Source organism: Pelodiscus sinensis, chromosome 1 (assembly GCF_052426305.1).
Source record: "Pelodiscus sinensis isolate ZL-2025 chromosome 1, ASM5242630v1, whole genome shotgun sequence".
In the NCBI taxonomy this organism is placed as follows: Eukaryota; Metazoa; Chordata; order Testudines; family Trionychidae; genus Pelodiscus; species Pelodiscus sinensis.
In genome coordinates, this window is record NC_143052.1 from 26399939 (window position 1) to 26812075 (window position 412137).

At 43.0% G+C, this 412137-nt stretch overlaps 1 protein-coding gene across 2 annotated transcripts; it reads left to right on the forward strand.

The window, feature by feature from the left end:
- The first annotated feature begins 711 nt into the window (after nucleotides 1-711).
- LHFPL3 (LHFPL tetraspan subfamily member 3) lies at nucleotides 712-410300 on the forward strand. 2 transcript variants are annotated; one of them, XM_075926941.2, is made up of 4 exons: nucleotides 712-1409; nucleotides 282888-283124; nucleotides 358218-358265; nucleotides 407719-410300. In XM_075926941.2, the coding sequence occupies exons 1-3, from the start codon at nucleotides 947-949 to the stop codon at nucleotides 358232-358234; spliced, it is 717 nt and encodes a 238-aa protein (XP_075783056.1). In that variant the 5' UTR covers nucleotides 712-946; the 3' UTR covers nucleotides 358235-358265; nucleotides 407719-410300. The 2 variants fall into 2 exon arrangements, with proteins under 2 accessions (XP_075783056.1, XP_075783050.1); XM_075926935.2 differs by lacking the exon at nucleotides 358218-358265.
- The last annotated feature ends 1837 nt before the right edge of the window (nucleotides 410301-412137 follow it).

Here is a 412137-nt window from a genome sequence, read left to right on the forward strand (position 1 = left end):
CACTGCTCCCCCCCACAAACACAGCCAGTCTGTTCTCCTCACTGCTCCCCCCCCACAAACACAGCCAGTCTGTTCCCCTCACTGCTTTCCCCCCACAAACACAGCCAGTCTGTTCCCCTCACTGCCCCCCCCCCACAAACACAGCCAGTCTGTTCTCCTCACTGCTCCCCCCCCACAAACACAGCCAGTCTGTTCCCCTCACTGCTCCCCCCCCCACAAACACAGCCAGTCTGTTCTCCTCACTGCCCCCCCCCACAAACACAGCCAGTCTGTTCCCCTCACTGCTCCCCCCCCACAAACACAGCCAGTCTGTTCCCCTCACTGCTCCCCCCCCACAAACACAGCCAGTCTGTTCCCCTCACTGCTCCCCCCCCACAAACACAGCCAGTCTGTTCCCCTCACTGCTCCCCCCCCACAAACACAGCCAGTCTGTTCCCCTCACTGCCCCCCCCCACAAACACAGCCAGTCTGTTCCCCTCACTGCCCCCCCCCACAAACACAGCCAGTCTGTTCCCCTCACTGCTCCCCCCCACAAACACAGCCAGTCTGTTCCCCTCACTGCTTTCCCTCGGACGCGGGAGTGGAGCGCGCCAGGCAGCCCCCACGCCAAGGGCAGCTGCCCACCTGAGCGCGCGCCATCAAACCACCCTATCCCCACCCCCCCGGGCTCAGCGCCTGGACGCGGTTGCGCAGCAGCAGCCGGGGCAGCCGCGCGCCTGGCAGCGCCGGGGTTTTTCCTGCACTCGCCCAGTGGCCGCCGCAGCGCCGGGCCGCGGCTACGGCAGCAGGGCGGGCTCTCGCCCGGGCCAGCGGCGCCTGCCGGCTGGGGATGCTCGCCCCCTAGGCGGCGGCGGGGGATGCCGCGAAGCGTGTGACGCGGGGCGGAGGGTCTGGCTGTCGCAGCGCCGGGGCGGGCAGTGCACCGCGCGGGGCTCTCTCGGGGAGGATGCCCGGAGCGGCGGCGGCGACGGCGGGGGCGGCGGGAGCCGCCTCGGCAGCGGCGGGGATGCTGCCGGCACAGGAGGCGGCCAAGCTCTATCACACCAACTACGTGCGGAACTCGCGGGCCATCGGCGTGCTCTGGGCCATCTTCACCATCTGCTTTGCCATCGTCAACGTGGTGTGCTTCATCCAGCCCTACTGGATCGGCGACGGCGTGGACACCCCGCAGGCGGGCTACTTCGGGCTCTTCCACTACTGCATCGGCAACGGCTTCTCCCGGGAACTCACCTGCCGGGGCAGCTTCACAGACTTCTCCAGCCTGCCCGCCGGAGCCTTCAAAGCCGCCTCCTTCTTCATCGGGCTCTCTATGACGCTCATCATCGCCTGCATCGTCTGCTTCATCCTCTTCTTCTTCTGCAACACGGCCACCGTCTACAAGATCTGCGCCTGGATGCAGCTCACCTCGGGTGAGTCAGGGGCCCCGGCGGTGCTGCGGGCGCGGGGAAGAGGCTCATGCCTGCGGGCACCCGCCTCTCGGGGTCCGCATTCGGGCACACAGGGGGATGGTCGTGCTGATCCCCTTCACCAGCACCGGCCGCCGAGCGTTAATCAACAAACAGCCTCTTGGCAGTGAGAAGAAGCCCGGAGAAACTCACCTGTCCTGGGAATCGATACGCCAGGGTTAATATCCCGCCTGCGGTGAAGGTGTTAGGGGGCTCATAGAGAAACGCGCATCCCTGAGGGAGATTAACACTGACGATCAATGGTTAATAAGCCTCCCCGCAGAGATGGCACTATGTGTGTATGTGTATGTGTGTGTACGGGTGTCAAGGCAAAACTTCCATGCGGCAACTGTGCCCGGAGTTAAAGTCACTCCATGGTAGGAGAGAAGCAGGCAGATCAGACTAATACATGAAAAGGCTTAACTGCGTTAACAACTTAGATTGCCTAGCTGTATCAGACCTTGTCTACACTATGACTGTCTGCAATGCACTGAACACATGCTAGAGTAAAGCTTGTTGTTTCCCTTTGCATCCTCATAAAAAACAAATGTGTGTCTTAAAAACACCAGCCCCAATGAGCAGAAATTGTTAAATACATCAGAGAGGAAATTGTAAAACTAAACCATGTAACATCCAACGCAGAACATCCATTTGGAGACGGCTGGCATATTAAGAAGTCTGTTGAAACCATCAGCAAAAATCCGCCCTCTAGTAGACCAAAGGTCATAACAACGGTACGGGAAACCTGGGGATGCTGTGTAGTGGTCACTTAGAACACGAAAGATTGGCTATTGGGGGTTATTTGCAGTATTATTGTAACCTGTTGAAGGTTAGTCCATAGTGTGAATTTCCCTGTAGTTACCAGGAAACCTTTCTCCTTTCAGTGATATCATAGGATGACAGGATGAAGTCTTTTTATTCTTGACAAGCTGTAGGGCAGCTGAGGTCGCTGGATTTTGAGAGTGTGTTTTGAACAAGATTTATTTCCCTCTCTCATGGCAGAAAGATAGAAATCCCATAGTAGGTATTATTTTCAATGTAAAGGTATGCCGACTTCATCTGCAATTCCACAACACAGGCATATTGTGCCTTTCTCAAGAAAGTGCACCGGGAAAAAGGAGATACAGAGAGAGAGTGAGCCCTTGGACTCCCCTAGTATTTCCTCTCTTCATAGGTTTCCAAGTAGGGGGACTGGTATAAAAAAGCTTCGAACAGCCTGTGGAAAATGTTAGGTTTGGAAGCACGAGATAAAGGAGAAATGAATGAGATCCACAGTTTATATGGTAATAAAAGCAATTTTAATAAGAAAAAATGAATTCTGTAATAATGTGGGAAGGACCTGAATATGATATCTAAGTCCAAATCTCACCTGCTCTCCTGCAGAAACCACTGAGGTTTTGCTGTGCAAAAATAAGCTGTGTGGAAGCACAGAGAAATGTCTCCAGATGGGTATTACAATTACTCTTATCCTATCTCCTGAAATCAGCTATATTCATTTCATTTTCACAGCTCTGATTCTTCCACGTTGTTTGTTCACTATTATTTAAGTTGCCATTTACAGTTACTGGGTTGTCATAGAAATTTCTTATCTGTTCAGAATGGGTTTTCAAGCTCTTCACTTTTCTTATGACTCTGTTTATGTATTCTAGGTGTACTCGCAGGTTGTTTTGTTTATAGTGTTTAAGTTTCATTGCAGAATGATGGGCTTCTTTTATCACTTTGGGCCTGATCCTACAGTAAGTTAAACTCAATGGTGATAGATATGGCACTGACTTCTATGAGAATGGGATTTGTCCTATTATATATGCACTGTGTGATATTGGCCACTTTTCCCCCCTCCTATACACTATCTACAAATGTGCTGCTATTAATTTTATGGATCCTCATTGGTGTAGCAAGGTGCAAGCTGCATCCCTTTGCAGCAGTAAAGTCCCCAGTGCTCTGTTGGGAATTTGCTATTTACCAAAGACAGGGGGAGCTTTGAGCTATGGTCAGAGCTCCACAGAAACCTATATGGTAGATGGTGCTGTGAATGTGCATTGAACTGGTGCATCCCCAACTTGCTTTGGTCACGCTCCTTACATAACCAGTGTAGTTAACTTTCCAACACCAGAGACTTTACACAGACAGAAGCCAGTTATGCCAGGAATTAATTTGGCTCTGTAACTTTATTCCTATGCAATTGAGAAAAAATGCTTAGAAATCACAGCACAAATCTGGCCATTTGAAAAAAGAATCCTCTGGCTTAGTACTAAATTGCACGCACACCAGTGTGGCACTGATGACTTGTGTTCTATTTTTCAAGCAAATCTGAAGTGTGAGAGTTTCCAAAGCTCTAAAGCTGGGAATATGAGTTTTACTGTCATCTTCATGGAGTATAATTAAGTCTGTGCTGAATTCTGTTGGAAATCATATGGAAATGAACTTATAATTATTACACTGGTTGGTTATATTTCATTGTCAGCTGTTTGTGACAGCCTTGGGAGATCAAGACTAGACAGATACAGGATACTGAAAGAGTCTGACAAAGTGGCTTGAACAGATATTAGAGCTAATTTAGCTATTATCTGATTATTCAATTTAAAATCAGTCTTCAAGAAAAAGAAATCTGACTGGAAATCCACAATTGTAGATCATTGCAGGTTGGGTGATTTGAAGATTTTATAACAGAGGAAGGTATGTATTTGCTGTGGAATAGAGGTATAACTAGAAAAGAAAATTAGCATTACTCAGTTTCGACGAGCACTGGCACTTTCCCTACAGCTTCTATGGCTTTCTTTTAAGAGTGTAGGTCATTCAACATAATAAGCATACAATGTTGTTCTGATAAATAGAAATTATTATAATAAATAATGTTAGCTAAATATACATATAAGTTTGATTAAGGCAAGAACCAAATATTTTTGAAATAGTAACATATGGATATTCTACTAAAGTGCGGGTGAATATTTTATTTTGGGTTTTATTTCTGCTAGCTCTATAGTGTACAACCACTTTTTGATAATCCTATAATAGAAGAACACAACATAGTGCTTTTATTAAGCCTGGCAATAGAACAGGGGTTACATTTACATATGAGGGATCAAACACAGAGGTTGATACCTTTGATGATACCACATTCATTTCTCATTCAGCCTAGGGGATTTCATTTGAGTTAGGGTGGCAGGGATGGCTAGGATTTTGGTTTTTAAAAGCCTTCAGGACATAGTCTCTCCTACATACATTATTATAAACCAGCAGGATTATATGGCCCTTATTTAACAAAATAATTTGTATTTGAAAAAAGGTAAGTGATATCTGAAACACACACACTTTAATCTTTCTTTCTGAGCATGTAATGCTTGATTAGTGAGAAGAATGTGAAAAAAATTACACTTCAATCTCTCAATTGTGTAGCTACAGAAAGCATATATTAAATTCCTTAATGATTTTTGTCAGTGTTCATACTTTTTTGTCATCACATGCTACTGATATCAATAAGCAATTTCATATGCTGAGAGCCAACTATAAGGGCCCAATTTTCAGTCCATGACCTCTGCTCTTGCATCTGAAAAATTATACATTCAAATATTTACAAATGCACTTTGAACAATTTGAATGCCTGCATGCACACAAGTGTTATTCTCTATACCCATTTTCTGTATTAGAATCTGTATGAACCAAGACCAGGAGCAGGAACAAGTATGTGCTTGAACAACTTTTCCCCATCACATGTGGAAACCTGATGCTTGATGAATAATAAAGAGCAAGACACCCAAAGTATTTTAGGTACCTTAGAGATCAAGTCATGTTTCAATCTTCCTTTTCATAAACTAAAGAAACTGAACTCATTAAATCTCCCACTGTAAGGCATTTTTTTTCCAGTGTAAGGCATTTATGATTGCTTTTGGTGCTTGTTTTTGTTTTGGGTTTTTGGGGGTTACTGTAAATTTGTAAGTTATAGGTAATTTAAACCACGCTCATGTGGAGTGTGTAGCAATATACAAATATAAGGAGCCTGACTCTCTAGTATCATGTACCTTGGATTGTCATTTACATTTGATCTTGAGATAAATCTTTTATGAAAGAATTGGTTATGGAGTTCTCTGAAGTTGTTGACAGTGATATTTACAAATCTTATAATAGTGGGTAAATTCCAGAAGATTGGGAAAAAACAATGTTCTGCTAGTATTTTAAAAAGATAAAAAAGGAAAAACCCAGGTAACTAAGGGTGAGTTACCTTGACATTGATTCTTGACAAGCTTACAGAAAAGCTGATCTAGGATGTAACTGGTGAAGATTTAATGATGGAAACATAACTAATGCCAGTCAGTGTAGTTTATGGAAAATAGGTCTTGTCAAACAAATATAGTTGATATAGTTGATGAGATTACAGATGAGGTTGAGAAATATGGCTGTATTTACATGTTATAAAATGCATGAACTTCTGCAAGATATTTGACTAAATCTCCTATAATATTTTGATTTAAAAATAGCACTACATAAAATAAATGCATCCCATATTAAATCGATTAAAAATTGCCTACCTGATAAATTCTCAAAAAAATGTAAAGTGGGAGTAATTATCCAGTGAAGATGTTTCTAGTGGTGTCCCACAGAGATCTGGTCTCATCCCACTGCTATTCAGTATCTTTTTCAGTGATTTGGAAGAAAATATAACATCATTACTGGTGACATTTGCCGATGACATTAAAATTGGTGAATGGTAAATACAGTAAGGAAAGGACAGTTTTAGAGAATGATCTAAATCATACGTAAAGCTGGGCATACTTGAACAATGTGTTTTAATATAGCCAGATGCAAGTTCCTACCTTTGGGAACCAAGAATGAAGGGTGGGATTTATAGAGAGGAGATTGTGTTATGGAAAGCAATGATTCAGAAGGGGAATTAGGGTCATGAAGGATAACAAACTGAACATGTCCTCAGTTTGATAATGTAGCTAAGAGAGTTACTGTAATTATTTGGATGTATGAGCCAGCACCTATCTAGTAAAAGTAAGGAGGCAGTATTACCACTCTGTACAGCATAAGTGCGACCATTACTTTCACAATGTGTCCAGTTCTAGTACCTATGTTTTGAAGAGGATATTGACAAATTGGAAAGGGTTCATAAAAATGAATGTGAGGTCTGAAATAGACTTGCAACGAGAGTCTAAGGAAGCTGAATCTATTTAGTTTTTCCAAGAGAAGGTTAAGAGGTGACTTGATTGCAGTCTACAAGTATTGACATGGGGACGAGCTTCTGATAGCAGAGGGCTTTTTAATATAGCAAAGAGTCAGTGGATGGAGCTGAAGCTAGAAAAATTTGGACTAGAAATAAAGTGCATATTTTTAACAGTGTGTGTAATAAATCTTGAGAGAAACTTACATAGGGGGTTTGAGGAGTCTCGGTTATTTGAATAGTGGTAGAGATGTAGCCGTGTTAGTCTGGGGTAGCTGAAGCAAAATGCAGGACAATGTAGCACTTTAAAGACTAACAAGATGGTTTATTAGATGATGAGCTTTCGTGGGCCAGACCCACTTCAAGTGGGTCTGGCCCACGAAAGCTCATCATCTAATAAACCATCTTGTTAGTCTTTAAAGTGCTACATTGTCCTGCATTTTGCTTCGGTTATTTGAAGTCTTTAAAACAAGACTGGCTGTCTCTTTCTAAAACATATGCTTATCATGTAGCTTATCGAGAAATTACAGGGCTGATACAGAAAACATCTGGTGAAATTCTGTGGCCTTTGTTATGGAGGAGGTGAGACTAGATTATCATGATTCCTTAAAATCTATAACCAAATTAATGTATAATGGTACTGAAGGAGAATTCTTCATTCACGCCCTTGGTAGCATTTTGCATTCACTTTGCCCTCCTGTTGTATAAATGCAGTGAGTCCACAAGACCTAAGACCATAGGTCAGGCCCAGAACATCCATAAGGCTTTACACAGTTTCAACAGTGATACCAACTCAAGTTAAATTAAACACCTCCTCACCAGACTGAGCTGATTGAGCTTTACAGTTCCTGTTGAGAAAAGTGGGTGGTGGCTCTATTAGGAAACAATTTTGACAAAAGTCACACAGTGCCCTGACTATAGCCCAATGCAAATTCACATTATTGTGGGAGTAGGATACCAAATCTCTGCATAAAGGAGAGGGAGGCTGTGCATTGTGGGGAAAATTAGAAAGTGGCTTATAAGAGAAGTGCAAGTTGGGCTGCTAAACCACTGATTATTTTCTGTGGGGAGACAATGCAAGAACTGAACAGCTACTGTAGATCTGCTACTTTTTTAGTGTCCATGATATGCTCTCACTTCTATTCTGTTGCCTGAGGAGAGATTTTTGTCTTCCATGACACAGCAGAGATTATCAGTGCAAAACCTATTTACAATGGCAGAGCACTGGAGCAAGGCTCTGACACACAGGCTGCATCTAAACTACGAGCCTCTTTTGCACAAGACCCGTTCTTCCTCATTTTTTGTCTACCGTCTCCACAGTTCTTTTTTGTGCAAAAACCTCTTGCACAAAAGGGATCTGAGGAGGAAATGCAAATGAGAGTGTGACCTATGCAAATGAGCACTCCATTTGCATTTCCTCTTGCGGAAGAGGCTCGTAGTTTAGATGCAACCTGAGTGTCATTTTGTTGACATTACATTAATTGGGATGGTTATGGGTGTATTTGTTTGTAAGTTATTAATAGTACATGACCTAGAGCAGTGTTTCTCAACCTTTTTTTTTATAAAGTACCCCTTCTTCAAAAAATAAAAATTATAAGATACTATAAGTACCCCCAATACCTACAGTTTTCAGACACACAGATTTTTTTTCTACAATTGCAACACATTTGTTTAAACAATTTAATCGTAGCCAGGCAGGTGATGAAATTTTTGGGTGTAAAAAATACAAAAATAATAAAGAGCTGTAAAACTAAAAAAAAATTCCAGTTTTCTCCAAATTTCAGTTGTATTTATGTACCCCCGAGACTTCTCTCGAGTACACCTAAGGGTACTCATACCACTGGTTGAGTAACACTGACCTAAAGGGATGTGAAAGATGCATGATATAGATTAAAAGATACATTGGTAGAGGCTATTTGTAGCAGTTTGTGACTCACTACTGCGGTGCTTCCTGCTGGTCATTCTGGGAATTAGCTCAGACCAGCCTCAGAGCACTCTCTCCTGGCACTGGCTATGTCTAGACTGCAGGCTTCTTTCAGAAGAACCTTTTTTCGGAAGAGATCTTCCAGAAAATCTTCTTCCAAAAGAGAGCATCCATAAACAAAAGCACATTGAAAAAGCGATCTGCTTTTTCAAAAGATAGCGTCCACACAGAATGGATGCTATCTCTCATTTAAACTGTGATTATTATGGATGGAGTGGACACCAGGGCACCTGTGCTTTTTCCTCTTTCCTCTTCTTTTGAAAGAACTCTCTCTTCCCCATCCACACATAGCTTTTCCCGAAAGAGCTCTTTCAAAAATAGTATTCTTCCTCATAGAAAGAAGATTACCAATGCCAGAAAAAACCCCTCTGTTCTTTCAATTTGCTTTCAGAAGAACACAACTGCAGTGTGGACGTAACTCAAGTTTTGTCGGAAAAATGCCTATTTTTCCGACAAAACTCTGTAGCGTAGACATACCCCCAGTGTCTCTCCTGCTATTACCTGTCTTTGTGTCCATTCTCTACCACTCATCAGGATCCACGTGGCACCCTTCCCTTAGAGTTCTGCCCCATGGCAGAGCCCCCACTCCGAAGTCCTCCCCTTGTGGGAAAACCCGTTACCCCAAAATGACCACTTGCCTCAGTGACTCACCACTGTTCATCCTCTAACACCTTCTCTCAGGGGCAAACTGCAGTCTGAACTGGCCACTTCATCATTGGCAGTGGGGGTTTGGACTTGTTGCCTTTTTGTGCCCTGGTTGCTCCTCTGCAACCCTAGTATGTCCGTGGACCCCTGTTGCTGGTTCTCAGCCTGGGGTCTGTTCAGGCCTGAGTTCCCATGGTTCATCCTGCCTTTCCCCAGTACTGTTCTGTCCACATTACCTTTTCTAACAGGCATCTAGATCCCTCTCCCTCCAGAGATGGAGCTAGTGTGAATTCCTCGTGGCCAACTATCTTTTTATACAACTGTGCTGGACTCTGATTGGTGGCCACAATCTCTCTCCCAATTGGCTCCCAGCCTCATCCTTCTCCCCGGGCTGTTTTAACACTAGCCATTCCAGTGCAAAGCAACCATTCCATCACACTATTATTAGGTAGCTGAAGGTGAAGTTAGTGTTGAGAGCATGTGATGTTTCTTGTCTTTACAAGTTGGTCATCCTTTATTTGAAGTAAATTCCTATAATTTATTATAAAAATGAGATGAAAAAAACTGTGTCAGTGCTAACAGTGATAAACCTATGTAATTTATTTGTGTGTGTGTTTCAAGAGGCTGATGGAGGATACTTGACCCTGAAGGGTAAAAGTTTAAAAGAATTGGTAGAGCAAGATTGTCCTTGCTTTAGAGCAGGACTACTCAACTTTGGAAGCCCTGGGAGTCACAATGATACTCACAGCGCATGACAAGGGCTGCAACTTAGGTGTGATTGCAGATATATGCAAATATATATGCAAATATATGCAAATAGCCTCTTTCACACTGACGAGCATGAATACAAAACACTTTCCACAAAGCCTCAGCGCTCCTGGCACTTCCTCCCTTGGGCTAGAAATGCCCCAGCCAGCCCATCCACTTACATCTTTCAATGTTCACCCCACCTGGGAGATGCCTTGTCATTTTCAAAGGATCCCACCTGCAGGCTGTGTGTTGAGCCCTGCATAAACCCAAATCGCATCACGGGCCGCAAACAAATGAGCCGCAGGCTACATGTTGAGTAGCCCTGCTTTAGATTGTAATAATTTTTTCCAAATCTTGCAACCCCTTCCTCTCATAGACCGCAAATTGTCTTTCATGAACACACTGGGGGTTGTGACCCATGAGTTGGGAATCACTAAGATAGGGACCAGTGGATCAAAATATTATAGTGCATGAAGCTGTCCAATCAATATGAGAAAGATTCAAGTTATGTGAAAGAAAATAATATTTGAGGGGCAAAAAGAAACCTGAGAGAAAGCATGAGAAAAAGAGAGCATCAAACATGGAACATTGGCATACCAAGTCCTTGTATATGAGTGGTAGGGTTTCAAAAATATTGCCCTATCTCCCAGTAAAGTCCGTGGGAGGTGTATGTGACACTGCATCTTATATTCTTCACAGTGATGTTATTGTGGTATGATTATGACATAATGTATTTTGTGCAAGATGGGTCATGTGAGATGTCACTGAAAAGGTTCCGATTATGATTATCCTATTTGTATGCATATATCATTTCTTTATCTGAAATTGTGAATAGTGTCTATATATCTGTATTTCAAAATGTAGTTACACATGGGGAATGCCCACAAAACCAGATGCTCTCATTCTAGATAGCTCAGTGGGAAAAGGCCTGTTCAAGACAATGAGCCATTAGGAAAGAAAAAAAACAGTAGGCCTTAGGAGAAGCTTATCTCCCTCCCGAGGAGGCTTCCTGAGAATGCTAAAGACAGCCTCTGAGTAATGACTGCTATGACTCTACAAAGACATGTAATATGACCATATGACTCTAGACTTCATGTTGGGATGCCAGTATTTTTGCAGAGACCAGTCTGGGAACTAAGTTTTGAAACAAAATTCTGCAGAATTTGATAACGTCAGTTACTAGCGGCATTGTTAAAAATGCAATGGCAGCATGACAGAGTGGCTAGCTAGAATATGCATCACCATATGGAACAATGTGCAAATCCCAGTTACTAGAAAAGAGAAAATTACAGCTAGAATCCTTAAGAAGGAGAATATAATATACTGTAAGTTCTATGTAACCTAAGAAAGGTATTATCCATCTTCATGGCTGGCAGATTAAGAAATGCAGAAGACTTGAAGCAAGTTGTCCTTCGAATGAGAAGGTCATGTAACATGGGAAAGGGTTACTTTATTTGTTCCAGGAGAAGCCAGATGCAAATTTCTGAATTTCATTTACTATAAAAAGTAGCTGATGGCCTCCATTGAAAGTCGCTTTGACACAAACATGTCATGTGCTATTTCAGAAAAGATAGTTCAATCCAATAACTGAGACTATATCAGAAAGAAAGGGCTGAAGAATAAATGGTGTATGATAAATTATGATAAATAGTTGATGAGATGTCACATTTCATCCTCCTCCTTTTCCTGGTTATGTTTCAGATGCTATAAATATGTGGGAGAATAAGATAGACATAGACCTTACAAGATCAAATTAAATTGAACTAAATTAAGATATTTAGAAAATATCACTCGCAATATCTTGTTTTTTATTGGCACAGAGCCAAAAGCTATTTGCTGTATTTGCACATATAGCCTGTTGAATGAGACAAGTAGCCTCGTGTGAGTAATGTGAGCAGAATCATAAGATTGTGCCCTGAATCTGCATGTGGAAGTGATCTTAATTTCAGTTCAATAATGTTATGTACTGTATTGTGTTGTTGTAGATATAGATCTTGTTGTTACAGTAACTGAGTTAGGTCAGTAGGGGTCAGCCCAGCCAAGTTGAGCTGGTTCTAATTAGTTCTCAGTTATAGAATAAATGGACACTTGCAACTGCTCAAGCTCTCTGTGTTTCCAGTGATTTCTTTCTAAACTGTGGAACTCCAAATGATATAACAAATAACACTTCCTTGATATGAGGAGCTATTTATGTTTCAGGAAGTATAAACCCCAAAATAGGAACAGGCCCCTCAGGGTCAGGGATATGGGGTAGAGAAGGGATGTGCTAGCAGAAGCATATTATTATTCCTTAACAGCAACATCAACCCTGTGAGGAATATGCAAAAAGTTATTGTATCTTAAAATCTCCGTGCATCAGGGAACATCCTCCTGATTCTCCATCTTCTAAGGGTGAGTGGGCAAGAGAAGCCCTCTCAGAAATTATATTGGAAGGGCTCAGAAAATAGTGTGAAGCACAAGGTCTCTGCATGTGTGACTCCTGTGCCTTTGGTAGATTCCTAGAGATCAGTAGGTTTCAGGGCAGTCTGTGCCTGTTCTGTCCCAGGCTGGAGATTCAGCAGCTGTTGAAACTGATTAGTGGCTGATTTCAGGAAGCTGGGGGCAGAGCAATTCTGCCTCCAGCTTCCTGTAGTCAGCCCCTGGTCAGTTTCAGCAGCAGCGGCTGAATCTGGAGCCTGTTCCGACTTACATACAAATTCAACTTAAGAACAAACCTATAGTCCCTATCTTGTACGTAACCCAGGGACTGCCTGTATATAGCTTTTTCTAGGGTCACACTGTGCTTATAGATTTATGCTTGGTGCATACATGTGCACTTCCCTCATTCCTCCCACCCATCACTCAGCAAGCCCTCTTAGTGCAAACTCCTACGCATGTTAGGTTAACCCGATATCTCTGTTAATTGAATTTTTAATTGTGTTCACCCCAGTCTCAGAGAAGTTTGTGTCCTGAGCAGTCAACAGTACCTCTCCACAGAACATAAATATAAAGCTGTTGGCACATGACCAGTAGTTAGGCAGATGGCCTGGTGGTTGCATCAGCTTTAATTTCAGAATCCATTTGTGAGGAACTGCAAGTCCAGATGAATGCTCTTCTCTATTCTATTTCATTTACGGTGCTCATCACCACATTATGCTTACTTTCTAGTTAAAAATAAAAAAGTGACATAAACAATGTCTGTCAGGCAAATGGGCTTTCTTTCTGTCCCTCCCCCAATTAATTTCCATTTCTGTCTTGCATTCTGACCAAAAAAGAGCTATTATTTTCCTTCTTCCCCAGGAAGATGATCTAATGGGATCACAGGACACTGCATTAAGATCCACCATAGCAGCTTTTTGAACTCCCAGTATACATGTAAACTGAGATGTATATTAGAGAGATTAATCTTTATAAAAAAATCTACTCTTGATTGTATAGTAATAAAGGGAGTTATAAAACTGATCTTTAAATCTGTTTAAACAATTTAGGGCTTCAAAAAAGGTTTCTGTTTACAAACTGCAAATTATACAAAATCTTTGGCACAGCACTGCTAAGAATGTTACTTTGGGAAGGTGCTCCTTGTCTTCAACATAGCATAATTATTATTATGTCAGGCTGCTATGGAAACTATTTTACTAAAGATCAGAGTAAGGAGGCAACCAGAATCCTTCTAACTTTTTGACATTCAGTTTACCACTGGACTCTTCTAATTTCACCAAGAAGGCTGGTGGTGACTGGATGCCTAACATAGTGAATGCTAGTAAAAATGGGGTAGGTTCAGAAGTTAAAGTAGGAAAGGAACAAGTTAAAAATTATTTTGAGAAGGTAGATGTCTTCAAGTCAGCAGGGCCTGATGAAATACCTTCTAGAATATTCAAGGAGCTGATAGGAGGGGCATCTGAGCCTTTAGCTACCATCTTTGAAAAGTTTTGGGAGTCAGAAGATATTCCTGAAGACTGGAAAGGGGCAAATATAGTGTCCATGTATAAAAAGGGAAATAAGAACATCCCAGGAAACTACAGACCAGTCATCTTAACTTCTGTGCCAGGAAAGGTAATGAAGCAAATAATCAATACATTAATCTGCAAACGTCTGGAAGATAAGATGTGATAGGTAACAGCTAGCATGGATTTGTAAAGAACAAATCATATCAAACTAATCTTATAGCTTTCTTAGATAGAATAACATGTCTTGTGAATAAGGGGGAAGCTGTAGATGTGGTATACCTAGACCTTAGTAAAGCATTTGATATGGTCTTGCATGACCTTCTTATCAATAAAGTATGGAAATACAGTCTAGATGGGGCTACTATAGGGTTGGTGCATTACTGTCTGGATAACCGTTCTCAGTTACTGTCATGTTGGAAGGGCATAACAGGTAGGAGTTTGCAGGGGTCTATTTTGGGACTAGTTCTCTTCAATACCATCATCAATGATTTAGGTAATGTCATACAGAGTGTGCTTATTAAGTCTGCAGATGATAACAAGCTGGGAGAGGTAACAAGTGCTTTGGAGGATAAGGTCATAATTCAAAATGATCTGGGAAAACCAGAGAAATGGTCTGAGGTAAATAGGATGAAGTTTAATAAGGACAAATGCAAAGTAATCCACTTAGGAAGGAACAATCAGTCTCACACATACAGAATGGGAAGTAACTGTCTAGGATGGAGTACTTCAGAAAGGGATCTAGGGTTCATAGTGGACCTTAAGCTAAATGTGAGTCAACAGCATGAGGCTGTTGCAAAAAAAAGCAAACATGATTCTGGGGTGCATTAACAGGAGCATTGTAAGTAAGGCATGATAAGTCATTCTTCCACTCTACTCTGCACTGATTAGACCTCAGTTGGAATATTGTGTCTAGTTCTGGGCACCACATTTCAAGAAAGATGTGGAGAAGTTGAAGAGGGTTCAGACTAGAGCAACAAAAATGATTAAAGGTCTAGAGAACATGACCTATGAAGGAAGACTGAAAGAATGGGGTTTGTTTACTTTGAAAAATAGAAGACTGACAGGAGACATGATAGCAGTTTTCAAGTACCTAAAAGGATATTACAAAGAGGAGGGAGAAAAATTGTTCTCGTTTTCCTCTGAGGATATAAAAAGAAGCAATAGCTTTAAATTGCAGGAATGGAGGTTTAGGTTGGACATTAAGGGCACGTCTACACAGCAGTGCTAAAGCAGAAATAAGCTACATAACTTGAGCTACTTCAATTGACTAGCTTAAGTCAAAATAGCTTATTTCGGCTTCTGGCACTGTCTACATAGCAGGAAGTCTGAGGAAGAGCGCTCTTCCTCTGATTTCCCTTACTCCTTGTAAAATGAGGGCTATAGTAGTCAGAATAAAAAGTCCTCCAACTCTACATTATGTCAACATTATGTCAAAACAACTGCTTGTAATGTAGACGTGGACTATGTTATTTCAGAATAACTGATGTTATATTCCAAAATATAACACTGCTGTGTAGACATATCCTAAGAAAAACTTCTTAACTGTCAGGGTGGTTAAATATTGGAATAAATTGGCTAGGGAGATTGTGGAATCTCTATAATTGGAGATATTTAAGAGCAGGTTAGATAGACATCTGTCAGGGATGATTTAGATAGTGCTTGGTCCTGCTGTGAAGGCAAGGGACACAACTTGATGACCTCTTGGCCCCTTCCAGTTCTAGTATTCTATGATTGATTCTATGTGTTAGTATGTTTGTATTGCACGTATTATCTAATGCAGAAGGCATGAGCCTGACCCTGAACTCCCTCACTCAGGCAAATTCAAAGGCATGCAGGGGGAAGGACTGCAGCTTTAAGTTGTATATGTCTATATTTGTTATTATTTTTCCCCCTCCATACTTCTGAGTTATCTTGTTCCCTGGTTGTCTGTGTGTGTGAGAGAGAAGAGGGAACTTTTCTCAGAAAGGACAAAAAGGTAACATAATGAACCTAAGAACCATACTGTGAACATACATGAACCTGAACAATTAATATTTAAAATTCTCACAAGAAGGTCTGGTGTCTTGGTATCTAGGGTAGATTCCTGGCCTCACTGATATAAATACCAATATTCCCATTGGCTTCAATGGTCTAGGACGTCACCCCAGTATTTAAAATAGTGAAATTCAGATATATAATTAAGATTTCAGTGAGTTTTAATTACATATGATAATGCAGAGTTAAAGGTTGGGCCCTAGTTTAAATTTAAACTTATTTCCTGATTTATAGTGCTTACTTAGGGGTTAATTACACCATCTCTGTAATGTATTTTATTTTTAATTGCTAATACATACTTCTAAATTTAGTTCCACCGTAACATAGTTTTTATCTGGAATTAAAATAAAGACACAGCCTTAAAAAGTCATGTTTCTGAAGAGTTACTAGCAAGCATTGATGTCTCTACTATACAATATTGTACCCACTATTAATTCCCATATTGTATGGCATTCTAGCCACATATCACTACACACTTCAAATGTACTAACTTACTGTATAACCAAAGGAATTAAAGCATCATTGTATGGTTAATACAGTATCATGAGAGAAAATGTATCTTTATGATGCAGATGTAAAGGTCATGATTTCCCAGTCAATTTTATACACAGTGCAGTCTGTTTAAAGAAGGATGTAAGTTAATTTGGTATATAAGACATTGCCAGTGTGTAGCCAAATTAGTATATAGTGACATACAATATGGTGGGAGTTAATAGATACTGTAGCACTGTAGATTACAATAGAAGTGTAGTGCCAGCAAAATGATTTGATTAGTCTGTAGCCAGTACGCCAGATTGTTACATGCTGTAAAATGCATACCCAGGTATTGTATAACAAGATCTATCGCAGGAACTGCACTCTGCAGCAAATTACAGAGAGAGCCCAGATTGTAAAATTGAGTGCAATATCATTTTTTAGACAATACAGTGTAATGTAAGTCTGTAACTAGAAAGTACAGTGTGAGTCATTTTGCAGAAAAATATATATCAAGAGCCTGTTGCCCTGAGTCTGTGGCTATATCTACACTACAGCGTACTTCTGCTCATGTATACGTACTCTCTTTAAGGTAGCAAAAGTGTAAATAGTGTTACTGTGAGAGCATTGATAGCAACAGCAGAGGCATGGCTGAGCTGTGCCTTGTACACACGTACCTGATTTCAGTCAGGTTTGTATTGGTGTGGCTTAGCCGTTTCTCTACAGTTGCTGCAAGAGCTACACTTCTTGCTACACCTGCGCTAGCTCAATGAGAAGTAGCATGAGCCTGTGTATGTGAGCAGGAAACTCATGCCCTTAGCTTGTTGCATAGACATAGTCTGTGTGAAGAAAAAGGCCTGAAAAAGGAAAGTGTGGTATGTGCACATCTACCATGAGGCATTGATAAATTGCTAATTATAGTGATTAAGTAAATGGTCTATTAGTGCTTTGCTCAGCTCTGGTCCACTTACCTTCTGAAAAACACCAATTTGTTGAAGTCTCCAAACTGTGAGCTGGTCTAAGATGACATGATTCCTAGTATTCCCATCACTGTCTCCATTATCTTCTGTCTTTTCAGCCCCTTCCACTCTGTTCTGCCCAGGCCCACTGATGGAGTGTGGGAGGGAACAAAGGGGACAACTGTCCTGGGGCCTGGTAATTGAAAAGGTCCCAGGACTCCTAGCCACTGCTACTATCCTTTGAATTGCCGCCGGAGCCCTGTGCAGCATGCTCCCGAACCCTGGATGGTGTAGGGGAAAGTTCTGAAAGACTGGTGGGGGGAAGTTAGTCCCAGCCTCATCCCTTCCACCCAAGGCTCTGCCCCTTCTAGGAACATGGCGCCCGCTCCCCTGCCTGGCCCAGAGGCCTAACTAGTCTGTCAGCCCCCCTGGTTCTGCCCTGCCCTCTCTCCAGTTGAATGCTATACCTGTTTAGACTCTAGCTCCTTGGGACAGGAACTATCATTTAGTGTGTGTTTGCGCAGTGCTCAGCACAGTGCTCAGCACAGTGCAGTCTTGATCCTCATTGTGGCCTGCAGTCTCTTGTAGCAATACCATGTATAGTAATAATTGTAAGCTATTTTTATGTTAGTGGTGTCTGAATGGCCCTTTGCATACATGGTATCTGGTCAGCAATGGCAGTAACTGTGTGCAAAAGTAGGCCTACTCTGTGACTTTGGGTATGTATGTTTGATGGGATTTATAAACCCCACACCAATGATGAAAGCATTAAAGAGCTGCTGTGGTCAAGGCTGGCTCCATCTAGGCTGACCAGACATTCCACTTTTTTAGGCACTGTTCTGATATTCAGGGTTTTCTCTTATACAGATGTCTATTACCCCTTAGTTCTTGTCCCGTTTTTTTCACATTTGCCATATGGTCACTCTAGCCCTGCCTCTTTGACCCTGCCAATCATGTCAGGGGTGGAATAAAAGCGTAAAAGCAGGAAATTCCAGACAATTGAACAGCTCTAGAAGGGAGTAGACTATGGCTCTGCATCCCCCAGGATAGACTCCTGGAAGCATTCAAGGAAACTACTCTGAAGAAGGCCACTCACCAATTTCTCTGTGTCTACAAGCAGGTAAGATAACCTTGGCAAACTCACAGCAAGCAATTAGGCAGTTGGTACCATTACCCTCTACCCCATTATAGAGACTTTGATGGGTCAGTTGACCTACTGGTTAGCATCCATAGCACCAACTTCCTGTTGGTAGGCTTCGCAGTCCAGTTCCTCTCTTACTTAGAGGTGCAGTAAGGTGGGCAGGAGGCTTATGGCCCTCCTGTACTAGGAGCACTTGATAGGGGAGCCTGGCCCACCCCACTCCACTAGGAGGGTCAGCAGTATCTGGCTCCCAAACTCGCTTCCAAGCTCCCTTCCCTTGGATCACTTCCTACCATTTACCTTTCTCCACCAGCCTCCAGTCCAATGGAAGGCAAAAGGAAAAGCAGAGCCTTCAAGGAAGGTCCATTCCTCCCACCCCCGGTTTTCCCTCTTCTGAGCTAGATTGCTCTCTTTTCAATCCTTTCTGCAGTTGGAGCAAGCTCTGAGGGCTGTGGCAAGGACTGGCCTTTAACCCCTTCAGGTCTAGTGTGGGGGAGGGGTCTGTAAACCTCTTTTGGGGTTAGGTAATCTAGGACTATACTAAAGGAACTAAGAGCGTGGAAGCCAGGAGCCTTATCTCTTCAAACACAGACTGTTTGACTCAATTTTGTGTTTTACAGATTCCTACATAGGCAGACAGGGGCACTCTAAGTGTAAGCGGGGGAATGATCCCGCTATTGTGGGGAACTTTCCTGGCTTCTATACACCCCGGTGAAATGAACCAGCGAAAGGATCTGAGTCCCCGCTCCCACTTCCTTTACCCCACGGCTCCCTGATCCTGAGGGCTCCCCCTCCACTCTCCGGAGTAGCAGAGCCCTTGAAACCCCAACAAGGCAGGGCCCAGGTTTCCTGGGGCTTAATCCCTGACCTTGTAGTCACTAGGGGCAGGAGTTAGGGTGTCCCCACTCCGAGGTGCTCTCTTTACACTGCAGGCCTTCTTGGCCCAGTGATCACTTCATAAGGTTCAAAGCAAATACAATTTATTAAACATCAACTGATTAAAGAGAAAAGAATAAGACAAAATGAGAATGGTTAAATGAGAACACACAGCCCTGCTCTGTAGCACAGGGACATCAAAACAGCAGTCTGCAGGGTGTAAGGACAGTCCACAGTCTCTTTCTTAGAGGCCCTGGATATGCTGCAGGGGGCTACAGGCTGGACACGCTAGCTCTGGTAGTGACCACACAGTCTCAAGCTCGAAGTGGCCAGACCCCTCTCCCAGTCCAGAGCCTTTCCCCACACTTTGCTCGTCCCAGGTGCTCACCACATCCAGCTGCAGGCTGTGCTGCTTGGCCAGTTCCAGCTCCTTGTGTTGCTTCTCTGTTCCTTTTGGCTCTGAGCACTGCCAGTCTGCTGCTCAACACAGGCTCTGCACTCCCTGTGCTGTGTATGCCTGGATCTTCTGCTGCAAAAACTGCCCCTCAGCACAGCTTGCACTCCTCTTAGCAGTGTCTCAGCTCTCTGTTCCTTTTGCAGGACTTCTTCATACAGCTTGCACTGCTCTTTTCAGCTCTCTGTCTTTGCAGGACCTCTTCTGCACACAGCTTGTTTGTTCAGAGACAGAGCCAGAACAATCCCAGCTCACAGGGAGGACGGGGCCTGGCCTCTCCCCTTCCTCACTGGCCTGTCCAACCTGTCAATCAGGCTGAGCTGGAGTGTTGGCTGCTTTCCATTGTCTCTGGGGTCAGTCAGTCTCATGAACTCTTCCCCTTCAGATACTGCGAGCTGGCAAACCAAAAACTCCCACAGAGTTTTAGTAAGGGGTAACAGTCCCCTTACATAAGGATTTTTAAGTGTCCAGACAGTAGTGGATGCCTGTCAGCAGCCCAAGAACAAGTCACTTTACCTTTCGTTACCTTAGGGGTTTTTTTTTTTTTTTTTTGTCATTAAGAACAATGATACTGAATCATTGACTTCAAAAAGTGCCATAGAAGAATCAAAATATTTTATTTATTAAGTATTAATTCATGTAATAATAATGTATTTTATGTATTAATTGAATACAATTTTTTGCATACAAATTTCTGGTATTCTTTGTAGAATGTGGCCCCTTAAGCTTATAAAAACTCAGAGATCCCCAGGAAACATTTGACAAGTTAACACACAGCATTGAAATAGTAAATTCATTAAATATTTCAAATACAATTGTGTGGTACATGTGCAAAATCTCTACATTTTTCAGGGCAGGCAGTGTTGCTTAAAAATAAGGAGCCACTGAGTATTTTATATGTTGATGGATAGTTTATCAGAAGTAGACTTCTAAATAGCAAAATGCACAATTGCTATGCTGCAAGATATGAGGGTGTAGAAAAAGTGGAGAAATTGACCCATTCTGAAAAAAAAGCCTGCTCCTGTTGTTCTATTCATAGGGTAATTAATCTAACAATTTCCATGAATGGAAGTATAAGGATGAGGGTCTGAATGAGCTCCTCCCTTGATATGTAATGATGAACTAGGGGAAGATACTCAAAGAGCAGACCATGTTTGCATAGGCATGCCTACTCTGCCTAGGTGTGAAGCAGATGAAGCTGCTTTACCATACCCGTTTTGGCTGGTTTTGGGGTGCAAATATTTGAATGCAGGGGGTAGTGAAATGTTGGTACTCATATTGTACAAGTAAAAAGCAGCAGAACTGTGCTTGGCATGCCATGATTAAGTCCTGGGCACCATGTAATCTGCCCCTCTCCAGAACTTAATGATAGAGCTGATTAGACTCAATTGAGAGTTTGTGTGTGTGGTTTGTGTTGCTTAACTGACATTGCTGCTGATCAAGTCTAGGGGCTAAAACTAAGACCTTGTGTTAGGATAGTTAAAGACAACTCAGAATTCACTGGTTGTGAGGTTCTGCACTAGCTGCTGAAATCACAGAGAACTGAAATCTGTAAAATACAGCTTAGGTAGCAGAATGCGGGAGCAACATGTGGTGATGGGTAGGGGCAGCAGGCAGCAGTGGCAGAGAAACATTGGCAACTGTAAGTCAATTGCAGAGCCAGCAGCAACTCATTGCTCAGTGCTCACTAGGTCCTCACTGGGGGTGAGAGATGAATCTCTGTGACTGCACCTCTGAACTCCATGTATTCACTAACCAAGGACAGCCAACTGAATGGATTGCAGTAGAGAGAGACGGGAGTGGTGTATTAAGAGATGTTCATTGGTCAGACTTTTATACTGTCAGGTGAAAAACTGAGGCAAAGCACACTGCCCAAGATACTACATGGTAGGTGTTTGTTTATGGCCACACACTTTACAATTGTGGGTGGGATGTTTTGCCAAATTAATATTGGGACTCCTTTTTATCCTGTATTAAGTTTTATTTTGTTGTACATGCAGAGGAGAATTGTTTGCCTCTTTGAGGTTCCCAGTGGTGTTCTGTTTAGTTTTCCTAGATTATGAGCAGGGGTGTAAAAACTGCCTACAATAGTTAACCTCTTAACTAGTTGTTTGATGGGTTAACCATATTCCATGGCTGGTGGGGGCTGCTCTGGTCCCACTGTGGCTGTGAGCAGGGGGCTACTACAGCCCACTGTGCTGCGGGCAAGGTTCAGCAGGGGATGCTCCCGTGCACTGCGCTCGCAGGCAGGGGGCTGCTCTACCTGGGTCCACTGCAGCCTCGGGCAAGGTCCAATCAGCAGGACCAGTTAACCAGTTGCCTTGTAACAGATACCTGGTTAACCTCTTACATTCCTAATTACAAGGTGGGGGCTCAAACTTATTCTGTTATGTGGAGTTAACCTAGGTCATTGTTGCTGCCAGCTCCACCTGGCAGAAGGGTTACAGAAGATGGAGAGAATCAAACGTATTTATGATGGCACAGCATTGTGTGCAACCAGCTGTAGCATGACAAGCAATGACATGCCTATACCAACATATTGGATTGTTATTTAAGATAGCATATTCTGTATGTTTATCTCTGTGCTAATGAGGGACTCAGTTCTGCTTTGACATCTGTCACATTGCAGTCATGACAGTAGAGATACACATTCAAGAACAAAATTTATGGGCATTATTTAAACTTCTTGCTCTGTACACAGATATATCTATGCGTGATACTACAAATTCAGTCCAGCCAGCCTTTTCCCATTAATAATAGGATTTGAATGACCTGATAACATTTTAAGGTTTGATGTTCACAAAATAGATCACATAACTTGAAATGTATCAGTTCAGGCACTTAAGTACTAAGGCTCTGATCCAGGGAGAGCCATGAAACAAAGACAAGTGACTGACACCTGAAATTTAGATTGTCCTATTTTCTTGGTCACTAGGGGTACATCTACACTACAACGTTAATTCGAACTAACTTCATTCGAATTAGTTAATTCAAACTAAGCTAATTCGAACTAACGGATCCACACTAAAAAACTAGTTCGAATTAGCGTTTTGCTAATTCGAACTAGCATGTCCACATTAAGTGGACCCTGAAGTGGGGTTAAGGATGGCTGGAAGCAGTGCCGGCAGGGCATCAGAGGAGGACTTAGAGCGTGGAGATGCTGTCTCAGGCTAGCCCAGGGCTGTGCTTAAAGGGACCCGACTCCCACCCCGGACAGACAGTTCTCAGGGGTGCCCCGCTTGCAAAGCAGTCCTGGCTTGGAGTGCCCGGACTACCCACACTGGGCACATCACAGCACTCGGCCATCAGCCCGGCTGCTCTTGCCGCAGGCTGCCATCTGGGGAGAGGGGGTAATTGGGGGGCTACAGGGATAATTTCAGCCAAGACCACCTGTGGGACACTCCCCTATGTCTTTCCACAAGAGGCCCCTGTATTGCCCCATGTGCCTTGCCCCCCCCATCCCTTCTCCTGCCCTCCCTTTTCCCCTCTCCTGCAGAATACATTTAAAAAAGCCTTTTTGTTTGGAAAAAACAACAGTTTATTTGTGGGATATACAGCAGGGGAGGGACTGGGGAAATAATCTGGAAATGGGGATTGAGGAGGACAGGAGAGGAGTGCTCAGGGATGGGACTGGGACTGGCACCTGCCTCAGGTAGGTCAGGAGGCTTTGGCTGCCCAAGAGGTTCCACTTCCACATGTTCGGGGGCCCCAGCGACCCCTGGGGGACTAGGAGGAGAAGCCCAGGGGTGGATGCAGGTGTGGGGAATTGAGGGGAGGTGGCCAGTGGCCTGCTCTATGCACATGGCCATGCACTCCATCAGAGAGGTTACAGAGGAGGACATGGCCTCATGCTAGTGCTCCATGTGGTCCCACATGGCCTTCTGCTGCTCCCAGTCAGCCCAGTGCTCCTACTGGTCGGTGGCCTGCTCCCAGTGCTCCTTGTTAAACTCCTGGATGAGGGACTGGAAGCAGGTCCTATGGTTCCCAGCAGGTCTTCATGAGTTCACTTTCTCCGGCGGATCCCATGGAGTCAGGAAGATGGCGTGGGAGGTGGTGGACATGGCACGCTCATAGCTGGCTCAGCTGTGAAGAAAAGTTACAAGGGCAGTTGTCCCAGGAGATGCTATGTATGAATCTTAGCCCTAATCTCTGCACTGACACTGAAGGTCTCGGTTCACATGATGGCAATGTGCTTTGAGCAAGGCCATCTGTTGCTTAGACAGTGGGCACTTTCCGGCAGGGCACAGACATCCCAGGGGAGCCTTGCTAGCCCCATGGCCCAGGGACAAGCAGGCATGGAAATGTGCAGGCCATGTAGGCCAGGAGCCTATGGGTGGAAGTGGGGAACAGGGCAGCTTGGCTTCCTTCCATGTCCCACACAAATCAGGTATGGCACTGGCGGCATCCTGCAGAGAGAGAACTTCTGTCCCTGCCTGCTGGAGAAGGGTGTGTGTGCGTGCTGAGGGGTGTGTGTATGAGCAGCAGAGGCTGCTTGCCGGAGAGAGTGCTAGTAGGGTCTCCTCTACTTCTTCCCCAGCAGATTCCCATGGAGGGGATTGGTCTCCTCCACATCACCACGCTTGTCCGGGAGCAGATGCTGCCCAAGTGTGGGCATGAGCCTGTGCCATATGTGGCACTGCTGTGTGTGTTTCCATGACCCCAGCCTCCTTAGTGGTAGCTTGTCGTGGGAAGATGTTGCACCACAGAGGCCAGAATAAGGCAGGCCTCCCAGGCCTTGTGAGAAGGAGCAAGGGGTTCCCGTATGAGAGTATCATGGGGCTGAGTGCTCCAGACTGGCACTCCATGTGCACAGATTATGTGACCCCAAGGCCAAGAAAGCTGAGTGAGGAGCATGCAGCCCCTTGCAGCCTGCAGCCTGCCCTAACGTGTCTATAGGGAAAGTTATGAAACTCACCTGAAGTGTCTGCACTGGGATTGTCCGAGGCCTGGGAGACATCGGAGGGTTGCAGGGAGGCTACTCCAGGGTGAGGAGCGGCTCCTGGCTGGTGGCATGATGTTCTGGCTGGCCTGCTCCTCCTTGTCCTCCACAACTCTGCCCGGGGAGTCTGACGCTGGGTGTGTCCTGGCTGGACTTGATGATGATGGGCTGGAGGTGACAGGCTTCACCTCCCAGGATGGCATCCAGCTGCTCGTAGTTGCAGCAGGTGTGAGGAACCACCCCAGAGTGTCCACTTTCTTCCCTGGCCTTATTGTAGGCCTGTTGGAGCTCTTTTATTTTCATGCAGACTTGGTCGAGGGTTCGCATGTGTGCTTTTTCCACCAGGCTGGCAGCCATCTGGTCATACACAGCTGCATGCCTTCTCTGGTGTGGAGAACCTGGAAGTTGGTCTCCTCTCCCCAGACCCAGGATCTCCACACCAATCCAGGCCAGTGCCCTCTTTCACCCCTTGCCAGGGGCAGCCAAGGGTGCTGTGGCAGTGCTAGCAGCCATAGGGGACTCAGAGGGAGTGCTGGGGTCAGCTCTCCTTGTGCCACAAGCTCTCTCTCTTCTGCCTGCAGCTTTCAGCTTGCAGGAGAAGAGGAGTATTAGAGTTGTCAGGTGTGGCCAGAGCAGTCACAAATGCAGCTATGAGAGGCCTCTGGAGCCAATTATTTTGAAATAGCAGCAGCTGAGTGTCCACACTAACGCTGTTTCAAAACAACAATTTTGAAATATGGATAATTCTCGATGGAAAGCTGGAGTTATTATTTTGAAATAACCAGTCCATTATTTTGGGCTAGGTAGTGTGGACATTCCTCTTGTTATTTTTAAATAAGGGGAGTTATTTTGAAATAACTCCTTAGTGTACAGTAGGGCTAAGAGTGTTTACAGACTAAGTTAGGAGACTAGAAGAGAGAGGTTTCCTGCAAATAGGTGGAGAAAGGGAACCTGCAGTATGCCCTCTATGATGTATTATGGACCTTCTCCTTGGCTGGGCAGGGCAGGTCTTTGAGATTCTCAGTAGACTCAGTGATGATATGAACTTAACCAGAATAAAGAGCTTTTCTCTTTGTTCACTACTGGCCCCAGATAATCAAATATCGTCCTCACTTTTCAAAATATCTTTGCTTTTTCTGTGAACAAGCTAGTACAGATCAGCTAATTCTCCACTTGAGGGAGTGCAGATAGCTAACTGAGCACTAAGGGAATTTGTAAGTAAGCATCTTTTTAAAGTCTACTATAGTTATGGTTGTTTGCTGTCAGAGAAGACCTCTAAAGGTTCCACCTTAAATCTTTGACAACAATTGTGCACTTAGTTGAGATATACAGTAAAACTCCAGTTGTCCGGCATCTAGTGGTCCGGCACTCCTGCTAGTCGGGCACCACCTGGAACCCGGAAGTGCTCCAGGCAGCTGGACAATTGGAGCTGCTCTGCCCCGGGCTTCCCCGAGTCAGCCACTGGTCAGTTTCAGCAGCGGCTGACTTGGGGATGCCTGGGGCAGAGCAGCTGGGGTGCTGCCGGGTTGGTCCCGCAGCACTGCCCTCCCATCCTCCCCACCCCACCCCAGACCCCTCATAGCCCCCCCCCTTCTGATAGTCTGGCATATTTGATAATCCGGCACTCCCTGGGTCCTAAAGGTGCCGGATTATCAGAAGTTTACTGTAGTGATGTATGTCAGATCCTGGGTATTCTCAGGTCAGAGAGAAGCCTGGAATAAATTCCTGTAAATTCTCAAGGACTTTATATTTACAGACAGCACCTTATTCTAACCAGGGATATTCTTAGGTTTGTTTTGTTGATATGAGACTGTGACTAAAGGTGTGAGAGAGAAACTCCTGTGAAATATCCTTCCTTTATAGTAATGCAAGTACCCATATAGCCTGTGTGACGGGTTTGATCACAGGGATCCCCTTGAGACAGTTAGCCAGAGGTCATGCCATTAAGCCCACCTAACCTGCACTCTGGGGCACCCTACCAGTCTGTCCTGCAGGGCCACAAGCTCTGGTCTTCCCTAGCCAAGGCTCAGAGTTGCGGTAACAACCCCCCCAGAAGAGCAACACAGATGCTGAACCTGCTCAGCTCTGGGAGGACTCTGCTATAAGGCCATTGAAAGCACCTGGGAATACAGCCCCAAAGAGGACCAAACCCCTAAATAAATCCATCTTACTCTATAAAAGCTTTACACAGAGAAAGCTCATAAGGTCAGCCCCTTTTCTCAATGAAAGAGAGATGTGCACAGTGGTTGCTCCCACCTCCCAGCTAACAATTCTTTACACAGGGCTTGATAATAAACCCAAGTATTATACTTACACTTTATTAAGCATAAAAAGTAGGATTTAAGTGATTGCAACTGAAAACAAACAGATCAAAGTAAGCCAAAATAAACAAAACACGCCAGCTAATTCTAATAAACTAAGAAACTTGTTCCATGCAAATTCATACCTGTGGGCTGCGTCTAGACTGGCAAGTTTTTCCACAAAAGTAGCTGCTTTTGCAGAAAAACTTGCCAGCTGTCTACACTGGCCTCTTGAATTTCCGCAAGAACACTGACTTCCTACTGTCTGAAATAAGTGCTTCTTGCGGAAATGCTATGCTGCTCCCGTTTGGGCAAAAGCCCTCTTGCGCAAATACTTTTGCGCAAGAGGGCCAGTGTAGACAATGTGGTAGATCGTGAAAATGGCGATCGGGGCTTTCTTGCGCAAAACCACGTCTAGATTGGCATGGACACTTTTCTGCAAAAAGTGCTTCTGCGGAAAAGCGTCTGTGCCAATCTAGATGCTCTTTTCCGCAAATGCTTTTAACGGAAAACTTTTCCGTTAAAAGCATTTGCGGAAAATCATGCCAGTCTAGACGTAGCCTAACAGTTTTAATCATCTCTTTCACAAGCTAGGGAGTCTCCTAGCTTGGGCCCAATCCTTTCCCCATTCAGTCTTATATGTTTCCCGCAGGTATCTTAGGTGCTAAGTAGAGGATCTCCTGGCATTTGACCACTACCCCTATTGTTTGGTTTCCTATCTTTATAACGCTTTTATCCAAGGTGGGAAGTCTTTGTGTTTAGGTCAAACTTTTCTCACCTTGAGTGGAAAAGTACAAGATCTAAAATGGGTTTCCATATCTGTGGCCTGGTCACACAGGCCACACTTACAAGGTGAACCCATCTACAGATCATTGTCTTGAGCATTGGGCCATTATGTTTCCAGAGTATTACTAATGGTCCTCATTAGAGCATCTAGAATTATAAACAGATCCACACTTCATATTTCTAATTTCACATACAAGAATGATACATGCACAGAAATAGAATATACACATTCAGCCGATTGTAATTTTTTAAAAATGATGTCACATGATGTATTTTGCCTACAGCATCTTCAAGTTATGCATATTCATAAGCCTAATTTCATAAAGCATCGAGGCCATGACAGACTGCTTTTACAGTGACACACATCTGAAGGAAATATCCTACCCTTCCCTCTAAAAATATGAGACAGGAAGTGATGAGGAGATGGAGATTTTGCCCCATATGACTTGTTGAAATCATTACCCGAGGGTGCTGATCTGGAAAAGGACTGGCTACTATTCTTGAGCATTGATTGCCTGTGCTTCATAGGACTGTGGATGGAGACTTCAACAACAAGTATCTTGAGGAATCAATTCAGGTGCTCTTTTGTTAGCAGGCTGAGCCTGGAAAAATAGATTTATATTCTGATGAATCTCTGAGAGGAGCCATCCAAACTGCTGAGAGCCTTTGAAGGGGACTTCCTTGACCTTCATTTTGTCAATAAAGCTTCTACTCCATGGCCAGAGCTGGAGAGCCCTTCTGGCAAGAAGCAAAGTATCCAGAGTGTTGGCTGCCAATTTTATAGTATATTGAGTGATGTCATTAAGGGAACTGATAGCAATCTGTCATGTAAAGAACAGCTTCTGCTGTTCCAACATATGGGAAGAGATTTAATTCCTCACCTTCTCAGATGTCTGCTATCTGTTCAATGGCAGCCTGGAAGAGGTAGGAGGCACAGAATGATCCTTCCTGATTACTTTTCTGCCAGCTCAATATTTCTCCAGAGAGCATGCATTCAATTTATGGCCCAGAATGTCTGCTTGAGAAGCATTTATATACAGGAGAATAGTTGAGAGATTGATGCAGGATGTGATTACTACATTTAATTTAGACCTGGAGATCCAGGTTTGCCAGCAGAGAATGTGGAGTAACTTTGGTGTCAGGGATGGAACAGGCAGTGTATTTTAATATACTGATAAGTGAGAAGAAAGGAAGGGAGCTTTCTTTCTGGAGTTCCCCAAAAAACCAACATAAGATCGAGTACTTTTCCAGCCTTTTATCAATATGCTAATTAGGTAGCTCCAGTCTTCAGAAGGTATTTGCTCTAATGACTTGCAGGCTCCTGTCAGCCTTTGTTTCATCTGAAGGTGAATTAATTTCCCCCTCTGTAGTCTCCCTGTGAGCGTGGGAGCGAGAGGATAGATCGATGACTGGGGCCCTCAAAGAGAATAGCTCACTAGAAGCAGAGAGAAGAGGAAAATATTTTGCCTTCTGGAAAGCAGGTCAGCTTTTTGAAGTTCAAAGTTGGTTGTCCTTTGCACTCCAGCTCATAGAAAAGAACTACTGGGTAGGAAATTCTCTAAAATTGTCAGTGGCCTGGACCTGTTGTGTCTTGCTGCAGAACTTCCAAAACTACAAAAAGCAGGAATCTATCTCAAAACTGCTGCAAGCAAGGTCCAGAGCACGGGGGGTTGGAAAGAGTTCTGCCCTTCCTGTCTCCCTACAGATGGGACAGTGAAGTGAGGTGATCCTAGATCGATAATCTTGAGATATCAGCTCCAGTTGTTCCCAGAAGTGGAGGCTGACATAAGCTCTTCTTTCCTCCCAGGGGAATAGCAGTCAAGCCCTGCAATATGTGTGATATGCTGCCGACCACTGTCAGAATAGCATGATCAGCTATAGTGGCTCAATTTGAGCCCTACCAATGTTCAGAGCAGTTCCCCTCATTATAAATGAATTCATAGAGTTTAAGGCCAAAAGGGTCCATTAGATCACCTAGTCTCACTTCTTGTATAACAGAGGTCATAGACTTTCATCCAGTTACTCCTGTATTGAGTGCAAATCTCATAATAATTGTGCCATTATTTTGCAAGGCATTGCAGTTAGATATAGTGGCTGCTGTTTGCCACAATCTGAAACATTCTCTTCCATGTGGATTGTCCTTAGTTCCCTGTGATTCGAAAAATAAGTGTGTGAGGCCTGTAAGTGCTGAGGGTATAATTTTTGTAAGTGAGAGGGTGCTTTACCCTGTAAATAATGGTTTAATAATGCTTATCGTTTCATCCATAGATCTCAAAACGCATTACAAAGAAGGATAGGCATTGTTACCATCATTCCAATGATTTTAGTCGGAAACTGAGAAACAAAACCTTCTAGTAACTGCCCACTATCACATTGTGTACTGATACCAGAGCCAGGAATAGAGGTATCTTGTCCCTCACTCTGCTGTCTTAGTCAATGGGTCTAACCCAAGGGCAGAAAAACTTCTTGGCCTGAGGACCACATCTTGCTTTGAAGATTGTATGGTGGGCTATGAATGTAGGGCTGGGGCAGAGAGCTGGGTTGTAGGAGACAGCATGGGGTGCAGGCTCTGGCCCCGTGCCACTTACCTCAGGAGGCTCCGGGGTGACAGTACAATAGGACTAAGTAAGACTCCTAGCTTGCCCTGGTTCAACGTGATTCTGAGAAGTGTCCGGCATGTCTAGCAGTGATGCCTGGGAGATGAGTGGGGCAGGTAGCTCTGCATGCTGTAGCCGTCCGCAGGCACTGCCCCAGGAACTCCCATTGGCTATGGTTCTCTGCAGGCAGGGACAGCATGAGGAGACCCCTTTCCCTCCCCTGCACTCAATGGCTTAAGGGACATGCCTGCCACTTTCAGCAGTGGCACAGGGCCACAGCAGGCAGGGAGCCTGGCATAACCCTGCTATACCTCCAGACTGGTAATCCTGTGGGGTGGATTAAAAGTCCTGATAGACTGGAAAGATGATTGGCCTGATGCTCTCAATATAAGTGGCCAGAGCAAAGAGTAGAGCCTGCTGTATGCAAGTACGCTAAACATATATAATATAAAAAGAGCAGGAATTGTCAGCAATATGAACCAAAATGCAACAGCTGATAAAACTTTGAATTTTAAAATCTAATTCTAAAACCAACCCAGTACGGCTAAACCTAACATTCAGAAATAATTAGTAAAGATCCCCCAAAACGTAAGATTGGCTTAAAGTAATAAATACTGATACTTTTTTTTAATTGTCCTTTATGGTGTTTGAGCCTGTAAGTTTCACATTGTCAAACTTTCCTTCATAACTACGAAGGGTAAAGCTAACTTAAAAAGAAACAGCTGCAATCATATCATCCTGGCCAAGGTTCCCTCTAAACTGCATGGCAGCATGTCCCACAGCTGCTTAACAAGCCCTGCCAGTGCTGCCTGGCTGGGGGAAGGGCGCTTCTTTCTCAGCTATATCAGCAGCTCCCTGCTAAGGACAGACCATCTAGCCTCTCCCAGGTGGTAGGGACATGTCCCCTCTCTACTGGCTGGGAGAGACTCATTGCTCTGTCGTCAGTGGGGAGCTGTTGCTGTAGCTGAGAGAGAAGTCCCCCTCCCCCAGCCAGGCAGCTCCCTGCGAGGCAGCCCTGAGCCACTGGACGGGGCTTATTAAGCAATGCGGGGCTATGCTGCTGTGTAGTTTAAAGGGAACCTTGATCATGGGCTCCAGGAGCTGACAAATATCACAAGACTCTTGATAAAATTTTGAGAGTGAACATAAGTGAGGGCAACCTGAAAGCCATACTCCAGTCCACAAAGGAGGAGGGTGTCCTTTTGGTTGGGGCCAGTAAACAAAATTTAATCTGCACTTTGACACTCAAGACCCACAGCTAAAATCTGTGATATTTTTGTTACTCAAACAAAAGCAGCTCCTATACTTTCATCCAAACCCTTGACAATTTACGAACAGCTCCAGAAACTCCTGAGGTAGCCAGGCTGAGCTTTAACAATGGTAAATATCCATTTAAAAAAAAGAGTAGGAAACAAATACAGCAACTTGATTTGAAAATAATATTGGGAACCTAGAGAAAATGACATTGCTTAACAAGAAAAAAACACACTCTTATTAAGAAACGTGTGAGTCACATGAAGGACAGACATGTGAAAGGAAGGAAACATATAGCTTCAAGAAAATGATGTTAAAATTGAGCAATGCCACAAAAGGGGAATGTTGCAAACTAGAACAAATCTTCTTGGAGAGAGAAATTTGACTACATAATAATTGTTTATATTACCTGAGGTTGGATGCTAAAGCCAGCTCTTGCTGACTTATTTTAAAAAACCTACATTGTATAACTTCAAATAAGCTACAAGATTCATTTCCTTATCATGTATTCTCTAAAATGCAATAAAAAGACAATGAGATGGTGGTGCTGCCTTTAGAATTGAGTGGCTGGAGAGTGGCTGCTGCTGGCTGGGAGCCCAGCTCTGAAGGCAGTACTGTGGCCAGGACCAGCTCAGAAGTAAGGATAGTATGGTACAATATTGTCACCTTTGCTTCTGTGCTGCTGCCTGTGGGATAATGCCTTCAGAACTGGGTTTCCAACCAATAGCCTCTGCTCTCCACATATCCAACTCTGAAATAAGCATAGAAATAAGGTTGTAATACTGCAGTACTCCCTACACACAATAACCTTGCTACACCCACCTCCTTTTGGGTAGGGACCTTCAGGTTGAGAAATGCTGGTCTCCCCGATTAAATCTTTATAGTATAGTGGATCTCAAACTTTCCAGACTTCTGTACCCCTTTCAGGAGTATGATTTGACCCCAAGTTTCACATAAAAAACTACTTGCTTACAATATCAGACATAAAAATACAAAAGTCACAGCAAACTATTCCTGAAGAATTGCTTACTTTCTCATTTTTACCATATAATTATGAAATAAATCAATTGAGATATAAATATTGTATTTATAGTTCAGTGTATAGTACACAGAGCAGTATAAACAAGTTACTGTCTATATGAAATTTTAGTTTTGTATTGACTTTGCTTGTACTTTCTATGTGGCCTATTGTAAAATTAAGCAAATATCTAGATGAACTGATGTACCCCCTGGAAGACTGCTGGATAACTGGAGGGTTAGGTGTACTCCTGGTTGAGAATCATTGCCGGAGTATAAAAGTACATAAAAGACCAGATTCCCTGGGGGAGACCAGATTTCACAGCCATGAATTTGGTAGGGACCTACTGATAAGCAGCTTTTCCCCCTTTGTACTCTGCAAAGTTGAACTTCATGTTATGCTGTCTGAATGAAATATTCACCTCAGTACTGACCTTTTGCTTGTACAATTTGTCCAATATTTTCTTGGAGATGTTTAGAAGTAGTGAAGCAGAAGATCCCTTACTTTAGCCAGCATCTGCCGTGTATTACTCTTCATTCTGGTTATATCCTCGAGTTGATTCCTTGGATGAAGTGGCTGTATATATTTAAATCTAGCAATCGTTTTTGAGTTTGGTGGAACTATATTTCCTGTGCTAGGTAGGAAAGGCTTCTGTCATTTATATTTAAGGACAAATAAACTGGAAGGTGTAAACCCATTCTCTAAGCAGGGCCCATTCTGAAGTTTAGAGTTAAGTGTCTGGGTGTTAAGGTGTTGCTATGCTTCTATTCAGTTACTGAGAACAGAATTCTTGGGGTGAGAGAGGAACTCCTCTGTCCCTCTCTTGGTTACCATTAAGGGCTTGCTAGAAAGGAAAGAATAGTCTTTTGACAACAATATATGGAGTCAAGAGCTTCACTTTAAACCAGGGCTATTCAACTCTGGAAGCCCCAGGGGCCACAATGATATTCATAGCACATGCTGAGGGCCGCAACTTAAATGTCGTTTCATATACAGGGAAATAAATATGTAAATAGCTCCTTTCTCACTGATGGGCATGAATACAAAGATTAAGCCTTAAGTCGTGGCGCCAGACCCAAACGTGGCCAGTGTGAGCCAGTCAGCACCTCTCAGGCTCTGCCCTCAAGGCTAAGCAGCCAGTGTATTGAGCCTTGCCTAAATCCAAACTGCACTTCAGGCCACAAACAAATGGGCCTTGGGACTCATGTGGTCCATGGGCCACATGTTGAGTAGCCCTTCTTTAAGCCTTAGCTCTGCCATGCACTTCTTGTGCAACCTGGAACAAATAATGTTAAATTTTGGGTACTTATATTTTTCTGTCAGCAAAACAGAGATGATGAAAATAATCATTTGTTCTGTGGTAGCAAGTAGAAGCCCCAGATAGGACAAGGACCTTACTATTCTGGATACTGTACAAACACATAGGCTGTGTCTAGATTACAGGGTTTTTTTCGAAAAAAGTGGCCTTTTTTCGAAAAAACTTCACCTGTGTGTAGACTGCCGCCACGTTCTTTTGAAATTAAATTGAAAGAACACAGTGGTTTTTTCGACAGCAGTAAACCTCATTTTACGAGGAAGAACGCCTTTTTTCGAAAGAGCTCTTTTGAAAAAAGGTGTTCTTGAACACAAACAGAGCTTTTGCGAAAGAGAGCATCCAGATTGCCTGGGTGCTCTTTCGAAAAAGTGGATCGCTTTTTCGAAAAAAGTTGTGACTGTCTAGATAATCTCTTTCGAAAGAAGCTTTTTCAAAAGATTCTTTCGACAAGGTTCTTTCAAAAGAAGTGTGTAGTCTAGGCATACCCATAGTGACAAACAATTCCTGCCCTGAAGAACTTAGAGCCTAAATAGAGAACACAGACAAGAGTGGAAAGAAAACAGTGGTACAAGTCATGGAAATGATTTGATCAATGTCACACAGTAGAGCTGAAAATAGGACCTAACTCTCTTGACTCACATTCCAGGTCCTTAGACAGGAGACCACAGTGTCTCACAAAGGCACTAGGAGCATAAGTTCATTCATTTCTATGAAGTACTTTGAGATGCTTGAATGCTGTTCCAAGAGGTATAGCAAAACCGCTTGGTAATATCAACTGTAATATAATTAAGTGTAACGTCTCTGTTGGGAGGAAACAACAAAGAAGCCCACCAAAATAGCATTCAGTTTTAGAAAGGGGAACTACACAAAAATGGATTTTAAACCAAAATTGAAAGGTACAATCCCAAAAATGAAATGTCAGCAAGCTGCACGGAAATTTTAAAAAAATGCTATAATGAAAGCTCAAGTTATACCCCAAATTAAAAAAAAAACATAGTGAGAGGACCATAAGCTGTGGTCTACCTTAGGGAGTTATTTCAAAATACAAAACAACAAATGGAACATTCACACTACCAAGTTCATTATTTTGAAATAACAACTCCTGCTTTCCACAAGGAATAACGCTTATTTCAAAATAGTTATTTCAAAATAGTGGTAGTATGGACATTCCACTGCTGCTATTTTGAAATCACCATTCCACAGAGTCATTCAAAGTTATCACTCCTCATTGCTTCCTGGGGCTCTAAGTCGAGATAGTATGTCCATAGTAAGGGAGCCTGTTTTGGACAATTTGGAGGCTTCCCTGTAGTATGGACATGCTATTTCAAAATAGTTATTCTGGGAGTTATTATTTCAAAATAAGTTATTTTGAAATCATTTCCTAGTGTAGACATGCCCTCAAGATGCCGGCACCGTTAAACAACAAAGTAAAAGTGGCCAGAGGCAAAACGGGCATGCTTTAAAAATTAGAAACTAAATTATTTTGAGGAAAATAGAAAGAAACATAAACTCCGGCAAGTCTTGTATACAAGTACAATTAGGCAGACCAAGAAAGACTTTGAAGATCAATGAGCCAAAGTAGGTGTCCCAGTCTGTGCCATTTCTTGTACTTCCCATTGGCCAGGAATGGCAATCCACTGTGAACAGGAGTTTGAAGTGGCCACACCAGTGGAGGCATAGGTAAATAAAGCACCAATGGCCTGCAGGGGCCAATCCTGGTGGAACACTTCTGGCCTGTGAGCCAGTTACTGTCCACTGCTGTCCTAAGCAGACAGTGAAGAGTTACAAAGGCATCTCATAAGACCGGGTGACATTTAAAAAAAAATGACAGATGAAACTCAGTGTTGATAAATACATAGTAATGTACATTGGAAACATATACACACAAAATGATGGGGCTCTAACTTCACTGTTACCACTCAAGGTGTTACCACTTGGAGTCGTTGCAGATAGTTCTTAGAAAACATCTGCTCAGTATGCAATGGCAGTCCAAAAAGCAATGTTGGAATGTTGGAAATCTTTAGGAAAGGGAAAGATAGTAAGACAGAGTATATCATAAAGCCACTATATAAATGCATGGTGTAGTCACATCTTGAATAATGCATGGTGATCCGGTCACCCCATCTCAAAAAAGATATATTAGAAAGGTAGAGAGAGGAGCAACAGAAATGATTAAGAGTATGGCACAGCATCCATATAAGGGGAGATTAAAAATAGTATGTCTTTTCAGTTTGGAAAAGAGATGACTAATGGAGATATGATAGAGGTCTATAAAATCTTGACTTGTGGAGAAAATGAATAAGGAAATGCTATTTACTCTTTCTCATAATGCAAGAACTAGGGGTTACCCAATGAAATTGGTAGGCAATATTTTAAAACAAAAGGAAGTACTTCACATAATGCACAGTCAACCTGTGGAAATCTGCTAGGGGATGTTGTGAAGATCCAAATTCTTACAAGGGTTTAAAAAGAATAAGATACATTCCTGGAGGATAGGTCCATCCAAGGCTACTAGCCAGGATGTGCAGGGATGCAGCACAATGCTCTGAAGTACCTAGCCTCTGTTTGCCAGAAGCTGGAACTGGACACCAGGAGCTGGGTCATTTATTGATAGACTGTTCTGTCCATTCCCTCTGGCTACGGCTATACTGCTGGTTTTTTGTGGAAGAGGATATGCAAATGTAGCACTCATTTGCATATCTTCTTCCGATTCTTTTTGCGGAAGAGGTTTTTGCAATAAGAAACCCCGTGTAGACGTGGCCATTTGTCGGGAAAACCCTCTTTTTTGCAAGATCCCTTCAAAAATCGTGGTTTACAGGATCTTGCAAAAAAGGTTTTTTTCCCGACAAATGGCCACGTTCACACGGGGCTTTTTATCGCAATAACCTCTTGGCAAAAAGAATTGGAAGAAGATATTCAAATGAGCGCACCATTTGCATATCCTCTTCTGCAAAAAAACAGCAGTGTAGCCATAGCCTCTGAAGCATCGGGCATTGGCCTGTGTCAGAAGACAGCATATTGGACTAGACGGACCATTAATCTGACCCAGTATAGCCATTCTTATGTTCTGATGATAGGTCCCATAAAAATGCAAAGTGTCATTGTTATTACTATTATAACAATTTTTTTTCAAATTTGCCATGCTTGCTTTAACTCTGTATCTCTGCTAGTCCCATTGAAAGTTAACCTACATTCTGTACTGGTCAAGCTGAATTTAGAAAATCTGTGCAAAAACATTCATGTCTCCAACATGTTGGCTTTCCAATGCACAAAGAATTTCTTGATATTTAAAAGGAAAACAAATCCAGTGTAAAAATAACATGAAGAATCTGGCAAAAAGCAAAAACCTAAGGAAATTCTAATTTAATTTTTTATTTCAAAATGCCCTTGGTTTATGTCATTGTACCCTTTGCAACTATAGGATTTCTGATTATGTCTTTCTCAGAAACCCCAGACCTACTATCTAAATCTGAGACATATGTTAAGGATGGAATGTAATTAGATTTAGAATTGTGATTTAGAATTGTGTTGGTCTGTGTCCCTCCCGCACCTTGGTACAGCTCAGCTCTTGGACCAGTTAATCCATGGATCATGGGCATGACACTATGTGCATACTAAATAATGTTGCAGCTAACTAAAATGCTTATGATACCAAATATTGTATATAGCAGCAGCTTTTCTAATGTTAACTCCATGCTTTTTCATTGTTTTACTATAAAATAACAAAGGTCCTTATGCCCTGATGGATGTTTAGCTATAAACTAACTTTTGTGAACAGGAGCCCTTTACTGGGGAGAGGAAGATTTTATTAATTTGCTTGTAAAATTTCAGCTCTAGCTGGAAGCTAGTGTCATCTCAGAATAGGAGACAGGATTTCCTAGATTCTAATCACAGTTTTGACACTAAGGGTGCATCTAGACTACATTGCTCTTTTGAAAGAGGAATGTAAGGGTACGTCTAAACTACATGGCTCCGTCGACGGAGCCATGTAGATTTGTTGTTTTGGCAAAGGCAAATGAAGCCGCCATTTAAATGATCGCGGCTTCATTTAAATTTACATGGCTGCCGCGCTGAGCCAACAAACAGCTGATCAGCTGTTTGTCCGCTCAGCGTGCTAGTCTGGATGCTCCCCTGCCGACATCAAAGCCCTTTGTCGGCAGCCCCGTTATTCCTCATGGGATGAGGTTTACCGGGGCTGCCGACAAAGGGCTTTGATGTCGGCAGGGGAGCGTCCAGACTAGCGCACTGAGTGGACAAACAGCTGATCAGCTGTTTGTCGGCTCAGCGCGGCAGCCATGTAAATTTAAATGAAGCCGCGATCATTTAAATTACAGCTTCATTTGCCTTTGCCTATGTGTCTAATCTACATGCCTCTGACGACAGAGGCATGTAGTCTAGACACAGCCTAAATGAAGGAAATCGAAAATGCAAATGAAATGCAGATTTACAAATCTCATGCTTCATTTGCATAATCGCATCCGATCGCTTTTTCGAAAAAGGTTATTTAAAAAAAAGCTGTCGAGACGGTGTCCTTTTAAAAAAAAAACCCTTTTCAAAAGAACCCTTATTCCTGAAAAAATGAGGTTTACAGGGTTCTAGATTGCTTTTTTTAAAATAACCTTTTTCGAAAAAGTGATCAGATGCGATTATGCAAATGAAGCGTGAGATTTGTAAGTCTGTACTTCATTTGCATTTTCGATTTCCTTCATTTACATTCCTCTTTTGAAAGCCCCGCAAGAGTCCCCTGGCCCTCGCAGGGAACATGATCAGAGATTCCTACTCCTCCTCTGCAACATCTTCTCTCACCTCCTCCACTGAGGGGGCTCCCCGACTCACCCCCTGTCCCGTTCCGCACCGCTCCCCTTCCTCAGGGTCAGTTCACCGCTTTTCAATTATCATCCACCTGCGTCCCAGTGGCGCCTCCGGTGACATCATCGTGAGGTGCCCCCGGCCGAGCGCTACCTCCCGGCACGGCCAAGTCGGCAGACCCCAGATGCGCGGCAGCCCGCCCGGCCTCTGCACGCTCCCCGCCATCCCTGGGGAATTCACCCTGACTTTCCGGAGTGTGGGGCTGGAGTGCCCCATCACAGAGGGGTTGTGGTGGGAAAGGGATATTGTGGTCGGAAAGGGATATTGGAGCAATCCAGAGGCCCCGGGGGGGGGGGGAAGCTCTGGGGAGAGTTACTGGGGTCCTTGAGAGAAACTCTTCCTCGGGGCCTCCCGGATGCGCACCCTGGCCTGATGGTCCTGGCGGATGGCAGTTGTCCGCAGCTGCTCAAAGGGTCTCCCCTCGCAGCCAGTCTCTGCTCCCCAACCTAGGAAGAAGGCCTCCCCCTTCCTCTCCATAATGTTGTGGAGGACACAACACCTTGGGGATGTTGTGCTCCCCCACATCTAGGTGTGTCAGGAGGCTCCTGAACCACGCCATGAGGTGGCCAAAGGTGCACTCTACTTGTATCGTCGCCCAGTTGAGGTAGGAGTTAAATTGGTCCCTGCTGGGTCCAGGTGTCATAAGCCATGGCATCAAGGGGTAGGCCTCATCCCCCATGATGCACATTGGCATCTGCACATCCCCAACCACAAGGTCACAGCAGGGGAAGAATGTGCCCGCCTCCAGCTTCCTGAAGAGACTCAAGTTTTGAAAGATGCAGGTGTCATGCACCCTGCCCAACCACCTGACAAAAAATTCAGTAAAATGTCCACAGATCAGGATGTGGGTCCATCTATGGGTCCACCGTACTTCGGGAACTCCAGGGAAGCAAATCCAGCTACGATCAGGTCCAGGTGTCCCAGGTGGATGACCCTGCACAGCAGGATGGAGTTGATGGCCCTCACAACCCGCAGAAGGAGACAAACAAACACACAAAACAGAGAATGAGAGGGAGTGCCTGAGCCCTTGGGAGGTACCCGCCCTCCTCTCTTTCCCCCCCAAAACAACCCCATCAGCCACCCCCTATGAGGCCACCCCCGCAGCACAGGGCTATATGAGGGTGGGATGGCACAACCCTCCTGGGGGACAGGGGTTCCCCCACAGGTCTCCCTACCCCCAACGTCCCCTTTCCCGAGGGTCCCTTTTTCTAGGACTCCCCCACACACACACCAGGGACTGCAGCCCGAGCATGCCATGAGGAGGGCCCCGATGGTGGACTTCCCCACTCCAAACTGGTTGCCCACTGACTGGTAACTGTTGGGAGTGGTGAGCTTCCAGATAGCAATTGTGACCCACTTCTCCAGGGGGATGGTGGGCCACAGTGGGTGTCGCGTCCTCAGAGGGTGGGAGTGAGCCAGGCACACAGCTCCAAAAAGGTGGCTTTCCGCATGCAGAAGTTTTGGAGCCATTGCTGGGTGTTCCACTGCTCCAGGACCAGCCGGTCTCACCAGTTGGAACTTGTGTCCAGCCTCCAAAAATGCCTCTCCACTGTGGTGTGTGATTGCACGGATCTGGCTCTCACACACAGGGAGAGGGTCTCAAGAATGAGCTCTGAGTCTAGCTTGTGCAGGGCCAAGAAGGCAGCCTGCACAAACTGCTGCAGAAACTGCCTTCTTGTGGGGCAATTGAATGCCATGGGGCAGCTCTGGCTCCATGGCACAAAGAAAAATGCTGTGGCATCGAAAAAAGCTGGGCAACCAAAGCAGGCAATGCAAGAGCTTTGCTGTCCCCTCGAAGAGGTAGACAAGCATGCAGCAGAAGCAGAGAAACAGCTGTCCGGGGGTTCCTTTAAGCGTGTGTCTTAGCTAGGCTTCGGCAACAGCACTTGGAAGCAACTGGTGACCTAAAACTCTGCCTGAACTGATTCTGGATGTTCTTATATGTGAGATAGAGTCCATACTGATTGGATGCTATCTTTTGAAAAAGCAGATCGCTTTTTCAATGCACTTTGGCAGTGTGGATGCTCTCTTTCGGAAGAAGTTTTTCTGGAAGATCTCTTCTGAAAAAAGCTTCTTCCAAAAAAAGCTTAGACGTAGCCTAAGTTTGTGTGGCCTTGAGCACGTCACCCAACATCTCTGCTTCAGTTTTCCCAGCCTTGAAACAGGGAAGTATCTCTTCCTGGTGATGTGGAGATTCATTAGCTAAATTTAGAATGCTTTGTAAATTGAGACATTACACTTAATCTCAAAGCATTTTGCAAACATTCATGAGCTAAGCCTCTGAGAACATGCTGTGACACTACACCCCATATTTTTCATAGAAATATTGTTATAACATCATTATAGCATAATTAAGATGTGTTTTATGCAAGACAGATCTTATGAGATATCACTGGAAAGGTTGAGATTCACTGAATATGATTATTCTATTTGTATGCATGTATCATTTTTGTATCTAAAGTTAGGAATATTGACTATACATGTGTACTAAAAAGTATTTTTACCGGGGGAATTCCCACCAGACAAAATGCAATCAATCTGGCTGTCTAGCTGGAAACAAGTCAATTGACTGTTAGGGAAAAACAGTAGGTCTTTGGACACGCTAATCTCTAACCTTCCTAGGATGCTACAAATGGCCTTCGACACATGGCTGCTTTGACATTGCAGGGTCTTGTGATCATGTGACCTGGTACGGGACTCCATGAAAGAATGCTATTATTTTTCTGTGGCGGGGAAGGAAACACACTGGAAAACAAAGGGTTGCCGACATATGTAAAAACCTAATTAAGGATGGGAGAAAGGTGTGACAATTTTTGTTCTTTACTGATGACTGCTGAAAACATCTAAGAAACAAAGATGGAGGTGCAAGTGAGGGAGGAGAAGAGTTGAGCTGAATAAGATGTCTGGCCTGTGAAAGAAATATCTGTACTTTTAAACTTCAAGCAAGAGCAGCTTGCCTTCAAGAACCTCTGCAAATGCTTAAAGTAAATAACATTTAGGATGAAAAATTACCACTTGTAACCAGTTTCTTTAGTATCTACGCTTATATTGCCTTCTTGTTCTATTTGTTGAGTTATTTGCTTTGATCTGTTTGCTATCCTTTATAGTCACTTAACATTTTTTGTAGGTAATAAACTTGTTTTTGTTTTCTCAAACTAGTTTATGCAATTCATAACTGGGAGAAAAGAAGGAGCTGTGCATATCTTCCTCCACACTGAGGGAGGGAGTGAATTTCATGAGCTTATGCTATACGGTTCTATTTGTAGTGCAATATGGTACAGTTTTGGGTTTACACTTCAGAGTAGATGTATATTTGAATGCTGGAGAATTCCTTGGCTGAAGGAATGCAGTGCTGATTTCAGCGTCTATGGCTTTCTGCAGTTGGGTGTGTCCCTACCTGTGTGTGTGCTGGTGAAGGTTTGAGGCCTGGTTCAGTAGTATAAGGGATCTCAAACTGGTGGAACAAAAGGGCTCTGTGCTATACCCAGTACATCACGTGGCCCCCTGGAGGAGGGGGATAACCCTCACACACACTTGCCTAGGAGGAAGGGTAATAGTGTTCCTATTTAATGGATGAGGAGAGTGAGGCATAGTGAAATTAAGACCAGCATTTTAAATTCTAGGGACTAAATTAGGCATCATAATAAGTAACCTGATCTTCACAGGTGCCAAGTACCTGCAGTCCACACTGAAATCTGTAGGTTCCAGAAAATCGGGCTAGTAATTTAGCGTGTCAAAATATGGATTTAGCTGTATAACTTTAGTCATCCAAATTTGAGTGTGTTGAGGAGGATTCCACAGAAAACATGTGGGATATCCAGGAGTAGAACCCAAATTATCTGTGTCTCGCTTCTCTGTCATAACAAGGTCACTTTTCTTTGAATGCTCAGTTCACAATAGACTAACAAAACATGTAGATGGTATCATGAGCTTTCGTGGGTACAACCCACTTCTGAAGAAAGTGGGTTGTGCCCACAAAAACTCATGATACCATCTACATGTTTTCTTAGTCTTTACGGTGCTACTAGACTATTTGTTGTTATTTAAGTTTTCCCTGTAACAGACTAATTCAGCTACCCCTCTGAAGCTTTTTTTCACAATAGAGTTATAAATCTCTCAAACAAAGGGCTTGTACTGGAAATCTAGATATCAGCCTAACTACAGCTGTACAAATAGCTCCAATCTTAAAACATAGCACAGATTAACCTAGTGTCCAGTGAGCTACTTTTGGTGAGGTATTATTTAGCATTGAATGACCTTTTCCTTTTTACTTTCTTTCTATGCATTATCAATAAAATCAATCCAAGGTTAGCTAAAGTCATATTCTGGTGCAGCTGATATTAACCTTACAGTAACAAATATATAACACAATGTGTGCCATTCAGAAATGTTTACATTACATATCCTGTCTCCTTCCCTATGCAGAGAACAGGGGGAACTAAAAGTGGTAGAAGCAGAGAGGTTCTGTGTCACAAAGGTAGGGGCAAGGTTTTGGGAGCTGTGTAGATCCCTTGTTTGCTCTGAAGGAAAGCTCTGCAGATGCTCCTTACCCTCAAGCAGTACAGGTAGGACAGAAGAAGATTAGGAGCTATGTCAATGGATTTGTGACTACCTAAATCCATGGCCATATTCTTCCCATGGTGGAAGAATGCAGTACCTATGGGGAGATATTGCAGCTGCAAAGTTGTAGTAGTAGCCAAGAAGTGGTTCTACTACTGCACCTCAGCCTTGGGGAGCAGCTTCCTATCCCCCAGCCTATTTAGATGACTTATGTGCTTTCAATACAATTTGGCTCTATTAAAGGGTAGCTTTTCTTTCCCCTTCAAACTCAATATTCTTAGATTTTAATCTGTATTCCACTGTCATAGCAGCCATTTCTAATGCACTGGAATTTCAAAACTTCTTTTACTACCAATGATATCTCAGGTTTTATTTCTAAGTCTAAGTTAGATAGGAGTGTGTGTGCACATTCAGATGAAAGACCTTAATAGGCGAGCAGTGAGGATGGGGGGGAGGACACTGCAAAAACACTGGAAAATAAAAGGGAGGAAAGAGTACAGCCAATGCCCCTGTGCCACCAAGAGGTAATGATGCCCTACTAGCACCAAGCTGCAATAAAATGCTGATGGGGCAAAGAGGGACAGAAAGTCCAAGGCCATCCTGTGGGGAAGGAGCTGGGAGACAGGAACAATATAGTGATTTGGAATTCCAATAAGTCGGAGCTGGAACAGAAAGAGAGACAGGCTGTGTAAGGAGTAGTGTTACAAGTGTAAGCTGCCTTTGTATCTTGCCAGCCTATATTTATTATGTTTAGCTGTCATAAACAGTAGACATGAAGCCAAACTCTGCCCTCACTCTCTAGTAACACCACTGAATGCACTAGTGGGTGGTAAAAGTGTGAAGACAGAATGAGGCTGCGGGATGTGAGATGCCAGCCCATTGACTGTGTGACATTACTATTACTTGAATTCTTTTTTTCCATACTAGAGTAGAAAATATGTGATTTTTTTGGAGTTCCCTAAGATGTCTGGGAAGAATCACTTACCTGACAGGCCCCATTCTTTCCTGCTATTGCTCAGCAATTTATATACCCCACTTCACTGCATTTAAGTGCCCAGACCCTCATTTTGTGGATGCCTCCGTGTACACTGATCTGCTGTTTCTGTGGAAGTGGTGCACTCCAGTTCACTGGTTTTGCCTCAGTTCAGCACTCTTCTTAGCACAAGGCATTTAGTTAGACATGTCTAAAGTAAAACCAAACTGAAGTTCATTTATCAGAGTTTGAGATGGAGATCTAAATTAAAGCAAGTGTATGGATTGGAAACATAAGGTGACAAGAGAAGAAAAACAAACAATGAATAGCCTATACTTATTACCTTATTAGACAGCAAAGTAATGTATTTCTCACTCAATGGTCAGTCCTTGCAGTACTTTTCCAGTTTAGAGAGCTGGGATTCACCTATCAAGAGAGCCCTGCTGGCAGAGTTTCTTTTCTGTAATGGATAACAATCTATGCTATTTTTTCTGCTCCTGTACATTTACAGGCAATTGTCTCTTAGCCCAGAGCACTCCTTCTTCAGAGAATTCTCCTGGGGTTGGTTTGCTGTAAATGCTCAAGTCTGCACCTGGTCCAAAAAGTAAAAAATGTGCTGTCTCCACAGATGTTTGTTGTTCCTAATGCTGATTGAGCTAATCCTGAGCTAGTCACATAAGGCATATCTCTGAAACTGTTTCCCTATACAAACATTTTCTGGTAAACCATGATGATCTTAGTTTTCAGCAGAAGTCACAAACAGCCCATCTTGGTGAATATGGAGAAGCTGGTTGGGTGTAAGGGTAGTATACTTGCCTGGGTATGTTTGTCTCACAGCATGGCTAGTGGGAGAGCAAATGAACTGGCTGGAGTGGAGACCAGGCATTGTGACACGCTTGTCAGTCTACAAGACCTTTAGGCTGTGTCTACATTGGCAAGATTTTGCACAAAAGCAGTAGCTTTTGCGCAAAATCTTGCCACCTGTCTACACTGGCCACGAGTATTTGCGCAAGAACACTGACGTTCTAATGTATGAAATCAGTGCTTCTTGCGCAAATACTCTGACGCTCCCGCTCAGGGATAAGCCCTCTTGCGCAAGTATTCTTGCGCAAGAGGCCAGTGTAGACAGGCAATGTTAATTTCTTGCGTAAGAAAGCCCGATGGCTAAAATGGGCATCGGAGCTTTCTTGCGCAAGAGAGCGTCTACACTGGCATGGATGTTTTTGCGCAAAAGCACATCTTTTGTGCAAAATCATGCCAGTGTAGACATAGCCTTAAAGTTTTGATACACCAACATGAAACCAAATGCTCTCCTCCATGTGACACCAAGGAACTGGATGAGTGCAAGGGCGGGTGAAAGTCCCTCCAAGGCCTGGAAGGTAAGAGAGCTGTGTAGTGTGCTCCTCTCCTCAGGTGATCATGGGAGGCACTCTGTATGGGTAAGGCACAGCAGGAGAGGAGCAGAGCCATGGAGCTATCACTGTGTGCTGCAAAACCAGGTAGGCTTCTCATCAGAAAACCATAGGCAATAGTACAGGCCTACTCCAGCATTAATTCTCCTTCTGGGGCTTCTGTGCTGTCTCTTGCAGGGATGAAAGGATGAGTGGGCCAATGGCAGGCTGGCTATGTGAGGTTTGTGGGCTTTGTGCAGTTTTTCATACCCCACCCCCACTCCCTAGGGGACCATGAGGCAGCAGCTTCCCATGATGTAACTTGTGGAGTGGTTTCTCAACAGGAAGGGATCATGTGAATAAACATATTTTTATTTTACGTGGTTTGTATAAGTGCTGAAGATGCTGCGTGAACCTTATGATTTATACATCTCCTAATTCACCAGGCTATGACAAATTCTGATTCCAGGGCTGTCCAAACTGTCATCCCTCCCCACCACTTCCATTCCATCTGAATGACATTCTTTTCCTCCAGCTGCCCTAACCCTTCTGCATCTCCCCAACAACAGCACTGCCTGGCTATCTGATTCTCCCCACTTTCAGTGTGCAATTGTAACTGCCACCAGGCAGATTTGAACCTGAGACCTCAGTGTAGGAGCCTGTACAGCTTGAGCTATAAAGCCACCTGCTGTCAGCATATCTTGTAGAGCTCTCTCATTCTTAACTCTGGCTGTAAGTGGTCTCAGTGCCAATACTTGGGACAAGGAACCACACTGGGTATGTGGGTTACAAATGCAGTGTCGTATACTCTGAGGGTATGTCTACATTAGCCTCCCTAGTTCAAACTACGGGGCTAATGTAGGCATTCAAAGTTGCAAATCAAGCCTGGGATTTAAATATCCCACGCTTGATTTGCATCTTCCCGGCCGGTTGACATTTTTTGAAATTTACAAGTCCGGACTAACTGCCCGCGTCTAAACGCAGCAGGAACCTGGTATTTCGAATTCAAGCCCCTGAATCGAACTACCTGTTAAACCTCCTTACAGAAGGAATAACAGGTAGTTCAATTTAGGGTTTTAATTCGAAATACCGGGTCCCTGCCGCATGTAGACGCGAGCAGTTAGTCCAGATTGTAAATTTCAAAAATGGCTACCGGCCGAAAAGATGCAAATCAAGCATGGGATATTTAAATCCTGGGTTGATTTGCAACTTCAAATGCCTACATTAGCCTCCCTAGTTTGAACTAGGGGGATAGTGTAGACATACCCTGACTCTCACAGGAACACCTGAAAGCTAGGACCAGCCCAACTAATGACTGAAGAATGAGTACAAGTGCCAGTGGTTTCAAAGTGTCTTAGGGTGTGTCTAGACTACAGGGTTTTGTCGACAAAAGTGGACATAACGTCGACAGAACTCAGCAGTTTTGTCGACGCTGGTAAACCTCATTTTACGAGGCATAACACCTTCTGTCGACAGAGTTTCTGTCGACAGAAGGTGTTATTGCATGTAAACTGTCCTTTGCGTCCACACTACCATGTCGACAAAGCAAGCTGCTTTGTCGACAGAACTCAATGTAGTCTAGACGCTCTTTGTTGACAGAAGTTTTGTCAACAGTATCCGTCGACAAAACTTCTGTCGACAGAAGCCTGTAGTCTAGACGTACCCTTAATGTCCAGCAACTAAGATTTGTATTTCACTCCTAAATTGGCACCAGAAACAGCACAGTCATGTCCTGAGCACCACCTTCAAGCCAGATATCACCCTGCAGCACCTTGTCTCTGTTTTCCTTTCCCCTAAGAATGGCAAACTCCACAGTATTTCTAACAAAACTACCCCTTCTTGCTGGTTTATTTAATCTTGCACGCAGGCTCCACTGGCTCTTAGTTGTTCCTTTGATTCACCTTGAGTTGATCCAATCATGCTTGCAACAAAGTCTGTTGTGAATAGAACTCAATGGCACAGGCAGCATCCATTGTTCTTTTCATGAGTCCACACAAGAAAAAGCATATAGAATACAGATGATGTTATAGTTGACATTGCCTGTTTACAGTATAGTGATTGGAGTCTAATTGACAATGAATACATAACTCAATGCACCAAATCATTAGTAAAGTGTGTTTTCATTCTTGCACATACCACAGTTCAGCCAGCATACACAGAGGACTCATTGTACTGTTTAAAGCTGTGTTGCAGAGGTGTAATTCCCTTGCCATTCTGCCTATGGAGTGTCGGTGAGATAGACAGCGTGCCTTCAGGCACACTGGGGGCGGCACACATAGAAGTGCCTCTTGCATCTCATTAATGGAGGTTTAGCATTCACTCCATTAGCAGCGTTCTGACCACATTCCCCTCTATCCGGTAGGGATGTAATATCCCAGTTAATCAGTTAACCAGTTAAACGTTAGGCTTGCCTAACATTTAACCGGTTATCTAACTAAAAACAGGATCTGGGCTGGAGACCACTTCAGCCCAGCTGAAGTAGCCTACAGCTTGCAGGGCTCCCACCCGCCAGCCCTGCCATGAACATGGGCTGCTCTCACCTGCTGGAGCAGCCCCTTCCTGTAGGGCGCCCAGGCCCACCATGGACAAGGCCTGCTCTGGATGAGAGTAGCTTCTGTCCACAGTGGGCCCCCTATAGGGCTGAAGCATCTCCCTGCCTGGGGCAGCTAACCAGAACCAGTTACCATTAGCCATTTAGGATGGTGCTTTCAGTTTAATTGGTTAACCAGTTAACCTTTCACCTCTCTAATATCCTGGCCACACACTTTGTCTGGAATATCATGCCTCTGCATTGCGTTGGAATCAGTGCACTATGATCCCAGAAAGAAGGATATCATTCACATTCTCTACTCCTTGTGCAGTCTGACAGAACCTATCCCAACATGTAGTGTACCTCATCACCAATAACAATGTGAAACCCAACATTCACTGTGGCCTCAAGTGAACTCGCTCAGGAAAATAATAAAAGACAAAAACAACACATCACCCGTGAGTGAACATTTTTCACAAAGCAACCACTCCATAGCTTACCTCGCGGCCCTCATCCTCAAAGGAAACCCACACAACACCTTCAAAAACTGAGCTTGGGAGCCAACATTCATAATTTAGCTTGATTAAAAAAAAAAAACAGGGGCTGAACAGAGAGACTTGATTTATGGCATCATTACCACAATCAGTAAGCCTCTTAACCATCCTGCTCTAGCTTTCTCCCTTCTACACTTCCCTTTTCCCGCTTCCATGACTGGAGAGATGTTAACGGGCTACTTCATCTTGAATGGTCCCTTGAAATGTGTTAACTGCTTATGCTACACAGTCTGTTCCACCTTGTATTTAGCTGCGATACTCTTGAGTACCTTTCCCAGATTTGGAGAAGAGCAGTGTGTAAGCTCAAAACTCTGTCTTTCTCATCAACAGAATCTGATCCAATAAAAGATAATACCTCAGCCTCTTTATCCTCAATAATAATATTCAGGTTGTTTTTCACCCTTCCCGTAATTTGCAGGAATCACCCCAGTGCTGACCTTCATGAATAAACTGTTGTTTGTGTATTTGAGACTGTACATTCCCAATCACTTTTTTCAAGTTATGAATTTAATTCTCACTGTTGTCTGTAGGAATATAAAATGTCCTTGTCAATAATACTGTACTGTGCCATATTTCATATCGTTATGTGATGTAAATGATACCCATGCTTTCCTGACCTGAAATCACATCACTGTCTCATTGTAGAAAGAAATTTTTACAATTCATGTATTCTGTTTAGTTTCTGTCATAAAAATTCATGGGCCTGAGCACTGTGTGATATAAACCTGGGTTGTCCCCATGATGGTTGTTGTGGTACCCAGCACTGTGAGTCACTTTGTAAACCCTGCCCCCCCCAGATCTGCTCCTGGCATGAAAGTCTTGCTGGTGCTTAGGCACCCAGGCAGCTCTGAGCTATGCGGCTATGTCTAAACTACAGTGTTCTTTCGGGATACTGGAAGTAGCGGTATCCCAAAATAGCTATTCTGCTATTTTTCAGTGCATCTGTTATTTCAAAATATAAGGGGCTCGCTAGTCCGATCTCTGTAAACCTCATTCCACGAGGAGTAAGGTATATTTCAGAATAGCGATGTATTTCTAAATGAGTACTGTGTAGACAGCGCCAAATTTTGAAATAAGCTATTTTGAAATAACATCAAAATAGATACACAATTTGCATCGCTCAAATTGCGTATCTTATTTCTATCTATGGTGCAGTGTAGATGTACCCTGCCAGTCCCTACTTTGCCCAGCAGGTTAACAATAGGTATTTCCTAGTCACAGAGCCCCTTTGAAGTGTTCCCCTGCAGTGTTCAGCCTCTTAGCCATTGAAAACCTGGACTGCCAGTCTCCAAAAGAACAGCATACAGTCCTGAGGTTTATATTTCCTATATACTGCATCCGTGTTGACGTCACATCCCTTATCTAACAAATCTTGTGTTTTCTGCTGGTGACTCATAACTTGATATAGACTTAACATATTTTCAGTGTATATACACATTCCTCTGTACATATTATTGTGAATACATTTCATAAGATTAATGACCAGTGCAACCCTAGTTTTCATTTAAATGTCACGTGACATTTTTTGGTGAACCAGAACATATGTACCAATAGTCACACCAGAGTGTGAGTATCAACCTTAGGGCAAACTGTTAAAAACCAGAGTACCAACCAATGTTCCCTTTAATTGTTTCCATCCCGGTGCAGAATAAATTTTGTTGTGTGCACCAAAGCTTGTGTGGATGTACACCACCAGTAAAAACACATGCTGCTGGCTGTGGAACTCTGCTAATCAGCTGGGAAGAATTTTAATCTCTTCTCAGTGGCCATCCCAGTGCTCAACTTACAGGGAACACTGGTAGAAACTCCAGTGTTCTAAACTTAGATATTGCTAACAGAGTGCACCAAATGTAAAATCCTTGGGCGCTTTAACAGCATTAACATAGAGTAACAGATAGTTCTCTTGGGTACTCTAGTCTGTCTTGCTACGTGGATGAGCATATTCCTGTAATGGACCCTCACATTAAGAAGCACAGCAATTGTCAGGTTACTCCTAATCCCAAAGGATTTATTGTGTTTTAGCATCTTATAGTAAATTATATGAGGACTAATTAAAGAGGAAAAGGAAATTCGAGAATTATTTACAAGATTGAAATAAGTCATCACAGACACATGAATGAATTAGTCTTGGGTTTCAAGAAGGCAATACAGGCTTCTATAAATCAGCAAACTATGTTTGTCCTTTAGGGCATATCTACACAACAGGGCTAAACCCAAAACAAGCTATGCAACTTCAGTTTACGTCATTTGTGTATCTTAAGTCAAAATAGCTTATTTTGGCGTTTGGTGCTTTCTACACAGCAGGAAGTCCAAGGAATAGCACTCTTCCTCCAACTTCCCTTACTCCTTGTAAAATGAGGGTTACAGGAGTTGGAGTAAGAAGTCCTCCAGCTTGACATAATGTCAAAATAATCTTGAAATAACTGTTTGTAGTGTAGATACGGATTATATTATTTCAGAATAACATTAGTTATTCTGAAATAACACTGCTGTGTAGACATAACCTTAGGGATAACTCAGGTTAAGCAGCTCAGCTCCTTTGCTTGTGCTTAGAAACACTTGCCTCCCCACCAAAGTGTTCCAGCACTGTAGAGATCCTTATTTCCTTTGGTTTGGGGTTTTCATAATGCTCCTGGCATATGCACACGATAAACTTAACAGTAACAAGACACCAGGACCAGATGGTATTCACCCAAGAGTTCTGAAAGAACTCAAATGTGAAATTGCAGAATTATTAACTGTGGTTTGTAACCTGTCCTTTAAATTAGCTTCCGTATGTAATGACTGGAAGATAGCTAATGTGATGCCAATATTTAAAAAGGTGCTCTAAAGATGATCCTGACAATTACAGACCAGTAAGTCTAATGTCAGTACCGGGCAAATTAGTTTAAACTATAGTAAAGAATAAAATTGTCAGACACATAGATGAACATAATTTGTTAGGGGAAAGTCAATGTGGTTTCTGTAAAGGGAAATCATGCCTTACTAATCTACTAAAATTCTTTAATGGGTCAACAAACATGTGGACAAGGGGATTCAGTGGATACAGTATACTTAGATTTCCAGAAAGCATTTGAGTAGGTCCCTCACTGAAGGTTCTTAAGTAAAGTAAGTTGTCATGGGATAAGTGGGAAGGTCCTTTCATGGATTGATAACTGGTTAAAGGCAGAAAACAAAGGGTAGGAATAAATGGTAAGTGGCGAGAGGTTCCCCAAGAGTCTGACCTGGAACCAATCCTGTTCAACTGATTTATTAATGATCTAGAAGAAGGAATAAACAGTGAGGTGGCAAAATACATATAATATGATGGGGACTAATTTAGCTACAACTACTCAAGAGAGAGATCTTGGAGTCATTGTGTATAGTTCTCCGAACATATCTACTCAATGTGCAGCGGCAGTCAAAAAAGCAAATAGAAAGTTACGAATCATTAAAAAAAGATAGAGAATAAGACAGAGAATATCTTATTGCCTTCATATAAAACCATGGTACGCCCACATCTTGAATACTGCGTACAGATGTGGTCACCTCATTTCAAAAAAGATATATTGGAATTGGAAAACGTTCAGAAAAGGACAACATAAATGATTAGGGGTTTGGAACAGGTCCCATATGAAGAGAGATTAAAAAGACTTGGACTTTTCATCTTAGAAAAGAGGAGACTAAGTGGGGATATGCTAGAGGTCTATAAAATCATGACTGCTGCGGGAAAAGTAAATAAGAAAAAGTTATTTACTTATTCCCACAATATAAGAACTAGGAGTCACCAAATGAAATTACAGTAATAGGCAACAGGTTTAAGACAAACAAAGGAAGTTTTTCTTCACTCAGTGCATAGTCATCCTCTGGAATTCCTTGCCGAAGGATGTAGTAAAGACTAGGACTTTAACAGGGTTCAAAAAAGAGCTAGGTAGATTCATTTAGGTTCATCAATGGCTATTAGCAAGGGTGGATAGGAATGGTGTCCCTAGCCTCTGTTTGTCTGTAAATGGGTGACAGGAGAGCGATCACGTAAGGATTACTTGCTGTGTTCCCTCCCTCTGCAGCATCTGATATTTGCCACTATCGGCAGACAGGCTACTGGGCTAGATGGACCATTGGTCTGATCCAGTATGGCTGTTCTTATGTTCTACACTTCAGTGGGAGAAGTCCACTTGCATGACTCATCTTCCTGAGGAGGACAGCAGAACGAGTCTTTTAACCTTTTGTTGATGGCTTCTCAATACAGACGTAGAAAGTTTCCAGTTGTAAATCTTACTATAGTGCCTCTGGCACTGATGGGTCTCCTCCTTCAGCTGGAGCCTAGCAATTTCTGTGGAAGAGTAGCTCTTCACTCTAATAAATATCTTTTTTCTGCATGGCAAGTCATATAGTTATAGAGGATCTCAGTACAACTGGTCAAATATTATGTTACAATATGAAACACCTATATTATCAGTAAGATTATTGCATGCAGCAACTGGAAGCATTCAACAGAGTCTAAACACTAAACACTTTCTTGTAATTAGAGGGTATGTCTAGAATACATACCTCTGCCAACAGTGGCATGTAAATTAGACTACCCGACATAGTCAATGACGCGGATCGGTCAACAGGGATGCCTTTGTTGACCGCTCCTGTAAACCTTGTTTCATGAGGCATAAGGGAGCAGTTGACAAAAGTGTTCCCTGTCGACTGATCCGAGTTTTGGCTGCCGTGCTGTGCCGACGATCAGCTGAGCTGGCAAAACGCGGTGGCCATTTTTATTTTAATGAAGCGGGGGATATTCAAATCCCCGCTTCATTGACTATGTCGGGTAGTCTAATTTACATGCCTCTGTCAGCAGTCTAGACATACCCCTAATGTCTATTTTATTAATGTTAACCCACAAGTGAGCCAGGCATATTCCAGCTAGGCTTCTCTCTGGCTAGGTCTACACTACCAACTTAATTTTAAAAAAAGTTTCAAAATAATAGCTCCCTGTGGTGGCACATGCACCTCCCAACCCTGGGGTGTGGGTACCCAGGTGTGCAAGCACCAACTGGCCTGGCTGCAGGGTCATCTGTGGCCTCTTTCAGTCTGTAAAAAAAACAACACATGGTCTAGGGTAGTTTAACTTAATGCTAAAGTCAATAATGTTAGCTCTTGTCTCAAGGCAGTATGGCCTTACAACCAGAGTCAATAGTCAGCCTTTGTCTCAGGGTAGTGCAGCCTAATGGGTAGAATCAATGGTTAGCCATTATCTCCATGCCATATAGCCTAAGGGCCAGTATTGATAACAGGGGATGACCCTTAGTTCAAGACAACATGGCCTACCGGCCAGAGTCAATATTAAATGGCCCTTTAATGCAAGGTGACAGTCTGTCAGAGTCAATAACAGGTGGCAAAAACCTCAGTAGGGGGACCTGGGTCCAGCCTCCTCCACTGGGTCCCAACCCAGGGCCCTATGAGTAGCAGAGCATTCTACAGCTTGCTCGGTGAGGAATCCAGCCAGAACACACTGAGCTTATCCAGGTGGGAGATACTACACCAGCACTCTTCCTGATCACTTCCTACCGGTGCTGGTGGGGCAGAGTGCCACAACATCCCAGGGTCTTCTGATTCCCTGGCAGCTGCTTCTCCCTGAGGCTCTTCTGTTTTGGGTAACTTGCTGTGGGCTCCAGGGTCCCTGGCTAGTGCAGCTCTGGAGGGAAGTCATTCCCCTTCAGTGGCCAGCCCAGACTGAGCTGCTCTCCTGCCTTTTATACTGCCCCAGCATTTGGAGCATGCCCAGTCTGGGTGTAGGGGTGGGACTTAATCCGCCCACAGAATTTTAACCACCTTCTGTTTCAGTGCAGGGTATGCACGGCCCATCACACTCCCAAGATTAAGATTTAAAAAGAGCATGTCCACACTACAGGGAAGCCTCAAAATTAGTCCAAGGCATGCTCCCTCAGTGTGGACATGCTATCTTGACTTAGAGCCCCAGGAACCACTGGGGAGCAATTACTTTGAATGACTCTGTGGAGTAGTTATTTCAAAGTAACAGCAGCTGAGGGTCCGCACTAACCCCTATTTCAAAATAGCAATTTCAAAATAGGTGCTATTCCTCATAGAATGAGGGGTTATTATTTCAAAATAACATGCCCATTATTTCAAAATAATTTATAAATAATGGGTTTGCTGTGTGAACGCTCTGCTTGTTATTTCAAAATAAGGGGAGTTATTTCAAAATAACTCTGTAGTGTGGACATGCCTTCACTGTCAAGTTGAGACATAGGGATCCTGGCATGAGCTGGCACTTTGCCTACCAACATCACAGGCAGAATCAGGACTTTCCTGGAATCCCCTTGCCTGCTGGTATTAAGAAGGTTTGTAGGTCACATTCACATAGTGACCTGTGTTTTGAAAGTTACAACTTTTAGTCGGATTAGGGAGATTTTAATCAGCACAAATGACGTTTAGGCACCTGACTCCCATTAGCTTTCAAGGGATGTATAGTTGGGATTTCATTTTCCCTTTTCTTGGCTGTTGAGTCTGCATAACTGCTTACATTCTGTTAATTAGTATGCCTGGTTCGGTAATTTAGAGCATGTCGATCCAATCCTTAGAGATATGCATTGTTTGGATAATATTTCAGGTTTGAGGAACTGCTTTTTCAAATGTGATTTGTGTTATTACTTCTGTTTTGTTCCACATAGACTATATATATTTCACTTCAGAACTGAAAGTCCTCCTTTTGGGGTAATCATAGAATCATAGAATCATAGGACTGGAAGGGACCTCGAGAGGTCATCGAGTCCAGCCCCCCGCCCTCAAGGCAGGATCAAGCTCCATTTACACCATCCCTGACAGATGTCTATCCAACCTGTTCTTAAATATCTCCAGAGAGGGAGATTCCACCACCTCCCTTGGCAATTTATTCCAATATTTGACCACCCTGACAGTTAGGAATTTTTTCCTAATGTCTAATCTAAACCTCCCCTGCTGCACTTTAAGCCCATTATTCCTTGTCCTGTCCTCAGTAACCAAGAGGAACAAATTTTCTCCTTCCTCCTTGTGACACCCTTTTAGATATTTGAAAACCGCTATCATGTCCCCCCTTAATCTTCTTTTTTCCAAACTAAACAAGCCCAGTTCATGAAACCTGGCTTCATAGGTCATGTTCTCTAAACCTTTAATCATTCTTGTCGCTCTTCTCTGTACCCTTTCCAATTTCTCCACATCTTTCTTGAAATGTGGTGCCCAGAACTGGACACAGTACTCCAGCTGAGGCCTAACTAGTGCAGAGTAGAGCGGCAGAATGACTTCACGAGTTTTGCTTACAACACACCTGTTGATACAACCTGGAATCATATTTGCTTTTTTTGCAACAGCATCACACTGTTGACTCATATTCAACTTGTGGTCCACTATGACCCCTAGATCCCTTTCTGCCATGCTCCTTCCTAGACAGTCGCTTCCCATCTTGTATGTATGGAACTGATTGTTCCTTCCTGAGTGGAGCACTTTGCATTTCTCTTTATTAAACCTCATCCTGTTTACCTCTGACCATTTCTCTAACTTGCTAAGGTCATTTTGAATTATGTCCCTATCCTCCAAAGAAGTTGCAACCCCACCCAGTTTGGTATCATCTGCAAACTTAATAAGCGTACTCTCTATCCCAATATCTACATCATTGATGAAGATATTGAACAGTACAGGTCCCAAAACAGACCCTTGCGGAACTCCACTTGTTATCCCTTTCCAGCAGGATTTAGCACCGTTAACAACAACTCTCTGACTACGGTTATCCAGCCAATTATGCACCCACCTTATCGTGGCCCTATCTAAGTTATATTTGCCTAGTTTATCAATAAGAATAATGCTGTGCTGCATACAGTAAAATCAAATTTTGATTCTTGGAACTTTTCCATTCCATGTTAACATATTTATTAGTGCATGTGCATTGATAAATAAATCAGTTGGGTGACTTTAGAAGATGTATAGGCATCTTTGAAGCATTATTTTAGACTATCCTATTCTGCTGAGCATGGATATTGGAAATTTAGTTAGAACACTTTCCCTTTCTTCCCCTACCCTGTGCCATTTAAAATTGTGATTAAGTTATGTTTATACAGATGCTTGGCTGATCTATGAAGAATAATGTGCACACGTTTAATCTATTCTTGGGCCCATTTAAAAGATAAGTATGACACTTCATCATCTCTTTTATGAATGGAGGTAGTGATAGCTCTGATTCAGTGCAAGTGATAGATATGCCGTATTATTGACCAAACCATTAGTTTGTACTCAGTAAGCCTGGCAGGGTTTAACCTGAATTTGTGATTTAAAACAATGGTGTGATTTATTATTTTTTTGTGTTGTGGCAGTACTTACAATGTGCTGGGTATTGTGCAAACTTATAGAAAGATGTAGTCCCTACCCTGAAGAATGTACAAGGTAAGATGACAAGCAATAGAATGAAGGATGAGAGAGAGCTATACAATGTAGAATCATAGGTGGCTTTCTTTTCTTTTCTTTTCTTTTCTTTTCTTTTCTTTTCTTTTCTTTTCTTTTCTTTTCTTTTCTTTTCTTTTCTTTTCTTTTCTATATTAGTACCTACTATTCCCAAACTCCCATTTACTCAGCTATTATTAGTGGACTATTGTTATCACTGTAGAAGGTAGTTTTAGAGGAATTTGAAAGAGGAAATAGAAACTTTGCAGAATTGTTCAGAGAGGATGTGTCATGTGCAAGGGATGGTGGCATCAAGTGGCTGAACTATTTTAATGTGTTTTAATAGCTTAAGACATTGGATTTGTCAAGAACTTTTACTTCCCTTGGAAAAAGATAGAAGTAGCATTCATAATTATATTGTGAAAATGAATCATGGGATGTTTTATTCCCTTACCTTTTGTGGACTAGATCTAATAATCCACCATCTAGTTGAATCAAAGTGCTGAACTGAGTGCATGATATGATTTTTTAAATGCTCCTCTTCTTCCCCAAGGATCTTCACCTATGGATTCCAATAGAGACCAAGTTCTTGCTTCTTTCAATCAATATCTCTTGGTGGATAATGATAAACACCATGAGATGCTATCTGAGTCCATTGGTATGCAGATAGTATCCAACTCAATTTATCCTCAATAAATGCAAAAATGTGTTCTTGAATAAAGCAAGGACCTAGATGAAGAGAGGGACTGACTTACTGTAAACTCTTCATCTCAGCATCCTATCCTCTATATTGGCTTCCAGTCATATTCTAGGTCCATTACAAGGTCCTTGCCCTTATGCTGAACTACTTCCCACAGTCATTCAAAGTAATTATTCCCGTGCTTCCTGGGCCTCTAAGTTAAGGTAGCATTTCCACATTAAGGGAGCCTATATCAGACTAATTTTGAGGCTTCCCTGTAGTGTGGTCACGCTATTTTCAAATAGTTACTTTGGGATTTGTTTGCTGTGCTTAGGTAAGGAGCCAGAGAGAAATACAGCATCTTTTTACAGTATGATGAATATAAGCCCCAACACTCCTTTGTGTTCATTACAGCTGATTTCCGTCTCTTTTCTACCATATTTTAAGTTTCTTTATGTGAAGGACCTGCATACAATCAGTTTATTTTATTATCAGTTCAGATGTGATCAGTGTTTGTTCTATATTGTGCTGTTTGGTATTCCGCCAGTTTTGTGGAAAATAAACATTTTTATAAACATTAGGGTATTTGGAAAGTGTATGTTGTAGATATTTATTACACATCTGGATTCATCTTTCCACCAGTAAATGGATGTGAGTGGGAGACCTGGAAATGGAAGCATAACTGTTCAACAAGATAAATAAGTGAAAGGGGACAGTGGAATCCATTATTTTAAAAGTAAGCCTTAAAAGTAAGGCTAACAGAACTTGGAACAGAATGTCTGGGAATGAAACTAGTAAAAGGGAAGCAACTAGAGTGACAAATAAATTAAAATAAGAAAAGAGGCAATAATAGAAGTTGAGATGTACAGGTGAAGGAGGAACAAAAGGTTTAGGATTCAGGAAGTTATGGGGAGCAAGATGGAGAAAACCCTATTGCCGAGAAATCCAGGGCACAAAGTAGAGCTGCTTGGGCAAGTAAATGTGTCAGAATTCATACTTGTGTGCAAGAACAGCTAGGAGTTCTGGGAATGGTCTGAGGAATATCAGGCACTGACACATTGAGCTGCCATTCAAAAGGGTGGGTGGACAGAGAGGCTGAGCAATAGGGAAAAGCAAGGAGAAATGAGCTACTACTCAGACAGATGGGGAATGAGCCTATTTGATGTCAGCTAGATAAATAAGCCTGCAGGGAGAGGGATGGTAATAGAGAGAAATGCATTCCTTAACATGCCTGAGGGTGAATTTCAGTTGGAATACATTGTATGCAATGGCTCTGAGTACGGATCTGGGTTTTCAGCTACAGTCAGGTAATTCAAATTTAGTTACCTTTGCAAGAAGAGTAAGCAATAATTTAAATATTCTAGCCACACTCACATTAGACCACATGACAATTTCTAGTCTTGCAAATTTAGCATTTCCTTCCATGTGACTATTTGATTTGATTTTAAGAAGAATAACAAAGCTTACAAACTATAGGCCACAGTTAGAGAGCTGAAAGACACGCATTTTTTTTGCCAAGGACAGTGAATTCAAGTGAATTCATGTCAGAACAGGTTTTTTAGAAAAAGAACAAGAAGCCACAATTGAATTACTTGCTGCCACTGCAATACAGAATTGGATTTGATCTGATGTTAGGAGACATTCATTCTTCTTTAATAATTTGTTACAGCCTTTTACAATTGCAAACATAACTTCCTGCCAAGGTTGCGTTAATTAGTTTGTAAATCAATCCTTGACTTAAATACATTTGTATAAAAACAATACTCAAAGACTTGTTTGAATTTTTTTTAAAACTATGAAAAATATCTGTAAGACAGCTAACTAGTTTCTTCAGTAACAAGAGCAACAAGAATGATTAAAGGTCTAGAGAACATGATCTATCAAGGAAGGCTAGAAGAATTGGGTTTGTTTAGTTTAGAAAAGAAAAGACAGGGGGGACATGATAGCCGTTTTCAGGTATCTAAAAGGGTGTCATAAGGAGGAGGGAGAAAACTTGTTCATCTTGGCCTTTGAGTCTAGAACAAGAAGCAATGGGCTTAAACTGCAGCAAGGGAGGTTTAGGTTGGACATTAGGAAAAAGTTCCTAACTGTCAGGGTGGTTAAACACTGGAATAAATTGCCCAGGGAGGTTGTGGAATCCCCATCTCTGGAGATATTTAAGAGTAGGTTAGATAAACGTCTATCAGGGATGGTCTAGATAGTATTTGGTCCTGCCATGGGGGCAGGGGACTGGACTCAATGACCTCTTGAGGTCCCTTTCAGTCCTAGTATTCTATGATTCTATAATGAGGTAAAAATGTTTGAATCAACAGAGCATAACACTGAATGCCCTGGATCAAATAAGAATTAAAATCATGTGTCACAGAAGAATGTGCTTAGGCATATAAGTGGCCTTCCCAGAGTTCATGGAAAACTAAATATTCATGGGTTTCATGTCTGGAAGATTAGACATTTTTTATAATTTGTAGAAACTATGAGGATTTTTCTGATAAGGACAGTTTTCTTGTAATTGGATGTAAGACTTTTAAAAATGATACCTTATGTGCTCATGATCATTCAGCTGCTGTGAAGTGAGTGGAAGCAGAAATTGTGTCTCTGTTCCAATAAGTTATATTGTTGTTTTGATCCATAAAATACATGATGAAGGTATCATAAATTAGTTACCTTCTTTAACTCCATTTACAGAGTCAAACATAATTTTGGTTCTAGAGTCTTTGAAATAACTCTGCAGTTTGCTGGCCAACAGATCCCTTAATCTTGAATTACACTGTATTAATAACCCTAGAATAAAACACTTGATAGAGGAAATTGCAGAGTTGCTTATTGCAGTGCCCCAGAATAACTAAAGACGGCTAGGTCTATTGCTGGGCTTATTGATTGATATACTATCAGTTGTAGAGGATGGAAAAGCAGTCTCTTTGCTCTATCTAATGACATAGTAGACTTAGAGTCTAGAGGTGCTGGTCATATTAAACAAGAAATTAAAATACTTTTAGGAGTTGTGGATATCAAGCAGGAAAGCTCAAATCAAAATTGTTTGAGCAGTGGGAACAGGCAGCTCAAATAGTATGTGAGCCAAGTTTAGATGAGATACTCTCCATATTGTTGTGAACTGTGTCAAACACAACCTTCAATGGGTTACTCTGGATCCCCAAATTATTATCCATGTAATAAAAAGTTGAAATTGATATTTTCAAATTATATTTATGTTCCAAAAGACTATTGCAACTTCAAGTTCTTGTTGATGCCTTTCAGGCAATGGGAGCTTTTGGGTTGCTACTCAAGGCAAATCACTGATCCAAAACCATCATTTGGTTGTCACCCATTTGGAACATATGCTTGAAACTGACTGGGTGCTCATAAAGTTTGGGAACATTCTTCAGGAGATCAAGACAGTCAAGCTTGTGAATGTGTATTTCATGGTGGACTTAATCACCAATGTGAATGAAGTTTGTCTTTTCAAGAAGAGCATCTCTTGTTGTTTGAGGCTTTGCAAAAGCTACACAGTGCTACACTTGAACTCACAGCATTGAAAAACAATCCAGGCCCTGATATCTGAAAACTTAGGGACAGCAAACTCAGAAGAGTAAAGATTTCTGGGTCTTTACAGGTAAAGCTGCAGAAATGGGAGTAGTATAGTCTTCATTGTCTGATAGCAGTGGTTCCCTACCTTTTTCACACCATGGATCAGCAAGCCCATTTACAAATTTTTGGCAGACCAACAACGGTTTATTTGCATATTTGTGTATCCATTGTACAAAAAATGTTACCCATCCACCAAAAGCCTCAGCCCCCAGAGCCACTGCAAACAGCTGGCTTCAGGTCCGCAAACTCCCTGCTCCTTAGAGCCCCCCTCTACCAGCCACCCCGCCCCCCAGTGCCAGCTGTAGGCCACCTGGGGTGCAGTTCCGAATCTGGCCAGGATAGGGCTATCGGAGCAGCTGCAGGCCTCCTGCCACACAGCTTTGGCTCTGGCTCTGGCCGGAGCAGCCACCATCACCCCGCAACCTGTAGCTCCAGCCCTGGGGAAGAGCTGAGGTTAGGGCCAGGGCCACGTAGGGTTGCCAGGTGTCCGGTATTCACCTGGACAGTCCAGTATTTTCGCCTCTTGTCTGGTAAAAAAATTCAGAGAATTCCGGACACCTGAGATGTCTGGTATTTTCTGAATTTTTCCCCAGCCAAGAGGCGAAAATGCCAGGCACCTGGCAACCCTACAAACACTCAGAACCCGGCCTAACCTCCCCCCCGAAGCCCCTCTGGCCCCCAACACCTCCCGCCCCCCAACCCTAGCCCCCATGCTTACCTAGTTCCCCAAGCCATTTACAAAATGGCTGCCAGCCAAAAGACCTAGGGGAAGCAATGCTTCCCCTGGGGCTTAGTGCTCAACCACTCCCCTGTTCTTATCCCTGCAATCACTCGTAAAGGGGACATGCTGTTTTATTTTATTTTATTTTATTTTATTTTATTTTATTTTATTTTTGGCTTAATAAGTCCTTGGAGTCCTTTTTTTTTTTCTCAACAACTTTGCTCTCCCCCAATTTTTTTTCCCCTCTTCAACAGAATTTTTTCCCGGTGGTTTTTTTTTGGGGGGGGGGGGAGGGGGTCGGTAATTTTGTTGCAACCATCTGGCAACCCGAGAGCCATGTGGTGGCTGCCTTGCTGCTCCTGAGGTGGGACAGCCACCCACCACATAGCTGGAGCAGCTGAGATGCCACTGCTTGGCTCTGTTGAGGAATTCAGCAGGCCTCAGAGGGAACACTGGCTGGGCGGTATTCCCCAGCCCTAGCCCTCAGAGCTGTGGCCCAGCAGCTAGCAGTTCATGGACAGCTACTGGTCCATGGACTGGCAGTTGGGAACTGCTGTCCTATAGCATCAGAGTAGCAGAACATAAGTTTTCCAAAGAGGAACTTAATTGTAATAAGCCCATGCAGATACATGCAGCAGAGCACATCCCAAGTTTTAATTCAGATCTATGTGAATCGCAAGGTATAGATGTTTTCCACAACTAGAGGGCTATTCTCTACTTTCTAGGAGGAAGCCAGGAAAAACACCTGTTCGTGAATATAGTGAGCACATGACAGCAACACTAGACAGAATTAGTGGAGGACTAGATGTGTGTAGTTCTGTATAATCAGACCCACCACCAGATGGATGTAAAACATACAGCTTATTAATTTCAATTTTTATTTAAATTTGAACTAAATTATTTGTAGTCTTGTTTCTGACACACATTGGTGGAGGGAATTTGATTTTAACCCTAAACATGTAAGACTAAGTGAGAAATGGGCATACAAAAAGAAAGGGAATAAAAGTTAAATTTCATGGCTTAGTTGTCTAAAACAGAACAAGCAAGAGGCAGAGAAATTCCTTTTCAATTAAAACAGCAATAATATCTTCTTTGAATTTATGTAAGAGAATCAAAGCACAGTCTGGAAATGCAGTACAGTCACATTTTCTTGTTTGACAACGAGATGTGAAGCTTTAGCTGCCCGTTGACAGATGATCAAAATATTCTTTCCAAAAACCTGATGGGGGTGGAGAGAGTTCTACATTAAAACTTACAGTGCAAGGAAAAGAGTACCTAAAAGGTGGATGAAGGAGAGAAGTAAAGGTATCTGGAGACAGTGTGGTAGGCTTTATGAATAGCAGTTTTTATTTTTCTTGAAGCAAAAACAAGGTAGTGACTTGTATGCTCTTTCAAAGATGATGAACATAAAAAATGGTTGGATAGATGTTAAATGAAGAGGAAAAGTCCATAGTACATCAGGAAATAAATTAAAAGGTTTGAGAGTAAAGGAGGTTGGACAGTAAATGACAAGAAGTAAGACGAGGAAGCTTCTTGCAGATGAATTTAATGTGTTTTGTTCTTTCACTCTGGAAACTTGGAAGACTGAAAGAAGAAAACTGTAAATGAGTATTTTGGGGTTAGTTAGTGGTACAAACTATGGACTTGATTCTCTTCTCACTGATGCAGGTGTAATACTGGAGTAACTCCTCAGAAGTGAAAGGAGTTACTTTAATGTAAAATGTCTGGTGAAAGTTGGTCTACACTAGTGACTGTACCTTTGTTCATATGCATGGTGTGCCATAACCCTCTTGTCTGCACCTAAACCCCAGAAACATGTGTCTAAAGGTAAGCACAGTGCAAGTCAGCTAGCATGTTTGAGGTGTGTAAATACATGCCTCAACTGTGGCATGGCCCTGTTCTGTTTGCAATGTGGACGGGGTAAACATGTGTACTGGGCCCCAATGCTTCTCTGCCCCCTTGCTATAATACACTGAATCCTTTTTTCCTGACTCTTACCTAATTTATTAAAATCCGTATCCCCCTGCTTTCAACATAGAAGCACACTGCACTGACCACATCTGAACAACTTTCCACTGCATTCTTTACAAATCAGTGTATGTGACAATGGAGCCAATTCCAAGACCAGCCATCTGGCTTGCTGAACTTATCTGGATGCTGATCAATGTGTCATTGGAGTACACCATCCTCCACACCTCCTCCTGAAATGGCAGAAACATTTCATGGAACTTGGAGCAGGCAGGCATTCAGTGGATCTCGGCATAATTCCAGGAATGCATCAAGCACTTAAAGTTCCTGTACAGGAAGGTCAAAAATTCAAACAGTTGATTTAGGAAGGTCTGTTGTACATGCCTCTACCAGAAAGGGCTCAACTAGGTGTTATCAAGGGCTTCCCACATAGAGCCAGAAGAATCCACTGACGTCAGTGTCTGATGAGATACTGATGAGGGCCAGGGTGAGGAGGTTATCAGGACCATGGAAGATGCTCCTGAAGATGCAGGGAATGAGGATCATGTGATGCTGCACTTCTTCCTGGCAGAACCAGCCTGTCTCCCAACAAACCCAAGAAGGATTCTGAGCTGTAGCAGAAATCAGAACCCGAACTGGTAAGTTACATTTAACCCCCCAGCCTCTCCACCAATATTCCCTCTTATTCTGTGTTAAATACCTGGTCTGAATATCCAGGGCATTTGAAATACTGTATGCTGACTCTTCCTCCTTTCATAGAATCATAGAATCATAGGACTGGAAGGGACCTCGAGAGGTCATCGAGTCCAGCCCCCTGCCCTCAAGGCAGGATCAAGCTCCGTCTACACCATCCCTGACAGATGTCTATCTAACCTGTTCTTAAATATCTCCAGAGATGGAGATTCCACCACCTCCCTTGGCAATTTATTCCAATATTTGACCACCCTGACAGTTAGGAATTTTTTCCTAATGTCCAATCTAAACCTCCCCTGCTGCACTTTAAGCCCATTACTCCTTGTCCTGTCCTCAGAAACCAAGAGGAATAAATTTTCTCCTTCCTCCTTGTGACACCCTTTTAGATATTTGAAAGCCGCTATCATGTCCCCCCTTAATCTTCTTTTTTCCAAACTAAACAAGCCCAGTTCATGAAGCCTGGCTTCATAGGTCATGTTCTCTAAACCTTTAATCATTCTTGTCGCTCTTCTCTGTACCCTTTCCAATTTCTCCACATCTTTCTTGAAATGTGGCGCCCAGAACTGGACACAGTACTCCAGCTGAGGCCTAACTAGTGCAGAGTAGAGCGGCAGAATGACTTCACGAGTTTTGCTTACAACACACCTGTTAATACAACCTAGAATCATATTTGCTTTTTTTGCAACAGCATCACACTGTTGACTCATATTCAACTTGTGGTCCACTATGACCCCTAGATCCCTTTCTGCCATGCTCCTTCCTAGACAGTCGCTTCCCATCTTGTATGTATGGAACTGATTGTTCCTTCCTAAGTGGAGCACTTTGCATTTCTCTCTATTAAACCTCATCCTGTTTACCTCCGACCATTTCTCTAACTTGCTAAGGTCATTCTGAATTATGTCCCTATCCTCCAAAGAAGTCGCAACCCCACCCAGTTTGGTATCATCTGCAAACTTAATAAGCGTACTCTCTATCCCAATATCTACATCATTGATGAAGATATTGAACAGTATGGGTCCCAAAACAGACCCTTGAGGAACTCCACTTGTTATCCCTTTCCAGCAGGATTTAGAACCGTTAACAACCACTCTCTGACTACGGTTATCCAGCCAATTATGCACCCACCTTATCGTGGCCCTATCTAAGTTATATTTGCCTAGTTTATCAATAAGAATATCATGCGAGACCGTATCAAATGCCTTACTAAAGTCTAGGTATATGACATCCACCGCTTCTCCCTTATCCACAAGGCTCGTTATCTTATCAAAGAAAGCTATCAGATTAGTTTGGCATGACTTGTTCTTCACAAACCCATGCTGGCTATTCCCTATCACTTTATTACCTTCCAAGTGTTTGCATATGATTTCCTTAATTACCTGCTCCATTATCTTCCCTGGGACAGACGTTAAACTGACCGGTCTATAGTTTCCTGGGTTGTTCTTATTCCCCTTTTTATAGATGGGCACAATATTTGCCCTTTTCCAGTCTTCTGGAATCTCCCCTGTCTGCCATGATTTTTCAAAGATCATAGCTAAAGGCTCAGATACCTCCTCTATCAGCTCCTTGAGTATCCTGGGATGCATTTCATCAGGACCTGGTGACTTGCTGACATCTAACTTTCCTAAGTGATTTTTAACTTGTTCTTTGTGTATCCTATCTTCTAAACTTACCCTCTCTCTGCTTGTATTCACTACGTTAGGCACACCTCCAGACTTCTCGGTGAAGACCGAAACAAAGAAGTCATTGAGCATCTCCGCCATTTCCAAGTTTCCTGTTACTGCTTCTCCCTCCTCACTAAGCAGTGGGCCTACCCTGTCCTTGGTCTTCCTCTTGCTTTTAATGTATTTATAAAAGGTCTTCTTGTTTCCCTTTATGCCTGTAGCTAGTTTGATCTCATTTTGTGCCTTTGCCTTTCTAATCTTGCCCCTGCATTCCCGTGTTGCTTGCCTATATTCATCCTTTGTTATTTGTCCTAATTTCCATTTTTTATGAGACTCCTTTTTTATTTTGAGATCATGCAAGATCTCCTTGTTAAGCCAAGCTGGTCTTTTGCCATATTTTCTATCTTTCCTACACAGCGGAATTGTTTGCTTTTGGGCCCTTAACAACGTCCCTTTGAAATACTTCCAACTCTCCTCAGTTGTTTTTCCCTTCAGTCTTGCTTCCCATGGGACCTTACCTACAAGTTCTCTGAGCTTATCAAAATCTGCCTTCCTGAAATCCATTACCTCAATTGTGCTGGTCTCCCTTCTACCTTTCCTTAAGATCATGAACTCTATTATTTCGTGATCACTGTCCCCTATACTGTCTTCCACTTTCAAGTTCTCAACTAGTTCCTCCCTATTTGTTAAAACCAAATCCAGAACAGCTTCTCCTCTGGTAGCTTTTTCAACCTTCTGAAACAGAAAGTTGTCTCCAATGCAGTCCAGAAACTTATTGGATAGCCTGTGCCTCGCTGTGTTAGTTTCCCAACATATGTCTGGATAGTTGAAGTCCCCCATCACCACCAAATCTTGGGCTTTGGATAGTTTTGTTAATTGTTTAAAAAAGGCCTCATCCACCTCTTCCACCTGGCTAGGTGGCCTGTAGTAGACTCCTAGCATGATATCACCCTCGTTTTTTACCCCTTTTAGCTTAACCCAGAGACTCTCTACACAGCTATCTCCTACATTCATCTCCACTTCAGTCCAAGTGTGTACATTTTTAATATACAAGGCAACCCCTCCTCCCTTTTTTCCCTGTCTGTCCTTCCTGAGCAAGCCGTACCCTTCCATACCAACATTCCAATCATGCGTCCCATCCCACCAGGTTTCTGTAATACCAATGATATCATAGTTGTATTTATTGGTTAGCAATTCCAGTTCTTCCTGCTTATTACCCATACTTCTCGCATTTGTATATAGGCATCTAAGATACTGATTTGATCTTGCCTCCCTGTTGTGCCCTGACCCTCCTTTCTCCTTGCCATTATAGGCCGTAGTCCCCCCTATTTCCAATCCATCTCCCAGTCCCGCACATTCAGCACTTACCTGTGGGCTTTGCTCACCTGCCCCCGACAAACCTAGTTTAAAGCCCTCCTCACAAGGTTAGCCAGTCTGTGTCCAAACAAGGCCTTCCCGCTCCTGGAAAGGTGAACTCCATCTCCGCCAACCAGTCCTTCCTGGAAGAGCACCCCGTGATCAAGGAAGCCGAATCCCTCCTGGTGACACCATCGTCGCAGCCAGGCATTCACCTCCAGAATGCACCTCTCTCTGCCCGGGCCCCTACCTTTGACAGGAAGGATAGAAGAGAATACCACCTGCGCTCCAAACTCCTTCACCCGTACTCCCAAAGCCCTGTAGTCACACTTGATCCGCTCAGTGTCACACCTGGCAGTATCATTTGTGCCCACGTGGATGAGTAGCATGGGGTAGTAGTCAGAGGGCCGGATAATCCTCGACAATGCCTCCGTAACATCTCGGATACGGGCCCCTGGCAGACAGCATACCTCTCGAGATGAGCTGTCAGGGCGACAGATGGGTGCCTCCGTTCCCCTCAGAAGAGAGTCTCCAACCACCACTACCCTACGTTTCCTCCTCGCAGTGGTGGCAGGAGACTGCTCAACCTTGGTGGTGCAAGGCCTGGTCTCCTCCACTGTGGGGGATGACTCCTTTTCTCCTGCTGAAAGTAAAGTGTAACGGTTATGTAACACAGTGGGAGGGTTAGGAGCAGGGGTGGAACACTGCCCGCTGCCAGAAGTAACCAGCTGCCAGTGCTCACCCTGCACCACTGCCTCCTCCATAAGTGGCTGGTCAACAGTCCCACATCCTACGACAGTGACCTCCGTGGACTCCACAGGAATACTGTCCAGGAATTCCTCATGGCTTCGAATGCTCCTCAGCCTGGCCACCTCCTCCTGTAGCTCTCCCACCTGCTGCCTGAGAGATTCCACTAGCAGGCACCTTTCACAATGGTTGTCTCCCCCAGCCTGGAGATCACTCAGTGGGAATTGCAAGCCACAAATACAGCAAGACCACACCAGGACCTGGGTAGAGGCATCCATGCTCAGGTTCTCTGTCTGGATACAGGCACAGGTGGAGGAGACAGGAGAAGTACTGGCACAAGCGCTTCGGGTCTTCATCACCATCAGTCACTCCCTCTGCCCAACTCCCTCTTCAACTCCCCTGTCTGCAGTCCCCTGTCCGCTTCGCTCCCCTGGTCGCACTGCTCTGGCTTTTTAAAGCCTGCTTGCCTAGGTCAGGTCTGCCCCCTTCTGAGTCACACAGGGGAAGGCTGAGCCTGAGGCTAATCAGAGGCAATCAAGGGAACAATGGCAGGCTCTCAGTCCCAACTGCCACAGAAGCTGAAACTGAAACTGCTAGCACTCACCTGGAATCAGACTCAATTCACACCACTTCAAACTGTAAAATTCAAACAGTCAGGCACACACACACACTCACACCACAGCTTGTACTCTCACCGGGTAGCCTCTTCGGCGGTGGGGTCGCTTTGCTCTCCCTCTTCAACTCCCCTGTCTGCAGTCCCCTGTCCGCTTCGCTCCCCTGGTCGCACTGCTCTGGCTTTTTAAAGCCTGCTTGCCTAGGTCAGGTCTGCCCCCTTCTGAGTCACACAGGGGAAGGCTGAGCCTGAGGCTAATCAGAGGCAATCAAGGGAACAATGGCAGGCTCTCAGTCCCAACTGCCACAGAAGCTGAAACTGAAACTGCTAGCACTCACCTGGAATCAGACTCAATTCACACCACTTCAAACTGTAAAATTCAAACAGTCAGGCACACACACACACTCACACCACAGCTTGTACTCTCACCGGGTAGCCTCTTCGGCGGTGGGGTCGCTTTGCTCTCCCTCTTCAACTCCCCTGTCTGCAGTCCCCTGTCCGCTTCGCTCCCCTGGTCGCACTGCTCTGGCTTTTTAAAGCCTGCTTGCCTAGGTCAGGCCTGCCCCCTTCTGAGTCACACAGGGGAAGGCTGAGCCTGAGGCTAATCAGAGGCAATCAAGGGAACAATGGCAGGCTCTCAGTCCCAACTGCCACAGAAGCTGAAACTGAAACTGCTAGCACTCACCTGGAATCAGACTCAATTCACACCACTTCAAACTGTAAAATTCAAACAGTCAGGCACACACACACACTCACACCACAGCTTGTACTCTCACCGGGTAGCCTCTTCGGCGGTGGGGTCGCTTTGCTCTCCCTCTTCAACTCCCCTGTCTGCAGTCCCCTGTCCGCTTCGCTCCCCTGGTCGCACTGCTCTGGCTTTTTAAAGCCTGCTTGCCTAGGTCAGGCCTGCCCCCTTCTGAGTCACACAGGGGAAGGCTGAGCCTGAGGCTAATCAGAGGCAATCAAGGGAACAATGGCAGGCTCTCAGTCCCAACTGCCACAGAAGCTGAAACTGAAACTGCTAGCACTCACCTGGAATCAGACTCAATTCACACCACTTCAAACTGTAAAATTCAAACAGTCAGGCACACACACACACTCACACCACAGCTTGTACTCTCACCGGGTAGCCTCTTCGGCGGTGGGGTCGCTTTGCTCTCCCTCTTCAACTCCCCTGTCTGCAGTCCCCTGTCCGCTTTGCTCATTGTTTGTGAAGTGTTTAGAGATCCTCTGATAGAAAATACAAAGTATTTATAACTGATTCTGACTCACTCACATTGTAACCATAACCAATATGAGTAAAAGAATAATAGAGCACCAGCTGTAAGAGCGTAAAGAATGAAGCAGCTCTCCTTCATTTCTTCCAACTATCCATCAAGATTATCATCCTGGTAGAACCTCATTGTTTATGATAGCCTCAAGCCTGGAAATCTCTGTATAGTCCAGGTTTCTAGTCTACTGGAGTGTGCATTGGTGACGTTGTATAGTATAGTATAGTATAGTATAGTATAGTATAGTATAGTATAGTATAGTATAGTATAGTATATTGACTTCATATTTCAGTGGACATCAAGATTTATTGCACTTCAAGTCAAATACTGACCTTAAATTCGCCTCAGTAAATATTTACCATAGGGTCAATATATCTTGATATTCATCTCAGCAGAAGTCAATATCTTTACTTTTTATAAATGGAGGATCATTGAAAGGAATACAAAAAAGCCAAGCAAGAGTCAACTGACAATAACATGAAGTTGTGAACTCTGAAAGAAATGATAGTGAGTGTGGAGAGGCAAATTATGAAATCCAAAGGATAATTTTAGTATTTTAAAAATATAAATAAAATTATGTGATAGGTCCATTCTTTGTCGAGCAAGCATACAGCACACAACGAAAGACCCAAAAGCAGGTGTGTTTGAAAACACAGGATAGCTCAGGTACAGTATGCACTCTACTTAGAAAATTTATATAGATTCTTTTTGGAAGGTGTTGAAAAAAGTATACAATGAGAACTATGGGTGGGGGGAAAGAAAGCCCTCATAGAACATTTATAGAATGGTTTGCCAGGACAAAAATTCATTTGACAATGGAATCAGTGGACAAGTTCCATTCAATAAGTCATCAGAAATGTACATCCAGGAGTTCTAGGGTATTCATTCTCTCAAATGCTGCCAGTTCTCTACTTCTAATAATGGAAGAGTCACTTTTACATTGTATAGAGTCACAAGCAGCCACAAAAGCATTACACATATTTAGATTGCAGTACAATACCTATTTTATGAACTAATTGGGGAATGAGAACTTAATACAATAAAAAAGATCATAAAATTGCACATAAGTTTGTAAATTCAATTACAATGTACCTAATGAATACTAATAAATGTATACAGTGTACCTGATTTTTCTTTAAGAAAACTGCACTTTTCTTTGACACCAAATCTCTGTCTTTTTCAAACCTGTACCTTGATTGATAGTGGAAGTATTGAAATCAAGTCCTGCCTCAAAAAAAGTCTTATAACTAATCATAATTAGGGAGCATCATAGTATTTGCGCAAGAACACTGACAATCTTACATTAGATCGTCAGTGTTCTTGCGCAAATTCAAGCGGCCAGTGTAGATAGCTGTCAAGTTTTTCCGCAAAAGTGGCTGCTTTTGTGGAAAAACTTGACAGTCTAGATGCAACCTTAGTGTCCAGGGAATGGAATGGAAAGCAAGCTGTGTCCCAGAGCACACGGCTGCTGCCCCTCTGTAACCTCCCAAAATTCCGTCTTTGGTGACTGGGGCTCTCTGGTCCAGCAAAATCTTGTTGCACCAGAGAGTCATAGTCTAGAGAGGTCCAACTTGTAATAGGACTATGTTAAAGTTATGAAGAAGGATACACTATATAGTAAAACAACAGCTGTTTATTTGGGAAATTTATGAGCTGTGGTAGATGAGGACATAAGTAGCATTTATAAATTATTACTTTCTGATGGTTTCTCCATTTATTTCTGGCCCTGTCAGTCAACTTTTTTTTTATTTGGTGATCAAAAGTATAAGCATATTAGAAATATTACAGAAGTTTTCTATCTATTTACCAAAATGGGTATGATTATGTATTATATTTCACTATTATATCAAAGTGTAATGCCAAATTAAAAGCTTTTTTTTTTTGCTTCAGGATCTCAGACTGAAGTCAAAGTATATAGTTGTAATTGTCTTTTCTCATAATTCATATATACAGTTTCAGAAACACTACCCTCAAAGAGATACCCAATCTCTCTTCCTTTCCCATTCCACTGAATACTATACTGTATGTCCTTATTAGCCTTTCATTGTTAGATGGAAATGTAAAATATCTTGCAAATGCTTCAGACAGAAAATGTCAAAGCATTGTGAAATATCACATAATGATTCTAGGGTTAAAATCATCCTTCTTAAGACTGACCTAATTTGATAGTGGCTTCCTCTGACAAAGGCTATGTCTACACTGCAGGCTTTTTGCGCAAGAACAAGTGTTCTTGCACAAAAACCTGTGGAGTGTCTACACTACACGTGCATTCTTGCTCAAGTAAATTTACAATAAAGCATTAGAAGAGAGGGCTTCTTGCGTAAGAGTTATTCCTCTCCCTATGAGGAATAAGCCCTCTTGCGCAAGAGCTCTTGAGAAGGCAGTGTGGACGGGCAACAGGGGTTTCTTGCATCAAAGAGGTTGTCGGGCATAGGTGTGAGGACGGGCATAGGGGTTTCTTGCACCATGGATGCTCTTGCACAAAAGCACATCTGTTGCGCAAAAGCACATGGCAGTGTGGACGCGCTCTTGCTCAAGACCTTTTGTGCAAGAACTCTTGCACAAAACAGTTCTTGCACAAGAAGCCTGCAGTGTAGACGTAGCCTGTTTAGTAGTTAGTCTTCAGTCCAGCAAAGCACCTGAGTGTGTGCATTACTGTGATTAATGCCAACTGGACTAATTCTTTGCCTGAAGCTGAGCTTTTGTCCAAATGCTTTGCTGGATGGGGATTGCTGATTTGCCCAGTCTTATGGATCTGCACATAGAGACAGTCCTCTGTATGAGGATTTCCCCTTTTTTCTACAAGTCATTTCTGTGGGACCATTCCTTTCCATACCGTTTGCAGCCTGCTGGGGACGGTGGCACTAAAGGGAAATTAGATGTGTAAGGCCAGAGGCGTAGACATCATTCCCACTCCAGCCTCACAGAAATTAGGTAGAAAACATAATACAATGCCAGGCCCATATTGTCCTGTTTGCAATCTCTGGATACTGGGAGCGGCCATGGGGCAGCCTGGATAGTGTGAGTTCAATGGCTGATGGTAGCTCACTCAGGGACGGAGCCAGTATGGAGTCACTGGACTTACATACAGTTTGGCCATGGTCTCCTTCCAACTCTGGGAGGAGTCTGCTTGTGTGAGGCTAGAAGCTGTTATCATGTGAGAGAACCTGATTCCTTAATGGGATGAAGTGAGGAGGACTTCCAGGAGATTCTTGTTTAGGCTTTGTGCCTCCTTATATTAGTTTTTCAAAACAGTGGAGTGACTTTGACCTTGGTTTTCTTCAAAGAATGTTGAACATTGATGCTATATTTGTATTCATTTTTAAAAATTGCAATAGAAGAGCCTTTTTCAGAGGTAGAGTGCTGGAACCCCCAAATGCTACTGCACTCTGCCCAGGCAGTGGAAGGAGTAAAACTGGTTAGCCCCAGTGTCACTGTACTTGTGTTGAAAAGCAAAAAGCAAACTGAACAAATGGTGCCAAGGAAATTTCTGAAATGTTTTCATCTTTCATGATCCAGCTGGTTCTGAGTGATACAGGTTTCAAATGATACTTTAACAATCATCTTACAGTTTTAGTTTTTGAAGTTTGTATTTGGGGTTTTGTTTCTCTTTCTTCTTTAGTACCTTTCTTCTCAAGAACTCATATTGATTCAATAGGTCTGCCTGAGGATTAAGGTATTTCTCAGCATAGGTCTGAAAGGCAGATTCTAGCCATTAAGTAAGGGATGTATTTTGATGTCTCTGAGAAAGGACCTATGTGGTACTCAGGGCACTTTTGCAAAAATGGAAATACATTTTGTTTTAAAAAAAAATTGTGTACAAATTAAAACCAATGTTGCATTTTTTTTTAAAAATGCCCATTTATGCCCTTTGTTTTAAAATATCAGACTTGCATCCTGAGCCTACATTTGATATTGTGCAAGCAAACTGCTGTGCTTACCCTGAAACAAACAGGGAATAACTGTGCCATGTCTTGTGTTAACTGTTTTATGAATGAAAAAAAATAATTTGAAAGCAGAGAAGATAACTCCAGAAGACATATATATGTTTTAAAAAACCTATAATCTTTCCTCCAAAGTGGTCAGTAGCTCTTGTGGTAGATGATTTTTATTTATTTATTTATTTATTTATTTGGCCATCTGCTGCTTTATCTATGTGAGTCATTTACATTTCTGAAGCAACTATTGCTTATCCATGCCATTTAAGGAATTCCCTTTCTTCCAGAGAAGGATTGGCCTTGGTGCCACTAATTTACAATGCAAGACTGTGGTGCTTTCCTTTACACTGAATACTGAAGAGATCTAATAAAAAACAACAACCCGTAGTCCTGTGGCACCTTAGAGATTAACAAATATACATATAGTATCATAAGCTTTCATGGGCAAAAACCACTTCTTTCAGATGAGCTTGAGTAGAGAAAAAAGAGCTCATCTGAAGAAGTGGGTTTTGCCCATGAAAGCTCATGATACTACAGGCAGTCCCCGACTTACGTGGATCCGACTTACGTCGGATCCCTAGATAGGAACGGGGTGAGGCAACTCCCGCACATCCGCAGCAGCATTCCCGGGGCTCGCTCACCTGGGTCCTAGGATCCTCCTCCTCCTCGGGCCGGCTCCGACTGGGGTCCCACAGAGCTGCCGGGCAGAGGAAAAGTGCCTCCCCACCCCCCTGCCAGCAACAGGCTGCCCCCTCCCCTGAGCAACAGGCTGCGGAACAGACAAAAGCAGCCTCTCTGCCCCTCCTCCCCTCTATACATGCCGGGCTCCTGGAGCGCAGCAGCGTCCCCGGGGCTCGCTCACCTGGGTCCTAGAATCCACCTCTTCCTCCTCTTCGGCCGGCTCCAACTGGCCTCTGCCTGCAGCAGCTGGCCACAGGGACAGGGATCCCGCAGAGCTGCCAGGCAGAGGAAAAGTGCCTCCCCACGCCCGCTGCCCCCCCCCCGCGGCCTCGCATCCTGCACGCCTCCCTCCTCCCCCCCTGCCAGCAACAGGCTGCCCCCTCCCCTGAGCAACAGGCTGCCGAACAGCAGACAAAAGCAGCCTCTCCGCCCCTCCTCCCCCTATACATGCTGGGCTCCCTGGGCAAACAAAGACTCCACCAAAACAAACAAAGTGCTGGCCTCTTTGTGTTAGCAAAAAAAGGACCCTCCTCCTAGAACCCTGGGTGGTGTGTGGAAATAAAGCTATTAGCTCAAAGCATGGTGCAGAGCTGTTTGGTATTTGATGAGTTACTCCTTTAGTCCTGAGTTTGTCACAGGGACAGAAATAGATGTGAAATCTTCTGAACAGGGGAACAGACAGCAAAACAAACATTAGAGGGGAGTTAACCTTTCCCTATGCTATCCAAAACTAAAAAAAATGTTTGGCTAGAGTTTCCCCTACAATATGTACCAGTTCCGACTTACATACAAATTCAACTTAAGAACAAACCTACAGTCCCTATCTTGTACGTAACCCGGGGACTGCCTGTATATATATATTTGTTAGTCTCTAAGGACATGTCTACACTAGGAAATTATTTCGAAATAACTATTTCGAAACAAGCTTATTCCCCAAGGAAAGCAGGAGTACAGTTTTCAAAATAACCATCCTGTTATTTTGAAATATCGGGCATGGTAGTGTGGACTCTCAGCTTATTATTTCAAAATAAGGGGGGGTTATTTCAAAAAAACTCCCTAGTGTAGACTGGAGCTAAATTGCCATAGGATTACTTGTTGTTTTTAAAGTTATAGACTAGCACAACTACCCCCTGAGACTTTTTACTGCTAAATAGTAAAAACAAATGTTTTTAGACATATTTTAACTGGAATTTTTAACTACTATAAAGTAAATAAGTTTTAATTGTTGATGATTTGCTCAGATTTCTTATACTTTTATATTTTCTATTATTATTAGGTAAATAAAATATGACTCATGGACAGACTTGTACACAGATGGTGTTATCATAGCAGCTTTCGCACCAGCATTATATTGCTGTTCCCCACATTGGCTAAATTGTGGTACTGCAAACCATAAGAGGAAGTAATGTTTTGTAACTCTAAGTCTGATAATGAGTCTCGGAGGGGTAGCCGTGTTAGTCTGTAACTTTAAAAACAATGAGTGGCACCTAAAGACTAATAAAAAATTACATAGGTTCATGAGCTTCATCATATGAGTGGGTTTTATCCATGAAAACTCATGATCCTATATATATTTTGTTAGTCTCTAAAGTGCCACAGGGCTACTCATCTGATAATGGAATACTGTAATGTTTGCTGCCCATTTTTAGTGGAAACATATTGATTCTACTGTATTACACAGTATTTTTGTTATTTGTGCTTCAACTTTATTTGCATATAACATAGGATTTATTTATGGTTAATCTATTTATATTGCAGTAGAATTCAATATGTGCTAAACTGTGTATAGATGTGAAGACACAGGTACATTTAGTATTCAGGTCTCAGAGGGGTAGCCATGTTAGTCTGTATGTACAGAAACAACGAGGCATCCTGTGACACCTTAAAGACTAACAGATTTTTTGGGGCATAAGCTTGTCAGATGCATGTTAGTCTTTAAGGTGCCACAGGACTCCTAGTTATTTTAGTGTTCAGACAATTTACTCAACTGAGGATGGGACCCAACACCTCTTGAAGTCATTGTATAGCCCTGGTTTACTGCTGCCTCTTTCTTTCCCCTTGTTGTTTTTCTCCACTCACCCTCTAAATAAATATTTCCTTTTCCTATATTCATTGTACTCTTCTGATGTGTGTGTATTCACCCCAGGGGAGGGGGGTTGGAATAGGTCCCCTGGGTGTAGTTTTCTTTCTAATTTTGTTATTAATTTTGTTATGCATACCAATATAGAGATGATGTATGACACAGCATCTCCACATTGGTGCACATAACAAAATTCATTCTGCTCATGATGATCTGTGGGTTCGTAGTGTGGGAGGGGACTCAGGGTTTGGAGGTGACAGGGTTGAGGATGATGTGTTTGAGGTTCAGGGAGGGGGCTTCAGACTGGGGCCATGTGGTTTGGAGTGTGGGAGTGGGCTCAAGCAGGAGGTTGGAGTGGGGGTATAGGGTATGGGCTAGAGTTAGGATGCAGGAGGGGGGTTAGGTTTGGTGTGTGGGGTCTAGGAGGGAGCTGGATGAGGGAGGGGGCTCAGGGCTGAGGCTCTGTGTTGGTTTGCAGGGTCTGGGAGGGAATGAGGGACTTAGGCTGCAGGAGAAGGCTCAGCGCTAGGATGCGGAGATTGAGGTGTGAGGTGCTTACCTGCGGTAGCTCCTCTTCAGTAGTGGTGGGGGAATAAGTGGCTACACACAGCCTGTACTACCTTGAATTCGGCTGCAGGCACCTGCTCCCCACAGCTCCCATTGGCTAGGAATCATGGCCAATGTGACTGTAGGGGTGGAGTCTCCAGATGAGGGCAGTATGAGGACAGAGCTTTTCAGTACCTGCAGAAGCCCCTAAAGCCGCTTAGTTAATCCAGCCCTACAGCTGGGGCTGGAGGAGTGCATCTCTCCCCTGGCCATAACAGCATCCTGCTGACGCTTCTGTGGCTGGAAGAGTGTGCCTGTTCCCTGTCCATGGCAGCTCCATGCATGGGAGCCCTGAGCCCCTGTGTGGGGCTTTATTAGGTAGGTGCTTGGATATGCAGTTTAGTGGGAACCTTGTTGGGGTGGAAGGGATTTTCCCTGATGCATTCCTGTATTGTGTCTTTTCTTGGCCAAGAGTTTCCTGTATCACAGACTCCATCTTGGCCACGAAGGCACTAAATTTACAGATAAATAGTGGGTGTAGAGCCTGGAGTTAAATAAGTATTTGCAGGATCGAGCCCTTATTGCCAGATTTTGCCAGCCATATATTGTGTGATGCCTTATTCAGTGAGTTGTTTCACTGAAAGCAATTACATGTAACTCAGGCGCTTAGTAATTATGTGTCACGGTGTTCATCTGTTGTTTATACTATAGGAGTCATGATTACAGCCCCCATTGTGTTTAGTCATATACACACATACAAATTAATGAATGGTTACCCACATTGATTTCAGTGGGACCACTCGTGTGAGTAACTGCTTATCAATGTGAATAAGGGCTTCACAGTATGGCTGGTTGAAGACACCGTCCCTGTCCTGAGGAGTTTCCAATCTAAGGGCTATGCTGTGCCATCTATGCTTCCATCGAGTAGGCCTTTACTCAATGAATGGTTCCATTGCACTCCAAAAAAGATGAAAACAAATAGTATTTTCCACCTCATACAAAAACTGTAGTGCAATCTCTTTATCATGGAAGGGCAACTTACAAATGTAGAATAATTTCTTTACATGACAGCATTCAAAAACAAAACAATGTAAAACTTTAGCGTATACGAGTCCACCCAGTCCTCCATCTTGTTCAGCCAATTGCTTAGACAAACAAATTTATGGGAAATAATGCTGCCTCTTTCTTATTTATAATATCACCTGAAAGTGAGAACAGGCATTTGCATAGCACTATTGTAACCATCTTTGCAAGGTATTGGTATTTAGTTGCCAAATATGGTAAACATTTGTATGCCCCTTTGACTTGTAGATTGCTGATCTTTCTTACAGATATTCTTACAGATCTGTAAATATTTGTAATGAAAAATGATAATATAATGTGAGCATGCTCTACTTTGTAGTCTGTATAATAATTTAAATCACTATATTTGAAACTGTAGAAAAAAATAAAAACTTTTTTATAAATTTAAATTTATGTTCTATAATTGTTTAACTGTGTAATTAAAATGGTGATTAATCATGATCAATTTTTTAAATCTCAAATTAAATCACAATTACTTTTTAATCAATTGACAGCTCTAATATAAAGAAATACAAGCCACTGATTTCTCGTAGTAAAAGGAGTTGTTCTTAAACCCCAAAATAAAACAAGGTTATAACACAGTAGCTCTTCAGTCTTCTTCTCATTGTTACCAGGTCACCCGCTTGAGAGTCTTTAACCACTAGGTTCTATTTCATTTAACCTCTGTTCCAGGGCTCACTTTCTAGGCCTCCTACCTGCAAATTTCAAGACTCATTTCTCCCACATACATTTTCTTCTATAGTCCCAAGTCAGGTCTGCTGCAAGAACACTCCCTGCATTGTATCCATCCTTCTGTACCTCTGCTCAGTGGAATTTCCCTTCAGCACCAACCCCTTATTCCTGGGATTTTCCCACAACCCTCTGCTCAGGTCTTTTGCCAGAGGGCTCCCTACAATGTTATGCTCCCCAATTCCTCTTCATCCAGACCTCCCTCCCAGAGTCAACTCCTTGCTAACTGACCCCACGCACACTGACTGTTCTGGTTCTTCCTATCCCTGCAACTTGGCAAATATCCTGTTGGGATTGGTCCTGCTTTGGGAAGGAGGCTAGACTTGATGACCTCCTGAGGTCTCTTCCAGCTCTATGATTCCATGATCCCTGGCTCTAGCCAGCCCTCAAACAGTTTTTGTCAGAACTCATAACTTACAGCTCATGGCTACTGCTCTCTTGTTTTCCTGCAGCTCATGCTCTTAGGTTAATTTTACACTCAAAAGTTAGACTAACTACAACGCTGGAATATCCTGCAATCTGGCACAATGCCTTGTGTAGATGCAGATAGGTCAATGGAAGAATGTTTCCGTTGAACTCTATATCATTTGGGGAGATGGTGTTCCTATAGTGACAGAAAAAAACCTTTCTGTCACTGTAGGAAATGCCTACATTATAGTGCTACACCAGCATAACTGCAGTGCCAAATCTGTGCTGTTGCAGCACTTGTGGTGTGGACATGGAATTAGGTGATTCTCTGATGTCCCTTCTGTGTCTTTTTTGGATCTCAAACTGCTCTCGGCTGCCCCTTCTGACTCTTTCAGGCAGCTCTCACTTTCCCTTTCATGTCTTCCTTCACAGACCTCCTCCACACACCCTGTTTTAAATCTAATTTGGATCAGATGACCAGTGACAGATACACTGTCCTCTTCCCTCTTAAAGGAAAAGCACTACATGGTGACACTGTCATTGTTGATCTGACTGGATCAAAACCCTCAACCTTACAGTAAAAGGTAGAAGATGATGTGATAATGTGTTTGAACACAAGGTTTGGAATGAGATAGGACATTTCCAGTCCTGCCTAATAAACTTGATCTCCATTGTATCACTTTACTGAAATTAATTTAGTAGATCTAGAATACTGTGTAAAGGAATTGACTTCTGAGCAAAAGCCTGGTTGTAATTAAGGTGTGACACACGGGAATTTCAGTAAGAGACTGATTTTTATAAAGTGGTTGGGAGGGAGGGTCCTCATCCTGTCAGGTGACCAGTTTTCTCTGTAAATTGTGCACTTGGGTGCCTCCCAGGAGAGATTCAGATGCCACCCAGCTGATTAGCACAGTGCCCACAGCCAGCCACAGCCAGCAGCATGTGTTTCTACTGGTGGTGCACATCCACACATGCCTTGGCACGTGTAACACAATTTATTGCACACATGCATGGAAAAAATAGAGAGAACATTGCACGTAACGTGACTCAAGTTAACAAAAAGGTTAAACCTATTTTAGGGATCAACATCCACTCTCCACTGGAATCAGTAGCCACTACTGACTGATACTTAATTTCATGACATAAGAAATATGGTTGCATTGACAGGTTTTGCACTGGGCTGCTGGATCCTGTGGCTGATCAGACCTGCAATGTAGTGGAGAAAGGGTTTCACATCATCTCCATAGTTGGGTGATGCTGAGTGCCTGCGATGGAAACAGGAAACGCTTGCAGGGATGATATTTTCTTTCAAGCCCTAAGTCGGATGAATCTTGGCAAAGAATGTGTTTTCATGCCTGGCATCCCATTCACAGCAGGAAGATGTGGCTCCTTATCTTTGAAATTATATGTCTAGAGATCAGATTTACATATCTTACAGTCCTATTTTATAAAAAAATTCCTCTGCTTGATTCCTTATCTAGTTTCTATCCTTATCAAATGTTTTCACCAGCAACACTATAATGGCCATGAAATCCCATATGCAGTAGACTGTAACCACAGATTTATAATCTGTTGTACAGAAATATATTTTAGGGCATATATTATGTTTGATATTGGGATTTATTATGTTATTGCAATAAAATTAAATCAAACAATTTTATTTATTTATTTTTAGTATCATGTAAAGTTGGTTTGTCTAATTCTGTAATCTATTCCATAGAGCCAAATCTATGTTGTCAATAAGATTACTCGTGTGATTAAGGGGGCACAACTTGGCCATAAATATTGCTAAGGACTGCTGGTTTTGGCATGCTGGAGTAACTGTTATCTATCTTATTTCAGCCTTAACATCTCCAAACATGCCACTTTTGTTGATCAGCATAAAATATATCAGTCTCACCTATGTGTTACAGCATTAGTTTGCTTTGGGGGATAAGTGATTTAATATTTGGGAATTTCCAGTTAATGTCAGTCTGGAAACAGATTCTGTGCAACAAGGCACACATACCCTTTAGACTGTGACACCTGGCTCCCCCTCAGCAGCTGCTTGCACAAATAGTCTCATTGAAGTCACTGGGACTATTCATGGGAGTCACTGTTTGCCAATGTGATTATGGGGTTCAAAATCTAGCCTAAGTATCCGTTTTAAGAGAAACCACAATTCAATTGATGAGATATGTAAAAATAAATCATTAGCATAAATGTAGCAGCTGTTCAGTTGCTCCCACAGAACTCCCATTGACTTATCTGGGCACAGGATTGGGACCCTTGTTTCCAGAGCTGGATGTATTTCTGTTGACATTCTGCATGATGCTAGTGCACAGGAAAAGAAACAAAGGGGGGTTGTGCTGGTGTTGGCTTTATTAGAAGTATGGATCAATATTTCTCAAATGGAGAGGAACAACAGTGGCAAGGAAAATACATTTGATTGTCAAGCTTCTTCAAAGAACAGAAAAATTGCATTAGAAACTAGAAAAGAAATTGACAACAGCCTGCTTTCATAATCCCACGTAGTGAGTAGTTATTTCTGCTGGGAAAGCAGGGTTGCATGGAGAGGGAGCATTATGGGTGGCCTGCTGCAGGCACACAAGCTGACGATGGTGCAATAAGCCTATTCCTTGTCCCTTGCACCCTTGCATGGCAACTACACATACGGTGGCTGGAAAGTGTAGCTACTTTTCCTTGCTAGCAAATTAGGCTTACCAAAGGTAGCAGGAAGGATCATAGCTGAAGATGGGGCTAGGTGCCTGATTCTGCTCCCTTCTGAACTGGCCAGTGGAACTGACAAGACAGAGACGGAAGGGAGTAGTGCACATTTAAAGGACGGCAAAGCTGACACTGCTGCGTGTGATCCCTGGAAATCACAGGTGAAATCCTGACAGAATCTGTAGTCTGCCCCTCTCATTCCCATGCTTCCCAATGTCTTTAAGGCAAAATCCAGATCTTGGCCTCAGTTCAGGACTAGGCTCTAGGCAGGTAAATGGGTGGCTGAGATGAAGAAATCCTGCCCTAGGCCATGAAGCTTGTCCATGGAGCATGCTTGGGTATTGAGATAGTTCCTTTTGTCATGCCCTTTCCGACCCCCTAAGCAATTCCATGTAGGGAGTTTACATGCAGTGGATTGCACACCCCTGCAAAGCTCGTCTTCCAGATCTCTGCCTTGTTAGGGGAATCACTCTGGCCCGACTGCCAAGGCGACTGTCACAGCCAAGGTTGAGGGGGGTTGCATTCTGTTTCAAAGCACAATCTTTCCCATAACAACTGTGTACCATGCTTTTCCACTAGCATTTGTTACTTGATGCTGTACCTGTCATCAGATTGTTTTCATTAGATTCTCTTCTCTGTTTTCTCTCCCATTGGACATAACTTACAGGATGTTAACTATAATTCCCAGATTTGTCTGCCCCATTTACTCAGTGATCCCCTTGGCTTAAAGAGGGAATTCTTTTTTGCCCTGCTGATGAGGTTCTACCAAAAGATTTCTTTCAGTTTCTCAATACATTTCTGTCTGATCTTGCTTTTTCTACCTGATTTTGAGTTAGGTTTGTTTGTATTTTTAAACTCTTGTTTTTTGGCCTAGTTTCTGCCTGAGAGTGAAATTCCATTAGTCTTACACATGTGAAATTCACTGAAGTTCAGTTGGATTGGTTGCATCAGTAAAGTGAGCCGGAATTAGCTCTCAGCTTGTCAAATCAATGTATATTGTAACTACTAAAAATAACATGAAGTTTACCAGAAAAATGGAATTTAACTTCAAAGCTGAATTTTAAAATGTGATATTTGTTCAGAAAAATAATTGTTATTTAAATGACTTTATTGTGGAGCAGTTAAGTAAATTGACAGAGTTTCTTTCAATTTTATAGGAATTTGAAAAAAAAAGGTTCAGATTCACTCTTCCTACTGTAAAAGCCACAGAGATTCTGGTCCAAAGCGTGCTACTTCCCAGACAGAGAAGTGAATTTTAGTTACACCCATGGGCCCCATTTTTCCTAGTATAACTCCATTGATTTTAGAGCGTTCACGGCAGATTGAAAAGACTGACATTTTCACAGGGATTATAACATTTTTACCAGGCTCTTGTAACATTTCAGTCTCAGAAGTCACAACTCACCATTTCTCCCAAGACATTAGATTATAGAAAAGCCCAGTCTGGAAAGGAAACACATAACTCATTTATTTTTCACCCCAGAGGCAAATGGAACACTGAATCTTTGCAGAGAACTTCCTTTCTCTAATACTGTCTCTGCTGCTGAAACCAACTCTTAAATAGCAACCAGCTCACCTGAGACCTAGCCCAGTGGGGTATCTATTAGGTCATACTGCCTCTAAATGGTTCTGGTCTAGTCTGCACAAACCTTCCTGCTGGTTATTTTGAGAAGCAAATGGGATTTGGGAAGCAGGAGCTAGGGAACCATAAAACCCAGCTTGTTGGTCTACTCAGGCAGAGCTCATGATAATGCCCGGAATCTCATCATGGTTGCGGCTGCCAACTTCCTCTCCATCCCCCACCATTTTGTCTCTCCAGGAGCCAGATACTCCTGGGCTATGTCTAGATTGGCATGATTTTCTGCAAATGCTTTTAACTGAAAAGTTTTCCGTTAAAAGCATTTGCGGAAAAGAGCGTCTAGATTGGCATGGACGCTTTTCCGCAAAAGCACTTTTTGCAGAAAAGCATCCGTGCCAATCTAGACGCGCTTTTCCGCAAAAAAGCCCCAATCGCCATTTTCGCGATCGGGACTTTTTTTCGCAAAACAAATCTGAGCTGTCTACACTGGCCCTCTTGCGCAAAACCCTTTGCGCAAAAGGACTTTTGCCCGAATGGGAGCAGCATAGTGTTTCCGCAAGAAGCACTGATTTCTTACATGAGATTGTCAGTGTTCTTGCGGAAATTCAAGCGGCCAGTGTAGACAGCTGGCAAGTTTTTGCGGAAAACTTGCCAGTCTAGACACAGCCCACAAGAGGCACAAAACCAGAAAAGTGGCAGGGCCTCTGCTGGTTCTAGACTTAGAGAGACTGGAGCTGTTGAGTCACTTGTCGGACCATGGGCCTGCCTGTTACTCAGGTCATGCATTTAAAGTTTTGTTGCTGAAAGCAGCTTGCCGAGCAGACACACTTACAGGAGGAAAAAAGGGGCAATTGTCCTGGGGCTCTGAGATATCGGTGAGAGGATTATTCTAGAAGGGGGTGGGTGACATTCTGTGGCCTGCATTGTGCAGGGGGTCAGACTAGATGATCATAATGGTCCCTTCTGACAAAGTCTATGAGTCTAATTCAAAAGGGCCCAGATCCTGGCTGCCAAGTCTCAAACCCTTTTGAATCATGGCCACCAGAGCCCCATTCCCCATGCTCTGGTCAGCTCTGAGGGCCAGCTGGGGGAGGCACTGGGCCAGCTAGGCAGTGCTGAGGGCTGGCTGCCCCAGTTCTGCCCCTTCTGCCTGAGGTTCCGCCTCTTCTGGGAGCATGGAGCTGATTCACCCCACATTGCTCAAAGGCCTGTCGATCCTGTCAGCTCCCCTGCTGCTGAGGGGTAGGAGTGGAGGTGCTTATAATGTATTTTATGTTGTATAAAGTAGGGATGTGAACAGGTAACTGGTTAACCAGTTACTTGGTAAGCATCACCCTTAATGAGCAATGATTAACCGTTACCTGGGAACCCATAGTGGGACCTGCCAGCTTCTGGTTAACTAATCAAATGGGATTTTACATCCCTAATATAAAAAGGGCCTGACCATGTGGGAGGGAAGGGTTGTTATTGGTATTACAGTAGCACCTAGAGGTCCCACCTGAGCACAGGATGACACTGGCTGGGTGCTGTATCAATATATAATTACAGACAGCCCTGGCTTCAGTAAGCTTCCAGGCTGTATAGCCAAGGCCAGCAACAGATGGGTGGGGAAATGGCAACACACAGATAGGAAAACCACAGAGCAGGTCAGTGGCAGAGCCAGCAGCAGAACCCAGGGCTCTTTTTGGTGCTCTGGCCACTATTCTCTACTGCTTGTTTCTTGACTTTACCCTCAAAAACCAAGTCTTCAATTTTTTTGTATGGTGTCTCATTTTCCAGAGGCCTTTGTTGGTGACTGAGGAATGAGCACTGGAAACTCTCTCCTGCCTTCATTGCAGAGGCAGTGTTGATGCTTTTCTTCAGAGTGATAGTGGGACCTGCAAAAACAAGCAAACAGAACCCGTGCCCTTTGTCAGCCAACCGTCAGGGCAGTGTGTGTGTGTATGCTTCCGAGAAAAGGTTTAACATCCGTGTCTTTACTGCTAGGACCGGGGTCCCGTCGCAGAGGGTGGCCAGCAGGCCAAGAGACGCCCCTTTATATAGGAAGAGCTTATTACACCTTAGATTTTAGCTGCTAGAACACAGGGTTCCTTCGCAGCGGGCAGCTTGGGAAAGGCTGAAAGGTGCCCCAACGGATCTGTCACCTGGGAGTGACACAGATCCAAACGCCCAAGCTCTTCCTATGCCTGTCCCTTTATGACCGGCTGAAGTTCTTTTACATTGTGCTTGGTTCTATTACAGCAACTGAAGGAGTCAGGTTAAAGCTTAAACAGTTACAGGTTTATTAAAAGACTTATAAAAGCATATGGTTACAATGGCTATTGCTCTATTTCTTAAATGCTAGCAAATATATATATAGATCTTAAAAATGGTTACAGGAAAAAGGTAAAGATAGAAAATAGAAATAATGGTACCAAGTGACAGCTTAATTTTTAAAGAGCTCTAAGTCTATGTGTACACTTAAGACAAAGGACACATACAGGTACAATTTTTACCCCTTTCTGTGCCTCTCGACTCCAGCGTGTCAGGCCAGGGCCGGTCTCTCAATTCCTAGGAAAGACGAATACGAGGTGGGCGTCCCCTTGGAACCTTGGGAGATCAAACACCTAACCCGACCAGCAGATAGATGGTAAATTGACACTCAGAGTAAATGTGCTGCTGGACCCATCTTTATACCCTGGGGGGCCCCATATCCTCTTTCTTATCTAAGAGGCCAAATTGTACTGGTCCGTTTTGTGGCGCCAGTTCTCACAAGCAAGTTTCAAGTTAATTTACACTTGCAAGAGAGATAGATAGCTAAATTGTGTGTACTAGACATTTTTTTTACTGGGCGAGAGATTTCTCTCCCCGCGGACGTCTGAGTGTTCGTATCAATATGGGTTAAGTCAAGGGTACTCTTTGGCAGCCTCTTGGTCAGCAATTGGCATATCTCTGTTTACAGCCATTCACGGTCACACAGCCTGGGCCTTCTGCTCTGTGTGCCCTGCATGCTCCAGGCAAGCAAAAATGGATGTTACAAGGGGGGTTCCTGTCTGGCTACACCCTTTTAGCAGTTTGATTCAAAATCTCCTCCCCTGCACTCCATGGGGTTTGACTTCCATGGCATGTGTGGTGTTCTCAATCCACTGGTTCTTACCTGAGATCCTTCCAGAGATGGGACAATCTGAGTTTCTAGGGTAAGTCTGCACTATAAACCTTGGCTCAGACTCAGGTTTGATCCTGAAGCCACCTTCCGTCCACAGAGAAACCAGTCTGACGTGGGCTTAGATGGACCTTCCTGGGAGGGGGGGTCAGAGCCCAAGTTTTGCTTAGCTCAGTCCCCTTTCATTTTGCAGTGTGGACATAGGCCATGCTGCAGACCTGTGTCAAAAAGCCTGCTTTCTGCAGTGTGGACGTTAGCAGAGTTTTGAGTACTGGGTTCAGCATTTGTAAACCCAGGTTTACAATGCAGTGTGAACAACAGAGCACAGGCTTGGGAACATCTTAGACCACAAGCCCAGGCCCCATAGACCCGTGTTCACATGCAGCAGTGACATATCCTTAATATCAAGAAAACAAGCAGAAAAAATACTTTCTTGTGTGCATAAGATGGGAAATGTACAGAGTCCAAGCACCATAGTGAGGGTCTCATATAGAGAACTTAGCTGCCTGCCCAAACTATAGCTCCATACTGCCTGTTACTGAGAGTAGCACCAAGTACTGTAACACAGAGCTTCACAAATCAAACTTCTGATAAAAACCAGGACAAGGTATGGTCAGGTGACCTTTGGCTCCATGGGTGGCATGAGAACTGCTGGCTGGGGGAGTTTAGCCCCAGCCATGCCCCTTCAACCGCTTTCTGTGTCCCCCAAAACGTAAAGCTTCCCCACTATGGCCAGCACTACCCCAGGCTAACTAGTGCCCACAGTCTCCCCAGCCCTGGAATGCCAGGAGGGAGAGCGCGCAATACTGCTGTAGTCCCCCAGCCCTGGAAAGGCAGGTGGCGTATCCCCAGGCCCTGGAGCCCCCAAATGGAGGCCTGCGGGTGGAATGCACAGCCTCTGCTGGCCTCCCCTGCTCACCACCCATGCTTGGCACATGGCAGGCCTTTTTAAAGGTGAGTGTGGGGCAGAATCCCTGAGTGCAGGGTCCTATCCAGTCTGCAGCATGCCCTGAAGGTAGCACTGAAGGAGTTAAAAGGTTTCTATGTACCATTAGTATGGCTGACATGTGAAACCCAAGTTTAATCAACACTTTTCTAGGTGCCTCCTCTCCCCAACTCTCCCAGTACAGCTGGTTAGCTTGTCAACTTTTCTATCAAACTGGAACTGGAGTGAGCCTGGCACACAGGATTTTTGCAGCATCAAGCTGGGGGAGACCCGCGCATTTCTGGGAAGGTTCCCCTGCTTGGTGCTTGACAAGACCCTGAATCTGCACCCTGAGCGTACAATATTTTAATAAGTAGTATGCAAACAGGAGGAGCTGCTTGGGGACTGCCCCCCTGCCCTCCATCAGCTCTGGTAATAGCTGTTTCTCTTCCTTGGACTTGAAATGGGGGCATGAACAGTTATTGTTGCTGCCTGGCTGCTTCCCTGCCTCTTCTGCTGAGAACCAATTTCCTAGGAAACCCTGGGAACAACCGAGCAAGGTAAACAAGAGAATTAACTCCTTGGTACTCTGATGTTTTGCTGAGCATTCGAGGGAAAAAATATTTTTCAAGCTTCTCTGCTTCAGCAGTGACTTTCCTCCAAACTGGTGCTGTGCTGCAAGTGTTGTGTGGAACCTCTGAAATGGCTCCTGTTCAGCAGTGTGAGGGTTTAACCCAGCTGAGCTCATCAGGAGTTTACCCATGCTTGAATCAGGGGCAAGTCCAGACTTGTTCAGCTGCTGCCAATACTGGCTTGCCCTTTTCCATGCTTAGAGGAAGGCTTTTCTGGTGGTTCCAGCACTAGCTTGCAACCTGGGTTCAATTCCCTTCTTCATCATAGACTTCCTGTGTGGCCTTGGGCAAGTTACTTAGCCTCTCTGCAGCCCAGTTCTCTAGCAGTACAAAGGGGATAAATGCCCTCCCCTGTCTTTTTGGGGTGTTATGAGGACAAATGAATTAAAGATAGTGAGACTTTCAGATACTAGGCAGGGAAATGGGGGCCATATAGACATCTAAAACAAGCAATCAGCATGGATAGAGCCACATCAATGGCTGACCACTAACTGCAGAATTGGATCTATTGCTGAGCACAGTCAAAGCCTTGGAGAGTAAATAGTATGTTGTGCCCATCAGCCTGGATGTTTAGAGCTGTGTGAATACCTGTGGCTCATTTTTGCAGACACAGATACAAATTTTTTATCTAGAACCTTGAAAATTTGTGGAGATCCACTTTATATCCATGAGTATCTCCATCTGAAGATGTGGATACGGATATCCACAACTCATTTTTGTGGATATGAATGCAGATGCAGTTACAAAACCGCACAAGGCTTGTTAATGTTCTTCTTTGCTGAGGCTGCTGTGGCTGTCCAACTTCCTAGATCTGCTATAAGCAAAAGTAGTAACTAATCTTTTTAATCTCTCAGTTGCTAGTTTGGATCCAGTTATTCTGTATGACAGGCCTATGTGAAATGAGTTGCCTATCAGTCCAGTTCCTCAGACAAAGCATGACATTAGTTGGTAGTCTTATCAAGAGTCCAGGACTGCTTTGGGCAATGGAGGCTGGATTATTCTCTTCCCGCTGGAGGTGGTCCCATAGGGGCCAGGCACAGAGATGCATCAGAAGGGAACAGCATGGAGGAAGCTGGCTGTTGCTGCTAGGCTGGTTTAATTCTGGAGATGAGTCAAGGATGTCAGGTCAGCACTTTGCACCATCACAAAATTCACTTTAGGAAAGATTAACATACCATTGAAGCTAATGTGTTCCATAAAAGTGCCCCATCCTTTCTGTAGTGCCCCCTCTCCACCTGGTTATCTTCTTTAATGCCAATCTGCTTACAGGTTTTGATGGACAGGTCTGGGTTCTTCTGGATCCCGCCACCCACGCAGCAGGGTGTATCCTCTTTATTTTTCCCTATGAATTTATTTAGCGGTGCTTCCACCCCCCCTCACTCCTTCCTGGCAGAGTCACCAGGGCAGCTTGGGAGGAAAATTCTAATGACAGGGTAATCCCCACTAACTTGCCAGAAAGATGGAGACTTCCAAGAAATAACACAAACACATACAATATGTTCAACACAATAATTATATTAAACAGGAAACAAATATAACATAACAGGGTAAAACACTATTTTTAGGTTCACAGGTGCCCACACTAATACCTGTGACTTGCCCCAGTCACATGACTTGATGTAGCAAATGTCAGATTAGTGTCCCGTTGGTACATGTACTTTGTTGGGGCCCTTGATGACCTATGACCACAAAATTCTTCTCTGCAGTGGTTTAGCAGTGTGGCTCACTGGGTTCAGTACAGTCCAAAGGACTCACAAGCGGGATAAGGTGGTAAATCCCTCCACAGGTTTAATATGCAGCAGGTTATAAAATCCCCAAACCCTTACTCCCTGGCTTGAGGACACAGTTCAGGGAGTAGGGGGTCCCCAAACAAATTCCCTGACTAACTAAAAGATGGTGCACTTACAAACTCCATGAATGAACCTCAGGTTCAGAGATGACTCGGGACTCCTCAGTCACTGATCTCTGCTAGCAAGGACCCACTTCAGGCAGGAATCAGGCTGCTTTAGTTCCACAATTTCCCCTCACCACAAAGGGGTGCAGGGCTCAAGGTGCAGATTACACAACTGTACTAAAATCTAAACTGTAGACTCCTAGCCCAGCATCCAAACACACACACAGCAGGCAGCAGCCCTGAACTAGCAGGCAGAGCAGAGCAGAGCAGAGCAGAGCATGTAGTGACTGGTCTCACCGAGGGAGCTGGAGGGCTAACTCAGCCTGGCTGAGGAAGTTTCCCAGCAAACTCTACTAACTGGGAATCAGGACTGGAGAAAGGAAAAGCCCAACTGAGGGATCTTGCTTTTGGGTCCCTAGAGGCCAGTTCTCAGGAGGAACCCTGCATGCAGGGCTGGGGCTTACTAGTTCCCCGCACAGTCAGTCCTGCCCTAGCCTTGGCTGGCTCCAGACTCACTCCAAAAAACGGCTTCTCTCCTCTCCTGAAATAGGGCATCTCACTCTGTATTAGCTGCCGAGCAGGAGTTTGCCTTGGCAGGAGTTTCCCCCTCCCTACCAGGGACAGTGTGCCTCTCCCTGAACTGCCAGCAGACAGAGCCCCAGGAATCTAGGTAATCTCCTTGGGGAGTTACATTTCAGTTTTGGGTTTGATGTTAGTGGAAATCTTCCATGATCTTGGCTGTGTTTTAGAGAATGCTGTATAGAGAGATTTGATTCTTACAACTACTCCTGCTTACTCAGGGCTCCTTAACATAAGCTTTTGCTGTATTGAAATGGAAATCTGTTTGTCAGATGACTCGCTGAATCCCAGCACACACTAATATTTGTTGTTGCAGGGTCCTCATGAGGGCTGGATGGCCAATACTGATTCTTCTTTAGAAGAGAGTGTTGAAGCAGGGGTGTGCGCACAAATATATAACCTGTATATGTGTTGTTACCTACCAGGTGAACACCGGACTTTGCAAACAGATTTGTGTATGAAATAAAAAAGATAAAATGTTTAGGCCAGCTCAGTGTGCCCATGCTATGTTGGATTTGTTCTGCCTCAGGCTATCGCAACGAGTGGCATTCTGTTGGAAGCGACTGTCTGTAACCCACACATGGGATTTCAGCTGGGTCTCTGAAGCTCAGGTGGCGCTTCCTCAGCTAGGGAAAGCATGTAACCCATATGCTGACTGGTTATGGTTCACTGTCCCATGTAGTGGCACTTAGACCACTTACAAAGAGAGATAAGAATGAGTGAGCCCTACAACCTTAACTAGAAGCCAGCTGGCTTTATAGCTCAAGCTATAGCGGCTCATGCACTAAGCTCTAGAAGTCCCATGTTCAGTTCTGCCTATTGGCAGTTATACGTGTCTCCTGTGTTGATGTTATGGTTCAAACTGACATGGGGTCTGATGAATGCTTACTGTCTTAGGTGGGATGTTTCCCTTTTGAGTCTTCAAAACCACTGTATGAAAAGTGTAAGAATATGATGCTGAGTTTGCAATGTGATTGGCAGCTGCCTCCAGAAGGTGATAACTCAGCAAAGGGAGATGCACTTGTGTTTTGCCCATTATGGGCTCAGACATGCACTGTCAAATGCAGTAAGAATTCTGTCATTATAGGATCAACCCCTGTAAGTGCTTAGTTTGATGGCTGCTATTTTGGCTGACACACTAGAGATTGAACAGGGGCTCACAAGAACTAAAAGGAACTGCAGCAGCTTGAGTTAGAAAGTCAAAACTCTCAGACTATGTCTACACTGCAAGTTTTGCGACAGAAACGATGCTAATGAGGGACTCATTTGCACGAGTCGTGATATCATTAGCATATTTTCTGCCGATTCTTTTTGTGCAAGGGGTTTTTGTGCAAAAAGAAGCAGTGTAGCCACTTCTGTTTCGCGCAAAAAAACCTTTTGCACAAGTAGCCGCTCTGGAAGAGGCATAAGGATCTTGCACAAAAGGGGGGTTTTGCACAAAATGGAAATGGCTACACTGCTTCTTTTTCTTCAAAAACCCATTGAGCAAAAAGAATCAGCAGAAAATATGCTAATAACATCGCGACTCGTGTTAATGAGTCCCTCATTAGCTTCTTTTCTGCTACAAAAACTTGCAGTCTAGACAAAGCCTCAGTCTGGGCCTATAATACACTCAACAGTGGGTCACACTGTAAAACTAACTATTTGCCCATAACACTAAATCTCTGACAATTCAGGAGGTTGTAACAAGGAGCAATGGAATGAGCCTGAGCAAAGGAAAACATAGGCTGAGTATGAAAATGACCTTCCTGATGGTAAGATCTGTTTACCTATAAAGTACTTGCCCAAGGGAGGATTGGATTCTCCTCTTCAGATCTGTGAATGCTGGTTGGAATGATGTACAATGGGGAGGTCAGGAGTCAGTGGGTGCCAATGTCTCCTCTAATCTTTTCCATCCACGTGTGCATTTTTTCATCCACATACAGAATAATTTTATGTGCACTGAGACATATATGAATGTGCACCACCAGCAGTAACAAACATCTAGCTCTGGGTGTTCTGCTAATCAGCTGGGTGGCATTTGAATCTCTCCTGAGCACAGCATATGTGCACAGCTTACAGGGAACACTTGTGTGTTCCTGACATTCTTTTCTAGATTTAAGTGCTTGTGCCCATACCCCTTACTAGACCCTGCACTCCAATCATCTGCCTCTGGACAGAACCCCCTCTTTCACTACTACCTCTCACACCCTCTCCTGCACCCCAGTCCGCTACCCCAAGCTCCCTTCTGCATCCAACCTCCATCCCAGACCCCGAACTTCCTCCACAGAAAAGCCCTTAACCACTTACCAAAATCTTGGAATGCCCCCCCCACCAAAAATTATTGCCCACCCTTGCACTAAGACTTTGTGTCATTTGCAACAGTACAACTGATTCATTTTATCTATCCTTGTGACTAAAAACCCGAGTGCAGACAATACCTAAAGTAAGATGTGTACGATGAATGTCAATAGAGAAGATGAATCCATCCACATATCTGAGATGAATAGCCATGTGCAAATATAAAATGGCAAAGCTATTGCTAATTTTAGGAGAACTCAAGAGAGATGATGCCTGCTGGAGAGCAGAGTTCACACATGATTCAGAAATGTGTGGTCCAGAAGCAACTGCATGAAATAAAACAAAATGCTGGTGGCAATAGAGATGAGAGTTCTTCGAAAAATGTCCTGGGTAAGAATGATTTTTAAGAGAAATGAAGAATTTATGAGGACAGTAGAATGTGAACTCCAGTGTGCAGGATTGGCTACAGTTGAGAAGACTACAGCATGAGATGTTGTAGAAGTCAAACAGATGATAGGATGACAAAGAAAATAGAGACACGATCAAGGTCAGTCCACTGTAAAAGCCGACCACAGACCTGATTGCCAGATATTGTATGGAGAGTGTGGTCAGGCTGGGATTAATGGAGAAACAAGTGTGCAATCTGTCTCTGTGGTACACTAGTCTATCTGCATGCTAGTTTGCCCATTTGCAACACTTGCAACCTATATTCCTGACTTCTGCTGTGCATTTCACCATACCTACCACTCAGATGTTTTAAGTGATGGCAGCAGGACTCCAAGTCCAAAGAGGCCTAGTGAGGTAATGGAGCAGTATCTCCCTTCTGAAAACATCCTACCTGAAGTTTACTGAATGGAAACTAACTCTCTATAGCAGAGCACCAAACCTCACTTCTTAGCCAAGTTTTCCATCTTGACTTAAAATTAATGAAGGATGAAAGTCTGTGAGGGAAGTACCAGCTCTATTACTAACCAAAACCTTCATTTTTAAGGTCCAGGTTTAAATACTGCAGTGCTAGAAAACACTGCATGCCCAATTAGTATAATTTTAAATCTCTGTTTTACCTTCCTCGATGATAAGATGTAAGTCTAGCTACCAATAGAGTGAATTTCAGTGGAAACCCGTGTTAGAAATTAAATATTCAGAACACATGCTTGCCACTACAGAAGAACCATTATCCTTAATGGGAGTTATGTGTGCATACTAAGTGAAGAATTCATCTTTTTGCTTTTTAATTCTGTATCATTTAGAAATATCAAATTGGGAGGACTGTATGTTTTGTTTTCATTATTGTAAAGTAGAAAAAGCCAATCATAATTAAGAAGAAATAATTATCAATCCACCCTTCTTACTTTTTTTCTTTTGGTATTCCAAACTATTTGGTAAATGGTTGTGTACACATAGTTACAGAGCCAGAGTCAGTGATAAGCAGTATCCTGTGGCCAAACTCCAGTATTTAATCTTGCCACAGTTTCATCTAGATCTCTGGCAGGCTCACAGAATAGTTGATATGATGACTCTATAATTACCTCATTTTGTAAACATACACTATTTAGCCGATAGCACAAAATGCTCCTTCAGAGCTGTTACAGTTCATCAAGTAAATACTTATTTGGGCACATCATCTGAAAATGTGTATTATTTATCTAATAGACCGAGATCTCATGTCAATCCTTAGTAAGGAGCTAATTCATTGTTATTATGGGGTTAGATTGTGGCTTCAAGCCAGTGCCTGAATTGATTGGAGAAATCAGATGAATCATGCCAATAAGATCTTTGTGGGGAGCATACACAATAACAACATCTGCTAAAATCTTTAACAGGGTACAGCATATGCTCTTTACATCAGCTCTGTTTCACTTTCTGGTGGAGAGGGCCACAATCCTACTCATCCCACAACCTGTGGTATTTCTAGTGCCATAGTTTGCACTAGAATTCCCTTGGTTTGTGCCGAGAACCCAGGTCATCATGAAGGAAGAAAGTCTCCTTGGATGATTCCTTTCTCTGGTCCTATGTGATCCACAAGACTAAGCACAGTCTAGTCCATGATGTGTATATTAAACACTTGGAAAACCATGCCTGCGCCTGGTTCTTCCCTTCCTTATTGATGTGCAACTGCACTGATCTCAGAGGAGTTGAATGCGTCTAGCTGAGGGTTGTGCATGTGAGAGAGAGATGCTTAAAGTAGTAGTGATCTACATCAGCTGTTTTATTTTTCACAGCTCTGAAAGGATTTGTTTCTTATTAGGGACCATAGCACCCTTCAGGATTTCATTTCAGCAAATAATGATTTTGAGTACTCATGCAAAAAATGTCTGACCCCATTAGCTTTTATTGTCTTGCAGTCATAGTAATGAAAAATGTCCAAATTATTTTGAAAACTAGTAAAAAATTAGACCTGCACTGAGAGCATTGTATGGCAATTTTAAAGCTGGACACACTTGTATGATTAAGTTGTAAAAGATTTTAAAGGAGATCTGTATAATAAAAACACTGAAAGGCAATTAATATAGGTGCCCCTTAATACAGCAGGGATGGCAATATGACTGTTTTACAGTCTGGAATTAAAGACAGAAACTACAAAAGTGCAAATAATTAATGTTTTGGTTTGGCCTCTTGACAAAATGAATCCTTCCCCCAATTATTTTGGCTTGAATGCAAATTTATGTTTTATCTAAAACAAAATGTTTGAGAGTATTTTTAATCTCTGTTTGTTTTAGTTTAATCTTCCTAATTTTCACAACAAAGCATATTTCAAAACAAAAAGTCAAAATGCCTTGCATAGAAAATGTTGGATTACCCCTTGTGACGGGGTGCCCCCGTCCCTGGGTGCGTCCGCGGACGACCCCGGCAGCAGGGGGAGGAGAGCAGGAGCCGGCTTGCTCCCCCGGCGGTGTGGCGTGTGCGCCTGAGTCTGCCCGCCGCGTTTAAAAAACGGCCGGACCAGCTGGTCAGGGGCGGAAGCGGCAGGGCGTCCCCGGCAGCGATCGGAGATGCCGGCTGGGGGAGGATCGCGGCGGGCACGGCTCGGAGCAGGGAGGCAGCCGGGAGCCTCTGGGGACGACAGCGGACGCCAGCCGAGGAAGGAGGCCGGCAGAAACCCCGGACAGCGGCGGCGGAGGCAAGCGGGGTGTACGGGGCTGGTCCGGGCGCCCCAACGAGAGGTCGCGGGCGGCGGGCAGAGCGGCCTCAATGCCAAGAGCGCAGAGACGAGAGGCAGACACCGCGGCAGGGCGGCCCGGGGTGCGAAGGCGGCCGAGGTGGCCCGAAGAGGTCACAAGGAGGTGAAGGACGGTGACGCGAGGGGAAGAGAGTTCCAGACCCCCGGACGTGCACTGGACCTGGAGGCGACCCAAGATGCTGGCCCTTGGAGCAACACTCCCAACAGACCCAGAGGGGCTGTGAGTAGCCCTCCTGACGGGCGCCGGGTCCTCCCCATCCCAGATTACGGGGACTCCCCCCCCCAACCGGGGAAGCGGGAAGCGAACGGCTTGCTGGGCGGTAGGTTGGTCTCTCCCAGATAAACGGGTGTAGACCACGACCTAAACCCCCCTTTGCGAGCAAGCCTAGAGCAAAGCCAGGGAGTGGGGCCTCCGTGCAGTCAACGCGAGGACCCGCCCCCACACGAGTTTGGGGGGGAAGAGGGAGGATCTGCGACACCCCTCCTTTTCTTTTTTCAGCCAAAATCATTCCCCAATTTCAACGTGAATTTAATTTTAGTCGATCTAAAACTTTGTGTTTGGTGCATAAACTATTTGCTAAAAATTTTCACCCAGTTTTAAGAATGCCATTTTTTTCTTAGAGGGGATTTTTGTTAAGTAATTTTGAAAGAAATACTTGTCTGGAGTTCTATAAACAGAATCATGGAATTATAGGGCTGAAAGGGAGGTCGTCTAATCCAATCTCCTGCACTCAAGACAGGGCTATGTATTATCTAGACCATCCCTGACAGGTGTTTGCCTAAACTGCTCCTAAAAATCTCCAGAGATGGAGTTTCTGCAACTTCCAGTTTGGTATCCTCCACAAACTTTTAAGTGTGCTATTTATGCCATTATCTAAATCATTTCTGAAGATATTACACAAAACTCTAGCCAGGGTCCATAGCTGTCATGTTCATAGTACAGTTCGGGGTGGTTGCCCCAGACCCCGCACTTTGGGAGGCTCTACTGCAGCCATCTCAACTATCTTATGGACAGGACCTATGGGGTGCAGGTGTAACCACCACCAGGTGGATTTACGTCTGGGACCTCTAGAGCTTAGTAGAGGAGCCTATATCCTCTGAGCTAAAAGCCAGCTATCTCCCAGCCAATTCTGTAGAGGTCTCTTGATCTTAGCTGTTGCTGTGGTCTAGGTGCCACTGCATGGGACAGTGAACCACACTAGGTATGTGGGTTACACAGGGTTGCCTGGCAGCAGAGGTCAAGCCCTCCCCCTGCAAGCATCTCAGCAGCGAGAGCCAGAGCAACCTGGCAGCCTGTTCTGCACCACCCTGCCACCCTGCTGCAGGAAGCTGAGCAACCCAGCCATGGCCCCAGGAAGCTCCACTTCCCACCACCGCAGTTAAGTGAAGCACAGCAGGCTGGTAGCTAGGTGGTGGAGTGAAGCAGTTGGGTGGGCTCCAGCTTCCAACTCCATGGTGAGTGTGGGTGGAACAACTCCTGGTGCCCCCCAATAATTCCCTGGCTCACAGCAGTTGGGGAAGTGGGCTTCAGACAAGGATGCAGGAAGGGGTGGAGCAGTGGTGGGAAGGGGCGGAACTTGGCCGAAGGGATGGAGTGATGGTGGGTTGGGGATAGGGTAGAGTAGAGACAGGACCTGCAGTGGGAGAGTTGCCTCGGGCCCCACACCTGAGGCACTTGGAAGGGGTTGTCCTGGGCCCAATCCTTGCAGGACCCCACTTGATATGCTCTTCCAACTTGACTGTGAACCACTGTTAACTACTCTCTGGAATAAAGAATGAATGGCAAGAAGTAGAATTCAGAACATACACAGGTATGTTATCTCATGGAGGCATGGTAACAAATTTTTTTTTTCAGACATACATCATGTAAGGATATTAAATACACTCGGCCAGTTGCTATGGCAATGTACATTGTAAGAGTCCACAATGACCCTGGGGATGTCTATTCCATGAGAAGTAGAGGGAATAAAGGACTCATTCTGCTGCTTAAATGGGTTCAGGGTGATGATGAGGGGAAAAAATCCTGATTAACTTTCAGGTGCCAGTTTGAGTTTGCCAGGCTGGTTGTTATAAAAAGCTTTTGCATTATTCGTAGTTTGAAAAGGGGCACGTTTGACATGGAAACTATTGAATGACAATAAACCTGTAACCTCACAATAGGGAAAAGGAAGGGTACTATGCAGCAAGATAACTTTTTGCCATAGTGTGAAGAAATCTGAGCAATTTGTTCAAAAATTTAAACCCAGGACTTAAGTTAAAGAGATATGACTGTCCTCTTAGGATAGTTCTCTTGGTTTTGGAAGTCTAACTGCTACAGTGATAATAACTTAAGAAATTCTGTTTGATGCCCCTGTTACAATAGTATGAAAGTACCTCCAAATTGTTATTTGCACCATACCTCTTTAAGGTAGGGCAGTGCTATTATCCTCATTTTACAGATGGGGAACTGAGGCACAGAATAACTAAGTGACTTGGCTAAGGTCACATGGGGAATCAGTAGCATAGGAACACATTGAACCCAGGTCCCCTGAGTTCTAGGAGAGCACTTGAACCACTGGACAGTCCTTCCTCAGACTGGTCAGGTAAGAATAAATAGACATTTCTCTGAAAACTATATAAGGTTGAGATGGTGAGACAGAGATTTCCTTTAAATTCTTTTATGGAGGAGGGTCAGGATTTGCCCTTCTATCTGAAAGACTGAGGGTTCCACCCACTAAACTGATTATGCAGATTAGATATCGTTGTGGTGGGGTGTGGCTGCCGAGGTCAAATGCGTTACCCTACATATTGGAAGCTTAGATTGCAGGGTCTATGTTTGCTGCAGTCTGCAGTAACCAGCTGACTCTGGTTTCTGTTGTGTTTGTCATGTAATTTAAAAATAGGAATAATTTAGTTGTTTTATACAAGCTGCGGTTGCTTTCATGTAAAGAATGCCACATCCGTGGATCCCTGCTGGAGGGAAGGGGATTCCACATGGAAGCCCTTTCTCTTAACACTCTTCAGCTCTGTATAGCCCTGCTAGGGGCTTCCCTGTTCACAGCTGGCTCCATAGATTCCCCTCCTTCAGTGGGAAGGAATTATTTCCATACCTCCAAAGGGAAACTGCACAAGTTACTGGAGACTCTTTCTGTCACAACTGCACTCTATGACTTTGCCTTGTCAGTTTATAGGAGAATGCTTGATGGAGACCATGTGTCCCTGCCTTATTTTCCCTGGCCCACCTTCTTAGTTGAAGGATTCATGGAGATCCAATTGAGGCAGCATTCTCCAGCCATATCTGTATATACCCATGCAGGATTTGCAAACACTTGCTTCCCTCCCATATTTTCTCCTTTAGAGAAGTGTTCCCATAATTTATTATTCATTTGAATCAATACATTTTTGTGGTAACTTTAAATGCACTGAAAATACCAAGATTGACTTAAAGGCAACACATCAATTGAGTGCATTTTGAAACAAGTGTACAATTTATTTCACTCTTTGAAAAATAATTTGACCTGATCTGAAAGAGATACCATTACATATTTTGTCAGAAACTAGACGATCTCTACCCTAGGCTCCTGGGCAAGGTGGGAGGGGCAACTCTATGTACGCGAAAGGGGTGTGGCCTCAGGCAGAAGGGGGCAGGGCTATGAGAAGCCAGCTCTCAGCGCTGCCAGGATCATGTCACACTGCCCACCCTTCCCCCTCCCCGCCCTTAGAGCTGCTCAAGGCACACAGTGCAGTACACCAGCAGCAATTTAAAGGGTCCGGGGCTCCAGGCAATGTGCTGCCACAGGAGCACCAGTGATGACTGGGAGCCCTGGGCAATACATGTTCTTGGTACTGTTATTTTTGTGGGAGGAGTATCCCCGAGTTCTTTGCACTAAGCACAATTAAAGTTGCCCTAGGAACTGTTTTTATTGAATAATGGAAAAACTTGTCTGTCTCATCTTGACCCACTGCAGAAGTCAGCTTAGCCCACCATTACATTTAGCTGAGACTCTTCTACCTTAGCACTTCTGTCCATGAGCTGCTCTCAGACATGGAAACACTAGATGACCTGTTCCTATTTGTGGTGAATCGTTTATTCAGTGGAATAGGTGTTCAGCAAAAGGCTGAATGGCATTTCAGAGCATTTCCTGAAGCATGGTTGGCAGCACTATTCTGAGAACAAGGACAATTCATTCATAGCAGACTGGACAAGCGTGATAAATGCTGCTATTGTGACGAATGCGTCCATGCTTGTTGAGCACCATTCCTACTTTACCTAGAATACAGTACAATGAACTATCCCTTTCCTTTTCCCAGTGATTCATTTATTGAAAGGTCAGAAGCTTTCGTTCATGAGCTTTCTTCCCCAGGCGCTCTGGTTTGCTCAGGCTGATTTGAATGTGCCCATTAAAATATGAATGAAGGAGGAGCCCAAAGCAAAAGGTTGAATTTGATGTACTTCTAGGCCAGCAAGAAATGTAGAGTTTTGTGATAGCATAATCCAGCTGCAGTGCAACATGAGCTCATTCCAAATGTGATTCTTTTGGGAGAAAAGGGGCCATAACAAGCCAAAAGCTGTATTGAACATTAGGCCAGAGAGAGGAGGAGACAAGAGTGAAGGAATGGGAATGAATCAAGAGTGCTGTAATATGGTATTTTGGAGAGGTTTGCAGGGAGGTCAAAAAGGGTATGTGTATATTATGGGACAAGGTCAAATTAAGATACGCAACTTCAGCTACGTTAATTGCGTAGCTGAAGTCAAAGTACCTTAACTCAACTTTTGGCACTGTCCCCACTTCAGGAAGTCAAAGGGAACACTCTTCCTTCAACTTCCCTTACTCCTTGTGAAGCAGGACTATCAGCATTGACTGGAGTGCCCCTCGCATTTCAAATTAGCTGTCTTAACTAGACCCGCTAATTTCAACCCTGGAAGATCAACAGCAGCAGCTTCGATCTTCTCTGTAAGGTAGACGTACCCAAAGTATCTGAATGAGTGAAAGAAAGGGAGGGGAGATCCCAGAAATAAAACATAAAGCGTTAGATGCTTTTCCTTATTGTCCACATAAAAAAATGTTGAGATGGAAGGAGATGGGAGAGTGCAGTCACCAACATCTTCTGACAAATGCTGTTGTTTTTCCAGAGAACTAATCGGGTATAGAATTCTACCCAGAATTCTGCAGACTTCCTATCTAGAGGGGTTTGCCATCCCAATGCATGTTGTTCAGATAGGTCAAATAACCTTCTGGGAAAGCAGCTTCACTCTATAACTGCCTGTTATTGTAGTCACAGAGCGAGTGGACAGTCAGCAGCTCTATAAAACACCTACTGGGTTGAGTGAAACGGGCAAACTTTCCAACTATCAGCATTGTGCCTGGATTGTGCTGTGAGAAAGGGATTTTAATGCTCAGAATTCTCTCACATGTGTTGTAGCAGCCACTGTCCTTCAGATTTCACCTTCATCTCTGAACATATAAAAAAAGAAGTGATGATAATTAAATGCATGCTAGCTGGAGTTATAAATATTGCTGGGACAGAGAGTATGATAAGTATTTTGAGCTTGCTGACTGAAAGGGGAGTATCCAAGAAATGTTATGCATGGGCACATTCCCTCTATTCTCCTCCATTCTCCATCTTTCAGGATGGGTGTTGTCATACAGCTGACTACCATATTTCCTCCTCTTTCTGCCTGCAGATCATAATCTTCTGGCCTCCAGCACCCATTGATATTTGGGGGTCTTGAGTAAGTTTAGGATTCTGACTTCTGTGTTTTCCCTTTAGGCTATGTCTTATACAGTAGTGTTATTTCAGAATAACTGACATTATTCCAAAATACAGCCTCTCTCCGACTTAACGAACTGGTTACGGACCAAGCAATTGGTTGTAACTTGGTTTGTTCGTAAGTCGGACCCCATAAAATTACATGTGACCGCGCTGTTTGGAAGTGCGGATCACGTTCGTAACTCGGGGTCCGCCACTTACGACAGCTTCGGTTGTAACTGCGAACGGTCATAAGTCGACCGTTTGCAACTCGGGGACCATCTGTAACAAAGAGCATGTCTAAATTGCAAGCAGTTATTTTGAAATAACAGTGAGCTGGAGGACTTCTTATTCTGACTCCTGTAACCCTCATTTTACGAGGAGTAAGAGAAGTCAAAGGAAGATATCCTTCCTTTGACTTACTACTGTGTAGACTGTGCCAAAAGCCAAATTAAGCTATTTCGACTTCAGCTACACAATTGACGTAGCTCAATTTGCGTAGCTTAATTCGACTTTAGTCCTGCTATGTAGACGTACCTTCTGATGCAGAAAGAGAAATGTTCCCTTATTCCATATATGAAATCAGATATTAGTTGTCTTATTCTCTGGGCATATTCTTTAATATGTAGTCCTATACAATAGGACCAAAGAAGAGCTCACTCAGCCCTTAGAATCTGGAGGAAGGGGTTGACAGTTACCAGTATAGTGCTTAGAAATGATCATAAAATACCATACACCTTTAACTGTCATTAACTAAAACTGTAGGATTAATTGGCATTAATCAATTATGTATCAATTAGATCTGAGCAATGCAGTTGTGGGAATGGGTCATTCTGAGACATGTAGTATATTGCACTATATAATATGTAAGTGATTACATTTTGTACATTTGAGTTTAAATCTAAATAATTCCACCAAGTAATTGAGAACAGAATGTGGATGAATACTGCACAAGAATTGTAGTTACATTTCAGAATTCTATTCTTTAAGGTGTGCTGCACCATTTTATGAATCTGTTAGCAAATTGCACTCTCTTAAATCACCGTTGTAGAAAAGTAGAAAATTATTTTCCAAAGGGCCAGATTCTTATCTCAGTTACACCACTGTAATTCTGAGTAACTTCAGTGAAGTCCACAGTTACTATTAGTTTCCCACCATTTCTGCTCTATAGACTTGATTCCCTTTACACCAGTTTTACTATGAAGTAAATCCACTGAATTCAATAGAGTTACTCCTGATATGTACTGCTGCAAGTCAAAACAGAATCCAGTCTTATTTGGGGTCCCTACATACTATCATAACAAAGGAAAAAAAACACTTCTACCACAACAGTTTTCTCTGTTTCATCTAACCACTTTTCTGTAGAGCTTGAAGTTATGGTAATTTGTTCAATATGGATTGATATTATATTATGCATGTGGATTACCTCAGTGAATACATAATAGTCTTCATGAATAAGGAAATTAGCACTTTTAATGTTTAGCAAATGTTTTTAGCCTAATGTACTGCCATAGTCCATTTTAAATTAGCGAACATATTATACATTAAATATTGAAGCCATCTAGTCTGAGCAAGACAATATGCCAGTGTTACACAACTGCTGAATTCTAGATGCATTTTAGAGGCCCAATGAAGGAGGAAAGATGCTACATCTTTGGGAACTCAGCCTGACTTTCAATCAAATAACTGATCTGAAATGCTGAACACAAACTGCATTTCATTTAACAATGCTGCTACCTAGTCCTTGATTGAACACTTTGAACCTGATCAGAATATAATTTGTTTGAGTATTACAAGAATCACTTATATTAGCTTTTCCAGCAGATCAATAACAGATTTTAATGCATACTAATAAAAGAGCTTCTACGTCCAAATACAGCCTTAATTGTCACAAGAGAAGCACAGTTCTTGCTAATAAAATATATTTTTTGAACAGGGAGCAGTGAAATGGAGTACTGTTTTCACACAAATGGATGGGAATTATGCTAACACATTCAACAAAATAAAACCACACTAATAATTTTCACAGCCGTGGGAACATTTAAATGGTGCATCCTACAGAAAATGCTTGTTTTGTGGGAAAATCTTCACATCTTGCTCAATGTTGTTGTTGCTGTTGTTCAGTGTTTACTGCAAAGTGCTTTTCTCTTAATGACAATCTCCTCATGAATTAGATATCACGTAAGATTGTTGCTTGCCTTCATACACTGTCCATTTTATGAATTTACAATAGATACCAATCCTACATAAATTGGATCTTATTGATTATGTCAACTATACACAACATCTATCTCTATAGAATTTTTTTTATCAAAGGACTTACCATTGCTATATAAATGCCATTCACAGCAATTTGAGAATGAGGAGAACTTTAAACTGAGATTCTCCCATCCTTTTTCAAACTCATTCCTCGTGCATGGTGCTTAGCATATAGGCGCCCTGATCCTGATTGGTATTGTAATATAATACTTTTTAAATTGTTATACTCGTTTTAAAAGGTCCACATTTATTACTAGGTTGCAGTTTGGTTCTTTGCAATTTGGTCTTACTTTCCTCCACTGTTTTGTTAATCATAGGAGCAGGTTTGAGTGACAGAATTTCTGTGCATCTTCCACACTTCAGGAACCAAAACACATCCTGAAAAATTGATATTGGTGGGACTGTGCAGCATTGCAGTGCCTTCATAGTGAAGAAGCTGGAAGAAGACCTTACTGTTCCCATCCTGTCATTCCTCACACTTCTTTCCTTGCACAATAATGGCCTCTTTCTCTCCATAACAACCAACCACACATTTGAAGGCCTGTGACTTGTGATTAAATCTCTTTAAATAATACAGAGTAGCACAAGAGTTTCAAACAAGGATTCATGTAACCTCTCTATACTGACCCTGAGGGTCTTTGTCCTAATTAGCCTCTGTGCGAGGCTCCTGTTTGAGACAGTAGCAGCATAGAATCATAGAATTCTAGGGCTGGAAGAAACCTCAGGAGGTCATTGAGTCCAGCCCCCTGCCCAAAGCAGGACTAACCCCAACTAAATCATTCCAGCCAGGGCTTTGTCGAGCCGGGACTAAGAAACATCTAGGGATGGAGATTCCACCACCTTCCTAGGTAACCCATTCCAGTGCTTCACCACCCTCCTAGCGAAATAGTTTTTCCTAATATCTAACCTAGACCTCCCCCCACTGTAATTTGAGATCATTGCTCCTTGTTCTGCCATCTGTCACTACTGAGAACAGCCTTTCTCCATCCTCTTTGTAACCTCCCTTCAGGAAGTTGAAAGCTGCTATCAAATCCCCCTCACTCTTCTCTTCTGCAAACTCAATAAGCCCAAATCCCTCAGCCTCTCCTCATAGGTCAGGTGCTCCAGCCCCCTAATTATTTGGTTGCCCTCCTCTGGACCCTCTCCAATGCATCCACATCCTTTCTATAGTGGGGAGCCCAGAATTGGACACAATACTCCAGATGGGGCCTCACCAGTGCCAAATAAAGGGGAATAATCACTTCTCTGGATCTGCTGGCAATGCTCCTTCTAATGCACCCTAATATGCCATTAGCCTTCTTGGCTACAAGGGCACACTATTGACTCATATCCAGCTTCTCATTGGCTGCGTCTAGACTGGCATGATTTTGTGGAAATACTTTTAACGGGAAAGTTTTTCCGTTAAAAGTATTTCCGCAAAAGAGTGTCTAGATTGGCATGGATGCTTTTGCGCAAAAGCATCTATGCCCCGTATAGACACGCTTTTGTGCAAGAAAGCTCCGATGGCCATTTTAGCCATTGGGCTTTCTTGCACAAAAAATTAAGGTGCCTGTCTACATTGGCCCTCTTGCGCAAGTATTCTTGTGCAAGAGGGCTTATCCCTGAGCGGGAGCATCAAAATATTTGTGCAAGAAGCACTGAATTCTTACATTAGAACGTCAGTGCTCTTGCACAAATTCAAGCGGCCAGTGTAGACAGCTGGCAAGTTTTTGCATAAAAGCGGCTGCTTTTGCGCAAAATCTTGCCAGTCTAGACGCACCCACTCACTGTAATCCCCAGGTCCTTTTCTGCTGAACTGCTACTTAGCCAGTCGGTCTAACCTGACTAGTTATGAAAAAGGATTTGTACCTTTACCATTTATCATACAAAATATCCATTCCTTATATCTGTTTCTCTTTTTCAAAGAAGTCAAAACAGTCTGAGTGCTCTGGGTTTCGTTTAGAATGTGACAAGTAGTAGGGTTGCTGTGTGAATGTGAACATTGCACTTTCACAATGGGATCTGCCTGCTAGAGCTTAGACTTTCCCATTACATAAAACTTTAAAACTATCTACTTATATCGTGCCTTGCAACTACATAATGTACATAGCCAAATATTTATATTACAAATATATGTACAGTATTGCCAACCTCAAGTGATACAAAAATCATGAATCAGAGCCCTCAAAATCATGAGATTAGCCCAAAAATTGTGAGATTATGTTTTTTATGTTGTATCGCTGGTTTTGATTTTGAGCTCCCTTCTGCTCATTGCCAGAGTGTGTATGGGACAATTAAAGTTGCTTACTCTCTTAAATGTATTGGGTAATGTGATTTTGGCCCTTGCTGCATATCTCTCCATCCTTTGCCTGGTAATTCATCATCTCCCTCATTCTCTACATCTGTTCTGACCCCATCAGTTTAATCCCCACCATCATCAGTTCAGCTCCCCACCATCTCACCTCTTCTCCTCACTGCCAAGAGGGGAGGGGCTGCAGTGAGATCCTTTCCCCCTTCTCAGTTTGGTTACAGGCAGCTCCAGAAGCTCTTCATACTCTTCCATCCCTTCTCAGACTGGCATTTCACAGGGAGGAGTAGCAGTGCTTCATGATCCCCACTGTTCACAGGAAAGGAATTGGGGGGAGGGGAATGAATGAGCACTGAACTGTTGGGCTCTTTGCATCTTCTTCTCCCACCCTCCCTGTGAGAACAGCGAGTGAGAGAGACTGGACCTGAAAGGCTGAATTTTACAATGGGTCTGGAGCATCTCAAGTCATCATGAGATGAACTCCAGCCCCACCTGGAATCCCATCACTGATGGAAAAATTGCATGAGCTGGCAATACCGTGTAGAATTAAGTCTTACAACATAGGCACTCGTTATCCAGGTAACCCCTCTGTCCTGAAGGTGGAGAGGCAGGGGGCTCACTTTTCTGCCCAGAGCTGAATCAGAGCTCTGGATACACAAGAGCTTTATGGGGAGGGACACTCTCTGCTGCCATTTGTTGGTGAGAAAGGGGAAGCTACTGAATGGGTCAGGTCTCATTTGCATTTCAATTATGTGGCAGCATGTGCCAGGATGGCCAGGGGCAGCGTGAGGAAAGAGAAGCATGTCACTTTACAGAAATATAAAGCTGTTATTTGTTTATTACTGCTGTCTCTCCCAGGTTTATTCTGCATCCTGTTTTCCCTCTAATAAAGGTCTCATTGTTTTATCCTCATTGCCTCACAGAGATTGAGAGGGGTCAAATATTGCCTTTAAGGTTTCCCCAGGGAGGGCATGTAGTTTCTTAGGTTTCTGCACGGGAGGGTGTAAGCTAGTAGTATTAAGCTTTCAGAATAAACCCTTCAGTATTTGAAGTTGGCCCTTTTTCTTGCCAGTCACACTGGCAGAAGAATTACAATTTTCTCTGTATTATAGGAAAAATGAGGCACAAAGGATTAAGTGACTTTTCACAAGGTCCCACAGCAAGTCAAGGAATCTGAGTATAAGTCCCATGCTCTCAAAACTGGACTATGCCACTCTCCCTATTTGCATAGCACCAATAGCAACAGTGTTAGTGTTGTTTTCAGATGGACCTCATAGTCTGTTTTGCAGCCATATATTCAGGTTTACATGCAAAGTTTGACTGGGACTTGAAATTCTCTTTGCAGCTGAAGGCACCAAAAGAAACAAAGGAGCACTGTGTAGTCATTCTGCACAGAGGGCAGCATTAATGTAAGCTCCTTATCACTATAAAAAGAAAAGGTGGCTGGAAATAGTTCTTGCAGAATTAGATCCTCACTTGCAGCTTCTCTCACCTGCACCTGTCCTGGGCCGACACACTGGCTGTAATCCACTCAGCCGTATGAGGGATTTTCCTCTCTAATTCTGATGTCCCCTTTAGAATTTCACAACACTGTTACTGAAAAACACACACACATTTTATCTTGATAGGGATAAGGGCATAATCACTGATATGCCATTACAGTTCCTGAGGCTGACAGTAAAATTCACAATACATATTCCAACTTGTGAGGACAGGATGAGCACACAGCTGGTGCTGTGTTAGCTCTTCTCCTGAGCAGCCTTTGCTGGCATTGCTCCTTAGAAAAATCCCATCCCTTTGCTTTCCATGGGGGTTAATCTGTCATCCAAGTACAGCTGCCCCCCACAAATGCAGGGGCTTTCAAGTAGTTACTGTTTTGTTACACAGAAGTTGAATGCGTGACTTCAACTCTTCCCCATTGTACAGCAATAGGAAATACCAGAAAGTATTTATGGTCTGGGCCAAGGTTGAGAGTAACTTAAATTTCTTACAGGTACTGGCAGAATGTTGTGATAGAACAGTACCTGCAAGAAATGTAAGTGTGGGGTGGAGTACAGGGGGCTCAAGACAGGGGGATAGGGAGTGTCAAACTGCAGGAGGCCCATGGCAGAGGCTGGGTATGTGAGGGGTGTATGAGTCAGGGTTAGGTGTGGGGCAGAGGGTTGAGTTATGTGGAGAGGTGCAAGAATCAGGATTAGAGGTGAGGAGGGGTCAGGGCAGAGGGTTGGGGTGTGGAGGGTGCAGGAATCAGAGTTGGGGGTTTGAGGAGGGGCTAAGGGCAGAGGGTTGGGGGAACACAGAACGGTGCAGGAGTCAGGGTTGGGAGCTGGAAGTATGGAGGACTCAGAGCAGGGGACTAGAGTGTGTGTAGGAGTGTGTGGGGAGGGCAGATGAGGCTAAAAGTTCCCCTTCCCCAAGTTTTGTATCAGGACACTACTTTGCTCTTCCCCTGCCTGTCACTGTCAGGGAGTGAGAGGAAAATGAACAGCTCGTCTGTCCCCTGAACTCCCCAGCCATAGTAAGGAATTCAGAAAACTGTGCACTTTCCCCTCACTTCCTGACAGTGACAGGAAGGGGAACAGCAAGAAACATCCTGGTAGAAATCTCAGGGGAGGACATAGAGGTCTGGTAGATTAGGTGAGGGAAGGCTCTGCCTTCTCAAACTGCCAGGCATGGCCATGCCCACCACACTCCACCCCCGGAATAACTACTGTAGAGTGTTGCTGCCCCCAGCACCTGCCCTCCCCATGCTCCTGGCCAGGGAGGTTGGAACCACACAACCTTCTCCCTTCCCCAGTGCTTTGGGAGCCATGCTGTGTGTACATGCCCCCTAGTCTCTCTTCCCCTCCCCAATGCTCTGGGGAGCCTGGGGCACGCTCAGTGTGCTGCCCCGCCTTCTCCCCTCCCCACGGGAGCAGGACCTCAGCAGAGGGGACGGGGCTGGAGGTGGGGCTGGGGGCCTGTCCTCTCCCAGCCCCAACTGCACCAATCACCCATGGGAGAAGAGCTTCAGCACCACTCTCTTGCCTTCCCTAAATGGTGCCTTGGGGAAGGTTTGGGGCTCTCCTGGACCAGAGTGGTTGCATGCCCCCCGCCGGCCCCTTTCATCCACCTGGCACCTGCTGCTTAGTGTGGCAGCCTGCAGGAGAACCCTATGAGTTGGGCTGGAAGTGCACCACCTTCTCTTATAGCAGCACCCCCTAGCCAGCCAGCCAGCTCCTTATTGGAACAATACAATATTTGTATTCTAATTGATGCTATGTTATAATTCTGTGATAAAAGGAGAAAGTAGGCAAACTTTCAAAGCAGTGTTCAGGGACCCTTTTGTATTTTTATGTCTGATTTTGTAAGCTGGTTGTTTTTAAGTGAAGTGAAACCTGGGGGGACACAAGAAATATGTGACTCCCGAAAGGGGTGCTGGAAAGGTTGAGAGCCACTGTTGTAAAGCGTTATTTATCTCAGCTCTGGAGTAGCTGAAATGTGATCTGCTTTTGTAACTAACTATGTAAGGGTATGTCTACACTACCCCGCTAGTTCGAACTAGCGGGGTAATGTAGGCATACCACACTTGCAAATGAAGCCCGGGATTTGAATTTCCCGGGCTTCATTTGCATAAACTGGGCGCCACCATTTTTAAATCCCTGTTCGTTCGAACCCCGTGCCGCGCGGCTACACGCGGCACGAACTAGGTAGTTCGGACTAGGCTTCCTAGTCCGAACTCCCGTTACTCCTTGTGGAATGAGGACACTCTTCCTTTGACTCCACTTACTCCTTGTGAAATGAGGGTTACAGGAGTAAGAGTAAAAAGTCCTCCAGCTTGACAGTATTTTAAAAAATGGCTTATATTGTAGATGCGTAATGTCAGTTATTCCGAAATAACGCGGCAGTGTAAATGTACCCTTAAAGAGTTGGATATGCTTCCCACAGTGGTAAATAGGATGAGAAACACTGCTTTTACCCTGAAGAGCTCTCTATCGTCTGAAAGCTTTTCTCTTTCACCAACAAAAGATGATCCACTAAAAGATATTACCTCACCCACTTCAATGTCAATTTACTTGATGAGTCATAAACAGCACATGGTAGTAGGCAGTAGAGCCCTATATGGGACTGTTTTTTAACCCTGCTTTGTCCTGTCCCCGATATTGAATCCCACATTGTTTCTTGTATTTTTATCTCACTCCTACATGCAAAAACCTTAGATCTCACAAATCCCACCTGAGACACAGATTTTCTCATGTTATTACAGGACAAAACAAACAAACAAACAAAACACAAACAATTGGTTAAGCAATTACTTGCACCATTAAACATTAATAAAATATCATTTATTGAAATATATTTGGATGTTTTCTACATTTTCAAATATATTGACTGAAATTACAACACAACAAAGTGCATAGTGCTCATTTTATATTTATTGTTAATTATAAATATTTACCCTGTTAAAAAACATAGTATTTTCAGTTCTCCCATTACAAGTACTATAGTGCAATTTCTTTATCATGAATGTTGACCTTACAAATGTAAAATTTTGTTAAAAAAACACATTCAAACATAAAACAATGTTAAAACTGCACAGCCAACATTCCCATTTAGTCCTGCTTCTTGTTCAGGCAAACACTTGAGCTTTGTCTACACTTTCAAGTTTAAAGTACAAGAGCAGCAGCACTGCTATAACAGCACTTTAATGTGGCAGTGTGGTCATGGCACCAGTGCTGGAGGTAAACCACCTCCACAAAGGGAATAGCTAACAGCGCTGGGAGCATGTTCCTCCCCGTCCTCCCCTTCTGAGCTGTAAAATAAACATTGGATCAGGTGAGGTATTTTCACTTGAGATAGGAAGCATTATTGCTATTATATATGATAGAAATGTAGCCATGTTAGTCTGGAGTAGCTGAAACAAAATACAGGATTATGTAGACCTGTATTTTGCTATTATACAAGGCACTGATGAGACCTTATCTAGAATAATGTGTGCAGTTCTGGTCTTCCACATTCAAAAAAGATGAATTGAAACTGGAACAGGTATGGGGAAGGCCTACTAGGATGATCAGAGGAATGGAAATACCGTATAGGGGAAGACTCAAAGAACTTGGCTTATGTAGCCTAACCAAACAAAGGTTGATAGGAGATAGGATTGCTTTCTATAAACACATCAGAGGATTAAATACCAGGGAAGGAGAGCTGTTATTTAAAATAAACACCAGTGTTGACACAAGAATAAATGGATGTAAACTGGCCATCAATAGCTTTAGGCTTGGAATAAGACAAAGGGTCGAACCATCAGAAGAGCTGGGGCGGCCCTAGACTAGCTGCCAGCAACTGGCGCCGTAGGCGAATCATGCAATCGGTGCCCCCACCTCCAAACCCCTTAATGATATTGCACCACCACTTGGCGCCCCATTTAATTTGACGCCCTGGGCGACTGCCTAGTTCGCCTATATGGACAGGCCGCCCCTGCAGAAGAGTGATGTTTGGAATAGTCTTCTAAGGAGAGCCGAGAGGGCAAAAATCATAACCGTTTTCAAGACTGAGCGTGATAAGTTTATGGGGAGGATGGTATGATGAAACTGTTAACGTTGGCATGTAGCTGGTCTGTGACAGTTATTAGCAGATATTCCCAATGGACAGTGTTGGGACTCTATATCGGGAAGGTTCTGATTTACTATAGAGAATACTTTTTCAGGTATCTGGCTAGTGGGTCTTGCTAAAATGCTGAGTCCAACTGACCACCATATTTGGGAAGGAATTTTTCCCCAGGTCAGATTGGCAGAGACCTTGATTTTTTGTTTTGTTTTGTTTTTGCCTTTCACTGCAGCATGAGGAGAGATAGAGGTACCTTTTAGGTTTAAACTAGTGTAAATGGTAGATTCTCTGTAACTTGAAGTTACATTTTATACAATAAATCATGACTGCATCCAACTCACAACTTGAGGGTGAGGTGATAGATCTGTTAAAGGAGTCACTCGGTGTGGTTCTGTGGCCTGCGAGGTGCAGGAAGTCAGACCAGATGAGCATGATGGTCCCTTCTGGCCTTAAAGACTATATCTACACTGCAGAGCTTTTCCGGGATACCAGAGGCATCCCAGAAAAGCTATGCTGCATCCAAGGAATGTGTCCGCTTTGTCAGAACAATTTCCGAAAAAGCGGACACATTCCTTCACAATCCCTGTAATCTTCATTGTGTGAGAAAGAAGGGATGTGCCAAAAGAGGAGGTTTTTCTGAAATTTGGTCCCGTATAGACAGGCCAAATTTTGGAAAAGCCTCTTCTGAAAGAAAAGTGGGAACAGATACGCAAATTGTGATTAGCAATTTGCGTATCTTTTTCTGACTTTTCTTTGCAGTCTAGACATAGCCAAAGTCTATGAGTCTGGGTCTGTATACCAAGCGTGGGCATAAAGCAGCCTGTGGGCCAGATTCAGTTACCAGGGTTAGCCTCTGTTGGGCCCCCAGATACTTTATTCACCTGTGCATCCATAGGTATGGACACTCGCAGCTCCCATCGTCAGTGGTTTGCTGGGAATGATGAACCATGGCCAGTGGGATATACAGGCAGTCCCCGGGTTACGTACAAGATAGGGACTGTAGGTTTGTTCTTAAGTTGGATCTGTATGTAAGTCGGAACTGGCGTCCAGATTCAGCCGCTGCTGAAACTGACCGCCAGTTCTGACTTACATACAGATTCAACTTAAGAACCCCAAGCGTCCCCAAGTCAGCTGCTGCTGAAACTGATCAGCGGCTGATTCCAGGAAGCCCGGGGCAGAGCAACTCTGCCTCGGGCTTCCTGTAGTCAGCGCTGGTCAGAGGCCTCAGAGGCGCGGGACCCCGCCGTGGCTGCGGCTTTGCTCCCAGTGTCCCTGGTCTGCTGGGGACCGTCTCCAGCAGACCAGAGACAACGGGAGCAAAGCCGCAGCCGCGGCGCGGTCCCGCGCCTCTGAGGCTTTGCCAGAGCAAAGGCTCAGAAGCGCGGGAACCCGCCGCAACTGCGGCTTTGCTCCCGGTGCCCCTGGTCGGCTGGAGACGGTCCCCAGCAGACCAGGGGCACCGGGAGCAGCTTTACTCGCCCCGGAGGTCGAGGTGGTGGAACCGCTGCCTGCTAGCTCCAGGGTGAGAAAGCCCCGTTCATAAGTGCGGATCCGACATAAGTCGGATCCGCGTAAGTCGGGGACTGCCTATACAAGCGATCATACAGGTGAATCGTGCAGGTGAATGAAGCATCTGGCGACCCACCAGGGGCTAACCCTGGTGAACTGCGTCCAACTCACAAGCCACTTATGGCCCATCCCTGCAATATACAATACTTGAAATGCTACCTATGTTCAGCAGGACCAAATTACAGGTGCTATTGGAAGCCATAACTTTGACTTTATTGACTTTTGTACACGTAAAATATTTCCCTTGTCTAATGTGAAGTTTTGCCTTATGTTCTGGTCAAGAATTCAGTTTCTTTCTTTACTTAAATATTAATTGAAGCCTTTCATTGCGTTATTGTTTCCCTCACTGTCATTTGTCCATGTTGGAATCTGGAATTATGAAGTTTTCCCCTCTTGTACATTATTTGCAAGAATAAATTTACTAATGCAAAAAGCAATTTAGATGCCATCCAAAAGTTTGTATTAAAATTCTATCTGCTGATGACTTCAAATCTAGAAAGGTTATATCAAGTTGAAAGTACATTACCATTTGTATGTAGCACTAACCATTTGCTAATGATTTAAGAATCAGTTTATTGTCCCAGAATTCTTCATCTTGCTTAATAGCTTTTAAATTAGTAGAATAAATGCTGCCAATAAGGAAAAAATCATTAAAATTGCATAGAGTATTGGCTTATTACATGGTGGAAATTTTGCAAAAATATACTTTATGAGTAAAACTAACAATAGTATTTAGAGTTAATTTAGGATTCAAAGGATGCACTTGGCTTGCACATAATACTATCTTGGGAATATAAATATTTCTAAATAAAATGTAACTAAATAGAAACCATATTAGCTCAGAGGGAGAAAGTTATATCGCTTTGCTTTTCTTACATACCAGATATGTAAAATAGATTTCAAATTCAGCATTATTATTAATATTCTGGCATGTATAGGGTCTCCAGCACCCATAGAATCTAGGTAGCCTACAAGACATTTTTTGAGATTTTCAAGATTTTCATGTTTATTTTTTCAAGATTATTTATGTAGCTGGAGCCAACATTCCTTAGGTCAACTTACTGCAGTGTCTAGACGAGGGATGTAAAATCCTTTTGAATTAGGTAACCAGTTAAATGTTAAATTTAGCCAGTTAACTATTTAAACAAGGGCGAATGGAGGGCCAGGTCAAGCCCAGCTGCTTGCAGCCCCACCCGGGAGCCTGGCAGTGCCACAGGTGTACGGTTGCTCCCCAAGTACCATTTAACCGTTACCTGACAAGCATCGCCCATTATGGTTATCCATTAACCAGTTACCCATTAACAAGCCCATAATGTGTCAATGGTAGATGCTCTCTCATCGACTTATCTTACTCCTCTCATTCCAGTGGAGTACTGGAGTTGACCATGGTGGTCAATTTAGCATGTATTAGACCAACTACATCTACATCTATGCCCGCTGCATTATCACAGCAACGTCAATCCCCGGTAAGTATAGACATGGCCTGTGTTTTACTAGAAGTCTTCCGTTCATCTCAGAACTGCTCAGGAGGAGATGCCATTCACTATGACAGAATAAGTTGTGGACCTTGGGTTCATTTTTTACTCTGCTGCAGATTTGTCCTCAGAAAAGCAGCAAGTACCAATATTTAATTGACTTGTAATTCATGCATTTATGTTACATTTTAAAAAAAATAACTCTTTTCTTTGCTATTCTAGAGACTTCCAAAGTTCTTTTAATTTTAACTAATTAGAGTCCTCCTATCTTGAGTTTAAGATCTCAGAAATTGAACAACTTTAAAACTTTTCTTTTATTACCAACACCACCTTCAAAAAACCTGACTTGCAATGTTTATCATCTGATAAGAAATTATACACATTATATAATGTTAAACACCTATCTAATTTTATCACTATTTATTATGCAAAATCTTTTCTAAGATAGGACTTGTAATCCTCTGAGGATATAGCAAGGAAAGTGTGAGGAATCAGATTGCTGTTTCATGCAATTATTATATGCTATTTCATTCCCCTACATCTTCCCCCACCCCTTCCTCCATCATTTGCTATTTAAGAAGATAGACAAGTGAGCTAAAGCTTGTGGAACTTTTCTTAACACAATTTATTTACTCTTGATGTTCCACTTTACATCTCAGCTAAATACTGTAGGGTCAAGTCATCCTTCCATATGATTTAAACTTTCTAGCTACCTTTGAAAAAATCTCATACAAAAGCTGTTGCTGAAATGTTCTTTTGGCATTATGGTTTAAACTGCCAAATGTAAAAAGAAAAATAATGTTGTTCATTTTTCATATTATGTGACAATAATCTGTTGTATCTGATTTGCATTTTTGTTGTGGAAACATTGAAACCTAATCATATAGCAATACTGGTACACAAAGAAGAAAGCATAAGGTTAATGATATTAACTTTTCATTATATTCTTCAAGAGATTCTTTTTAGGTTGGGAATGAATTTGGTTGCTCATGGGAAGCTCCTGGATTGATAGCCAATCCGACTGGATTTTTTTTACAGCAGAAGTGCACACTTTCTCACACTACCTTGCTCATTTCTCAGCAACAGTGGGGCACAGGATTTGAAACCTGCAATGAAATCCACTAGTTCAGTGAGAACTAACTTGGATTGTGACATTCTTACGCAATGCACAACACAGAATTGGTGTACTTTCTCTTCTCCTGACACTTCTAACTGCCAGAGAGTAGATCAGTGCTACATGCATTTCAGCTTGGTCTGAAACTTGTGGTGTTTAGGCACCATTCAATAATTTCTCCTCAGACTTAAAGATTTCTGCCAAAGGCTTCTATACATTTATATTATCATGGGTTATTTTAGTCTTCTGTTCTGCTGTAATCTTGCTGGCTTGGAGTGGAGGTTCTTTTTTGGCTAGCTATTTTTCAGGGCTCAATTTTTAAATTCAAACTGATTTCAGTGTTATCTTTTGACCAATCATTTGCAGAAGATGCATAGAGTGAGGTGTTAGGAGAACAGAGTGAAGGTAGTTCAAGGCATGTGACTTTCCATGATTTTTAATACTGGTAATTTTTTAAAGCTTAGATTCTCCTGGTTGTCTAATAATTGAATTTTTAAAACTATAGTGGTCTATTACATATTCTTTCTTTAACTTGCTGGTGTTTTCTCTCTTTAAGTTTTAAATTATTAGTGTCTTTTTCTAGAAATGTTATATAATGTTTGCTGCTACGTGTTACAATCCTATCTCTCCCCCCCAAAAAGTGAGTGTTTATTATAAATATTTGTTGTGATATTGTAAATGTCCATTCATGCTCCTGTGAGGAACAGATGGCCTTTGTAGCATCCCAAGAAGAATAAGACTAGATCTGAGCTCTAAGGGTACGTCTAGACTACAAGCCTCTTTCAAAAAGAGCGTCTAGATTGCACTAAGCAGATCGAAAAAAGCGATCTGCTTTTTCGAAAAAGAGCATCCAGACTGCCTGGACATTCTGTCGAAAAAAGGGCACCCAGAACCACTTCTGGCAGGTCATGGGAGCAGCCTTTGCTTCTGGGTCCTGCAGCAGGCTCTTTGCAGAGACCCGTGCTTAAAGGAACCCCCTGGACAGCCGTTCCTCTGCTGCCACAGCTGGCTTGCCTACCTCTTAGAGGGACAGCAAAGCTTCTGCAGTGCTTGCTTTGGATGCCCTGCTTTCTGGGATACCTCAGCAGTTTGTTTTTGGGTTGGTTTTTGTGCTTTAGAATATTATTTTTGCCATGAAGCCGGGGCAGGCCCTGGGCAGGTGATGGCCCCACACTGTCATGCTTCAAGTTCTGCTGCATCTACATGAGACCATCATGAAGCTTGTGCCAGATCTTGATTCAGAAGCCAGCCTTGAGCCCCTAACTCAGGCTGCAGCACCACTGCCCTGGCCACCCAACTTATTCCTGGACAGGCAATTTTGGAGGCTGGACACAAGTACAGACTGGTGCAATTTTCGAGGCTGGACACAAGTACAGCTCGTCATGGAGCGGTGGGACAACCAGCATTGGATCCGAAACTTCTGAATGTGTAAGGCCACATTCCAGGAGCTGTGTACCTGGCTCACCCCTGCCCTGGAGAAGAGGGTGGCTATTGCTCTCTGGAAGCTGGCCACCCCCAACAGCTACCATTCGGTGGGACACCAGTTTGCCATGCGGAGATCTACTGCTGGCTCCATATTGATGGAGGTAAGTCCCTCTCAGGGGACAGTCCATGTGGGGTAGGGGGACTGTAAAAGAGAGAGTGTCAGGAAAGGGTAGAGGGAGTGGGGGATGGAGTGGGAGTGGGAGTGGGGGTGGGCTCCTGCCTCACCTGGACCTACTGCTGGGAGGGGCCGCCTGAGGTGGGGGCTCTTGGGGTGTGGAGGGAGAGAAATGGGGGGGCACCTCCCAAGGACGCAGGCACCCCCTCTAACTTCCTATGTTTATTTCTGCAGGTGGTGAGGGCCATCAACTCAGAGCTGCTGAACAAGATTGTCCGCCTCGGAGACCGGGACACCATCGTGGCTTGCTTTGCTGGGCTGGGATTCCTGAACTGCGGAGGAGCACTCAATGGACACACATCCCGATCTGCGCACCACCCCATTGAGCAGCCCAGTACATAAAAGGAAAGAGCTACTTCTTCATGGTGCTGCAGGCCCTAGTCGACCACCAGGGAAAGTTTACAGACATTTGTGTTGGGTGGTCAGGCCGGGCATATGATGCCCAGATCTTCAGAAATTCCGACCTGTACCACAGGCTGCAGGCTGGAACGTTCTTCCTGCAGCGAAACTTTGCTGTTGGGGACGTAGAGATGCCAATGTGCATCGTGGCTGATGTGGCGTACCCCCTTATGCCCTGGCTCATGAAGCCCTACACTGGCCATCTGGACGCGAGCAGGAAACAATTTAACGCGCACCTGAACCGGGCTTGCTTGCAGGTGGAATGCGCCTTTGGGCAGCTGAAGAGGAGGTTTAGGTGCCTGCTCACTCGCCTCAACATGGGGGAACACAATATCCCTGAGGTGGTGGATGCATGTTGTGTGCTCCACAACCTGGTGGAGAGCAAAGGGGAGGCCGTCCTCCCACGGTGGGGGACACAGGCTGATGTCGAGGGGAGGCAGTTTGAGCAGCCATCCACCAAGCACATCAATTGAGGGTCTGCATCCGGGAGGCCCTGCATGAGAGATTCTCAGCAGGAGACCAATGACTCTCCCCAGGTCCTCTCTAGTGCGGCCTGGGCCCTGGCCCCCTCACAAGATCTTTCCTCCCACAACCCATCCCTGCACCAGTCTCCAGACAGTTAACACACACACACCAGGTTTTCTGAGAAAATCATTCTGTGTATTAAAAAACCATCGAACAGTGTGCAAAAAATAACATTTACTAACAAAATAAAAGTGTGTTCAAAGTGTTATCAAAAATAAACTTTCTTGTAAATATAACAAAGTCTCTTTAACTGGGGACAAGGGGGGCTGTAAACCTTGAGGGGGAGGGAGGCTTAGGGCTAAGAGTGTCGTCTGGCCCGCAAAAGCCTGCCACCTTGGGTCTGTGGCCTTAGACGTGCTCGGGGTTGAGTGGGGCCTGGGACAGTAGGGGGCTGGGGAAGGGGCTGCAGCTGGGTCTGTGATGGCAGGGGTTGAGGGGGGGCAGGGGTTGGGGGGACAGTGGGTGAGGGGGAGGAAGGAGAGGTGGAGGGTGGGGCTGGAGCCAGTTGAGCAGGAGAAGCAGCAACGGGGACAGGACCTGGGATACCCATGGCCTTCCGGATAGTGGCACAGATTGCTGACTGCTGCTGGATGAGCTCGTCCAGCAAGCGGTCGTGCCACTGAGCCTCTGCCCACATCCTCTCCGCCATGATCTCCTCCATCCTTTCGAGGACCTCAACATGCCTGCGCATGAGGTCAGTATAGATCCGCCAGTGCCTGCAGCTTCCATGGGTCCAGGTACGTGGTGGGAGAGGTGTTGCACACTGGCCTGCTCTGGCAGGACCGACTGTGGAGGATAAGAGGGAGAAGTGGTCAGTCATGTGTGCACACACTGTCCCTGCTTGTGATCAGTGAGTAACTGTCCTTGGAACAAGGGACACTAGTGTTCCCAGTGCAAGCCCATATGTGGCCTGGCCAGCAGCCCTGGCCTCACAGGGGCCCTCCCCGATCAGTGAGCAGCTGCCCATGTGTGCCCCGGGACTGAATGTGGAGGCAGAGCATGACACGTGAAGAGTGGGCTGCATCTCCTGTGCTCCCACCTCCACCATTCTGTGTGTGTGGCAACCTCACTGCGCTCACCTGATGTTCCCTCACCAGGGTCAGAAGATGCCTGCAAGGGCTCCTAAGTCTGGGGGACCAGCTCCAGGGTGAGGCTCACAATACTCCTGTTGAGGTCCTCCTCCTCCTCATCCTGTAACTGCTGCTCCTCTGGGTTGTCCTCAGCCACCTCCTGGCAGTGCTGGATGGGTGTCTGCAACTCGGACTTGACAAGAACCCGTGCAGAGAGGGGTTCCCCACCCCCCAGGATTCTGTCCAGCTCCTGGAAGTATACACAATGCTGAGGCGCTTCCCCGGAGGTGGAGCTGCGCTCATGGGCCCTGACATAGCCCTGCCTCAGTTCTTTACTTTGGCCCCCACTTGGTCCAAAGTTCGGGAGTGATGGCCTTTCTTTGCCAGCCCCTCAGCCATGCGGCCGTAAATGTCTGCATTCCTGTGTCGGGAATGCAGAGCCTGCAGGGATTCCTCCTCTCCCCAAAATTCCAATAGTGTCAGGACCTCAAGCCCTGACCAGGCTGGAGCTTGCCTCTTTCTGCCTCTGGATGAGTCCTGGGATGGGTCCTTGGAAGGACCTTGGGGGTCTCTGGAGTCTTAGGCTTGTGCCATGCTTCCTTTGCAGAAATGCAGGGAGAGTTGTGTGGTCAGTGGGGGTGTGTCTAGACTACAGGGTTTTTTCGAAAAAAGTGGCCTGCATCTAAACTGCTGCCACGTTCTTTCAAAAGTAAATGGAAAGAACGCAGCAGGTTTTTTTGACCACAGAAAACCTCATTTTACAAGGAAGAACGCCTTTTTTCGAAAGTGCTCTTCCAAAAATGCTCTTTTGAAAAAAGGCGCTATGTAATGCAAACTGTGCTTTTTCGAAAGACATCATCCAGACTGCCTGGGTGCTCTCTTTCGAAAAAGCAGCTTGCTTTTTTTGAAAGTACTGGTTGCAGTCTAGATGCTCTTTTTCGAAAGAGGCTTTTTCAAAAGTATCTTTCGAAAAAGCCTCTTTCAAAAGAGACTTGCAGTATAGACGTAGCCTGGCTTGCTCTGGCTGCCTTCCTGCCACAATGGATGCCCAGGGTGCCTGTGCCTTTAAGACATGGCTACAGCCAGGAACAATAGAGGTTGATGGAGTGTCCACCTGGAGATGGAGTGTCCACCAGGGCTTTTCCCTGGAGGCCTGTTTTTTTTGGGGAAAAAACCCCGTGTCTACACATGCCTTTTTTGATAGATCTCTGTCGAAAAAGACGTTCTTCCTCGTAAAATGAGGTTTATTGCAGTCGAGAAAACCACCGCGTTCTTTTGATTAATTTCCAAAAGAACACGGCGGCAGTCTAGATGCGGGTGAAGTTTTCCGAAAAAAGGCCACTTTTTTTGAAAAAACTGTGTAGTCTAGACACACCCTAATGGAACAAGGAGGAAAGTCTATTCCAGAGAACACCTCTGCCAGCAGTTCTTATATATATATATATATATATATATATATATATAAAGCAAATTCCCACACCACAGCTACTTGTCTCTGAGAAGAAAAATGGTAATTAAGATGCTAATGTCAGTTATTCCAAAATAGTTTCCCCATCTGTAATAGTACTTCCCTACTTACAGAGATATTATGATGCTAAATCTATTAAAGATGTGAAGTGCTACCATGTAAATACCATAGTTAGACAGATCTGAAAACTCTATTGTGAACAAAAATCTCTTCATACAACTGTGGAAAGCAAACAAAAGGGGCAGCAAAACCATTGACAGGAATTCATGATTTCAACTGAAGCATTTTGAGAATACTTTGTTGCAGTATTCTTCCACCTCTAATAGGGAGATATATATGGTCCATGGTATGAACTAGCAATCAACAGGTTAATAAAAAAATACCATGACCGAGTACTTTACTTATTTGCAATTTTAGAGTAAGACAACTCCCAAACATTTGCCCATTTGTACTTCATATTCATAGTAGGTCATTATTCTTATTTTGGTCTAACATGCACATTTATTTTTGTGCTGTTTCTTTTTGTTGCACATACAGGGATTCTGTAAGATGGTAACCATAGTAACAACAGAATAAGGGAGATCAGCTTTTACCCCCAAAATGCATATCACAGGGTATATGTTTGCTCAAAATGGGTCTGCTGGTTCTTGAATATTATGAAGGAATAAAATGAGCTTGTTTATCTCACAATGATTAAAGGAGAAATTAATTGTTTGGAATCAAAGTACAAGAGAAACATTTGTAATAGAAATATTGTAATATGTCTAGGAGAAGCCAGGTATAGGCAGGTATAAAGCAAATTGAAAATTATATGATAATTTCCTATTAAAAAAAAGAGTAACAATGAGATAATTTTCTAGCCTGACCCTTTCTCCTCTGCATTAGGCATTTTTGTCAAGTCAATGAATGTCATCAAGTGATTTCTAGGGTCTACTGAAAGAGATACAAGTAATGGAATCTTAAATTAAATAAGCACACGGCAAATAAAACTGCACACTTATAATAAATACCAAAGTGACAAGTACTGTGTTGTGCAGGGAGCATGGCATTTTCAAACAGGGTATCTAAATTTGGGTGCCCAACTTTGAACATTTAAATAATAAGAAGCTACAATTCTTTTTAGCTTTCTTGGAAAGTTTCTGTGCTCAGCAGCTCTGAAAATCAGGACTATAAGTGTGGGCCCAAAACAGAGGCAACCTGTTGTTTTGTATCACGTGAAAACACACCTGATATTATTGGAATTGTTATTTATTATTTACCAGATATAAAATACTCTGACTACCTAATTCTGATTCCAAGTTGTTTTGAAACCTGCATGAGATACATCTGATCTTAACTCTTAATAGGCCAAGAAGCAAAAAAAGACTTTTGAAACACTGGAAAAATCTAGGTGCTGATTTGTCTAGAACAGTTCTTCTGACAAATTGACCTGTTCTGGGATTGTAATGATACTAACATTCTTCTTGTGATCCTCATTGGTGCAGTTACACTTGCTTGCTGCAGGTCATAATTTGACACATAATATATTGTATTGCTGCAGAACTTGCAACAGGTAGGCGTGGTGCTTTTTTCCTCTTTTCTTCTATATAAAGAGACCTGCTCCTTTCTGTGGACTAGTCTCCCAAAAGAAACAGTGGGTGCTCCAATAATTGGACTAGGGAAAATAGTTGAGCAGAGACTGATCCTGAATTAGCCAGAGGGATTGAAGGAATTACAGGAGCCTTTCCATTTCTAATGTCCATACTTCTGACATCTTGATGACAGATGAATCAGATCACTGCATTTACAGTTGACTAAAAACTGAAGACCTTACTGTACAATATGTGGAACATTCTATAGCACACCAGGGGTTTATATAAGAAAATAAAATATTGTGATGTTGTTGAATTATGTATTATTGGAAAACATAATCCCAACTATAAGTATAAAATGATGGGGTCTAAATTAGCTGTTACTGTTCAAGAAATTAGCTGTTACCGTTCAAGTTACCTCAAATCATTATGGATAGTTCTCTGAAAATATCGACTCAGTATGCAGCAACAGTTGAAAAAGCTAACAGAATGTTGAGAATCTGGCAGAGATAGATAATAAGACAGAAAATATCATACTGCCGCTTTATAAATCCATATCTTGAATACTGTATGCAGATATGATAGCCCTATCTAATACTGGTGTGTGGGGAAGGAGCAGGTTAGCAGTTCATGGGTGAGTGGGCCACTGTGTTTGGTGCAGTGGTTCTAAGCCTACCATCCACAATGGTAAATATGTTGAGAACCATTCTTCTATATAAATTCATAGTATACCCTGAATACTGCATGCAGATACAAAAAGATACATTAGAATTGGAAAAGGTGCTGGAAAGTACCACAAAAATGATTAGGAGTATTGAATACCTGCCTTATAAGGAGAAATTAATAAGACTGGGACTTTTCAGCTTGGAAGAGACAACTAAGGGGGGATACGATAGAGGTATATAAAATCATGACTCATGTGGAGAAAGTAAATAAGGAAGTATTATTTGCTCCTTCTCATAGCACAAGAACTAGGGGTCACCAAATGAAATGAATAAGCAGCAGGTTTAAAACAAAGAGAAATATTTTGTCACACGATGCAATCAACCTGTGGAGCTCCTTGCCAGAGGATGTTGGGAAGGGCATGACTATAAAAGAGCTCAAAAAAGAACTAGATAAATTCATGGACAATGGGTCCATTAGCAGCTCTTAGCCAGAAGCTGGACAAGGTCTCGGAGGTGGATCCAGAGGCATAGCGAAGATGTTATACACCCAGGGGCAAAGGCAAAATTTGTGCCCTCCCCACCGCAGGGCAAAGCCCCAAACCTGGCACATGGCTGAGCCTGACTTGTACTGCATCTTCCCCCACCCCCTCCAGTTTGGGGCCGGGCAGGAGGTAGAGAGGCGGGGAGGAAGCTCCAGCCGGCAGCAGTGGGCAGAGGAGGAGCAGGCGAGCTGAAGAATGACAGAGGGAGAGAGGAGGACTAAATTGGCACCCCCCCTAGCGTGGCACTTGGGGGCAACTACCCTCCTCCCCACACTTCACCTCACTATGCCACTGGGTGGATCACTTGATGATTACCTATTCTATTTGTTCCCTCTGGGGCACCTGGCACTGGGCACTGTGAGAAGGCAGAAAACTAGTCTAGGTGGACCATTAGTCTGACTCAATATGGCTGTTCTTATGTAACAACAATATAGTGTTATGAAAAATACAGAAGCATGCCCTTTCTCAGAAAATATTTTGTATTATAGGATTGCCATCCCCAAAGTTTCAGTAATTATGAATCAGACTCCAGCAGTCATGAGACTGGCTTTAAAATAATGTGACTGGCTTTAAGATAGTTTTTGCACCTTTATATTCAATTTTTTGAGCTTTTTGTTATAACCATGAGGGCCAGAAGGTTAATTTATTTAAAAAAGGTGTGTGGGGGGGTAACTAATTTGACTTTAGGAACTAGGGCTTTAAGAAAAACACCAATATGGTGAGACTTGTGAAATAAAAAATGGTAACATTGCTTTTATAATAAAGTGACCCTTCATAGCCTTTTTGGCTCTATATTTGCCTTTTTTATAGGAACCTTCTCCGAAGCAGGAGTCTGGCCTTTTAGATCTGGCAATATCAAGCAGCTGAAGCCATTAAGTGGCTGTACTATACCTGGCTGCTGTTTGCAACCTCTCTTTCTATCCCTCCCACTGGCAAGTTTTCATTCTTAACTCCAGTTACACCTTCCCTTATTTCTCCCTGAGGAGACAGTTCATTCTCATGATATAACTTACATTTACATGCATGTTGCTAGTATCTTGGTGTGATGGGCTGGATAAAGCCAACCTTTCCGCTGGAGACCTTTCAGCACCCTGACCAGCAGCAGGAGCAGTGGATAGGTCCTCCGAGCTGGGTAGAGGAGCAGCCCTTGTGGCAACCAATCAGGGTGCAACAGCCGGATATAAAAGGAGCTACTAGGCCAGGGCCAGGCAATTCCTTCCTGGAGTTCAAGCCTAACAGGCCTCAGGGCTGCCTGGGGAAACCTCAGAACTTTGGACAGCTCCAAGTGGGAGCTGCACAGTGTAGCTGGACAGCGCCTGATCCTATGGCTGGAAGCTTGCCAAGAGAGGGGCTGGACAGAGCAGCATCCTGGGGAAGTGGCCCAGGGATGTGAAGCGACTGTGGACATTGAAACTTAAGCAGCTGACTGCTATTTAGGGTCCCTGGGCTGGGACCCAGAGGAGTGGGCGGGCCTAGGTCCCTTCCCCCGCCTCCCCCAATCCTTCTTGCAAACCACATCCGGAACAAGGGGGGGGAGGGGAGGGTAATGAAGAGGCTGGATCTATGGCGACTGCTTGGACATTGACTCACCAAGATGGGCGAGTAAAGACTGAGACTTCCCTCAGCTACCTGGGGGTGCTCACCTAAAGGGCAGAACATGTTACACTTGGATGGGAATATTTGTTTCCACTGGTTCAAAATATGTTTAAAGCAGTCCCAGATGGGTATGTGTTTTCAACAGTGAGATAAAGAGCACATTAGCAACAAATAATATATAAAAAAGTTCTAAGGTCAAACTGTGTCTTTCTCTGCTATCCCAGCCATCATCTTGACTGTGAACAAGGAGGCTATGACTACACTTGCGGCTTCTTGAAAGGTTCAATCTGTATTATTTTGGTGTAATCTATGGCATCCTCCCTCAACTGTGGTCCTAATTCTGCATAAAAAAGCATTTTCAATTTCTTTAGGTTAAATTCTTACACCAGTGAGCAAAGCCTGAGTAAACACAGGGCTTTGCATAGGGGAGCTATGCTGGGGCTCTACATGAAGAAAGAGCCCTCACACAGCCATTGGGATGTTGGTTGTTGAGTGTCCTCTATCTGGCAGTTTCAGCCAGCGGAACCTCTGTACTTACCTTTTTTCTGTCCCTTTCCAACTTTCCTTTCAGCTGGGACAGGGAGAGCCTGACCAAAGTGGTGTTGGTAAATTCCTCATTATGTTACCCATTTCACCCTGAAGAATCAAATACTGAGCACCTGTTTGTATAGACTTTTCGGCTATGTCTACACTCGCGGCTTCTTGCACCGGAAATATGCAAATGAGGCTAAGGGTGGAATATTGCCAAGCCTCATTTGCATACCTAGTGAGCCGCCATTTTTGCAGGAGAGGCTCTTGCGCCAGAAGGAGCTGTCTACACTGCCCCTTCTTGCACAAGAAAAAACCTCTTGCGCAATTCCGTTCTTCCTGAAAAGTAATCAGTGTAATGGCATTGCGCAAGAGGGTTTTTCTTGCGCTAGACAGAGCAGTGTAGACAGCTCCTTCTGGCGCAAGAGCCTCTCCTGCAAAAATGGTGGCTCACTAGGTATGCAAATGAGGCTTGGCAATATTCCACCCTTAGCCTCATTTGCATATTTCCGGTGCAAGAAGCCGCGAGTGTAGACATAGCCAAAAAGTCTATACAAACAGGTGCTCAGTATTTGATTCTTCAGGGTGAAATGGGTAACATAATGAGGAATTTACCAACACCACTTTGGTCAGGCTCTCCCTGTCCCAGCTGGAAGGAAAGTTGGAAAGGGACAGAAAAAAGGTAAGTAGAGAGGTTCTGCTGGCTGAAACTGCCAGATAGAGGACACTCAACAACCAACATCCCAATGGCTGTGTGAGGGCTCTTTCTTCATAGCTCCCCTATGCAAAGCCCTGTGTTTACTCAAGCTTTGCTCACTGGTGTAAGAATTTAACCTAAAGAAATTGAAAATGCTTTTTTATGCAGAATTAGGACCACGGGAGAGGGAGGATGCCATAGATTACACCAAAATAATACAGATTGAACCTGTCTGGTTTGGCACACTGGGGATCTGATCCGTGCTGAACCAGAGAATTTGCTGAACCATGGGAGGTCAGTAATTTCTAGCAGCATTACCAACACTTCCTCTGCTTACTGGGCTTTAATTTAAGAGTAAATTAGAGCTAAATAAGAGCATGCAACTGAGAGCCAGAACTGGTGGCTGTAAACAAACTTTATGGGACCACAGGAAACTTGGCCATACCCATGATAAGTGGATATCTGGCTAACTAAAATCATGCTGGACTATGGGGGTGCATCTAGACTGGCAAGATTTTGTGCAAAAGTGGCTGCTTTTGCGCAAAATCTTGCCAGTTGTCTAGACTGGCCGCAAGAATTTGCACAAGAACACTGACGATCTAATGTAAGATTGTCAGTGTTCTTGTGCAAGAACTCTGACGCTCCCGCTTGGGAAAAAGCCCTCTTGCACAAGTGTTCTTGTGCAAGAGGGCCAGTGTAGACAGGGACAGGAATTTTTTGCGTAAGAAAGCCCCGATGGTGAAAATGACCACCGGAGCTTTCTTGCACAAAACCACGTCTATACTGGGCACAGATGCTTTTGCGCAAAAGCACTTGCCAATATAGATGCTCTTTTGCGGAAATACTTTCAACGGAAAAACTTTTCCGTTAAAAGTATTTCTGCAAAATCATGCCAGTCTAGATATAGTCTGGATGTTCCCTGACCAAAGAATGCTGGACTAGAGAGGTTCAACCTGTAAAACATTAAAAATCAATAATGGAATAGTTATTTATTATTTCACGAAAATATTTGTGACAGCTATTTCGTTTGGGAGAAAAAATAAACTATGTTAGGGAAGATGCAATGTAGAGTACAAGGTGGAATTGCTAAATGTATATTTTAGGGGAAAAAGCAAGAAGTGATGAGTGAGTGATTTAATAAAAGAAAGAAATCATGCTTTAAAAGATCCATGAATAAATACAAGTTAACTGAATTGCTGGCACAATTAGTAAACCATGTCCATGTGGAAAAAGTTCTTATTACCAATTAAATGCATTGTAAGTGAAATCGGTAACAGGAACTGTCTCTTATACAAAATACAAAGATGATTAATTGGTATTTTAACAGAATTAAAAGATTTATTTTCTTCACTGGAAGAGTTTTATCAACCTCCTAATTGTACTGCTACAGTGTTTCTTAAAGAACATGGAAATATTCTTTCATTAAGAAAAGATACATTTCCCTCCCTTCACATAGTTCAGAAATATCAGAAACGTTCTACATTCAGACATTCCAAAAATATTCACCCTAAGGCTGAGACCAAACATAGAAAGTTTAGCTTGAAAGGATGTTTTCCCCCCTGAATGTTAAAAACAATGAAAAGGGTTGTGTGAAGATTAATGGGTAGGTGCCATACACTATTATGCAGGCTGTCAGCTAGTTGCCAAGGAAACTCATAGAATACAGATTCTACTAACTTTCTTACGGGAAGAGAATGGAATATCAGTTAACCATCTGGGAAGTGAGTCCTGTTACTGGAAAGAAAGTAAAGTCCTAGGCTCTTCTCGTGAGAGGACTTTGTATATAGGTTCAGTTGCCCCTTGTAGTGGGAGATTAATAGGTTGGGCTACAGATTTGACTGGTGAATCTCCAATTTTAAAAGCCAGATTTGGGGGTTTTGAAAACCCTAGTTAAAAATGTAGGTTATTGTTTATGATACCATAGAACTTTGGTTAACTGCTCCTGTACATATCCCGTAATTACTCGTGGAGTTCCTGTGAGTTTGTACTTAGGGCTACCACAACTACTGCCCATGCTACTGCCAATATATCACTATTTTTAGCATGCTCACTCAGATAAGAGCAAGCGGTGTACATGTGCTGGGAATCACACCCCTGTGCCCTAGTGAATATGTAACCAGGGTGATGGGATTCTCAGTAATTTATTTTGTTTTAGCTGTGTGTTTAATTCACTCTTAATCCATCTTTATTTGGACACAGTCCATTATTTGTATTAGTCTTTGTAAAAAATAATGTTCTTTTCTGTTTTCCCTTCTCAGTTTAAAGCAAAAATAATAAACTACAGAAGGCTGGAAAGTCTGCATTCCCATTCAGAGCCCTCTTCTAAACACTATTGGCCATATTCCCATATGGTGTAAATCAATGGAGTTCCGTCAATGTATATCAGCTGAGAATATGGCTTCTTATCTGTAGAGGAGTCTGCAGAGATCATCTTTATCCCCTGGTAAACTGCAACACATAAAATATCCAGGGTTAAATTCCTATCAGTAAAACCTAAACTGTGTTTTGCCTCAGTTGAAAGGTCTCCCAGGTTGCATTCTGTTCAAATAGAGATGAGAGGAAGCCATTTGTGATGGAACCTTTGGATCAACCTTAATAGCAATGCTGTATGTGCAAAACACAATGGTCCAAACTGTGCAATTTACACCTACCTTGATCCCATTGACTTCAGTGGCACAGAATGAATGTCAGGGAAGTAGTTGGCCTAACACTTGCACAAACTTCTCTTTTATATTTGGTGCCCCAAATTACAAAATAGTTTGTTGTCTCTATCAGCACTTCCACACTCACTGTCTTCACCGTTCTTGACCTGTTAGCTTTCTCTCCTTTCTCTCAGGCCTTGTCTACACTTACCAGGATACGGGCGCTTTGGGGATCTATCTCCGGGGGTCAATTTTATGTTTCTCTTTTCTACTTTTTTCCTATTAAAATTGGGATCTTAGCCTTCGAAGCTCACTTCACTGGCCACTTTCCTGCCTACAATCCATCCAAAGCTGTCTGCCTGAAATATTGCAGGCCACACAGAAACTGACTGACACATCGATTTGAGGTAAACAAGACAATTGAGTGAGACAAATAACATTGATTAACTATATATTGACGATCACTCAGTGAGCCATTTTAGATGGATACTATATGGTGAAGGGATAAGAAGATTCAACGTAAAGAAAAACGTCACATTGATAAAAGGCAGACTGGAGGATGGTTAAAGAGAAAACAGACAGATCAGAAACCAGTCATATATGAAACAAAAAGTGAAAAGCATAACAAGAGGATAAGATCAGAAAGAAAAAGACAAGTTCTAACAGAAGACAAAGGGGAAGAAAAACTGCAAATAGTATCATGAATTCAGATGACACAGCAGTAAACCAAAGCTTTGGTCAAAATTTCCCCTTTTGAACACCTTTAAATTGATCAAACACAGTGCCCACTTGTCTGGTATCTCACCCCCTTTCATAGGTATCAACAGTTTTCAAAAGCGACAAGGAGTCCTGTGGCACCTTATAGACTAACTGAAGTGTAGGAGCATAAGCTTTCGTGGGCAAAGACCCACTTCGTCAGAAGTGGGTCTTTGCCCACGAAAGCTTATGCTCCTACACTTCAGTTAGTCTATAAGGTGCCACAGGACTCCTCGTCGCTTTTGCAGATTCAGACTAACACGGCTACCCCTCTGATACTTAACAGTTTTCAGTCTCACCTGCCACTGTGGCAAACTGCAACCCCAAAGTCCAAACCCTTTGCCTCAGGGGCAAGCCACAGTCTGTACAGGCCGCTGTCTCTTGACAAGCTATCATGTAAGCAGGAAGAGGGGGGACCCAGGTATGTCCCAGAGACTTTCAGGAGGCAACCTTGTCCTGTCCTCCTTCCCTCCTTTCTACTGCCTCTTCTTCTCTGGGCCACTTCCCATGTGACCCTTTTTAGCTTCTTAGTCCCTGTATCAAAGTCACAGCCTGGCAGGTAGCAGGCTGAATCCTCCCTCTCTAGTTCCCCTGAGCCTGCCCAGCACTCCTCTGTCCAGGATGCTTCCTCTTAGGGAACTAGTCCTGGTCCTGCACCCTTTCTGGTCAGAACTCAGCTACCCTCTGCTCTGCTGAGCAGCTCTTTATAACAGGGCTGCCCCAGCAAGACACCCTCCCCTTGGTTCCCTACAAGCTTCTTTCTGATTGTCTGGGGCTCCGTGCAGGCTCCTTCCAGCCTGCGTTAGCCCCTTCTGGCTACAGTGGGGCAGCTGTCCCACTAGAGAGAGTTTCTCAGGAAAACTCCAGAAGAGCTGAGTTCAGAGATAGGCCTTTTTTTTTTTCAAATTCCCCAATCCCTAATGGGAACTTATAATCATAATAACTTTGGATATGTTAAGCATTAACCTCAAAGAAAATTAGTTTAATATTAAAATACACAATTGATATAAAATGGCTACCTTGAATAATAAAATTTGAAACATGATGAAATAATGCTAATCTTTGTTTTGCAAATATTCCCCAGATTCAGTAATAAATCTCAATGTTCTTCAGGAAATATCAGGCTCCCTTTTGTTTTTTCCTTGGTTTTCTTCTTTGCTTTTGTAACTACAATCTACTTTGCCTTTCTAGTGAGATGTTTATATCCGTTGTATTAGTTTAAATTCTATTTTATTCTTGCAGACTAAGACTTTTAAGACTTTTAAGATCCGAAGGGACTATCATGATCATCTAGTCTGACCTTCTGGATTTACGGGGTTAAATTCAGCCCTGCTCACTGAAGTTAAGTGTAGGTTGAAAACAGATTTTTGCCAGTTTTGTTTGAAAAACCCAGTAGAAGGAAAAGCATTGCCTGTCTACCCAGCAACTCGCTGATTAATTGAGAAACGCTAAGGGTCACAGTCTGGCTGGCTCTTATGTAAGTGCCACCAGTCTCCATCCCTATCTCCAATGGGCATACAATTTATCCCATGCATGGTAGGGAAGAGCCAGGGCCATGTTCCCATGTCCTTTCTGCATCAATGGAGAACAACATTGGAGTAAGGCAACGAAACTGCAACCAAGGAAAGGATGTTAGTGTGTGCACTCTCCTGTGTGCTAGGGAATAAAGAGGGGCAGTGTGACTTTATACTACCTGAAACTTAGGGCTGTTCATATCAGGCTTGATCCAGGCCCAGGAGACTTCACAGCAGGCCAGTAATCAGAAGTAATATATTAGAACATTTTATGAGTATACATGTACTGTTAAAAAAAAGTATTGAATATTGTAATCTAGAAATGGAAGCATCACATTTTTAGTATTGCAATTAGTATTCAGATGGGCTAGATTTTCTTACTTGTTCATAAAGTCATCAAAGTTTATGCATTGTTGCCTTTTGGGATATTGATCTGCATCCAGACCGACAGCCTAGCAAAGCCTTTTTTAAATTAATACAGCTCTCAAGAGTGACTGAGGAAAGGATTAGTGTAGAAGACTGTTGATCAAATTAAGTGTTTCCTAAAATTCTGTAATACATTTTCTCCACAAAGGAAACATTAGTAAGAACTGGTTATTACAATACAAATGATGTATTCCATTCTATTCAATAATTGCAAATTGAAATGTGTTCTCTATGATGAAATGAAATATTTGAATAGCACAGAACTTGAAGGCAAGCCTTGATGTGGGGGTTCACACAGAGAAAAGGGAATAAACAGTAGGAGAGGAAGGTCTGATAAAGGTTCACATCCCTCTCACTTCCATCAATCAAAAGTCCCATGGAGAAACTCATGATCATCTCTCTATTTAGTATCTTATAAATATGCCCATTACCATAATAGCTCAACACCTGGATGAACTTCAGTGGGAGTTTTATGTGAGTAAGGAAAGGGGAATTTGGTCCAAATCACAGAATCAGGAATGTCAGCTTAGATCCTGATCCTGCAGCCCTTATTTATTTGAAGTGAGTGAATAAGGACTGCAAGTCTGAGACTTTGTCTTTTCTTGATTGCAAATTCTCTGTTCTTTGCCTGGCCTCACTAATATGGGTGAACAGATGTGCAGAAATACATAGTGTGGAATTATCTTGCCAAGTTGTGGAGCAGTTGAAAAACCTCTCTATTAAGGCTATGTCAACCTTCTGGTTTCAGGGGTAAGTGGGAAATGGGAGGATCCAGCAGAGGCAAATAATCTAGCTCTCTCCAGCTCATTCCCAACCCTATTACCATGCTATTCTGGGTGAAATGGTGCAGAATGGGCTTACATACAGTAAAGAATCATACACATCTAAGACCCCGACCCCACCCTACCATATCCAAATTTGTGGAGGGTAACATAGCAAAAGGGCTTTTCCATAGTCACACAGGCCATAAGCTTGATGCATGGTATCAGGGAAGGAGAATTGGACCTAGAACACTAGTTGCTTTCTTCTTATTAATTATTGTATTTATTATCAGTAGTAATGTGTGGGGTATGGCTTATCTGTATAAGTCCTTATACTTTGAAAGCAAAGACTTGGCCCCAAGTAGACAGTTTTATATAAGCCCCAAGGGCAAATTACAATTCCCCAAGTAGACTGTAATATATAAGCAGATATTACTGTGCATTTAGGGTATGTCCACACTACAGCGTTATTTCGAAATATCTAATTTCAAAATAGTTATTTAGAAATATCTTATTTTGAAATAATGTGTCTACACACAAAATGCATTTCAAAATAGCTTTTTGCTATTTCAAAATAGCATGTCCACACTGATTGAACGCTGAATTGCATTTAAGGCCAGCCAGAACTGGTTCCGGCAGAGCATCAGGTCAGAAAGTTACCTTGTGGCCAGGACGGCCAGCAGGGCACCCTGGGAAGGACTGGAGGCCCCCTATTTCGAAATAAGTGTCTGCACAGCACTTATTTCGAAATAGCAATTTCAAAATTGGCGCTATTCCTCATGGAATGAGGTATACCAATTTCAAAATAAGCCCTCCGCTATTCGAATTAATTTCAAAATAGCAGTTGGCTTGTGTAGACGCTAGGAAAGTTATTTCTAAATAACAGCTGTTATTTCTAAATAACTTTGCTGTGTAGACATACTCTTAGAAATCCTTTCTTTACTATAAGACTCATAGTGCTTGTAATGCACACAGGTGATCCATATGGAGAATATAACAGTTCTTTAAAAAAAGAAAAAGTTCAACATTTTCATCGATTCATACAGAGAATTAACAGGAAGAGCTAAAAATATTAGTACGTAAGCTAAATTGTGACAATTGCGTTTACAGAGACTTGTTTGGCTAAATCTCAGGAATGGAAAATAAGTATAGAGGAGTATAGCTTTTTCATGAAGTACAGGTAGAATAAAAGCTATTATAAAGAGGACTGTGAGCAATTGTTCTTCATGTCTCCTGAAGGTGTGACAAGAATTAATGGGCTTAATTTGCAACAAAGAAAATTTAGGTTAGATATTAGGAGAAGCTTTCTAACTATGAGAATAATTAAACTCTGAAATAGTCTTTGAAGGGGGGTTGTGGAATCCCCATTATTGGAGTTTTTTAAGACCAGGGTGGACAAAAACCTGTCAGGGTATGTCTACACTACCACCCTAGTTCGAACTAGGGTGGTAATGTAGGCAACCGGAGTTGCAAATGAAGCCTGGGATTTGAATTTCCCGGGTTTCATTTGCATCTCGCCGGGCACCGCCATTTTTAAATGTCCACTAGGTAGTTCAGATTAGGCTTCCTATTCCGAACTACCGTTACTCCTCGTGAAGGAGTAATCTCATTAATTTATTACTCTCACTATGTCACTACTATTATAGGCTTAAAACTGCCAGATGGTTACACAGCTACTGCAAAGTAATACGCCAGTAAGCATAGGCAGAGCAATGCATAAAAGAGTAACAGACACTTGGAAATGCTTACGTCCCTTCAGTCTGCAGGGAGTCCCGTTCTGATCACCTCGCACCCTGTCTCAGTGGATGTGGCTCCAGCTCGGGGGATCCAGGACACCCTTCAAGGTCTAGGTCCCTGGTGAGACTCACAGAGGGGCAAGACTCCCAGTGTTCTTATGCTTCAGCTGTTTACTGAGTGTGCACGAGCTGGCCCAATGCCACTCTCAACGTTCCCATGGGGCTGAGAGCCGAGGTCATGTTATTTATCCTATACTCGGCTCTCCGCTAACAAGCATAGGGAGTTGCAGCTGATAAAGGCCATCTGATAAAGAACACGTGGTATTTTCACCAGCAGGGTTCATGGCTGTCCCAGAGGAATACAAATTTAACCCCTGCAGGTCCACATATGGCTTTTTATGTGACACTTGGTTCTTCCTCAACTCACGGGGCTGGACTTGATGATCTCACTAAGTCCTTTCAGGTCCAATATTTCTTTAATTTTAGGAATGAGGAACTAATTCAGATTAGAGAAACTATTAGAAAATTGTGCCAAACTTTATATAATGTTTTTGAATGCACTTTCATATATTTCAAAGACTGTTAAAGCATAAATTGATACATATATTAAAGATTGTGTATATGTAAAATATAATATACATGTATGTGGAGCTATGTAATAGATTGTGGTGCCAGTCTGTAAGTTTCTTTTATCATGCCCCTTTCCCTGCCTTCTCTGCATTTTGCCAATTATCTGCATCCCCCAAGACTTAAATTAATATTCATAATCTTTATCTTCAGACTGCTGCTATTTTTATAAAATCAGCCACTAGAAAAATGTTCCTTATTTTCTTCCAAATCTATGCTAATCTGAGATCAGAGATGAACAATATAGCTTCTTGGAACAATGACAAGTTTAAGATCAATATAATGAGTTCCTGCAAATCTTAGCAGCTTTTTATCAATTTGTTTCTAATTCTGAGATACCAGACTTTAAAACCATGACATTTTCAAAGAACAGAAAAGTTGTTTTACATAATTTTAGAGATGATTCAAATTACTTAAATAAGAATATAAAAATGGCCATACTAGATCAAACCAATGGTCCATATAGTCCAATATACTGTCTTCTAAAGTTGCCAGTATCAGATGCTTCAGAGGAAATAAACAGAACCGAGCAATTATCAAGTGATCCATCCATTGTCATCCAGTCCCTGCTTCTGACCGTCAGAGATTTAGAGACACCAGAAGCATGGGGTTGCATCCTTGACCATCTTGGCTAATAGCCATTGAATAGTAGACCTTCTTCCATGAAGTTATCTTATTCTTTTTTGAACCAAGTTACACTTTTGGCCTGCACAACATTCCCTGGCAATGAGTTCCACAGGATGACTGCATTGTATGAAGTACCTCCTTATGTTTCTTTTAAACTTGTCATCTATTATCGTCAGTGGGTGACCCCTGGTTCCTGTGTTATATGAAGGGGAATAGACCACTTACCTATTCACTTTCTCCAAAACATTCCTGCTCTTACAGACAGCAATAGTTGTCTTTTTTCTAAGATGAACAGCCCTGCTCTATTTAATCTCTCTTCACAGGGAAACAGTTCCATACACCTAACCATTTTTGTTTGCCCTTCTCTGTACTTTTCCTAATTCTAATGTATCTTTTTTTGAGATCGGGCAATCAAGACTGTTCACAATATTTAAAGAGTGGGTGTGCCATGGATTTATATAGTGGCATTATGGGATTTTTTTCTGTTTTATTATCTATTTCCTAATGGTTCCTAACATTGTTAAGCTTTTTGATTGTGGTAACTAAGACATATTGCCTTGAAAAAATCTGTCTGTATATATACTTATCTGTCAAAAACATTTCCAAAGTATCTTTACATTTAGGTGGAACATGTAAATTAAGGCCCTGATCCAGCAAGTTATTTGGACAGATATGAGAAGCTCCATTGACTTCTTCATGCTGAATTTTTTCATACTGTGCACTGATAGCTTATATGGTGCACAGGATAATTTTAATGTACATTGTTGACACTGTCAATCTCATTGATTTTCAGGTCAGCTTTCTGTGGATTTAAGGGTCTGCCCAGATAGGAACAATTTGCAAGATCAGGACCTAATGATGGTGTGATATAAAGTACTAGTTGACATTTGCTTAGGCTAACTTTCATAACTCATTCTTAGTTTCAGTGCTCCTGAATAATCCAAATAGTTTAGTAACACCTTAAAGACTAACAAAACATATGATACCATCTACATGTTTTGTTAATCTTTAAGGTGCTATTACACTGTTTGTTGTTTTTGAAGTTTTTCCTGTTACAGACTAACTTGGCTACCCCTCTGAAGCTTTTGAATAATCCAGTCATTCCTATCCCTGTACCATCCCATCATGTATCCTATATGTAAAATTTTAAATTATTCCGTTGCATTATATTTTAATATTCTTTTCCCTAAAATCCTCATACCATGGATTTTTGTGGTATGAGCATTCTGAATCATTCATATAACCGTTTGTAACCATTTGTTGAGATATGTTATGGTTCCCATGCACTGTTCCAGAGTTCTCAGATCTGGACGAATTATCTTTTTTCATTTTCTCATATAAAGTACATGTCTATGGGGGACAGGTGCACTCTCATGGGTCAGCAAATTACTGGAGACAGTGTCTGATAATCTTAGTCACAGAGCAATCTCTTTCTTCTCATGCAGTCCCATTGATTTCAATGAGGCCAGCCAAGGAATACAGTACTACTCAACATTGGTAAGGCTGTTCAAATAGTGCTAAGATGGTTATAAAGTCCCATTTGTTATTCCAGGTACCTAGTTCCATAATCTCCTAGTACTTCATTGTCTTGACTTTGTCTACGTGTTTTCAAATGTTTTTGGGAGGCAGCATTAAGGTTGAGTGGGTGGCATCAGAGGAGCTGGGTGACAGAGAGCAATGAAGGATTATATGGCAGCATGGAACACTATAACCATTTGTAGCCCAGGCTAATGCAGCTAATGCCCCCATCCCTATCCCACTGTCAGTGTCTAGACTACATATAGACAGGGGCAGATGACCATTTTGCGGGGCCCCAGGCAGCATAATTTCGCGGGGCCCCTCCTTTGCCACGGCGCATGCGCCGTGACGCCATGCGCATGCGCGGTGTCGCCACGGCGTATGCGCGGGGCTTTTTTAAGCGCGGGGCCCGGGGCGGCCGCCCCGTTCGCCCTGCCCTATATCTGCCCCTGCATATAGAGATTTATGAGCCTGTTACTGCATCTGAGCAAAGGAACCCTCAGCTTTAATGGTCACTTAGCTCAAGCTGTAGTGGCTGATGCATTCTGATTCAGAGGTCACGAGATCAATTCCCATACAGGGATCAATGATAATACGTAGTGCTTTACAAAGGAAAGTCTCATTATCACAAGGTTATTCCCCCATACCAGTGGCAGAACCCAGCTGTCTTGAGACCAATGCAAAATTCCCTAGGCAATTGTGTTCCCCCCTCATCCTCCCTTACTTAAAATGATACCCTGACTCCTGGTTGAGTGATCAATGATCAAACAGGCCTGCTGGATCTGAAAACATTTGTTTTTAAGATGGACTCTGTTTAAATGTACTTTCAGCCTTGTCTCATGTTTAACAAAGGTGGATCTTTTTGGTTTGCAATTTATAAATAATGCACATAATTATTCCCTATGGCTGATGGGGCTAATAATGCTCATCAAGTCTGGTGTGTTGATTAATTAGATAGTCTGTAAAGAGCATTGAACATAAAAGTGCTGGTTAAATACTAAAGAGTATTATTAATGTTATCTTGGTTTTGAGATTCTTATAGAGTATTAGATTGCATTTGACTCGTGTGACTGCAGGGAGATTATGTGCATTGGCCAAAGAGGGCTGGTGATTCAACCGAATTACTTCACTGGAAGTTGTGCATGTGCCATGAATGTGTAAATAGGCTCTTAGTAAATGTGGCTTTACATCACAAAAATTACATCAATTCTTTTACTCTTTTCTCTCCTAATTTACAAATGCAAGGCCCAGTTCAGTCACCCATATTCCCAGATTCTGAAAGAATACTTAATACAGCACTTTATGTTGCAAGAGAAAATTCAGACACACAAAATAAATCCATACATTAAGGAAAATGCTTGCTCATTTTCAAGTCCTTTCTTCAGTTTACATAGAATTCATAATACGCATGCAGTTTACATAATTTAACAATTGCATACCTCTGAATCTATAACTGACAAGCCTAACTTAGTTGGACTGATAAATTACAGGCTGCATTAAGTAATAGGAATGATTTAAGAGTGTTCTGTAGGAATGCAGCTGAACCACTACAATGTGTTTCTTTATTTTTAACGGGTTTATTTTAGGACCTTAGATTGCTGCCATAAACACTCTATTGAGTTTTAACCATGCAAGTAGGTCCATTTAAAAAACAGTCATTTATTTGTTGAGCAATAAACAATAATTTATGATACCCAATATTGGTTTACCCTTACTCTCCAACTCTTTGGCAGTAACATAATGATGCTTTTGCTGAAAAGACTACATAATTATCATCTATATTATTATGTGAGACAAAAATATTCCTTGTGTTTAAGAAAATAATGGTTTGAAAGTTGGAGAGGGGCCTGGAATTTATTTTGGTTTGAAAGTCTCTATCAGTGTTAGATCAGAGACATCTGTCCTCCCTTCACATGAAAAAAAAACTGCCGGAAGAAAACTTATCAGACTTCTTTCCTGGGGAAAAGCTAGTGGTCATGTAGAGGGGCAGAGGGCCTGCTGTTTGTGCAATTCCTGAGGCTCCATGGGGAACTTGTCTTCTGTTTCTTCAGATCTTGGAGCATCTGTGTGGAAGTCTATTCTCTTTTCACTGCTTCACCTCCTCTGCTCAGCTCACTCCAGACACATGCTGCCATTCTTCAACCAGTTCTGCCTGTATCCAATTGTGACTGACCCAGTTGGTCCATCAATGGAGTTTGAACCCAGCACATTCAATGAAAAAATAATTCCCTTCTGAATGACCTGAAGGCATGGCTCCATTACTTATCCTCTTATATGGGCCAATCATTGAGAGGTACAAATCATCGAGAGGTTCTCCAATGAGAACGGAGCAAGTGGAGGACAATTCATGCCCCCTCTAGAGAATGTTTTCATTTTGGATTAAAGCAGTCCATGCACAGGCTGCTCCCTGTCTTTGCCTTCCCCTCCTCCATTCTCACAGACTGCAGCCATGCATTATTCCTGCGGAAGGGTCCTGAGAGCTTGGAGGAAGCGTGCTGCAGTGGCACTGCTCCCCTTCTGAGAATTTAGTCTCTCTTATGTTGGTTCATTCCTCTTTTTTATCCCATCCATGACAAAGGGGAACATCTGGCCCATCTCTTGCTTATACTTTTTTCATATCTAAATATTGTCGGGAATTATATTGCCCGTGGGCCACGTGCAGGCTTTCTTAAGTACAAGTTATACTACTCCTTGCAAAATACAATCAGTAATTATTGCAAGGACAAGGGACATTTATAATTAAAACTTCCAATATGAGTAAGAATCCTGGCTTCCAGTTTCAATACAAATTACATTCTCTGCTGGGATCTGCCAAAATACTACAAAAGATATGATTACATTAAGCAAGTCCTAAAGTGTCTATCCATTATCATGGAATAATAAATGCTTAAATAGAAAAACAAACATCTTATTCTAGCCTTGCTTAGAAGGTGTCACATTTAAAATAATATCTGTAAGGAGGGTTATCGATATGCATGTTAAATCCATCCTCCAGAAATCAGTGCATAATATACAGTTTGCTAAAACTGCTTTTTCAGATCAGTGGGAAGATTTTGAAAGGAGTTTTGAGGTGGGCTGAGGAGTTACTTGAAAGACTCCAGATAATTCTGGAAGACTAACCTCATTCAACATTTGGAAATAGTTCTTTCATATTTATGTGTGACAGTGTTAGGCCCCACAAATTTAAGCTAACTAGTTTTCTTAACTTGTGAAGGAAGTTAATAATTCATAATAGATGAAGGGAATAGTTCTGCAAATCCTATAAACATTAAGAATAAAAATAAGCAAAGTTAATGATACGTTAGTACATGTATATTATTCTGAATGGTGTGCAGATTACTTTGGAAAGTAGATAGGAAATATTTAATTAATCAGTTACTGTGTTTATAAAGCTTTCAGAGGTGTACTAGGTAGGGACATGTCTGGACACAGGTCACTGTCTTGTTTATCTTGAAGCCCCAGCTCTTGGAATCATGTTATTATATAGAGGCTCTCAGCTTTCACTTTTAAGAAAATAAGGTTTTTTCACTTATGATTGCAGAGCAAAGATTGAAAATGCAAAGCTTAAAGGCATGCTAACTAAAAGGCAAATAAAAAAATCCAAAAAGTATTTTTAAATCACATGATTTTTACCAACCTGATGTTTTGGTGTTTTAAGGGGGAGAGGAGTAAAGGAAGGACACTCTGATTACTTTTGTATTTGGAAATACTGTTATCTAGAGAGGGACTTGATGCTGCATAGTCACAGGAATATCCCCAAGGGTATGTCTACACTAGGAAATTATTTTGAAATAACTTATTTTGAAATAATAATAACTCCCAAAATAACTATTTCAAAATAGCATGTCCACACTACAGGGAAGCCTCAAAATTAGTCCAAGGCAGGCTCCCTTAATATGGATGTGCTACCTCGACTTAGAGCCCCAGAAAACACTGGGGAGTAATTACTTTGAATGACTCTGGGGAGTAGTTATTTCAAAATTGCAGCAGTGGAGCATCCACACAACCGCTATTTCAAAATAAGCGTTATTCCTCGTAGAAAGCAGAAGTTATTATTTCAAAATAACTAGCCCCTTATGTCAAAGTAATGGGCTTGGTAGTATGGATGCTCCACTTATTTCAAAATAAGGGGAGTTATTTCAAAATAACTCCCTAGTGTAGATGAAGGCTTACTTAGTTGACTGGTCTCACTGAAGTTAATAGGCTCATTTCAGTGCTAACAAAGTCAGTGGCAGCTGGGGCAATGAAGTCACATTGATTGAAGACTACTTGTGTGATTAAAATTTTACAGGGTCAAACCCAGGCTTTGCAAATACATCATAACTTTTTTCCAAGCATTCCAACACACTTTGCAAACAATGTTAAGTGAAAATCCTTTTGACATTGGCCGTTGCTGAGTTTAAATTGCTTTGGTAAACATGCAATGTTTCATATAGAATTTTCCACAGTGTTGAACAACATTGATGTTGGGAAGGAAAGTGTTTGCAATACTTGGATTGATATGGAAATTTCAAGGCAGATTTTCTTGATATTTAGAATTTTAACTTTCAAACTGGGATTGGTGATCACATGCTGGGAATTGCCTAGACAAAGCCATGCCTTTCCTTTGGTTTCCCAACTGAGTGATGCTGCCCTACATGCCCAGAAGTGTCAGCAATACCATTTTTTATGCTCTTCCAGAAAAAAACAATGTAGTGGCTGCTATTTTTTCTTCTGCTCACAGGGATTTATTCAGCATGTCTCTCCCCCACCTATCTGAGAGCTCATCAGGGCAACATATTTTCCTTTCTGCACTGTTGATGGGTGGTAATTTCTTACCTCTCCCAAGACTCTCCTAGATTGATACACCCTGCCATCCAACCTTTCCCTGGCCCTGCCATAAAATACCAGAAGAGGAAACAGGCCTATCATCTATTAGAGCTGGTGAAATAATTCAAAGAAATTTGTGTAACTCACTTATGTGTCTAGACTGCATCCCTCTGCCGACAGAGGAATGCAAATCAAGCACTTCGGAAGTGCAAATGAGCCTGGGATTTAAATATCCCAGGCTTCATTTGCATACTCACGTTCGGGTGCTTGCCGATCATGTGCCCTTTTGAAATTGAAAGTAAAGTGTAGCCGTGGCTCTGCCGACAGTGGGAAGCTTTTTCAGCAGATCCTGTACTCCTCACTTTCAAAAGGGCACGTGATAGGCTCAGCACCCGAATGTGAGTATGCAAATGAAGCCCAGGATATTTAAATCCCAGGCTCATTTGCACTTCCGAAGTGCTTGATTTGCATCCCGCTGTCGGCAGAGATATGCAGCCTAGAGGTAGCCTCAGTGTGATGCTTTTTCCCTCTCTAGTGGTAGCTGAGCCACAGACAGAGATTGCCAAACATGCTGTGTAAATCTTGGGTTGTCTTTAATGTTTTAGCTCAGGTAATAGAGTCTCATATGTTTAGAGACATGGCTTTCTAATTTGATCCTCATTTTCAAAAATGTCCAGTGGCATAGTATTACAGGATGGTAACAGACGGTAGTTTCAATCCATCATCCTCTGGAGTCATGGATCCAGCACAACTTCCTGTGGTTTATGTTCACAATCCAACTTATTGAATGAATGATTCGCACAGCTCTGCCATCCACGGTGGCTGACTGTGTCTCGTTCTCCATACCAATGAGACAGCATCAGCTACAGGTAATGGGAAATTGTGAGGAAAGAGTCAGTCACAGGCAGGGAAACTAGAACAGGACAGAAGGTGACAGCCACTTTTGGTTCCCACAAAGGTTCATATTCTTTGGATTAAAACTTTAAAGCACTTTTTCAGAACTGAACTCCAAACCTTGTGTTTTCTCCATCATTAGCATTGTGTATTTTAAATGTTAATCTGGTTTATTGTAGGGATGTAAAGGCTTAACCAGTTACCCAGTTACCTGTTAAGTGTTCACTTTACCAGCATGCTTACTGGGTAACCAATTAACCCATGCCCATCTTATAATTTGACCAGTTAACATTCTAAATGAGATTTTACATCCCTAGTTTATTGCATACTGCCACAGTTTAGCGCAACTATGCCTATATTTCCCCTTGGTGGCCCACGAGGGGCAACTGCTTTTGGGCTTCTGGCTCCCAGCCATCACCTCTCTTGAGCAAAGAGATATGTGTCTCTACCTCCTGAGTGAGGTTCTTCCAGGCTGCACTGTTCTCTGCTTACACTGTGATATCCCCAGCAAGCCAAACTGCCTAAAAAGCCACCATCTGCACTATGCTCTTGCACCACAGGTTAGGTCCGCTGTATTGCTCACAGTTCCAAGTTATCACACAGCTTTATCTAAGCAAGCATGTTTATTCTTAAGGTGAGAGCATTCCATAGAAAACATTTACATCTATAGAAGAGAACTTACATGCATGCTAATATACCTACAATCTCAGACTCTGGTAGGTGTCAATGCTTCAGAACTTTGGGTTTTCCCTGTGGTTACAAGTTCATATCCATCTCAGATTTAAATACAGACCAACCATGACAAGTTTAGTCTCTTCTTTATACAGCTTGAGCCCTTGAAACTATATAATAGATCAGCCGTGGCCAACCCGAGGCTCGCGAGCTGCATGCAGCTCTTCCCCTCCTCCCCTGGGTGCAGCTTGTGAAGCCTCCCCGTGGCTCAAAAGTCTCCCTCATGCCCCCAAAAATGGCCCTCTCCTCCCGGCTCCCTGTGCTGACCTGGGCAGGGGAGCCATCTGGCACAACCATTAAAGCTGCAGAAATAAAGATGGTGGCAGACGGCAGGAGCCTGCTGTGGCTGAAAAGTCTCAAAATGTGTTTAAAGGGGAGAGCCTTTTTTTTTTTTAGGTTGGTTTTTTTTTGCTCGACCAAACGCAACTGGGGGCTCCTCTTAAAGGGGCAAAAGGGACAGTCCTTTTTTTTTACTCAACTTTGCATTTATCCACTGCTATCTCAGCTCTTTGCCCAGAATGGGTTGGCCAACCCTGTAATAGATGATCAGAAGACAGCCCTCTCAGCTTAAAAAGGCTGGGTTTTTGCATAACTGGAGATGGGGAATTTGCAGCTATTTCCTCCACGACATTCCCCAGGAAAACCACTTAACACTTTTTGTTCCAAAATCCATTCTTAAAGTCTGACACGTTGTTTACTACCATTCTTTGAACCCTAAGGCCTCACGTCTGTCAAATCTCCTCACAAGAGGTTATATACAATTCTGGCCTGATATAATAAATAAGCCTTTCACTAAATAAAATGGAGCCCAGAGTTTCTTAAATTCAATTCAGTAAGGTCTCTGTAGGATGTTGCAGGAAACTGCCATATCTGCCATGCATGCTTCTATATGGAATGGTTTACTGTGTGCTTTTGCAATGGAGAGGCTCAAGTTTGTGTGTTTTGTTTTTTATCCTGTTTCTTTTATGTTCTTAGCAACAGGGCAGGAATAACTTAAAGAGGCAATGATTATTTCTATTTGGGGTTCACAACTGAGAAAGGCAAAAGCTTGTGGCCAGCACTAACACAAAATGGTAGAATATGTAAGCTGAATGTGTCATAAGCATTTACTTGGAGTGTGGGACCAGTGGGGTGCATACAGTTATTGTGATGTAAACCAATTATAACTGAAATAAAAATCATCCCCAGAAAGAACAGCAGTTTAGTTATTAAGTGGATTAAATGTTACCAGGGAAAAAACACAGGAAAGCACTTGAAAATAGAAGTGGAAGCAAAAAAAAAAGTATTTCTTCCCAGATATACTAGCTCTGGTAGTGAAAAGAAAGAACCAAGAGGGCAAATACCCCTTGGTGTCAATTCAGGCTTCTTGAGAATAGCTGATAATAAAATAGTACCCCAAGGAGTATCTAGATATCAGCTACTTCAAGACAGGCCAAGAAAAGAAAACAACAGAACACCACTTGTCATCACCTACAGCCTACAATTTAAACCCCTCCAACACATTGTCAACAATCTAGATTCTGTCCTGGAAAATGACCCTTCATGCTCACAGACCTTGGGGAAAAGGCCAGTCTTCATCTACAGACAACCCTCTACCCTCTAACAAATTCTTTCCAGTAACCATGCACACACCTCCATCATAGTCATCCAGGAACCCACCCTTGCAATCAATCCCGGTGTCAACTTTGTCCATACATCTATACAAGCAATATCATCACAGGACCTAATCACATAAATCACAACATCAGAGGTTCATTTAACTGCAAATCCACTAATGTGATGTATGCCATCAAATGCTAGCAATGCCCTTCTGCCATGTACACTGGCCAAACTGGACAGTCTCTACGAGAAAGAATTAATGGACACGAATCAGATATATGATAAGGCAACACAAAGAAACCTGGTAGGGAAGATTTTAACTTGTCCAGGCACCCATTAATGGATCTCAAAGTCACTGTATTGTTTCAGGCCAATTCCACAAGCCAACTCCACAGGGAAACCTAGAACTTAACTTTATTTACAAATTTGATTCCTATCAAGAGGTATCAATAAAGACATTGGTTGGATGGCCCACTACATTCCACATCCTAATGACATACAAAACCAAACTATGGGTACTTAAGAACAATTAACACCTTCTCTATCAGGTTCTTGTAGCATGGACACTCTGACTATTTCTTTCCCCCTTTTTTTCTCCCCCTGCCCCCCATTGCCTATTTATTTAGAAACTGGACCTTTAATAACTCCTTTCATCTGAAGAAGTGGGTTGTGCCCACAAAAGCTCATGATACCATCTACATGTTTTGTCTCTAAGGTGCTGCGAGACTATTTGTTGTTTTTTAAGTTTTTCCAGTTACAGACTAACATGGCTACCCCTATGAAGAATAAAATAGCATGTTCTTTAAGGACTAAAATATTGCATTAACCTTCCCCTAAATCCTGGAAAACCTGTAGCAGAACCAGGAATTTAACACTTGGTCCTCTCACCCACTGGACAGCTCCAAAATGGAATTGTCAACTTGGAGATTCATTTCAGGATTCATAGATTTCAGGATGCAAAGAGACCATTGTGATATCTTCCAGAATAGTGGTTCTCAACATATTTATCAGTGTGAGCTGAATATGCAGCTCTCTATGTGCTGTGTGGGCTACAGGCATACAATATATACATTGTCTGTATAGCTCAGAGGAGCCACCATGATTCTTGTTCCAAAGATTAATTACCCTTAGGATGCATCTACACTGCACCCATAGGTCAAAATAAGATACACAATTTGAACTACACAAATTGCATATCTTATTTCCATCTAATTTCGAAATAAAGCACTATTCCAACAAGTCCCTTAACCTTTGTGGAACAAGAATTACAAGGATGCCAGAATAGCACGCCCATTATTTTGAAATATATTTAAGAATAACGGATGTGGGGTTTAAAGACGTGGAATAGCTATTTTGGGATACTTCTGGTATCCCAAAATAGCGCCACTGTCTAGACATAGCCTCACCGTTACATTTTACACATTTCTTAGATGCCATTCATAGTACTTCACAGGCATTTTAAGGCATCTTCTGGCTGACAGTAAAACTACTCTCTATGTTCAGAGCCTTTCCAGGCATTGTTTATTGCACTCAGGCTGAGTGGACTCTGTGGGTACGTCTAAACTACATGCCTCCGTCGACGGAGGCATGTAGATTAGCCAGATCGGCAGAGGGAAATTAAAATAATCGCGGCTTCATTTAAATTTAAATGGCTGCCCCGCTCTGCCGATCAGCTGTTTGTCGGCAGATCGGGGCAGTCTGGACGCGACGCGCCGACAAAGAAGCCTTTCTTGATCGGCACAGGTAAACCTGGTTTCACGAGGCATACCTGTGCCGATCAAGAAAGGCTTCTTTGTCGGCGCGTCGCGTCCAGACTGCCCCGATCTGCCGACAAACAGCTGATTGGCAGAGCGGGGCAGCCATTTAAATTTAAATGAAGCCGCGATTATTTTAATCGCGGCTTCATTTCCCTCTGCCGATCTGGCTAATCTACATGCCTCCGTCGACAGAGGCATGTAGTCTAGACACACCCTGTGACTCCTGGAAAGCTGGAGAAATTAGGAGGTCCTGAATCAAGTTGGGCTACCTCAGAGGAGGATCCAACTTGATGATGTGAAGAAACCACTGGAAGCTGCAGATCCTATTTATGCCAAATTCTTGCAAACACTTGTAGTCCAGGATTTAGTCCATAAAAAGCTTGAGTTTATTGTAAACCAATGCGCTTTCTTAAAATATATTGCTTCTTCACTGATTTCTAATAGCTGTATTTCTGTCAAACACTCCCTCAGTTTGGTTAAATTTCATGCAATATCAAAACTTAATCCACAACTGTCATATTATAGCAATGAAATCCTGTAAAAAGTGTATTGTAAGGAATTACAGCTCATTTAAAAGAAGATCCTCAGTTTGGTTTTGCTAGCATGGATCTCTGTGCTTCTATTCCCAGTGAAAATGCCTATAATTCACTGACTTTTTGAGAAGCTGGCCCACAGAGTAAACTGTTATTCTAAAGAACAGAGCAGCTTGGAAAAGTTGACAGTATGCGACACCACCAGGGAGCCCCCTAATTCAAGCTTTAAGTGTAACTCCATTGAAACAAGTGGAGTTTTTCCTGAGAGCCTTTGTGAGAGCAGGATATAGTATAATTAGAGAAGCCAGGATATATCATAATTAGAGACAGGTGCAGAAAATGATATGCAACATGGAAAAAACTTTAAAAGATTAGGATTTTTTACATTAGAAACATGATAAAGTTACAATAAAAGTAGAAAATGTAGACTGGGAACTTCAGTACATTCTAACCCACAAAGCAAGGACAAGGGAGAATATTCATGGAAATACTTACACTACACACAATGAGCAAGTGGAAATAATATTGAGGCCAAGAGTTCATCGAAATTCAAAAAGGGATTAGATATTTATACACATAATACCTAGAGTCTTAAAAGTCAATGCTAAAAAACAAATGTATTTCAGAGCTTAAATGAACCTTTCACCACTGGGGTGTTTGGAAGAATCTTTCCCTAGAGGAAATCAACCCATAACTGCAGGATTTAACACATCTTTTACAGCGCATTTAGTACCGCTAGCAACAGAATTTTGGACTAGCTGATTTGATTCACTCTGAGAATTCTCATGTTCTAATTAGGGATGTTAAGGACTCTATCGGATAAAGGCAGCAAAGGGGGGGAAGAGAGGGTACTTCAAAGGGGCAGCTCCGCACAGCTGATCCCTGGCTCAGCTGTGCGGCTGCCCCTTTGAAATGTTGAGGTGGCATTCAAAAGGCCACACAGCTGATCCCGGGCTCAGTTGTGCTGCACTGGACCTTCAAAACACCACCTCGGCATTTCAAAGCAGCAGTGCCACACAGCTGAGTGTGGAGCCTGGGGTTACTTAGGGACTCCCCAGCTGATCCCAGGCTCCAGTGCAGCATTTCAGCAGAACCTGGGATCAGCTGGAGAGTCCCCAGCTGACCCCAGCTCCACATGGCATTCCAAATCGGCAGCGCAGCATGGAGCTCGGTGTCAGCAGACTCTTGAGTCCCCCAATGGGGACTCTTGTATATTTCAAAGCTGGCACACCACCTGTAGCCCAGAGTTAGCAGGACTTCCCTCTGGCACCCGGGTGGCATGTGGAGTTCTGCATTCCTCCTTTGAAATGAACAAGACCCCCACAGGCTCTTGTAGATTTCAAAGGAAGAATGCAGAAGTGCCTATCAACCAGTCAAGGAATGCGCAAGTGCCTATCAAACTAGTCAATTAACCGTTACTTAACATCCTTAGTTCTAATGCAGTAATGCCAAGAATGAAGATTGGGAGCTGCAAGTGGTTCTTTAATGTGTCTCCTGTGGGTCTTTACAGCAGCATATGTTACTAAATCATTGGTTAATAATTAAATCACATAATCTAAGTCATTAACCAATCAGGATGCTTTTACTGTGTTATTAACCAGTTGCAGATAGATAGATAGATAGATAGATAGATAGATAGATAGATAGATAGATAGATAGATAGATAGATAGATAGATCACACTATTGTGGCTCTTTTGGGAAATGTTGATCACTCATTTGGCTTCTGAACCCCTGAGGTGTGAGTATCACTATTCTAATCAGAGGAGATTGAGGCCCATTGTTTAGATTGGTAACACATACAGTTATTTCATAATGGCCTTAATAATGGCAAGACACCTATATAACTCAATTTGGATTGCCACGGTGGTGGGGCCAAGCTTTTTGAAAAAAAAATATTTTAATAGCCCACGCTCAAGACAACCCAGAAATAAGTTGCATTAAAGGGTGGTTTTTGAAAATGTTTTTCAGCCATTTTAGCTTCACCAATATAACAGGCCAAACTATGTACAGAAAAAGTTTAAGGGAAGCTATAGGTCAAACCATGTTTCAGTTTGGTTTTCAAAACACAGCCCAGAATTGTAATACAGAACAATCAAATGTTTCTCAGGAAATTTTCCCTGATCTTTATTGCAACATTTACAGTAAACATTGGAATGTTTAGGATACTGATTCCTGTGAAAGACATTTCTTCTTCTTTGAGTGATTGCTCATGTCCATTCCAAGTAGGTGTGTGCATGCAGCGAGCATGCGTTGTGGGAAATTTTTCCCTTAGCAGTACCCATAGGGGCAGCAGGGGAGCCCCCTGGAGTGGCACTGATGTACTGGCCAATATATATCCCTGCTGGCCCTCCACTCCCTCAGTTCCTTCTTACTGCCCGTGACAGTCGTTGGAACGTGCTCTTGCTCCCACTAGCAAGTGCCCTTCAGCAGTCACTCATTTCTAAAGTTCTTTGTTCTAGTTTCAACATTTACGGTTCTTATCAGTTCTCTAAGTAGTTAAGTATTGTTTTCTAGTGCTAAGGACCCACCACAGACTGCTCCGTGCACCCGGCGCATGCAGCGGGGCATGCCCAGTCCTCAAGGCTTCAAACCCTGTGAAAAGTGCCAGAGGTCTATGCACTGTGGTGACCCACACTCTGCTCACCTTAAGTGCTAGGGAGAGGCTCACTTGTCCGAGGCCTGTAAAATTTGTAAGGCATTTAAACCACAGGCGAAGTGGGAGAGAGAGAGTTTCACCTGAAAATCATTCTAATGAAGGCAGCTTTATGACCGGCACCAGCGTCGGTCCCAGCACCGGCAACGCAGAGTGCACCAGCCTCGGTGCAGGAAGCATCAGGCCACTCATGCACCTCCCCAGAACCGCGCAGACCTTGGCACCGTTCCCAGTCCCCGGTGCCTCAGAAGAATAGGATGTCTAGCAGGAGCAGGTCGCCCCCACAGTGCATGCCCTCCGTACGCCCTCAAGTGGGGCACGTGGCACCATCTGGCACCGAGCCCGGACCTTCTCTGTTGGGCAAGAGACCAAGTATGCAACGAGACACCAGCCCGATGGACTTCCTGGAGCCCTCAACTCTGGAGGTTTTCGAGGCTGCCAGGGAACTGATTGAGCTGTCCCCCTGTCCTACTCCGGCACCGACCTCAGGAAAGGATCGGGACCCTTTGGGTGCCTGCCACCAGAGCCTAAAAAGCACCGCTCTGCTACAATTACCTCCCACGCCTCTCCGGGCCCGAGTGCAGCACCGCTTCAACCAATGGCAACCTCAGCCCCAGCCCATGCCTTGGCACCAGACCCAGCACCAGGGCAAGGGTTTCGACCAGCACAGAGTGTGGCACCGACGATCACAACCACCGGCTCTGTTGAGGGCTTCCCAGGCCCAGGCCTGACCATACCTCCTGCTCTTCCCCACTGGCACCGGAATAAACCAGAGTTGATGGCTCGGCATGCCCCATCAGCCAGATCACCGACTGCATCTGCCTCTGCCTCTGCCTCTGCCTCTGCCTCTGCCTCTGCCTCTGCCCTGCTGTGGTTAGAATAGGAGTATTCAACCGACTCAGAGGCGGAGTCCACGTAGTCGTCCAGGGGGATCCAGGTCCAGGTCCTGGCACCGATCTCACTCCCACTGATCACGGCACCAGAGTACCTCCGCTCATCAGCAACAGTATCAATGGGCGCAGCCAGTCCCAGTACCCAGAATGCAGCAGTCCTGGCCCCCACTGGCTCCAGGCCCATCTCAATGGCCGTTTTGGACCCCAGGAACCTACCACCAGAGCCAGGGCATGGGCCCCTCTAGACCAGAGTCGGTTCTCTCTGGGTCCAGGGCACCCCCTTTGGTGACCTCACCGAACCAGTCTCCCACATCGGGGCAGTAACTTCCCCCAGGCCAAACCTCCCCACAGTCCTCGGAGCCCAAGGGCCAGGTGGCCCAGCCACCCATAGGGCCCTCACCAGCAGCCTCTCAGGGCCAATACCCTATAGAGATGGGGCCAAAGGGGTTCTCATCTTCCTCCCTTGACGAGGCCCTGGGTGACACTCTCCCTTCCATGCTCTCCATGGACTCGAGAGCACACCAGGACCTCTTTCGACACCTGGCCCAGAGCCTGGGGGTCCAGGCTGATAGAGTGTTGGAGGACTCTGACCTGACTGTCAACATCTTGCAGTCGGATACTCCTACCAGAGTTGCCCTCCCCATGAACAAAATGGTGGCCAAAATATCAAAGTCCCTCTGGCAAACCCCAGCCTCTATCCTGCCAATAGACAAGAGGTCCAAGCATCAGTACTTTGTGTCACAGGAGGGAAATGTATATCTCTTCTCCCATCTGCCTCCAGGATCCCTGGTCGTCCAGGCAGTGAACCAAAGGGAGAGGCAGGGTCAACTGGGCGCTACCCCCAAAAATAGGGATGCCAAGAAAATGGACTTGTTAGGCAGGAAGACCTATGCGTCAGGAGGCCTACAATTTCACATAGCGAACTAGCAGGTTCTCCTATCTCACTATGCCTATAATATCTGGGCCTCCATGGATAAGTTCACTGAGCTACTCCCCAGGGACTCTCGGCCCGAGTTTAGAGCCCTCTCAGAGGAAGGCAGGGAAATCTCTAGGACCACACTCCGGGCTGTCCTTGACATGGCTGACACAGCTGCACGTGCCATGGCTATGGGGCCAGTTCTGTGCTGTAGCTCCTGGTTGCAGGGATCTGGGGTGCCTCCTGAACTACAGAACACCATACAGGGCCTCCCCTTTGAGGGCCCCTCCTTATTCACTGAGCAGATGGACCAACGTCTTCACAACCTCAAAGATACCCAGGCCACCCTGAAGTCCTTGGGTATTCACACACCAGCTACCCAGTGGCACTCCTTCTCAGGCAGGAACACCCGTAGGTCTTCCCAGCAGCGTGCATGCCCTGACTTCTGTCACCAAAACAGGAATGGCAATGGGAGGAATGGCAGACGCCATTCTGGCCAACCCAGGACCAGAGTCAGGGTCTGTCCAGTAAATCCTCAGGACCTCGCCAAGGGTTTTGAGGGTACACCCGAGAACAGCCTACTAGCCTTGCCCCTTTGTTTCTGGGACCGTCTATTCTCTTTACACCAGCCATGGGAATCTATTACCTCTGACCATTGGGTCCTAGATATGGTGGGAAGGGGGTATGTCATCCCCTTCCGTTCTCCCCCTCCCTCCGATTCCCCTGCCCCATCCCTCTTCAGGGACCCCTCTCACAAGCTTCTCCTATGGGAGAAGGTGCTTCAGCTCCTCACGTGGGAGCCACAGAGGTGGTTCCCACAGGGGTGTCAGGCAGGGGCTTCTATTCCCAGTATTTCCTAGTCCCCAAAGCCAAGGGTGGGTTCCCTCCCATCCTGGACCTCCAAGATCTCAGCACCTTCATTGTCAAGAAGATATTCAAGATGGTGACTCTGGTTTCCATTATTCCTTCTCTGGCCCCCAGAGACTGGTACACTGTACTTGATCTAAAAGACTCATATTTTCATACTTCTGTTGTGCCCCACCACCATCAGTTTCTCCGTTTTATGGTGGGCAGGGACCACTATCAGTTTATTGCCCTCCCCTTTGGGTTTTCTTTGGCCCCCCCAGGTCTTCATGAAGCTCATGGTCTTCGTCGCTGCTGCTCTCAGAAAACGAGGCGTCCAGGTGTTGCCATACCTAGACTGACTGACTTCTACAGGAGTGCTCTGCCAACCAGGTACAGGCCCACATCACCCTGGCTCAGGAACTCTTTCAGGAACTGAGTCTGCTTCTGAATGTACCCAAATTGACTCTGGTGCTTACCCCAGTAATAGAGTTTGTGGGTCCCAATCTGGACTTGATGAAAGCCAAGGCATCCCTCCCCAGATCCTGCTTCTTGGTAATCAGGTCAGCTGTCCGGGACATGCAGATGTTCTCGATAACCATAGCCACGTGTACCTACATGATACAGCACGCCAGGCTCCACATGCGCCCACTGAAGATGTGGCTAGCACGGACTCACAACCCATCCTTTCATGTGTGGGACAGAGTGCTGACAGTTCCCCCCTGACGTCCTTTACTCCTTGGACTGGTAGACCTGGGAAGAGGAGGTCTGTGCTGGAGTCCTGTTCTCCAGGCCACTACCAACCCTCCAGCTCATGATGGATGCGTCAGACACCGGTTGTGGAAGACATGCGGTCATCTCGGAGACATGCGGATGCAAGATATGTGGTCGACGGACGATCTCTCCCTGCACATCAATATCAGGGAGCTGTGAGCGGTTTGCCTTGCCTGTGTGGCCTTCCTCCCCCAACTCGGGCAAATTGGTTCTCATCCTGTCCGACAACACATCAGCAGTTTCGTACATCAACAGGCAGGGCGGGGCCTGCTCTCCTCACCTGTGTTGGGAGGCCCTTCACCTGTGGGATCTCTGCTTCAGGGTGGGTATCCACCTGATTGCCTCTTATGTCCCGGGCTCCCAGAACACCCTGGCCAACCGGCTGAGCAGGTCCTTCTCTGGCCATGAGTGGACCCTTAGGGGGTATGTAGCTCTGGATATCTTCTACAGATGGGGATTTCCTTGTCTGGACCTGTTCGCCACTCTAGAACAGGAAGTGCTCAGGGTTCTGTTCCCTCATGGGTCTGGGAAGGGACTCTCTGGGAGATGCATTGCTAATTCCCTGGCCCAAGGGTCTGTTGTACATGTTCCCACCACTCCTGCTGATCCACCGTGTGCTCCTGCAGGTGCGGGAATTCAGGATGTCTCTGATCCCCATCACACCTGCATGGCCCAGGCAGCACTGGTTTTCCACCCTCCTGAGCCTGTCGTGAGACAGGCCGGTCACGCTTCCACTAGTCCCTGACCTATTCATGCAGGACTTTGGCAGACTTTGCCATCTGGACCTGCGGTCCCTGCACCTGATGGCATGGAAGGCTGACAGTGGCAGAGCTTCAGTGTTCGGCCCGTGTGCAGGAGGTGTTGATGGGTGGCAGGAAACCTTCCACTGGAGTTACTTATCTGGCTAGGTGGAAGTGGTTTTATATTTGGTCTACCGAGAGGGGAGTGCCCCCATGGATGCTCTGGTCCTGAACTACCTTCTGGATCTTAGGCTTCAGGGGTTATTCTCCTCCTCGATTAAGGTCCAGCTAGTCACTATCTCCACTTTTCACCCGGGTACCAGGGGTAAGACCCTCTTTGAGGACCTGATGGTAAACAGATTTTTGAAGCCCTGGACAGGCTTTATCCACATTTTTGGCAGCCCAGTCCCCAGTGGGATTTTAACTTGGTTCTGTCCAAACTCATAGGACCTCCATTTGAGCCACTGGCAATGTGTTCGTTACTATACCTGTACTACAAGGTATCCCTGCTGGTGGCCATCATACCAGCCAGGTGCATGTCCGAGTTGAGGGCTCTCACTTCAGAACCCCCTTATACAGTTTTCTTTAAGGACAAGGCCAGGTTATACCCCCACCCTGCCTTCCTGCCTAAGGTGGTGTCGAACTTCCATGCGTCTCAGGACATTTTCCTGCCAGTCTTTTACCCCAACCCCCATGCATTGGGTAAAGAACAGGCATTATACACTTTGGATGTTAGGAGGGCTTTAGCCTTTTATTTAGAAAGAACAAAGCCCTTCCGCAAGTTGCCTCAGCTCTTTGTTGCCATTGCGGAGGGGTTGAAGGGTCAACCGGTCTCCACACAAAGGATTTCCTACTGGATCATGGCATGTATTAGGGAATGCTATGGGCTGGCAGGAGTCCCAGCCCCTCCCCTCACGGCCCACTCTATGAGAGCATAGGCCTCCTCTGCAGCTTTTGTGGCTCCGGTCCCGATCCTGGACATCTGCAGGGCTGCCATGTGGTCCTTTATTCACACCTTAACTAACCATTATGCACTGACACATCAGGCAAGGAAGGATGCTGCCCTGCGTAGGGCTGTCCTCCACTCGGTGGAAGGTTAGAATTCCAATCCTGCCTTCTGGGGTTTCTGCTTTGGAGTCACCTACATGGAATGGACATGAGCAATCACTCAAAGAAGAAAGAACCGTTACTTACCTCATAACTGTTGTTCTTCGAGATGTGTTGCTCATGTCCTTTCCAACTCCCGCCTGTCTCCCCTTCCTCCGAGTAGTCTGATAAGAAGGAACCGAGGAGATGGAGGATCAGCAGAGGTATATATTGGCCAGTATACCCGTGTCACTCCAGGGGGCTCCCCTGCTGGCCCAATGAGTACTGCTAAGGGAAAAATTTCTGACAACGCATGCACACTGCATGCATATACCTACATAGAATGGACATGAGCAATACATCTTGAACAACAATAGTTATGAGGTCAGTAACCATTCTTTCCCCATTCACTGCAATATGCATATTTCAACTAATTTTATGAATTAGAAAGCTTTTAATTTGTACATTGATTAAATTTAGGACCAGTTATTTAGGACTCTGTTTCCACAAACCCTGGACCATGGAGAGGATCATGACATTTGCTTTAACATCTAATTTTTATTGTAGGCATTTAATTATAAATATATATTTAGCACAGTGGCAATATGTTATTGAGGGATAATAGAAAATAGTATCTAGCACCTTTTGCATTTGAAAATTAATTTCTGAAATTGTCAAGATTGCTTGCCAAAACTCTTTGCCTGCCACTTATTATTTACATTAGTTTAATAAAAGAAGAACACATGGCATTAGGGTTATAAACCTTGTGACTTCATTACAGCTAAATTTTTACAAGAGATAAATTTTAATATTGGAAGAAACATTTACAACAACAAGAATACAGAATTTATCCTTAATGGAATTATCAGATTCTTTATAAGTTATTACCATTTTTAGTGGTAGCTACTTTAGAAATCATATAGAATGCATAGAGAAAGTTCAATTTATGCATAAATACTATTTTATTCAGGGAAAGGATATTGCTATGGCTAAAGTGGAGAAGTGGGAGTGTGGAGATCTGGATTCTCTTCCTGGTTCCAACATAATACTCTTGGATGACCTTTGGGCAAGTCACATCAAGTTTTTAAAAAGTGGGTGAGGAGATCTTCCATTTTGGGTACCTAGCTTGAGATAACTTGGACCTGAATTTTTTTAGAAGTGCCAAGCATCAGCTTCTCCCACTAACTTCAGCTATGGTTATTGAAAGGCAACACTTGAAGCCAAAATCAAGGAACAGATTCCTCAAATCAGCAGCTACTTTTGAAAGTGAAAGCCATAAGTAATATTTTGAAAGATTTGGAAGATTTGGGTGATGGAATGCTGCGGCCATGCAGATTGTTCATCCAGCTCGCGAGAGACCGTGGATCATGGGAGGAGATCGTCTGATAAAAATCCAACTCCAAATCTCTGTCTTATGTGGTGAATGCTGGCAGGGTTCAAAGATCAGGCTGGAAAAGAGTTATGGATCTGAAAATCAAAGCATGTGGAGTGCATCTTGTATCTGATCACAGCTGCTTTATTTTCTTATTTAAAAAGAGGAAGCCAAGGCCCAGACTGAAAAAGATAAGGTTACAAATTAAAAACTCAGAATAAGAAAGTCTCTCTCTATTTTAAGATTGTGTTTGTACAGAAAAAGATGGAACTCATACTGGGAGTGTTAGTTCCTGAAAGTAGAACTTGGAAACATGTAATGTGCAATTAGAAGAGCCCACCATGTGATAGTCTAAAATCAGGAAAAATAAGGAGTTGCTTTCTGTAACAGCATGGCACCCACTTCTCAAAGGGCTCCTTCTGACTGTGTATGTCTGCAGTCTTTAAATAATCCCAGCCCTGGTACTTGCAGTATTTCCCTTCTGAAGCCAATGGTTATGCCATCTCGGGTCTATTTTGGCCTCAGCAGGGGGTTCCAGGGCCTAGTCCAGCTCATCATACATGCTCTTAAATTGTATTTGTCCTTTCATTTTGTTAAACTATGTTTTTTAGAGAGCTGGTTGAAACCTGGATTTTGTGTTTTACAGAAAATTTGAAAAATTGTTTTCATTCCAGCTGAGAAGGAAATCTCATTCTTAAAATTTCCCATAAACTGGAAATTCTGAAAAAAAAATTTCAAAATTTATTTTCAGAAATTTTTTTTCAAAAATGTTTATATTTTCAATGTTTATATTTACACCATTTCATATATCTGATATAATAATATAATAGCCAAAATGTTCTACTTTAATTTTTATATTTTTAAAAAAGGCACTAAGGGCAATTGCTACTTAGTACTAATTGAAACATCTTATATTTTTAAATACAGAGTATTTACTGTTTGTGTTGTAAAGAAACATTCTTATACGTTGATGTAGAAAATATTCTTAGTTTATTAAGCATAAGAGCATCTGTTTTCAATATTTTAGAAAAAAAATGATTCCAGGATAATACAAAAATAACAAACAGCTCCTCCTTTTAGACTCAGTGCTTTTCTACATTTTCTAGTTCAGAATGGCAGAATGTTTCATTACTACACAAAAGGAGATACTTTGATCTAGGAAATAAGGTGTTTCAACCAGTGATAAATTGCAGCTGCGCTTCATGATTTTTAAATAAATTCAATTAATAGAATATGTAACTATTATATCATAATGACTGACATGTATTACTACTACTGACATGACATTAAATGTAAACGTAAAATTGCAACAAATTTCAAAACAAAAATTGCTTCAAAACAAAATTTTTAAACTTTTCTGAAATAATGCTATGATGGGAAAATTCATTGAATCTGATATGATACAATGAAAAATTTATTTAATCAAAATAGACTTTTCCCTCTGAAAACTATTCTGATGAAAATTTTCTGAGCAACTCTAATAGTTTACATGTACAATGGTAATGCCCCAGGGCCCCATCATTGATGAGGGCCCCACTGTACCAGATGCTATACAAACACAGAACAAAAAGATAGTCCCAGGCCCAAGAAATTTACATTCTAAAGTATAGGACAAGACACAACAGATGGATACAGCAAGCAGATGGGGAGCACAAGATAATGAGACAAAATTGATGCAAACAATGTCATGCTGCTATAATGTCACAAACAGAGTTAGTGCTTGAAATTAGTGCTTCATTAATTACCAGAATATTCATTTTCTAGTAGAGTGCATTGAAGGTGAGCAGATGGTGTGTCTGTTTGAATTTACAGTAGGGATAAGGGTTAAGAAAAGGTTTTGATGACAGGACTGGCCTCATGGGTGGGCAACAGGGGTGGTTGTCTAGATTACTGTGGTCAGAGAGTGGTGCTTTGGTCAACCTCTCTCACAAACAGCAAGCCCGTGGCCCTTTACTTTCCAAATGCTAGGCCTGGATCTCTACTGTGTGCGGGGCTCCAGTCAGGGCCGGACTGAGCCATTCCAGCGCCCTGGGCAGACAGTTTAATTGCGCCACGGGTTGGGGGAGGGCGCATGCACGGCCTCGCCCCCGCGCCAGCGCGTGGGAGGGGCGCATGTGCGGCCACGCCCACGCCCAGCGTGTGGGGGAGGGCACGTGGAGCTGGCGGTGGCAGGATGCACGTGCCAGGCCTGGCCCAGCCCAGCTACCGCCACTGGCATGCAGCCCAGGGCCGCCCGTGCAGGGCCCCGCAGCCACAGGGGGAAGGGCACTGCTGGCCAGCACTGTGGGGGTTAATGCGGCCCTCGCCCCCGGCAGCCACTGCAGGGTGGCCGCTGGGATTTGCTGCAGCCCGCGATCTGGGAGTCCCTTACAGCTGCCATCAGGTGCCCCTCCATAGGCTAGCCCATGCCTTAATCCAGCCCTGGCTCCCGTTACTAGTCCGGAGCAGGCAAGAGAGGGATAGGATTTCCTCTTGTCCAGTATGGGCCACTTCTGGGGCTGGGTCAGCCTGACTGCTTCCTCACACACTTCCTGCCCCCACTGCTCCGCAGTCATGGGGGGGGGGGGGGGGTCATTGTATGGGGATCTGCTGTCCCATCCCATTCACCCAGGTTGCCATTTTCCCTACTGCCTACCCTGGATGTGAATATATGGCATTCAATCTCCCTATTTTTATTTTCTGAAAGGATAACATGTTGTTTATGTAGTTGTTATAAACAATTGTGTTTTAAGAAATTATTTGTATAGATTTTTCTATGAGTATGTTCATACAAATTAAAATATATTAGCTAGAAAACTGGGTTGGAGAAGTCTTGGTCCAAATCTCTACCATTCCAGCAACTCATTTCTAGTGGTCTGTGTTCATATCCTAGTGTGTGAAAATGTTTAGGCACCTCTCCTTTCCCTGAATCCCATCTCCTTCTTCTTTCAATTGGGGTTTGTTGACAGGTTTGGGATTATTCCTAAATCTATGACTAATTATGCACCAGAAGTTTATTTTTCAGAGAAACTTACCTGTCACTGTTTTTTATTTCTGAATTGTAATTCAGGCAATGAATTACAGATGTCAGCCATGTCTGAGTGACTATCTAAGAATTAAGATGCTTTAGAGCTGTTCTTAATACACTTACAAATAAAATACAGAATTCTAATATATACAGAAGCAATGTGCTAAACATACTGAACTTTAAGGTCAGAAGGGACCATTGTGATCATATGGTCTGATTTCCTGTACATTGTAGGCCACAGGACCTCAACCACTCACCCACACCTGTAATAGACCCATAACCTCTGGGTGAGTTACTGAAATCCTCAAATCATGGTTTATAGGCTTCAAGTTACAGAACATTCACCATGACTGCAAAAGGGAGTCAATAATTGAAATTGTCTAGCAAACTGAATCACATAGCTAAGACCTAGTGACATATGTTGGACTAATGAAAAGCAGGCCTGAAAGCAACAATTCCTCATTAATGATAAACAGTTTGATATAATACAATAATACATATTTAGCTTCCAGTATTTTTTAGAAATATCCAGAAATTTTTCATAGCTTCAGAGAAGTTGCATAAGCCAGAATGGTGACAAGTTTATTAAAATGTCTTAAATCATGTGAAAAGCTTTAGGCTGTCCAAAGACTCATAAATGTGTAGAAAGAAATTAAGTCTCTAAGGAGAATTATTAAAATCTCTCTCCTTCCTTGGCGGTTTTGTTTGGCTCTTGAGTGGTGTTCCACTGCTATATGTACTTTCAGAAAGGCTGAGAGCAAAACTGGCTGGAGAACAGTTCTTTTTGGGCAGCACCCAATTCTGAGAGGTCCTGGATTCTGCACTACTATTGAATTCAGAAAGAGTTGAGGGATTATAATACTTTGAAGCAGGCATTTAACTTCCAGAATGAGATTTTTAGGCTGTTGTGATGGATATGGCAATATCATGCAGTATTCTGGACAAACATTTTTAATTCATTTGAACCTCATTGAATTAAGAAAAAACTTTAAAAACAACAAATAGTCTGGTAGCACTTTAAAGACTAACAAAACATGTAGATGGTATCATGAGCTTTCATGGGCACAGCCCACTTCTTCAGATGACCAGACATCTGAAGAAGTGGGCTGTGCCCACGAAAGCTCATGATACCATCTACATGTTTTGTTAGTCTTTAAAGTGCTACCAGACTATTTGTTGTTTTTAAAGTTTTTCCTGATACAGACTAACTCAGCTACCCCTCTGAAACTATTGAATTAAGAGTTATTTTAGGAGTTCATTGTATTATTACCATTACTACATTGTGTCCTAATCATTTTAGCAGTTCGTGATATTAAAAATGCAAATTTGTATGTATTATTGTGGGAGTGAATGTAATGTCTCTATGGAGGAGATGTGGCTAATGTAAACACTGGGAAGGGTTAGGAACTTCAGAGGTCCCTAAAAAGAGGACACTGTAGGTAGGAGGAAGAGTGAGGGGAAGTAGGAGTTAGAGGAGGTACCTATGGTAGGGATACTCGGTGGAGGTAGGGAGAGTTACTTCCTGTCATGGTGACAGAGTGGCTGGCACAAGCCCAGAGCACAGTGACAACCATCAGTCAGACTCTCTCTACAAGGCTGGGAGCAGGAAAAAACATGAAAATATGGTAACCGTCTTCAGAGAACTCTTTGAAACAATGTGCTAGACAAAGTTTTGATGGAAAAACAACTTCTCATCTTTGGACCCAGCCTTTTGAAGCTGTTCTAAGGAGAAACCCACTGTCTACTGATTACCTGTTAAATGAGGACAAGATCAGAGATCCTAAACTGGATTAAAGAGTGACTCACTGATTCATGAGGGTGCTTATTCTGAGGTAACGACTGTTATGAACGGGTGACCACATTAAAAACAAATCATGCTGTTTATAGCCTCTGAGGAGAAGGCAAAACAGACCATACTGATAGTCAGTCTTACTGGGGAATTGGCAGCATAGGCAGTTATGCTGCCTAAAAATACTTGGGGTAAAAGTAACTTAAATTTCTTATAGGTACTGTTCTGTCACACCCTCTCAGGGGATCAGGGCAGGGAATTGGTAGGAGGTTGCAATAAGATAGTCCCTGGAAGAAATTTAAATGTAGAATGTAGTGCAGGGATTCACTCAGGGCAGAGAGTGGGGATGTGGAGGAGAGTGCAGGAGTCAGGGCAAGGACTGGCAGGGGGGGCTCAGGGCAGGGGACTGCAGTTGAGTGCGAGAATGTGGGAGTCAGGATTGGGGACGTGAGAAGGAGTTCAGGAATCAGGCTGGAGGCTAGGGTATGGGAGGCTCAAGGCAGAGGATTAAGATGTGTAGGGTGCAGTGTGGGGGAGCAATGGTACCATTTATGGAGAGCTGATGCCCCCACCCCTGACATTTGTGTCAGGACACTGCTTCTTATTCCCCTTCCCATCACTGTGAGGGTATGTCTACACTACCACCCTAGTTCGAACTAGGGTGGTTAATGTAGGCAACCAAAGTTGCAAATGAAGCCCGGGATTTAAATATCCCGGGCTTCATTTGCATCTTGCTGGGTACCGCCATTTTTAAAGCCCCGATAGTTCGGACTCCGTGCCCGCGGCTACACGCGTCACGGAGTAGGTAGTTCAGATTAGGCTCTCTAATCCGAACTACCGGTACACCTCGTTCCATGAGGAGTAACGGTAGTTCGGATTAGAGAGCCTAATCCGAACTACCTACTCCGTGCCGTGTGTAGTCGCGGGCACGGAGTCCGAACTACCGGGCTTTAAAAATGGCAGTGCCTGGCAAGATGCAAATGAAGCCCGGGATATTTAAATCCCGGGCTTCATTTGCAACTTTGGTTGCCTACATTAACCACCCTAGTTTGAACTAGGGTGGTAGTGTAGACATACCCTCAGAGAGTGAGAGGAAAGTGCACTGTTTGGGTAACGTACACTTCTGATTCCTGCCCCCAGCAGCCAGGATTCCCGGTGTTCGAGGAATGAAGGCATGCTGTATACTTTCTTCTCACTCCCTGACAGTTACGAGAAGGGGGACAGCAAGCAGTGTGACGGAAGACATGTTGCAGGAGGGGGGAATCTGCTCCCCGCCCTCCCTAAATGGCACACTAGGGGGCCTCGGGATTTGGGCAGTCCCAGAGCACTGTGGGGACATGTCCCCAGCCAACCCTTTTCACCTGCCTGCTGCCTCCTGCTGCAGGGGAACTCCAGGAGCCTGTCTGGAAGCACACCACACCTCCTCCTGCAGTGGTGCACCCCAGCCTGACAGCTCTTTCTTACCGGAGAGGTGCACCAGGCCATACCACCTTACTTTCACCTCTGGAAGTAATCCTGGTCAAGAGCAGGGAAGCCAGAAGCCTGAGACCACAGAGATGCAATTGCCCTGAACTGTGACAGCTGTGAACATAAGAACGGCCGTACTGGGTCAGACCAAAAGTCCATCTAGCCTAGTATCCTGTCTGCCGGCAGTGGCAAATGCCAGGTGATCCAGAGTCCTAGCTTGATGATTTAGTTTGGATTGGTCTTGCTTTGGGCAGGACTCAGTGACCTCCTGAGGTCTCTTCCAACCCTATGATTCTATGAATGAACAGAACTGGGAATCATCAAGTGATCCATCTCCTGTTGCCCATTCCCTGCTTCTGGCAAAGAGGCTAGGGTCACCATTCCTGCCTATCCTGTCTAATAGCCATTGATGGACCTATCCTTTATCAATTTACCTAGTTCTTTTTTAACCCTGCTAAGCAAGAAGAAACAAAAAACAGAACTATGTAGCACTACATAGTCCTGTTTTTTATTTCAGCTACACCAGACTAACACGGCTACTTTTCTATCACTAAGCAAGAAGAACTGAGAGTTTATTTTGGTTACCATCTTGCTTTAGTCTTGGCCTTCACAACATCCTTTTGCAATTGTGGTAGCTGCAATGAATGGTTAGGCATTGCCTGTGAAGAGCTGGAGGCAGCAGTGGATAGTTTATGCTAGAGTGGTCATGCACCTCCCTTCCTTACTCCTCAAGAAGACAGCTCCATGGGGTACTTGAGGCAGTTTACTAGGAGCATTTGCCCCAAGCATGACAGGCAGAGTTTCCACCATAGCTCTCTCTCAGAGCTTATGCTATGGGAGGATGGCTCTCAATTTTTGCAGGGGAAAAGTGGGATCAACAGAAATACACTGATTCAGTGTATCCTTGGACATATGGGGATGTCATCAGTTAAGATGTGGGTAGGATGTCATGTCTTCTGCTTGGGTAGCACCATCCACTTTTGGGTCCATGCTATCTTTCTATGAGCCCCCAAGAGAACAGAGATTGCAATCACTGTCTCTCACTACACTTTTTCCCAAGCCCTGTTTTATACTAACATAGCCTAGTCCATTGAAGTGATTTTAGACAAATATTTTTAAAAAGTTAGATGTGCAATTAAACTGCTAATAAGCTATTAATTTATAGATGCTTCTACCATGATTATCAGGTGTTTGTACACACAGATAAACTGTTACAAGACGGGTCAGCCATGAATGTGTTCATAAAGCTCATTGTTTGTAATCACAAGTGTAGCTTAAACATGCAATTGCATAGGCAAAGAAGGGTGAAAAGTTTTTGAAAATCAAGCTCTTATATATAATTCCTTTCTGATGCAGTCTGCCCACTTTGACTTCCTGCTCTGCCTTCTCATAATGGCCACCTCCTGCAACCCCCACATCATACTGTGCATCAACTTCATCTTCTCTTGACATGTTACCTAACCATACTAACTTCTCTTTATAGTGCTATTCACAAACTTCTGCCCAATTTCTGTATTCACTGGGCAATGTGGTACATCATTCAGTGGCACACTTGGTATATTAGATGCAGAACTCTCCGAACAATTTAGATTCCTTTTATGTCTTGACTACATGGCAGGTAAGAGTGTGGAAAGCCAAGATGTGAATCTTTTGCACAGCAGCCTGCTAATTGTTAATTTGACATTTGTACCTGGATGCTGTGCAAAAAAATCCTGGCGTGCAGCTTGACCTGGGACTTTTACTGCATCGTAACAGTTCACTAACTCACTATGTAGACAACCCCATTAGGCTCTTTTTCATACCATATTTACTGTAGCCAAAATGGCAAATGTGCATCTTGAAAGATGATCATGAAAGCACCAAAACATTTCAGTTAATATATGTTGCGCATTACTATGTGTCTAACGTACTTTGTGTTTATTGTGGTATTATGGCAATAATTCCATACGCTACATAGTAGCTATTCCAGAATGTGCTTTAAGAATTACTATAATATAGCAGGGTATTGACATAACGGTATTGGTACCTTTGTGAGCAGGGGGAGAAAAAAAATCTCTATTTATCTCTAATAGTATGTAATTCAAAGATTTCATTTTCATCCTGTCTAGCCAGCATTTTCTACATATTTCCCTTACTTTGATCCTTCAATGACCATTCAAGAGAAACACAAAGATCCTGTATTATCATTCTTGCTGTTCTATCTTGGCAAATGGTGCATAATATTTCCTGCAGACTTGCTAATGTTGCCATTTCTAATTACTCCCACTCTTACCACATGTACAGTACTAACTTGCTGTCTGTTGATACTCATTATACAGTTCCTTTAATAGAAAGTTATTCTTGGGAACCCAAGAAGTCTTGTGTATACTACATAAGGTGGGAGTATAGTATTGCCTGTTTCAGGAACGAAACAGCAGGGAAGCCCAGCCATTATACCACAGTAAATTTAGAGCTGTGCAGATTGTTTGGTTTGATGCTGAACTGAAAAAGGGGAGGGACAGATTGTTTTGGGTCAACCTGAAATGAAATAAAAAAAAAAAAAAAAAACCTTTGATGAAACCAAGAAGTCCAAAATTGTTTCAGGTTTAATGAAGTTTTTTTTTATGAAAGGATTTTGTTTGTTTTTATATATAATTGAAGCACTTTCAGATATTATAGTGCCATCTCTGGAAAGTTTTATTTTTCACTTTTTGTGTATGTTTGAGTGAGAGAATCAGGGAGTATAATAAGGATGGAATGGTTGGTTAGGAATGAGCCTAAAACAAAGGGTTGAATAAAGAAAGTAAGTTCTTTGGGGCATGGATTGTATTTTGTCATGTGCTTGTACAACATTTAGTACCACAGGGCTCCAGGCTTAATTGAGGGCCTTCAGAGGCCTCCGTTAGACAAACAAAAAATTATAGCGTTGTCCTTTGCTCTGACCCTTTGGGGTAAGTTTTCAAAGCTGTGCTAAGTGACTTAGCAGGCTGGTTCCCTCTGAGATGAACGTGTGTATTTCATGCTATAACTGGGCTTCAAACAATAGCCTGCATGACTGAGCAGGATGTTTGTATCAATAAAGCAGTGTCACATCATATTAGAGCATTGTGCTGCACTTTCATGCCAAGGTCCAATCACAGTTCTTTTGCACTTAAGACCAATCACACAGTCGTTCTGCACTCCAGATTCCTGTAGGTTTCAGTGGCAGCTGTTTATGCAGAAACAATTGTAGGGCTGAGCTCCAAACATCTGTTTGCAGTGGCTTATAGTTTTCTGAAAATACTATCATTTGGGGTTGAGAGCCAGTGGTTCTCTCACCAGCCCAGCAAGGTTCAACAAATGAATGGTCAAGTTCATCACAACTCCCTGGGCCTGGGCACTCTTGTCTACACAACAAACTTTTCCCTAGAGTCCCCTCAGCCTTCCTACAGGATGATCTCTCATCAGGCTGGCTGGCAGGCTGACTGAGAGTTGCATCTGAACCATGTTCTCTCAGGCTTCAGCGTAGTCAGTTTACTGGCCTGACTAAGCTCCAAGGGTATTTCTAGACTGCACCTCTCTGCCGGCAGAGGGATGCAGATTAGGCAGGTCGAAATTGCTAATGAAGCAGGGATTTAAATATCCCGTGCTTCACTAGCATAAAAATGGCCGCCACTTTTTTCGACACAGAGCTTTGTTGAAGAAAAGTGGCAGTCTAGAGGCTGATCTTTCGCTAAAGAAAGCCTGTTCTGATAGATCCCTTATACCTCCTGCACTTTGAAGAGCATGGACTCATAGGGCTCTTCTACTCCAGGTGCTTATAATTTTATTGTTTAACTAGCACATTTGCCCAGTGTTGCTCGGATCCATCACTGAATTTATTTTTGTTTTTCTTCATTTCAATCATTGCTCTGGAGTGGGACTGAGGATGAGGGGTTCACTATGTAGGCTCCTCAGGGAAAGAGGACTACCCAATCTCACTGCAAATGAAGCACCTCTCCATGGCCAGTCCAGTGGGCACAGCCTGGCTGTGGCAAGTCCATATTAATCTGCCTCTTGTGCTCCCCAGCCAGAGTGAGGAATTGGGTGCATCCCCAGCCAGTTCCTTACACTTGCCTAATGCTTTGGTCTCTTTTCTGTATGGTTTTATGAGAAGCTACTCCAAATCCCATTTTCCTGGTACAACCAAGCCCTTACCTTGCTTTAAGTTATGATAAGAAGAATCTGCATACCAAATTTGGTGGTCCTAGCTCTTGCCATTTAGGAGATCTTAAACAAACAGATTGACAGACAGACAGACACACTCAGCGACAATATATGGTAGATAATTTGTTCTAGGATCTTTCTCTATGTTGAAGTGAGGCTGACAAGTCTACAGTTCTCTGGATCATCTCCTGCCCAATCTTTTTAAGAATAACAGCTGTGGTTGCCCTTCTCTGGTCTTTTTTGACTTCACCTGTCTTTCAGGAATTCTCAAAGATAATTGTGAATAGTTCTAAGATTGTTTCAGCTAGTGCCCTAACTACCCTATGATGAATTTCATGAGGCCCTGCCAACTTGAATAGAACTAACTTATCTAAATATTCTTTAACTTGTTATTTGCCTATTTTGGCTTCAACTCCTTTTCTTTTATTGCTAAATATTAATTGTATTGAGTATCAGGTCACCATTAAACATTTTATTGAAGACCGAAGCAAAATAGGCATTAAACACCCCAACTTTCTTGATGTAATTGGTTATTAGCTCTCTTCCCCATAAAGTTGAGGACCTATAATTCCCTTCCTCTTTTCTTGCTCCTAATGTATTTTAAGACCTCTCTTATTGCCTTTTATGTCCCTTACCAGGTGTAACTCATTTTGTGCCTTAGCCTCTCTGATTTTGTTTCCACATGCTTGTGCTATTTTTTTGTACTCCTCCTTAGTAATTTGTTCAGGCTTCCACTTTTTGTTAGATTCCTTTTTTCATTCACAGGTCATTAAAGAGCTCCTGATGCAATCATATTCCATCTTACAATTCTTCTTATCTTTGCTTTGCATCTGGAAGGTTTGCAGTTGTACCTTTTATATTGTTTCCTTGAAAAACTGCCAGCTCTCCTGAATTTCTTTTTCCCTTAAATTTGCTTCCCTTGGGACCTTATCTGCCACTTCCCTGAGCTGTTCAAGTCTGCTTTTTTGAAGTCCATTGTCCTTATTCTTCTGCTTTCACTCCTTCCTTTCCCCAAAATAATGATTTTCAATTTTCCAATTTCTTACTTGTAAAGTTCTTTTTCAAAAGAATGCTTGTATCAGCATTAATTACTCTGATTTAATTGATTTTAACAGTTAAATAGGTTTGTCCTTGTTACATCAGATCATGGCTATCTAGGATTACCCAGTGTTGGTGAGTTGTCACTGTTCTATGTCCCTCACACCTCTTTTCTTCTGATTTTAACAGCTCCTCTTTGTTTTATTTGGCACTATTGTTCTACTCAGATGGATCTCTAAACTCTTAGCTTTTCCCCTCTCTCAAATTAAGGGCTACTGTTTTTTAAAGTTTCAACCTCTAGCCAAAATGGAACTGTGCTTAACAGGAACTGGAAATTGTCCTTCTGCTAGGCCCACAGATGGTGAGTGGGGGACAATGGGGACAGTTGCCTTGGAGCCCAGTGATTCAAAGGGGCCTCCATGCAGCTCTGAGGTCTGGGGGAGGGGTGCACCGCAATCCAGGCAGCACTGAGGGCTGGCTGCCTCTGGCCCCACCACTTTTGCAATTCTTCTTCCCCTTTCAAGGGCAGAAGCTGCCCCCCACCCATTCCACTTGCTAATTAGCCCTTAGTGTAGTGGTCTACACTAAGGAGTTATTTCGAAAGAATGGGCTGGTTCTTTCCAAATCTATACTCCTGTTTTCCTTGGGGAATAAGCTTATTTTAAAATACTTATTAATTTGAAATAAGTTATTTCAAAATAATTTCCTGCTAGTTCTGGATGGAAAAGTCCCTTGATCAGTTTCTTGCTAGGATTAATTCCTCTCATGTAAGGATAAACCTTCATTTGATATTTACCCTCCTGCATTCTCCACTGTCCTCAGCAGCTTTGTGGTTTCTATATTCTCTTGCCAAACTGCATTTGTGAGGTAACAGAAAATATGTTTATTTTTATATAGCTCCTACATTTTAAACAGTAATGAGATTGGTAGGGTGAGCAGCTGGAGCTCTTTGTTGGTGATCAAGAATCATGAAAACTGTACCCCAGCAAACATTTTCTGGTGTTAATCATTTAGGTAGTGGTGTCAATTGACACTGATTTCAGCACTATCCTAAAACTCCATCAGTTGTATGGATTTTTGTGGCAGTGTTGAAAGGGGATGACCCTTTAAACCTCTTTCCCTACATTTCTTTCCCCATTTTAAAAAGTTTGTTTACACTTGTATTTTTGTTCATTTTAAAAAGAACACAAATAATTTTAGGCAAAAAGTTACATTTTGTAATTCTGAGGTTAAGATTTTAATACACACATCATGAATCCAACCACTTTTTGCTGCTCATGTATATGCTTTGCATTAGAGGTACCCGTGATCTCTGGCAGGATGTGCTATGCTGAGCCTGTGGAATAAAAATTTTACCATTTCAGATCAGAATTTCATGCCCAACATGCTGTACAATGGATTGAAATTCACCTCTGTCTTTATGTATAGAGTTATTTAAATGCACCTCTGATGCCCTGTAGGCACAGATGCAATTAGTTAAGAGTTTGAATTACATATAATATTTTACTCAATCTCAGTTAAAGAAGTCAGCTGGCTCTGTGTAATATCCTTTTTCCACTTCCCAAAAAAGAATCTGTTAAAATCATCATTCAAACAGGATCGAGCTCTCTGAAGCCTCTGGGGGAGGAAGGGATATGCTGAAAGAAGTGTAGTAAAATGTAATTAAAATCTGTAAAGTGCTTTAAAAATGGCCTCTTGGGAGTCTATATTTCTTTGTGTCTTCATGACTCTGTGTTAAATTTGATCATTGTACAATTAAAAAGAATATTTTTCTTGATTGCCATTGACACAAACTCATTCTGGGTTGTGAATCATTTTCACTTGCTGGCTCAATCATCAAAATCATTTCTGAGCTGATTGGTGTGCAAGACACAATAGATGCAGCTCATTCTCCAGTACAATAAGAACCAGGACAGACCAATGGTCAGTTTACCCCACAATCCTATCTTCTGACAATGGCCAGTTCCAGATATCACTGTGTGATCCCTGATTTGTGTGTTATGTGAAAGGGTGAATAACATTTTCCTGTCTACTTTCTTCTTACTATTCATGACTGCTATCATGTTCTACCTTTTCTCTTTTCTAAGCTGTACAGAATGCACCCCTAGATTCATACCCTACTCACTATTATAATCGCCATTGTACAAAATATGTCTTTTTCATTTGAAAACTAATAACTTGCTGGTCAATAATATCAATATTATATGTAAAGTTATGAATATAAGCAGAAATCATAACTGAAGTGTGTTTGCCAGACAAGTCTTGGAGAAACAGGTGTACCCATTCCCCAGATAAAGGACAAATTGATGCCCCAGCCAGGTTTCATCCAAGCTGATGGGCCATCATCTATCAAGTGATCATTCTTGCAAAGAGGAGGGGCTGGAACCAACAGATTTGGTCTTAGCAAAGAGCAGCATGAAGCTTGTCCCCCACCAGGCTCAATGTGTCCTCACTCTCAGATGGGAAGAACTTTATCTAGGGGTTACTCTCAGGAAAAGGCATTTCAAAGGGTGACAGTTATAAAAGTGAGTGGCAAAACCACCTCAATTATCTCTCCCTATCCATCTCTTTTCACTTAAAAATCAAAGAAACAATCATTGGACTTTAGGAGCAGATTCCTGGCCTGAGAATTTAGTCAGCAATGTACTGAAAACATGTGGTAAGGGACTTTCAGCAATGTACTGAAAACATGTGGTAAGTCTAATTTAGTAAGCTTAGAAAACATTTTGTCTTTATTTTTCTTGTAATTGTTTCTGATTTTAACACCTCGTTGCTTGTACTCACTTAAAATCTATCTCTGTGTAAGTAAATAAACTTGCTTAAGACTTTAATTAAAATTAATCCGGTATTGTGAACTGTTGACGGATAAAGTTTAAGATAGCAGACTGTTGTTTGTCGATTCCCTTAGAGTGGCAATGGACCTAATATATTTGGACTGTCAATGAGAGGACTGGACAGTGCAGAATACATTTTGGGGGGGGGGGAAATCTGGAACTGGATTAAGGATGTTAAATTGCGGTTAATTTACTTGTGGAGTAGTCGATAGAATTTCCATCGACTAGTCGATAGGCACTTCCACATTCCTCCCACTGGGGCTCTTGTACATTTCAAATGAAGAATCTGGAATACTGTGTGCAACCCAGGGCCAGAGGGAAGTCCCGCTGACTCCAGCTGCACGTGGGCGGGCCAGCTTTGAAATATACAAGAATCCCCAGTGGGGGCTCTTGTTCATTTCAAAGTGGTAGCACAGCATGGAGCCCAGGGCTAGATGGGGGCTCAGTCAGAGTCCCCCCGCTGATCCCGGGCTCCATGAAGCGCTGCCAATTTGAAATGCCATGCAGAGCTTGGGGTCAGCTGGGAATTTCCCAGCTGATACTGGGCTCTGTGTGGCATTTCAGCAGAACCCGGGGTCAGCTGGGGACTCTACAGCTGATCCTGAGTTTCACAGAAATGCCATGCGGAGCTCAGGATCCGGTGGGGAGGCCCGAGCTGATCCCGGGCTACAGGTGGTACTGCCACTTTGAAATGCCACTTTGGCGTTTCAAAGGGGCAGTGCCGCACAGCTGACCCAGGCTCAGCTGTGTGGCGCTGCCCTTTGAAGTACCCACTTCCCCCGCCCCTCCTTTCCTCCCCTCTTCCCCCCCCCCCCCACACTTTGCTGCCTCTATCTGATATTACTCTGTGGTAATATCCAAGTCTGCTAGAAGCCAGAATGTGGCTGGAGTTTACTGACAGGCTGCTGGAGATAGAGGTATGGGACCAGGGCAGAGTTGGGCTGGAGATGTTGTTCTTGGGCTGTTGTTAAAATCCAGTCTCAGGAAAAGTCCCCTTGTTTGACCGACTCTTAGATGGTATTAATAGTGCTCATAATTGTCTTCCCACGTGTTGTTCAAGGTTTAGCTGGAGGGGAGATGAGAGGTGATGTCATCTGTATCCCATTCTGGCTTGGTTTGGCTAGGACATACTTCAAGATTAGGACAGAAAAGGCCTGGGGTGCCAGAAGATTGTGGGACCCTTTATTGTTTTGTCCACCAATAAGGCCTAATGTCAAACACATCAATTTGGACTTACTAAATTCTGACAAAATTTACCTAAACTGTCACCTCAGGTATAAAAACAATGTTCTTCTAAGCTCCACCTACAAAACAGACTCTACACACTTGCAATGCCAAAATGAGATGCCTCTGACACTCAATTGTGCAGATTTTCACAATAGCAGGCAGGAAGTGAAAAGTACTGGAGATACATTAAAAGTAACATCCATTTTATCTTAATGAAATCTAACAATTTAGGCTAAAATAATATAGTGGGGTTGGGAAATGTACATATCCAAGTAGGCTGTCCAACTAAAAGTGGCATCTTTGCACTCAGATCCACTCTCTTTGAACATGCAGCTTCATATCTGCTGACTTAGCATGTAAAATTAAGTTTTTACTGCTTTTCACTCCAATTACCGCTGTAGACAGAACCATAGCACAACTAGCTAAAAACACAAAAATAGCATTTCTTAAGTACTCCAAAGTAGGAAGTCTGCCAAACAATCAATGAGACAACTGAATGGTCCAGGTGCTAAAGAAGCATTTCCCCACCTCTTCTGCAGAGAAGTGAAATGAATTCTTTGCATCAGTCTTCTCTGTAGACGAGGTGAGGGAAATCCTCGCACTTGAGCCGTTCTTTTTATGTGAAAATCTGAAAAATTGTCCTAGAGTGAAGTTTCAGTAGAGAAGGGCTAAGAACAATTTGATAAATTAAACTGTAATAAGTTCCCAGGACGAGATGGTATTCACTCAAGAGTTTGGAAGGAACTCAAACATGAAACTGCAAAACTTTTAACTGTAATAAGTAACATATTGCTTAAATTAACCTCTATACCAGATGACAGGATGATAGCTAATGTAACTTCAAATTTTTAATGTCTCCAGAAGTAATCCTGGCAATTACAGGCTGTCAAGCCTAACTTCAGTAGCAGGCAAATTGGTTGAAACTACAGTAAACACAGAATTATCAGACACAAAGGTGAACACAGTATGTTGAGGAAGTGTCATCATGGTTTTTGTAAAGGGCAATCATGTCGCACCAACCTACTGGAATTCCTTGACAGTTCAACAAACGTGAACGAGAGTGATCCAGTTTATATAGTGCATTTGGACATTCAGAAAGCCTTTGACAAACTCCCTCACCAAAGGCTTGTGAGTAAAGTAAGCTGTTATGGGATAAAAGGGAATGTCCTTTCATTGATCAGTAATTGGTGAAAAGACAGGAAACAAACGGTGGGAATAAATAGTGTGTTTTCACAATGGAGAGAGGTAAGTAGCAGGGTCTCTTGTATTAATTTTGATTCAACAAATGGGCTAACAGTGTTAATATAACTCAAGGGTATGTCTACACTACAAAGTTAATTCGAACTAACGGATGTTAGTTCGAATTAACTTTGATAGGCGCTACACTAGCGCTCCGTTAGTTCGAATTTAATTCGAACTAACGGAGCGCTTAGTTCGAACTAGGTAATCCTCATTCCACGAGGATTAAGCCTAGTTCGAACTTACTAGTTCGAAATAAGGGGTGTGTAGCCCCTTAATTCGAACTAGTGGGAGGCTAGCCCTCCCCAGCTTTCCCTGGTGGCCACTCTGGCCAACACCAGGGAAATTCGTATGCCCCCCTCCCGGCCCCGGACCCCTTAAAGGGGCACAGGCTGGCTACGATGCCCGTGCCAGGTGCAAGCCTGCCAGCACCCAGCTAGCAGACACTGCACCTGGCACGGCTCAAGCCAGCCACCCGATGCCCCCCAGCCCTCCCCCTCTTCCCGGGACCAGGCTGGCGGCTCCCGGGAGCTTGCCCGGGACCGCAAGAGGCGGGCACCCGCCTGGTCTAGTGCGGAGATCTTGGACCTTGTCCATGACCTCCGCGCTAGGCACAGGAAAGTGGCCGTCTAGGGCAGGAGAGCTGCCAGCCTGGCCACCGAGGAACAGGTGTGCATGAAAATCAAGGTAGTCCACTGAGTCCCCCGACCCTGAGCCCTGAGCTTACAATGGCTGTACTGGGTCAGACCAAAGATCCATCTAGCCCAGTAGCCTGTCTGCCGACAGCGGCTAACCCTAAGGACCCTGGAGGGGATGGACCGAAGACAGTGACCAAGCCATTTGTCTCGTGCCATCCTTCTCCAGCCTTCCACAAACTTTGGGCAGGGACACCACTCCTACCCTCTGGCTAATACCACTCCATGGACCCAACCTCCATCACTTTATGTCACTTCTCTTTAAACTCTGTTCTAGTTCTAGCCTTCACAGCCTCCTGCAGCAAGGAGTTCCACAGGTTGCTTTGTGAAGAACAACTTTCTGTTACTAGTTTGAAGCCTGCTACCCATTCCTTTCCTTTGGTGTCCTCTAGTCCTTCTATTATGGGAACTAATGAAGAACTTTTCTTGATGCACCCTCTCCACCCCACTCATGCTTTTATAGACCTCTATCCTATCCCCCCTCAGTCTCCTCTTTTCTAACCTGAAAAGTCCCAGTCTCTTGAGCCTCTCTTCATATGGGACCTCTTCCAAACCTCTGATCATTGTAGTTGCCCTCCCCTCTCTCACCCTCTCTCTTCCCCTCTCCCACCTCCTTTTCCCAGTCTCCCCGAGTTTTGTTCAATAAAGAGAGATTCTATTTTTGACCACACGTCTTCTTTATTTAGTACATCAGGAAGGGGGGCTAGGGAGGGGTAAGTGGAAGGAGGTGAGGGAGGAATGGGGTATGCGCCTCCGATGGGGAGGACTGGGCTGGCTCTGTGGGCTTCTGGGGGTGGAAGCTCTCCTGCAGCCCCCCAATTGCCTCCTCTCCCCAGATGGCAGCCTGCAGCAAGTGCAGCCGGTCTGATGGCCGAGTGCTGTGATGTGCCCAGTGTGGGTAGTCCGGGCAATCCAAGCCAGGACTGCTTTGCAAGCGGGGCACCCCTGAGAACTGTCTGTCCGGGGTGGGGGTCGGGCCCTTTAAGCACAGCCCTCGGCTAGCCTGAGGCAGCAGCTCCACGCTCTAAGTCCTCATCTGATGCCCTGCCGGCACTGCTTTCCGCCATCCTTAACCCCGGTTCAGGGTCCACTTAATGTGGACATGCTAGTTCGAATTAGCAAAATGCTAATGCTAATTAGCAAAATGCTAATTCAAACTAGTTTTTTAGTCTGGATGCGTTAGTTTGAATTAGCTTAGTTCGAATTAGTTAAATTAGTTTGAATTAGCGCTGTAGTGTAGACATACCCTCAGTCACTAACATTAAATGTTAAACAAGGTGCTGGGATTGGTAATAGAGATATTTGCTTGCTTAATACCATGGCAAACATACCATTAAAATCCTTTTAACCTTTCATTAGGTGTAGAAAAGAAGGAAAACCACTAAAGTATTTTAAAAATAAATGACTAGAAGACTTACTCCGTGTTGCTTCTATCCTTTAGGGCAGGGGCTGGGGATGTGGGGGTGGGGTGCAGAAATCTGGGCAAAGGCTTGGGGCAGGAGGCTTGTGTCATGGGGGTACAGGAGTCAGGATTGGGGGTGAGGAGGGGATCAAAGCAGGAGTGGGGGTGCAGAAGTCAGGGCATGGGGTTAGGAGATATGGAGGAGGGGCTTAAGAGACGGGGTTGGGGAGCTTAGGGTAAAGGGTGGGTGCACCCACTGGTTTCTCCGTGGGGCAGGCCCAGGGCAGGAGGACGTGCAGCCCACTTGCCAGCTTTTCCCTGGGAAGATGGGGGGCTTCCCACCTGCACTCTCCAGGACTGACCCAAGGCAGCAGAGGCTGCATGGCCCAGTTGGTGGCTAATCCACGGGAGTGACCTAGGGCTGCAGGAGCCATGCTGGCCAGCCAGCAACTGCTTCCTGTAGATGCCAAGTGGCAGGGGCTGTGCTGCCAGCCAGTGGCTGCTTTCTGGGGCTACGTCTAGACTGCAACCCTCTGTCGACAAAGGGATGCAAATCAAGCACATCGAAATTGCTAATGAAGCCGGGATTTAACTATCCCATGCCTCATTAGCATAAACATGGCCGCTGCTTTTTTCAAAATGGAGTTTTTTCTGAAAAAAAAGGCAGTCTAGACCTGGATCTGTCGAAAATAAACCCTTTTTTGACAGAGCCTGTATTCCTCAAAAAATGAGGTTTACAGGATCTGTCGAAAAAGGGATGCAGTCTAGACACATCTTGGGGCTAAAGCACTTGCTGACCTTCTGTAGTTATTCAGGGGTATTACTGTTCCCCATGCTTGCTGCCACCTGTGGTCATTTGTAAGTATATCTGACCCTGCCATCACACCCCTTTCTGTTTGGTGAGAAACAATCGCATTTCATGCACATTCCATTGTCCTAAGGCAACCAAATCCTGACCTTGCTCTAAGTTATAAGAGAAAGCTGCATACCAAATTTGATGGTCCTAGCTCTTACCATTTAGGAGGAGTTCTTGAACAAACAGACTCTCAGACAGATGGACAGACACAGAGACAGACAGATGAACATACTCTCTCAAATATATAGTAGATTTTATTTTAACATCTCTTGTCCCCTATCTTCCCCCGTCTCCCCCAGTTCCCTCCTTGTTTAAAAGGAAAATGGGCCCTGTAATTTGACAGTCTATTAGAAGGTATCAAAGATGGTAAGAACTGTCCTTTTGGGGAGAAGACCACCAGAAGAGGTCCATTGGCACTGGTGAGAAAAATTAATAAAAAGGAAAAACACAGTTAACATCAATACCACTTTTTTTCAGTTCAACTCCTGATGTCTCTGTCTTTGTTTTATTAGAATAATTAAGGAATCAGCATCTCTTTTGGATTGCTGTAGTCACATCACCAGCACTGCCAAGTACCATTAGGAAAAGCTTTTCAAAATGCAGAGATGAGCCAAATTCTTAAACTTTAGTCATTTTTTACTGACTCATTACGCAGGCAAAATCCCTTTAATTTGAGTTTCTGAGTAAGAGCCTCAGGATTTCCCTTAAGGTTGTTGAAAGAACTCTGGAACCTGCAGGTGGCTTTGAGGACTTTGTGGGATTAGTTTTGACTAAACTAATCCCCTACGGGTCAGATTTTTAGAGGTATTTCAATGTGTAAGTCCCTTTGAAATCAGTAGGAAATAGTGATAGAAATGTAGCCATGTTAGTCTGGTGTAGCCGAAACAAAAAACAGGACTATGTAGCACTTTAAAGACTAACAAGATGGTTTATTAGGTGATGAGCTTTCGTGGGCCAGACCCACTTCCTCACATCAAATAGTGGAAGAAAATTGTCACAATCATATATACCAAAGGATACAATACATGTTCATTTTTTTAACAGGAAATAGGTGTCTAATACTTCCTGATACTTGGAGCTGTCACTTGATGAATGTTAATATTCCTTTCTCTACAGAGGCTTGATCTTTCTGCTCTGAAGTCCATGAGAGTTAGGGATACTACAAGCAACAGCTCTAGATATCTTTTAGGTATTTATAGCTAGAGTTAATAAGAATACTGTTTCCATGATGTCAAAGACCATGTATTACACTGAAAGTCTTTGGTGAAGCTTACCATTTCCAGGTGCAGAAGACATACAACATCTCTTCAAACTGATCTTAAAACTAGGTATGTTTAAACTTGTGCTTGTCTTTTGCAAGAAGCAGGATAACTAAAAGGGATTGTCTACACTGGCAAGTTTTGTCTAAGAAAAGTTCCTTTTGACAACAAAACTATATGAGCATTCACACTGCAACATGACTTCTATTGAGAAAACGGCTATTTTCGTTGACAAAAAACTTCCAGCTCCACAAGGGATTTTTCTCTTTTCCCCTCCCTTTATTGTCAACAAATATGCACTGTTGACACCTCAAGCTAGTTTGTTGCTGATTCTGGTCTCCAGGAAGTGACCCACAATTCCCAATCAGCTGCTCCTGATTGGGAGCATTTGAACTCCATTGCCCTGCAGCTAGGTGACCAACAACCCACCCGCTCATTCTTGCAATTCCTGCAAAATTTAAATCCTTCCTGCTGGCTAGCTTTTCTGTGTGAGTTCATCGGACAAGCTACTGATTGTCTGGTTTCATTCACATGGTTATTGAGTCATCTGATGTAGTGGATGAGGTATATCACACAGGGGCTGACATTACAAATTGTGGTACCCTGCTTAGCATCAGCACCTGCACACATCCTGCATGGGCTGGCTCAGCGTGAAGAGGCCTTATGGTAATCTTCACAGATACCCTTGCCTGATCATCACACCAAATGTACCTCTGCTTAGACCACCAAAGAGCGGTTGGATCTGATCAATGTATAGTAAGAAGATTCTGTTCAATCCCAGCTGAGAATGACCCATAGGAATTGGGACACATACAGGCACATTTTTCAGTCCTTGCTTGAAAAGGGACATGAGCAGGACATGCTGCAGTGCAGAGCAAAGATTAAAGAACTCAGACCAGCCTACTGTAAGGCATGTGAAGCAAATTGATGCTCTGGTGCTTCACCGAAGGTGCGCCATTTCAGTAAGCAGCTGGATGCTATCTTCAGCAGTGACCCCACCTCCACCACCGTGAGGCCCATAGATACTTCAAAGCAAGTGGAGGAAATACTCAGAGGACCTAACCCAGAGAATGAAATAGTAGATGAAGACATAGGTATAGACAAGGACTCAGGGCCTCCTCCCCCAGTGTCGCCAAACATGTCTCTCTCCTCCACTCACGAGGAACATAGCTACTTTGAACAGCCAGTTTCTGGGGATGAGATGCAGGGTAAGTGACTGTGACTTGGGGAGTGCAGGGTTGAGAACATAGAAAAGTGGGAGGCTGTCAGTGTTTGTGAACTGCAGATATCCCTGTGGAGCTAATCGATAGGCCAAACAACATGTTGATGCTTGCCATGATTTCAATGGAATCCTGAAGAGAGCCTATTGAAATTTGTCCTGAGGTATTTGCTAATTTTCTACCACATTTCCTTGGCAGTGCAGCTTTGTTCCCACCCTCATAGTAGGACACAATCCTGTACCACTCAGCAATCACTTGTGCAGGTACCAAAAGGGAACATAAGTGAGCTGCATATGGAGCAGGGTGAAAGGCATAGGCCTGCTACATTCCATGGTCCCACCACACCTAGCGATAGATATATTCCCGCAGTGCAGTGCTCCCACTGTTGACAGGGGAACTCCCAATGTGAATACAATCTGCTGCGAAAGGGGGCAAGTGTGAACATGCATTGTGGTGACTTTGACGTTGTCAACTTCTGTGTGTCAACATTAGTGTCGACAAAACTTGGTAGAGTAGACATATCCTAAGACTAGATCCCTGCAAAACCATAGAGAGCCGCTTTTGTATCTGTGGGTATCCACACCTGCAGATGTGGATGCAGATATCCACAGCTCATTTTTACAGATATGGATATGGGTGTGGATACAAATTTTGTATCTAGAACTCTGCAAATTTGTGGATATCCACTTTATATCTATGGGTATCAGCATCATATGATATGGATGTGTATCTGCACATCATTTTTGTGGATGCAGATGCGGATACTAACTTTATGTCCATTCAGGTTTCTGCTTAACTCATTATTCTGTGTCTCTAGATCTAATTTGCTTTGTGGCTTGCCAGTGAAGAAAGCATTTCTGAGAAACATAAATCATCATTGCCCCGAGGAAAGAGCTGCTTCTAGCATTGTTTTTCCTATACCCAAGTTCATTCATTTGAACAATTCCCATTCGCAAGATGGTTAAAAACAAAAATCACAGAGGTAAATCCTAACATCTACACATCAGGCAGGAAGCTTTTAAAAATGACTACAAGTTTCTATGCTCCCAGTTAACTTGTAAAAAATGTTTTAAGAGATGTAGAACATAAATTAGGCATTTATTTAAATTAGAGCATAATTTTGGTTATGTATTATATTCATTTACAAGCTCCTTGATACTGAAATGTTATTTTTTATTCTAAAATCTTGAATGGCTTTTCTTTTCCATAAATATTTTATTACGTTTGTATTAAATACGTACATAAATTCAGGGCTCTTGTCTGTATGTATAAATGCTGTAATAAAGATGTAGCCAATAAAAATATGAGTTTGCTGTTTACATTTATTTTCTGGAGATAATATAAAATGCAACAATTTCCTGTATTTTTCCTGTTGTGGCAAAACTTTATTAGCAAAAATAGATCAGTGTTAATGTATTGGGAAATCTTGCAAAACACTGACATGGTGAAATATACTTCTCTTTGCTCAGGACTTTGACTCAACAATGAAGTTATAGAATATTCATTTGTAGTCAGCCCTCAAAAGGATCACAATCAGAGCCACAGCTTAATGAAAGGAATAGAAGAGAGTCTAGGTTCTGTTAGCATACAACGTCTAAATCCTAACATTGAACAGAATGCAGTGAATTAGATGTATGCATATAGCCCCTAGATATCACCAGGATTGGTGCAATAGAAATACATGGATAGATAGTATTAGTAATTTAAATAATATTATCATCCTCTAAGGCCCATGGATTTGGAATCAGAGAAATGTACCTTTTTCTGGAAGCTGTCAACACAAGTGTCACTGTTAATGAAAACAGATTAGCATCATTGATGTCCAAGTGTGTCTTTCTACACAGCAGTGAAGATACTGGCTATGAAGTGATTTGCTGGGTGCTGTCCCTAGAAGTGGTAATACCCTCATCGGTAACCACAATAGAAAACAAATTGGTGAGGCAGAGAATAAAAATAAAGATGACTCATGAAACTGCCACTGTAGGTTCCCACTGTGGCTTTCAGTTGCCTTGTCCTGCAAACTATAGATTCATTCACAGAAGCAAAAATATTAGGGGATGCAGATGCACATGAGCCAAATGTGAATGATGGGTACACATGTTGTGACCTTGATTATAAAAGGCCCCATCCATCATCTTCATCTCCTCTTTTTCTACCAGCTGAATCTCTCTGGGAACAACTCTCCCTATGGTCATCCTATTTTTCACATATTTTACTTGATTTTTTTTTTTTTTTGCTTCTCCACGTGTGTGTATGTGCTCACACATGTGCACACACATGCGAAGTGAAGATAGTTTCAGTGACATTTTAATAGCATTGTTTAGGGATTTCCTATAGTTTGATATAATTTAAGTGTTCGTCATTAATGCTGATCATTGGAAGAACTTCAAAATGTCAGATACCAGAGTCCCCTGGGTTCAAGAAGTGTTCCTCGTGTCATAAGTCTCAAAGGGATTGCTGTATTAGTCTGTATCTGCAAAAACAATACAAAGTCCTCTGGCACCTTAGGGTATATCTACACTGCACACTTATTTCAAAATAAACTATTCTGGAAGAAATACTCTGAAATAGCTTGTTTTGATATAGCACATCTACGCTACAGGGAAGCCTCAATATTCGTCTGAGGCAGGCTTCCCTAATGTGGATGGGCTACCTCGATTTAGAGCCCCAAGAGGCACTGGGGAGTAATTACTTTGAATGGCCCTGGGGAGGAGCTATTTCAAAATAGCAGCAATAGAGCGTCCACACTATGGCTAATCTGAAATTAACGGGGTGGCCAGTTAATGTGTTTCTGAGAGTGGTTCCATGGAACACTTTCAGAAACACTGATCTAGAGGGAAAATTGCCTTTGTAGTGAGTTAACCAGTTGAAATCCTTATTCAGTTCTAAAATAATCAATAATTATTTTGTAAAAGGATATTTTCAAAACCATTTTACCCATGAAAGCTTTTGCCCTAATAAATCTGTTTGTCTCTAAGGCGCCACAGGAGGTTGTCCATTGGCCAGTGTGTGCTGAACCTGCCTTGCACTTTCTTTGGGGTTTGTTTGAGTTTTTTACACCCATTTTGGGCTGAATGCGTGCATGGGTGGAAATTAATCCTGTCAGAGTAGGTCTTGTTTGCTAGAATTACATTTCTTCCAACACCTAGCTCACCTTTACCAAAACTGAACAGGGATCCAAACCCCAAGAAATGAAATCCATGGACCCAGCTTCACAATGGCAGAATCATTCTTCTTGTCAGGAATCTGAATGCCTTGTGCTTACTCTGGAAAAGCTCACCAAATCTGTTCAAGAGCTCAAGAGCTTAAATGAAGAAATACTCATCCATGCTAAGACAAATAGAATCAGTTTTGGTTTTGCATACTATGATGTCTAAATTTTGACATGTTCCACTGCTGTCACTTTTTTTATATATAAGAAAGAATTGGTAAAATATTTCAAGTGATTTCACGTATGAAATTAGGTCAAGTTTCAACAACATCATTGGGTCTAGTCAGTCCCAGCTATTATCTTGATAAGATCTCTCTCCCCAGAGCTGACTTAAGCCTCTTCCTTTGTCTCTGTTTAACACTTAATTTATTTGCAGCCATACATAGTCTTTACTTGCACTTGCAATGGAGTCTGACAAATTAAATCCTTGCTGTTCATAGTACTAGGAGCTGAAGAATAAAAATCCTACATTGCCAATATGTAGAAGCAATATATTTTGAAAATTCTAGTGACTGGTAATAATCTTCTTAATTTTAAACTATGGGTCACTGATGGAGTTAGTCAACTAATATTCACTAACTGACTCCGGCAAAATAGTGCATACACTATCCATTACAAATGCTGCTCTCATTTTCCTGCTGTCTGTTCTCTCAATAGCTACCTGTACATGTATCTCCTTCACATTCAAACCCACTTAAACTCCTTAGATACTTGAAGTGAGATTGCTTCCATTTTATGGGAGATTAGGGAGATTATTTTATTTTGGGAACCTGGTTTGTTTTCTTTTCCAGCTGGTAATGAATTTCTAAATAGATTTTTATTGTGGATTTTGCATCTCTTAAGTATGTGTTAGTTTTGGTTTTGTTGTTGCTACAAAGTAATCACAAAACACATTAAGAACATTATGGCCCTGTTGTATTACAGTTGCCCAAGCCTTACCATATATGTAATTGAGGCAAGTTATTAAAATCAGGTCATGCTTTCTTGTACAAAGAGCCATCTGTCATACATTTTTCCAAGTCCTAATGTTTTTTTAAAGTAGCACAAATGCAGCATTGTAACACCAATAACTTGTAAAACAATAATATAGTAACTAATCTCCAAAGAAATGTTTAGGAAAGGATTTATGTAGGGCAGATGTAAATGAATGTGAATGGAATTCCAAGTTGTTCTGTGTAACTAATAATTGTGGTGACTGCCATGAATCTGATTAATCTAATTTATGAAATGCAGACTCAGGTACTCCAGTGATGAGTGTTTTAGAAATGCATAATAATAACAGCTCAATTGGTATGCCTCAAATTCTTAGCATTTAAAACCAGAAGGGATCATAAGATCATCTAGTCTAATTTTCTGTAGAGCAGAGGCCACCATTAATTTTGACCAAAATACTCTATATATTAAATCCAAAAATTTTAATTAGAGTTAAATCATTTTAGTCCTCAGAAGACTAAACTGTTTTGTGCCATAGGGAGATAACTGAGGCACACCAATGCCTGAAGCCTCCAGAATGGCAGGGAATTGCTATATGCAGTGCAAATGATCCTAGGAGGCAAACCATGCCCCTGGCTACAGAGAAAGGCTCCCAGAGAAAGCTCCCAGACAGATTAGTGGAGATTTCCTTCCCAAACCCAAATTTGGTGACCAGTTTGACCCTAAGCATGAGAGCAAGAAACAATTCTGACTTAATACAGGGATGAAGGGTGATTATGCATAGATGGCTATTTCTCTTAAACAAAAGCCTCAGACTTGGGCAATGAAATCCCCTGATACACTTGAAGGCCCTCCACATAGACTCTCACCCATTACTGGAGGCTACAGTCATAGCCTACTGAGCCCTCCTCATCATAGGCTTGTCAAATGGATTTGTGGTGAACCCTTCTTTAGTCCAAAACTCCCCCTTCAAGGGTGATCTCTGTAACTCAGATCTGCCCTCTACTCTGGGTTCTACCCAGCAACCCTAATGGCAGTGGCAGCAGGTAATAATTCCTCCACCAACAGAGCTGCAGCTTTTCCCTGAGCTGCTTCCCCAACCAACTCCTCCTAGTACCTGATCACATCCTTCTGTTCTTCCCCAGCACACCTTATCACTCCCAGGCCTTGGCCTGCTAATCCTCCCTGAAGGGAAGCCTTTTAGACTAGCCTCAGCAGGTCCTTAATGGGCTGCAGGTGCTCTGATTAGCCTGCTACTTCTGGTAAAATCTTAATTGGCCTTAGGCTCTTCCTGATTGTGCTGCAGTAACCCCTTCCTTCCCCGGTTACTCACGCTTTGTCTACACTACAAGATTCTTGCAGCAGAGAGTATGCTAACGACGGACTCATTAGCATGAGTCGCAATGTCATTAGCATATTTTCTGCCAATGCTTTTTGCACAAGGGGTTTTTGCGCAAAAAGAAGCAATGTAGCTGCTTCCATTTTGTGCAAAAAATCCCTTTTGCACAAGACGTTTATGCCTCTCCTCTCATTCACCCAAGAGTTCTGAAAGAACTCAAATGTGAAATTATGGAACTAGAGGTGATCCTGGCAATTACAAACTGGTAACTCTAATGTCAGAATCAGGCAAATTAGTTGAAACTACAGTAAAGAATAAAATTGTCAGACACATAGATAAACATAGTTTGTCAGGGAAAAGTCAACATGGTTTGTGTAAAGGGAAATCATGCCTTACTAATCTACTAGGCTATATCTATGCTGCAAGGTTTTTGTGTAAAAACAGCTGGTTTTGCGCAAAAATGCGGGGAGAGTCCATACCTCAAATGCGCTTTTACACAAGGAAATCAAGAGTAAAATGGCAGAACAGTTACCTGCTGCCATAGGTAAACCTCCTTTTACGAGGCATAACTCCCTTTTGCACAAGAGTTCTTGCACAAAAAGGCAAGTGTGGACGCTCCAGAGGGGTTTCTTGTGCAAGAAACCCCTATGGAAAAAGCACAGGTGCTCGGATGGCCATTCTGCGAATGGCCATCAGAGCTTTCTTGCGCAAGAGCGTCCATGCAGTGTGGACACTCTCGTGTGCAAAAGTATATTGCTTTTGTGACATGCTTTGAGGTGTGGACGTGCGCTTGCGCAATAAGTTTTTGCACAAAAACTCTTGCGCAAAAGGTTTCTTGCACAAGAAAGCATGTAGTGTAGACATGGCCCCAGAGTTCTATGAGGAGGTCAATAAGCATGTGGACAAGGGGGATCAAGTGGATATAGTATACCTAGATTTCCAGAAAGCCTTTGACAAGATCCCTCACGAAAGGCTCTTAAGTAGAGTAAGTTGTCATGGGATAAGAGAGAAGGTCCTTTCATGGACTGATAACTAGAAAAAGACAAGAATCAAAGGGTAGAAGTAAATGGTCAATTTTCAGAATGGAGAGATGTAATCAATGGTTTACCCCAACTGTCTGTTACTGGGACCAATCCTATTCAACCTATTTATAAATGATCTGCAGAAAGGGGTAAAAAGTAAGGTGGCAAAATTTGCAGATGAAACTAAACTGCTCAAGATAGTTAAGACCCAAACAACTATGAAGAGCTTCAAAAGACTTTCATAAAACTAAGTGATTGGGCAACAAAATGGCAAATGAATTTTAATGTTGATAAATGCAAAGTAATGCATATTGGGAAAATAGTCCCAACTATACATACAAAATGTTGGAGACTAAATTAGCTATTATCACTGAAGAGAGAGATCTTGGAGTCATTGTGGATAGTTCTCTGAAAAACATCCACTCAATATGCAGCAGCAGTCAAAAAAAGCAAACAGAATGTTAGGAATCATTAAAAAAGGCATAGAGAATAAGACAGTGAATATCTTATTACCTCTATATAAATCCATGGTACACCCACAATTTGAATACTGCGTACAGATGTGGTCACTTTATCTCAAAGAAGATATCTTGGCATTGGAAAATGTTCAGAGAAGGGCAACAAAAATGATTAGGAGTTTGGAACAGGTTCCCCATATGAAAAGAGATTAAAACAACTGGGACTTTTCAGCAGAGAAAAGAGGAGACTAAGGGGGAATATGATAGAGGTCTATAAAATCATGACTGTGTGGGAAAAGTGAATAAGGAAAAGTTATTTACCTGTTCTCATAACATAAGAACTAGGGATCACCAAATGAAATTAATAGGTAGAAGATTTAAAACAAACAAAAAGAAGTATTTATTCATGCAGAGCACAGTCAACCTGTGGAAATCCTTGCCAGAGGATGTTGTGAAGACCAAGACTTTAACAGGGTTCAAAGAAGAACTATATATAAGTTCATGGAGGATAGGTCCATCAATACTTATTAGCCAGAATGGGTAGGAATGATGTCCCTAGCTTTTATTTGTCAAGGACTGGAAATGGATGACAGGAGAGGGATCACTTGATGATTGCCTGTTCTGTCCACTCCCTCTGGGGCACCTGGTACTGGACACTGTCAGAAGACAGGATACTGGGCTAGATGGACCTTTGATGTGACCCAGTATGACAGTTCTTATGTTCTCATGTAGGAGAAGCAATTCTTGATTTAGTCCTAAGTGGAACACGGGATCTGGTCCAAGAGGTGAATACAGCTGGACCACTTGGTAATAGTGACCATAATATAATTAAATTCAACATCCTTGTGACAAGAAAAACACCACAGCAACCCAATACCATATCATTTAATTACAGAAAGGGGAATTATACAAAAATGAGGAGGTTAGTTAAACAGAAATTGAAAGGTATAGTGCCAAAAGTGAAATCCCTGCAAGTTGCACGGAAACTTGCTTAAGACATCATAATAGAGGCTCAAATTTTTAAAAATATACCCCAAATTTAAAAAAATGTTAAGAAGAATCAAAAAAGTGCTACTGTGGCTAACCAACAAAGTAAAAGAAGCTGTGAGAAGCAAAAAGTCATCCTTTCAAAACTGGAAGTTAAATCCTAGTGTGGGAAATAGAAAGGGGCATAAAATCTGGCAAATGAAGGGTAAAAATATAGTAAGAAATGCTAAAAAGAATTTGAAGAACAGCAGTCAGTCTTAAAAGTCAATAGCAATTTTTTGTAAGTGTATCAGTAGCAGGAAGTCTGCTAAGCAACTCAATGATCAAGGTGCTAAAGGAGCACCCAAGAACAATAAGGCTGTTGCAGAAAAAATTTAAGTAAATGAATTCTTGTTGTATTGATCATCATGGCTGAGGATGTGAGGGATAGTCCCAAAACTGAGACATTCTTTTTAGGTGTCAGATCTGAGGAATTGTCCCATATTGAAATTTCATTAGAGGAGGTTTTGGAAGAAATTGATCAATTAAACACTAATAAGGCAAAAGGACCAGATGATATTTACACAAGAGTTCTGAAGAAACGCAAATACAAAATCACAAAACTACCTATTGGAGTCTGCAACCTATCATTTAAATCAGCTTCAGTTCCATACAACTATAAGATAGCTAATGTGATACCCATTTTTTTAAAGGGGTCCAAAGGTGATGCTGTCACTTACAGGCTGGTATGCCCGACTTCAGTACCAGGAAATCTGGTTGAAATTATAATAAAGAACAATATTTTCAGACGTATAGATGAACATAGTTTGTTGGGGAAGAGTAAACATGGCTTTTGTAAAAGGAAATCATGTCTTACTAATCTACTAATTCTAGTAGATTAGTAAACTATGACAGGAGGAGGGATACCTCAGTGGTTTGAGCATTGGCCTCTTAAACCCAGAGTTGTGAGTTCAATCCTTGAGGGAGTCATTTAGGGATCTGGGGCAAATCTGTCGGGGATGGTATGTTGTCCTACTCTGTGGGTAGGGGACTGGACTCAATAATCTTTCAAGATCCCTTCTAACTCTGTGAGATGGTATATCTCCATGTTTGTTTATTTATTTGAAGGGGTCAACAAGCATGTCGACAAGTGAAATCTAGTGATTATAGTACACTTTGATAAGGTTCCTCACCAAAGGCTCTTAAGCAAAGGAAGGAAGGGCCTCTCATGGATAGGTAACTGGTTAAAACATATGAAACAAACATTAGGTATAAATAATCAGTTATTAGAATGGAGAGAGGTAAATAGTGGTGCCCTGAGGTGTCTGTTCTAGGGCTAGGACATATTCATATATGATCTGGAAAATGGGGTAAACAATAAGGTGGCAAAATTTGAAGATGATACAAAACTACTCAATATAAGTGCCAGGCAGACTGCGAAGTACTACAAAAGGATTTCACAAACTGAGTGACTGGACAACAAAATGGCAGATGAAATTTAATGTAGGTAAATGAGGAGTAATGCATACTGCAAAATATAATCCCAACTATACATATCAGATGATTGGGTCTAAATTAACTATTACTAATCAAGAAAGTGATCTTGGAGTCTTTGTGGGTAATTCACTGAAAACATCCACTCAGTGTGCAGTACCAATAAAAAAATGAACAAAATGTTGGGAATAATTAAGAAAGGGATAGATAATAAAGCAGAAAATATAATATTGCCTCTATATAAATCCATGGTACATCCACATCTTGAATACTTGCATGCAGCTGTTACCCCATTTTAATAAAAATTATATTGGAATTGGGAAAGCATCACAAAAGGGCATCAAAAATTATTAGGGGTAGGGAACACCTTCTGTATAAGGAGAAATTAAGAAAACTGGGCGTTTTCAGCTTGAAAAAGAGATAACTAAGGGGAGATATTATTAAGGTCTAGAAAATCATGGGTGGTATAAAGAAAATAGAGAAAGAAGAATTATAACAAGAATTAGTGGTTAGCAAGGGTATGTCTAGACTGCATCCCTCTGTCGGCAGAGGGATGCAGATTAGGCAGGTCAACATTGCAAATGAAGCAGGGATTTAAATATCCCACGCTTAATTTGCATAAAAATGGCCACCGTTTTTGCTGACTCAGCACTTTGTCGGCAAAAAGCAGCAGTCTAGAGGAGGAGCTTTCGAGAAAGAAAGCCTTTTTCGACCGGTCCCTTATGCCTCCTGCAAGGAGGTTGACAGGATCTGTCGAAAAAGGCTTTCTTTCTCAACAGATCCCCTTCTAGACTGCCGCTTTTTGCCGACAAAGTGCTGAGTCAGCAAAAACGGTGGCCATTTTTATGCAAATTAAGCATGGGATATTTAAATCCCTGCTTCATTTGCAATGCTGACCTGCCTAATCTGGGATGCAATCTATACATATCCCAAATGAAATTAATAGGCAGCCAGTTTCAAACAAATTAAAGGGAGTATTTTTTCACACAACACACAGTCAACCCATGGAACTCTTTGCCAGAGGATGCTTTAAAGGCTAAGACTATAACAGTTTTAAAAAGAGGACTAGTCCATGAATGGCTATTAGTCCAGATGGGCAGAAATGAGGTCCTTAGCTTTTGTTTGCCAGAAACTGGGAATGTAAAACTATTATTACCTATTCTGTTTTTTCCTCTGAGGCTCCTGGCACTGGCCAACCGGTTGAAAGACAAGATACTGGGCCAGATGGACCTATGTTCTGACCCAGTAGGGCCATTCTTATGTCTCTTGCTTCAACAATCATGTGTCCCTTATGGTTAAACTATAAACGGGAGTGTGCTTGAGGATGCAGCTCTGCGTAAGGTGTGTTTAAGATACTGGAGAGATTTGGGGATTCAATACTAATTCTAGAACTGACAGTGACTGGACTGCGGAGATGCCATTTCTTAGACCATCTGTGCCTGGGAAAGATGCCCAAGAAGCCAGACTTACAGACTTTGACTGGAGCTTGCCTGAATCCAGAGGAGCTAAGAAGCATATGGATTCAGTGTGGAGATACAAACACAGCTGTCTGGTGAGAAGCCATAATGGGAGCTTAGCTGGGATTGGAACAGTTTGCAAATAAAATAATTCATTAGAAGGAATTTTCTTTGGTTCAAAACAAACTAATGTAAACTTCATAAACTATTTGCTCAAAGAAGAAGGGACTACGTTCCTATACTATACCCAATTAAGCCACAAAGGAGAATTTGGCGACAATATGCCACAGTCATAGAAGTTAAGGAACTAGGATCATATCACAAAATCTCTGTCCTCACTTATGTTAAATGGATAGGAAAAAGTTAATGGGAAATCAAAACTAACAGAAGAATCATAGAATACAAGGACTGGAAGGGACCTCGAGAGGTCATCGAGTCCAGTCCCCTGCCCTCATGGCAGGACCAAATATTGTCTAGACCATCCCTGATAGACATTTATCTAACCTTCTCTTCAATATCTCCAGAGATGGAGAGTCCACAACCTCCCTGGGCAATTTATTCCAGTGTTTGACTACCCTGACAGTTAGGAACTTTTTCCTAATGTCCAACCTAAACCTCCTTGGCTGCAGTTTAAGCCCACTGCTTCTTGTTCTATCCCCAGAGGCCAAGATGAACAAGTTTTCTCCCTCCTTCTTATGACACCTTTTTAGATATCTGAAAACTACTATCATGTCCCCCCTCAGTCTTCTCTTTTCTAAACTAAACAAACCCAATTCCTTCAGTCTTCCCTCACAGGTCATGTTCTCTAGACCTTTAATAATTCTCGTTGCTCTTCTCTGGACCCTCTCCAATTTCTCCACATCTTTCTTGAAATGCAGTGCCCAGAACTGGACACAAGACTCCAATTGAGGCCTAACGAGCGCAGAGTAGAGCGGAAGAATGACTTCTCGTGTCTTGCTCACAACACACCTGTTAATGCACCCCAGAATCATGTTTGCTTTCTTTGCAACAGCATCACACTGCTGACTCATATTCAACTTGTGGTCCACTATAACCCCTAGGTCCCTTTCTGCCATACTCCTTCCCAGACAGTCGCTTCCCATTCTGTATGTATGAAACTGATTGTTCCTTCCTAAGTGGAGCACTTGGCATTTGTCTTTATTAAACCTCATCCTATTTACCTCAGACCATTTCTCCAATTTGTCCAGGTCATTTTGAATTATGACCCTATCTTCCAAAGCAGTCGCAACCCCTCCCAGCTTGGTATCATCTGCAAACTTAATAAGCATACTTTCTATACCAATATCTAAATCGTTGATGAAGATATTGAACAGAGCCGGTTCCAAAACAGACCCCAGCGGAACCCCACTTGTTATGCCTTTCCAGCAGGATTGTGAACCATTAATAACTACTCTCTGAGTACGGTTATCCAGCCAGTTATGCACCCACCTTATAGTAGCCCCATCTAAGTTGTATTTACCTAGTTTATTGATAAGAATATCACGCAAGACCGTATCAAACGCCTTACTAAAGACTAGTATCAGAGGGGTAGCCGTGTTAGTCTGAATCTGCAAAAGCGGCGAGGAGTCCTGTGGCACCTTATAGATTAACTGAAGTGTAGTTAATCTGCATCCAGATTCAGCCGCTGCTGAAACTGACCAGCGGCTGACTACAGGAAGACCGAGGCAGAGTTGCTCTGCCCCGGGCTTCCTGGAATCAGCCGCTGATCAGTTTCAGCAGCAGCTGACTTGGGGACGCTTGGGGTTCTTAAGTTGAATCTGTATGTAAGAACTGGCGTCCAGATTCAGCCTGTTGAAACTGATCAGCGGCTGATTCTAGGAAGCCCGGGGCAGAGCAACTCTACCTCAGGCTTCCTGGAGTCAGCCGCTGGTCAGTTTCAGCAGCGGCTGAATCTGGATGCCAGTTCCAACTTACATACAGATTCAACTTAAGAACAAACCTACAGTCCCTATCTTGTACGTAACCCGGGGACTGCCTGTACTTGAAAAATACTATCATGTCCCCTCTTGGTCTTCTCTATTCCAAACTAAAGAAACCAAGAGATAAAACAAAAAAACCTTTTCATTAATCATTTTGAGTTTAAATGAGCAATAATGTATTTATTGTACTATAATACAATCAGGGTTTCTCTTCCCTGGCTGTTAACATGGTGCCTTGGCATATGTAGCCCAAACTTGCTTTGGATTTTTTTTCCACCATATGGAGCTGTATATCTAATTAACTCTCCTCTATTGCCCCAGGGTTTCTTTTGGGATTATTGTTTTTTTAATATCTTTCACCTACTAAATATTTGTATTTTGCATTATTTTTCCTCTGGATAGATTAGCTTCTGCTTTCATACGGATTCTTGCTGTGCATCCTTCTTTAATTTTTGTTTTTATATTGGCATGTTTAAAAGCTTTTTAAACAATTACAATATGTTAAAGTGGTTAAAATGTAAAGTTAAAACAAATTATAGATTAGAGATGGCACAGTTGTCATCCACATTCCATTTAATATTAATTACCTGATTGGGATATAGAGCTAAATTAACATTTGTAAAGTACTCTGAACATCTTAAGAGATTTCTTAGAATTCATCATTTTATTATGTTAGGCTCACACCCTGTTTCAGCTAAATAACTGTTAGGAACATCTTGGAGAATGTAGATTCTTCTTTGGAATATGGGAGAACAAATAGTATTCTATGTGCTCTTAATTTAAAACCAAAGACAAGCTGACCCACTTAAAAAAATTCTGGCATGCTTCAATAGATTAATTTCCCCAGATAAAGCTAAAAATAGGTCTTATTACTGGACAGTTAATTGGTTCTATGAGCTGGAGAGATAGCAACTTAAAAGGCAGCTTGAGCACGAACAAAAGAGTAACTAGTAGAATTGAAACAAAGCTCTCTGAATATTATTAAAATTTCATTTTAAAAGCAGTCTGTGCAGGTCCCATTTTTAGTTGAGTGGAAATTACACAGTTCAGCCCCCACAACACTTAGAAAAGGGCAAACATCCAGGCCATTAATGGGATCCTTTGTGTGGCAACTCCAGTAGCTGCTCAGTAGTAACTTCTACAGGCACTTAAGCCTGGACAAAACCAATGCAACAACCAATGCAATTTCTGAGAGCGCATAATTTGAGGAGGTAAATTATTCTCTGCATCAAAGGGCTCAAGGTCAACTACTGCCCTTGGATAATCATGCCTGGCTCCTATTGACTTCAGACACAGACTTGCATAAATGTAAGGATTTGATTTTGTCCTAAATTTTGTTCCATACTCAGTAGTTGAGGGGGAAAGGAGTAAGAATGCCTGTATGTGAGCAGATTTTTTTTTGAGTATTACACAAGCATTTAACCTGACTGCTATCATGTACACCCTTGATGGCTGGCTCAATAAATAGGGCAAGAACTGATTAATAGGCATAGAGAATGCACTGCCTTCTCTGGACTACAGGAGCTCTGTCCATGGCCCTCAAGCCCAGGGCCACATTATGACTTTCGTGGGACCTAGGCACTTTTGCTTTCGTGGGTCCCTCCCACCATAATAATATCAATATTAAAATTATTTTTGATATAATTTTAAATACTTCAACATTTTTTTTTCTGTTTTAGGCAAAATTTAATAGATTTTCGTGGGCCCTAGAAGTTTCATTTTTTTCTGATGTGAGAAAAAAATTAAAACATTTTCTTCGACCCTAAAAGTTCATTTTTTTTCCTTCTGATTTTAAAAGAAATTAAAACATTTTCATGGGCCCCTAAAAGTATCGTGGGCCCTAGGCACTGTGCCTACTGTGCCTAATGGGTAAGTCGGCCCTGCTCAAGCCTAGCAGTTCAGAATTGCTTCCGTTGTTTTGTCTACTGCAGAGTAAACCACACAAGTACTGGGGCTTTGACTCTACACATGCTTCCTGTGGGAAATCATTGCACAATCTCACAGACCTCACTGTTAGAAGTTTTCGTCACTATGTTAAGCTCATAGTTTTCTTTGCTGAAGTGTCAGTTTGTTACTATTAGATATACCCCATTGTCCCACCGAGCCAGTAAGGAATTCAAACAATATCTGTGCTGGAACCCTGAGAGGCTTGGGACTGTGCAGCTTAATTCAGACAGCCAGCTCACCTTAGCTTTTTCTAAATGATTATTCCTTGCAAGGTGACCTCTGAACCCTTCCAGACCCAAATTCACCCCAAAATTATTGCACGGACCAGCCCCTTTCACTGCACCCTCACGGAAAAAGTATTGGGATCATTGCTTCTACAGAGATGTCATAACATTTCAACCACTCCGCTTACAAGAAGCACACACTGAATTTACTGAATTTACTCAGTACAGATTTATCATGAAAGCAGAACAAGTTTATTAAGAAAAGAGCATGAATTAAGTCAGGAGTGGGCACCACCTCACGTAACGATGCGCTATCACAGAAAAAAGAGTACTTTCCAGAGCTCTCCTCTTGTGCCCCTGTTTAGTAAAAAAAGATACGCTGGCTTGCCATGCCACCAGATAAGTCTGTCATCTGTAGCACACCCTCATCCAACTCAACCTCCTCGTCTACCACATTGTCTTTGGGGATCACTCCACTGGCTGCAGCCTCCAGTCCCCCCAAAGCATGCATGGAGCTCTGGTGGTGGAGGTGGTGTCATGGTCGAGAATGGTGTGCAGCTCTTTGTAGAAGCAGCATATTTTCGGCAATGCCCCAGAGCAACTGCTGGCCTCCCTTGCCTTCTGGCAGACCTGATTCAGCTCTTTTATCTTAGCATGGCACTGCTATGTGTCCCTTTCATGCCCTCTCTCATCCATGCAACCTGCTCATAGATGTCAAAGTTCCTGTGGCTAGATTGGAGCTGTGATTGCACAGGCACCTCTCCCCACATACCCAACAGATTCAGGAACTCTGGACTACTCCATGCAGGAGCCTATTTGCTGTGGAAAGCTGGCATGTACAGAAAAGATGCAATATCAGCTATCTATGCCAAGCAAACAGGAAGTGGAATTTCCAAAATTCACAGGTCTTTAAAGGGGGATGAGCGCATGCCTGTGTACCTGGCTGCAGAGCAGAAACTGCTACCCACCAGCACTCATTATAGGTATTGCGAGACATCTCTTGGAAGCCACTTAGGGTACGTCTACACTGCAACGCTATTTCGGGATACCAGAGTATCTCAAAATAGCTATCCCGCATCTTCACTGGCTCACTATTCTGATGTCCCTGTAATCCTCATTCTACGAAAACTAAGGAACATTTCAGAATAGTGCTTTAATGATGAAATAAACTATTTCAAAATAGCATTGAAATAGACACGCAATTGCGTATCTTATTTCAAGTTACAGTGCAGTGCAGACGCACCCTTAGGATAACATAAGCAATCACAATGTTTATGCTGACATTGCATCCCTCTAACTTTGTCACAAAAACCACTATGTTGCTCATCAAGGTGATTTTATTATGTCAGCACTGAAGGAGAGTTAAATCTGCGGGTGGAAAATTACTATTTGTACACCTTCACTATTTTGATGATGAAACCTGACTTCTACCAACAAAACTGTGCAGTGTAAACAAGGCCTTAGTCACAGACTTTAAAGCATAATATTAGTGAGTCCATAATTTCACATACAGCATTTTTGCAAATATTTTATGATAATTATTGACCAGTGTGTTATTAATTTTCAAATGATACCTCAAAGGATATTTTATACAAAAATCATTGCAATAGTGTGTAGGGTGTGAATATAGTGGTGCCTAGAGTCACATCTACCTGCATAATTTCTCTCCTTCCTTGTGGTTTGGCATCATTCAAATACTTGTACAGGGTTATATGGCCCTACTTGTGATCCCCTTTACTCAAATTCTGTCAAATGTTTAATAAGTTCTATTAATCATTCATTATAGATCTTTTCTATTGCTTGTCTCAGACTAACGTGCAAATTGATTTAGGGGTGCTCTTAACTAAAAACTGGCCAAAATGTTTGTAAGTGATTGGTGAATTCTAACCTCATTTTAGAAAATCAAGCCCCTCTAAGTTCTCAAGTTAGGCACCCACTGATCACTTTTTAAAATCTCAGCCAGTACTCTAGGTGTGATCTGTGCTAGTACTCTAGGTATGATCTTTGAAGTACTATATGTTTCCATAACCTTTGCTAGTTTAGCCCCAACTAGCATTGATTTTTCTCTGCATAGTGTCATTTTGCAAGTTCATATTTGATGAGCTCACCATTATCATTCACTATCTCTTGGCATTATTGATTTCAAAGTATATTTTCTCTGATTAGGCTATTTGTATTTGCAATTATTTCTTCCCATAAAGATCCACTTGCATTTTTTCCAGATTCAATTAAATCTTTACCTGTAAGTAGCAAATAACAATATGAGAGTCTTGACTATATGGTTTCAGAGTAACAGTCCCTTCCCTTATTTTCTCACACATGTGCTAGTTGTATCATTATATTAATGAAAATCAATCTCCTTTTCTTAATATACATGGTTAAGGATTTTCCACCTAAATGGGTACATGTGAAGGGCTAAATGAGTGACAATGGACTTTATAACAGGCAAGCAGCATGAAGTAAGAATACCAGCTGTATTCTGTCTTGAGTGAATCCTTTTACCACCATTGATTTGAAGAGTGATTGTGCCAAATCAGTGGTTAATTCTTGCCGTACTCAAACATAATATTGAATTAGATGTTTTGAGTGGTAAACAGTGTCACACAAGGAAAGTATTATTCCTGTTAATGTCAATATGAATAGATCCCATATATATATATATATATATATATATATATATATATATATATATATATATATATATATCAACATTGATGTTTACTATGTGGCTTTGTGAGTTCTTTTTTTCTGAATAGGTAGGATTTAGCTCCTGAAAAAATGCCTATTATCAGCTGTAGGTGCAATTCTTTATAGAAACTAAACATATCGATAAACCTTATTTTGCCAGAATCTCCCTAGAAATCATTTGACTACAGGCTATTCCCCTACAGGCATGTGAACCATTGTATAGTGCCAGAAGATTACACTGTTCCAGGAGCCAAGAAAGTTCAGAAACAGCATAAGGAAGGTAACACCCAGCATTGTGGGATTTCTGGAGTCCACCTGCCCCAAGGGAATTGAGAAATCAGAGCTCTTCCTGAGAATTATCATCATTATGGTTTTCAGTAGCTCCACTGTGTGTTAATCACCATATAAACAGAAAAGTGGGGAGGCTATCCCTTTCCAGAAAAGCTTGTCTTGTAAAAAGCTAGGCAGACACAGGGTATGTACACTATAGCTGGAAAATTTAATTTCTGGCTTAGAAAGATGTGCCCACACTAGATGTGAATGATCTGGTGCTCTAAAAATGGCAGCATAGCTGTGGTAGCACACATGGCGAGAGGGGCTAGCTGCCCAAGTACAATCCCATCTGAAACCCTATGCACATACCTGGGGCGGGTAGCCCTTTCTACAGCTACACTACCATAGCTACACTGGTATTTTTAGCAAGCTAGCTCAATGAGTGTTAGCACAGGCATGTCTACCTGAGCTAGAAAGAGAAAGTGGAGGAAAGGAAGTACAACGTACAAGTAAAATACTTACAGGCTGGTGGAGCATCTCCTGATAATACAATTGTAACATTACCCAGGATATTATGTTGACTGTTGAACAACAGTGTCCCCTTAATTCTCTAGCCTAGGGTCCTTTTGCAGTGCACCTCTCAGAACTGTTTCAAACTGTCTACAGACTCAATCAGGCATCGCTAAATTGAATAAAGGTGGTTCATGTTTTGAAGAGTACCTTTGCAACCATACGATTTATATATGTACCCTTTTAAAGAAAATCTTAAATTCTGTGGAAGAAGAGGGCACACACACACACACACACACACACACACACACATCAACTCAATGAGCCAGCACAGTTCAACTTCTGCTTAGGCCTCTATCTTTGATTACACAAATGAAAGAAAAACTGAAAAAACAACAAATAGTCTAGTAGCACCTTAAAGACTAACAAAACATGTAGATGGTATCATGAGCTTTTGTGGACACAACCCACTTCTTCAGATGACTGGAGTATTAGAAGTCCAGATCCAAGAATAATAAGGGAAGGGAGGGGGAGGAAAAAAAGAGAGAGAAAAGGATGGGAGGAGAAAAAAGAGACAGTGAGTAGATGGTTCAAATAGTTGCAAGAGACTGATAAGAACAATAAACACCTCCATTGGTTGGTTGGTTGTTTAAATCATTAGGATGTGGAAGGTAGCGTGTGAGCCAGTTGATGTCCCTATTCATACTACAGCCTCTCTCCGAGTTACAAACGAGTTACCGACCAAACACTTGGCCGTAATTCGATCTGTTCGTAACTCGGACCCCATTGAGTTACATGCGACCGCGCTGTTCGTAAGAGCAGGTCACGTTCGTAACTCAGGGACCGCCTTTACGACCGCTCCATGGGAGCTTGTGTCATAAGTGCGAATGGTCGTAACTTGACTGTTCGCAACTCAGGGAGTGGCTGTATTTGCATAAAAATTAAACTTGTGAATGAAGTTAAGTTCCAACCCTTCTCTGTGTATTTGGCTTGTGGAATTGGCCTGAAACAAAATGGTGACTTGGAGATCCATTATGAGAGTCCAGGCAGATTAAAAGTGTTCTTCAACAGGGTTTGTGTATTGCCTTTTCAGATCTCTCATTTGTGTCCATTAATTTTTTCATTAATTCAAAGGAAAGAGGAATTCTTACATGAAAAGATCCATGGCCTTTTCCCATTTCATGCTCAGTGGTGTCCCTCCCAGCTGGAGAAAAGGATGATGCCAAAGTGGAATGCTCGGAATGGAGGATGACTGCCAGTTCTTGCAGAAATCTTCCTACTTCAAAGAGAATAGGATTAGTTCTGCTGACTAGCAAGACATCTACACTTTTTCCAGGCCCCCTGTCATACTAGCAGCTATTGGCTGAAGTGCCAACCATGTTCATATGCACTTTCCAATGTGTGGGGACTTCTGCTCTCTATTTTGTAATATAAGTGGTCATAGGTTCACACATGCAGTTGTTCCCCAACTTCTCCATGCTCTAGCAACTGTGCCCCATAGCTTGATCTTCAGTGGAAGTGGTGTAGAATGAATTGGGGCAGAAGGAAGGTACCACGTCCAATGCCAACTTTCCCTTTCATGGTGTCTTCCTCCTCCATTTTCAGTATTGTTCTTCTCTGCTATGTGAAGTAGAAGGGAAAATATTGCATTAATTCCTCACTCCACTCTCTAATTTCGGCCTTTATTACCTGTTATGAAATTTTAATGAATATTGTTCTCTGCTATAATTCTGCCAGTGAACTAACACACGTACATATCTGGATGTAGTGGATCCAATAATAAAACATGCTTCGTATGTGTGTGATTGGGGGTGGGGAATATAGGGATAGTCCATTAGAGAATATCATTTGAAATTGCCTGTATTGGGCTTTCAATATTAAGCAGTCATATTCAATAGTACTGTTCACTGTCTTCTACAGCAGTTCCATCCCAAAGTATTCTTTATTTAAACATGATAGCTTATGATGCAGTTGGGACCAGTCATTGAAAACTGCATTAACATGCCTCATTGGTCTCCAATAAGTTTTGAAGTCGGGTGAATTCTTTACATGTTGACTATTTTGGCAGGCGCTATTGTTCTACAGTTTATCAGTTGATAACTTTTGCTGCCTCAGAGTCATTGTGTTTTTCCATGTGAAGAACCTCTGGCTATGCTCTGGAAATATATGCGTTCCACAGAAATGAAAAGTTATTAAATCAGTACTGCAGGGGGATGCAGAGGAATGATCTGTTTGGTAATTCCGGGGAAAACAATTTAGAACACCATTTCTAAAGCTTAAAAAAGTTACTTAAAATATTTCGGAGAAACAACCAGCTTTTTTCATCTGGTCTCCAAGGATTTTGTTTATCTTTCAGATCTAGTTGCTGCAAAATACTGATAATGCACAAATTCCATGAAGCGTTAAATCTCTATCTACCAATGGCTTGCAGAAATTAATCAAATTACCTTTTAAAGTTAATGCACTCGGTGAGAAGGGTTTAATGATATTCAAAACCTTCATGGTAATAATTACAGTTGAAGAGGGTCAGTCAGTTGAGAATTAATGCAAAAAGTGCACAGAATGATCATTTGAATTAATGTATCAGACTTTGCATAAAGCATTGGGAAAGTGAGCCATGAAAATAAAATTCATCCATTTCCAACTGGTGGGATGAAATAAGCTAAAATTTGTTAGGATTTGAATTAATGGATGAATTTGAGGTTTGAGTTGGAGTAAACTGGAAGGCAGGACTAGAGCCAGTAGAAAAAATAGTGGAGAAGTGAACAAAGATTGAAAGGGAAGTTATTAATGAATGTCCTCACTGTTTAAAACCATGTGTATCTCCAAAGTGACATACACCAGTTCCACACTAAGGAAAAAGTCAACCTAAGATGCACAACTCCAACTACGTGAATAGCGTATTTGGGGTTGATGTACCATAAGTTGAATTTCCACAGCTGTCCCACTATGACTTCCTTTACTCCTCATGATGTGGTGGAGTATCAAAGTCGACAGGGGCACCAACAGCGGTCAATTTAGTGGGTCCTTACTAGATCCACTAACTTGACCCCAGGAGATCAATTTCTGCAGCATTGATCTCCTGGTTAAGTGGAGACAAGCCCATAGAAGTCATTAGCTTTATTCTAGCTTCTGCCATCCCCAAGTTTCCTCTTTTCCAAATGTTCTTCCTCTTTATATAGCATCTTGTGTACATTTTCCAGGATTTTAAAGAAGGGGGAGGGAGAGGAATCCTTGATTTTAATACATATTTCATAGCTCCCTTGTTACTGATCAATGGAGCAACCTTAAAATATTTCAGGTTGCACAACTTCAGGGAGCCCTTACATCTCATGCCTCTTTTTTCCCCTCAAAAAAAAATTAAAGGAAAGTTCTGTACCTCAGGTGAACTTGTACTGGACTGACAGTTGTTGCAAGTATGTTCTATGGCCTTCTGAGCCTGTACTTGTTCTAGCAATTAGAATCTGAAAAAGCCATTGAACACGATCTTCAAAAGTGACTAGTAATTCTAGGTGCCCAGCTTGAAACACTGGTAAGTAGCCTCACTTTAAGATGGCTGCTCAGCACTTCCTGATAAGCAGGCCCCTATATATGGGCATGTCTATACTGCAGTTTTTTCAGAAAAACAGCCATTTTTCCAAAAAGCTTAACTTACGTCCACACTGCAATCACGTTCTTTCAAAACAATATCGAAAGAACAGAGGGTTTTTTCTGATATTGGTAAGCCTCCTTCTACGAGGAAGAAGCCTTTTACCGAAAGAGCTCCTTTGGGAAAAGGTGTGTGTGGATGGGAAAGAGGGAGTTCTTTCAAAAGAAGAAGAAAGAGGAAAAAGCACCAGGTGCCCTAGTGGCCACTCCATCCATAGTAATCACAGTTTAAATGCAAATTAGCATATCTCTTTTTCGATGTGCTTTTGCTGTGTAGATGCTCTCTTTCAGAAGAAGTTTTTCAGAGATCTCTTCCAGAAAAGCTTCTTCTGAAAGAAGCCTACAGTCTAGACATAGCCTCTGTTTCACTTAAGCATCCCCAAACTGAGGCACTACTCGCTTTTGAAAATCTTGGCCTACAGTAGCATCGTAATATGTCTACAGAAACCATAATCAACGGTGCACATTAATTTCACAGCTCTCATTTTTGTCACGTGTGTGTTCCTTTTTTTCTAAACTAAAATATTCCTATTTTTCCATTCTTCTGAGAATAACTTTTGTCAATTTTTGTCTTTTACACACAACTAAATCAGTTCAGCCACTGTTATATAAATGTTCATAAAAACTGGGGCAATGTTTCTCTGATGGTGTGACGGGGAGCGCATACCCCGTACTGAAGAGGGGGGAGCTCTGTGGACGGAGGAAGTCCCATTCCTTTACCCAGACTGGGCATGCTCCAAGTGCTGGAGCAGTATAAGAAGCAGCACAGCAGTTCAGTCTGGGCTGACCAGTGAAGGAGAATGACCTCCTGAACTGCTGCAGCCAGCCACCCCAGTGGCGAGAACTGGAGACCCGGGAGATAGCTACAATGCAAACCCCATGGAATCCCAGGGAGAAGCAGCTGCTGGAGAGCTGGAAGACCCAGCTACCACATGGAACATTGATCCATACAAAGTGGTAGGAAGTAGCCCAAAGACCAGCCTCTTCCGCCCCAGTGTCCACAGCAAGTAGGGTTGCCAGATGGTTTAACCAAAAATACCTTTAAAAAAAACACAGAAGAAAAAATTCTGTTGAGAAAAAAAAAAGGGGGTGAGACCAAAGTTGTTGAGCAAAACAAATAATTTTTTTTAAAAAAAGACCCAAAAAACCAGTTTGGCCCATTTAAGAAATGCTTTTAAGGTTTTTCGGCCCTAACAGGCTGCCAACAGGCAGGCCGGACAACTCCCCTGTGGAACCCAGTAAGCACCTGGAATTTTCACCTCCTGGCCAGGAAAAAAAAAAAATCAGAAAATACAGGACATTTTAGATGTCTGGTATTTTCTGATTTTTTTTACTGGACAGGAGGTGAAAATACCGGACTGCCTGGTTCAATACCGGACATCTGGCAACCCTATTGGCAAGTTTCAGCTGGATTCCCCATGGAGGGAGTGACAGACCATGCTGCTGCTCACAGGGTTCTGGGTTGGGACCCAGTGGAGCAGGGAGGGCCTGGGTCCCCCTACCAAGGTGTTAGCCCCCAACCGCACTGACCCTGGCTAGTGGGCCAGCCTGCTCTGAACTAGCAGCTATTTACTGACTGTGGCTAGTAAGCCATGCTGCCCCAAACTGTGGGCTGCCATTTACTGACTCTGGCGAATGGGCAATACTGCCCTGGATAAGCAACCATTTACTGACTGTTGATCTTCAGTGGAAGTGGTACAGAATGAATTGGGGCAGAAGGAAGGTACCACGTCCAATGACTGGTAAGCAGTACTGCCCTGGACTATTCATTGACTATAGTCAGTAGGCCAGGGGTGAGCAAAAGGGTCCCCACAGGCCTGATGCGGTCTGCCAAGTGAGTGGATCCAGCCCACAGAGGCCCTGCTACTCCCCCCGCCCTCAGGCCAGTTAAGGCCTGGGGGTAGAGGAGCATCCAAAGTCTTCTCCACTCTACCCCCACCCTGCCAACAGTACGTGGCACTTAATTGGCCTGGGGGCGGGGGAGCACGTGAAACCTCCTCCCTCCCTGCCAGGAGCATGTAGCACCTGAAGCACCGCACACTGCTCGCAGGGCAGGGAGGAGAGCAGAGGAGGCTTTGCATACTCCCTCACCCCCAGGCCAATCAGGGTCTGGGGGCGGGGGAGCTGCATGAAGCTTCCTTCACTCTGGCCTGGCCCTGCGAGCAGCCCACAGCACTTCAAAGTGCCACGTGCTCCTTGCAGGGTGGGAGGAGGTTTCCTGCGCTCCCCCGCCCACTGGCCCAGATTGGCCTGAAGGTGGGAGAGCATGCCAAGCCTCTTCCAGGGCATGGGTGCCTACTGGGATGGGAGGGCAAAGGGGGTACCCCATCATGGTCTGGGGGCAGAGTAGCCCCCCTCCCATTTAGGCCCCACCCCTTCCTGTTTAGGCCTCACCCCTTCCGGAGTGGTCCAGGGCTACTTCAAAATTTTTGAAGTGGCTCCCAGGCAAAAATTATTGCCCACCCCTGCAGTAGGCCATATCACCCTGGACTGAGGGCTACCATTTATTGACTCTAACCAGTAAGACATACTACCCTTTTGGCCAAGGAGGCGGTGTCCATACCTCGAAATTAGGTCACCCCAGTGACAGGGAGTTGCATATGTCACCACATATGGTTAATTGCAGATTAAACGTTCCAAGTGCTGTTTTCACATTTGAAGTTTCAATGCAGATTAGCAGTTCAAAGTCTTATTTTGCATTTATGTAGGGACTTTCAGATATGTCAAATGAACCCTCTATAAAAAGTCTGTTTGCATAGCACAGTCGTTATGCAATTGGACCATGAGAATATGAATTTTCCTTGCATATAAATACACCTCGTGCTTAGGCTTGCCAGATGCTTTCACCCAAAATCCCAAAGATGGCAGAAAAAAAACTTGGTTAAGCAAAAAAAAAAAAAACCCAAGAGAACAAAAGAAAGGTCGCTGCACCTTTAAGACTTCCCACGCTCCTCACTTCCCTCTGCCCACACCAGACGTGGCAGGGGAACAATGTCCCTGCTGGCCTTCTGTCCAAGAAAAACAGAAAGTACCAGACATTTTATATGTCTGGTATTTTCTGGGTTTTTTTTTAACCAGACAGGGGCCAGAAATAACAGGCTGTCTGGGCGAAAACTGGGCACCTGGCAACCCTACCTGTGCTATATGTTTATATCAGTTCTACTCAGTCTATAACAGCCAGAGCCAATTCAACCTCAAATGGACTTCCAAAGACACAACATAATAATGTTCAGTGGGTTCAATACAATCTCTGTTATGTCAACTTGTGATGATACTATACATTGATATGCAATGTCATGAACTGAGGATGCAGCATCATTTATCTGACCTTCATTGGGGACCTCACCGAGCTGCCTATCCCCTACTAAGCAGCTGCAGTAGGAGGGAAGGTACATTTCTGTTTTACTTGTTGGGGAAACCCTAATAGTTTGCTTCCTCTCTTCATTGGTTCTCATTCTTTGTGTTGCTCATATTGCCTTGTGAAACAAGTGGAACACAAATGGATGTATTCTCTCCAATCTCCTCCTATAATGACATGAAGGGTACGTCTAGACTACAAGCATTTGTCGACAGAGGCTTTGTCAACAGATACTGTCGACAAAGCTTCTGTCGACAGAGAACTGGATGTAGTCTAGACACTGTCGGCAAAGCAAGCCACTTTGTCGACATGAGAGTGTAGACACAAAGGACAGCGTAGATGCAATAACATCTTCTGTCGACAGAACTCTATCAACAAAAGGCATTATTCCTCGTAGAATGAGGTTTACTGCCATCGACAAAACTGCCAAGTTCTGTCGATGTTATGTCAACAGAATTCGGCAGTAGTGTAGATGCAGATATAGTTTTGTCAACAAAAGGCCACTTTTGTCAACAAAACCCCTGTAGTCTAGACATACCCAAAAAGAGATTGATATCTGCAGTCACAGGTTGAATATGACTGATTTAGAAGGGCTGATGCGACATGCTGAACTTCAGAAATTAACATCACTTCACAGAATTTGCATATATAAGAACTTATAGAAATACACCAAGAACACCCTCTACCCCAAATAGTTAAAAGCCAATTTGCCAAATAAGTTAGAAATCCATTTATTGCAACCCTCATTTTCAGTTGCACTAGAATAAAACTTGGCACTCATGTAGCTTTGATGAAAATATTTTTGTTTGTTAGTTTATTGTTACAGAATTTTAGGCTAATTGGTTTGGCAGTGTTTGATTTAGAAATCTGGCAAAATATGTAGAATTCCTGTGGTGTGAAGAGGTTTTCTGAATAGCTGAAAAGTAAATATGGTCTCAGCATAAAATGTTACCGTTGATCTCTTTGTGGTTTTGGCATTTTCAAAAGAAGAAATATGTGAACACTCTAGGAAGTACTGTGGCTACTGAACATATTCCTTCTGGGTGTATGGATACTTTTTTTTAAACTAAGCTTTAATTTTCATATGACACATAAGAGTAGAGTTTAACTGTCACTTCTGTGTTTATTTCAGTTGGATCTGTGGTGATATTGCCCATATGGCACTTTTCTGGGGGGAGGGGGGGATAAAATTAGAGAGAGAGAGAGAGAGAGAGATTACTTTTTGCTCAAATGTGAGGGTTTGGGTTTTTGTTTTTTGTTTTATTTTTTTTGTGAAAAAAGTGTCTGCATACAATTTCTATATTTCTTTGAAAACGCAAACATCCTTTAGCTGAAAGGAATATTTTGATTGAGAAATGTTTTCATGGTGCTCCATGAAAGCTATAGTTCAGAAAAAGTAAGTCCTAGTTCTCCTTTTGTGGGCTAGGATTTCCAATCAGATTAACCTTCCAAGGTGCAGCATGACACACAGCTGCAACAGCAGCAGTTTAGCAAGAGGAAAAGCAGTATATATCAAGGGAGAGACAGTCTGGCCAGGAAACCTGACCCAGAAAGTGTAGTGGAGGCTGAGACATGCAAACTTCCAGGAGGCCTCACAGTGGCATTTCCTAATCAACATTTTTCAGTTTGACATAAAAATATATTTGTTATGATTTTTCACCAAAAATAAAAAAATTTTATGGGAAATTTTGATTTAAGTCCAGTTTTACCTGTCAATACAATGTCAATAGTAGCAATTCATGTAAAGGAGCCCTAATACCTGGACTTAGTGGATAAATATATAGCTCTTAGAAAACATTCATCCTCATCCTGAAACTAAGGAGCTTTGAATTCAGTTTTAACATTTGGTGAATATTTTCATCATTTCATTCTTCATAATTTCTGGTGTCAACATGTTAAATTCGGCCTTGCAAATATGCTATGGAAACCCATGAGCCTAGGCTCAGGTTGTACTTGATAGTACTTTATTCTGCAGATGGGGAAAAAAAAAAACTAATGATACTTTACTCCCAGTCAAAAGAGGTTAGTTTTGAACGAATAGTGAGGAGAGAATTGAAGGACCATATTAAGGTAATAATTAATAAGGCTGAGAGTCTGTTATGGAGTTCATGGATGTCATGGATCCTATGAATTTCCATGACTTCTGCGATAGCTAGTGGCTGGACCAGAAGGTAACTCAGCGACTAGGGAAGCCCTTAGCCAGCCACAGCTGTGGTTGCTGGGGCAGTCTTTGGCCACCACCTCTCCCCGGCAGCAACAGAAGTTTCTGGGAAGGGTCTTCCTGAAAGCAGTGCCATGTCCTTCATCTCTTAAGCCGTGGTGTGGCCAGGCAGCTTTGTGAATTGCCTCTATCTGCAGATGCCACCCCCACAGCTATCATTGGCCACGATTCCCAAGCAATGGAAGCTAAGATGGGAAGGGAGCAGCACACAGGTCTCCTAAGTGGAGGTCTGGTTAGGGGGCTAAGACATGTTGCTGCTTCCAGGGAGCAATGACTGAGCTGGGTAGGAAGCCTGCCAGCTCTGCCAACTCCTCTCAGCATCAGCAGCACTCAGGTTTTTTTCAGGAGTATATAGTGCAAGCCATGGACAGGTCACAGGCTGTGAATTATTTGCTTGTCTATGACTTTTTAGTAAAGATACCTGGGACTAAACCATAATCTTATTAAATAAGGACCTCGGATAAGATTTTCAAAAGTATCTAAGGGTATGTCTGCAGTAGCTCGTTAATTCGAGCTAGGTAGGCAAATGAGGCGACTGGAGTTGCAAATGAAGCCCGGGATTTAAATATTCCGGGCTTTATTTGCATGTTCGCATCCAGTCCCCGTTTTGAAATTTCACTAGCCCGAACTCACGGGCAGCTACACACGGCAGTGAAATGTTAATTCGAACTGAGTCCTTAGTTTGAATTAACTGTTACTCCTCGTGGAATGGATATATATTAAAGGCAAAGCTTAAAAGTGTCACATATTTCCATACTGAGCTGTATTTTTTCTCTTCCCTACTCTCCCCTGTGCTATTTGCAACCCAGGGTATGTCTACACTACACACTTTTGTCGGAAAACAGCTGTTTCTGACAAAACCTAAGTTTCATCCACATTGTAATCACATTCTTTCGAAGTAAATCTAAAGATCAGAGGGGTTTTTCTGGCATTGGTAATCCACTTTCTATGAGGAAGAAGCCTTTTTCCGAAAGAGCTCTTTCAGATAAAGGTGTATGTGGACGGGGAAGAGGGAGTTCTTTCGAAAGAAGAGGAAAGAGGAAAAAGTACAAGTGCCCTAGTGGCCACTCCATCCATAATAATCACAGCTTATATGCACAGCTTATATGTCCACACTGAATGGACGCTATCTTTCAAAAAAACAGATCACTTTTTCTATGTGCTTTGGCAGTGTGGATGCTCTCTTTTGGAAGAAGTTTTTTTGGAAGATCTATTCTGGAAAAGCTTTTTTTGAAAGAAGCCTGCAATCTAGGCATAGTCCCACATGCTGACAGTCTCTCTCTGGGTATGTCTACACTACCACCCTAGTTCGAACTAGGGTGGTAATGTAGGCAACCAGAGTTGCAAATGAAGCCCAGGATTTGAATTTCCCGGGCTTCATTTGCATAAAGCCGGGCGCTGCCATTTTTAAATGTCCGCTAGTGCGGACTCTGTGCCGCGCGGCTACACGCAGCACGGACTAGGTAGTTTGGACTAGGCTTGAAACGAGGAGTAACGGTAGTTCGGACTAGGAAGCCTAGTCTGAACTACCTAGTCCGTGCCTCGTGTAGCTGCGCGGCATGGAGTCCACACTAGCGGACATTTAAAAATGGCGGCGCCCGGCTTTATGCAAATGAAGACCGGGAAAAATCCCGGGCTTCATTTGCAACTCCTGTTGCCTACATACCATCCTAGTTCGAACTAGGGTGGTAAGTGTAGACATACCCTCTCTGTGTTCTGTTTGCATGTGGGCGAAGGGCAGGTGAAGGGCTCCTCCAGCCCTGCTGGACCCTTCATACGGGGCCAGAAGTGGCATCTTCACACAGGGCCGGGAGCTGGAAGAGCCCCTGCACCTGCACCCCTCGGGCTGGAGCGCCCCCCCCACACACACACACTGCAGGCAGGAGTTGCTTTAGCTGGGCTAGAGCAGGCCCTGCCTGTGACAGAGGGCCTTTTCCAACTCAGCTGTTGTTGATAGGGTGTTTTACCTTCTATAGGATCTTTGGCAAAAGCGCCCCATTTTCAAAAGAACTGCATCTAGACTGCGGTTTCAATTTCGAAAGAGCACTTTTTCAAAAGAGCGCCATTATGTGATTATGCAAATTAAGTGCAGGATATTTAAATCCCCGTTTCATTAGCACTTTCAAAGTGCTTCACTTACATCCCTCTGCCGACAGAAGGTTGTAGTCTAGACGTAGCCGGTTTGTCCTCATATAGATATCTTATCTACAATGACAAGTTACAGGGTAGTAAATCTACTACCAGCTCTGTAACTCCTGACGTGTCCACACTGGCAAGGCACTTAAGCCTGGTCTACATGAGATCAGGTAGGTCAATTTAAGGTACGCAACTCCAGCTATCCAAAATGCATACCTGGAGTCAGCTTACCCGGCCGGGCATCCTGCGTTCGTATACAAGTCTGTTAACAAGTATGCATCTCCACCGCCTCGTCTAATCGAGAGGACCCTCTCCAGAGAGGCAATATAGCCCTGAGGCCTATACCAGAGACAAGTCCCCTCTACTAGGAACAGTATGAGTCAAAGACCTTGTCCTGAGGTAAATCCCTTCTAATAGAGACAGCTAGGGTTGCCAGATGGCTGAAAGAAAACTACCAAACCCCCCGAAAAAAACCCACCAGGAAAAAAATTTGTTAAAGGAAAAAAGGGGGGAGGGCAAAGTTGTTGAGCAAAAAAAAACCCTCCAAGAACCTTCATTGTGGGGGGGTGGCCAGGAAGGGAGCAGTGCTGGCCGGGAACAGGGGGACCTGGAAACAGTTAATGGGGGGGCAGCAACAAGGCTGAGATGGGTGGGGCCAACGGGAAGCAGGGCTGGTCCGGGGGGGGAGGTCGGGTGGAACAGGGCTGGCGCAGGATATTGGGGGAGGGGAGACTGGCCAGAAGGAGGCAGGGCTGGCCAGGAGTAAGGGGGGGCGGGAAGCACAGCTGGGAGGGATCAGGGGCCGCGAGGGTGGCCGGGAGGAAGGGGGAGCGGGAAGCAGAGCTGGCGTGGGATGGGGGGGAGGGAGTGCAGTGGCACTGGCCAGGGGGAGCAGGAAGCAGAGCTGGCAGGGGTGGGGGGTGCAATGTGGGGGCCGGGAGGAAGGGGAGCAGGAAGCACAGCTGGCAGAGGGGTGCAGCTGTGTTGGCCGGGAGGAAGGGGGGGCGGGAGGAAGGGGGAGCAGGAAGCAGAGCTGGCGGGGGTGGGGAGCAGTGCAGCAGCGCTGGCTGGGGGAGACAAGGAAGAGGAACAGGCCAGCGGGAAGCAGAGCTGGGGGGCATGCAGGGGGGCTGGCTGGGGAAGATCAGGAGGGGAAGTGGGGGAGAACTGGCCAGCCAGGAAGGGAGTGGAGTGAGCAAATTGGCCGGCAGGGAGCAGGACTGACCTGGGCACTTGCTGCCTGTCCTGCACAGGCTCCCAGCGACGCTCGAGCGAGGAGGAGGCTTCCCCTCCTCCTCACACTCAACCAATTGAGGGCTCCCGGCAGCAATCGCGGCCCTGCCTCCCAGCTGGGACTCCCAGCTGCTCCCTCACCCACGCCAGGCTTCCGTCCGGTGCGCAGCTGGAAATATCAGAAAATACCAGACATTGCACATGTGCAGTATTTTCTGATTTTTTTTACCAGACAGAGAGCGCAAATACCGGACTGTCCAGTACAATACCGGACACCTGGCAACCCAGCCTCGAGGCCTACTCCAAAGATAAGTCCCCTCTATTTGGGGCAATATGGTCTAGGGCCTAGTTCAGATGTAAGTCCCTTCTATCAGGAGCAATATGGCCCAGAGGTCTAGTCCAAAGATAAGCCTCCAGACTTCTAGAGCACTGGCTTGCTGTGGGGTGGGGAGAGGTAGGGGGACCCGAGCCCTCCTGCTCCACCAGGTCCCAGCTCAGGGCCCTGTTGGCATTGGAGCAATCCACTGCCTGTTCAGCAGGGATTCCAACCGCAACATGCTGAGTTCCCGGAGAACAATTCCTCACCCTGGGCTACTTCCTACCATTCTTAGCACACTGCTTCTCTTTTGTTGCGTCAGTTGGGGATAGTGTCCCTTCAGATGGCCTCCCTGGCTGTAGCTGCTGCTGAAGGTTCCAGCCAGCTCTGCTTCCCTGGGTCTGGCGCTCTCTCCAGGCCTCCTTCTCCTTTTGAAGCCAGCCCTGACTGAGTGGCTCCAGAGGCTTTTATACTCTGTTTCCCCTGGGAGCATGCCCAGCAGGGCTGTGGGGTGGGGCCCTTTCCGCCAGCTGGGCCAGGGCACCTCCCTGATTCACAGTGAGGGGTTGATACACCCCGTCACAAGCCCTTTTTAAAAATTGGTGTCATATTAGCTATCCTCCAGCCATTTCGTACAAAAGATGACCTAAAGGACAGGTTACAAATTGTGGATAGTAGCGCTGCAATTTCACATTTGAGTTCCTTCGGAACTCTTCGGTGAATGCCATTTCTGGTGACATATTACTGTTTAGTTTATCAATTTGTTCTAAAGCCTCCTTTAATGACACTTCAATTTGGGACTGTTCCTTAGATCTGTAACCTAAAAAGAATGGCTCATGTTTGGGAACCTCCCTCATATCCTCAGCCATGAAGACTTTTGCAAAGAATTCATTTAATTTCTCTGGAATGACCGTATCATCACTGAGTGCTTCTTTAGTATCTCGATCATCCAATGGCCCCGCTGGTTGTTTAGCAGGCTTCCTACTTCTGAAGTACTTTAAAAAATTGCTATTACGTTTTGAATTTTTGGTCCTCAACAAACAGTTCAGTGAGAGAAGAGATTTCTAAGCATATTGAGAGATGTTCGGTGGGCAAAAGCTGGGGAGCACAGACCGTCCTACCCCTCAGGATGCGATCAAGGGTGTCAAAATACGGGCAGCTCTCTGGGTCTGCTCCCGTTTGGGAGCTGCCCCCTGTGGCCCTGGAATAGGCCTGCCACAGCTCCTTAATTTTCATCCGAACCTGCTCCTGGGTTCAGATGTGGCCTTTGGTGGCCAGGCTGGCAGCCATCCTGCAGTAGATGGCCTCATTCCTCTGTCTAGTGCGGAGATCATGGCCGTTGGAGGCATGCCCCCAAACCTCAATCAGGTCCATGAGCTCCACACTGGACCAGGAAGGCGCCTGCCTTCTCTCGCCCCTGGCAGGCTCCTGGGAGCCGGGGGCTCATGCTGGGGCCACTGGGTCAGGGGCAGTGAATACTGGCTCTGGGCTGGCAGGCCTGGAGCTGGCACAGACACTGTGGTCACACTCTACCCCTTTAAGGGCTCCGGTGGGGGGGGAGGAGAGGAGTTTTCCTAGTTGGGGCCAGAGTGGCCAGCAGGGCACCCTGGGAAGGGCTGGAGGCCCCCTATTTCAAAATAGCCTGTATTCCGCATCTACACAGCACTTATTTTGAAACAGCAATTTTGAAATAGGCGCTATTCCTTGTGGAATGAGGTTTACCTAGTTCGAAATAGGCCGTCTGCTATTTTGAATTAATTTTGAAATAGCAGTTGGTTTGTGTAGATGCTAGTAGAGTTATTTCAGAATAACAGCTGTTATTCTGAAAATAACTTTGTTGTGTAAACATACCCTTAGAGAAGAAGGGGAAAAGATTTGTGGATGTGTTTCTGATTGCACGCTGGAAGACTGTGGATTTGCACCCGATACTGTGTCAGCTTCATGAAGTTGTCACTCCATTGACTTAATCTGATTTGCCCCTGATAATAACTATGATGTAAAATCCCGTTAATTAGTTAACTGGTTAACCATTAAGTTTAACTAGTTAACTAATTAAGGGGGGGGGGCATGCTGCATCTGGACCCATGCAAAGCTACCAACTCTCAGCCTGCAAGCATAACCAGGTTTCCTTCCTTCCTTTCTTTCTTTTTTTCTTGACTGTCAGATATCTCTGAGGATCTTCTCAGACCCTTCTGATTTGTTATGAGGTTGTGATCACAACTCCTCTCATACTTTGCCCCCAATAACTTTCAGTTCTTTCATAGGACCTATCATCCTTCAGACTTTAGACTAAGGGCTTGTCTAAACTAGAAAGCATATGCCAGTATAATTTTACCAATTCCCTGAACAAAATAAGATATACCAGCAAAAGAACTTTTTTTTCTGATATTACTGCGCCTTCTATGCTAGAACTTCTGATAGCACAACTAAATTGGTGATTTTTTTACGCACTTCTGACATAGCTATGCTAGCACAACTTTTAAATGTCAACCAGGCCTCACTTTTTTTTTAAATGAAGCAAATATCCTCTATTACATCCTGTTTAGGTGGAAGGTGGCTCTTTACTGTTCCATTTTGAATGTGCATCCTTCTTTCTACACAGGGGAGACAGAAGTATGTAAAACGTGCTTAAGCACATTTGTTACTTATGATTGTAGAAGTACTGGTGATCACACAGTGTTCCCTCTAATTGTGTGGCAGCACAACTTCACAGGTGATTAATCAGGCCCGCCCAGTCAGTGAGCTCAGTACATGGAGCCCTGAGCCTCTGCCTGGGAAGGGCTAATTAATCACCTGTGAAGCTGGGATGCCACACAGTTTAGAGAGAACACTGGTCATAATTATTTTTAAGCTGTACTTAAGCACAATAGCTAAATGCAATCGCTCTGTGTAGACTGGACCATATTCTGGAAAGACAGGATTCTCACACATTACTTGTGCAGTCAGAAACAGAGACAGACTAATGCTTTCCAACTAAGACTTTGAAGGAAAGCCATGATCTCTACAGAGCTGAACAGGAGACAACAACAGCAATTAATTAAGCCTAAAATAATCCATTTTAGTTAAGCAGGAATAGGGACCTGGGATAACCAGTGATTCAGTGAAGGGTTGTTAAATCCTTAATCTTGTAAGGCTAAATCATTGACAGTATTTTTATGCACCTCTGAAATTTGCAGCTCTCATCCTCTCCTCTTCTGTATTCAAGAGAGATACTATAACTTGGTATCAATTGATACCAGCATACTTGCAACATTATAAAAACTTGATAGCTTGTTGAGAAATAGGAACCTTTCCAACTTCCTGACTTTTTACACTTCATCAAAGACACTGTAATACCAGGGAGCCTCAAAATTCCCCATCAGAGAATGAAGCAATGCCAGCAGAATCCTTTTAGTAGTGAATTTTTTTATAGTGATTGACAATCCCATTTTAAGGGCTGGGAGATAACATTTACCCATATGAGAAACCCCCCAAAAACTTAAGTTTGGTATTTGACTCAGAGGTGTTCACCTGAATTCATGGCCACTGAAAATAAAGCTATATTTCTAAATTAATATATTTTTGTGGTGAACTCAACCATCCATCTAAAAAGTTGAATACCCTGATTCAGAGCATTCAAAGTTAATTAACATAGCTCTTAACTTGTAAGGCAAGCAGCTATACAGCTCTGTGAAGGCATTCAATTTAGATATAAAATAGAAGAAGACTATAGTCAATATTAATATAAATTTAAAAGGAACAATAGTGCAAATTTGGGTGCCAATGATCAACTGCAAATACCAGAAAAAGGGGGAAATTACAACATAAAAAGAAAGACTTTCTATTGAAGTGTAAGTTTAACAAAAGTATAAATATGCATTGTGCATATATACATATATAATTTCATAATTTATTATTAAATTTTCTTTCCATTTTGCCACTGGGAATAATAAAAAACAAATTAATTTAACTGGCAACATTTCCATGGCTGTCATTAATACAACTGAGAAAAGTGAGATGTGTTTGTATTCAGATAAAATATACAGTTAATTAAGGACGTTCATTATCAGCCACTCTACTTAGGAGTGAGATTCTAGACTGAAATTTCTTTTGTAGTGGTAAAATTATAATAAAGGAAAACCCTATGAAGGGGGTAAGTTTCAATATTAAACCTCTGTGTAATGCTAAATTGTTGATTTTCAAGTACTTTTATTTTTAAAATTTACTACAAATATGTAGTTCAAAGAAACAAATGGTAAACTTGTTTCTTACTGCCAAAGCAGTGAAAACAAATTAAAGAAATTGAACTATTGATACAAATTATTCATGAGACTCTCAGGAACTGAGACTCCCCCAATTCATTCAGGAATTATTTTACATACTATAGAGCAGTGGTCACCAACCAATAGATCGGGATCTGCTGGTAGACCTTAGAGCCTCTGACAGGTGATCCTGACTGGTTTGGCCATGTGGTTATCAAGTGCCAGCACTTCCGCTGCTCCTCCTCCCACTGCTGCACATCTCTGGCCCTTTTCCTTGGAGCTGTTCCCCCAGGAACCTCCTGCTTGCTGGGCAGGGCAGGGCAGGGATAGGATGGGTGCTGATGTCAAGGTGCTCCCTTCTCCCACCCTGTATCCAATCTCCACAGAGCAGAGAGGGGGCACAACAGGACTAGGGATAAAGCAAATTTGTTACCTGCTTTTGGGAGTGGTGCCGGGCCAGGGCAGGGATGAGCCTGCCTTAGTCTCACTGCACCATCACCCAGGAACCACCCGAGCTAAGCAGTGCCCAATTGGAATCCACATCCTGAACCCCTGTCCCGGTCATGAACCCTCTCCTGCACCCCAAGCCTCTGCCCTAGCCCTGAGCCCCCATGCATTCAAATACCCTCCCAGAGCCTGCTCCTAGAACCCCCTCCAGCACCACAGCTGCCTGCCCCAAGCTCAGATCACAGCCTCTCTCACACTCCAAATCCCTTAATCCAAGACCAGAGCCTGCACCCCAACCCGCTGCCCCAGACTGGTGAAAATGAGAATTGGGAGGGAGGAAGATGGAGTGAGCAGGGGCGGGGCCACAGAGAGAGGCAGGGCAAAGGAGGCAGGGCAAGGATATTTGAGTTTGAGATAGATCTTGGAATGCACTTAAATTCAAAAAGTGATCTTGTGTGTAAAAAGATTGGAGACCACTGCTATAGAGGATACCATGATCAAGATTCAAGACCAAGCAAAATAATGAATATTATTGACCATAGCTATTTTATAACTAAAGAAAGAAAAATAAAATATTAAACAAAACACAAATGATGAATTTGTTACAATCGCTCCTATATTTGTCTCTATGGGCTTCTAATACAGTTTACATCTTTAAGAGTGGCTTGCCTCCATGACAATCTTTCTTTGGTAAGTTAAGACAAAAGTATATATCTTCCCAAAATTATTGTGTACTGCATTCAGTTATTAAATACTTGAAAATTGTTTGCAATTGGGCAAAATAATTTTGTGTAAGGGCAGATGGATCCTTTTATTAATAAATAATCCTACCATTTATAATCAGGCAAAGTAAGACAACTTAACTAAATCTATGAAACTGAAGAAAATAATTAAATCTGTAGCTAAGAAGAAGCCATTTAAAGAGTGGCCTTGGAAGAGGCCAATTACAAATATTAAGAATCCAGCTGTGGTGCTGGAGGGGGTTCTAGGTACAGGCTCTGGAAGGATATTTGAATGCCTGGGGGCTCAGGGCTAGAAATTAAATCCCACTAATTTCTTGGGTTTCCTGTTGTTAGCCCCTTCCTCTTCTCCAGGAAAACATCATCTAACCATCCTGTAATTAACCAGAGAAACTATTTCTATTTCAAATTACAGCAAAATTTGAAAAATCTCAATAAAATCATCATGAGTTTTAAATTTAGTTCATTGGTAGTCTTAGCCTCAGGCTTAATCTACACTGGCATTTTACAGTGGTGTAACTTTCTGGCTCAGGGGTGTGAATCGCCCCCCCCCCACACACACACACACCCAGCACAGCAATTTACAGCATTGTAAAGCCCAGTGTGAACCAGGCTACAACACTGGGAGCTGCGTTCCTGGGGTGTGTCTAAACTACACCCTTCTGCCGACAGAAGGATGTAAATTAGGCACTCTTCAATGAGGAGTACAGGATCTGCCGAAAAAGCTCCCCGCTGTCAGCAGAGCCACGGCTAGACTTTACTTTCACTTTCGAAAGGGCGCTTGATCGGCACACAGCGCCTGAACGTGAGTATGCAAATGAAGCTCGGGATATTTAAATCCAGGGCTCATTTGCACTTTCGAAATGCCTAATCTATATCCCTCTGTCAGCACAGGGATGCAGTCTGGTAGTAGCCCCAGTGCCGTTAGCTACTCCTCTCATGGAGGTGGGTTACGTAGAACAGTGTTTCTCAACCAGTGGTACGAGTACCCTTAGGGATATTTGAGAGAAGTCTGGGGGGTACGTCCACACAACTGAAATTCGGAGGAAACTGAATTTTTGTGTTAAGTTTTATAGCACTTTATTATTTTTGTACTTTTTACACCCAAAAATTTCATCGCCTGCCCAGATACGATAAAGTTGTTTAAACAAATGTGTTGCAAAGGTAGGGAAAAAAGTGTGTGTCGAGACTGTAGGTACGGGGGGTACTTATGATTTTTTTTAAAAAGGGGGTACTTTATAAAAAAAGGTTGAGAAACACTGACATAGAGCACTGGGAGAGCTCTCTTCCTGCACTCGTGCCATGGCTGCACTTTCAGTCCTTAAAGTGCAGCTGTGGCAGCTTGCTTGTAAAGATGGACAGGATGAGTTGTAGTATGTGTGTTGTCTGAACAGGACTGCTGAGGTTGTGTGTGAGTGGAGTGTTTGCTTAAGTTTTTTTTATACTCTTTTCATTTCTAGTGCCATGAAATTAGGGTATGTCTACACTAGCCCCCTAGTTCGAACTAGGGAGGCTAAAGAGGGCGACCGAAATTGCAAATGAAGCGCGGGATTTAAATATTCCGTGCTTCATTAGCATGTTCCCGGATGGTCACCATTTTGGAAATTGACTAATCTGGAATAACTGCCTGCATCTACACGCAGCAGTGAAATGGGAGTTCGAAGTAAAGCCCTAACTCAAATTAGCTGTTATTCCTCCTGGAATGAGGTTTAACAGCTAATTCAAATTAAGAGCTTTACTTTGAACTCCCGTTTCACTGCCGCATGTAGATGCAGGCAGTTATTCCAGGTTAGTCAATTTCCAAAATGGTGACCGTCCGGGAACATGCTAATGAAGCGCGGGATATTTAATCCCGTGCTTCATTTGCAATTTCAGTCGCCCTCTTTAGCCTCCCTAGTTCGAACTAGGGGGCTAGTGTAGACATACCCTTAGGGAAATACATCTCTTTCAGGCGTATTCAGATTCAAAGTTCTTTGCTGTCACCCTTTCATTTGCTTCATGCCTTCAGGGTTAGCTAAAGTGAAACCTCCAGCTCATGAATATGCAATGTGCCTAATGAATATGCAACATTTCTTTAATTGTCTTTGTTCCTTTTGTGATGGAAAAACATCACATAACTTTTAAATTTAGTTTTAACTTTTTCTATTTATTTAGTCCAGTTTTATTGGACTTTGATAGGAAATGAAATTCTATTTCTGAAAAATCCAAAACCTCCTGTTTTTCATATAAAGGTTTTTAGTTTTAATACAGTATTTTAAAATTAAGTAACCATTATAAAGTCTATAGCTTAAATCATTAATATCATTGCTGATTCTTATAACAATTTTTGGAGGGCTGATCCTTGTCTTCCACAATTGAGTGAGGGTTCTCTTGTGCACTGCCAGTAATTAATTCCCCATTATTATAAATATTCTATACTTAATGACTTCTTACATTGCTAATTACATTAGCAAGGTCATTAGATTCCATGTTGAAATCATTTTACTGTTTACATGGCAGTGATATCAGGAGCTATATTAGGAGCTTTGCATTTGGCTAACATATTTGCAGGTCTGTCTTTCATAAATGTTGAAATGGCAATCAAAAGTTTACAACCCCTCCAACTACACATATTTTTCTCTAAGGTTTTTCATAACACAAGCAGGTTTTCTTGCAAGAAAGCAGTGGTTGGTACAGTCCACTTTACCCAGATTTATTGCTCTGGGAACAGACCGTACATTTCTTTCACAATCAAGTCTCTTCATAAACCTGAAACTCGACTTCTTGAAGTTTGCTTGTCCTGGGAACATAGAAGCAGAAATCTTCTGTGATTTCATTGATTAGCTTTAAAATTTTGTAATGTTACTAGTTAAATGCATGTACTGTTATATTTCCAAGTCTCTGGGCTATCTGTATCTTAATATGCAGTAAAGGTACCAAAAGTTCATAACCACCCAAAATTTTATAATAATTGCATTAATATAGCCAGCAGCTATAACCACTGGGATATTTTTCTCACTGAGGTCCAATCTTCTGAGTAAACATCACCAGCATTTCTTCAAACAACTGCAGGTACATACAGCTGTCATTTTGTATATGCTGAACCTATAGCTGAAGCTTTCAAGGTGGCCACTGTCAAACTTCATGAGCCCAGGGCCAGCTCTAGGCACCAGCAAAACAAGCAGGTGCTTGGGGCGGCACATTGCCAGGGGTAGCATTCCAGCCAGAGGAGGAGCAGGGCAGCGGGGCGGAGGCTGCCCCGAACTGGGTGCCCCATGCCCAGCTGCTCAGAGCCTGCGCCTGGCTCCGGAGTCCTGGCAGGGCGGGGCGGGGCACAGCGCTGGGAGGGCGGGTCACCTGGCTCTGGTACAGGGCGGCTGCAGCAGGCGATGCTGAAGCCCGCAGGGCAGGCCACGGCCATTGTGGCTGCTCCCAGAGTTCAGGGGCTCGGCAGGTGCTGGGGCTCAGCCGCGATGGGGCCCCATCTCCCAAGTGGGGAGCCCCTCGGAGGCCGCCCCGAGCAAGGAGCCCCGCGCCTGGCTGCTCGGAGCCTGCCCCTAGCCCCAGGGCACTGGGAGCTCTGTGTGGGCAGCCCCGAGAGGCAGGGTGATTCCTGGAGGGCGGTGTGGGGCACCTGCGGCTGGTGAGGCTGAGCCCAGCGGCCTCTTCTTCACCTTCATGAGTGTGCCCCCCCCAGCCAGCCACCCCTCCTTCTGTGCACCCTCCCCACAACTCCCCCTCTCCCCTGCCTGTGTTCTCTCACCCACAACTCCCCCGCCTGTGAACCCTCCTTGCCCGGCTGTCCCTCCCGGCCTGTGTGCCCCTGCCTACTGAACTGCGACCCCCACACACACTTCCCCCCTCTCTTTTCCTCCCCCGGCTCGGCCTCTGCCCAATAACCCCACCTCCACAACCCTGTTGGGACCCTGTCTCCTCTTCTCCGCCCGTACCACCTGGATCCCCATCTCCTGTCTGGCTCTCTAAACAATCTCCCCTCCCCCTACTCTCTGGGCCCTGAACCCTCCCCTCCCCCGCCACACACACACACACACACACACACCTGCCCAGGAACCCAGTCCCCTTGTGCTGTGTTCTGACAACCTTACCCAGATGATTCTCCCTCCCCCTTTGTCTGAGGAAGGGGAACTCTGGTGTTCCCAGTGCCCGTGTCACCAAGTCCCTTCCTGTCCGGGGCAGGAGAGCTTTATTAAAATTGAAATTGTGATCCCATTTAAATAGGCTTTGTTTTAAATAATATACCTTTAAAATTAAATTTAAAATTGTTATGGCCTAAATTTATCATAACCTATTTAAATAACTCATGAATTAAATTTAAAAAATTAAATAGAACATGTCTCCTGTCACCTTTTAAAGAAATTCTACCAGTTCACTAGTGTAAGTGCCCAGAACCAGTGTTTACATCAGCAGTAGGTTCTTCTGCAGGTGAAGAGAGAATGTTTTTATCATTTTGGTTTATTCGCCTAGTTCAATTCAATGATTAGTGCATTCACCGTTGCAAAACCAAGAGTTGAGGAAGCAGAAAAACTTGTTCTCCTCTTCTCTCAGTAAAATACTGGTTATGAGAGCGTTCTAACATCTTGAAGAACATAATGACTAGATTCGATCTGTTAAATTCACTATGGATATTTCCTTGGTTTAATACATGAATTTTAGATGCAAAATGTGTTTGGATACTTTTTTGTTATGTGTCCTTCACATTTAAGGTAGTTTTATTTCATACAAAAATTAAATGCTGGTTTTGTTTATTTTAAATAGAATTTCCATCCAGACAGAAGTAGATGCAAATCATATGTTTTAAAAAAAGTAACCACCACTTAGCAAATAATAAATGGGGTAAAACCTGTCTCTTAAGTGTTCCTATTACACACCATTTTGTAATACAATAAAAATGTAAAAATTAAGACTCTGATTAAATGTAAGTTACACAATTATTTGGGCATTTATTTAGTTGGTAGCTGTACTGAGTGTGTTCTCCTGGTTAGTAAATAGAAGCACCAAATTTGGCATCAAGGTTATATTTAGTTGTAAATCAACGTGTTTTAAAGGTTGCTAATCATTAAGACTCAACCATCCTTTAGGAAAATATTTTAAAAGTATAATTTATATGATTAATTGCTCATTTAAACTAAGGTTTTCTGCTTGCCAGTTTAAATCATGATTAAAATTAGAGATTTAAATCAAAGCTATTTAAATCAATCCACCCTGCTTCAAAGACTGTTTGGTCCTTCCCAGAAGGAGAAAGCACAGGGCTGAGCTCATGGAATAGGTCCTAAGCTAGTGGGGTTTTGTTGTCTGGTGCCTGTCTTGTTCTGGACAGTTGAGCTGGGGAATTGAAACAAAAGTTCTCTTAATCCCTTTGAACTGTCTCATTGTATAGTGAGGCTGATTCTTGTCCATGGACACCGAGAGTTGGACAGCTTACGTGTTGGGGTTGGAGTCTGAGGGTATGTCTACACTACCACCCTAGTTCGAACTAGGGTGGTAATGTAGTCAACTAGAGTTGCAAATGAAGCCTGGGATTTGAATTTCCTGGGCTTCATTTGCATGTTGCCGGGTGCCGCCATTTTTAAATGTCCGCTAGTTCGGACTCCATGCCCCGCGGCTACACGCGGCATGGACTAGGTAGTTCGGACTAGGCTTCCTATTCCGAGGAGTACAGGTAGTTTGGAATAGGAAGCCTAGTCCGAACTACCTAGTTAGTGCTGCGTGTAGCCGTGGGGCACGGAGTCCGAACTAGCGGACATTTAAAAATAGCGGCACCCGGCAACATGCAAATGAAGCCCGGGAAATTCAAATCCCGGGCTTCATTTGCAACTCCGGTTGACTACATTACCGCCCTAGTTCGAACTAGGGTGGTGGTGTAGACATACCCTGAGTGATTATAAGGCTTCTAATAATAAAATCCCTTTGCAGAGTGAGGAGTGGGACCTGGAATCCAATACTAGATGATGTGAAGAGCTGCATGCTGTGGAAGTCTTTAAGGGTATATCTACATTACCCCACTAGTTCGAACTAGCGGGGTAATGTAGGCATACCGCACTTGCAAATAAAGCCCGGGATTTGAATTTCCCGGGCTTCATTTGCATAAGCGGGGAGCCGCCATTTTTAAAACCCCGCTGGTTCGAACCCCGTGCAGTGCGGCTACACGGGGCTCGAACTAGGTAGTTCGGACTAGGATTCCTATTCCGAACTACCGGTACTCCTCATTCCACGAGGAGTACCGGTAGTTCGGAATAGGAATCCTAGTCCGAACTACCTAGTTCGAGCCCCGTGTAGCCGCGCTGCACGGGGTTCGAACCAGCGGGGTTTTAAAAATGGTGGCTCCCCGCTCATGCAAATGAAGCCCGGGAAATTCAAATCCCGGGCTTCATTTGCAAGTGCGGTATGCCTACATTACCCTCCTAGTTCAAACTAGGAGGGTAGTGTAGACATACCCTAACTGACTTGCTGTGGATGAACCTGCCCTCCCATTGTCCTCCTGTGGGGAGTCCCTGGTACTCTCCTAGGAGATGAAAGTGCCCCATGGTTTGGGATCCCCCTGAAGTGCACACCCCACCTCCCAGGAAGCTGCACAAGCTGCATTTGTGCACGCACCCTCCCCGGACAAAAAAAGGGAGGGAGCCAAAAAATGTTTTGCTTGGGGCGGCAAAAAACCTAGAGCCGGCCCTGCATGAGCTATGAGAGCCAGAGATACGCTGTCTCACCCAGGACCACTATTGACCTTTCAACATTCCCAGTGGTAATTTGTCAGTCAGGAGAGACAGTCCCTGTTTGCAGCATTCTGAACAGTCCCATGTTCTTACAGATGTGTGTGTCATGCAACTTCCCTGACCAGTCCACAGTGGATTTCATGACTCCAATTGATTCCCAACTGACAGACAGCAATTAGGCATTGCAAGTTTCTGCAGTGCAAGTGCCTCTTGCTTCTCCACTGTCAGTGTGGCTCTCATTTTGGTGTCTCTGCACTGGAGGGCTGAGTTGAGTTCAGCAGCTACTGTATGTCATCCCAATCCTCCATGATGTGATGCCCAGTCAGCATTTGTATCTCAGATCCAGGACCAGTGCTCCACCATCTCCAGCTGCTCCATAAGTGCCACCAGCAACCTTTAATTGCTTCTTTCTATGACCCACAGCAATCTAGCAATAAATCATGGAATCTCCTCTTGTAGCTCTGCAAATACGTAAATGCTCATGACAGTAGTGCAGGCTCCATGCTTCTAGCAGAAATGTCAGACAGAAAGGGTTCAACTGTTTTGCTACATTTCCCTTATTTTGTGTCTTTGCCATCTTTAATGGCCCCTAGTAAGTGATGGTAAGGGTAATGCACTGACATCTGATGCCATATGGATTGTTGAGAGGGAGGCAAGTTTGGGATTGTCAAAACTACAGGTCTACGAGAGTCTGCAGCATCACATCTGTTTGCTGGCTGAGAGGTACAAACATCTCTTACTGCACATCCCGCTCCTTTTCCAGTGCCTTTTTCCTGTCCATTCTATCCTTCTCCATGCTGTCTGCAAGGATGACCAGACCCTGCTATCATTCTTTGAGGCAGCTCTGGCTTGCAGAAGGGATGTGTGAATCTATGGGGCTTTAAAAGAGAGGTGTAAAATATTGTGGATGTTATGTCGTGGGGAGTGCAGATGAACTTATGGGATGGAGAACACTGCATTATGGATAGTTGATCCCCCAATTTCCCAGTCACCCAGCGTGGCTCATTTTGGCCTCATGAAGCATTGCAAATACTTCCCCAAAGCACCCTGGATACTTACCCACTGTGCACTGCACTCTGCATCAATACCAGAGATTTACCTGACTCACAGGGCTCTGGTAAACTTTGTTGCATGAGGGTTAAGGGATGGCTTGTAATAGTGTGTTATTTCAAAATTTGGCACTGTGTAGATGCGCCAAATTTCAAAATAAGCTATTTTGAATTAGATTTGAGATAAGATATGCAATTTGTGTAGCTCAAATTGCATATCTTATTTCAAGTTTAGGGTGCAATGTAGACACACCCTAATGTATTTAAAGGATACATTTCAAACAAATTTATTTTAGACTACAAGATAGATTACAGTACCCAGTTATAAAAGCATGTCTATATCTGCTGTAACGAGTGGTTCTCAAATCAATAGTCTGTTGCTCGTGGGAGGTCCAAAGGATAGTCCACAGAGCTGTATCTGTCAACATGATAAAACTTCTGTCAGTCGTCAACATCTGTGCACCTCCAAGCAATGATGCTTCTTACTAGTTGTAGTCCAATCTTATTAGTCTTTCAGACTTTCCAGATACATTATTAGATTCTGCAATTTGCAGCTGCTTTATGTGCTTCATTGGTGTAAATTTTATTGTGATTTGCCAAGGGCATCAAATGTTAAGGCTAGCAAACATTGAGGAGGACAGAAAAATATTGCAAAATGGTCTGGATACATTAGACTGGGGACTACAGGCAAGGAAGAGAGATTCAGTGCTAATAAATATAAAGCTTTTCAATTAGGGAGCAAAAATAAACAGCAAAGATCCAAAATAGGGGAAATTTAACTAAACAGTTGGACCCTTTCTGTTATTTCCTTTGTTTTTATTTAATTTGTTTTCTATATATTGTCATATTACTTTTCCCTCTATTCAGGTGCTGTAGTTACTACAGCAATGGTGTTGAACCATTTTGGGGAAGATAGGGGGAAAAATATATTAGAAAGAACTAGTGGTCCATCTAGTCCAGTATCCTGTCTCCAGCAATGACTATTACCAGATGCATCAAAGGAAAGTATAAAACAACTGTGCAGTGGCAATTAAGTAACATAGATTCTCCTAGCCCTGTCACCTTATAGCATAAACAGTTACACCTTTTCTGAAAATGTGCTTGTCCTGTATAAAGTAACTGTGAATATTCTTATCTGTGTAAATGGCTAATCCTTTTATTAATACCACTACGCTCTTGGTTCGGGTGTTTAGAAGCAATGAGTTTCAGAGATTACTTATACTTTTTTAAATTTTTTAACTTGTATCAGCTTTAAATGTGCTGCCTTTCAAATTAATGAAATGCTTCTTTGTTCTTGTATTATAGATGGGGCTATACAGGAGCACCTGATTTAAGTGTGCTATACAATCCATTGTGCATTCATCTCTGTACATATACCATTTTATCAATTTACTGTCTAAACAGTCCCAATCTTTTCAATCTCTGTCCATACCTCTTAAACATTTTCATTGTCCATGATGAACCCCTTTTTATTGGTGCTATATTATTTTGGAATAGCTTGATTAGAACTGAACATACTACAGGCAGTCCCCGGGTTACGTACAAGATAGGGACTGTAGGTTTGTTCTTAAGTTGAATTTGTATGTAAGTCGGAACTGGTGTCCAGATTCAGCTGCTGTTGAAACTGACCAGCGGCTGACTACAGGAAGCCCGAGGCAGAGTTGCTCTGCCCTGGGCTTCCTGGAATCAGCCGCTGATCAGTTTCAACAGCAGCTGAATCTGGACACCTGGGACAGAGCAGCTGGGGCGCTGCCGGGTAGGTACCTGCAGCGCCGCACCTGAGCGCCGCAGGGACCAACCCGGCAGCACCCCAGCTGCTCTACCCCAGGTGTCCCCAAGTCAGCCGCTGTTGAAACTGATCAGCGGCTGATTCCAGGAAGCCCAGGGCAGAGCAACTCTGCCTCGGGCTTCCTGTAGTCAGCCGCTGGTCAGTTTCAGCAGCGGCTGACTTGGGGACGCCTGGGGCAGAGCAGCTGGGGTGCTGCCGGGTTGGTCCAGTAGCGCCCCTCCTCGGCGCTACTGGACCAACCCAGCAGCACCCCAGCTGCTCTGCCCCAGGCGTCCTGATTCAGCTGCTGCTGAAGCTGACCAGCAGCGGTTGAATCAGGACGCCTGGGGCAGAGCAGCTGGGGTTCTGCCAGGTTGGTCCAGTAGCGCCGAGGAGCGGCACTGCGGGACCAACCGGGCAGCGCCCCAGCTGCTCTACCCCAAGCGTCGCGAGAAAAGCCTGGTCTGCTGGGGGGGGGGCACTAGCTGCGCTCCCCCCCACCCCAGCAGACCAGGGAGACGCGGAGCAAAGCCGCGGAGGATGAGGGCAGCGGGACCGCGGCGTGTCTGGGCGGTCCCGCTACCCGCGTCCTCTGAGGCTTTGCTCCGCGTCTCCCTGGTCTGCTGGGCCTCCCCGCCCTCCCAGCAGACCAGGGAGACGCGGAGCAAAGCCGCGGAGGACGTGGGCAGCGGGACCACGGCGCGTCTGGGCGGTCCCGCTGCCCGCGTCCTCCGAGGCTTGCTCTGCGTCTCCCTGGTCTGCGCCCTCCCCCCCCCAGCAGACTAGGCTCAGGGCAGGAGTAGGAGGAACAGGAATCAGGGCAGGGTGTGGTGCAGGATGAGGGGGGCTGCTTCCCAGAATGGCCCAGGATGGCAGGGGGCATGATGCCTGGCTGCTGGCTGCTGGCTGCTCCCTGCAGCCAGATCAGTTTAGTGAGAACCACACTGCCCAGCTGCCAGCTGCTGTCCTGGTCCAGGCAAGGGCCGTGGGGGCTGTGCTGGCTAGTCAGCGGCTGCTCCGTGGCTCTCTGGGGTTGTTGAGGTGGCAGTGACCTCTGCCTTGGGTCAGCATGAGTGGTGGGGGCCATAATGCCTGGCTGCTCTGTGATTCTCAAAGACTGTTGAAGAGGAGAGGGTATGCTTACTTGCTGCCCCCCTGTAGTCATTGTGGAGTATAATTGTCCACCGGGCTTATTGTCCACCCTGCTATCACAGCCCTCCCTTTCCATTTGATGAGAAACAATCGCATTCCATGCACATCCCATTGTCCTGGCACAACCAAACCCTGGCTTTGCTTTAAGTTGTGATAAAAAGAAGCTCCACACTAAATTTGGTGGTCCTAGCTCTTACTGTTGAGGACAGGGGCGGAGAACCTCAGGCCCAGGGGCTGGAAGTGGCCCCTGACTTGCCTCGATCCATCTCCTGAGGCTCAGCCCCCCACCCCAGCATTGGGGAGCCTGCGCTGGCACTCCAGCCCCCTGCTACCCACTGCGGGGCTGGAGCACACAAAATCTAGTAGGTTGGGTCCTCCTAGGCTCTGGTGTGGAATGGGAATGTGGGGAGTGTCTTCTCAGTCAGAGGCCACGTCAGTGAAGGTATGTTTGTTTTTTTGGTTTGTTTGTTTTTGTTTTGGGGGGGGTGGGTGTTTGTTTGTTTTGGTTTGTTTGTTTGTTTTGCTTCTCACTTGTGTGCAGCCCCTGACTGATTTTTCCGTGGGTCAGTAGCCCCAGGCCCAAAAAAGGTTTCTCACCTTGGTTTAGGAGGAGTTTTTGAACAAACAGACTCATGGATGGATGGACAGACAGATGCACAAACTCTCAAATATATCTTAGATTATCATCTCACTAAATTCTTTCCCATTCCTTATTCAGCCTACCATTTTGTTTACTTTTTTGATGACTGCTTTACATTGTCTCACAGTTTTCATTAAAAATCCACAGTCACGTCCAGATCTTTTCCCTTTGTGGTTACAAGCAATTTAGAACCCAGTAATGTGAAATAATAGTTCAAATGTTTCCTTCCTATATGCATTACCTTGCATTTATCGATACTGAATATCATCTGTCATTTTGCTGCCTAACTTTATTGGGGCTTTTTGAAGTTCCTCACAGTCTTCTCAAGTCTTGAATATCCCAGATGATTGAGTCATCTGCACTTTTTGCCATCTCACTGTTCACTCTTTTCCAATCAGTGAAAAAATATGTGCAGCACTGCTTGCCTTAATTTAGAATCTTGGGGTACTGTATGATAACCTTTTCCCTTGTTGAAAATTGACCATTTATTTCTACATGGGTATGTCTACACTACCACCCTAGTTCAAACTAGGGTGGTTAATGTAGTCAATCGAAGTTGGCAAATGAAGCCCGGGATTCAAATATCCCGGACTTCATTTGCATCTTGCAGGGCGCCGCCATTTTTAAATCCCCGGTAGTGCAGACTCCGTGCCCGCGGCTACATGCGGCACGAAGTAGGTAGTTCGCATTAGGCTTTCTAATTCGAACTACCGTTACTCCTCGTGGAACGTGGAACGAGGAGTAATGGTAGTTCAAATTAGAAAGCCTAATTCGAACTACCTACTCCGTGCCGCGTGTAGCCACGGGCACGGAGTCCGCACTACCGGGGATTTAAAAATGGCGGCGCCCTGCAAGATGCAAATGAAGCCCGGGATATTTGAATCCCGGGCTTCATTTGCCAACTTCGATTGAGTACATTAACCACCCTAGTTCGAACTAGGGTGGTAGTGTAGACATACCCCATCTTATTTTCTGTCTCTTAGGGTGTGTCTAAACTACATGGATCCGTCGACGGAGCCATGTAGATTAGGCTGATCGGTAGAGGGAAATGAAGCCGCGATTTAAATAATCGTGGTTTCATTTAAATTTAAATGGCTGCCATGCTCTGCTGACCAGCTGATGATCAGCTGTTTGTCAGCAGATCGGGGCAGTCTGGACACGCTGTGGCCGACAAGGAAGCCTTTGTCAACTGGCGCAGGTATGCCTCGTGAAACCAGGTTTACCTGCGCCCGTCGACAAAGGCTTCCTTGTCGACCGTGGTGCATCCAGACTGCCTCGATCTGCCGACAAACAGCTGATCATCAGCTGGTCGGCAGAGCACGGCAGCCATTTAAAATTAAATGAAGCCGCGATTATTTAAATCGCGGCTTCATTTCTCTCTGTCGATCAGCCTAATCTACATGGCTCCGTCGACAGAGCCATGTAGTTTAGACACACCCTAAGTTTCTAAACCATCACAATACTTTACCTCTCCCCCAGGGATTGTTAAATGTATTTCGCCTTTTGTGCACAACTTTGTCAAAAGTTTTCTTGAGCGTCCTCCTTGTGTAACCTTGTTCTCTTTTCATTCACTATCTTGGTTGTATGATTAAGCAGTTGTCCATCAGGTATCCCGGATCTTAACCAGTATTATAATTCCACATTTTAAAAGGTTAAAGAACCATTGCTACAACCAGTCATTTGTGTTCTGCTCCTTTTAGCTTCCCAGCTGCAAGATATGATACTTTGCTGAAACTTTTTTCAACTTTTTTGTCTTTTTTTCTTATATGTTAATTTTACAAGCATGGCCTTCCCTTACTTCATCTAATATTATCTACATTATATCCCAGGGAGACAGGGCAGCTTTTAAATTTCATCGATAATGTTGGAGTGGAGGGGGAATTAAAACAGCAGCATTCAAAGCACAAAGGACTGCACTCAGCGGGGATTTCTGGCTAAGTCCACACTGCCACTTTATTGCACTGCAACTTTGTGGCTCAGGGTTGTGAAAAACCACACACCACCAGCGCAGCAAGTTATAGCATTGTACAGTGCCAGTGTAAACTAGGCTACAGCATCGTGGGCCACTCTCCCAGGCTATGTCTAAACTTCGCTGTGTCCAGGAAAAGCATCTGCTCTTCCTTTTTTTTTTTTTTTTTTTTTGTGGAAGAGCAGACGCACTCTTTCAGAAGTCCTGTCTTCCTCCTCCCATGAGGAAGAAGAGCTCTTCTGAAAGGGGGGGGGTTCTGAAATTTGGCCCAGTGTAGACAGGCCAAATTTTGGAAAAGCCTCTTCTGAAAAAATTATCGGAAAAGGATACGCAAATTGTGGATTGCAATTTGCGTACTTTTTTCCAATAAAGCCCCATAGTGTAGACATAGCCCCAGCTCTGTTAGCTACTCTCCTTGTGGAGGAGATTTACCTAGAGCACTGGGAGAACTCTTCTAGTGCTCCTGCCATGGCCACTCTGTCCTATCAAAGTGTCCTGCTGTGGCTGCACTTTACACTTTAATGTGTAAACAAAGCCTCTGAGAAAGGAGGACCCCAAGTTTACATATTCTGTTTTTTCATAAATATATCTCAGCACATTCTGAGCACTTAAGACTATAACAAACTAAAGAGGGGAAATTACAGTGTTTTGTCCTTATAACGGTAAAATATTTTATTCACTCCCAACAAAGTAGCATCTAGGTGACCTTCAAAGTAATACGATTTATCAGTTTATCCTTTCAAAGGAAGAACCTTTCTTGCCTCCCTCCATTCAAGCCCTTTCTTACAGTGATAAATCCTGATCATTGACTCTCAATAGAGCACTGTCCGAGAGACATTTGACTAGAGAGCTATTTAGGGAAACATCCACTCAGATCAATAAATCTTGCAACATTCTAAAACTGACAAGACTCTGGCTAGCCTGAGTTCTAGTGTGAATGGTATAAGAACTAGGGAATTCCACAGAGAACTCCTTGCCTCCTAAACCCATTGAATTAGAACCTGGATTTTGTCAATCAGTTTCCTCTCAGAGAATAGTTGATCTTGAGGTGAAAGGGGACTGAAGAAAGAGGTACTGAGATTGCACAGCTTTGCCTTATTTAGGGCTTTCATTATGCTATGCCTGTGCCAAATGCATCCCTGGCATATCACAAATGATACAAATGGAGTTAGTAGCAGGGGTTCATTTGTCACACACTGTTTTATTACTTGAGGCTCATAGGAAAATTGTTACTTTTCCTATTTACTGAGGATTATTATTGTAATTACGAATGTTCAGTAACATATCTAACTCTCAGACATTCTAGAGAGTGAATTATTCCACCAAAAACATGATTATAGGAAAATATGCTGGACAACATTTGTATGAACACATTAGTGGCACTAGCTATAATATAAATATTATAATAATCTCACTTTGATGTTTGTGCCCATGTAGTTCCATCCTGGACAAATTTGTGTGGAGGAAGACATGGTAATACAAAAATTATAAACCTCAGTGAAAGATGAGGATTGGCACATTGTCTCTCAGGCCAGCAACCCAGAAGTTCCATGGAGCAGGCCGTGATGTGGGCAACAAAAATAGTGGTAGCAGTTACTTGATCCCCAATCCTACACTTCCCCAAGTAGTTTTGTGGACAGACTCTTCCTATGCATGCTCCTTCTCTGCCCTTACTCCCAGAATGGCCAGTATAGTGGCTGATGGCAGTGCCTGTTCCATAGTTCAGTTATGCAGTAGGGCCAACAGCCACTCTGGGCTCTGGGGCAAAATGTGTGTAGAACTGGCTCCATATCCCCAGAAGGCGTGTGGCCTGAGGCAAAAGGGGAAGAGCTTCAGACAGTCATCCCTTAGCACCATCAAGTCCCCCAGCCCTCAGACCTATGTGGAGCAGCACTCTGATGGCAATTCAAAGGGACTTGGGGCAGCGGCAGCCAGGAGCTCTGGGCCCCTTTAAATCTCCAGGCCTTGGGGCAATTGCCCTCTTTGCTCCTCCCCCGCCCCACCAATGGGTCTGCACTTGGGCTTTTTAGATCCAGGATCACTGAGTGCACAACACGAATAAGGCTGCTTCAATCATTGTTGTAATTCTGCTGCTCCTACTGAAGTTTTCCCAATATTGTGGCATGGGAGCCTGCTACTTAGTATGCCTTTTTCCTCCTTACTTACCCGTCTGTGACAACAGTTTCTTTTTTATGAGTAGCAGAAAGGCAGCACAAACTGTGGCTGAAGGGATTTGGATAGCTTTTCACCTCTTTGCACAGTTCTGCCACCCCAGTTTGTCCCTTAGATATATTCATCTGTGCACAGCACAAAGAACAGAGACCAAACTTAATAGGCCGTCATTTGACTTTTGACCAGACTCCCTAAAAGTGTAGCTATTAGATGATATGAATGTTGTTGATATTGTTTTATTCTTGACTATAGAATAAATAAGCAGCCTACAGTTTATATGAACAGTACTGTCCTTAATAATCTATTATGGCTAAAATGTGCTGCAGTAAGAAACACAAGACTTTTTGCCTCCTGCCATTTAAAAGGGATTGATTAAAGGATGTAAGGGACTCTGATGTTGAATGCTCTTAATGAGTGACTTTAATGGATGTGTATGTGTTCCTTTTTAGACTCTTGGAACAAAGCATTATCAGCATTTTTACTTGCTAATGCAAATCATTCCTGTCTTGTAGATAATTTATAAGGCTAACCCATTGCATACTTATAGGTGTTTGTTAGAAGTCCATGGTTACTTATATACAAGATTTATCCATGACCTAAAGTATATGACCTTCTCAGTATCCAGAAAGGTTCAGAATGAGATAGAGGTAATTAGAAGGGTCAATAATGTCAGATGAGAGCTTCTTAAGTAGGGGCTTAACCACTGATTAGTTATAGCTGATCAGTATCTTGCCTTCACAGAGGAGAGAGTATTACTAATCTCCACCAATAATTGACCTAAAATCTCCCTGATGGGTCTCAGAAGCCATAAAGGAGAATGCTTGCAGCTCACATCTCTGGTAATGTATCCTTGACCTCTGTATAAAAATAGGTGAAAAGATGAAGATGGCACTTGGGTCTCATGCTTTGATACTATTTCTATGGGCATAGCAAAGAACGAATCCAAAGTATCTTATCCAAGGCATTTTGATCTTTGTATGGATCCCACATTTTGCACGTGCAGCTGCAGCCCAGCTGGAGTGGAGCCGTGACTCATCTTCTGTACTCACAAGCATTCTCCTTAATGGACACAGGCAGAGAAATATATTTCTTTAACCTTTCTATTTATCAACTCTGTATTAAAAGAAACAGAGCTTAAAATTTTACACCGATTAAACACCTAGTTAAATACCACTTAACAACTTGGCAGTAGCTAAATTCATCTTTATTAAGTGGAATTTATGCCAAGTTAAGCAGCAGTCATTGCTATTCGTTATCATCAGGCTTAATAGATCTTGAGGAGGCCCCATTAAAGAGGCTGTCCTAATACAGTGTCTTCCAGTGAAGTAGAGAACATAGTAATATTTATCTTTTATAACTCACCTTTAATCTTGAAGTACATTCTTCAGTACCATGGTGAGATGCCTCTCATCAATACTTAGATTAGATAGAGACAGCATCACTGAGCTGGAAGGCAGTGACCAGCTGGTGCATGGAATGATGTGCCATGTTGAAGAGAAGGAGAAATTCTGAACAAAGCACCAGAGCAAACCCTTGTCCTTGTAGATGCAGCATGATTGCTTTAATGTTCACAGAGAACTGATAGGGAGTTCGACTTATTAGGTCTTATCTGAAAAATCCACACATTAGTCTGCATTGAACTCCACTTACATATCTTGAGGATTAAAGGCTCAGCCATCTCTCCCTAGGTTTGAACACATTCTTCCTCATGTGTACACAACATCCCCACCAGCACAGACTAAAAACTTCATTGCCTCTGTATATCATCTCCATCCTTTGTGGTGTAAATATATTTGTCGCATGATCTTGAATCCTTGTCAGAAAATATATACCTGACACTTTCCCCGTTTAACAAGCTCTTTGGAAAGTTGTAGCCTTAGAAACAGGGAGGGATGTTTATTCTCTCCTGGGCAGTGCTATTCTCCTGCTTCTCAAGTTACCAGATCATTTAATGCTACTACTGAGAGAGGGGACACCCTTTTGAAAAGGGGTTCAGTTTTTAGGTGGTCAACATGTGTCGCTTTGGGACATGTTTTTAGAGCACCACAGCTTCTGTTGACTGCAGTTTGGAATTGAGGATGATCAGCACTTTCTGAAAGCCCTGACCATTCAATTTTGTGTGCTGTACATGAAGTACAAAATACTGTATATCAACATTTTTGCTATGGAGGGGGCTTCTTCTGTCTTTTTAGCGAGAATACATACCAGGGAGTTGCTATATCCTCATGACATGGGTTTGTGGTATGAGCAGAACTCCAGGTGTTTAGGAAATTCTGCATGGTGAACAGTCCCCCTCCCCTTTTTTTAAACAAGTCTTCCATGTTCATCAGGCTTGCAAGCCTAGGCAAAATTAATTAAAATCAATGGAGCAAAGCAAATTAAGCACTTAAAAGTGCTCTTTGGGGGCTATCAAAATTTGAATAAATCAAAATAAATATTCAAATATGTGGATGTGGGGCTTGTTATGTGACTTTTATTACTGAGCCCATTCGTACTCCTACCATCTGCTCTTCTCAGGGCCCAGTAGACACCTATCCCTCAAAGTGTTTCTTACTGAGGCACTTTTCTGTGCTCTGGGTCTCTAATCACATACATCAAAAATAGAAACACGTTCTGAACACAGGACCTAGTCTTGCAACCATTAGTCACATAAGTAGTCCTGTTCAAGTCTCTGAAACTACTCACCTGGGTAAACTTTGCAGCAATGGGCTCAATTCTGAAATGCATTGGATCACGGTCTGAACATTTGTATTGTGTTGCATCGGTTTCGCTACTTTGTATTTTCTACTACAACAAGCATGATTTTTTCTTGTATGGAGAAAGTCTAAAACTCATGAGTTCTGAGGGGTGTGAGAGTACGTATGAACCCCACACCATACAAAAGGGACTTAAAATGCAGCTTTGGGTTTAGGCAGCCCCTGCCTTTGTCCCACCCCGCTGCAACTGCAAGACATGCCAGTCTTGAGGAGGAGTTTAAAGAAGGAGCAGCTCAATTCAGAAGGTCCCTGCCTGGGAAAGTGGGCGGGCTTCTGACTCTGAGGCCAGGTATACACCATCCAATACATTTGATTTAAGATGCGCAACTCCAGCTACCACAATTGCATAGCTGGAGTCAACATACCTTAAATCAATTTTCTCCAGAGTCCCCACTGCAGGAGGTCAACAGAAGAAACACTTCCATTGGCTTTCCTTACTCCTGGCAACCCCTTGGAGTACTGGGGTTGACGGGGACACCATCAGGGTTTGATTGAGCGGGTCCTTAGTAGACCCGCTACATCAAACCCCAGAAGATTGATCTCCAGAGTGCTGGTCTTCCTGTAAGTATAGACAAGGCCTGTGCACCCAGAAAGGAACACAGCAAACAGTCAAGTTACCTGTGGCTTACAGAGGATCCTGGTAGTAAAGAGAAGTCAGTACTGCTCTTCATTGCTGTTAATTTAGTTTCCTTTCTTTGCTGCCTTGAGAAATTAACATTGGCATTTGATCCCAGGGCTAATCCCATGCCATCCTCCCTCCAGCTGATAATATGAACCCCTTAGGGAGAAAGTGGGTTGACACAGGAAATAGCACAGGGAAGAAACAAGAGGTCTGACCAGACAGACCTTAATCATTTGCTACAAGGTTCCCTGGCCAGGAACCCAGGGCACAGGGGAAGACTGGGTTGCCCTTCAGCATCACTGGGGGCATTAGCAACAGGACTCCAAAAACATGGGGCCAGAAGGACTGTAAGGCCTTGGCCAGAGCTGTCAAACTGGTGTCCGATCCTGAGACTAATGAGTAAAAACCCTGGCTTACCTGGAAAGAGGTGAGGGCTGAATCGCAAGGCAAAAAGGGACCATCAGCAGACTTATTCAGTAGGACTACAGAAGAAAATTGCAATGTTGCCCTTATCCACAAGGCAGTGCACTAGCTGGTAAGTCCCTGACCTACACTAGGGAGTTATTTCAAAATAACCCCCCTTATTTCAAAATAATAAGCGGAGCACCCATACTAGGGATGTAAGCGACTAGTTGACTAGTCAACTACTCGATAAGCACATGCTTATCGGGTAGCTGAGTAGTGACTTGACTATTGCTTCCCCCCACTTATCCCCTCTATCAGAGAGAGGCAGCAATGTGGGGGAGTAGGAGCCAGTACAGCATCATCTCTGGGGTGGGGCAGGGGAGGCAGAAGCATAGTGGAGGACTGGGCACAGACCAGGAATCAGCTGATTCCTGGCTTGCGCTCAGTCCCAGACATTGCGCCTCTGCTTTTTAAACGTATTAAGATCTGCTAGGCTCTTAATACATTTAAAAAGCAGAAGTGCAGTGTGGAGGGAATGGGAGGGAGCTGGGAATCAGCTGTGCCAGCTTGCTCCCGGTGCCCTCCGCTGTGTATCTGCATTTAAAATGAATTGAGAGCTGCTAGGCTCTTGATCAATTTAAACAGTAGAGGCATAGCGGGGGGGAGAGGAGGGGTGCCCAGGTGCAAGCCAGGAATCAGTTGATTCCTGGCTTGTACCCGGTCCCCTGCCATGCCTTTGCTTCTTAAATATATTAAGAGCCTAATACATGTAAAAGGCAAAGCTGCAGCAGAGTTTGCTCCCGGGTCGGGAGCTAACCCCACTGCAGCTATGCAGTTTTCCCCTCTTATCAACTAATAGAATAGTCAATAGAAATTCTATCGACTACTCAATTAGCTAATTATCCACAATTTAACATCCCTAGTCCATGTTGCAAAGCCCATTATTTCAAAATATCGGGCGGGTTTTTTAAAAATCTGTACTCCTGCTTTCCTTAGGGGATAATGCTTATTTCAAAATAATTATTTTGAAATTGTGTTAGTGTGGATGCTCTGCTGCTGCAAATAACTAACCCCCAGAGTAATTTGAAGTAATTACTCACCAGTGCTTCCTGGGGCTCAAAGTTGAGGTAGTGCGTCCACAATAACAGGGCCTGCCTCAGACTAATTTTGTGGCTCCCCCATAGTAAGGACATGCTATTTTGATTTTATTTTGGAAGTTATTATTTTCAATAATAACTGGTATAACTAGACTGTGTTGGGGATTAAGAAGTTGGTTGTAGCAATCATCAGCAAAAATACTTGGGCTGTACTTGGAGTGCATATGAAACATTTTTAGCACAGATCGTTCAACGTCTGTCTCACTTTAAAAAAAATGAATGTAGAAAACCTCCAAATTACACATCTGCCCCCTCTAAATTTTACGTGACAGGAAGAACAGTCTGATCCTCCAGAGCTCTGGCTGTTCTTCTGTTAGCAAGTAAATCTGCACTGTCTGGAAACCAGGTGTTTCACACATAGCAGAAAGTGAGTCTCTGTGCTTATCTCACCATACTATATAGCATATCACACCATGCTATATAGCATTTCATATGCATTGGCTGATCCTACGCCAATCATGTTTATTATTTCGGTGCACACCATACAACACTTTTTTTCAGCTACCAAAATAGATGGGGTATTTTTTAAATCTAAAATCAACTCTAAAGAAATTGGACACCTAAATTGCCTCTTTATTTATGTGATGAGAGCAAGGCTGATGTACAATCCATTCATAACAGTCAGTATGCCCAGAAAAAAGACAACGTTTTTTTCAGCCCTGGACACTGAGCTTATATGGTGACTCTTGTCAGGGAGTTGTGGTATCTTCATGGGAACCATTAACATTGTTATTTGTTGGCTGTGGAAGATTAACATGTAGAGGTTGAATCTCTCTAGTCTGGCACTCTCTTGTCTGGCAAGATGTTAGTTAGCCAGATGTCCATTTACCATTCCTGCAGTAGTACTGGCTCTCGGTGTTCTATGCTGTAATTTACTCTGAATGTCTTCTAAGTCCCAGGTAAGCAGTTGGTAATGCTGTTAGACAATACTGACCTCCCATGGTTTGGCAAATACTCTGGTTTGGCATCGCTCAGGTCCTGAGGGTGCCAGAATAGAGAGGTTCAACCTTTACTAGACTAGTTTCTAGAGTCCACAATAAGCATTTTTCTTTAATAGGTTGTGGATCAGACCCATGAAGTCAATGGAAAGATTCCCATAGAATTCAGTGGTCTTTAGAGCTGAATTTGGTTAACAGACTTAGAAAATGCCTATTCAGGGGAAGAAGGCACTGGTTTAAAAATATTTCTTGCTAGGCAAATGACTAACTTGGAGAGCATGGTGGGAATCTGCAGTCTTAGAATGGCTGGTATACTGGATGTAGGTCTTCAAAGCCCTTTTTCTTCTAATTACCTTCAGAAATTATTTCTTAGGGAGTTGCTAGCAGAGAATATCCCCCAGTTAACTGCCTATAGAGCTCCACCTTGGAGAAAAGGTTTCTACGTCTCCCAGGAACCCATTATTGCTTGTGAAACATTAAATAAGGAGCAAGATCATTAATTCAGCCAGATCCCTTGGTACCTTATTACTTTCAGGGAAAGCCAATTGGGATTTATCCATATTATCTATATATACTGGTTTCTAACAGTCTAGATGACTATTTCTTATTCCTAAATAGCAGGTTCATACCTTGGGATTGAGGTTTGCCCTTTTATACTTTACTAAGCTTCAGGTGGACTGGAAAGGATGTTGTTACCACTGTAGCTAAACTCCCCTGGCAGATACTCACTAGGCTGCTGGGTCCATGTGCTTTAAGATAAGTTGGACCTGGGGACATTTCAGATACAGCCTTAGATTCATAGAACACTAGAACTGTAAGGGACTTTGAGAGGTCATCGAGTCCAGTCCCCTGCTCTCATGGCAGGACCCAGCACCATCCCTGCTAGATGTCTATCTAGTCTGCTCTTAAATATCTCCAGAGATGGGATTCCACAACCTCCCTAGGCAACTTATTCCAGTGTTTAACCACCTTGACAGTTGGGATTTTTTTCCTAACGTCCAACCTAAATCTCCCTTGCTACAGTTTAAGCCCATTACCTCTTGTCCTATCCTCAGAGTTTAAGGAGAACAATTTTTCTCCCTCCTCCTTGTGACAATCTTTTAGATACCTGAAAACCTTGTTAGCCTTTATACAGCTATTTCTTGTCAAGCTCCACACCCCTTCTCAGAAGTAGAACCCCATGGTCCAGCTGCCCCAGGCTTTAATATCACCCCCCTTATATCACACCCTTCATCCCAAGATTCTGCACACTAATAGGTCCTCTGGTTTATAGTTTAACCCTTCAAGGACACAGGATATTTGAAACTAATAAGCCACAGACTTTGCCAATGGATTTCTAAACCAATCACTCTGCACAGAAGATACATAGACTCAGAAAAAATAAGAAACACAGGTACATATTTCCCTGTCTCAGTTTCCTCACCACTTTTGAGTGTTCTTTGGGAATCAGTTCCTGTCCTTGTAGGACTCCTGGACCTCAGTATTCTCTTCCTACTCTGATTGGGGTGAGAGATAGCTGGTCTGAATAGACTGGGTCCTCTTATAACTACAGATGTACAATCCTGTTTAATCAGTTAACTGATTAATTATTATGGTTAACCAGTTAACCACTGAAATGGGTTGGGCGGGGATCTGGATGCACACAGACCCCTGCCACAGTCAGGGGCTGCTCCATCCAGACTGGGCCCACTGTATATGGAAGATGCTTTGGCAGGGCAGGAGCACCCTTGCCTGCAGTGTGCCAGGGTGGGGGCTGCTTTGGTCGGGTTAGATCACCCCATCCACAGCAGGCCCCCCATGGAGTTGGGAGGCTGCTCCAACCACTGCCAGTTAACAGTAACCAGTAAGCATCACCCAATAACTGTGATGCTTACCAATTAGCCATTCACATTCGTATTTATAACTGCTAGCCACTTTATCATGTAACCCACCAGATCAGCCTCAAATTCCCAATCGGGTGATCAAGATTGCCTCTCGGGTGGTCTGTTGCTTGGTTATTACCCACCTGGCAACCAAACTTGAAATAAGTAGCTTTTTTTAGACTGCAGCCACCTCATTGTTCTGCTAGGATAGGATTCATTCAGTTGCTCATGGTCTTTAATGTTTCATTCAAAGGCAACCCCCCTAGGCACTATTTCCTGTCTGTTTAACCTAAGACAATTGATACAAGACAACAGAAAAAGACAGCCAGCCCATAGCTTAAGTTACAAATGTACATGATTCCTAAAAGGAAACCAACATTCAGATCCTGCAAACCATCACAGACTTTGATATTTTTCTTTCCATGAAGCAAGCTTCAGTTTTCCGAGTTAACAGAAGCTAGTCAAACATTACCGAAAAGAAAAAAACTCCACTTAAGCATTTGCTTAACTGCAATTAATTCACTTCAGCCTTGTTTGCATCCATCTTGTGTTCCCTTTCCACAAGCATTCTACTGATGGAGTTTGATTGGCATGGTGCATACAGAAGGAGAATTTATTATTAATTGTGTGCATTACAGTTGAGCTCAGAGGCCCTAGCTGTGACTGGCCCCTCACTGTATTGGGCTTTCTACAAACATTAGAAGATTTACCCGCTGTTGCTCAGGTTCTTAACACAAATAAGTTTTATTTTTCTTCTTTTAAATTCGTTTTCTGTGGCTGGGCTGAGGATGAGAGGTTTAATATCCACACTGTTCCAGGGAGAGAGGACAGCCACAGTACTTGGGGCCAGGTGAAAAGTGCTTGTCTATGGCTTCTGCAGCTGGGATAGCCAGACAGACAAACAGACACACAAACAGAAAAACTCTCTGAAATATATAGTAAAAGACAACTGTCCTTTCTCCAGCCCTGCTCCCTGCTGGGACAGTGGGGTTATAGCTGTCCTGGTCCCCATCTCTAGCCCCTTCCTATACTCCTGTGGTCATTCTTCAGTATAACTACCTCCTACCAGACCCCTCCCTTTCCATTTTATGAGAAACATTCAAATTCCGGGCACATCCAATTGTCTTGCACAACCAAATCCTTATTTTGCTTTTAAGTTATGATAAGAAGAAACTGCATGTCAAACTTGGTGGTTGTAGCTCTTACCATTTAGGGGGAGTTCTCGAACAAAAGGACTCAGATGGAGGATGCACATTTCTAAAATATATAGTAAGATGTGGTGAGAGACCGTCCTTGTCCTGAAGAGTTTACCATTAAGATCAGATTAACAATGTGTAGAAGAAAGGAAGCATTAATATTCCCATTTTAGATATGGCAGCTGAGGCACAGAGATATTAAAAGGCACCCAGCAAAATTCTTACAGTACATACTTAACTCTAAGCCTGTCAGCATGACCATTGAATACTTTGCTGGATTGGCACTTGTTTGTCTATGCCCAGTGTCAAACATGAAACTTGGGGAAAGGCCAGAAATTGTATCCAGATATCCTACTCTCAGAAAAGTGCCTTAGTGACAAACCATTCTTCCTCTTTATTATTTTCTCAAAGTGGAATGTGTGTTTGCAGAAGTACATATTTAAAATGTATTATCTGATTGTGCCAAAAGTGTTTTCACACTCGACCAATTCAAGATAAACATTATCCCTTCCTGTAGGATTTAGCTGACCATTCACAGTTGATTGGCAAAGCTGAAATAGGAAATTTTGTTTAATGAACAGTCAAAAAGGACTGATTGCAACTAAAATAGGGCTTTTTTTAAATCAAAATATAGATGACTGCATGTGAGAAAATCATGGATATTATGAAAGAAGAAAATAGGTGAAATGCTTCATATAATCTTCCCGGAAACTCAGTAATAAATTTTAAAGTATCCATCCTTCTACAGAAAACTTCAAAACTAGATTACATTAGAGAAACAGCAGAACTGCGATTCATTTTCAAATGTAATACCATCAAATTAGGACTGAATAAGGATTTAGACAGGTTCTCACTACAAAGGCAATTTTCCCTCTCATGGTATTCACACCTCCCTGTCAACTGCTGTGTGTGATCCATATCTACCCTGACTGAATTGGCCTCATAAACACTGATCCTACAATTGATAAATAATGCCCTTCTTTTGTTATTTTTCTGTGTGTATGTACATATATGTATGTATATAAATAATCTGCCTCTGTAATTTCCACTCCAGTTCATCTCATGAAATGGGTTTTATCCATGAAATCGTATGCCCTAATAAATCCTTTGGGCTACGTCCACACTGGCAGCTTCTTGCGCAAGAACTCTTTTGCGGAAGAGTTCTTGTGCAAAAAGTCTTCCACAAGAGTGTGTCTACACTGGCGTGTGCTTTTGCACAAGAGTTGTGCTTTTGCGCAAGAGCATCCATGGCAGTGTAGACGCTCTCTTGCGCAAGAAAGTTCTGATGGCTATTTTAACCATAGGGGCTTCTTGTGCAAGAAATTCATGTTGCCTGTCTACACTGGCCTCTTCTGGAAGAGCTCTTGTGCAAGAGGGCTTCTTCCTGAGAGGAAGCGTCATAGTTCTCGTGCAAGAAGCCCTGATTTTTTACATTAGAAAGTCAGTTTACTTGCACAAGAACGCACAGCCAGTGTAGACAGGCAGCACGTTTTTGCGCAAGAGCAGCCAGTTTCGTGCAAAAACATGCCAGTGTAGACTCAGCCTTGGTGTCTACGGTCTTGTCTACACTAAAGGAGAAAGTTGACTCAAGATATGCAACTCCAGCTATGGTAATTACGTAGCTGAAGTCGAAGTATTTTAAATCGCATTTTGGTGCTATCCACACAGCAGGAGGTTGACAGGAGCACACTCTCCCTTTGACTTCCCTGACTCCTCGTGGAAGCAGGCCTACTGATAGCTGGCGAACTGTGGCTGTCGGAGCTCAAGCCAGCTGTTTCTGGCAGCTCAGCTCCAACCGCCATGGTGGCTCAGGCGGCAGTAGCAGGAGGCGTCTCCTTCCCACCTCCCTACTCCTCACTTGGGGAGACATGCATGGGGAGGGAGGAGAAGGAGGGAGGTGTGCATGCCACCAATGGCCACTCTCCCTCCCCGTGCAGCTGCTTTTACTGGTGGCGACACTGGGGCTGAGGCAGTGCAGGAGGTGCCTCCCCAAAGCTCTCCCTCCACCCCACCTGTGTAGCCACTTTTGCTGGTGGCAGCACTGTGACTGAGGAGGAAGCAGGAGGAGCTGGAGCAGGAGGCATCTCTCTCCCACCTCCCCATCGTAATGGCAGCCAGCTGCAGTTCTGCACTCCCCCCTCTACCCATGGGGGCACAAGATGCTCCTGAGAACGAAAAGGACGCGAAGGAGGAGGGCTGCTCTCCCTACCTGCAGGGCAGTAATGGCCAGGCTTAATGTGGGGTGGGGACAAAGGGGTGATGGTGAAGGCATGGTGGGGTCACAGGGCAAGAGGGTGTTGGTATGAGCTGTACGGGTCAGAGATTAAAGGGTCAAAGAAAATGTGGCATAAGAGTGGGAGTGAAAGGGAGTTAGGCAGCAGTTCGCATGTGCCCTGTGTGCAGGGCCCTCAGCTGCCATGGGGGGGGTCTAGGAAGAGAAGCCAGGAAGGCAGGAATGGGAGCGGGTGTGGGAGGGACTTGGAAAGGAGTGGGTGCAGGGGGGGTAGCTGCTAGACCACTCAATGGCAGTGACCAGGCAGTCAACGGCGGTGGTGTATGCCGTGCACATGCTCTGGGCCTGCTGCGACAGCTTCTGCCAGGTGGTGCAGCACAGCTGCAGGTTGGTATCCAACCTCCGGTCCTGCCACTCCAGAGACTGCTGCAGAGTATGCAGGTAGGTGAGGTCTTCCCAGGTGCCTGAGGGTCTCTCGGGGTCAGGAGGATTGTGCAGTTGCTGTGACTTGCTCCCTATTCACAGCTGGTCCAGCTGTGGAGGAAAGTGAGAAGGCAATCATCCCAGGAGACTCTGTGCATGAAGCCTAGCCCTAATGTGTGAGTCAACACCAAAAGGTCTTGGGTCAGATGATGACAATGAACTTCAAGCAAGGCCATCTGTGGTCTAGACACGCAGCTGTCTGTCCAGACTGGTGCTCCATGTGCACCCATGTATACAGGCTGCCGAGAAGGACAAGCAAAGAGTATGCAGTCCCCTCACCACCCACCACGTCCCCCCGCATATGTCTAGGGAAAGTCATGGAACTCACCTGATGAGCCTTCACCGGCTTCATCCCACCCCTGGTGACATCCTGGGATGAGGGTACCAGTTCCAGTGACAGGCTTCTGCCCCTGGGGGCTTGGGAGTTGGCTACCGGCTTAGTTGCAGCCGTGGAGCTGTTGCTGGATGCGCAGGGGGCTGCCATGGCACCACAAATGGGTCCTGCTGGGTGGCACAGGGCTGGCAGGGCCTTTCTTCCCCTGTGGCTGCACCTTTAAAGCCTGTAGGTGAAGGAGAACTATTGAGTTCTGATGTGTGTGGACAAAGTGGCCACCGGGGCAGCTGTGAGATGCCTGGAGGCCAATTATTTCAAAATAATGACAGCTGTGCCATCTACACACACCCTACTTCAAAGCAGGCATTATAATCCATTATTCTGAAATTATTTCGACACTTCCTGTGCAGACACTCACCTTGCTTTTTCGAAATAATGTTAGTTATTTTAAAATAACACTGCAGTGTAGATGTGCCCTTACAGAGTGAAAGAACGTGTGTTCTACACCTTTAGCTGAGAGCCAGCTGGCTTTTAGCTCAGGCGGTAGAGGCTTTTGCACTAAGCTCCAGAGATCCCAGGTTCAGTTCCACCTATTGGTATCAAGTTGGGGGCTCAAATGGGATTTCAGCTGGGAAGGCTCTGAAGTTTGGGATGCATTTCCTCAGCTAGGAGAAATATTGTAACCCAAAAACCTTCTGGGTGTGGTGTACAGTCCCATGTAGTAGCAGTTAGACCACTTACCAAGAAAAGGAATGAGTGTGCTCTGCAGCCTTAGCTGAGTGCGAGCAGGCTTTTCGCTAAAGTAGTTGAGGTTCGTGCACTTAGCTCCACTGGTCCCAGGTTCAATTCTGCACATTGCACCAATAATAATTTTAATCCACATAGCTATTTATACCAGTGAGAGCGCCCCAACTCCGGGCATTGGCTTGGCAGAGGACACCGTATAGCGCTGAAATCCTTATGCTAACCGCTCCTAGAGAGGATGTAGGTTCTAAGCAGAAATGTATATGTAGTGCCAATGTAGGCTATGCCTATAGAACTGATATCCATATGCTTGCAATTTATAAGTTGGGCTGCAGTTGTAATTCAGAGATACCAAATAAAAACTGTTGGTGGACAATTATGACAAAATAGGGTGTTTTTTTGTTCATTTTGGGACCCATTTTCCAACTACTTTTTCTTCTGTTGGCAAATGGTTCTGTAATGGAATACCACCATCCCTGCAGAATTGTTAAATTGAGAATTTGTTACACATGATATCCTTTAAGGTGCAGGATTTTCACAGCTAGCAGGTCTGATCTGTTTAGAAATAGTATTGGACATGCCCAGTGTACCTGATTATTCAACATTTGGCCTGTATAAAGACTTGCCTTGTTACTAAAAATAAATAAAAATCCATTTTAAAAGTATTTACATAAAGCTTTGTGACATACTGTGTCACGAAGAACATCAGTGTATTCTCCCCTGATCTCAGCGTAAAAGAAACCCCAGCTACACCACTGTTTGGTTTCCATGGTTACCAGTGACTTTCTATGATTGTGGACTTCTGGTGTTCAAGTGTCTCCCTGATTTTGTGTTGCATTAACAAAGATTACAGGAGATGGTTGTGATATTGCATGAATAAAAGCAGAGTATTTTTATTTATTTTTTTAAAATACCAAATCATTAAGTCTGTCGTATTAAAACAGTTTACAACATAACTCAAATAACAGATTGTTTGAATTTTAGGTTCTAAAGATACATAACATTTCAAATGTGAAAAATATAAGAAGTAATGTAATACCTTCCTTTGTAGTCTTTGTAAATCTGAAAAAGGCAACTGTATATACAGAATACATAACAAAAGTTAACCTTATAGATGTTAAAAGATACATATTATACAGTTTGTTCCCTTTATCCTGCCATTTCATCAAATGCCAGAGAGCTGATCCTGCTCACCTAGAAATCAGCAGCAAAACTATCTATGACTCCAGTTAGATTCAGTTTTGGGTCCAAACTAAAGAAAAGTGAGAGGAATATGAAGGGTTATTGCGCCTCAGCAGTTAAGTAATACCATCTGATAGTTGTTTCTACCACACTACTTCAGCCAGTTGAATCTGAAGCTATAATATAATGCAGTGGTGCGCAACCCATGGCTCATGACCAAGGAGGGTCGTGGATATCTTCCCAGGGGGTCGCAATGCGTAGATCCAGTCAGTTGGGGGCTGGACCTGGCCATTGGTGGCCACGTGGTGCAGCACTTAGATTAGGGCCAGTGTCTGGGCCCTGTAGTTGGTGGCCCTCATGGCACGGCACCCAGAGCTGGCCGTCTGGGGGCTGGGCCCAGCAGTTGGCAGCCCCTGCAGCGCGGGGATCGCAGATCAAAAAAGGTTGCACGCCACTGGTATAATGTATACTATTATAAAAGGAGAGGCGTCCGTCGTGCCATCTGTCACAGAGAACATTTGAGAAGGCTTGAGAAGTTTCTAGGGGGAGGCAGGCCCCCACCATGGGGAGGGGAATTGGAGGAGCAACACACCAAGCACACATGCCCCCACCACCGCCACAGGGAGGGGAACTGTGCATGCACGCCTCAGCATCCCCAGAGTAGCAGGGAGGGAAGAGGCTGCAAAGCCCAAGCTGGCCCAAGCCTCCCTGGCCTAGGGAGCAGCTGGGAGGGAGAAGGCCACATGTGTGTGCCCCCTCATCCCCAGGGAGCAGAAGAGCATACACACTCCAGCATCACCCTGAGTAGTGGGGAGGAAAGAAGATGCACAGCCCCAACCGCCCACCTCCACCCCCAGAATCAGTGGAGAGGGAAGAGGCCACATGGCCCAAGCCTCCCCACTCGCGGGAGCAGCAGGGAGGGAGGAGGCCACATGGCTCCAGCCTCCCAGGCCCCGGAGCAGTGGAAAGGGAGGCAGCTGCATGGCCCAAGCCTCCCTGCCCCCAGCAACAGAGGGGAGGGAGAGGCCACGTGTACGTCTACCATCACAATGGGACAGTAATGCTAGTTAATATACAATGTCATTGAACGTGTTGATATCATAATTTAAATCAACAATTTATTAAACCTTTTCACCAGAAAATGCCACATTATAAACCACCAAAGGGAGGGAAAGGACACAATTAGGATAAAAATAATTAAATCCAGAAGTTTTGTTAATGTTATTGCTAATAACATTTTAGATCTTCTCAGCTAAAAAAAATTTAAAATCTCACTTACTTTTCAGCCTTTGCCGAGTATTTTAACATTGCTTTTCATACCATTTGGACAATGAAAATAGATTAGATCAACATTTTGCTTTGATAAGATTTCTAAAGAGTAGAAAACACTGCACTCTTGTCTAAGATCTGACTGTGGGATAATGATTACTTGATTAAATGATTGTTTATCTTGTTAGCCTTAAATAAGAGTCCTTGTCCACAAAGTCAATAAGTCCTTCTCCACATCATACAGGGGCTTTATCAATGCGTTATTTTGGATTGCTCCTTTTTGCTTCAAAGATAATGGGCCAAATTCACTATAGTTGAAGAGTAAATTGCCAACCTGTTCCCGCTAATTCTCCTGCATGCTATAAAAATCTCACCTTGATAGAGGTAAGGCCATGCTACTGCTGTCTCAGAATTTCCTACCTATCAGTGGCATATGCAGCTTTCTCTCCTGCCTAGCCTAGGCCTCCATCATGTAAATAGTTGAGGGAATGTATACGGCATATCGGGTCACAACTTCTTCAGTGCAATCACTATGCACTTTCTGTGCCCAACTTCCACAGTCACCAGTGTGTTTTTCACAGTAGGACTTGGCACCTGGGTTTATGCCAGATCCACAGGAGCTGAACCTGCCTCCAGGGTCAGCGTATCTGGATTCTGCGGGGGTGTGAGTATACATGTCTGCCTTTCTTATTCCAATATTTCCACACCATGGATTTTAAAAATGTTTAACTGCAGAGTCTTTCCAGAAATATAAGAAAGCAGAGATAATAATTCTATCACAATGCATTTTCTCCCTTCAGTTATGTGTATTCTTATCAGCCTCACATTTTATTTCAATACAAATGCATTTAGTTAGTATAAATGCGGGTTTACTACTTTCCTCGCCTATCCATATAGCTAATCTTACTTCCCTTTTCAACATGAAAAAAGGCTTATAGGGTAAAAAAAAAATCAGAGAGAAATAAATGATAAAATCTTTTGGATCATCTAGTCCATCTGTCTACCAGTGCACAATTGTTGAGGTATCAAGATTACTTAAATTCCTCCAGATACAGTTTTGTGGCTGTGCACATATTTAAAAGCAGTATTGTGCAGAAGTTGGGAAATGTATAGCGAGCCAAGGTCTGCATGGACAGAATTTGGCTCAATATCTGAACTTTTGTGTGTATATGTGTGTGTGTGTGTACTGCTGAGCTTACTTGGGGTGCAGCAGATGTCTGTGGGGACTGCCACAAGGAAGGCCACAGGTGTTGCTGGGACTGAGGCATGGTTGCAACAGTCCACCAACCGGCAAGAAATTGTAGGACTGAAGCCTGATTATAAAAAAATAACACGCCCCTGATAGTGAAGGATAGATTTCTAGTCACAGTCTTGACAGATGCAGAACTGAGTGTCAAATATTATCTATCTCGGAAAAAAATGTTCACTTCACCAACTAGGTATTTTTCCTTGACTCATGTTTTTATATGTATACGAATTTGACCTATATAGTTCTCATAGAGCCAACTCCCATACACTTCACCACGTCCTGGAGGTTGAACCAGCAGAAATTCCTCCAGATACATTACAGCTGAAAACACTTCCCACCCCAAATCTAGCTAGTCTATGATACGCAGAAATTAAATTTAAGAGTGTTGGTTTGGCGAACATTTGTTCTACAAGTTGTATCACCCTAAACCAGGATTCTCTGGTCCAGCAACATCCATGATCTAGCAGGACCATGGATGTTCCTGGACCACAGAGCCCAGGAACAGGGAGGTCTGGCAATGGAGCAGGAGTGCAATAGAGGGACCGGCAACTCAGCTGGAAGTCCCGGCAAAGCAGGGAGTTCTTGGTCTCAGTGGCTGGGAAGCTCCAGCCCCAGCGACAGCCAAGGAGCTCTGGTTCTGGAGTCAGATGGCTGCAGAGCTACCTGGCTGCCTCTGGGGCCAAAGCAACAGAGTTTTCTGGGGGCTGTGTAGCTCCGGCATTGGACATGGAGCCAGGGAGCTCCAGTATTAGCCATGGAGCTCTGGCCATGGTGCGCCAGCCCAGGGAGAAGCCAGCAGCAGCTAGAGAGCCCTGATAGACTGGTGCAACAGTAGGGCTGGGGGTAGCAGAGGAAGGGACCTCCCCTGGTCTGGTAAATCCCCTCATTCAGGATCGGTCATGTTCCTAGGATTCTGGATCAGAGCATTCCAACCTGTAGTTATTAATTTTAAGAGAAATTATGAATTCTCTGTATTTTTACCAAGAGGCAAACTCTGCATTGAACATGCAGCCCTGTAACATCTCGGTTATTCTTTTGCCTCCAAGGAGTAGTGATCCAGGAATGGCAAGGGAGAGTTATTATTATTAGGATTCAGACAAATAAGATCCTAGACCGGTGTTTCCTAATTTTATTTGGCCACGGAACTCTTAAACTCAAAAGAATTTTGTGGAACCTCAATAGCAGTCTTATACATGGAGCTGAAAAAGTAGGCCACAAATAAGCAAGGATAATAATAAACAAATGCTAAACAAGGTCATGAGATCAACACAAATGAAAATTGTTTTCAATAAAATTCATAAATGCTTAATATTAATTATTATTTTTTAAACAACAACATGTTATTTTAATGGAATTTTCTCGCGGAACCCTTATTTTCACTTCTTGGAACCCTGGGGTTCCCCGGAACACCATTTGGGAAACACTGTCCTAGACAATAGGCCACATTCCACTCCGAAGAACTGGTCTGCCAAAGGAGAGGTTACCTGGAGTGCAGTCATCCAAGAGAGTTGTGTGATCACCTGGGGAGGCCAATCCAGCCGTCACCTGACATAGGCTGTAGAATGTTGTAAAAGGGTAGGAACTGCTCTACGCAGAGTCTTGGGCCATTTTCACCAGCTCAAGCAGATGGAAACTGCTGCAGCAGACTGAAGAAGCAGGGAGAACTCTGTCTATATTAACTCAAACTTCAAGATCCGCCCCTCCCCTCTCCCCCGAGAAGAATGAACTTGCATGAGGGGCATTTCATTCAGGATATGTGTGCTACTAGGTAGAGTGCAATGCGGGGGACGGGGGTAGAATCCTGTGCAAGATCTGTCTCATGTGACACACTTATCATGTGACCTTGAAAAGTTAACCATTGGACCCAGAATCTCCTCACAACTACAATTCTGGGAGACTATGGGCTTGTCTCCACTTTGCACTGGATCTACACTGCAGCGATTGATCTCATGACCATTGCTTTATTGCATCTCTTTAGATGTGATAAATCAATCTCTGAGAACATAAGAGCTGCCATACTGGGTCAGACCAACAGTCGAACTAGCCCAGTATCCTATCTTCTGACAGTAGCCAATACCAGATGCCCCTGAGGGAGGGAACACAACAAGTGATCCTCATATGATCCCTCCCCTGTTACCTATTTCCAGCCTCTGACAGAGGCTAGGGACACCACTCCTACCCATCCTGGCTAATAGCCATTGATGGACCTGACCTCAATGAATCTATCCAGCTCTTTTTTGAATGCTGTTAAAGTCCTAGCCTTTACCACATGCTCTAGCAAGGCATTCTAGAGGTTGACTGTGTGCAGAATGAAGAAAAAAAGCACTCTCCCATCGACTCCAGTGTGCCACCAGGACAAGAAGAGTAGCCAGAGTTTACAGGAGAGCCACCTCTGCTGACCATATTTCACAAAAGACGCAGCTATTTGTGTAGCTGAAGTTACATAGATTAGATTGACGGTGGGCGTTAGTGTAGAGAAGGTCTATGTTTTTAAGTTATGAGGTTGTCTGGTAAAGCACCACTGGTCCCATTTGCCAAGTAATTAGACTCTGAGATCTCAGCTCTTAGGAGAGACACTAGAGACATTCTCTGTAGACCTCAATGTGTGCTTAGAGATCCCCATTGTCAATGACAGGGACTGGACAGTCAAGCCCAGTGGTTAAAGCAGGTGTCAGCAGTTAGATGCCCCCTTCAAAGGCCAGAGCCAAAATCAGGAATCAGAGTAAAGGGTCAGAACCAGGTTACAGCAACACAGGGACAGGACTGGGAACAAGCAGGAGCTATAGCAGACATGGGCCAATAGTTTGAGTAGTTACTGAGCTGCTGCTTGTTTTATGAGGTGGTCCACTGACTCTTTCAACCATTCTGACAGTAGCCAGACAGCTGTCTGCAGGCCAGTTGTGCTCATTAGATTGGCTAGAGACTGGCTCCGCTGCAGGCCCTGATTCCTGACACCAGCCAGAGTGGTGCCTGAGCGCTCGTCAAGTTCCCTAGATTTAAAGTACATAGGATCCAGCAGCTGGATTCCTCACAGCAGACTGTTAATCATCCAGGAGGGGAGCCCAACTAGAGCTCTGATAGACGGTCACAAAAACAACTTATAAGAGACTTGAAAATGGCTCCTTTAAATAGTAAATTGGATTTTATCATTAATCACTTCTTATTTTAACTTGTGCACTCCCTGTTGTGCCTCCAATTCTAGTGCGTCCACAGGGGATTTTTAATGTTTTTTAATTTAAAAAAATTAAACTGAAGGAAATTTTGAAACAATTTGGAACCCCAAAAAATATCTAAACAAAATACTCAGACATTTAGTTTGTTTCCACCCCCCATAATCTGGTAACATTAACTTGAATTCACAACATGTTTTGGTTTTGTTGAATCTATTTTGTTTTGTTTTGTGAAAAAGATTTTGGCTGAAAATTTTCACCCAGATCTACTACTGATTCCCTGACAATCCACACTACCAGGTTCCTGACCTGAAAGCACTTCTCTCTCCTCTCCTGACTCATAGCAAGAACTGTGGTAGAACCAAGCCAATGTATATTTATAGACTTAAAAATACTGTTAACTCTTGCGTAGAATGCTCGTGAAAATAGCTTTGTACATCACAGCATAGGCAAGGGCAAGAAATAAAAATGTTAATACACAGCATTCTTCCACTTTAAGCATTTTCTTAAGCAGGGAAGCCCACACCTATGCCGGGCCCCTGAGCAACATGGAAGGGGACTGGTTCTGCACTCTCAGGCTATGTCTAGACTGCAGGTTTCTTTCAGAAGAATCTTTTGCGGAAGAAATCTATTTTGCAAAAGTTTTCCGTTAAAAGCATTTTCGGAAAAGCACGTCTAGATTGGCAGGATGCTTTTCCGCAAAAGCACTTTTTGCGGAAAAGCATCCGTGGCCAATCTAGACGCACTTTTCTGCAAAAAAGCCCCGATCGCCATTTTCGCGATCGGGGCTTTTTTGCGGAAAACAGTACTGTGCTGTCTTCACTGGCCCTTTTGCGCAAAAGTCTTTCGGAAAAAGACTTTTGCCCGAACGGGAGCAGCATAGTATTTCCGGAAAAGCACTGAAGATCTTCCATGAGATCGTCAGTGCTTTTCCGGAAATTCAAGCAGCCAGTGTAGACAGCTGGCAAGTTTTTCCGGAAAAGCGGCTGATTTTCCAGAAAAACTTGCCAGTCTAGACACAGCCTTGGAGTGGGGGTGTGGAGAAACTTGCATTGCCACTGCCCAATGTCATGTTTTGTGCATACAAAAAACTTTGGTTTTCACCACTATCAGATACATGCTTCAGCATTGTGGTCCTGGTTGTGTCATTTCTGATGTTGATGAGCTCTTGCTTGACTCCTTTTCAAGTTGCTTCCTCCCTCCCCCGCCCCCAAGTTGTAACTTTGACTTGGTGTCACTAGAACAGACCATGTAAAGTTGTCTCATTCTGCTTTCCAGTATGCATCATCTGATCTGAATTGGGCTTTTATACCCAATCATATCCAATTAGGCATGCAATATAACGGTAGAGGTGAAAAGAACTTTGACTTAGAAACATGATATTTAACAAGAATGCCATACACAATGTGCTGAATAACTAGCTTTGTTCTGCTTTGCAAGGATGGTAGCTACTTGTCATCTGATTAAATATAAACTTCATTTTTTTAACCTTGTAACACGTCATATCCAGCTGTCAAAAATACATATCTACTCAATTATTTTTTTAAATTACTAATTCATCTCTTATGAAATATTTCTACATACTGTTTCACATTCAGTTTAATTTGCCTATAAAATAGCATATCACTAAAATTTCATTTTTAAAAGTGATAACATTTAAAGTTTGAAATTACTAAAGATGAAAATGTTTTACAAAATGTGTTGCTTTTTTAATAACTTGGGCAAAATAGTTATTGTGTTAGGACTGCAAACGTGGTTGTGACAAGAGCAAGACACTGAGGAAAAAAGTGAATCACAACAAGCATTCATTTGAAAAGATTAGTAATATGTGGATTAGATGTAAATCTGAAAGGCAGACTAGAAGATTTGACTCGTTTGCTGATTATCAGGGAGAATAATTTTTATCGGCCATATTCATATTTAGGGTATATTCAAAATTAAGCAGAACTTCCCCATGGCTTAAAAATGGACCCTTGATTTGGCCTTATATAGTCTTTCTTCCTAGCTGAAGTCTTAAAGTCTGTACTGTATCCCCATTCACCATGGCTCTTGATATTGTTTGATATCATGGATTTTCTTGGGCTCTGTGACTCTGGTCTCTTAAGATTCAGATACCCCTTTGTCTCTTCTTTCAGTATCTCTTACCAGTTTGTTCCTCCTTTCCATTCTTCCTGCCTGATGGAGAAGCTTAGGGCTTCATTGTTGACTCCTTCCTCTTCTCCCAATTCACCAAATCCTATCACTACTACTTCCACAATCAACTCCTTCCTTTCTGTCCTGAAGGTCATTTGGCTTGTCCATACTCTTAATCCTCTCGGCTACATCTAGACTGGCATGATTTTCTGGAAATGCTTTTAACGGAAAAGTTTTCCGTTAAAAGCATTTTTGGAAAAGAGCATCTAGATTGGCACAGACACTTTTCCGCAAAAGCACTTTTTGCGGAAAAGCGTCCGTGCCAATCTAGACGCGCTTTTCCGCAAAAAAAGCCCCAATCGCCATTTTCGCGACTGGGGCTTTTTTGCAGAAAACAAATCTGAGCTGTCTACACTGGCCCTTTTGCACAATAGTTTTGCACAAAAGTACATTTGCCCAAACGGGAGCAGCATAGTATTTCCGCAAAAAGCACTGATTTCTTACAGTAGGAAGTCAGCGCTTTTGCGGAAATTCAAGTGGCCAGTGTAGACAGCTGGCAAGTTTTTCCGGAAAAGCGGCTGATTTTCCGGAAAAAACTGGCCAGTCTAGACACAGTCCTCCAGTATTGACCTTCTTGTAACTTTCTCCCTGGACTTCTAAAACAGTAGTTTTCAAACTTTTTTCCTCATGGCCCAATAGAATCATTTGACTAGAATGTGGGCTCCAGTGTGGGATTGAGAGCTTTGCAGTGTAGATAGGGGCTTCTACTTTGGGGGCAGGGCTGGAGCAGAAGGGGCTTACCTTGTGCAGCTTCCAGTCAGTGATGCAGCAGGGGTACTTAGGCAGGCTTCCTGCCTCTCCTGGCACTGTAGATCATGCTGCACCCCAGAAGCAGCCAACAGCAGGTTCCCAGCCAATGGGCATGTAGAATTAGTGCTCAGGGCAGGGGCAGTGTGCTGAGCCTATGATCTCTCCTCCCTCTCCCCATCTAGAGTCAGGCCTGCAGCTGACTGCGTCTGGGGCACAGAGCCATCTGCAAGGCACCCACACTGGTCACCTGATTACGCTGCAGCAATGAGACCCAGTGCCTGACCCAAAGCTTGAAAACCGCTATTGTAGTTATTAACCTTTTCCTCCTCCAGTCTATTCAGACTACTGCCATCTAACTTATCTTCCTAACCTGGTGCTCTGACAGTTACAGCTCCCTCTTTGGATCTCCCCACTGCTTTCCTCATTGCACTGCATAACAAAATCAGGAAATAAAGGCTCTACACTACACTTACTCATCCTTTGATCTTGGGCTCCTTTGCATTCCTTCCCAGACTCATTCATTTCACCGGTGATGCCAGCCTTGATGTTCCCTTTGGGTTCTTTTCCTTCCACTCCCAAATGGGTATTGTAATACTGCCCAGGATTCACCACTGCACCACTTCCTGCTGGTCACTTTGGGAATTATCTCTTCAGCCCCGGAGCATCTCCTTTTGACTGGTATCAGACCTGCTTTTACCTTTTATTCTCAATCATGTCCCTCCCAGACCCTGGCACCCTTCCCTCTGGGTACTGCTCTGCCATAGTGCCCCCACACTCAGGTGTCCTCTTCCTCATGGAACCCCACCCCAATACCCACCTCACCTCAGTGATTCACTGCCAGTCTTCACCTAGCCCCTGTCTCAAGGGCAAACTGCAGTCTGACATGGCCACTCATCATAGGCAAGGGGGTATGGAACTGCTGCCTGCAGTACTTGTATCTTCAGGCCCTGCAGCCTGGGAGCTTACCTGGCCAGAGCTTCCACAGTTGGAGCAAGAGCTCCACCTCTGTCTCCACCGCTTCAGGAGCCCTTATTTATTCAGCCCCAGCTGGACCCTAATTGGCTGTGTCTTCCTCAGCTGCTGGCTCCACTGCTCTGCTGGGTTTTAATCCTTAAAGGGCCAGTGCAGGGCAAATGCCCCGTCACAGATGGCTGATGCCTGACCACTCCTAGGGTTTCAAATAGGCCCTGTCACAGGTGCGTTCTTCAATACTGTCTCTAGGCATGCCTCCCCCAAACCAATTGACCGTATTCCCTTCCTTGCCACACTCAGATCCCTCCTAAATATTTAAATCATTTTGCCTATGAAAAGTGACAGCGAAAAAGTTAAAATGAGATAATGTCTTAATTATTAAGATGTGGCTATGTCTTCCTGGATACCTACATGATATTGTCAACTTTATCTTTCTCAGCTTCTCCATTCACTCCCTTTGTTGTCTGTTGGTGACTCTTGCTAACTGTCTAGCAGCGTATATGTCAAATGAGGACTGTAAATTAATTGGAGGAGGGAATGTGCAACTACATTTTTGGATGCTACAAAATAAAGACTCGTGATGTTATATTTCCTACTACCTGTGACTGAGAGTTTGGCTTTGAGGCTAACAAACCACCATTGAGGAGAGACTATTTTCCAAATAATAGCACAGTATTTAGGTTTTGGAAAATGTATAGTTTAATAAAGTGATTCTTAGGTCATCTGAAACTGATCTGTATAAAATTTTCACTTCTGAACCTCTGTATTCTAGTTAACGAGCTTATCAATATACAGTAAGTAGTCATCACAACACATTTTACCTGCAGAGGCCACACAAGACAATCTGCCACCTAAGATAAAACTTCAGTCTGCTGCTCCCCTCCTCAGAGACGTAAGGCAGCAAATTCAGCCCAGATACCTTTCCATCATGAGAGAGGGGTAGCCAGGCCAAATGTCCTCAGAAGTGCCTTGTTACCTACAACCAGAGCAGCATACTAAACCTGACTTAGACATCTTAAATTGAAGGACAAAACTTCTTCCTAATCAGTTCTTGAGTAGGAAAGATTGATTTGTCTTCCAAGGCTGTGTCAGTGGGGAAAAGAGTTACTCTTGCAGTGAAGAAGATGTGCAAATTTGTTTCTAGTTCTTCAGTCCAAGAGCAAATTTGGCACTGGTGCATAATTTATGTGAAGAAAACAATACTTACAAGTAATGTGAAAGAGTGTGTAATTCAGTTAACATGATATGCTATGAAAAGTACGGTATATAGTGAAGGGAATTATGAAAGTACTAATGTGAATAAATTTAACTCAACATCAGAGTCTTATTTAGTACCAGTGTTAAATTCCATGATTATGAAAAATATGCCATTCCCCTGAAAACAAGTTGGTTATTTGTTCTTTTTAATTACAACATGTACTTAAATGTCCACAGGAAAGTATTTTTAAATGACAAAAAGGTGCACATTCTCTTAGCCCTTATTATCTCCCTTCTGATGTCATTATGACTAAAATGATGAATTAAATTAGTAATATAATGCATATACCAGGATAGCATTTGTATGTTAAATTCTAATATCCTTGATTCTACAATTCCACTCCCAGAGAAGTATTAAAAATATAAAAATTCTTCTTAAATTTACAGGGCTGAATTCACCACTGTTACAAATGGGCAACACACGTACATATATATATATATATATATATATATATATATATATATATATACACACACACACATCATATGTGTGTATTATAGAATCTTAAAATCATAAGACTGGAAGGAACCTCAAGAGGTCATCAAGTCTGGTTCCCTGCATTCACGGCAGGACCAAGGATCATTCTGACCATCCCTGACAGGGGTTTGTTTAATCTGCTCTTTAAAATTTCCAATTATGGGAATTCTACAACATCCCTAGGTAATTTATTCCACTTCTTAACCCCCCTGACAGTCAGGAAGTTTTTCCTAATGTCCAGCCTTAACCTTCCTTGTTGCAATTAAAGCCCACTGCTTCTTGTCCTATCATCAGAGATTAAAGAGAATAACTTTTGTTGCCCTTCCTTTTAAGTACATTGAAACAGTTACTATATCCCCTCTCAGTCTTCTCTTTTCCAGACTAAAAAAGCCAATCTTTTTTTTAATCTTCCCTTATAGGCCATGTTTTCTAGACCTTTAATCATTTTTGTTGCTCTTATCTGGACTTTTTTTCCAATTTGTCCACATCTTTCCTGAAATGTGGCATCCAGAACCGGACACAACACTTCATTTGAGGTCTAATTAGTGTAGAGTAGTGCAGAAAAATTACTTTTTTGTCTTGCTTACAACACTCCTGCTAATAATGTTGTTTGCTCTTTTTGCACAGTGTTACATTAACTCATATTTAGCTTTTTGTCCACTATGAGCCTAGATTCCGTTTGTCAGAACTCCTTCCTTGGCAGTCATTTCCCATTTTTATGTGTACTGCTGATAGTTCCTTCCTAATTGGAGTACTTTGCATTTGTCCTTAGTGAGCTTCATCCTATATGCATCAGACCATTTCTCCAGTTTGTCCAGATCATTTTGAGTTAAAAACCTATCCACTAAAGCACTTGCAACCTCCACCCCATCTTGGTATCATCCACAAACTTTATAAGTCTACTCTCTTTGTCATTATCTAACTCATTAATGAAGATATTGAACAGAACCAGTCTCAAAACTGATCCCTATGAAACCCTACTCATTATGCCCTTCTAGCTTAACTGTAAACCATTAATAATTATTCTCTAGGAAGGGTTATCCAACCAGTTATGCACCCGCCTTATAATAGCTTCATCTAGGTTGTATTTCCCTAATTTGTTAATGAGAAAGTCATGCGAGACTGTATCAAAGCCTTACTGAAATCTAAATATACCACAACTACCACTTCCCAGTTCCACATTTTCTGTTATGTATGCACACACACATATTGAGTAACAGGACTACCCTGTTCTTGGTTTTCCTCTTACTTCTAATGTGTTTGTACAATGTTTTCTTGTTATGTCTTTAGTTAGTTTGATAATATTTTGTGCCTTGGCCTTTCTAATGTTGCCCCTACATATTTGTGTTATTTGTTCATAATCATAATTCTTAATTTGACTTAGTTTTCACTTTTTGTAAAACTCTTTTATTTTTAGATCATTCAAGATCTACAGTTTAGTTATGGTAGTCTCATAATTTGCTTTTGTGCCCTTAATAATGTCTCTGATAAACTGCCAACTGTCTTCATTTATTTTTCCTTTTAGACTTGCTTCCCATGGGATCTTACCTACCAATTCCCTGAGGGTATGTCTACACTACCCCGCTAGTTCGAACTAGCGGGGTAATGTATGCATACCGCACTTGCTAATGAAGCCCGGGATTTGAATTTCCCGGGCTTCATTAGCATAAGCGGGGAGCCGCCATTTTTAAATCCCCGCTGCTTCGAACCCCGTGTAGCGCGGCTACACGGGGCTCGAACTAGGTAGTTCGGACTAGGGTCCTATTCCGAACTACCGTTACTCCTCGTGAAACGAGGTGTACCGGTAGTTCGGAATAGGCACCCTAGTCCGAACTACCTAGTTCGAGCCCCGTGTAGCTGCGCTACACGGGGTTCGAAGCAGCGGGGATTTAAAAATGGCGGCTCCCCGCTTATGCTAATGAAGCCCGGGAAATTCAAATCCCGGGCTTCATTAGCAAGTGCGGTATGCATACATTACCCTCCTAGTTCGAACTAGGAGGGTAGTGTAGACATACCCTGAGTGTGTAAAACCAACACATTCAATAACAGAAATTCTAATATGCATACACAAAGTGCCTCAGATATAGTTGCTATGTAAATCTTTTTTTAATTTCTTCACTTTGAGTCTCAAATTGAAACCATGAAGTTCCAGTTAATAGCTAACAACAAAGTTGCAATGTCAGTTTGACAAATTAGAAGTTACAGAGATTTGCTCAGGTGAATAATTTCTTCCATCTTGGAAAACAAAGTATCTGTTTATAATCTAAAAAAAGTTGCATTTCAAAATGTACCCATTAGTACAAAGATGGCATTTATATTATGACTGCATAATTACATTTTACAAAAATTATTTTTCTCACTCTGCTCTGTAGGAGATGACATCTGTGCAACTTATCATTTGCATTGTATTCTCTGTATAGATTTTGCTCTTGAAGCTTACCAGTGCAGTGTTCATAGAAAAAAAAATCCCTTCCTACTTGAAATAATTCATTCAGTGAAAACAAAACCTATACTTGTGGACTTCAGATCATTTAAATGCAAGAGTCCCAGGAAATTCAGCTTTTTCCTACATAAACTCTGACTCCCTTGCAGATAGGTTGTATTTTACTTTTGAATATACTATTTAAATGTATATTATAATATTTGCATGTTATGTGGATGAATTGATGTTTATACTGTAGTGCTAATTACAGGTAAATCTCAATTACTGAATGACCATCAGGAGGTGGTATAAAGAAATGGAAGAATCAAAAGTTTGCAAAATCAGAATTCCAATTTTGAAGAAAATTTCCAAATTTCTAACTAAGCAGAATTGATATAGTTAGAATGTGTCTGTGTACTGTATGTTTTGATAGCAGTTGTTTTAAGAAATTTTATAATTGGTGGCTTCATTCAACTTTTTAACAGGACAGAAAGTTCTGCACTGACATACACCTATATAACTCCACTGGAACCAAAGAGATTGCATGGAATGTGAGGCAGAACAGAAGCTGGACAAGATTTTCATTGTCAGACGCTATAAAGTAAAAAATTTACAAACCATAACATAGAATGTATAACTAAAGTGTACTTTACCGGTCAGCCACAAGGTGGCATTATGTATAACATACCTTATTTAAGCTAATCTGGTGCATATACGCAGTACACTGAATGATCTTATAGTGAATAAATGTAGTATGTATTTCTTCAGGAACAAGCTCTATAGCCAGTCCATATCTAGTACAGAAGCATAACCGGCCAATAGCAGCCCTGCCAGGTACAAGATGTACATGACATGGTGTCAAAAGTAAACTGATGCTAGAGAAGAACAGTAACAAAAGGAACAAAGCAACAAATGTTGTAAAGAGAAGGAAAAAAGCAAAAAAAGATTTTAGTAGCTCATCAATATTCCACTCCTGAATTCCTGAAAACTTCAGTTTTGACAAACCATCAGAATGAAAAGACTAAAAGCAGTATTTTGCAAGATTTTGCACTGCAACCAAACTCTGCAACTGACGACATCCATAGATGCCCTTTAATATGCTATGAAGAAGCAAGCAGAGTATATTTTTAAATCTGCTTTTACTGAAGACAGTTTAAAAGATTATTATGATGGGGTTCTGTCTGTGTTTGATGCCTACTTTATACCTCAGAAATGTGGTTTATGAAAGGGCATGTTTTCACTAGAGAAATCAAGAATCATGAGAAAATATTTAATCTTTCATAAGAGCTCTGCATGCTTTGACTGAAAAGTGATTTGAGAAGTGATGGGTGCATGCAAAACATGAAAATATCAGAAGCAGTCTGATTGTTAGGTTAACAGATAATCTTTCACAGCAGCTACAACTAAAAGTAGATTTATCTGTACACAAAGTTATCTGAGCTGGTGAAACAACAAAACCTAGAGCACCATGCCAGATATGAGAAACCTGAAACTAATTTAGAAGCTGTAAATAGAGACAGGTTGAGTGTTAAACTCAACACCTGAAAGCCATGATGTGATGAGGATATTCCAGACGAACAAAGTCTTTCTGAATATATGTACAGAATATGGAACATTTCATACCTTCAGATGTATGTCCAGATAAAAGTGAAATATGTAATAAATGAATAAAATGTGGACATTAGAATCATAGAATCATACAGCTGGAAGAGACCTCAGGAGGTCATCAAGTCCAGCCCCCTGCCCAAGGCAGGACCAATCCCAACTAAATCAACCCAGCCAGGGCTTTATCGAGCTGAGACTTAAAAACCTTGAGGGATAGAGATTCCACCACCTCTCTACCACATTAGGGCAGGAAGAGAGCTAACTATAATTACAAAGAACCAAGAGCCATTGTTTCTGGAATCTATTGCGTGGTAACAGAGTCTTCCTGGAAAGTGAAACTGAATATTCATGGAAATATTATTGACTTTAAAATTGACTGAGGAGACGATGTGGCCATCACCTGAAAAGGGACTGTGATGGGGTGGACAAAGCCGACCTCCCTGCTGAAGGCCTTTCAGCACCCTGGCCATCAGCAGGAGCAGTGGAAAGGTCTTCCGAGCAGAGTAGAGGGGGCATCCTGCACTGCAGCCTATCAGAATGCAGCAGGCTGTTATATAAGGAGCTACTAGCTAAGGCCCCTCAGTTCCTTCCTGGAGCTCAAACCAGGCAGACCTCTGGGCTGACTGGGACAACCAGAACCTTGGACAGCTCCGAGTGGGAGTTGGGCTCTTGTAGCTAAGCGGAGCTAGATCCTGGGGCTAAAGGCTAGCCAGGGACAACACTATGGAACCCTGACAAAGGGAACTCAGCAGCAAGGTCCAAAAGAAGAGCGGGATGAAGCAGCATCCCAGGGAAGTGGCCCAGGGATGCAACCAGACTTTGAAACTCGGCAGGTATCTGCTACATATAGGTCCCTGGGCTGGGACCAAGAGGAGTAGATGGGCCTGGGTCCCCTTCCCCAATCTCCTGCAAACCACACCCAAGCAAGGGGGTAAAAGAGGAGGCCTGAACCTCAGCCATGGACTGGACTTTGACTTGCCCGCATACAGGTGAGTTAAATATAGTAGACCCCCCTTCAGCCACCAAAGGGTGCTTGGACTCAGGACCAAACTTGTTACAGGGACTTACAGTCATCTTCACCTCCTCCTACAGCTGAAATCATTTGACATAGCCTGAACCAGCTCTCTGAAGTACATTGGGTAGTTCACCACAGAAATATCTTAAAAGGACAAAATGTAAGGTCTAATAAGTCTTGAATCTGGCCTTGCAGAATTGCCAAGCAGAGAACACCTCCATGCTGCCACCCTAGAGAAAAAGCAGCCAGCTCCCACACTCCACTACCCATGTCCTTCTGCAGACACACACAAAGGATCTAACAGGCAATACCCTCATGTCTCCTGATAGGAACCTTGCCCTATATAAACTCCAGGGGCATTTCAGGAAGTGACCAGGCAACAGTGAGAATTTTCTCTAGCTGTCACTACCATTTCTGCTTTTTGTTCTTGAACTCTTGGCTTTGGCTTCAGCTTGTTTTGGAACTCACCTCCTGACCTAGACCTTAAACCCAATTTGGGAACTGATCCATGACTCTGGCCTCTTCCACTACAGTCAGCCTCAGGTTTGATTCCAGTAAATCATGGATCCCGACTGCCCTTTTCAGGATCTTGACACAAAAGCTATACAATGAGCGTGCATGGGATGGAAGAATCAAAGACCAACAACCATCTCAGCCACAGAATGGCAGCCATGGATGGACCTAGTGAGAAGGATATTAGAATTTGGCAGAGTATTTGACACTGGACTTTTGAGAAGAGATCCAGTACACATAAACTTGAGACAATACTGAACCATACCCTTCTACCAGACAGTCCTTTTAAAGAGACTAGATGCAGATAGATGTGAATTCAGAGGACATCATTACCTTGTTGTCATGGATTTTTTCAGGTGTTTAGAAATAACATACTTGAAAGACACATAACATGGCACAATGTTATCAAGAAACTTTAGTGCACTTCTGCTCACATTGATACTTCGGTACAGCTGGCAAAGACAACAGACAATGATTCAGTGCTGAAGCATTTAAGTCATCCTGAACAAAATATAATTTTTTTCATTAGCCCCAAATCAACCAAGAGGCTGAGAGAGCTGTAAAGACATACAAGAAAGTCCTTCTGCAGGAAGATCCATTCTTTGCTCATCAGAGCTACATATCAGCTCCAACAGTAGCTACTGAATGATTCCAGCACAGTTTCTGATGGGAACACAGCTCAGTATTACTGTTCCAAATTTGCAAAGAGTCTTTCTTAAGTGTCCAGATAGGAAGAGAGTAGCTAGATTGGATAGAAAGGCAAAAGGAGTTTACAAACACTTTTCTAACAGATGTCACTCAGAGAACTGCTGAGTCTAGAACCTGGTTATTGTGTTTGTGCCAAACTGGATGGAGAAAAAGGACAATTCCAGCTGTGAGAGAGAAAAAGAATTCAGCACCCCAGTCATATGTGATCAAGACTGACAGTGAACTGACAACATCTATCGCTTGTTCTTCAGAAATAACAATTGACAAAGGAAACTCTACACATGGTAGATGCAGAATAAAAAAGACTCAAAGATTCCAAACCATAGCCAGTCATTGCAACTAATGGGCAGGCAGATAACCAAGCTGTTATGTGTTGGCTCATGTAATTAGAAAGCCAGTCTGATACAGAAAATTTAACAGACTGATCTGTACTGAGCTTCAAAAATAATGTAAATATTGTAAAGGGTAGAAATATTAAAGGGAGAAATGTAATGGAATGCTAAACTGTACTATATTGTTCAGCCACTAGATGGTAATGTGTGTAGCATACCTTATTTTAGCTGACCTCAGCAGGCTCTGGCATTGTATTAAAAGATTTTATAGTGAATACATCTAGTGTGTGACTCTCTGGGTAGACAGCTCTGTGGCCACTCCATATGTGAAACAGAATTTTGACTCGCTAGTTGCACCCCTGCAACCTACCATGCACACAAGGAATACATGGCAGACTGAGGCCTCTGTACAAAATCAGTGCCATTTAAACTGGTGCAACTCCCCAAAATAAACACTTGTGGGGTATGCCTATCCTGCAATCAAGGAGAGTGACTGACTGCAGCTGATATATGCACATCTGAGCTAATTTTGATCTAATCTATCTTCAACAACAATAGCAATTAAGCCTGGCAGTATGGGCAGTGGCACAGGTTAGACATTTGAATACATATCTCAGGTCCTGAGCAGGTTATACATAGAAAGCTAGCCATGTGCCACTGCCCTGTTTCCATGGCTATGCTGCTACAGCATTTGGGTATGTCTACATGTGCTGCAATCCAGTGCTTCAGTAAGAAGTGCCAGAACACACTTCAGAACTAAAGCACTCTTACAGCTCCCCAAAAAGAGCTGGAATGGAAATCCAGCCTGATCAATCATTATTTGAATCCTGCTGCAATCACCTCCCAGCAGCAGGGGAGGCATACTTAGGAGTTTAACTCTTACTTACAGCTGTTTAATTTGGGTTGGTGACTGGCTTAAGCTAAATTGATGTAAACAAACTCAAACTGGTTTAAGGGCATCTACATTAAAGAGTGGCTTCAATTTAAGTAGTTCTATTTTGAAATTTCTTTTTATCAACATACAGACTTGCACTGGTTTAATTAATCATGTATTTTTAAAACAATTTAGCTAAACTGGTGTAAGTTTGTCTGTAGACAAGGTCTTAGCTACACCACACACATTTCACAGAGACAAGGTGTAAGCCTAATTGTGCTTACAACTCCAATAGCTCTTCTATGTGTTGTCCTGGTTTCCCCACATTCAAACAACAGATTTTCATTGTTCCTCTACAAAGAAGCGGGCCAGCCCTTCCTCAACAAATCATTAGCAGTCTATAATGGGATCCTGAACAAGGTTCCAACATCTTGAAACAATCCTCTTTCCCCTCCAAGGCATCTGTAATTGACAATTTGACCAGAAAGAGAAAAACATCTTTTGAGTAAAAGTGACTGGAAATATCCTTTAGATGAATAAGATATGAAGTGTTGCCAGGGTTGTTTGAAAGCCAGAATAAGGGGTTCAAGAAAGATTTCTATCAGGATATAGTCCCCACTGAATATGGGTAACAACTGTTTAATAATAGCCCACATGGATTGCAGTGTGGGTTTTTTAATTTAAACTATTAATCGGGCATTGCTCTACTGAAAACAAAGGAACTAACTCAGACATAAAATCTGTATGAAATCAGAATCTGACTCAGGATGTGCAAATGCAAATTCACTTAAATACAAAATATGTATACTCAGAGAACTGCAGCTTCTATACATATAGGCTACGTCTACACTGGCATGATTTTCCGGAAATGCTTTTAACGGAAAACTTTTCCATTAAACGCATTTTTGGAAAAGCGCGTCTAGATTGGCAGGATGCTTTTCCGGAAAAGCACTTTTTCCGGAAAAGCGTCCATGGCCAATCTAGACGCGCTTTTCCACAAAAAAGCCCCGATAGTCATTTTCGCGATCGGGGCTTTTTTGCGGAAAACACTATTCTGCTGTCTACACTGGCCCTTTTCCGGAACAGTTTTCCGGAAAAAGACATTTGCCCGAACGGGAACAGCATAGTTTTTCCGGAAAAGCACTGATGATTTTACATTAGATCGTCAGTGCTTTTCCGGAAATTCAAGCGGCCAGTGTAGACAGCTGGCAAGTTTTTCCGGAAAAGCGGCTGATTTTCCGGAATAACTTGCCAGTGTAGACACAGCCATAGAGAGTTGTATTTAGGAAGACTTAATATTAATCTTAAAAAATACACTGGACGCTTATGCATTAGCATTAAGGAACTGTCGAAAATGACAATACTATATGATTACAGCTACAAATGGAATAAAGCCAAAAGTTTTTCTAACATGATTATAATTACACCTTAGGATATTCTAGATCTGTCATGAGCATCCAAATTCCTGGATCATCTATATATATATTCTCTTTGATACCGCAATGGGGGTATTATATTTAGCACAGTTGGAACTAAAGTGTCTGCATTATTTTACAATGCTAACTGTCAGCATTTGCCGCTGGTTTGTTGTTGCAGCAGGGGAAGGGAAATCCCTAGATGCAGAAGGGAAAAAAGAAAAGAAGAGATGACAGGATGACTTTGGATGATAAGACAGTGGATTACCATGTACTTAATAGGATGGTTTATAAGTCCTTCCTGGCCAGTCTGTATAGGAAGAAAGCTCCAGACCCTCCCTCATAAAGGTTCCCAGGAGCATAAGTGTGTCCAGCAGGCTCCTAGGTAGGGTTGGAGGAAATCACTGCAGGATCACAGCAGAGAGAGCCAGGGCAGCAGTGAAGAACAGCCCAGGAAGCAGCTACATATCAGAACCTGGAGGTTTTCCCCAGATAGAATGGAAGAATGCCTGGGTTACATGTGGCTGTGTCTATTCCCCACTGCAGTAGGGCTGAGGTTTCCCCAGTAGCATAAGGGAGACAGTGAAGTCTGGTGGCACGGGAGGCAGTGCGGTAGGCAACCCTAGGGTGGAGGGTGGCAGCAGAAATCAAAGGATAATGACCTTCCTCCTCCATTTTTCTGCCTGGTGCAGTGAGTGGACTATGTGAGAAATGAAAGAAGTCTTAGCTGGCGAGACTGCAGCATGAAGGGATCATGACAGAAGTTAGGAAACTATAGCAAAGCTCCTGCAATAAGCAAATGGAAAAGTTGAGCGGAAGTCTGGCTGAGTAGGGAAACAACTCATAGCAGAAAGACTAGAAAGGAAAACATTTAAATAGAAAATCTAAATAACAAAGTAGAAAATTGAAAACAAATAAAAGGCAACTCAGTAAAACTTTCCAAGGTACCCATGTGCTCAGACAAGGGAAAAGCCAGTCATGTCCCCTTGTCTACCTCCTGATGCTACAGCATTGTGCCTGAGGGGCTCTTCTCAAGCATTTTAATTCTGTATGGTTGGATCCTCTTTAGTTCCATGATATTCAAGTAGAGGTAGCAACCAAGACTGTTTGTTTCCATCTGTGTCACACACAGACATGCAGTCCTTATTTCTGTGGGTGCAGCTCCTGCTTCTGTTATCCATGCCTTTGTCACCTCCAGAGTGAAGTACTGCAAGGTGCTGTTCCTGGAGGTACACCACCATAGACGTAGGCATCTTCAACTAGTGAATGGAGCCACCTGTGGAATTAAGCATAATGAGCACGTTGTGTCTGTGTTCCATGTCCTTCGTGATTTTCTAATTAGTTTCTGGGTGAAAATTAAGGTACTGGTTTTAACTTATAAAGCCCTGAAATGTCTTAAGTAGTCGCTAACTTAGGCACTGCAGATGCCAAGACATTACGGAGGAGGGGGGGCAATCAGGTGGGGTGTTGAAATTAAGTCTTGGGATTCAAGGGGAGAGTGCTGGTAATTAGTAAATTTTCAGTTGATATCTCTACTCTGAACCCTTCAGGAAAGAGGATTCAGATTTGCTGATTCTATTTCTTAGGTTTTCTCACTTGGGTGGTATGACTGGGATATGAATGGGTATTGATCCATACTGGAAAGCTATATGGATTTTTTTTCTTTATAAATAATGTACAGGCAGCTAGAGCCTATACAAAGAACTTTTGACATAGCTAAAAATCTCAGAGACAGTTCTCTCCCCTTTTTCAGGCAGGAGAAATAAAAATAAATTGGAAGGTGTTAAATGTCAGAGGTAAATCAGTCCATAGTTTTGTGAACATAATATAACACTCCTCCTTTGAGCAGTGTATGAAAGAATAAATGGCAGATGGAAAAATTTCTAACTTGTATCTGAACAACATATAGTAGGTGGCATAGCTGGAGAGAGGTCAAATGTTTGTGAAATACTAACCTTAATCTTATTAGGTTCTTACTCAAGATTAAGAACATATCCAAAGGGAAGGTCTGGGTTGGAAGAGGTTGGAATAAAAAAGGTTGCCTTTTTAGAGCATAAAATTTGGAAGAATAAGGACACACTGAGATAAGACAATGAGATACAGAAGGAAAATGTTGCAAGAAAAATTACACCATGTAGTAAAAGTTCAGTGCAGACAACCAACAAAAAAGTAATCAAAGACAAGAAAAAGGCACATGAGAGGTTTCTTTATAACTAATACCAAGGATACAATGAATCGGAGTTTTTAAAGAATAAAATGAAGGTAAAGGAAATAATACAAGTGAGAGAAAGAAATTAAATTTAATATGGGGATGATGCCTTTTTAACATTTAAAAAGGAGTCTGAAGACACACGTCATGTCAGCTGTGCCTCCGAGAGATAACAGAGTTAACTTAGCAAAAGAAATAGGCATTGAAGAAGATGTAAATTAATTACTTATCTCAGTGTTCACAAGGGAGGCTAGAAAACTAATGCCATTGATAGAGATTTCTATGGGAATAAAAAAAAATCTGAAAGGAATGCTGAAGCATCAGCATAAATAAATGAAATTGGAGTGCCTGAGGACTGAGGAAGGCACTGTGATTAGAGGAACTATTACAGAGTTCTAAATGAAGCAAGACAGATTGGACAGGAACTTTGAAGAGAGGCATCCAAGAGCAGATAAAAAATGAGATAAGAGTCCTAAGAACTAGACTGTCCATACAGCCTACGTTTACTCAAAATAACATTTTTAAAACCACCCCAGTGACTTAGAAAACTAAGTACTATTTTCAAAAGCCATTTTAATCCTAAAGATCCTTAATCCCATAGACTAAGTAGAGGCTGCGTGGACAGACCAACAGTGAATCTGACTTTATGTTCTGTAGTGTGGTGTCTTGTAGTGTCCTTGGGTATGTCTATACTGCATCCCTCTGTCGGCAGAGGGATGCAGATTAGGCAAGTCGACATTGCAAATGAAATGGGGATTTAAATATCTCGTGCTTAATTTGCATCAAAATGGCCACCGTTTTTGCTGACTCAGCACTTTATCAGCAAAAAGAGGCAGTCTAGAGGGAGATCTGTCGAGAAAGAAAGTCTTTTTCAACAGATCCTGTAAATCTCCTTGCAGGAGGCATAAGAGATCTGTCGAAAAAGGCTTTCTTTCTTGACAGATCCCCCTCTAGACTGCCTCTTTTTGCCAACAAACTGCTGAATTGGCAAAAACAGTGGCCATTTTTATGCAAATTAAGCATGGGATATTTAAATCCCTGCTTCATTTGCAATGTTGACCTGCCTAATCTGCATCCCTCTGCATCCCTTATGTTCTCTAGATCCCTTCTTAAATATGGTTTCTGTCTGCAGGAGATCTGGGTTTTGAGTTTATCCTGTTCAGACTAACTCAGCTACCCCCTGAAGTTGGATTAAAGTAGGCATTGTAGGTCTGTGACTGTTCCTGAAGCCATAGGATAAGATCAGTCCTGGGGGAAAGGAGGTTAAGTTTCTAGTCTTAGTTTCAAAGTAAACCTTAAAAACATGAGCTCAACTGGAACTAATGCAACGTCTGTCTGAAACACCCAGTTTCAGAGGTGTCAGCTGCCATTTTCATCTTAACTATGAAATCTGCTGCCACGTGGAGGCCCTCAATAACAACATCCCCCTACACAGGGCTCCCCATATGTGAGAGAGCCTATCCTGCTGCTATCTCATCAGAAGTGGGATGATGGCACTGGAATGCCAACCATGGAGCTTATCTATGTGGCATGTTCCTAGTTCTCATGTTGCCTTAATCAGCCATGATACTCAAAGCACTCAATTTAAGAACTGATTAACCTTAACCATGTATCATTTCTGTTACTGGCCTTTCCTGCCAGACACATTGGTTTCTTTAAGTGGTTAGGCACATCATTTTTTTTCTGTAGATGGATACTCCAACATCCACTGTAACCAGTGAATCAAATCCTCCCATATCTTTCTGTATTCACCAGTGTGCTCTCACATTACAGAGAATGCCTTAATTCAAAGCAAAAGTGAGGGAATCAGTGGGCATCTCTAAGGGTGTGTCTAGACTACATGCCTCCTTCGACGGAGGCATGTAGATTAGCCAGATCGGAAGAGGGAAATGAAGCCGCGATTAAAATAATCGCGGCTTCATTTAAATTTAAATGGCTGCCCCGATCTGCCGATCAGCTGTTTGTCGGCAGATCGGGGCAGTCTGGACGCGATGCCCCGACAAAGAAGCCTTTCTTCATCGACACAGGTAAGCCTCGTGAAACCAGGCTTACCTGTGTCGATGAAGAAAGGCTTCTTTGTCGGGGCATCGCGTCCAGACTGCCCCGATCTGCCGACAAACAGCTGATCGGCAGATCGGGGCAGCCATTTAAATTTAAATGAAGCCGCGATTATTTTAATCGCGGCTTCATTTCCCTCTTCCGATCTGGCTAATCTACATGCCTCCGTCGAAGGAGGCATGTAGTCTAGACACACCCTAAGAAAACAACCTGGCCTTGGCATGGCTTCTGCTAAGGATTGTAGGATAAGTACCAGAATATACTCCTAAAGTCACAGCTGGGTAGAAGTGCTAGATCAGACTCAGACCACTAGGTTGTCAAGCTGTTGAGATGACAAAAACGTGTACAACTCATAACCAGTTAAGTTAACCCAGTTTCTAACTGGTAACAGAATCATAGTGCTGTGAGGAAATCTCACAAATGAGAGTAGAAAACATTTTCAAATCTATTTCCCCACCCACACATACACACAGAAATTTCACTGGAGAGGAAGCAGCACTAGTAATGTGGAGTGCTTTCTCCTTTTACTTTGTAACCCTTTACTAATCAACAAAGATTAAATCACAAAATGATACAGAGGGTATCTATGGTTATAGGCCACCCTATTGTTCATCCTTTAGCTTTCTTTATGTAAAGGTTAACAGGTCAGTCTTAACTATGTCTGTCTCAGAATGACTGGCTTCTTTAAAGGAAAATGGGACCAAACACACCTGAACCATAGTTATTTTGTAGTTTTGCAGCCTGAGACAGTGGTGCTAAGGAGAGCCAGGTGACAGGTTAATGGATACTTGGGCCTTATAACAGCGCTGAGAGCAATTGTTTTAGCCATTACAGCTACATGGAGCAGACAGGGGTCTATGGAAGGCCCTGGGCCAAGGTTTGCAAGGAAAAGACTACTCCGGGGAAACAAGTATTGGGACCAATACTCTAACTCATAACGAAGAAAGAGAATCTCAAAAGTAGCCCAGATATGGGTTAGGAATAGGGTCCAAAGGGTCAAAGAACAACTTTTGCTTTGGCCTTTTTGTTTTGGGACTTGGCTGGAGCATTCAGACACATCTCCTGAGCTGACTAGCCTGGGGAGGGCTGCAGAGACCCACCTCGTTGTGGGAAACTGAGGCAAGGAATGCCTACAATGTAACACTTGACCAGAAGAGAATGTTATGGCGCATCCATGCCCATATGCAATGTCCTCTGCTATTCATGCCTTAAAATATGAGGTGTCTCTACAATCATTAATCTCTTTATGTGACCATTAATACAATTATATACTATAAATTAATTCCTTCTCCTCAGATAGCTGTTTCTAGCTACCATTTTGGGGCCCAATCAATCCTGTGAAATTCTGAAAACCTCCTATTAAATGCTGTTAATGTTTGCAAGGGTGAGCTGTACCCGTTTGACCCCTCACTTAACCTCTCTGTGGGCATCATTTCAAAAGTAAGTGACAGGACTGTATTTCTCTCAGAACAGAATCTTGTGATCCTGCTTTCACACTGGATCCCCAGTTCATAGCACCCTTCTTCACAGCCACATCCTTGCCGTGTCCATGTGGGTTTTGGTCCATGTGGGTTTCTCTCTGGGACCCTGGGACCTGTATGAAAGTGCAGTAACTCAGAGAATAGCATCTTCAAGGGAAACATAATATTTATTTATCTACAGGAACACAACAAAGAAAACCATCATCCCCAAGCCTTAGCCCTTCCTTGCAAGTTTATGATAGTTCTCCCTTTGTCTCAGTCATACCCACAACTCTGGGGCTAGGTGAGGCAGACCACACACCTGCAGCCTCTGCATCTCAGTTTCATCTCTCAGTCAGTGACTCCCCTATCTGCACTATTTGCTTTTCATAGTCCCTTTATCCTGGTCCCCGGAATTTGGTTCATCTGGTTGATGCGTCTCCCCAAACAGGTGAGATGCAGACTTCTGGAAGTGGAGTCATTTATTATCCATTCAAGCACCAGCAATCGGGGATGTCTACAGCCATAGCCTTTGGGGTCCTGCAGACCAAAGCTAACTAAGACTGATTTAATCTTTTTGTTACCTTTTAACCAGAAAAAGAAATCACCCAGCCCATAGAATGTTCCTAAAATCATACAGATATCTCCTGTGTTCATTAAAGAGGCTTAATCAAAGTCAGTGAGAATTGAATGTGCTCAGCATCTGTTTGGTTTGGGACACCAGAAGGAAAGGAAAGTCTCAACTTCAAATGGAAAAAAGGAAAAAGAGACAGAGAAGGACATAATCACTATTATTGGTCCCTTTCCCCAGGGCAGTCTAACATTATACAAAACTCAGTCTAACATTATACAAAACTCATTATACAAAACTCAGTTAGATGGACTTGCTGATAGTTTTTCCGCAGCTGGATTCAGCAAGACATCAGTTCTTGAAAGTCAGTGAAGTGTCGCTGCTGAATGTCAGCCTGAACAAAGAAGTGATACAGTTCCAACCTCAAGGGCCTATTGCCCATTCCTCGTGCCTTTCACTGAACAAAACTGTTAAAAGGTCAGGTAGAGCCATAACAGAGATAAGTAAAGACCAGAAACCGAAAGCTGTGCAGCCATCAGGACATTTACTTGCCTCAGGTGCATTATGAGGGATGATGCAGAAGTCAATGTCTTTATCATCTATTGCCCTATGTGTCTATGTGAGAGTGCATAGAACAGTAGGTAATTAGTCTTCATATATCACAGTAAGACTGTGACTATTAGTAATTATGTTTATTAAACCTTTGCATGTCAAAGTAAAAGGTGAGAGACCGTTGTCCCATTTTGCTCCCACTTCCTCCATTTCTCAGATGAGGGCCTTCCATCTTGCTAGCTCAACTCCTTTTCCCCATGCTAATTGCCTCCTCCCAGCAGGCTGATGGCTTTGGATTGTCATCTGACTTGCACTCAGCCCCTGCCCTTGTCCTCAGCATGTAGGCACTTTGAAGTCAGTTCCACCTCCTTCCCACCTCACAGGTAGAAAGGCAGTTGTGAGACCCATCAGCAGCAAGAGAGGAGAAGCAGATAACAGGGAGAGAGAGGGACCAGGGGAAAGCTGTTGGTTTTGGAAGGGGAAAAGTGAGTCATGTTGCAGTTGGCTCTTTCTATGAGTAGCAGCCTGGTACTATTTCCAGCAGACAGAAACTCCTCTCTACCACAGGTCTCCCTAGATTACTCCCAAAAGCCTTTAAGAAACTGACAAATTCTGAAGATGTTTTAACACTTTGCAATTAACCAGTGCTCAAGAGAGGGAGCACATTTTAGTCTAGCGCATATTTTTCAGTTTGCTAGCAAAGTACTAATTTTCACAGAAGAAAAATAAAGAAGCAAAGACAAAGAATTCCCAGAATGCTGATCACAAAGTTGCTTCTTCCTTTCTCCATACTGGCTTCTGATCTTGGAAGAGACTCCATCACCTCATGCACTGAGCATCTTCCCTCTCTTTCTTCTGCACCTCCTCAAAACACATTGTTTCTACAGAAACACTTTCAGATCACAGCTGATTTCTGTGAATGTAAAGTGCAGGTGAAAATTGTGCCTGCAACCTGAGAGGCTGGCTCTTCTATAAACCATAACTCTGTGAAAATCTGTCCTATGGGACATAATCCTGCTTCCACTGAAACAATGGGGAGTATATCATTGAAAGCAGGCCTGGGTACTTAAATGTCATAACAAGAGTACAACTTATGATTGTGTTAGTGCTCAGATTAAGGGTCAGAAATGTGTTCACTTGTCATCTGGTCAAAACAAAACTGTGGAGACTTACAGTGACTCATATTTAGAGTTGAGTGACATTCTGACAGAAACTCCCTTACCTGCTTGACTGGAGACAGTGGTATTTACAATGGCACCATCCTAAGCCTACTGCAGAGAAAGATTTTCACCATGTTTGCACCCTCCACCAAACTACCTCTTGAATCCCTCCACCCATTTCCATGACAGATTTCTGCTGCTGGCCAGCTACCTAAAGCAAAACCAAACGCCTCTCTGCCATGTGTCTATAGCTGCATGTGTGTCATTGCTCCTCCGTTTGCAGTGCACCATGGCAGGTCCCTCTACCTGCAGTGGCTGGGAGCCTAGAAGACAAGGAGGAATGTCACAGCACCAGTAAGAACATTTTTTCCCTCTCTTTCTACTTAACCTTCTCTCTCTTTTCTTCTTGCAACTGGTTTTTATTATTTATATTTGCTTCCTGGCATGACAATGCTGATCACACAACACATGGTTGAACTGTTAATGGTATTCTGAGATCATTAGTAGGGGTATGGAACACAATGACCATCGCCATTTCATGTCTCAGATGGTCAGTTGCCCCTTATTCCATGAGGTAGTTATTATGTTGATTGTCATAGTCCTTTAAATCATGCTTCTAGGGAAACTGTGAACACAGTGTATCTCTCTTACCAAGTGTTTCCCTGAAAGACAATCTGTATGGGACATTTCTTTAGTTAGCTGTTACTGGCCTTTTCATGCAGCCTAGTGCCACCCTGTGTTGTCTCCAAGGGTGGGGAAACTCCTGGGGTTTCAGGTTTTAATTTCCAGTCACAGTTCTGTGGCAGCCCAGGAAAGCACTGCCAGTCAGAGTTGGGCTTGTACTCCCAGCTGGGGTTGACAGACAAGTGCTAGCTTAAGCAAAGCGAGCACATTAAAAAGGGCAGATAGCATGGTCAAGCCAGCTGCGTGGGTAAAAACCCACCCAGAACTTCTAAGTATTTACCTATCTATAGCCTGAGCCACTGCCCCTGCTACATCACTCTTTCTTGCAGGCTAGCTCGAACACTACTAGCGTGAGTCTGTCTACCCATCCTGGAACACACTCTCCCAATTGCAGTGTAGACAAACCAAGTGAGAAAGGCGAGGGGGCAGGTTGACTACAATGCAAGGAACTGCGTTGTGTGGCCTGTATGTTTTTCATGAATGTATTTATTTTAATTTACTGCTTGTAAAACAGTGTGCCAAGAATGCAGCTAGAGGCTTTTGCCAAATTGGAGTCAATTTGGATTTAATATAAGCTCCTGCTGTGATAAAATGATTTTCCCACTCAAACCTGAACTTTCCTTTCTTTCCTGTCCTGCCCTAGCACTGCAACAGCTTCTCTTTCACTGGTTTGTCAATGTTGCTGGCATCCATTTCTTCAATGACTAACAAAGTTTGAATAACTGATAGAGGGAACGAAATGCAGGTTTCTATTCTTAATAAAGTTCATCTTGAGCACATCAGCACCATAAGGTACCATATCCTGCTTTCTGTGCAGTCGTGTGTGGGCTTTTAAAAACTGGATTTAGACTCTTTATTTTCTGCATGTAGGTAGTCGATGGCTGTAAAACTGTCAGACTCCTAAAGGTCTGAACAATTGAAAGAGTGACACGTACTATAGAATCTTTTACAGCTGTCATTGTATCAGTCCCTTTTGTGTGTTTGATTTTCCCCTCCCTATGGTGTTTTGAAATTAAAATTTCTGTACAAGTTACATGGGTATGTCCATACTGCACAGCTATTTCGGGATACCAGAGGTATCCCGAAATAGCTACCCCGCATCTACACACACAGACAGTTATTTTGAAATATTTTTCAAAATAACGAGCATGCTATTTCAGCATCCTGGTAACCTCATTCCACGAGGGTTAAGGGATGTTTTGGTACTGTGTAGACATGCCAAATTTCAAATTAAGCTATTTTGAAATAGATTCAAAATAAGATATGCATAAAATTTGCATAGCATGAATTGCATATCTTTTTTCAAGTTTAGGATGCTGTATAGACACACTCTATGTGTTTACATTGAAAACGATGGTCACTGCCTTCCTTGCTTGCCCTATTCAGGGTGTCTCTACACAGCCCTCTAAACTTGAAATAAGATACACAATTTGCACTACACAAATTGTGTCTTATTTTGAATCTATTTAGAAATAGTTTAATTTGAAATTTGGCATATCTACACAGCGCCAAATTTCAAAATGACGTGCTATTTCAAGACATCCCTTAACCCTCGGGGAATGAGGCTTACCAGGATGCCAAAATAGTGCGCCCGTTATTTTGAAAAATATTTTTGGTATCCCGAAATAGTCATGCAATGTAGATGTCCCCTCACTGAGGTGTTTAACTTTGCTTTCTGTGTTGGGTGTATGGAGACAGACTGATTTTCAAAATGTAAAGCAAGGCTAAAGTACCTGCTAGTGGTTTGAGGAGGGGGGCTGGGCTAAATTGGGCATGGCTCAAGAAGGACTGAGAGGGAAGAGTATGTACACATCTGCCCTTCACTCTGCCCTCCACCACGCCCATCTTTCAGAATGAAGAAGTAGGACACCTTTATGTAAAGGGCAAAGTAGAAAAATATAGTGTTTATCCCTGTTTACTGATGTCCTGTAGTCCCCACCTCTCCAGCCATATATTCTACTCTGTGTTGGCATGGCCATCTCCTTTAGTATTTTTAACCTCATCAGCTCAAAGTCCTACCTCTCTCAACCTGTCCATTACCTCCTGCCCCTCCAGTCTGTCTATCTAATTAGATATTTATATCATGTTCAACACCATAATGTGTGAGAGCCTTGCAGAAAATAAAAACCTAGTTGTGCAACTGTGACCACAATTTTACTTGCTGTGTTTTTGTTGTCACTCTCTTCTCCTGTGCATGTGTATAAGGATCTTCTCTCCTTTCCTTTCTTCTAGCATCATCTAATGCCCTAACAATCTGTGGGAGCAGAATTAATTATTTCTTTCCTTCCTCCTTTCCTTTCTTCCCCAGGACCCTCCTCCCACCAAGCAGCTACTGATTATTATGTAAGGCTACAGGATATGCAGGCCCCAAAAGGCTGATTTTGCAGCTATAATCTCCTTAAATCCAGGCACTGGACTCACTTCCCATCCATATTTTCCATAGAGCTTATGGTTCCTTCAACTCAGACCTAACTTGAATGCTTAGTGTAGCAATACACTTGATGAAATTCTGGCCCCATTGAAGTCAATGGCAAAACTCCTAGGGTATGTCTACACTACCACCCTAGTTTGAACTAGGGTGGTAGTGTAGACATACCCCTATTTACTTCAATAGAGGAGTTCACTCACTGTCATTATAAAACACCTGTAAATAACAGGACAAGTCCTGAAAACCAAGAATCCATCTGGTTTTAGAGACATGAAGTCTCCTATGAGTATAGTAGTGGACAGTGAACAACAGTGTCAGCTTTTGCTCGTATTCCATTCTTTCTCTCTCTTAGCAAGCAGTACATTTCCATTTCATTTCACATGCAAGTAAATTGTTCAGGTGTTCGGGAAAAGATGAAGAGTCCTGCTTGTTGAATGAGTGGGAACTAGCCAATTCCAGCGGTGTACATTTTTTAACAGTGAGGGTAATTAACCGATGGAACAATTACCAGGGTGGATAGTGGATTCACCATCAATGGAAATTTTAAAATCATGACTAGGTGTTTTGACAGTAGACTAATTGGGAACCCAATAGTCTCAGGACATCAGACAAAATTACTACAATGGTTCCCTGGCCTTATGTGTCTTGCATTTTTTCATAAAAATGTATCACCTATATTTGAGGAAAACATCTGACCACGACTTTTAGTCACTCACTATTTCAATCTGATTGTGTACAGTACTACAGGGGACTCTGATAATATCTGATTGATCTGAGTGGCAAGTCAGTCAATGCCATAAATAACTCAGTCTATTTTTCCAGTCTCTGAAAATGTCATTTCTGTACCATACCTCATGTCATCCATTTCCAGGAGCTGAAATTTTAGACTCCTGTTTCTCACTTACAGTAATTTGCCTTGTTACTCACTGACATAACCACCTGACAACTCCTGGCAGACATTTGTTTGAGAAAGCTATTAAGAAAATATATATCTGGAACATTTGAATTATATTAATTAATTAATTATTACAGAGCTTAAAAGATTTACCAGACGTCTACTAGTATTAGCAGGGGATAAGCCTGTTAGCCTAAGGTCTGACGTGAAAGATAGAGGAAGAATTACTAGTGAAATTCATTGTTTTGTCTGCTGCTCCTGAGCAAAAGCAAATTAAAATGGACATGATTCTTGTGAGTTTCACTGCTCCACTTGAAGTTCAAAGTAGTGGCAGTAAGACTACCTAGCTCCTTGTCAATATCACTCTGCTGACGCTGTGGAATATATGATAAGCAGCAGAAACACTAGAATAAGCTATCTGCAGACTCAGGAAGACTGCTAATAGGCTACATTCATTTTGCATTTGGAATTAGAAAAACAAAAATCTAACTTTTTTTTGTTGATGGAGCCCAAATTCTGTAGAAATTGATGGTTCATTCAATAGAGACCTTCAGTCACTGAAAGCTTATGGCGTTTTGCCCCTAAATTATGGAATTGTAAATTGAGAATTTCTACTCAATCATGTGGAGTTCTTGTATATACACTTGATCTTATCCAAAATTGCAAATTATGAAATTATAGCATACTTTATTCAGTTTGTGCTTCCATTGAAATCAATGGAAAATTTTAGACAAAATCCAACCTTCATAATCAAGCTTTGCATCTCTATTTGCAAGTGATTTCTTTATAGTTCAATTATAATTGCAACATAATTTATCTTTTTTTAAAAAATGGCTTCTATTTTAAAAGATATCTATGAATCCAAAAGCTGTTTCCTTACGGAAAATATTTCCTAATCCGCTTTGGCAGGATTAAAATGTAAAATATTCTAGCACTATAAAAAAGAAGCTTCAGGTGGATTTTATATCAGTTTTTTCTGTCTTTGAAGATTATATATTATTGCAGCTGATAAATGAAAAGTTACCTGAATTATGGTATTAAACTTGCCTATATCTTTATAAGAATTAATTACAAGAAGTTTTCCTTAGGAAATACTGACTTGAGGCTAAGTTATTTTATTTATGTCAGCCTCTAAAGTTGTGACATGATTCCTGCATCTGAAAATGACAATTACAGCCTCAATCCTTAAATGTATTCAGGAGCCTGGTAGTAGATGCCCAAATATCTTTGAAAATCAAAACCTACTCTCTCATGCAGTAGAAATTGCCTGAACTGTACAGGGAAGTAGAAGAGGAATTCCACTTGAATTGCTTCCTGGAATTTTAGGATCAGATTCACATTTGTTTTACACTAAAGTTTTTATCCTGCAAAAACTTACACATCGTCTGAACTTTACAACTGCGAGTAATCCCACTGATTTTAATAGTGAAGTTAAACATGTGCAAAACTGCTTGCAGAATACAGACCCAAAAGAGCTTATTTTAAGCTATATTTTCTAGCTTAATTGGAAACAAGAGAATCTTATTAAGGAAACTTTGTATTGTATTGCTGAGCTCAGGGCATGTATTCCTAATAACTTAGATAAAGAGGTACAAAGTCTAAATAATTTCCAGAAAGCACATAGGTCCTATGTCTGATGTGGCTGGCATACATTAAAAAAATCAAATTTCAATATTTTCCAGTTGTTGCTATACAGCACTTAAATCCCTGTTTCTAATGTTGACAAATGTAATTTTGGTGGTGATTTCTGCATGCAATATGTAAGTGTACTTTGTGTGCAGTAATTGCAGATCTGTAGCAAATATTCATGTACAGTTATTTCAGTTCTAACTACTGCAGGTAAATGTTGACTTTTCATGGTGGCTAGTTCAAAGGAACTATGAGAATTTAGTGTATTTCAGTGAAGCCTATCACACATACAGGTGTTGAGGTGAGACGTATTTTTTTTTAAATATAAATAACTGGTTCAAGCAAGACAAACATTGTACAATTTGTCTTTTAATTCTTTGATGATATGAGAAAATTGAGTAAATAAATTAAGGTAGTCAAAAGGCATTTTAATTTATTCAACTAGCATGTACTCAGCAAATCACTGTGGGTCTAATTGTCCTAGAAAGTATTACAGGAAGATATATTTTCATACAAATGAGCTCTTCACTAAGAATATGTAAAATGCCTTAGATACAAACAAGTTTTATTTATCAAACACGTACAAAGACCTTATTGTTTCCAGCATCTTTCAATGTATTTTTATTTCATACAATCAGATTGAAGAGACAGAGGTTTACACTGGACATAAGATATGGCTCCAACCTAGAAAAACCAGAACAGAGACACTAAAATGGATCATTTAGATAGTATATACTACAGGTTGAACCTCTCTAGTCCAGCACCCTCAGGACCTGATCAATGCCAAACCAGAGACTTTGCTGAACCACGGAAGGTCTAGGACCATTACTAACGCTTTCACTGCTTACTGGGCTTTTAGAAGACATTTAGGGGTAAATTAGGGCTGAATAACAGCACAGTACACTCAGAGCCAGGACTAGAGGCTGTAAACAAATTTTATGAGACCATGGGAAACTTGTCCACACCCATGATAAGTGGACATCCAGCTAACTAAAATCATGCCAGACTACGATGTCATACTAGAGAGTGCCGGTCTAGAGAGGCTCAACCTGTAATAAATGAACTAATTTAACACAACTTTTATCTTTAGATATTTCTTATTTTTGCATTGCTTTTTTAAAAAAAAATCAATATCCGTTATATTCTCTTAGTCATGATGAGCCTCACTCCACAACTTTTACACTGAGTACCACTTACACAAAGAGCCCAGTTAGCTTCAGTGAAATTATCTGTGTGAGCAAGAGTTCCAGAACTGGATCCCACTTACAATTCGAGCATGTTGCCTTGATATGAAATGTAACTTCAGTACCTAATTGTGCAGTTCCCTAAGCCAAACACCACTCCTCCCCCACTCAGGTGAATGTCAAGGCAGAATCATTAAAAATGACACGTCTTTACTGCATAGATGGTGGACCTGAATTTTCATTGCACTACTCCAGTCAGACATCAGTGTAATGCCTTTGAAACTATTGGTATAAGACAGAGTGGAAAATCAGTCCTTAGAATGACAGTCCAATGGTTTATCTTTTAATATCCCATGTGATATCAAGTACCTGCTTTCCTAATCAATATTGTAGACTTACTGAAGTAAGAACATAATGGGGGGACTCCATATGTACTCATATTAGTAAGGTTTGGGAATTTGTCTTCATGCTGTTTTCTCATCCAACCAATTGAGGGAAGCCAGACAATCATTACACCCATGAATGAACTCACACTGAAACATGATAAAAGTCAAAAATCCCATGTTGCCTATGGGCGGCGCTTTTCACAAAACCATGACTTTATGTCTGATCCTCATCGTCGAAGGAAACCTGCACAACACTTTCAAACAACAAGCCTGAGAGCTTAAATTTATAACTTTGCTAGACACTAAAAATCATGGACTGTGCAGAGTCACTGGATTTATGGCTTATTACAACAATTCACACCTCCCTAACTCTCTCTTTTTGTCATAATGGGATTGTCTACCTTGAATAGTCCCTTATGATATGTGCTAACTATGCTAAACAGTGTGTTCCACCTTGGACTTTGCTGTAATACAGGGAGTACTATTCCCAGACCTGAAGAAGCGCTCTGTGTGGCTGGACTGCTTGTCTCTCTCTCACCAACAATAGCTGAGTGTCCAATAAAAGATACCACCTCACTCTCCTTGTGTCTCTAATATCCTGGGACCAATAGGGCTACAATTACACTGTGTACAGCTGAGAATCCTATTATTTATGGATTTTTTTTCTCAGTTTTTTTCCATTTGTTTACTTTGGGTATTTGGCAGCACTTCATGCATATTCAGTTTCATTGTATTCCGTTCATAATCAGCTAGTAAATCAGTTTTGTCCTTTTGTTTTTTATGAGTCTTTCATGCAACAACAAAGAAGAGAAAAATGTTCTTAACAATAGGCAAAAGGAGCTTTTAAAACCACAATATTAGCTGGGGGATTAAGGGACAGGACTTCAATTTGTTTCTTTTGTGTAGTGGGTTTCATGTTGGCGGTATGTCTAACTTTCTTACATTTAATATTCAGCTAGATTTCATAATTGTGTGACATTTGTTTTTTATGTAACCTATTTTGAAGTTCTGGATAAAAAGGTCACGTTTTAATAATAGTGTATGTAGACATGCAAAAAATGAAAATTTGGTTACATCATCCATTAATCTCCCTGGTTTTGTTTTTTTGTTTTTCTCAAGCTGCCTGTCTCATCCTGGGCTGCATGATTTTTCCTGATGGCTGGGATTCAGATGAGGTAAAACGGATGTGTGGTGAAAAGACAGACAAGTACACACTTGGGGCTTGTTCAGTCCGCTGGGCATATATCCTGGCTATTATTGGAATCTTGGATGCTCTGATCCTCTCATTTCTGGCATTTGTGCTTGGCAACAGACAAGACAGCTTGCTAGCAGAAGAGCTCAAGTTGGAAAACAAAGGTAGGATTGCCTCTGGGAATGATATTACTCTGGGCTGCCTCAAGGGCAAATACTTAAAAAACAATTATCTCTCTTTTCTTTTTAGCAAAAAATAGCACACTCTCTTATTTTGTATTTTGATGGGGAGGTTTAATATTATTTTAAATCCCAGATCAAAGAACTTCTTAAGTTACAATAATTTCTGTTCTGTTAAAGAACTTTCCTGATTTGTACTTAACATTCTGGAAGGAGTAGATAAAATGGGTTGGGTTTTTTTCATATTTGCCCTTTAGTTTCCTCACTTGTTTTCTGTTTCATTATCATTTAAACTTTACCATCTCCATCTTTGTCCATACAGCTCTCTAGATTTGTTCTTATTTTGATTCCTTTAAGATTTTGCATTGTAATGTGAATATCGGTGGTATACCATGTTACTGTGTAATAGAAAGATACAAAGAGAATGGATGGCTTGTCAGACTAGTAATGAACTATGTAATGGGATAGCCCAGGGGTAATTACAGGCCCACTGACAGGGTAGATAAACAGGGCAGTTGCCCTGGGCCAAGTGTTTCCAAAGAGCCTGGGTTCCCAGTCTCCACCGCCACTACCACAGGAGTGACAGCCAGAATTCCAGGCCCTTTGAATTGCCATCAGAGTGCTGCATAGCATGCTCCAAGTGACTGTGAGGGCTGGGGGAGAAGAGTGGCATAGCATGCTTCAGGCATCATTGAGGGCTGCAGCTACCCCAGTCCTGTCCCCTTCTACCTGAGGCCCCACACCTTCCAGGAGCATGGAATTGTCCCTCCATACCTTGCCAAAGGGCCCAGCAAGTCAGTCAGCCCCACTGAGTAGTTAATGGGCAGACTGGAGGCCCTATTCACGACTGCAAAATGTTTTAATGTACTTATTATCATTATTGTTATTTATTATTCTTTACTATTATTTTCTCTGAAGTCTGGACCTTGACTACACATTAACCAAGAAATTTGGACCTTGACAAATAATTGACTACCTCAGGATGACCTATGTCAGTGTTTTTCAAACTGGGGTCTGCAAGAGTACTCCAGGGAGTCTGCCAGCCCTGCTGACAAGCTCCTCCCCCTCCTTATCTCCCTCACTCTCTCCCTCAACTCCTCTACTTCCCTCCCAGTGTCTCCTGCACATCACAGAACAGCTGTTCAACTACATGCAGGAGATCTGGAAGCATGGAAGAGGAGCAGGGGCAGAGCACATTTGGGGGAGGAGTGGAAAAAGTGGGACATTGGGGGATAGGGTGGAGTGGGGATAGGTCCTGGTGCTCAGTGGGTAGGCTTGGGGGCCACAAAATATTTAAATCAAAATGGGAGTTCTCAGGAGGGTGCCAAAGTTTGAGAACTGCTGGCCTGTGTACTAAGGCACCATGCTCTAGTGATTGAACAACAGGGCGCCAAGCCACAGCAGCAAAGCTCTAACCCATATTCTGATTCCACTTACTGTCTTGCCTTGGACTAGTTTCTAAGCCACCTCACATGGCTTTGGGGTAAATTAATAATGGAATGTTAATGCAGTAATTTAGGAATGTGACATACTGCTAGGTTGCTGTTGATAATGATAATAAGCATTCTCCACCGCTATGGCTACATTGGCATGATCTTGCGCAAATACTCTTTAACGCAAGAGTTCTTGCGTTAAAGTATTTGCGCAACAGAGCGTCTACACTGGCATGTGCCTTTGTGCAAGAGATGTGCCTTTGCGCAAGAAAGCTCTGATGGCCATTTTAACTATCGGGCTTTCTTGTGCAAGAAATTCATGTTGCCTGTCTACACTGGCCTCTTGCGCAAGAACAGTTATGCAAGAGGGCTTATTCCTGAGTGGGAGCATCATAGTTATAGTGCAAGAAGCATTGATTTCACACTTTAGAACATCAGTATTCTTGCGCAAGAACTCCCCGCCAGTGTAGACAGGCAGCATGTTTTTGCGCAAGAGCAGTTGCTTTGGTGCAAGATCGCGCCAATGTAGACACAGCCCACCTCTCGGAAGCCAGTAGAAGCATAACGCTGTTCCTACTGCATAGGTGTCTGCATCTTCAAAGCATTTATGCAATTATTGCTAGCTAGCACAGTTGCCATCAGTCAGTACATGGAAGCCAAAGCCTAATATAACTTGAAGACTAAACTACCCACACAAGTCTAGTCCTGGCTATTGCCCTAATAAAGTGTTTAGGAAAGTGTGTACTGTCACTGCCTTTAAACTACATGCTATGTGGACAGATAAACCGAGGGCCTCATTTTCCAGGTCTGTCAGTATGGCATCTTTCTACAAGAATGACATTCACTTACCATTTTAATAGTAAATTCTAAAAGGAACATTAATATATGTGTCTTCTAAGATAGGCATAAGCACATTTAGGATTTTTCTCAGGAAACCGAGTATACAATTGAAACTAGAAGTGAGCACAGGGTCAGAAATTTTGGCTTATCTGAATTTCATCTACCAGAATTTCAGATACACCTTTTTTAATGTACTGTACTGTACTGTACTGTACTGTACTGTATCTCTTTAATGAATATATTAATTCAAGGTAAAAAGCTGGATGATAAAACACTTCCACCTTAAATTTGTGAATGTTTATTTGAATCTTGCTTTGCCAAGATTTGCGTTGGCTCTAATTATACCACTTTTATACCTACTGATCCTGGGGGCATACATTATGGCTAGATCTACACTGCAGCCAAAGTTTGGCTTAAGGTACTCAATTCCAGCTGCGTAAAAAAGGTAGATGGAGTTGACATACCTTAAGCTGACCTTCAGTGCCATCTTTACATTGTGAAGTCAATGGGAGAAATGCTCCCTCCTACTTCCCTTATTCCTCTCAAGGAGTAGGAGTTCTGACATCAACAGGGGCGCTCTCTGCATTCAATCTAGTGGGTCTTTACTAGATCCATATTTCTCCATAGTCTAGACATGACCAACAAGACCCAGGATTGCTCTGACCAATGCTAGCTGCAACTGTCCCATATGAGCTATTTAGAGATTACTGAAGTGCAAGGCCACTCACGCAGCATGCCATGACATACAGCTGTCTGTGCTGGCTCTACATCAGTCAGGGTACGTCTACATTAGCCCCCTAGTTCGAACTAGGGAGGCTAATGAGAGTGACCGAAATTGCAAATGAAGCACGGGATTTAAATATCCCGCGCTTCATTAGCATGTTCCCAGGTGGTCGCCATTTTGGAAATTGACAGGCTCGGAATAACTGCCCAAGTCTACATGTGGCAGAGAAGCATGATTCCGAGATAAACCCCTTAGTTCAAATTAACAGTGGAATGAGGAACATGCTAATGAAGCGCGGAATATTTAAATCCTGCACTTCATTTGCAATTTCAGTCGCCCTCATTAGCCTCCCTAGTTCGAACTAGGTGGCTAGTGTAGACGTATCCCCAGAGATTCCCCTACGGAAAGAGAATGCCTAGCATGTCATCTTCTACCACAAAAAAGCCAGAGATCTGACTCTTATGTGTTTTGATGCTGTGGAATAGCTAGGCATGGGAGAAGAGACTGCAATAAAGTATACGCATAGAAATATTATTAACTGATACAGTAAAAGCACAGTGTCATTATTGGAGGTTATTAATGATTATAATTGTAAGATTACTTTGGACCCAATCCTGCAGTTTTAACTCAAGCAAACTATTGACATTTAGAATAGTTAAAAGTGAATGCCCCAAAATAAAAACCATGTCTTATAATTCTGAACTGGACTGCTGAGGACTGAGAAAAAGTGTGTCTCATGTAAGACAGATTTATTTTTTTCACCATTTCTTACTCATCTCTAGTTTATTCAGGTTTGAAAGTAAATCTAACACATCAGACAATCCGTGTTCTAGGTCTGATTAATATAACTCAGTCTGGAATGTAATTTTCAAGGCATAGTCTATATGAAGTTTTTCTAATGTATAACTTCTGTGTTACAATCTGTATATATATTTTCATGCAAAATCAGCTGTAACCTGAAGGAATGATGCATCTCTAAAAAAACTCATGGGCTGTGTCTAGACTGGCCACTTTTTCCGGAAAAGCAGGCGCTTTTCCGGAAAAAGTTGCCAGCTGTCTGCACTGGCCGCTTGAATTTCCGCAAAAGCACTGACGATCTCATGTAAGATTGTCAGTGCTTTTGTGGAAATACTATGCTGCTCCCGTTCGGGCAAAAGTCTTTTTCCGAAAAACTTTTGCGCAAAAGGGCCAGTGTAGACAGCAGAGATTTGTTTTCCACAAAAAAGCCCCGATCACGAAAATGGTGATCGGGGCTTTTTTGCGGAAAAGCGTGTCTAGATTGGCCACAGATGCTTTTCCGCAAAAAGTGCTTTTGCAGAAAAGCGTCCTGTCAATCTAGACGCGCTTTTCCGAAAATGCTTTTAACGGAAAACTTTTCCATTAAAAGTATTTCCGGAAAATCATGCCAGTGTAGACGTAGCCACATGGTATTTATGCTGTCAATGAAAATTGGGAACAGAATCGATAGCTGTGCATGGGCCTGACAACAGAAGGTGGGTAGGGGGGCGACAAAAGGCAGATGCCCTATGCCCAGCAATTCAAAAGAGCCCAGAACTCCTGGACCTTTAAATTGCCACCAGACCCCTGAGGGCTTGTGGGGGTGTGTCATGTTGTGGTCTCAATTCCTGGACCCACCCTTTTCACCTGAGGCCCCCCTTCAGGGAGCATGGAGCCAGGACTCCCACACCGTGCCCAGGGACCTGACAAGTCAGTCAGCTCCCCTGGCTGTGCATATTTTGCTTTTTCTTACAGGAATCAACAGTATGGCTTAAAGCACTGTATATTAACAAAATTAATGCCAATCGGTGGGGTAGCACAGGATAAGAATTAATCTACATTTTAGGCTTCATCAAAACCATTTAAAATGAGCCAGCAATACCAGGCATTTACCTTGATGTTTTCTATAACAGTATAATTTAACATGTTGAACTGTAGTAATTTTAATTGTGTAAAATTCAGGTTCTAACCAAAGCGTGACATGATCACAAGAGTTGTATTTTCCATTTCTTTTGGAAAAAGGATAAATATTGTGAATGCAAAAGGTTCTGCTTTCATGCATGTTATGAGGCATCCGTGTATAGGTGTTCCGGATGAAACTCTCCTCTTCAGGGAAAGAATCAAAGTTACACCATGCAGCAAACTCCACGTAGACAGATATCAGTGAGATTGTGAGGGTTAAAGTGCTCACCTTTGACTGGATAAGCTGTCAAATCAATTTTTCTGAGTTTCAGGGCTATTTTGCTGTGTGTCTATTTCAGCAAAAACAAAGAAGAGTCAGGTGGCACTTTTCCCTGGAAGGGCAGAACAAGAAAGGAGGGTTAACACCCAGGCTCACTTTTTGAGATTAGATGATCCCAGGTGAGAAGTTTGAACTAGGAGTTCCCCATCCTAAAAAGCCCAGTGGCTGGTCACAGGGAAAGGGAACAGTGTGCTAGGCAAGAAACCCAAGGACAGAGACAGGAGCGATTTGCTCCTTCGTGATGGGGCAGTGGTGCCTTAGTTCAAGTTTCTGTAAGGAATTAATTTACTTTGTACAGTTTTCACTATCTGTTGCAGGCAAACAGGACTTGTGTACATTTGGTAAATAAATAAATGATACTAGAATATCCCTTGACTTTACCTTGCTGATTTCTACTCCAATGGAAAACTGACTTGAAAATCTCAGAATCAGTTATTGCTTAGCAAAGGGGCAACAGTGCACTTGCTAGGGATACTGTATGAAAAAGAACTCTTCAGTAGTCATATTGTGCCTAAGAAAAATAGCTTGCTCACATACACGTATTGCTGATAATAAATGTACATCAAATGCTGCAAAATTGTAAAGTCATAACCCATGTTCCCTCTACATTTTTCTATGTAGAGAATAAATTTTGTTATGTGCACCAAAGCATGTGTAAATGTGCACCATCAGTAGAAATACATGCTGCTAACTTTAGGCACTGTAGGTGCTCTGCTATTCATCTGGGTGGCATATGAACCTCTCCTGGGTGGCTGCTCAAGCACTCAGTTTACAGGACACACTGGTCATAACCACGCTCACATGTTTCCATCAGAAAGATATAGAAACATACAACTGTGTGTTTTCAAACTTAGGTGCCTAATTATGAATTTTAGGCATCCAAGTTGGAAAAATATGCCCGTAGTGTACAAAAAAATTCAAATAGTCGACGTCCAACTGAAGCAGGCATGCTGGGCTCCTTTGTCCTCCAGCCATTCATAAGAACTTCATCCATTCCCCTTCATTCTACAGAATCACATACATTGTGGTCTCCTGTGATATAAAAATCGAATATATGCACATTTTGTTTCAAAAGCTGGCACTTAATTTTCTATAATTTAACTCTTTTGCTTTTATTCTCTTTCTTTCTTTGACATTTCCTTTCCTTGCCACAGCTTGCTCCTCTCTTCCATCTTTTATTTGCACGAGGTTAGGAGTGATCCACATGTTTCCTCTAACGCAATGTTCAGGGTGTTTTTTTTACTGCTTGAAACTCAAAACCAGTGGTATTCTTACTTTAGAAGGAAGAGGAAAACTACGTTGGTGCTGCTCTTTAGCGAATCAATTGCTACAGACAACCACATATACCAGATAATTATCTCGGACATGAACTACTCTAATTTTCATAGGTGCTGAATATAAACTGAATCACTCGTTTAAGTGCCAAATTTTAGACATGGAACTCTGGAAAGCCTGGCCCTAGTTGAGAGTTTCCAAATATAGTTCTCTGCCATTTGAACTAAGACAAAAACTCTGTTAAAATGGTGAAGGACTCAGATTTTCTTTTTCAGCTGCAACAAGCTACTAAAAACCCAAGCAGCTCGTACATACACTATAATCATTACAATTAAATGCAATTGCTATTTACTTTGTTTAATTACATTCCATTTTCTTCAATACAGCCTACAACATAAGTCTCACACAATGCATTTACAAACCTTTTGAAACATAAGGAAAGTTTGAAGGTCAGTCCCATACATTTTTGAACTATAATTTCACAAGGAAATGTTAAATGCAAATCCAAACAAATGTAATGACCTATAACTAAAAGGCAATTTAACCAACTCTCTTAAAACTATTCAAAAAAAATCTTCACCTCTGGAGTAAGCCTAGGTGTTTTCAGATTATATCAATTTTGTCAGCCAGAACTAAAAATAAGGCTGCTTATGATTACAACCTTAACTGTGGTGAGAACATCACCTTGCCAAAATGAGGAACTCACTCACACACACCACTGTAAGTGGGGTCTACCCACTGTTTCATAAAGACAAATTATAACCTCTCTGTTACTACATATGATTCTTACAGTAGAGCATTCACATTTTCCCCCAACAGTCTGCTGTGATATTAACTATATAGTCCATGTTTAAACTACACCTATTTCATGTAATATAACTCAACAAGTCCATAGTGCTTATGGAATCATTTTGACCTCAGATACATTCAGGCAAATACTATTGATTTCAGTGGAAAAGATATGTATGTATTAGAGCAGGCCTGGGTAAAACATGGCCCGTGGGCCATATCCAGCCCACCAAGCCACTAGATCCAGCCTGCAGAGGCAGCGGGGAGCCTCAGGCAGGCTCCCCAGCTTGACCCGCAGCCCTGCGCACCCTGCAGAAAAGCAGCTGCAGAAAAGTGGCTGCAAGGCTCCATTTCTGTTTTGAAACTGAAGGGGAGGAGGGACATTTTAGGAGCGGCCCCACCCCCAGCACATTCCCATTGGCCAGTTGTTGGAAACCAGACAATGTGTAAAGTCAGTGGTCAGTACAACGCCACACAGGCACTGTCTTTGTCACAGTTTTTGGTGTACCCAGAATTATGTCACCTTTTACCCTCTGCTCCCAGCATAAACATGTCTTCCCTGTGCTTAACTGGCTTTTGGCTCCCTGATACCACCAGGTTATTAGCCCAGAGGAACGTGTGTGAACAGGTAGTGCCAAGACTTTGCCTTGCAAAGTGGTGCTGGAACAATTTTTAGGATTTGGGTGCTGAGCTGCACACACACACCCTGCTTTACCCTGTCTGTGCCCCTTTCTGCCCTCTGCTTGTTTTTCCTGTGTGCTGCTTCTCTGTTGATTTCACATCATCCCATAGATGTTGTGTGTAAATGGGTATCCACTGTGTTAGCTTGCAATGCTTAATTAACATCCCACAGGAGAGAGAGAGGTGAATAAACATGGCCTGGCTGACAGAAAATCTTTCCCTACCCCTGCTGATGACTTATACATACCGTATCTAAGAATGTATTTTCAGTATATATGTATAACTGCTTCTATAGTGCCTGCACATGAATGTCACAGCAATATTGACCAATGTGACCCTTGCTGTCATTTAAGACCTCACATGACATTCTTTGATGTACCAGCATGCACTTACCAGAACCAGGACATTCCTATAACTCCCTTGTCAGCTGGCATTAAGGGATTTGGAGGTCATTGTCCTCACTGATGGGTTCTAATGGAGAAATGGGTCAAGAGCAGTAAGCAAAATATAACTTAAAATGATCAGGAATAGGCTACCAGACCATTTGTTGTTTTTTCCAGGAATAGACTGTTATGGTACAAAAGACAGCAGCAGGCCTTTTGCTTAGAAAAGATACAGAGGGAATGTAGAGAAGCATCATTAAGATTACGGGAAAATGACAAGAAATAAACTATGGTAAAAGATTATGTACATTAAATATTTACCACATCGCAAAATAGTCTGTGTATTTTGTAGTATGTACATTCATAAAGAAACTTAACAGAGGCTAGGTCTACACTACACCTATTTTGGAAAAAGGTACACAAAATACACTCTGCATTTTGCGTACCTTTTTCCAATTTTTTTTTTCGGAAAAGGCTTTTCCAAAATTTGACCCATCTACACTGGGTCAAATTTTGGAAAATACCCTTCTTTCAGAAGATCCCTTCTTCCTTGTTGAACGAGGAAGACAGGGCTTCCAAAAGAGCGCATTTGCTCTTCCGCAAAAAAAAATATCAACAAAAAACAGAAAGAGTAAACACGTTCTCTGGACACCGCAGAGTTTTTCCAGGATACCGCAGTCCAGACATGCCCAAAGAGAGGAGCAAATTTCTTTATTTTGCTGTCCACAAAAATAAATAAAATATACTGAATAATGGGATTTTAAAAATATTCATACAATTTAACAGTTGGATTAAAATAGAGGCCTTTAACAATAAATTAAAATAACTAATAAAGTAAAGAACTATCCGACATTGGTACAGGTTGATGTATTGGCTAATCCAAGAATTCCTGTTTCGCCTAACTTTCTGTGATAAAATAAAATCCCCTCTCCCCCAAACATAAGCATGCATTAATCTACTAAAAAAAATAAAAGACCATGAATTAAGGGTACCCACTGATTAATGAAGAAAGTATGGAAAATGGCATTCTCCTTCATGGAAAGAGGGATCTTCTGCTGCTAAACTCTGTGGGAAGCTTCATTCAATAGCAATATTAAAGAAAAAAAGACCCCTGACGAATCAACTGAATGAGGCACACAATGCTCCCACTTCAAGGCATACTGGTAGATGTTTTTCCCTAATTAGATTTAATAATGTCTAACATTAAAAATAATAATTTTGACTGCCCATATTATATTTTAAATCCACAGCTATTCAGGTGGTTTTCATAAGCAGGAGAAGTGAGTGGCATAAATGTAATACGTGAGCGCCGGGGTGAGGAATGATTCTGAAAAAGCTGCAGGTTAAAGAACATGCAGTAAAATCCCATACTAACACTAGACATTGTAATGTTATGTTCAAAACTTAATAAAAGTCAGGAAATGTTTGCTTGCAATGCATGGGCATAGCAATGGTGTATTTCGGGGGCTTTAGGTCCCCCAAAATTTAGGGATTGCATTGATAAATGAAGAGAACACCAAGTTTGACACAGAAACTCATTTATCTCAGTTATTTAGTCATCACGGTCTTGTGTCTTTCTATCACAATCATAGGGTTTTCTATATCTATAAAATCAGACCCCATTTGAGCCAGGATTGTTTCTGAACTGACTTTAATGCTTTTTCAGTAAGCTGACAGATACCTTGCAGGAGATGAAGCTAAGCCATCAGGTCAGCCTGATAGAAATCGTTACTATACATTTGAAGCATGTCTTGATGTTGTGTTTCTTTTACATTTTGGAGTTATGAAAGTTTCAAGAATTTGAATTATTTTGTTGTTCAAATCTTAGTTGAATCCTGGACACTGTAAAATTAATTAGTTCAAAATATCTTCAGTTCTAAAATACTTTTGCTGAATTGGGGTAGTTGGGTTCGCCTGTATCCATCTGCATTTTGCTGAGAATTTCTCTTTTTCTCGAGCTCAGGCATTTCAACAATCTCCAGCTGATACATGAGATATCAGAATAAACTGTAGCTTGTATTTGCTGAGATGACCTGAAATAAACTGAGTCATTTTTATTTTGAAAAAATTAGCCTACTATTGCTGAGATGCCAGCACTTCTTTTGTTCCAGTGTCTTAGGAAACGAATATGGTCATTGGCTCCCATTTGTAAACAGGAGATCTGTATATTGCCATCTCTGTCTCCTCCTCCTAGACACTGGAAGGAAAAGAGAAGGGATGGAGAAGGCACCCCTAGAGTTCTCCCATCAGAACAGAGCACCTTTGTTCTCTTCTATATTTGTGTTGTGTTCCGCCACAGAAGCAGCTCAACTTAAACACTGCTGTTAGATCTCAATATGCCGAAAGTCTCCTCCTTCCTGAATTTGCTGGGCAAGCCTGTAACAATTTTGCACAGCCTGAACTCAGGTGTTAAGCACAGTACAAGCTTTGGATCAATACAAATAGAGATTTATAATCCAAAGAACATTCTCCACCTCTTTGCAATTTTAGGACTCTCTAGATCAAAAGCAGGAGACTAATGCGTAGAAAGCATTCTTCAACTACTTAATAAATCCAGCAGTATTGCTACATGCAATAAAGAGTAAGAGTAAATAATTTCTTGCTTCTGAGCACAGCAGCAACAGTTCAGATGCATTTTATTACATTTCTACCTTAGGGTATGTCTAGACTACAGGCTTCTGTCGACAGAAGTTTTGTCGACAGATACTGTCGACAAAACTTCTGTCGACAAAGAGCGTCTAGACTACATTGAGTTCTGTCGACAAAGCAAGCCGCTTTGTCGACATGGTAGTGTAGACGCAAAGGACAGTTTACATTCAATAACACCTTCTGTCGACAGAAACTCTGTCGACAGAAGGTGTTATGCCTCGTAAAATGAGGTTTACCAGCGTCGACAAAACTGCTGAGTTCTGTTGACGTTATGTCGACAGAACTCGGTGGTAGTGTAGATGCAGGTATAGTTTTGTCGACAAAAGTCCACTTTTGTCGACAAAACTCTGTAGTCTAGACACACCCTTAGTGATCTATAAGATGTGAGTGATGAGAGCACATTAGGTAGGAACTATGAAAAACAGCTGCATTATGCAAATACCTGGTAACTTGGATGTATCTTTTATCTATATGTGTAGTACAATAGTTTCCTATTTAATTATTACTTTTATCAATACATGAATATAAAGCTAGTTTAGCATAAATGAAAATGATTAATTTTATATTAAATATTTAGTAATGGTATTCTTTATTTTAACTAACTCAATCCAAAACATGAATCTTTTGGGCAGGTTAGGCCTGATCCTGTAGTTCACACTCAGGGAGCAAATTGTGTAGGAATTTTGCTCAAGTAAATTGAGTCCATTATTACAAGTTATAGAAGTTTTAAATGGCCTTGTGAATCTTATTTAAATCATTGCCAGAATTCTTTGAGAACAGTATTTCAGGTGCCATTTCGCAAGTGTTGTAGGAGCCAGTATTTGATATGGTATCAAACAGAACATGCTTCCTTTGAAGATCTAATGTAACACTGTGCAATAGTGCCTTGCTAATATAGGTGCAAATAAAACTCTGAGAAAACACAAGAGATCAGTCAGTTGTTATACCAGAGAGCATACACATCCCTCAGAGAAACTGAAGTACTGTATGTCAGAAATGATTCAATATACTCAAGTGGCGAGGAGTCCTGTGGCACCTTATAGACTAACCGAAGTGTTGGAGAATACTCCAACACTTCGGTTAGTCTATAAGGTGCCACAGGACTCCTCGCCACTTTTGCAGATTCAGACTAACACAGCTACCCCTCTGATATTCAATATATATTAAAGAGAAGATATAAATGTCAAACACCTAACTGGAATTTGGCCATAATAGTCATGCTGTAAAAGTATGAAAGCATCATCTCTGGGACAAGGACAGCCATGAAAGCACATCCTTAACAAAAATGTGGCATTTGGCAGCATGGCAAGAAGTGATACCAAATGGTTAAAAAGAAAATAAAAATCTGTAGCAACCTTTTAACTGCTGGCTTTATGTGCCCTTTCAGAATTTACCTTCAGAATCTAATTGCTGAATTTAGAATGATAATTGAGAACCCACTGAGAATTAATTGGCATGTGGCCTTTACACTTGCAGCAGCAACACTAGCTATCTAAAGAACAAAACTACCTTCATTTATTCCATCTCATTTTATAGGTATTCTCCCTGCTGTTCTGCAGTTGTTAACTTCAATTCTGTATGGACAAAGCTGGCACGTTAGGAATAATAAATCTGCCAGTCAAACACCATGGCTGCCTTGTTTTCCTGAAGAAAGATGGGAAGGTTTTCTTAAATATATCTTTCCAGGCCTTTGTGACATGACTAGCAGTCATAAGTTTACAGCAGCATGCAAAATCTAGTTAGATTGAGACATTATATTTAAATCCCTTGGCCATGAAGTAGTCTATAAATCACTAAGGCTATGTCTGTACTATGGAATCCAGGAGACATTTTTTGTGGAAGAGCAGACACTGTCTTTCAGAAGCCCTGTAAACCTCATTTCACAAGGAAGAAGGGCTCTTCCAAAAAAGAAGGTTTTTCTGAAATTTGGCCCAGTGTAGATGGACCAAATTTTGGAAAAGCCTCTTCCGAAAAAACAATTGGAAAAAGGTACGCAAATTGCAGAGCACAATTTGCTTATCTTTTTCCGAAAAAGAAGTGTAATGTAGACATAGCCTAAGGTTTATAAAAAATTGGGTCCAGTCTTTAAGAAATACTTCTGACTGGCGTGCATATTACAGTCCTCATGATGAGAAGGACTTACTCGAGGAAGGGAATCAATCCTGTATACACTCATACCAGTAGTCAAGCAGCTGGCACCCATGGACATTTTCTATGAGACTATTTTCTCCTGCCCATCAATTAGGTGTCACAGCTGTTAGGCACAGTAAAACCAACACAAAACCAGGATCTATAGGCAGGGAAGTAAACATGCGTTTGAAAATGTAACCGTGGAACCACTAAAAAATCATAGTTACATTTGCTGCAGACTCTGCAGTATAAAGCTTAAATAAGCTTAAATAAGCTTTATACTGTAGAGCCTGCAACTAAGCCTCCCCAGGAATAAGTCTGGCTTTGGTGCCTCAGTGAAGCCACCTCTCTGGGTGCGGAGTTGGCAAGGACTGCTGGACCCGCTCCCGGGGAGACTTCACTGCAGGCTCTGCAGCCGACTGTCTGGAGCTCTGGCAGGCCCTGGCATGGAGCTGCTCCAGCCCTTACCGGTTACAGGTGAGGCTTGCCAGTTAATCAGTTAACCTTTTGCATCCCTATCAAGGGGACTAAAACAAGGTTGTAAAAATAAGGATTGTGGTTTAACATACTAAGAAATGAGTTTTAATGTTGAAGGGCCATATTGTTTCTTTTGATGCCACAAGCAGAGGGCACGGAGATGAACAAGATCCAGACCCAGAGGCATGGAAGACAAGAATTCTTCCTCTGATGGAAGCCTCTGGTGTGTTGATAGAACTAGGGCTCACCAGATGAAATTAATAGATACCAAGTTTAAAACAAACAAAAGGAAGATTTTCTTCACGTAGCACACAGACAACCTGTGGAACTCCTTTCCAGAGGATGTTATGAAGACCAGGACCTTAACAGGGTTCAAGAAAGAACTAGATAAATTCATAGAGGTAAGTCCATCAATACTGATTAGCCAAAGTGGGTAGGAATGGTGGCCCTAGCCCAGGGGTGGCCAACCCGTGGCTCTCTTTGCTCAAAGAAATCCAGCATTTAGGGTTACGGCTCGTTTGTGCCCACACTGCTCACAGCTGCTCTGCACACATGCCCCAGCGCCTGGAGGGAGAAGCACGTGACTGCAGTGATGGCTCCAATGAGACCCAGGCATTGGATTAAAGTGGTCAGGGGGAGAGCTGGGAGTGCCTGGCTCTGAGGGAGGGGTGGGTGCATTGAGTTAAGGCAGAGGAGCTGGGGGTGCCTGGCTCTGGGGGAGGGATGGGTGCATTGGATTAGAGTGGGGCAGGGGGCTGAAGCACCTTAAACTCAAAGGCTGTGTCTACATTGGCATCCCTTTCCGGAAAAGGGATGCTAATGAGACACTTCAGAATTGCAAATCCGCGGGGGATTTAAATATCCCCCGCGGCATTTGCATTTACATGGCTGCCGCTTTTTTCCGACTCGGGATTTTTGCCAGAGAAAAGCGCCAGTGTAGACGCGATTCTCTGGAAAATAAGCCCTTTTCCAGAAGATCCCTTATTCCTACTTTCAAGGGATCTTCCAGAAAAGGGCTTATTTTCCGGAAAATCGCGTCTACACTGGCGCTTTTTTCCGGCAAAAACCCCGAGCCGGAAAAAAGCGGCAGCTATGTAAATGCAAATGCCGCGGGGAATATTTAAATCCCCTGTGGATTTGCAATTCCGAAGTGTCTCATTAGCATCCCTTTTCCAGAAAGGGATGCCAATGTAGACACATCGAAAGTCTTTATGGATGTAGAATAAGGCAGCCAACACAGATGTCATATTTAAATTCCAGGGCAAAAAAAAATCAGCATGTACCTAGTTTACACTGTGTTTCTTTAAAGAAAATTCAAAGGCTATTGTCTGCCAGGCTGAAGCAATTATTCTGAGATATGAGTCTCTCTCTTGTTGCTTTTGAAACTGTCATATTTGCAGTCCTGAATTTTTAGAACTATAAAAAAGCCATAATCTTCATAAGTAAAAAAATGAGGAAACCATACCAGAGATCAACAAGTTGGAGTGAAACAGGCACTTCAAATTGTGCTAATCTACTTCTCAGTTTAGTTTAATTTTAAAAAACTCACAGGACATAACAGGGCAGTAGTGTCAAATTTAAAATACATGGTGGGATGCTTATTTTTAGTGTGAGAATATTACTGCATTTTCAAAGGGTTTTTTTTTTTTTATTTGATGTTTGTTCCTTGTCAAGTTCTCTGAAGATCTATGGATTGGCCATGAATTTTTTAAGTGACTATAGATATATAGATATAGCTATAAATATAAATAAATATATAATATGTAGCTCTTTGCACTCTATCCACATGTAAGGGAACTGTTAGCCCCTTACTAAAACTCTGGGGTTGCGTCTAGACTAGCAAGTTTTTCCGCAAAAGCAGCTTCTTTTGCGGAAAAACTTGCCAGCTGTCTACACTGGCCACTTGAATTTCCGCAAGAACACTAACGATTTCATGTAAGATTGTCAGTGTTCTTGCGGAAATGCTATGCTGCTCCCGTTCGGGCAAAAGCCCTCTTGCGCAAATGCTTTTGCGCAAGAGGGCCAGTGTAGACAACACGGTATTGTTTTGCGCAAAAAAGGCCCGATGGCGAAAATGGCGATCGGGGCTTTCTTGCACAAAACCGCGTCTAGATTGGCACGGACACTTTTCCGCAAAAAGTGCTTTTGCGGAAAAGCGTCCGTGCCAATCTAGACACTCCTTTCCGCAAATACTTTTAACGGAAAAACTTTTCCGTTAAAAGCATTTGCGGAAAATCATGCCAGTCTAGACGTAGCCTGGGAGTTTTTGGTTTGCCAGCTCGCAGTATCAAAAGGGGAAAGGTCTATAAGACTGACAGACCCCAGAGACAATGGAAAGCAGCCAACACTCCAGCTCGGCCTGATTGACAGGTTGGACAGGCCAGTGAGGAAAGTAAGAGGCCAGGCCCCGTCCCCTTTGTGAGCTGGGATTTTTCTGGGTCTCTCTGAGCAAGAGGAGAGAGCTAAAAAGGAGTGCAATCTGTGTGGAGAGGCAGACCTGCAGCAACAGAGCCAGGCACACACAGCCCAAGGAGTGCAGGCCCTGTGTTGAGCAGCAGACTGGCAGTCCTCAGAGAGCCAAAGGGGACAGAGAAGCAACACAAGGAGCTGGAGACTGGCAAAGCAGCACAGCCTGCAGCTGGGTGTAGTGAGCAGCTAGGACCAACAAAGTGGGGGGAGAGGCGCTGGGCAGGGAGATACCACCAGCCAAGAGGTCCTGCGGGCCAGACTGGGAGAGGGGTCCTGCCACCTAGAGCCTGAGGCCGTGTGGTCACTGCCAGAGCAAGCGTGTCCAGCCTGCAGCCCCCCTGCAGCAAAGCCAGGATCTATAAGGGACCTATAAGGAAGAGACTGTGAACTGTCCTTACACTCTGCAGGCTGCTGTTTTGATGTCCCCATGCTACAGAGCAGGACTGTGTGTTCTCATTTAACCATTCTCATTTTTTCTTATTCTTTTCTCTTTAATCAGTTGATGTTTAATAAATTGTATTTGCTTTGAACTTTATGAAATGATCACTGGGACAAGAAAGCATGCAGTGGGAAGAGAGCACCCCGGAGTAGGGACACCCTATCCCCTGCCCCGAGTGACTACAAGGTCAGGGATTAAGCCCCAGGAAACCTGGGCCCAGCCTTGTTGGGGTTTCGAGGACTCTGCTACTCAGGAGAGTAGAAGGGGAGCCCTCAGGATCAGGGAGGCCGTGGGGTAAAGGAAGTGGGAGTGGGGACTCAGATCCTTTCGCTGGCCTATTCCACCGGGGTAGTGTAAAAGCCAGGAAAGTTCCCCACAATAGCGGGACCATTCTCCCACTTGCACACAACTATTTTGGCTCTTCATCTCTAACTGGTTGACCACCCCTGCCCCAGCCTCTCTTTGTCAGAGGCTGGAAATGGATGACAGGAGAGGGATCACATGATGATTATCGGTTTCTGTTCACTCCCTCTGGGGCATCTGGCATCTGACAGAATACTGAGCTAGATGGACATTTGGTCTGACCCAGTATGGCCATTCTTATGTTCTTATGATAGGGGTCAAGAGAAGACAGAGTGGCATTGATAATCAAGATGAAAAAAGAGGCCTCTGTGCAGCTCCCCTAAGAGTTGCTGGTTTGGGAGCCAACCTTTTGTCCTTCTGGGTATGTCTACACTACCCTCCTAGTTCGAACTAGGAGGGTAATGTAGGCATACCGCACTTGCAAATGAAGCCCGGGATTTGAATTTCCTGGGCTTCATTTGCATAAGCGGGGAGCCGCCATTTTTAAAACCCCGCTGGTTCGAACCCCGTGCAGCGCGGCTACACGGGGCTCGAACTAGGTAGTTCGGACTAGGAGGTGTACCGGTAGTTCGGAATAGGAATCCTAGTCCGAACTACCTAGTTTGAGCCCCGTGTAGCCGCGCTGCACGGGGTTCGAACCAGCGGGGTTTTAAAAATGGCGGCTCCCCGCTTATGCAAATGAAGCCCGGGAAATTCAAATCCCGGGCTTCATTTGCAAGTGCGGTATGCCTACATTACCCCGCTAGTTCGAACTAGCGGGGTAGTGTAGACATACCCTCTGAGTGCAGGCTTGACCATCATCCAGGAAAAAAAGCATAGGAAGCTCTGTGAGGGAAGTCTTGCTGGGCCCTTTGTGTCTCTTAGAGAAATGTGATAATATAATCTTTCATGTGATAAAGCTCCCTCTCTCCACCCTGTTTGTTATTGTCCAAGACTGGATGTGAGATCACATACCCTTGGATATAAGATGCCACCTTCTCAATTGCTATGTGTGCAAAGCACACATTTCACAGTGACCTTAGAGTTCTATATATCCCTTTTACAATTACTGGGTGCATAGGACCTAAAGAAACATGAATCATACCAATGTTCCCCAACACACTAAAGGCGGCAGTTCCAAGAGTTTACACCACCTTGATGTGCTAAACTGTGATAAGAAATGTCTGGCTTAGGCTTGCTTCCACTAACCGTATCCGTGGCGTGCATGAATTCTTGGGAGCCTTTAAAATACAACAAACATTATCACTTTAATCATGGGTGTATGGAGTTTATCAAAGGCTGTTTAAATATTATGCAGAATTAACATTTTAAAAATATCTTAAAAATAAAAAGCCTATAGTCTCCTGAAGGAGAAATCATGCAAACTTTTAAGAATATCTACAATGTTAATATTTCCCCAATATAACATAATTCATCTGATTCTCTCAAAGCACCTCTCATAAATTAATTAATTCTCACAACACCCCCATGAGGTAGGTAAACATTATATCCTGTTGTTCAGGTGGATCAAAGGTTAGGCATCCAGCCTGCTTATTTAACTGCTAAGCCCCCTGAATTTCTGTAACCCCATGGAACCACACTTATAGCTGAGATCAAAGAAAAAAGCAAGCATAGATACCTTTGAAGACTAAGTGCAAAAGTCAATGCTTTTTAAAGGTGAATAGCAAAGTGAAAATTAAAGCTGAGTTAAACAGATTTCTATTATGAAAACTTTACTTAGCAGACTCTGTGGGAGGAATTCATCCCAAAATTAAGTTTTACGTCATTTTAAATGTAATTATTTTTTTCCTGCTGTGATATCCTATTTGTGCTACCTGGTCCATTAAACACATTACAAAATGCAACATCGTAAGTGATAGAAATCTGATTACTTGATGCGTGGTGCGGTCTGAGATAATGTCAGTGAACCAGGCAGCACCAAGGAAGATATTTTTTTAAAGCAAGATACAGATTTAACAGGGCTATAACACATCATGCTTCAGGATATAAGATACACAGTCACTGCACAGGCACATTGCTTTGTGGTTTTTCATGCCTTGCTGTAGAATTAGTTTAGAGTTAGATTCCGTAATGGAAATTGCTTTTATCTTATGTTTCTGTTTCTGGGTTCAGATCACCCCAAGCAGCCTTCTTAGTGTTGGGAGGGTCTTACCATATATAAGTCTTCTGATCCTGTTCCCCTGATTCCAGTTGTGTTGAGGTCCCATAGGCTTAACTCTTCATTGTGTGGGACAAAGGTTTTAGTGATTCCTAATATTTGAAAAATTAATTCATGAAAGAAACAAATGTTAAAAGTAAGAATGAAGCTGATGTGAAGAGAAGAGCAACAGGTCAGTACTGGATAGTGGAAATAATATTGTGGAATCAAAAAAAAGTAAAATATTAAACTGCTAATGGTAAATTAATAGTCTCAACTGTTGATAAAAACTGGTTTGAAACCTTTAGTGAAGTGTGCTTTAGGAAGCATAAAGTGTCTTTCAGATAATGTACATGTATTCAGATCATTAATTTTAAGAAGTAGATTCATCCCTCCTGTCTAACCTAATCTTCCTAAGGCAGATTCCTCACTAACACCCTGTAGCCTTGACAGCTCTGTCCTTCCCTTCCTTTTTCTTCCTTTCCTCTTTTCCTCTGACCCTCTTTTATAGGCCCAGCCCTCCTATTTGTATCACTTCCGCTGGCAGAACCTGTCTGGAGGAATTTTTTCTCTTATTGTTTCAGACTTTTGGGGTTCCTTATCTTTAGGGCAAGTCTTTCTTCTTAACTTTTCCCAGTTATAGAGAAGAGATAGTATTGATGTTCAGTCATGTTGAGGAATAAAAATAAGAGGGATTCTCCACAGTTAGTTTTTTTCACATACATTTTAGTGTTGCTTTTTGAATTCTGAAAGTAAATGTTTTATAAATAGTCCTGTTACTCTTAACCTGCCTAGAAAAAAGTAGGTTAATGTTATCAGATAATAGGTATACTGCATCCTGTTAGTATTATCACTCAAATCAAAGTCCTCTGCTTTCAGCAATTCTGCTTTTTAATAGCAGAGAGAGTGCAGCAATGTAATCATCCAATATAGTTAATATTTTAAATCTTGTTTCTTAGAATGGAGCATTGTGATCTGACTAGCTCTGATGTCTCGTTATGCCTTTGATTTCTAGGTCACTGGTTCAAACCAAGCAAACCTCATGAAAAGTGACTGAATATTGCAACCATAGGATGGCTGATGGCTAAAATATGTAAAACAAATTGCTTAATCTCAGTCCGGTTGCTGGTGGACAGATGTTCATATGACAGAAAGCTTATCTAAACCAGCACTCTTACTAACATTCTCAACAGGAACAAATGGACATAAAGACTTAGATCCAAATTTGCAAAATGGCATGTAATCTTGAGTACCTCAGATTTTGGGTGACCAACTGTAGACATCAGTGACCTACTATTCAGAAGTGCTGAGCTTCTGCACTGCCCATACTCCTCTTTCAGAGAGATCACATAGCATGACCAAAAACTAGATTCTAGCTGTCTCAAATTGAGCATGAATTACTCAAGGCACTTGTGAAGAATTTAGCCTTAACTGCTCTCTCTCCCTTTCAGGTTGTCCCTACAGATCAGGTTCACAGCAGTGATGAGCAATGTAAATATAGTGATAGCCTTGACAATATTCATTAACTGTGGGCAGAAGAGCCAGAAGTTAACTTACAGTGACTTGATGGATCTGCCTTATAAAGTTCAACTGTCTCTTTGCATTCTCCCTCCTCCTCAACAGTAGAATCCTATTGAATTAGCAGAGTGATTTAATCTAGTAGCTGCCTGTCCTTTTTGTGGGTTTCCAAAAAATCTAGTCTCCTGGGATAATGGTTGTGCTTCATCTGCCACTTCCCAGTGACAGATTTCAACCCAACTCTGTTAACATATAGATTTACTGAAGACAAATATAGCCCTCCCTTTGTTCTCTACTCTCCCAGCTGAAAAGTTTGATTCCAATTCCTTCTTTCTCGTCCCATTAAAGAAAGTGGTTTGTTGAAGTGATGCCAAAAAATATATCCTCCCACCTTTCAGTGGGCTACTTCTGGTCAGTGCTAAGATTATAGCACTTGGAAAGGCAATGAATGTTACCTGTCCCCATTCTCTTCCCCAGTGAGAGACTAACAAGTGAACTGTATTGGCCTGGGAAACTTTCTGAAGTCAGGACAGAATGCAATTAGATCCTTAGAATCTTGGCCTCATTTGTTGAAATGGGCCCAAATGCAGAAATAAGTCAGAAGAAGAGAGAGATGGGGCCTCTTCCATCTGGTCCAATGGGAGCTAGAGGAACAAGAAGAAATCTGTCAGGACTAGAGGAGCTGGACTAGGCTGCCATAGTAAGGAAAATCAAGAACATTTTGAGGAGCCCATGGGGAGAATCTAGCAAGAGTCAGTTTGGTATGAAAAGAAAGACCAAATGAATTCATAGGCCTGGAAGAGAAGAAAGAGAAAAGCCTGTAGTAGGGGCTTCAAAGGTTTTGTGGTGTGCAGGCAAATTTATGGTGAATCTGGGTTCTGTTAAGCTTTTGTCTATAGCTCCTGAACATAGCTGGTATTGTACATTTTAGGTCATAGACATCTTAGATTCTTCTATCTAGAGTCCAATAGTCAGTGTCAATTTGGGAAACCAGATGGAGATATGGGCAAAGAAATTCTAAATTTATCTTCATGCTGAACTTTCTAGTAGTGACCACTAGAGCAATGAAGAGGAGGACTGTCTTTTCAACATTGTACTCAAGTATCCCTGGAAAGTCTTTTTAAAGGCAACCAGCACTCTCTTGGAGCCAGAATAGTTCAGGACAGACCTGTCATGGCTCCTTCCCCACTCTGGCATGATAAATGCAGAAGTGGGGGCCAGATTATGATGATTAGCCAGAATCCTGGGGATTAAGGGGTTAACTACACCTAGCCAGGTGGAGTGACCAGTAGGAATGTAGGTGGGACTTTCAAACTGGGACAAAGGAATTTGGGTTTTTTTCCTTTCTCCCTTTTGTCTCTCTGGGTGAGTCCTCTGCAGATACAGGGAGGGACAAGCATGTCTCTCTCTCTCCAAGAAACAATTCTTCACTTTCTGTAAGTAGGGTAATGTTTAGGTAGTTTCGTTAGGCTTTATTGTTTTGAGGGTTGGGTATGGGATCTGATATCTGGCACTGCTTAAGAGATGTTTGGCTTTTCTTTTTAACTAAGTTCTAGCCCATGGTGTAATTCCTCCATGAGTATATTTTGTTACCTTTCCATCTGATCCTTATGCTTGCAACAGGAATATTGTTGTAATAATAAAAGTTTTCTCTTTCCCTTTAAAAAAAAACAAAAAAACAAAAAAACTAGATTTTGGGAATAAAACTTCCGCTGCCGCCACCCAAATATTAATAACGAGATTAGGGAAAAGATCATTTGGGAAATCCCACCCCTATTATAAAAATCAGGACACACAAGTAACCAAAGCCAGGTTAATAAAACTGTAGCTGCAGAGGACTCACCCTCTCCTGGCTTGAGGCACATGGCTTCTCAGCAGCAGCAGCAAACAGAGCACCCGCCCAGGGCACTCTGCTTCCTGCTGCCACAGAAAAGCAAGGCACAGCAGGCTGGGAGGGCAGCACGGTGGGTTGGAGCAGACTGCTGGGCCACTCCAGCTCCTGCCACCTGCGTGGTGAATGGAAGGGAGGTGAATGCTGCCGCTACACCAGGCCCTCGTAACCTCTCAAACTACACTGGGGCACCAGAAAGGATGCCCCATGCCCCGTACCCTCTTGATACTGCCTTGCCATCATCATACTGTTTATTCTGCTTGTGTGTTCTACCCCTTTCCCCACCCTGTGTCTGTCTTGTCAATTTAGATTGTAAGCTCTGTGAGTCAGGGACCATCTAGCACTCTCTGTTGGCTCATCACCTAGCACAGTAGAATCCAGTTTGTGGTTGACTGTTAGGCACTGCCATAATAAACTTAATACAAATGAAAGCTTCTGCCAGCAGATGCTGATGGAATTGTTGTTCTAATGGGAATAAATCAGAGTGAAAGGGAAGGACTAAAGGAGAAGCAATATCAGAGAAGCAGTGACTAGCACAATGTCAGTCACGGGGGAACATGAAAACATTTGTACTAAAGCACGTTTTGGGCTTACATGTGTATTTTAGACATTTGTGCAGATTGTGAGATCAGGGAAATGGAAAAGCTGTGTGAAACTCTTTTCAGCTGTTACTTGCTGACAATTATAACTGATTTTACATGCGATATTTCATCTAGCTATCTCCAGGTACTTTACAAAGGAGGTTTGCATTATTATCCCAACTATCCCAATTATTATTATTTACAGATTGGGGAAACTGAGGCACAGAACTGTAAAACGACTCACTCGTGTCACCCTGAAAAGTAGTGGCAGAGCAAGGAATTGAATCCAGGTTTCCTAGATCCCAAACCAGTGAAGAAAATAGTGCATAAATGTTTTGGGTAGCCAGTGGAATAGTGTCCCTTTAGCTAGAGAAATTCATGGAGGATAGGTCCATCAATGGCATGATGGTGTCCCTAGCCTCTGTTTGCCAGAAGCTGGGAATGAGTGACAGGGGATGGATCACTTGGTGATTACCTGTTTTGTTCATTGCCGCTGGGCACCTGGCATTGGCCACTGTCAGAAGACAGGATACTGGGCTAGATGGACCTGTGGTCTGAGTAGGGTTGTTCTTATGTTCTTTCTTTTTACGCACTGTACTGGGCCGAGGAGGGGGGAAGGGAAGAAACCATTTTATTCTTCCTCGTGGAATCCTCCTGAGATATCCCTGTTGAAATTGATATAGCCACTGGATGGTAATTGGGCATTGTCAGACTAGCTCTCCACTCTGGAGATAGCATGGTCCCATAGCACTTTTGGAGCAATATGCATATTCACTCACTTTGCCCAACATTTGAAGTGAGTTGATATAAAGGATCTATGGCCCCAAGATCCATTATCTATGGCCTTGCCCACCAAGGGGGGGGTGCAAATGGGGCAATTGCCCCAGAGCTGGCAATTCAAAAGGTGTGCTCCAGGCCATTGTGAGGGCTGCCGGGGTGGGAGGAGGCATAGAGGGCCCCAGCTCTGATCCTACTACCCAAGGCCCCACCCCTGCCAGGAGTGCAGAGCCACTCCCTGCCTGGCCCAGGAACCCAGCCAAGCTGTCGGCCCCATTTGCAATGGTGACACCGGTGTCCATATTATTGTGCTATATCAACATTCTTCCAAAGCAGCGTCAGTGAGTCTCTATTCCCAGGCTTTCTGTAGTGCCAAGAGAACATACAAAACCTGTTCTGAAAAGATTCAAGAAATTCATGAGCAGATTCAAGTTAAAAAGAGGACAGTTATCTCTCGTCCTCAATACTGATTTTTAGCTCTTGACTTCAAGCATACATCTATTAGCTATACCTAAGGGCTGTGTCTACACTGGCATGAATTTCCGGAACTGCTTAAAATGGAATACTATTCCGTTTTCAGTTTTTCCGGAAAAGGAGCATCTACATTGGCAGGCTGCTTTTCCAGAAAAGCATCTGTGGCCAATGTAGACGCGCTTTTCCGGAAAAGAGCCCGATCGCCATTTTCGTGATCGGGGCTTTTTTCTGGAAAAGACTACTGGGCTGTCTACACTGGCCCTTTTCCGGAACAGTGTTCCGGAATAAGGACTTATGCCCGAGTGGGAGCAGAATAGTTTTTCCAGAATAGCGGCTGATTTTGTACAGTAGAGCGTCGTTGCTTTTCCGGAAATTCAAGGGCCAGTGTAGACAGCTCACAGCTTATTCCGGAAAAGCGGCTGATTTTCCGGAATAAGTGGCCCAGTGTAGACACAGCCTAGATGTTCCCCACATGCTTAACTCCATGTATTGGAGGGGGAGCTCATCTAAGATACCAAGAGATCCATATCTATCAGGGATGTGAATGGGTTACCGGTAAGCATCACCTTTACGGTTACAGTTAATCGGCTGGGGTGGGAGCAGCCCCCGACCCAGTACAGGCAGGGGGCTGCTCTAGCCCAGTGGGGCCCACCATAGGCAGGGGGTTATCCAGCCACACTATGCACGGCCAGCCTGGCCTCGGTGTACCAAGGGTGGGACTGTTCTAGCCTGGCGGAAGCAGTCTCTGCCCATGGCACGGGGGAGGCCACTCCAGCCCAGCCACAGTGAGCAGGGGACGGCTTCCCCTGGCACACTCCCATTTTAGCCATTAATCGGTTAAACATAAAGTTTAACCAGTTAATTGATTATAACCCTTCTGCCGGGTAGGCCTGGCAGTAACCAGGGCTGGGTTCAATATCTTGGGGTCAATCTCGAAAGAACCGGCTTGAGCCCCCACCTAGTAATCTGGGACATTCACGCACCCCTGGGCGCCTCTGAGAGGCAATGCTTCCCCACTCGCAAGCACTGAGTCTGAGTGTAGGAAAGAAACATTTAATGAAACAGAGAGAGAATTCATACGGCATTAACTTGGGGAAAACACCACAAACAGAGTTCATAACCCAAACATGAGCCAAGCCCCCACCCCAGCCAAGAATCGCCCAAAGTCCAAAGAGTCTGACACCCCAAAAGTCTCTGTCCCTGGTCCGTGCCACCCAGGGTTCCAAAGTTCACCCGCAGGGTTTCACCTCCCAACCTGGGTAGAAATGGGGGTGGGAGGATAGATGGGGGCACCGTATACAAAACTCCACCACGCCCCACCAGCTGTCTCGTCCCACGCCTCTGGATGCTTTGCTGGGCACCTGCCGCCGTTCCTCGTCTGCTGCCGCCACTGGTCGCCGCTTCTCACCGGCCGCCGCTCCACGCCACGCCGCTGATGGCCTCTCCTCGCCTGCCGCCGCTCCACGCCACGCCGCTGATGGCCGCTCCTCACCTGCCGCCGCTCCACGCCACTCCACTGGTGGCAGCTCCTCGCCTGCTGCTGCTCCACGCCACTCCACTGGTGGCCGCTCCGGCCATCCTTAACCCCGGTTCAGGGTCCACTTAATGTGGACATGCTAGTTCGAATTAGCAAAACGCTAATTCAAACTAGTTTTTTAGTCTGGATGCGTTAGTTCGAATTAGCGCTGTAGTGTAGACATACCCTCTTTTCTGTGCTCTATGTTACCTATAGATTGATGGAATGACTAATCCTGATGCTGATTAATGAGGTAATTCATCTTCAGCTGCCTCACATTCTGGCAGGATTCAGGCGTGGACGATGCACCCAAAGCTAGGTACTTCATCTCACTCATGACATAGAAGACGCATTATTGATCTGCCTGTGACACTGTTTGTGACACAAAGGTCTGACTGCCACACTGCTGCACATTATTCCTTGTAGGCCAATCATGCAGTTTGTCCAAGATAAAATTAGTAACAATGCTGCATTCTGCAAGTCTGGAAGACAATCATTTCCCTTAAACATCTTCATAGTGACACTCCATAAGAATCCATTTTGGCTTCATTTTGTTAATTTAACTTTCAGAAACGCAGGGCAAGAGGTGTATGTATACTGATTACATCAGTATTGCTGACACTGGAAATGACTTCCAAAGAGATGAAGGGCCTCTCAGCCAAGATATGAATGCATTGACCACTTCCAGCAACAGAGCAAGTTGCAACTACTTTCAGTCTAAACAATCATCTTGTCAGTTGACCCATCAGATCTGTGTCCAAGGATAGCTACTGACATCCAGTTGTCACATATTTGGGAGTAAAGCTTGAGAATAGCCTGACATATCACCCTCTCCTGAAACACATGAAAAAGTACCAAATTGCACAAAAACCACATGGAACCTGTGGGGAAGGAGCAGATCCTTCAGTCTTTCATACATTGCATTGGCACTGGTGTTTGCGCTAGATGAATACTGCTCTGCAGGGGCATGGGAATGACTGTCACACTCCTCCTGTTGACACAGAATTGAATAGTAACAGCTTGAACTATACAAAACCTCCAGTCAGTGTGTCAGTGGTTCCCAAACTGTGGGGCACCCTCCTGGGGCAGTGCAAAGGAATGTTCAGAGGGATGCAGTGGGGCCCAGGCCAGCCTCCACAGGAAGTGGGGAGAGGAGAGTGCCACCCAGCCCCCCTCTGCCCTCAGCTGTGCTCTGGCCCCAAGTGGCTGCTCCAGTCCCAGCTCTGCCCCCCCAGTCATGGTCCCAGTCCCTGACTCCCAACCTGACCATGACTCACACCTGCCCTAGGCCCACCCCCAAGCCTCAACCTCACCCTCAGCCCCTGACTTCAGCCTGCCTCTGACTCCACTGCCTACCAGAGACCCAGTGTCCCATCCCCCCGTCCCGTCCCAACCATGGCCCTGCTCTTGCACCCACTTCCCAATCACTTGAGGGTGGAAGATGCAGACAGATCACATTATGGGAAAGGGGATGTAGGATGTAAAATGTTTAGGTACCATTTCTGAATGGGCTAGTGGCCATAGCTCTGCCAGACCTTCAAAAGAGGTCATTGTTGTTAAGTCTGCTTAGAGAGCTGTGACAGATGAAATCTATTACACCAGTAGTTGACTGATGCCCATTCTCAGATAGGAAACAATATGCTGCATCAGCTCAAATGTCTTCTTGTATTTTAAGAGGGGGAATCCCACTCCTGGGGTATGACATGAGATACCCCCACTGATCTCTCAACGCTGCTTTGCTACAGCAGCTAATGCACAAGTGCTAATGGGGCCTTTACCAGGCATGGATGATCAGTGCCACCAGGAAGCCAAAAATTACATCCTATAGACGTTATGGATTTGATGCAGAAATTATTGGATAAAGTATTTTGGTGTGTTATGCAAGAGACCAGACCAGATAATCATAATGGCCCTTAAAGCCTTTACATATATGAAATAAGAATTCCCTCTTGAGCCCCACAGCTTTTTCACAATGAACATGTGAAAGTGGTGCATTCCCGATGGAGTTCATGTCTTACAACTAGGGCTGGCCAGATGACAAACTTCCATTCTAAGACAATGTTCAAGTTTTCAGAAACTGGTTTTGTCCCATGCTGGAATGAAACCAAAACTTCTAGAATGTTTTTTGCAAAATTAGCATTGTGCCAAAGTCCGGTTTTGGATCAGAACACAAGCTTGTTTGTTCAGAAACTGTGCACCTGTCTGTCTGGCCTGGCAATTGGAGCAAAGCCAGACAGTTCATTCTGAAGCAGGTAGAGCAGGGACTTGAACCAATATTCTTCCTCCCCCTGAGGTATCACTGAAACCAGACCACATTGCCCCCATCATATACACAAGATCTTACTCAGTTTATTGAAACAAAATTAGAATTTATGGATTTTCTAGTCTTGTTAGAATTGTTTTTGAACTGCATTTATGACCTTGAAAAATTAGAGAATTGGTCTGAAATCAACAAAATGAAATTCAATAAAGATAAATGCAAATAAATACTCTTAGGAAGGAAAAATCAAATGCACAAGTACAAAATGTGGAATAACTAGCTAGGCAGTAGTTATTATCTTTCTGGAACCAGAAGAGAAAGATGTAGAATTATATAAGCAGAAGGAGTTTGTGGAAACACAGCTGACTGCTGTGGTGGCTTTATTATTCTGGCTGCAAAATTGAAACTATCTCAAAAGTGAGGGTTTGCACTGGGGAAGAAGGGAAGCATATAGCCCCCTGAACATTTAAAGGGACATTCCTCCTACTACTTTTAAAAACTTCCCAAGCATATATACATTGTTATTTATATGGCTAACACAAAACACTATGTAACCCAACTAAAAGTTGAGGGTAGCCTACTGAAGATTCTTTAATTGTGAAGGATAATTCTGCCCTGGAATAGCAGTTAACTAACTAAACAAGTCATAAATTCAGGTACCCAGCTATTATTTTTTCTCCCCTTTCTTGGGATAATAGCAGCAGTGTCCTGAAGAACAGGAATGGACAGTGGTAAGGAAATTGTCAAATTTAGGAGTTATAAAAGAAGGGGTCAGGGGGAAAGGAGAATTTGCTGAGGTCCAGCTAGGTCAGGAGACTCATGAACCTCCCCTTTAAACATCCAAAGGCACATTCCATCACCATTCTACACCTGCTCAGCCTATTGTTGAATGTTCCAGTCAGAGAAAAAATTCCATCATGCATCTCTTGGAAGAGGAAGGCGTTCCAAGATGCATGCGTCATGCATCTTTCCTGACCACACTAATATTGGTAAGCACCCTTTGCGATCCATGAGGTCCTACAGCACCATGGAGAAATACCCCTTGTGGTTTATGTATTCCGAGGCACGGTGGTTGGGGGCCATGTTGGGGATGTGTGTGCTGTCTATCATGCCCGCTCCAGTTAGGGAAGCCCATGGCAGCAAAGCCTTCCATGATGTTTTCCATATTCCCCAAAGTCACAACCTTCCATAGCAGAATGTTGTTGATTGCTTTGGCTACTTGTTTGAGGTCAGGCCCAACCATAGACTTCCCCACCCCATACTGGTTCACAATTGACTGGTAGCTATCTGGCATGGCAATCTTCCAGAGGGCAATTGCCATGTGCCTCTGCGCAGTCAGAGTGGGTCTCATGCGGGTATTCTATCATCTCAGGGCAAGGGTGAGCCATTCGCAGAGTTCCAGCAATGTGGCTTTCCACATGCGTAAGTTCTGCAACCACTGCTGATCATCCCATCTCTGCATGATGATGTGGTCCCACCAGTCAGCTTGTCTCCCGATGCCAGACCCAGCATTGCACTATGTCCTGTGGATTGACTGGCATCTGCGCTAACATGAGCGCCAAGGCTTGCCTGATCAGGGACTCGGTGCCATGCTGGGCTTCGTCCTCATCCTCTTCCTGGCAGAGAAACATGCATAGGTTCTCAAAGTACAGCACCATGAGGCACACCACAACACCCTGAGTAGGATATGCTTTCCAGCTCCCTGGGCTCCATGGTCACAGTGCTGTGGCATCCATGCAGGCAACCAAGGGATGAAAAGGCACAAGCACACTGTGTCCCCTTTATCTCACGTGAAAGGGGAGGGACTAGAGGAGTGCCTTAAGGGATACAGTCAATATGAGCCCCCACTCAACACCCATTGCCGATTTTTTGACCCAGCTGACACCAGAAGCATAGCCCAGACTACTGAGCTGTTCACAGTGCCTCGCTATCTGAGTTGGCCACAGACTTCATAATGAGTATGTGCTACTTTGGACAACATTCGATTCTTGCCCATAGTGAGGACACAGACCTTCGACTTCTCAAGATCGGGTGGTAGGAAATCAACAGTATTAGATTTGACCTTATCTCATAGTGTAGGCGTGTCCTAAGCATAGCTAAAGTCTGAATGGGTTTCCAAAGGAGGTTGTGGAATCCCCTGTGTTAGAGAAGAAACAGGCAACCAAGGAGCGGATGGAGTAAACGGACCTGCTTTATTGCCCATGCATGTTTACCTCGGACATTCAACACAACATCTGAGTGGCAACAACCTGGTGCCAATAATACCCTTTTATCTATTTTAGTATGTTAATTCACACAACTATCACTACTTTTCTTAAAACTTTATTTAGTAATGTTAACCCCCATAAAATGAATATTAATAAATAGGTGATTAATACAATTATACCCACCTCTAATTACTATTTACAGACTTTCTAATTAAATCAACACTTTGTACACTACAAACTTTCTAAATCAGCAGGTTACAGGGATTACACAACAAAATAAAGCACCTCCATACTTACCTGGTTTCTTAGGCTACAAGAACGAAGAGAAAGAACATGTTTATACATCAGAAAAGATAATACCGGTTTTGACCGGACTCTTAATCTAGCTTCCCAAACTACAAAAAACAAAAGGAAAAAGCATGTTTAAAGGGTAATGCTGTGGCTGACCCCTGAACCACTGATATAGAGCAATTTCAGACCCTTATTAATTTTTTTTCATATTCCAACGCCCCACATGGGAAGATTTTAAGAATAAATTAAACACCTGTCAGGAAAGGTCTAGCTATACTTGCTTCTGCTTCTGTTCATGTAACTGGACTAGATGACCTCTTCAGGTCCCTTCCAGCCTTACATGTCTATTATTCTGTGATATTATTTCTAATAAAGAGACAGGACACAATGGGATAGATTCAGTGTTGCCTTCCACTTTGTGTAGTAATTTACACCAGTGCAATGTGAGTATAAAATACTATCAGATCAGATCAATACTACTTTACATCCATTTAGTGTTGGTGAAAATAGCTACACAAAATGAAAATCAACAGTGCTTAGAAAAATAATCAGACTTTCTTTCAAGTTACTACAGTGAAAATCCTTCCAATATTTAGTCTTTCTATTAAAAGGCATGTTCACTGTAGTTAATGTGCCATTGAATCTATGAAAGATTTGAAGTAGGAATGAAACTGGGTCATGCCTCTGCAAAATCTAAATAAGGTATAATTAACTTGCCCATCAACTAGCAAAGATGTGATAATAGTTTGCAAACTGTTCATTAATTATGTACAATAACAGTAACAGGTACAATGCCGACTCCACAGCGGAAAGCAAGGCATGCTTTGCATGCAAACCTGCAATCTCTCTTATTTTGTCAGAATTAACCATTTATTTTTTAAATGAGTAAAATGTAAATGAGGGTAAGAAACAATGGCTGGATTCTTTAAGGAGTCAGTAATTACTGACTCCCAATTCCTTTTTTGTTTAATTTTGTGAATTATGAAACACTGTTTTAAATTATGAAAAGTGTTTCATCAGTCATTTGGGAGCTGGCAAAACAGAATAGCAATGAGCTCCTTTCAACTGAAACACCAGACTGGCTGCTGAAAATATGAGATTGAATGCCCAATCTTGTATTCCCTACACACCCCAAATTGCTATTGACTGGGCTTTGGGTGTGTAAAGAATGTAAAATGAGGCCCTGACTTTGAACTGGCAGATGGAATCCTGTGGCCATTGTTCTTTTCTCACAGAGATCTTGATCCTGCATTACTGAAGTCAATGGGAATTTTGCCACTGACTTTAATAAAAGAGTGATCTCAATCAGAGTGTGGTGGTTCTACTCTAAGGGCATGTCTGCACCTAAAAGTTTTTTTAAAAAGTGTGTTAAAACCCTGTTGTGGATGCTTTCACTCAGAAGTGGCATTAATTCACTTTAGTCACAGTGTCCACACAGGGGTGTAAGTGCGCTTTAAATGAATACCTTTAGTTAATTTGGTTTAACTTTCCTAAACATCCCCATATATGGAGTACAGGCATTTCAGGTTGCACCATCTAAGGTTTTGTCTACACTTGCAATTGATCAACACAATTTTTTTTGTCATTCATGTGTGCTTAAGCGCACACCCCTTCCCCCATAACAAAAGTTTTGCTACAGCAAGTGCAAGTGTAAACTCTGCTTGTTGACAGGAGCACTTGCTGGCAAAGCAAATGCAGGTGTGGGAGCTAGAAATATTTTGTCTCCACAGCCTTGTCACTAAAATTTGCATAGTGTAGACATAGCCTAACTCAAAGGGTCAGCTCCTTGAGTTTTTTCAGAGACACAGCTGCAGACTTCAGTGGCATATAGAAATTATTTCTAAGGTTTGTTTGGCAGTAAAAACGAGGTATGTGCTAAAAATATATGTAGACATATTTACACACTTTCTGGCTCTTGCAAATTTATAATTTTAAAGCCATATGCTTTTTTATCAGTGGTTAAAAAGGATTTGTACAACAGTGTAATATTATTACACTTTGTAATTACACAGCCTAATTACATGATTATGTTTCTTTACACTAATAACACAATTAAATGCCATTTCAGAAATTATGAATACATTTGAATCAATTTTTTTTAAATACTGGAAATGACACAACAAAAGTACATAAAAAGTATGTAGCAAAGCTTTACAATAAATAATACAATGTCTCACTGTAACTTTTTTGTAGTGGCTCCCTCAGTAATTTCCATTATCTTGTTTTATATGGCCTTTACCTTAGTTTTGTTGAATAAATATACCATACAATTCTAAGAAGAGATCTAAATATAGAAATTATAAATAAACATAAGAAGGAGACAACTTGTGCTATATGTACTAGAATTACAGGACTACATTTCATAATTGCTTATAAAGCAACTCTTTTGGGGTGAAACAGAAAAAGATCAGGAAGACTTTATCACTTCATAGGATTGATAATGAAATATAGTAAGAGCATTTTACTATAAGGATGTTAAATTGTGTTTAAACAGCTAATTGAGTAGTCAATAAGGGGGGAAACTGCATAGCTGCAGCAGGATTAGCTCCTGACCTTGAGAGCTAACTCCACTGTGGCTCTGCCTTTTAAATGTAGTAAGAACCAGGTGGCTCTTACTAATTTTAAAAGGCAGAGGCGCAGCAGGGGACCAGACACGAGCTGACACTCAGCTGTCCTGGTGGCTCTTACTACATTTAAAAAACAGAGGCGTAGCAGGGGAACAGGTGCAAGCTGGGATATAGCTGTCCTGGCTCACGCCTGGTCCCACACTGTGCCGCTGCTCCCCTGCCACCTGAGGAGATGGTGCTGGGGGAACATCTTATAAGCCAACTGCTTCCCTCTTCCTGTCTCTGACAGAGGAAACAGTGTGGGGGGGAGAGAGGCAGCTGGTCAAGTAGTCAACTACTCAACTAGTTGCTTACATCCCTATTTTACTTACTGGCTATTAATTGAAACATAGCCCAGGTTCACAATGACTGAAATTTATCATGTGATAGCTATTCTCTGGTTGAGTGAGATTAGTTTGATTGTCCAAATCTGGTTTCTAGTGATCATAGGTCCACATCACAGATAGTACAATTAGAGCCAATTAGCAATGTCAACAGTCTCTGTAAAGAAACCAATGAGTGAACGGACATGGAAACCACATGCTTGTTCCTGGGGGAGGATTATGTGATCCTTACTTCATATGGTATCTTCCTCTGTGATTAGCCCTGCTGATTTCAGTGAAACTACTTACTGAGAAAGATATTACGCAGTGTGCGTAAAGATAGCAGAATCAGCCCCTTGCAGCTGGTTTCTTCAGGTGAGCAATGAAGCCCTTGAGAGCACACTGCAAAGAAGCTTGTGCTACTAACAAGTGTTTTTTGCCTGTTCTTTGGAGACCAGGTGTTGTTGTTCAGGACTGTCAAACCAACACTTTCTGTAAGCACAGCAGGAACATGGAAAAGTTCTAAAACCCAACAAAATTTCAGTGTTAAAGAGAACTTGATTGGCTCATTCATTCTTCCTCCCCTATAAAGGAATAGCCTCACTAACGTCAGTATAGCAAATAAGTGGAAACAACACCTTTATTATTTTTATCTTCCTTTCCAATCCCTTTTACTTAAATCATTTTTAATTAAAGAGTGATATTAACACATCCTGGCACTCCCTTTTATGCACAGATTACAGTGCTGCAGCACAAGGGGTACCCAAACAGCTCCTCTCTAGCCACACTGCTAGCCCACAGTGATGACGCAGGGATTTCTCTAAATGTGAATTTCTTCTAGGGATTCTTTCCGGAACATTATGATTTTACATTGCACATGGAATCAGGAATATTATTAGGCCTTGATAAGCAGACTTCCATTGGAAGTACATATATAATCCCCACGGGCAGAATCGAACGTGGGACCTCTGGAGCATTAGTGCATGAGCCTCTACCGCATGAGCTAAAAGCCAGCTGTCTCTCAGCTAAGGGTGTAGAGCACACTCATTCTTCCACTCTGTAAGTGGTCTCTGTGCTACTAAATGGGACATTACATCCAGTAGGTGTATGGGTTACACGTAACCATTAGAAACTCAGCAAACATGTCTCAGGAGACATTATATCAGTGGTGGGCAACCTGTAGCCCGCAGGGACGTGCTGGCCACCACTTCCCACAACTGCCATTGGCCAGGCATGGTGAACTGCAGACACTGGGAGCTACAGTGGGCTATGCCTATGGACAGTCAACATCAGCAAAATGTCTCGCAGCCCACCAGCTGATTACCTGGTGGATCACATACAGTCTGTGGACTGGAGGTCTCCATCACTGCTTTATATTCTTTGCAAGAAGCTCCTTTTTCCTGCAGGCATCACTGAAAGCTTCACCCAGGATAAGAGACAAAATACAGCTTCCCTGTTTTTGTTCAATTTCATGCTATTTGTTGTTTGCAGTTCATTTTGCATGTATCACCTCCATTTTATATTGCAAGACTGGGCAGACTTACTAATCACCTGTGCTGCATATGACAATCTCCAGAAGTTCAAGAGCTGAGGCCTGCCGTGGTTCAAGACTTCAACGTCCCTCCTGAGAAGCGCTGAGCCCCAGCAAGTGAGCTCCCTGGGCCTGAAGCCGTAAAAACCCTCCCCTCCCCCCACACTGGGCAGAAGCCCTTCCCCCACCATCCCACTGCAAAGCAAAGCTCCTGCCCCGGTCTGATAGGTGGAGAACAGGGGGCATGAGGGACTCCATGTACACCACTATAACAGTAAAAGAGGCTCACAAGCATCAGTTTGGCCATCTGGGAAATATGGTTATTGTAAGAAGGATAAACAGTTCCATTTACACTTCTCCCACACACTCACGGGAAGTGTTACTCTGCAAAAGATGTTGTCTTTCTTTCCTCCATTCCTCTGCCTTCTCCAAGGGTATGTCTACACTAGCTCGGTAGTTCGAGCTAGGTAGGCAAATGAGGGCAACCAGAGCTGCAAATGAAGCCCAGGATTTAAATATCCCGGGCTTCATTTTCATCTTCCCGGGCACCGCCATTTTTAAATTCCCCTTAGTCCGAACTCCGTGCCTGCGGCTACTCGTGGCACGGAGTAGGTAGTTCGAATTAGGATCTCTAATTCGAACTACCGGTACACTTTGTGGAATTCCTTGTGGAATTAGAGATCCTAATTTGAACTACCTACTCAGTGCCGCGTGTAGCCGCGGGCACGGAGTTCAGACTAAGGGAGATTTAAAAATGGCGGTGCCCGTGAAGATGCAAATGAAGCCCGAGATATTTAAATCCCGGGCTTCATTTGCAGCTCCGGTTGCCCTCATTTGCCTACCTAGTTCGAACTACCGAGCTAGTGTAGACATACCCCAACTTATTTGTTACTTACAGTTTACTCATCGTATTCATAAACTGGACGAGATATTCCTAGATTTTGTTTGCACTGGCAGACCCCATAAATCCAGGCATAAGTTGTAGCTCTTTCACTCACAAAGTGGATTCCCTTTTCCTGGCATTATGCAATACTATTGCATGATGACAATGAGGTTCAAACACTGGTTTCAGGCACATCCTACTGATAACTGGACTTCTATTTAATAATAATGATTTCCTGGACTACTCCCTCTTAAATACATTTGGCCTGTACAGATAGTGGATTTAATTCTGATATCTCACCAGCTTGATTTCAGTGAAGTTATTCCCTATTTACATTGTAGTGAAATCAGAATCAGACTCCATGTCCTCCATGGTCTCATCATGGACCACTCCCAGCAAAATCTCTAACCGAGCTCTGTCGATTTTATTGGCGTTATACCAGATCAAAAGTGAAATAATGCATTTGTGAAATACTTCCACATATTAGGGTGCATCTACACAGCATCCTTAGCTCAAAATAAGCTACATAATTTGCGCTACACAAATTGCATAGCTTATTTAGATGCTATTTCAACATAGCTTATTTCATAATTTGGCGCCGTCTACACAGCACCAAATTTCAAAATAACTCGCTATTTCAAAATGCCCCTTAACCCTTGTGGAACAAGGGTTACCAGGACATTGGAATAAGTCTCCTGTCTATTTCAAAATAACAGGCTGCTTCAATGGATGTGGAATAGCTACTTCGAAATACTTCTGGTATCCCAAAATAGTTCCACAATGTAGATGTACCCTTACAGACCTTTTAGTTCTTTCAAGTCTTCTAAGGCCAGCTTTCTTTTCTTTTATTGGAATTAAACTTTTCTACTGAAAAATAAGGTCAAATACTGCACTGGCCTCTCTGGCTATGTCTACACTACCAGGTTACTTTGAAAAAAGTTATTTTGAAATAATAACTCCTGAAATAACTATTTCGAAATAAGCTTATTCCTCTTCACAAGCTAGAGTTATTATTTTGAAATAACAGGTTTGGTAGTGTGGATGCTTGCCTTGTTATTTCGAAACAACTCCGCAGTGTTGACATGATATACATGACCTACTGATTGCAAAGAAATTGCATAAGTGACATCAAAACACATGAATACACAGTATGCTGCTGTCTTAAATTGCAGCTGGGGCTTATTGCTGTTGTCTCTTCTGCTCCATCATTCATTCCAAGAGCATTTTGGTTAACCCCCATCCCATCCTCTTGGGCAAATGATATTAAATCCCACCCGGCAACATGCACAATAAGGTTGCCATTCAAGTCTGCTCCTAGCACAGTAAATACATGCTAGATATTGTCCAAACTTACCCCTTTTCCTGAGATTTGCCTTTCTTGTTAACTCAAACAGTAATGCTACAGAACTCAAAGCTTAGCTTGCTCTTTAACCTGGCTGTTCTCAAGATGTGGTTTTTTTTTCTCCCCACGAAGGACCCCCAGAATTCAAAACTATTATCTTTTGGACAAAGGTAATAAGCATCGGCCACAGTAAATAATTATGTTTAGCAGACTGGGAGCTTAGAGAAGGAAAGAAATATGGAGTACTGTAGTCATAACACAAACCAAGGACCAAGGTTTGCTGGCTGCATCTGATCCGCTGACGGACACAAATGTCATGTTGTCTGAGAGGGTATATATACGCTACAGCACTAATTCGAACTAACTTAATTCGAATTAGTTAATTCGAACTAAGCTAATTCAAACTAGTGTATCTAGACCTAAAAACTAGTTTGAATTAGCGTTTTGCTAATTCGAACTAGCATGTCCACATTGAGTGGACCCTGAACCGAGGTTAAGGATGGCCGGAAGCAGTGCTGGCAGGGCATCAGATTAGGAATTAAGAGTGTGGAGCTGCTGTCTCAGGCTAGCCAAGTGCTGTGCTTAATGGGACCTGACCACCCATCCCGGACAGACAGTTCTCAGGGTTCCCCACTCGCTTGTCTAACTCGATAAGGGACAGAAAGGCAGTCCTGGCTTGGAGTGCCCTGAGTGCCCACACTCGGCACATCACAGCACTCGGCCATCAGCCCAGCTGCACTTGCCGCAGGCTGCCATCCAGGAGGGTCAATCGGGGGGCTGCAGGAGAGTTTCCACCCCGAGGAGCCCACAGAGCCACCCCAGTCCTCCTCATCAGGGACTCATACCCCATTCCTCCCTCACCTCCTTCCACTTACCCCTCCCTAGCCCCCCTTCCTGATGTACAAAATAAAGGACACGTGTGGTCAAAAATAGAAACTCTATTTATTTAACAAAACTGGGGGAGACTGGGAAAAGGAGGTGGGAGAGGGGAAGAGAGACAGTGGGAGAGGGGAGGGCAACTAAAATGATCAGGGGTTTAGAACAGGTCCCATATGAAGAAAGGCTAAAGAGACTGGGACTTTTCAGCTTAGAAAAGAGGAGACTGAGGGGGGATATGACAGAGGTCTATAAAAGCATGAGTGGGGTGGAGAGGGTGCATAAAGAAAAGTTCTTCATTAGTTCCCATAATAGAAGGACTAGAGGACACCAAATGAAATGAATGGGTAGCAGGCTTCAAACTAATAACAGAAAGTTCTTCTTCACAAAGCTAATAGTCAACCTGTGGAACTCCTTGCCACAGTAGGCTGTGAAGGCTAGAACTAGAAGAGAGTTTAAAGAGAAGTGAGATAAAGGGTCCATGGAGTGCTATTAGCCAGGGGGTAGGAATGGTGTCTCTGGCCTCTGTTTGTGGATGGCTGGAGATGGATGGCACGAGACAAAGCGCTTGGTCGTTGTCTTTGGTCCATCTCCTCCAGGGTACCTAGTGTTGGCCGCTGTCAGCAGACAGGCTACTGGGCTAGATGGTCTTTTGGTCTGACCCAATACGGCCGTTCTTATGTTTTTATGTTCTAATCTCAGGGCTCAGGGTCGGAGTCTCACTGGACCACCTTGATTTTCATGCCAACCTGCTCCTGGGTGGCCAGGCTGGCAGCTATCCTACCCTAGACAGCCACTTTCCTGTGCCTAGTGCAGAGGTGGTGGATGAGGTCCACGATGTCTGCACTAGACCAGGAGGGCTCCCGCCTCTTGCGGACCTGGGCAGGCTCCTGGGAGCCACCAGCCTGGTCCCGGGAAGAGGCAGAGGGCTGGGTGGCAGCGGGTGGCTAGCTCGAGCCGTGCCACGTGCAGGGTCTGCTGGCTGGGTGCTGGCAGGCTTGCACCTGGCACGGGCACCCTAGCCAGCCCGTGCCCCTTTAAGGGCTCCGGGGCCGGGAGTGGGGCAGAAGAGTTTCCCTGGTGGTGCCCAGAGTGGCCACTAGGGAAAGCTGGGGAGGGCTAGCCTCCCACTAGTTCGAATTAAGTGGCTACACAGCCCTTAATTCGAAGTAGTTAATTCGAACTAGGCGTTAGTCCTCGTGGAATGAGGTTTACCTAGTTCGAATTAAGCGCTCCGCTAGTTCGAATTAAGTTCGAATTAGCGGTTCGCGTGTGTAGCGCCTATCAAAGTTAATTCGAACTAACATCTATTAGTTCGAATTAACTTTGTAGTGTAGACATACCCAGAGAGTGTTGAAGTATGCATCATATGCTGCTTAGAGATTACAGTTACAAGGAAAACTGAAAAATTAGTAGCACTGAAAAATTAGTACCATTGTCATATTTCCAAAACTAATTGCAGGCCCTTTTCAATTATTCGACAAACTGATCCTGTGCTTCTTCCACAAGCAAAGCTCACAAGCAAAGATTAAAGAGAACAGAATAGCTCCCTCAGTATTTGTTTCTTCAAAGGGTAATCTGCTGGGACATCAGTGCTAGAGGATGTGTTCCTCTATCCATTCACATGTGGCAAGCTGTGCAAACTTCTCCTCCTCTGCCCTGTTAATGTCTTTTGCAATCTATCCGTTGTGTCTATTAAATATGAATTCTGGCTTTTTCCTAAATGTATATTAACCTTACATTAACTTACTGATATCCCTAGCTGGTTTGATAAAGTTGTGCTATAAGGGAAGTCTTCAGGACACATTCCTCCACAGTTTGGCACCTTAAAGTCATTTGCCCCTGCACAAAGTGAATCTATAACTATATTCTTATTTTAAAGATATAAACAGTGATATCAGGAGCAAGGAGCATGTGGAATTTAGGCCAAATTCTTCTTGTTAGAGTTACTCTGATACACTCTGGTACTCATGAAAGATAAATTTGGCCTTTCATTTCTTCAGCATCATAAAACTGTAATTACTCTTTCATGAACAGGTGACACAAAGAATTGAATAGAAGACTCTGTTTTCAAATGTGGCATACCAAATTAATCCTTGGAATAACACCAATGAAATCAATGGAGTTACATCAAGGATATATTTGGCCTGTTGGCTCAGGTTGATAAATCCATGACTGACAATATACCAAGTGATCTCCAAATAAATTTTAATTGTCCCACTATCCGCATACGCTGTAGGTAGGTTAGGGATATTTTATCTACATCTTGAAAGCAAGTTTCTAAACCAGAAATCTGGTGTGCAAACTGCTAGGTGTTGTTTTGACAAGTTTGTGAAAAACAAGATACATTGTCATGCGATTTACTTTTTCAGTATGTAACTTTCATAGAAATCTCAGGAAGACTGAATGCTTTGGAGAAAATGTGGTACAGGAGCAAGTTAATCACGGAAACACAAACCATACTGCTATAGAGCTAGTGGTCCAGCTGACACCGAAGAGGGACTGCTCCACTGACCTTTTTGCTTTTCACAGCATTCACTACTCATGCTATATGAGTTTCAAACCAGCATGTAAGGTGCATGCAGTGAACAGTAGCATTGCTTTTATACAACGCTAAAAACGCAGAAGAAATGTAAACTGATAGGAGGAAACATTTTATTTCCCCACTGCGGCGCCTGCCAACCTTGATCTAGCTATTCCTTACTATTCGTCTTTCTTTCTTTCTTTCTTTCTTTCTTTCTTTCTTTCTTTCTTTCTTTCTTTCTTTCTTTCTTTCTTTCTTTCTTTCTTAACAAATATTGTTTTAATATATCCAAGGGAAATTAAAGAAAAACACTTTCTTTTCTCCTTTTTAATAGCCTTAATCCTGAGGTCAAAACATTATGCTGGGTATGTGGAAAATAAAATCAAACTTTACTTTCTTAAGGTTTAGGAAAGCAAATTGTTAATTTAAGACTCAGGGGAGGGAGGAAGAATTGCAACATTAGAACCAATCTGAATCTTATCAATACTTCAAGTCACGAATGTAGAAAGATGATCTTAGATAGTAAAAAGCAAAGATCAGTTAGAAATCAATTATATTTTATGTTTTTAGACAAGGGATTTACATTTAAATTTGGCTTACAATATTTTGTTTTTCTTGTTTTTAATCCCTTTGAAGTCAAAGCTAACCACTTTTTACAGAAATACGCCTAAAACTGTAGACCCTCAAAGTTATCTTTATGTGTATATTCTATTACTGTTGTTCATAATCCTTTTGGTTTTATGTTTTAATCAAAACATATTTGGAAAATGCACAAAGAAGTATAAGTTCTGAGCAATTTGCTAGAACCAACAAAGAAATAAAAAGATGTTGTTGACTTCTGTTGGAGAGGGGGGTTGTGAATGACAAAGCCTTCCTAGATACATTTCTTATAACCAAAGGACCAGTGCTTATTTAATTCAGTGTAATCCCCAAACTGAAGGAGCCCCAAGTATCATATGCCTAATGTAATAGCTTGCATCCTCGCAGAAGTAAAATACTGTTGTTTGGTTTTTGATTTCTAAATAAAACCCTTTGGGTATGTCTACACAGCATGCTTATTTCAAAATAAGCTATTACAGAAGAAATACTCCGAAATAGCTTATTTTGAAAGAGCACATCTACACTACAGGGAAGCCTCAAAATTAGTCCGAGGTAGGCTTCCCTAATGTGGACGTGCTTGATTTAGAGCCCCAAGAAGCACTGGGGAGTAATTACTTTTAATTGAATTTGAAGGAGCTATTATGAAATAACAACAGTAGAGCATCCACACTACTGCTATTCCGAAATAGCTATTTCAGAATAGGCATTATTCCTCATGGAATGAGGTTTACAGAAGTCGGAATAAGCCATCTGTTATTTTGAATTTATTTCAAAATAAAGGAATTATTGTGTAGATGCTTGCATTGTTATTTTGGAATAACAGCCATTTTCCCGAAATAACGGTGCTGTGTAGACACATCCTCTAAGAAGCAGAGAAATTATACAACTTTGTTTCTGCTGCAGGTTAAATTTAATTAGCTCCCATCCAAGGCATGATTATCTGAGTGTTTTTAAGTTGTCACTTGGGAGCACGAGTCATCTTTTGTCCCATTCTTCTATCCTACTAATCAGTATAAATTCAGTATTTCACTCTACCTCGGAAAGGGAAGTGTGCCAAGAAGACAATCTTCTGTTATTGCCAGCACAGAAGATTGTTGGAAAAAGGAGATAGATAGATAGATAGATAGATAGATAGATAGATAGATAGATAGATAGATAGATAGATAGATAGATAGATAGATAGATACTACAAGATTTATCTGCTCAGGTCCTTCAGGTCAGGGGACTACAGGTGTGGGGGGCATGAGAGTCAGGGCAGGTGGCTAGGAGGTGTGAGGGGGCTGTGGGCAGGGGTGGAGCTACCAGGGTGAGGACAAGTACTGGGGGCTCAGAGCAGTGTGTGAAAGATGTAGGAGGCTCAAGATGGGGGGGTCTCAGGTCACGGGGCTTAAGCCAAGGGACTGAGAGTTCAGGGGATGGGACTTACCAGAGTTAGAAAATATTAGTGTACTAAGTCTTTGACTTTGGGGTGGGTGTTATGCCATTCGGTCTTTTTTTTTTTTCTTTTTTTTTGGAAAAATTACCACAGACCTCAAAATTTTATCACAAACGTGTTGCTGACCCTTGCAGTTAGGCCTTACACGTTGTATGTATGTAGTTAGTAGGGCTGTTGATTAATTGCAGTTAACTTATGAGATTAACTAAAAAAATTAATCACTATATTTTCAATTAATCATAGAATTATAGGACTGAAAGGAACCTTGAGAAGTCATCAAGTCCAATCCCCTGCATCCATGGTAGGACCATGCCTAGACCATCACTGAAATGTGTTCGTCTAAATTGCTCTTAAAAATAGATTCCACAGTCACCCTAGACAATTTATTCCAATGCTTAAGCACCCTGACATGTAGGAAGTTTCTCCTAATGTCCAACTTAAACCTCCTTTGCTGCAATGTAAATCCATAGCTTCTTGTCCTGTCATCAGAGACTAAAGAGAATAATTTTTCTCACTCCTCTTTGGTTCTCCTTTTAGGTTCTTGAAAAATGTGATCATGTCCCTTCTCAGTCTTCTCTTTTCCAGACTAAACAAACCCAGTTCTTTCAATCTTCCCTTATAGGTCATGTTTTCTAGACTTTTAATCACTTCTGGATTTTTTCCGATTTTCCACATCTTTCCTGAAATGCAGAATCTAGACCGGGACACAATACTCCAGCTGAGGTCTAACCACAGGGGAATAGAGCAGAAAAATTACTTCTCGTGCTTATTATACTCCAACTAATACATCCCAGAATGGTGTTTGCTTTTTTTGCAATATTGTCACACTGTTGACTTATATTTAGCACTATGACCCCTAATCCACCACGGCTGTAGTAGTGGCAGCCAGATCCCGAAGCCCTTTAAATTGCCGCCGGAGCCCTAGGAGGCATGCTCTGGGTGGCACTAAGGGCTGGCTGGGAGGGGCAGCCTGGCACAGTTGGGGTGGCACTGAGGGCTGGTTGCCCCAGCCCTGCGCATTACGCCAGAGGCCCTGACTCTTCAGGGAGTGTGAAGCCAGCTCACCCTCCTCCCACTCCCGCTCCCACCACCACCACCACCATCACCACCTTGCCCAGGGCCCAGAAATTCTCTTGGCTCTCTTGAGGACAAATGAAAAGTACTACACTTAGGGAGAAATTATCAGTTGCACACATACAAAATGGGAAATGATTGCTTAGTAAGGAGTATTGCAGAAAGGAATCTGGGGGTCACAGTGGACCACAAGTATAAGATTTTGAAGTGCATTTCAAAATCCAGGAGAGATAAGGTATGGAGCATGCTTTCAGAAGTCATAAAAGAGCAACATTTTGATGTGGACACTACAGAATCTAAACCAGCAAAAAAAGAAAATCCACCTGCTGCTGGTAGTATCTGACTCAGATGATGAAAATGAACATACATTGGTCCGCACTACATTGGATTGTTATATATGTCCTCTGGAATGGTGATTGAAGCATGAAGGAACATACAAATATTTAGTGCATCTGGCATATAAATGTGATGCCAGCTACAACACTGTCATGTGAACATCTGTTCTCACTTTCAGGTGACATTGTAAAAAAAAAGTGTGCATCATTATCTCCTCCAAAATGTAACCAAACTTGTTTGTCTGACCAAACTTGCTTATCTAAGAGATTTACTGAACAAATAATAGGACTGAGTCGACTTGTTGGCTTTACAATTTTAAATTGATTTATTTATAATCGGGATATTAAAGACTAGTCAACTAGTCGACTATCCAATAAGGATTTGCTTATCAGATAGTCTTTTGACTAGTTGACTACTCGATTCCCCCCTCCCCTTGCTGCCTCTATAAGATAGAGGCAGCAAAGGTGGGGAAGGGGTACTTCAAAGTGGCAGCACCACACAGCTGTCCTGCACTGCTGCTTTGAAACCCCAAGACAGCGTTTCTAAGGGGCAGCCGCTGTGCAGCAGCTGCCCCTTTAAAATGCTACTTCTGGTGTTTCAAAGGGCCAGTGGAGCCTTGGGTCAGCTGGGGGCTCCCCAGCTTATCCCAGGCTCCACCCAGCTCTTCCTCAGAACCCATGGCGGGTTCCGGGGAAGTGCCACACTGAGTCTGGGGTCAGCTGGAGAGTCCTCAGCTGACCCTGGGCTCCTAGTGGCATGCAGCATAGCATGGAGCCCAGGGTCAGAGTCTCTGGGTCCCCCGATGACCCCAGGCTCCATGGTTTTGAAATGCACAAGAGCCCCCATTGAGGACTCTTATGCATTTCAAAGCAGGAACCCGCATGCAGCCCAGACTCAGTGAGACTTCCCTCTGGCCCCAGTCTGTACGCGGAGTTACGCATTCCTCCTTTGAAATGTACAAGAGCCCCAGTGGCTAGTCAACTAGTCAATTCCATCAGCTAATCGACTAGTCAATTAACTGCATTTTAACATACTTAATTTATAATGCAGTTCTTTTTTGTACATAATTCTACATTTGAAACTTCCACTTTCATGATAAAGAAATTGCATTGCAGTACTTGTATTAGGTGAATTGAAAAATACTATTTTTTTTTACAGTGCAAATATTTGTAATAAAAAATAAGCTGAGCACCACACTATGTGTTCTGTGGTATAATTAAAATCAATATAAATGAAAATGTAGAACTCATCCAAAATACTTAAAGAAATGGTATTCTATTATTGTTTAGCAGTGTGATTAATTTGCATGATTAATTAATTTTAATCACGATTAAATTTTTAATTATTTGACAGCCCTAATAGAAAAAAGGGTTATTTGGACCCCCATGTGGATCCTTAATATTATGTATGCTGTGTAAAGAACAAAATACATAACCATTATTTTGTTGATTCTCACTCTGGAAGGGACTGAGGGGATCAGATCTGCCATGATCAACAGCAGAACCTGTTCACCAGTTAGGAAGTAAATAACTGAACACACAAGCAAATCTACAGTTTAGCCCTCTCACAGATACCTTAGTGCCAGGGAGCCTTCAAAAATTGCCAGACTTATCATGAATGATGAGGGGGGTGGCTCCATGCTCTGAGACAGGGCGGGGCTTCAGGCAGAAGAGGCGGGGCTGGCAAGTCAACCCTCAGTACTGCCCAGACTGTACTGTGCTCCCTCCTCACCCAATCCACCACCAGGACCAAGAGGCCAAGGCTACCTCAGTGATTTAAAGGGCCCAGGTCTCTGGCTGGCATTGCTGTTGCCATAGAAGCAATGTCATCTGGGAGCTCCAGGCCCTTTTGACTCGCTAGCCCCAGGACAGCTGCTCTTTTTGTCCCCTCTGCTGGCAGGCCTGTTCAGTGCTGAAAAGGAATAAAGAAAGGACACGGGAGGTTATGTATTGTGAGATGCAAAGCTTCAACTAACAATAGTATGGACATGTCCATACTATAGGGAACCCTCAAAATTATTCTAAGGCAGCCTTCCCTAATGTGGACATGCTACCTCAATTTAGAGCCCCAGAAGGCACTGGGGAGTAATTACTTTGAATGGCCCTAGGGAGGAGCTATTATGAAATAGCAACAGTGGCGCATCCATGCTACTGCTATTCCGAAATAGCTATTTTGGAATAGGCATTATTCCTCATGGAATGACGTTTTCAGATTTTGAAATAAGCCATCCATTATTTTGAAATTATTTCTGAATTGCTGTGTAGACGCTCACATTGTTACTTCAAAATAACTGACTTGTGATGTGTAGATGCACCCATAGATCAGGGCTCAGGAAAGAGACTGGGATATTCTGTTGATGCAGGTCACCAGCACTGTATAATTCCCAACATCTCCAGTACAGGGAGCCAAAGACTGAGCTTAAATAAGATGCCAAAAAAGCTTAACTCTTTGTGCCTTGCATCCATCTTTTTGCTTTTCATTTTCTCAAGAATTCAACACTATTCTGAGGTAGAGTTCTTGCTCTTTAGGAGGCTCTTTCTTAATTTTTTGTCTTGTACTTGTTCAATTAAAAGAAAATCAGTAGCTCGTGCTAATAGAGTCTATCCTCAGGCACCAACAAAGAAGAAATTATGAATATTCATTTGTATGCTGGTACAACTGAGATGGAGACTCCATTGTGCTAACTTCTGTACAGAGTAAGAGACAATTCCTGCCCAGAACAGCCTATAATCTATTCTGAGAAGAAAAGACAGAAAAGGGGGTGTTGGAAGGGATCTCATTTTATACTCTTTTTATAGGTTAACACCTAAGGCTGAGAAAAATTAAGTGATGTATGCTAAGTCACACAGGAAGTCTGGTGCCTAGGCAGGAATGAAAATAATATTTTCTAAATCCCAGCCCACTATCTTAACTGCAAAACCAACTTTTCTCTGTTGCTTTGATACAGAAGGTTGTACTGATTGCTAGGGAGTCCCCTGCCAATAAGAAAAGAATGTCCTCCATTTCCCTATTGTAGAAATATTAGCAACAGTAAAGTGACAGCCAGTATCACAGAACCATAGAATGGTAAGACTGAAAGGAACCTCACTAGGTAATATAGTCTAGTGTCCTGCACTCAAGGCAGAACTAAGTAATAACTAGACCATTCCTTTTAACTGTTTGTCTAACTAATTTTTCAAAACTGCCAGTGACGGAGATTCCATGATTTGCTTAGGCAATTTGTTCAAGTGGTTAGCTCTCTGATAGTTAGGAAGTTTTTCCTAATGTCCAATTTAAACCTCCCTTTCTGCAACTTGAAGCCCATTGCTTTTTGTTCTACCCTCAAATATTAAGGACAGTCTTTCCACCCTTACTCTGTGTAACAACTTTTTATATACTTGAAAGCAGTTATATTCCCACCTCAGTCATGTCTTACCAACACTAAACAAACACAGTGTTTTCAATCCTTCTTCATAGATCCTATTTTCTAGATCTTTAATCATGGAGAGGAAGAAGCTGTGGGGGGAAGAGGAAAAGGAAGGGAAGGCAAGCCAAGGGGACAGGAAACTTATGTCATGTCATGTTTTCTAGTGAAAGAAACTGGCAAAGTCCTGTACAGGCAGAAGGAGGGGAAAGTTTAAAGAATGAGTCAAAAGTGACAAAAAACAGCAGGGATTGCAGGTGTCGGATTCAGTTAAAATGGAGAAGTAGAGCTTCTTTAACTAGGTCAGTGGAAGTACTGAAGAAACAGCAGATGAATTTGTAATAGAGGAAGTCAGCCAGGGTACTAGATGTCCACCAGAGACACTGCAGCATCAGAATAGGGGTTCAAGAAGCAGATATAAGGGATGAGCCATGGCTGAACGTTGGTAGGATGCACCTGGGAGAGTGCTAGCCCAGAAAGTCATGGGTGGAAGACAGTGAAGCATGGAGAGAATCAACAATCACATCAATGAGGGGAAGGAACGGGAAGGCAAGAGCTGAGAGCAGACAAAAGATTATCAATGCTGAGTGACTGGATGCCACAGAGAGAAAAGGTGAGTGACAGGGCCAGGGCTGATAGGAGTTGCTGAAAGAGAGCAGGTGACAGTTAGCAAAGGGGAACCAGGCAAAGAGAGATCAGAGAGAGAGCAGTGCTTGGGGAAAAACAATTAATATGAACCGCCCTTTTGGTGAGTGGGAAACATGAACCAGGCCTGGGTGGTGGATGAAGGTAGGACTGGGGGCAAGCCCCAAGTCCCGTCTCTTCTGCCCAGGCCCCGCTCCCACAAGAGATAAGCCACAGCACCACAGAGAGGTGAAGCAGCACACAATCCCAGCCTCCCTAGCCCCAGCACCACTGGGACATGAGGGCATGGACCCCAGCCTCCCAGGTCCCAGAGCATGGGGAGGACAGGCAGCACATGGCCCCAGCCTCCCCAGCCCCTGAACACAGGGAGGAAGGAGAGCATGCAGCTCCAGCATACCAGGGCAGCATGCAGCCCCATCCTCCCTGGTCCCAGAGCACAGGGAAGGCAGGTACTCCGGGCAGCAACACTCCACCCCAGTATGCCAACAGTACATGTTCTGGGGGTGGAGTGTGGGTGGAGCCAGGCTAACAGTTGGGGAAGGCAATGCCTTCCCCCATCCAGCATACCTGCCACTCATGGAACCAGGGTTGCAAGTCAAATGAGGTTAAGGAAAGGAAATGTGTAGCTAAGGGGTGGGCTGCATCATCAACATAGAAGCTGAAGATGGAGAACATCAGTCCCTAAGTACTATCATAATAAACATAAAGATGACTGTCATCTAGGTGCTGTTGAGAGGCCTGTGTGAATTAAAATGTCTAAAATATTTACACCAAAAAGTGAAATTAAGGGCGTGATTTTTTGGTAAAACCCAGCAAAATCAATGGAAATCATTCCATTGATATCAGTGGTCCTGGGATCAGGCTATAAATTACTACTTGTTTACATGTAATGCTAGGCGTAGTGTTTTGTGGGTTTTATTTGTACGGGGTCTGAGCATCCGCCTCCTAATGCTCCCATTGACTGCAATTTGGACAATGGGAGAGCAGTGGGGCAAGCCTCCAGGCAGTGTGTCTATGCTCTGCCATTCTCCTGGGGGCTTTCTCTCCCCACCAGCAGGAAGATGGTGCTGGTGCTCTTCTTGGAGTGTGAAGCCACCCCCCCCCACACACACACACCTTGCCCTGGGACCCGTGGTGGCTGGTGGCCCTGCTGGGTGTGGATGTGGGCTGGGGGTGGGAAGATCTGGCCAGGAGGGAGAGTACAGCACTTGGCTGGGGTCTTGGCACGTGTGTGTTGAGGGGGTAAACTATCTTACTTCTGGGACGAGGAGTCTCTACATTATAATGTTCAAACACATTTTTCCCCCAATTAGGAATTCTGTTAGTATAGCTCATCTCTTAGTATAGCTATTTCTTTTATGTTTCAGAGGGGTAGCCGAGTTAGTCTGTAACACGAAAAACTTAAAAAACAACAAATAGTCTGGTAGCACTTTAAAAACTAACAAAACATATAGATGGTATCATGAACTTGCGTGGGCACAGCCCACTTCTTCAGATGACCAGAGTGTTTCTGAACACTCTACATGTTTTGTAGTCTTTAAAGTGCTACCAGACTATTTGTTGATTTTTAAGTATTTCTTTTATGTAAGATAGCTTTCATCTAATCATGTGCAGCAGCAGTAAAAAAAAAAGCAAACAGAATGTTAGCAATTATTAAGGAAGGAATAGAGAATAAGACAGAGAATATCTTAATGCCTGGCTACGTCTACACTGGCCCCTTTTCCGGAAGGGGCATGTTAATTTCAGAAGCCGTAATAGGGAAATCCGCGGGAGATTTAAATATCCCCCGCGGCATTTAAATAAAAATGTCCGCCGCTTTTTTCCGGCTTTTAAAAAAGCCGGAAAAGAGCGTCTACACTGGCCCCGATCCTCCGGGAAAAAAGCCCTTTTCCGGAGGATCTTATTCCTACTTTGAAGTCAGCTTATTCCTACTTTGAAGTAGGAATAAGATCCTCCGGAAAGGGCTTTTTTTCCGGAGGATCGGGGCCAGTGTAGACGCTCTTTTCCGGCTTTTTTAAAAGCCGGAAAAAAGCGGCGGACATTTTTATTTAAATGCCGCGGGGGATATTTAAATCCCCCGCGGATTTCCCTATTACGGCTTCTGAAATTAACATGCCCCTTCCGGAAAAGGGGCCAGTGTAGACGTAGCCCCTATGTATAAATCCATGGTATGCCTACTTCTTGAATACTGCATGCAGCTGAGGTCACTGCATCTCGTAAAAGATCTCTAGGCATTAGAAAAAGTTCAGAAAAGGGCAACAAAAATGATTAGGTATATGGAATGGCTGCTATATGAGGAGAGATTAATAAGACTGGGAGTTTTCAGCTTGGAAAAGAAATGACCAAGAGTGAATATGATAGAGGTCTATAAAATCATGATAGGTTTAAAAAATGAATAAAGAGGAGTTTTCTCCTTCCCATAACACAAGAACTAAGGGTCACCAAATGAAATTAATAGGTAGCAGGTTTAAAACAAACAAAATTAAGTACTTCTTCACACAATGCGCCATCAACCCATGAAAGTGCTTGCCAAAGGATGTCATAAAGGCAGGTTTCAAAAAAGACTTTGATAAATTCATGGAGAATAGGTCCACCAATGACTGTTAGTCAGGATGAGCAGGGATGATGTCCCTAGCCTCTGTCAGAAGCTGGGCATGAGTGAGAGGGGATGGATCATTTGATGATTACTTGCATTTTTATTCCCTCTGGGGCACCTGGCATTGGTGACTGTCAGAAGATAGATACTGGGCTAGATGGAGCTTTGGCCTGATCCAGTATGACCGTTGTTATGTTCACATATAAAGAGGAAGGTATTATTGCTTATGTAGTTCCCTTTTACTGAAGGATCCTTTGTTTGCCAATCTAGCCCTGAAACTACAACTCCCATGAGCCCTTGGGGAAAAAGGGGGAACAGTGCTGCTTCCAGGCTCGGTAGACAGAGTTAGGCTAGGCTCCATTTTTGGATAGAGGAGCCAGGCTGCTGGTGTGGAGCATTTTCCAGACCAGGAGCTGTTGTGTTGCAGCTAGAGCCTGTTACTGCTAATCTAGCAGGCTGCTTCAAGGGCTGTTAATTGTCCCTGAAGGGGAGAGATCCTGGCTGTGCTTGTTGCTGGGAAGAGCTTACATAAACCTACACAGGAGGTGACTGTGAGTAACTGGGCTGTTTGGAAAAGTGCTGCCTGGGACGGAGCACAAAAGACAAACTGACTTTGGGTACAATGAGAGCCAAAGTGATCTGCTATGGGAACCAGAGCTACTGGCATTTGGTGGGGCCTGCCTGCTCCAGGGTAGAGGGATTTTGCAGCTGACTGCTAGGCTTGAACTGACATACACAGAACCTGCACAGTACTGTTTCCTCTACAGCTGCAGACCTTCAAGTGTGCCCACACAAGCAAGACTCTGAATCCAGGGATAAATGGTGGCAGTGCAAATACCAGATAAATAAGTTTCCTTTCTTTCTGTGTACTTTTTAATTGATTTTGTTCACTTTTAGTCTGTTAAACCTGATTTCTCCAAGTTGTTAAGTAAAGATGTATTAATTCTAATGTAATCAATTAGATATATCTCATTTATTATTGTTATTTTGGAGTTAGTTCCAGGTTATTACTGAAATCATTTTATTTCCTGGACGCTCAGGAAATATATATGTTCCTCATATATATTTGTATAAATCAGGAGTGATTCCACTAAAGTCAGCGGAGTATAAGATGTGTCTAACTGATGATGGTCATTTAGTGAAAGTAGAATCAGGCCCTTAATTTTTATTTATTTATTTAATTTGTTTTTGTGACAACTCATCAGATCTCTTTCTGGAAACATATCTTAAAATCATTTGTTTTCTTCTCTGATCTGTTTCCTTACACATACAGGCAGTCCCCGACTTACGCGGATCCGACTTATGTCGGATCCGCACTTACGAACGGAGCTTTCTCGCCCCGGAAGTCAGGGCGAGAAAGCCCCGTTCGTAAGCTGCTCCGGTGCCCCTGGTCTGCTGGAGACCGTCTCCAGCAGACCAGGGGCACCGGGCGGGTTCCCGCGCTTCTGAGGCTTTGCCAGAGCAAAGCCTCAGAAGCGCGGGAACCGCTGCTGCTGCCCCTTGAGATCCGGTGCCTGTGGTCTGCTGGGGACGGTCCCCAGCAGACCACAGGCACCCTGACTGAAGCCGCAGCCGCGGGGGGGTCCCGCGCCTCTGAGGCTTTGCCAGAGCAAAGCCTCAGAGGCGCGGGGAACCGCCGCTGCTGCCGCTTTGACTGAAGCGGCAGCAGCGGCGGTTCCCCGCGCCTCTGAGGCTTTGCTCTGGCAAAGCCTCAGAGGCGCGGGACCCCCCCGCGGCTGCGGCTTCAGTCAGGGTGCCTGTGGTCTGCTGGGGACCGTCCCCAGCAGACCACAAGCACCCAGACTGGAGCGGCAGCAGCGGCGGTTCCCCCGCGCCTCTGAGGCTTTGCTCTGGCAAAGCCTCAGAGGCGCGGGACCCCCCGCGGCTGCGGCTTCAGTCCGGGTGCCTGTGGTCTGCTGTGGACCGTCCCCAGCAGACCACAGGCACCCAGAGGCACGGCACCCCGCTGCCGCTGCGGCTCTGCTCCCCGTGTCCCTGGTCTGCTGGGGGGGGGGGTGCAGCTAGTGTGCTCCCCCCCCCCCAGCAGACCAGGCTTTTGTTTTGGACTCTGGGGCAGAGCAGCTGGGGCGCTGCCGATTGGTCCTGCAGCGCCCGTGGGCACTACTGGACCAACCCGGCAGCACCCCAGCTGCTCTGCCCCAGGTCCTGATTCAGCCGCTGCTGGTCAGTTTCAGCAGCGGCTGAATCAGGACGTCTGGGGCAGAGCAGATGGGGTGCTGCTGGGTTGGTCCAGTAGCACCCCAGCTGCTCTGCCCCAGGCGTCCCCAAGTCAGCTTCTGCTGAAACTGACCAGCGCTGACTACAGGAAGCCCCAGACAGAGTTGCTCTGCCCCGGGCTTCCTGGAATCAGCTGCTGATCAGTTTCAGCAGCAGCTGACTTGGGGACGCCTGGGGTTCTTAAGTTGATTCTGTATGTAAGTCAGAACTGGCGGTCAGTTTCAGCAGTGTCTGAATCTGGACGCCAGTTCCGACTTACATACAGATTCAACTTAAGAACAAACCTACAGTCCCTATCTTGTACGTAACCCGGGGACTGCCTGTATATCCACTTTCAAGAAAAAAAAGTCAGTAAAAGTTTGTTCCTCTAATCACATTAATAAAAAGATTGTACTGACCGCCTTCTCTTCACAATTGTACAGATCACCTCCTCTTCCATTTGCAATGGCACAGTATCCCTAGGATGGCTACAGCAGTTACTTTCACAAAAAAGCAGTACAAGGGAGCTATGTGATGGCCTTTTAGCCTCTTTTTGTGTGATTTAGGACTAGAAAACAAGGTGGTGAGCTAGCATCATGAGACAGACAACTGAGCGTCCAGCAAGCGCTCTGCATACCACTGAGGGACAACAAACACAGTGTGAAAGTCTGTGATGTGCTAGAGCAGTGTTTCTCAAACAGCCCATTGCAATCCTCAGGGGGTCACAAAAGGCAATCAGGGGATCACAAGGAACTGAAAATTTCACTACCAACTAAAGCAAAGAAAATGTTCTCCTGCTCCTCACACATCCTTACCCTTCAAGAGTAGATGTTCTCCATCAACCTCTTGAAGCATCCACACAAATTATGCAGGTTTATAATTGTTATCACTAAGTTGTTTCAATCTAATTTGCTTTTTATTATTTGTCTCTTACCAAGGCTAAATGTATTAAAATCTGAAATGCAGCTCCATGATGCGATTACTTTTCCATTGGAGAGACCAAGTGTAGGAGTCAATCTCTGCTAGCATTTTACAATGAGATTGACAATGTAAAGGAATCAGAAATAGGCACCATCAGTTTCAAAGAAGGTGGAGATTATTGTCTTGCTGCAGCTGACATCAGAGGCACTTTCTTTTCAGCCTCTTTACTCCTTAAGGTAAGTTGCTGTAGGTTGAAAAATTTAAAAATATACTAGAGAACATGTGTCAGATGCGAGAGCACCACCCAAGTACAATGTTGCAATTAAGAGGCTGGAGGGATTGACTCATGGAGAAAGATTACAAGAAATTGCATACATTTGCCAAACAATGATTAAATGAAGATATAACTCTTCTAGACCCTTGACCAAGAGGAAAAAGAATTATTTATGGAAGGACCACAGGAAGATAAATAGGAACAGAGTGCAATTGAGAAAAGAAAAGGTATTGACAATGTTGTAACGGGTTAGAGCGCAAAAAAGTTTTTCACGAGAAACTGTTTTAAGCTCCATTGTGGGAATCATTTAAAGCTAGTTTGAACTAAGCTTTAGAATTATTCAGTGAAGGCGGGGGGGGACAAGAAATAACAGAAAATGTGGAAATGGAAGAGATGCTTAATGATTTCTTTGTTTCAGTTTTCACCAAGAAGGTTTATGGCAGTTAGACATCTAACATAGTGAATGCCTCTGATAATAAGGTAGGATCAATGTCCCGGGTAAGCTGAGTGTGTGGGTGGCAAATGCTGCCCAGATGTTTAGCAAAGCCCCCATAGCCAAAAGCATGTTTCTACTGATGGTGCACATCTGCACGTGCACCTCAGTGCATATAACAACATTTATTCCACACATGGATGGAAAAAAAAACTAGAGGGAATGTTGAGGAGGATCAGAAGCTAAAATAGGGCTAGAACAAGTTAAAAATTACTTACGCAAGTTAGATGTGTTCAAGTCACCAGGGCCTGATGAAATGCATCCAAGGTGCTGACTATGGAGAGATCCAGGACATTTGTGTTTATCTTTGAAAAGTCCTGGAAGAGGGGGAAAGATTCCAGAAGACTGGGAAAAGGTAAATATAGTGCCAATCTATAAAAAGGGAAATAAAAAAAACCTGAGTAATTACTGACCAGTCAGATGACTTCAATACCTGGAAAGATAATGGAACAAATGATTAAATAGTATTGATTTGCAAAAACCTAGAAGATAATGAGGTGATAAGGAGTCAGCATGGATTTGTCAAGAACAACCTGATAGCTTTCTTTGTCAGCAAGTGCACCATTTCAGGAAGGTAGGAGGGGCAGCAGCAGTGCACTCCGGGATACGGCTTGCTTTTCATCCCGTTCCCCAGACTATCAGGGAGTGAGGAGAAAGTGCTTGGATTCCATGCATGCCCCTCACACCTGGTGACACTAGCCAGGTGTGAGAGGCATGCACGGAATATGAGCACTTTCCCCTCACTCTCTGATAGTCCAGGGAACAGGATGAAAAGGAAGCCACGTTCCAGAGCACATGGCTGCTGCTGCTCCTACCCTTCTGAAATGGTGCCCTTGTTTGTCAGGCTAATAAGCCTTGTAGATGTAAGCAGGCAGTAGATGTGATATATCTTAACTTTAATAAGGCTTCTGATACTGACCTCATTAACAACCTAGGGAAATACAACCTAAATGGAGTTATTGTAAGGTGGGTGCACCATTGGTTGGAAAACCATAACCAGAGAGTCATTATGAGTGGTTCGCAATCAAACTGGAAAGGCATACCTAGTGGGATCCTGCAGGGAGCAGTCCAGGGTCTGGTTCTGTTCATATTAATGATTTAGATAATAGCAGAGTGGATAGATTTATAAAGTTTGTGGATGATACCAAGCTGGGAAGGGTTGCAAGTGTTTTCAAGAATAGGATTATATTTCAAAATGATCTGGGCAAACTGGAGAAATGGTCTGAAGTAAATAAGATAAAATTCAATAAAAACAAAGTACTCCACTTAAGAAGGAACTATCGGCTGCATACATACAAAAAGGGAAATGACTGCCCAGGGAGAAGTACTGTGGAAAGGGATCTGGGGTCATAGTGGACCACAAGCTATATATGAGTCAATAGTGTAACACTGTTGCAAAAAAAAAAAGCAAATGGTACTCTATGACTTATTAGCATAAGTGTCATAGGTAAGACACAAGGGCTGTGTCTACACTGGGCCACTTATTCTGGAAAAGCAGCCGCTTTTCCAAAATAAGCTGCGAGCTGTCTACACTGGCCACTTGCTTTTCCGGAAAAGCAATGATGATCTAATGTAAAATTGTCATTGTTTTTCCGGAAAAACTATGCTGCTCCCGTTTGGGCAAAAGTCCTTTTCCGGAAAAACTGTTCCAGAAAAGGGCCAGTGTAGACAGCACAGTGTCATTTTCGCGATCGGGGCTTTTTTGCGGAAATGCGCGTCTACATTGGCACGGATGCTTTTCTGGAAAAAGTGCTTTTCCGGAAAAACATCCTGCCAATGTAGACGCACTTTTCCGGAAATACTTATAACGGAAAAACTGTTCCATTTTAAGCATTTCCGGAAAAGGGTGCCAGTGTAGACGTAGCCAAGAAGTAATTATTCCATTTTACTCCATGCTGATTAAACCTCAGATGAAGTATTGGGTCAAGCTCTGTGCAGCACATTTTGGGAAAGATGTGGACAAACTGGAGAAAGTCCAAAGAAGAGCAAGAAGGTCTAGAACACATGACTTCTGAGGAAAGACTGAAAAAAATGAGTTTGTTTAATTTGGAAAAGAGAAGACTGAGAGAACACAAAGGGTTGTTACAAGGAACAGGAAGAAAAATGTTGTTCTTAATCTCTGAGGGTAGAGGAAGAAACAATGGGCTTAAATTGCAGCAAGAAAGATTTAGGTTGGACATTAGGAAAAACTTCTTTACTCTCAGGGTAGTTAAACACTGGAATAAATTGCTTAGGGAGGTTATGACTTCTCCATCATTGGTGATATTTAAGACTCGGTTAGACAAACCTAGTCTTAAAACCTGAAAAGGATGGTCTAGAAGATGGTGCTTGTTCCTGCCATGAGTGCAGGGGACTGGACTACATGACCTTTTGAGGTCCCTTCCAGTCTTATGATTCTATGATTTGATAGCAGAATTTTCTACAGTGTAGTTCTGGTGGCAGAGGTAGAGAGCAAGATGGATACCTCCTCCTCTAATTTCTCTGGTTTCATGATTTATTTTAACATTTTATTCAAAAACTACAATTGTTCTCCTCACATGTAAAAGTATTGTGGAGTAGCTACACTGAAGTCAATTAAGCTATACTTGTGAGAGAGCATGTGTCAGATGCTATGGCACTACCAAAATACAACATAACCAATAAGAGGCTGGAATGATTGCTTCATGCAGAAAAATTACAATAAGTTGTGTGACTAAGGATATAGTTCTTGTATACATTGTAATACCAAGTGGAATACATTCAAAAATGTTTCACAGTTAGGAAATGGGACACCACAAATGTACTTTGTTGAGCCAAAATACCAAATCCTCCTAGTGGTTCCATAGCTGGATAGACTCCCCATGTGTTTCTGCTGCACAAGGTTTATAGGCAGTTGCCCTCAGGATACACACACATATCCATCCTGCTTGGTGTGTTCTAGGAGGGCTCCTCAATGAAAACACGCATTCACAGAATTTAAGGCCAGAAGGAATCATTAGATCATCTTATCTGAATTTTGTATATCACAGGCCACTGAATTTCATCCAGTTACTCCTGGATTGAGTCCTCTGACTTCTGTTTAGCTAAAGCATTTCTTCAAGAAAGGCATCCAATCCTGATGTGAAGAGATAAAGAGAGGGCAAATCTACCACTTCCTTTGTTGAAGGTTCTTAGAGACTGTAGTCATCACCTCCTGACTTTTTTATAAACTGAGCAGATTGAGCTTTTTACATGTCTCAGTATAAGTCATTATCTCCAGCCCTTGAAATCATTTTTGTGGCTCTTTCTTGCACCCTCTCCAACATCATTTTTTGAAGTGGATATCAGACCTGGATGCAGTGTTCAGTACTGGCCTTACCAGAGACAAGATTCAAGTCTCACCCACCTCTTCTATTTATACATTTAAGGATTATATTAGCCAAGAGGTGCCCCCTCTCCCCCCTCCTTAAAAGTAATGGAATCTGTCTTAATCGACATCCCATCCTCCATTACTGCACAGCCAGCGCTTTCTTAGCAGAGGATCTTGGGCTCAAGGCAAAACTGGGGCTGGAGGAGAAGCTGGGGTAAGAATAGAGCTGGCCTGAGGAGCAGAGAAGGAACGAAGGCAAAGCTGGGCTGCAGGTGGAGCAAGGGGTCAGAGCTAACTCTTTAAGGAGTGAGGTGGATCCATGCTTTGAGAGGGTACAAAGAATGCTGTTGCATAGACGCCTAGCTTCTATGTCTTGGTCACATACTCAGAATCAAACTGGTCATTAGGTTTAGGGTTGGAAAAGTATTATCCCCTAAACAGGCTTGGCAGGACCTGGAGAAATATTCACTTTCCTCTACTGCATGGGACAAGGTTCACTCTGCTGGTGTCATCTAAGCCAGTGGTCCCCAACCTTTCGGGACTGCCAGGCGTCCGGGGGCGGGGCAGCTCATGCGCCAGGCGTCCGGGGGCGGGGTCGCACATGCACCGCGTGCCTGTGGCAGGGGTCGCCCGTGGTGATATGGATGATCTAATGGTCTTTTCTGACATTAAATTTTATGAAGCTATGAAATTCATGGGTGCAAGTTAGCTTGGTCTACTATTTAAAATGTTTATCTCTAGTAGCTGTTGTCTAACATCCTCCTCATTTATTAATGGACTGGAAAGAACTTTATCATCCTTGTGTAAGAGGAGTACATCATCCTGCTTCTTTCTAAACACAGAGCAGAAGTATTTATCGAACACTTCTGCCTTTACTGCATCATTAACAATTTTACCATTTATTGTTAGGATTTCTTTTGTTTGTAGCATACTTTAAAAACTAGTTATTCTCCTTAGCCCTGCCAGCTATGGTTTTTTTTTCCTTTATAACTTTAGCGTCCCTTATTAAATATAGAAAACTCATAACTTCTAATTTATATTGATTGTTATTTAATGTCCCTTTTCCCATTTAATTCTTACTGCTGCCTTCACTTCATCTCGGAATGAGGAGGGACCCAAAGTATCCTCTCTCTTGACTGTGGAATTGTGGCTTTTTTGCTCTGAACAGAGACATGGAGCAGTGCAGAAGCTCTGCCAGTTCTTCGGTTGCAAAGGGTTTCCAGTTACCAATTGCCAGCCATGCTGCACTTAGGATCCACCCTGCATCTCAGAGCAAGCCATTGACAGAACTATGAGATCCCACATTTCCTTGTGTTTTACAGGAAATGAGCTGAGATTTACCTTGCACAGAGCTGGATGTTTATTTTCAGTTCATTTTCACTTTCATTGTCTGCCTATGAGAGAGCTGCCACTGTGGGATGTAATTAGGTGTTGATGACCACAGAAATTATATAGTTAAACAAAATCATTGTGTTCAGATAGACAATAAGGCTAGCTTCTTAACGATCTGTTCTACTGTATATTTAGCTGTGACACTCTGAGTTTGTTTCCCAGACCTGAAGAAGATCTCTGTTTAAGCTGTAAAGCTTATCTCTCTCACAAGTAGAAGTTGGTTCATTAAAATATATGACCTCACCCAGCTGTAAGTTACATTATTTATCTATAAGTGTTGGCTGTTACTAACAATGAAATTTATCTTTAGTCTGCAGATGTTACTTTGCTTATCATGGCTCAAAATATTTTATCTTGAAATTTTGTCGGAAATCTGCACCTTTTAGATGTTGATCAAATGTAATCAAGTCTGTATTTCTCTTGAGGAGATGAAGAAAGGCATCAGCTGTATCCAAATTACAGAACCAGCTATACAGATATAAGACACAAACCAAGCTGGGTGACTGATTACTTCACCCTCAACCGCATGGGTGTCAGGTGTGTAAGGCAGTGGAAGGCTCTGCCTTCCCAAACCACCAGGCATAGTCCCACCCACACTCTACCTTCAGAATGCCTGCTGTAGGCATTCTGGGGCAGAGTGTTGCTGCCCTCAGCACCTGCCCTCCCCGAGCGCCAGGGCTGAAGAGGCAGGGCTGGGCCAGGCCACACAACGCGTCCTCCTCTGGGTTTGGGGGCGCTGGGGCTATGCCGCACGCTCTCCATCCTCTTCTAGGGCTGCAGAGACTGGGGCCGTGCCATGCACACTCTGACCTTCTGCCTCCACAGGCTGGAGAAGCTGCACTACGCTGGGTCACATACCTTCCTCCAGGGCTGGGGAGGCTGGAGCCACTCTGCCGTCCCTTGAACTGGGGAGTTTGAGGCACGGATGTGCCTGCCTGCTCCCCTCTGCTCCCCATGGTTAGGAGGGAGTGTGCACACAGCAAGCTGCCCCTCCTCCCCATGGGCAGAGAAGGGGCAGGGCCACTGAAGAAGAGGTGGGGCTGGAGACAAAGCTGGGGCCTTGCCTCCCCCGGCCGTGCCTTCACCAACTGCCCTTGCTGAACCATCTGTTTACACATTCTACAGTTAGCATCTTAAATTGCTGCATGTACAGATGGCCAGGCCCCCTGACAGCGGGAGCAGAGGGAGTAACCATCTGAAGGCCTAATGATTTGAAAGGACTCAGGGTCTCCAGCCACTGCTACTGCTGCTGCTGGAGTGCCATGCAGTACACTCTGGTTGGCTCTCAGGGCTGCCTAAGGAGTGGGGGGCATGTTGTGCTCCAGGAAGCACTGCTGGCTAGCTGCTGCCCAGGCTCCAGCTCTTCTACCTGAGGCCTCGTTTCTTCTAGGAGTACAGAGCTGCCCCCACTCCCATTGCCCCGGTCCCAGCAAGTCTGTCAGCTCCCCTATAGGTGACATAAATGCCCCTAAACACAGTCAGGCAGAAGAATGCCTGGGGCTATGCAAGTAACTACACACTTTCGTTTGCTATCAACATGCTCAACTCTGCTCCCATTTATACCCACGAAGCCCCATTGAATTCACTGAGAGTTGTGGCCCTATGCCAAGGCTGATTTTGATTCATTCATTTACCTTTAAGTTTGTATAAATAATGTCTTACTGTGTTTGCTAATTATAAATGCTCAGCATGTGGAGAATGTTCTGGAAGCTCTAGTGTCATAGGTGGAATGATTTTCCCATTGTATGGGAAATGGAGTAGGTCTGGCTCATTCACCACCCTACCAGTCTGGGGTTGCCAAGAGAAATCCACTGAGAGACATTCAAGCTACTCTTTTGCAAAAGTGGTAGCAAAGTTTGCCAGTGAGCACACTGCCTACAGCACCCCTGCTGGCATTATGCCTGCTCCTGCCCTACATAGCCACAGAGCCTGAACTTGTGAGGTGCTGAATGACATCAGTCCCCATTGGATAAGTTGCTGGCATTCATCAGCTCAAAGGATCAATCCTCTCTGCTTCCAGGAGTCAGGTAGCACAAAGAATATACTAGTCATGTACTAGTTATGTGTGTGTCAGTGAGCGGCAGTGCACGCCAGTGACTAGTCCACACAGAGGATAAGGGGTCTATCAGTAGTGTTAGCTAAAGGCATTCTTCTTAGCTTAAGTGACAGAGAAATGTGTTTTTAAGCTAATGGCATCCTTGGCTTTCCAGCTATGTGTGGGATTTAACTAGTATTGGTGTCACACTGGTTTAAAATCTGTTAAACTCCTGTTTTATACCAGTGTGAGATCCAAATCAATCCCCAGGTCCTGCCTTTAGCACACTGATTTACTGTGGTGTGTCCCTGGTTCCAGGAACCTTCACTTGGCCTTCAATTATCTGACTGTCCTAGGTGAGCCCTTTTTTATACAATAATTTTGTTTTAAAACTGATTAGTCACGATTCCCTTCAGGTCTGAATTACAGATAACGTGGAGATATGTAATGCTAAAATCCTTTTAGACTAAAAATGCCATATTAGCTGTTCCACAGCAGCTCTTTTCTAATTATGCTATATTCTGCTATAAATTACTCTACAGATTTGTAAAGCATGACTTAGAAGCATTATATGTCCTGTTAACGCTTTAAAATTAATTTGCTCTTGAATATGTCCATGTATGAATGAATTTGGCATAACCCTTTCAATTTTATGCTCCACTACATAAAGTGTACAAAGTACAAACTGTAAATCAACCTCTACATTTGTGGAGATGGCTATGCAGCTATGAAAAGAATCTATCCAACTATTTTAAAGACGATTTAGATGCAAAAATAATATTGTGTGCAGTGGAGTTAATGTGTAGGCCTGAGACATTCAAATCTAAAACACTGCAATTAGTGAAGTCCCAGCAGGGTGCAACTTCCCATATAGTTTGACAAGGTGGCAAAATGGCAGGTAGAAATGATGTGGAGGCAGAATTAGATCCCAGTCCTGCCATGGACTTAATATCAGTGGACCCCAACATTCACATGGAGCCCAGGTAAAATCAGCGAGCTCATATGAAACATTGTAGGACCGGGCCTTCATTTGGAGATAAATGATCTATGTTGGCTGAGTCCAAGTGTCTGCTGCTGAGAGGTGGTAAGCAGTGAGCACCTTCCTCTCCTGGTGAGGTCATTGACCACAATGTGCCATTCAACAGGGAGGGCAGTTAAGGGAGCTCAGCACCTCTCCAGATAGGGCCCTGAGAGAATCTAGGGCAGTAATCTCCAACCTTTTAACGTATGAGATCACTTTCTGAATTTAAGTGCAAACCAGGATCTACCTCAAACCCAAATACCTTTGCCCCACCTTCTTCATGCCCCTTCTCTAAGGCCCCACCCCTGCTCATTCCATCCTCCCTCCCTCCCCCATCCTTCCTCCCTTTCATCAGGCAGGAGCAGAGGGTTGGGGCGCAGGCTTTGGTCTTGGGCTAAGGGATTTAGAGTGTGAGGGCTCTGAGCTGAGCCTGTGGCAGGTGTTGGGCTGTAGGAGAGGGGGTTCAGGCTCTGTAAGGGACTTTGGGCCTAGGGGGGCTCAGGGCTAGGACAGGGACTTGGGGTACAGGAGAGGGTATATGACTAGGACAGGGATTCAGGGTGCAAGCTCCAACTGGACACTGCTTACCATAGGTGGCTCCTGTGTGGTGGTACAGTGGGGTGGGGTAGGGTGATACAGTGGGGTAGTGCCCTGGCCCTGCATCACTCTCAAAAGCAGCCAGAAAATTCCATCCCAAGTCCTGTTGTACTCCCTACCCCTATTCTGTGGAGACAGAATACAAGGTGGGAAAGGGGAACAGCTCCAAGGCAAAGGGTAGGAGATGCACAGCAGTGGAGAGAGGGGCAGCTGAAGTGTTGCACTTGATACCTTCTTGGCCAAACCAGTCAAGATCACCTGTCAGAGGCGCCAAGATCTACCGGTCTACTGGTTGGTGATCACTGATCTAGGGGAATAACATTAAAAGGAAATGCTAGGAGTCTACTACAGGCCACCTACCCAGGTGAAAGAGGTGGATGAGGTTTTTTTAAACAACTAACAAAATCATCCAAAGCCCAAGATTTGGTGTTGATGGGGGACTTCAACTATCCAGATATATGTTGGGAAAATAACACAAGGGCACAGACTATCCAATAAGTTCTTGGACTGCATTGGAGACAACTTTTATTTCAGGAGGTTGAAAAAGCTACCGGGGGGAAAGCTGTTCTAGATTTGATTTTAACAAATAGGGAGGAACTGTTAGAGAATTTGAAAGTGGAAGGCAGCTTGGGTGAAAGTGATCATGAAATCATAGAGTTCACAATTCTAAGGAAGGGTAGAAGGGAGAACAGCAAAATAGAGACAATGGATTTCAGGAAGGCGGATTTTGGTAAGCTCAGAGATCTGATAGGTAAGGTCCCATGGGAATCAAGACTGAGGGGAAAAACAACTGAGGAGAGTTGGCAGTTTTTCAAAGGGACATTGTTAAGGGCCAAAAAGCAAGCTATTCCACTGCATAGGAAAGATGGCAAATATGGCAAAAGACCGCCTTGGCTTAACCACGAGATCTTGCCTGATCGAAAAATAAAAAGGAGTCCTATTCAAAAAGGGAAAGTAGGACAAATTACAAAGGATAAATATAGGCAAGCAACACAGGAATGCAGGGGCAAGATTAGAAAGGCAAAGGCACAAAATGAGCTCAAACTAGCTACAGGAACAAAGGGAAACAAGAAGACTTTTTATAAATACATGAGAAGCAAGAGGAAGACCAAGGACAGGGTAGGCCCACTGGTCGGTGAGGAGGGAGAAACAGTAACAGGAAACTTGGAAATGGCAGAGATGCTTAATGACTTCTTTGTTTCGGTGTTCACCGAGAAGTCTGATGAAGGAATGCCTACCATAGTGAATGCTAGTGGGAAGGGAGTAGGTTTAGAAGGTAAAATAAAACAAGAACAAGTTAAAAATCACTTAGAAAAGTTCGATGCCTGCAAGTCACCAGGACCTGATGAAATGCATCCTAGAATAGAGCTGATAGAGAAGGTATCTGTGCCTTTAGTCATCATCTTTGAATAATCATGGAAGTTGGAAAGAGATTCCAGAAGACTAGAAAGGGGCAAATCTAGTACCCATCTATAAAAAGGGAAATAAGAACAACCCAAGAAACTATAGATCAGTCAGTTTAACCTCTGTGCCAGGAAAGATAATGGAACAAGTAATTAAGGTATTCATCTGCAACCACCTGGAAGATAATGAGGTGACAGGTATCAGTCAGCATGAATTTGTAAAGAACAAATCATGTCAAACCAATCTGATAGCTTTCTTTGATAGGATAACAAGTCTTATCAATAAACTAGGCAAATACAACTTATATGGGGCTACTATAAGGTGGATGCATAACTGGCTGGATAACCATACTCAGAGAGTAGTTATTAATGGTTCACAATCCTGCTGGAAAGGCATAACAAGTGGGGTTCCACAGGGTCTGTTTTGGGACCGGCTCTCTTCAATATCTTCATCAACTATTAGCATAGAAAGTACACTTATTAAGTTTGCAAATGATACCAAGCTGGGAGGGGTTGCGACTGCTCTGGAGGATAGGGTCATAATTCAAAATGATCTGGCCAAATTAGAAAAAATGGTCTGAGGTAAACAGGATGAAGTTTAATAAAGACAAATGTAAAGTGCTCCACTTAGGAAGGAAGAATCAGTTTCACGCATACAAAATGGGAAGCGACTGTCTAGGAAGGAGTATGGCAGAAAGGGATCTAGGAGTTATAGTGGACACAAGCTGAATATGAGTCAGCAGTGTGATGCTGTTGCAAAAAAAGCAAACATGATTCCTGGATGCCTTAACAGGTGTGTTGTAAGCAAGACACGAGAAGTCACTCTTCCATGCTACTCTGCGCTGGTTAGGCCTCAGTTGGAGTATTGTGTCTGGTTCTGGGCACCGCATTTCAAGAAAGATGTGGAGAAATTGGAGAGGGTCCAAGAGAAGAGAAACCAGAATGATTCAAGGTCTAGAGAACATGACCTATGAAGAAAGGCTGAAAGAATTGGGTTTGTTTAGTTTGGAAAGGAGAAGACTGAGGGGGGACATGATAGCGGTTTTCAGGTATCTAAAATGATGTCATAAGGAGGAGGGAGAAAACTTGTTCATCTTTGCCTCTGAGGATAGAACAGGAAGCAATGGGCCTAAACTGTAGCAAGGAAGGTTTAGGTTGGACGTTAGGAAAAAGTTCCTAACTGTCAGGATGGTTAAACACTGGAATAAATTGCCCAGAGAGGTTGTGGAACCTCCATCTGAGGAGATATTTAAGAGTAGGTTAGATAAATGTCTATCGGGGATGGTCTAGACAGTACTTGGTCCTGCCATGGGGGCAGGGGACTGGACTTCATGACCTCTCGAGGTCCCTTCCAGTCCTAGTATTCTATGATTCTATGAAATAAACTATTCCCTGCCTGATCCAACTTCTATGGAAGGAAATGGCAGAACTCCTGTTGATTTCTGTAGTGCACTAAAGGGCTCTTTATTGGTCAACTAGCAGGAGTTACTCAGCGTTTCTCGGGAAACCGGAGGAACAAAATGTAGAAAAATAGTAGTCCATTATCTTTTTTTGAATGGTAGAAAAGTTGCACTGATTTCTATAGGGATTAAAATATAGGTCCGCCTCATCCCCAGAGGGGGGGTGGGACCGCGGGTGGAGGGGAGGTTACACCTGGGAGGGGCACCCTAGCTTGTGCCCGGGGCTACAGGTGCCACAGGAGGCAGGTCGGGTGCCTGAGCCGTTGTGTGCGTGGAGGTCGGGGCACTGCGTGCCAGCGCAGGGGGGAGGGAAAGAGGGTAGCTTATGTAACCTCATGGGCAGGAGGGGGCGAGTCCCGGATGGCGCTGGGGGCCGCAGGCGGCGGGCACAGGACTTAGGGTGGGCGGGGCTGCCCCTGCAGCACAGCGCAGCGGGTTACTTTGTTATTTTTACAGCTTGAGCTCAGGCCCGACATCCACCGCAAGCCCTGGGGCAAGGTGTGGGGGCGGCTGGCTCCATGCCCCCCGGAAGGGGTAGGGCTAGGGCAGCCAGCTCTCAGCTCTGCCTGGACTGTGGCACACATCCCCTGCCAGCCCTCAGAGCCATGCGGACCACTCGGGACAGCACTCCATGCTCCAGCAGCAATTCAAAGTTGCCCAGGGCTCTAGCCTCTGCCACTGCCATAATATTAGTGGCGGCTGCCAGGAGCCCCCTTTGAATTGCTGGGTCCCAGGGCAACTGCCCCCTTTGCATAACCTCCTCCCCTGACTGCAGGCCTTGACCGAAATAAGAGCTGTTGGGAGAAGAAATAAGAAACACTTTACAAAAAATTAATTATTATATTAGCAGTCATAATATAGTTGTACTAGTCCGTATATTAAGACATGGTGATAGATGTTCCTTAATCAGATTAGTTATATAAGGTTTATAAATTGTTTAAGAATGAAAAGGGGTCTCTAAACTAAGTATTATTAAAGCTAATTTTTTAAATAAGTAAAAGATCTTTTATTATAAAGCGGTTGGAAAAAAGTATTAAAAGAATATGCATATACACCTTCTTTAAGTAGGTAAATATTATTCAAAACATTACAACATCATTTTTTACCATTCTTAATTTTCAAAGAGTACTAATTATGGTTTCGTTTATACCTGGTATATATGTAATATTTCAAAACACAACAAACATAGTAAATTGTCTATTCTAAAATTTGACACTTGGGCCATATCTACACTGTCCCACAGTTCAGGCTAAGGGGGTTTCAATATCATTGTGTACCAGATTGCTTTGTTGCAATTCCTCTGCAAGTACCTTAATGCAAACTATGAATCTTTTAGTTCGATGCCCACAGTGTCCAGTATTTTAGCAGAGTTTCAGTAGCCCTTTCAAGGAAGGGGAAGAGGGTATTTCGATACAGACTGGCTAACCTAAAGAGGAGGGCTTTAAACTAGACGCAGTTGGGGCAGGTGATCAAAGCCTACAAGTAAGCCAAAAATGTGGAGATCTGGGAGATGGGTCAGAAATTGGAGGAAGCATGAACTGTTATAGGAGGGATAAATCAAACCAATATCTTAGTTGTCTGTATACATATGTGAGAAGTATGTAGACTAAGCAGGAAGAACTCAAAATGCTAAAATACTTTAGTAAATAAACCCAACTGTAACATAGCTGGCATCACAGAAACTTGGTAGGATAATATGCATGACTGGAATACTGGTGTAGAAGGGTACAGCTTGCTCAGGAAGGAAAGAGATGTTTCCTTATCTGTTAAAAATGTATACACTTGAACTGAAGCTGAGATGAAAATAGGACATAGACATGCTGGCTGTGACTACACTGGCAAGTTATTCCAGAAAATCAGCTGCTTTTTCTGGAAAAACTTGCCAGCTGTCTACACTGGCCGCTTGAATTTCCGGAAAAGCACTGACGATCTAATGTAAAATCATCAGTGCTTTTCCGGAAAAACTATGCTGCTCCTGTTTGGGCAAAAGTCTTTTTCCGGAAAACTGTTCCGGAAAAGGGCCAGTGTAGACAGCACAGTAGTGTTTTCCGCAAAAAAGCCCCGATCGCGAAAAGCGTCCTGCCAATCTAGATGCGCTTTTCCGGAAATACTTTTAACAGAAAATCTTTTCCGTTAAAAGCATTTCCGGAAAATCATGCCAATGTAGACGTAGCCATAGAGAGTCTGGATAAAGGGGTAAAAGCTAGGAAGATTTACTATAGACCACCTAACAAAGCACAAGAGGTGGGTAAAGCTTTTTTAAAACAACTAAAAAAATCATCCAAAGCATACGATTTGCTAGTGATAGGGGACTTCAACTATCCAGACATCTGCTGGGAAAATAACACAGCAGAGCACAGATTATCCAACAAGTTCTTGGAATGTATTGGAGACCATATTTTTTATTTCACATGATGAAGAAAGTTATTAGCGGGGGAGACTAGATAATCTAGATTTGATTACAACAAACAGGGAGAAGCTGACTGAAATTTGAAAGTGGAAGGCAGCTTGGGGGAAAGTGATCATGAAGTGATAAGAGTTTATGATTCTAAAGAATTATAAGAGAAAGAACAGCAAAATAATGGATTCCAAGAAGGCAGATTTTAGCAAACTGAAGGAGCTGGTAGATAAGGTCCCATTGATAGCAAATCTAAGAGGAAAAACAGTTGAAGACAGTTTTCCAAAGATATATTATTAAGGGCAGAAGAGCAGACTATTCCATGCATAGAAAAAACAGGAAGTTTGTCAGGAAACCACACTGGATTAACCAGGAAATCTTGAACGATCTGAAATAAAAAAGGAGTCCTACAAAAAAGAGGAAACTAGGTCAAATTACAAAGGATGAACACAGATAAATAACACAAGTATGTAAAGGCAAAATTGGGAAGACCAAAGCACAAAATGAGCTGAAATTTAGCTAGAGATGCACAGGGTAACAAATAAACATTCTATAAATATATTAGAAACCAGATGAAGACAAAGAACAGGGTAGACCCATTACTCATTGAAGAGGGAAAAGCAATAACAAAAAATGTGAAACGGTCTCTCTGGAAATTGTAATGGCCTCTTTAACACATTCACAACCATAAGTAGCACCAAATTCTGACTTTGGAAATGCACATGAGCCTTCCATTGATATTATTCAACTGTCTACATTCAGGGTCAATAAAATCAGGAAGATGGTAGTAGCCAGTGTTCCATGTAAGCTGTGCACTTGAGCAGCTGCACAGAAGAGTTTCAAGTGCTTCCCAGCCAATTAGCAGAGTGCCCATAGCTAGGTTTTTTGTTTCTCCTGGTGGTTCACATACACACATGCCTCAGTGCACATAAAAACATTATTCTGCACGTGGATGGAAAAAATCTGTGCATGGATGGAAAAGATTAGAAGAAATATTGGTAGTAGTATAGGTTGGTAATGTCTGAGGTGCCCATCTTTCTAGACCAGTATATATTATAATAATCCCACAATGCCCAAGTAAACTACAGATGCAGGTACACAGGGATTGCCATTTATTGCTATTTACTTTTGTAAGTTTGTGCCTACAATGAAGTGATTCCCAGGTCTCTGCTGTTAGAGTGGCATATGGGAAACTGACATTACCATGTCTTCCCATTGATAATCAACATGGCATCATCCTCTTGGAACCACCAGTTTCAAGTGAGACAAATCTGCAAATGACTTTACAGAAATGAGCAGTCTACTGTTTCTTTTTAAACATAACTCCACTCATAGGAATTTAGGGATGGATGAGTACCTTCATATTTGTGGATTTCTAAAAATGTCTTGAATCAGATCAACCAGACTGTATGTTACTTCATAATGTATTTTAAAACCAAAGCAAAACTCAGGGTATCTAAACTGAGTTATTAGGTTATATGAATATCACTTCTGAACTGAGCACAGATGCCTACATGTGCAAATAGAACTTGGTCTTCTCATTTGTCCAGAACATTCATTGATTGGAGTAGTCGTTTTGATGGAGTACTGGACTGAGTCCATATAATTTGATTTACACTTTAATTTGAAGTATGATTTACAGTCCATCTTTTCAAGAAAAGAAATCACTGAGTGGTCTGAAGGAGCGATGATATTTCTATATAAGTGAGCAATCCTTAGAAGCACAAAGAAGAGTGATTCCCAACTGTGGCAAGTCTGTTAAATGATGTAAACAGGAAGAGAAGAAGTCAGTAGTGGAGCAATGAAATGGATACAGAGGGAAGTAGGTAAATCTAAAAGTAGAAAGATGGGATGGCCTGTTTCATGGGGAGTTTGGAAAACCTGGTGCTAGTTTTGAATTGGATTTGAGATGGTTTGGAGGCCAGAGAAGGGTGACATGGTTTTTTTCCATGGAACCGAAGAATACTCTGGCTACAGCATTGTGGACACTGAATTTAAGGGATAGGTATTTAGGGATACTAAAGCATTACCTTAACTGAGAAGTCAAGAGGGGAAATGAATTCGTATAAAAGTAAGGTTTTCAACAGAACTTCAAGGAAAGAACAAATAATATTATTAGTCTAATGGCCTGATCTAATGCCAGCTGCCCTCAGCTCCTTCAGAATTGGAAGTTGAAAATGCCGAGCACTATGCTGGAAACATGCAGCACCTCACAGGATTGTGTCCTATTACAGCAGAACAACATTTATACATTGCTGAAGTACATGTGTGTTGTATTCACTGCTGTCAAGGTCACCTTTCACCGTGGGCTTGTCTACACTACGGAGAAGATCGATGCTGCCACAGTCAATCTTCCAGGGTTCGAATTAGTGGGTCTAGTGAAGACCCACTAATTTGAACTGAGAGGGCACTCCTGTTGGTGATGGTAATCCTGCTACTCACAAGGAGTAAGGGAAGTCGATGAAAGCATGTGCTCCTGTCATCCTCCCGCTGTGTGGACAGCACCAAAATATTATTTAAAATGCTTCAACTCCAGCTGCAAAATTAATGTAGCTGAAGTTGCATATCTTAAGTCAACTTCCCCTTTTAGAGTAGACCAGGCCCATAACTGCTACTTATTTAAGGATCTGTGGGTCATTCATTCACTGGTACTTTAAGTACCTGATGTAAATTGCTCTGATGACCGGCTGTTGAAAATCCTCAATCTTGACAAATGGTTCAAAGGCAGGCTTCATTTTAGATGTTCATGTCTGAAAAATATTAAAGAGGATATTGTTCAAGAGAAATGTGCTAACAGCTCTACTTTTAAAAAGATGAATTCTATAGTCTGAGGTATTATTGAAACTCTCTTGGTATTAAAAATAGTCCCTTAAAATTTTGTTCCACAAATGCTCATCTGACAAATTTAGCCTCTACAGAAGTTTCCAAAGATTCAGCCATAGCAACTGCTTTTTGATGATGTACTGCTGAGTTATCATCACTATCATCATCTATTGACGCAGAACTCTCAGCCTCTTCATCTAAATATATGCTTCTATTAATTGGTACAATATGTAAGAGAGGATGCAAGGACTAGATTAATTTACAGGGGCTGTGCTGTGGTGGATAATTTTAAGCACTTGCATCTCATTCTCAACATAGCAAAGATTTTTTTTTTCAGTCCGAGATCTGGCATCATTCCTTATGTCTTGTAGGAGTATTTACACTTTGTAGAAGTGTCAATTGCCATATTTCCATTAACTCTCCACAATCCCCTCACAAATGAAATTATTTCTTAAGATTTATAATAGTGCCTGTAATAAAAATGCTTATTCAAAAACACTCTCCCTTGAATTTTGTAATCACAGATAAATTAGAGCAATCCAGTGGGGTTAAGTATAAATGAATCACACATGATCATGGGAATTTAGCAACTGAATAAATTATTTTCCTTTTGGTTATGTTGTGGTTATTATAAATAGCCTCCATGCTTAATCAATGGAGACTTGATCCATTAATTAAGATACAACAGGGAATGTTTTATTGTAGTATTAAAACCTTCAAGTTTCTAGGGGGAGTGTGCCATCAGTACTTCTAAAAGGGTATTATTATTTTGGCATACATAGTGGACAGCAATAAACAGATTTGCACTAGAGTAACAGAGAACTGAGTTAGTCCTCTATTTCTTATTTTAGAGGCAAGGACTTCTAAAAATGCAATTAATTCCCCATGGCCTTAAGCTGAGAGTAGATTCAAAATAAGGACCACTCCAAAACTAGACTGCATTTTTGTTTGCTTGTGTTGCCCCTTTGTGATCTGAGCGGTCAAATTTCAAGACCCTAGGGATCTTCTGCTTGGGAACAGAAATTGGGACACTGGTATTTTCTTTCATGCAACTTCATTTATTTACTAGGTATGTACAAATTCCCGCTTCTCCAGATGTAGGAAGAACTGAGAACAAAAAGAGTCGTTTCTTAGCTCACAGACCCTAATCCTCTTTAGTTAACACCAGATCCAAAAGCTCCCTTTCTAGCATTTTTCAGGCTTACACTATGCTTACTGCCTGGCTTTCTTGATTTTTCTGTCTGCCTCTGTGGCCTTTTCTGTTTTCAGTTTCTATGTTTTCTCCCTTCCCTCACATGTACACACACACACTTGGTCACAATTCTCAGTGGAAACCTTCCTACACCCACATGATGCTAGTCTCTAGGCAGACTTATTAGGCTTTGCTTTAGGTGTGACCCTTTAACCGTCTCTTACAACTATTTTAAACAAAAGGCTTGTTCACATACAAGTTTGAAGAACATTTTAATTCAACTATAACAAGGTTTCACTCAGTTCATGTATATAAACACAAAGAGCCAAGTACTGATCTTGGTTACTCTGTATCAATATGCACTAGCTCTACTGTCTTCAGAATTATTCCAGACCTTTTTTATAATGGAGATTGCCTATGTCCTAGAACTGGAAGGGACCTTGAATCCAGTCCCCTGCCTTCACAGCAGGACCAAGTACCATCCCTGATGAATTTTTGCCCCAAATTCCTAAATAGCCTCCACAAGGATTGAACTCACAACTCTGGCTTTAGCAGGTCACAATGCTGTAAACAATTTGTGCATAAGAATAGCTTTACACTTATGAGGAGCCCCTCTCGGTTCAATGTGGGAGTGTCCATACACATGAGGACATTTAAAGGACTGGAACCTTCGTCACAGCATACTTGAATAAGATAGAAATTTTATTGCGATGTCTCAAGTATACTACTTTAGTGCATTGAGAGTGAATTGTAATGACTGAGGCTTAATCTGAACAGAATCAGCATAAATTCCATTAACAGGAATGAATTCAGAGAGTCAAGGGACTAAATAGTGTTATATTGGTATAAATTTCTAAACTCCAGTCTTACAATACAGAAGCAGCAAAATAAATATTGAAGAAGAAACATGAAATCCTGGTTAATAACATTAATTCAGTACAGTATTATATTTCCAGGATTTTTTTTAGCCTCTTAATCAAGACAGCTGCTTTGCATCGTATCTCACTATACAACCAGTGTATGCATTAATCAATAACATCACAGCGTGTTTTATGTTTCATTACCTAAATAATGTGCACATAGGAGGCAAGCCAATAAATCATTTTACGGAGGTTACACCAGTAACAATATAAGTGGAGTCAAAGCTTCCAAGAAAATAGAAATCCATCTGTGTCCTAAGACAACCAAAAATAAATGCATTTATTGCCATCTGCTATGAATCTTTAGGAAGGTTAATACTGTATATTGTTTCTACTATAACCATATCTATCATTCAGTCAATGCATTTAGACGTTTTCTGGTGTATCTTTGATTTGTTTGAAATGGTAATTGATACATCAAATTGATTCTTCAATCCTTTTGGAGACAGATCAGTTTGTCAAAGTGATACTGATACTTGATCTATATTCTTGGTTAAGAAATTATGGCCTTGGTCATTTGCATGAAACAATATCTATTCCAATTATTCCTTCCAGGTTTCTTCCTTACGGCTACTTGTCTGATCAGTTTGAAACTCCGGGGTGAAAGCTTCTCTCTCTTCCATCCTTATTACAGAGGTTAATTGTTTAATAATGTTGAAGAAACATCTGCATTTCCCATTTTTCTTCATGAAAATTCTGTGTTTGTGGGTAACTTTTAGGACTCCATCATATGCACAAGTTACATGTATTCATACAAATAACTGTACATTTAAATAAACTGAATAAGGAAACTAAGGACTTGATCCTTTGAGATGTTGCATATCCTCAAGTTCCATTGACCTTCGTGAGAGTTGAGGGAGCTTAAAACCTCACAATCTCAGGGTCTCCATGTAATTAATAGCACAAAAGATTTACACAATTAAAACCTAAAGCCATGTGACTACTTGCACGAAAAAGGATTTAGTAGTTTGGGGTTCTTAAAAATGGTACATGTTGTTTTGAAAACATAGCTAACAATAATGAGCAGTGAACCTGCAAGACCAAAATATGTCTTTTTCATTTAATGCTGTAACATGTCACCCAAAAGCATGAAAGATTTATGTAGCTCTGTGTATACAGTACTTAGGGACATATCTCAGCTGTGGTTTTATCTTTGATCCAACTAATTACGATGGCTTGCGGTATTTTTTTTGTTTTTTTTTACTGTTACATCTTTCTTCAAATATTTTTAAAGCACTCATGCAGATATAACATTTAAAATTGCTCACTGCTGGAAAGATGTTCTGAAGAGTCTTCCTTCTGTCACAGCAGGACAGGATGCAGTATTGCTCAAGACTGGGTTTTGGGGGGGGTGTTAAGTCTTCATCGTGTTTTTCTCTGAATATTTTAGTTTTTCATCTGGTTCCTTGGTACATCACTTAATCATCTTCACCACTTGACTTTCAAAGAGAGCCATTTCTATGGTTAACAAAATAGGAATGTAAGCACATCAGTGGATAGTTTCCTTCATCCCCTCCACACTGTTCGCTCTAACTAAGATCATGAGAAGCTTCAGAAGGGTGGCTGAGTTAGTCCGTAACTGGAAAAACTTAAAAAACAATTAAAAGTCTTGCAGCACCTTAGAGACTAACAAAACATGTAGATGGTATCATGAGCTTTCGTGAGCAAGGTGAATGGAGTTATTAAAGGGGCAGTTTCTAAATAAATAGGGGATGGGGTGAGAGAGAAGGAAAAAAAGGAAAATAAATAATCAATTAGAGTGTCTGCTATATGAAGCTGATAGAGAAGGTGCAAATTGTTCTTAAGTACCCTTGACCTACTAATCAATGTGTACGATTTCCTTTTATTTTACCTTAACCATTCTGTTTTTCCCTCCCTCCCTCACAGATGATGGAAATGCTTAAAACAAACTAAGGTAGTATGAAACTGACTAATGTAAGTGTAAGCATGGCACTCAGTGGGACGAGCTGTAAAATGTGTGTGTGCTTCTGCCAAAATATGTTGCATGGCTTTCTGCTGTTGTCTTGTGATTCTGATGTTAGGCAGCATGTTCTGTAACTTGTAAGCATTTCATTTTATATTTCTATTCCCAATGTTGGATTTGTATTTTTAAATACCCCCTTTTTAAGAATAGCCCGTGACTAACGATAACCTAGCTGCAAACACTAAAAGTTATTTGTTCCAGTAGTGTCCAGAAGCTCCAGTCAGGACCAGGACCCATTAGGCTAGGTTTTGTAGAAATATATAATAAGAGAGCATAAATTTGGAGTCAAAAGGGTTAGAAGTAATGGGCCATATTTGTAAAGGTATCTAGGTGCCTAGTGGGATTTTTGGAAGTCCCAAGACACATCAACCTTATTGATTTCAATATATGTATCTAAATACCTTTAAAATGTCTGTCCACGTATCAGTAATCTATGGATTGTTCTGTGGTTGTCCTTTGAAAACAACCCTCCAGATTGGCCAAGTCATGTTAGTGTGACTGCTGCATTAATCTTAGCCTTTCTTGTGTGAATTTTTATTACTAGTTTTCTAGCAACTTTTGTGCTACTTTCTATAATGGCTACTACTGTATGTAGAAATCAAATGTATTGTGCTTTCCCAGTAATATATTCCAAAAATCATTCTTGGCCAAAGAGATTATATTTCCCTTTTTAAAAAAAAATCTTTTATAAAACTTCTGAGTGAATATAATGCTCACAATGAAGAGACTAATAGTACAGCCCTGAAACAGGCAAGCTTCCCTACTCAGCTTCTCTACTGCTTCCCATTAATGATCTGCAAAACTCTTGCTGTTCCCGTCCTGGGTTTCTCTTGAGCAGAGACAGCCATTCATATTAAACTGTGCCATGTTTTTGTGATGTGCACTAGCGGGGAGTCAAATGAAACCACCAAACTCATTTTCGTTGTGCCCTAAGCTATCATTTGATACCAGATCACTAGAGGAGACAGGTCAGTGCACTAGCCCAGCGTGCCACTTAGTTCCATGTTCCTTTTCTTTTTGGACTCTAGACTAGAAGCAGTGAAAAGCAGTTAGTTATGCTGAGTAGCCTCAGTTCAGCTACTCACAGCTGAACCACTCACTTGGGGTTTCATAGTTATATTTTATCATTAAATGAAAATACAACTTCATCACAACATACACATTGCTGTAGTGCATGGAATTAAACAATACACATTGTGTGATAATAGAATGACTTATCAGAATTCCGTCTATCTTATTATTGCAATTATAACAACTGGAAATTTGAGAGTCATCTGCATGATGTTTTTGCAGTTTTTCTCGGATATCCAGCTTGAAAGCTGCTGCTCTCTTCCTTAAGGCACTAACGATTAGATCTAAAAGAGCTTGAAAAAACCCACCTGGTGAGCAAGGTCACCTTTTTATTCCCTAACAAAAACAGATCACTGGGCTAACAAGGCACGGGATGCCTTAATTAATGTCAATGGAGCATTTTAAAAGCAAAGAGAAAATAGGGCAGTAAAAATAGTATTCTCTAGAAGTAAGAAAAATGGTTTGTGATCGCATCCCAAGAGAAGCCAGGGAGACTTATCCTTAAATATTGCTAATGCTGGAGGTTGATTACTGAAAAGTGTGGGAATAATTTAACAGGTTTCCGACCTCACAATCTTCTTAGTGAGTTAGCCCAAACAAGCAGAGCCCCTGCAATGAAAAAAGAACATGTATTTATAACTGCAAAAGGGAAGCAAGACAGCTCACTTCCTCTTGCTCATGCTACTGACTCCTAAACACATTTTTTGCGTGATTGCTCATGTACATTCCAATTAAGGATGTTAAGTACAAGTTGACTATCCAATAAACATAGGCTTATCGGATAGTCGACTAGTCGATTTCCCCCCCCTTGCTACTTCTGTGAGATAGAGGCAGCAAAGTGGGGAGGAACAGGGGGTACTTGCAAGCAGGAGCAGCGTTTGCCGGGGCAGCATTTCAAAGAGACAGTGCAGCACAGCTGATCTTGGGCTTTATGTGGTGCTGCCCCTTTGAAACGCTGCCTCAGTGTTTCAAAGCAGCAGTGCCACATGGAGCTGACCCCGGGCTCCTTGCAGCACTACCTCTTTGAAACGCCATGGCGGTGTTTCAAAGAGATAGCACTGCTCAGAGCCCAGGATCAGCTGCACAGCGCTCCCCTTTGAAACGCCGCAGTGTCGTTTCAAAGCGGCAGCACCTCAGGGAACCCAGGGTCAGCTGGGGACTCCATAGCTGACCCCAGGCTTTCTGTGGCATTTCCGTGGAACCCAGAGTCAGGTGGGGAATCCTCAGCTGATCCTGGGCTCCATGCAGTGCTGCTGCTTTGATCCCAGACGACAGCGCGGCATTTCAAAGGGTGCAGAGCCCGGGGTCAGCTGCGGAGCCCTGTGGAAGCTCTTGTGCATGTTAAAGGAGGAATGAGGAAGTTCCTATTGACTAGTCAAGTAGTCAATGGAAATTCCATTGACTACTCAACTAGTAAATTAGTCATTAGTTTACATCCTTAATTCCAATACATGTGTGCATATGCATGCAAGCTCTCCTGAAAGCTTTTACCCTAGCGGTATCCATAGAGTCAGCTGTGAAGCCCCCTTGGTGGAAGACTCTTGATATTTAACAGTGCTTTCCATCAATGCAGCCACAACATAGTATATGCTGCAGTGAGGTCAGGGAAAATAGTACTTGTTGTCACGTTTCTTTGAAAACCATTTTCAATGAATATATGTGATTAGCACAAATATGTGGTCACGTGTGCTTTGATCTTTTCTACAGCCTACTTGCTCAGCATTCAATATGTTCTCCATCTCTGGTGTTATTCACTGTAAAATTAGGCATTCTAAGACCTTGAGGCACACAGAAAGCAGTAATATCAGCTGGTAGCTCAATGCCTCTCTTGGGTCTTTACCAGGTTTTGGGAGGCCAATGATTTTTGACAAACACCAGATTTTCAGCCAGAGGCTGAAGCATATCTAGTTTACTTAGGTATGACCCTTCACCAAACACTGACATCCAAAAGCCACCTGCGCAAGATAGCAGCGAAAGTCAACATATGCAACAACCTTCTCAGAAAACTGGCAGCTTCTACGGGGTGAGCAGATACTAAAAGTCCTCCGCCCTTGTTATCTCATACTTATGAGTAGAGTACTGTGCACCAGTATGTTATTAGTAGACACAAAACAAACTTGTTGATGTGCAACTCAATTCAACAATGCTCTTAGAATCATAGAATACTAGAACTAGAAGGGACCTCGAGAGGTCATCAAGTCCAGTCCCCTGCCCTCATGGCAGGACCAAGCACTATCTAGATTATCTCTGATAGATGTCTATCCAACCTGCTCTTTAATATCACCAGTGATGGAGATTCCACAGCCTCCCTTAGCAATTTATTCCAATGTTTAATCATCCTGACAGTTAGGAAGGTTTTCCTAATGTCCAGCCTAAACCCCCCTTGCTGCAATTTATGCCCATTGCTTTTTGTCCTATCCTCAGAGGCCAAGGAGAACAATTTTTCTCCCTCTTCCTTGTCATACCCTTCTAGACATTTGAAAACAGCTATCATGTCCCCCATCAGTCTTCTCTTTTCTAAACTAAACAAGCCCAGTTCTTTCAGTTCCCTCATAGGTCATGATTTCTAGACCTTTAATCATTTTTGTTGCTCTTCTCTGGACTTTCTCCAATTTCTCCACATCTTTCCTGAAATGTGGTGCCCAGAAGTGGACAACAATACTTCAGCTGAGGCCTAATCAGTGCAGAGTACAGCAGAAGAATTACTTCTCAAGTCTTGCTCACAACACTCCTGTTAATGCAATCCAGAATGGTGCTTGCTTTTTTTTGCAACAGTGTCACACTGTCGACTCATATTTAGCTTGTGGTCCACTATGACCCCTAAATCCCTTTCTGCAGAATTTCCTAGAAGTTTGCTTCCCATTCTGTATGTGTAAAACTGATTGTTCCTTCCTAAGTGGAGTGATTTTATTTGTCTTTCTTAAACTTCATCCTATTTGCCTCAGACCATTTCTCCAGTTTGTGCAGTTCATTTTGAATTATGGCCCTATCCGCCGAAGCACTTTCAACCCCTCCCAGTTTGGTATCATTTGCAGACTTAATAAGCGTACTCTCTATATCACTATCTAAAATCACTGATGAAGATATTGAACAGAACCGGTCCCAAAACAGACTCCTGAGGAACCCCACTTGTTATGTCTTTCTGGAATGACTGTGAACCATTAATAACTACTCTCTGAGAACAGTTATTCAGCCAGTTGTGCCCCCACCTTATAGTGGACAGGAATCATCACAGGAATTCTCAGACTGACTCATCCTTCATGGCTTCCAATTCTGAGCCACATTTCTCCCTCTTACATCAGGAGAGAAATTGCAGCTGCTTGAAAAGGGATGTGCCAACCCAAGCTGGCTCTTGTTCAACAACTTTTTAGCCCTCCCGCACATCTTTCATCACGATGCCCATGGTGGTTGAGATTGCCACTCCAGGATGTGACAGCAGAACCCTTGTGTTGGAAAGACTGGTGCTTAATGTCAAGTACTAGTCGATTCCTTGTCACAGACCCTGCTGCTCGCATGCCCAGTTTCAACTTGCTACATTGTCAATGAGCCTTTTTTAACTGATTCTGGACCAGACAAGGCTTCTGTGCAGTCAGCCTGCACTGTTGGGGTCTGGATGCTGGAGAGAAAAGACCTTCTATAGGAAATCCAGAGGTAGATCATCCAGAGATCCAGACAACAGGAGCTGGAGACACAGGAGACAGTATTGAGCCTCCAGAGCTGGTGGAGCCTCAGAGGGAGACTGGGACTGCAGAGTCTGAGGACTCCGAAATTACATGGATTGCCTCAATGCAAGAGCTTGTAGGAAGTGACCTAGTCTCCTATCTGAGCAAGTGCAGCATGTTGTGGTGGGATTCCTTCCTGAGCAAGAGGTGGATCAGGCTACGTCTACGCTGCATAGTCATTTCAGAATAAATTATTCTAGAATAGTTAGTCCGAAATAGCTTATTTCGAAATAGCACATCTATACCACAGAGAAGCCTCAAAATTAGTCTGAGAAAGGCTTCCCTAATGTGGGTGTGCTATCTCGATTTAGAGCCCCTGTAAGCACTGGGGAGGAATAACTTAGAATGGCTCTAGTGAGAGGCTATTTCAAAATGGAAGACGTGAAGCGTCTACACACGCCTTATTTTGAAATAACTATTTCAGAATAGGTATTATTCTTCATAGAATGAAGTTTACAGAAGTCGGAATAAGCCGTCCGTTATTTCAAAATCATTTCAAAATAACGGAATTGCAGTGTAGATGATCACATAGTCATTTCCGGAAAACGGCCGTTATTCTGAAATAACTTTGCTGTGTAGACACACCCTCACTTCCTCACTGAAAAGGTCCTGGGTCAGGACCTGGTGGAGTAGGGTGGGACCAGACCCCCGCATCGGGGTTTCTGCCCTAACCCCGTAGACTCTGACCACTAGGCTGAGCTGCCCCGAGCCCAAAAGCTACTATATAGACTCTGGCCGTTATATCATGCTGCCCTAAACCCAAGTGCTATGCTACTGACTCCAACCATTAGGCTGTGCAGCCCTGAACCCACAAGCTATGTTACTGACTCTGGTCATTAGGCCATGCTGCCCTGAACCCAAAGGCTACACTACTGACTTGGGCCATTAGATTGTGCTTCCCAGTAACTCAAGGGCTCCTAGAAAGTCTTGGGCCATTAGGCCACACTGTCTCGGTGTGATGGACTGACTCAGGTCACCTACAGACTGACAGAAGAATAAGCAGCATCCACACAGCATTTTATCAGCTTGTCAATAAAGTAAGCTAGTGATTTATCACAATAGCTGGGTAAGCACAGAGCAGTGGTGTACATATAGCTGTACACAAGCAGTTGATTTAGCATTTTCTAGCTACCCAGCAGTCTGATTTTTAGGGCATGTTCTCATGTGAAGTATCTTTAAATACATTTCCTTTTTACATTCCTCTTACTGGTAATTGCTCTCATGATTGCACTTTTACCGATCAACTTCTTCACCACTGTGCTTCCAGGGGGAAATGGTGCTCTGAAAAATACTGAAGACAAAAAGTCCATTCACCTGTTTCTATGGAACATGGGTGTACCTGTAATGCACCAGATTTATGTTTCAAAACAAAATGCTTAACAGAAACCTAAATAGGCTGTAGTGCTGAGAATGGCCCTTGATTGTTTGGGAGAGGAAAGAGTGCTGAATTGCACTATTCCATTGCTGATTTATGTGATGTTGCCATATTAAAAAATGCAAGAATGTTCCCCTTCTGATAGTGGAATGAAAAAGCTGGCAGATACGTTTTCAGATTTCACAAGAGGGAAAGAAGGATGAATAAGGAGAGAAAGGGAGCATACCACTTTATCTTCTAGCTTTCTTACCAGGGCTAGCCAGGAAGAAGCAGTATCAGATTTTGTCACCTTAGTCTTGCTTTTTCCGTGTTAGAGATCACATCCTTTGGGTGAAATGTTACATTGAGTTTCTTGCTTCCTGTTTCTAGTGACTGTTCAGCTTAAAGATAGAGAAAACCCTGATGGGTTAGCCAGGATTTCCTCTCAGTAACACTACTGCTTTTACAGTAGGGCATAGGTATGTGAACGGTTAACTAGTTAACCGATTAACTGGTTAACCAGTGGTCCAGCTGGGCCCATGGTGTGGAATGGCGGGCCCATCCAGAACAGAGCAGCCCCTGGCCCATCCCCATTTAAGTAGTTAACTGGTTAAATATAACATTTAATCGGTTAACTGATTAAATGAGATTTTACATCCTTAGTAGGATAGCTAACTTGTACCATGGGATAATGAATGCAGTCACATTTATCATCAGTGAAGACACAGCCTCTCTGGTGTCTTCATGTATTGTATGCTCCTCCAGACAGGGATTTTCATCTGTAAATCTACAGCACTGTTGACTGCATACAAATTAAATTAATATTGTATGACTAAACAGAGGTAGAAATAAACAGTCTGAGATCCTTACTGCATATTGAAAAGTAAGATAATATGAATGTTTTGAGCAGTGTCTATTGAACACAGATTAGCATATTATTAATGTAGTTTCCTCCCATCTTAAAAGACATGTTCTTCCATAAATGTGCTCAAACTGCAATATAAAACTTAAAAATATTTTCTGTAGTCTTCTCAATTTTTCCTGAGCAGCTTCTCCAAATTCTGTGAATTACAAAGATTCCATTGTTGGTAGCAACCACCTGTTATTACTGGTTGTAATTACTTATAAGAGAGTCCTCGGACTTCTTCAAGGCAACATTCATAATAGAATGGATGGATGGGAGATGTCATACAAATCTAATGATGGTTAATTATGATAAAATAGATCTTTGTATATTGGAGATCAGGCTTTGATTATGTGTCAGAATTCATAAAGCACTTCTATTTTATACTGGTGGGTGTAGCAAATGCATCCAAGAACTATGCGGTTAAAATTGCAGGGCATGATTTTCATAAGTGACTAGTGATTTTAGGTGCTCACCTTAAAAACGCTTGATTTTTTTTTAAAGGAGTTGGTGCTGAAACCTTTCTGAAAACCAGACTCTTCTAAAATGCCTCAAGTTGGGCACTCAAAATATTTAGTCAGTTTGAAAATCTTGACCACAATGCACATCTGTACTCTCACAGGAAAGAAGGAGTTTATGTGATTTGTTGAATTATTTATTGTAGTTTTTTCTTTATAACTTTGCAGAATATAGGTAAATCTGATGCATAAATTAACTGCACTGCTGGTACATTTTAAATATAATTAATGTCAGTTTGTTGTAAAATATTATTTAGCCCTGTTCACTTGCTTGGAATTCCTTAGTAGTTTGCATTTGCATGGTTTTCCAAAAATGTTCCCTATAAGAGATTTTACTGACTCCTACTTTTGTTGTTTGCTAAATACTATGACAAAACTTCTCAGCCTTGGTGGGTCTTGTGCTTTCAGGTGGATTACTTGCCTCAGAGGCTTACAGCAGCCCTCAGTTTAGAAAACAGCTTGCTGTTTGTTGATCTTGTCTCACCATTGGCCATGGGGAAAAGAGGAGAAACCAAACTTCATTGTCTCTGTGGCCCCTCCAAGTGGTACAGGGTAGGACAAACCTCTGTACTAAAGCCAGTCTTTTTCCAATCCTGAAATAGGGAGTTGGCGGTGGGGAGAACACAGGCCCAGACTCTACTCTGGATTACAGCCCAGGAACCCTTTGATAGCAGCTGTCTGCAAATGTCTCTGGTATCAGCTGCGTGACAGTGACGAATCTCTGGGCTATTTCCTCATGGCTTTCCTTAGCACCTTCCTTATGGCAGGTTCTTCCTCATGGTACCTGCTTGCACTTTCTCCTACCAGATTCTCCACAACACCTTCACTCCTCTGCTCCTTCCTCATAATGAGCTAACAGCGCTGATACAAGAGCTACGCTCCCCAGAATGTTCCTCTGTGCCCCTGTAAGTTTGGGGACTATTGGTCTGTAATGAGTCACAGTAGAAATATTTACAGAATTTAACACAAAATAAGACAAAAGCAAGAACTACACAATAACTCCGCTGATAAACATGGCAACTATGTAATAACTCATGACAATGTGAATGTATTAGTTCATAGTAATTTAGTAAATAAACAGTATAATTTCTTACATGGAACATGCAAGTTCCTAGTACTTATTGTCACTGAGAGACACTTCCACTCTTTTATCCACCATTAAGATGCTAGCATAATTAATGTAAGAGTTTCTTTATAAGAACTAGATTTAGTCTCTCTGGTGTTTGAACATGGCATATTTCACTGGCCTTTTACTAATACTGACTCAGCAGAACAACAATAGAGCAGTTTTAACAGCTTAATAGATTCATCCAGGTCATTCTGCTTCCAACACCACATCACTTTTCTTCATGTTCTCAACTCTCAGTTATGTTAACGTACACAACACCTAGATTTATTTCTGTTATTGCCAGAGGCACAAAATATATGAGCAATGTACACCTTTAACTGGTGCGACAGACAGCTGCTACATCAGGCTACATGAAGAAAAAGTCTCACCTTCCACCAAATCCATAGTTCCATGGCTCCCCAGACAACTTGGTGCTTTTCATAGAAACTTACAGACAAATACTGTGTAGAAACAACCTTGGTTCATTGGGAAAATTAGATAGAACAGACAGATGTAGTTATTTTGGAAAGATAGTTCTGCCTTCGGAGTGGAGAATAAAATAGTAAGCTAAAGCATACGGTAGTAAGTAATTCGAGGTTATTTTTAATTTTCTGAGGAGGTAAAATCTGTATGACAGTGGAAGTCTTTATTATGTTGGACTCCTCATTAATTGTGAGTCCAAATTTCGGCTGAGAGAAAGGCTCACAAATAAAGGATCAAAGTTCCAAGTCTTGTGTATCTGGGTCAAGGCACGGTAAAACCTGTGCTATCCGGCACTTAACTAGCCAGAAAACTTTAGAAACTTGTTAAAAGGAAAAAAAAAAGGAAACTGGCGCTTTAAGCCAGGCCACTCCTCAGACGCCGCCAGACATTCAAGCAGCATGTACCTGGAGGAGGGGGTGAACAGCCGCTATGGCCACCTGACACCAGGCCGCAGCTCCCAGCAGCCCCTCCCTACCCCCCACGCACACCTCCTGGCCTCCTCCCCGGCAGGTCAGCCCCCTGTGGCTCCTGGCAGCCCAGCACCCCCGTGGCTTGTGACTGCTCTGGCAGCCTGCCCCTACCCCCGACCCCGGTGATCATCCCCCTCGCAGCTCCTCCCCCGGCAGGCCGCTCCCGCCATCTCCACACCCCCGGCTTCCACTCCTCCCCCCCTCACCAGGATGCATTCTGCTCCCCTCCTTGGCTCATGGGCCCCCCCCCCCATCAGGCAAATACCGGCCCTCCTGCCCCCACCCCACCCCAGATACCTGGAATGTTTAGAAAACCAGCCTGATTTAATCCCCGGGTGTGCCAGATAACACAGGCTTTACTGTAATTCTTTGAGGCTTTGTTCCCAACTGACATTTCAGTCCTATTTCCTTAGAGCCAAATGCCTTGAGCAGCTGCTGCTCCCCAGAAGTGGTCTGACACCATGGTTTTGGATTATTTCCCTGCCCATAATGTTGTACATGAATAGGATGCATTCCAAGGTCTGTGGTAGCTAAATTATGTCCTTTGCTTCCTGTGTTGATGTTGAGGCTGAAGAAACCCACGAGACTGAACAGTGATTTGTAGAATTTCAGATCAGAACAGATCATTGTGATCCTTTAACATGACTTGCATAACACAGGCCAGGGAACTTTGCTTAATAATTCTTGCTTCAAGACCAGTAACTTGTGGCTGAATTGAAAGATGTGCTCTGAGAGAGAGCCAGTGATGGAGAATTTATCCCATCCCTTGGTAGGTTGTTACTATGATGGGGTCCCCTAGAGATTGTTCCCTGATGTGCAGAACATGCCACTGACACTCTCTGTCTTGCTCTCTGGGGCTTCCCACTACCCTGTCCTGCTAGACCAGATCCTCTGGTCCTTCCCAGATAAGGCACAGAGCTGGGGTTCCCCCTCCGCCTGCAGAGCAATGCAGGCACTGAACCACTTCAGCTCTGGGAGGATGAAGTTCCAGGCCACAGCACCCAGGAAACCAATCCCCAAATTGGTTCAAAACCCCACAAATAAATGTGTGTCTCTCTCTGTAAAGGTTTTATCAGATACGTTTTCTTGATCAATGAAAGAGATATGCACAGTGGCTGTTCCTCTCAGGTACCAATTATTTACACTGGGTCTGAGAGTAAACAAAAGAGTTTTTATCAATTACAAATAGTAGAATTTAAGTGATTGCAAGTGAGAACAGACAGATCAAAGTAAGTTACTAAATTGAAATGAAAAGAAAACACATAGTTAATTCTAATTCACTAAGAAACTTATTGCAAGCAGATTCTCACCCTAAAGAGCTGATCTAATTTCAGGTATAATCTGCAAGAAAGAGACAAACTCTTTTATCCTGACTTGGGTCTCCAGCCCTCTTTGTATCCTTTCAGGGTTTTCCAGGCCAGCCAAAGACAAAGGGCTGATAGCTTCCCATTGCTTAAATAGACTATCCTTCAGGGTGAGAATCTTTTGTTTTACATCCCCCCCTTTCTGTGAAAACATACCAGGTTCAAAAATGGATCTCAGTACCAGGTGATTTTTGTAGGACCAATCACCTTCTGGACTTAAAGGACAAACAAGATTATTTACAAGTTGTTAAGCTGATTGCAAAGTCATTAAGACTTGGGGGAGGAACACCAGTAATGGATTTCATTAGCACCTTCAAAATTATAAACAATCTCATACTTCATATTTCTAACTTCACATACAAGAATGATGCATGCACCAAAATAGGATATACAGATCCAGAAAATTTTAACAAAATTGATAAGTTACATGAGGTATTTTCTCCAAAGCATCTCTGAGTTATACATATTTATATTCATAAGCTAATTTTCATAAAGCATGTTGGGAACCATCACAGTTAATTAGGAACTAATTATCCTTACTGTTAAAATATGCTATCTTTTGAATTTGAATTTTTCTAGGTTAAAATTCCAGTTATTGGATCTTGAATCAGTTCTGGCCATCTTCATTTGTTATTATCTGCCCTGCATTTCACCAACGGTCAGAGTTTCATTGGGGAGCAGTGGTTAGCTAATTTCTCTATTGGTATTAGCTGCTAATAGGCAGAGCCATGGCCCTTTCGCTTGCCCTTTCAGTTCCTCTCTAACCAGCAGGACAAAAAACTTTTCTGGGTCCCTAAGCAAGGCAGGTGGGCCTTGCTCCATGCCCGCTGGAAGCAGTGGAGTCTTGGGCAGAAAGGGTGGGGTTGAGGCTAGGAATCCTTCAGTGCCATCCAGAGAACAGAGCACCTCCCATATAGCCCTGAGTACTCCCTGGAATGCATTGCACAGTGCTCCGACTGTGATTTCAAGGGTGTGGGGCTCTAATTGCTGCCGCTGCCACAGAAGCGGCGGCAGCAACTGGAACTCTGGACCCTTTTGTATTGCTGGACCCTGGAGCAGTTGCCCCCTTTGTATGCTGCTGCCAGCAGGCCTGTCTCTGACAGAACTGTCCATGCACAGAGAGGGCAGCATGTTTTACTCTCTGACAAAGTGGAAGAGAATACCACCCTGGGGTGTGCTCCCTGCTAGCCTTCAGGAGGAATTATGGCAGAACTAGCCCAAGTTCCTCCAGGAAGCTCCCTCTGCAATGTTGTTCCTACATACAAGTGACCCTGAAGCTGCCAAGGGGACATTCTAGCCCCAAATTAGGCCTTTAAAAGTATAAGTGTAAAACTGTAGGTTGGAGCTTGGTCCAAGTTAAATAACAGGTTTTGCCAGGGTAACAGCTGGAGCTACAAATCTGGCAGCTGCAACAGGTGCATCTAAAGCAGCTCTATGGGAGTGCTCAGAAAGATCTTCTTGAATACTGCCTTTGAATAACTGTCTATAAGATTCATGCAAAAGGTTTAATGAAGGCAGCATCCTGATTCACAAATCATATCTAGAAAACAAAGCTTGGTAATTAGCTCTCCTCATGGAAAGTACTGCTGAGGAATAAACTTTTCCTTCCCCAGCAGTCATGCTTGCTCAACTCGTTATCAAGAGGAGCAGAGAGAAACCTCCTCAGAGACTTAGAATTGTCATGAGCCACAGCTAGAAGTCTGGGGAAGGAAGACTGAAAAACTAACTAAAGACTTGTTTACGTAATTGATAGAATCATTCTGGTTTCTTAGCAACAGGAAGAAAAGAAGCTGTTTGAGAGCTAAGCTGTTTGGTCAGATGCAACAGACTGTCATTTCTCATCAGGGGCACTATTTTTATCCTCTAGCAGCTAATGGTTTATGTTCCTTCTTAGGCACAGAGGACAGAAGAACCTTTCCTTCTATTGTCAAATAGTTTGTGAGTTCCCATAAAGCCCTTATACTACCAGGAAAGGAAGCAGCAGCATCAGACACACATAGTCTACTGAGAACCATTGCACAAGCCAGAGTGACCATGGCATTGTGTAATAATGTTCCCAGATTTGACTCAACTCAGTGAATCCATAAATCTCTAGGTTGGCCTAACAGGTGGCACCAGGTGGGGTGAGAGCATGCACCCCTTCACGCATCGACAGAGAATTTGAGAGACCGGAGCAATGAAATATTTTTGCCCATTTTGGTGTTAAGGGTGATGAGCATGCCATGCCATGCCATATAATGAGCTACTGAAGGAAGGCCAGATCTCTGTGAGATTATGATATTTAACATAGAAATTGAACCACTTTATGCTCAGGGTTGGTGCTGACAGCACATACAGAACACCTTGAACTGTTCTAAGTCTGCTTGTAAGAAGAACCAGGCTTCTAACCCATCAAGCAATACAGGAGTAGACAGGTTTGATAATTACTGAATTCAACACAGAGACATTTTTTTGTGTCCATAAGTGAGACGTGGACTTCATGCTAGAGGTAATGAGACGTATTTGTCAAAGAATATTGGATCTATTGTGACCATTTGAACTCTGCTTGCATCCCGGGCAGATGATCACGTCAGTGCTTTACATGTTACTCGAGCTTACCTGCACCGGTTGTTGTGCTTGCCCAGCTCCAAGATTCTGGATTTTGGTCTTAACCATGAGACACTGAACCCCATAGAGCAGGCAACATCTTGGAAACATTAGAGGGCAGGGCAGAAATTGTCTGACATCTCCACAAGCAAGGTAGCATCATCACTGTAGTCTTGGTCAGTAAATATTTCTTGACTATCCTTGATTCCGACATGTAGAGAAGTCCTAATAGTCACATTTTGCCATGGCCCAGAAAATGCCTTTTAACCATTTATATTCTTGGATAGCTCCCTGCTTACATCCATCTGCCTTTTTCATTACTATATCACAGGCCTCTTAGACAAGCCAAAGTTTTTTGCATGACTGTCTGAAGAAGGGGTGGGCAATAAGTTTTCATGGAAGGCCACTCCAAGAATTTGGAAAGTGATTGAGGGCCACATTCTTCCATGATATTAATGATGGAGGTGTGGCGTCTGGGATGGAGGTTAGGTGCAGAAGGGAGCTTAGGATAAGGGAGGGAGTTTGGATGAAGGACTCAGTTGTGATCTGGAGCACTGGACTAGAGTGCAGGGTGTTGGATTGTGATGTAAGGCAGGGAATTGGAGTACAGAAGGGGGTGCTGATATTTGGATTGTGAGCTAGGGCAGGAGGGGACTGTGATCTGGGGCAGGTGTGCTGTATGTGGGAGGAGATATGGGTACAGGAGGGAGGAAGAGGATTTGAGTATGTGGAGTAGGGAGCAGGAATGGGGGGACAGAGGGTTGAGGAAGAGAAGGACTGGGGTGCCAGAGGCAGACTCTGGCCCGGAGACTTACCAGCCAGCAGCCATTCTCAAATCAGCCTCCCTGGCTGCCAGTGTTCCCTCTAAACTGTGTGGCAGCACAGCTTCACAGGTGATTAACCAGCCCCACTCAGTCAGTCAGCTCCGTGCACAGAGCCCGGAGCCTCTGATTGGGCGGGGCTGATTAATCACCTGTGAAGCTGTGCTTCCATGCAGATTAGAAGGAACACTGCTTGCTCCACCCCCACACAGGCTGCAGCCATGTTCTCTGGAGCCCCTTGTGCTTTGTGGCTACCTGTTACTGAAACAGGCAGTTCCCATTGGCCAGTTTCTAGCCAGAAACCAGCCAGTGTAATTGTGCTGGGATCAGGAGCAGCTCTTAAAGCTTTCCCCCCTCCCGTCTAGACTCATAGTTTTTAAAAAAAAAACCCTGTCCCGCACCCACGTTTCTGAGCAGCAAACGGGCAAGGCAAGACAAGCAGGGAGCCTGCCTGGGGCTCCCCACAGCATCCGTGAGCAGGATCTGGTGGCTTGGTGGGCTAGATTTGGCCCACGGGCCATATTTTGTTCAGGCCTGGCATGTCTGAAGCCAATTGTTTCAACAGTGGCATGTGATATAGTATTATGTATACCACTCCCAGCAATCTTCATGTTGTCTAAGGAGTGCCTGGGTTATGTATGTGATCTTCAGCAGCCTGTGTATATATCACATCTTCAACAAGATCCTCAGATAGACACTGGACATCACATTACTAGAGGACGTCTCACTTGATGAGAGCTGAGTGTTTGCGCATCTATGGTCTGAGTTTTCTGGTGCTTTTGCACCACTGAAGACCTGGTGAGGTATCACTATCGAAATATTTCTGACAAGGTTATGGTCATGGAAATTGTCTGAAATCAGGTCCCTTGATAGTTGTTAAGGTTCCTAAACCGGAAACCTGTAATAGACAAGCCCTCAGTGTTATACAATGTCAAAAGCTAGGAGCTGGTATCATTCAGGAAATCCAGTCCAAAGCAACCTATCAGCTCAGTCTCAGCCAGTCATGATATTGAAATCTACGAGCACTAATAGTGTCGTGGCAGAGTTGACTGGACTTCTGCTGTTAGCTGGGGGTAGAATCCATCTTTTTTCACAGGGGATGCATCTTCTGTTGGTGCGTAGATAAGTGTCCAGAATGATGCTGGAGCTGAACACAGAGTAAATCTGGAGTGGTGTGTTTCTGTGTGGTTAAAATCTGTGCCACATGTTGTCTAATAAGTGCCACATCTTGAAGTAAGTGTGACCCACCACAATGAGGAAAGTCATTCCTTCATAGTGATTTGATCGCTTTAAGTAGACAGGGTTCTGATGCCAAAGATCTTGTAGCAGGTAAGTTCTTTGACAAGACCTGTCTTGTACCCAGGACTGTACAAAGTTACACATTCTATGTGATGAAGCAGAATGTGTCTCTAAGATCTGATTTGGACTTCCAGGAAGTTGTGTTTATCATGTCTGTGCCTTCCCTAAGTGGATTTGGCCCATGCATGCAGAATAGTGCCCTCCTCCTGGAATTGGTACCATAGGTCTTTATTCCCGGTGCTGTTATCCTGGTCTGTAATGGCTGGTTGTCCCTTCATTTTACTATGTTTTCTTATGAATGGGGACACATAGAAAAGTTTTGTTTTGGGAGATACTACCCTCCTTCCCAGGAACTCATTCACAAATACTACTTATTCCTGACAGTGTAGATGAATATTATGGGCAAATATAGTGCCCATTTATAAAAAGGGAAATAAGAACAATTCAGGAAACTACAGACCAGTTAGTTTAACTTCTGTGCCAGGGAAGATAATGGAGCAAGTAATTAAGGAAATCATCTGTAAACACTTGGAAGGTGGCAAGGTGATAGTGAACAGCTAGCATGGATTTGTAAAGAATAAATCATGCCAAACCAATCTGATAGCTTTTTTTGATAGGATAATGAGTCTTGTGGATAAGGGAGAAGCAGTGGATGTGATATACCTAGACTTTAGTAAGGTGTTTGATACGGTCTTGCATGTTATTCTTATCAATAAACTAGGCAAATACAATTTAGATGGGACTACTATAAGGTGGGTGCATAACTGGCTGGATAACCATACTCAGAGAGTAGTTATTAATGGTTCACAATCCTACTGGAAAGGTATAACAAGTGGGGTTCCGCAGGGTCTGTTTTGGGACTGGCTCTGTTCGATATCTTCATCAACGATTTAGATATTGACATAGAAAGTATGCTTATTAAGTTTGCAGATGATACCAAGCTGGGAGGGGTTGCGACTGCTCTGGAGGATAGGGTCATAATTCAAAATGATCTGGACAAATTAGAAAAAATGGTCTGAGGTAAACAGGATGAAGTTTAATAAAGACAAATGTAAAGTGCTCCACTTAGGAAGGAACAATCAGTTTCACACATACAGAATGGGAAGCAACTGTCTAGGAAGGAGTACGGCAGAAAGAGATCTAGGGGTTATAGTGGACCAGAAGCTGAATATGAGTCAGCAGTGTGATGCTGTTGCAAAAAAAGCAAACATGATTCTGGGATGCATTAACAGGTGTGTTGTGAGCAAGACACGAGAAGTCATTCTTCCGCTCTACTCTGTGCTGGTTAGGCCTCAGTTGTTGTATTGTGTCCAGTTCTGGGCACTGCATTTCAAGAAAGATGTGGAGAAGTTGGAGAGGATCCAGAGAAGAGCAACAAGAATGATTAAAGGTCTAGAGAACATGACCTATGAAGGAAGGCTGAAAGAATTGGGTTTGTTTAGTTTAGAAAAGAGAAGACTGAGGGGGGACGTGATAGCCGTTTTCAGGTATCTAAATGGGTGTCATTATGAGGGGGGGAGAAAACTTGTTAATCTTGGCCTCTGAGGATAGAACAAGAAACAATGGGCTTAAACTGCAGCAAGGGAGGTTTAGGTTGGACATTAGGAAAAAGTTCCTAACTGTCAGGGTAGTTAAACGCTTGAATAAATTGCTCAGGAAGGTTGTAGAATCCCCATCTCTGGAGATATTTAAGAGTAGGTTAGATAAATATCTATCCGTGATGGTCTAGACAGTATTTGTTCCTGCCATGGGGGCAGGGTACTGGACTCGATGACTTCTCAAGGTCCCTTCCAGTCCTAGTATTCTATGATTCTATGAGCTGACTCTTATTTGGCCCTTATTTGGTCCACATCTATAGTTATAGGTGCTTCACCACCACTGGGGAACTTGGATGTCATCCACAGAGTCCATTGATGGCCTTCTCTCATTACTGTGAGCAGGGGCCCTTATTAAGTACTACCGGCAGAGGTCAGTTGAATCCAGTGTTTGAGTGTGAAGGAACAACTACACCCTCAAGTAGAGTGGATTATGCCACAAATACCCATGACCCAGGAGGCAAGTAGGGAAATGTTACTTTACCAAAGGAGATGGAAACAATCTGTCTCATCAGATTCTTATTCTTAGAAGCGTGATTCACATGTGGTAGGTTGTTTAGTATTAAACACCAGTATGAAGGATTTATTCTATCATCTTTCCTTTGAACACTTTTAACAAGAATGAAAAAAGAATGAGCATGAGAAATTCTCACCCCAGTCTTTGTGGTACTCTAAGGCAGAAGACACTGAATTCAGGAAGACTTTTTTAGCTGTCCTAGTATCAGCTGGGTAACAGCTACAACCAAATATGCATTATCAAAAAGTATCCTAAATTATACAGAGGATTACAATAGATAAGAAACCATGAGCAGAGAAGAATTCATCTTGGATCTACTTCTTAATGAAAGGGAATAATTAAGTGAGAGTGAAGAAATAATAGTGCCCATAATAGTGAAGAAATTCAGAACCAGTGCTAATGAGCTACTTTTAATTCTGCATTCCAAGGAACAGATTCATTTTCTTGATGTAAATATAAATGGCTACTCTTCCGGCATAAGGCATGTTCCTAGTCTGTTGGGATATGAATCTATTAACAATACAACAGGGATAACAAAATCATAACATTTTCAGTGTAGTTGCTTTGTGATCAGCACTTTTAATCCAATACTAGTTTAGATCCATCTCCCTAGTGACCTGCAATTTCATTCTGCATCAATTCCCACAAGTGAAACAAGAAAGAGATTTGGGTGAATTTTCCCTAATAGTTTCATATCCTCATCTCTGCAGACCTACTTTATGTCTTGGAAAAAAATTATGTAATTATTTTATTTTTATCCAAAATAGTATTTGTCTTATTTGCTACGTTTATGTCCAGTATAGACACACTGGTCATGTTCTCAACCCATATTATCATATCATTAGCATATAGATATCCACACTGATACCGGTACCATGATACCTAGCCATACACAGATCATATATGTTCTGATTTTTCAAAAACATACCATAATCTACAAAATACTAACAAAACCAGTCTCGAGGGTAAAAAACATTCTTTGGGTTTCATTCATCAGGCTCAGACTAGCAGTGTTAAATATTGGTAAATTTAATAGTCGATTAACCTGATGAATTCTTATCAGTTAGCTGACTATTCTATAGTCCCTGGGGCAGGGGCAGATGACCGTTTTGCGGGGCCCCGGGCAGCATAACTCCGCGGGGCCCCCCCTTTGCCACGGCGCATGCGCCGTGACGCCATGCGCATGCGCGGTGGCGCCATGGCGCATGCGCAGGGCTTTTTTAAGCATGGGGCCCAGGGCGGCCTCCCCGTTCACCCTGCCCTATATCCGCCCCTGCCCTGGGGTTGAGGCCAGCAGCCAGGTGAGAGCTGGTCTGTGAGGGGAGCCAGTTTAAAAACCAGTTCCCCTCATGGACCAGCTGCCTGATGCCCCACACTGCTGCCTCTGATACAGAGGCAGCAGTGTGGGATGGCAGCAGCCCCTCTCCGGGAGAAGCGGGGGGGGAGTCTGAGCTTCCATACCTGGTGCAATCTGGAACTGAGCTAGACTGTCTGCCCACCCAGCTCCTAACAGACTTTAACTGCAGAGCTGCAGCAGGGGTAGGTCCCAGACCCAGCACAAGCCAGGACTGAGCTGGGCTGCTGGCCAGCCTGCTAAAATATTTACTGGCAAGGGGGTGTTAATCAACTACACTATTGCATCCTTAGCACAGACTCACCTAGAAAGAATTAGGAGACATCTCCCAGACCCTATCTGGAGCATTTCAAATACCTGAAACTCTGATGAGATAAAATAATGAGTCTCTGGCCAATTATTTCTGCATGTCAGGATAAAGCCCTTGTGCCATGCTGCATTCCCTGTGAACCCTCTTGTTTCTCAATGCTTGGTCACGAATGAAGTCTGCAGCTTTTCATAGGAATCTCTCCCTGTCTGATCTTGTGCCAGCTGCTTCTTTCAATCTGCAAGAGACAATCAAATGCAGCCCTCCGGTAATCACACTACGTCTCATTGTTGTAGGCTGCATCTTCTTGCATCAGCTAGTAAGAATTTAGTTCCTTCTCATGGTGTTTTCTCCTGGCTTTCTCTTTCTCTCTCCTATGTCAGGCTGTGGCACATCTTCATAAGCATATCAGCCACAACTAACTGCTGCAGATATTTATCTATGCTTAATTTCATGTATTCTTCAAATATTGACCATATTCTGGTTATAAAATTAATGTGGGTAAATCAGAAATTGATGCAAAGTAATTGTCACTGAAGTGTGTTAACACTTAATTCTACAGTTTGCCATCATAATTACAATATATTTGCTTTTTAATTACTATCTGGCTTATTTATCTCCATGAGAAAGACTTCCCAAGAGTGTCTTTCTGACTATAATGTTTTATTTTTATAGAAAAATTCATCCATTGAGACAGAAATTACTTCATTATTATTTAAAATTAATTTGGCCTGTCAAAATGAGCTCATTGCCATGCACAATACTTCCTTTTTAATTCAATCTCAGCCTTTCTAGCCATTGAAATTCAGTGCTGAGATGATGTGCATTGTAGGCTTTTTTTATACACATTAAACTTGTTTTAGGAGAATTAAGGATGCACAAATATTTTGTAATAGGGCACATAGTTATAAAACAAATTTTGAGGCAGGGTAAAAAGAATGCCACTCATCCATAGGACTTATAAACTGCTTTTCTAGCTCAGAATCAAGCTGAGAAGATGTCTAATAAGGGAACACGACGTCTCTGCTGGCTGTCCCTGTAGGTCTTCAGATTTTGCTAGCTCAGCATAAAACTGAAAAGCAATATTTACATATAAATAATTGGAATTCTAGCTATTGCTGCTCTTTTCTTCTTAGAATAAGAACAGGGGGAAACGTGAAAAGCAAAAGAGGAAAGGGATGCTTGAAGAAGATTTTTTGAAAGATATAGAATAGTGAAAGCTTAATGTTGAGAGGGGAAGTATCTTGCAACCTGAGGAAAGAATAAAGAAAGTAAGGGCAGTTTGGGGAGGAGAGAGATCCAGCTGAACAGGAGCCTGAAAGCACTGTGCCATGTCCATTTGGAGGGAAAAAGGAAAGATGAAAGAACCAATACAACCTGGCACCTTAGGTGGCTAGTGTAGACATACCCTAGTTCGAACTAGGGTGGCTAATTTAGGCATTCGAACTTGCAAATGAAGCCCGGGATTTAAATATCCCGGGCTTCATTTGCATGTTCCCGGGCTGGCGCCATTTTTAAATCCCCTTAGTTCGAACTGACTGCATGTGGCAGTCAGAAATTAATCTGAACTAAGTAGTTAGTTCAGATTAACTGTTACACCTCATTGCAGGAGGAGTCCTATAATTGACAGGTACTTTTTTTTTTTTTTTTTTTTTTTTTTTTGCTGTTATATATCTTGGTTTCTGTTATTTTTCCGCTCCAACTCATCTGATCAAGTGGGTTTTACCCATGAAAGCTCACGATACTATATATTTTTTTAGACTGTAAGGTACCACAGGACTACTCATTGTTTTTAAAGTTACAGACTAACATGGACTGAGACTTTTTATCTGTAAGGACTTTTTGATTTGGACATGAACAGTTTCTTCAGGATCTAGAATCAAGGCAAGGGCAGGGGAGAATGAAGAAGTGCAGTGCAAAAGAAAGTTTAAAAGTTCTTTGAATATTTTCAAAGCTATTCAAAGGGAGTTGTTGAATCTCCACCACTGGAGATATTTAAGAGTGGGTTAGATAGACACCTGTAAGGGATAGATCAGTGTTTCCCAATTGGTGCTCCCTGGGGTTCCACGAAGCAAAAGCAAGGGTTCCACAAAGAGCCAGCACTCCTCCTCCCCCTGTTAAAGAGACAGTGTCAAGGCGGGAATTGCGGTGGGGTGTTTTTTTTTTTTTTTTTTGGTCAACGAAATGGGGGCCTTTTATTTAAGGCAGCCCTAGGGGTTCCATGGCCAAATAAAATTGGGAAACACTGATCTAGACAGTCCCCTGCCCTCATGGCAGGACCAAGCACTGGACTCAATGACCTCTTGAGGTCCCTTCCAGTTCTAGTATTCTATGATTCCATGATCTTAGAATCTCATTTAGGTCTGTCTGAATTCCTGTGGGATGATGTGGTTTGCCAGGGTTAGGCCTGGAAGGTCTGCCAAATGCTTTGTTTATCTGCACAGCTGCAGGCATGGCTGCTTGCAGTCCTCATTGGCAATGGTACACATTCCTCATCAATGGTAGCTATGGAAAGTAGTTCAGGCCAAGACACTGCTTCCCACAGCTTCCAAACTGCAACCAAGGGGAGCTGCAAGTGATCGGCCCATCAGGGGCTAACTCTGGCAAACTGCATCTGATCCGCGGAGGGCTTATTGCCCATCTCTGCTGTAACTGGTGATTTATTTGTATGTTCACAACCTTAGCAAGAGAATGTTAGTGTGATGGGAGCATTACTATTGTGGAATCAACTGAATGTTTTAGAAAATATTTGGTGGTTTGCCTTCTCTTGCAATACTGTTCCAGTCAGTCTGCCTAAAGAGTGCCACAGAAAAAGAAGGGTGTGAATGAAAAGTCATTGAAAAAACGTTCATTGAGGGAGACTGTAAAGATTCATATCCTTTCTAAAGTGAACAGTAATGAGAGAGGACAGGGTAAGGGATAGAAAATAATGATTGGAATGGAAAAGGTAAATCAGATTCTCTCTCTCTAATCCCAGTATGGTAACCCCTTCAAAGAACTCTAAGGCTGCATCTAGACTGGCAAGTTTTTCCGCAAAAGCATGTGCTTTTGCGGAAAAACTTGCCAGCTGTCTACACTGGCCGCTTGAATTTCCGCAAGAACACTAACGATCTCATGTAAGATTGTCAGTGTTCTTGCGGAAATACTATGCTGCTCCCGTTCGGGCAAAAGCCCTCTTGCGCAAACGCTTTTGCGCAAGAGGGCCAGTGTAGACAACGCGGTATTGTTTTGCGCAAAAAAGCCCCGATGGTGAAAATGGCAATCGGGGCTTTCTTGTGCAAAACTGTATCTAGATTGGCATGGACGCTTTTCTGCAAAAAGTGCTTTTGCGGAAAAGCGTCCGTGCCAATCTAGATGCTCTTTTCCGCAAATGCTTTTAACAGAAAAACTTTTCCGTTAAAAGCATTTGCAGAAAATCATGCCAGTCTAGACGTAGCCAAATAGATTAGTAAGACATGATTTCCCTTTACAGAAAGCATGTTGACTTTTGCCCAACAAATTATGTTCTTCTACGTGTCTGACAATTTTATTCTTTACTATTGTTTCCACTAATTTACCCGGTACTGACATTAGACTTACTGGCCTGTAATTGCCAGGGTTGCCGCTAGAGCCCTTTTTAAATATTGGTGTTATGTTAGCTGTCTTCCAGTCCTTGGGTATAGAAGCTGATTTAAAGGATAGGTTATAAACCACAGCTAACAGTTCCGCAATTTCACATTTGAGCTCTTTCAGAACTCTTGGGTGAATGCCAGCCGGTCCCGGTGATTTGTTAATGTTAAGTTTTTCAATTAATTCCAAAACCTCCTCTAATGACACTTCAATTCATGACAGTTCCTCATCACAAAGGACAGTGCAGGTTTGGGAATCTCCCTAACATCCTCAGCCGTGAAGACTGAAGCAAAGAAATCATTTAGTCTCTCCACAATTCTTTATCGTCCTTGATTTCTCCTTTTGTATCTTGATCGTCCAGGGGCTCCACTGGTTTTTTACAAGGCTTCCTGCTTCTAATGTACCTAAAAAATATATTGCTATTACTTTTTGAGTGTTTGGCTGTTCCTCAAAATCTTTTTTGGCTTTTCTTATTACATTTTTACACTTAATTTGGCAGTGTTTATGTTCCTTTCTATTTACCTCACTAGGATTGGACTTCCATTTTTTAAAAGATGCCTTTTTATCTCTCTCTGCTTCTTTTACATGGTTGTTAAGCCATGGTGGCTCTTTTTTAGGTCTCTTACTATGTTCTTTTATTTGGGGTATACATTTCAGTTGGGCCTCTATTATGGTGTCTTTGTAAAGTTTCCATGCAGCTTGCAGGGATTTTACTTTAGTCACTGTATCTTTTAATTTCTGTTTAACTAACCTCCTCATTTTTGCACAATTCCCCTTTTTTAAATTAAATGCCAGTGTTGGACTGCCGAGGTGTTCTTCCCACCACAGGAATGTTAAATATTATTATATTATGGTCACTATTCCCAATAGTGTGCTCCAGGATTTTGTTGTCATTTACTCCCCAGTCATGGTGGATAGAGATTGTTATTATTTCTTTTATTTTAATCTTTTATATTAGAGTGCTACTCTCCATTTACAGCACCTTCTGAGGGTAATTGGACAAGACAGTAGAACTTCAGAGTTATGAACATCTCAGGAATGGAGATTGTTCATAACTCTGAAATGTTTGTAACTCAAAAGATTACAACTGAACAATGATTTTTAATACAGCTTTGAAACTTTACTAGGCAGAAGAAAAATGCTGCATTTTTACCATCTTAATTTAAATATAACAAGCACACAGAAACATTAACTTTCCTATTATTTTGTGGTACAGTGCATTTAACATAGTACTGTATTGTATTTGATTTTTTTATTTTGTCTCTGCTGCTGCCTGTGTACTTCTGGTTCCAAACAAAGTATGCAGTTGATTGGTCAGTTTGTAATGCCAATGTTCTTTAACACTGAGATTCTACTTTATTTCATATTTACAAACACTCCATATTTCATATGTTTTGTACATTTGGATTTTTGTTATTCATAAAGTCAAGGAGCAATTCAAGGGACTCTGGTTGACCAGAATAAATGGATAATTTTGTGCATGCTGTCAGCATCTCTGCCAAGGTGACATTACAGTTACCCCATGTAACTCAAACTTTCTACACCCCTGCTCCAGTCCCCATACATCTTCCCAGATACTACATCCCCTCCTACACCCCTCTTCAGGTTACAACCCCCTCCCAGATCCTGCACCCCAATCCACTATCCCTGGTCAAAGCCTAAATCCCTGCGCCCCCTTCTGCTCTTCTGCCCTAGGTTACGATCCTCTCCCAGACCCTGCACTCTCTTCTCCTACACCCCTCCCCTAGCTCAGAATCCTCTCCTGCATCCATATCCCTCCCAAACCATGCAACCCTAACCTCTGTCCCAGGTCACAGCCTAAACCCCTTCACCACTATCCTAGGCCACACTCCCCTCTCAGACCCTACAACCCTTCCTCTACCTCAATTCACTGCCCCAGGTCACAATCCCGTCCTTCAGCCAAACTCCCTCCCAGATCCCACACCCCAGTCTCTTAACCTAAGCTTCCTTCCTTCTGCACCCAACCTCCATTCCAGACCCCTGCACATCCTTCATTAATATAATAGAAGAGTGCAGCCCTTGACCACTTATCAAATTCTTGGAGTGACTCCCCATCAAAAATTATTGCACACCCCTGTATTAATGCCACTCATTTTGAAATTGGATGGTATTGATATGGAGATGAAATGACTAGTGTTAGTGTACCATTTCCCTCTAGTTGTTGGAACCAGAACTTCCCAGTTATCTAGGTCAGGAGTGGGCAATAATATGATTCTGGCCTGATTTCGGTTACATGGGGTAGGGATTCATCAGGGAAGCAGAAGGTTGTGGGTGGGAGAGGCTGTAATGCCAGAGGCAGGCTCTGGCTGGGAGACCTTACCTGAGTGGCTCCCAGCCAGTAGCCCAGCAGGTTCCTTAACCAGGGTCCCTGCCTTACACACCCCGAACTGCTCACTGGAGCTACAGGGCCCATGTTTGCTTCTGCAAATACTTTGAACATGGGGAATGAGGGGAGAGGGACTCTTCACATGCTGCCTGTTCTGCAAACAAGTAACTGCTATTGGCTGGAAATCGTCCAATGGGAGCTACTGGGGGCGGGAGCAGTGTGAGATGCCTTTGCTCCGTCCTCTGGGTTCTCACCATTCACAGAAGTACGTGGCCTTGCAGCCAACTTTCCTGAGTGCTAAATAGGGGTAGGGCAGGCAGGGTTGAGCTGGCTGAGGCTTGGCAGGCTGCATCCAGCCCTCATATCATATTCTGCCCATCTCTTGTCTAGGTTCAGGACACACTAACAGCTGCTAACGGATATTCATCTTGAACACAAATATTTGAAGGTCCATGCTTTGGGATCAGGATGATCTCAGTTGTATCTTAACTGCCACCATGAAATTTGGAGTGTCCATGAAACCTAGGCTGACTGCCGATTTATAGTTCTGTTGTTAATAGTATTTCACCATTGTGTCCTGAATGCACATTTTCTCTTTTTTTAATATTTTATGAAAATTGTCATTATTTTAAAATAATGTGTTGCCATTGTCCTCAGCTACTTTCTGAATTCATCAAGCTGCTGCAACCAGAGCACCAGTTCAGTTACTGCCCCATGTCCATAATACAAGAAATGGACATTTGCTTGAAACAATTTCTTTTAAAAATATTTCTTCTTGACTGAAGCTTAAATTGACTGTAATGCATTATGTGATGAATTGCATTAGAAATATTCTTAAGTTTAACAAACAAATGCTAATGGCAGCCCATTGTAAAAAATAGAAGATGATGTTGCTACAGAAACAGAAGCCTTGGGCATCTTTCTGTTGCTAATTAATGGAAATAAAACCTCATTCCCCTAGGCTGTGTTTACACTGGCCACTTATTCCGGAAAATCAGCCACTTTTCCGGAATAAGCTGCGAGCTGTCTACACTGGCCCTTGAATTTCCGGAAAAGCAACGACGCTGTACTGTACAAAATCAGACGCTATTCCGGAAAAACTATTCTGCTCCCGCTCGGGCATAAGTCCTTATTCTGGAACACTGTTCTGGAAAAGAGCCAGTGTAGACAGCCCAGTAGTCTTTTCCGGAAAAGCTACATTGGCCACAAACGCTTTTCTGGAAAAAGGGCTTTTCCAGAAAAGCAGCCTGCCAATGTAGACGCTCCTTTTCCGGAAAAACTGAAAACGGAATAGTATTCCGTTTTAAGCATTTCCGGAAATTCGTGCCAGTGTAAACACAGCCCTAGTATATATCCTTGTATGAGAAAGTACAAGTACAAGAAACTATGCAAGTTCCAAGGAATAGGACCTGCAGTCTGGAAAACTATGTGCATCAATGGCTCAGTTTATCTTCTAAGGCCTGGTCTACATGTTTAATACCAATATAACTATTGCAGATAGGAAGTGTGAGTAGAACTATAGTACCAAAACTATTAGACCAATACAACTATTCCCCTCTCTTCCCTCTCATTCTCTCCTCTTTCAGGAACCTGCAATCTCTTCACCCTTCTTTCCCCCTGCCTCTTACAGGGGACTCTGTGTCTCCTCCCATCGGCCCCTTCCCTTATAGAAGGCTCCCTCATTCTCCCCACATTCCAGGAGTTCTGAGTGACATTCCATTTGCCCCTTCCCTTCTGAGGGAGGGAGGGCAAGGAAAAATCTGAAACTCAGGCTTCTCCATCCTTGCAAAATAATTACCATTGAGGGGAAGCCTAGTGGCTAGGGAGTGGGGATTGGAGTACGCAGGTCATGCATCCAGTATTAAACCAAACTATCCTGTTTTTTTAGGATTTTCCCCCTCTCTGGAATACAACACCAGACATGGCTTTGTCCTGTTTAGGACAGGGGACACAATTATCAAGAGCACACCACACTGCCCCCGACCACATTATTTTGCATGCAAAATCACACCAACTGGGATAGAGAGAGCAGCATACTCTCCGGAATGGCACTTACCCATGTGATGAGTCCTCACACTCACATCACACCAGGAGGAGAGGGGTCAAGCCACAGACGGGAGGGCCTATTTCCAGAAATACAAGACTGTTGAGCATTCCAGGAACAAATGAGTGCCCTTAGTTTGAAAGGCAAGCCTACTCAGCTCTTTACCCCACAGCACCCATTTGGGATAGGCCTACCTCCTGGCTAGTTTGACCTCAAATTTGTCATTCACCCTCAGATGGCCTGTTTGCCGTCCCTCCTTCCCTGGTGCCCTCATCATGATGGAGTGGCAGCTGGGCCAAACCTGATTGGCACTGTGATAATACAATCTGGTTGGGTGGTGCCCATGACAAACTTCTCCTTTTTTCCCCTCTCTGGGCACCCCTGCTTCCATCCCAGGTGCTGTGAGTGCCCCCTCATTCCCTCAAATATCCCTTTTCACTCATCCCCCCATACCCAAATCTTCCATCTTGCCCCCACCAGTGGCTCTGTATGTGCCCCCCATTTGCCCAAATTGAGGTGCTCTGTATATGCCCCATTCCTGCACATGTCCCCTTTCCCCATGTTTTCCAACTAGTCTCCCATTTCCCACACCACCAGGAACTCTATATGTCCCATAGTATTCCAGGCATGCTAGGGCCTTGGTGTATTTACCTTACTGCCATCACCACTAAGTACATGGACCATGGTGATATTCTGCTTGGGGCAGTGGTGGCATTATCAGCATAACAGTTAGGTTGGCGGGAAGCAAATAAAAGTGAAGACATGTGCACAACTAGGTCGATGGAAGCTCTGTTGTGTCGACTTAACATTGTAGTGCAGACCAGGCCTTAGACACATGTCTGTTATGCCTCAAACCCATGATCTGTGGGGCCTGAGTCTCAGTCTGTTCCCCTTAACAACTTCTGCCCCATATGTTATACAGAGCCAGAGTTCTTTCTTCTCTCAGCTCACAGGTTTGGACTGGCTGCTAGGGTTACCAAGTGTCCAATTTTGAACCGGCCAGTCCAGTATTTGAGCTTTCTGTTTGGGAAACAAATTGAGAAAATATAAATGAAAAAATATAAATGTCCGGTATTTTCTAAATAAGATGTAATGTAGATTGTGATGTAATGTCAAGCATGTCTGGTATTTTTGTTGAAACCATCTGGCAACCCTATTGGCTGCCCAAAGCCAGTCTGGTGAGCTTCTCAGAGATCCTAGCCAGAGCATTAAACTGAATGGCTTCTACACTGCCTTCTCAAGTGTTTGCTGAAAAGTTCATATCAGGATCCCTCCCCTTCAGGAGTGCATGGCCTGACAACCCTGCTATTGCAACAACTCACATGTTCACTGCCAATAATGTCAATTACAGACAAACTTTTAAAAGTCATCTGATATTTTTAAGAAGCATGAACAGACAGACAAGCCACTACACATTCTTCCTGCATAGTCCTGATCCTTTCTTCCATTCCCTACCTCCTTTCCATGCATTGTCTCCCCTGTGGTAGTATGTGTTGAGCTGTAGGTTGTAAACACCTCCGGACAAGGGCAGCATTGTTTTTAATCTGCATCTGAAGTAGTTAACACACTTGGGTGAACTATAAATAACTTGTAAAGAGTCTTTCAAATATTTGTTAATTATTTTCAATGGGCTTTTTTTCAGGTCCACTGGGGATTCACTTAGGGGGCTGAAATAATGCAAGTTCTGCTTTCTCACTTTGTTTTACTTCCTGGGGGTATGTCTACACTACCCTCCTAGTTCGAACTAGGGGGGTAATGTAGGCATACCGCACTTGCAAATGAAGCCCGGGATTTGAATTTCCCAGGCTTCATTTGCATAAGCGGGGAGCCGCCATTTTTAAAACCCCGCTGGTTCGAACCCCGTGCAGCGCGGCTACACGGGGCTCGAACTAGGTAGTTCGGACTAGGATTCCTATTCCGAACTACCGGTACACCTCAAGGAATCCTAGTCCGAACTACCTAGTTCGAGCCCCGTGTAGCCGCGCTGCACGGGGTTCGAACCAGCGGGGTTTTAAAAATGGCGGCTCCCCGCTTATGCAAATGAAGCCCGGGAAATTCAAATCCCGGGCTTCATTTACAAGTGCGGTATGCCTACATTACCCTCCTAGTTCGAACTAGGAGGGTAGTGTAGACATACCCTCCGTGACAGAAGTAACATGCAAAGATCAGATTTTACTTTACTTTGGCTCCATAAATGGCTGTCTGAGGCTAAAAACACTAACACACTCACAGATTCTGGGCCATTTAGGGTATTTGGAATTCTCAGAACCCTGGGAGTTCTTTTTCTTTTATAAATGCCCAGACACAATGGTGATAGATGTTTTGGAAATGCAGCTAGTACTATAAAAATGCCAATAAGAATTAATCTTGGGTACAATTTGGCTAAAGTTGATGGCTTTACATTTAGAATAATTTGGCCTAGTAAATTTTAAATTATTTTTAGCACGCAAAATTTGCTAAGCACTCCACACCTAGATCCAGAAAATCCCTGCCATAAAGAATTTATAATCTCAATTTTACACATTACTCTCCAACATTTTGTAAGAAAGGTAGGACATTGTTCTTTCTTCCTGCCAAAAGATTTTACATGCTGTGGTGTAGCCCACAAAATGAAACCAGAAAAGTACAGCCACTCTTTATTCTGCATAAACCTGTTTCATTTTCAGTGATGACTAGAAACTATAACAAGAGTAGAAGTTATAAGAGTGATCACAGAAATTCTGAAACACTAAAAATAATTCTAACAAACATGATCAAAGTGAAGTTTTTCTTATATAAGCATGAGCATGTTCTCATGTGTGCAAAAAAAACTGAAAATACATAGTTAAATTCATGTTTTTATGAGTGGCGCTGATGCTGCTGATTTTCATAACAATCCTTTCTGAGGCAAAGCAGTTCATACAGGAAAATGTGCATGAAAGCAAGTTCTGCTTGGAGGTTTTTAAAATAACAGAATAAGAAAATGAAAATTAACTTTTCATTAACTGGAGTTAGCATTTCCAGGTGCTAGACATCAACACTTACAGGCTGCAGTACTAACAAGGATTAGGATGCTCAGGCTCTAGGAATCACAGCTGAGAAAGATCTTCCCATTGCTGCTTGTTTTGTTAAAATAACATTAAGAATCGATAATTTAAGCTCTATCATATAGTTGAGTAATCTGTCATATTTCAGCCATAGATGATGAATGTATGTGAAAATTCAAAAATCGCACAAGAAGGAAGCTCTCTGTGGTTACATTTTTCAATTCAATTTAATTGCTAATCATCTGCAGCAAATCATTAAAATATATTATTGTATTAGTACCAAATAAATTCTAGCCAATGAACCCTGAAGGAAATCCAGCTCTTGTAATGTTTGCCATTTTTGAGTAAATAAAATGGCACAAATTATACTCCACCTACATGGAAACTCTAGAGCTTGTATTATATTATGTCATTGATGTTCATTGTGCTTTATTCCTTTAGAGAGTGGATTAGAGTCCAGCCCCAAATCCAGAGTCTCAATCCTTCCTGGGATCCATGCACTCAAACCCTTGCATACACTCAGTGTCCCATTGGGGTTATGGGTTTGTGTCTCAGCCTGAGTTGACAGACTTGGCCTTGTGGGGTTTGTGCTAGCACTCCAAAAAGAGCAATACAGACAGGTTTTTGAAGTTGCAGCTTGGACTGGAGCTCAGACTTTCAAGCCAACCCACCTACCCGACCCCATGCCCACCCTATGCACTTCCCTGAGCTTCAGAGCCTGAGATCCAGCATGCTTCAAAGCACTGTATACACCAGTGTTTCTTAATCTGTGTTCTGCAGCACACTGGTGTACCACGAGGCAGTCAGAAGTGTGCCGCAGAGAACAGAATTCAAAATGGACACCCTTAAAGGGGCAGGCAACTTTTTTTTGGGGGGGAAGGAGGGCTCAACAAAAAAATCCTTGGTGTTCCTCATAACAAAAATTATTGTTTGGTGTTCCTCCATCTTAAAAAGTTTAAGAAACACTGGTCTACACATTTTGTATAGTGCTAGTGTGATCCACATTAGCCTAAGTCTGTCACCCTGAGGTGGGAGGCTTGCGTTGCTTCCACAGGCTCTGTGAATATACCCAACAGGACATGTGAAGGGATGTGCCCATATGGGTCCAATTACAGGATTTCAAACTAAGCTAAGAGAAGAACTATGGAAAGAGATGAAAAACACATGGAGGAAATGGAAGAAAAGGATGGGGCTCAAGACAAAATGATTGTGTGTTTATTAAAAAGATTAGGAGTGTAATCAACTCTGATGATATTTTTCAAAGCCCTAGCTACTTGAGTCATGTGATTGTGTGAGACCAATAGCTCTTTTTTTAAGTAAATGTCTAGCCTTTATGGCTACAGAAAAAGCCCTGGGAAAAGATAACCCATACAGGCCCAAACACTATGAGGTAAATACAAAAATTTGAATATTTAATTTTATGATTTTATAATTTGTAAGTCACTCATGATTTTAAGTGCCTGACTCATTGAGATTTGAATGGTTAGGGTAGTCATATTGAGTTAATGATATATAACTAGATGGTTACACTTTTCTCCATCATTAGATACATGTGATTATAATCATTTGAGACTTAAGAAATGTGTTTGGGGAAACTACTTAACGGAGAATGGTAAGGAGGTGAAGTCAGTCAAGAAAGGTTTTTGAGGCACAGGGGGCAGCATCCTATAGTGATGCCCAAGTGGGAGTCCAGCTATTGTGTTGCTACCACTGACCCATGTCCAGCTGAACTTATGGGATAGCAATACTGAATCCCAAAGCACCATTAATGAATGTAGAGAGAAGTATGTTTGTCATGGTGCTCACCGAAATCACTGGTTTAGCAAAGGTTTTCCATGAGCACCAAGATTAATTTTTTAAATTCCATTGGGTTTGAGGTAGTATGCTGACCTGTCCTTTCTGAAGGAGAGTGTGACTATGCCAGTCCTGTTGGCCAGGCCCACAACCCAAATACAGTTAAGCCAGCTCCGTATATATATGTCCCCAGTCCAGAGCAGAAATGTATTGTTTTATTGAATTACTAGAAGATTTACCTGGCATTGCTCAGGTCCTTAACTCAAATAAGTTTTGTTTTTCTTCATTTAAATCAGTGGTTCCCAAACTTTTCAGCATCACGCCCCCTTTTCTGATTTTTGAAAAACCCTCATGCCCCCCCTCCAAAAAGAAACTTGTTAAGCAAAAAAAATAAAAAAGGAACTGAGCAGGCCAGCAAAACTTGATGGGGGGGGCCGGGTCACCTTGCGCGCCCCCCCCCCCCCGGAATTTCTTCACGCCCCCCCAGTTTATGAACCCATGATTTAAATCATTGTTCTGGACTGGGGCTGCAAATGAGGGGTTCAATATGCAGGCTGCCCCAGGCAGAGGTGACAACCCCAGCCCTTTATCACCACAGCAGCGTGGGGCAAGTGAGAAGTGCCTGTTCATGGCCACTGCAGCTGCAGTGGGCACAACTGGGGGAGGGTGGATGTCCCACCGCTGGGGGATGGACGCTCAGACAAACAAACACACAAACAGACAAACTCTCTGAAATACACGGCAGAGATCAAACAGCTTAAAAAGCATTTGGAAGAAAATAACCCTGAGAATCCTCTGAGTTTCAGAACAGAGATTTTCTTGAATTTATAGAACTTGTAGAAAACAAAGAGCTTTTCAAGAGGAACAGTTAAGGACCATTTAGGAATCACAACACCGGTAGTTTCTTTGAATGTCTGGGATAGGGAAAGACTGCAGTAAACCAGAACAAAGTAATAAAAATAGCTAAATAAAAAACCCTGAGTTTTGCCTGGCTTGTGTCCTACAACTCACTAGAGGAGAAAGCTGCTTCATATGCTAAAAGTCTTTATTGATGAAGGCATTTCTGATTCTGTCCTGTTCCCAGCAAAACTCCATATCATCCATGCCAACAAAACCTATTTTGAGGCATGACTCCCTCCTCCAAGCTCCCAGAAAAGATCACAGTGTACTGTTTAAGGGGCAAAGGGTATGTCTACACTCCAGAGTTCTGTTGGAAAAAAGGCCATTTTTCTGACAAAACCTGTGTTACGTCCACACTGCAGTTACATTCTTCTGAAAGTAAATCGAAAGAACAGAGGGGTTCTTCCGGCATCGGTAATCTTTTTTCTACGAGGAAGAAGCCTTTTACCAAGAGAGCTCTTTTGGAAAAAGGCGTGTGTAGATGAGGAGGAGGTTTGTTTGTTTGTTTGTTTGTTTGTTTGTTTGTTTGTTTGTTTGTTTTTGAAAGAAGAGGCCTCCAGGAAATAACACAGGTGCCTTGGTAGGCACTCCATCCAAATTAATCAGGATTTTATAGTTTCTGTATCCTGGCCCCTCTTAAAGCTGCAGGAACCCTGGACAAGCTTTGGGGCAGGAAGCCAGCCTGAGAGCAGCACATCACTGCACAGCTCTTCCTGCCACAGGCCTTGCTACCCATGGCAGAGTCTCAAGCCCCCTACAATTCCCCGGCCCTCACAGGGAGCAGCCCCAGGGGTCCAAGGACCCATTCAGGGGGACCAAGAGGTGGGCACCCTCCTGTTCCGGAGCGGAGATCCTGCCCCTCCTTGAGTTGTAGGGCGAGGAGGAAACCTTACATGATCTCCGCTCCAAGCATTTATGAGTGGATGGCTGAGTCCCTAGCAGAGTGCAGACACCCACCTTGGAACAGGTCTGGAGTAAGGTGAAAGAGCTCCGTCAGGGATACGTCCAGGCCCGAGAGTGCAGCTCGTGCTCAAGGGCAGGACCCCAAACCTGCTCCTGTTACCAGCAGCTCCACCAGATCCCGGGGGGTGGGGAAACATCTTCCCCACCCATCATTGTGGACTCCAGCCTCCAGACCCCCGTTGTTGCCCGGCCAGAGGTCACAGCGGAGGAGGAGCAGGAGGACCAGGGCCAGCCAGAGGAGATGGAGACCATCACCCTGTCCCTGGAGATGATGCCAGTCAGCCAGGACATCTCCCAAGTCTCCTCGGATGCTGGGGAGGGATCTTCAGGTGAGTGGTCTCACTTTGTCACATACACAGGGCAGAGGAGGGAGACACACAGGGGGCAGGGTGTGAGTGTCACTTGAGCTGCACATCGTGCTGCGGTCTGCGCACGTACGACCATGTGCAGGGTTAGTGTGCAGCACGTGGACACAGCAGGCAGCCCCTGAGCACAGGTGGGATCCTGCTGCCAGGCTCAGGGGAGGCCGCACATGTCCAGCCAGTGGAGGGGCTCTCCCAGCACCTGCCATGGCTGGGAACAGGCTAGCCACAAGGGCACAGGCATGATCCCAGACACACCAAAAAATGCCGCACACAGCACACGGGCATGCCTGCACATGCGAGGCACCACCCACTCCCATGGGCAGGACTGTGAGCCGCAAGTGCGTGTGCAGACTCCAGGGAGGGCCAGGCTGCTCCCAGCTCCTCTGCCACCCATGGGGGGATCCCACTGTGGCTGGACACTTCCCTTGCCTGCTTGTCCATGGGCCAGAGGGGGTGGGGTGGGAAGTGGGCAGCACGGTCCCCTGGGCACCTCGGGGCCCCTGTGAGGCATGGCCCGCTGTGCAGGCCACACATGGCCTTGCACCCGGGACATCCCCTTCCTCTGGGCTGAGGACTTTTGGTCACTGCTCACAGAGGAGGGCACAGCTTCATGGATGAATGACCGCCTCTCCCTCTTTGTGTTTTCCACAGCCAGACCAGGCAGGACTGAGGGGCAAACCACACCACCACAGCCAGCTGCCCGAGCCCAGGGGACCCGAAAGTGCGCCAGGGTCCATGAAGACCTCATGTGCCAGCATCACATCATCCTGTGCGACATGCAGTACACCCTGGCCCAGAAAGTCTGTGAGGACGCCGAGTGGCGGAACCATGCATGGGACTAGCTCATGCAGTGGTATGATAATATGTGTGCTGTCATGTTGCGCATGATGGCACAACCACCTGCTGTCACTGCTCCTGGCTTCCCCTCTCCTGCCCCCCTGCTATACCTACCCCCCATGTGATGCCTCTGCCCCCTCCCCAGGTGGTGCACATGTCCCCTCCCCAAGCAATGCCCATGCTCCCTTCCCGTGTTCCCCCTGCCATCCCTGACCCCGGTCGACCCCCTCCCTCCTACCCACTCCCTTGTGTTCCCCAGACACACCTGACCCCAACTCCGATGAGATCCCCGCACCTGTTGTGGCATATCTAACTGCCCCCCTATCCCTCAAGATTATGAACTCCCCTTCCCCTGCACACCTTTTTTAATGTAATATAAATAGAGACTTTGTTTTGTTGGAAACAACTCAAGTGTTTTTATTGAGAGGTCAGGGACAGGGCAAAGGGAGAGGTTGTGGTGGGGAAGGGATAGGGCAGCAAGCCAGAGGCTTTTATTGGGGAGTCCCTGGAGAAAGTTACAGGGGTGCTTGCAGAGAACCTCTCCTCAGGGCCTCCCAGATGTGCACCCAACCTGGCAGATGGCAGCTGTCCACAGCTGCTGGAAGGTTTGTCCCTCACTGCTAGCATCTGCCCCCCGCCCCACAACAGGAAGAAGGCCTCCCCCTTTCTCTCCACAATGTTGTGGAGAATCCAACATGCCGCGACCACCTCAGGGTTGTTGTGTTCCCCATGTCGAGGCGGGTCAGCAGGCATCTGCCAAAGGCACATTCAACTTGGATTCAGACCCGGCTGAGGTGGATATTAAATTGGTCCCTGCTGGGGTCCAGGTGGCCTGTGTACAGCTTCATTAGCCACGGCAACAGGGCTGTGTGAGGGCGGGACAGCACAAACCCCCAGGAACAGGGCTTCCCCCCTACTTCCACTCTACCCCTCAAGGGCAAGCCGTGAGACTAGGCAGTCGCCTAGGGTACCGCTGGCCTGGGCACCCCATGATTACGTCACGGCCATTGACAGCCGTGCAGGCGGGGGTGCCAATCGCGCCTTCCGCCTGGGGCACCAGCTGCTACAGCCAGCCTCGGGCCACTCCTGCTACCCCTTACAACCTCAAACCCCCTTTTCCAGGACTCCCCTCCCCTCATGCAGGGACTGCAGCATAAGAGTGCCTTGCCTCCATGAGGAGGGCCCCGATGGTGGACTTCCCCATGCCGAACTGGTTAGGGGCTCTGTGTCGTGATGCTAAAAATGTCTCTCTATTAACCCCTGCCTGTTCCCACTTTAACTGATAGCCTTGGCCCTGATCCTGCAAATCATTACTCATCCGATAATCCTTTCTCCTGTAAGTAGGCCATGTAAAGTCAGTGGATCTGCTCATATCCGTGCAGACTGTCAGATAGTTTTCTTATTTTTAGTCTCTGTTGGCAGCAATGACTGAACAGGCACATACACAGGACTGCTGTTCTCTCAGGTCAAAGATAAGACAAGCTGGAAGGGCAGTGAGAGGAAGGTGTTGCTTCCTGTCTGGTAGGCAGCAGTCACACAAGATTTCAGAACATGTGACTACCATCTCCCTGCATTTAAATATGTTTAAACAGTGATCTTGTTGAAAGAAGAATTAGCTGGATGTGAGCAGTTGCCTTTCCCAATCTGTTCACGCACTATGCAAAGTCAAAACTCATCCACTTCCCATGGAAGGTAGCGTTGTTAACAGAGAAATGAACTAGAAGATAATACAGAGTCCATCCCTGCCTTCTCATTGGGTTTGGTTGCTCCTAGGGTTCCTACCTCAAAGCTGTTTAGGGAAGACCCCAGTTCATCCATCAGATATGCAGACTGACTGTGGGTAGAAGGCTATTCCCTCTTTAAATCCATAAACCTTAGCTGGTAAGGGAATCCTGCTGACTTTCTGTTGTAGGCCCCAGCAGGATCAAAAACACCAGCTACTAAGAAGTGTGCACAGGAAAACTGTTTCACAGACCATTAGTGCATGAATAATTAAATATCTCTACCATATTGAAAATAGTTTAAAATATAACAATTGTAGGTTAAAAATAATCTGTTATGCCTGAGGAATAGGTTCTCTCCTGCCAGTCCCATGTGAAGTGTTATATCTTAAGCAATATGTGGGGATTTGGTTCCAGGTCCCCTAGAGAGGGGGGCCCTGGGTGGAAGGCATGGGAGTAGGAGCTAGCATCCCACAACCAGCCCTCAACACCGCTTGGGCTGTGCCCCACGTGGTTCCAGCAGGCATTAAAAGGGCCCAGGGCTCCAGCCACTACTCCAATCGCGGTAGCAGCAGTTGCACTTTGGAGCCCCAGGCTCTTTTAAATTGCCAGGTTCCAGGGTAACTGCCCTCTTCTCCCCCCTCCTTTCCACCTTGTCGGTGGCCCTGACTGTGCTTCTGCCCACCGTAACAGCATATCTCATGATCACAAAGACCAAATAACAAATAGAATGACATTTACTAAAGCAGCCACCCTCCAAAAAAAAAAACTTCAAATCTGTCACACTTCAAAAGACTATGAAGCTAATAACCAATGTTAAAGGGAACAAGGACACATAAAGGAAGATGGACCCCCACACATTAAGGGGCCTTCTCATCTCATTCCCTTATGTGCCTGGGCTGTTGTGCTTCAGTATTTGGTGATCCAATCTAATTATGTATTCCCTTGTTTTTAATTGATTGGACTATTTAAGGGACACCAGCTTAAAAATTACACTTCTCTCTAGAAACGCTTTACTTACTAGTGTTACAAATAGCACCTAAAATTTACTTCAGCTAAAAGCGATTAGAAAACAATGTTCCTCTGTTTTGTCACTTTGTTCATCCTATGCACTTGACAGCATTTTGTGTGCAATGGCTTTTAAATGTTCTTCCTGCAATCAATCACTTCCTCCTGTTCAGTGTGGGCCTTTTACACACAAAAACAGAAGAGAAAAAATAAAAATAAGAGAATGGAATTGAAAAGCCACGAACAATAGCTAGGGCTCAAGAGCACTGGAGTCACTGGGAGCTTCAGATATGCAAGGAGTGCAGGTTTGGGTGCTCTGTGTTTCTTAGGTATATTTTGCTCTTGCTCATGAATAATAATTAGAATGACTGCTTGTGGGTTATTTATATCTGTGGTAAAGTGTTACTAGACAGAGCACTGTGCCCAATCACAAGATGAATTGGCAACAGAAAACAGTGATATTAGTAATATAACTTTTTTTTTCTTTTTGGATGCTCTAGCCATTTTTCTGTTCCTCAGGTGTGTAAGAAATAGTGGCATTCCATTCAGAGGCATTCCATTATCTGCCTTGAAACCAGTCCGTCAGATTTTAAGAGTTTCATTGTGTAGCAAAGAACTGAACTTTCTGCAAATAGAAATGGCAAGATTTTTCTTTTCATGAGAGCATTTGCAAAAATTTTGAATGCTTCTAAAAACATTCAAGAAGCTATTAGGCTGAAAGTTAAATGGCTACCCCTAATATAACAACACGTAATATAATCATCACCGATCTAACGAGCCTTCCATTCAGAGTTCTGGTCTCCTAGTCTATGAAGTCTGAATAATCTATTAAATAATCTCCCTCCCCCCCCCACACACACACCTCCCTCTCCACCCCCCATTGCATGGCAAGAAAATGCTGCAAAGAAAGAAGCCAGGTCGCTTACCAATCTATGCCTGTAATTCTTCACAGGCAAAAGCAACATACAATCTTACTCCTCAGGTTTTATAAACATTGTGATATTTCTTGTATACACAGTCTATGACCTTCAGCAGCTTTCCCTGCTGGCATAGTCAGACTTTGACATAACTGCCAGATCGGGCTTGCTACTTTACAAATAAAAGCAGGAAGTGCTGTGTTTATCTTAGGCATTGGCTAAATAAGAGGCCATTCATGATGGTCTATCAGGAAGGTGCTGAGCAGTCCAGGGACCAGCACAGGTAATCACCAACAGGTCACCACCACCATTTAGTAGGATAGTCTTGATACTATATATCAGTATATAACTGTGGCCAGCTTTATATCAATAGTATGTCCCAGATTCCTGTACAAGTACTGCCACATCCCCTCCTTTGCAGCACTAGTGCAGCCAAGGCAAATGATGCTGGCCATATTTGGAAAAGGAAAGGCATTTTCTGCAGATAAATAGAAAAAGATACACGTGTAGTCCTCCAAAAGTCTTCTCTGCCCCTCATTACTTGGGAAAGCAATTGTCCTAGGTCAGCCTGTTGTCCTAGGTCAGCCTGTTGTCCAGGAATATTTTTCATTGTAAGCATTTAGGGAAAGATTTTCAAAGATATGAAGGGTAGTTAGGCAGGAAAGTCCATTTGGATTTGGTCATCTAACTGCCCTTCATGCTTTGCCCCTTAATAACAGGTACATACTCATGCACAGATGTTGCCTATATACTGATGCACATTAGTTCTGATTTTTGTGTTGGTGCAGCAAATGTGGATTTTTCAGAAATGCTCAGCATTTAATATACTCATAAGAACAGCCATACTGGGTCAGACCAAAGGTCCATCTGGCCCAGTTTCCTGTCTTCCAAAAGTGACCAATACCAGGTGTCCCAGAGGGAGAGTACAGAATAGGTAAACATCATGTGATTCCTCTCCTGACATCCATTTCCAGTCTCTGTCAAAAAGAGGCTAGGGACACCATTCCTACCCATCCTGGCAAATAGCCACTGATGAACCTAACCTCCATGAATTTATCTAGCTCTTTTTTGAACCCTATTAAATTGCTGGTCTTCATAACATCCTCTGGCAAGGAATTCTATGGGTTGACTGTGCACTGCGTGAAGAAACTGTGTACTACGTGAAGAAGCTCATTGAAATTACTGGTAAAATGGCCATGGACTTCAATGGAAACACAGTTAAGCCAAAGCTAAGGACTTCGGAAAATCTCACTCTGTATCTACAGTTATAAGGTGCAGTTCCAGGTGATAAACAGAAAGTGGAAGTATTTTAAGCACATAATTAACTTGTAGTGAACCCTATGTTCTTCTGGACAACCTCTTTGGCAGCACTTTTGGCCAGAATTGGGAACAATTCACTAAAATAAAAATTTTAAAATTCTGTATGCCTCACATTGAGATTAGACTGTCCTCTGCTTGTGACAGATTTTTGTTACCAATCTGCCTGAGGTGTCAGGTGATCAGGCTGAAGCCACAGGATCATTAAGGGAGGAGATGGCGAAACACACCAAGTGTCTAAGCTTTAAAGCTTTATTGATAAAATAATAAAATAACAGCGGAAAGTGACGGGTGCTTCACATGTCACTCAGCGGAAGGAAGGAAGAAAGAAAGCGTTAGCCCTAGCGAGCCCTGACCCACTTTCATACTCACGCACTCACTACCTGAGGCTGGCCAGGCCTGGGTGTAACAACAGAAGAAGAGGGGGAAGGGTAGACGGGAGTTTGGTCCTGTATACTCAGGTCGTCCAAGGTCTGCTGTGATCTCTCTGAATTGCTCCAGCTCTCAGGAGAGTTTTAAGTCCTGGGCTCCTTTGGGGATGTTCCATTCTGCGACCTCTGTTCCTGGTGCTCTTTGTTACAGTTTAAACTGGCTTTCTGTGGTCTCCTTGACTTTCCCAAAACACACCAGCTAGACTCCGTTGTTCTCTTTGCTTTCCTCCGTGCTGGCCTTTGCTTTTCTTGCTTGTTATGGGCTGGCTCTGCAAATCAGTTCAGTTGATGTCTTTCTTAAGGCTGGTTGGTGGATTCCAGGCCCCCCTCTTTCTTGCCCGGCAGCCGAGAGTCAGATGTGTGCTGTGGCCTTGAGCTGGCTGGAGCCAACATCTTATCTTTGGGCCTAGCAGAAGTGTGGAGTTACCCGTTCTCTGTTCTCTTCGTCTTCTCCCCTTTGGGCCGCTCATAACCTGCAAAGGAATCCTTCATTCACTCCACACTCACACCTTTGACCCTTCCCCAAAATGCTCTGCGATGCTTGCAACAGTGTTAGCAATATTCAATGCTGACCTGTCTCCCCAGAGGTACCCCTTGAGAGAGGGGGCCATTGGGGTGTGACAGTCCCCCACTTGACCCCGAATCAACATTTTGTTGGGAGTAGTCACCACTTAGGTTTCCATCCTCCCTCCGATACAGTGGCCAGGGTTACTATTGGTCTTCTACATAAGCAGCAATATAGCATGCACAAAATTATCAGAACAGCAACAATTTCATACACTAGCCAATAATGACTTCTGGCTTTCATTAGTATAACACATCCCCCTATTGGCATAGATGCCCCACTCTAATGGCGGTGGTGAAGGCAGCTTTTTCCAGATGATATGTGTGTCGTAACACCGTGAAGGAGGAGGCATCTGTCTGGAATATGGAAAGTTGCTCTCAGATATGCGCCAACAGGAGAAACACATTGGGTGTTATCCATGAAAAATTAAACACAACATAGTTAGAAACATTAACAGTCTGTTGAAAAATGGCGAGCCAAAGCACTGAAAAATTTTGTGTTCATGATCTTAACAATAAGTCGAGGGGTACCCTGGGATCGGTGGTCCTCCAAACACACACTGAGATATTGGTAAACAGATGCGTTGCAGTGGGGGCATATCCCAATGCCTCCTTTTCCCAACAGATGCATTGACCCACCTCATAAAAGTGGCCTAGCACTGCCTTCTCTTTACATACCATTTGAGGGGGCTCTATAGGCCAGAGCTGCCAGGTGTTGCCTTCTGTAATCCATATGTGCTGATAGTCCAGGGACACCATCAGCAAATACCACTTTTCCAGGTCATTTGGGGGAGCCACCACCTCCCACGCATCATGATGGACCACCCAGTCCCAGATGCAGCCTTCCCAAAGGCCTGGTTGGATTTTTACAGCAAGGGCCCACACTCCTTTCATGAAACCAAAGGCTGTGAAGGAACAGGCTATGCCTGTGCATTTCCAATTAGTGAGCATCCAGAAATGGTGAAAAGGAAATTGTTCCCCGGGGAATCCCTGCGTGGGAATGGATTTCCCCGGGCCAGACTCCATGGAGCACATTGTCCTGGCCACTACGGACTTGTTGGGTCAAATATTGTTGGAGCTGGGAGCATAGCTGATCCCCGGCCTTAATTATGGTCTCAATGAGTCCCTGCAAGGTATCCCATGTATGGAGGACCAATTCAGCAGTATGTTTGAGGGTGGCGCTGGCCACTGTAAGGTGGATAAAGTCCGCACTTGTAACCAGTCTTATGGCCTTTTTCAATTGTCCCAACTGTTCGTCTCTCATAGCCCGTTGTTGAATGTTTCAAATACTAGCTGCGGTATTGGCCCTGTCTCACAAGGAGCCCATTAAGATCTGCCTTTTCTGGCGGGGACAAGGACAACATCTGCCTGAGGAGGGCAAGTTGGAGGGAGGCATCCTTGGTGCAATTGGGCAGTAAAGCAGGTAAAGCATGTCAGGGGCAGGTAAATGTCCAATGCTCCCAAAATATTATTTCCCAGGATACAACACATACACATTGTCCATTATACATCACATGGGTTACATTTTCTAATTCATCCCAGACACACGTGCCTAGCGATGTACCCCTACTGCAAGGTTCTGTGGTGGCAGGCAGTGAGAGGCATACCCATCTGTGAGGGTCCCACTCTGTACACTGCCGTGTGTCCAATAATTCTTTTTCTTTCCCAGCCCAGTGACCTATAATACGGGGTAACCAGAAAGATCCCATGGCCAATTCCGGTAGTGGACTGACTTTCCATAGCTCTGCCTCCACAGATTGTTGATGAGCCATTTTGACAATTTCTCCTAGTAACAATTCAGGTTTAACCCTGCTGGAGACATACTGTTTCAATTCATGCTTATAAGTATCAAACAAAGATCTTTTCCATTGTTTTAAAAGGTGTTCCAGTACTTTAACATTGCCTGATATTACCCAGAACATCTTATGTTCAAATGATGATAAACTGAGAATTTGCATTTCAATGCATCCCATAGCTAAGGCAGTCTTATTTATTTCTAATTACCTCTAAATCTAGTGTATTCATAATCCCTGTTCCAACACCAAGCCCTCCTAATATGGTGTCTACAAAATCTCGCTTGGTTCGACCATAGGGACTTTGGTGTGTCTTTATAATTAAAATCCATTTCCCTTTATTATAAAAAGAAGCAGCCTGATATGCCCAGTTAAAAGGAGATACCATGCCTGTAGAATTCAGGGGAATCCAGAGGGTGGGTGAAATTCCCATCCAATGTCCCTTCTGCATATTGATTCCTGTAAATATAGTTAAAATGTTATTAATCCTTTTCTGCCTAATGCAGTATTCCCTCTTTCCAAACATAATTATCAACAATGCTAGCAATAAGACAGACATCACAAGACAACACAAAACACAATTTTTGTCATGACAATAGATCCATGTTATTTTAGTTGCTTTTCAGCTGCTCTTTAGCTGCTTTCTAGCTGATACCAACTTTTCTGATGTTCTGAAAGACAAAAGAAAACATTTTCTACCCCCGTGGGGGTGGCACATCATATTTTAAAATGCTTCTCTGTGTTACAAGTATTCTTGCTGATTTCTTATCAGCCTGCTGTTATCCAATAATTACATATGCTTTTGTTTTGTAAACCAGCCAGGCCTCAGTAATGTCCACTCTCTGTGGGTTCCAGGTAAATCATTTCACTGCTCATTTATTAAATTAATGGGGTAGTATGCCTCAGTTTCCCTCTTATATTACAAGGGTCTCTAAGCCCACCTCCTATTGCTCAGTACTCCTACGACCGGGGGTCAACCCACATGTACCCTTTCATCGCCGACCGGGGTGGAGAGAGGAATGCTAAACCCCTCTCTGGGTCTCAGGCATGCTACGACTGAGAGTGGGGCACACCTGTAACCATAAAATCCTCAACATGAAATACCAATAGTGCCGGACAGAGCAAACATGAAATACCAAGGGCAGAACAGTTGGTGCACTCTGCAGGGATCCCCCCTTTGCAATTCTCCACCAAAACTGGAGGAGACTGAACTCGATGACCTCTTGAGGTCCCTTCCAATCCTAGTATTCTATGATTCTATGTAAACTGTGACAGATTTTTGTTACCAATCTTTCTGAGGCGTCAGGTGATCAGGCTGAAGCCACAGGATCATTAAGGGAGGAGATGACGGAACACACCAAGGGTGTGTCTAGACTACATGCCTCCTTCGACGGAGGCATGTAGATTAGCCAGATCGGAAGAGGGAAATGAAGCCGCGATTAAAATAATCGCGGCTTCATTTAAATTTAAATGGCTGCCCCGATCTGCCGATCAGCTGTTTGTCGGCAGATCGGGGCAGTCTGGACGCGATGCGCCGACAAAGAAGCCTTTCTTCATCGGCACAGGTAAGCCTCACGAGTGTCTAAGTTTTAAAGCTTTATTGATAAAATAATAAAATAACAGTGGAGAGTGATGGGTGCTTCCCATGTCACTCAGAGGAAGGAAAAAAGAAAGCGTAAGCCCTAGCGAGCCCTAACCCACTTTCATACTCACACACTCACTACTTGAGGCTGGCCAGGCCTGGGTGTAACAACAGATGAAGAGGGGGAAGGGTGGATGAGATTTCGGTCCTGTGTGCACAGGTCGTCCCAGGTGATCTCTCCGAATTTTTGCTCCAGCTCTCAGGAGAGTTTTAAGTCCTGAGCTCCTTTGGGGGTATTTCATTCTGCGACCTCTGTTCCTGGTGCTCTTTGTTACAGTTTAAACTGGCTTTCTGTGGTCTCCTTGACTTTCCCAAAATACACCAGCTAGACTCCGTTGTTCTCTTTGCTTTCCTCCGTGCTGGCCTTTGCTTTTCTTGCTTGTTATGGGCTGGCTCTGCAAATCAGTTTAGTTGAATGTCTTTCTTATGGCTGGTTGGTGGATTCCAGGCCCCCCTCTTTCTTGGCCGGCAGCCGAGAGTCAGATGTGTGCTGTGGCCTTGAGCTGGCTAGAGCCAACATCTTATCTTCAGGCCTAGCAGAAGTGTGGAGTTACCCGTTCACTGTTCTCTTAGTCTTTCCCCCCTTTGGGCCGCTCATAACCTGCAAAGGAATCCTTCATTCACTCCACACTCACACCTTTGACCCTTCCCCAAAATGCCCTGCGATGCTTACAACAGCGTTAGCAATATTTAATGCTGACCTGTCTCACCAGGGGGACCTCTTGAGGGAGGGGGCCATTGGGGTGTGACATGCTCACCCAGTGTTTCATATATCCAAACTGCATTGCATATCTATTTTAGAATGTGAGCCCCTGAGAGCAGAGACTATAGTGTCTTTTCTGTCCTGTAGTGCATCAAATAGACAGCCAGCATTCAATAGACAATAAATAATAATAATAATATATTTTCAATTAATAATACTAAATAATGGGTCAGTGAAGCATTTTGGGTCTATAGTGAGACAAGGAGGAAATTTTACCAGTCGCTTATTACTCAAGCGGTCCATAGTAGCTGATAGGATTTTGGAATAGCATTAGTCTTAACCTCATCATGAAAGTTATTTGCTTCCCCTTCCTAACCGAGTAAGACACTTGTAATCACACGTGTTTGGAGAGAACGGAGAAGCAATAACCTCGAGGAGGCTGGCATTTTTCAGACTACCAATCAAATGAATGGCTAAAAGGTTGTATACATATGTCTGCAGAGAATTAATCAAGTAAAGTGCTGAGGCTGTTGCAAAGGAGGTATATTCAGCTTCTGAAGGAAAAAGACTTGCATTATTTTCTATAAGTGCTGTTTATCTGACTGTCCTCACCATAAAAGCATGTTATGGACTATCTGAAACTTCATGGTGTGTATATTTTAGCAAGGAGCAACCTGGAATGCTCTCTGCTCTTCATCTTTACAACAAAGAAATATTGATGAGCTCCCTCAGAAAATGTGCATAAACATTGGAATGCTATAAATCCCTAAAGCAGAGACTGAATACCCTCTGTCACCAACAACAGGCATGTACCCTAAGTGAACAGGTGAGGTAGGAATGGTAATTATATCACTGGGATGTGAAGCTTTTTAAAATCTCCAAATAGATTGAGAATCTAACAGCACTGCATTTAGGTAGTTCAAACAATATTGCCTTCACAGAGACTGCTGTCATTAACTTTGGTTCATGTGAGCCTCTCAAATGGATTTGTAGGTAACTCCAATGCAAAGAAATTTCAAAAATTCACAAGCATGTGACAAGGTCAAACCAGACTGAACAAAATGAATGACATATATGCAGCGTCTTTGCACATCATTAATTAGAATCCATGACATTTATTACATTTCTTCTTTCATGTGTTCAAAATTTTGCAAGAAAACTACTAAAGGATTTAATATGTTACAACCCTAATGCTGAATTTCAAATGTTGCAGGAAATTCAATAATTGTCATGCCAAATATTGTCATGGCTTTGAATAGCAAATAAAATAACTTGTGAAAAAAATCCCTTTTTTAAATTCTCCAATTAATCCTGCAAACCCAAAATTTTTCGTGGAAGTGCCACAGTCTGTTGGTAATATGTGGCCATTTGGTGTGCCTTGTTATAATTGTCTCATATCAAATAACTTCTATGTGACACCAAGTATCTGTATTTATCCACATATACTTTCTATCAAAGCCTTCATAGCTATTAGATGTAGTAGAGGCAGCATGATGGGTGGGCTGAGCGAGGGATATGAAGTCAAAAAAAGTGGTTTTGTTCCTGATTTTACCATTACTCACTCGTTGGCTGTGGGAAAGTGACTTGGCTCTTTCAGCCTCAGTAACTCTGTCTGTGAAAGGAGGATAATTTTAACATTAAATTGGACCACATGCTTGCCTACCTACTGTGGGGAAAAATAATTAACGGACAAGGAAATAGATGGGATGATCAAGAAGGGGCCATTCCAGAAGCTTGGAATAGTTAGAGGGCAGTGCTGGCGCAGCAGCACCCCATGTCTTTCATCACACCTGCAGCCCTGTGGTTAGAGCTGTGATAGGGATAGCATAGAGTCATTATGCTGGCTGATACCCCAAGAGAATTATCCTCTGCAATGCTAAATTCATTGGCTATACAGACCTTTGTGCCAGCACAGCAGGCATAACGGGGTCATAGTGTAATGTTGAATCAAAGTCCCATTGACTCTGTTTTCCAGCCCCATGCACGTTGCTGAACACAGAGCCCCTTCAGTCAGGCTATGTGCTCATTTCCAGAAATTTATCCTGAATACTTTCTCAGGCAAAACTCCTGACCATGAAGATGTTACCTGAGTAGAGATTTCAAAGTTCAGGCTAAATAACCCAGTTACCTAGAGAATTTTAGCTAGCGATCCCTCTGGAGAGCTCCACTTGTACAGTAACTTTTCATTCAACCTTGGGGACAAATACACATACACACACACCAGGAGAACAACACACAGACCTGTAAGACAGGAAGAGGATCTCATAGACTCATAGACTTTAAGGTCATAAGGGACCATTATGATCATCTAGTCTGACCCCCTGCACAATGCAGGCCACAGAATATCACCCACCCTCTCCTAGAATAATCCTCTCACCTATATCTCAGATATTGAAGTCCTCAAATGGTTTAAGGATCCCAAGATGCAGAGAATCCTCCAGCAAGTGATCCGTGCCCCATGCTACAGAGGAAGGCGAAAAACCTCTAGGGCCTCTGCCAATCTACCCTGGAGGAAAATTCCTTCCCGACCCCAAATATGGTGATCAGCTGAAGCCTGAGCATGTGGGTAAGACTCACCAGCCAGACACCCAGGAAAAAGTTCTCTATAGTAACTCCTATCTTCCCACCATTAGCCTATTTACCACTGATAGTGAAAGGTCAATTAGTTGCCAAGATCATGTTACCTCATCAAACCGTCCCCTTCATAAAACCATCTAGCTTAATCTTGAAGCCAGATAGGTCTTTTGCCCCCACAACTTCCCTTGGAAGGCTGTTTCAGAACTTCACTCTTTTAATGGTTAAAAACCTTCGTCTAATTTTGAGTCTAAACTTCCTAATAGCCAGATTATATCCATTTGTTCTGTGTCCACATTGGTATTAAGCTTAAATAATTCCTCTCCCTTCCTGGTATTTATAATCTGTCCTACATCTGAATGCCCTGAAAGGAAGCAGAATGTGTTCTCCTCAGGGCTTTTACAACAGCAGCAGTGAAGAGACATACCAAGCTATGGCTTAAGTCAGTGTTTCTTAAACTGTGAACGGAGAACAGCAGAGTTCAAAATGGCCACCCTTTAAAGGGGCAGGCGACCTTTTTTTGCTCAATAACTTCTCCCCCCCCCCCCCCGACCCTTTTTTTTGAGGGGGGCGGTCAACAAAAAAATCCTTGATGTTCCTCAGAAAAAAAATTATTGTTTGGTGTTCCTCGGTCTTAAAAAGTTTAAGAAACACTGGCGTAAGGTCATGTGTATATGGATGCATCAGCTATGTTATGGTTTCTGTGCACAGTACCCTGGGATTTATTCCTAATTGAAATGCAATAGATTGCCTAAAAGGAGGGAAGGAGGCTTTCTGCCGCCTGTTCACAGCATAACTACAGTCTTTCCTTTTTTGCCCTGTGCATGGAATTTATGTGTATGTGGTATTGAAAACAATGGTGTGGGAAGGGGCACATACCAGTGCATGATGGATGATGTTACGTATTGAAAATAGCTCTTTTATCTTTGGAGACTGTCCCTGTGGAATCTACCAGACTATTGCTTTTTTAAATGAGATATGTGTAGGCCGGCATTTTAAGGAAATTATAAATATTGAACAGAAATCTCAGGACCTTGATTTGATTCCTGATATGATTCAAACAAAGTGGCTCTCACACAGTACATGCTACATCTTCATTTTCCCACCATTTAGACTTGAGATGAAACAATCCCATTATATTCAGTTTCCTTGTCTATTATTAGATTAAAACTAATTTTCAAAGATACCACCCTACAAATCACTGAGATAGTTGGAGGTTAAAGTTGGGTAATCAATGTTGTTGTTTATAATGAATGTAAATAAAAATAATAAAATGTATTTATTGCTCAGAAGATAGCACTGTGCCAGACACAGGAACAATACCTGTCTATTTGCTGGCAATAAACTGACTTCTCTCTTCTCTCTGTTTTTCACAGTCCTGCTAAGCCAATCCTCACTAGAATGAGCACAAAACAAAATGAGTAACTGCTTTTGTACATCAACATTAAATGGAAAGAAGCTTGGGAAGGAGCCTTCAATGGAGAAGAATGTTGACAAGTGCAAAAATGCCTGTTTGGTAAGCGCTGCCTTCTAAACATAGATCATCCAGGCATGGAAGTGATTTTCTGAAGAGCGATGCAATCATGGATTACATACCAGCTCATTAGAAACTGTCACTGAATACAACATTCAGAAGACATGCATGAAAAGTCACATTTGGGGAATAAATTAAAAGGGATGTAGTTGTTGCTAGACAAAACTTATGTAATATATGCATTGAAAAGGTTTGTAAACTCATTTTTTTATTCAACTGAAAAGCAAAAAAGCTTTAAAACCTTTCACAGTAGAGAGACAGTTAACTCAAGACTATTCCTGATCCAGTAGCCAGGAAACTGATAGGACATCACTCTTAAATAAGCATTTATAAATAGACTCTCTGAATGTTTCCATCTCCTAGAGGAAAAAGTATAACTTTTACTGCAGCATTTCTGCACTTTGTTTATTTCTCTGTATAATAAATTGGTTAAAAATGTAAAGCTTCTCAATTTTTACTGTCTTCAGGTTAATTTATGTCTGTAACAAAATAACAAACGTATAACTGAAAAATGTTTCTGACATATATTGTAGTTCGGTGAAGGCATATATACAGTCTTTCTGAATGTCATAATACTGTTGATTTCCAAGCAACATAGACCTGTTCCTATTTAAGGTGGAAAAATAAAACAATTTATTTACAAAAAGCAAAGAGGGAGAGAAATTACTGACACCTGGAATGTAACACGCAGCAGCAGCTAAAGCACTTTTGTATTTTTTCCTGTTCTTTGTCATATAACCACTTAAATTCCAAGCCCTGTGTTATACAGAATATCAGAGTAGATGGTCTAATGGTCCCATCTGGCCTTACGATCTATGAATCTGACTACTGAACAAGTACATTTTACAAATAACTATGTAAAAAATCCTAGTCTGATTCACTGCTATATGCTCTGGCTGCTTTGTGTGGTGTGAGGCAGTTGGAGCACAGAAGTAAGGGTGTCCCTTCATGTTTTGTTTTGTTTATGTGGTGTGAGAGGCACAGAATCACTGAGTTATTCTGATTTCAGTGCAACATTTTTGTTGCTGTTCATAAGGTTCCTTGCCAAGCAAACTAATTCTGGAAAGCAACTGAATAGTAAGAAATCTGAGGCAAGAATGTAATCAGATAAATATTCTAGAGAGAGTATTTTAGAAGTGAGCAGGATGCAATTTTTTCAGAAGATTTGAAATATTTCTTTATTATACTTACTGACATTCAGAAAAAGTAGCTGGAATAACAAAAAATGATTATTATTACAGGTCCCAAATAACAAATCATTCTTGAAGAAGTACAGAGATAAAACAAGCTTTTAATGTCTGATTATAAATGAGACACTGCAAAACAAAACTCTTCTGCTCCTAAGTGCATGCATCCCAGTAATGCTTCTTTGTCTGACAATAATATTTTTGATCAAATTGTCAATAAATAATTACCAGCTATTAAATAATACCATTTTAGCTATCTGTCAAGATATATACAGGGCCCTGATTGTTATAGGAACTGAATACTTAACATACATGCTTTCCAGATAAATTTATAGATTAATTTGAGTGGGATTTTCAAACATTGTCCCTTAGCCAAGTTTGTATACATTGTAGCCAATGGGCATTTCCATTGACTTCAGTGGAAGCCGTAGTCCAGTGCTGAGCACTTTTGAAAGTCCCACCCCAAAGTTGTTATCCAAGATAGATCTATTTCTAGTCAAAATAAAGATGAAGGTTCTATAAGTGACTTACATGAGAAGGTTCAGAAACTCATTAAGGCACCAATTCAACAAGGTATTTAAGTATGTGAGTAATCCCCCTGGACCGAGACAACTCAGATGCTCAAGTTGGGCACATTTAGGCCTACCTTGCTAAACGGGATCTTAATAAAGCTTGTAATCATTTACCAGTGTTGCTATATCATAGGCACACTTTACTCTCAAAAATTTGTAAAAAGGTTTATCTGAATGTGCTACCATATCATTGTAATCATTTGCTCCATAGATTACATTGTATTCCCAGATTATTGCAATCATGATATTTTTTCTTGCAATTGAAACTACATTAATTGGGTTTCTCCATGCCATGCAATTTTGTTACTGACTACTGAATTTTGCATCATAGTGATTGTATAATTAAAAAGCCCACTTTACACGTATACAAATGTTGCAAAAATGTGTCATCACAAGACCTTGCAGCGCTCCTGTTTCAATAAAATGTACCATATGTACATAAATAAAGCAAAAACTAACAAGACTGTACATCACTAAATGTCAATTAATTATAAGTAGTATGTTTTTATCTTTTTAACGGTGAACGCTTTCCCCTTCCATTCCATTGTAATGTCAAAATGTGTGTAATTTTTTTTAAGTCAACAAACTGTAAAGAAAATTGTTGGAATACCTGACTTTCTGTAAAAAACTAAAATAAAATAAAATGACTACAATAATTTTTGTTACTTTAAGATATACTTAGTACTATAGTGCCTAATAAAGGTCTATAATTATTTTTTGTAGCATACTAAAACAGAGTATGCTCAGGCTTTTTTCCAGTTCATTTGTGGTAATGACTGCTGTTTCTGCAATCAGCCTCACTCTTTCTAGACCTTGCACAGGCCCCAAACCAGCAATGTGATGCATTGGGGCAGACCCCATTGCTCATGTGGAGCCCCAGTAAAGTAAGTGGTCTCTGGATGATCACTCTGGAGGGACTGTTCAAACCTCTTAAGGTAAATTTGGTTTCATAAGAATCAAAATAATCAGGAGCTGAATGCAATACAACAATCTACATATAGCAAAGTTTCCAAAGACATCAAGGAGATCTGGATGCCAAGTGCCCATGGATTCTAATAGTCTCCTAGGCATGTTTGTAAAGCTGAACTGAAACATTTTTGTAAAACTGAGTAACGCTCAGAGAATTTTTTTTAATTCAAGTTTCAATACGTCTATCACCAAAGGTTATTCTGTTCGCAGAAAGCAGCTACTATAATGGCCTTAAATGTTGTTCAGTTATTGAGGCCCCCATTGTGAAAGGCACTGTACAATTACCTCAAAAGTCACAGTCAGAGAGCTTGCCATTTGATTATTAATGCTGTCCAAAATCTTTATGAAATGGAAAATATCTTTTCTGAATGAGATATGGCAGTGACCAAGCTCCCTGCTCTCTGTCTCTAATTGGCTGCCCAGGTCAAATTTATTCCTGCAACCCCATTGACTTGAATGTATTTCATAGTGGCTTAAGTCTATACTTTCAAAATCTGCGCACCTGTCAAATTTTGGTGGAACCATAACTTCAGAACTCCTTTTGATGTTCATGAAACTGGGTGGTGAAATTCTACCTTGTACATAGAAGCAATCTATCTTATTTTCATTCTAATAAACCTTTGTTTACAACTTTTAGAAAGGAGTGAAAATAGAATTTATAATGGAAACTGGGTTGAAACCTTAACTGTGAAGTGTCTGTTGATGTTCCCTAATACATAATCTTCTGATGATAGCCCCAATTGGATTATTATAGTACCTTTATGGATGGTCAAAGTTTGTGCCTACCCAATCGGACAACTTCCTTCATATGTTATAAAAGTGTCATTAGTTTCAGTTGCAAAACAGACTGTCAGTGATTTAAAATTAAACAAACTGTCCAGTTACAAAGTAAACTAGGAGTCAGTTTTTCCAGTTTATATATGTTCATAGCTATGTTGAATAGTTTCTGAGTTAGTTCTCAGAGTGGAGCATTTTCCTCTCCACCAAAGTGTATGGGCTTTTAAACAAGTTTCTACTTTCCAGATATTTTTGTACAGAAGAGAATGCCAGTGTTGTTATATTAGCTGACAAAACCTGCATAGGTTAACTGTTAAAATGCACATGTAGCCATTTCATCTGGTGCTGTGAGACTCTGTATTTTCACAAGCTAGGCCTCATTGGATCTTATTAATACTTGGATGTGAGACCTTCATGGAAAACAGAGATTTGCAGAGAGTAGCTTTTGTGGTTTGGTAGGTGATACGCATCCCTTAAAATCAGTACTCAACAAATGTCTCAGCACTGACTACTGACTACCACCAGTGTTCCTTCTAATTTTTTTCCATCCATGTGCGGAATGCATGTTGTTATATGCACCAAAGCATGTGTTGTTATTAGCCACCAGTAGAAACAATACTCCTAGATTCAATATATACATTTTTAAAAGTTACCAGATGGCTATGTATTCTAGCCAGGACAGGTTAGGAATTTTAGAAATCACTACTCAAAGAATTAAATTTAAGTGTAAGAGAAATAAAAATTATTAAATGCATA

Coding starts and splice junctions, on each gene's coding strand:
- LHFPL3 (XM_075926935.2), top strand. CDS start 947: ATGCCCGGAGCGGCGGCGGCGACGGCGGGGGCGGCGGGAGCCGCCTCG. Junction 1,410..282,887: donor CTGGATGCAGCTCACCTCGG/GTGAGTCAGGGG, acceptor GTTTTTCTCAAG/CTGCCTGTCTCATCCTGGGC. Junction 283,125..407,718: donor GCTCAAGTTGGAAAACAAAG/GTAGGATTGCCT, acceptor TGTTTTTCACAG/TCCTGCTAAGCCAATCCTCA.